We start from the raw sequence: 440,509 nt of genomic DNA, 5'->3' as shown, positions 1-440,509 counted from the left end.
GTTACAGCCTTTACTGGAGCTTTTTGTAGTGAGGTTGTAAACATTCAGTTCATCAGAGAGTCAGAAAGAAGCAGGAGAACCAACTGGGTCATTATGGTTTTTCTTATTGCCCCCCCTACCCCCCCCTTTGTATGCTGTGACGTGGTCATGCTACCTCTTGATGAGGTTAAGGATTAGCTTTAAAGCCAGCCTGGGCTTACCTGGGGCTGTGTGCAGGTTGCTTTGCAGCCAGCATTTTCTCTGAGGCATGGCAGAGCAGGCAGCTGCTTGCCACAGCAGGCTGTGGAAGGCAGGTGTTTGGGAGAGCTTTGAATCTTGATCTGTCACATGAAAATCCTTTCTTTGTTAGTACAAAGTGAAAAGTAAGGAGTGCATGAGTAAAAAGACTTAGCTATTGGGCTGTTGGGATTAACACAAAGCCAACAGGGCCATTACGAGCCCACAAAGGCCGAGGAGTAAAAATGTCGGGTACTTTACAATATAGAATTTACAACAAACATATAACTCATAGTTGCAATGTACTAGAGAGCATTTCCTGCAAGTGTAATTCTGCCCAATTTCCATTATTCTGAGGAGCTGTCAGCTGTGCTGTGAGAGGATAACGGGCTGAAGAATCACCTACAAGTGGACAGGAGAGGGAGTCTGGGCTTTTACCATCCTCTGGGGAGGCAGCTGTGGTGGTGTTAATCCTGTGGATGGTGACAAGGTGGTGCAGCAACGTTCCTCTGTGTGCATCTGTGTGTCTGATTTTGTAACCCAGGTTCAGATGCAGTCAGGTTTGTCACCCAGTCCCTTCAGAGGGGCTGTTTGCATAGGGAGCTGACCTCTGTTCAACTCACGATGGGTTTACAGGGCTGTGTATTTCAGCTGGATGATAGGAAACAGCAGTTGTCTGTTATTAAAATGTGTGTTATTAAAATGTTATTAAATTTAAAACACTTTTTTTTTCCTGCTTTTTATAACCTACTACTGATGATTAGAAATTGAAAGCTATTACAATTTTCTGCCAAAGAAATTGTTCCCATACAAAATGCAGAAAACTTGTACTGAGGAGGGAACCAGTCAATGATATGTGGATTTGTTGGACAGCTGATTATTTCAAGGAACTTCCTACTTGGAAGAAATATCTAGGTGACTAAGAGTGGCTGTGTCTTGTCATCCAGCAACAAGCAGATGCAATGCAAAGAGCTAAAGGACTGCAGTTGTGACACAAGGAAGATTCACATATTAAAACCCTCTGCATCCTTTGTTGTGCTGACTTCTATTTGCCACCAAAGTTTTGTCTGTGATGCATAGAATTGAGCTTGTGAGATAATTCTAAGAAGATGAATGGCAAACCCTCCCCTTGTGCCGACTGGGATCCTGGGTTTCAGAAATGAGCATTACATGAGAAGAAAATGTGTATCATACTTGTTCAGAGGCTATCAGCTGCTTTTTTGATCTGTTAGGATGTTTTCTCCTGAGATGCAATATCGCAAACAGCTGGCCATGAAATTCATGGACTTGTTTAACAAAGAACTAGTTCTGAAATGAAATATTTGTAATGCAGTTACCATTTTAAAGGAATACAGTGAAAGCACAAATCACAAACTGACTGTTAGGGTAACATTCATTCCCTGATTCCCTCATGCATCGGTTAGCGTTCATTGCCAGAAGGACCATGGTGTGGTGAGGCTGCAAGTTTTTCCTGTGAAAGAAGTCAAGTTTGGGCCATCAGAATAAGGCTTGTAGGGGACTTACAGTGTTGGCCAGAGTTCAGCCCCTGGTGCTGCCAAATAAATGTTTCCTGTAAAAAAGAGATAATTTTGTTAGAAGTTAAATTACTCTTTTTTACTCCCTCTACTCTTAAACTTTACATTTTATTCTCTGTAAAGTTTTTCAAAGCCAACTTCTTCTGAAAAAAAATGACATGGTTTTTTAAGCACTCCAGGAAATATTTCATTATCTTTATGCATCTGACAACAGCCTGGTGAGCCCTACTGCATTTCTTCTGAACAGTCACCTTGAATAAGTAAAGTACTGCACTATTTATTCATGCTTGATTGAAGAGTAACTCTCCCACAGCTGGTCATTATGATTTTTTTATACTGTGGCTACTGTATCTTTTAAACTGATTTTTGTTTGTTTGTTCATTTGTTTAACGTTATTGTTTCAAGTGGCATCCTAAGCATCCTTAAGTATGTATTGGAATGAGCAGCATTCATTGAATCATAGAATGGCTTAGATTGGAAGGGACTTCAAAGATCATCCAGTTCCAGCCTCCTGCTATGGCAAAGCTGCCCCCCCACCGGCTCAGGCTGTGCAAGGCTCCATCCAACCTGGCACTGAACGCCTCCATAGATGGGGTATCTGCAAGTTCTCTATAATTCTAAAATATTTTCATGTTTAGAAGGTAAAATAATACTGACTTAGAAATGCTTCTGTTTGGTTTAGTATCTTATTCATCTTTATTTGTATTGCTAGAGTGCTGTGCTACATACTGTGCAGACCTGTACCTACAGACAATATATTATGAACCTGCACATGTTGCAACATGCCAAGAGCAAACTCCTATCAAGCAGGGGAGTGGAGGAGACTGTACTAAGCTGGCTGTCTTTGAAATATTGTCATAGAGAGAGGTCTCCAGAGCATGGAAAGGGGACAGTGTTATAGCCATCCTCAAAAGAGACAAGAAAGGAGGATCCAGGCTTATGAAAACAGGTCACTGGGTCTAGCCAATGTGGATTTTCCATGCCTGGCAGCCTGATGCTACAGGTGATGAGGTGACATCTGTGTGGCCAAGGGGAGAGAGCAGAGGTGCACTGCTTTGCTGTCAATTAGGCACAGTGCACTCTTCAGCAGCCTTTGTGACAGGATGGAGAGCATCTTCAGTGTGTGTGGGCAGCCTTGAGCAGTGCCTGCTTTCCTGGCAGCCTGCTGAAGGCAAGGCTGCCATCCAGAGGGATCACTGCGAGCTGGAGAAATGGTCGGAAGCTGGCGAGGTGCTGGACTCAGGTGGAGTCCTGCAGCAGGAAAGCTTCACCCCTACCAACTTGCAGCCTGGGGCCGCTCCCAGAGAGCGGCTGTGCAGGACAGAGCCCGGGCCACCCCAATGCTGTGGTGGACAAACGGAGCACAAGTCTGCAGTGCACCCTTGTGGTAGAAGAGCCTCACTGAACGCTGCGCTGCCTTAGCAAAGCCGTGGCCAGTGGGGCGGAGGACGTGGCAACTCCCTCTGCTCGTCATTTTTGAAGTTGCACCTGGTGTCGGGTGTCTAGTCTGCGGCCTCTGATAGGAGAGAGATGTTGGGTCACCTTTAGAAGACTCCACCATCGTAAATCGTTCAAGAATGCCGAAAGATGTAAGGTCTTCTGCTGAGAGTTCAGAAGTAAGCATTGCATTCTACAGCAAGGAGAAGCTGCTGGGAAATTTGTGATACTTAATACAAATTGAGCATTTGTAATGTCATGGGGACAAGGCTATGGAATTCTGAACAAAGGCAAGCATCTTGCCTGTTGTAGGCTGAATGGGAGCAAAGAGGAGAAGATACGGTGAAAGGTGAGTCAAAGAGGTAGGATGGGGAAATGAATTCTGCTGGAGGTTTGTGGCTGTGTTTTGGAGGACCTGAGGTTGGATATTTTAGGCCATGAAGGGGATGTTGCAGTAACTGCAGTGTGATGTGTTGCAGTAACTGCACTGTGGTGGGTTCCAGATTTCGGTGAGTTTCGCCAAAACAATTATGTTTTCCCATAGGAGTCATTTGTTTAAATGATCTGAAGACCTTTAACATGAAATATGTTCTGATGAAAAAATTCTTAGTTTGGTTGCATCTTATGTTTCCAGACAAGCAACTTCCATTGGTTTGTCACTGGTCTAGTATTAAATGTGGAGGTTGGTGGCCCTGCCTGTGGCAGAGAAGTTGAAGCTTCATGATCCTTGAGGTCCCTTCCAACCTGGGCTATTCTTTGATCAAGTACCACAACTAACAATGTTACTGCATTTATCTCTGGGTACATGTGTTCTGGTTCACTGTGCTGCTTCAGTTTTGAATCATGTATTTCTTTTATACCCTATCAGACTTAGAAAAAAAATATATTAAAATGGTCATGGTTTTTCTTAGACATGGACTATTATTGAAGAATGTGTTGGCAATGTACTAAAGCAGCAGCAAGAGGATGGATTGTAATAGACAGTGAAACCCCTGCTAGCTGAATCTGATGAATATACACTGGTTTATGCAAGGAAGATGCTGAATTTAAGAAGACTGCTTGCAATTGGAGCAGAAGGGTTACAGAAGCTGGAGATAAATTTCTGTGTCTGGAGAACTGGCCAACAAAATCCACAGGACATGGATGTACTGTCAAATGTAAATCCACCACTCAAAAATTCTCTCTCTGAAAACAAATTCAGATCTGTACAACCATGCAAACAGAAATGATTTCTGTCTTCCCCTTAAATGAATGTAGCCAAATACTGTGATTTTATTGCACGAGTCAACGGAACAAAACTGAAAAGCAGAGTTCAAACTGTAGCAGCTTAGTTATTCTTCACTGGTTATTTGGCGGGAAAAAAAAGGTGCTTGAGTGCCCTCACTATTTGTCTGAAGCCTTCCTGCTTAGGTGCGCTGAGGAGAGGAACAGATGCAGCTGGACTCATGGCCTTGCAAATGCCAGGATGGCCTCATCTGGCCCTGTGATGTCACTCACATCAGAATGGAGCTTGGCAAGTTCAGGTCAGTCTTATGTGAAGTGGTTTGTCCATGCTAGTGTTGGGGGTCACACTGCTCAGGAGGTGTTAACTGCTGAGAGCTGTTTCCCCAGGCCAGCTGCAGCCAGCGTCACCAGGACACACAGGCTTCTTTTTCAAAGACTGTGGTTTATACTTTAGATGTGGAATGTGATTTTGGCTGTTTTAAATGCTCAGCATGCACAACAGCCAACTTGTACTGTCAGAACAGTAAATCTGAGCCCAGGTTTTCAGGATATATCAGTTAGTAAGCACCCCCTGGCACTGCAAACCCCCAAGTGGTTCTTTTCCAGATAGGAATATTTCCACTTATTTTCCTCAGAATTTTATTCTTCTTTTAGTAACTCCCATGCTCAAAAAGATACAATTTTTGGTTAAACCTTCTCCACAGATGCATTCAACTCACTTTTCTGTTCAGACACTTCCTCCGCTTCAGCTGTGAGGGGAGGTTTTCCTGCTGTTCAAGGACTGATGTCTGCCAGCCCAGCTCTTGCTATCCCATGTAACAAGCTACCACAGCACTGTCCTGTCTAGCCTTCTGATTGCATCAGCTGATTCTTTGATCCTCTCTCTCAAGCTCCTTCCCTGACCACATTAAACCACATCACTTGTTTCTCCAGCCCTCTATCAGTCTCCTAAGCCCCAGTTCTCATGGTCAGCCAAGATGTCAGCTCCCTTTTCCATTTCTTGACTGAAGTCCATCTAAATTTTCTAGCAAGTGCTGGTGAGGTTTTTCCATTCTGCCCTTGAACTTGAAAGCAGTTCCTTAATTTATGAAGTCACCAAACAGGCCATCTTCAAAATCCTGCCAACAGCCCGCTCACAGCAGCAAAAACCCACCACCCAAATGAAAGAACCACCACAACACCTGCAGGGAGAGTAAAGCTGTCAGAAGATTTTGGAAAATCTGACTGGAACTCAGATTTTAGCAAGTAAGAACATCTAAGAATGGGGGACAGCATAGTCATGATCCTTCTTATTTCATCTGTCTAAGCTCTGTCAGCCTTGACTGTACTAAGCACATTTTCTGGCAGATCTGATGCTTGCCTTGAAAGGTCAGTGATGCCTGCAAATGCTTCCTTTTTGCAATATTTTATTTCTTTCAGAAGGTAGGTGGTAGTTTCATTCAAAGATAATTCAACTGTGCCAAATCAGGTTTTCACAAACAATTTCAATTTTAAAACATTCTCTAACATCAGCAGGAGCTGAATGAAAATTTGCAGTGCCTGACTTCACCAGAGATGTTCCAAGGCCAGTTGAGTAGTGTGAGTCCAACCATTGCCAAATGGGGCTAAGGAAAGGGAAGGAATTCTGTTATAAGAGCAAATCCAATCTTTCTTTTTCTCGTCTGTGTAACTCCTTATGCGATCCCACAGAGGCATGCTCCTCTTTGGAAGGCATTCTACCTCCCCGCCTGTTCTCAGCAGTGCAGAGAAGAGGATGCATGAGGCATCCCTCATGGTGGGTCTTCTGTTCTTAATTTCCTTTCCTGCTGACCTGTATCAGAGGGACAAGAGATCTACCTCCTTTTGCCTACCAGTCCTACTGGCTCCCTTCAGATCTTGAAAAGTTGATCCTCTGGAACATATCAAGCCAGTGTTCACTTCTTTCCTGGCATAGAGATGCCTAAGCAAAACTCGCCAGTGTGAGATTTATTCGAGACTTTCACAGGTGAGTGTTTGCTGATGAATTATTCAGTACACAAGAAAAGGGAGATAGGAACAGGAACACAGTGTCTATTTTACACCTGTTTGGACTTCATTAGTGAATGCTTTCTGCTTGTGACAGCTACCAAACTGTAAATCCCACAATCTTGCTCTTTGCTGAAGCTAAACTGACTCCAGCTATATTCCCTTCATTCTTTGTTATCCATCTTTGGAATACATTAGGGGTGGGAGGAACATGCAAGGATGGACACTCTTTGCCTCCTGAGCTCTTTGTTCTGTCAGATCTGGCACCAGGTGAATTGATCAGCTTCAGTGGTTGTTCTCTGTAAATGATTTAGTGCAGGAAATGTTGATTAGTGGTAGTAAAGGCACCAGAACTGTTCAAATCAAAAGGTTGATGAGAATTACATCCACATTTTCAAAAGCAGAAGTTAATTTTAAGGGCTACAACTTGCTGTTTCCTCTCTGGAATGAAATGGTGGGGAAATGCCCTTGTGCCCTCTAAACCGTTGGAGCTGGCCTGCTCAACAGCCTGGGACATGCAGGAAATATAAGCACTGAACAATTTTAGCCTCCATTTTTAAAGGAAAGTAATGGAGATGAAAATTCATCTTAAAATTTTTATCCTGTAGCAACTACTAGCCGTGTTCCAGGATGATGCTCTACTAGCACAGAGAAGAACTGTGGGCTGGTAGGAGATACAATGCACTTGCACACACTTAGGCAGGAAAGTGTACTTGCAATGGTGTATTTTCAGACTGACAGTGCTTATTTTGTAACTAATCAAGAATTCAGTTATGATTAGCAATGCACCTATGTGTTGTTACAGAAAAATATATGACTAAAGATATAAACTAGAAGGCTGCTTGGTAGATCTTACGAAGGGGGCCATCAAGGAGAGTACTCTGTGCCAAGAAATTCATTAGGCCACTGCAGCCAATTATACTGCCATCTCTCTTTCTGTACACTGTGGTGTGATCACCTATAAAACAGCACAGTAACAGCACACTAAAAGCCTGGCAGTTTTTTTTTTCGGTATTTTTATTGCTGGAACTAAAATTTAAACATCCAATTTTGATTATGTGACTTGAAAAATACAGAAGTAATCTATTCATTTTCCACAAGGTACATTTACATTTACTGACAACATCTTAAGACTCAGGAAATATTTAAAGTCGAGGAGTTAAAAGAAAGTAATGAAAAACCTGGCTGACGATGGTTACTTCTATTTGTAAGTTTATTGGATGTGTTTACTCTCAAGAAGGCATTCAACTGTATACTATACTTCTGTAGTAGCATAGAACGTTCCTAATGAAGGTAAAACTTTAAGACTACTAGAATTTATTGAGTATTTCTGAAACTTCTGTAAAAATGTTGGTGAGAAAAAAAAAACCAATACATTTCCTTATTGAAATGAGAGAGAAAGAACATCTCTTACCCTGATTCACTGGCATTGTTTGGCTGTGGCTTAAGGAAGAAACAAACAAACAAACAAAAGCTATTTCATGTTGTTCCTCAGGAGAAAGCTGGATTAGAATATTCCCTAGAGCCAGAAATCTAAAGATGTGCAGCACAGTTGAAATTGTACCACTGGGATTGCAGAAGTAAATCACCCTTTGCAGATCACATCTAAACACAGCATCTCCTGCATAGCAGCAGAAATATCCTCTGGAAGCAGCCTCTGATCTCTCTGCCAAGTTCTGACCCCAAGTGCTTGCTCATGTAGGAAAGAAGTAGGTATCTGGTCACTTAGCCACTACATTCTGAGGCATCAAAAATTCCAGGTGGCATTTCATGCCCCTCGTGTTCTTGGGTCCAAGAAATAAGTGCCTCGGAGAGGATGTAAATGTGTACACCTCTTTCAATATGTATGTGATTTGCCAATTAGACTCATTAGCCAGTGCATAATTATGCCTAATTTGACATCACTTCTGAACTCGGTCCATTAGGAAAATTTAAACTGATATAACTTGTGTTCTCTAAGACATAAAGAATCTGACCTTAAATGATCTGAATACAAAATTGCCCGGTGACTGATTATTCCATTTAATTATTTTTACTTTAGAAGTTAAATGTGACACTTTGCAGGCTACTGAATCTAGGTCAAATAGCTGGGGTACTAATAATAAGCAGTTCTGTGAAATCTATGAGTTACACAGAACAGTAAATCCAGCCTGTAGAATCCTGCAAAGGCTTTGTTCTATGTAAGTCTCACATAAAACCAAGCCAGAGTTGTCCAGATTGCTGTGGACAGTCAAAACTTGTATAGAATCACTCTTGTAGCTAAAAACAAAGATGCAAGCACTTCCCCTGGATCCTTTTTTGAAAGACACTGGGAGCTCTGGTTCTGTTCATCACTGCAGCATGGTCTGTGATGTGATAATAGCTGACATGCACACCTTGAGCTGGGTGTGCTTCTTCCCCACACACACGGTAAGTCCAGCCATCCCCATGGGAATTCAGGGCGGGTTTATTTCCGTGCTTGGCAGACAAGGGTTTTGTGCCAGGGATCTGATGAGCAGCCCTAGTACCTGCCTGCAATTTATTCAGGCAAAAAATAAATACAAGGCAAAATGTTCTGCACAGCAAATTAATATAGAAATGAAGAGCTGGAAAAAGAAATGACAGAAATGGGCATTAAGATAATGATTAGTCAAAACAGCAATTAAAATCTTGTCAGAAATGTAAAGATTTGGGGAAGCTGAGATGGAGGACAAAGATGAAGAATTGCATTTTATTAGAAAAAATAAACTGATTCATAAGCTACACAATTTATATATACATATATAAAATATAAATATTAATTTATATTTATATTTATATTTATATTTATATTTATATTTATATTTATATTTATATTTATATTTATATTTATATTTATATTTATATTTATATTTATATTTATATTTATATTTATATTTAAGTGAAGCCTGAATAAACAGAACCATAAAATGGCCAGGGTTGCAAAGGACCATAATGATCATCTAGTTTAACCCCCACCACTATGTGCAGGGTTGCCAACCATTAGACCAGGCTACCAATACTACCAATGTCTAGTTCACGCTTTTTTGTTTCTCCTTGTAGATGCAGTATAATTAGGAGTGCTGATGTCTCGTTGACCCCCCAGGACAGCCTGACACAAGGAGCAGAAGGCTTTATCAGGTGTGCTGGGAGCACTGTAACCAGGGCTCTGGTGCCAAGTAGCCATGGTGTGGATATTTGGTGCTGCTTGCATCTTGTAGCTCTGATGCAAAACAGAGGAAGGCAAGTGGAAATAAGAATTGTGGCTTTCTGATTCTTGTGTGGATGTACTGGCAGTGAATGAGAATTTCCTTTTTCTCTTCCCCATAATTCCCAAATCACGCAGCAGAGCCGCGGTACTGCCGGGTGGCCTGGTGACACCTGGTGGCAAATGGGAAAAGTGCGGCAGGGAGAGGACATCGGGGTCGCTGTCACTGAAAGAAAATGAGATCTGGGGGAAACATAATGTGAGCTACAGGCTGACAGCAAAAAGTGGAAAATAATATGTTGTGAATGGGATAGAGAAGCTTAACGACATTATTTTAAGTAGCAAAAACAGCTCTGATAAATGTATTTATTATGTATGCTTTTATAAAATATGTCATATAAAGAAACTGTTATGGTCTCTCTGGGATCATATACTATCTATTTAGTAGCAACTGCAGATAGCAATAAGATGGGACCAATTAGTTTATCTGAGTAAAGATGTCTACTTGGATACCATTCAAGCCATTTCAAATACTGTTCATGCAATAAAACTGGGAACATGAGCTTCAGGATAACAAACAGAGTGTCCCAGATCATCATTTGTGAAGTGAATCTGGTGAGGAAAAGCCCCTGTCTCAGGGCAGAGGTAGTGAGGTCTGTAAACACCTGTGTGCACCTTGCAGGAGGGTAGGGAGCCAGCCCCCAGCGGGGAGGAGATTGGGACTTTTGTGAGTTAAAGGATGCTCCCATTTCTCTCTTATTACTTCTAGTTCCCATACAATGCCTGCCAATAGATTGCATAAATAGGAGTTGTTTACAGAAGAGAAGGTGTTCATAACCCTGTTTTATCATCCTCTCCATCTCCTGTGCTACGTTGCGTTATGGAAACATGGGTTGCTCTGAGCCTGCTATACTTAACAGCTGAGGGCACAACTGAATTATTACTTTGAGATTCCTCAGTCAATTGAATGTTCATTTAAAAATGTAATAGCTCACTTTGTGAAGAAGCAGTGAAAGTAAATAGTTGATTTTCTTTTTGTTACTTCTCTGAAAACTTCATGACTGACTCCTCTTCCCCTATTCCATTTTTCCTGTTGCCTTAATTTGAATGATAGGCTGTTGATTTTTACATTTTGTTTTCATTTGTTTTGAGTTTGTTTGAAAGAGGGTAAACTCTTCCTCTAAATTATGGGTCTTGAGTTGCAAGATCTAATTATCTGAGGGCACCACTATTAATAGGACTTGTACACAGCCACACAGAGCTCCATTTTTCTGTCAGAATGTCCTCATTTTCACTTGCAGTATCTCAGTTAGAGGTCAGCAATTTTTTCACTTACAGGACACTACTATAAACTAAAGAAAGAAGGAAAATTTCAGACTTTCCTCTTTCTCTAAATACTCAGTAATTTTGCTCCTGTTAAGAAAATATCTCAAGATGCGGAAGTCCAGTTTGTCATATTTAAAATTTGTCTTGCTAATAATAAAGTATTAATTTAAATCAATTAGTAAGTTAATTAAATGAATAAGTGATTAAGTAGGTCAAACAAAAATGTTAGTGAAGAAGAAATAAAATATCAGTACACTCACAATATGCAAGTGAAGACAGTGAACAAATGCTGCCAAGCTCTAGAATGGGCAGGTTGGAAAAGCTGTAGCCAAAGCAGGAGTTATTGGTGCTTACAGGTAAGGAGAAGCAGGTATTTCCACTTTCTAAGAAGTCTTTGTTGAGCCCCATACCTGACTAAGCCTCAGTGACAACAATTCTGGATTTTAGTGCTCTCACATATAGGATAAAGAAGAGTCTCTGTGTTGGCATGTGTAGCAGGGATATGCAAGGATATATGGCCCAAGGGCTGAATTAGCCCTTTGTATTGCTGGACACTGGAGATGCTCACAGTGGAAGCTGTATATGAATCATAGAATTACGAAATCATTATGGTTGGGAAAGACCTCAAAAATCAACTGGTCTAACCATTCATATACCATCAGTATTGCCCATTAAACCATGTCCTGAACTACAGCATCTACCTATTTCTTAAACACCTCCAGGGACAGTGACTCCACCGCATCTTTGGGCAGTCTGGCCCATTCCAGTGTCAAACCTCTGTTTCACAGAATTTTTTCCTAATATCCAACCTGAACCTCTCTGGCACAACTTAAGGCCATTCCCTCTATCCTACCTGGGAAGCTGACCTCCACCTCACCACAACCTTCTTTGAGGCAGGTTTTCCCTGAGATTCCTCTTCTGAATAATCCCATTTCTCTCAGATGCTCCTCATAAGATTTATGCTCCAGATCCTTCATAGCTTTGTTGCCCTTCTCTGGGCACGCTCCAGGGCCTCGATGTCTTTCTTGTAGTAAGGGGCCCAAAACTGAACACAGCACTTGAGGTGTAGCCTCACCAGAGCTTCAGTACAAGGGGACGATCACCTCCCTGCTCCTGCTGGCTGCATTTTTTCTGATACAAGCCAAGATACCATTGCCTTCTTGGCCACCTGGGCACACTGCTGGCTCATGTTTAGCCGAGAACTGACCAACGCACCCAGATCCTTTTCCTCCATGCAGCTTTCCAGCTACTCTGCCCCTAGCCTGTTGCATTGCCTGGAGTTGTTGTGACAAAAGTGCAGGACTCTTCACTCAATCTTGTTGAACTTCATCCCATTGGCCTCAGTCCAGGGATCCAATACGAGCCACAGGGCAGGAGCCATCCTCAGCAGCCCCTGCACAATGTGCATTTACAGGCAAAGTTGGTGAAAGGCTACAGCAGAAGAAACAACGTGTTTGCCACATAGGCTGAGGCTAGCAGAACAGGTAATGAGCTTAAATTTGAGGAAGGAAGATTGAAATTAGACATAAGGGGAAAAAAAAATCTCATGGCTTGAGTGAGTAAGCATTGGCATTGATTTCCTAGTCTTTGTTCTTAAAACCTACAACAGAGATTTCACAACCTCTCAGCTAACTTTTGCCAAAAATGACTCACTGCGGAGTAATGTGTTGACTGGTACCTCAAGATCCCTTGCTACTACATTTTTTAATAGTCTGTATAAGCACAGTTCATTGATTCACTAATTTGTTCAATCATTTGACAACTTAGACCCAGTAATTAAATCAGAAGTCCTATATCAGCCACTAGTGTCGTATTACAGAATGCTTTGATGCATTTTTACTAATTGGCTGCTTCTGTATTATTATTTAGTGCAAGTCACCTTGCAGCTTGACTCATAGAGAACATTTAAGGGCAAGTACTGAGAAATAATTAATGCTGTTAAACATACTCTGCAGAAAAAAAAAAAAAAGAAAAAAGAAAAAAAAAAAAGCAAGCAGAAACTAAGAGCACTGAGTGAAATATTTCCTGCTTTTTCCCCTAAAGACTCCACAGTTTAAGATTTTCATAGTAGCACCTGTTTGCATGACAACCAGGATTTGTTGTCTTCTTGTAAGATCAGTGTGTTCCTATGAAGTGTACCCTTTTTCCTGGAAAATCCTAGTTATTCAAGACTTTGGAGAACCAGAGTAAATAGTACCTCTAGCAGCCTTTTTGTTGCTTTTCCTGCCACGCACCTGGCAGTGCAGAATGGATATGGATGGATATGGGCTGTGACCCCTGAGACGGCTTGCTAGCAGAGACAGAAGTCACCTGCTGTCAAAAGTCACCTTTATTTTGTCTCCAAGGGTGATAGTAACAGCTGGCTAGCTCATGTTATGAAACATGTCAGGAAAACCACTTGGGCACAGTTTTAAGAAACTCAGTTCCACTTTCCCACTATCACTAAATTAATGAAGACCCCAAGATGTCCTCACTGATTGTTTGGTAGCTGCTAGAAGAGTTTGCTACAAACACATTTCTCAGCCCCCACCGCAGGTCTGTCTGATGGATAGGGAAATGTAAACTGGGAAATAAATATTTATGATGTATAGTCGCTCACATTCTTTTATTTATAGATTGTTCAGTGCAGATGACTATCACAACAGTAAAACTGAGCTAGATTTCAGCATTTATGATTCATCTGCCACAGAAGGCTTAAATCACCCGTCTGCTAAACGAAATGGCTCTGGACTAAATTATGGAGTCTTTATAAATGTCAGTCTTGCAGAGAAAAGAAATTTATGTTACACATTTTGGAACTGGCCAAAAAGGCTATCTTGAATCCAAGGGATCTATTAAGTATCTCTTGAGTACTAGCTGCAAAACTGAGAATAACTGGCACTGAAGAGTAGCTGGTGGAGCTGCTGTTTTTCCAAGAAGACCGTGGGGTTCACCAGCCATCCCACATGGATATATACCAAAGGGTTTCCAAAAGTCACTTTTGTTTTGTGAAATGCAGTGTCTGCCATGCATAAAGTGAAAAGTTGTGCTGTATAAGAGCACCAAGAGAGATATTCATGAATGGCAATCAGATATTCCTTATGAGTCTCTATTCTTTTAGGTCCTTCATCAGCACTCAGGTGAAAGGACGGCTACATGGATCTACTGACATGAGATAGATAAATAATGTAGTTTCTTAACTTAGACACCAACAACATAGGAAAATGGTTGAAAATTATTCTGAGGCTCATAGTAGGCCCTCTCAATTTTAATGTACAGTGCTGAGGAGGCAAAACTTCTTCTGTGTGTGACCCAAGCATTCATTATCAGTTTTTGTGTGCCAATAAATTGCCAATAAATCACTCATCTACCCCAGCATTTCTCTCTGGTACCTGTATTGCAAGCTGCGTTAGCCAACAACTGGGCATCTGCTGTATTTTTTATTGCTCACACTCAGAAACAATGATCTTGTCCCAGAAAGTCTACAGTTTAACTATATGATGAAATATATATGTGTGTGTGTAAACATAATAGCAATAGATATGGTATTTCCCCATTCTGTTAGTTGTTGTACTATGATTACATCTCTTCCACAGAAATATCATTCTGCTTTTGTCCATCCACCTTGAGGGATAAATGTTCTTCCTGTGGCTTCTACAGTAATCAGATCTTGTCATCTTTGTCCCTTAGTTCAGATTGCTGCTCTGAGAAGTCATTCATTTTTAGACTTTTTCTGTAATTCCTCAGGTTATTTCAGCGTGTACTGGTCCTTAGACTGCGTAGATGTTTTCTCTAACCCAGCAACTTGTATTCACTTGTTCAGAGAATCCTCTCACTAAGCTTTCTAGCACCACACTAACTATTCTTTACTGTTTTGTTTCTTTTTATTTCTCACAATGTACTCCATTGTGAATTCTCACTTGCTTGTGATAAATAATTTCTTAATTATTTCTTCCTCACTGAGGCTGTGAACCATATACCATGTTCTTTATTTTTTCAGATCTGAAGAGGCTCTTTCATCTTTCAAAACAGGGGTTCTGCATCAAAATCAGGTTTATTTCAATATTTGATTGTCCAAAGACCAGATCCTCTTCCCTTCCCACCATTCCAAGCAGACCTTCATTTGAAAATAGAGTCCACTTATATATACCAGAGAGGAACAGTTTTCTATGAGGATCTTAATTACCTCTTCAGCTGGATATTTACTAAAAGCAGAGCTGCTGCATTTTTGTAATGCAGTTTTTGACAGGTAGTTTTGTGAGACATTTTGTGGTATTGAAATGGCATGAGATTTCTAACGTTTCACCCAGGTGCAGTGCCTGTGGCAAGATAATGGTAGGATCAATGCACTGTCTTTTATAAACGCTAATGCTATGTTGTCATATTGTTTTTATAGCGGTATTTATTTGTTTATTTCTTATATTTTCTTGTGGTTCTGCCATAGGAAAGCAAGGAAGTTTCCAGTTACTTAAGAAAAAAACCTGCCTGATTAACCCTCTTGTTCCTGGTGCTTTCACTCCTCCATGGAGAGTTCTCTTTGTTCTGCCCATGGTCAGACTGAGTGAGAGTAGCAACAACATGTGCTACAGAGATCTCTTGAACAGAGGGTTAAAAGTTGGGAGTTGGGATTTTGTGGATTTGTTATTTTTTTAATCACCATTGGTTCTACTATTCTGAAGCTAGGCTGGTATAAAGAAAAAGACATCATTCTTGTTCTAAAGACTTTTTGAAAACTAAAGCTTACAATAGGAATTTTTGTGGCTGGATCCCTGCCTTTAGCGCCTGAGAGCCTCTGCGCCATATGAAAAGTTGATTTCTGAAGACAGTTTCTGTTAGAAGTGCAGTCAGGGATGGTTAGAAATGAAATAGTACATCTGCTATTTAAAGAGTTGCCCTTCTGCTGTTCCTTGGGAAATAGTCTCATTTAAGTTTGTGTTTGGGTTTTGGTCTAAGTCAGGTTGTTCAGGCACATTTCTCACTGTGATAGTTCACATGCAATTTCAGCTTTCTTGACTTACTGAAGCTGAAATCACATAATTATTGTTGAATGTAAATATTTCCTGAGTAGTAAAGCTCCACTGGATTTTTACCTTTAGTTGTTAACTAACAAAAAGTTGCAATGTCATTTGCTTATCTTGCTTATTTTGGCTTCAGAAGCAAAGAGCACAGAGAAAGATAGGCCTGACTGAAGAAAGACTATTCCACATTAGTGCCACTCTAGAAATTAGCTTTGGCTGCTACTTGCTACAGTTGTTTCTCTAGAAGGTAGGCTTGAAGGTCTGTCTTCTTCCCGAGGACTCCATAGAGAAGTTTGGCTTTTTTTTTGCAGAGCAGCTCAGATGAGCCAGCTCTGATCTGTTTTCTTCCCATCCTCAAGTTCTGGGTGCTGTCAGTGGGGCTTACAGGCAGTGGGCTTTCAAGAAACAGGATTCCTGCATTCCCTGCAGTGTGGCGCAGCCAGCCCAATATGGTCACATGTAGCCACAAACCTGGCTCACTGTCCTAAAAGGTCACTTCCATCCCTTCCTGATGGTAGAGGTCAGCCTGCTCAGCTCATCGCTCACAAAAGCTGCTCACCAAGTTACTTGCTCTGTAAATCAGTCTTTCTGATGTGGTGAATCACTGAAGGGAAAGAAGTGAATCTAAAATAGGGAAGTTTAACAAACTATTATATCCTTCCCTTAATTAAAGGTTTGGAGTGAGGCAAGTAGATGGAAAGAAGAGATAATGAACTTCTCCCTTTATCTGCAGCTGGTTTTCCTTCCGCCTTTAATCTTGGCTCTAAACACAACTGGCAGAATCAGAGCCTGAACTGCAAGCCTCCTGTATGCTCTGTGAGCCCAGGGAGACACCTGGTCCCCATGAGGGGTTGTACTTTATTTATCTGCTTAGGTGGAGCTCCAGTTCTGTTTTTAAATTGTGTATAATTGAATTCCAGGCCTCCCAGAATTCATATAAAAATGATAATTTAGTTCCAAGTAACAAAAAGGAAAATAGAAATTCTGTTAAAAAAAGAAAAAAGAGCAAGACAGCCTTCACATAATTATCCTACAGGAAGGGCACTGAATGTGTGATATGAATGAAGATGCAAAGGTAAGAAAGATCTCTCTTTTGAGCGGCAAGATGTCTCAGGACTGAGATCACCGTGGTCCAGTGCAAAGAGGAGGTGACCAGCCCTGCCCAGCTGACAGCAAGGCTCTCATGTTGGCAATGGCTATAGAGATCACACAATCACTTTTCAGCCCTACGCTGCCACTATGACAATTCTCATCACATTCAAAAGGACTGAATAAAGAGATGGGTGTGCACTGATTTTCCTCATCTGAGCCCCTTGAAAATTTTGTGTCTTCAGCCAAGCTTTAGCAGTCCTCTGCTTGCTTTAAGTCTCAACTCTGTATGGCTTCTGATAAATGATTTATTGCATTCACAGGCAGGAAAGCCTGCTTTGGCAGTGACAGACTGAGCTAAGCAGCAAGCAGACGTTGATATGAGTACTTCTCCGTTAAGAGGATCTTCCTGTCAAGCGCAGGTGAATGCATGGAGCAGGCTGCTTGCACAGAGCCAAATGAGCAGCTCTTACGCTGCTCAGCATCAGGAAATAAAGTACGTCCTTGCTTGGGAATGCTCAGTAACAGCGAGGGGGAAATCATATCCTGCTGAAACTAAAGATGTGCTATGTCACAGCTGCTCTGTATTAAAACATGGGAATTCCATGAACCTGTGAAGGGTTTGTTGCTCAGGCAGGAGCTTGTGGAGTGTTTAGGAAAGGCAGGTATGCATCCTGCATGTGCACAGGGTACTTGAATTGCACAGTGACACACCTGTGTAGGTCATGTTTCCTTCAGATTAGTGGCCTCACCCCAAGCAGTCAGAGCAAAGAAGTGGCTCCAGTGTTTCATCTACCTCTCATGCTGCCTCCATGTATTTAACAAGGCCTGCAGTCTGTTCTGCTCTGCTGAAGCCTCTTCCTAGCTCTGACAACCATGGCTCGTTCTGTGCTGGATAAGGAAGTGATCTCCTTGAGAAAGGTCAAACACTGAACAAAAAAATATATAAAAAGTTAAAAGTAAAAAAATATAACCAATTAAATATTTGCTGTACAAACAAAGCATGTCAAGACAATAAATCGCAGGAAAACTGACTTCAGAAAAGAGACACAGCAGTTGAGGTCCAGTTGGGCACTCTACAACGCTAGGTGCTTGACTGAAAATTGACATTAACGAAGCCTCAGTGCAGAGTCCCCTCTCTTCTTTGACCTTAGAAAGATCACAGAATCACAGAATCACAGATCCTTTTATTTCTTTTGCATTTGACAAGAAAAACTTGTTTTATAAAAATGAAAAATACTTTGGTGGCATACCTGCACCACATCTAAAGCTGTAGGGAAAAAGGTTGGATTTTTTGATCCAGTTTTTTTTTTTACTGAAAAAATATCATATTAAAAGATTTTTTTTAATGGACTTTTTGTCCTGAAATGGTTTACCTGCAAGCAAGTATGAAAACAAGACCTACTGGGCTTTTGGATTTTATTGGCAAAAAAAGGTAATTCAGTGGGAAATATCAAGTAAAACAGTAAAATAGTATTTTCGTTAGATCAACATTTTCTATAGAAAATGTTCAATAAATTATAATTATCAGTATATTTGCTCAAATGTAGCATAAAACCCAATGAAATAATTAAGTACAGAAGTGAATGTTGGTCTCTAATATTTTATACTTAAGACATTTATTGCCTTGGAATTTAATATATATATAATAGCATCCTGATTAAACCCTGCTGTCTTGCAGAGAAAGCTACAGTGCTAAATTTTCAAAACTATCATAAACGTAATTACCTCCTGCTGAGAATCTAAATGCTTATTCATAGCACCATTACTCTCAGTAATTAAGTCTGTAATTTCCTTCAGACTCTGATTCGTTCCTTCCTAAATCATAAAAGCCAGGCCAAAGAGGTTCTGTTTGATTGATCAAGGTATAGAAATTTCATTAAGTTTGCTCTATGCCAGAATGTACATTATATCTTCACTTATTAAATGCATCAAAGCAGCTTTTAAATCCTGCTGGAGGTGGTAGGGAGCAGTGAGGAAAGAGGTTGACCCAGTCAAGGAAAGGCAGCGTGTCTGTTTATGGGACCTATCTGTCCTAGTGATTTTAAATGATTGTTAGCCAGTTAGGGCAGGATGCACTGGTGTTTGTCTCCTCTGTCTTCTGCAGCATCCCCTTTCCAGTCCAGAAGGAAGGTACATGATGTTCTGGCTGAGCACAGACCTGGGCTCCATTGCAAATTTTTTCTTTCCTCTTCCTCTTTCTGCCTGTAATATAATACAGGTAAGAGAACATGGTCATAAGATAATGCTTCCTAATGGCAGGCAAATCTGAACTAGATTGATCCTTGATTTGAAAAGCAGAGGCTGGGTTAAAGCTGTGCAACAATTGCTGGTTCATACAGCAAAACCATACCCTATTCATTATGCGTGTTGAATGTTAAAACACTATTTGCCTTTTTTTTATTCAACTCAATTTACTTCCAATTTTTCTCTTCTTTTACATGATTTCTTTTTTTGGTTCTGTCAGGAAAGAAAAATCTTACTGGTTGCTAAGTAACTGTAGCAGTATTGCTGCAGATGTGCAATGGGCGTATCTGTTACTACGGTGCTCTATAGTTTTTAAGTGAAAAATATTTTTTGGTAAAACGAATGCGATTTTGAAAATAATGATGGCCTGATAAAAGAGGTGGATTATTCTCCCAGATGTTTCCAGTCATGTATGCATAATACCAGCTGACTGCAGAAAACGTTTGTGGAGGACTAGATTAGTCTACAGTGTTACTCTCGGAAGTTTTATGGAAAGGGGTTGTGCAGGTGGCTAACAGGGCAAACTGAAGTCCCGTTTATTCATTTGCATGGATTCTCACAGACAGCATGTGTATTGAGTGAGTATCACAGTCGTCCTTTTTGAAGCTGTTTCAGTGAGTTCTGCAGACCTCTTTGGGCCCTAGCATCAGAGAACCCCACAGCAAGATGGATTCCTCTGTTCCCTGCCATGGCATCAGCCATTGCACATGGCATTTTCCAACTGGTTCATACCAGTGGCACAAGAGCCACCTCTGACACCGTCTGCTCCTCTGTGTCAGAGCATTGTGCTGATGGGCAAGAACTGAAATCCTACTGATCATTCATCTGCGAGAAAAACACCAGCACATATATATAATAGAGAATGAGTACCCTACTGATACATTTCATCTTAGCATTTACTAATTTTGGCATGTATGACTTTATACCTGCAACAGAGTTTGAATGTAGATCTTTTAGCAGTAATTAGATCTAGGGAGACTCTTAGTGTGGGAGGAGCAAAATAGCTGTTGACATCAATCAAGATAAATACACGGCATTTTAAAAATGTATATATGGCATTAGTATTTATTTTATTGTAGCTCCATCAGGAGGGTTCAATCTATTTCGGTGACTTTTTGTGTGCGTGTGCAGATGCTCAGCTTTTTTCTGTTTAGTTTAATCAAATGTGTCTGTTAAAAGTAGGATGTGGCATTTGGATTTTTTTTAGTGTATGCTTTCAGGAGATTGATTTTTGCCTGTTTGCAGAGAGTGAAGGAGTTTGCCCGTGTAATCTCCAAAAAGGTCAAATCTTGACTTAATAAATGTATGATTCAGGAACATAAAGCTTGTTCTTCAGGACGTTGTATTAATATTTATTGCGGTCTGGATACTACAAAGACCTTCTAATTAGCTTCAGACTCTTTTGTGTATTGGTTAAACTGGCTTAAATCCAGTTTTGCTCAAGAGGGACTAAATTGCTCCCATTACGATAAATCTGCTAAGCAGAGGACTCATATTCCCATTAAGTCCTATGGCTCACATTAGAGGAAAGTTTTTTCTTTTTGCCCCAACTAACATCAAGTGGTAGTCAGCATTTTTAATATATAGATAAAAATATTTCCAAGGAAAATCATCCTCTAATGCTGACTGTGGAGTGACAACCAGGAAAACTCTCAGATATAGCTCTCCAAATGTTAGCTGCAGAGAAAAATGCAGATGGCTGCCCTACTGAGACAACTACGGGAAAGCAGTGCTGACACTTAGAGCAGAGAGTCCAAGCAGAGGACTGCTAGGCACAGTTATCATTGCAGTGTCGCATAGGCAAGGGAGGATTTCTCTGTATATCATGCAAGACAGCATGGTACAAACTTCATCATGCTGAACTGAGACAGTAAATCCCCAAGACTTGGTCTGGATGAGTTAGCTGTATTTGTACAGCACTGGCCCCAGTCACATATACTCTGCTTATGGACTCAGTACAGTTGTTTCTCTTAATACCTCTAACCATAGAGCAAGTGCATAGGAAAAGATTGGACAAAGCAACTAGTAATCTTAACGTTTTTGAGGAGAGGGAAGAGAATGTACACAGTGAACAGCCAAAACTGCCCTTGTAGAAAAACTCCAGTGAGTTAGCTTAACGTAGGCTAGCAGCTGAAGGATTACTCCTTATGCTGAGGGAAGAAGCCACAGAGTTTGAAAAAATGGAGGTTTTTTTCTAAAAAAGGAAAAATCATATGGCGCAAAGGACACTAAGCAGAATCACCAGAATTACCCAGGAGTTTTTGTTTGTTTGTTTGTTTCAAAGAAAAGTGGAGAATTCTATTCACAAGCATGCCATCAAAAGCTGCAAATCAATGGGAGAATAAGAGTGTTCAGTCAGCCTAGGATGCCCCAGGTGATCCTGTTGCTTGACATCAGGGGTGGGAAGGGGGATCAAGGTGGAGGGGATGCGGAGGAGAGGGCTCACATTCTGTGGGAGCACTGAAGCAGGGAAAGGAAAGTAAGCACGTATAAATGTCAGAGGAAATGGAAGAGTGCACTCAGACTTAACTTCAGTAGAATAGTGTAAATCTTACAGGCACTCTCTGGACCAGGCAGTAAAAGGTAGGTACTGGTGGGACTTCCCTGACCTTGAATCAACAGAAACTTCTTTGTTTTCATACAGAGTGTAGCATCAGATAACTGCTCAGCTGCTCAGCTGAAGATCTTTGCACCTCTGTGCTGTGCCATCAGCACTGTGGTAACTCTGGAGGCATAACGAGATTTTAAAAAATATTTTGATGTGGCTGCGGCAATCTTTAGTCCTGTAAATTTTTTTTCCCCCTATGACAGCTATTATTCTAAAATAGAAAAATATCACTTCATAAAACCTCATCTAAGCCCCATCGTTAGGATTCACATCTCCAGGTGAATGGGAGAGTAATGTGCAGAGAGCTAACCTATCTGCATAAACTATTTACTCAGAGCTCCTGATGGGGTGAAAGTGTAGAGAATAAAGTACTCTCTGCTCTTAGTTATTGGCACACAGAGAAAAGTCAGCCATCAGAAAGCTTCATCCGCATCAACTCTCACCTCAGCACTCCCTCACTGATGATTTTGAGACATTATAACAGAAAGTAGATTAAAAACTGGTTTGGAGATTTAGATATTGAAGCTGAATTTAATGTAGCATTCAATTTGAAGTCCTTCTCCCGAGCCTCTCTATACAAAGTGAAGATCCTTCCAGAAGCTGAAGAGAAAAATAGAAAATTTGGATTAGAATCACAGAATGGCTTGTGTTGGAAGGGACCTTGAAGATCATCTAGTTCCAACTAGATGATCTGCCACCCACCAGATCAGGCTGCCCAGCACCCATCCAACCTAGCCTTGAATCTCTTCAGGGATGGGGCACCCACAGCTTCTCTGGGCAGCCTGTTAGCTACACTGAGGGCCTCCTTCTTTTCAGAGCTAAGTTGAGCTGCAGTGACCAGTCAGCTGTCCTGAACAACAGAGTGGGCAGTGATCACAAGAGGCTGAGCCACTGGGAATGTCCAAAACAAGAACCACCACTGTGCCAGAGAAGTGGTGGCTGGCCACTTGTACTCTTGCTGTGTGAGTGGGGAATCAAAATAATGACCTACCTCTCATACTACCTTAAGGGAATATATTATGCATCATCAGAAACACACTGCTGGGGGCAGTATTCAGGTTGAAGCTGTGTTTCTCTAATAATAGTAATCTTTCTCTTGCTCCCTGCTACCACCATACAAGTGCTTGGAAGAGTGGAATAATTTTCAAGGGCTCTCAGGGGATAGATAAGTGGTTCCAGAAACTCTAGCTGATGGCAGGAACTAAAGATATATGCTAAAAATCCCAAAATACACTGAACCGTTCTTTTTCTGATTATTTCAATCAGCTAAGAGTGGGCTTACAAGCTGTGAAGCCTTTAGTTCTTGCTAATACATGCTCACAGGCACAATGGCATTCTGTTGAATTGTATCCAGAAAATTAATTATTCTTCTGAAGGATTTTGGCTTTCTCTATGGGCTGTCTCCTCTCCTTTCCTATTTTTTCTTTTTTTTTTCTCCTTTTTTTTTTTCTTTCCATTTTTTTTCATCAGAGAAATCCTTTTTCTTTGTTTAACAAATAGGTGCAGTGGGGAAATTCTTGCCTGGGAATTCCTGCAGGGAATGAGATGCACAAAGATCTTGATGCTGCTGCAGTCCAAGATAAATAGGACACTTTGATACTCTTAGCAAATGAAAATACAAATCACAGAAAAGTAGAGGAGGCAAAAAAATATTCCCTGGCCTGAGCAATCAGGGAAAGGGAGTGACTAAGAGGTGTCTGACAAGCACATTATTTGCAGTCTCCTGCTAATTGAGTGTTATCTGCATTGCTTGAGGCTGTCATTCCATGACCAAATGTATTTGCAGAAATGCCAGTAGCTTGAGAGAGATGATGCGCTTACCAGAGAAAATTGTGAGCACTGTAGGGAGACTATAAGCAAATAATAACTGATTGAAGGGATGTCCAGGAGGACTCCTTGCACTTATCAGGAAACAGTCCTTAAAACTTAATTTATTCAATGCTATTGAATTATCAGTTACAGCCCAAGAATCTAATTGGAGTTATCTCTGTACACGTGAGTTCCACTTATCATCAGTGTGTTGTGCCTCCCTGCCAGCTAACAAGAGTGCTGCCACCTAAGGAAGGAGATTTAGGTGAGGCACAAAGGCAGAGAGCAGAGAATGAGATATTCCTAAAGGGACCTGAGAGACACACTGGAAGCTTAGGGAGAGAGAAAAAAAGGAGAAAGGACATCGTGTCAGAGAAGAATAGATATGGAATTGATGAGAGCAGATATCTGAGAAAAGATGTGGGGAAAGAAAAGGAATATGTGAAGGAAAAATTGTGCAATAGAAGGAAAGTTTGAATCATAGAGGAATAGAGATACTTCTGCAGAGAAAAATTAGAGAATAATTCCCTTTAGCAGATATGGCTTAACAAGCCTTCTGATGCATGTTAGTTTACTCCTTGCAGGCTGTAGAAAATCTTATGTATATTTTTAACCCTTTCAATGGCAATATCGTATCTGTTAATATTTATTTTCAACTTGAGATCAGAACACATTGTTTCCCTCCCACTGTCCTAGCTTTGGGGAAAAAAAATATTATTTTATGAAGATAGAGTAATAAAATGACTGCATCAAAAAAAATTCTCCTAATTTTTATTATGTGGATATCTAATCAGACTTCTGAAAAATAGAACCCCAAATACTCCAAATTTCCTGAGGTCAGCTATGCGTTGAAGCATCTCACTGCTCACAGTACCACTTGCCAGTGTCAGATCCCCCAGTGCATTGTAGAGCTTGTGATGCCTTTGCTGTGGGTTATTTATTGAACCCCATGGTCAGTGCAGTGCTGTTGATGCAACTCCTGCTGCAGACATGCAGGTCTGCTCCAGCCACACCAGTGCAACTGTTTTCAACAGCATTCATGGATGCAGAAAGTCAAGGAGGGTAACTGAAGTCCTGTGGGCATTTAAAATAATTCAGCCCTGCTTTATTCAGTGAAGACTGTCATGCTTTATCTGTTTGGATCCAAGCAGAAACTGCAGTTTGAATAGAATGTGGCGGGAGAGAGAAATAGATTAAAAGCCCCTTTTGCCACTTAGCACCTCTTTTACAGTGCTGGACAGCAGTGTAGGGAAAGGGATTTTGCTACTTCCTACCTTTCTGTCTCCTCTGCTTTCCCAGCAAGCTAATTTGGAAAGTTTGGTGACCTTCAGAGATGCATGCATGCCAAATTTACAATAACAAAGAGTCAAAAATGGGATGATTTGATTTAACAGGGTTATTCTTCCCTGAATTATGGGCTCATTCCTTTGTACACTTTAATAAATTAGGCACATTTAAAGTAAATTATCTCACCCTTGAAGACTCTTGTCAGGTACTTTTGGTGAAGAGTTGTTTAGAATATGACTTCAACCATGCGTTCATACAGATGAATTCAGTGCTGTAAAAACTTCAGCAGAAACATCTCCAAGATAAACTGCTAATAAAAATAGGAAAGTGCTCCTTTTCTAGTGATGTTGTATATTAAAAAACAAAACAAAAAACCAAGTCCACAAACCATGGCATGAAAAGCCAAAAAATCTTACAAGTAAGAATATTTTCTAATGTGATAATGAGGAACAATTATTTCACTGCAGGAAGAATGAGGGAAAGAGTTGTGTATATGTATCAGCTTTAGAGCTGATGAGCACTGAGAAGAAGGAAGGGGACCAAAAAGCACCTGTCAGAGATTTGAGGCATTTTGTGTTATCTAACATTCTGAATTGAGGAGACAGGTGTAATTGCCTTGGAACCAGATTGTGGTTTGGTTTCTGCAGGGATGAAAACAAGAGAAAAGAAAGGGTATGTTGTGGTTCAGGTGTATCTGCCTTGAAGCTCTGGCTGGTTAAAATGATATGGGAATACACACACACACAATTCAGCTTAGAAAGAATTGCCCTGTTCCTGTAAATGCAGCAGAAATTGTCCATTAAAAGAAATGAAATGTAATGATAAGCTCTGCCTTCTATTATGACAAAACTGACTTCCTTAATCTACACTGCAATTGATGTTCTTACAAGGCTTCAGTCAAGCCATTTATCTCCCATTTTGCTGTTTCAATAAAGAGCCAGGAACCTCAGCAGCAATCTTTTCTCATTTTAGACAAATGCAATTCTGATGGCCATGGTCTGAAGGGCAGAGCTGCCCTCACTCGGGTGAACAAGGAGGATGATGTGGACTTCTGGTGGGAGGACAGGAACAAAAGGTGGACTCCAAGCTGCACAGCTTGTTCCAGTGGTACAAGTATAATATTTCTGTGTGTAGTAAGCAGATATATCTACTTGCCAAGGCAAGTGGTGGGATCAGAGCAGCACAGAGCCCATTGGGACCTGCAGAGCTCCAGGAACAGGCCTTTCTCCCCAGCAGCATGGGCAGCATGTTCCCCCAACAGCCATAATATGATAGAGGTGTTACTGTAAGATGACAAAAACAGCACAACACAGGAAACACAAGAGAGGAAATTTAAATAATTACTTGCTGTTCTGTGATGGAGTGGTTACTCACTGTATACTATCTTATTTCCTTGTTTCTGATTCTTCTTCCCCTTCCATGAAATATTGTTTTAATACTTAAGTTAATCTGTCACCTACAAGAGGGAATAATTAGCTCATTTTGGCTTATATTTTCAGGGTTCAGGTATATATTTAAGCTGCCCTTTATTTGAAATTCCTGAAGTATCAAGCCAGCCCTTTTTGCTGTCAGGATAAGCCTGACAGAGGACTGTATTCCCTAATCTTCTTAAATGTAGTACTTCCTGAAGTGTTTTCCAGTTCAGATTTTGATATTAAGCCCTAGTTATATATTCCTATATGAGAACATAACTTGTTCTTTCTCACAAAAGCAAAGTTTCTCCTATCCACAGCCTCTGCTTGTTTTACACATGGACCTTGACAGCAGAACTGCGTGTCTTGCATTGTGGTGTTCATCAAGATATCCTATTGTAAAGTCATATTTCTGTAATGGCCTCTTCCATGTCCTAATTTCACAGCCAAGTATGCTTACATGTTATTTAGATCACCATACTTTTCTAGCCCATTTTCCAATGTCGAAGTTTCTAGGTAATCATCTTTTACTTCAAATAATATAAAAATAGCATGTCATTACCATTAAGCACCGACTGCAGGATTTAATTTAAAACTGTTTCTCCTTTCCCTGACTGAAGAAATGGCTCTGCGATCATTTTTAACCTTTCATCAGCGTAATTGCCGAATAATTAACAATGGTTAAATGATGAGAACCTGGGAGATTTGAAAATTATTACTGAAGTATATACTTCACTGGAGTAATGACCTACATGAATATTTCAAAATAAAAGCATTGTATATTTGGCAGCAGGAGCAGCACTTAGTCTTGTCATGTGCTTGTGCCTTATGCTTATGTCACCTATAGCCATGAAGGGATAAAGACCCATCTCAATGAAAAATTATAGCTCTCCAAGGTTACTTTTTAGTACTTTGCAATGTCTTCATTTTCTTTAATACAAATTACTTATTCTACAGAAGAAGTAGTGGAAAGCAACATAAAGACTCTGTAATCCCTTTCTATTTTTGTAGCAGATCCTGCTTCCTTCCTTCTGCTAGCAGAGCAGATTAGTCTGCTGAGTTGCTTCTGCAGTTTTTCAATTTTTCTCAATGAGATCCATATGTTGATTTTGGATATGCTTGTTATGCACCCTTTAGTAGCTGACAGTCATCAGCCTATCCATCCTGTCCCATCCCTGTGAGTCATCAGGATTTACTCACTCCCCTTCCCCTGCTAACCTGGGTATACCCAGAAGCTGCACACAGCCAGGCTGGGATCCTGGAGACCTGCTAATCCAGGTGTCATCAGCACGTCCTTTCCTGCCCTTCATTCCAGGCACTCCGCTCACAGCCCTCTTAACATTTCTACTCCAACTCTCTGCATAATAAAGGTAAGAATGGGGGAAGGTGCTGGAGATATTTATTGGTGTCCAGAGATCACGAGCAGGGGAAAGCATGGGAGCATGAAATGTGCAGCATAAATCTATCAGCAGCATTGCTGCTCCCAAAAGGAATACTTTATTTTAAAGTTCAGGTACTTAATCAGTGCAAACAGTGTTATGATGACACTATCAGGAATCCCAAGTAAAGCTGCTCTTCATTTTTTTATTTTTTGTGAGATCATAGAAAGTTCTGTGTGACTTAAGCTCCCCTTTTAAAGGGTGTGGATATATCTCACATCTAATCACATCCCCGCATCTCCACTTTCTGTAATATTCTTCTCTCCCATTGCATCATGTACTTTCAGATGGATGTGATCCTGCAGCCAGCAGCTGATGCAACTGCCCTATGAGTTGCAGTACCCTCTGGTTTCCCTCTCAATAGCCACTTCTTCCTCTCTGCATTCTTTCATCTACTGCTGTGCCATTCAAAGTAGTGGCTCAAAGTGTATTTTATCTTGTTTTTCTGCTAATGGTTCCAAGGTACGTTGCTCAAGTACCAGTAATGCCTATGCAGCCCCAATGATCCTTCACTCCTGCCCCTTATTTATGCCCTTGAGCTGTTTAAATCAGGAGCACCTGGCTGGAAACAAAGGCAAAAGGCAGTGGGAGGGTTTTCACAAACAGGTGTGATGTCTATTGCTTCAGCTCTATCCCCACCACTTCCTTGTGGAGTGTTTATCACGAGAGTGTTCAGCAGCCTTTGCCTTTGTTTGACACCTGCTCAAAAAAGCTGCTGAATGCCAGGGTCCATCAGTGCCTGCTTTTGAAAATGCTGGTTGAACACTAACACAGCAGTTGTGATCCTCTGTGGGAAAATGCTCTAAATGCAAATTTTAATCAATGTTATTTCCTCATAAATCAGTCCCTCCAGCTCCCTAATTATCAGCACCAGGCTCTGAATTGCTATCCTACTTCTCACGTTGAGGTCCAGATTGAAAGTGATATCATCCTATGCCACACAGGAGGATTATCGTACTGCTGCTCTACTGGGGATGGAAGCTGCCAACATGAAGCCGATTGTCACACTTTCCTCTCTCCAGCAAACAAGGTTTCACCACTAAAACTACTCATTTTTGTTGTTGTTGTTCTTATAAAAAATAATATAGCAAGAACCTCTACACAATGCTTCTGTAGTATTGACTTTCATAGCTGTTTTTCAGAAGAGCCAAAATGAAAATTGTCAGGCTAATTTTGTTATGCAGTTCGTAACTAATGTGACCACACCTGCTCTTTCCCTTCCCTCCAGTGCTACTGTTTTTGCTGCCTCCTGCTTTCACTGAACAACTGAAAGCTTTTAAATCAATAAAAAGTGAGTTTTCACCAGAACAGCTTACAAATATCTGAGCTTTCAGAACCACTGCAACATCATCCCTCCCCAGCAAAACAGATGTGAAAATCTTTGGCAAGCAAGTGCCAGTTCTGCTTTGTTATATGTAAACAGAATGAAAAAGGAAGTGTGATTCCTGTATTTGAATTGCATGCAACCTGTTTCCTTTACCAATCAGTAGAGCTTAAACATACTTTTTAGAGTGACTTTTAGAGGCATGCTCTGCCAAGGAAGCCTGAAAATGTAATTGAAAAAATGCATAGCAGACACAGACAAAAATAAGTATATTGATGAATATGCAGAATATAAAAACTTGAAACTTACTAAAGGCTGAAAAATTTGAGGTATAATCTGGGTTAACCTCAAAATAAAATGCTGTCCTTTACCAACTAAGCAGCAACAGAAAGACTCTGGACTTTCATTTGCTTTGCTTTTTGTTTTCTTCTGTGCTGCAGATTAGCTGCTGCAAATGTTTGAAGCTGTGGGTCTGTGTTATGCTCTGTGAGAGAAGCAGAAATGCTGTGCATTTGTGGCTGTGACCTGGGAAGCATCCAGCACGCTGGCTCTGGGAATGGAGCTGTGTCTGTGAGAGGTAATTTGGGGCTGGTCTCTGATGTCTGCTTTACACATAATGGGAATATGAAGGTTTGTTGGTTTGACTCCTATTTCCTGCAGCTGAAAGCTCTTTTTGTGCCACTCCAAAGGACTTCTGGTAATTAGAAATCTGATTTTTAATCTTTCCTATTGCTGATGTATTTACATGGTTTATAGGTGATCTAAAGTCTAAACCATGGCTCTGCTAATGGAGTCATGGAAATGTCTGAAATGAGCAGGGCTTCTTGTTGGCAGATCCAAGAAGTGCAATCCAGTGCAACAATTCTAATTCTGTAGATATTCTGCTCAAAAAGCAACTTCACATGCATGAGTAGTCACCTTGGATTGTCAATAGAAGAGAAGTAATTATATTTGTGGGTCTTAGCAGGACTGGAACAAGAATTATGAAAAGGTTTTTCTTTCTTATTCTATCAAAAATAGTTTAATTTCTTCAATGAATTGAAAATTAGAAAGAATGAAGAAAGAAGTCATATGTGGCAGTCTGGGGATTTGTCATGCAGTTTACAAATTCTGACTGATTTTAGCAAGCCAAGAAAGGGTTTGGTGTGATCTGATGAGGATGATGAAGGCTGAGGGGAAGAGCTAGCACTGATGCTGGTGGCAGCCAGCAGCAGGCATAAGGAGGTGGTAAGGATTGATGGATGGCCTGTGTGGCACAGAGGCCAGTGAAACAGGTGTGCCCTGCTTTGCCTAATGAAGGTTTTAAAGCACACTACCTCTGACTGCACAAACTCTGTACTCTCAAGAATTTTAAGTGGGAAGGTGTATTAGGACAGTTTGCTGTAATGTCAAGATATTGAATACTCCAAATCATTCTTGTCAGTCCTGAAAAATCTGAATTTTTATAGTTTTTTTTCAACTGACTGTAATAGTTTTTATAGTTCTTTGTTGTTGCTTGTTTTTTTTGCCATCCAAAGGGACCCTGACAAACTTGAAAGTTGGACTCTTGTAAACCTAACGAGATTCCACAGTGCCAAGTGCAAGATGTTGCACTTGGGCCAGGGCAATTCCAGATATGTGTACAGAAGAACTTCTTAAGAGTAGATCTGCTCCAAAGGATTTAGGAGTCCTGGTAAATGAAACACTTATCAGGAGCCAGTAGCGTGTGCTTGCAGCTTAAAAGGCCAACTGTATCCTGGGCTCCATCAAAAGACAGGTGGCCAGTAAGTTAACGAAGGTGACTGCTCCCTTCTACTCTGCCTTCATGAGGCCCTGTTTGGAGTACCGTGTCTGGGTCTGGGGCCCCCAACACAGGAAAGATGTGGAGCTTTTGGAGAGGGTAGAGGAGGGCTACAAGGATGATCAGTGAGCTGGAGCATCTCTCCTATGAAGACAATTTGAGAGAGATCTACTAGTTCAGTCTGGAAAAGAAAGGCTCTGGGGAGACCTCAGTGCAGCCTTACAATATTTAAAGGGAGATTACAAACAGGAAGAAAAACAACTTTTAAAAGATGTAGATAGTGATAGGACAGATTCTATGATAGGACAGATTCTATGATTCTATTTGTGACAAGGGGGAATGGTTTTCAATGTAAGGAGAGGAGATTTAGATTAGATGTCAGGGGGAATTTTTTCACAAAGAGGGCAATGGAATGCTGGCACAGGCTGTCCAGAAAGGTTTTGGATCCCCATCCCTGCAGGGAGGCATTCAAGGGCAATCTGAATGGGGTCCTGAGCAATTCAATCTGGTGCTTGGTCCAGTGGTTGGCAACGCTGCCTGTGGCAGGAGGTTGAAACTAGATATCTTTGAGGTTCCTTCCAACACAAACCATTCTATGGCTGTATGAATAGGGCAGGAAACTGGAAACAAAATATTTGTTTTTAGGACAAAAGGCCAAAAGGAGTCTGCATTCAGTTACTAATTATAGCCAGAGGACAGACAAGTTTTCTTGTGGGTAAAGTGTAGAAGATGGTCACAATCAATTATGAAAAAAGATTTATAAGATGAATGAAAAACAATTATTTCATAGAATAATGTGAATCAACCAGAATCTTTGCAAAATGGGTAAGGAAAACAGTCCCACAGCCCTGCCTTTATTGAGTTGTCTCAAATACATCTGTATTTGGAATATACTTCTGATTCATTTAAACCAAACGTTTCAAAAATCCTGAAGTGTAAGGCAAAGTAGAAATAAGTAATAAAAGTCAGAAATAGTTTGAATCTCTTAGAAAATGCAGGAGTCAAACAGATCAGCCAGCCAGGTGTGTATGGTGGGCACGGGCTGGAGGGAGCTCTGATGCAGGGCCACAGCTGTGTGCTCAGCTCTGGGCAGAAGGAGGATAATGCCCAAACAGCTCCCTTTGGTGAAAAAACATAATCTTTCCTTAAAATATGAAGTACTTACTGAAGCAATAAAGTACATCAATACTTATCGTCACAGTATGCGTACACTCCTAAAGATCAATTTTAAATTTCATACGTAATGTAAGTGCAGAAATGTTTTTGTGCACTACTCTGCCCTAGGAATGGAGTTGCATACCTGTCTGTGAGCTGCCTCTGGCTGTGTTCCCTGAGATTTCTTTTGTCTGTGTGCATTGATAAGCTTCCTCACAGTTTGTGGTACTGAAAGTTATCAGGAAGAATTAATTCATTGGCTTTTCAACCTGCAAGCTGGCTCATGGGGAGGATATGGAAGGTTGTAATGGCCTTTTCTTTAGGAACAATTATCTGATAAAGTAATACATGCTATGACATTTCATGCACAATACATGCTATTTCTTTCTTTACATACAGAAATGCATGTTACATGCTTCGTAAAATTTTGTTACATGCAGTAATTCAGTGCAGGACAACATTCTGTGATAATCTTTCTTTTTATGGAAGTTTTTAAGTGTTACCTTATTAAGTAAAGATTGCTGTGTGACTTCGTTCTTCTCTGCCCTATTTTTCCCATCTCTCAGTATGAGCTGTTCTGAAATTATGTTCATGTACTAGAAGACAAAGTGCCAAGTACCTAATTTAGCACTCAACAGTTCCATCCAAATTTCAGCTGTTGTATAACACCAAAAACTGTAAAGATGAAAAACTTGAGAAATCCTTGCCTCAGACTAGAAAATGATCAGCACTTTGGATCAGACAGTATTACTCATATTCCACTGAAATAGTACCTTACCCTCAAAGTGGCCTGAATGACTTTAACAGCCTGCTTGTAAAGTGCGTGACCAGTGAGTGAGATCAGTATTGCCATCTGATTCCCGGTGACCTCTGATGTGTGTGTGCAGAGAATTGATACAGAAAGCCCGAGGGTGACAAGCTGCTTGTGAGCTGGGCAAAGCGAGAACAAAACAAATACCGATCAGTGGGATTTTAAAACATTGCTGTGGATTAGAAACAAGTCCCACAGTTAGCCTAGGAGGTGTTCTGGATGTGTTTGAAAATCCCGACCATTCTGACTGAAGTTTCAGAAATATTTTAAGGTTATGAATCAACACTATTAATTACATTTGAGACCATTCTTTCAAAACACATTAGTTCACGTACAGCCATTTTGATGAAGCAATGAAAAATAATTTCCACACTTTCCAAAATATGTTACTTCTCAATTACAGATGTAATTTTTTCCATTTGTAAAATCATTATTTCTTCAGCCACTGAATCCTATCCTTGAGGAGCATTTCTAAGGCACAGGGTGAACACCAAATGCTGAGGAACAGAACCCAGTAACAACACTCAATCTTGGTAAAATAACCACTCTTCGGTAGCAAAGGTCATATCTGAGGCTCCTTAAATGCTTAATAAACATAATAAACTATAAAGTCAAGAATCTGTAAGAACATCCATAGACTAGCAAACACATGATGATTGCAACCGGCTCCAGCACCTACTCCTAGAAATGAGTTTTCTCAGTGTGAGGAGCTCCAGCTTATTGCTTCCAAAAATAGCTCATATTTCTTATCCTCGATTGTGATTAGTGTCAGTATATGCCCTGGAAACCAGCTGCTGTTTGTAGAGTCAGAAATACAAGAAGGAAGAGGGATCTATATAGGGAACGTATTTTGAATCCATAAATGTCCAGTTAACATAGGCAAATTTGTTACTTAGGCACTACAGAAAAACATATTATGCAGACTCTCCTTTTAGTTTGTTCCCTTTCCAAATGATCCTCATTCAGACTCCCAGGACAAAACCACAGATTTTTCTTCTTGGGATCACAGCAGTTAACTCCTCCTGGTCAGTACTGTGCCAGAATCCAGAATCGTCCAATATTGGGAATGAACACAAGTACAAAGCCCTCATTGTCCTCCCTTCCCTAGGTCTGCACGAAATACGAGCTGCAGTATAGGATACCTCTTCCTTGATTTCTGACTTTAACCCCCATCTAACCTCCTTTACCTTAGAGACATGTTGCTATGTACTGCTAATAATTCACTTTGAAACTGAAAGAAAACGAGGTGGTGGTACTGCATGAAGTCTTTTTGACAGGCTAATGCTAACAAATGCCATGGCTAGGGTAAACAAGCTGCAGGGAGTCACGATGTAATCAAACCTCATGAGAAAAATCTCTGTTTGTTCTGTTTTCTTGTGCAAGCAGGACACATGAGGTCCAAACAGAACATTAGGTGTTCTGTATTGGAGTCATTGAAAAGCACTGCTGACAATCACACTCTCTCTGTTATTTCTAGAGTTAGCGCTTCAGTCATGTTTTTCAGAGTAGTTATGCCTCATATGATACCTTGTATGGTGAGTACAGTAGTTCCTTTTATTCAGCAAGCAGCACAGCACTAACCCCTGATCAGACTGAGCCAACCATCACCTGAGCATGGTGCAGACATCTCACCAAGCCTGCTCAGTGGGATGGCACAACCTGACAGGTGAGTTAGTCCTCATCTCCTTCCCAGCAGCCACAAAGGTGACCTGAGGCATGCTGGTCTCCTGCTTTTGGTACCTTCTGTCTGAACAGACCGGATCAAGATCCATATCCTTGTTACTGCACAAAAAGACTCCAGCTGGAGCTATGGACAGATTTCCTGTGTGGAGAGGAAGACATTCCCCTTATGGTATGCAGTGTCAGGTGAGACTTCTGCTGACAACCAGCAACTATTTCTCCTTCCCAAAATGAAATAAATCCTCGAGGAAACTGTGTTCAAGAAATGTGTACAGCAAGACACTGACCAGAGATAGCTTCATTTCCCATGAAACACTTCTGACGTTTCTCTGGTACCTACCCAGGCCATATAGGTTTAACACTTTTATTTTTTACAAGAATGCCCTTATTTCCTCAGCAGAAAGAAATGGACAAGTTATGAAGCATTTTATAGGGAGTAAAAAGTAATTAGACAAAGTAATAAGTCACTGCAGAACTTGCTGCAGGACATATAATCCAACAGCCTATAATGGTACTTGGAAGGATACAATAAGATCAGGGTATGCTTTATTGTTTCCCCCAGCACAAAAATTCATATGGAAAAAGACACAAAACCAGTTTATTCAGAGTCTTGCAAAGATTCATAGTGCTGTCTCATTAGAGACATGTCACTCATGCAAAGACCTTTGTAAAACGGAGGTTTTCACTTTTTAAAAAAAAATTATTTCAGCAAGGAACTTCAAAATTATCACCAACTTGAGACAGCTATTTACAAGATTGTTTGATACACTGCTTGGTAAGCATGAGCATAACGAAACACAGGTCCTTCAAAGCCTGCTTCCTCTGCAGAGTGCCAGCCACGCTGAGCACTGAATGGAACCTCACTTGTTGGGTTACCAGGACTTGAATTTGGGATTCTACTAAGGGCACAACTTAAGGCTTTGTTGCAGTTGCTTCAGAAAAAAAAAAAAAAAAACACAAAACCCTCCTCAGTTCAGGATTAAGAACTATTCATTGTGTTTTAAGTGGCATTAAATTTTTTTGTCCTAATTAGCAGGTGAATGTGGCTACCTTTGGAATTCAGTGAGCAGTAACATACTCAACCCCATACTAGATCTTTTGTTTGTTTCTGTGATGTTCTGAATGTGCACTGAATGCTCGTATGTTTCTGTCAGTTCCACTTCTCAAGCCTTCCAATACTGATTATCAAAATAGGAGGGATTTTTCCCACTGTTTTGCCAACAAGACTCTGCCTGCATGACAAACACACAGGGCTTTAAAGTAGGAGATGTCTGCTGCTCACTACTGAATACAGCGATACCATCTTGTTGTGATCACAAAACTCCATAACAGGATCTCTCTAGTTTTTATTTTCAGTTCATCAGAGCCAGCTTGTACAAATCCCAGTGCATAAAATTATTTTCTGATTTACAATATACACAATTTATGAACTGCCATAGCCTGCAATCTGTATCTCTAGCCACTTTAGCTAGTTTACACTAACTTAACCTTCACAACCATTTTCGAGCTACAGGTGAAAACAAGCATCTATCTGCTGCATGGAGATATGGAAGCAAACAACAAGCAAAGCAGCTAGCCTGTAAATCCTTGCAGCTGGAGGGTTTCCAGCCTGCCTGGTGCAAGGCTGTGTCCAGCAGCGCTACATGGAGCTAGAACAAAGCTGTGAAAGCTGCTCTGGGGTGCTGCAAAGGATGGTCCTGTCACACCTGGTGGCATCCAGGCCCATTGTCACAGTGAGGAGCTGCTGCCCACTGGAAGCCTGTGGGGGTTGGTTTGGTTTTCCTTGGCGGCTGTTTTTTCGGGAAGCATAGCAGCTGAAGCTGGAGGCAGTGACTGCATTGTGAGAGCACAGCTCTGCCTGTAACAAAGGCTCTGTTGTGCTGGTACACAGCAAAGCTCCCAAGGCTCAGGATGTTTTCAGCCTATTTACTTCTATTCATGGTTGGTTAAATCTGGCATGCTTGCTGGAAAATAATAACATATACGAAGGCTCATTTTAGTCAAATTGATCCTTGGTACAAAAATACACCGTGATTTCCTTTTCCTGGTAGTTCACATAGCAAAAGCCATTAACTATGCCTCTGGGTTTCCAGAAGGACCTTAAACAAAATTGTTAATCTCAGATTCTATCCTGCCAAATTACTCAGCAGAGGACACCTGGAAAAGGAGAGTCAGAAAACCTGTTACAACATGTTGTGTTCAAACTAGCACAGCTGTAGCCATGGCATAGATTAGAGCAACTATTGGGTCTGTCTTAAAGCATTAAAGTTACTGCAGGCTGCTCCCCAGACTCTTGTCCCTCACTCAGTTTGTATAGTCAGGGTTGCCCAACCCATATGCAGAATCTGAGACTTAAATTTCAAACAGGTAGTGATTGCCCAGCCTGTGTCAAGATCTGCCTGCCAAAAGCTCTTGTCAATTCAGTGTTATCCACAAATGTACTCAGTATATGTTTGAGTGCAGCAACCACATCATTTAAGAGGACCAGCCCCAGAAAAGGAGCCCTGGGAAATCCCACTAGTGGCTGTTTGCCAGCCTGGTATAACCCCATTTTACAATCACGCTTTGAGTCTGACCTGTAACCCACAACACACGATCCTGTACCATATCACACCATGTTGTACCACATTGTACTACGTCATGCCATATCATACTGTACTGTACCACACGGTGCTATTGTAGTGGAAATGCTAAGTCATGGCCTGAACCAATGATTGATCACCTGGTGGGAAGGCGGGTCCAATGCAGGGGAGCTCAGGTGTATGCAATCCACTTGAGTAACTGAAAAGGGGTGCAGCTGGGATCCAGCCCTCCCCAGACCTCATTTAAGTGGTGGCAGTGGTGGTGAGGGGACCTTACTGGAGATTCTTGTGTACCTGTAGCCTTCTGAAGGTAAGGTAGCTTCTTTATTTTTATGCCTATGGCTGTTGCTTTTGAGCAAACTCCCTTGTTGTAGCCTGGGACCTTGCTGCTCTGCTGTCATTGTTGTGCTTTCCATTGCATTACAGTTGTATTGTGCCATATCATACTGTATTCTATTATAACTCACTAAGTTGTGCTGTGCTGCATTATAATATTTCATAAACTCCAGGGGTATTTTATCTACTTCTTGGCTATACAGAAGAGGTCTTTCCTCTTCTAAAACTTCAACTATTTGGTTGGGCTCTCTTCTCAAAATAGCGTGTGTGTACCACCAGTGATTCTCTGTGGCTCCTGAAACAAAGAAGTGGAGCTCTAATCAAAGATCTCTCAAATGCGTTTTTTGCACACAAAATTCAGCTGGGCGAATGGGTGTGCAGCCTCAGGTTCTGCCTCTGTGAAAATATGGCAATGCATTTGCACCTATCTAACTTGTTTTTCAATAATAGTGGAAACTACTCCTTTATTTCAAGCCAATTAGTATAAGATTCCTTATATCTGGAATCTTATTTTGCTGAGACCATGCTCAGATCTTGGCTGCTGCTGCAGAAACTTGGAAATGAGGCTGAGGGTTCAATGTGCTGACACTGTGGGCAAGATCCTCGCTCCTTGCTGCCAACAAGGAAACCCATCTGCTCTCTATGCTCATTACTATCCATGAAGGGTTTACCTGCTGTGATCCACAGCTCAAAGTACGTTCATCTGGGCTCTGATGTTTGTTTGTTGTTCTTCCTTTTGTTTTGCTGTTGCAAACATTCTTCCAGAAAAGAGAGATCCAGAAAAGCAGGCTGATGAGTCCTGTCTCTTTGATCACCTCTGAATATACTACTGATAACTCTCTGTTTTTAGCTCTTGGGCATCAGAGGGGCTGTGCTGTTGAGAGGGGGGATGTGTGAGGTCAGTGTGATAGCCATGCTCTGCCCATGAGTCCTACCACAGGCAGCGGTGGGCTGGTAGGAAAGCTGGGCTTCCACAAAGCTGTTTAGAGGAGAGAAACCAAGCAGCTGTAGCCTCTGAGACAGTTCTTGTGTTTGGAGTGGGACACAGTAAGTTATATTCAGTCATTCTGCAAATAGTAAAAGTAAGATGCCTGTTACAAGAGTTTGCCACTCTCTTTTTGCTATTAAGTGCCATTATATAGTCCAGAAACAATGGGTTCAGCTGTAGTGTTAAGACTGATAGCAACCTGACCTTGGGCAGTTAGGTGGAAAGTGAGAGCAGAGTGTGGGCTGGTTTTCTTTGCAGTGTTTCTTTCCAGACTTCACATTTTCACTAGTATTGTTTTAGCCTTGCTTAGCAGTGAAAGGATGTTTGTCCAAAGCTGGATAAGGATGGGAAGTTATCAGCTATGATCTAGGGCAAAGAAGTTATTAGTTGTGTGGTTATTGAGATCAGCGTCAAAGGGCCACAGGTGGAAGTAGTCAATAACGCACTGTTCAGGACGTTACTACTGATCAGTTCCACCTGCAGTCAGTTTGCCTTTAATTAAACACGTGCTCAGCACTCTGTCTGCGGACCGGATAGTTACAAAGTCACTGGCAAGCAAGGCCTGCGCGCCTTACAGCCACTCGTTTACGCAGTGGACGAGTTTTTCAGAGAAGCGCTGCTGCTGGAGCTCGAGCAGCCCCATCGCGGCGGCGCCGAGCGCGGCACGAGCCCGGACCCCAGCTGGGAGGGGCGGGCTGCAGGCCGGCGGCGCGGCACCCCCTAGCGGGGCGGCGGCCGCGCATTGTCTCCCGGCGGGGTGGGGCTTCTCGTTGCCGTCTCCCGGCCGGGCCGGATCCCGCGCAGCTGCCGCGGGGGCTCCGACGGAGGGAGAGAGGCGGGCGTTTGCGTGTCCCGCAGGCGGGAGCCCAGGCGCGGGCGGAGGCGGGTCGGCGGCCCGTGGCCGCCGTCTCCTTGCCGACGGGGGAGGGGTCGGAGCCCTCGCCGGGGCGGCCGCCGCAGCCCGGCCGGAGCGGGCGGGACCCGACTCCACCCCGCGTCTGCCCTGCACGCCCGGGCACCCGGAGCGCCGCAGCCCGGTGAGTACGCGCCCGCAGGGGCTCTTCCCGTGCCGCGGCCCCGGCCCCGAGCACCGCGCAGGCTCGGCGGCCTGGCCGCGCTTTGTTCCCTGGCGGCCGCGGGTGCCCCGCTCCGTCGGGTGTCGGCCGGCCGGGGCGCGGAGTGGCGCGGTGTCCCGGTGTCCCGGCCTCGCGGGGCAGCCCCGGCGGGGCCGAGCTCCGTCGCCCGGGGGAGCTGGCGCAACAGGTCCGGGCTTTGTCCGTGCCGCCGCTACGGACGTGGCCGCTGCGGGGGGGCGGCCGGGGCCTGCCTTTGTGCGGGAGCGCCCGGCCTCTCGGGGCTGCCCGGAGCGGGTCAGCGGGAGCAGCCCTGGTACCAGCACTGCCTCGTGCCGGGCGCCGCGCGTGGAAGCGCTGCTGGTTCTGGAGAGCTGATTCACGGCTGCGGCACGGGCTGCTCGCGGCCCCGGTTGCCATTTCTTTGATTTTTGACAGGTCCATTGTCTGATGGTGTCTGGCTTTGCTTTCCCCGTGATTGTAGCGTCTCGTGCTGCCCGTTCGTAGAGCCTTTCAGGCAGACAGTTGTTGGTAGGAGATATTCTCTGAAGTGCTTTAACATGTCGTGTATCCCTGTGCAGAAGCAACTATTTAAGAGTGAAGCAGATTGTTGATGTGGTATGCTTTTTTTTTTTTTTTTTAATTTGGTGCGTTTTTTACAGTGAGCACAATTGGCGATGCTTATGTGGATTGGTATCAGCGGCTGCTCTTGTAAGTGGCTCTTTCATCTCTGTCCCAAAGGAAATAGTGGCCCTTTGCGTTCCTGGTATTGCAGTGTCTGCATTATCCAAATGATTGGATGCTGACTTTGTTCACTCATTTAAATTCCTTGTGATGAAGAAGCACTGTTTGTTGTGTTATTTTTTTTCCTCCTTTCCCCATTTGGTGATACTGTCTGTTAAGGTGTAGTGCACAGTAAATTACAAGTACAATGATTATATTCCAGGAACAGTTGGTGTCTCGTGTAAGGGCTCTCATATTTTGAGTTTATGCATTTTTACAATCTTGATCTTGTGGTCCCTATCAACCATTTTGTTGTCAACTTAATGAAGGTGATGGGATGGTGGACTTAAGAACAGAAGCATGGTCAGAGAGGCCTGTGCTTTCCTGGAGGGTGCTGATCCTTCTTTGTTTTGTGGTCAAAAGCAAACAAACTTAGAGATAATTCCAGTGTTCTCAGTGATGGGTTTGAGAGTTTTGCACTGTTTGTTCCATCATAAGTTGTTGCTTCTTGGAGAATTGTATAAAATCATCTCAGCCAACAGTTTTTCCTGAAGTAACAATAGTTGATGTCTTATTTGCAGTTTAGATATCTGAATCATCACTTTTTCTGAGGGAGGGAAAAACAAGCTGAGAAAATTGTTGCTGTCTGATAAGAAACAGTGCCCTGATGTCTCCTGGAGTTATTAGTTGTAGTTATGCAATTCCATACCTAATTTATTTCTCAGTGTAGCTTATGCTAACAGGGAAAACATACAGTTTTGGTGTTGATTCCTGTTTTCTAACAGTGTGCAAGAAAATGTATCAGATCAGTTTCAGGTCAGCATCAGCTTGCTGCTGTTTGGGAGGGACATGAGGGAGGGAACGGGGCATACATGTGGAATAGACAAAATGCGTCAGTGATGAGCTTAATTGTGATGCTACGCAACTGGCCAAGTCTGTAGGGCAAAGGAAGAGGAGGAGGGATGATGAGTAGTCAGGAAATATGCACTATTTTCAGTGGGTAGCTCCAAATCAAATGGGTGAAGCCTCCCCTGGCTGATGGTAGTGTTAGGGAATGATGTCTCTGAACTCTCACAGCACATCTTCCCAGGTTTCTTCAGCATTTGCTGTTGATACCTTCATACCTGATCTGAAGGTATGTACTCTTGCCTTCTCTCCATCTTTTTGGTTTATTTGTCTCTCTGGCAAACTTCTGGTAATACCACTCTTGATGAATTTAGAACATCTTTTGTGGGAGAGTGTTGTATTGACTGCTGCAGCTTAGTTAGCTGTATAACCTGTGAAAGGTATTTAGTAATACTGTAAACACAGGTGTGAGTTGTTGGGTGGTATTTAATCACCACTGCAAGGTCTCCTGCAAGTCTTTAAGAATTTGCTGAGGCTTTTCATTTGATGCTTATCTTTTAATCCTGCATTTTCCTAATACGGATGGGGACTTTTTCCATCTTGAGTTCAAATTCTAATTCACTTTAAAAAACAAAAACAAACAAAAAAAAAAAAACAGTGTTTGGCTTAGTTCATAGGAGTACCTTCATCTTTTCACAAAAGCTTTTTTCCTTTAGCCAAAAGCTCAGTGTAGATTACCTCTGCCTGAAAGTGTACTGTGAGGATTCTGGATCTTGTTACTTTCCCACTGCTTCCGGTGCTGCCTCAGGAGCATTGCCTGCTAATTATAAACAATGTTGATGTCTACCATATGTTTTGGTAGAAAATGCAGGATTCCTGCTGTCCCAGGCAACTTGAATACTTAGTTTTGCAAGAATTTGTGAATGTATACTGGAAAAGTAGTTCCCTTATCATGTAGCTTTATATTAAAGCCCTGCTGTCAGTTTCCAAGCAATAAAGTTATAGGATGAGTATTAATTTCTTAAAAAAAATAAAAAATAAAAATACAGACTGTTCTTAATCTAGATTTGCAGAGTCTGGACTTTAGAGCTGCACCTCTAACCCTGAACAGAAAGTGTTGTGTTCCAGTACGAATGGTAAGACTGATCTGTTCCAAAACTAAGATTGCACAAATCTTTCTGTGATTTATTTGGGTGTCATGAAGCTGGTGAATACACTGCCTTCAGAAGTATCCTTGAAGCTTGTGTTGTACAGGCGTACTTAAATTGTTGCTGGTGTCCTCTTGAACTCACCTACTTTTCTTGTCCATCTTGCCACATTGTAAAACCTTCAAAACCTAGTATGACAAAAGGGAAGCTTCTGATACTGTAACTGCATTCTGCAGTTTGGTTTGTGTTACAGTGTTTCACATAGTATCTCCTGCAGCAGCGTTCTCAATTGCGTGGATGATGCTTTCCGTGTAAGACTGGGGTTGAGCAAGGTCTGAAGAGTGCCGTGATTGTAGGTGAGAGTAAGGAAGAAGTTCTAAAAGCAGCGAAAGAAATTGTTGCTGTTCTGGTCTTGATAAGCTTATGTACACAAGAGAAATAAGACTTGAATACCTTGAGTGAACAGGCAGAAAAATGAATATGGAGTGTTGCCTTCCTGTTTCTAAGTTTGCAGCCTTTTTTAGGACCAAGTAAAATTTGGAACACTGGGACAGAACACCCAAAGGAAATTAGTTAAGAGATGATGGTGTGACTTAGAGCTTCATGGAAGCAGTAATTCAGGGGAGGTAAATGTAGGCACATGCCAAGCTAAATTCCAGCACCACAGAGATGTGTTCATAGAAAGATATGAGACGATGAATGTAGGCCAGACAAAAAAAACAAGTGTTGCCTGAAGAAAATAGATTGATTTGATGTTAATGTATTATGTATGTGTTTGAACTTGAGAAAATAAATGACCATTCTTAAGAGAGAGTTTTGAGACTGACATAATACATAAATGAAAGGTGCCATGGCTTATCTGCTTTTAGGTGTTGTTGAACACTCTGGTTTCTAGTCTGTATGCTCCAAATCATACTGTGGAATCATAGAATGGCTTAGGTTGGAAGGGACCTCAAAGATCATCAAGCTCCAGCCCCATTGCCACAGGCAGTGCTGCCAGCCTCCAGGTCTGGCATAGTGTTTGCTGATTCTTTCATGTAATGTTCTAATTGAGCCCTAGAAAATAGCATCAGTGTGAAATGCAAAGGCATAGCACATTCATACAAGATACTCCAGATAGCGGTTTAAAGCTTTATTATTTTTTTTCTCTAAAGCCTATGACCACCTATTTCTACTGCCATATATAATGTTGTATCTTTTACTGTGAGGATGAGCAGTGCTGTGGTTACTGCAGGTGGTTGCTCTGGCTGATTTGATTGTGGTTTGGAGCCGAAATGTTCAGGATTTTTCACGTGAGCACAAAAACCGAAGACAGCCCTACAAGTTGAGAGATTTATTTCTTTCATGCACAGTATTTAAAGGGCAGCATGGTTATTTTGTGTTGCAATGCATCTCTGTTGTTCTGAACACTGTGAACTTGAAAATGTGCTCTTTATGGCCCAGATCTGGAACATCTCAGTTTTCTACTTTCCTGTTTGGTTAAGATTAGCAAAGTTCTCAAATTGCATATTTCTTATGCAGGGATTTAAATTATTGTCCTCTTTGTGTCTAATCTGTGTGCTCTGCAGTGAGTTGAGGTATGTGACACTACCTTATATATTACTTTTAAATACAGAGGCAACTGTTCAAGATGGTTCAAAGCCCACACACAGTCTTTTTCCTTAACTGGGAATTTAATTTGTCAGATATTAAACTCAGTTTAAGAGATTTGTAAATAGTCTCACTGTTAGTGATTTGTTTTGGGTCAGTTTTCTCCACCTTAAAAGAATAACTTTTTTTCTGCAGTACTTCTGTGTTCTCCACTCGACTTTCTTCTCAAACAACTTATTGGCCTCTGCCCCAGACTCTTTCTGGCTTTTAGTTGAGAAGAGTGTTTCTTTTTGTTTCTGTGCAATTATAGTGTCATACTGTCCTGAGAAATGATTCTGAGGGACTGAGCCACATGAACTCATAATCAATGCCAAGTATGTGTATTGTTCTGAGGTTGTAGAACTAGATTGTTTTCTTATATAAATGTTATAAAAGGAACAAGAAGTTCTAATCTGGCACCCCAGAGGAAAGTTATTTTCCACTTACTCTGAACTGCCAACAGTTGCACTCATCAGTGCAGCTGTTTGTCCCTTGACTTCATCTTTTGATTTGGCTGCTTATGGAATTGTCCCTTTTCTCCTACTGTCTACTTAGTTTTATAAACTACCAAAGGCGTAAGAGGTCTCTGCAATCTTTCATCATGAACTGGTTTTGGCCAATTCTTTAAAGTATTGGTGATAAGGGACTTATTTTGCCCAATTCTTTTGTGCAAGCTTCTGACTGTTGTGGTGTGGCTTATTTTTTTTTCCTTCAGTAGAGGAAGTAAGGAGGGAGGTGTATCTCATTTTATTCTATTATTCAGTATTTTTTTGTTAAGTTAAACTGAGATTGTTTCAGTTACAAGTGTTTGCAGTCTGATTTGTCTTGCTTCTGCATGATTTGCAACTAAGTACATTTTAAGAGCTGAACCTGTTGTTTTTTTTTTTTTTAATGGGTGTTAGGGAAGCATCATGAGGAAGAAAATGTTTGTGCTGTGCTTTAAACGTTGTATTTCAGTTGACTTATTGACTTATTATTACGTTCAAATAGCAAAGGGGTGTAAGAAGCCACCTCCCATATTGCATCATTTTGCTTATGCTGTGGTCACTCAGTGCTCTGAAGTGAGCTGGGATTCTTCCAGATGACTGCAGCTCCTTGCAAATGCTTTGGCTGCCTGTTGCGAGAGAGGCAGTAAGGTCAATCGGATTCTGCTGCTGTCTGTGCTAGCATCCTGAAAGGGAGGTTATGATGTTCTATGGAAAGCCCTGTTGTTTACTGCTCTCTGTAGATGGGCGGGAGAGGAAATAAGGGATCCATACAAAACCTGACAAGCACTTTCTCTCCTTTGTTAGCTTAAAGCTTCTTGGATACTGCTGTAACTTAGCATATACAGTATATTTGGCTAGGCCTGGGGCTGGAAAGGTTAGGAAACTGAAGCAAGCAATAATTTCATATATCACATGTTGCGACATCATTACAAACTTCTGCTTTTCTGTGGGTTGGAGTTTGACTGCTGGCTGTGGACTTGACCTTTTGAATCCAGAGTAGTGCTGTTCCTCTGGAGTGTGCTAATTGCTGCAGCCCTGTGCCTGCCCTTGTGTGAGAAGCCTGGGGTGCAGGTATCCTGTGTTGCAAGTGTGGGTTATTAGCTAGCTGTACTGTTTCTATGCTCTTCCTTCTCTTTTGCTCTGACATTTGCTGCAAGTCTGAAGAAAAGCACTTGTTCTGTGAAATGAATGGTTGACTGAGATTGAAGTTAAAACTTACGAGTACAATGCCTTTTTCTTTTTGGGTAGCATAGCTGCTCTTATTCTCTTGATTTCCATTTGCTTGCTCCCTTTTCATTAAGTTGCTCATCATTTCTTTTTGCCACTCATCATTTATTTCACTGCTTTCAGTATATTGGGGGGGGGGGGGGCAGCAGGGGAATTGAATACCAAAGATGGATTAAATAGAGGAGGTAGTTATCCAAGACAACACTTTCAAATTTGATTGTTAGATGAATGACCATGTGTACAAGTTAGGACTTGATTATCCAGATGGGGAAAAAAAAGGACAGGAGAAACTGAGTACACTTTCCAGGCTGAAATTTGATAAGGCTGTGCTGATATGCCTTTGGATGGTAGCTTTGCACACTGTTGACAGAACGTTTATCCAGAAGTTGGATGTGTTTTTCAAGCTACACTGACCTGCTGTTGCAATTAACAAGTTGCTGAGTTAAGAGTACTAATCACACATGTTTAATAGAACTGACATTGTATAGTTGCATTTTACAAATGAACTTGTATACTGATGAACTCTCATCAGTCCATAGTTTTTATTTTCTTAATCCTTTGGTATGAATTATCATTTTTAAGGAAGATTAGGAGTATTTTCTTCATGTACAATTTGAAAATAGGCGCAACATGAAGTTTGTGGGTTTTTTTTAACTATTTTGTTCAAGGACTTCTAACACTAAAAAAAATGATGCTCCTAATGTGTTGGTTATCTGCTTTTGAGTACCTAAGCTGATGTTCATCTGTCAGCTTTATTGTTACTTTGAATCTGTCCAGCTGAGCAACCCAGTTCAATTTGCTCTTTGATTAGAAACAAAGGTAATGATTGAATGTTTACAGCTTTTTTTTCCCCCTTTCTGGTTGGTTTTAGTGTGCTTCTCAAATTCCCCTGGGGTGTAGTGGGGGAAATCCTCTTGTGTTCTCTCTGCCACTATCCCATAACTTTAATGTAGCTTTAGTGGAAGATAAAATAATGATCTACGGTAACTCTGATATTTAGCTTTTTCTGTCTTGCATATGGATTTTATTTTGTGTATGGATGAAGTTGTTTTAAGCTGATCCAGATTGTCTGGGCTAATGCTTCTTTTGGGTTGGAGTTAGCATCTGTGTGCTGGCTTCAGAGAATGAAGCTGTTAATTTTGAAGGCTTGCAATTCAGAAGTTGATTTTTAAAAGCTCAAAACTTCAGCCTATATGATCAAGGTTTATTTTCTTTTTGTTTTTCCAGTATTTCAGAATGTCTATTGTCATTTGTGCTATTGTTTGTGTCTGGACTTGCAAGCTGCTACAGTTTTGAATGTAGCTGCCCATCTGCTCCTTGGCTATTTATAGGCAAATCTATGGAGCTCCTTATATTCTCTCAAGTGTTCAAAACATTAATGAATTAAACATCACAATGCTCTTGCAAAAAGGGAACTAATGCATAACATCTCCGTTTTACAGATGGAGAGACTGAATGAAGACTAAAAGGGATAAATGACTTGCTGAAAGCCATATGTATATTTCATAGCAGGACAAGGAATGGAAACCAGATTTTTTTTTTTTTTCCTGAGCTTTCATCTTGTGTTTAGCAGATCAGCTACTCTGTATTGCTGGATACGTGACAAAAATAATGCAATACTAGTTTTCTGAAACTTGCAATAGGTACTCCTGAACAGACAGACTCATTTAAGGATCCACTTTGAGTTCAAATCTAATGAATTTGAGCAATTAGACCCCTCAAAAAGAAGACATCAAGGCCCTGGAGTATGTTGAGATAAGGGCGATGAAGTTAGTGAAGGATTGGGAGCATGAGTCTTATGAGGAGTGGGCTGAGGAGAATGGAAAGTTCAGAGGAAACTATTGCCCTTCACAGCAACTTAAAAGGAGGTTGTGGTGAGGCAATGGTCAGCCTTTTTTTCCCAGGTGACAGTGATAGGATGAGAGGGATTGCCCTCAAGTTGCACCATGCAAAATTCAGGTTGGATATTAGGAAAAACTTCTCTGAAAGAGTGGTGAGGTATTGGAACAGGCTGCCTGGGAAAGTTGTTGAGTCACCCTCTTTGGAGAGGTTTAAGGAAAGGGTAGGTTTAGTATTTACAGATGTCGTGTAGTGGGCAGTATTTGATGTGGGTGGGCCACTTCACTAGTTGATCTTAAAGGCCTTTTCCAGCCTTAATGATTCTTTGATTCTATAACTGTGTATGTAATAATTCTTCCTGATCCTGAATTCATTTTGATTGTGGCTCCCACTGGATTGCTTAGAGAGAAAACACGTTAATTGCAGTCAGGTTCTCTAGTGTGTTCAGGGCATCTTCCAATCACCTAGTCAGTGCAAGCTCGTGGACTTCATCTGCCTTCTTAATAGACTTTTCAAATGATTTTTAACAGCATCTGGTAATTTCTTATTTAATTAATTTTATTGTATGAAACTGAAGACATACAGTAGAAAATGCAGATGATATCTTCATCAGGAATTATGCATTTTGACTTTGCACTTCGCACAACTTTTATTTTTGAGTGCTTTCTGTAGTTTTATTTTACTTTTTTTTTTTTTTTTAGAAAGTATTTTTAGAATTTCAAATTGTCCTGGATCAAACTGCATGACTTTTGCTAGAGCTCAGAAGTGATAGGGGATGCAGCCTGCCTAGTCATGATTTGATTTTGCATGGGAGTACAGACTGAAATATTTGATCTTCCAGTATTTCTGTGCAAATATTCTGAAAAAGCAAATACATAGCTGAAGATGAACACAGGTATATTGCTTTAAAAACCTGAAAGCCATGGTAATTCGAAACAAGATCAGTGAGTTCTTCACTGTAGTTATTTCATTTCTAGCATGTTTTCTATATACAGAAATTTTATAATAGAGCCAATAAAAATACTACATCTCAAGCAGATTGGAGGTGGGCATGCAGCACTCTGAATTGTTTCTGACCTACAGCAAATGTATTTAATCTTTTTAACTTGTTTTGTTATCTGTAACACTTGAGGTTATAAAATTAGTGTGATGAAATTCAGAAGTGATGAAATTCAACCTGTTGTAGAAGTTCACTTTCTATAAGTGAAATCTCTTCTTTTCAGTTTTCTTGTGTTATTATTTTTCCTCTCTCTTGCTTTTTTTCTTTAAGGTCAAATGTTTTTTTTTTTAAAAATTGAATTCATGATAGACTTGTTTCTTCCAGCTAGACACCATTATAGTGTTGAAATCGCATCATTCTTTCCTGACCTTCCTTATTTTAAATTGAGAGCTTGATGGTCAGTTTAGGACCGTCATCATGTTGTCTTCCAAACAGGTTAGTTATTTACAGGACTAAGTATACTTGCATGTGATTTTGCTTATTAGTGTACCTTTGAATGCTGTCAGTGCAAAGTAAACACAGGATCTCTTAAAATTGTTTCTTTCCAGTAGAGAAATAGCATTTAGTTTCATTCACCCTGAGATTCTCTGGAGTGTTAAAGATAGTGAGAGGCAGTAAACCTTTCTTTAATCCTGAAGACTTTTTTTTTTCTGGTGTGTTCAAACAGCCTGCTGTAGAGTTTTCTTCTGGATAGAGCATGTCAGAACTCTCATAGAAGAGGGGTAACTGCAAACTTCAGGAGCTTCTGGAACAAAGGGCAGGTGTTTAAATTACAGTTCTGACTCACCTCCCTTCACTCTCAATGAACAGAATATTTCCTTTGGTTACAGGAAATATGGAACAAAAGAACTATTTTGATCCATGAACACTGCCAATATTGTGAGAAATGAAAACGATGTAGTGAAATTGGTGTTTTACTAACAGCAAAAAAAGTTGCTCACTGGAGTCAGTAAGTTAACACTTTTATATGTGAAGGTGCTATGATTATGAAGTGAGTGTGGAAGTTTGCTTTCATTCTTGATTATAATAAAATCAATTTTTAGTAACTTTGAAGTATAACTTAAGGATTTTTCCTTTTTCACCTTATGAGCTGCATGTTCCACATCTGAAAGAAAAAAGAATACTATTAAAGCTATTTAGCTACGTGCATGGTTTAGCTTCTAATGGAAAGGCAGAAATGATTTCTGGAGTCATTTTTGAGTTTAGTGTTTAGTATTTAGTGTAACGGCCCACAGATTTTTGTCTGCAGCATACAGGAGGATTTAATAGGGTTCTTATCTGAGTAATTGTTTAAAGTGCAAGCTGCACTGAGATGCAGTTTCCTGAAAGACAGAATTTCTGTTTGCTTCCTTCTCTAGTGTGGGAAGTGCTTTATACACATAAATAACAAAGTCACTTAAGTAGGGAAATTGGCGCTAAGGGGTGGTAATGAACACTAGAGCAGGGAGGGAGGACAAAAAAGTGTTATTTCTGTTTCTTAGTTAAAAAAAAAAAAGTCAGTGGGTTTTTTGTTGGCAATGAAGCTCATTGTTTCATCAAGAAAAGGAAAACTTACTGTATTTTACCTCGGGTGCCCTGATTGAAGTTTTGTTCGTTCTTTTTTCTTTCCCCACTTCCTCTAGATCACTTACAATCTGGATTCTGTTAACTTTTTTTTTTTTTCCCCAAGGAAAAAAGTTCTATTTGTGCACATGAATATAGAAGTACTCAGAGCTCCAGATCTCAATCTAAAGCCTTGTGCTTTGAATTAAAGAAAATAAAAAATAATTTTGGGCTCTTTTTTCTGGGACCTATCTTGAATTAGGTATTTTTCTGTGCAGAATTAGGTTTACCTTTTTCTTCATAGGAGTTGATTCTTTTTGTAAATATGGGAGATCACTTTTAAGGGGTTGAGGAGTGGGGCAAGGTAGGTTCAGGCATTTATTAACAGCAATTTATGGAGACCTCAGATTCCTCTCAGCTTTGCTGTTATCTTCTGTGTCTGGTGTTTACCTCTCAGAAGTGGTCTGTAGGTTGTATTTACACCAGCTGTAGGGCAATAGTAGCAGTCTGAGCAGAAATTGATGCCTACTGTCTCCCTTTGGTTTTAGACTAAGAGGAGTTAAAGGGCTGCACCTAAATACAAAATATTGCTTTCCTGATGAGCCTCTCTCATGCTGAAGTTTTCTAAAGACTTAGTAATAAATAAGGTGTGATGGAATGTCTTGAAGGGTGAATCCACTAATATTCACAAAATGTTGTTCCTTGTAGGTTGGTACTGCAAAGCTTTCTCCAGGAGCTGTTCTCACTTTGATCTTAAAGGAACCAAGCAAGATGCTGAAGGCCGCTCTGGGCTTTCCTTTCTTTCACGCTGTGGCTTTGCCAACACTGTGGGAACAGCTCAGCTCCCTCTCCTAGAACAGGTAGCTTGCTGGTCTGCCTGCTGTGGTAGGGACCTGGGTTACTTGCCAGAAACCGATGCCAATAACACACCAGTGTTATACGTATTGTACCATATGTAAGATTAAATTGTGTAAATGTAATGCTTACGTAAGTGTTTATTTGAGGAAGGTGGGAGGGCAGAAGTACACTTACAATTTCTTTGATTTGTTCAGTTTATTTTCCTGGAACTAATTCCCTTTAGGGAGATGTTTCTTTCAAGACAAAGTGGAATCTTAAAAACAAAAACAAACAAAAAAAACAGACAAACAAACAAAAAAAACCCCAATACCTACAACACTCAAACAGCCATGAAATAACCTGCCAGCAGCCCTCTCCAAAAGCCCAACCCCATAAGAATCCTGAATCAGAATTTAGCTCACTTCTGAGTTTTACAGGAGTGGGGATGTGTTTCTTCATAAACTTCAGAGATTTTTCACATGGGTATGTAAAAATAACCAATACTAACCTTAGTTTGTTTTTTTTCCCTCCTCCTTAAGGTGTATGAGAAGGAAATGAACTAAATCATGTAAAGATTATGAGCTAATTTCATATGTTCCTTAAAATAAGAAATGCTTAGGAGCTCTGGATCTTACTTTATTCTTTTAGCTACTGCAAATAAGAACTTTCCCAATCAGTTGATGATCATGAGTTACACTGTAGGAGTTGATATAAAATAACAATTGCACTTTCAGTGCTGCCTCAGGGGGAGCACCTTGATAAAATGAAGGATTCATTAAGCTTCCTCCTTGACTGGCATTCTACTTCTTTTCCTGGGTCTCTCTTCTTTGTTTTTCATATGTGCTTAAAAGCTAGGGCAGTAGGTCCACACATTACTTGTGGAAGACATTTATCTAGTGGTTGATAGAAATGTGTGACTTGCCTGGAGTTAGCATGGGACTAGGGGTGGACTGCAAGTGCATGATAACCATGTTGTATTGCTGTGCTTATTGATTCCTATGTAATTAGAAGATAGTGAATATTTTTATTTTTGTTAAAGAGAATGGGTGGTAGTTCTTCCAGGCTGAAAGTGTGATAAAATGTTCTTTGACCAAGTCGTTTGTTGCTTCCATATAGTATCACTATTTTGCTTGGTGTTGAGCAGTACCAAGTAAATGGTACAAGCACAGAAAAGAGTCTGACATGATATGGTATCAATATAATGATACCATATTCTAATCTGCAAATATAGATTAAGAGACAGAAGTGTATGAAGTAGTAAATTGTCAGGTTTTTGAACACGAGAAAAGAAAGGAGAGGCCAGAGAAATTTTCTAGGAACTAATCTCCATCTGCACATAGCACTTCGAATCAAAACAAAACTCAATGGAAGGTGGCTAGTAGTAGCCCAATGTGTGCATATGTGTAAATATTATCTGTTGATATAAACCCCTTGATATGTCTTTTGCACGTATCCAATGATTCTTGAAATCTCATATTAAAATTTAAGCTAATTTAAGTCTCCAAGAAGATTTGGTCATTTTTTGTATATTAAAAAAAAAATGCAGCCATGATTCTTTGTGTATTCATATTTTCACATTTAATAAGTATATTATTTCCTTAGATATTTTGTATCCTTTCAGCATCCTACAGAACTTAACTTTCTGAAAGATTTCTGTTCTTTTGCTGCTTGTCATTTGCCAGTGCTCAGGCTGCAGTTTTTTGAATGGCTGAGGTGCTAGTCAGTCTGCATCAAAGTCATTCTTTTTATTTATGTAGGCTCACTGCATTTGATGTGTCTGTCAGTATTACATCTTAATGTTCAGGACTGGTTCCTGCTCTTTACAACTGAGTAAGTTAAGCAGCAGAATTTAGTAATCTGCCAATGTTTTTTCATTTTTCTATGCTTTTATTTCCTTCTTTAATTGTGTCTTTTACTGGAGATTATATATATATATAAAAAAAAATATATATATATAAATATATATATATATATGTAATCTCTTAGCTGTACTGGATTGTTTCAAATGCATGCCTTGGGATGTTATCACTAAAACTTATCATTTCATGCAACTGTTTAGCAGACATTCATCAGTAGAGCCACTTCTAATACATAACTTCTGTGTAATTCTTGATTGTATTCTGCAATAGCAGAAGTGTATGTTTACTTAAACACTTTGAGTTTTGTTTCTGAATGAGTAAACTAAGTGCAACAGTTACCAACTTATGACCAGTAAAGGAAATGTTTCTCAAAGTGTTTTCAACTACGAATTAATGTCATGGGCTGAGTAACTTGCATGTCATTTTTGTGACGCTTACTAATAGGGGAAAAAAGTAGTTCTTCAGTATGAAACCAGTTTCTGAATAAACAGTATGTTTGTTTTGGTGATTTTTCTTGTCTAATATGAGTGGGTTGTCTCAACTCTTTCATAGTTGGGTTTTATCTGTTTTCTTAAAGGTTTTTCTCTTGATAGTTTGTCTAATTGGGGTGAATAATTGAATCTGAAAACTATGATGCTGATCTTGGTGCAGGAGGAATAGGAGGGTGTTATTGCTGTGATGCAGGTGAAGTTTGTTACCAGGAAAGTGCTGTATGCAGTGCTCTGGGGTGTAGCAAAAACATGACCTCAGGAATACTCATGGGTGTGAGTTGCTGCTTTGTGCACCTGGAGGAGGAAGGAGGTTGCAGTGCTGGCATCCTGTTCATAGTCAATGGAACACCAATGTTTAATCACAACGAACTGCAGTTTTTTTGCACAAAGTTGTACAAAGGAAGGGATCTGGGGACAAAAGGAGCAAAAAGCATTTCCATCTGTAGGTTAGACTTGCTTATTTTGACTGTTAGATTTTTTTTCTTTAATTGGAGATCTACTAATGGCAGGGTAATGATGGCATCCTGATACTAATGGGGCAAAAGGTATTTCATAGTAATATTCCTGGTGATGTAGAATGGACTATGAAAATGTAGATGAGAGCACTAGTTTTATTTACATGTTCTGTTTTATGTCTGAATGACCAAGCAATTAGGTGATTTGTTTTTCTAACAGTACTGCGGATTCTGTTTTGTACTTTCTTCAGAGGAGCACGAGTGTTTTGGCCAGAGTGCTCTCTAGTGAAACACCTTGATTTGTTACCCCTGCTTTACAACTTCAACTTCTTGTGTTTCAGAGCTGTGAAAATTACCTGAAATAGAATGGAAGCGTCAGTAATATTACCCATTCTGAAGAAAAAACTGGCTTTTCTTTCAGGTACAGTTTCAACTTTCCTCAGTTGGGTTCTTTCTACATAACTTGGGTGAAATTTTTGTTTGCTTTCTTGTATTTACTCAATGTATGTAGCAGAAATATACTGCAGGTTAGCACTTGTATCATTTCAAAAGCATCTTTTTTTTTTTTTTTAATCTAGTAGGCAACATGTTGTTGCTGGTTTTCAGCACTTGATTTCAGTGTAGCCTGTGACTCTACTCCACAAAGTAGATGTCCTGAAGTTTCAGTCCAGAAGTAAAAGAATAACAATTTAGCAGGCATCCAATAATAACCCTTTTTGTTTTCTGAGTGGTTTTACAAATGCAGGTGGTTAGTTTTAGGATTTTCTTTACCTTTATCTTTTCTCAAACCTAGAAATAGATGTTGATAACACATTGTAATGTGTGGCTAATTCTGCTTCAAAGTAGTTAATTCAAGCGAAGCTAGAATTACTGTTTTTCTTTTCATTCACAATTCTTAAATCTTGAATTAATTGTAATTCTCGTCTCTCCAGGCCACAGAAAAACAAACAAACAAACAACAACAAAAAAAAAAACGAAAAGGAATGCTTGGAAAGATGGATTTGAAAAGGGAAAGCAGTTAACTTGCAGGGGACTTCACAATTTTAAAAATTGACAAATGTTGCAATAATTAAGTGTTCTTCTGTTTTAGTTCATTTTAGCCCACCCCAATCACTTGAAGTGAAAATTGTTCCTTTTTAAATGCGATTTATTTTGATTTGAATTTGCTTGCTGTCACAGGAGATTTCAAATCAAACAACTCCTATTCAAAACAATAAATTCACGTTATATTACAGCCTGTAAAAGCAGGCAGCTTCCTCAGTAGTGATAGCAGATGCATAAAATGGTTGGTTGTTTGGCTTTATGCAGCAGGGAAGTTCTCATTAACTAGAGTGCCTTTGCACTTTGTTAAAGCTGCCTGATCCATTTTGAAATATAGATCTTCTTAGTGAAAAGCAATCTACTGAGTGTCAGGTAAATGCTGTCACCCTTTTTGAACTTTCATATTTCTAAATAGGTTTGACCTCTTTGGAATTGCGTAGTATTAACAGATACTTTTAGTTTAATAAATGATAAAGATTCAGGCAGTAGTTCTATTAAGCATTCTTCAGTGTAAGTAAAAGAACTTCATAGACAAACCACTTTTTCATGTCCTTTTTTAAAGCAATTTTATTTCCTTTAGTTTTGTAAGTAAGACTACAGTGATTTTAAAATAAACATAAAAATGGTGTTATAGTCAAACCTTTCCCTGGTGTTGATTGTATGATAAGGCTGCTTGTAATGTGCATACAAGTAGTATTGGCCCTGCCTTTTTCTGGAAAAACAACCTAGTGGATTTGGAATTCATGTTGGTAGGCCGTCATAAATGGCAGGAAGATGGGAGAGCTAATGACTCAGCAAAACAAACAAAGAACAGAAACTCAGCCTGTTTGGTGCAAAATCAATTACAGCGTTTTTTATTTTTCTTCGTTGCTTTCCTTAGCTTATATGTATTTTTTTTTTCCAGTTAATAAACTATGTCACTTCTGAATTAGGCTACACAATGTGTTGATTTGCCCAGATTCTTTTCAGTTTTAGCTCTAAACTTGAGAACTCAACTGGGGGTAGAGCTTTTTTGTAAAACAAAGGAGATTTCAAGTTCATTGTGCTCATAGTCAAAAATCACAATCTGTTTTGGGTTTCTTTCTAAATGTTGTCTTCTAACAGTAGTGGTTAATATTTATGGTATCTCTAATATTTAGAACATTAAAAATAATACTGCTAAAAGAGCAATTTGTTTTGCCATTAATTAAATACTTCAGTGTGTTAATACTGGCAAATGCCGCACTGTATTCATGACTGAAGTCCAGTTTCTCTTCCAGAATTTTCTTTAAAGATATGATTTTATGTTAAAATGTTTTTTAGATGGATAAATATATACGTTGTCTTTTCTATAAATCGCAAGCTATCAATTTTCACTGAGCAAAATAATGAATTATAATTCCTACTCTGTCCTTGGTTTACATTATGACAGGTTGGCAGAAACTTACTTTATGTGAGCAGGAAGATTGCACAAAAAATACTGTGCAGGCAGAATATAGTTGTTTGAATCTTTTCTGCTAATGTTTACAAGGAGAGGAGAGCAAAAAGCTTCAGTTAAGCAAGATGACATGTCATGAAACTGAATAGTTCTGCTAATTATTGCAGTCTCTTTAAAATGTCAAGACGTAGTTAGGTTGTTTATTTTGTGGGACCAGCAAATGCTATGTAGGTTGCTCTGGAAGTAATGCCTCCTATTTATTTCAAAGGAAACAGCAAGAGATAAAGGGCACAATAACACCATTTGATAAGGCAAATTCTTAGTACAAAACACTTTATTTTTTTGTCATCACCACTGTTAGCTCTGCATTTTTGCCAATGATGTATAAAAGCCTGCATGCCATGCTTGTAAAATTCTGCACCAATGGAGGTGATCCACTGTCACCACTGCTGAAACGCTGCTTTACAGTGCCTTATGTCCACTGTTTGGTTTTCATAAATATTCAGCAAGTGTCAATGAATGTTCGCTGGTTGCCATTTTGTCTGAGGAATTCAGTGGTGCACCATTGTTTCATATGTACTTCCATGTCAGACACCATTCTGTCATGTTCCCCCTCTGCTACTATATGTCATGTGGCAACAAAATGCACCAAGATATTGGTGGGAAGGTTCAACCTCTGCTGCCATGCTACCAGCATCTGCCTCTAACATCATGGGCAAACATAATATAATAAGAGACATTACTTTTGGAGCCCTCTTATTTAAATCTGGGTATACACGTGAGAATATCTGAGTGTTTAGTATATTTTGTGAGTAGACTTGAAGTGTCAGTCCTCAGCCTTGATTTATAAGTCCCTGTTCAACACTGGAGCCTTTCATGTCTGCAAAAATAAATAAAATAATAATAATAATAATAACAATAATGTGAACAACTGTTGACCATTAACTGAATTTGTGGGCCTATGTGAATCTGGGGGAAAAAAATGGAAGAGAACAAGTCTCTTTCAGCTGTGAATCATCTGTGGTAAGACTAACATGGTATAAACGCAAGAAGAAAACAGGCTTCTGCAAACACTCTCCCCTCTGTGTATCTTCTCCTAAATGGACAATCTTAAGCCTGAACTTCAGGATCACTCATGAGTTCTTGCTGAGGAGGAGAGGGAGCATTAGATACCAGTCTTGCAAGTCTGAGATGGCTGCTGTTATTCCAGATTGAATTTTGGTTCCTGGAGGTTGGCTGGGGGCCATTGCTGTGGTGTTCCCCTTAAAAATGCCTTCATAACTTCCTGTATTACTGCTTCTCCTGTCATGAACTTGCTCTATTTGATCACCAACTTTTGTCCGTTCTGCATTTTTAGTCTTTATGGTTATTTATGACACTTTTCTTACATTTTGCTGTGGCAGTTTTTCCTAGTTAGCCATTTTTCTACCAGTAACCTATTCTTGAATTTAGCTGTTCTGAATTTTAGTGTAAACCAGTTTATTTTTTGAATTCTTAAAAACTGATGTCCTACTGCCTTTGAAAACATTTTTGAAATACTTTTTGGATTTGGAAAGACCAAATGATGCCTGACTGCTTGGGGGAAGGCTTAGTTCTTCATTTTATTATTCTTCTCGTTAAGAGACAGTAGCTTAAAAAGTCATTGTTCATGGCTCCTTAAGTATTATTTTACATCCTCAAAAATACTGCCTCCCTCTTCATTGTTTATTGAGGGTTCGTGAAGTAGTGTAGCAAGTAGGAAGAAAATTTTTTGTTCACTTCAGGCATTTGGATGAGAACAAATCTCTAGTTCATAAAGGACTAAGCTATTTTTTTTTCTCTCCTTCCTTTTTCTTTCCTCTTTCCTAATCCTATTTTCAGGCTTTTGCCTGAAAAGGTTTTCTGCCTGAGACAGATAAGGATGGACAGTCTGTAAATAAGTTTTGCTTTACACAGTGGCTCATTGGATTGAGGAGAAAGGACACACAGGTAGATCCTTTCTCACTGTTAGTTGATGCCTCTGTTAATAAATAATTAAATATTAAAATCTGTTTTCTGCTTTTCCAAGAATTCCTACCCTCCCATTTTTTTTTTCCCCCTTCACTTATGAAACAAACAACAACAACAAAAAAAACCCACCACAGAAAAGAGAGAGAAACCCAACTGTTAGAATAGACCACCTAAGCAGTAGTTCTGAAGACATACAGTTTGCTCACCTGCATACCAGTAGATCTTAAATAATAATAGGGGAGTTGAGATAACTTTGGAAGCAAGGGAAAAAGCTGTTGCAATTAGAATGCCAACATATGTTGTGTCAACAGACTATTTTCCATTATTTTGCTTGCATCTCTAATGTTTTGGGAGGAATTCTTCACAAATTATGTCAGTGTAGGTGTATGCATCTGCAAGCATTGCTGTGCTGTACTTGTGTGCTTTGTGTTACTGCTCCACAGCTGTTGTTATTCTTTAAGAAGCTCTACTCTCTGTCTCTGACTTGCAGGGAAGCAAAACTGATATAATGGGTTTAACCACATGAACACTTGAGAGTATTTTTTTTTTTCCCCCTCAGATCACAGATTCAAGGGCAGAGGAGGGGGGGAAATCCTGGTAATTTTACTCAAAATAGTGAATATATGACTACTTCTCAAATTCTGTGGAAAGATCGGGTACAGCTACTTTTGCCCCTTTATTGACTTTAATTCTTCTCTTCAGATGTTCAGCAGTGATGCCCCTCTGTAAGGTATGGTGAATATGGGGAGTCCCCTGCACACCTGGCTCCCTTCCCACTACCAGATTTTCTGGGAGGCCCTTCTGAGAGAATAGATGCACATATCAGGGCACTGTGTCAGTACTTATTTTTTGTGTGATCTTGATATATTTGTCTTCAGTTCCCATTGAAACTATGAGGGGGAAAAAACCTTCTCCAAATCCATTTTTCTTGTTGGTTGATAGCCATGTGACTCAAAGGTCAATCCTTTTGAGAAAAGACCAACAGAGGAAAATTTCAGCTCTTTAAATAGTCTCTCTTTTTAAAATAAAGAAACTACTTTCCCAGAAACTTTCTGAATTGTCTATGTAATAAAACAAAATGAGAAATCACAGATGCAGCATGTTCTACTTAAATGCTATACATCTGGCTAACGCTTGATTTTGATTGAAGTGAAAATGTGTGGCTGGTGCTTGCCATGTTCTTGTTTCTATTGCTGCATGTGTAAAATGCATACAAAGATTAAAGCAAATGGCTTGAAGTATTTATCTTAATTGTGAGGTGACTGTCACATGCCTGTAAGTAGGTCAGAAAATCCATGGGCTTGATGCATGTATAATCAACTGAGAACAGCCCATGTGGAACAAGACTTCATTTTGTTTAAGGGATGTTTCCAGCAGGTCTTGCCTTGCAGTTGGAGCAGCTGAGCTCGCTTGCCTTGGAATCTTGCTAGGTTTCTGACTGACTAGTTGTATAGATGATCTAGGAAATGCTTTAGGTGAAAGTGTAATCTACGTGTGCAAAAATAATGCTTCTGGGAAACTGGAATGGGACAGTGTTTATGTTGGAACTACCAGATGAAAGGCTATGACCGATGTGGATGTGGTCTGTTCTCTGAAGCTTTGATGCCTAAAAATATCAATGTGGTGAGTGGATCCTCACGTCTAACAGGAGGAACACCATGAGTAGTTTCCACAGCAACTTTAAATGTTAGTTTTATGATGTGTTTTCAGACCATGTGACTACAAACTATTTCTTTTACTTTTAAGCCCTTACATTAACTTTCTAATGACTTTTTCATGCCCAAATAGGAGGGAAGGACAGAAGAAGTGGTCTCATTCTGACAATTCCATTATGCCTTGAGCAGACAAGTATGGATGAGCTGAGTGTCACGCTGGACTACCTGCTCAGTATCCCAAGGTGATTTCAAAGGCATTTGGCTCTCAGGGCTGCTTGCTTCTTTTAGTCCTGGAAAGGGTCATTTATTGTTTCTATTTGATATCAATGCAAAACTTATTTTATGTAAATGATTGTTCAAGACATTATACAGTTTGGTTTAGCTAGAAACATACATGTTCAAATAAACCTGGAGGTCTACTAAGGCTTGCCTAAATTCTTTTATTCTGTATATCTACCTTTGTGTTTTTCTGTTTGTTGTATATATTTGTGTAAAGTATTCCTTCGCTCCTTTCATGGAATATCTTTTTTTTTTTTTTTTTAATGTCAGTGTGCTTAAATTGCTATGTAAATTAATGAGCCACTCTAATGAATTTCTTAAGCTTACAGAAGTAGCATTGCCGTTTACAAACTTGCCCAAAGTAAACAAAGCCTCCTCTATTTTTTACTTCTCTGTATGTATATTCTTTGTAACCTTAGACCTTAATTGTGCAAAGTTTTAAATAGTTTCATTTAAGTTATCTAGCTTAGTTAAGTGTTGAAAGTTAAAATACCACCTGAGTGTGCTGAATGAGAATTTGAGTGTTTTGTCTTTCAGACCTGATTGTAAGATATTTTTGAAGTTCTGCTTATGTAACCCTGTAAACTTATAGCTTAAAGTTTTTTTTTTTTTTTTTTTTTTTTTTTTTTTAAGATCCAAAGGTCAATCTTTAGAGTTGCTTTGCATATATCTAGAAAGGGATGAAGCCCTTCAGCTAAATGTTTGCTTGTATCCCTTTAAGTATAGCTCATATCCTTTTGGAAATAAAGATTCAGTGCCATAACTGAAGAATTTTTAGTGCAGTTTGCTTGTTGGAATCTACAAATGTATTAAGAACATAACTAAGTGATCCAACTTCTTTCTGTAGTTAAGATCATTTGGAGGAAAAAGTTCTGGTTAGGGAGAGAGAAGCAAGCAATAATTCAGTTTATTTGCAAATAAAGCATCAATGTATGTGTGTGTGTATATTGAACAGCATTTAAGTTGTGGAAGAGTTTTCTGAACAGCCTGTGAAGTGTTGGAAATCCCAAACTGTTATCCATGTAAGCCATCTCATTGACTTAAGGACTTGGCTGCATTTATGGAACAGATGTAGGCATTGTTGTTCTCACAAGCATTTGTTATTTCTCAGTCTCACCCTGGTGTGTGGTTTTTTTTTCATACATTAGTGTAAAAATAACTGACGAAAATTCAATGGAAGCACTCTTTGTACTATATATAAATTGGGATCTGCTTGAATGCGAAGTTTAGAGTTCCCACTTCTGATATTTTGTTTGTCGATTATGTGGGCAAAAAATAACTTTGTGGTGGCAGTATGGAAAGACTATTGTCACTTTTGTTTGCACCTTGTGAAATGCATCTATTTTGGCCTACGCACTTGCATTTTGCACTCAGGAAAGAGTCACTCTACTGCATTTGAAATGGAGATATATGGGAAAGGATGTTGCCTGAAACCTTGATTTATGTCTAAGGAATGTGAATTTTTACTTTTTCCTCCTAAGTATAAGCTAGCCTAACATGTCTAACAATTGAGCATGCCTTACATTATAGCTATGTTTTGAAACTTAAGTTATGGTATTGATGGATAACTGTGTCCAAGAATCTACATAGCTGTATTTTTCAGTAGATTTAAAGCCAGAGTCATGGTGATATACTTGATGAATTACACCATTTTTTCTAAATGCTTCTCTTTTTTAGTGAGAAGTGCAAAGCGAGAGGATTTACTGTGATAGTGGATGGCAGAAAATCTCAGTGGAATGTGGTGAAGACAGTTGTGTTAATGCTACAGGTAAATCCACTTTATATATTGACAGTTGACAGATTTATTCTATAGATGTGAACCCAATAGCTGCATTACTTCTGGGGCATTAATATCTTCATTGAAAGACAGGTAGGCAGTTTATGAGCTTTTAATATCCCAATCTTTTCTTTGACAAAGGAACAATCTGAAGAGAGGATGATACGCTTCTGTCTAATGTGGGTCAAATTCCTCACTTGCTTAACACGTGAGATTGTAACCTTTTTCCTAAAATAGTTTTGGTTGGAAAAAAATACAGAACTATGCTCTTGGCATCATCAAAGCCATGAGTAGTAAGCACATAAGCAGAGAACAATTCATGCTGATAAGTAGACAGTACAGATAAGCAGACTTTGATGCATTATGCAGTCCCAATTAGCTTCCATTGTAATTAACTGTTGATTTTTGCATTACATTTGTCCCAGTCACAAGTTAAGTCCTGGATGCTACTCAAAGTAGGGAGGAAAAAAAGTGTCAGTTTACCAATAAAGGTTGCTAATAATGATTTCTTCTTATCTTTTCAGAATAGTGAGGTTCTGATAAGGATATATGATAAAGTTTTATTTCTGGTAAGGTGTATGGTCTATCTTCTGGTTCAGCGTTCAAATAACAATGGAAGACACAGCATACTGAACTAGATTCAAGATGTTGAACTCTACTGCCTTTCCTGTCTTTCTTACCGTGTAAATGATTGCTATTTATTGGAGTTCTTTGCACAAAATTAGGCAAGGCCTTAAAAAGTGTCTACTTCCAATAGGGCAACTTTTTTTGTGTAAACGATTAATTACTTTTTTTACATAGCAGACTGCTTAAGTAGTAAGCTTTGTTATAAACTTTCTAAAAAGAGATACTATAAATAATGTTTAATGAAACCAAAAATTTGTGTTTTTCTGTGCTGGTACAGCAAGGACTAGTGATTACATTTTCTTTTCAGTTCTGACAGTATTTTGCTGTGCGATCTATTGCAGAGTGTGAGCCAGCTTGGGACATAAATGCAGCCAATTTGTTTAATTTCTATCTGCAAATGTAACTTCTTGAGTAGTTGGTGGCACATAAGTAGAGCTCAGTTCTGTGACACATGAAAGCATGAATGTTTTTACTGTTGTTTCCTCCCCTAATTTGTTTTGCAGAATGTTGTTCCAGCTGAGGTATCACTTGTTTGTGTAGTAAAGCCAGATGAGTTTTGGGATAAGAAGGTTACGCACTTCTGCTTTTGGAAGGAGAAAGATAGACTTGGCTTCGAGGTATGTAGAACTTTTATCTGCTTCAGTCACAAACACCATTTCTGGAATTCTTTAGAATAATTGGATGCAAATGCATGGCTCCTTACAGTTTATTTTGGGTGCTTTATGGAGATCCCTAATAAAGCACTGTGGCTTCTTAGCTTTTTGCTTTTTCTACTTGAAAGGAATATTAAATGAAGTCTCTAATTAGAAATCTGTTGCTGAGCAAGAGGATAAATCTGTATGACACATTTGGTTGATGCTTTGAGTAAGAAAATGTTATGAGGTTTAGTGTGAATTTTCTTCACGTCTTCTGTAATAAATTGTAGTGTTGCATATTGTGTAGTGCTATTAAATGAGTAGTTGCCCTTCTTTGAAGAACATCTTGCTGCTGCATGAACGTCTTCTAATCTTTGAGGTTTATGACATTTGAAACAGAGTTCACAAGGCATTTCAGTTTTCCAAAGATAAGTTGGTAATATTATCTCATGAGGTTCAGTATGCACAAAAGATTATATAATATGTTAGCAGTTCCATTCTTTTATCTGTTTGGGAGGTTACTGGAAACTCAGATTTTTGTTTTTGGAAAATTGTCTGTTATCAATCTTTCCAGGTGCTTTTGAAATAGATTTTGTTTGAACTACAGTAGATTTGCTGTGCTTGCCAGTTACTGAAATGGAAACATGTTTTGTATGAGGCACTATAAGAGCATCTTTTGTTAAAAAGATTAAGTGTTTTGCAGCCTTATCTAATTCTGGGTAGTTCTCTCTGATGTTAAGATTATGTTCTTGAATTCCCATCTAGAAAAGTTAGTTTGGGGAATTTGGAAGATGGAGCTACTAAATAAATTATATACTAAATTATATAATCCTAGAGATTTCATCATCTAGGTAATTCATTGTTTATTCATAAGAATTTTAGTCTGTTAAGTCTTTTATCAAACTTTACCTAGAATAGATAATTCCATTTTTTTCTTTCAGGAACAATTCTTTCATGTCAGTGAGTTCTGAAGGACTGGGTCAGGAAGAATGGATTTTTTTTTTTTTTTTTTTTTTTTTTTTTTTAAGCTTTAGTGTTTTACCAGGAAGGAAATCTTACAAGTTTGTCTTTGGGCTATTTATCTAACAGAAGAACAGATTGTATTTTCTTTCTGAGTAGTTCCTTAAAGACAGATTTGAAAAGTAGTCTGAGTACGAAGGAATATCTGAACAACCACTTCTGTGCTTGAGACAGCTAGATATTTATTAATAAAGATAATAGCTGAAGCTACTTTCAGTAGCAAAAATTCACCCGTGATAATGTCATAACTTGAAATTAAATTCTCCTGGGTTTAACGGGTGTCTGTTTGCCTTCACTTGAATCCTTTGAAGGAACAGGCAAGGAGGTGTGCTCAACGTGTATTTGTCTTGATGTTCAGTATGTATCAGCTCAGTCATAGCCTACTTGATCAAAAATGTGTTTTTTTTTCAGTGCAAAAGAAGATGAGTATGGTGATGTGTATGATATGTTAGTCAATTGTTTGTACCACATCCCATTAAGAAAAAAAATGAACCAACCATCTGTACTCAGAAGGATGATTTAGGAGCTTATGTTTAGAAAGTAACTTAAGTTTACAAATGCTCAGTTTCATGCAGATGTTGCTTAAATGCCCAAATCCCTATGCTGACAGGAATTCTTCAGCAGCTCCTACTATTGAATATAAAGTCTTTTTTTACCTACCAGTGTGCATGGCCCTGGAAAGTCTTTGAAATTGTGGTCTTAAAGTAATTTTATACATTTATTGTAATATTACTAGTTTGAAAGAAATCTTTCTAGATTCTTCTCAGCTTTTTCTTTAATATGATTTAGCCAGAATCTGTTTCTAGACAAGTAGAATGGTTACAGAAAATATTTGGTAGTGAAGCAGGTATAATTTTAAATGATTATACAGGGAGATATTATTTACCTTCAAGAATTCACTCAGTCATTAAATTTCATTACAGAATTATCATCTTATAAGTCATTTTATGAAGTGTGCATCCATACTGACAGTATTTGCATTGTTGGCATAGAACATTAGAGTATTTTTTGTTTTGTTTCTAAACTACATTTTATATTACTAAACTGTAAGCATTTCTCTCTGACATGCAATCTTGATCTACAGTTCTCTTAATTAAATTTAAGAGTTGTGAAGGTCTAGGAAGAGGAAAATAATTGAAATACCAAGTATACATTTCATACAGTTGATACAGTGGATCAAAATGTGTCAACTGCTTAAAAATGAAGTCAACCATGTAGATCACTTTATGAGGAAAAAAGTATATATTGTGGGAAATGGAAGTGTTGTTTCTGCATTGAGCATTGAAAAGGGCAATTGATCTAAACTAAGCTGTAACATATCCTTAGAAATAGCTGATGTAGAAAGTAAGAATACCATACATATTGGTAACATATTTTAGAAACATAATTACTAAATTAATAAATACTTTCTCACAAAGCTACTAAGATTTTGAATGTTCTGAACAATATGAGTATAGTATTCTGAACTAGGAAACATATTGTAAGGCTGCTCATTAGACTAGCAGAAATAAAATACATTTAACAAACTTTCAAGGAGTCAGGGCCTTTACACAAAGCAGAACTGTCTCACTGTGTGGGAATGTTAGGATGCCATAGACAGGCTCCAAGATACTCCCCTTTATCCTCCTTCTGAGCTTATCTCTATGCAAAGACTGCAGAAGGAAAGCTTCAGATTTGTTCTTCAGGCTCCTTGTATCTTAGATTAATGCAGGGATGGAACAGAAATTTGTATGAGTAGAGGGTAATGAACATGAACATGAGCCAGCAGTGCGCTCTGGCAGCTCGAAAGGCAAATGGGATCCTGGGCTCCATCAGGAGAGGGGTGGCCAGCAGGGACAGGGAGGTGATTGTCCCTCTCTACTCGGCTCTTGTGAGGCCCCATCTGGAGTACTGTGTCCAGGTGTGGAGCCCTCAGTACAAGAAAGACATTGAGATTTTGGAAAGGGTCCAGAGGAGGGCAACTAAGATGATCAGGGGGCTGGAGCACCTCCCCTATGAGGACAGGCTGAGGGAGTTGGGCTTGTTCAGCCTGGAGAAGAGAAGGCTGCGGGGTGACCTCATTGCAGCCTATCAATACCTGAAGGGAACCTACACCCAGGAGGGGAGTAAACTCTTCAAAAGGGCTGACAACAGCAGGACTAGGGGAAATGGATCCAAGTTGAAGGAGGGAAGATTTAGGTTGGATGTTAGGGGGAAGTTCTTTACTAGGAGAGTGGTTAGGCCCTGGAACGGGCTGCCCAGGGAGGTTGTGGATGCCCCGTCCTTGGACGTGTTTAAGGCCAGGTTGGACGGGGTCCTGGGCAACCTGATCTGAATGTGTATGTTTGGTGGCCCTGCTAGGCAGGGGGGTTGGAACTACATGATCCTTGGGGTCCCTTCCAACCCGTGTGATTCTGTGATTCTGTGATTCTGTGATAAAGGGGCAGTTGCTCAATTCTTATGGTTGATAACATTTTGCTCTTGAGTTCCCTCCTAGTTCAGAAGCACTGAATGTCTGACTCACTGATACAGTGAGATCGCCTGCTTGTATGAAAGCTGCTAACAGCTTTGGGACAGTGAGCAGCTGTGCGCGTATAGATGTTGATATAGATGTTGATATAGATGCACTATAGATGTTGATGAAGAGACCTATGTGATACTGTCCTAGCTTTACCTTGTTTCTTGCACTTGTTTAGTTTTGTTTCTCTGTGAAGTAATTCATTTTCTTTAATAGCATCCTTCATTAAAGGACAGGGAAGGATGAGAGTAGTAGAAAAAACCTTGTAGTTTCCCAGATAATAAAGAATGGCCATTAGTAATAAGTAAGCCTTTGTTCTTCACTATTCATTAACTCTTGGTTATGTTACTAGCAAAACTGACTCATTAAAAATGCCCCTCCTCTGTGCTCGAGGTAGTCCTTGTGTTAGAGCTAGTAATGTATCTTTGCCCTCTTTTTGATGTGAGTACTGGTAAGGTTATGGAAGCCCCTTTACGCAAAATTGCAGCTGTATGTTTGTATATACTAGCAGTAAAACCAAAGCAATACTTGACCTTTATTTTTCATGGGATGTTAGATTTGGATAATTATTAGTTAGAAAAACCAAGGCCGCTATTGGACCCATAAAATCCTCCACACCCTACTTTGTGCTTCCTGACCTGCCTTTTATACCTTGTCTAATACTGTCACATGAAGCCATCAGTCACCATGCTGTCATTTCAGTTGTAAGGCAGAGATTCTGTGCTTTAGGGTGAGATGTGGTGGTGAAGAGTTGCAAAGCTCTGGGAGTAATTACAGGAACAAAAGGTTATTGAGCATTGTAGGTGTAAGATGTGCTTAAGAAAGCAACTGGAAGTAACAAACATGATTAGGTATTTTTTTTTTTCTATATTGGTCTCTAATTCGAGTAAAGTAACTCTGAAGTAGATACCTTCTCCAGTCTAATGGTCTTTGTTGCCTGGTTATAACAGTCCTTAATGTTCCAAAGTACAAAAACCCCAACCATTTTTTACAGGTGGCTTTTTTTCCCTGTGATCCAGAGTTCTCTAATATGTTATCACGAAAGTTTTCCTATGTTGTTCTTGAATTTTGAATATATAGTTACAATATGTATCTGCATATCCTCTCAGTTTTTGACTTAGAAATTAGTTTTGGCACACTTAGCCCCATTTTATTTCTTATAATAATAATAATAGGAATAGGCAGAATGTTATTCCAGAGACAAATGAATAACATTTTGTAAGTCTCTAACTTCCTTATCTACTCTTCCAGTTGGTTATTTTAGAGCAAAGGCACTGGAACTTACAGTTTTCACAGACTTTCCTAAAAATAGATATCACAGTTCTACGGTTTTAACCATCAAAATGGCATTTATTTTATGGCATATTCTTCCTCTGAATGTATTTAAAAAAAAAAAACTGAATGTGATACATCCATGCCTTAAACCCGTGCCAAATCAGGGAATTTTCCCTCTAGAGCTGGAGAAGGTCAACCTGTGTTCATCACTTCTAGAGTTCAGTTGCAACCGAGGCTGTGCTGAAAAATATCAGGTTGTGTGTGCCTATTATTCTCTTTTCTATATGGAAAAATGACAGCATGTTGTTATCATGAATCTGAAGGGGAAGGTGAATGAGTAGCCAAAGCAGTTAGTACTGGATGGTGAAGGGTAGTGGAGCTGACAGATTGGTCTGTGTCTAGGTTCTGCTACCTGCTGTTGGGCTTTTCTAGTATGCCAGATGTTCTGTGTGGTGCTGGTCAGATAAATATTTAACTTGTATTTCATTACACTACTCAGTGTTTAATCAAGTAGGGTTTCATTATTATGAAACAGTGGAGTTTTTGTTCTACGAAGAAGAACAACTTTACAATTACATGGCAATGAATCACTGTCAGACCAGGAATGTGGGCAGCTATGATTTGTCTGTTTAAAGTGCCAGAGTTATTCTTGAAAAGTCACCAGGAATGTAGTTCAATCCTTATATCACAGTTTCCAGAAGCTAAGTTTGCTGAAGAATGAGGCCAGTTAATTTTTTTTCTTTTGGGAGGGGTGGGAACATAAGTGTGAAAGTTTAATTTGATCATTTTAGAAAGGATGTAAGATTCATACTTTGTTTTAAAATGAAAGAAATACCAAGAATGTTACTGTTTTTTTTTTTTTTTTTTTTTTTTTAATATGAAGGTTGCCTTCAGTATAATGTGGAAAGTGGAAGTAGGAGTTCTGTGGCTTGGGCTTCTTTACAAGCTGAAGTGTGAAGTTATGCTTGCAATCTCTGCCTTCTTAGCTGAAGCTTTTCCATGTTTTTCCAAAGCTGTTTGTATATGTGAGCTGTTGGAATAACAGGTCATTGAGAATCCATTCACTGAAAAATAAACAACTGGGGTATTGACTCATAGCATCAGAGAATATCCTGAATTGGAAAGGACCACAAGGGTCACTGAGTCCAATTCATGAGCCCAAAGTTTGTCAAAGTTCAGTCTTTTATATCTATCAACTAGGCTATCAGAAAGGATGAGTTTTCTGAATTCACCAGAAATTGGCAGAATTCTGGGGAAATAAATGAAATACCCTTCTACTTAGGCCTGTTTGTATGAGATTTGTCCAAAAATACCAGCCAGTTACTAGATAACTGTGATCAGCTTTTAGCATGCATTCATGTACTTTTAATTGAAATGATATATTTTAAGAATGATAGTTTTATGTTCTAGTAAGTGAATGAAAATTATAGTTGCAATAGCACCTTGTGCTATGTCTTTTCCTCATTTTTGTTTGTCAGTTCCTAAAAATGTTGTCCTGATTTTATTCCATAATACAGCATTTTTACTTTTCCCAAAACATTGGCTCGAGTTATTTCTGGAAGGGCTTTCAAGTATTAATGCAGGCTATTATTGTACAAAGCATGATTAGAGTAGAACACTGAAAGCTGTTACTGCTCCTCTAAGTTCTGAAAAGAACTGAGTACTGACGATGATAATAGGGGTTCTGGCCAGTACCACACAGGGTATGTTTGAAACCTTATTACCACTGTCACCTTTTTAGATGTGACTTGTCCAGTGGGTGGGTAGAGTGGGTAAGGAAACAGACAGATTCAGTAAGTAATACTTTCCCTGCCTTTGGAAGACCTGTCATCCAGACTTATTCATTTATCCCTTAGAAAATCTAAGCTGTTCGTGTTAATGTAAAACCATAGTCTACTGTCCAAAGATCTTTCTAAAGTCAATACTTCAGTCCTTTTGGGAGGGTGGGGGGTGGAAATCAGTTGGGTTGTAAGCAAGCAGAGGGATATTTCCTTTTTAAAATTTTTTAACAGTAAATGGTCTTCATTTATACCTTTTGACTTTTTTCCCCTTGCTTTTCAACCTTGTTTCTTACAGTTCACTGGTAGCTAACCAAAACAAATTCAGAGGCCTCAGAGAGGCAACTTGCACATAAAAACAGTGAAGTTAACTAATTTAAAGCATATGGAGGGAGTTGCATTAGCACTGCTGCTGGGCAGGAACAAGCTAAACTCTGTTTAGGAGCCACCCTTCTGATGCCACCTGATCAGAATCCAGATGACTGCTTTTTTTTCTTCAAAACTTTCAGGCAGTATTTCTGCAGTTGTCAGATACGTTAGTAACTCTATTAGCTCAAAGTTCCTTAAATAGCTGTTGAGAATAAGTAGTTTTTGAAGCAGCATCATAAGTTAAAACAAAGCTCACTATTGAAATTTTTTTTCTCAAGAATTTTTGTAAAAAGGTGCAAGGAAGCTTGTGCTCTTTGATTAATTGACCCTTGTGAGTGGTGTTTTTGGAAAGTAGAGTTGGAATGAAGATAATCTGAAGTAGCTGATGTATTATTGTCAGGTTTTCTTTCGCAAGAGAAGAAATGTTCTAAATGCCTCCTCAGAAGAAGTTTGTTAAGCTTATCCTTTGTCGTGTCCCCCCAGTCTTTCTCCAAAGGATTCAGTAAAATACTCAGACTTAAGTGGTCTCAGTGCAGTCCATCATTTTATTAAAGCAGTTTGCTGTTTTTTTTCTTAAATCTTTTTAGAATTGATGTTCTTAGCTATGAACTAGCTAACTGATTTACATTGTTTCCATACTGAAATGTCCTGATTGAGTGAATTAATTTTCTTCTTTTTTTTTTTTTTTTTTATATATAAATTCAGAGGGATGTACTGAATGTAAAAATTACATAAACTATAAAGGTATGCAGCACATTTGCATGGTAAATGCAGGTATTTAGCTTGTGTGGTACAAAGGTCTGCGAGAGTGGTGCTTTGCAGCATGATATCCTGCCACTGTGTTCACTGAAAGTAGGTCACATAAAGTATAACTTAATCAAGAAACATCAATACCATGAAGAAAACAGCCAGCAAGCGTTTTTCTTTCTCCTACTATAAATAGGTGGTGGTACTGTTGATGCTTCTAAGGGATTTTGCATGAAATGCAGACTGTGTATCAAAACTATATGCCTGTATTAGGCCCCACTTAATTGTGGTCAACTATGCTTCGTTGGGATATTTAGCAGTAAGATGGTCACTTGTGAGTCACCGAAAAGATCTGCTCAGTACCTCTGGACACACTTAGCACAATTTGTCAGGAACTGAAGTATAAGCATTACCTACACCTGTATCTGATACTTATTGTTGCAGGTTATTTTGGTGTCTGCTAACAAGTTGACTCGATACATAGAACCATGTCAATTAACAGAAGATTTTGGAGGAACTCTCACCTACGATCACATGGATTGGTTGAATAAGAGGCTGGTTAGTTTTCTGTTTCTTTCAAATGTATCATTCTTGATCCATGGATTTCTATTCATGTAGTAGCCTTCCATAGGGTTTGTCCTGTGTGTAGTATTGGGGTCCAAATGCATGCATTTCCTGATGATAACTGAACTAACAGGTTCCTTAGTGGAGCATTCCTTAGTGGGGCACTCCCATAGACTGTTGCTCTAGTAGAAGAACTTGAATGTATGTTGGAGTGGCTATGAAGGGAATTTTTTTGCCTACTAATGGGGAAATCCCTGATGAGGAAGAAACATTTTAGAGTTAGGATAGCTTAAAACTTGGCTTTATGCTGGAAGATCTATCAATGATGTCTTCCCAGTGGATACAGGGTTGCAGTAATCATACAGGGTTAAAAAAAAAATCTGTTTCAAATATGTAATCTGAGCAATACGCAATATCTGACTACATAGGCCTTGCTACCTGTGTACCCCTGCATTTGAAGAAACTGGTAAGAGTATTTTTTTTAAATCACTAGTATATTTTTAAATCACTAGTATATCTTTCTTCTACCTCAGAGTTGTTCATTACATTGTAGCTTCTTCATAGCAATAAAGATTTGGTATTTTCACAAAGCTGATTATTTTTATCCATTCAGCTGAGCTATCCAATGCTTTTGTAACACCCTGATTCAGCATTATGCCTGAGATTTAAATAAAGATAGAGGCATAAACGAAATGGTGAAGTAATTATGTCCATAAGAACTTATATGTTCTGTAGAAATCTATAAAAAAAAAAAATTGTTTCAGAAATCAGTTCTTCATTTTATTGTGTGATATTTCTTATCTCCCTAAAAGATTCTGGTGCTCCTAATTGTTGCATGTAGAAAACTATGCTCTTTTTGCTGTACCTTCTGAATATTGGGAAATAATATAAAGGTTGAAATGTATTATTGGAGCCACTGGATAAATTTATATTGATGCCCTCAATATTTTATTACTTACATTATTTGTATTTCTTAATTTAAAACATGTATTTTGTTTAGGTATTTGAAAAATTCACAAAAGAATCAACATCCTTGCTAGATGAACTTGCTCTAATTAACAATGGAAGTGATAAAGGAAATCAACAAGAAAAAGACAGGTATGTAGTTAGGTTTTTTGAAACTCATGGTTTTTTGATATTAAATTTCATTAGAAATCTCAATGATATTAAAAATGTTATAATACTTCAAATGTCATGAAATACGTAAGGACATTTTCAACATTAAAAAAACAGATCACAAATTTTGTGTGCGGATGGATGCTTGTGTGTTTGGCTGCACCTCGTTTTGATAAATGTGTACAAAGAACAAGAATTTAATGACTGTTTTACTGACGTTTACAATCAAAATAAGGAAGAGGGATTTATTCTGGTACTGTTTTCCTATAAGTGGTTGATTGTCTGATGTAAAAAGACTCCAAAAGAAACTAAAGAACTGAACTTATTTTTTTTTTTTTGAACCAGTGTGTCGTATAACATGTATCTAAACAGTGTTAAAAGCAAGTTCATGTTTTCCATCACTGATCAAAGTCATAGAAAATTATTCTTTCTTTAGATTTACAAAGAGCCTAGCATTTAAGGTATTAGGCTGAGATACAGGAGATCAAAATTTCAGCTTCAGGCTTGATTAGCAATCTCATAATACTGCACAAGTCAATGCGGCTTTTAGTTTGTTATGTTATTCCTGCTGGCAAGTTTCATTCCATCAACAAAAAGTTTTGCCACTGTTGCACAGTTCTGTAAACTATGGATACTGCTGTTTGCCACTTGATCTGCTTTTCTCACGTCATGTATATACTGAATATTCTGGGGTGTGAAGAAAAGAGATATGGAAAAAAGTAACATTGTCTCTTAACAGAGTGTGGTAGCTCTGGTGTTGGTTGGAGCTTTTTAATGCTACTGTAATGCAAATTAATTATTGATATTTGTTCATTTCTTTATTCAAGATCAATAGATTTGAACTTCCTTCCATCAGTTGATCCTGAGACTGTACTGCAGACAGGTAAGTTTGAAAAATAATAAAGTCAGTTGTTAATGTTCATTAATCACTTTGTTCCTCACTTGAAAGCAGAGGGCGTGATAGCTATCTTAACCAATGCCATAATGTAATAAGCTTATCAATTAGTGTAATCTTTCTTAGGATAAAAAAGAAAGCAATGCGTTTTGTCTGCTTAAAATCATTTTTAGTAGTGTTGATAACATCTTTACAGTGTTACAATAATTAGTAGCTTTAATTTGAAAGTACATTGCTTCTAGATAATGCTGATATGTTGGCCTCATGGAATGAATTACTCTCAAGTAGCCACAAAATGGTAATGATATGAAGTGTTTTCATACGAGTCAGATAATTTGCATCAGCCTCATTCTGAGCTGCCTACCTATGGAAATGAAGCATGGTCCTTCTGACTGTTCCATTCTTGGACTCTCCTTTGAGCTTTAAACAGTTCTGTTTCTTTGAGATGTTTTTAGGTGACTATCTTATCCCCAATAATACAGAAACACACTGATTTGGACTAGAAATATGCTTAAAGATTTGTATAGAGTAGGAAGCAAAGCACAGCATAAAGATGGTGAGTCAGTCTGAGTGCTCAGAATCCTTATAGCCTCCTACCTACATTCATGAAGTGTGATTTGTGTAACATCTGCTACAGAGAGCTGCTGGCTCTGCATATGCTTTAGCTTACTGATATGTGGGAGAATTCTGTAAGTATTAAAAGATTACACGGTTGTTGTGGTCTTTAAAATTTTTTAAATACAAAGCACCTTTGTATTTAAACTGTCAGTAGAAACTGTCAGACCTTAAAGTCAAATTGTATATACTCCTCTAATGAGCAATGCAACAATACATCCTTTTTTTTTTTTTTTTTTTTTTTTTTTTTTTTTTTTTTTGCAAATGGCAAAGAAAGCTTGGAAGCATTGTCTATTTTTTAATATTGTAACATAATGACATTCTTAGAGCTATAAGGTATAATAACATTATTTAAGCCATAGGAGTTCCCAAGAGACTACTTTTTGTTGATCCACTATATTGAAAGTTTGAGAATCAAAAAGTCATTTTTTTTCCTCTGTTAAAGTTTTCTGTCCTTAAAGGGCAAATATCAACAAACCAAAAAAGGAAGACCAGTTTTGGTCTATTTTGTTATTGTGCTGAGGTTTTAATACAAGTCTTCTGACTTCCATAATTATATAATTATAGTTATTGTTGTTTTTGCAGGCTACCTGTGTAATCCTTACAGTTTACTAATAGTTTAGCTGAAAAAAATCCTGAAAATATTAATTCCTTGTTGTAGAAGAAACATAATAAAAATGTAAGATTATTCTAATATGACTTACAGAAATCTTAAACTGTTTTCCCTGCAACTATCTGTGCCTTGTAGTACTTCAGGAGGTGAAATCAATGATATTTATCTCAAGAGCTTAGCAAAATGTGTTTGAATTCTTAGGAATTCTGTGTACATCTCACAGTATAAGGACAGAGTAATTTACAGATGCTTGCTTCAAATTCCTAAGCCTTTGGCATTTTTGTCTAGATGATACTTGAGTTTAAAGTCTGTTTTTCTGTGTTTGCCTAGAGGGATTACAATTACTATGCTATTGTTTGGTTTTTTTTGTTGTTGTTTCTTTATTTTGGTGAACTGGCACACTACCATTTTAAGACCTGCACAGTTGTGGGATTGGCACATTTTTTCACTTCTACATTTCAAAATTTCACTTCACTGAACAAACACTTGCTAACTTGTTCATTGAGCTTTGGATATCCAAATAGGCTGAGTTGGCTAGTAATGTGGAGTTTACATCTTAAGCTTTACTGCAGCTTAACAAAAACTCACTTTCTTTGAACAGTTGAAGTGGAGGACTAAATAGACAAATTATGCTATTTTCATATGCATTAAAGTCATTGCTCTATAGAGAGTCTGTACCATAATACAGTGTCTAAGAGCACAGTACTTCAGGTTCAATTTCATCCTTTCATAGAAACTTTTGCACTTGTTAGAAAATCTTATAAGCTGACAGGAGTTACATGCTGAATTTGGTAGTGCTTCTAAATCATTTATTCTAAGAGTATGAATTATGAGAAATACTTTGAATGCTACACAGTATTTTACAGTAAGTGAGAACACTTACAGTAGTTCCAGAATCAGCGCTGTGCTTTGCAAATGTTTCCTTACTATCAATATTCTATCTTTTAGATATCTGAAATATGGCACATGATTTCTGCCGTATTTTATAGCTTGTACAGCTCCCAAGCTGTGCCTGAGGCTCTGAATGTTAATGGAATGGTATCATTAAATGCGCATAATGCATGTAAGGTTATTAGCTGCAGAAATATACTTTCAGACCATCCAGCAGTACATTTGCTGACTCATCACCTTGTGCTTATTTTGTATCTGCATTAACCAAATCATTATATGTTCCCTCAAAGGCCATGAGTTGCTCTCGGAGCTACAACAGCGTCGATTTAATGGGTCAGACGGAGGAGTGTCGTGGTCTCCAATGGATGATGAGCTGCTTGCTCAGCCGCAGGTCATGAAGCTCCTAGACTCCCTCCGGGAGCAATATACCCGCTACCAGGAAGTTTGTAGGCAACGTAGCAAGAGAACTCAATTAGAGGAAATTCAGCAGAAGGTAATGCAGGTAAGAATTAAGTTCTTGAATGCTGTGAGAAGCAGGTTTGGGCTCAAGACCCAGCCTCTATTTTCCTCTTATTCCTGAAGCTTCAGTGCACTGGTTTGACTGAATGCTTTATGCTTTGGCTACTGGCACAGGCTTTCCAAAGTCTCTTCTGATACAATAGAGGTGATTAGAATTTACTCAGCTCCACCTGCTTTCATCTCCATAGCAAAAAACCTTCACCACATCCCTTTGTTGCTTGCTGCAACAGCAAGCTCTTAACTCATTAAAGAGTGGAATACCTGACATGATAGCAGAGAACATTCACATATGAGATGCATTTAACAGCAGTTTTGTCTGAGAGTTTAATTTTCAAATTCCTGCTACTGAATGAATGTTGTCATTTATTCCTTTATCTAATGCTGAATGTTTTAGCAAAGTTAAAAGTGGTTAAACACTGTATTTTGAGTCTCCTCTGACCAGAATAATAGACATCTTTTATTCAATTGTTAAAGGCCATAATGAATTGCTCTTGTCTTTTGGAAACAGGCATGTAATTGGCACTTTCAACATTTTCTCAGCATGGTTTCAGAGATAATCAAAGAAATGGAAATTTTTTTCTCTTGTGTTTACTACTTGAAATTAGTTCTGTTTTTAAACATTTTGCATAGTTTGAATATGCACAAAATAGAATGAATGTTGCTCTTAACCTTTATACGCTAACATTTCTAAAGCATGGGGAGTGTGAATCAAGTACTTGCCCTTCACAGCATTCCAAATAGGGAAGAAAAACTAATCAATCTTGTTTTTATTTCTAGCAGCAAAATTAGCAATCTGAGTAATCATTTTCACTCATGTAGTCATTCAAATGATTATAAAAGAAAAAAGTAAATGTCATCTTCTTTTGAGCTGGAAATAATGTGTAAAAGGTGAGAATAGTACCGTATCAAACATTAGCATGGTAGTGGATGTAATTGGTTGAGAAATTTTTTCCCCCCTGTGGTAAAGCTGTATTGGTTGAAGAAGATGTGCTGATTGAAATGAAATTTATGGCTTATTTTGGCTAACAGCCATTGTTAATGCATTTAAATAGACTTGTTTACTGGAGCATCAGCCTCATTTTGCCACTAATTTTATTACAAAGTCTTTTGTTTGTTCCCTCTATACTGTGAATGCTGCATAGTAAGGGAACTGACTCAGTACACACAGCAAGAATATATTTCAATATTTTACTAGGTTAGCCTGTTTTATAAAAAAGTACGTTTTAAAGCTCTTTAGATGGCATAAAAACATGGAAAAAGCTACTAAGTCTGTAAACTGATGTAGTTTCCTTTTGGCTTGTGGGGGGAAGAGGACTTGAGCTCATGGTAAATTAACGAAGATAATGATGGGCTGGAGGCAAACTGGTGTGGGATTTATTTTGCTGAAATAAACAAGTTGCAGTATAAACGTGCTTGCAGTGCTTTCAGTTGGAATGGGTGTGTACAGAGAAAAGTTGCTCCCTTATGTTGCTGATTTATTTTCCATCTTTTTTTCTTGCTTTGCATTCCAATTTCACTCTTTGTATACCTTCTTACATTGCTAATCAATGTTAATTACTATTTTTCAAATCTTAATTCACAGTGACAGACCTTACAGTAATCTCTAGTCATTAAAATTTGCTCCAAAAGTAATGCCTTATATTTATTTCCATGGAAACCATAAAGCATATAAAGAGCACAATAATGCTGATTGATAGAACAAAGTCTCAGCTACAAAACCACTTTCTTCAACACAGTTGCCACTGCTATGTTTTGGGTTTTTTGTTTTTTGTTGTTTTTTTTTTTTTTTTTTTTTTTGCTGATGATGAAAAAGCCTGCACGCTGTGCTCATAAAAATCTGAACCAGCAGAGATGATCCAGTGTTTCACAGTTGTTCTGATGGCGTCACTGCTAAGAAAACATCCATCTTTCCCTATGTTCATATCTATTGTTTGGTCCCTATAAATGTTCATGAAATGTTGAATGTCAGTGTGTCTTTTTTCCCACGTGGAGGAATTGAATGACATACATTTGCTCCATATGCACTTCCATATCAAATGCCATTCTATCAGAAATAGGAGATGTTACTTCTGGAACTGCCATCTTTTGCTCCGTGCTTTTGTGGAGCTGATAGGCTGAGGTTAATGAGAAGTAATTTCTATGTAATGTTTTTAAACTTGTGAATGGATTCATGGGAAAACTTCCACAGATGCTGAAAAAGATTACATGTATTTTTAAATACTTTTGCAACTAAATACTTTTATACCATTTTCCACATAGTTGATTTGCTATTTCTGTCATATTTATCTTTTTTACAGGTAGTTAATTGGCTTGAAGGACCTGGATCAGAGCAGCTAAGAACCCAGTGGGGAATAGGAGATTCAATTAGAGCCTCACAAGCATTGCAACAGAAGCATGAAGAGATTGAGAGTCAGCACAGTGTGAGACTTCCACTGTCCTTTTCAAGTAGCAAAACAGTTCTAATTGCATGCAGTTATGTATTATGCATTTTGGTTATAAGTATTGAGGAATTCTGGATACTGAATGATTATATGGTTAACTGTCTAAGCAATTCAAGAACTTGGTATGTTCACTGTATGCAAATGATATTTATTTTGCTTTCCAGCATAGAAAAATGCTGATTTTTATATATGGGTTATCTATAGTTTGTTGTTAGAGGATTTTCTTATGTTGTCATAGCAATTAGGAGGAGTGTATTTCCTTGTCCCTCTCTGCCTGTGAATGGAGAGGAAATAGCTGAGAAGTCCTATATATTTTACATGAATGAGTTAGTATTTGGCATTGCATTACATTTGCTAGGAGCTGAAACTGGATTAACGCTTTCAATCATCAAGACATACGAATATAAGGTATATTTTAAGGAAATATAAAAAGTATTTTGTAATTATATTGAGTTGGTACCACAGAACTGTGCATTACCAGCAGCTAAATGCTGTCTCAGAAGTCCGAATTCCCCCTGAAGTTTACAGCCTGGCCTTATCACTATCAGGCAATACTAAATGCTTCTTGGTGATCTGATGTTGACAGTATTTTATAGAAACAACAGTCAGAACGAATTATTTTCAGGTTTATACCAGAAGTAGTAACTGTAATCCCCACTTACGAATTGAAATCATTTTTGAAAATAGCTTTGGAGAGAATTGATTTCTGAACATCTGAGCGCACTTTTTCACTGTTTCCCTGATTATTTTTTTTTTCCTCTTCTAGAAATTGAATTGACAGCTTTTTTTGCTTTTCCTTTCATCATCCCTCATCTGTTGCTGATTTTAATGCCTGTACTTTGAAGAGACTTCCAACAATGCTTGATTTGTTACCGAAGTTGCCTCTTTTACTCCAGTTTATTTCGAAAAATATTTTCCCATTTTCAGGGTGTTATTTTATTTTGCTTTGGGTGGAGTGTGCTTTTTTCCCCCTCATATTTTCTGCATGCTTTATTATGGGCGGTATACTCGAGCTGTTATCTTTGAGTGAATGTTGGCAGCTTCTCCATAATTTTCATGTGTTAGAGGCATCTGTATCTAAAATTCCCCCATAAAAAAAACATCATAAATACATTGTATTTCTGGTTCACCAGTCTTTTAATTTGACTGAGAGTTTAGAAATGCATTTTCTTTAATGATAAGCTATTAGCCTAGATTTTCTTGTTTGACTTTTAATATTTTGCTTGTCACAATCAGTAAGCTTTCTTTGTTTGTTCAGTGTCTAAAGGTAATAACGAGTAATATTGTGAACGTGAGTTAAATGGACCTGTATATTTGTAGCACAAGTGTGGCAGTAGATTTTCCCCATGCTATGTTATCCAAAATGACTCTTGTGTGGGGGAAGACTTATTTTGCTCTTGATTTTTTTGTTGATTGCTAGTTTAATTTTTTCATAGCTTTTTTTTCCCTCTTCGCATTTTCTCATACTGTTTCTTCCTGTGTGCGGATGATAGAGAAGACTTCAAGTAAAAAGAAAAGAAAACTAAGGACATGAATATTTATATTCTGTTTTGCATGCTTTGTAAATAAATGATGCAAAAACTGAAGGCATAATATTAAAAAAAAAAACAAAAAAAAACAAAAACGAGGGGGGGGAAGCAAACATTCTAACTGTAGCTTAGCAAGAATATTAATTCACTGAAATGTTTGGGCCAATAGATGGTGCTATTCAGCATCATTTCAAGTGCACAGGGCATTTGAAAAGCACTTCACTGTAGGCTAAAATAAAAGCTGTTGGGCAAACATGTTTAGGCATCTGAATCATGCAAAATGAGAATGTGATCTTGATGTATCATGTAGTGTTTAAATCCCCCACAACTGTTAAATATTTGAAGTACTTTCTTTTGCAAATAGACCACCATGACACCAGTTAACTCCTTGTTGCATGCATTTAGTAGTCAAAGCGCTTGAAATCTAATCTACAAATTTTGAATTGAATAGTGTAATTTTTTTCCTTAATTAAGAAATAACGGTCACTTTCAAGTTCCAATAAATGGATGACTTGAGGAATTAGAGGATAAAAATTACTTTGTCTCTATCAGCAATAGTAGTTTTTTCTAAATGTTTAAGAAAATTACTGCAGCTTTCAATTGTCACTAAAAGTGACACCTAGATGTTCTTAACACCTTTTGAAATAGCTTACCAACTGGCAAAAACTTTTCAGTACAACCCAGAGGCACAGAAGTATTACAAGCTTGTTTAAAAATAGGGAGATTCTTCTGTTGGTTCAGTGGTGTAATTTGAGTAAAGTTTGTGCTGTGATCTACAAGCCATGCTACTCACTGTTTGTAATCTTTCCATTTTACTGCACCATTATTTGTTACCGTACATGCATTATTTCAATATGTACTAATTGCTTCTTAAGTTGATTTGAAATTATGAAAATTTTTCCCTCCTGTGTGAGAATTGATAATTACAGTGTAAGCTGGACTAAGTTCCCTTTTAAATCTGATTATGTATTAATCTGCAGCTAAATACATGCGCTTTTAAGAGAAAATTTTTTGATATTATTTTAATGCTTAATTATCTTCTATTTGTAGGAGTGGTTTGCTGTTTATGTTGAGCTTAATCAGCAGATTGCAGCCCTTCTAAATGCGGGGGATGAGGAGGACCTTGTGGAATTAAAAGCATTGCAGCAACAGCTGAGTGATGTGTGTTATCGACAGGCCAGTCAGCTAGAATTCAGGCAGAATCTATTACAAGCAGCACTTGAATTCCACAGTGTTGCCCAGGATGTAAGTTGTTCTTTTTTACTTCTCACAGGCTCTCCTTTAGTGTGTTACTAGTGTAGTATTGTGTTTAATACATTGGAAAAGTTTGAAGGGGGATAAAACATAAAATGGAAAATACTTGGAAAATGGAGTTTGTCTTCATTTACTGATTGAAACAGTGAGAAAATGAAATTCTCTTTGGGAGAGAAGTAGGTTGTAGTGTATCTTGTATTTCAATCATTGAATGGTTAGGAGTAAATAAAAGAAAATAATGAAAAAGTGTCTAGCTTTTCTTGAAATACATATTACCTGTGACACATCCTTTTTTTTTTTTTCTAATTTCGAGAATTTGATATGATCTTCATAGGTTCTTCTTAAAATTGACATTTATTCCTTTCTTGTAGTTGTCTAAGGAGTCTTAGGTTCCTTTCCTCCCCTCTCTCCCACTTAGAGATATATTCTTTTGGAGTTTTATAAGCAAATGCAGAGAGAAACCTCTGAAATGACATCCCCAAATATTTGGAGGAACACTACAGATTTGAGCACCTTGAAGCCCCTAACTTCTTTTTTAACAGCAGTATGTTGGGTTTCGTTTTAGTTATCTCAGCAACTGGATGGCTTACTAGGAATGTTGTGTGTAGATGTGGCACCAGCAGATGGAGCATCAATTCAACAAACTTTAAAATTACTGGAAGAGAAATTGAAGAGTGTTGGTAAGCAGAGTATTTCTGCATTTCACTTATGTACAATAATGAACACTCTCTTTAAAACAAGACAGCAGGGAAAGGGAAGGTAATATCTCTCGATTTCTAGTTAAGTCATGCTCCACGTAACTACCTTAGACTTGCTGATACTTGTTTAGTCTGGGGAAGTATTCTGGAAGTGCTTTCTTGTAAATGTTTTACGTTTATATTTACTATATATCACTACTCTGCATTTCATCTGTAATGAAGCACTACTTCTTTGTTAATGTAGATGAGTGCTTTCTCTAACTTAGAAGTAGGGAAGGATAAAGAAATACAAAGGTAGTAATGTTGTTTTCTCCTTCCAGCCTTCCATCTTGTAGATTCTATTGCATTTTATCTCCCTCTTCAGTTAAAAGTTAAAGTTAAGAAAGTTAAGAAGTTTAGAACAGTGTCATGGATATATCTATATGTATATCTTATTTTTAACCTTTTAAAATTTTCTTGCTTTTCCTTCAGATTTAGGTTTGCAAGGCTTGCGTGAAAAAGGTCAAAGTCTTCTTGATCAGATATCTAATCAGGCATCCTGGGCCTATGGAAAAGATGTGACCATTGAAAACAAAGAAAATGTGGACCATATCCAAGGAGTGATGGAAGATATGCAGCTTAGAAAACAAAGGTAAAACAGTTGTTACAATTTTCATATACTGACAAGTCACTTCAAAATGCATATTTTCAAAGAGACTATTTTGCTTTACTTTCAGTTAATGGATGTAGTGCAACTGTAATTTATTATATGTGATGCACTTAAACAAGACAATCTTTCCCTGCCTAACTTGTTGCACATTCCTAAATTCATTTCAGTATTGGATGGCAGTATTTGAGTGCTTTTCTATACTCATAAATGTCTGACACATTCCATTTATATGGAGTTATGGAAGAGATGCAAGTGATCTTAGCAGTTTGAGATGAAATGCATGCTAATACTGCAGTAATGAGGATAGCTCTAAAGTTATGTGGAAATTGTTTCAGCTTGTTTCTCTTTTTTTTTCTTCACAAACTCTTTGAATGTGTCATTTTCACTCCTAAAGAGAAGAAATTTGAGCTTTTGTTAGGTCTTGCTTTGTACCCTTCCCCTGGACCAGCAAATGGTGGAGGCACAAGAATTCAACTTTCAAAATGTATTTGGTTGTCTTCTGTGAGTTTTGGAATGTGATGTGGTGCGGGATGAAATTTTAGTAGTAGAAAATACTGGACAGAATTAAATTCTCTGAAGGGTGGATTCTGCCACCACTCTCATCCTTCAAGCTTCTATTGATTCTTTTCTCATAAAGATGTAGTAGTATCTAATTGGCCAAATTGCTACCACTGTATAAATCTATGGTGTATTTGTATTCTAAGCATTATACAATTCTGATGCCTCTTTGTAGAATGAGTATAGTGTAGTAAGTTAGAGGCCAAAAAAAGTAAATTAAGTGCTTAGACAAAGGTGTGAAACAACTTCCAGATGATTAATGATTTAACGAGGGTCTTCAGTCTGGAAGAGGCATGCAAAAATACAGATAAAGGTCTGTAAGAGTGAGGCAGGGACAAGTTAGGGATAGGTTTTTTCATTGCTTCTTTCAGTACAGAAGAGAAGGATGTTGTCTAGAACTGGGGTAAGAAACACTGATAACTGAAGCTGATGCTACTTCACACAGTGTACAAATAAAGTTAAGCTGTGGAACTCTTTGCTGCATGATCGTTTAAGCTGAACTAGTACAGGAAGAATTTGGACTAACTTGGGGAGGAACAGTGTGCAAGAGGTTTTTATGGATGCAACTTGTGCCTGTCTCTGAACAATAGCTTTTCAAAGCTGTTGTGGTGATTGCTGGAACTTTTCATTTGCTTTTATATTCAGATAGCGAAATAGGTTCATTTTTTTTAACGTAGTATTTCAACATTTTCAAGTGAAACTAAATGAGATTCAAATAGAGTGAATAGAATCTGTGTACTTTATTAGTCTTACTATTGTAGTATGCTTTAGGTGGTGAGAAGAAATGGGAATTTTAATTTCAATTTTATTAGACTTAAGAAACTAATCTGTATAGCTTATTCTGGATAAAAAGAAAAGCGTAACTAACCACGTAATACTTCTTATCACACCACCAGAGGTTTCTCACTTAAGCATGTACCAGAGAAGGGGTTTAAAGTTTACTTCCCATTTAAAAGGACATTTGTGGGGAAAAAATAGAAAATACATGTCTGGGAAACAAATGTGATTTATTTCTGCCTTCTGATATTTATTTCCAAAGGTATCAATGTGACTTAGAACAAAAACAAAATTGTCTTAAGTTGTAAATGGACGAAAGTTTCTTATTACTCCTATTAATTTAATTACTAAATTATCCTTGCACATTGAAAAATATTTGATAACAATGTATCACTTTAACATTTAATATTTTTTGTAAGATCCTGCTTTCCTCAAATTAATAGAATGTTGTACGCATATTTAAACAAATGAGAAATAAGTGCAATGTTCATTTCTACTGGCATTTTGCTGCCTTATTTGTTGTTTTGAAATGCATAGACTTTGTACATTATTAGGGTAATGAATTTTCTTTATGTAAGTGTCACAGCACTGCAGGGTGCTTAACAAAACACAATATTTTAATAACTGTTCTTTGAAAGTGCTTGTTTGCAAACAGTTTAGAAAAAGAATAGATATATGCATATGATCTTTAGCATTCACTTAGTGTAATCTGTTGTTGACATTAGTAATTCTATTTACTGTCTGATGTGAGAGTCTGAATCTTGCTGTTTTCTTAACGGGCTCTGAAATTGAAGCAGAAAGATCATTCAGCTAAATGCTTTAGTGTTTAGCACTCGCTATTAAAATGAATTTTGATATTACTTTTGTATTCTAACAGGACAAAAAACTGCAATATGCTATTCATTCAGAACAAGAGAATTTTAATAGATTTTCTGTATGAATTAAATTTTTAGATGGTTCCTGATGAGTTATAGAGAGCGAAGGACATCAAAATTAGTCTTGTAAAACTTTATGCTTCCTGCATATAAGGGTTCAATCATTTCAATTGTTAGCTAGCTAAAAAGAAAGATATAAAGATGTGTGCTGCATTTTTGGTGTTTTTTTTTTTTCCATTTTATTTAACACGAAAACTTAGCCACCCGCTGACGATAGAAATCAGAATGATAGTAGATGTAATTCAACGTTTCCTAAGTAGCTCAATAGCAGAAACAGTTTATTTTACACTTATAAACCTCTGGCCTACAAATCTAACCACTGCAACAGGGTAAGGAACCTGAAATGCAGCTAGAAGGCTATGTATCTACTGCTGGGTATTACTTTCTGTAGTGTAGCTATGCCTGGACTCATTAAAATCACAATGTCTGTGGTTTGTTCTGCTCGCTTTGATTTATTGCTTTTTTTTTTTTCTTACTGTTATTTTTTTGGTTAATCTAAACAGTATATAGAATATTTTAATCACCTTCTAATGAATAGTGCACACTGCAAACGTTGTAATACTCAGTGTATTTTTATCTGCTCTTCATGCATTGGCAAGTCTAACTGTGCTTCTGTTTAAGGTGCGAAGACATGGTAGATGTGCGACGACTGAAGATGCTTCAGATGGTACAGTTATTTAAATGCGAAGAAGATGCTGCTCAGGTATGGAAAGGACTACAGAAATTCATCATCCTGGCCTAAATATATGCTGGCTAAATGTATGGGGGAGGAGGGGAGTTAATGTACTGTATTTCTGTCACTTGCAGCTGTAGTTTTATTTAGCGAATTTGTAAAGTGAAAATAATAAAGGATATAGCAATGATGGTAAGCAGTGTTTTGGGGGATATCATGCATGACATACGATTTTAATTGATACTTCTTAACTGTTTCAAGATCAAAAGTATGTAACTGACTCTTCTGGATGAATGTCTTTTTAATTTCCTAGCTTTTATGCTACTAATTTCCTTCTATTTTAAAGGCAGTAGAATGGTTAAGCGAACTGTTGGATGCTCTGCTGAAGACACACATCCGACTAGGAGATGATGCTCAAGAAACAAAGGTTTTACTGGAGAAACATAGAAAATTTGTTGATGTTGCACAGGTGAACTGAATTAGTGTTTTTTTTACAGTTTCAGGAAATCTAAATAGAATTGGCACCTATATGTACAATAACTGATCAGCCATTGTCTTCACTGTTTGCCTCAATGGTTGTATGAATAAATAATGAGTTAGCAATGAGCCTAATGAGATTTTGAAGATGTGGTGAACTGTCAGCATAACCAATACTACAGTTCTTAGGTTACTGTGTTTTGCACAGGCAATGCAAAGCACAGAACTCAAAGTTCACACTGACTTTTTAAAGGCATGTTTTTTAAACAGTCCTTATAGCAGCTTTTGAAGGACTGCAAACAAAATAATGAAACATTACTAAGTCACTCAACTTTTTATTTTGTGCTGTACTTCATGAAGCAGAGCCTGTCTTTCTGTTGGTTTTCTAGACAGTTGATTATTGGTCTATGTTAGCCATCTTGCACAAGGAGTTTTTGGTATTAGAGTCTGTTCAGCCCTCAGAGATAATGGTTAACCAGAACTGACAGCTTTCAATTGTTGACAGTAGGAGCCAAGTAATTAATCACAGAATCACAGAATTGTAGGGGTTGGAAGGGACCTCCAGAGATCGAGTCCAACCCCCCTGCCAAAGCAGGTTCCCTACAGTAGGTCGCACAGGTAGGCATCCAGGCAGGTCTTGAACATCTCCAGAGAAGGAGACTCCACCACCTCCCTGGGCAGCCTGTTCCAGTGCTCCGTCACCTCACTGTAAAGAAGTTCTTGCGCATGTTTGTGCGGAACTTCCTATGCTGCAGTTTCCAGCCGTTTCCCCTTGTCCTGTCTCCACTCACCACTGAAAAGAGTCCGGCCTCGCCATTCTGCCCCCCACACCTTAGATATTTATAGACCTGGATCAGGTCCCCTCTCAGTCTCCTTTTCTCAAGGCTGAACAGACCCAGTTCACTCAGCCTTTCCTCATAGGGGAGATGCTCCAGGCCCTTCACCATCTTCGTGGCCCTCCGCTGGACTCTTTCCAAGAGATCCCTGTCTTTTTTGTACTGGGGAGCCCAGAACTGGACGCAGTACTCCAGATGAGGTCTTACCAGGGCAGAGTAGAGGGGGAGGATCACCTCCTTTGACCTGCTGGCCACGCTCTTTTTAATGCACCCCAGTAAGCCATTGGCCTTTTTGGCCAAAAGGGCACACTGCTGGCTCATGGCCAACCTGTCATCCACCAGGACACCCAGGTCCCTTTCCACAGAGCTCCCCTCCAGCAGCTCATCCCCCAACCTGTACTGGTGCATGGAATTATTCCTCCCCAGATGCAAGACTCTACACTTGCTTTTGTTAAACCTCAGCCAGTTTTTTTCTGCCCAGCAGAAAATCCTTCTGTACAAGTCTGAATTCACTGAAGCTGTAGGGCATGTTTGTACACTTCTTTGTGAACAGATGTCAGGTATGTTTTGAATTTCATGGAAGATCAGAATATGTAAAGTTGAACCTTTTTCAAATAAATACTGTTTCTAGAAATATCTAATACACAATTACCAAATAATAGATAATGTATTTTCAAATTCTATTGTTACACTGGCACACCTCTCTTCTGATGAGTAGTGACCATAGAATGATGAATTAAAGCTAAGTATGATGTGTGAAAGTATGTAAGTATGAGGAGAGGATAGCTTGCTGTTGTTTTGGTGTTCCATGAAGTACCTGGGTGCTGTGTGACTAGGAACACAGTGATAATGGAGCCAGTGAGATGGTTATCTTAGCAGTAGATGCCAAGCATACGGTACAAGATCCAGGCAGCTATTTGCAATTCACGCTTCTGCAGTACTTTCTAGTAGAGCAGATGAATTCAAAGTACTATGTGAATTTAAGTTGAGGTTTCACAAACTTGTCTGCTGTCATTTTAAGATAACTAGCTCTTAAGTTAAATGCGTAGATTCTGAGTGTATCTTATGCATTCCTTCCCGCTCTCCAACTTCTAGAGTACTTATGATTATGGGAGACAGTTACTGCAGGCAACAGTTGTGCTGTGCCAGTCCCTGCGATGCACTTCGAGGTCCTCAGGGGACACACTTCCAAGACTGAACAGAGTGTGGAAGCAGTTTACCTTAACTTCTGAAGAAAGAGTACAGAGGCTGGAAACAGCAGTTGCATTTCATTTGAGTGCTGAAAAGGTGAATGTTGTGTTTTTTGGAAGAAAATTTCCTTGTGAGAATTTAAACAAGCAAAATGTAATATACACGGAGAACTTCATTTTTATTTTAATACTATGATTTAACATTTGTGGTTTTTTTTTCTGTGTCTTAAACTAAAATTCTGAAAGGCAAGAAACACTTCATTTGTTTTTTTTATGCAAAGTATAATACAAAGCTATAATGATGTCACTTAAGAACTTCACGGCATTACAGAGAGTATTGCCTCTTACATTGAGTGTATGTTCTGTGTGGCATTCTCTCAAAATTTGTGAGCATAAACTCATTACCTTCTGTGCATGCTTGGCTGGTGCACCTTGTTTATTGCACTTGGAATTCAGTACTTAAGGGGCTCTGAACATGTTTTCTTCAAAGCACGCTGCTGTCATCTTATGGTTTTCAAACTCCTATAACAAAGATCCTCACTGATTTGTCCAGCTGGATGCTGCTAAAAGCTGCAAAGAATCAGAAATCAGCAACATTGTTATGAAGAGCAGTTGCTAAATTGGGAATTTTCAAATGCCTGAATGTCCATTTCTTTAGTTCATGAGAGGTATAGCCTTTCAGCCAGGAAAACCTTTTTTTTCTGTGAAACGATACCCTGAATTGTTTTTCTGAAAGGTATCTACCTCTGCTGTTGAGGTAGTTAATGTAGTTTCTTATAAGCAAAAGAGAAGCCTATCTTGGACATGGTACAGGAAAAAAAGATAATCTCTAATTGAAGGGAAGTGTGAGATGCAGAGGTGATTCATGTGCTCCTGGCTTGTATTCATTTCTTGTTTGCATTTATAGAAAATATTTTGAATCAGTGGATATTGGGAGTTGTTGGTGATTTGTGAAAGTAGGAATATATTATCTATGCTCCCACAGTTGGCTGGAGTGGTTTTAGTAGTTATCAAATTAGAATTTAGTGGATCATAAACTTAGAGTTGATTATCTTAGCCCATGTTGCAAGTGTTCTTTCATTACTGCAGTACTAAATTGCTATATTTTTAGGCAACTTAAAGTAAAAAGGCTTAGCTAAAAAATATTCTGTTGCTCAAAAAGCACAATTCTACTAGTGCTGCTGTGGCCTGTTAATGAGACCAAGAAGAAAATATGCTGTTAATTAAAAAAAAAAAAAAAAAAAAAAAAAAATGTGAGAGGGAGAAGTAGAAGAAAATAAGAAGTACAAATGTTGGATACAAAAGTCTAGAAATACTTGTATTTAAATTTATAATTTCACTGGAGCTTTTTGCCAGGTATGAATTTTTGTTTTGAAGTTTTTTTTAATAGACCCTTTATAATTCATGTGATTGTACTTCGTGCTTAATCGTGCAGGTTATGATATTTCTGCATTTTAAATTTGTTGTTGAAACATTGCCCAGCAAGATTTTTTTCATTCTTAGTGCAGGGTACTAATATTCTCATCATTGCTATCTTCTCATTCTGTGTTAGCTTAATTGGTGTATTTTTCTGGAATTCTATGAATATTTTGAATTAGTTTAATTGTGGTAGTGAAGATGGTAAAAGAACATTCACTCTGATATTTAATGGCACTTTAGCACTTGAAATACGTATGTATGTATGCTATTGCTTGTCTACCTTATTTTACGTTTGTTTTTCATTTTTAAAAGATTTTGCAAGAATGTCCTGAGCAGCCTGAAGCTTTTAATGAAATGGAACAATTTGATGAAATTGAAGCAGTTGGGAAATCGCTGTTGGACAGATTAACAGTGCCTGTGGTTTATCCTGATGGGTATGCAAAATGTTATTGTAATGCCTTTTGAATATCCTTTTTATAATGTTTCATAATAGTATCATATGCAGAAGAATCCTGAGTGCTTTTTGCTGAAATTACGAAGGTAATGCACTAATTGTCGTAATTTTTTTCCATCTTTTCTCAGAAAACAGGCATTTCCAATTCAACCTTTCCAAAGACAACGTGCCCAATTTTTCAAATTAGTAACTTTTTCTCACCCTGTAACTTATATGCTGTATAATATATGCTGACTTGCACCAGTGGATTATTTAAAGTAGCATGAGTGACCAGATCCTGTGTCCTCTTGGAGGGAAAAAAAGTCATTTGTGTTATGGCATTTTATGACAGATTTATTCAAACTTCTAGCCATTTAAAATCTTAAGCCAATACATTGAACATAAATTTACATTTGATTATTCAGCTACTAAAATCCTACTTCCCTCATGAACTATTAATGCCAATTTAAAATCAGTGGCCTTGTCAGGCTATAAAACTAAATTAAGTATGGAATTTGAGCTGCTATAAGAAACCACTTTGTGTATTCAGCACAAGTATAGTTGTCCACTGTGGTACAGAACTTTGTGATTAATTTTTCCTATCCAAGTTTAAGGTAGCCTTGGAACTGGTCTCTGGGTATGCAGGGACCACTCAGTAATGAATGAGGTCTGAAATCTTGGAGAGAAAAACTTTGAGACGTCAGGTTGGTTAACTGAAGTTAGTCTGAAAAATGGTTAGAAGAAGCTGTCGTGGAAATTGTCATTTCTAAAAGATCATGTACCTTATGCAGTATGATATTCTTTGCTGAGAAGTACTACCCATGGAGATGTATCAGGAGGTGAGCTAGTAGTGATTTTAATGTCTTTCTAGTAAGGTATTTAAAAATAGTGGAAGACTTTACAGCTTTGAGAAAAAGCAAAAACTGTTATGTTTCAAGTAATTTTTTAGTATAACTTCTGTATAGTGAATTTTATGTCCTTAATGACCTGGTAAATAAAATTTATTACTAAACTTGTGTAATTTGCGCAGACACTGTTAAAGGAAAAACAAACACTACCTTTTTTTTTTTTTTTGAGCTTGATTCACCTTTTAGTGCCTGGAAAATCTCCAGTGAGAGAAAGCATTGGACTTCAAGTTTTCAGTCCTAATGGAATGCTTCTATAATTTTATGTACATACATCCCTATGTTTTAGGCTGACTGAGTCCTGAGTGTTATTTTTGGCCTCTGGCATTTCAGCTGTGTTCTTTTTGTCCCCCTTTGGAAAAGTGGAATCTTAACTGTCCTAAATCCTGAGATAACCTACTAACCCTCCCTAGTCCTTCTATTTTTAAAGCACTTAGCAAAAAAAAAAAACCCAAAAGCCTGCAGATGGTTCCATCATTCATATAAAGAGTTTTTAAAATGCCAAGATCAGCACAATTTCTTAAATGTTTGCAAGTATGTTTCTTTAATCTTCATCAACCTCTTTATGACTTCAAACTTGGTTGATATCTTCTTTAAAAATCCAGGTCAGTGTTTCCTGTCTTGCTTATGGCTTCTAGTCTTCATCGGGCAAAATGTCTGCCAGTATTTGTGGTCTCAGTTACATCTGTTCAATCTGCTCCCTTTCTAGAGATCTCTGGTCAAACTAATCTACTTCTATATGAAATAAATTTTCTGCCTGCTTTTGTCCAGACTGGACTCCATCCCAAGTCCTTTGTCCTACCTTTGTTTCCAAACTTCAACCTCTCTACATCATAATTAGTTTTGGTATCTACTCTTTTTCTGAAAGATTTATTGTGTTCAAATCCTGTTTTTGCTGACAGCTTGGTTAGTAGTTTCCCTAACACTTCAGATGTCTTTTGCTATATTTGAATGGGAAAAAATCAGCTTTAACAGCCGTGTGTTTTTTTCAGTGTGAGGGAGAGATGACATAATTTGACTGTCAGCAACTGGCTGACTTTGTTTACAGAGCCCTTCAATAAGACAGCAATTGTATAACTTCAGTCAGGATTCGTTCAAGCTCATTTTCTTGACTGTCACAATATTCGAACCCCTAGACTGGATTAGGGACAGCCAGAAAATGGAAATTAAAAAATAGTGTTGGGTAGTCTCTTATTGACCATACAGAATAGTGCCCTGCTGTGGAAAGGATCTCTTGGGTAAGAGAGAGTAATTTGCTGTTTATAATGATACTATCAAGATTGGCTGTCCACAAAGCTTTAAACTTCGATACAAAGGTATCTATTTTTCTTATGTTGTTTTGTTTTCTAGATTGTTATTCACGTGTATACTCATGCATTTTTTTTTGCTTGTCACTGATAGCTTTTTTGTCTTTTGTAGTTCTGAGCAGTACTTTGGGAGCCCGAGTGACATGGCTTCTGCCGCAGAACACATTAGAGAGAAGATGAAGCTTGTTAGCTTGAAAAAGCAGCAGCTGAGACAACCAGAAGCCACTACCCCAGAGAGCTAATACTGACCCTTGTCTATCAATTCATAATAGGACTTCAGTTTGTAATCCAGCATGTTGTTTGCATATTACAGAATTTGGCATATGTTAAACTGCATTTCACGGCCATTGTCTCATCTTTTTTTCAAAGTAAGTGTTCTCAGCATCTTAACGCAGTACATCTATCAAGCCATAATTATTTAACACGCTACGAAACCATAGATTCCAAGTATCTTATGAAAAAGAACTGTAAACTTTGCACTGAAATTTGCTGTAAAGCTTTACCTGACCTGTCAGCTGCTACTTAGTTTAACAGCTGATGCAAGCTTTGAATGGTGCTAATGAGTTAGGAGTTCCATATTATGAAATTGTAGTTCTTTGCTTCTCCCCATGCCCAGGTGATGTAGTAACTTTAGACTGCAGGTAAAATGCCTGCAGTGTAGACAGTGGTGACCCTATAATTTTAATTTGAAATACTTTAAAATAAAAAAGTCATTTTTATTGTGCCAGTATGCAACCAGACATCAAATCTTTGATATATCAGATTCATTAAACAGATGTTTTCCTATTTGTATTGATAATGTATTAAAAGCTGTTTGTGCTTAATAAAAACCATCTTTTTGAAATCTAATATAAAGTTGTTTTGGCCTGTATTCTCAGATGTTATTTATATTATATGTTTTATGATAAATGGTAGTAAGAACTATCACTCTAATGGTATATTTACATCTGCATCATTTTTCTTACGAATTTAACACACTATGGTTATATGGTGAACTGCTCTAAATTGTTACATGAGAATGAGAAGCTATACCACCTTTTTTTCTGATGCAAAGGTAAGATCGTCTGTGCATAAATCCATGTTACATTAATAATTGTTTCTTCCCAGGTAAGGGTAAAACCTCTTTTGTGCATTATTTTTTCAGTTGTCTGTCTTTTTGAAAAGGGAATATTGAATAATGTGGCCAGCATTGGTAGTAGTAACTTTGAGATTAGATTTTAATCTAATGAGAAATAATTAAGATGTGCTTCATAATGTAAAACTATGAGTGTAATACTGAAATTTATTAAGGGGAAGGCCTTTAAGTACTTGAAGGAAGCCTACAAGAAAGCTGGGGAGGGATTTTTTTATAAAGGAACGTAGAGACAGGATGAGGGGAGATGGCTTTAAACAGGAAGAGGGTAGATTTAGACTAGACATTAGGGAGAAATTCTTTACTGTGAGAGGGGTGAGTCACTGAGATGTGTTGCTCAGTGAGGCTGTGAATGCTCCCTCACTGGGAGCATTCAGGGCCAGGCTAGATGGGCTTTGAGCAACCTGGTCTAGAGGGAGGTGTTCCTGTGTATAGCCAGGGATTGGAACTAGGAGATCTTAAAGGTCCCTTCCAACCCAAACTTTTCTATGATACTATAAGATAATTGGAATGAAAAAAATCAGTTGTGTGCATAATTTAGCAAACTTCTTCCTCTTCAGGACTTAATCTGCGTAAATTCAATACTTCATTTACTGGAAAGCATTGTGATATCTGACTGTGCTGGAGTATTGTATGTAAAACAAACAACTGCAGATTTAAGTATTTTGTGTTATCTCACTATGTGTTTCTCACAGTGAAGATGATTCCTGCAGGCTTTGTTATTACTTAGTGGATTTTCTTGATGCAGCTGTCATTCAAATATTTTGTTTACTTTTTTGTCTCAGGTTTCCCATATTTTCTCCACGGGAAATTGATGTGTCAAAGCAATTTCTCCATTAAAGGAAAAAAAAAGTCAATATTAGTGATTTGTCTGAGAAAGTGATAAAGGTAATTTTTTTCCCCTCTTGGGCTATTTTGGCAGAGGAAATCCAATTATTTTTTTTTTTTGAGACATTGATGCAGTGCTACAGTATTACATTAATACTAGTTCAAATATCAACTGAAGTTTCACAGACCATGCTTGTAAAGAGACTTTCAATTTGGTATTTTAAAATTGGATTTAGTTGTTCAATTCCATTTGAGAAAGTTGTTGATAATATAGCTAATATTTGGATCAGGTAATTTGATTTTTGAAACATCTAAAGCAAGAGAAGTCTATGTATATTTAATACAGAATGCACGCATAATTTTAAATGAAAACTATAATTATTAATATGCACTGCATCTCCAAATCTGTATTGCTTGTTTGTAACACACATCTAGTTACAGTCATTAACATCCTGCAGTATAAATTCTTGTTGATGAGTACATGCTACAAACAGTAAGAGATTTTGTGGGTTTTTTTCTCAGTAACGTATGCAAAAGCAAAGCAATATTAGGGGGTTCTGACTTGTTCATGTAATGGCTGTGTGCATGACTTGGAACTTGTGACTCTAATAGCCCTGATATTAAGTGTGGTTCCAAGTATGAAGTCCACTCTTGAGGTTGTTCTTATCTGTCATCAGGCATTCCTAGCGTAGTGCATTCTGACTTTCATTCTGTTGTCTCTGATACAATACCTTGGGTTATGCCGGATTTGCTTCTCTCTCTCTCTCTCTCTCTCTTTCTCTCTCTGCACTCTTCCCCTTCCTTTCTGGAATTCCATGTCTTTTGGGAAATCAGGGGCTATAGAGAGCTATTTACCAGCATTTTGTGATATGTTTTTTTTTATTTTTTCCCAATCAGCCACGCATCAGGAGAAATAGCAGTGGTTTCCTAGGTTGGTTGCATGGAGCTGCCAGATTTCTGAATCCTTTGTATGAACTCTGAGGCTTCCTTAAGGAATGGAATAAATACCATCTCTTAAGGATGCTGCTAAATGTAACAGATGTTTGTTCTGGTCTTAACCAATACACCATCTACGTTTGTACTCACAACTGATCCTTTAAAAATGGACAAGCCTTAAGGGCATACAGTACAACATAAGCTATGTAGAGATGCGCTAAAAGGTAAGAACTGCTACAATCATCTCTTGGAACTTACCTGCGTGTGTATTGCTGTGGATGGTACCAGTGGCTCTTGCTGAGTGTGTGGAGTCACTTTCTGATAGCAAAAACGCTTCAAGCAACAGAGTTCAAAAGGATGACTATTTTTAGCATAAACAAATTACCCCAAAGAATACAATGCTACATGTAAAATACAGAGATATGAATAGAATAAGGAAGGATTGATTATAGTTATTTCAAGTGTATTATGACTAATGACTTAAAAATGGAGTCCACCCTGCTTTTGAGGTAATGAAGTCAACAAGCTCTTTACAGAGAGAGCGGAGAGGTGCTGGAACAGGTTGTCTATCTAGAGAAGTTGTGGATGCTCCATCTCTAGAGATGTTCAAAGCTATATTGGGTAGTCTAGTACTAAACAGGGAGGTTTGTGGCCCTGCCTGAGGCAGGAGGGGTTGGAGATTCGTGATCCTTGAGGTCCCCTCCAGCCTGGGATATTCTGTGACTTATAAGTCTTCATGAGCCAAGTGTTTTTTTCTGCTAATGTAATCCCCCTGTTATGGGGATTTTTTTTTTTTTGACAGTGAGCAGAGAAGCACTGTTTGTAGACATCATTCATTTTTAGTAGGACATCAGTTAGATAGACAGTGTACTTAAATGCCTACCCATGTAAGCTCTTTTAAATGTGATGGTTTTGTGGACAGTTGGATTTCCATAAAAATACTTGATTCTTTTTACTTGTTAGCCTTGATGAATTAGTCTTAAACAAAATACATAATTATGAACAAGGGTTCTTTTTCTTGGATGGAAAAGCAGCTTTGGAGCTTGAGGTCTTATATAGTTGGTGTGACTGATTTAATATTCAAAGATAATTACTCTGGAGGTACAGTTGCAGCTGGAGAACGCAGTAGCTTTGTATAGTACTCTTTATACCATCATGCTGGCCTCATCTGCCAGATGAAAGCAAGTTAGGGGAAGATTTTTTTTTCTATCCTGCTTAATTACAATTTTATTATTATTAGGTCATGACCATAAGCAGAACTTGTCATGGGCTTTCATTAATATTAGTGACATGTAATTGTTACCTCTGGTTTCCTGAAATTTTTCAATGGAGTAATTTTAATCTGTAACACTAGGATTATTAGGAAAGAGTAAGAATGGAAACTTTTGGAGCCAAGGATGAGATTCCAGGAATGTCAAATAGTATAATACGTGAGCTCAGGAGCTAAACTGTGAAGGAAACAGGGATAAAAGAAAAGGTTTGATTCCCAACTCCAAAGGCTGTCTCTTGTATCTTTTGAGACTCTTGCAACAGTAAAATGGGAGTCAGCACTGTAAAAATGTCCCCTTGTGTTGGACTTCTGATTAGATTTTTGGATGAGAACAGAAGGTTGGTATAAGAACAGATCTGAGCCCATAAATGTATCATCAAAAGCACAAAAAGTGAACTTAAGGTCCAAATACTGCTAGAGTATTTGAATGTTAAATAAACTCTTACAGCATAATGTCATTAATGATCTTACCTTTTTTCATGTTTCTTGAAAACTTATACATACTCCAAAATAAAAAACACAAAAGCAAAAAGAGTCATAAAATAGCTTGGGTTGGAAGGGACATCACAAGGATCATCAGACTCTAACCCTCCAGTTGCAGGCAGAGCCACTAACATCTACAGATCTAATACTAGAACAGGCTGCCCAATCTGCAGTTATTTGAATTGGTAAACTAGTTGTCTTCTCTAACATGTTACTTCCTTAACTTCCCATTACGCAATAACCAAAGCTGGCCATTGCAGAGTGATTCCCTTGGAATCTAAATTGGATGTTGAAAAAGTGCATGGGTCTGTCATTTAAGTAACACTGATTCTTCCAAGTGTCCCACTTTTGTTTCCTGCAGTAAGTAGTACCACTGTTACAGTTCTGATGCCTGTTATCTTAATTGAAAATTCTTAGTTACATACCTTTTGCGAGGATATTAAGTTGAGTTCAAGATATTTTTCATCTGATACTTAGAGGAGGAAGCACTTTTTTCTGTGTTTTAGTGTCTATGGAAATACAGGTAAAAATAAGTAAGCAGGCAAAATGATTTTGATTTCCAGCTTCTCATGGATGTCTTTGTACAGATCTCAGTCATGTGGTAGTCAGAACCATTTCTGTGGTGAAGCATGTTTTGGAACCTGAAGAGAAATTGTTAAAGGAACCTGTGAGAACATCTGTCTCTGTTGTATGAGAGGACAACTCAACTAGTCATCAAAGTCAGATGCTGGTGGGACTGCAATAATAACAAATAATAATAAAACTATAATTTAGTTATGTCCAAATGTGTACAGGGTATGTTAAAATGTGTTTAGTATATGTAATGAATTAGTGATAAGCTTAAGCCCAAAATAGCTATGAAAATTAAGGCAAGGGGTTTCTCTTTTCATCTTAAAGGTGACATCAGTTTGCACGAGTCTCAATTACAGCAAATATTATGAGAATATTGTACAGTGAGAATTTTGAGTCACAATTCAAAATCCTGAATGCAGAGGAGGAGAAATACATATCTCTTTACGTTTTAATTATGCTGAGGAAATAAGTGGAAAATGTTAGAAAGCAAAGTTAATATCCTTTTTTATTACTTTTTTAATAGGTAGAAAACTTAAGCTAATTTTCTGGATACTGATGATGTTTCTAGTTCATCTGGTTTGCATTGCAGATCTCATTTTGGGGGCTTTATTTGCATTCATTGCTCATCTTCCATGGGAGAGTTGCAGATGCTGGGCGGCACATTCTTGCTGTCATTGCTGACTCTCCTGGCATGTATGGATTGTTGATGATCTCTGTGTCTTGCAGGGTTGAAAGCTGCAGAGTTCCAGTGGGTTGCGAAGCTCCAGTAAGGCGGTTCACTAAAATACAGTGCCAGGACTTCTCTGTGCTTTTTTTTTTTTTTTTAAAGCAACAGTCAAGTGATAAGCATCTCTTAATATTCAATGGTCAAGGGTTTTTTTGTCTGCTATAGAAGAGTTTTCGTGGTGTCTTTAGCACTTTCACAAACACAGGGCATGCTTACTTGATATTTATTAGAATCGTGGTGGTGATATGGGCCTGGCTTTCAGGGACTTGGGAACAAGCCATATTCTAAACTGGTACTAAGTGTAAGCTGTTCTCTTTCTGAACACTTATGTTGCTCTGCATGCCTTTGTGAGACGATAGTTGGGAGCTAGTCTCAGCCGGTAAAGATTGTACCATGTATTTAACACATCTGACTGCTACTCCACTTATCTGTAGTGATGATGTGAATGTGATGCCACACTGTCTGCTTTGTATCGTTCACTGCTTCTCAGAGCATGGCCTTCCTTCTCTCCAAGACAAATCTATACAAAGAAACACAGGAAGGCACTCTGCTGTAACCAAGTTTTTAATTAATGCTTTGCTTGAAATGGTGTCAAAAGGCTGTGGTGAGCCATGTGCTTACAATGAGCCTTATAAGGTTTTTTGTTTCTACTCCTCATACGTGGCCAATTTGTTAAGTTGCAGCTATTTGTAGACATCATTTCATGCTGCATTATCTCTCACGAAGATGCAAGGGTTTTTGCTCAGGCAGGTGAGAGAAACATGAATTACAAGGAGTTCAATTGGTATCATTAGCTGTGACCCTTTCTCCAGCTATTGTTTTGTCTACTGGGACTTACCGATGTGTCTATGTATCTGCCACAGAACTGTCATCTCTCAAGTTATCCAGTGAGCATTTTAAAGGCTTCATGGTTCCCAAGCAGAGCTGGATGAGATGGCTGCTGCTGTCAGTGCTGAGTGTGTGTGGGTGCCTGTGCTGGGAGGGGGTGACAGCTGCATCCCTGCTTCATAGCCTGGTGGAAGTGAACCTTATAATGGTCGGGAGTGGGATGTTATAGTCATGGAAATCTTACACGCACATAGGATATAAAAAGTACCGCTCAAATCATGTTCATCCTAGGATGCTGAGGTAATGTTTTTTCCCTCACATGCAGCAGTGAGATCTGAAGAGCAGTACTCAGCAAAAAGAAAGGAGGGGAAAACCAAGGAGGTGTGGTGAAACCAGTTGGTGAATTGAAGAGTAATTTGCAATGAAAATATTTATGTGAATCATGGTGTCAAACAGGTGGGCTGTAAGGAAGTTTGGGAAGATTGCGCTCATTCTCTGAATACAGTTAATCAGATCTCCTGCCAACAGAAGAAACATTAGCACATTGAGAGAGTAACTCAGAGAAAGGGATTTAATTACAGAGTATTTGCTAAATGTCAAATCACATGTAGAAAAATCCGTGCAGCTTATGAGGTAGTTATGCATGCTATTTTTGCGCCTAGAACGCAGCAAGCCAGATTCTAAAATGCAGTTCCTGCAGATTCTGCTGCATCAGCCAGGTGCATTATCTATCTCTGCCTCTCAAAAAGATTTCCATATAACAAAGGGATGGTGGAGAAATTTTTGAAAGTTTGAAGCAATGTGATTGTACAAGGGCTGCTCCAAAAGTACTGCCTCCTATTTCATTATTTTGGCCCCTAATGTCAGAGGCACGTGTTGGTGATATGGCAGTAGAGGTTAGATCTTCCTACCAATGTTGCATTATGTTGTGTTGTGTGTGACAGATGGCAGCAAAGGGACAGTCTGACATGAAAGTACCTATGAAGCAAAGATATCATTGAATTCTTCCATTCGGAGGAAAATGGCACCCATTGACATTCATCAACACTTGCTGAATGTTTACAGAGACCAAACAGTGGATGTAAACAGCGCGGTGGTGGGTTCCAGCAATGCTAACAAACAGTGTGTCACCTCTAGCGGTGCGGACTTTAGTCTTATTCTTTACTGGTGAAAGAATGTTGAATGAATGTTGAAGAATAATGTTTTGTAGACGAGTTTGCTCTATCAAGGAGTGTTACTGTGTTCTTTGTATCTGTTGTGATTTCCATGGAAATAAATAGGAGGTGTTACTTTAGGAGCATCCTGAGTACCTTGGGCACAGTATTGCAGCTATATGTGCCCTGTACGAAGTGCCTGAAGAGACTGTCATGTGAATGCAGGTCTGAGGTAGGCTTTTGTGTCCTGGGGTGACAATGAAGGGAGACTCCAAAGAATGCATATCCTCCAGCGTGCTTTTTCCCTGCAATTAACAGCCAGATTCAGCAAGGACACACTGACACCATGGTTTCTGTTTCTTCTTCCCTACTATGTCTCTGTGTGAAACAGAGGTTTGTGATGGTAACATAGTACTGGGTACAGAACTGTGGAAAAATGAAGCCTCTGGTTTGACAGGATGGGCTGCTATGCCTTTGAAAGTGATTCCTTTAGGGCCTTGACCTGAGACCTCTCTATACAGCTGTGTCTTTCTTTAAGAACCGTCCTCAAGCTTTCATTCCCCTACGCTATTTCATGGCAGATCTAGGCAAGGCAAGCCAGCTAGCTCCTTTTAGCCTCTGTTTTTCCTGTCAGTTTCTCCCTTAGCAGGAAACAGCCTCAGGCTGTCATCCCCACTTGCATGGCAGAGGTCAGATGGAGATGGCATTTCAGCAGCCAAATCTTATGGAACAGTGGCCAACTCTCAGAAGAAACTATATCTTTCTGGTGGAAAGCATGGAAACCGCTGTAAGACATGGGAACAGTGATGTTGTCCAAAGGTTGAGATACTCTCATCAGATGGCACTGTTTCCCAGGCCCAGATCCTCTGGTAGATCATAGTATAAAAACGAGTTCCAGAATCACACACAGTTTTTTGTTTTTTTCCCCAAAGATATCCAGCAGAATAGGCATGCACTCATTCAAAAGATTCTTGGTGGGATGACTTCTGCTCCCCACTCTGGTATGTGCACTGGCCTGGAATGAGGATTGGGTTGCCCACTCCTGCTGATACATGGCAGTGAGAGATTTTGCTGTGGATGGTTCACAATGATTCTGAGTGTACTAGTCTATCAGCAATTGCATTGAAAGAGTGTGAAAGGGTGGGGGGAAAAGGGTTTTTATTATAGGTAACGCTTAAATTCTGAAATGTAATGTGCTGTCCTTTGTAGGTCCCGAAGGTTTGTGGTTGAGCAGGGAACAATAATGGCTAGTTCTCATGTGCTGTAGTCACACCTCAGCTCCATCGGGTGTCAGCAGCGAGCACGTATCGGTATAACAACCCAGCTCCAGTTAAAAGTAAGCAAAGGGGTAGGGAGGAAATGTCAGTGCTTCCAACTTGTTTACCTCACCTAAGTAGGTCACGCAGTTCTCACTTTTGTGAGAGGGCCAACTGGGACCAATTGAATGCTTCTTGTGCCATGGACTGGAATGGGAGGTACATGATCAGAATGTACACAGGAATGTTCAGCGGTGTGAACCTTCAAGTAGCAGAGTTGCATGAGATGGAATTATCTCTTTAAAACAAAACAAAGCACTGCTATTTATGACTCCGCTGATAAATGACTTAAAAAAAAAAACTAAAAACCTAAAGCCTTGTGGTTCTTTAATGCTTGAAATCCAACTATACTGTTGAATTTAACTTCTGGATAAAACATCCCTTTGTCTAAGGTGATGTGATATTGGTAACAGGCTTTTCTTTTGTTCTAAACTTTGCTTCTGTTTAAATCAACTCTTCCAAACAATAGAAACAATATGGCTTGAATGTTTTTGAATGGTTAGCATGATTATTATCTGTTTAATCAGTGTCTTGTTAAAGGGAATGGCTCACTCTGATCTTGGTGTCTTTACCTCCTGACTACTTTTGAAGAGGTTAAACAGATGTTTAAATGATGATTCGTAGAACACAATTACACTTATGATGTCTTTTTGAGCAATCTGTGATTTTTAACCGATGTTTTTATTGAAGTCATCAATATTTGTGTATATAAACACTGTAAAACATACAGAAGTAGTTTTTTAATACAGCCAAGTTGTAAATATAAACCACAGCAGGGCGAGATTGTTATCGTGATCTACTTTATTAGTAGGACAGCTCGTAGCTGCTTTCACACTAGACCTATGTTTCGACTTACATCTTAATCTTCCTTTTTCACAGGGAGAAAACAACCTACCTTGCATCTATATTTGGTGCAGTGTGTGTACTGCACTATGTTAACACACTGCATCAGGAAGGAATTTCAAATGCTCTCAGGGAATTTACTAACAAAAGTCCTGCTGGATTTGCTTACATGCATTTGTGAGGGAAAACACTAATCTTGTTTAATAAACTATTCTCTTTCCGCTGCTGCTCTTGGAGCCTGAACAACAGGTTAGTGAGCTATCTGATCTCTTTGCTCTCCTGATAGAGTTGAATATACCTCAAAATGCAGCCCACAAAAGGTACGATGGTAGGGGCCAGTGAAAGGCTGCAACCATAGGCTTCTGGAGACTTGATGTCTTTGTGCCTTGTCCAGGTGGGGCTGCAGAGGGAAGGAGTGTTTATGTGCCTCTTGTAGAGAGCCTCACTAAACCCTCTGATTTGGAGAGATGCATCCTTTCCTTATTTGTTTTCTTTTCTGCATACACCTCTCAGGCATGAAACAAGGAAAGAAGACCTCATTACACGTACAAACCAGGTAAAGGACCTCATAATCCGAGACTTGAGGGAGTGAACTTTTCCAAAGGCATTTTGGCAGCTCCAAGGCTCTAAGATGCAATTTATCTCCAGGAAAGAATGGTCACTTTGCTTTGCACATGGGTCAAACTATGAGTAGGGATTCCTTTCCCACGCAAGCAAAAAGGCTGCTAAGACTCACTCCATGGTGAAAATGAAATGAGTTTTATAATATTAATCTTTCAAATTCTTTTTATACGCAGTTGTTGCAGTTAATACCTGACATTATTTACACTACAGACTTCTCTTGCCCCCCCCCCCCCCCCCCCCGTGTTCTTGAGATATTTTTATTAGTCCCGTTTTTCAGTTTCATTGTTATTTGTGGACAGCTGGTGGATGTTTCAGTTTGTTGTCATTCTTGTCTTTGAAGGCACAGCAGTAGCAAAGGGAGAAGATTTTTCTCTTCTAATACAGATAAACTGCTTGATTTTTGGCTTCAAGAAGGATTTTTGTTTGCTTTGGAGAAACAGACAGCAGGTAAATATACAAGACTGAGAAAGGTGTGCTTGTTAAATTTTGTTTCCCTGGGTACAGCTGAAGTGCATTGTAATGCACTGTCAAATTTCTCAATGTTTTCTCTTACAATTGTGCTATCGGATCCTTTCAGATTCCTTGTTTTCTCTGCATTATACACTAATCCTGTGTCTATCTTGTACGCATAGCTTGAGCCAAATTAATAGAATGTCTACGTATTTATTAGGTATTTTGAATCATTTTCTGTTGCCAGATTTGATTATGATCTGCTTCTTGAGAGATATTTATCTGTGACTTCCAGCTGTCATTACTACAAAATAGGCTTCCTCATTTAACCTGAGTGAAAAAAGACTCGACTATTCTGAGACAAGGGAATGGCCCAACTTGTACCACCAAAATACACTGTTCAAGTGTGCTTATCTGAAAATGAAACTTGATGACACACTTCAATGTAATACTGAAATTGGCTTGCAGTTCTTCTTATGAAGCTAATTAGAGGTTAGGATGTTTTTTCCCAATCAATTTTTCCAGCATACATGTTCTAGTTGTTCTTAGTCCTGCACACAGTGTGTAAAACTCTAAGTTTCTGTCTTACGAATTTTTTTTTGAGATGTCTGAAATATTTACGGATTTTTATATAAGGGACCTACCTTCTATTTAGTCCAAAATAGAAGTCTCTAGTCAGTTTTAGCTGTTAAGACTTCATTTCCAATTTTTGTGTGGCTATCAAATTTTACACATTTTTTTAATGCCACATTTCAAACATGAATACCCATAAGTCTCATGAGTATCTATATAATGCTTCTTTCAGTGGCAGAGATTCTCTAGACTCGTAGAGATGTTACAAGTTTTGGGAAACTGAATTTTATTTCTTCCTTTGAAGGCAGATTGCAGGTTCCTAGCTTTGTTCTGACATAAAGATGTGAAAATTGTTCTGATTTGCCAAGCCCATTTAGTCCAGCACAAACCACTGCAACTCAGTTCTGGATACCCTGATCCAAATTCATTGTTTAAAGATAAAGTTCAGATTAAGACAATAATTTTCCATTAATTGGAGGAGGGGAACAATGAACAAGCAAATAAAAACAAACAGATTTTGATGTATCAGTTGAAATTCCCTGCAATTACCCTATATTTCTTCCAGTTCAAAATACCTTGTAATTTTTTTCCAGACCTTGGTGTGTGTTCTAGCCTGCGATTAGCAAATCTAATTTAGTAAAAAATGTCAGAGTGCCACACACTTCTAAGCAAATGAAGCAAGCAGGTGCTTAGAGGGGAATTATATATTCAGTATATTGGGTGGACTTGTGTTGCCTGAGTGACCTGCCAACCCAAACACCGATGTTGCTTTCTCAGCTGTTCTGTGGAAGGAAACCTAGCAGCTGCTGTCTTATACTGTAGGCTGCTTGTGGCATGTTCCTTACTTCTGGCATAAAATTTAATATGCTAAACCAACACTATGATTTAAACGTGCTTATTAATTTACCCTCACTAACTAAAAAGCTTAAGTGGAGTGCAACCTTTAAAAAGTATTTAAGAGGTTTTCCTTACTCTGATTTAGGACAAAAATAAAGACTGCAGAACCAACATTCAGTTGAAGCAAAGATGAATTACTTTAACCTCAGGAAAAAAATAAAGCACTTCTTAGGAATTCACACAGAGCTCTGACTTTCCTTTTTTGTTATGGACATCAAACATTTAAATATTTTGGATTAAAATTCCGCTGTCTGTTTTGGTTCATCATCTGGCTTATGTACACATGTTCATCCTGTTTAAGTGCTCTGGCTCACTGGAATACCAGCAAACAATTTTTAAAAATTTACTTGTAGGGTGCAAACATTTAGACTGTACAGTTGCATGTTTTGAAACTTCAGAACAGCAGCTTGATCTGTATAGCCTTCGTATTAAAATGGTTTCTAGATGTTTTAATATAAGAAACCTTTTTCCTTTGGTTATCCGGTGTAGGATGATGTTCATGGAAGCAAGCTTTCACACTTCAGATGGTGACAAAAAGAACAGGCAGCTTAATGCTACCAAACTAGGGGTGTGTCAAATTGCTCTCTCAAGAATGATAAACTCAATGGAGCCGTCTATTTTTAACCTCCTGTTCTTTCCTTTTGGCAGAGTAATCAGTGTTAGCTGAGCTCTTTCACTGAATGGCTTCAAGCAACCCTGCTTGTTGCTTTCTGAAATGAAGAGCAGACTTTGTACGAGTGTTTCCAAGTCTGCTTTAATGTATGAAGTTCTGCTTTGAAACACCATGTCAAATGAAGCCAGTTTGGAGCAGAAACTCTCTACAACAACCCTCAGTTCGGTTGCTGTTCAGGCTGGGAATGCCAGTATTGTTATAGCTGTGTTGAAGGTAAGGCAGCAAATGCTGGCACATCTGTTTATAAACTCTCTCCTACTCAGCGGTTGTTGCTTCTATTAAGTATTTTGCACTAATGAATAGTGAGCATATAATGATAAGGCAGGGTAATTTAGTTAATATCTAATGGAGATTCTTCCCTTTGTTTCTGTTCACAGTTTTTTTTTTTTTTATTAGAGGCAAAGAATTCCTGTACTTAAAGAGTCGCAGACAATTGCAGAGTGCCATGTAAATGTATTAAAAAGCATGAATGTTACCTTTGGAGGAGACTCGAATGCAAGTAGAATTATTTTTAAGGTTGCTTGTTATGTAAGATTATTGCTACCAACCCCACAAATGCAGATTGTGTATGCCTATTTAGGATGATTTTCTTGAAATTAATGCCTAAAACTGATAATGAATGTCTATTTTTGAAAATTGTGAATTCATATTACCGTGTGTTCTCTTAGAAGTTCTTGTGTGTGTGTATACAGCTTTATTTTTGAGCACCTGAAGGCCTGTTCATGAGCTGGAATCTGCACCCACAACTTGCATAAAACTTGGCACGTGAAATAAAGCTGGATGCCTGAGGGATGCCTGGGTACTGCATCCAAGCTGGGATTTTTTGGCAGTTCGATTCTTTGTTGCTCCAGACAGCTTGTTAAGTACCCTGCCCTCAGCCCCTGGAGTTTTTTTGTAATGCAGAATAAAGTGATAATGTGCCAAGGATGTCACCGAGTAAGAGCGATTATTCAGGATGGGATTACTTCGTTGTGGAGGTGTCCTCTGCTCTTACGCTTCCAAGGAATCTCCATCTGCTGCCACAAGACAGTAGTCTCGCTACAAAGATGCTGAAGTTTATTGTAAAATGTTCGTTTTTCCCTTCCTGCTTGTAGGCTCCTTGTGTCCTATAGCCCCCACTGACATCACTGCTTTGTTCCTTGTCGCCATCCTCTCTAAACTGCATTTCCCTGCAGCTCAGCAGGGAAAGCGTTGTGCTTTGGGATGCTGTCGTGCATCCTTTTTATCTACATCCTCCAGGACAGCATAAGAGTTGGCTGTTTGGGTTCCTGTTCCAACAGCTATTAATTGCTCCTATAGCTTTTTTGTGCAATCTCTCCATATGCTCTGCACAAATTATGTTAGATCTGTGTGTCAGAAGTAAAACTTGGGATTACAGTTACTGCATCTGCAGAAAAATATTTGTTCCTCCTTCCTCCATGAATTTCCTTAACTATTTATGCAGTCTTCAGCTGAAATGGGAGATGACTTGGATAACCCTTTTTGGTTCATTGTGATAGTCTTAATTTTTGTAGGCAAAACCAAAGTCCCAGCAGAGTGGGTGAGTCTAGAGCATTTTGGTACCTGCTTCAAATTAAGTCAGGTTTGTATTCTAACTTCTGTGTCTTCATTCTACGCTGAATATATGACTGTGGGTTGCTGTTATCCTATGACCACAGAAAGTATGTGTGAACTGAGAGTCTATGTAAGTAAAGAAAAGGAAAGAAAGTTTTTGGTTTTTTTTTTTTCTGAAGCCTGTAATGGTTTACTTATTGCAGTGTGGAAAATGGGTGAAACTTCAGCTGGCTGAATCAACACCAAATTTATTAGAAATTGGCAGCAATCAAGATGAAACAAAAAAACTGCTACAAGATCATGAACTCCTCCTCACTAAACTTAAGGTAAGATCTGATAAAGCAACACAATTATATGAAGTCATTATAGGTGTGTGGGTCTGCTGTTGTGATGTTTCTTAGTTAACTCCACACAGAAAACATAGCTTTGTGTTTGTCAGTGTAACAGATCAAATTTAAGCCTATACACTGAAAAAATATGCTTAGTGACAACTGATTTTGTGAAAACTACAACAAAGATATGGTATTTTCCACTTCATTGTCAAGTGAAAAATTCCTACAGTCTTCAATAAGTGCTGAATGCAATGAACTATCACACTTTTTATTTATTCTCCAATGGTATGAAAAGTTTGATTAGAATATAATAACTGTAAACACAACTAAGCATTTTGGAAGTGTGAACAAGAAATTTGAGGTATGTTTACACTGAATGTTAATTGAAGTAAGCTGTAGTAAAAATGAAACTGTAGCATTGGCTGTTACTTGTCTTGAAATAAGATTTTAGCTGATTAACAAGTTAAAGTCAAATTATAGCACTTCAGAGAGCAGAATTTGGACGTAATAACATATTTACATGGATAAGTTTAATACTGTATGTAGAGAATATAATCTAATATAGTACATATTATGAAATTTGTATAACATGGAGAAAAACAGTACCACAGAAGAAAATACAGGAAAAAGCAAACAAACAAAATTGCCACTAGATAACACAGAGGGTGATTCCACTGTATTTACTTGTGCAAATGCCTGATCTTTATTGCCATCTAACAATGGTATGCTTGGAACCAGGTACAGTACTTGCATTTGGAATTAATTTTTAATAGTCTAAAAAGGATAAAGATGAAGCTAAACTCTTGTGCTCCAGTCCAACTACCCCTCCTACAGTTCTGTGGAGTAAGTAAGAAATATCTTATTAGAGTAGCTTACTTCTAAAAATGAAAGTATTCATCATAGAATCATAGAAAGGCCTGGGTTGAAAAAGACCACAGTGATCACCTAGTTTCAACCCCCCTGCTATGTGCAGAGTCACCAACCACCAGACCAGGCTGCCCAGAGTCACATCCAGTCTGGCCTTGAATGCCTCCAGGGATGGGGCATCCACAGCCTCCTTGGGCGACCTGTTCCAGTGTGTCACCATCCTCTGTGTGGAAAAACTTCCTCCTAAAATTCCGAGTAGTAAACGTCTTGTATCTAATGTCATCTTAATGATGATTGTTTCTATGATTAACTCTTGATGAGTAGGAAAAGCTGCCTCATTCTTATCATCTGCCTGTAATGTTTCAAAATATTAGGAATTTACAATGTAGCAAGGGAAAAAAAAAATTTCTCCTGTACTTCGTTAAAAGGAAGAGAGGATGTAATATTTACAAAGTGATTTTTTTTTTTTTTGAGCTGCAAATAGTTCACAAGACAAAACAATAATTAAGAAGTGATTGTCTCAGATTCTCAAGGCATAATTGCAACTGTTGTGGAATTTTTCAGTCACCAGAACAAAGTAAAACACTGCCACAGCTTTGAATATTTGGTGGTGTTGTTTGTTTGTCTGGTGTGTTTTTTTTTAATTTCCCTTCCATTGTAGTATTAAAAACAAAACAAAACAAAAAAAACAAAAACAACAACAAAAAAACAGAACAAAGTAAATGTTTCCTGATAGTCAGATACTGATTCTGGATACCCAGAATTTGCCTTGCTTGCTAGGTCAATCTGATTTAAAACTGAGTTTATGCACAGGACAGGGAAAAACTCATGGACTAGCAATGATTTGTAAGTAAAACCAGTTCTATTTAATCAGAGATCTATGATTAATACAAAACAATTTTTGAGTCAATTCTCAAGTACTTATGGACATAGAGAAGATAATTTCTGGGATATTGAACCTTGCTGTCAAGTAAAAATATATTGTCTTTATTCCATGTTATATAGGAAGATCATCCTGGTTGTGATATTTTATTTTTTAACTTAATTAGTCTCATTTCATTATATGTTTCATAATTCACAAATAAGTTACGAATTATTTTTCAGCTTTGTGAGTTGAAGTTCTGCAGATGTAAGGAAGGACGAAATTTGGCACAGTGACCTGTAATCAGTTTATAGTACTTCTGGTGCTAAAGGAAAAGGAACATAATCCAACTCACAGTTCCAGAGATCTATTATTGATTCAGCAGTGTTAATGTGTGTCTAACAAAAAAAAAAAAAACACCCCAAATACCCACATAAACAAAAACAGAAACAGAAAACCACTGGTGAATAAACAGTTTGACACACAGGTTTACAGGTGGTACTTTAAAGTATATTCAGAGCAGACCTGATGAATTAGTAAGTTTTAAAATATTTATTTTCTGCTTTTGATGATTGGAATGATTGTGATTAAAAAATGATACTTGTATTTTACTAGGACCTAAGGGGGGAAAAAAACATATCCAAAATAGTTTTCTTTGGTAGGAAATACTGTTTTACTCTCTACTGCTTTCAAGTTCCTTTTAATTTGGGAACAGGGAACTCTACTTAAATTGAAAAGCAGTATAAAACTTTTTGAAAAGTCCTCATTTCAAATGTTTATGGGTTGAGAGACTTTTCACTTCTATGTGTGGTTTTGATTTCTTTTGTAGTGGAAATTATTCTCTCTCTTTTTGTCAAATTGATGTGCACAACTGGTAGAGCCCAGGAGTTTAAATTATTTAGCAACAGTAATTTAAGCAGCAAAATATTGCTTATTCAAGGATATTTAATTGATCAGGAAAGTTTGTATATACTTGACACTTCCTTTAGGTGAACTTATGGGCTTGTTTTCCTTTGGAGATTAATGTTGTACCTGCTAAAGAAGGATAGGTTCCTCTATAACCATTAATTCATTTCACAAGTATAGATGCTGCTGTCACTGATGCATTTGTTGTGAAATGAAATAAGATGTCACTTTTGTGCAAGGTTAAGAATAAACGTAAATGTTCTCAGGTTTGGAATAGGAGCCCTTTCTCTTTGCAACTTGACCCTTCAGTATTGTCAGTCTCCATAATTCTGTCGTTTCCAGCAGAATCTCTATCTGGAAGTCAGATGCAGTCTCCAAATACTAGTGCTTTCTGGGCCATTAAGAAGTATGTGTGCATACTTTGCTATGTTTTTGGTTATGATGATAAAATCCTCACTAAGGTAAACAGCAGCATTCTTGCTTTGTCTCCAGAGTTCTGTTTTTTATCATGGAATTTTCTGTGGAAGGAGCCCTCCAAAGCAGAAATAAATCCAAGCTTCATCTTAAAACAAATGTTGTTATTAATTTGGCTCATTTACCTGAGGAGTCCTGCTAATTAATTTGTTTACTTCGATTTATAGAACATAAATTCCCAAACAATCATTCATATGCTAATATCCGTGGGAAACAATTCAAAAAAATTATGTTCTTCAGTGAGCAAGGATATAAAGGGTATGGGGGTTTAGTTCTTTTTTAATGTAATTATTTGAGATCTTTCAGTTAGAGTAAAAATACTCATTATGGTTATCTTCAATAAATTTGTTATGGAATAAATTATTCGTTAAAGTAATCTGCAGTATTTACATACAATTATTAAGCTGCTGGGCTATGTAATTAGCTGCAGAGTTCAATTGTTTTTTATCATACGACAGATGTTATTTTGCAAGTGGTTAAAAACAAAAACAAAAACGAAAAAACAGGGTGGAGAAGTTAGGATTCAATAAACACTTTTTCTGTTCTTTTTTCAATCTTAGATTTTTGAGATGCAAACCAGTAAGGAAGTTTAGGAATAATGAGATCAGTGCTACCTACCAAATTCTGACTGTATCTTTGTTTTTATTTTGCTAATCTTCTGCCATGATGTTTCTTTTGTTCTCCAACAAATGCTTGTTTAGCAAAGGGGAGAGGACTGAAATAGGACAGGGATTTAAAAATCTGTTTATATGCTCTGTTATTTTCTTCCCCCTATTGCCCTCTTTGATCTTTAAGCACCCCTAAGTCTGTCAAAAGATCTTTCTTTCTCATCAGTATCCTGGAAAACAAACCAAACTTACTTTAAATCTATGGGCAAGATTAATGCAACACAGTATGTAGTACTTAACACTTAAGCTTTGCCTTATTCTTCAGGTTGAACAAAGAGCAAAGGCTCCGATTCTGAGATTTTGTATGTATTTCATACAATCCAGCATTATGTGGGCAGCCCAATTTTATAGCTTTGACAGCACGATAGTAATTGCTAAACAATGATGCAAACCAATGAAGGGAAGAGCAACGAAGACTTCACAGAATTGGCCTGAAGACTGCAGTGAAAGATTATTTTTCATTTAAAATCTTATGAGCTTAGTTCCTTAACTGACCCATATCATTGCTTTGATACTGGTTTTTATATTTTATTTAATGATACAACCACAAAGTCTGTCATTTAAAAATTACAGTGAATCAGAGCTGTTGTTTGTTATTTCTAATATAATCATTTCTGTGAGTGGGGGGAAAAAAAACTTCAGTTTACATCATCAGGTTTTTTTTTCTCTTGAGTAAAAGATAACTGCAGTACTTTGGAGTAGACTTGGAAGGCCAACTGCTTTTCCTGGTCTGACACTTTGGTGTAATGGAAATTTAAAGCAGATGCTATCAATAGTTACATTAGCATGGCAGCATCCATCATTTCAAAAATATATGAATTAGATTTCCATTAAAATATAATAGAGGTAGCATTCAGGAGACTTGATCTTTCATAGTATAAGGTAATCAGGGCAGAGATTCAACAGAACAAAAAGATCTACATTTATTAGAGTAGAAAGCATTAAATCCCATTTCTGGTATGCTGAAAATGAAATGTGTGTTTTTTTGTTTTTTTTTTTTTTTTTAGAACACTGGATTTTGATTGGGTTTATCACCAACAATAAGTGTAAATTCATGCTGCTGCAAATAATGGCTTTTCCATATAATTCAGATTGAGATGGATTTGTTTTATGCCTCTTTTGCCATTTGTTTTTGCCTGATATATTTCACATATCAGGCTTCAGTAAGGCCAAGAAAAATCCCACTTTTTTCCTCAGTTAGCTGTGTGTAAAGATAATTTGAAGTAATTTCAGTTAATTTCTATCAGTGAAGAAATAAAAATCCCTTAGTTTATTATTACTACACTAACAGTACTGCTTTTTGAGGGAACTGAGGAGTCGCTTCAAGCTAAGAATTTGAACTGCCAGAAGAATTTCAAGCTTTCCAGTTTCTTAGTCTGTAATAGCCTTTGTCATGAGAGTGATTTATCATGGGTTTGAACTTGTCTAATGTAGATTTATTTCTTCATTGCATATTTATCTGATAACATCTGTAAGAACAGCAGATATACTTTATATTTGCGTCTATGATGAAGATCTGAGGCAGGAGGGAAAGAAAGAGCATGCAACAAACATCATCAATTTTACTGACATTGAAGATTTTAATGTAAGCTGAAACCGGCCTAGCAGTTATCTTTGTCATGATGGCATTATTAAAGGGAATGAAACAAAAGAATTATTGTCTTGACAATAGAATATTTACTATTTGGTGTTCAGCTTTGGCAGTGCAGCAAGCTCTACTTGAGACATTGCCTGTAAATTGTTTCTTTTGGAAAATACATCAGTGTGTTTAAACTACACATTTTCTGGATAATATTAAAATAATCAGAGACTGAAAAACTTCTAAAGCTTTGAACTTTTTTGTTTATCCCTATGATGTCAAAAGAATACGATGGCATATGAAAGATCATCCAGATCTGCATTTCTTCTGCTTTCAGGAAGATCTATGTTCAAACAGATGTAAAAGACATTGAATCTAAATTTTCAGAGATAGAATGGTAACCTTAATACTTCCTTTTACGTGAAATTTCATAAAACTGTTGTCTCTGAAATGCAGGAGAAATTCAGAAACTGGCAGTGAAGCTGCAGTCACAAGGAGCTAGAAATAAAGCACGCAAGTAAGAGACTTGTGGATAATTTCAGATCCATTGAAAAGGTATCCTGATATCAGCTCAATATTTTGGGTTCATTTTATGGGTTTCTTATTTTTTTTCATCTTAGGCTTTGGAAGATCAGGTGTGGAACCTGCTGCATGAAGCAGACAAGGCTGCTGAGGAGAATAAGGAGAAGAGTCAGGTGTATGATGCCATGGCAGAGACGCTTGGGGATGCATGGGATGCCCTTGTAATTATGTTAAAGAAGAGACAGGCTCTTCTGGAACTTACTACAATGTTCTTTGAAAATGCTCTGGAGGTTTGTATTTAAATCAAATGATTTTAATTGGAATCCTCCCATGTATTATAATGATCCCTTTTCGCTGTATTTCTACTGTTATACTTGATATAGATGGTTATTGCATTCCTAGAAATTGAACTGCTTAAGAAAACTATATCTTGATCCATCTTTCTTTTTTTTCCTGCTTAGATTAGGATGAAATGGAACAAAAGTATGTAGGCTTTAACAGTAATCATAATCATGATGTTTCCAAATTTGTACTTGACAGAAAAAAGACAGTGGAAAACATAACTGCACAAAAACCTAAAACATGTAATTCAGTAGCTGTGTTCCACTGTTTCTTTCATTCATTATGTTTCAAATTATTCTAAATTAAAAGAGCTAAATTCTCAGATGTTTGTTAATGTTTAGTAATGATTAGACACTGAAGGGTTTTATACTGTAACATGCATACAGTTACTGTAATTATGCTTGCAAATGAAACATCAGTTTAACCTTGCAGACCTTTACTCAAGACTTATCTGTCCAGCTATCTATGTGGAGTCAGATTTCAAAACGTTTTCCCCCATTCTTTTTTGTGGCTTTTATCCTAACTCATCTATATACAAGGAGCTAAAGCAGAGTTACTGTGTTGCTCCCTGCCTTCAGTTATCTCCACATTTCTGAAACTTAAATAGTTTAATAAATCCTTCTGATAGTTTCCTTCTGATAGTTTTTCTTTTTAACAATGGCTAAAGGCCATATATTAAATTAAAGAAGCAAATATTCTATTTCTGTCTGTCCTAAGAACTCCAAGAGAAAATCTGTAAGAATCAACAATTGGCTTACTAATTGTTGTGTCCTGGCTATATGTAATTATACAAAGAAATAGCTGGTAGCATATGTAGCTCTGTAAAATTATGTATCAGCAGAGATCAACTTGGTGCACACTAAATCCCTGAGGGGATGATAGAAGTGTCCCTGTAACAGCCTTATATCACTAAAGGAAAATACAGCAGCTGGAGCATGGTATGGATCCATACCCATTATATTTAGATCAAAGGAAGAAATGTAATATTGATTTAAATAGGAATTGTTCAAATTTCTTATGGGGAGGTTTTTCTTTAAATGACAACCTGTGATAATGGAAATCTTTGTTTACACTGTGATGGAACACAAACATTATTTCAAGGGTACTCTTTAATGAAAAATAAGAAGTAAAATCCCAAATGCTGATGCCAGATGGATTTCTTTTATAGCATACAGATCAAGAGAGGAAAATCTGGAAAATTAAAAGTGGTAGGGAAAGCAGAGGGCTTATTTTTAATTTTCCTTATTTTCATTGTGGGTTTCAACATTTATTACACTGAAATACAAATATGAACTCTGGTTTCTTCACTGTTGAAAAGGAGCGGTACAAATTGATAAGGATTGTCTGAGATGCAGAATATGTGTCTAGACTCTGAGGTACTCATACAAAGTGACAGACCGTAGTTTCAGAGTACGACAGATGAATTTTGGGTCCTCTCAATCAGTGAGAACTCCAATAGAAAGAGCACTGAGAATCTGTAGCTATCAGTCAGTGATAATGTTTTCCCGAGAACATGCAATGAATTTGCCCTACAAAAGAGATTAAATTCTTGGGAAAAGGATTATGATCTAGTTCTATGAAAGACAATTTTACTGTACTTCCTGCCACACTTTGTTTTTCTAATGCAGTTTGCTGTTAAAATTGACCAAGTTGAAGATTTTGTGAAAAATGCTCAAGAATTTGATGACATTGACAATTTAAGAGAACTCCTTCTGCAACAGGAGCATCATACAAAAGGTACAGTGTTTTCCTGACAGGGAGTGATTGTGCTGATTCTTTCAAGCATAATTTTGCTTCCTTCATGTATTTTTTTTTATCCCTTAGTGTATTTTTTATCTTGGGCAAAATATTTTTAAATAATGAGATTCAATAATATTGAATTGTAATAACAGTACTAAATTTACAAATTATATGGTGTTCTTGAGTTGTTTTTTCTTCAACTTATCAATTTCTATTCCTACAGAGCTCTTGGAAAAATCACTTGCTCTTTTGAACAAAAGCCATGAGCTAACTGAATTCATCGAAGAATTCAAACGTGAGGGACCAAATGCAAATCCTGAGCTGATTCAGGGAGCCCAGAGCAGCTGCTTGAAAATTGATAACCTCCTTGAACTGCTACAAGACAGACGAAGGCAACTGGACAGATCTCTTAAACACCAGCGTCGAGGTCTGGAGCAGGTTCTACAGATTTGTCTGTGGCATCAACAAGAGAACCAGGTAAGGTGCATCAAAGTACAAAGTAAGGCAAATCACAATAACAATAAAATAACAATTCCATGCACTTGTTTTACGATAGACTATTACAGAAAGGGAACTTTATTTATTGATCTAGTATATCAAAGCCATTTTTGTTTGAGATTCCAAGTTTTGAATATTTGTCTTTATTTGTCCAAATTTGGGTATGGTTGAAAAATACTATGCAATGAGTTTTCCTTGTGGATGTTTCTTTTTCCTGCTAGGTAGGTATAGAAACTTATCTGCTGGCAAGCTTTTTCTGATCAAAAGAGAAGGACCTGACAGTTAACCACCTGTTAAATCCTGCGTGCATCCAGGCTAAGGATAATATTCACTAGAAGGGACAAATTCAAATGGGTTTAATAGACTTACTGAAATATAATGTTTAGCCTTTGCATGGAGTCAAGCCTGGTGTAATGTCTGCACTGTGGGCAAATAGTATATTCATTTTTAAATACAAACTCTGGGAAATTAACTTTTAAAGACTTTATGCAAAATTTATCCCTCTGGTCTTCAAGATGTTACATGTATATTTGAGGGCTGGCAGAAAATCAAAGCCTCTTAGTGGTTTGAAACGTATTTTAGTCTCTCTATTTGAAGAATTGATGTCAAATGATGCTACGTATGTAAAAACAGCATAGTGAATTCACATTATCATTAATGAGACTTCCCAGGACACAAAGAAAGTAAGAGTACTGGAGATGAGCTTTGCTGTATAGGATACGAGTGGATTTTTGCTCTTTGTACTGCTTCTGTTTTTCAATGCATAATTACCTCTGGATAATGAAGAAGACTGCATTAAAAAAAAAAAAACACCAACAACAAAAAATACCCAAACAGATATAAAGATCCCTACATGCTACCTGCTTCTAAAAATGCTGCACCTTGCTTTAATCTCTAGTTGGAATGTGATAATATTATAAGCGTGATTGTAACATTGCTTTATCAGTAATTTTAATATAGGAACATGTAATTATTTTTCTTTTAAAGAAGGGTGTCTGACTTTTCTCTCTGAAATTATCAGCAGCCTATTTTCTGATAATCTCTAGTAGTAATGGAGATCAGAGACAGGTTGGGGTATTTTGTGCATAATTGATTATCTTTGGAAGACTTACGAATGTAATTTTTCTCTATCTACCCAATCATGCATGTATGAGAAAACTGAAACTAATCTTGGTCCCTAGTAGCATCAAGGGCAGAGGTAAGAACTGAGTAAAAATCAGATGACAGGTGAATATACTCACACTGGTTATCCAGACAGGTTTATAGAAGACAAACTGTTGGTGTCACAAAACTTTTATTTTTATTAAAGACAGTTTAACTGACTGAAAAAGCAAGCATTGTAGTCCAGTGAATTAAAGTGTCATCACATCTTACCGAAGTAAATGCAGGGAATTTTTCCCTTGTAATCTTTAGATAGCAAATTAATGTTTATGACCTTAATTGCTTACAAATATTTCTATATACTGGGATATAGAAAGGTTCTGTTGTTTTTTTGCTTCAAAGCATGTTTGTTATTAAAAATGGAAGTTTTAACAACTGATAATGATTATGTTCAAATGTGTAAGTGCACATATGAAAGGAGAAATCCTCAGCAGTAGATAATGCACCAACACTAATGGATAGAATTTATCTGTGTCCTACATCTGCTCATGGTGCACTTTGTTGACTTTTTCCAATAGCTGTACACATTGTAGTGTTGCAATAGCTAAAATGAAAGCACAGAGTTTAGCTTGAACAGTTTGTAGGAAAATGTGAATGTGGTCCTTTAATGCATTAAAATGTTGTCTGAAGTTCCTCCATGAATATATTTTTTGTCCCTGTTTTGTTACATATATTTCAGTAGGTGTTTATTTTTGTCATGACCCTTTAATTCCGCTTTCATTAACATTAGGGTAATATAAAGGTAATGATTTGGGTAAAGGCATAAACATTAGAAACAAAAGGAATGTAAATTAGGACTTTTTGTAGATGAAATCTTGTACGTATCCTAAAGAGTGGATGGACACTTCTCTGATCTTTCACTGGCTGATAATCCTTTGTATTATTTATTTAGGTAACATCCTGGTACAAGAAAAACATCAGAGATTATCTTCAAAAGGAAAACCTGGGCTCATCGTTATTGGAAAATGAAGAGTTACTTCAAAAGCATAAAGAAATGGAAGTCAAAGTGAAAGTAAGACATAAGATAATTGATTAGTGAATTAAGTTTGAAAAAGAATAGGAAATCATGAACCCAAGCATTAACTGTGTAAGTACGTACACAGTATGTGTACATAGGGTGAATACATCTATATGCCTGAGATAGTGACTCCTCCTGCCTGTGAAACTTTGTGAAGGAATGTGAGATGCCACTACTGATACCTGTGCTGAAACAATTTGCTGAGAAATTTGTCCTGGAAGAAATAACTTCAGAAGGTTATACGTTTCATGCCTGTAAATGCAATATATGTTTTCCAGTATTTATAAGACTGTTGTGAAGGTGTATTGCTTTCCTTTGTGCAGTTGATTAAAATTGAACTTTACTTACTAGGAATGGAACTTCACTGTGGAACAACTAGAAGCTGAAGCGCTTAAGATCTTGCTTTCAGAAGACTACACAGAAAAAGAGCATTTAAATATTTCAAATCAGAAGATCCATCTGTTAAGAGGAGAAGTATGTTGCCATATGGAAGAGAGGAAAGCCTTGTTACAAGAGGCCAATGACTTTTTTAATACAGCTGATAAGGTAGGTAAAAAGCTAAGCCTGTAGTACTGTGATCCTACAAACATCAGTGTGCTCTTCTGGACTGATAGATTTGTGGTTTTGCAAAACAATTTAGAATGGAAAATAACCTCATAATTTAACCGTACATAAAATGTTAAATCTCTTTTTTTTTTTTTTTTTACAATAAGTCTATCCTTCACAAGTGTGTTCATCTGGTAGTATTAGTTATGCAAATTGTTTTCCAATATTTTCTTGTTAGAAACTTTTAACTGATTTTCTATTTTATGATAACTAAAGAGCAAGTGGTCTTGTGTAATTTTTAAAGCACATTTATTAGATCATTTATTGGAAGCTTTATAGAGCAGATCATTTTTAGGGGAAACTCCAACAACAAATATATTTATTTATTACACGTGTTGAGAAAATAAGACTTTGCCTCTGCTAATTTTTGTTTTGAGCACCAGGTGGGGCTGTAAGCATTGCTCTCAACTTGTGATAACGTTCCTTCAGATATTTTGTTTAAACAACATGGGAACAGTATTTAGGATAGAAATTTTTTTACAGATCTTTGAAGTGAGACATCTTTTACTCCAATAAATCTGATCTTTTCTGATCTCATTTACAATGAGGAAACTGAGATGTGTTAACAAACTTGTTGGCGACAGTGATCTCCCTCTAGTGTAGATAAGGAGCTACATACATGAATTTTTCTATTGTGTGAAAAGAAAGGCAGATTCTATTTTAGACTGCAGGCCTGTGCTTGGCAGGTGAACCTATCTGAAATAACACTAACTCCTGTGCGTCTGCTCAGCGCACCATTATGTGTGTAAGAACAAATAAAACAAGACCTTCTCCCCTTGTGCACTGCAAGTGAATTACTACAGATCGTAACAGAGGCGTTTTCAATTGTTCTAAGAGCATACCTTGAAACTTGGGGCACTTCTTACATGTAAAGGGCACAGCATTAGTTGTTTTGAACTAACTTGAAAATGTGTTTTATATTTTGTATCTCTTGTTGATTAATTTTAAAACATAGAGAAAAAAAAAAACACGCATACTACTTCTCACGTTAGCTTAAAAGCATAATACTTGTTTTTGTTTGTTTTTATGTTATGGTGTGCATTTGCCTCCATTTGGCCAGCTCCTTAGCTTTTTTCTTAGCTCTTTTCTTTTCCACACTCCTTGGTAGTCCTTTTGCTAACCTTTAATTATCAATTTCTATGTCTGGTTATCTTCCATTTGACTTTCTACACTGAGAAGGTGTGTAGCTATTTTCTCTTGGGAAATGACACCTGGAATAGACAGACCTTGCTTTGGTAAGGCAAAAGCTTGAGAACTTTTATCTGAACAGCTTTAAGTAAATAAGTAAGGCTTATACTGAGCTCACTATGTTTGCACAGTCATGTTTATAGTTAGCTGAGGAGTATCCCATGCTTGGGCACATGTGTTACTTCAGAATGCAACTTCTGATTTAGAACTCCAGGCCAAATCTGCTTCTGACTGTAGATACTGATGTTTTTTTTTTTTGTTTTTTTTTTTTTTTTCCTCCAAAGTAGTAGCAGTCCAAAGTAATAATCTTTTGAGATGTTATGGACAGTAACTAGCTTTAAAGAAAACACACAGGAGGAAATATAAAGTACTTTCAGCATGGAAGGATTGGAATATGTGTTTGTGTGATCTAATGGAATGTATTCAGTTTAAGCTTTTGGATGCAAGTGTACTTAACAAGTAGAGGTGTTTTTCTTTTGGTCTTGGTAATTAGTAAAGCGTAAGAAACTACATAGAAACAGTAGATGAGGCATGGAATTTTGAAAGCAAAAAAACCATTGGAGCCAGATGTCAGTAGAGAAGCAGAGGATATACAAAGGGACTATATCCCTTTATTTGCCCTAAAAGATCTCAAAACTGTGATAGGTGGCTGAAGAATATGTTTACATACGTATGTGTATTAAAAAAAAATCACAGAATCAAAGTGAGAAAAAGAAAATTCAGTATAATATTTTGTACGTATATTATGTATATATAATGCTATTTAAATTTCCCAGACTGTTTTTGTGGCTGTGTACGTACAAAACCTCTGCACTTAATTTTCTCTTCTTCACTTTCTGTGATTTATAACTATATATATATATATATATAACTATATATATATATATATATATATATATAACTCTATATATATATAACTCTCTATATATATATATAACTCTATATATATATATATAACTCTCTCTCTCTCTCTCTCTCTCTCTCTCTCTCTCTCTCTCTCTCTCTCTCTATATATATATATATATATATATATATATATAGTAGCATGAATTGAAATGGAAAATGATCAAGGTAACAAACAGGAAACCTGGAGAGAAATAGTAGTTCTTTCAAAAAGACATCTGGACTTGTTGCATGGCATTTACTTTTTTTTAGTGGAAGGAAATTCCCAAAATGGTCCAGGAAAGAGGGCTATTATTTTGGCTTGTAGAAATTACACTCATGTTATCTTCAGCACATTGATGCTTATTTTTTTTTATTATAGCTTTTAAGGTTTTCATTATCTATGACTTTACATTCCGGAATGAAAACTAAAAATAAAATAAAAACCTACTTTACTGTTAAGCATTTTGATTGCTTGTTATAATTCTTCTGCATCTGCAGATTACATATTCATTATATATGAATATGTAATGCAAAATACATTTGTGTTGTCAACTATTCAAATCAATGACGCAATTTCTTTAAAATATATATATATATTTATATATGCTCTTGTACCACAGTTTCAGGCAGGCTTGATGCTTTTTTCATATCATTTTCTATGCCATCCTATAATTATCTGTTGCAAAACAGCTACTTTCATATGTTAGTCTTGAAAAGAGAGAGATGGAGGTAGAAGGATATCTCACAACGTGCATTGTTTAATGTTGATTTAGTTGAGCTGTTGAAAGCCTGAATAAGAACATGATATTGCTTTTCTGTGCAGAACCAGAGAGGACTGCCAATGATTGCTGCAGCTGCTATGGAAAAAATCAATCAAGCAAATGTCTTGCTCTTGCTTGCAAGTGAAGTTGAACATGAATTATAAATTTTTGTATTAGCAGCCTTAAGTTGATCATAGTAGCAACAGAGCTGAGAAGTAAGGCAGTGCAAACCATGGAAGCTTTCTATTATCCTTGGAGATGTAGACTGATGAACATAAAAAGCATTCAGTTATGTTTAGGAAGAGAACCTGCTGAGACCTTATTTTTTTTTCTTCATCTTCTAATATACTCTTGACCAGTTGCCGTTCTACTCAAGTTGTTCTTTGATAAACGTGTAAAAAGTACCTTAAGGTTTCATTTAAAATTTTCACATTGCTCTGCAAGACTAAAGACAGTTTCTGTCAAACTGTTTTCAAAGACAGAATTCAAGTTTCATTGGTGATTTCCTTTTACATATGTGTACACAAATATATACACACGTTACATACATTATATTTTTTGCTGAGTTAATGTGCATGTTAAATGCAGAAATTAATACTATTAGATGTTTGCTGCCTTGCACTATTTAGGTCTCAAGGTATTCTGGTATTTAAAGCCATAAAAATCTATAAGAGGTTACAGTGTTACTGCTAGGATTCTAATTATACATAGTAGGCTTAGGTCCATTTCTATTTTTCTGAAATTACTATTCAGTGGCTTTAATAATGGAGTATTGAACTGTTGTCTTTATTCTGCTTTGAAAGGTGGAATACTTTTGTTCCTTTCTTCTGGTATTTGAATGAGAAACTTCTTGCTTTAAAGGAAAACAGAATAGGTGCTATAAGAAAGTGCTGGTAAAGGCACTTATGAGTATGCTTCTGCAGAACACTTACACTATCAGTTGTGTTACTGTTGCTATTTTGGTTCTATTTCAGATTCCTGATAATTGCTGAAAATAGACTAGTTTTATCAAAACTAAACATGATTTTACATACTCATAATTGCATTAACTTTTGTTGAATTATGTTTTCTTCCGTGGTAACTAAGTCAGTATCACACCCTAAATTAAAAAGCTATTGTCCAAAAGAATGCGGAAACTGAAGAACTGGGAAATATTGTTTGACCTTTGATTATCCGTTCACATAAATGCATGTGTGGACATGTTTAAATAGAAATATTGACAAAATTGAATTATTTTTTTTTTTTAGGCAGTTAATGCTCTTGAGAATTACCTTAAAATCTTTAACTCAGAAGGCTTGAGTTTGCCTGTCCTGTCAATGAAGTATGATGAATTAAAGGAAGAAATTAAAGGCTGCACAGCAAGTACGTTGCAAAAAGGACAAACTTTAATTAATAAAGCAGATTCTCACAGGTATTGTCTTCATTTTTTTATATTTGCTGTGTTGTTGCATACCTCCTTGTTGCTTTACTACTTCACTAGTTAAAATATCTATTTACGGCCATTGAAGTTAATTAAGTAGATGAGATTCTGAGTGACAGTTTCAGCCATACATATCTTTCATATATAAATATATTTCAATATATATTTCCAAATATTTTAAACATCTTGTTCCATCATATACATATGTGCTTGCTTTCTTAAAACAGCTTAATATTATGGCTTTTCTATTTTTCTGTGCTGTCTTCAGACTCCATGGTCTAAATATGAGTTTGCCATGTTGCCATGTATTTCTATGAGTAAAGCTAGTTTGTACAGATGGAATACTTCACATGCCTAGGTATGAGCTTCATAATTACTATCATGGTGTGATTTATATTGGCAAGGTACCCTGGAGATCATTTAGTGCAATTTCTTATTCAAAACCTTCGGCTTAAGTAAAATTGCTCACAGGCAAAGTTTGAATATCTCCAAGGATGGAAATTCCACATTATCTTGGGCAATCTGTTCTGGTAGTAAGCATTGTGTGTGAGACACTTTTTACTTATACCTAGCCAAGACTGACACAATGAATAATGTTAGCAAGCATGGTGTTTGTATTCTAGAACGCTGATTTCCCCCAGAAAGAATAATGCTTTATAAGAGGGAAAAGAGCCCTCTGTTGTTTTCATGTATAAACAATGTGGTATCCTTAAATATTGGCCAGTGTTTAATCAAATGGGACAACAAACTTTGTATGAACAGCTAAAAGTCCAAAGACGATGATATGGACAGAAAACAGGACATGTACCAAGACCAAAGTCTGACTAACATTTTTCCATTATTGCTCATATCATTGGCAGTCATAACTGCCTTCACAATCTTCCCATTTCCTACATAGCAATGACTGGAAATCCTGAGGAATGTGGTAATTCCTATCTGAAGGCAGTGAAACATATGGACCTGAAAAATTTTAGCTTTGCCATAGGATAAATGAGAAAGTGTAATCTGACAATAAAATATATAGCTGTTAAGTGTTTGTTATCTGGTGGATCTAGAAAGCAGCCAGAAGAATTTGATGTAGAATTTGAAAATAGCTTCCAGGTCCTTGAAGTGCTTGTTGAAACACAGTAATTCTAGAATTGCTTCATCATATGTCATAGAGGATAAGATATTGTATCTTCTGCTACTTAGACAACTACTAGTTTTCAAAAACACACCAATATTCATTTTTACAGAAGATATATTTATTTATAAAGAGAGGGAGCTAGATGACCTTGCTCAAACTGGTTAACACCTTGCTATTTTTCTCATGATGATATTCTGTCTTAATGACAGCATAATAAACCCATTTTGATGCAATATCAAAGTGACTGGCCACGTGTAGTACTAATCTATAGCTCTGGGGAAATATAAACATTAAGAGAATTAAAATGTAAATGGATTTCTGCATTGTTTTGTTATTTTCATTTCTATGAGCCACTCAATTTATATGCAGTTTAATCACAGCTCTGGCAGTTTATTATTTAAAAGGTCTGGTACTGATACACTAACATTGAGGGAGGACTTAAGGCTAGCAACATTGACCCTAATCTTAAGTCCAACTCACATTATAAATGAAGAAATGTGTTATTTCTTTATTACTTTCAAATCCTCTTAGAGTGTTTTACAGCCTTATTCTAATTTATAGTCCAAATAAGTTAAAATGATGAAAATATTCACACTGAAATAGTATCAAAACTGGATTGAAGGTAGTACTTACAGACCTAGAATGTTTCAAATAAAAATACTGGTAAATCTGATTTTTGAGCTCATATGATTTTGAATTAAAACCAACTAGAAAAATAGGAATGCAGCAAAAAGTATATTTAATATAACTCTGAGTCCTATCTGCAGCCAGCAGAATTTCCTCTTTAACTTTAGAGGACAAAGAAAGAAACTTTGTATAAGTATCTGCATTAAAGTAAGCTTATGATGAAACTGCATGAATAAAAGAATGTATTTTGAATGTTCGTCTAACAAGAAATTCTCATTATATTTAAATTTCAGTAGTAAATCAGTTGATTTCTGGGTTTCAAAACTTCAGATTTTACTTATTTGCAGTAAGCTCTTCACAATTTGAAGAGAACTGCCTCCAGCATCAGATTGTGAGTTGTTTACCTGATACTAAATGTTTTAAATCACAAGATTAGCAATTGTCATTTGATATCTTTTTTTTTTTTCACCTGTTAAAGTAGGATCTTCAAGGAAATATTGGCTTACAATGTATGTGACAGTCCTCACCTACTATAATAATACTGTAGATCCAAAAAAACATTCTTTTTTGGTAGAAATGATATGGCATGTACTTTTACTCTTTTCTAGGACCTTTCCAGTTGTGGTCTCAGTTTCTAGATAGTTCCAATGGTGTTAGTAATACTACCTTGAAACTATTTATGAAATAATGCATTTCTCATTGGATCAGGGTATAGAGCATGCGAGTCTTACTTCCAGTGATTTGTTTGGAGATGTCATCCCTGTATTCCACTTGTTATCAGTTTTGTTGGCATTCATTTTTATATTCCTCTTGGTTATTTTTTTCTTTTCTTATAAGGGTCACAATTTAAAATTCTCATGAAATCCTTTGTCATACAAATCAACAGGAAGTTTGTTTGCTTAATCATTGAAAGCCTGCTTGCTGAGCAAAACTGAGAAATACTAACACTTGCACTTATCCATTTTTAGCTCTTGGGTAATAGGGATTCAGAGAGCGATAGAGAATGTTAAGAAAAAAGAGGATCAACTGATCAGGCAGTGTCCAGATGATAAAGAACTCATGTTGAAGAAGCAACAGTGGACTGTCTCACTTGAAGATCATCTAAATAAGGTACACTGTAACATTCCTTCATGTTATTGTATTCACAACCAGTGCATTGCATTTCCATCGTTTAACTACGTGAATATTAAATTTGACTCAATTACAAATAGCACACTGGTTTGTTAGCATGCTTTTATAGTTAAAATGCTGAATAGTGTTAACACAAGCAATAAACGTAAATCTATACTAAAAAATGGAGGTTTTTTTCATGAGAACACGTTACCAATTATTGTTAGATTGCTCCCAAGCAAAACACTCTCCATTCCAACCTTCTCCTAACAATAAAGTATTCCAGAGAAGTGCTAAAATGCTAAATTCAACTGTCCAGAGAATCATTTATTGTGACAATGAAATAACATTGTGTACACAAATCTGTGTGGTAATAGATCTTTTAGCTTGGGAGAGAAGCTTTAAATGTACTTTCTGGAAAAAAAGTTGTGTGGTGTTTTTGTAAAATGGATTGTAATAAAAGTATTTATGACAATGCAGTCACACTTAGGTTTTAATACAGTTGTCCTACTGAATTAACAAGACTGGAATACCTGGGACAAAGAAAAGAACTGCCAGTAAAATGAGTGCAGATGGGAATGTTTTTTTCTATTTCTGACTATACTGTTAGGTGTGAAATAGTAGAATTTTATTCTTAATTTCTCTGACTGTACAAAGCACAGAGTTTAAACAGTATCAAGTAAGTGTTACTTCTCTTTTTTTTCACTGTAAACTGATTTCCTATACTTGTCTATATACATCTTGTCTTGTAAATTAACTACATAAATAATGTTTTCAAATATAGGTACTGCAGTCAATTAAAAAAATCACCTCAAGGCTTGCAGTCGATGTGGAGGTTGGTTCCCATCTGTCAGAGTCAGAAAGAATTTTGAATGAACACCTTGAGCTGGCAAATCAAATAAAGGTAAAAAAAAAAAAAAAAGTACTCAGATTTGTTAACATTAAATATTTTTAGAAATAAATACAAACTACTACAGCAGTAGACTCGCAAATACCCAGTTACGCTCTAGAGCGGACATAGTACTTTTAAAAATAGGTATCAAACAGAAGCTGCTAAGATGGAGTTAAACTCAGAAATCAGTTCAGAAAATTATTCTATACTGTTTATAAATGGTAACGTATTGGTCTGGTTGGCTGTGTTCCTCTGTGAAACACTTTGTTTTTGTTCTTGCTTTATGAAGTGGCTAACTTCATCCGTATACTGAGATTCCTGTTCCTTTCTGATTTTAATGGCTACCTTCAAGGACAAACAGTTCTTAGTGTTAAACCATTTCCTTCTTGTAATATTTTATTTCAGCACATAATGGGAACATTGAGCTCTTCAACAAAGTAATTGAATTGTACAGAAAAATAGTGATGCTAATGAAAATTAACAATGTGATATCAATATCCACAAGTGCTTTGTAGTCATACATTTTGTTCTACAATTGTATCTTGAAAGGAAACTTCATGTGAACTGGGAGAAGCTGAGGGAATCATCAAAGACATGAAAGAGTTTGAACCTGAGCAAGTGGCAGCTTTTAAAACCAAAACTTATTTCTTGAATGAAGAACTGAAAAAAGCTGAAAGAAGTATTTGTACAAAAATAGAAATTCTAACAACTTATGTGGCCTTTTTAAAGTCTTCATTGGAGGTATAGGCTTCCTACTTATTCTGTTTCAATGGTGAAAAATCTTGTAATCAAACATTTGCTTTATTTTAAATAATACAAATCCTTTAAGTGCTGTGCCACAGTAGCACTCCAAGTATTTGTAAGCTTATTTCTGCTTTAGAGGAGATCTGTACCATCTGGAAAGTGGCCCTGATCATTGAACTTTAATCACCGTAATAATTAGCCAATGTACAGATTTTCTAGTGATTTAATCATCGTCATAGGAACTATTATAATTGAGCTTTTGTTTTTTTCCTCATGTGCTCTTTTGGTATCTCATTATATACATAATAAAAATTGATTGATTATTTTCATATCTTAAATATTTGTCAATATATTTATCTTATATGTAGGTATAGGTATTTATAACAATCTGTGTGTCTTCTGAAGTGCTAATTTGTATGGATTTAAAAAGGGACTGTATAATCCATGCAATTACGTAATTCTGTGTTATTAATTGCCTTAAGCATCACTTTTTATTTTGGTGTAATGTTGGTTTTAATATTCTGCAACACTTGTTTCTTTAGGGAGAAATTGACAATGGAGTAGAATGTATTGGATAAAAATAGCAATAGTATTTGATACCTTGAGTTTAAATAGTCAATAACTAGATCGCACTTGCTACTAGTTATTGCTAATGTAATTTACTTGATACTAAACCGATATTTGAAAATAATTGCTCACTATGCTGGTATATAACACACATGTAAACATCTGTGACAGAAATTATTTGTCTGCTTTCAACTATTGGTTTACAGATTACTGAATTTGAATGTTGTTTAGTATCATTATAGGTCTTGGGGAGAAAGATTTTAAAATCTGTAAACAGCTCAATATAGCCTGACTTTTATCTTCAACTTCATTGTCTATATACCTTCTGACTATAGCAACTGAATTTGTGATTTAAAAAGAAATGTTTATCTTCCATCTCTCACAGGTGAATGACTACATTCAAAATCTGAAGGAATTCTATCAAGCAGAGCCTCTGCAAACAAGCAGGGAGGCTGAAAATAAAAATGCAATGGAGTCAGTTAATACAAAGTGGCAAGAATCTATAGAGAAGTTTTTTTCCACTGAAAATCTGGGTCGCGTTTTTCTTAATTTAGTAAATACGGTGAGATTTTTATGTCATGGAGTTACCACCTTTCTCATGGAATAAATTCAAATTATAGGATTCTATGAATATGACAGATGTATAGATTCTTCTAACCTTCATAAAAGAGCATGCCTAAAGCAAAAGTGCATTTGTTCTGTTTCAGTGCATGTATAAGGAAGAGGAGAAGTTAGGAAGAAAATGAAATGATTGAGATGCTTCTATGAAATTACAGTTAAATCTAGGAAAAAATAATTACAAAAAAGTTCCTCATTCCCAATTCATAAAATAAATAAATACTCATTTGAAGAAATTTAGTTATCTGTATTTTCAGAAAATGGTGTTGTAAAAAAACTGATTTGGAAGTGTTAATGTTTACAAAATCAAAGTGAGGGAAAGTTAAAACTTGAAATGCTTGTAAGGTGATCAAACATTTTAATACACAACAATGTATGAAATAGATGGAATAATTCTGGAAGTAGAACTAATCTCCCAAAGTTTGAAGTGAAAATATTTCTTGTTCTGCAGAGAATATGTTGCATAGGACAGCATAGAATATATAGCTAGTGGCACTTTTTGCTTCTGAAAAGCTGAAATTTTACTGAAATCGTACCGTGCGTGGTATATACTGGTGATGTGCTTGTTGATGATATTAGTTGCATAGAACAAAATCCTTATGGACACAGATACATCTATGAAAAAATCTGCAGCAAATAGTCAAGTTCACGGGTTGACATGTATCCTATCCCAGCTGATGTGTAGGAAAGCTTGTATAAACCGAGCAGAATTCATAAGAATTCTGGAAGATTTCATCAATAATTACTTCTGTATCCTTTTTTCCCTAGCAGGAGGGAATTAGCCACTTGTTTTCTATATAAATTAGTATAATTTGATAAATTGTACTGAATATTTGATGTTCGCCCCTGTTAGGGCTTAATCCCAGTTCTGTGACTGATGGATTGTGACTTCACCATTACCTGATTTTAAAGGTACAAAGGCAGGTATACATTTGTAAGATATCGAAGTCTTATATGAGTGATAATGGTATTATAATAAGTATAATGATTTTTGGTTTTGGTAATGAGGTGACTATTAACCAGTGAGCCAGAAAACGTACTAAACATAATATGTGGATGTATATATTTTGTTCATGTTGGAAAGCAGGAGAGATGTAAGTGTGATATTTGGCTTTTTTACTTCCACTAAGAGTCAGTCTTCCGCAACGTAAGTGTATGCGGTTCTAAGAAAATGGATACTGGAGCTGCTTCTTTATACATAGATAATCATTCCTGATTTATTTACATTTTTTGAAATAAGCTGCATTGCCTAGGCATTTCAATCTAATTTTCTAGCACCTCTTCATGAGATGATTGCTTGAGATTCACTATCTATGCCATGCCTTGTAAACTGTGGTCTCAATTAATGTAGACAGCATGGATATGCAGCTGTTAATTCTGCTTTTATGAGAGAGATAAGGGACCAGTCACAATGAGCTGAGAAGATGAGAAAGGGAAAATGGTGTGGAAAAAATTGCTTAAGGAAGGTACTGAGGCAGCTAGTGAGGGCTGAAGTGTGTGCTGTCAGATCTGAATACAGCCAGGCAAGGATAAACTATTCAGAGCAACAGTAAGCTGAATATGTCTGAAAATGAAGTTGCATGAAGAGCAGCTGAGGGAACTGGGATTGTTTAATCTGGAGATGAGGAGGCTCAGGAGAGATGTTATTGCTTTCTACAATTGCATGAAAGGAAACTGTGGCAAGGTGAGGGTTGACCTCTCCTGCATAATTAGCAATGGGACTAGACGGAATGGCCTCAAGTTGCATCAATGGAGGTTCAGTTTGGATATTAGGAAGAATTTCTTTTCAGGAAGAGTGATGAAGTGTTGGAACAGGCTGCCCAGGAAGGTGTTGGAGTCACTGTTCCTGGAAGTGTTCAAGAAAAGGGCAGATATAACACTGAGAGGCATGGTAATGATGGATTGATGGTTGGACTAGATTATTATAGAGGTCTTTTCCAACCTTAATGATTCTGTGATTTTATTCTATGAAATTACTTAAAGTATACGTGTATCTTCAGATGTTCTCTCTAAAGGCCTGGAAGTGATACAGACCAAACTAGTAATTTACAAACTCAATTTTTCTTAAAAGAGAAGGTCTTTAAATGAGAAAAGCAGCAACAGCATTATCAGGTTTGCTACAGTCTTTGAGTTCTGTTAAAAAGAGGAAAACCTGCCAATGTTCAAATGCTGAACAGTCTCCCATGCTTTGGTGCTGCTATAGTTGTCAACACAGGGTGGTCTGTCCTTTGTTCCTATCATCATCCAGCTGCTATTCCCCAGAAGGCTGTTTCTGGATAGTTCTGTTAGTTCAAAAATAATTCCAAATTTTGTATGAGCATTTGAACTGTTATCAGATGGCAATAATTAGATCATTACTGATTTCTTCTGGATTTAAAAAAATAATAGTAGTTATAGCCTCAGTATATGAAATCTATTCAGCTATGTCTATTACTAAGAGAGTAGTGTGTTTAAATGCATGTAGAGTACCAAAAATTTTCAAAGGAGTTATCCTAAAATATTTGCTTTTTATTAAATGTTGTTAATATTTTAATATTATGAGGTTGTATTGTATATTTTTAATACAAATGGTGGAAAATGTGTGTTCTTATTTATTTACCAGATAAGTGACGGCTTAATATTAAAAGTAGAAAAATCTGTACAAGTTATAGAAGAAACCATTATCAATTTGAGTAAAGAAATGAAAGAACTGACTGATCTTTGGGCAATCTGGAATTTTAAAATTAATCAAGGAAAACCTATCAGGCAACAGTGCTGGTTATTGGAAGAGCAACTAAATAAGGTAAATAAAATACAAAGAAAGCAATTGTGACAATTATTTCTAGATTGTTAATAGTTTGTGACTACCAACTATTAAAGGTATTATTTTAGAAAGAGAAATGGTAAGATAATTCTCCACAGTCTGTTTTACTACCCAGGTGGTCATTGAGAATGATGATGATTTTGATCTTTGTCCCTTTTCAAACCCTATGAGTTGTCATTTCAATTGTTTTTTTTTTTTTTTAGAATCATTTTATTGTAACTTAAATTACTAAACTAGCTTCTGTATAGCTACTAAGCTCAAATGTTCATAAGGACAAAGATTTGAGAGCTTCTAGTCACAGGGCTTCATAATTTCAGTTTCTACTAGTGAAAACTAGTGGTTTTCCTACTAATAATCTATTCTAATGAAATTTACTGATAACATATGCATGTCTGCATTGAGGATGGTTCTTTCAAATTTAGATTTGGGCTAACTTTTTTATATTGTACAGAAATACTGAGATATTGCTAAAATATCACTAAAATATTTTCTTTTAGACTATGCATGGTCTACAGTTTCTTCAAGAGGCACTCACACTTACATCAACAGTTGATCTTGGAAGTTATGTTTGTCTTGCCTTAGAACAACAAAAACTTAACCAAATGAAGCCACAGTTTCAGGTGAGAAACTGAGCTCCTAAAGTGCATAGTAGTTCAAATGGTCTTACTGGTGCAGTGAATGATCATGTACTAACCTTGCTTTCAGACAGAATTTGGAGCCACACTAATTACCTTTTATATTATCTTTCTGGAAGAGAGATTTTGTGTGTTGATGAGATCAGGGAGGAAATATCTTACCTTTGCTGTCCCCAGAATGCTTTGTATAATGTTAGCTATGTTTGAATCATCATACCAATGATATATCAGCATTATGTTGTTGTCAACCTGGACTTGGGCAAGGCCTTTGACATGGTCTTATACTACATCCTTGTCTCTAAATTGGAAAGATACGATTTTGAAAGCTGGACTATTTGGTGAATAAAAAATTGGTTTGATGATTGCAGCCACAGGGTGGTCTGAACAAGATCTGAACATCAAGTGGAGGCTGGTGACAAGTGGTGTCCTTCAGGGATCTGTCTTGGGACCAGTGCTCTTCAACATCTTTATCAATAACCTAGGAAGTGAGATTGAGCACACCCTCAATGAGTTTGCTGATGAACTAAGCTTGAGTGATGCAGTTGATGTGATGGAATGAATTGATGTTATAGAGAGGGAACTGGACAAACTTGAAAAGCAGACACACCAAAACCTAATGAGGTGCAAGATGTATCACTTAAGTTGGGGCAATCCCAAATATGTGTGCAGATTGAGAAGAATTCACTGAGAGCAGCCCTGCAAAGGACTTGAGGATTCTAATGGATGGAAAAGTTGGACATGATCCAGTAGTGCATGCTTGCAGCTCAAAAGGCCAACAGTACCTTGGGCTGCATCAAAAGAGGGGCGGCCAGCAGGGTGAGGGAGAGGACTGTTTTAAATGTTTTAAAGAGGCATTTCATAGAATCATAGTATATCCTGAATTGGAAGTGACCAACAAGGATTATTGAGTCCAACTCCTGACCCCACACAGGACGAAAATTTTACATGACTTCAGGTATAAGAAGTATTGCTGTTTCTTCTGCTCTGGTCTTTTTCATGTTTCAGTCTTTCACTGGGCAATGGAAACATAGAAAAAAAAGTTTTCTGATGGAAAATATTTTTGTAAAATTACAAATGTTAATGGCCACTGAGTATTCCAGGGCACGTGAAGATCTTGGAAGCATTTTCAAAGGTTTTTGTCTTGCCATTTTGTTGTCTGATATTACTTTGCATCTTTGAAAATTCTTTCAGCTGGGCTCATGGGGGGGCGGGGGGAGATTCTTGTGTTGTGGAACACAGAGCATTTAATTAGGTTCCTTAACAATAATGTAACTGTAGATGCTCATTTAATAAAAAATTAATAAAAATGCCAAATTCATCATCATCATGTGATGCATGTTTTACGGTCCTCACAGTCCTGCAAGTCAACTAGTAAGCTGTGCTGTTTTGTAGAGAGAGGTGATGTCTGCATGCAGTACAGCTCTGTAGGTGTGCTCTTTGGTCTACACCTGCAAAAACAAAGAGGTTGCAACTGGCTTAGGAGCTCTTTTTGCTGGGTTGACAGTTCCTCTCTCTTGTGAGAGTTGAGCTCTCCTTCTGCTGGATTCTGCTGAAAAAGTAAAGTATATCAGCTTTTTCGTATGAGATTTAGAAATACTGTAGTCTTACATATTGCAAAACATTTTGTCCTGCATGTGACAACATAGCAGTCAGTTGGTCCAGCTAACAAATGTAGGGAACTTGATTTTTTTTTTTAATGCAGTTTTCCCTACAATAATTTATCATTCAGAGGTTGTTATATTTCAAATGTAAGGGAAATCTTGCAAATATATTTGTGTACTTTCTACTTCTTTTTTGTTAGCAAATGAATGCTGAGCTGGAGTACATGATGAAATTATTAGAGTTGCCAAGTCAGAAAGGATTTCCTGTGAAGGAGAATTCTGAAAGAATAAGTGAGCTTATTCACCTTCATCAAATGGTGAAGAGCACAATGACAGAGTATGATGAGATTTTCAACAAGACGCTTAAATTCCATCATGTTAAGAAAGAAGTGAGTAAAATCCTTTAATGCATGTTTTCCTTTTGCTGCTAATCTGTTTTTTATTTTGCTGCCTGTAATCTTTCCTTTTTTCTTCAAATGAACAGCATTAACATATCTGGTGATCAGAATAAAACTTACAATCTAAAACTGTGTGAAATTTTGAGAGCTTAAAATTAAGATAGAAACCCAAATTTAATTGCACATTATGGGTAAGGATGTAATGGTAAGCTTCCATTCACATTTAAAATACACACTGATTTTTAGTTTAATATATTCCAGCTGGAATGTCTATCAAAATCAGGAGAACTGGATTTTCCGGAAATTGCTGTGGTCCCTGAAGATGTGCACCATGCCAAAGCTTACCTTTTGAATGCTCAAAAGAAACATATGCATATCAGACAGCTTTATAAGCTGGCTATTGACCAGGGAGTGGATATCTTGTCTGCAGTGCAGAAGCCTGTGAGTAGAAATATAATGACCTATGACATCAATGTTAAATATGTAAGAAGACTATAGAGCTAACTTAGACACTTAGATGTACAAAATATGTATTAATACAGTGAATGAAATAAATACATAACTTTGAGAATCCTTTTAAAGGGAAGAAAAACAAAGATTCTATAATAGTTAAGCATTTTTTTAATTTCTGCTTTTAGAATTTGCAGATATACAGACATCAAATGAAACAGCATCCAGGAATTATGACATATATTCTTCATTGCTTACTCTAACAATCAGTTGGTTTTGCAATTTGCATTTTAGACTGATGGAATCAGTATTGCCCTGATTTCCATACTTTTTTTTTGTATATTCCCTGTTTAGAATTGCTTGAATGTTTCTGCGAAGAATCTGAAACAAGAACTTGCTCGACTTGAGTGTGACAGCATTAACTGGAGCTCCAAAGCAGATAAGTACGAGGAAGAACTATCACAGCACTTCCAATACTATATCAGTCAAGAGGAGATAAATGAGGTAAATGAAAAAAATACCTGTTAAAAGGGCTGTTGTGTTCAGCAATACATATTGCTGTTTGCCTTTCTCCTAGATCCATTGTGTATGTAGAGAAAAGTTAATTTTCATCTTGTAAGCAACCTTTGATAGTAGTAATGATAGCCTATGGTCTATAACTCTGCAGTTGAGGATTATAAAAAGGTTTTGGGCTGACAATGAAGTTCTTGTACTGTACTGAGAGCACTGGAAATAGAGCAGCTACCTTTTCTTTGATTTTCATCTTTGTCAGTTTTACCTGAAATGTGTGGGGTCTCCAGATGTCTTTTTTTAATGAAGCTGAAGTTTGAAACAAAAGTAGAATTTACGGAAATTGTGATTATAAGGCTGTTTCTTGTGTCAGTAATAGCTTTCAGTCTTTTGAGGAGAAATTCAGAATACTTCAGTTCCTGATATTTTGTCAGTAACCTAAGGTCTAATACTTAGAAAAATTGTTAAAGGAAAAAGTGTTCCTTGACATAAGATAGTGGAATGTAGTATTACAGGATTTAGGTTAGGAAAAGTTAATGTGACTATTAATGTAGCATCATAGCAGGCCAATTATAAGTTCACTCGCTATTTAGCAGATAAAATGTAAAGCCATATCTCAGCAAAAATTTGGGACGCATTCCCCAGAATGAATTTTCCCAGAGTGAGCTGCTTAAATGAAACACTGATGACATTAGCATTTCATGTTCAGAATGTTTGAAGTTTGAATTAAAATATTCTCGTTTTCTTGATGGAAACTCCCCAAGATTGCTGAAGAAAAGGGAAGTATTTGCTCAATATCTTGCCTGTAAGGCTGGCCGTATTCAGGGAGAATACTTTTTAAACTATATCCCATTTCTATTAGAAGTTAATATAAAAGAAATTTCCTCAGCAAAACTAGGATAATGTAGGTGTATATGCATTAATTCATCTTTATTTTTGTTCATTTTTTAAATGAACAATGAAGAACTAGTTCCGTAATCCTCAAGTTATGAGCGTTCACTTAGTCTGTTAATTTTAACATTGGAGATTAATCTGAATATTGCTAATATCAGAAGTCTGCCAGATAATTTCTTCCCTATCTACTATACTTACAGAGAGCCAAAACACCACTGCATTACACTGCAATCATTTGTGACAGAGCTAAATCAAACCTCATTTAGCTTTAATGCTATGTTGAAACTATACATGAGGTTAAAAGTAGCAGGGTTACATACACATGATAACCCTTGCACTGCAGAAGACTTTTTACTTTTATCAGTAACATTTGTGTTCTTCCACAAAAACTGCAGTGAAAGAATAACAGATCCTAAAGTAGGTTCTCTGCTCTCCCAATCAGATCAATTCTTTTCTTTCCGATTCCTTATGAAAAACGTGAATTTACAGCACTTTAATGGTGATGAGCTACCTTAGTTCACAAATCAGTAGGAACTGTTATTTCATAATGTAATTCTTACTTGTAGTTAATTCTGTTAAGTGGATAATAATGTTGAAGTGCCTCCTAAAGAGACTAGAAATCAAAGCACTTTAGTGGAATTGTGCTGTTAACAAAAACGTGTTTAAAGCAGTTGTTTATGAAAAAAACAGTTTGTGTATCATAGTTATGTGATAAATCTTAGTGACTGACATCTAAAACCCTCTCCACCATCATTCTCCGTTCATGACAGCCCAACTATAGTTAGGAACAGCTGCCTGATAAATGACTATGACACAATGGAGAAGTCAAAGTTCCATTAAACTTGGCTGAAGTCATTACAGCGTATTAGTGTGCATAGATACTTTAATTCTCATTGTATTTTGCAGGAAATACTAGAAAATGGAGATATGTTTCAATTTCAGTTTTCTAACAATTGAGCCATATATTGTACCCTGGTAAAGTTGCTGATATGAGCAAAAGGTGTGTACATGTGCTCCGAGGATAACATGCAAGTCTGAGCTGAATCTGGTTTTCCACTGAGGCTAAAAGAGAAGAGTGGCAGCAGCTGCAGACCTTTGACACATGAGCCATCATATCTGAAACAAGGCGATCTTATTTCGCATGCTTTGAGGAGAGCCTCTGTCCTTAGTAACAGATCAGTAGCTGATGTATCTGCAATAAGCCACCGAAATAAACTGAAGAGAACTCTTACTCATCTCTTGTTTTCCTCAAAATTAGCAAATGAGGCTTTGTTTTGAATACAAAATATTATTCTACAGAGGTGGTCTTATTAACTGTGCTGACAGATAGGTTTTATTATTCAGTATCCTTAGGTGGGATAAAGAGCTTAAACTGATTGGAGTTCACAGTGTAAATGATAGAACTGGTTTCGCTTTTATTATACTGAATGAATACCATCAGACTGTTCAGTGCTGAGGTAATGTAATAGAGTCCTCCTAGATGAAATGAAAATGAAAAAGATATTTCTTGGTGGATTAACATTAATGCGTAATAATAAAGGTAAATTGCTAGCTTTTCCAGTGTCAGTAGCAGCAGAATGAGCATTGGGTTCTAAGAACTCCTTGGGTTCTTAGGGGTAGTACTCAGGGAGACAGTATGACTCTAATTTAAACAAAAAAGTTTCAAATATTTTAATTAAGTATTAAATTGTGGGTGTTCCCTTTGAAGCTGTTAAATTTATCAAATGTAATTATTTTTCATGTATGTGCAGGGGGCAGAACCTGAGTTGTTACAATGGACATATTTCTTTGATATCATTTCCTTTAGATAAGTATAATTATTTAGAATTTATTCTATGTTCTTCTAAACACAAAAGATTGTCAGCTTCCAAAAGGTGTGAAATTCACAAAAAGCTTTCAAGTTTTTTCTTCCTTTTCAATTTTTGTGAACACTTTTGAAGGATTTGTATTTATTTTGGAATTCAAAAGTTAAAATACCTCTTCTGAGGTATTAGCAGCTTACTGTAGCAGATATTTTTTTTTTCCACTTGCCTGGCTCTTCCTACTGTTTAAAGGCATTCAAAACTAACTGCAATATATTTTGCAGTTGTAAATGAAAAAAAAAATTGTGTAACTTTGAGGGAAAACATACAATTTTACACTTAAATTCACAGTACTTTGAAGATACTTTATGATACTTTGATATGCCTCTTTATAGAATGCCACTACTGCAAAGAATGAAATACGGTTTATTAAGGACACACCTGTAAAATGACATTGAAGCAAATAAATAGTTGGAGTTAGAGAGGAAAAAAAGAGGAAATAGAATAGTTACTGAAATTCAGGTGCTCATATATAGTCTACATCCTGACCTCGCAAAGAACTGAATTCATATGCTGTGAATAATCAGACTGGGATATTTAGATTACCACAGTATATAGAACTGAACACCTGTTTAATCCCCTGAGAAGCAGAGCTTCTGCTAATACTAAATATTGTTTCCATACATTTTATTTTCCAATACTATTTTCTGCTGTAGTGCAAGGATTACAGAATCACTGAATGGTCAGTAAACCTATCAACTTTTTTCTCTGTTAATCAATTTCCAGTATAACAGTAACATTGTTTTCTATTATAAAAATTCTTTTCTATTTGGAAAAAAAAAATATTGAAATATTGTAGGACAAAGGCATTGTAAGTAAATACATATATATCTATTTTTTTCTTCTGGAAACTGGCTACCAAAGGGACTACAGAACCTGAAAGTAATCTCATTGTAGTTGAAGCGAATGCTCCAGGACTAGGTTGTCTGAGCACAAATCTCAATCTTAAGCTTTTTGCCTCAGCCATTCTGGAAACAATACTCAATACCCAGAATGAATAAATTCTGACATAAAAAGATTGTGTTTTCCCCACTTGAAAAAAATTCTGAGGATATAAAGATGTCTTATGAGATGACACAGTGTTAATAATTTCTGTATTAAATATTCATTGTTCAAACTGTGGATAGCCTGTGGGGGGGAATAAAACAAGCTAAGCAAAAGAGTATTTTTTCTTTTACTGACAAATATGATTGCTCTTTTTCAGCTTAGAGAATCATTTAAGGACCTCAAAAAGAAATTCAACAATTTGAAGTTTAACTATATTAAGAAAACTGAAAAAGCTCGAAATTTAAAAGCACTCAAAATACAGATTCAGCAAGTTGATACATATGCTGAGAAAATACAGGTAATATTAGAAACTTTAGTATTATAAATATTTGATTGTTTGAATTGCTGTAGCCTATGCCAAGGAATCAGAGGGAATGCAAAATCTTTTATGTTCCCCTTGATATTATTTCCTTGTCTCAATCACAGATATTTTTAATTGTTCTGCTCCCTTCATTATCACCCCAATTCTAGACTTCCTATTGTTCCCTCTTTATCCTTCATTTCATTATTATTTAACCATTTATTATTTCCTCTTCCCTCTCCTTAATACAAATAAATAATTAACTAAAACCAATATCCCATCAAATTCATGAACAATCAATATGTGTATTTCCTTTTACATCCAGTATTTCCTTTCTCATTTCAATATTCTGGCCTTCAGAGCCCTTTTCTATTCCCATTGCCTAGAGTTGCTTATTGGAACCTTAAACTCTTCTGGCCCCACCTATTCTTTGCAGTCACCAGAAATTCTTCTTCCAAATCTTCCAGTGACCTTCTTAGAAACCAAATTGCCCTTTTTTTAGCCGGAGAAAATGCTTTTCAGTTCACTTGCCCTGCAAGTTTTCTTTTCACAGTTTTTCTCAAAATTTTCAGTAGCTTCTGTGATTCTGCTCTCACTATTTCTTGTCTTATACTTTCTACAACTTTTCTCCTTGATTATTTGGATCACTTAACCAGTGAGGTTGGAAGGGACTCTCTGCAGGCTATCTAGTCCAGTCGTCTTGCTTAGAGAAGGATCTACAATAACAGGTTTCTCTGTGTAACGTCCACTACTCAACTGGACATTCAACTATACAAAGAAATATGTTGCACTGTCCAGCTGAATACTGGATATTGCATACTCAGTCCCTCGATCATCTTTCTAGCCTGTTGCTGAATGTGCTTCAATATGTTCAGGTCTTTCTTGTACTGGAGAGTGAGAACTGGACACAGCACTCCAATGTATGCAGCCTCACCAGTTCTGAGTAGAGAACAATAATTATCTCCCATGATTGGCTGACAACACTCATCATACCAGTGCATATTTTGAGAATCACAGAATCATTTAGGAAGGAAAAGACCCATAAGATCAGCAAGTCCAGTCATTGCATAGCACTACATGTCTGCTACTTAGCCATGTCCCTGAAGCATCAAACTCGCATGTCTCTTAAGTATCTCCCAAGTTGGCAATTCTGACACTTCTCTACTGGTCAGGCAACTTTTTCTGGTGCCTAGCCACTCTTTCTGTGAAGAAACTCTTCATGACATCTAATCTAAACCTCCCCTGCTACAACTTCAGGCTGTTTCCTTACATTCTATTACTTTTCACCTGACAAAAGAGACTGACACACACCTTGCTACAACATCCTTTCATGAAACTGTGGAGTGTTCATGTAGCTATTTAGGGAAATGGTATGTATGTGGACAGTTCATTAAATACTTTTTATTTCAAACCAGTCTCTCATATTCCAAGATAAAATCAAGCACCTGTCTTTTTTACATCATTTTTATAACTGTTGTCCCAGTGAGGTCTTGATCAACTGGAAAAACTAGGATGTAAAATATATAAATGTGTATGTGTAGACATAAACCATGTGATCATAGAACCTACTCATTATGTTTATGCCAGATATCACTAAGTACTAGTATGAATATGTTTTCCTTTGGGTTACCTATGTTAGGTTATCACCAATGTTGTTTATATCAGATTCTTATGCAATATTATGTATTGTAGGGCATAAATGACTATGTTTAAACTGACTTGTATTCTACCAAATTAAGAGACTAAAGGCTTAGTAATATTTGCTTTTCATATGCAGATTTTGTGAACATTATTCAAAGATCCAATGTTTAAATCATACGGATCTTTGTTTATATGTTGAAAATTTAATTCAATATTTAGCAATATGTTTATTTCAGTCAGTAGTATAGAGTCCCTTCAGCTTGTCTTGCATTTGGAAATGCATCTTATACTGCTTATTTTAAAACCCAGAAGTGAAAGTAGATTTGTGCATTTTACATATTTTTAACTTACTGTTTCAGAACTGGAAATACTTACTTGTGGTATTGGTACATCTTTTAAACAGATTCTTAAAAAGAAGATAGATAATTTAGAGAAGAAATTAGTAGACGCTGCAACAAATGAACCCAATGTTAGAGTCATGTTGGTGTCAATAAGTGAGTTACAAAAACAGCTAAATGATTTTGGCAGAGTTGTGGAGGATTATAAGCAAAATCTGGGCCTCACGGAGCGTCTGCAACTCATGATGGAAGAGGTACTAGTAAGCCTATGGCTGTAATTGTGACTCAGGATTGGGGTATAGATGATGAGAATTTCTAACAAGAAATAAAATATACGACTTCCAAATATAGTAGATTGGAAATATGAATTTGCTTTTGCTTTTTTTCTGTAACCTTGGGGGGGGGGGGGGGGGGGGCCTGAACATGGAATTTAACTGTATTCTTGCGCTGCTATTCTTAAGACTGAGTCCCCCACTGCCATATGACTTTCATGGTGATTCAGTACATCTGTAATCATACTTTACTTTTGGGCTCATTTTCTGTAAGTATTCTGGGGCAACACAGCCACAAGGCATTCTTTAACAGCTGTCAAATCACAAGAGCGAAGTCATCACAATAATCAATTTGTTAGCTGTCGGAAAGAGTTGCCTATAATATGTGCAGTTCTGGAATTGAAATGTAAAATGTTTGATACCTTAACAGCAGCAAAATATTTTATGCATATTATATATAATATACATTCTATATGTATGTTATTATATCTGTACATCTTTAATATACTTAATTGGTAAATTAAGTATTTTTTTTTCCCAGAGAGCAGTCTGCTTTGCAGAATTCTCTAACTTGGTTTTAATGCACCTGAAGACTGCCTTTCATTTTTTGAATTGCTGTATAGTTTTTAGCAATAGTTTGTAGCAATACTTTCCTTCTTGCTGTACTGTGTTGGTTCATCTGTGTGTCAAGCACATTCCTGTCATCACTGTTTATCTTTAGAAATAACACTGATCTCCAAGTTCATCTAAATGCATGATGAATAAATTCCCTTAATGATAGTAATGGATAGTAATAGTAAAGTTAGTTTTAAAATGTTTTCATTGTTTACTGATCAGATAAATGTGTCATTTCATGTAAGTTAGCAATCCAATTTATGTTGTGGATTTACATTAACACCCACATCCAGCTTTATACTTTAGGAAAAAGGGATTATTTTCCAGAGATAGTCTTTAAGATGTCTTCTTACTCAGTGTGAAGTAGAACTTATTCAAAAATTTCAGATATAGGTATAATCTTAAATGCTGACTTTAATGTCAATTAAAATTAAGTCAATTATTAGCTACTTCCTGTGATGATGTAATATAGATGTTGAGTAAGTAAGAGATTAAATGATCTCTTCAGTATTATTAACCAAAGATATTTATTAAGGGTACATTCTAAAGCCCATTCTCATTTGTCGAAAGATTCTCATAATCTTTAATGACTGTTTTGCCAGTGATCTAAATCTAAGCAACCTTGCTTAGGCCATGATACAAAGTCTGCAAAGTTAGGCAGCTAATATATAGAATAGAAAGAACTTGGAGTTAAAACATGTTTGCAGAAACTTTAACTTATGAATCTAGTGTTTAAAGAAAATGGAACAGCTTTTAATATTTGCAACAACATTCATAATGAAAAATGTTTTTGAAGTTTAGCTGTGTTCACAGTATTTAAGGCAAAATCTATGCCACTGGTTACTGAAATTATAATAGCTTAATCTATTTTATAAAAGCTTGAAGTGCTGATATTTGTTCATTCTGATACAGTGTTTATCCTTTTCAATCTACTTCAGTGTCAATTTTGCTTTGAAGATGTTAGTGCAACAGTCGTTAGAGTTGGCAAGTATTTCGCTGAATGCAAAACCAGAGAAGCAGTGGAGACCCTCTACAAGCAATTCAATAAGTTTATTGAGTCTACAGTGCCTCAACAAGAAGAGAAGTTTCAGCAGATTATAGATCTGGCTGAACAGTTATATGGTAAGGATCTATGTAGTAACATTGGGGAAAAAAAAGCCTCAGGAACATCACATACAGTTGTTCAGGACAGAAGGAAGCAGATTTCTAGATTTGACTTAAGAATAAAACTTTTCACAAAGTTAAAAACAACAAAAGTTATAGAGTATAGACTTGAAAATGTGAAGGATTTCAGGGAAAGTAATAAAAAAATAAAAATACAAAAGTACTCAGCAGCCTGGTATTACTTGGTTTTCCCTATGGAGTATGCAGACTGTGCTCACCCTGTAATCTGAACATGATTAATATTTATGAGTTTGGAATAAAGACTTCATGGCTCATGATTACTTGTAGCAGACTAAATCTTTGAAGTCAAAGTATCACAGAATCACAGTATGTTAAAGAGTTATGCATTAATGATGGATGAATTTTTAGTGTGACTAGCTAGTGGTATTTGATTGCTAATTTTTATGTATTTCCAAAAAAAGTGCACTATGTAAAAATTGTATATGCAGTTGTATCAATTGAGAACATTAATTTGTTGACTGAAAAGAACACAGGTCAGCCAACTTAATGTTTTTCTTTTTTCTCCAGCTCACAGCTTCTGCACCTATTGAAGTTACTTTATTCAAAGATAAAGTGTCTATCCAAATGTGGAAGGATAATGTGCAGCTTATAAAGTCAAATAACAAATATGATAAAATTTCAACGAACTGTGCTTTCAAATTTCTCTGACTTGGTGTTGGGAAGACTAATTAGTGAACCGGTCTTTTTTGTCTTAATTTTTAACCCTCTAAACATTTTAAACATTTTTATTTCTGGAGAATATGTTGGCAGAATGGATTCTTAAAATGATCTCACTATCTTATTAGGAATGTTGGGGGAAAGAAGCTGCTTTGTGCTTTTTTTTTTATTTACTTATTTTGGGGAAAAAAACTTTTCCATCCCACCTTTGTTTTTTTTTTAATATCTTATAATAGGGATTCAAATGTCTTCTAGCTATATAATCAGTCTGGTAGTTCAGGAAACAGTTTGAGGCCAGCACTTTTTCAAGCGGTGTCACTGACCACATAGTAGTAATTTTCATCAGGGGAAACCAAGTAGAAGACTTGCAGATACTATGAGGCAGGATGTCAAGAAAACTAGTAATAGGTAGGAAACTGCATTTCTCTATACTACAGAGCTCCTTCAGCAAAATAAAACAGATTTAAAATATACTTACTATATGGAGGTTATGAAGTACATTCATTGTTATATGTTTCTCTGAGGTATTATGGCTTATTTTTCTGGGGGGGGAGGCTTGTATTTTTCTGTTTTCATAGAAAGAAGCTTTGTTTTCCCATTTCAGGTTTTGAAGAAGGAAATAAGTATGTTGAAAAAGCTGTATCAAAGTACAAAGAAATCCTTAATTCTGTTGATGAGTTGTGTAGATCGCTGAGAGAATTTAGAGAGATTCAGGTATTTTTCTTTTGCCTTGGGAATATTTAGTATCTGCATGAATATATCAGGTTTAGTGTCTGAACTACTAATACAGTACTTATTATGCCATTGATGATCTTCTGTATTGAAATATTCCTTGGTTCGTTTGTCCAAGAACAGCAGTCATAACAAAACAGTGAAATGCCACTTTGTGCGCTAGATATTCACCCTGTTTTTGTTGTTGATTTTATTTGTTTGTTTTTCTTTCGGACTTCTTTTTGTTATATCTTTCAAGTAACTTTTAGGGAAGAATGTCACGCTTTTCTCAGCTCTGAAATACAGATGAGTGCCAAATTTAAAGACTGCCAAACAACCTAACTTATTTCATAACATGAAAAATCACACCAAAACACAAATTGTGTTAAAACCAAAGTCATTTAAGTTAGAAAAGCCTGGCTTATAAATGTTAAGGATGACAACAAGTATCTTAGTTTTGTATTCCTGTAAGCTTCTTTAAGCACAGCTGATTAGTTACAGGAAGTAGGTAATGGAGGGATAAATTTCTGTAATATAGACACAGTTTACTCCATCCTGCCTCACTCTCAAAGTAATGCATCAAACCATGTGCAGTGATACTTGATGGAGTAATTCTGTGAAGCTGGAATACATAAGATGCTCAAATATCCTGTTGGTGTTGAATGCTGTTTCACTTTGTGCTGTTGCAATTTTTCCATTATTTCCTGTAGTATAGAAAATGCTTAACACTCAGATTATCCATTAATGTATCTTGGCATCTCTTACTGCCTCTAGACACAAGTGAGTTCCAAAAGCCTTTAAGTAAATAAAAAGAAAGCTTTGCTTTTCACTGCTAGCGTGAAGCAATTTCAGTGTATGTAACTATTTTTTCAAGATTCTTCTCTCAGTTCACATGTGTCTAAATAGTAAGGTGTACATCAATAGCTCCAGATTCTGCCATGACAGGGCTTCATCTTTTAATCTTTTTTTGCCAGTTCAAAATAATACTTTGACTAATTTTGCTAATTATGAAGTTATCTATTAAAGAGAGTTATTTGGAGAACATTCTTCTCCCCCCTCGCACACACAAAGTATTTATTCATTAATCATTCATTCGTCATTCATTATTCATTAATCTTTCATTCATCTTAGATATTATTAAAAGAAAAAAAGGACTTAATACTCAAACTGAGTATTATGACAAGGAAATTTTCTGCAACAGAGTAGTTATGCAATTTTCTTCAAATGACAGATGTTCCTTTTTATTATAAATGCATAGTCTAAGATTTTAAGACTAATATTTTGATTGTACATTTGCAGTCAGTAGTTACGTATGAATCTTATGAGACAGAAATAATTTAGCAAATTAGCCAAACAAATAGGCACCAAGAGTATGGAATGCTATGAATAGGAATTCAATTTCCTGTCATTTTTTAAACAGCAACAATTGAAAGGAAAATGTCATACTGTGTATCCTTCATTTTTCATTCTTTATGCCCTGTACAAATTGATTAGTATTCCTCAGAATCTTGGTGAAGCACTTGATTTCTGCAGCCTTAGGGTGCCTTATACTTGCCCTTCCTCTGAAACAAAGCCTTATATATTGCCTTTTTTCACTCAGGAATGAATGAATTAGGTTTTGTTGAATATGTTTGTCATAAGTAACATACACTTTTACAAGTCAGTGTGAAACTACTGATTACTGTCTTCTGTTGTGTATCAACTTAATCTTCTTTTCATGTGGCAGAAAGATGACTTTGCTGGAGAGCTGGTTACTGTTCAAAAAAAAGGAAATAGTCAAGAAGCATGTGAGGACAAAGCAGATGAAGAAAAGCATCAGGTTGGTTTGTTTTGACTAGAACCTCATTTGTTAGGAGGCTTTGTACATTGTTGGAAAGTTTATTAATTTTCACTCGTGAGCATCCCTTAAGGTAAATTGTGTCAGTGTAGTCTTGGTACCTTCATTTGTCTTTTTTTTTTTTTTAGATAATCCATGCAACCCACATTTTTTTCCCTACGCAGTTTTCTTTTTCATACTTTTTACTTGTCTGTATATCTCCTCAACATCCTCTACACAGAACTGTTTTTACTTTTTGAAACTCTTATTTTCATACTTTTTTACCATTTTTTTTCCTTAAGTATTATTGATGCATTATTCCTAACACAGCCATCTTCTATGTGACTATTTCTGCTTTCTCAAGGGAGAACATATTCAGCATTAAGGAAGATAAGTCCTAAAGGAGACTGCTTTTAGTATTTTTTAGAACTCTAAAATTCATTCGACCTCTAGATGCACAGAATGAAAATATTCAAATTATTCATCATATTCTATAAGTAAAGCTACATAACTCAGAATTTGAACACAATTTGAACAGGTGGAAGTTTTGATGCTTTCTAAGTCACAAATCTTCATCAGAAAGAGAAATCATTATCTTTAACATAAATTTTCAAATGTTTTTTATTTTATTTCAAATGGGGTCAGATATATTGCTTACAAATTCAAAATACGATACTGAGAAGAGAAACAATATTCTGTCTCTTATCAACATTAAATAGGTATCAGTGGCATGTTGAGATAATGCACAAAAGCAAAGTATTTAAAGGCTAGGTATACATTTAGAATTGTAATAAAATCCTAGGACATAGACATTTTTGATATATCATAAATACAAGAGGTATTAAAACTGTCAATAAACAAATGCAGTATTAGAAATGCAGGCGATAAAAAAAGGGTGTGTTTTTTTTAGAGATTAGTTCTAACTTGATGAACAATTTGAAGCCTTGGGGTATTGGTTTGTAAATGTATCAGACTTTCAGGTTACGTGGGAATGGATGATAGCATATTTAAGTCTTTACAAAGGTAGGATAATTTAGGAGTTGATTTGGAGATCTAAAGTTTTGCAAGATGACAATGTAAACCAATGCTACACTAAATTGTTTTAAATTGTAGAAATTCAACTGATGTTATCATTCCCTTTAGATCTATATAGAACATCATCTTCTCTGCTGGTGAACCGAAACTGAGCTTAATTTACTTTGTTACCTCTGTTCCAAGTTGATAGGGCTTTCACCATTGACTTGGAGCGCAGATTTCACTCAGAATTTTGTCTGTTCAAAAAAACAAAACAAAAAACAAACAAAAATCATACAAACAAACAAAAAACAAAACAAAAAAAAAAACAATCTGGCAGAAAGCCATAGCCTTATTTTTCATTTTGCTAGGTCACAGCCCTATCAGTCCTTGTTAGACTGTGCCTCAGCTGCTGATGGGAGATGTGAAATATGGCAATTATGATATTTCCACCCTTTTCATTACTCCATGCTTAAGCAGATTCATTCTTACTAGGTCTTTTCTGTCTTTAAATTTCCATCCCTTCTGGGAAAGACTTGGCCCATTTCCAATTTCACATCCAACATATAATTTTTGTCTATGCTTCTGCAATCTAATTTTTGCAATATTAATATGCTTTAATAATATAACTCTCTAAAAACTGGTGCTTTTGGTGCTTTTTTTACTGATTTGATTACAAGTGGCAGATGAGGGCAAAAGCCCTCATGCTGCTAAAGCCTTTCTTACAGTTTGCTCACAGCTCACCTACAATTTTTTTTTTCACCAGAACATCAGCAGTTTCTCTAGGGTCATTTTAAAGCAATGTCTGGAGTAACTCTTTTGTGACTTCTGAGATGTGATAACTACGAAACTGGCAGCAAAGCCCTGCACTAGGATCCTAGATTAGTTAATGGAAGATTCCAACATTGTTGTGGCCTTCTCACAGATATGTCCCAAATGTATGCCAATGTGCACATGTACGTGTAGGCTCTTGAACAGAATGTGTATAGAGCATTAATTTCATTCAGACAGCCTATACTATTAGGAAAATTTGGCCTATGTGTCTTGTTTTTTGTTTTTGTTTTTTTTTAATATAAGTCTTCAGTGTTTAATATTCTCAAGTCACTTTTGACTTCTTAATATTTAATATTAATATTTAATCAGATTTGGTTTATTAAATTTGCTGATGTATTTCAAACCAAATAGCCTAGATTTTCTGCCTAGGTGTCTATTAACATGTAATTTAAGAAAGACTTGCCAACCTGGTTGTGTATAAAGTTGATATGGTCACTTAGAACACTGATGGTAAGGTTATAAGAGCTGGGTGACAGTCAAATTTGCAAAGTTGAGAGAATGTATGAGGATATTGAAATTAATCCCTAAAAAGAAATATTTTCTAGAAATAGCTGACCATTAGTCAGAACCTCAGTAAAAACACTTGAATACATGACAAGTTAGGAAGTATAAATCAAGGTTTTATTTTATTCTGTGCAATTTGAAAGGTGAAAAATTTATGCTTTCCACCAATTTGGAAATTCAATTTTGATTGTTTTTATATCACTATTCATATTGAAAGACAATTTGAGGTTTGGATCTTATCAGATAATTGTGGAAAACCTTTAACACAAACTTCATCTTTGAAGTGCTTTGAATGCTTTGGATAAAAGTGTGGTGAATGATGTTCTCGCGCCACATCTAATTCTTTTTTTTAAATGAGAGGGTTTTTTTATTCTTGGTAGAAGGAAATAAAAAGAATCTTGACGTTGTTTTTTGTTAATATTTGGATGAGATCTTGAAACAACTGGCACAAAATAAAGAAAATACAATGTGTTTGAAAAAATATCTTGAAGATATTGATTTAACTCTAACTCCTCAATACGTGAACATCAAGTAACAGAAGTCCAGTAGCTTGGCTATTAATCTACTTTTATTATGTAACTGTTTCCCTTATAAATGTCATGCCACCTCCTTTTGCATGTACACCCACCCACCAAACACAAATGCTATTATGAAAACCTCCTACAAGTCCACAAGTTGCCACTTGTTTACAGATGAAGTACTTTTTCTTATTGTTCCTGTTATGATTAGAACAAATACTTATTATATCTGGTAGTTTGTCCAAACAGTTTGAAATTCTAGTTAGCTGCAGCAAGCTTTTGTGATGACTATCCTTTTCCACCTATTTCTTCCTCTTCTTATGATACATTAATTAAGCTTAAATAGAAGAAAGATTTCAAATATTTTTTGCCAGCTTTTGTATGAAAAGGTGATGGTTTAAATGATAACCTGTTCTCTCTCTCTCTCTCTGTTTTTCCTTTCTTTCCATTCTTCTCTATCCCCTCCTAATTTAAGAAGAGGAATAAATTGGCTGATATTCCAATTATCTGCCCAGCTGGTGAGGATCTTGTTTCACAGGATACAGAGCTGTCATCTTCAGCCAAAGAGGATAGTTTACAGACTGAATTCCTGGCAGAAGAAATACCCTCTGGAGATGAATATGAGTGTATATCACCTGATGATATCTCTTTGCCACCACTTTCTGAGACACCAGAGTCCAATCTCTTACATTCTGAAACCGAGCTAGAAGAGCAACATTGTTGTAGTTCTCATAATTTGCATGCCAGTTCATATAGCTTGCAAATGCAGAAAGCCTCCAGTGATAAAAGATTGATGGAATCATCTGATCTCTTAACAAATTCTGCTTATGCTGATGCTACAAATACTAGAATGGAAAGGCCATCAGCTCAGCTTGAGAAGTTTTGTATCTCTTCAACAGATTCTGGTCCAAATGTCAGAGCAGATTCTCCTCTGCCTTGTCGTTTACAAGCAGTATGTGAAGCTAGCGCTGCTTCCTGCACAATAAGTGCCAAACCAGCATATAGCACGATGAGTGAAGCGCGCAAAACACTTTTGCAGCACCTTGAAATTCATAAAAGCATGGCAGAAACACAAGAACAATTGCATGACTCAAATAACTGTACTAAAACCCAGGACAGGCTGCATGCTTTGCCTGATGCATTCTCAGGTTTCGTCTTTCAATCAGACGCCACCAGAAGCTGTCAGAGGCAGATGGTCATCCGAGAAGAGATTAAAAGTGCATCAGAAAAGAACAGCATGGCCTGCCTAACTGGACAGGCTCCTAACTTCTCCCAGCTTCTGTCTAATGTAACCGTCATGGAAGGTTCTCCGGTAACTCTGGAAGTAGAAGTAACAGGAATCCCAGAGCCTACACTGACATGGTGGGTAGCTTACAATGAGAAAAAGTAAATATACCTATTTGTGAGGCACCTTGAATCACTTACAACTATATTCTATTAATCTATAGACTAGACTAAACACCTTCTGTTCTTTCCACTCCACACTTCTGCATGGTTCCCACTTTCAGAATTATTTGACAATTAACCTACTTCAAATAATCGTTGTACATAATTTTAAGTATAATGAGAACACTGAACAACTGGAAGCATATTCAACATTCTTTAAGTGGATTTGTCAAGTATTTTTTATGTTTCTACTTCAACATTCCCTTTGTTCAGTATTGTCTTAAATGCTCACTCCCAATTTACTCTAAATCTGCTTCTTTTTCAAGGTACTTGCCACAGTGTATAGACAGATGGGCACAGTTATATAGTCACTAAATATACATAGAGACAAATATATTTATAAATACGTGAGCGAGTTGTTCAAAATTGGAGGTAGTTTACACATTTTAAAAAAAAACAACAAAAATCTGTCTATGAGTACCTTTTATATATATATCTGTATTCTTGCGCAGTCCTATCTCTGAACTTCTATGTCTAATCAAATTTCTTTATACTTCATCATATCTTTCAGTATGATATTTTAAAAGTTCCATGCAAAACTAGGTACTGGCTGAACAAGAGGACAGGATTTCAAGATTTCAGTATTAGTCCTGTGTTTTTTGGCCTATTTTTCATTAAGTTTTCCCTGATTTGCTATTCCTTCACACTAGACGTTCACCATAGATACCTTTCTTTTAATGTGTTAAAATAATATTTGCTTCCTAATGATCTTAACTTGAAAATGTTTCTAAAAGTACACATGTAAAGCATATCTATTTTGCAGAAGACAAAGCATTTCAATAAGGCAAACTGTAAGCTGAATTTTCTTCCATGGCACTGAGAAAAATACTGTATTCTGCAATCTTGGTGATATATCCTCTATTGGTATAAATAAAGTTTGAGGAGTAGTGCTGGTAAAACCATGTACCTTCAATCTTGTTTTATCACAAGAAAGCATTAATTTAGCTTGTAAGAGTGTTCATGGTTGATATCTGATCTTTTATAGAATATCATTCCACAGAAAGCAAATTAGAAAATTATTAAAATAAGTGATATGTTTATAATTTAAAAATTCAGTATGGTAACATTGAAATCATGTATTTGGTACCAGTGTCAACATTTCATTAGATATACTCTTTGGAAATCACATCTGCATTCAGGTTAGGTTATGCTGAAATGCGACCAGCTAAAAAGAGCCAGAACTTTCTCTCACTTCCAAAATGTATATTAGTAGGCAAAACCAATACATGGTGACAGACTCTGAAGTTATAGAATATGATACCTGTTCTATCCTGCCTGATGTGAACTACAAAAGTGTGAGTGGGCTGTGGTGGAGAAACAGGTCCTTGCCTCTTCTTTCTGCTGAACACAGATGTTTGGCAATGTCTGTATTGCTTGTGCATCTTAAGATCCTGTTTTCTCCAAACTGAATAAGGATTGACTACTTTACTAGCAAAATTAAGAGTATAGGCCTTCATGCTACAGTCTTGAATACTGCAATGAGATAACTGGGTGACTTGTCCATGCAAAACCATTTTCAAAGCCACATTTTCCAGAGGTAAGAAAATCTTCTGCAGCAATTTGAAGAATTCAAATATTTAGATATAACTTTAAACATGAGGACTGAAAGCACAGCTGTGAACTTCTTTGCTACTAATTTTGTGTTGTAAGGTTATTGGTAACTTGGAAAGATCTGCTTGGCATACAGTGACATAAATCTGACTTGAAAACTGACTCTCTGCTTCAGGTACAAGAAAGGCCAGAAAGTGACTGCTGATGAGCACTTAACGCTTTCCCAAAAGGAGACAAAGCATACTTTATTCATTCAGAAGGTGTGTGATAATGATGCTGGCCTCTATGTTGCTCGGGCTAAAAATTCTAGTGGCACTATATCATCAAGTGCCATTCTCCGTGTGCAAGGTAACAGGCCACCTATTGCAAGAATAGACTGGATAACGCTGTGTATCATTTATATTAGCATATCACTAATGTACTGGCTATTCACAAAATAAGTATGGTACTGAATGCACTGGACTTTGTTCTCACATGCTAAGACAATGAAATTTATTTTCCTACACTGATTCTTTCACCACCTGTACCAAACTACTTTTATGTAACATTTGATATATTGCTTGTTCCTTAATATCTGTGTTATGTGCTTGTTTTCCTTTATCCTAATGAAGCTGAGATTAAAAAAAGTTACAAGGGTTTTCTAGAATCAAAGGTCCATTTTTGCATTTTAAATATGTCGGCATTATGAAGAGCTGACATTTTTATAGCTACTGCTTGTCTCAGTACACACAGTGCTCATATCAACACATCCATTATGGTGGGGAGGGAGAAGGGTGCTGAAATTTATTTTAAACATAAAATGTGCTTTTTCCAATGACATTTTCTCATTTCTTTTTTTCGTTTATAGGATAAAGATTCTTAGTATAAAGTGATATATGACAGTGCAATCATGAATACTGTCAGACTTAAATTTGTCTCATATCAGCAGGTAATCTCCACAGATTAAAGTTGCAATAGAGTTGTGGTAATGTGCACTACAGAAATTTGGCATAGAATTGTCAGAATTTGCGTAAGTAGCACTTAGTGTATCCTAGATAAAACTTGCAAATATTTTTCAAAACAAAACCTGAGGCCTTCCAACACATCCACCTTCTAAAGCAGATGCTTGTGATACTTTTGTCATTTTATAAAAAGTACAACTCTAAATATTTCTAACAATTATGTAAAGCATTACTATAGGACAAGAAAGATACTATTTTATGGAATGTGCTTTCAAAAAGTTTTAATGCACTTATTTCAGAAAGAATCAATCAAGATGAGGAAATACTCAAAAGCATGTGCGCGTTCTCTCTCTTTCTCTCTCTCTCACTCACACACACACACATCATTCTCCTTTAGTAAGTGGTAAATCCAAAACTAAAACTTGTCTACATATAACAAATCATAATAGGAACAGCCATGGATATTATTTATTATGTAATTTGATTAAATCTTTGACAAAAGTATTAGTAAAAGGTTCCACTTAAATGCTTAAATGAAAATTAAGTCTCTTTAATTTTAGCACTTGTGCAAGTACAGTAAAAACAATTGTGGCAAAATCTGAATGATTTTTCCTGCACCTTTGATTTGCAGCTTTCATGTTATGTCTATGTTGATATGGAAAATTTAGAGACAGGAAATATTTCTTTTCAGTAAATTATGCAAGATAAAGTAAATAAGTCGTTTACCAGGCAGCAGGCTGTGGGCAGAATACATACTTGAACTTGCAGGGGTAGATGAAATTGAAGACTGGCATTTAGATATTTTGGCTCAGTGACTCTAACTTTATTAAAATTCCTGTAACTTTGAAACAACAGACGTTCATAAGGGAATATAACCCCATAGCAATGAGAGAGGGAAGATAATAAGAGGTAGTGAACAAACAGGAACAAAATATTTGACAAAACCCCAAATAAACAACTTTGAGTTTGATCATCTCCTGAAAATGTTGATCCGATCACCAATGTATAAAAATTAACTCTTTTTCAAAAGTGCTGTTTCAAAGTAAAGCTATTTTTAATAATTAGTATGATTTTTAATCTTTCAATTTTCAAGAAAGTAAAATTCAGCATAGTGTTCTTATGTCTTTGTGACTTCATTTATCTTGGTGTTTGCTGCAAACATAAAGCAAGGAATCTGTATGAGCAAGCTGAATTGCGTAACCATTATGTTAGGAAGTGTTGTGTTAAGAACAAACACAAAATGCCTCCTCTATGAATTCTAAGATTTTTTTTTTATGCCGAAGAGCTGCCACTGCATGACAATCTTATTTATATCGTTCACTTTCTGTTTGGAAAAAATTACTGACTGATGGCTGTCCTTCAGTCCTCTACTTTTACTGAGAGCGTGATTCTTCCAGAAGCCTGTTATTCAGAAATTAAAAGTACTCATATGTTGTGATTTGTTTTCTGCTTTTCTAACTTTATAGGCCATTCAGATCACTTTAAATCACTTTTGCCTTCAATCTTAAGACTAAGTGCAAGTCCCAAGGAAAAAAAAATTAAAAAAAGAAAACCTACACAGGAGTGAAAGCAGAGATACTGCTTCCTTTTCCCTTGCCTCTGCTGGAATCTGGCTTTTAAATTAATCATTAACATAAGGCTAGAGACAGGAAGAGTTGTCCCTGATCTGTTCTCTGTAGAGGCTAGACTCAAAGTTTCATCTTAGTTTTAATGTATGCGTGCTCTTCATCTTGAAAGCTGCAAGAAGTTCAGTGCTAGAATGTTCATTGTTCTGTCTTTAAATGAACAGAGAGCAAAGTTGAGAGATATGTTTCTCCTTTGTGGTTGGAGGAGAATCACCTTTGGTGCAAGACGTGTGTTGAGTCTCTCTGCCCTACAGTAGGCAAGGCTGGAACTAGCATTTCAGACTTCGCCCTTTGCAAAAATACACTTTTTAAATCAATACAATTATGTTCTGTTTTTCTTCCTTTATTCTAAATCATGGTTCAGTAACTCATGAAATGAGACTTGTGGTTGAAGTTTGTAATTTCCATATTTATTTTCCTCTTTTTTTTAAAAAAAAAAAAAAAAAAAACACTTTGATAGTCTTTTCGGTAGCTAATGTACTGAACGAGGTGTGGAAGATAGTTGATCTTAATGGACTTTTTGAATGCATTGCTTAATGAAATTTGACTTGATAGTCTGGAAGACTTCCCAGATGAGGAAACTGCATTGATGTTATATCCTAGTTGATCATTGCTATGATGTAGTGTTAAAACTATACCCATGCTCAATTTCTCAGTTTTGTTGGCTTAAGCCAGTGAAATCCTTAAGCCAGTGAATTTCAGCAATAATTTCAAAGCTAGACTTTTTTTTTCCTTTATATTTCAAGTAGCATATACTTCCTCCTTCTTTTAAATGTTACGTAGAAGCAGAAAGTACATTTGGCTGGCTTTTGTTCTGGTTTTGATGCTTTCTTATTTTACAATACTGAGCTTCTCTAAATGCAGTCACAGTTTTGAACCTATAATTATGTCAAGATACCAGAATATGAACATCTTTCTGAATCCTCTCTTAAAAAGCAGACTTAAGTATCCCTTTAGCCTTGCAACATAAATAATGACGCACATTACTGACCTAACCTTACTTCCTCCTTCTTTATATACAGAAGCTTATTAAGAAGGAGTTGAACAAGATTGTCTGACTAGAAGTGGAACTGTATGAAAGGGTGCTTCCACAACATGTATAAATTTTAAGGGGAAGGGGCTAATTCTTTTCATTTTTCAAAAGAAGCAGCCTGACTGTGGGCCTTGTATGAGTTAGTAGGCTAAGGGAGGCTGAGGCATTCCTCTGGTTGTGTTTGAATCAGATGTGGATGGAGCTGCAATGGAGCAGGTGGCTTCCTCTCAAATGACTGGTAAGGTATGCTTATTTCTGGACCTTTCTCTGGAGACTTTGCAGGTTAAGCTAGTACACTGTGTGTGTGTGTTTCTTTTGTGACTCGGGGAACTATGTTACTAAAAATTACAAGACAGATTCTCTTTAATGAGTTTACACCATGATATTCAAGGACAGTGGAGTTCTGGATAAGGATATTCAGATCATAAACATTTTTCCTACCTGAAGCCATCAGAATGGGTTTTCAGTAGCCTAAACAACCTGAAATATTTCTTTTTGTGAAGCAGGAAAAAGTGGGCATGATGGTGATAGATTGATGGTTGGGCTAGATGGTCTTAAAGGTTTTGTCCAACCTTAATGATTCTGTGATTCTGACATTTAATAATGATATAATGGGAAAACCATTGGTGAAATATTATGTTACTTTTTGATAATTGTTATCAGGCTATGATCACATCATTTTACATCAGATTGCTGCGGTGTTGAGTTCTAAAGCATGTTTTTCTAAGAGTTATAGGCCACTTAATAGTTTCCTCTGCATGTATTTTTCTCTTTGTTGCCTAGAAATTGGTCACTCTAGTTTTTATGTTCTGCTGACATACTGATCCAAAATCAAGATAATATCTGATTGATCATTGTCATGCTTCCATTCAGATCTGATTTTTTTTTTTTTCAGATTGGTTGATTCTCGTATTGAAATCTGCAGATTCAAAAATCTGCTTCAGGTGCATGCGATGAAATCATGGTGGCAGCTTTTGTATGCCAGCTTTCAACAGCTGAGAATGGCACTGGTTAATATAGACTTTAGGTTAGCAAGAATATGAGAGTGAAATGTATATACTTCTGCTCTGTATTGTGGCCTCAGACCTACAGTATGGAAATGATGCAAAGCAGCTTACATCAGCAATCAGTTCATTAATACAAGGGAGTGAAAATGTTTCACTTCCCACACTGATATTTTGCAAAAATATCTAGCTCGGTCATCATATTTTGGATTCAGATGCTGGGTGCTTTCGTGAGATGTTATTTTTTGCTTCAAAATCAAAAGAAGAAAGGATATGATGTACAATAGTGCACTAAATACAATAAATAACTATCTTAACTATGTTCCTTTAAATTTATGTGGAATATTTATCTTCTCTTTACTGAAGCATAACAATCAACATAGTTACCTACTACCTGTACAACAAACATGATTCCTTGACATTGACATGGAACTAATATCACTACATTGATGCATGAAATTATTAGATGTTTAGTCTGCATGTGTTTCAGCAAACTTTATATTATATAGATAAGCGAAGTCTGCTTGTTCCAGTCTTGCAATGTTGTAAAATTCTAACTATGAAAACAGATGTTTCTTCATCTGCTTTAGTGGTGCCATTTAAAATACAGTGCATTTTTTTCAGTACAAGGAAAACAGCCAAATTTCATACAGAAATTTGGACACACAACTCTTCAAGAAGGAGAAGATTTAATCCTGCATTGCACTGTACGTGGAAAGCCCGTACCACATGTCTACTGGAGCAAGGATGATATCCAAATAGTTGCTGGAGACATCAGTGTATGTTCTAATGTTCTTGAAATGCTTCTCAGAGAAAGATAATATATTTTGCTTTATGCTAATAATAATCTCCTATGTGCATTCTATTTTACAGACTGAGAAATTAGGAGATAACTACTACCTGTTAAAAAGAAATGTAGCTCTTGCTGATACTGGGAAGTATATCTGTGTTGCCAGCAATGAAGTTGGAAAGGCATGCTGTTCTGCTATAGTAACAGTGATAGGTGATTCACCTTGGCCAAAGGTATGCTTTAAGGCATGTTGCTGTATTAAATGAAAGCTTAATTTCCAATTTTGGATGTGTTTGTCTCATTTCAGAGAAAAATAAAAACCCAGAACTTTTCACTGTAAGTCAGGCTAAATCAGAATGGGAAAATGGGTACTTCTCAACAAAAGGGGATGTCACCACAGCTGAACTTGTACAAGACCAGGACATGTATTGTGTGAGAGGCCAAATGCCAGTCTCTAAGCATCTCCCAGTAAGGTGTGTTACATCTGGTAATAGTTAAATAGCTGCAGTAACCTTAATTTACAAAGCACTCGTATAACACTCTTTCTGATCCTTTGAATTTTTGCATAATGTAGAGCACATGATGTGGCTGCTTCTACGCTTTTGCATTTATCTACACCCAGTGGTATTAAATTTTGTTGAAGACTTCATATTACAATAGAAAATGAAATTTATGTGAAACAGGGTATTTAGTTCAGTGATTGTTTTATTTTTGCTTTAATCTAGGTATCTTAATCTCAGTATTAACTTACAAATGAACAACTTAAGGGTACAAACTATTCCAGAAGTTCAGATATTTTTCCTTTGGTTATGCAGTGAGTTCTTGACATGACCTAAGAATACAATTATTTTTAGCATGTTGGCATTTTCTTTTTGAGGGACAAAAGTGTTTATCATAACAAACTTTTTTTCAACATCTGCACGACACTAATGAATGTTTTGCAAAAGCCGGGTATTGCTTTCTCTGCAAAAGCAAGCTGATTAAGTAGGGCAGCTGATATTTTCTATATACGTATATGTATATATAAACACACACTAATTCTCTCATATTACAGCGGAATGTTGCTCAGTGTTGTTTGAATTTATTAAATGAAAGAAATGTATACATGCACAAAATCCTCCAGTAGTCATGATTTAATTTTCCAGAAAAATCAGCTGATTAAGCATTGATTCACAAGTTTTATTTTGTTTTCTGTATCACTGTGAGATGACAAGTATTCCAAAGCACTGGAATCAAATATAAAATTACATTAATTATACTTGATGCTGATATATAACTCAGCATATTCAGCATGATTAAAACATGGAGACTGTATAGAAAGATCAGATTTCCTTTTTCATTATTCTTCTGTTTCTTATACCATAAGTACCTTCCAATTATTTGTTACTGTTAGTAAGATAAAGGATAATTTATGTTCTGTATGGAGTCAGTGTGTATTTTATCTTTAATTTGTTATCATCTCAAGACCAAGAATCTATATCAACCACTACAATGCTGCTTATGAAAGGGAATGTTGCAGCTGCCACAATTTAAAACACAGACAATATAAACTGTTTGTTTGTTTTTTAAATAAAAGGTTTGAAGAGAAACTGTGGCTTCAAGGAGTGTATCTTGAGCTTGCGAGACCACCAGATATTAGCTTCAGTCTGGAACATGTTCCTGGTTTACTTCAGCCTACTGCCAAGGATCAGAAGATGAACTGCGATTAATGAGGGGGTTCATCTTGTTTCCTGTTTCCCTATGTGATGAGAAAATGAATATTTGAGAGCTATTTGATGTGTATCTAGATTGAAATTTATATTTGATTTCTCTATAAATCGTTATTAATAAAACTCACTAATGCCCAGCAGTTATTAAGCAGTGTTCTGTGGGTTTTTTTCTGGTGTGTTGGACAAATCGATCAGAATAAAACAATGGGAAAAGAGAGAATTGAGCCCTTATAAATTGCAGGCTCATCAGCACCAACCATTTTGTACTATTATAATCAGTGGCATCAGCTCTTCCCTCTAGCTTGCGTGGAAAATTCAGACACAGATATGGCTTTCATATATTGCTTATAAATATTCCTGCAAATTAAATATTGTGTTCATTGCCTTATTCCTAAGAAAATGCTTTGGCATTTCCCAGAGGGACTGTGCATCAAAAGAAATGGTAAATAAGTGTTACAGTTTTGTGTAATGCTTGCTTTGTACCACGGATGTTTTCAGGGACCAGGCATTCTCTTTAAAGCAGTATAATGGAGAAGTCTTTAGCTAAATGGCTTCTGTCTTCATGATTGGATTACTGTGATAAAGCAGTCCATTTCAAGCTGGTGTGTGCCACTGTAGTCTAGAAGAGTGGAACTAGTTTCAAACTTGCTTTAACCAGAGATTTCACAGCTGTAAAATTACTCATGACCTGCAGCATCTTTTCATAGTATAGAGAAAACCTGAAAAGAAAATGAGCCTTTTGGATTGTAGGGCAACCATTAGCAAGGTGAAAGTTTTGCTTCAAGGTGTCTTTTCAGCTCATTGCAAAGCTCCTTACAAAAAATGAAGACATCTGAAGTGCCATCCACTTGCAGAATTGGGAAAACTGGTTGGGAAAAACACCTCTTTCATCTGGTTATTTGGCATCATAACTAACAATAACTAGTTAGATTTGGGACTATCTGCTATTCAGCTTCTGACTCAAGTTTTCTAAGTCCTAGCTTGCAAATGATTTATGCTACTCAGACTTCTGGCTCGTACAATACAAGTTAGTGTATGTTTTCTTCAACTGCCAGTTATGAAACAGTTTGTCATTCTTTCTATAAACATTTATCAGTCCTATGCTGGATTTGTATACCACAGCAATGCACTTAAGAAAGGAAGCATACCAGGTTTAAGTAGCACAGCATCTTTGTGCTTCATCCAAGTAGATGTCATTTGTGCAAAACAGGGAAGGAAGTCTCTACAGATTTCCTTCCAGGCCTAACACCAAAGCATTACACAAGTTTCCAACAAGGTGCAATTTGGCTGATAGTAACTTAGATTTCTCTCCAAATTAAAGCACGAGCCTAAAGACAAAGCAAGAAGAAAAAAATGCATCACATATGTGTCATCGCCTGATCACATAAATCACTTGTGTGACTTTACAGAAAAGTCAGTGGCATCCTACCCATAAAAGAGTCATAAGACCATGTACATGTGCGCATAAATATAGACCTGAAGACGGAGGTTTGCACTCTTTTCCTTTACAGAGTGTCTCTCTTTTTTTTTTAATGAAACAGACAAATATCAAACATGAAGTGAATTTTGTACAATTACATTTTTATGGCATTTCACCAGTGTACGTATTCTTTTTCAGGTGTTTCACAGAAAATATTGTTACTGTAGTCAGAGGAGTGACTGAGTACATATCAGATCCTTTGAAAAAAAGAAAGAAATCACCTTAGAATACATGTTAAAAGTTTTGATTCCAAACAAATAAAAGGCCTGGCAACCTTATTTTGGCAGTGAGAAGCACAGTTAATCACTGAAATGATTTTCAAGAATGTATCAGTTATGAAGCATGGTAAGTTTGATAAGCTTTTTCCCTTTCTTTTTATAAATCCTTGATGCCCAGGAATTTGCTAAAAGTTGCAAGAGTTTTCACAAAGCATGTATCTATCAAATTCTAAGAACCATCTTATGCTACTTGTTATTTTCCCCAGTATTATAGTTTTAGTTAATATTTTGTGAAAAGAAATGGAGCCATTAGATTATATATTTTTTACTCAACCTCATAGGTCTTGTTGAGAAGACCCTGTATACTAAGGGGAGATATTAAGTTTTTTTTTTTTTTAAATTCCTTCCTTGTTCTGCATATGTAAATATATATATATATAATACTATGGAAGGAAAACTTGGGAAAAACTAAATCTAAAGCAACATCTATATGTCTTCTCCTTAGATAATTCTAAGAATGCAATGGTAATAACAGCCACTGAAATTTCTATTTAAGAAATAATAATTAAAAACAAAAACAAAAACATGCAATTTATGTGGTTAAAAACAAAACAAACAAAAAGAAAAAACACCACAAATTTCCACTTCAAAAAAAATGTACAGTGAAAACTTGCCTGAGCAGCAGTTGGAAGCTTTCAATATTCTGGAAAGAATGATATTGTTTCTTAGCTCTGACAGTTAAAGTCGTGATTTTCAAGGTATCTTCCTGCAGGCCTACTCAAATAATTATTCCATTCATCAAGTCAATAGCATTATTGATTTCTATTTAGAACAATAATCTTCAATTGTGTTGAAGATTATTTACTACTCCTCAAATGTATTTTTGGCCTATAGTGTGATGCATATTCTGCAGTAGCGTTGGCACTATAGTTTATACTTCAAGTTATAGCCAACTTAAGCTAATGCTGAAATTTATTAATAATCCTCATTTCTATGTATACCAGAAAAAAGTCTCTACCTGGCTTTTGCCTCAACTGTGAGTAAAGAAATATTGCTATGTTCCTACCATCAATGTCTTTGCTATGCAACATTAAGACTGATTTCATCTTTCCATTTGCAGATATGTTGTAGATATGACACTAAACATGCAGAAATCACACTTGTCTGAGCCAAGTTGTTTTTTTTAAAGTAATGTAATTATAAATCATTCATATTTTCTTAAGAGCATAAAGAAATATTTTACTGTTTTCTTCATTTCTGGATCTACTAGCGATACAAAAATATGTTACAAAAGTACAAACATTTATTAGGATGCAAATAGTCCTAACATTTATTAAAATGAGTATAAAATTTCACTGAGAAAAATGGGAAGGAGCTTGTTTTAAAAATACAAAATACATGGTTCACATATTTGAATGCATTGCAATGTTTTTTAATATCTATTAACGATTATTGATTTGATTGAAATTGCAAAAATTGAACTTCTTGCCTTCTCATCTTCAAAACTGGCAATTTTCATATCTCTTTCACTTAAAAATTATCACAATTTCCTAAACATTCTCACTGTTTATCTTCAAAAAGCTGGCTGTTTTTTGTTATTGAATACTGGCTGATAACTGCCAGTTTCTTCTTTGAGCTGATTTTTCACTGAACATTTGAGTGTTCGAATACAGGATAAAATTACTGTCTGCTATTTTAGCAAGTCTCTGTTTAGAATCAGAAGTGAGATACCCTTTACACAGATTTCTTCAGACATTTTGTAGCCAACTTGTCTTCCTTGCTAATGAACGCGCTCGTTATCATACTATGTCTTACACAGAGAGATTAGGTTATCTGACATCTGTTTGCACCAAAAAGTCAAATATGAGGCATAGTGCTCTGACTTTCAAACTCTGTGGGGGGTTTAGATGGTACCGATGTAGAAGGAGGTTTCAGTTTCTGTTGCAGTTGCTGCTGCTGCATGCCAAGAATTAGCTGTAAAGTTGACTTTATGAGATGGATAAACTAAAGGGCAGAGAGGCCACAGCAGCATGTCCTTTCTGGTTTCTTTCAGTTCTGTGAACTGTTGTATAATAACGCTGCAGTTCCTGCAAGGGGTATCTCCTCTTAGCAATTTCTGGAGATCAGGCTGAAAGTTTTCTTCAGGCTGTTTTCAAGCCTTAACGCAGATGATATTACAAAACTCCAGTCTGTTTATTTTTCTAGATATCCTTCTTATATTGCGTTCCTGAGTTGATCTTTCATTTGCATGTGGTGTTTTGCACTCCTGAAGCCTTTTGGCTGAGGAAGGAGATGGGTGCTATGAAGCTGCTGGGCTCCTCCCTCCCTTAGCAGCACCAAACCTGTGACAAAAATGGCTTTCCTATGTGTTGGAGGGATTTTCTTCAATGCGGATCTTGGTGACAGCACATTGAAGTGCTCTGCTTACGAATATAGCAAAAGCTTGGTTTAAGCACATAAATAGTCTTATGAGCCAGTTCTGTTCTTAAAGAGTTTCCTTAATGTGAGTTAGATGCATTTCGTTTTCATAGAGAAGCAAATGTAAGGCTGTGGTGATACAGCTCCCATTCCATCTATAGGCAAGAGCAGTTTTCTAACTGACTGCTGTCTCCGAAGCAATTAATAGTGCAATTAGCTGCTTGGACTGAGAAGTATGGGCAGTGGAAGCTTGCTAACTAATATGCCATGGATGATTAAATCTGCACTCTGCCCAAAACCGTCTCTGCACAGAAAAGCTGTTAGACTTAAAATTTACTTATGAAGCAATTGTAGTCAGTTAGGTTTTGTTCATTTATGTTCACAAATCTTGTATTTCTGCACTCTGCCTACTATTGTTTAAGCTTGAATGTTTGGCACATCCAACTGAAGAATCATAAATGAAATTTTAAAAATCAGAGTCAAATCCACATATCATCAAATACAATTTTGCAACTCATGGAAAAAAAAGATATAATTCAAACAGTGTATTCTAATAGCATGTGGCCACATGTCTGAGATCAGCTTACTTATTTAGTCTGGTGATTGACAGATGCATTTGGTAGCTTCTTAGATATTTTATAGGGAAAGAAAATAAGGTTAAATCTTAACAATATGACTACTACTGACTTGTCTGTGTCCTCTGCCAAAATTCTTATTTATTGCTTATTTCCTCTTGTGCTTATGACTTCAGAAATCTGCTGTGGCTTTTAAACTGTGCACTGCAAAACCAAACTGAATTATAGACCCAAATCTTTGGAACAGATGCTGTTTCCTCAGTGAATCCCTTTTGTGCTTCCAAAATTAGCATTGCCAATCAAACCAACAGGTGGTGTATGGTTACACAGTGGATCCCCTCTCACAAGATACTTTCTTTCAGGAAACCAATCAGAACTGGCGTGATGATGTAGACCTTGTCAGCAGAGCTGGGGTATATAAAGTAAAACAACTATGTTAGCACTTCTGAGCAGTCGTGCATTCCCCGCCTCGCCTCGGGTGTAGGGATTGCAAAAAACAAAACTACACTGTCAAGACTGTGTAGTTTTGTTTTTATGGTTAGAGGCTCATCAATTCTCATGCTGGGATTGTCTAAAAAAATCTTACTCTGGATAAGGACGTCGTTCAAGAAGATTTCGTTGGGCTTAGCCCACTCCTACAGGCACTTTGAGATCTCAGGTTAGTAATGTGTTTCTCCTAGTGTAACTGGTGTTCTAGTAGTCAATAAGCTCGATCTGCTCTCTATTATATATGTTTACTCGGGTGAGGTATATATTTCAGAGTATGAGCATGGAGCACATAAACTCTTTCGGGATTGTCTTAAATTTCATGGGATAAGTTATGATAACGTTCAGTAAAGAGTTGTTGCAGTATAATTGTTATTAAAGTTGATGTAAGTGAAGATTTGAAGAGGGCATGGAAACATCTGCTTAACTTAAAAACTCCTTTCTGCTGGGGAGTGTTCAAGGTTATGGTACCAAGAGATAAACCGAGAAGCTCCAAGAATAGCTCTGATAAAATGCATGTGGTATCAGCTAAGCACTGATGACTTTTTAAGGGAATCAACTGCTAAGGTATCAATTACATGGCAGCTCTGGAACACTTGTCTGTTGTCATTCATAGCCAGGAAGGTTATTTCTGGAACATGACATTTCAGATGCATACTTTCAATCCTAATTATACAAAAAAGCCTTATAAGATCAGATCTTCAACATCAAAATTTGCCTTGACAAATCAAATATGTGAATTTTATGTGTACTTAATTGAATGATTAATAATCTATTCTGATGTCTGAAAATTATAATATTTCACAATGTTTAAATACTTAAAAGATTATTTTCATGTATATTATCTGAGCATTAAAACTTACAGCTGAAGTAGATCTCAGTGAATTACACATGAGAGGAATTTTTCATCAAATGCCATTCAGAGAACTGATGTTGTTTTAGGATGAAATTTGGTCATATTTTCCCCCATGAAACTGTAAACTATGTTAAAAGGCTGTTCCTCTTCCAAGTTTGAACAAGTATCCAGATAAAGGCAATAAAAAACAGTTCAGAATTCCTGCAGAATATCTCATTCTGTCCCTCCACTTTTTTTATGATCAGATCAGACATGAATTTCAATGAGAGAAGTTCTTCTGAAGAATTTCCACACCTTTGAAAGGTGGAGTAAATTTTGTGGAGTAAAGGTGGAGTAAAATAATTTTGAAAGGCGCTTCACCTCATTAGTTTTTAAGCCTGGAACTGATGTATAATCAAGTTCAAAAGCCAAAGTGAGCACCAGAAATTTGTGTAAGAGAAATGAGTTTGAAAGGGTTATGAAATTAACTTTTTGTTAGTAGACCGTGATACACTCATGGGAAGTTGTTTTTTTTTTTTTTTTATGAGAAAAAAATGTAACTTTAATTTACTATATGAATGACACTATTAAGAAGATACTAGCTAAGTTTTTAAAAGCTGCATATTTAAAGCCTTGAGTTTAAATTCAACATCACTACCTAAATAGTTTCAAGCAAGCGTAAAATACTTCTAATGCAGAAGCCTTTTTAGTGACAGTGTGCAATTTCAAAGTAGGATCTTGTCTCATAAGAGAAGACAAACCATTTTTCTTTGTGATTTCACATGGGTCTGCAGTTGTTCAAACCATCAGTGTCAGCGGCTACCTTATACCCTAGCTCACATTTCGAAGGTGGTTGTCTCCCCATATTCAAAATTCCACTGAGATACTCTCTAAGAAAGAATAGAATTTTATCTGCATGTATATAATGCCAGTATGATTCTGTGTAAAATGAAATTATTCCTTATTTGCAGATTGCCTTTAAAAGAGAGCCTCCTGGCATCTTTTGATTATTAAAATAGATAGTAGACCTTCACATTTTAAATTGCTGCTTACTGGCCTAGTTATCTTCCCAATGGAGGATGCAAATAATTCGCAATACCAAAATATTTTCAGATCCTTCCAAAGAACTTTTACACAGAGATTGTTTTCTCTTTAGGTAAAGGAGATTAATGGAAAAATAGAGGGTAGATATCCTGTTCAAGGTCATACAGTGAGTCAAGTGGAACTTTTTCTCCTGCTGCATATTTGTAATGCCAATTCATAGCTGTACTAAATATGTTTCACATCCAACTCAGTTAAGTGTGCCCTAAGATTAACTCGCTACACAACCTTGTAAAAATCTACATTCTTCTCATTTCACTGGGTCAATGTGATTTAAAACTAGGAATGAATAATTACAATTAATTACAGATATTCCTAAAAACCAACAAGAAGGATGTGTGTATAGTAACAAAATGACCAGTGATTTCTAATCATGTTCTTGTTGTTTTCAGAGTGCCTGTAAAGATGACAACGAAAGCGCCAACATTTACGCAGCCGTTACAAAGTGTTGTGGCACTGGAGGGTAGTGCCGCAACCTTTGAGGCTCATATTAGTGGTAAGGTTTTGATTTATTCTTGAAAGATTAATTTTTGTTGTTATTGGTAACATACATGCTGTGGAAAACAAATGAAAGCACTTTGCATAGCTCATAATCTGAATGGATAATGTTGAGAGCTGAATGTGCAGAATGACCAGAATTCAAGCAGTGGTGGTCAACGCTGTGAGGTGCTGTCAGGTTTTCACAAACATTCTGCATAAAGTTAAGATGGCTCCGAGGAAATAGCCAATCATCCTGCCAGTGAGATTTGTGTTAAGTTCTCATGTATGTTACAGTCATCAAAAATAGGGAAAACAGCATAAAGAATGGTATGTAGATAAAAATGCATACTGTGCTAATTAGAGACCCACATATCAATGCAGAAAGGGTAATCTTGTTTGGATGATAACGAGATGGAATGAGGAGCCTAGGCACAAAAGCGAAGCCAGCTTTTCATTGATGTGATGCTAACCCTTTTATTTTTCTGGCTAAGCTGCATTTCTCTCTGTGTGTCCTTGAATTTAGTTAATCTCTGCCAGAACTCCAAAATTAAAATCATGACATATAGGTGTATGTTGTCCATCTGGTTAGCCAGACAGTAGAAGCATATGGTTATCATGATTGTAATGCAAGGCTGGATGAATAAAACTTCACAGTTGTTGCTGAAATTTAAAGATGTCACCACATTTTAAAGGATATTTCATTTTGCCATTCTACTCACAAAATACCCTAAAATGTAGAAAAAACCCAAGACCCTCAACATGTAAACCCTGAGACCAGGTTTCATAGAACCAACACCCTGTTCTAAGCGTGTCTCTGACCTCAGCAGTGACTAAGGAGAAATGGCACATGTTCTTGCTGAGGGAATTATACCGTCTTAGAGGCATTAACAATATGATAAGCCACATACCATAAAAAATTCTTCTGAGTCTAGAACTACCCAGATGCTCTGTGACAGGTGCGAACACATGATCTGTCCATCTATAAAGCGCTGACATCTGCGGTCCACTGTGGTTCATCATTTGGACATTTTGGTGAGCTCTAGTTCACAGAAGACATTTGAACACCTCTATTTCTGTAGACTACATCCATAATAATTTTTCTTACCATATTCTTCTATTTGGTTCTCTGTTCTTCAGTTAATTGCCTTGTTGTCTGTGCATTTCAATTTTCAGTTGAAAATTTAATTTCAAACAAATTCACTGACCCTTACAGAGAGACATTTGCAATCAGACTTAATAAGATTGCTAGTGCTACTTCTCAACGTGTGATTTCAACTCATTTCATTTATGTGAATACTAGTAAGTTCTTAGGAAGGGAACTTGATTTCCTACTTTAAGGTTTTTTTACCTGTTTAAAATTATGGTAAATATGGTATAGTTTAGTACCAAGTCTTATGTGAGAATATTTCCTGTCAGCTTTTATTCACCTCATATTGTAAGACTCTTTATCTTTCCTACACCACAGAAATCCACCAAGACTGACAGATATGACAGTGTTTTAGTTTTTCCAATAGATAAAAAAGTGAAAGCTTTATTTCTTGATCTAACTGCATAAATAATGGACTACAAAGCTTTATTTCTGCTATATAGTTTGGTTTTTTCCATAACTCATTAATGGTTTTGAAACTGAAACTCAAGCTTTCTGTTTATCTCTGATAACATTGCCCTTTATATACAAGTATTAATACAGAGCTGCCATTTGAACGTGAAAAGCTTACTTTATGTAGGGGTACCGACATGATCTCAGCAACCATTTGTGATGCAATTTTGCAGTCTGTAACTGGAAAAAAATGAACTATATTGTGTCAGATTGTGTATCAAGTGACATGATGTGAAGCTCTGATAGTTGATAAAAATACCCATTGTCTCCCTGTACACTCAGAAAACTCAGATCATTTAATAACCATGATTCAAAAGCAGTAAATTCTAGAGCAGGTGGTAAATAATCAAGTGGTAGCTGTAGTGGGTGAGCAATGACTGAGAGGACATGAGATAGCACATCACTGTCTATAAGGTTTGCAGTGCTGCTGGTGTTAGAACTGTGCCCATCTTTATGTTTCCGCATAAGTGAATTTTTGATGTATTACCTGATGCAAGCCAGAGTTTACACTCTACATATTGTTGAAAGAATCATAGATTTTGCATAGATTGGCAGGTCCCAACATTTACATCATTGCCAGGACAATTTAGTAGAATTCAATTTCTTAAACACTAACTTGCGGAAACTTCAGATTCATGTTCTTCTTTTTGGCAATTAACTGAAAAAATTTGAGTAATTTTCAAATGAAAAATAATTTTTCAGTAGTTAGAATTTAAGTCATGTATAAAAGTAAATCTCTCTTTAATAGTGATAATCTGAAGACTGTAATTTTGTCCCTAGGTTTATGGGACGGTACTTGTGTTCAGATTATTCGAATGACTTCTAATTTTAAATCTCTTGAACATAACAGTTTGAGATGTCAAAATAGCCTCTTTTTTCTTTTATAATGTATGCTGTGTTCAACCTAGTGCACCAATCTGTGTTCAGTAATCATCATATGACACTGGACAAAGAAAATAAATGATGCTGGCAACATTTCAAGCAATTCATTATCAGCTATGTAATTCTCAGTTGCTTAGCTTAGGATGTGTTGAAAGTGATATGCAGAAATTTAGAACGCATAGCTAGTATAAAATCAGTGAGATCTGCTGGAGAGGCTGTGTTTACAGTGATAATGCCCAAATTGTCCTGTACTTGTAGTTCAAAATTGCATTATACTATCCCTATCACAGCTATTTAATAACTTCCATTGGTGAAATTAGCAATGCTTAAGTCTACTTTTACCTTTTAGACTTCTAAACTCTTTTAATACTAACCTAATTCTCTCAGTGTTTGTATTCTACATATGTACTTAGTTTTTCAGCTGTGAGTAAAACCTGAAACTTTTCTAACCATCTGGTGTGACTACAAACATTGAGTAAAAGCTTCCAAATACATATCTCAGCTTCTCTTTCATTTTATTCTCAAGCAGTCATTATCCTGACACATTAAAACCCAAAATAATACATTTATAAGAGGATTTATCCATAAAGGAATCTAAGTTCTGTGGTCCTAGAGATTTCCAAACAATGGAGAGTGGAAATGGGAGAATTAGAGCAGCAGTAATAATTGCAGTCTTTCGTTCCTGAGTCAATTTGTAGTGTTTTCACTTAAGCAAGGAAGTCTATGAAGTAAATATGCCCAGATTTTAATTTTGGAGAACTGATGTTCCAGATCAAGAAAAGATTTTGCTCTGGAACTGTCTGTTTAAAGTAGCTGCTCCCCTTGAGAAGCTCATTAAAAATAAATAAAATTGCTAGTTTATCAAAAGTGTTTTGGTTTCTCAATAAAGTTACTAAGTTGAATACTGGGAAGAATCTGGAACATAAGATCACCACTTCAAGCTGAGAAGAATCAAATGCAGATGTAGGTGGAGCTCTTCTGACCAAAAGAGTCATGTTTTTGAGCTTGACAACAAAATACAGTTATATTTGAACTACAATAGATCAGCTGATTGTAATAGCTGACTGGAGGATCTAATTTATTTTGTCTCTTATTAAATTGAATAATTTTGCTAGCAATAAACATTACTACTTAGACACTAGCAAATAATCATTTTGCATCAGTTGCAGCAATCATCTTGCATCAGTTCATCCTCATAATTTTCATATATGCTGCCAAACAGTACAATCCAGTCTTTATTCAAGCAATTTCCTAAGCGTAGTTGCTACTGTGCTTATACTATTGTTCTTTAAACTACCATGTTTTAAACTCACTTCTAACGAGGAGTTCTTTTATCACTATGTTACTGGAAATATAAATCTGGGCCCATGACAATATTCTCCACTTTAGCCATGTATACATGATCAAGTTCAAGGGCTTCTCCGAAAGTACAGCTTCCTATTTTATTCTGTTGTCTATAGATGTCAGAGGCAGATTGTGGTGGTATGGCAGTAGACGTTGAACCTTTTCATCACTGTTCTGTTACATTTTGTTGCGTGTGTGATAGAGGGCAGCAGAGGGACAGACTGAGAAAATGGCATCTGACTGGAAGTGCGTATCAAGCAAAAATCATTTTGTCTTCTATTTGTTTTCTCTAGGTTTCCCAGTTCCTGAGGTGAGCTGGTATCGGGATGGCCAGGTTCTCTCTGCTGCAACTCTGCCCGGAGTGCAGATCTCGTTTAGTGATGGCCGCGCTAAACTAGTGATCCCCTCCGTGACAGAAGCAAACAGTGGAAGATATACCATACAAGCCACCAATGGATCTGGGCAAGCAACTAGTACTGCTGAGCTACTTGTTACAGGTACCTGGTAACTCAATAAAAGTGTTTCTCTCTAGTAATAATGTGAGAAAAGAGCAATAGCAGAAGTGTCACAGGTGTTGAAAAGGTTTAAATTTAGAGTACATGATTAACAAAGAAATGAATAATAATAATGAATATTCTCATATATGATGAAGTTTAGGCTGATTTATATTCACAAATAATTACTAGTAACATCCTTCATGCTTTAACATATAATCTTCATTTCATAAACTTTTATTCACAGTTACAATTTTCTGGCCTATCTCTGTACATACTGCTACTCGTCTGATCTGTCACACTGGCTACAGTCAAACCAATCATTAAAGAAGGATAGAGTTCTGCAGAAAGGAAATCTCAATGATGTTTAGCTCGATAACTCATTTAGAGTTAGTGTTAGGGAAAATATCTAGTCCTAACAATTCTGTTTAACAATTCTTCTTATTACTTTTCTACTTTTCTCTTCAATAAAATTGCAGCTGGAACTGCACCGCCAAACTTTTCACAACGACTACAGAGCATGACTGCAAGGCAGGGAAGTCAAGTTCGACTTGATGTGAGAGTGACTGGAATCCCTACACCTGTGGTGAAGTTTTATCGGGATGGAGTAGAAATCCAAAGCTCCCCCGATTTTCAAATTTTACAAGAAGGAGACCTTTACAGCCTAATAATTGCAGAAGCATATCCTGAAGACTCCGGCACTTATTCAGTAAATGCCACAAATAACGTGGGACGTGCTACTTCAACAGCTGAACTGCTGATTCAAGGTAATGGAGCTAGATTTACAAGCCATGAAAATAAGAGTATGCACTGTTGTAAAGATACAATATTTATACAACTACATCATAGTTATATTAGTGGTATTTTAACTCTTAAAAGAGTTATTAACTTCCTCTGAAAAATCATTCTCTCCGGTGGAATTTGCCAAAGGTTATGTCTGAAATTTTAAAAAGACCCATGATTCACCACGAGTCTTTTTTAAACTGAGTATACAGTAGACAGAAACAAGTGTGGAATGGTTTCTGTTATTCTTAATTTGTTCATTATTTTGTAAGGTTATATTTGTAAGCTGACTTTGATAACATATGTATATGGGACTATGTAACTGTATGTAACTGTATGTGGTCTTGTAAGTTAGCTTGGTAAGAATGAAGACTGCTTAGCAGAGAGTTGTAGCAGTAAATCATTCTACCCAAAGAAGTTTCTACTGGGTTTTACCTCGGTCTTCCAGATCGTATGTTTAGTCATTGGGGATCCAGGACTTGATTCTCCAATCAAAAATAAATGTGTTTATATTTATTTATTAATTCACTTCTAATAACATAGTAATGCAGAAAAGGTAAACATTATTTCAACTGTTTTCATAATTATTTGTGTACAGATGTTGCAGGAAAATCATTTGCTGCTTCATTCTTTCTCTATTGTTTATATACACTTGTATATAGATTGAGTACTCATTTATTTCTCCAATTGCATGTTTATTGGCATATTCTCCTGACTATATTTTCTCTTTCAAAAGGTGAAGAAGAAGCCGTTCCTGCTAAAAAGACAAAAACAATTGTTTCGACTGCTCAGATTTCACAAACAAGACAAGCCAGAATTGAAAAGGTATATTTTTCAAAAACAAGTAATATAAAACTTCAGTGTGGATGATTAAGTGTACAGTATCTCAGATTTGTTTTCTTGGTTTCATTGCAGAAGATTGAAGCCCACTTTGATGCCAGATCACTTACAAGTGTTGAAATGGTCATAGAAGGTGCAGCAGCCCAACAGCTCCCACACAAAGCACCTCCACGAATGCCTCCTCGACCTACATCAAAATCACCAACTCCACCAGTAATTACTGCAAAAGCTCAAATGGCACGACAGCAGTCACCATCACCTGTAAGACAATCACCATCACCTGTAAGACATGTCAGAGCACCAACACCCTCACCAGTAAGGTAAACATCTTTCAAACAATATCACTCTTTTAATCACTTCAATATACAGCTTTAATACTGCAGAATGAGGCCATAATATAAAATGAAAGAATGCACTGACTTGGTACCATGAATTTATTCTGATTCTGAAATGTAATGTACTATATTTGCCACTGCTGAAAAAGAAGTGTGTGACTCTCTTCTGTAAATTTTCTGTCCCATATGGAAGAAAATCCTTTACACAATAAATCCCATTTGATTGTTTTATATACAATCGAAATAGCACTCAAAGCTCCAAGTGCATGATGAAACAGAAAAAAACAACAGAGCAGTTCCCCTTTTATGATTATTTCATACAAACAGAGAAAAGAAAAATGACTTTGATGGGTGGTAAACAGAATGGAAGACTATTTGAAAATGGTGAACACAGGTTAGTCATAGAATCACAGAATGGCTTAGGTAGCCACCTTACTGCTCACCCAGTTCAAATTCCCTGCTGCAGGCAGAATTGCTAACCATCCAGTCAGACTGCCCAGGTCCCCATCAAACCTGGCCTTGAACGCCTCCAGGAATGGTTCTTCCATGACTTCTCTGGCCTGCCTGTACCAGTGTGTCACCACCCATGTTCTATGTATGTGTTTGTAATGACTGCAAATCGTATGTAAAGGATTTTGAGAGGGAATTTGAGAGTAATTTGAAGAGCAGGGCCTGTGTTCTGGAAGATCCTGATAGTTTCATGACAGGTAAAGAGGCAATAGTTTTGTAAGTCCTGTGGTCCCAGCATTCTGAAGCACAAGCATTAGGGAAGCAATGTGTTCAAGCTCTGCAAAGCCTCAACTAAATTGCCATTATTAGATGTGCTGATGAGTTTTGCCTACTGACGGTAATTAACAGCGCAGACAGAAATGAATTGGTAGTAATTAGCGATATCAAGGTGAAAGAGTGACTCAGTAGTGCCATCTTGAGTGTACATGGAACTAGAAGTCTCATTCTCCTGTGCTAGTCAAACCATTTTTAGGACTGCATTATGTCAAAAAAATAAATCTTAAAGTTAATGTGATGCTGCTGCCACCTATTGCTGCAATGGTGCAGTATTCGTGACCATTATCTGAGAAATGCAACATAACATAATTCCTTGCAAAAGTAGAAAAAAGTTAGAAAGCCCATGAAAGTATATTGAAAAATGCCTTTTATATCATTATTAGGAGAATGAAGACAGAGGAATTGGAGACTAATTATATATTTTTGTATTTAAATGTATGTACTTGTGTGAAATGCACTTTTACATTTACCTTTATTTCAATTTGGGAATCTGAGCTATAGGTTACACAGATGAGTATGAAAACAAACAAAACACACAAAAAAATTTAAAGCATATACTAAAGTAGATAATTGTAACTTTCAAATAGAACACCTAACAAGCCTTTTAAAACGTATCTTCAGGGCTTTGTAGTTCTTCCAAAGGGGGAAAGAATTCAAGTTCAGGCCAATGTTCTTTATAGTATAGTCATGACACTACATGAATTCTATATATTTTCATTAGGTCCGTTTCTCCTGCTGGAAGAATCTCTACTTCTCCTATTCGACCAGTGAAATCTCCATCACCAATCCGTAAAGCACAGGTAGTGACACCTGGGGCTGAAGTCCTTCCTCCTTGGAGGCAGGAAGGATATTCTGCAACCGCTGAAGCCCAGATGAAGGAAACCAGATTATCCACAAGTGCTACTGAAATAACAACTGAAGAAAGATGGGAAGGGAGATACGGGCTGCAAGAACAAGTTACTATTAGTGGTGCCGCTGCTGGTGAGGTTGCAGCTGCTGCTAAAGAGGTAAAGTCTATTTTTGGAAAGAATACTGTTTTTGCTCTGTCTGTGGATGTACTACTGCTGAATAGATGAGCTAAATGTTGTAAAGACTTGCGTGTAACTTTAGTTGAGAGAGTTCTTCTGCAAATGTTTAAATGCTGGACTGCAACATTCTGTCTGTGTACTTGTTTTGTGCTTCTTCTGTGTGTATGCATAATACGAAAAAATGTTTTTTGATGTGACTAATGTAGGTGAGAAGGGACAGTGAAAAAACAGCAGCTGTTGCTACGGTTGTTGCTGCTGTGGATCAAGCCATGGTGAGAGAACCAGCTCCAAGTGTTGTAGAGCAAGCTGCTAAAAGGACAGCAATGACTGCAGTCCATGTTCAGCCTGTTCAGGAGCAGGTAGAAGTAGAGCACAGACATTCTTTAATTTCCCCTTTATCTCTTCATCCTACATGCAAGCAAGGCTTGATTTAATGTGAGGAATTAACAAACCGTTCACCACAAAAGCATGCATAACTCATACAGAACATCTTCCCTTTAAAGGAATGCTTGTGGATTACTTACGCCATCACTTCTCTTCATAGTGGGATTGAACTAATTATTCTTAAACTTTTTCCAAGTTTAAGAATGCTGTCTATGAAAGTGTTCCTAAATTCTCCCGTGTCAGTTACTTTCTAACATTTTTCTTACACTGATGAACTTTTCCGTCTAATACCTCATTTATACTTTTCCCACTAGGGATAAAATAACTCTTCTGGAGTGTTTTTCCTTGATTTGCATTCCTTTCTTATTTTCCCTTCTTCTCTTTTCATGATTTTCATGATTTTCATGATTTCATGATTTTCATGATTTGTGGCACTGTGATTCTGTGATTCTGTGATTTCTTTGTTAAACTGAATTTTAAGGCTTTGGTCTTTTGTTTGTCTGTTACTATAAAAATCAGATGAGAAAGGAGGCAACGGTACTAGTTACCAGTGATAAAGCTACAAAACAAACAGTAATATCAAGAACTAGAGAAGGAATTGTTACTTCACAAGAACAAAGGCACATCTCTCGTGAAAAGGTGAATACAGATGTTACCCGTAATTTTCATACCCTATCTTGTTTTTTAAAAAAATCAAACGTATGATGGACAACCTATGAAAAACATGAGCGACATCTGGAAAAAAAACTATCTTCTCATTTGATACCCTGTTCACTCTTCCAGTTTACATTGCTATCATTCTCCTACCCCTCCTTGGTGATGTCATTCTTTTTTAAATTTCGTTTCCACAGATAATATTTAAGAATGTGATATCTAAACTTCTGAAAATTTAACTTAGAGAAACCCCATTGTTTACTTATTTCATGCTGGTTTACATTTAGAAGTGACATAAGAAATATCTCTTAGTTTTCTTCTTTTTTTTTTTTTGTAATACTTTATTTCTAAGCTTGCTATTTGCAGCCTGCTTTGTTTGTTGGAAGCACTGTGGGTGAGAACAAGTGGGAAAAACTCATTCTGCATTGAAATCTATTTTGAAAATACCAGGAGGTGACTGGGATACAGGTTATTTTAGAATGTGTTTTGTAAGATTAATTTGATTTAATGGAAGACCAACTTTTGTAGATAAATGTTACATTTAAATACCTATATACTAGAATGTCTAAGAAAGAAGCTGTAACTTAGATTACTGAGAAACAGAAATCCACCTGAGCAGAAAATCACATGTTCATGAGAACTTCCTGGCAAAATGAAATTTACCTAAAACGTAGTTTTAGTATCCTTCACTTTTCTAAACTCATGATGCAGAACAGTTTTTCTCAGACGCCATTTCTTTTATTATTACTGCTTTTCAGTAGCAAAGCAAACATTTTTCCAGTGTTTTATTTTAATGCGAAATGTATAGAAACGCTGTTTATGTTGTTAGCTTTCATGCTAGATGATTTTGAAAATCAGATTTTGATGTTTTGCATCCATTTTGCTTGTATTCTCTTTCCCAAACTTACAGAAAATCACATTCCTTATATTTTGAACAATACATAATTTAAAATTCTTTGTTTGTAAACATTCAGGTAAGAAAAGAACCAGAGAAAACTCCAGTACCCACAGTAATAATTGCCACAGACAAAGCCAAAGAACAAGAGAGAATATCAACAGCTAGAGAAGAAATATCAGCCCGACATGAGCAAGTACATGTTTCTCATGAACAAGTGAGTAAATCTGATATAGATATTTAACTCATTTTTATACTCTAATAACCTTATAAATACTTCATTCTTCATCACATCCTCTGCTTCTTCCCTTTGCATTTTTATGAAGATGAGATTATAAAATCAAAATTTTATAAAGTGACTTATTCCTGACATAGGTCCAGCATTGGAGGTACAAATCTGCTGAATTCATAGTGGATCTGTCTACAGGGAAATAATGTAGCCTCCTTTCCTGTGGTTTCTATAAGCATTATGGCTTTTGTTGCTAGCATTCTCAGAATTTAATCTGATTATTTACTACCTTTGCTTTTCATCTGAAGGTAGATTTATGAAGATAAATTGTGAAGGTAATTATCAGCATACAATAATATTTATATCTGGATTTAATGAAGCTCATATTTACATGAAAACTGAATGCATCGGATAGATCAAATTCTGGAATCATTTTTCATTGAATTAATGGAATAGTTCCATCAACTGATGGAAGTAAATTGAATCAGTAACTCACGTTTTTAAATCTACTGTCTCTACAAAACAGCACTGATATGTTTCAATTAACTCAGAAGTGGAAAGATTCACATATAGTTTAATGCAATGTATGGACTTTGAATGGACTTGGTTCAGCTAGCATATAAGATAGGCTACCGCTTGATCTGTACAGAGGAGTTATCTTATTTCAGAGGTGGTGTTTTTCTCTTATTGTTATATAATCTGAAATCCTGACCTGCTTTCCTGAAAAATTTTGGTGACAGATATAATTGATTGCTATTATTTTTCTTCACTATAAAACTAGATAAGAAGGGAAGATGTGAAACCCTCTGTACCAAAGGTGGTGATTACCACTGATAAACCTAAAGCTCCAGTCTTAATATCAAAAAGTAAAGAAGGAATTGCAACCAAACAAGAACGTGTGAGCATAAGCCATGAAAAGGTGATTGGCACTGTAATGGCCATGTTTGTCTTGTTATCCTCTATTCTTAGCAAACCTTTTGTTTCCCTGAGCAAATACTAACTGTACATTTCCAGGTCACTTCTTTCTAAGATTGATTCCACTTACAAACCTCATTACAAACTCTCATTAATTAGACTGTGTTACACCACCCTGTCTTTCTCTCCTAATTGTTTTCATTAATGAGATGCCCATAATTTTGGACTGACTTTTGGAATGGATTGTCTGACTCCTGAAATGCATTTTAATTTTTTAAAAAATATTACTTTTACTTAAATAGGTATTAAGGCGTAACAATACTTACAAGTAATAGAGAGCTGTCTGCAGTGCACAAGGATGTAACCCTTTAATTCTCCTCCTGTGTTCCCATCCAAAGTATTTTCCCATTGTTCAAATATTTTTCAAGACCATATGTAACTGAAACTTTTATTTCTGCTATAACAATTAGATTAAAAAGGAAGCTAAGAAAACTACTGTAGTTCCGAAAATAATTGCACCAGTCACAGTGTCCAGAACTAGAGAAGAAATTACAGCCAAGCAAGAAAAAATGCATCTAGCTTATGATCAGGTGAATACTGCTGTGGCAGATGTGAAATGCACTGTTACAACTTACCTTCTCTGCAAACCTCACCTTTTAAGAGCTATTTGAGTACAATAGGATGCATTTAAATTATTTCCTGATATTATGCCTGTTAAGTGGAATGATTTTCTAATAATAGATTCAGTGTGAATGAATTATTAACTTTCTAGTGATACCAAGATTTTTGTCCCACCCTAACAGAAAGTGCCACTTTTCAGACTAAGATCAGATGTCTCTGTGAAAATTTACTCTCTAACAATGACTTTCTTATAGTGTTTACTTGATCAAATTGTTTCAAATTCAGTGAAATTTCTGAATCTGCAGTGCTCTTTTCTACAAGCTCAGTCCTTGCAATTTTACCGTTATCAGACAAAACAGCATCTGTAAATTAAGCGTTGGATTGTATTGCTCTTCATGACACACAAACTCTACCATCAGTACACTTCTATCCAGTTTGTTATTTCTGGCAACTAAATACATATTGATTCTGCTTTGTTCTAGTAGGATTTACCACAGTAGAAAAGTTTTTCTAGCATAGTATAGCATAGGATCTCTTATCTGCGGATGAGAATTGCCAAAACCCTTTGCTTAAAATTAATAGGCTTTGTTAGAAACAGTAAAATATCCGTTTATACAGTGCTGTTATAAAATATAATTTAAAGATTGTAACATTCAAATCTGACTCAAAGGAGTCAGGGTGCAAGGAGATTAAAATTAATTGTTAGAAGGCATAAACTGAGGGCCAAATTCAAGCTAGTATAAGGAATGATTTTGAAATTTGCAGCAAACAGAACTGAGGTTCCTGTAACCTAAACACTACTTCGCCTTGCTTCTATTAATTTATTTTAAGACAGTAATTGTTTTAAAATCAGCATGAAATTATCAATTAGGTTTTTTTCTTATCTATAAGGTGTACATTTCATACGCTGTGTTGCTATGGAGTACACCCAGATATGACAGTAAATAGTAAACATCCCATTATCTAATGTTGACTGACTCAGCAGTTTGGGTTTTGATATCATTGATGACATTGAAGCTGACATTATTTATCAACTGTTAGGAAAAGAGAGGAGAATAAAAGAGTTCTTGATACAAACATTATTTCCAGTTTCTCTGAAAGCCAAGTTTTCCTTCTTTAGTAAAAACATTTAAAATAGATTAGCGTTGGAGTTTACAGATATGCATATGGTAATTTTATTATGTGGATGTATTCCTTAGTAAATACATTTGTGTCAGATGTCAGACACATTCCACACATTTTTAGTAGCATTTAGATTTTATATGGAGTTGATGAGCAGATTGACTTTAAAATTGTGTACGTTTATATAGCTGTTGTACTCAGAGACAAGTAGTAATAAATTCATCCATAAAGTATTAAAAGTGGACTTGGATAGAAATAATGCCATGTAAAAAGCAATCAAGCATAGTTATAGTCTGAATATGTGTAGATAAAGCTTGAAAATGAGTCTATATTTGAATCTACTGACTCTGAAGTGCATTTGTGAGTGAACACATTGAAAGTTTATTACTTTTGCTTATCTGTGTTTGGAATGCACCATCTCTTTATCTTGAATAATTTTTACTGAGCAATATGTTTATAAGCATTTGCCAGAAAAGGAAACCTTTAGTACACAATGATGAGCGTTTGTACAAACTTTGCCTGTATTATCCATAGATTGAAGCTGGAAAAAGGGCTGAAGCTGTAGCTACAGTTGTTGCAGCCGTTGATCAGGCGCGTGTTAGATCACCTTGGGAGACAGAGCAAGTAGATGAAACTCATGTCAAGCACAAAACTTTGGAATATGGCTATAAAGAGCATGCTGTAAAAGACCATGAGGCACAAGCAGAACACCATGTTGCTACTAAAGAAGTTAAAACGGTCTACATTCCTCCTGAGAAACATATTCCAGCTGCTGAAAAGAAGGAAGTTCATGTATCAACAGAGGTTAGACTTGCTTCCATTCCATCATTTTCAAAAAACTATGTCTCAATGAGATCTTTTTCAGCTTAGAGAACAGCATCACATTCTCAACAATCTTTTCATTGCTTCATGTAGATTAAAAGAGAAACAGAAGCCAAGATTGAGAAGACAATCCACATAGAACACCCGCGACCCCGCACAGCAAGTCCTCACTTCACTGTCTCCAAAATTGCTGTTCCTAAACCAGATCATACGTATGAGGTAAGAAGTAAAAACGGTGTATATAAGGAAAATATTGTGTTCTAATAACCCCCACAATTTTGTTTTTTCTTCCAGTCTGGTATGGTACTTTCTCCAGGTGAAAGGTTTTATGTTCTCTAAAGTTGTTTTCATCATCTTGTTTGACTAATAAATAGTAACACTGTAAACACACACGACCTGATAAAATGTGACCTGTAATTATTACTCATTTAAGCAAGATTAGAATCTATTTAAGGAGGCAGCCTCAATACTTTGTTAAACATTGTAATCAGAAACCCTTTTCATACAATTCACATTTTTTATAAAGCAGAAGTGTCACTCATGAAGGTTATTATTTGCATCTCTTCACTCACACATTAATAGCAGTACCTCCTTTCTTCATTGCAGATTGCTTCATATAAAGCTAACTTTTGAAAACTGGACTGTGCAATATAACATTATCCATTTTTAGTATTATTCTTTCCATTCTTCTGACTCTTTCAAATAGTATTAAAATTTACACTTAATTAATATTCTCCTTCAAGCGCTATTTTTCTCTTTATCTGGACTTTAAAAGTGAGAAGATTTTTTTGCAAGTGTAATTAAACTGTATAAACTTACCTAAAAATTTATATTTATAGATTTTTTCCATGTTTATGCATGCAAACTTATTACAACTGCAAGAACGTTTTGAAAACCATTTGGGTATCTTAATGACTGTTATTGAAATAATTAGTGGTATGGTTTATTGCAACATCTACTAGACTGTAAAAATAGAAAGTTAACATCTTAAGTGAGTAAACTTAGAGGAAATTTCAGAAGTTTCACTTATGATCTTATCGTTAAAGTTCTACATTAAAAACGAATAAAAGGATTTTGTGTTTCTAGTATTCTACTATTACAATCTAAAACTAGAAGACAATTTTGTATATGTAGCCTTTGCGGTGTCAACAAAGTAACTTGGGAAGCAAGTGATGGATATGCAATCTGCTTGAGAAATATACTATGCCTTCTCTGACAACAGGAGAATTACAGAGCTGTAACCCTTTATCTTCTTTTCCATAGGTTTCAATAGCAGGATCTGCTATGGCTACTCTGGAAAAGGAGTTATCTGCTACTTCTGCTGCACAAAAGATTACCAAGCCTGTGAAACCACCTCAGCTAAAGCCGCATGAAGTCAAGATAAAACCAGAGTCAGCTCCTCCACAGTTTCCCTTCACAGAGGTCGCTGATACCTATAAAACTCATTATGATGTTGAGACGAAAAAAGAGGTGGATGTAAGCATTAAAGGTGAAGCAGTGCGGGAGGATCACCTGCTGTTGCGGAAAGAGGGTGAAGCAAAGGTACATCATTAAGCAAATTTCAGGCACTCTGACTGACTTTCACCTTAAAAATCTAGTTGGTTATTATCTCCTCCTTCCAGTTTTTCCCTTCTAAAGCATTTGCCTGACTTTTATCTCTTTGCTGTTTTGCACAAATTCTACCAAGGATTTAATATTTATCTAAGGCAAAAAAAAGATTTCTCCTTACCTAATTCTGCTGTTTTCATCCTTTGCCTGTGAGATGTTTATTAATCATGCTTTTGAACAATCTAGGTGACAGAAACTGCCAGAGTTCCTGTGCCTGCAGAAATTCCTGTGACTCCGCCCACCTTAGTCTGGGTAAGTTTTATGTATATTCAGGTAGTTACACAGTGTTTTCATGCATTTTGTAGTCTGATTTTTTTATCTTTGAAATCTTGACCATGAAAATTTGGTTCTATGTAATAATACACTTCATCCCATATACAAACTACTCTGTCAAGCATGTCTGTTGTGAAGATGAGAGTTCACAGTCATTTAACATAAAGTCATTTCATATTTTTCACTGAAAAAATTACTCTCCTTTATTTACATAAACATCATGCTACATGTTCTTAATTTTCAGAGATCCCAAATCTAGTTTCAAATACTTCCCTTGGAAAATGCCTCTTTTTTCTTGTATACTATTGAACAAGACACTGTTTTGAAATAGTCATTAAATTTCCAAGAGATTATAGTTATTAAAATAATATAATCATAAAATCATTAAGGTCAGAAAAGACTGCTAAGATCATCTAGTCCAACTGTGTCAACCCATCAGCACCGTGCCCACTAACCAAGTTCCCAAGTGTCACATCTGCTCTCTTTGTCAATACCTCCAGGGACAGTGACTCCACCTCCCTGGGCAGCCTGTTCTGATGCCTTATCAGTCTTTCCAAGAGAAAGTTTTTCCTAATATCCAATCTAAAATATCTGTTTAGTAGTGAAAATATATAATGACTGTGATTTTTCTTTTTCCTTTTTTTGTCATACAGGGTCTCAAAAATAAGACTGTGACTGAAGGTGAGTCTGTCACTCTGGAGTGCCATATCTCTGGTCACCCTCAGCCTACTGTGACGTGGTACAGGGAAGACTACAAGATAGAGAGCTCAATGGACTTCCAGATCACTTTCAAAGCAGGACTTGCTCGCCTTGTGATTCGTGAAGCCTTTGCAGAAGACAGTGGAAGATTTACCTGCACTGCTACCAATAAGGCTGGGAGTGTCAGCACATCTTGCCACTTGCATGTGAAGGGTAAGTATACCTATCGCTGAAGGGAGGTTATCATTTTATTAACTGCGTGTTACTTATAGTGTAACTTTGAGATTTTGTCAACTGTCAAGTCAAACATATTCCTGGAATTACACTCTAAGGCTGTACGGAGGCAGGAATGCAAGAATGTATGTTTAAAAAAAAAAAAAAAAGGCCCGTTATGAGCTGACAGCTCCCTCAGTGCAAGTACCTGGTCCTCTGAGAAATGCTACTTAACCTTCTCTCACTTTGTTTGCTAAACTCATTGCTTAGTCACTATTCAAAAGTATTATCAGAATTCACTATATCTTATTTGCCTTTCAGTTTCAGAAGAAACTGAGACTAGAGAAACCATTTCTGAGAAGGTTGTTACAGAAGAGAAAAGGTAAAGTTGCTCCTAAACAGCCCACTCTTATGGTGGTCATTAGTTTATTGCATTCTGTTTATGACAGCTTCATCTGACATCTGATGATTCAATCTGCGCTGTAATCTTGTTCCAGCTATGTGGAGACAAAGGATGTTGTAATGGAAGATGTCTCTGCCGAGGAAGTATCGGGAGAACCCGTACCTCCTTTCTTCATAAGAAAACCTGTAGTACACAAATTAATTGAAGGTGGGAGCATTATTTTTGAGTGCCAAGTAGGGGGCAACCCAAAGCCACATGTCCTCTGGAAAAAAGGTGGAGTTCCTCTTACGACTGGCTACAGGTAATTTAATGTGCAAAAACTAATTAAACATAATTTTAAAGAATGTGTCATTGATAATAACATAATTTTGATCCCTTATTGCTGCTAAGCCAATTTCTTTCGTTTATATAGCATCATTCATTTATGTAAAAATCATAGGATTGTACCTTGTTGTGTGACGCTAGGTCTGCTGAGATTTAAAATATAAGTATTCAGAAGATCGTAAAATGAGAAATGCTATGAATCTTTGAAAACAAATCAGGGAGAAATTTTATATCTGTTTTATACTGTCTGTGTAGTGTTTGCATTCTGTCTGCAAAAATGTCTGTAGAAAGCAACAGGCTTTCCAGTTGAGAAAAAATATACATTTATAGCATGGAATATATCATACTAGAATAAACTATATGCACACAGCATATAGTATTTTGTTTTGTCCAAGTAGATCTCTGATATCTCAGTTCTATTCTTTGCATCCCATTTCTCTGAGCGTACTGTTACTTTCTTATGCTTTTCAGTAGATTCACTGAGTTAAAATTACCTGCAAAAGTTGATTTTTTTTTTCCTCATGAATGTTAGTTGTCCAACTGATGAGAATCACTATTGAAAGTAAAGTCGTAAAAAACGGCTGCTTGTACTTCTGTTTTCTATAGATACAAAGTAAGTTATAAACGAGAAACTGGGGAATGCAAACTTGAAATTTCCATGACCTTTGCCGATGATGCCGGAGAATACACTATTGTCATTCGTAACAAATTTGGAGAAGCTTCTGCAACGGTCTCCTTACTAGAAGAAGGTACATTGTAAAGAGAAAAGCACTTTAAATTGTGCTGTGAATTATTAGCAGTTTAGTTTAATCAGTACAAGAAGCATAAAGAGAGCGTGCTAATACCTGCTCTAGCTAGTGGCTCAGTTTCTGCATGCAGAGTATTTGACATAAGGTTCTTGAAGGATATATACTCTTTGTTGGAATATGCAGCTATAGAAATGTTAAATATGCATTCATAATAAGTTTTCATCAGACCTTCACAGGGTTATGTGGGCAAAGTTTAAAACGAAAATAAGTTGTTCTACTAAAGGAAAAGAAGCTAGCTTAGGTTAATTTCAGTTGTCCTTATGAAATGCAAAAGAGGTTGAAGGAGACAGAGCTGTCAGGTAGAAAGTACAGTCACTAAAAGTGCTTCCACTTTGAAAACTAGCACACTTGCAAAATAAAACTTTTACCTGTTTAAAAGCTCATCTGAAGGCATTAGTCTTCAGATTTTATTGCTACTTGCATTTTATTGGCTAGACAGACCATCTTTGCTTCAGTCAAAAAAACCAACCAAAAAATACAAAAAAACCTCAGTAAAATAAGTTTGTACTTGTTCTCTATTTCAATAGAGTGAAAACTATAAGCACTTATCAAAGTTAATGTGTTTTTAATTCCTAGCTGATTATGAGGCCTACATAAAATCCCAACAAGAAATGATGTACCAAACTCAAGTGACTGCATATGTCCAGGAACCTAAAGTGGCTGAGGTAGCCCCACCTATTTCATATGGTGACTTTGATAAAGAATATGAAAAAGAACAAGCCTTAATTAGGAAGAAAATGGCCAAAGATACAGTGGTGGTCAGAACTTTTGTGGAAGATGAGGTATGTTTGCTGCTTATTTTGTATACTGACAAGCTGTTTAAAATCTTTTTTAATTTTACCAGTGCAAGTCACTTCTTTTTACGTTATTTGACACACACAACTCAACTAATGCCACTGCTTTTCTACATAGGAATTCCACATTTCTTCTTTTGAAGAAAGACTTATCAAGGAAATTGAACTCAGAATTATTAAGACAACCTTAGATGAGCTCCTCGAGGAAGATGGAGAGGAGATGATGGTTGATATTTCTGAATCTGAAGCAACTGAAGCAGGATTTGATTTAAGATTAAAGAATTACAGAACCTTTGAAGGCACTGGTGTTACTTTCCATTGTAAGACAACTGGATATCCATTGCCAAAGGTACTCCAAACCTGCATGATGTTTATCTATTTATAAAAAACTTCTCTACTTGAAAACTCCCTTAACATCTCAGTATCAAATTTTTATTTTGCACAGAAAACAGCACATCTATTAGAAACACAATCTGATGATATCAAACTGATTTTTCTTTTGTCCCTTAATGCAGCAGTGTTAGATTGGTTAGTCATTTTACTGATAGATTAGACTTAATCCACCTTAATACCACCAGTGAAATAGATCTTGCTTCAGAGTATGAGTTAGCATGCACACAGGTATTGAGCACAGTTTAAAAAAATTAAAAGATAAAAATCACTTTGCTCTCCCTCACAATGGACTTTATTTCTAGCCCTGTAAAACCAAAACTTATTTTTTATGCTTCTATGAAAGCACGTTACTTAAATCTAACATTTTTCCTCAAAATAAGAAAATGTTAACGCCACTACTGGGCTGGAACAATACATCAGCTGAAAAACAGAAGTTTGCAGTTTGTTGTATGTACAGTCTATTACTGGGTGTTTGTCTTCTGGAAAGCTCACTCAGCATTCTTGTTTCTTTCCATGCAGATTGCATGGTACAAAGATGGTAAGCGCATAAGACATGGGGAGCGCTACCACATGGAAGTTCTGCAAGATGGTAGTGCCAGTCTGCGTTTGCCTGTTGTTTTACCTGAAGATGAAGGAATCTACACAGTCTTTGCCAGTAACATGAAAGGAAATGCCATTTGCTCAGCAAAGCTGTATGTTGAGCCCCTTGCACCCACAGCAACTCCAGGTTATATGCCAGGACCAGAAGTTATGAGAAGATACAGGTACGTACACAGTCATATATATTACGTGAGACTTCAATTTCTGCAATGAAACCTGTTCAGACACTCATTACACAGTGGGTAAACAGTTTAGGTTATTGGAGCTTTCATGCCTCTAGAGAAGTTCTAAATGTTGTTCTCATTGCTCGTACTGATTTCTGTGCCAACCTTTTTTCTGATTTGCTTTCTTAATAGGCTGTGCAGCTCTCAAGAGTAGCATCTTTTGCATATATATCTTGCTATGGTGTTAGATTTACGACACCATATATCTTTCTTAACCCACTTATGCTTTGGGAAAAATAATATCTGTACTTGGAATTCTAGCACTGCATGCAGCTCTTAAGTCCTATCCTTGAAATAGCATACGTTCATCCAGTATTCACAGAATCATAGAATGGCTTGGGTTGAAAGGGACCTTGAAGATCATCAAGATACAATCTCCCTGCTGTACAGGGTGCCAACCACTAGATTAAGCTGCCCAGGGCCCCATCCAACCTGGCCTTGAGCATCTCCAGAGATGGGGCATCTATAATATACATATGCACACACATGCACAAAAATACATAGGTTACGTCTGTGACTTTACAGTATCTGAAAAAAATAAATTTATCTTAGTGTGGCATATGCTCGTGTTATTTGTCCATAAAAATTACTTCAAAAATAAAGTGACTGCACAATTTCTCACATAGATAAATAGATAAAACTCTTTAAAGTATATTATCCTAAAGACAAAATTTGAACTTTGTTTACCATGTCAGCACACTCCTATATGACATATTCATACGTATCTCTTTTCCTTTCAGATCTATTTCTCCACGCTCTCCTTCTCGTTCTCCTGCACGCAGCTCTCCTTCTCGTTCTCCTGCACGCAGATTAGATGAAACTGATGAAGGACAACTAGAGAGACTATATAAGCCAGTTTTTGTGCTGAAACCTACATCAGTCAAATGTTCACAGGGGCAGACAGCAAGATTTGACTTAAAAGTTGTTGGCAGACCTATGCCAGAGACATATTGGTTCCATAATGGTATGCAGTTCTTATTTATGTAAAAGAATAATATTAAAAAATCTAATGAGCATTTAACATCTTGAGACACATTTTGAGTACAATGGTTTTTTTTATTCATTTGTGTCTGCAGGTCAACAAGTGGTTAATGACTACACCCATAAAATAGTGATTAAAGAAGATGGTACCCAGTCATTGATCATTGTTCCTGCTATGCCTGAGGATTCTGGTGAATGGGCTGTAATTGCTCAGAATAGGGCAGGCAAAGCTTCTGTTACAGTCACACTGTCTGTGGAAGGTATCTATTGTACATGCTGTTATTAGGAGACTTGATAATGTTTCCTATTAAAAATAATGGTTATAATCATTTCCTCTCATAATAACTTTTCCTTGCTATTTCAGCTAAGGAGGATCTAGTCAGACCACGCTTTGTGGAAAGGCTCAAGAATGTTAGTGTAAAAGAGGGCTCTAGACTGCACATGTCTGTGAAAGCAACTGGCAACCCTAATCCTGACATTGTGTGGTTGAAGAATAGTGACATCATTGTACCACACAAATATCCCAGAATAAAGTAAGCAGTTGTCGTGTTTTTTGTTTGATTATTTTGTTTTTAATAGTAAAAACAGTTAATAATCACTGTTCTGTTAGATGCTAAGTGCCTCCTACGGTACACTAAATATCTTTGCTTCCACGGAAGGAATAAACTGAGGGCTTAGTCCAGTGGTTTCGGAAACCAGTAAAACTTTTGCATTGCAGCACAGCTCTGAGACAGAAAATGTTTTTTAGGTTTCCCTCAATATTATCTGAGTTGTATAACAGCATATTTTGTATTATGCAAATCCTGTTTACAGCAGAGACTTAAAGAACCTTTCTCAGTCTCCAGTTTTGTAGTCTTCTGCAAGCAAAACTGCCACTGGATTCAACACTGCATCTTATATCATTGTCTATTTGATTATTATGCATTGCACTCAAATATGAATAAATGTAAATAATCAGATAATCCTTTCAGTGAATTTCCTTTGGAAGCTTTGACTTTATTTTGGAGATGTGAAGAAAGTTTTTAAGTAATTGTTTTAATATTTCAGGATTGAGGGAACAAAAGGGGCTGCTGCCCTTAAAATTGAATCCACCGTCAGGCAAGATGCTGCATGGTATACAGCTACTGCCATCAACAAAGCTGGGCGGGACACTACTAGGTGCAAGGTGAATGTTGAAGTTGAACATGCTGAACCAGAACCAGAAAGAAGATTAATCATTCCAAAAGGGACTTACAAAGCCAAGGAGATTGCAGCACCAGAGTTAGAGCCCCTCCATTTGCGTTATGGTCAAGAGCAGTGGGAGGAGGGGGATCTTTATGACAAAGAAAAGCAACAGAAACCATTTTTTAAGAAGAAGCTCACATCGTTAAGGCTGAAGCAATTTGGACCAGCGCATTTTGAGTGCAGACTTACACCAATTGGTGACCCAACTATGGTGGTGGAATGGTTGCATGATGGCAAACCATTGGAAGCAGCTAACAGACTCCGGATGATTAATGAGTTTGGGTACTGTAGCCTGGACTATGGAGTAGCCTATTCCAGAGATAGTGGTGTGATCACTTGCAGGGCAACTAACAAATATGGTACAGACCATACATCTGCTACCCTGATTGTGAAGGATGAGAAAAGTCTTGTGGAAGAATCTCAATTGCCAGAAGGCAGAAGAGGAATGCAGCGAATTGAAGAGTTAGAAAGAATGGCACATGAAGGTGCTCTTCCTGCAGTTGCTATGGATCAAAAGGAGAAACAAAAGCCAGAGCTTGTTTTGGTTCCTGAGCCTGCAAGAGTCTTGGAGGGTGAAACAGCACGATTCCGCTGCCGTGTCACTGGTTATCCTCTTCCCAAGGTCAACTGGTACCTTAACAGTCAGCTCATTCGTAAGAGCAAAAGGTTTAGACTCCGTTATGATGGAATCCACTACCTGGATATTGTGGACTGCAAATCATATGACACAGGTGAGGTGAAAGTCACTGCAGAGAATCCAGAAGGCTTTATTGAACATAAGGTGAAACTTGAGATCCAGCAGAGAGAAGACTTCAGATCAGTTCTTCGTCGGGCTCCTGAACCCAGGCATGAACCTGTAGTGACAGAGCCTGGAAAACTTCTCTTTGAGGTACAGAAGATAGACAAGCCTGCTGAGGCAACAACCAAAGAGGTAGTGAAACTTAAAAGAGCTGAAAGAATCACACATGAGAAACTGTCAGAGGAATCTGAGGAGCTGCGTAGTAAGTTCAAGCGAAGGACAGAAGAGGGCTATTATGAAGCCATCACTGCTGTGGAACTTAAGTCTCGCAAGAAGGATGAATCATATGAGGAGATGCTAAAAAAGACAAAAGAAGAACTTCTTCACTGGACCAAAGAGATCCCAGAGGAAGAAAAGAAAGCCCTTCCTCCTGAAGGCAAAATCACCATTCCAACGTTCAAACCAGAGAAGGTTGAACTTAGTCCAAGTATGGAAGCTCCAAAGATATTTGAACGAATTCAAAGCCAGACTGTAGCCCAAGGCACAGATGCCCACTTCCGTGTGAGAGTGGTAGGGAAACCAGACCCTGAGTGCCAGTGGTTCAGAAATGGTGTGCAGATTGAAAGGACTGATCGTATATACTGGTACTGGCCTGAAGATAACGTTTGTGAACTGGTCATCAGAGATGTGACTTCTGATGATTCAGCCAGCATCATGGTGAAAGCAGTCAATATAGCTGGTGAAACTTCCAGCCATGCTTTCCTGTTAGTGCAAGGTAATTTTAAATCTCTTACTTTTATCCTGCTACCTATTATAGCAATTACTCTAGTTAAGCCTATATGACAAATGCCCTATTGATTCATTACATATTGTTTTTGCAGCCAAGCAGCTAATTAGCTTCATCCAGAACTTACAAGATGTTGTTGCTAAAGAGAAGGACTCCATGGCAACATTTGAATGTGAGACATCAGAACCCTTCGTGAAAGTTAAATGGTTTAAGAATGGAATTGAGATTCATTCTGGAGAAAAATACAGGATGCACTCAGACAGAAAGGCTCATTTTCTTTCTGTACTAGCAGTAGAAATGTCTGATGCTGACGACTACAGCTGTGCTCTGGTAGAAGATGAATCAGTAAAAACTACTGCAAAGCTTATTGTTGAAGGTAAGAAGCACACAGCCTAGAACTATAGTACTTATATATAGAACTTAGTACTTTTAAAGTGAAATCTACTTCAAGAAGAAATAAAACAGTTCAGACAAATGCACTAGGAAGTGTTTAAACCCCTTTTGTATTTTTTGAATCCAGTATGAAAGCTTTGAGATACATTTATGAAAAATGGTCACAATGTGTGCACATGTATGTATATATGTTCAATTTAAAAAGAATTTTTTTCATCATGGGTATCTAATCAAACTCATTCGTGAACATAATTATTTTTACTTGTAGGTGCTGTGGTTATGTTCATTAAAGAACTTGAGGACGTTGAAGTCCCAGAATCCTTCACAGGGGAACTTGAGTGTGAGGTTTCCCCAGAAGACATTGAGGGGAAATGGTATCATGGTGATGTTGAACTCAGTTCCAATCATAAATATGTGCTTGCATCCCGTCGTGGTCGCCGAATCCTCACTATTAAAGATGTTAATAAAGATGATCAAGGAGAGTATAGCTTTGTTGTTGATGGGAAGAGGACTCACTGCAAACTAAAGATAAAGCGTAAGCATATCTAATATTTATATCATCTGTATACAATAAATGTTCTTTAGTATGAGTTGTTATATACCAGACTGCCTTAGTATTCAGTATTCTATTACAAGGATTAATTCATTTCATTTCATTCCATAGCTCGTCCCATGACTATTCTTCAAGGACTTACTGATCAAAAAGTCTGTGAGGGAGATATTGTACAACTTGAAGTTAAGGTCTCTCTAGAAAATGTGGAAGGTGTCTGGATGAAAGATGGTCATGAAATTCAGTCAAGTGATCGTATTCATATCGTGTTGGATAAACAGTCACACATGTTGTTGATAGAAGATGCAACAAAAGAAGACAGTGGAACTTACTCCTTCAGCATTCCTGGTCTTGAACTATCAACCACTGGACAAGTTACTGTGTACAGTAAGTCATTGCCATGAATTTGAAATCATGTTTGCTTTTGGGTTCGTTATGATTACTTTTTAAAGGTATAGCTTTTTCATGATAATTTTTGTAACTTTGCAGGTGTGGAAATAATAGTTCCTCTGAAAGATGTTCATGTAGTTGAAGGAACAAAGGCTATCCTTGAATGCAAAGTTTCAGCACCAGATGTAACTTCCTCCAAATGGTACCTAAATGATCATCAGATAAAGCCTGATGAACGTGTACAAGCTGTGTGTAAAGGCACTAAACAGAGGCTAGTGATTGCCAGAACCCATGCATCAGATGAAGGACATTACAAGTTAATGGTTGGCAAAGTCGAAACAAGTTGCAACGTCACAGTTGAAGGTAAGTTTTGTTTGAGGCAAATTTATTTTGAAATAATTTTTCAATACGAAATAATGGAAGAAACTAATACATGTGTTATGTATTATTTTTATTTTTTATAGAAATTGAGATTATCAGAGGTCTTCATGACATCACCTGCACTGAAACACAGAATGTATCTTTTGAGGTTGAGCTCTCCCATTCAGGGATTGATGTAATTTGGCATTTCAAAGGGCAAGAGATCAAGGCTGGTCCTAAATACAAAATTGAAGCACATGGCAAAATATATAAATTGACAGTGGTGAAAATGATGAAAGATGATGAAGGAGAATATGTATTTTATGCTGGAGGGAAGAAAACATCTGGAAAATTGATAGTGGCAGGTTAGTAGGCTTAAAGTCCAAGATTTTTATTTCAGTGTGCATTAGAAATAATGCTCAAAATACTGTTCTTTGTAAGTGTAATATCTGTGTGCTGTTTCTGTATTTTCTTAGACTTTAATTTCTCTTAATGTTCTCATTGTTCTTCCATTTATCTTTTGTGATCTCTGCAAACTGAATTCAACAGAGCAGTGAAGGAAGTGTTTTACTTCCTTACTGGGTTTTACTAAATCACAGTCTTGGAAGGGAATATTTTAGCATGCTTTTAATATAATTATTGTAAGAAGGATTATTTTTTTCTTAAATATTTGGTGTGCCTCTGCTGATAATAAAAATAGTAAATAAGACTAACTAGGATAAAAAAACATATTTTTGTGATGGTCACATCACATTCTATTCTTGATTTTTCACAGACCTCAGAATGACTATGGGCATGTAGAAAATCGGGGCAAAGAATTCTGTCTAGTACCTGATTTTCATATGATTGCATTTTTATATGGGGGAAATTGAACAGATGCATGACAGCAAATAAAAAAAAAACAAAACAAACAAGAAAAACGATGTACTTTTGCTTTCCAATAGGAGGTGCCATTTCAAAGCCTCTCAGTGACCTGACTGTAGCTGAGTCCCAGAGAGCTGTTTTTGAATGTGAGGTGGCAAATCCTGAATCAGAGGGCCAGTGGCTAAAAAATGGTAAACCATTACCCAGGACAGATCAGTATCGTACTGAAACTGATGGTGTTAAGAGGAGACTTAATATCCCTGCCACAAAGATGGATGATATGGGTGAATATAGCTATGAAATAGCAAGCTCAAAGACGTCTGCTAAACTGCATGTCGAAGGTCAGTTTGTCTGAGTTTGTTTTTTTTTTTTTTAAATTTAAATACAAATAAATAACTCATGTCGTTAAGGCTCAGTTCAGCATCACTCACTATGTCTGGATCATACCCTAAGGTACAAGCATATTTTGCTTCACATTTTGAAAACAATGTTACATTATGATACTCTATCTGAGGTAGCAAAACTTAGTATTTTGGAGCTTGCTCTTCTGGAATTTAGCATGCTATTTTTTTTAAAAAAAGCATATTTTATTTAAGATACTGTCTGGCTGATAGAAATTCACTATTTTCTAGCTGTTTATTAAATATATCAGATAAAGGTTCATGATTGGTTCTCATGGATACTACAATTAGAGGTTTCTTTTTGTGTTCCAAGCACATCGCTTTGGTAGAAATTATATAAATCAATACAAAGGTAATAGATTTTAAAATGAAGAATTGTAGTTCTTTTTTTTTTAAGATCATTGTTAATTTCTTTAAAATATTTTTTCCAGCTGTTAAGATAAAGAAGACTCTTAAGAACTTGACTGTGACAGAAACACAGGAGGCAGTGTTCAGCGTAGAACTTACTCACCCTGATGTGAAAGGAGCTCTGTGGATTAAAAATGGTGTTGAACTTGAATCAAATGACAAATATGAAATTTCAGTGAAAGGAACAATTCACACACTGAAAATCAAGCACTGTGTTGTCACTGATGAGTCTGTTTATAGCTTTAAGCTTGGAAAGATAGGAGCAAATGCCAGACTTCACGTTGAAAGTAAGTCAGTCTATTTTGAGTGTTTGCTTTAATGTGAGGTTTGAGATTCAAATGAAGCAGATTTCTGAATCTTGCTAACTTTCTTCCTTAAGCTGTCAAGATTATCAAGAAGCCAAAGGATGTGACTGCTTTGGAAAATGCTGTTGTTTCCTTTGAACTGAGTGTATCCCATGATACTGTACCAGTTCGCTGGTTCCACAAAAATGTTGAGCTGAAACAAAGTGATAAATACAAGATGATATCACAAAGGAAAGTCCACAAGCTGATGCTGCATAATATATCTCCTGCTGATGCTGGAGAATATACAGCTTTTGTTGGACAACTTGAGTGTAAAGCAAAACTATTTGTGGAAAGTAAGTATTGCAAGTTGGTAAGAAACTATATGAGTTGCTATACCAACTCACATGTAACAGATCTCACACTTTGTAGACTTTTTTCTATTTTTTAACTCCTGCACACATACAGACCTTTTAAAAAATCTTTTTCTTTCTTTTTTATTTTTATTTTTTACCCACAGCCATACACATCACAAAGACCATGAAAAGTATTGAGATCCCTGAGACCAAAACTGCCTCTTTTCAATGTGAAGTTTCTCATTTCAACGTACCTGCTGTCTGGTTGAAAAATGGTGTGGAGATTGAAATGAGTGAAAAGTTCAAAATAGTGGTCCAGGGGAAACTCCATCAGCTGAACATCATGAACACAAGCAGTGAAGATTCTGCAGAATATACGTTTGTCTGTGGAAATGACAGAGTCAGTGCAACTCTGACCGTAAAACGTATGTGAATATGAAATTAACGGAATATTTTACAGTTAACAATACTAGAGTTTACTGTAATGCAGGTGCAATTCAGACAAAACCAGGAATATTGCAGAGAGATTTTAAAATAATCTTAAGTAGCCTAAGCTACATTTTTAGAAAGAGACTAGAAGCTGCAAACTTGAAAGTCAGGCTATTGATCCCTCTGTTTAGAGCAATGTGCCTAAGTGTCAAATCTCCACAGGAGATGAATTTTAGATTCTTGTATCATTCAGAAGGTTTGGAGATTAATTATCTCCATATAAAAAAATACTAATTATAGTATTCTTTCTGGACACAGAAACTTGAAGCTTTCCTTCAAATATCACCAAAAATCAGAACCTGTCTCAAAGATTTTAAGCATCTCTGGACCAGCTGAAGTGTGTTAAAAGCAAAAACCCTAAACCATGCCCATTTCTTTTTTCTCTTAGCCATCCTAATTACCTCCATGCTCGAAGACATCAATGCTGAAGAGAAAGATACAATCACATTTGAAGTTACTGTTAACTATGAAGGTATCTCATATAAATGGCTGAAGAATGGGGTGGAAATAAAATCTACTGACAAATGCCAGATACGAACAAAGAAGCTCACACACTCACTCTCCATAAGGAATGTGCATTTTGGTGATGCTGCAGAATACACATTCGTTGCTGGAAAAGCAGCTTCATCAGCCACTTTATATGTGGAAGGTATTTGGTCTCTTGATTTCTATGTTTAGTGACTTATAATGAGTTAAATAGAAGAATGGCACTCATTCTGTTCTACTTTCCTCCAGCTCGTCACATTGAATTTAGGAAGCATATTAAAGATATTAAGGTTGTGGAGAAGAAGAGAGCCATTTTTGAATGTGAAATTTCAGAACCTGATGTTCAGGTCCAGTGGATGAAGGATGGACAAGAACTTCAGATTGGTGAGAGGTAAATTATTCCTTCTACACCATCTTGACTTTCTAAATGTGTTTTCCCCCAGAAAATAATGTATTCACTGCATTTTCTGGTTTCCTTAGGATGAAAATTCAGCGGGAGAAATATGTCCATCGTCTTATCATTCCTTCCACGAAAATGTCTGATGCTGGTCAGTACACTGTAGTAGCAGGTGGAAACACATCCAGTGCCAATTTGATAGTGGAAGGTCGTGACGTTCGAATCAGAAGTATCCATAAAGATATTCAGGTACAGCATCCAATGAAGAATAAATATTTTATAACTTTATTATTCTAATTCAATCAGCGACAACATCTAACCTGAAAAACCTCCCAGAAAAAAAAAGTATTTGTAAGGCCAGAGCCTTCCTCTGGGAAGTTTTACTGGAGTTTGAGAAAACCTGGAAAAACAAATGCTATTTGTAATGTTTCTAATACTTGCTCGTAGGTCATTGAGAGACAAAGAGCTGAAATTGAATTTGAAGTTAATGAAGATGACATTGAACCACAGTGGTACAAGGATGGCATTGAGATCAACTTCCATTATGAGGAAAGATACAGCTATGTGGTGGAAAGGAGAATTCATCGAATGAGCATCTCTGAAACCACTTACTCTGATGCTGGAGAATATACTTTTGTTGCAGGACGGAATAGGAGTTCTGTTGTTCTCTATGTGAATGGTATGTATACCCAAAACTAACACTTTGACTTCATTTATTACCCTGTATTTTTCTGATATTTATATAACTTTTCTCAAAATCATACCTTGAAATTAAAAAATAAATGCAAAGGGAGTCATTTCTGGAACGCTGTCAAAAGCCTCATACACGTAGATATTTCTTGCTCTAATGAAGTAGCTGAAGAAAATGCTGTAACAGTCCTTTTTTAATCTGTATTATTTTAGACCAGGAAAATATCAAGTTTAAATAAAACTAATTTTTTTAATACGGATAAATACACAGGAGGACCAGCATAACAATTTTTGGAGGCATTTTGCCGAGACAAAACATATGTCACCATAACTACTTCTGTTAAGGCAGTTGCTTCTAGATCATTCCCTTCCTAACAAGGAAAAGGGCACTTTTTCTTAAGCAAGCAAGATTGGGAACAAAAAGATTAAAATTGAAAATTTATTCGCTAATGCTTTAGAACCCATGATGAATACCAGTAATGAGATTTCTTTCCCTCTTCTACCCCTCTTCTCTCTCTCTCCCTCCCTCTCTCTCTCTCTCTCTCTCTCTCTCTCCTCTCCTCCCCTTCCTCTCTTTCTCTCCCCCTCTCTTTCCCCCGTGTTCCCCCTCCCCTCCGCCCCACCTTCTGAAATTCAGCTCCGGAGCCACCTCGGATTATCCAGGAGCTACAGCCAACCACCGTGGAGTCGGGTAAACCTGCCCGCTTCTGTGCAGTGATATCAGGGAAACCCCAGCCCAAAGTTTCCTGGTACAAAGATGATCAACAGCTTTCTCCAGGTTTCAAGTGCAAATTTCTTCATGATGCTCAAGAATATACGCTGTTGCTGATTGAAACTTTCCCTGAAGATTCAGCTGTGTACACATGTGAAGCCAAAAATGACTATGGAGTTGCCACAACTTCAGCTTCACTTTCAGTGGAAAGTGAGTTTGCTATGTTCACAATGTCTGTGAAATTTTATTGTCAACATTTAGTTGCACCTCACCTTTGCCTTTAAATTTAATTACTTACTTTTCTTATTGTTTAGTCCCAGAAGTTGTTTCTCCTGAGCTAGAGGTACCAGTGTATCCACCTGCTGTCATGGTACCACTTCGTGATGCTGTTACATCCGAGGGACAGTCCGCTCGTTTTCAGTGCAGAGTTACAGGCACAGGTAGGTTTAATTTGATGAAATAATGTACATCTTTTCACCTCTTAGAATTTTTCATTTTGAACTCAGAAAACATGCTGCAGCATACGGACTTGAATCAGTCTTTCCCTTGAGGTACAGTTATTTGTTGGATGCACACTGTAAAATGTTACCCACTGACAACTAGCAATTAAGTCATGTGTCAAAGCAGCAAGCATGGAAATTTTAAATTGTCTTAAACAGTAAGCATTTCTAACACAAGTGTTTAGCATATCTGACACACCAAAAAATATGTCTACAGAAACCTGGGAGTCTCAAATGCTAACAGAAGTTGCAAAACTGTGTCAGTGCAAATATGGAGTTTCTAAACAGAACATCATGACTGAAAAACATTATCCTGTTAAATGAATATGACAAAGGTTTCAGTGTCACACAGTATCATATCAATTAATTGAAGAAACAGACCAAAATCTACATCCTAATATTTCTAAGCATTTTTGCAAACTGTAAGCTGCCACTGCATTTTTTTCCTAGCATAGAAAGGATTTCTGTGTTTACTCATCTCTTGAAGTCTCTTTAAGAATTTTTCTTAAGTAACTTTTCTACTTTTAGATAAAAAGATAACCATCCTACAATTTAAGTAATTCTTTCCAAGTTAATTAAAAAAATATTATATTTCTTTACTTCAAAAAATGGTCTTGAGTATGTCAAGTAATAAATTATTCACATTGCAAAATGTAGAATAAGATCCCTAAGGATTTATAATTATTTAAAGATAAATGAAACTCAAACTTTAAAAATAGAGTGATACAGGTAAAAATCCATAATACATTGTTAGCCCACATATATATATTTATACCAATACATAAATTGCTTTTCCATCACTTACCATCAAACTCCAGGGCCTTGTTTTTTTTTCTTCCCTTTTTAAAAAGACAAATCTATTTCATCTAGATCCCCTTTATTAAATACTGTCTCAAAGTGGATTTATGTACTGCTCACTTGTGTTGTACAAACCTTTTATGTTACCTTAGGTAATACACTACTGAAAATATATTGCTTAATGGTACACACTGCAGCTGGCTATTGAAAACACTTCCTCTTTCATCTGATAACAGTGATCACATTATTTGCATGAAAATACTTGACTCATGATGTAATACAACACAAAATGAAGAGTCAAGCTTACAGTTTATATCTCATTCCTTTTCTTTCCCAAGGCTACAAGAATCTATACAAGTAATACAAAATCTTGTTTAGGACTATTACAAAGGTACAAAAACAAGATATTTCTAAAGAAATATGTGCTGTGCAACTTATGACATTTCAACAAAAAGAGGCAAGAAACTATTCTTAGCAAAAAGGCATTCCATTTTATTTTCTTCAAACTGCTCAGCTCAGCCTAGTGATTTTGAAACATTCAGTCAGGTTTTAAAAGGGAATCCATTTTTTAAAATGTGGTTTACTCTACTTCTAGCAGTAGCAAAATATTTTAAAATTTATACTTTAAAAAGAGGAAAAAATGATTTTTACTCAGCATCCTATGATGTAGGATGAGTAAAATCAAAACTTAATATATATGTAATTTTCCACTGATCCTACATTACCAAAGTTAATGTAAGGCATATTCAAACACAAATACAGACTTGAGATTAAAGATTTCTGACAGCCATAAATATAAAAATGGTATTTACTTACTGGTTTAATATCATTATTTACATACTTTTTCTTCTTTTTGTTGCTTGAGCAGATCTGAAAGTCTCTTGGTATAGCAAAGACAGAGAGATCAAGCCATCACGTTTCTTTAGAATGACTCAGTTTGAAGACACTTACCAGCTGGAGATTGCTGAAGCTTATCCAGAGGATGAAGGCACCTACACCTTTGTAGCAAGTAACTCCGTGGGCCAAGTGACAAGCACTGCCACCCTGAAGTTGGAAGGTACAGTGTGCAGTTAAAGAAGATATCTTGTTTAGGTCATGTTCCAACACTAATCTTAACATAACGCTGATGTAAGTGCTTGTCTGTCATGTTGTCTTTTCACTTAACTCATTGCTACAATTTACAATGTCCACAACACATTTGTGTGTCTCCAAAATGCGTCACAGTTTCTCAGTGTTTCATACATTTCACATTTTCATTCTCTCCGCTATTAGAATCTTGCATGAACCAAACATACCTTCTTTTCTGATGGAAGTGCTTTGCTTTCACATTCTTGCATTCTATTTTGAGGAGAGCCTAGTAAGAGTTTTTGTATGAAAAATATTACTTTGAAAGTAAGTTTTGAAAACATGTTAACAATGGTGCGTATTAGTCTTGGGAAGACGAAAAAAAAAATCACATTCACATATAGAATAATCTGGGTTGGACAGGACCTGAAGGATAACCTGGAAATACTATCTGATAAAATACTGATCAAAGCTTTAAAGAAGAAATATTGTCTGGAAAATTTGCTATTAAGGTTTTATATTGTTCTTGCTATTATTTAACCATAAATTATTTCCTTTTTTTTTTTTTTCTTTTTGCAATTTTATAGATGATGTTTTAGAATAGTTCTTGCTGTAATAGTTAGAAAAGAAATCTTGAATGAGAGAGAAAATGTAGTGTAGGGAAAGAAATTAAAAGTTGGCATGCTTCTTTTCAGGATTTAAAAAGGTTGAAGATCTTACAGCAGAGTCCCACTGGCATGTTTCTTCATCTGTTTCACTTAAGGAGGAGACTTTTGGCCAAAGGCCCATCTTTATCCAGCCTATTTCATGCTGCAGGGTCTGCAGTGGGGAAACAGTCAGATTTCAAGCTAGAGTATCTGGCATGCCTAAACCAGAAATCCAGTGGTTTCATAATCAACAGCTCATGCTTCCAGCAAAAGACTTAGTGTTCCACTTTGATGAGTTTACAGGCACAGTTATGCTCATAATAGTAGATGCTTTTCTAGAGCATGCTGGCCAGTATTCTTGCAAGGCAAGAAATAGTGCTGGAGAAACAACTTGTACAGCTACACTTACAGTGACTGCAGAAGGTAAAGCCCCATTTTTACTTCAGAGGGATTCAGTTTGTTGTATACTGCACTTTCACACTGTCACTAATATTCTTTCTTCCTTTCACACCTTTTCTTAAGCAGCTAATGTTAATAATACCTATCATCTATAACCCAACCACTTTCATTTCTTCTGTTTAACATACCTGGAGATCTGTGAATTTCTGTCTTGACATAGGTTTAGAATAAGGATAATCCTACTGAAGAAGTTCAGATTTTTTAAGGTTGGAATTAAGTAATGGTTACAGCATTGACTGAGGTATTTTCACCCTATTCTGTAGGGGGGGGGGAAGAAAAAAGTAAAATACCTCATAAGAGGTTTCATAATAAGCCATCTCATATTGAAACGGTCAAGTCAAAGAAGAAAAAACCATCAACTATTTATCAGCTGCATGACTAGACTAGGCATCACTTGTCATTCATATTTGTGTATGGATATTCTTCCTGTAAAGAGCGTAGTGCATCTGGCATGCTGAGTTTTCAAATGAAGATCATTCATTTTCTTTCTCCATGCTGTATGACTTTGTTCAGAGCATGGCTCAGTAAAGTTCTGTAGATACTAACTTTTTTTTTTTGTTACTTGATTACACAGTGCAAGCCCTAGATAGGCAAAGTTCTGGGAAAGATGTAAAAGAGTCTGTGCGGTCACAGGCTATATCAGAACTTCATGTTACTCCTTTCACAAAGAAGAATACAAAAGCTTTTCGAAAAGAATTTAAATCAATGCAACAACCATCACAGGAATCGGGTGTACAGGTTTTTGAAAGCATATCTGAAATGTTGACCATGAAAGCTACATCAGTTGAAGAAGCAGAAGCCATGCACACAACAGTCCTTTCCCAGACATCTCAGAGCACCAGAATCTCTATGGCTACTGCTCAAGAAACAAAAGGTATTCCTCCAGCGATTCTCCTGCAACTCAGAGACCTAACTGTGAAATCTGGTGATACTGCTCAGTTCATATGTGCCTTAGAAAACGAATTCTTCTCTGAGTTTCTTTGGGCCCATGAAGGTAAACGGATAGAAGTGTCAGAAAAATTGAAGATATCACAAAATGGAAGTGTCCTACAGCTCACAATTTTAAATGCTCAGCTGATAGATCAAGGACTGTACAGTTGTACTATATATAATGATTATGGAGGAACAACAACTGCTGCAATACTAACAGTCAAAGGTGGTTATCTGACTTTAAAAATTATGACATGTTTTGCAACTTTATTATCACAGCTTGTGGCTCATTCAAATGTCCTTAATAATCAGTATTTAATTGAGAAAGTTCTAGTAACTATGCTTTGGTTCTTCCCCTCCACATATATGGTTCTGTTAATAAGTGTTGTAACTTCATACCTCTTTCCAGCAAATAACAGAAGTCTTTTGTGTCTTTTGATTCTTTTTATCTTTCCTGGTATGAAAAGTGAGCTGTAAAGCAGAACAGGCAGATAGGAATTTTTGCATTTTGTGAATTCCTGAAGCTGAAGTTTAAGAGAGTAAAGCATGTCAGTTAAACTACGTATGTGATTATTTCAGACTGGAGGGGTCCAACCTATTTCCCATATATCAGGCTTGCAATATCGGGCAATATGCTTGAAAGGATTAATGGGTGCAAGTTCTGTATTACTGCACTTCTGAATTGCCTTCTACCTTTCACTTGCCCTGAGATATAAGCTCCTTCCCTTTCTCCTGACATCATTATATTAAAATGTTAGTTGTGTTACCACTACTGAAAACTAAAAATGCATTATTGCCACACTAGATGTGTGATCGTATTTGTAAACTTGAAGATACTGGGAGCAGAAAAATAATGAGGAAGCCATTGACCTTCTAACATTGATTTGGCTCTTACATGTTGAATTTTCTTTCTTTACTACTGAGCTGTGTAAAGTGCTTTACATAATCGCCTGCTTCTATTTTCTACACTGAAGTTCTCTAATGCAAAGATAGACTTGTATTACGCCTTATGAACCAAGTAATGAAGGTCTCATAGGCTTAAGTAGAATTTAGGCTTAGTCCCAGCAGAAAGGAAGCTCTTAAAATATATAAACCTCTCATATTTAGTAGCCCTGTAGCCTTAATATGCTGGACATTCTTTTCAGAACGAATTAATGTTTGTTTTTCTTCCCCACCTAACATACAGCTGTTTTACGTCTAAATGTAAGGATGCTTTTTATTCCTGAAAAACATCTGACCTAATCCTTTTCCTAACTTTATTCTTACCTAGCTAAAGAAGCACAAGCCAAAGCAGTAACAAAAATTACTCTTGAATCAGATACTAAAAGCTTTAAAGCAGCCAAAGAATGTCAGTTTAAAGCATCTGAAGTTAAACAAGAGTCATCAAAGAAAACTTCGAGCTTGTTTATATCTACATCCCAAAGATCACATGAAGCTGAGAAGCAAAGAAGCAGGGTCTACTATCCTGATGTTGTGCCATGCGAAGACTTCACAGAAACTGATGCCAGAAAACCAGAGTTTCTTGAAACTCTGCCTTCAGAAACCGTTGTAAAAGAAGGAGACGATGTGTTACTCTTTTGCATAATGAAGGGTGTGCCTACACCTTGTGTGGTCTGGCTGTGCAATCAGCTCATAGTTGAGGAGTCTGCATTGTGTTCCTTAAAACATGATGGGCCACTGTGCAGTTTAAGATTGTTGAAAGTTGGTCAGAACCACCAGGGTACATACAAGTGCAGAATAGTTAATCCTGCAGGACAAGCCGAGTGCAGCACCCATCTGAGAGTGACAGGTTGGCAACTGCATGTTCCTTCCAAGTATCAGTTCCTCTTGCACAGCATCATTGCATTCCAGTACATTCTTTCCCGGGGAGATGATAAAGATCTGATAAGCCTGTGGATTGCTGAATGTTTTCTTCAGGGATCTGATAAGAGATGATAAACATCTGATAAGCCTGTGGATTGCTGAATGTTTTCTTCAGGGATTTAAGGCATGATAAAGGCATGCTCCATTAGAAACCTTCCCCCATCCTGCGAAAAAACATAAATCTTGTAGAAAAGTATACATTGCAAACAAGTTTGAAAGCATTCGGTTGCTCTTTTCTCAATGTTTATCAGATAAATATTTGCATTGTCTGGCATGCGTTTATGTGTCTTTGTGTGAATTTCTGTATCTTTGCAAGAGATTGAATGTTTTACTTCATAAACTGTTGATTGGCAATTTGAGCTCAAAAGTCCTTTTTTTTTTCTTTTCTAGCTCCTGAAAAAATTATGTATGAGAAGCTAGAGGAAGAGATTGAAATGGAAGTGAAAGGTACAGTCACTACTGATGTCACACTGAATAATTAGTACCAGTAATTAGCAACTTTGTGAAAAGCTTTTATCTGCTTATGTGTAGTGTCTGATGGGGAAAGACAGACACGTTTTGAGGCATATTGGAACATGTTGCATGTTTGTTTTGATATGCAAAGGTTTATCTGCATTATAAGGTTATTTAAGTTTTAAAATGTTTAAAACTTCAAATTTATGATTTTGCAGCCATGTTTTGAAATTTTACTTCATGCTTTGCAGCTGTTCACAGAGCTTTTATTTGTTCAATTTCCTTTTGAATGCATGCAATAGTTTACTTCAGTAAGAAGCTATACAAATCTTAATCACATTATTTTTAAGCAAGTTATCAACCTAACCTAGTCAGTTCAATGAACATTATTGAATGAATGAATTGTGCTAGAATACATTTGTTGTTCAGGGTATGTGGAAGCTATACATTTCCTTTGATTCCTTGCACTTCATTTACATACATTAATTCATCATTATACATCTCTTACCCTGGCTTGCAGATAGCATATGTGGTTCATGTTGCTTGCTTTTTTTTCCTGTGCATAACACTGTTAGTGGCTGTATTAGTTCGAATAAACGCCTTCTCATTTCATGTTAGCTAATTACTTATGTTTTTTTTATATCTTTTCAAAATATTTTTTCTCAATTGTTTGAGCATTTAATCTACAAGCAGAGGGGTCAGAAAGGGCGTTTATTCTACTGTCTGCAAGTCAGGTAAGATTTTCTTCTTTGCCACTCAAAGACATGCAGCTTTTCCAGGCAGCAAAAACACACACAGAAGAACGTGTTGTTTTGAAATTCATTTTTGCTTGTTCAAGAAGAAATTCCCACAGTCTGAAGAAAGAACAGACAACGAACGATTTTCGTGTCAATCTTTAAAACAGAGCAAGGCGTTGCGTTTATTCGAACAAATATGGTGAGTGAATTACCTTTTTTTTTTCCTGGGTGTGTGATGAAATCTGTTGCATGCCCTTTTTTTTTTTTAATTCAATTGCTTTTTTTTTTTTCAATCAATCAATGGGTAGAGCGAGGCACACTGTAACCCAGTCTCCTCCCTTCTCTTCCAGAGTGGCACAGCAAGACGAACACCGAGGGACATGGGGGAAGGGTGGTGCTGGGCTGCTCCCAGAACTGCAAACCCACCTTCATGCAGGGCCTCAAGTGTAGGTCCGTCTTGGAGGGGGACCCTGCTGTCTTCCAATGCAAGCTGGTGGCATGCCCGCCACCTCATATGGCATGGTTCCACAACAATCGGCCAGTCCACCAGGACTGCCGCAAGGTGATCCGCACCGAGAGCGAGGAGCACACGCACCGTGCCAGCCTGGAGGTGCAGGACGTGCAAGAGCACGATGCCGGCAGCTACAGGGTGTTCGCCATTAACAGCGAGGGCTCAGCTGAGTCTGCTGCCTCACTGCTGGTGGCGCGCAGCAGTGAGCAGCAGGACTCGGGCCGTGTAGGGAAGGTGCAGTTAGTGCAGGAGAGGTGGGAATGCTTGCTGCAGCAGCGGCACCAGGACCGGCTGCGCGTGGTGCTCCGCTGCACTGGCTCGCCCTTTGACAAGGGCCAGGAGGCTGAGCAGCAGCTGCCAAACTTCTCAGCCCGGGGCAGGGTACGGACCATACGTTTCCAGAGACTGCCATCAGTGGAGTCTCACCGTCTGGAGATAGTACGTGGTAGGGAGCGCAGTGGAAAACTGGTGAATGCTGAGGAATTGTTGGATGAGGAAATCCGCTGGAAGCTGCAGCGGCTGCGGGAGGCAAAGAGGGCAGCTCTGAAAAAGAAGCAGGAGTCCTTCCTGTCCGAGCCACAGGGGGGTCCTTCTGGGAAGCCCTGCCCGCCTGAGGCACCTGGCAAGATGGATGGCTCGAAGCCCTTCCAGATGCAGGAGGTCGAAAAATACAGCATGCCCAAGGTGGCAGAGAAGAGATGGAAAGCACGTGGTGGGCTCCTGGAGCCCTGCCCACCTCTCTTCGTCCAGGGAGTCAGGCCCCAGGAGGCTGTAGAGGGACAGAGAGTCACTTTCTCCTGCCTCTTCCATGGCTGCCCAAAGCCAGTGATCACTTGGTACAACAACACTAATCCGGTGGGACGCATCCGAGGCACTGCAGTACACACCACAGAGTGCCGCTCTACATTAACCTTCTCGCCCCTGCTCCCACAGCACAGTGGCACAGTCACCTGTGTGATTTCCAACCCTCTGGGCTCGGTTAGCACCTCTGCTGCACTCCATGTGAGGCAGCGGATGCTGGCCTATGAGGTTGTTACATTGTTAGAGAAAGAGGAAAGAAAGAAAGAAATGGAGAAGGCAAAGGAAGAGGAGAACAAAAAAGAAGAGAAGGAGGAAGAAGGGGATAAAGAGAAGGAGGAGGAAAAGAAAGAACAAGAAAAGGAAGAGGAGGAAGAAGAGGAACAAGAAAAAGAGGAGAAAGAGGAGAGGGAAGTAAGTCTGGCCTTTACAGAAGAGCAGGGGCTGCCAAATACTTTTCCAGACTCAGACCTGCTGTCACTGCCTGTAGAAATCAAAATCACTGCCCCTACTCCAACACCGGAGCAAGACACAGAGATGAAAGAGACCATGCAGTCCTCTCCAGGCCAGGCTGCGCCTGCCATAAAACACAAGTTCAAGTTTTCATTTGATGTCAGAAATGAGCCACCCCAAATTGTGTTAGAAGCCCCAGCACGTATCCATTGCTGTGAAGGGGAGGCAGTGGTTTTGCAGTGTAGTGTGTCTGGGCAGCCTCCACCATCTGTGACCTGGTCCTGGAATGGCCAGAACCTCTCTGCCAGTGAGAGGCTGAGTTTTGAGAAATGTGAGGCTGGCACTCACCGTTTACACATCCTAGGGGTCTCTGTTTCAGATGCTGGACTGTACTGTTGTGTGGCCAAGAATGTGGCTGGAACAGCACAGTCAGCCTCTGAGCTTACAGTGCAACCTAGTGCATCAAGGTTGTATAGCAAGGATGGAGACGCTGAGGTACTCCCTGCCATGAACCCTGACCTGTTTCTCAGTACACCTGGGAAGGAAAAAGAGGAACAGATCACGTGCTCTGAGGAGGAAGAAGGCCACCTACCCTGGTCCCTGCAGTGGTCTCCCTCACCTGGTGAGCAGGTGGGAAAGGACTTTGGAGAAAGTAAGATAGGGGAAACAATACTGCTGGATGTCAGGGAGGTTTGTGCAAAGCAGAAAGTGGGTTATGCAGAAGAGTGTGTGAGGGATGCTGGTGATATTTCTGAGATGGAACAGCATAGTGAAAAAGCAGTCTCTGAGGAACATGACTTTGGAATTGATGTCACTGTCCTACACCCAAGCACATCCAGGGAAAAGTATGAACTTGTGGCCAAGGACTCAGGCCACTTTTCAGAGGAGCTGGAGGCTGAAGGTGACAAGCTGGCACAAAACACAGACAGCTTATCCTGGGATATCTTGAAGTCACCTCTTACAGAAATGAAACGGCAAGTGCCTGCCTCTGAGCAGTCTACTCTGGCAAAGGAGCACGAGGATCTAAAGTTCTCTGCTGCTATATCAGCACTGATGCAAGAAGAGACTGACAGCTACTTGGAGGACAGTGATGCTTCTGCTTGGGAGGCAATGGCTTCTGACATGTCTCTTGTTGACGAGCCAAGTGTGCCCCACCTACAGGACAGTAGCACACCTTCAAAAGACTCATTAGGTCTCCTAAAAGAGGAGCAGCAGGAGGAATGGGCTAAGGAACAAGAGAGATCAGTAGATACTGAACAGGACATTGAGGTTGATGACCGTCTTCATAAGGAAGAATTGATTGATGCTGGGAAAGCTGCACATAAAATAAACATTGGTGGACAACTACTGCAAGAAAGAGAGTCTGATGTGGACATCTACTCTTTGGATTTAATTCTTCCTCCTCCTGACATAGAAAATTCAGGTCAGGAATTTACTGAAGAAGTTGAGGTTCATTCAGACGTACATTTCAAAGAGCAGTTACTGCCATCTGAGACTGATGAGACCAGTATCATATTTGATCTGAAGAAGTTTGTGGAGCCTTTTCCAGCTGAGGAAAACACAAAGCAGGTGCAAATTCCCACAGCTTTAGAGAGTGTGGAGGTGGGAGAAGCTGGGCTCATCTCCCCTGTGCACAAATGTGAAGTGCTTGTGGAAGAGATGTCTCTGAGTGAGGTTCCGTGTCCAAGTCATGGTATGCAGCAGGAGGAAGTCAGTGTTCAGGAAGAAATCAGACAACCTCATTTGCAAATCTCTAATGGGAACCTCGGCAGTATCACATCTGCTGAAGAGCGGATATCTGCTGAAGAAATTCACAAATCAGAGGCAAATGTTTGTTGGGATTCACCTGAGGGACAGATTCACAGTTATCTGTTGGAGTCCTCTGCAGATTTCCAAAGAACAGTACAAGAAATGCATGTAAGGGAGAGTGAGGAGAGACTGGAGCCAACAGAATTCGGGAGTGACACCTTCATCAGTGACTTGAAAAAAGCTGCACAGGAGAAGAAACCGCAGACCTGGCATCAAGCAGAGGAGGAAGGCAGCTTCAGGATAGAAAAGGTCTTTGAAAAAGGTGTGAGCTTATCCACTAGTGAGATAGAAAGCACAGGTTCCCCCGAGGGGAAGCCTGGGGACTCCGAGCAGGAACCAAACAGAGCAAAGGACTTCTCGTTTGGGAAACTCATACTTGGTTTAACAGTGGATAATTCTGTGGCACAGAAGGAACAAAAAAATGACTCTTGGGCCAAGAAGAGAAGTTCCACTACGGAAGCCTCTGAGAACAGCCTGGATGGAGAAGAAAAGTGGGAAGATGTTTCTGCAGGTCCAGAGCCCAGTGCTGATCAGGTCTCAGAGCCAGAACCTGATTTATCCTTGGCTAAGTATTTAAGGTCAACAGGGATCCAGGAAGCTCCAAATATCAAAGGCACAGTTCAGAAGGAACAGCGAGAAACCATCACTTCCTTGGAAGTAGAGGAGGTTACCTTCAGCGCAGTTTATGACTATTACAAAAACCAGCAGGAGCTGATCCGGCCCTTCTCTCCTGAGTCAGAAATATCTATAGAATTGGAGAGTGGGAGTGGTGAGGAGTCACCTGATTCAGACCGCTTCTACACACCTCCCTCCTCAGTGGAGATCTTTGAAACTGCCTCATCAGCATCCTACCACACACCACTCGGCACACCCGAGCGCTACTCCACACCATCTGAGGCCTCTGGGTACAGAACACCACCTGAGCGCTATTCCACACCTGAGCACTACTCCACACCATCTGAGGGCTCCGGGTACAGGACACCACCTGAGCGCTACTCCACACCATCTGAGGGCTCCGGGTACAGGACACCACCTGAGCGCTACTCCACACCATCCGAGGAATCAAACTACAGCATGCCACCCGAACGTTACTCCACACCCTCAGGTGATTCAAAGCACAACACATCCTCTGAGTGCTACTTCACACCCTTTGAGGGACTTCACTCAGCATCAGGGGACATCACACCACCAGAGAGCTACTGGACACCCATTGGGGAATATAAGGATGCCCTGGCAGTATTTCCCCCCTGCGAGGAAAGGTATCAGGCTCCAGAGCAGCCACCACGGGATGAGGTGTTTAGGACCCCTCGTGAAGCCCGAGAGCCATCAGGCAATGAGATGCCACCCGCCTTCCTGAAGGCATTAAGCAGGAGGAGGCTGTATGAGGGCAGCACACTGAGTTTTGTGGCTGAGGTGGTAGGTGTGCCTGAGCCAGGAGTAAAGTGGTATCACAATAAATCCCTACTGGAGGTGGATAAGAGAGTGCGGGTAGAGAAGGATGGGGACAAGTGTGTGCTGGAGATCACTAACATTCAGAAAGATGATGAAGGACAGTACCTGTGCCATGCAGTAAACATTGTTGGGGAAGCTAAAAGCATTGCCCAGGTGGAAGTTTTGCCTGAAGATGGGCGATCACTAGCACTGCCACCCCCTGTGACCCACCAGCATGTTATACAGTTTGACCTAGAGGAAGACACATCCTCACGGTCACCTTCACCACAGGAAATCCTCCTGGAAGTGGAGCTGGATGAGAATGAGGTGAGAGAGTTTGAGAAGCAGGTCAAAATCATAACAAGTCCAGAGTTTAGCCCGGATAAGAAGAGCATGGTTGTCTCCCTGGATGTGCTTCCACTTGCCCTGTTGGAACAAGTTTCAGGCTTCGCCTCAGAGGAAAATGAGGATGTGAAAATTGATTTTCAAGTGACCGAAATGCCTCCCCGCTTTGCTGTGCCCTTTACAGATGTGAAAGTTACAGAAGGCTCAGAGGCAGTCTTCGAATGTGTGGTAACAGGGATGCCTGTCCCAGTGGTGCAGTGGTTCAGAGGTGACACCTGTGTGACACCTGTTGCAGGGAAGTACGTAGTAAGTCAGAAAGAAGGACTTCACAGCCTGAAGGTCCTTAACGTAGGTCATTCTGATGGTGGCTGGTATCACTGTCAGGCAATCAATAGGCTTGGAGAAGCGATGTGTAAAGGCTCTGTCATAGTCACAGGGAGTGACTTGCAGGGAGCAAGTGCTATGGCAAGCAGTGAGACACACATGGGCAGTGAACCAGAGAGGCCTGAGAAGTGTGACTTGCTTTTAAGTAAGGCTGAGACGTCAGAAAAATGGTCAGAAGTAAAGATGGAGTGTGAGTTTAAGCCATGTGCTGAGGACTCTGGGAGACCTGAGGTGACTGAACAAGAGCATGAAGTGGAAGGGGATAAGACTGTCAGCATTAATTGTGATGTGTCCAGAGAGCCATCCCAAGAGAAAGAGGTTGAGTCTAGGGTGGAGGAAACAGAGAGCTGCAGCTTTGAGTTCCAGGTTGCAGAAGTTCCTCCCAAATTTCTGACTCTCATTTCTGACTACAGTACATTTGTTGGTGCATCAGCATGTTTCCAGTGTCTCGTAACTGGCTCCCCTCACCCGAGTGTCCATTGGTACAAGGATGGGATGTTGTTGGAAGGGGACCGGTACTATATGCAGGAAGAGGAAGGTGGTTTTCATAGCCTTACTATTGACAATTTGATGCAAAATGACAGTGGGCTATACAAATGTATAGCAATTAACAGGGTAGGAACTGCTGAGACTTGTGCGTTGTTAACATTGTACTGAATTTCCATAACTTATTTCAGAGTCTCTTTTGAAACACTAAATGTTTTATGCTGTTACTCACTGCAGGTAAAAATGCAACAGTAATTTTAGGGGCATTGTTTTTCATCTCTTTAGGGATGAAGTTCACCCCATGTGGGCATATTTCTATCTCACTTAAACTTGCTTTTGTTGAGGAATTTAAGTGAGATTTACAGTGTGAATAAATTTTGTGTATACTTTCTGAACTGAGGTGTATTTCAGACTCCTCCCGAGCTCCTTACTCATTCTTGTAAAGATATTTCAATTAACACTCATATGCAGGAATTGTTTGTTTTGTATAGTGTATATAGCCCTGTGTCTGTACTAGTGCTATTGTATTTGTAGTTCATAGGCTGGAAATCACCTAAAAATGTAGAAATTGCCTTTTTCTTGTAGACTAATGGTTATACAATACTAACTTTGGCCTGCTTTTTAGTTTGGACATAGTTCCGTGAAATAACACCTTAAGCTGATACACCCCTTTCTCACAATGTTGTGTCAGACAATGTGAGTATAATTCAAATCCTGTTTACAGTTTCTATCATTGCAAAACTATTATTACCATGAACTTCACTCTACTGACTTTGTTGTATCTGATTTTTTTTTTAATTATATCAATTGGATTACTCTGTAGCAAAGAAAATTAATACAATGGGAAGAGAAGGCTTTGCTTTAGTAGGGACTGGACAGGATTTTTACTCTATTACCAAGTAATAAACATAAAAATCTATTTTGTACTGTATCTTTAAAAGTTAAAGAGAAAGGAAAGGGAGCATAATACATCAATTATGTAACTGTAAATTCATTAATATAATTTTTTTGTTGTCCCCGTATTCCAGTATCACTCACTGAATATATATAGTATTAAAATACAAATTTTATGCAGTATTCTTGTTAGGCATTAGAAATGAATACAGATTCCTTTTTTAAAAAAGCAATTATTAGTAACAGATAAGAGTGCTGTGTTTCAAGGTGACCAGAAATAAATAAAATGTATTCAGTTATCTTTGGCATTTTCTCAGCAGAAGAGATTTTTACATTATCGTTCTCAGTATGAATATATATTTTTGTATTTAAACTAATGCTAACATTTAGGAAGAGGAGTCAGCAGTAGTTCACATAATTAAATCAGAACTGAATTAATCTTAGATCAACAGTGCTAAACTGAATGAGCAAGCATGTTAAAAGTATTAAAGTTATTAATATTTAGCAGAATTTAAATAGTGCCAATGCATGTGCCAGCTTTACAGGTGCCTATATGCCAGCATGGAAACCAAAGTTTAAGAACCCTTACCACAAATTATTTTTGCTTTAATTTTGTGAAAAATCAGATTATTTACAAATTACTAGCAGTTGCCTTGCAAACTGCTTCAAGGAGCATGATGATTTTAAGTGTGAGAAAGCTATTCCTGTAGTATATTCAGTAATGGTCATGCTTGTTCTTATTTCTGAGTTCTGTGCGTTCTCACACTGAGGTCAATATGCCTCAAAACCTCAATAATCTTTAAAACTATTCCATCGTTTATAGTAATTTTTGATCAGAAGATTCATTTTGCCCAGTTGTGCTGCACAGTATAAACATGACTTGCAGGAGTGGCTAGTTCTAATGACCCAGCATGTGGAGAAAATGACTGGAGTGATTAGGCTAGTATAATCATGTCACTTAATTTTCTTCCCAGTCATGACCCTGTAATAAATATTTAAGTATGTTGTTAGTAGGCGGAGGCAATTGTAATTTCTCATAGATAATGGTGGTAGGAAAGAGAAGGGAGAGTGTCTGACCCAACATTGTGATGGTGTTACTTGTTTCTTGATGTGTCCTTATCCATTCCTTGCATAGATTATTAGGCAGCAGAGGTCCCTAGGAAAAGTGGGATGAATTGTTCTGTTCTGTGTCAGCTGTGACATGAAGGGTCTTTCAGGTCTAAAGCCAATGAGGTCAGAGAGCCTTTGGTTAGGTCCTAAGTGATTGTGACCTGTGTTTAATTTGCAGATTCATGAGCTGAAATTTTTAGTAGAAAATGATCCTGCTTCAAAACCTTGTACCCAAACAAGTCCCAGTTCATGTCCACATCTGAGACATAAGGCAGGGCATATTTATGTCTACTTGTGCAGTACTGTTTGTGATTTATGTATGTTTAAAGAACTTAAGTTTCATAAATTGGCCAGGAGCACTATGGTGTGCTTATAAAGATCCAACCAGTGCTACAACAATGGAAATCTGAAAAAATTTAGTTTGAGAAAGCTTCCTCTGTGATATTTGGTATAGCCTTGTGCCATGTTTGACCACCTCTCCTCCTTGTACCTTCATAGGAATTTTTTAAAAAGTCAAGAATTCACTGTCAAATTTAAGCTCTTCATTTTCACAAATCATGTATCTTTAAAAAAAAAAAAAAAGGATGGATTACATATGTTTGTCATCAATGTGTATTGTATGTTAACATGTATGGTTAATTTGTGAAATAAATATGTAAACTATTTAAGTCCACTGCTTCCTGTATTTTATTCATTTCAGAGACAGCTACAATATGAAAAATACAAAAATCGGTGTATTTTTTCTGGCATAAATATACAGGAACAAAACCAAAATGCATTAACTTTTTCTTCATTCCTGTGTATAAAGCCATCTCGTGTGTTGTTATAATTTATCTTCTGCAATTTTTATATTTTCTCATGGCCCAGGTCAGCTGTCCATCTTCAAATTTAGTAGTACACTGAATTTTCGAGGAAGCTGTCCTACAGGTTTAACAAGGCTGTTAGATTCTACTAAAGGACTGGTGTAATTTCTTTTTCATCTAAGCATCTCTTCTCTTCAGGTAGTCACCATGCATAGTGTTATATCATGTATACTTTGGCATTTGTGGAAAGGTTAATAATTGCTAGAGCTAATGTGAAAGAATTGGGTATGGCATATTCTGTTCTTCTTCATAGTTGTTATTTGAGTACAGCAAAAATTATTATTTCACAATAAATTTTGGAATTTAAGATGCTGTAATTGAAAAGTTATCAAGGTTCATCATTAGAATAACTGGAGATATTTATCCACTCCTTTCATTCTTTTTTAACAACTTCAGTGTCCGTCCAACATCAAATATCATGGGCAACAACTGAGCTAATTTGTTTCTGGGTGGACAACAATATCTGATTTCTAAAGATTTTCTTTTGTGCTGTGCTTTTCTTGGATATCCTGTTCCATTCCCAGAAACCTCAGAATTCACTGATGTTTCTGCTGTCAAGAATGTGAGGACAACACATTCTTTCCTCCATTTGTTTCCTCACATTTTAAACCACCATTAGAACTAAGTGGTCCATCACATAAGGGTCTAAATTCATAACAGCAAGAAGAAAAAACAAAGTGCTCTTATTTTTTTCTGGTATTATAGGAGTTCTAATATGCAGAGTTGTGCCACTTAAAAGCAGAAAGTCAAATAAATGACAGTAAAGCAAGAATGCAAACTCATTATTTTAGTAATAACAGTGTTTAAACTTAAAGATTCTATTGATAAAAACCGGAGAATTCTTCTGAGGGAGCAGAAATTTCTTGTGTTACATGCAAGAGTTGAAAGAAATTAAGTAACTATACCAGAGGAAGAGCTGGTGTGCTGAAAACTTGTATTTTTTCCGGCTTGGAATCTGACATTCTGCTTTTTCTTGGTATTTTGAATTAATCAGGGCTTTAGCACTGCTGTTCTATTTATTTGTATGCGTGTGCCTATAAATAAGGCTCATACCACTATATTTGTGAAATGCGCCACTGTTGCTTGACTGTTATTTTCAGTGTTCACTAAATCATCCATGAGATTATGTCTAAACCATACTGTGATGTCAAGTTTAATGAGATGCCCACATTAATCTATATGGCAAGTTCTTAATTAACCTGACGGCACAGCATGGGTTGCTGTGTATGGTAAGTATCTGATAGAAGGATAACCTTGTGTACCTGCTGTATGGTAGTAAGAAACACTCCAAATATACAAAAATAGTTGTATTGTATACAGCACTAACACAGCTGTACGTTACTCTTAGCTGCTTATTGCTGTTTTAAGTGTTTACTTAAACGTTCTAGTAAAACTAAACTTTTTTTTTTTCCATACAGACATCTCTAGTTCTCTTACTGTGTCTTCTGAGGAAGGAAGAAGTGAAGGCTACAGCAGCAGCCTTCAGTTGCCCGATAGAGAAAAAACACTTGAATTTGAGTCTGAAAAACCAGTTTACTCCAGTCAAAGCAAGCAGAAAATGGAGGAGGGGGGCAGTGCACCTGTTTTCCTCAGACAGGTCTCAGATGTTGAAGTCTGGCAGGGAGATGTAGCTAGGCTGTCTGTTACTGTTACTGGAAGCCCCACACCCAAAATCCAGTGGTTTTTCAATGGTGTGAAGCTAACCCCCTCCACAGATTGTAAATTAGTGTTTGCTGGAAATGACCACAGCCTCATCCTCCCCTATGCAGGCATGCAGGATGAGGGCAAGTACACGTGCACAGCCAGCAATGTGCATGGTGAGGCCACGTGCAGTGCCCACCTCCACGTGCAGCAGCGGGCACAAGGGGCCCCTTGCTTTGCCAGGGTACCAGAGAGTGTGCAGTGTGCACCAGGTTTCACCGCTGTCTTTGAGTACACTGTAGCTGGGCAGCCATGCCCTGATGTGGAGTGGTTCAAGGGGAACGAGCAACTTTTCTTGGATGCACGTTCCTTTGTGGCTCACCATCCTGATGGCTCAGGCTCCCTGACAGTGCAGGAGTGCACTGAGGAGGACACTGGGCTGTACATCTGCCGAGCAGTGAATTCACTGGGTGAGGCTGTATGCTCTGCTGAGCTCCTTGTGCTGCCTGAGGAGCATCTTGTGTGCAATCAGAGTCCAGCCTTGCAGCACTCCATGGTGACAGAGGACCAAAGTCCTACGTCCTATGAGGAGGCCAGCGAGCTTCCCACTGCAGAAAGAGCCCTTAGCCTTGAGCCCATGAGGGAACCCCAGGCTCTCCTCCAGCTCCAGATGAGCCAGATGGAGCACATGCTGCCCAAGGAGGGCATATTACCTAGCCTGCCACCAACCTGCCTTGCTGTGCAGGGTGTTGAAGAAATGCTGACCCAGGCAGCCACAACGCAGGAGAACAACAAGCTTCTGGCGGAGCTGGTTCAGACCCTCCCTGGTGGCCCCCAAAGTGTTTCACCTGAAGTGGCAACTGAAACACCACTGCCAGGCTGCCTTGGAACTGTGGCTGCACAGATGTTCTTGCCCAAAGAGCAAGTCATCCCAGAGGAGTTAGAACAGATGGCTGCTCTGAAGACAGAAGTTTCCCAAGCCTTTCAACAGGTATCAAGCACCACTGAGAGCTATGTCATGTATGGTGACCACTTTCAAGTCGTAGAAGGCTTCCAGGCAATGCAAGGAGAGCTAAAGGCTGAACCCAGATTTCCCTCTGAATTGACGTGCACAGAGGGTCATGCTGTCCCCCTGGAGAACATTTCTGCCCTGGAAGTGGCAGAGGAAGATTTTGCTGCAAGAATCCGTGAGGGACAGGCTGTGAGATTTCCCTTACTACTAGAAGAAAACCAGCCTTTGGAGGAAGAACACGTTATCAGTCTTGCTAGCCCACTTAAGCAGTATTCCAAGGTAGGAAGACAGCCCTGTGAAATGATGTATGCTAGCCAGTTCTGGACAAGCCAAGCCTTTACCAAAGAGAGCCAGCTCACTTATCAGGTTCCCAAGAGCTGTCACCTAGATATAAAGTCCCAAATCAGAGATGCACTAAAAGCTGCAGTGGTAAGTGAGCAAAACCTCTTGTTTTCAGAGTGGTTGGCTGATAAAGAAAGCATTGAAGTACAGGCACTAAAAATCACCAAGGAACATAAATATGCCTTGTGCACCTATGTTGTGACCGCAGGAGGACTCAATCCCATTGAAATTCCAGTCTCTCTTGCAGAAGTCGACATTGAGATAGCTGACCAGAAAAAAGTATTAAAGGAGGCTTTCTATTCTCTTATTTATGAAGAAAAGCACCTCTTGACAGATGAAAAACCTGAAGCATTGCCAAGCCCTCCTCATTCACTTAACTCAGGAAAATCCATTGATGAAGCTTCTGAGCTGGAGCCCCAGCAGGCTGAGAGAACTATAGAGGCAGAAATACCCTTGGAACAGCCTTTATCTGCTGAAGTAGTCAACATTCTGATGGAACATGGCCAAATCAAGGATGTGGGGGCAGCGGCAGCCACTGCTGATGTAGCCCCTGCAGGCGTTCCTGTTGAGAAACCCACAGAAATACTGAAAAGGAAGGAGAAAAGGGAAAAAATACATGAGGAGGAGGGCAGAGAGGGTCTGGAAACTAAAGGTGTGAATCTAGAGGATGAGCTGAGTAAAGAGAATTACCCTATCATACACAGCAAGCTGGTTAACACTATTGTGGAGGAAGGGGAGAGTGTCACTCTGGTATCTGTCATAACAAATGTCAGAGAGGTGAATTGGTACTTTGACGGTAAACTGGTGTCTTCAGGCAACAAATTCAAGTGTTTGCAAGATCAAGACACATACAAATTAGTGATCAGCCAAGTGTGTGGGGAGATCCACCAAGGAGAGTACACTTGTGAGGCACTGAATCAAGGTGGAAAAAGAACAACAACAGCAAAGCTCACAGTTGTTAAAAGAGGTTGGATTATGGGGATAAAAGACCACCTTTCTAATACACTGCTCTGCTAAGGAAATTGCCCCATTATGTATCTGTATCTTTGGATACAGATACAATACTAATACAATCACAGCACTAATCAGAGGGTCTCCTTTCTCTCTTTATTCATGATTTTTTTTTACCACATTGTAGTCTCTCACTTCCACAGTATACAGCCAAGATCAGGATGAACTGCACTGAAGTCCTGAGCACTTCATTCCACTGTCACCCAGGAAGTGAATCTGCTCTTACGCTTCATCACTACTGCATCCAATCTTCAGATCGTTGCCCTGTTTTTGCACAATTTCTTATTCACATTGTCACTTTGCATGGCTCCAAGATGGCGTGGTATATGTTTGAATTGCATTATTACTACATGTTGCTATTGCACATCACTTTTGTGGTTTCACCACTGTGTTTCCTGATGTTATTCTGCACCATTGCAATCTGTCCACTGAACATTGTACTACTTTCATTTCTTACAGATTTTTTTTTCCTTTATATCTTATATGGATTGCAAGATCACATGCTTTGTTTCAGTTAGTGCCTTCACTTACTTTTCACAGTTATAGTGGGCATGGCTTTGAATTAATCTCTGCTTCTGGTTTCAGTTGCACCAATCCTGAGAAGAAGGCTTGAACCTCTGGAGGTGGCCGTAAACCACGTGGCCAAGTTTACCTGTGAAGTAGAAACTACTCCTAATGTCAAGTTCCAGTGGTACAAAGCTGGCCGAGAGATCTATGATGGGGACAAATACTCAATTCGCTCCTCCAACTACCTTTCCACGCTGGAGATCCCAAGGCCTCAGGTTGTTGACTGTGGAGAGTATAGCTGTAAGGCTTCCAACCAGCATGGCAGCGTAAGCTCTACAGCCTTTTTAACAGTAACTGGTAAGTACAGAGTCCCAAGCACTTCTTTTTTTATTCAATATCTTAAATATCTTGATATCTTGAAATGGTTACCCTGGTATACTCGCAAACATTTACGGTAAGGCTCTTGATTGCTACTGTTATGTGTAATCCATACGTAATCTTGACAAGTAAAAGTGATTTTCAAAAATGCTCTTTTAGATGCTTTCTGTACCTAGAAAAGAGAACCAGTGTGAAAAGTTTCAGGAGAGAATACAAAGTGGCAAAAGGGTGGAAGGAACTAGCTTGTCAGTAGAATGGGATTGCTTTGTGATAACATTCTTGAAGGTTTATTTCACTTGCAGACAATGAGCAAACGTACGATTTTAAATCTGACTTCTTTGGTGTAGTAGGTAGTGTGATTATCCTTGTATCTTACATTTATCCTGCAGACATACTTGTGAGGCAGACTACGCAGCTGCACTTGCCTGAACGTGCGGGTGCCATTTCCAAGGGGAACTCTGTGTGATGGGGGATGGGTCCTCTTAAACAAACAAAAGACAGTTCAACGGTGTTACAATTTGCAAAACTATTTTTTTAAATCTATTGATAACTATGCAATTATCTTCTCTCTTTCTCTTTTTTTTTTTTTTTTTTTTTTTTTTTTAAGCATCTTGCGGGCTTTTTTGGTTATTTTTTATTATTATTTTTTTTTTTACTCTGACTTTTTGTGGGAAGAGTCTTTTTGATCTTTGCTAAGATGTCTTTGTCAGATGCTAGAGCCTAAAGAAGGATGTGCGAACTGTGAAACATAAGAAAACTTGACTATCTTGAGGGAGTCATGTACAAATGTGTCATTTTTAGGAAAGGAATTTCTGGGTTTCAGTTTTATTTCCTTTAGTTTGTACATTGCTCCAGAGCTAAAATGCCTTTAAGCTCTGGAACATCATATAGATCCAAGTACAAAACCAAAAGCTTAAATTCATGATCTTTAATACCTCTTATCTCCTTCGCTGCTGACTTCTTTTGTTTAAGAGTGACTTGTGGCAGACTGCCCTTTCTGTTCTCTGTCCCCGGCAAATGAGGAGACAGCATAATCTGTTCCCCATCTCTGCATAACAATGAACCCCTTTATTTTGCAGAAGCACTTCCGCCAACGTTTCTTACCAGACCTGAATCTATCACCACTTTTGCGGGCAAAAGCGCCAAGTTCCTGTGTACCGTTTCGGGCACTCCAGTCATTGACGTCGCCTGGCAGAAAGACGGCACAACCATTTCATCTTCGGACCACTACAAGATTTCCAAAGTAGAAAACAAGCACATGTTAGAAATTTCCCTTCTCACCACCAGTGACAGGGGGATTTACACCTGCAAAGCTTCTAATAAGTTTGGGGCTGACGTTTGCCAGGCTGAAATGGTTATTATAGACAAGCCTCACTTTATTAAAGTTTTGCAATCAGTGCAGTCAGCAGTCAATAAGAAGATACGTCTTGAATGCCAGGTAGATGAAGATAGGAAAGTAAGAGTAGAGTGGACAAAAGATGGAAACAAAATCCCCCCTGGCAAAGATTATAAAATTTTCTTTGAAGACAAAATAGCCTCACTTGAAATTCCTCTGGCTAAACTCAAGGATTCCGGCCATTATGTATGCACCGTTTCAAATGAGGCAGGAAGCAGCTCCTCTTCGGCCAGTGTCACAGTCAGAGGTAAGATAGTCTTAGGTCCCACTTACCTTTCCCTTCTTCGGGTCCCGCTTTCTTTTTTTTGCAGGCAAATTCTTTTCTGAGGTGAAATAATGCTGTGAACTCCCCTCAGATCTTCCATCAGCTCCACTCATCTCTTGCTTTTTTCCCCAGCTGCCTTTCAATGCACTGTGCGTTGCTTCAATATTTCTTTTGTTAAACACATCCAAGAGTTGCTCCTGCATGTGGGGGAGAGGCGGAGGGGGGGGAGGGCAAGAGAGACCACAAGAATTGCAGCTCAGCATTTGTTGTGTTGATCTTTTTCTAAAGTCACATTTTGTTCTGGTGCTAGGAACCAGTCTTTGTATTTCAGGCTTCTTTTATTTTCTTTCCCCTTCTCTCCCTACCTCATTTTTTCCCCTGTCCTTCCCCCTCCTTCTCTCTTCTCCCTTCCTTTCCTCTTCCCTTCCTCTTTTTTTTTTTTTACTTCCTATTATTAGAACCACCATCCTTTGTGAAGAAGGTTGATCCATCTTATTTACTGACCCCGGGTGACTCTGCACGGCTTCAATGTAAAATCAAAGGGTCTCCTGAAATCCAGGTTTCTTGGTTCAAGGACAATAAGAAAATCCTTGAAAGCAATACACACAAGATGTCTTTTGTCAATTTTGTGGCTGTGTTAGACATATGGGAGATGAAGGTTGATGACAGTGGAAGCTATTCATGTGAAGCCGTAAATGAGGTTGGAAGCGACAGCTGCACCACAGAAGTAGTTGTCAAAGGTCTGTTCTTCGTGCTGCTGACAGTCACACTTGAGAACAATCTTCCTTTTATTTTGGCATGGGCAATTAATCATTTCTTGCTGCTTTTATAGAGCCTCCATCTTTCGTCCGAACACTTGAACCAGCAGAGGTAGTGAAGGGAACAAACACCGTTCTTCAGTGTGAGGTTGCTGGCACCGGACCGTTTGAGATTAGCTGGTACAAAGACAAGAAACAGATCCGCAGTAGTAAAAAATACAGGTTGACCTCTCAGAAAGCAGTTGTTTCTCTGGAGGTGTCGTCTTTTAATAGTGCGGACGTTGGTGAATATGAATGCATCATAGCTAATGAAGTTGGAAAGTGCATATGCAGTGCAACATATATCTTGAAAGGTCAGTGGGAGAGAGAACACTCCGCTCACTGCAGGGAACCTCTTATTTCTTAAAATGTCTTGTCTTTGGATTTCTGCGGGTGGGTGGAAAGGAGGGTATCTTCTCTTAAAACTCTGTGCATATCTTAACTCTTACCTGACATCAAACCTATGAATTTAAAGAGAACACTTGGCTTAAAGGGCTCTGCATTACTCTTCCAGCTGGGTAATGTAGCTCTTTCCTTCGCCTGCTCTTTAACTGAATTGTGTCATATACTGTGTGCATTGTCTCATCTTGTGCAGCGGATTTCATGGAATGATGTAGCAGATGAGTATTTCTTTTTATCTCTTTTCTTTGAACTAGAACCACCTTCTTTTGTTAAGAAAATTGAAAACGTGACAGCTCTGGCTGGAGACAATGTTACGTTACAGGCTGTGGTTAAAGGGTCAGAGCCTATTTCTGTGATGTGGATGAAAGGCAAGGACATTATTCAAGATGATAACAAAGTGAGAGTGACATTTGAACACGGGCTAGCAACACTGCAAATTACTGGTGTCCAGCTGAGCTCTGGTGGCAAATACACTTGTGTGGCTGAGAACGATGCAGGAAGTCAGTCCTGTTTTGGTGAACTGGCAGTTAAAGGTCAGTGGAGGAGTGCCATTTCCTCTGCATTGTCTCCCGCCTAAGAGGAAGAGCAATTTACTTTTGTCCTTAACGCTGATTGTTTAATTCTGTTGTAGAACCTGCCAAAATCATTGAAAAATCCGAAGTTATTCAGGTGACAGCAGGAGACCCAGCCATTTTGGAGTACACTGTCACAGGCACTCCAGAGCTAAAAACCAAATGGTTCAAAGACGGAAAGCCACTACCTGCCAGCAAAAAATACAGGATCAGCTTTAAAAATAATGTTGCCCAACTCAAGTTTTATGCTGCTGAAATGCAGGACAGTGGCGAGTACACCTTTGAAATATCCAATGATGTGGGAATCAGCTCTTATACTACCAGCTTTACTGTGCTAGGTTGGTACCGGCTCTGGCAAAGATCCCTGCTATTCTGCTCTGAGTCTAGCAGAGCAAGAAGTAGAACTGTATTTCTCTTTTGTTCATGTATTTCTTTCTTTCATGTTTTTTCATACCCAACAGATCGCACTCTCCCTCCCTTCTTTACTAAACCACTGAAGAACATTGACAGCATCATTAGCACCTCGTGCCGTCTAGACTGCAAAATTTCTGGCTCTCTTCCAATGACTGTCTCTTGGTTTAAGCAGGACACTGAGATCACTACAAGCGCGAAGTACACAGTACACTTTGCAGAAGGCTCTGCATCTTTGGAAATAAAACACCTAGATGCAAGTGATGCTGGAGTTTATATTTGCAGAGCCACAAACTCTGCTGGTAGCAAAGACAGCAGTAGTACTTTGTTTATAAAAGGTTTGGAAATTTGTTTCAAAATTCTTGCATTTTTTTTCTTTTTGTGAGATAATGATTTTCTTCCCCAGAACGCAGGATGTTTATCTTATTCTTGGCAATTGTTTCCTTTCAATGCAATCTAGAGCCACCCAGCTTCATTGCAGAACCAGAGTCCCAGGATGTACTGCCTGCATCGACTGTGCGTTTCAAGGGCACATTCAAAGGCACTACACCGCTGACAGTGAAATGGTTTAAAGGTGATACTGAGCTGATGACTGGAGGAGCCTGCTACATTATGACAGAGGCATTAGCAAGTTACTTAGAGCTTTACGCAGTCAAACCAAACGACTCAGGAAAATACATCTGCAAAGTCTCCAATGTAGCTGGCTCAGTAACATCCACTGCAAACTTGTTTGTAAAAGGTTTGCATTCCTACTGTCTTTTTGTCTTTCAGTGGCACTTTTTGCTGCCTTCTTGTTACTGAACGTTTTTCTTAAACCCACAGAACCTGCTGCTTTTACGGAGAAGCTAGAGCCAGCTCACCTGGTGAAGAAAGGTGGATATGCTGAACTGACCTGTAAAGTCACTGGTACTCCTGAGATTAAAATCACATGGTTCAAGCATGACAGGGAGCTAAAAGAGAGTGACAAATTTAGGATGTCTTTCACAAAATCTTTGGCAGTACTTCATCTTACAGACGTTGAGACTGAAGACAGTGGGGAATATATTTGTGAGGCCAGAAATGATGCTGGGAAAGATACTTGCAGTACCATTGTTACAGTCAAAGGTGTGTGTGACTTCCAGCAACTCAACCAGTTTGTCTCTTCAAATTCTGTGCAGCTCTACAAGTTTCCAGAGTGTGATTAATATAAACTGCACTTTCTCTCTTTTGCACTATAGAGTCACCTTATTTTAGAAAGGAGTTTCAATCCATGGAAGTCTTGAAGGATTCTGATGTGGTTTTGGAGTGTGAGGTGCTTGGTACACCTCCCTTTGAAGTGTTTTGGGTGAAGGATGATAAGCCTGTGCGGAGCAGTAAGAAGCATAGAATAAGCACTGAGAAATCTTTGATTAGCCTCCATGTCTTCAGGTTTGATGCGTCTGATGTTGGTGAATATCAGTGTAGAGTAACAAATGATGTGGGAAGCTGTTTCTGCAGTTCAGAGGTCACACTGAAAGGTTAGTGCAAGGTGGAAAACTCCACTAAGCGTGATTTTGTGCCAGTGTGGTTTCCATGCCACACAAGCATGAACCAGGCCTGTACTTACTTAGTCACTTTCTTCCTGCTAGAGCCTCCCCAGTTTTTGAAGAGGATAGAAAACATTAGTTCCCTTCGAGGGGGCACAGTCGTGTTTCAGGCTGCTGTTAAAGGCTCCTTGCCCATCACTGTGTCCTGGCTGAAAGACAGTGATGAAGTTATTGAAGACAGTAATATCAAAATGACCTTTGTGAACAATATTGCCACTCTTCTGGTGAAGTCTATTGAACTGAAACATGATGGAAAATATTTCTGCCAGGCTAAAAATGAGGCAGGAATTCAGAGGTGCTCTGCTCTGCTGACTGTCAAAGGTTGGTCCTACTCTGAATTGCAGTGACCTCAGTTTTTTTTCCAGTGTTGTTTTTACAGGTTACCTTAACACTCTTCTCTGTCTTTCTGTTTAAAATAGAGCCTGCTACAATCGTGGATAAGGCTGTGTCAATAGATGTGACTGAGGGAGACCCAGCAACCTTGCAATGTAAATTTTCCGGAACAAAAGATATTACAGCCAAATGGTTCAAAGATGGCAAGGAATTGACTTTAGGCCCAAAATATAAGATCAGTGTTACAGATACTGTCTCAGTCTTAAAGGTACTTCATGCGGAAAAGAAAGATAGTGGGGAATATGTATTTGAGGTTCACAACGATGTTGGAAGAAGTAGCTGTTCTGCCAGCATCAATGTCCTAGGTGTGTATGACCTCTTTTAGTATTGGTTTTGTTTACTTTCTCTTATTCTGAGTTGACATCTACCACAGCCATGGTTGAATTTCATACTTTGTCTTTTTACTCTGTCTTGGATAGATCTCATTATACCACCTAAATTCACCAAAAAGCTCAAGAAAATGGACAGCATTAAGGGATCTTTTGTCCACTTGGAATGTATAGTGTCTGGTTCACATCCTATAAGTATCCAGTGGTACAAGGATGGTCAAGAAATAACAACAAGTGAAAAGCACAAATACTCTTTCCATGATAATACTGCCTTTCTGGAAATCAATAAACTCGAAGGCACAGACAGTGGCTCTTACACTTGTGAAGCAACAAATAAGGCAGGAAGCAACCAATGCAGTGGGTTCTTAACCGTCAAAGGTTTGAGCTCCTTCTTTTCTTTATTAGGTCTCTAATTCATAGTTTGGGAACTTTCCTAGAAGAAAGTAATCCTCTTTCTTTTTTTTTCCCCCATGTTATAGAGCCACCATATTTTGTGGAAAAGCCTCAGTCCCAAGAAGTTGTGCCCCATGCTAGGGTTCAGTTCAAAGCATTGGTGAAAGGTTCTACTCCTCTGCAGATAAAGTGGTTTAAAGACAGCCAGGAGCTCCTTTCTGGAGCCAATCGTTCTGTCTGGATGGATGACACATCTAGTGTGCTGGAGCTCTTCTCAGCTAGGATGTCTGACTCTGGGAACTACACTTGTCAGATAAGCAATGATGTGGGGACTGCAACATGTAAAGCAACTTTGTTTGTAAAAGGTGTGCAGCTCAGTGTTATTCACATCTTTGTTCTGATTTTTCTGTACAAATGAGGGGGAGGAGACAGGAAACACTTTTTGGAAAAGTATTTCCAAAAACTGAATGTTATGAAACCTCGCTTTTCTTGTCTGTCTTCTAGAGCCCCCCAGGTTTATTCAGATGCCAACTCCTGTAGTAGCTTTGCGTGAAGGACAGTCCACTACTTTTGAGTGCCATGTAGTAGGAACACCAGAGATACGTGTCACGTGGTACTTGGATGGGAATGAAATGACTGATGAAGCTAAGTACAGCATCTCTTTCATTGATGGTCTAGCCACTTTGAAAGTCACTCAAGCCAGAGTGTCGGATAGTGGGATTTATGTTTGTGAAGCCCACAATGATGCAGGTAGTGAGAGCTGCAGCATCGAGTTGAAAGTAAAAGGTTGGTTTTGAAAATTTTGTCATCATCCAGCTATGCCACATAACTAGAGTGATGAAATGGGGGAGACCATTTCTCCCCTCATAATTACCAAGGTTACTATCCACTTTCCCTTTATTCCTCTTTATAGAGCCTCCAACATTTGTTCGAGAATTGAGACCTACTGAGGTAGTAAAGGGTTTGGATGCCATGCTTGAGTGTGAGGTGACTGGTACTCCTCCATTTGAGGTGAAGTGGCTGAAGAATAATAAGGAGATGTTCAGCAGCAAGAAATATGCTATCTCCACCAAAGAATCAATATTTACTCTTAATGTGACCAACTGTGACACCTCAGATGTAGGTGAATATCAGTGCATTATATCAAACGAAGTTGGAAGCTGTTCTTGTAGCACAAGGCTCAGCTTGAAAGGTCAGTTTCTTGAAAAGTACCCCAAAGATTACTGCCACTAGCTGAAGTACAGTGACTAAGATGACCTTATGTGATCTCTCCTTTATTCCCTTTCCATGACTTACCCTTCTACACAATAAAACCTCACACCATAGAACCAGCATCCTTTGTCAAGAAACTGGAGAATGTCACTACTGTTTTGAAAGGCTCCGCATCCTTCCAGTGTGTCGTAGCAGGTGCTCAACCCTTATTTGTGTCATGGATTAAGGATGAGAAGATACTGGAAGATGATGAACACCACCACATTACCTTTGAGAATAATGTGGCCACATTGAAACTTACCAATGTCGACCTCAGCCACAGGGGGAGATATACCTGCCAGGCAAAGAATGAATCTGGAGTGGAGAAATGCTTTGCTTTGCTTTTTGTGCAAGGTGTGTAGCTGCACCCCTTCAAGCTCATCCTTGAAAATCAGTCACTTTTCATTGTCACTAACAACCATTTTTGTACCACATTTGTATTTTGTACTTGTACCACAGAGCCTGCACGGATTGTAGAAAAGGCTAAATCACTTAAAGTTACTGAAAGAGACCCTGTGACTTTGGAATGTACTGTGGAGGGGACACCAGAGCTCCGAATAAAATGGTACAAAGATGGCAGACAGCTTCTACCCAGTAGATATTACACAATGAGCTTTGAAAACAATGTGGCCAGTTTCAGGATTGAACCTGTATCGAAGGAAGATAGTGGTACATACAGTTTTAAGGTTGAAAATGACTTCGGAAGTAGCACCTGCGAAGCTATTCTGACTGTGCTAGGTTTGTATTGTCATTTGGCAAATTTGCCAATCCAACAAGAAGAGAGTGAAAAAAAAAAAAAAAAAAGTAGATTGTGAAAGATAAGCAGTAAAGTAACCAGTGCATTTTTGCCGTGTTTTGTGTTGTACAGATCAAGCAATTCCTCCCTTATTTATCAAAAAGCTAACCAAAAAGGATACGGTTCTGGGATCTTCTATTCAGATGGAGTGCAAAGTCTCTGGATCACTTCCCATTTCTGCCAAATGGTTCAAGGATGGGAAAGAAATAACTGACAGTGCAAAATATAGAAGCCTGTGCCACGAGAACACCATGTCACTTGAGATTGCTAATCTAGAGCTGACAGACACTGCAAATTACACATGTAATGTCTCTAACATTGCTGGAAGTGATTCTTGCAGTGCTGTCCTGACAGTAAAAGGTTTGAAACTCTTTGACTACTTTTTTTTTCTTGAGAAAAACATGTAAATCTTATGCTAATGTAGCACTCTTATACCTCTTAATGCTGGAAACTTGGTCTCCATTTTCTTGCTGGATCTTTAACCTCTTATGCATTCAGTGCCTCTGCTTAACTAACTCATTTTCTTCCTTCTTAGGCATTCTTGATATAACTTAACGTTTCTTTTTCTTAAAAACTGCAGAGCCACCAAGCTTCTTAGTAAAACCTGAAAGCCAGCAAGCCATCCCAGATTCCACGGTGGAATTTAAGGCCACACTAAAAGGAACACCACCATTTACAGTAAAGTGGTTCAAAGAGGATTTAGAACTTGTATCTGGTCCAACTTGTTTCATTGGGATTGAAGGGTCAACTGGGTTCTTAACCCTCTATTCAGTGGATTCTTCTAGGAGTGGGCACTACACTTGCCATATTTCAAATGATGTTGGCAGTGACTCTTGCACTACAATGTTGATGGTAACAGGTGTGCACATTTTCTTGCTGTTTTGAAGTCTTTTTGTCTATTTCTTTGCTTTTCTTTCTGCCATGCCCACCTTAGTGATCTTTGATACCTTGCCAAGTGAATTCCCTGCTCTGCATTTGCAACCCGTGCTTGTTTGACTTGCTCTTTTCCATCCTCTTTCCTTTCCAGTATTCAGACCTTTCTGACTCCACTTTTTTGGTTTTTTAGAACCACCCAAGTTTGCTAAGAAGCTAGAGGCAACAAAAATAGTAAAGCAGGGTGACTCAGCCCGGCTTGAGTGCAAAGTAAGTGGATCTCCAGAAATGAAAGTAGTGTGGTTCAGAAACGACCATGAAATTGTTGCCAGTGAAAAATTCCGGACCTCATTCATCGACTCTGTGGCCGTACTTGAAATGAATCATCTCAGTACAGACGAGAGTGGTGACTACATCTGTGAAGCTCAGAACCCTGCCGGCAAGGCCAGCTGCAGTACCAAAGTCACAGTGAAAGGTTAGCTGTCGTCTTCTTCCCTGAGTACATCCTATTTTTCCCTAGTGGTTCCCCCCCCCCCTTGAAATCCACAAAAACATTAGATTCACTTCTAATTTCAGGCAGTACCTTTTTCTTCATGTTTTTTTTTCTTTTTTTTTCTTAATATCTCCTCACCTCTTCTTCTACAGTTTGAGGAAGAGTTATTTGTAATGCAGATGTGTACTAGACTAGGTGTTCCCCGTGACTACCAAGTCTCCCCAAGGCCCAAGACAGGTAGATCTGCTATACTATGGAGCTGAAATATGAATTATGAAGAACAGATCCAAACTGATCAGTGTCAGTTTTACACCCTCTAGTACAGACTATGAGACCTATACCCTCTCTGTCAAAGATCACACCTCTATTTTTTACCTTTTCTACAAAGGAGCTCAGAGCTCTGAAAGCTCACCTGCCTTTCATGATGTGCCCAGAAAATTGAGTGAAGTCGTTGTACTTCTGTTGGTTGTCCCAGCAGTCTTGATGTGGAAGAGCTTATGTAAATAAACTGTTGATCAAAGATTTCTATACTCCTTTCTAAAAATGATCCTTTCTTCCCTTGGTAGAACCTCCTGTGTTCAGCAGGAAGCCCTCTCCAGTAGACATGCTCAGAGGAACTGAGGTTAGCCTGGAATGTGAGATTTCAGGAACACCACCATTTGACGTTACCTGGTACAAAGACAAGAGACAGATCCGCAGTAGTAAGAAGTATAAGGTTACAGCAAAGAACTACCATACAAGCATTCGCATTTTTAACGTTGAAGTTGCAGATGTTGGTGAATATCAATGCAAAGCTCAGAACGACGTAGGAAGTGACACTTGTTTTTGCACGATGAAGCTGAAAGGTAAGATATCGGCCTTCTGTAGTGCTCCCAATGGCACCGCATTGCTCCTCTTTTTTGTAGACACTGTATTTACTACAACTGCATGTTTCTTGTCCAGAACCGCCGAAATTCGTGACAAAAATAAACAGCGTGACTGTTGTGGTTGGTGAACCAGTGGAGTTACAAGCAAGAGTGGAGGGCTCCCAGCCGATTTCTGTACAGTGGCTTAAAGACAAGGAAGAAATTATTAGAGAAAGCGAAAACACAAAGATCACATTTATGGAAAATATTGCAACTTTACAGCTTGTACACACAGAAACAAGCAGTGCTGGGAAATATATCTGCCAGATCAGAAATGATGCTGGAAGTCGCGAGTGTATGGCTACCTTAACTATCCTAGGTTTGTAAAAAGCACAAATTTATAGAACATCTTTGTTAAGTTAGGAACTTGGTAATTTAGTATCAGATGCATCCTTTGCTTATGCTGCTGAATTCAAAACAGGCAAAACAGAGAATCCTGCGTCTCCAGTAAATATTAGCTGGGTTGCTTTTTTCCAGTTGCCCAAGGATAGAAGTGAAAGGAACTACAGGCCTCTTCACTGTGATGTTCGGTTGTCTGTATTCCTAAGCCATGTCTTCTGCTCATGCATGCTTGAAGAAAGACAGATAGTTGCGTTTATCTTCTAGAAGTTTCAAAATACTTGTTCTCCGTGTTGGAGAACATCTGAAATATCTAGTTTAGAGTGGGTTAAAAGATGGAAAAACAGAGTTGAAAATATTTGCCAACCCAACAAACCGAGACAACCTTAGTATCAAACATATAAGCCCTGAATTCAGTATAATAATACTTGCAGATATTACTACTGATATCCAGTTTTCACTACACGTGTTAATTGTCTCTCCTTCCAGAGCCTGCAGTCATTATAGAGAAGGCAGAGCCAATGAGGGTTACTATAGGAGATGCCTGTACTTTGGAGTGCAAAGTGGCAGGCACACCAGAACTATCCACTGGGTGGTTTAAGGATGGCAAAGAACTGACCAGCAGCCAAAAATACAGAATTACTTTTGTCAACAAAGTATCTACACTTAAAATTATGGACACAGAGAAAGAAGATGGTGGATTGTACACTTTTGCAGTGCAAAATGATGTGGGGAAAAGCAGTTGCACGGCATCGGTTGAAGTTTTAGGTTGGTTGTGTAGTTTGTCTTCTATCTTTTACTAAAACTTTCTTTTATTCGCATATTCTTTTCTTGATTCCATTCCTTTCCTCCTTTTCTTTCTAACAATGGATTTATTATATTTTTTTTATGCAGATCGAATAATTCCTCCTTCTTTCACAAGAAAGCTAAAGGAAACCCCTGGTGTCCTGGGTTCCTCAGCACTTCTTGAATGCAAAGTGGCGGGTTCACCTCCTATATCTATTGACTGGTTCCAAAATGGAATGAAGTTAGTTAGTGGGGAAAAACATAATATCACATTTACTGATAACCTGTGTATTTTAGAAGTGAATTCACTGAGCAATTCAGATACTGGAACTTACACCTGCAAAGCTACCAATGTAGCGGGTTCAGATGAATGCAGTGCTGTATTGACTGTCCAAGGTCAGTATATGATGGTCAGCAAGCTCTCTGAGCTACTCTTTTCTCTTTCTTTCTTAAAATTGCCTCTGGTCTTTTGTAAGCACATTGAGAGATATTATTGACTAGAAAGTAAAGGTTTTCTTCTTTAACTTCAGTAGGTATGTGGAAATGCTGGGGTTATGCTGTACCAACTGCCTTATCTCTCTTTTTCTCTTATATGTTTAGAACCACCATCTTTTGAGAGGACACCTGAGCCTTTGGATGTCTTGCCAGGCACAAGCGTAACTTTTACAGGTGTTATCAGAGGAACTCCTCCTTTTAAGGTGAACTGGTTTAGAGGAGCCAGTGAGCTTGTGCCAGGAGATAAATGCAATATTTACTTAGAGGACTCTGTTGTGGAGCTTGAGTTATTTGATGTAACCCCTCTCCAAAGTGGAGAATACACTTGTCTAGTGACTAATGAAGCTGGCAGGGCAAATTGTACAACACATCTTACAGTAAAAGGTTCGTAAATACTGCATTTCTTTGTATGCCCTAAAATACTGTTTCTTTCTTTCCATTTGTTACTGCTATGCTCAACGCTTCTGAATTCTTACCCTTCATTAGAACCGGCTGTCTTTGTGAAGAAACTGAGTGATCAATATGTGGAACCTGGTAAGCCCATCATCCTGGAGGGCACATACACGGGCAGCTTGCCCATCTCTGTGACATGGAAGAAGAATGGCCACACACTCGCTCAGTCTCACAAGTGCAGCATCACTACCACAGAGAAATCCTGCATCCTGGAGATCCTTGACAGCACGAAAGAGGATGCAGGAGAATACACCTGCCATGTTGAAAATGAGGCAGGAAGAGATGTTTGCGAAGCTGTAGTGTCTACTCTAGGTGTGTTCTTTTCTTCTTTTTCTTGCCTATTCTTTGAAGTATGTGCTTTCAAAAGCCTGGCGCTATATAATGAGCCTATCTCATTGCTTCTCTTTTTAGAACCTCCCTATTTTGTTACACACTTGGAACCTCTTGAGGTGTCGGTTGGGGATTATACAACATTGCAATGTCATGTTGCTGGAACCCCAGAAATTACTGTGTCTTGGTACAAAGGTGATACAAAACTCAGGTCTACTCCTGAGTACAAAGTGTTCTTTAAAGACAATATTGCTTCCCTCACTTTCAATAAAGTGGCTATCAATGACAGCGGCGAATATATCTGCAAGGCAGAAAACAGTATAGGAACTGCATCTACAAAGGCTCTCTTAACAGTTCAAGGTGATGATTTTGTTCCAAATGCTTCTTTACTGTACTTCTTCTCTTGCAAAATTATATAAAAAATTGCTTCCTGGCATACATTTATCTTTTACTTGTTTTCTTCCAGAACGCAAACGACCACCTTCCTTTGCAAGAAGATTAAAAGACATCGAACACCCTGTTGGTTTACCCCTTAAACTTATGTGTCGACTCAATGGCTCAGAACCCATCACTGTGACTTGGCATAAAGATGGTGTGCAATTAAGTGATGACCACAGTGTGCACATGTCTTTTGTAGATAATGTTGCAGTGTTGCAACTGGTGCAAACAGAGATGAGTCACACTGGGCAATACACCTGCACAGCCACTAATGCTGTGGGCACTGCCAACACAAGTGCTAGGCTTACAGTGACAGGTGTGTTGGCTTACAAAACTTTTGCCTGGATCACAGGTGCCTCCTTCCCATTTTATGTATGGAATGGTATCTGTGTTTTGGATTAACTTTTCTATGAGCTGTATGAGCATTATGTTGTTTTTTTTGTGTGTGTGTTTCTAGAACCCAAGCAAGCACCTGTCTTTGATACTAAGCCAGAATCTATTGATGTGCCTTTTGGAGAAAGTGCTGATTTTGAATGCCATGTTACTGGAGCCCAGCCAATACAAATCACCTGGTCCAAGGATGGTCGGGAGATCCGAACTGGAGGAAACTTCAATATTACTTTTGTAGCAAACACAGCTCATCTTCGAGTGCTCAGAGTGGGTAAAGGAGACTCTGGCCAATATACTTGCCAGGCTAGTAATGAAGCTGGGAAAGACTTTTGCTCAGCCCAACTCACTGTGAAAGGTATTTGTGATTAAGCCAACTTTGTTTGCATGTTCTCTTTCTCTTGGGTATAGAGGCCTCTTTATTAGTGAGCCTCATCTTCCATCCTTTTCAGCTTGGAAATATATAGAAGTGAGCTTTTCAGAAAGCAGACATGCCATGAGATGACTCTGCTGCTCTCATACTGTGTGCCAATAGAAAATTTGTGTACCTGCCAATTCTCCAAAGGGACAAATCTCTTTGCAAAGCTCTTAGTTGGTATGGAGAGCTGCACGTGGTAATATCCTACTTCTTCATTAGTGCTTAAATTACACTTACAGGGGTATTCATGCATAGTGATTATTCTATGGTAAAATACAACTATCTTGCATATTTCAGTTAGAGTTGTTAATTACTGATTTAACCTGGACTATAAGTTACTTAAGTTCTTCATGCAGAAATATGCCTTAAAGATATGCAAGCAAGTGCCACTGTACCTACCATTTTTGATGCTTCTGGGGTAAGCTCCTGGGGGAGATGGGCTTGTCACTACTTTTGTGCTGCTCTTGGAATATTTTCACCCCACAAAGGTAACTTCAGAATTTCTCTGGAGTGGAACAATCGTCGTTCAAGTGTCTTTTACAGCTCCAGAGTGGGCAAAACCGAGTTTTGGTTCTTTTTGCTGTCTTTAATCCTTCTTACATCTTTCCTTCTTTGTTGCACTCCAGTGCTCTTGTGCTCCCTGTGACTTTTGCTCAGCATTGTAGATTTCATGTGGCAAATGCGTGCTGTCATTCTCTACATACTTTTTTTCTGCAGAACCTCCCAAGTTCATCAAGAAGCCTGAAGCTTTGCAGTTTGTGAGGCAGGGAGACACGGTTCAACTTGAGTGTAAAATCACTGGCACACCAGAGATCAAGATCACGTGGTACAAGAATGATCAGGCACTCCAGGCGAGCAACAGGCTCCACATGTCCTTTGTAGAGTCTACAGCAGTGCTAACTATCTTGGATGCCAGCGCTGAGGATGCCGGTGATTATATATGTGAAGCCCAAAACTCTGCCGGCGCTGCCAGCTGTAGCACTTCAGTATCCGTTAAAGGTCAGCAGCATGGCTCCACACACCACCGCAATCCTGATCCCACTCTCAGCTGCACACTGAGGCAGGGAGCTGCCACCGTGGTAGTTTTGGCTGCTGGGGCAGTGTCTCCAGCTGCTCTCACATTTGAACAGAGATGTGATATAGGCAACAGAAAGTAGGCAGAAAGTGGTAGTGGGTGTTGAACGCTGTGTAGCCACTCCCTTGCCCCTCCCCATTTAAGTCAATTGCAAGCTGAATAAGGCAAGGTTGCCAGCTCAGAAAAGAAGCATGGAATAGATGGAGCACCAGCCATGGTGAGAGAGCTGGACACACTTTGCAGCCATCCCGCTGCCTCCTTTTCATATACGTTGATTCAGACAGGAGTGAAATCTAGTAAGAAGAGGGCTTTTGCACTGAACCTAATTGATTGTAACTTTCATAATTGGAAAGAGGTGGGGAAAGCTGGAATATGGTCCTGGAGAGAGGGGAGAATGACTCTGGGGGAGGGATCTGAGCTCTGATTCCAGATACAGAAGTGCCATATTGGCCTTGAGACTCTGAGTGCTTGGGATGAATTCCTGGAGAGATGTGCTCAGCATTTTTTAGGGGAGAGGCCATGTATTTGGAGACTAAATAGAAGAAGTACAGGCCTCCTTCCTGAATAAGTTGCCTTTTGATACTATCCAGAAACTTACCCAGGGAAGCAGTCTCACACATTATGATGTGATTCTTTTTTTTATAGAACCGCCTGTTTTTAGCAAGGTGCCGAGCCCTGTGGACACACTTAAAGGCTCGGATGTTATCCTCCAGTGTGAGATAGCAGGGACTCCACCCTTTGAGGTGGCTTGGTTCAAGGACCGGAGGCAGGTCCGGAGCAGCAAGAAGTTCAAGGTAACAGCAAAGCACTCCATTGCCAGCCTTCACATACTCAGCCTTGAATCTCAAGATACTGGAGAATATCAGTGCAAGGCAATGAATGAAGTGGGGAGTGACACTTGCACCTGCCCAGTGAAATTCAAAGGTTTGTATGCTAAAGGATCAAAAATACCAATGCCTTCTTTTCTTGATCTCCTGGCTGCATCTCTTTCAAGCACGCATGTGTGATTAATCTCCTCTGCCTCATTTTTACCATCAGAGCCCCCACGCTTCACCAAGAAGCTGAGTGACACTGCAATCTTCGTTGGAGAGCCAACAGCCCTGCAGGCAGTGGTGGAAGGGTCCCCACCAATTTCTGTTGTATGGCTGAAAGACAAGGGTGAAGTTATTAGGGAGAGTGAAAATGTCCAAATGTGGTTTATGGACAATATTGCAACTCTTGAGATTGCCAGTGCTGAGGGAGCGGATGTTGGAAAGTACATCTGTCAGATTAAAAATGATGCTGGCATGAGGGAGTGCTCTGCATTTTTACAAGTCCTAGGTGGGTATAGCCTGCTCCACAGGTACCATATCTTGTGGCTTGCACAGTTTCCTCTACCACCTTTATTTGCTTCTTTTATCCTCTGCTTAGTGGTTTGCAGGTGAATTTCCTTATGATGCATTTTCCCCTTCCTTCCTATTTCAGAACCAGCAGTCATCTTAGAGAAGACTGAGCCGATCACAGTGATGGCAGGCAACCCTTTTACTCTGGAGTGCAGAGTAGGGGGGACACCTGAACTTATCACCAAGTGGTATAAAGATGGCAGAGAGCTGAGGAGCGACCGCAAATACCAGATTACCTTTTTCAACAACGTATCTACTTTGAAAGTCTTTTCTGCAGAGAAGAGTGACAGGGGCTTGTATACTTTTGAGGTGCACAATGAGGTGGGGGACAGCAGCTGCACTTCTTCAGTTGATGTTTCAGGTCAGCTCTCTATCTTTTTAAAGACAGGAGTTTTGGGTGGTTTTATTTTTTTCGTTTTCCACTGAAAAAAAAAACAACCAACGTGCACTTTTCTTATTCTTCTTCTGCACTGTCTTACTTAGATCGCCTTGTTCCTCCTTCATTCTCAAGAAAATTAAAGGAAACAAATGGGGTGCTGGGATCCTCAGTGCTGCTGGAGTGCAAAGTGTCTGGCACGTCCCCCATGTCTGTGGCCTGGTTTCAGGATGGGAATGAGATTGTTGGTGGGGAAAAATACGAAATCTCATTCTTGGATAACATTTGTGCTTTGAAGCTGAATGCCCTGGATGTCACAGATACAGGGCCATATACTTGTGTGGCAACTAATGTGGCTGGATCTGATGAATGCAGTGCCTTCTTGACTGTACAAGGTCAGTGGAAGGGTATCACAGACCCTTCTACAAAACGCTTCTTCCCTCTTTATACCATATCTCTTATTTCATGTATTTTTTTCTGGTTTCTCCCTTGCTCTCTTTATTTTAAACCTGTTTTAGATTTCATCCCCAACAGGAAATCTCCTATTAATATCTTTCTCCCTCTTCACTTCTTTGTGTGACCTTAGAACCACCTTCTTTTGTGAAGACACCTGATCCCCAGGAAGTTTTGCCTGGATCAAGTGTGACATTCACTAGCCATATCAAGGGCAGCACGCCCTTCAAAGTCACCTGGTTCCGAGGCATCAGGGAGCTGGTGCCAGACAGCACCTGCTCCATTTCTCTGGATGAGTCTAAGGCACAGCTGCAGCTGTTCAATGTGGAGCCAGGGAGCAGTGGGGACTATGCCTGTGTTGTCACAAATGATGCTGGCAGTGCCTCTTGCACAACTCAACTCTTTGTGAAAGGTGTGTGTTTTGTCTATGCATAGATGTGTCTCTGCAGCACTGCCATACTTGTCCCTCACCTTATTGACCTGTGCCTCCACACAGAGCCTGCAGTCTTCATGAAGAAGTTAAGTGATTTCAGTGTAGAACAAGGAAAGTCCATTGTTTTGGAAAGTATCTACACGGGTACCCCTCCCATCTCTGTTACCTGGAAAAGAAATGGCATGCCAATAGCTCAGTCTCAACGCTGCAGTGTTACAACTACTGACAAATCTGGCATTCTTGAAATCTTCAACAGCACCAAGAGTGATGAAGGCGAATATACCTGTGAGGTGTCAAATGAGGCGGGTGGGGATATTTGTCACAGCCTTGTATCTATCTTAGGTACGCACCACCCTTGATCCCCTAGGGTACCCCAGCGATGCTCTGCCTCTACTCACTATGCTCTTTCCTCTCTAGAACCACCCTATTTCACCACACACCTGGACCGTGTGGAAGTGAAGATTGGCGAGCCCTTGGTCTTAAAATGCCAGATTGGTGGTGCACCAGAAATCAAGGTGTCTTGGTACAAAGAAGACACCAAACTCAGATCAACACAGGCTTACAAAATGCACTTCAAGAATAACGTGGCCACGCTGGCATTCTCCACCGTGGAGGACAGTGACATTGGAGAATATACCTGCAAAGCAGAAAACAGTGTTGGCTTTGCTACTACCACAGCTTTGCTTGTTGTTAAAGGTGATGGGCCCAAGGCCACTCTTTCCTGGGGTATTTTGTAGAAACTCTTTGTTGTCTACAAAAAGGGGTTCTTACTGGATTCTGTATGTTAAGTAATTCTAGGTTAACAGGATAGCTTCGTACTTATGGTGGTGATTATTATTGTCTTGCAGAACGTCAAGTTCCACCTACATTTGCCAGGAAACTGAAAGATATTCAGGAAACTGTTGGTGCTCCAGTGACTTTTGATTGCCGTATAAATGGCTCAGAGCCTATCCAGGTCTCTTGGTACAAGGATGGGGTTCTCTTAAGTGACAGCGATAATGTGCAGTCAACCTTCTTAAATAATGTTGCAACTCTTCAGATCTTGCAAACTAATATGGCTTACTGTGGTCAATACACTTGCTCAGCCCAAAATGCCCTGGGAACTGCATCTTCCAGTGCTAAGCTTCTCCTTACAGGTTTGTATCTTGCTCTTAAACAGAGATACTTTGTATCTATTTCCTCTTTTATTTCTTCACTCTTTCTCGCACTCTACTCATTGTATGGTGGTAAGGGAGTATGGGCATGGTGTCATGAGGTGTGTGGTAAAGTTTGATGGTGAGATCTGCCATGCCTTCCTCTTTGCAGAACATCTACAACCACCCTTCTTTGACATCAAGCCAGTATCTATTGATGTGGCACTAGGGGAAAGGGCAACCTTTAAGTGCCATGTGACTGGCTCCGCACCCATGAGGATTGTGTGGACCAGAGACAACAGAGAGATCCGCCCAGGTGGCAACTACAAGATGATGCTGGTGGAAAACACGGCCAGCTTGGTGGTCCTAAAAGTGGGTAAAGGAGATGCTGGACTCTACACCTGTACTGCCAGCAACAGTGTTGGAAAGGATGCATGCGCCGCCCAGCTGGCTGTACAAGGTACTGCTGGGTGCTCTACTGTTCAGCAGACTATGATTTGTGAAGTAGACACCCTGAATAGTGCATATGTGAGACTAACAATCTTTTCAAGAGGGTACAATGAGATTTGTTATTTCATGTAAATACTATTTTAATATTTAAATACTTATCCATCTTCCTTTTGGTCTGATACAGTGAGTCCTACTAGAGGAATTCTCTCACTGAAATGTTAAAATTTACTTAATACCACGTTGTGCCTTTATGAATTATCCCATCAGCCAGCAAAAGCTGTCTGCCTTAAAATCTTTCTGTAGAAATGTTATTCACTAACTTATCTAGAAGAGGGAACGGTAGCTGGAAGAAGCAGATTATCCTAAGAGACTTAAATGTGTTTTTTTCTGTGTGTTCAGTTCCTGCAAATATTTTCACTCTTCCAGAGTAAAATCATTGAAAACCACTGTTGTTGAATAGGAAAAATTGTAGAATCTAGGGGCAGACTTGGTGGCAAAACAATCATTCTGCCAACACTTCTCCACATAGTGTGTGGATGTAATGATTTTTTTAAGGTCTAATTTTAAAACTGGCCCCGTGTAAGTGGCACTTGTATCTTACTGTAATTTCCTTAATGTAGGTGGGAACCTTGGTTATATTTATAGCTGTTCCGGATATCTTATTCCTGCTTATTTTATGAAAGGACAAACATAAAATCAACTACTTAAATGATGTATGACTTTCTATGTCCCTGTTGTTTCAGGGGCGTTCTTTTCTTCCTCTGTGTAAGCTTTGAGGTGAAAAAAACAACAGAACAGCACACGTGCATGCAAACATTTCAAGAGTAAATACTGTAACTTCTACTCTGAGACAAATAACAGAAGAAGCTGAACCACCACTAAGATTTTGTAAAAAATACACATCAAAAGTATTAGATAGATCTGGAGCATATTCTTTCCATACAGATTTTTCTCTCTGGGTGTATGAGGACTGTGGCAAACTGCATTACCTGTGGATTCAGTGGCAAATAGAGATTCTATTCTTATATAGATTGTCCTACAAAAGTTATTGAAATACTGTAGCAAGAAATCTTATTTAAAGAAATCTCTTTTTAAAGAAAGAAATATCTTTTGAAGGTTTCAAGCTTGCTTGCACCAGAATCACAATTTTGCTTATTGTGAATGATAACAGTACTAATATGTTCTTTTGACTGAAGTTACTGTTCATAGAAGGATCTTGACTAACCTTATTAATTCTCTTACTCTGCAACTCTTTATTCACAAAGTTGTGAATCGATCCTTTTATGTTTTTTAATCTTATCATTACTTACATTCTTTAGAATTTGTACGGTTTTCTCTTTTCTCATAATTTGTCATAAAATTCCTACAGTACTTGGAAGTGTAATCTTATGTATGAATTGGTTTACCTTTTTTTTTTTAATTTGGGAAGTTGCTGTCTTATCTTTATGATATATATAGCTTTGTTTCTAGAATCAAGATCTTGTGTCCAACTGACTTTCAGCATCTCCCAGTTTTTTAAATTAAATTTTAAATTAAATTAGATTTAGTGTTCTAAATCTGTAGCTTTAATAACTCTTTTAGAAACTACTTAACATTTTAAGTATGTGCTTTACTAAGCTATGTTCTCATTTTTGGAAAGAAACTGAGTCAGAGTGTGACTGGCCAGCAACTGACCAGTATGCAGACAGGCAATCATCTGTTTATCAGTGTGAAAATTGATAGTAAATTACTGAGATTTCAAGAGTTCTTGTGTTAACAAGACATCATCTCTATTTTTAGAAACTCAAAGGAAGTTTTGTTACTAACAACATAGGATCTTCTGTAAACATCCCACAGGTTGAAGGAACCCAGAATAAAACAGATATTCTTCCTACACTTTGCAGACGGATGCTCAAACAGGGACTTAACTGTAGAAAGATCCGTTGGTTTCGCCCACATTACCACCTCATCATTCTACTACATCTATCTTTGATCCAGGCGTATTCAGAGTCTTGTGATTCTGAATCATTCATGTGTTACTTTTGATGTAAAACATCAAACATCTGCTCCTTTCTCTCCTAACAGAAAAGAATGTAACTATCTAGTTTACTGTGCAGTCACAGGATCTTCAATTTCAGTAATACCAACCATCTCATAATTCTTCCCAGCATGACTGTTTTGAACATCTTTTATTTGTGGTGCCTAAGCTCCTGGACTTTTCTTCCTTGTATGCACCTTTATGTTTGGTTTTGCAATGAATGTGTGAAGGGTTTTAACTCGGGTATATTTATTGACTGTATCAATTCTTAATGACCTGTTAGGTTATAAAGCAGTTGCTATAATACTCAGCATAAGTTCTCTTAATAATTCCTAGCTGAATAGTTTGAATTCTTGCATTTCTACGGTCATTCTTATTATCCACATATTGCAAGAGGATATTATTAAAGAAAACCACACATCAGCTGATCTAAACTGGATGTATAGAAAGAAAAGTAGAATGGGAAAGTAAAACAAGGAGAAACTAACTGAAATGCCAACTGAGAATTTGTTTGCTACCTAATATACATTTTGGACAAACTTGAATTAATAATAATAACAAACATAGAAATTACAAAGTTAGAATGTTTGCATAAGTCCCCAAAGTTTATATTTTCTGTTACATATTTACCTGCTTTTTCAAAGAATCAGCGCAGTTTAAAGCATCATCTCCCATTTTTGGCTTTCCAGAACCGCCAAGGTTTATTAAGAAACTAGACTCTTCAAGACTTGTGAAACAACATGATTCCACTAGGTATGAGTGCAAAGTAGGTGGATCTCCCGAAATTAAAGTCACCTGGTACAAAGGAGAAACTGAGATCCATCCAAGTGAAAAATATAGCATGTCCTTTGTGGATTCAGTGGCAGTCCTTGAAATGCACAACCTCAGTGTTGAAGATGCTGGTGACTACAGTTGTGAAGCCCAGAACCCAGCTGGTAGTGCTAGCACCAGCACCTCACTGAAAGTGAAAGGTGAGAATCCAAGTTCTTCCCCGTGCCTTTCTGCCTATATGAGTACTCCCGTGTGGAAAAGCTGTTAAATCTCACTTTCTTTAATAGGAAGGGACAAACCTGTTGGAAAAGATGCAAAGTCTCTTGCCTGCTTATTATGCTGTGGGAGATCTCTTTTATTTATCGTTTGCCTTTTTTATTCCGTATCAGTTTGACTACTTGAATACTCTCTCCTCTTTAATGTCCTCTGCTCAAATAACACAAATTTTAACTCCTTTGTTTCAGCACCCCCTGCTTTTACCAAGAAGCCTCATCCAGTCCAGACCTTGAAAGGGTCTGATGTTCATCTGGAATGTGAGCTTCAGGGCACACCTCCATTCCAGATTTCATGGTATAAAGACAAGCGAGAAATTCGAAGCAGCAAGAAATACAAGGTCATGTCTGAGAACTACCTTGCTAGCATTCACATTCTCAATGTGGATACTGCAGATGTTGGTGAATATCACTGTAAAGCTGTAAATGATGTGGGAAGTGACTCCTGCATTGGCTCTGTAACACTGAGAGGTTTGTATACAGATTGGCATCTTCGCAGAATGTCATTGTTCCCATTACTGTCCTCCTGCTTTTCCTTTTCTGGACTGTGATTTTTACAATCTTCTCTTAAATAGCACCACCAACCTTTGTGAAGAAGCTGAGTGATATCACTGTTGTGGTTGGGGAGACAATTGAACTACAAGCTGCAGTTGAAGGAGCACAGCCCATTTCTGTTCTGTGGTTAAAAGACAAAGGGGAGATCATTAGAGAAAGTGAAAATCTTTGGATTTCCTATTCAGAAAACGTTGCATCTTTGAAGATTGGAAATGCAGAGCCAGCCAATGCTGGGAAATACATTTGTCAGATAAAAAATGATGCCGGATTTCAGGAATGCTTTGCCAAACTAACAGTGCTCGGTGGGTAGCATGGGATAACAAAAACAACAGCAATAAAAAAACACTGTTAAAAAATTTCAATTTTTACAGTACTAATAACTCTTGCATTGTTGTTTTTTAAAATGTTGTGACTTACATCTCATTGCAGAACCTGCAGTCATTGTAGAGAAGCCTGGCCCAGTGAAAGTTACAGCTGGAGACTCTTGTACTCTGGAATGCACAGTAGATGGCACACCAGAGCTTACTGCTAGGTGGTTTAAGGATGGGAATGAATTGTCTACTGACCATAAATACAAAATCAGTTTCTTCAACAAAGTATCTGGGCTTAAGATCCTCAATGCAGGACTAGAAGATAGTGGAGAATATACTTTTGAGGTGAAAAACAGTGTTGGTAAAAGCAGCTGCACTGCTTCAGTGCAAGTTTCAGGTTAGTTGTCTACTCTTTTTGAGTCATATCTGATCAAAAGTTCCTTTACAATGCCTTTATGTAGCATACTGTTTCTTATGACTGACAGTCTGGGAGACTCACTGCTTGTGTAATTTTTCAGTTCTTTTGCACATGACGATGACAAGAGTCAGGGATAGATGCCTACCTGACATCTTAGGGGCGGGAACTGCTGCAAGGATTTGATTTTTTCACCTTTAATCCAAGTGTCTTTTTTCAAACAACTGGTGCAATATTATTTAGTATTAAAAATACTTAAAAACAAACAAACAAAAAATCCTGCCCTTTAAAAGTGTGTGAGTAAAATCTCCAGCATATCCTTAGTCATCAACACTCCACTTCTCATTGACATAGGCATTCAGGAGCAGATTGATAATGTATGTACAGTAAAAGAAATCGAACTGATTTTATGATACATAGAGAACATTCTATATTTTAAGCTTCTGTACGATAGTTTTTCATTTATTTTATTATTTTTTTTAAACAAATACAGATCGTATTATACCACCTTCTTTCACAAGAAGACTGAAAGAAACATACGGTCAGCTGGGTTCTTCTGCTGTTCTGGAGTGCAAAGTTTATGGGTCACCACCCATTCTTGTTTCCTGGTTTCATGATGGACAGGAGATTACCAGTGGAGACAAATATCAGGCTACCCTTACAGACAATACTTGTTCTCTGAAAGTTAATGAGCTTCAGGAATCTGATATGGGAACTTATTCATGTACAGCTACTAATGTAGCTGGATCTGATGAATGCAGCACATTTTTGAGTGTTAGAGGTCAGTATCTATCAGATACACTTATTTGTTTGCAAAAAGTCTTAATTCTTTTGTTACGCGCTCTTCATCAGAAGATCAAGAGTACTACTTCTTTGTCTGTTTTATTTGTATACTTAGAGCCACCATCTTTTGTGAAGAAACCTGAACCACTTAATGTTCTATCTGGAGCAAACATCACATTTACAAGTATCGTGAGAGGCTCTCCTCCACTGGAAGTTAAATGGTTTAGAGGTAGCGTTGAGCTAGCACCAGGACACAAATGCAACATTACCTTGCAAGACTCCATTGCAGAATTGGAGCTATTTGATGTACAGCCACTTCAGAGTGGAGACTACACGTGCCAGGTCTCTAATGAGGCAGGGAAGATTTCTTGCACAACACATCTTTTTGTCAAAGGTTTGTGCAGACTATTTCTTACACTTCTTCATAGAAATAATATGGCTTTACTTAATTTATTTTCTTCTTATTGTTTGTTATAGAACCTGCGAAGTTTGTGATGAAGGTGAATGATTTAAGTGTAGAGAAAGGAAAAAATTTAATCTTGGAATGCACATATACGGGTACTCCACCAATTTCAGTGACGTGGAAGAAAAATGGAGTAATATTAAAACAATCTGAAAAGTGTAGCATCACCACTACAGAAACTTCTGCCATACTGGAAATCCCTAATAGCAAACTGGAAGATCAGGGGCAGTATTCTTGCCATATTGAAAATGACTCTGGGCAAGATAATTGTCATGGTGCAATTACAATACTAGGTGCGTCATCAAGCCACTATCATTTTATCAGCTGCTATTTCAACCACTAGTAGTCACTGTGCCATACCTTTTTTTTTCTTTTTCTTTTTTGTGCTAATACCATGTGTTTGTTCTTTAGAACCACCTTACTTCGTTACACCTTTGGAGCCAGTGCAGGTGACTGTTGGGGATTCTGCGTCCTTACAGTGCCGGGTTGCTGGAACACCAGAAATGATTGTGTCATGGTACAAAGGGGATACAAAGCTGAGAGGAACAGCTACTGTGAAAATGCACTTTAAAAACCAAGTTGCCACTCTGGTCTTCAGCCAAGTGGACAGCGGTGACAGTGGGGAGTACATCTGCAAAGTAGAAAATACTGTTGGGGAAGCTACTTCATCTTCTTTGCTTACCGTTCAAGGTGAATAATTCTTTCTAAAAATTAGGAAAATTGCCTACGCTTCTTAAGTATATTTGCTCTTTCAAAAACTAAGATTACTTTTTCCTTTTTAAAAGCTTTGCTCTTTCCTGGCCAGTAAGATACCCTGTCTTCTATTAACAAAGGCCTTCCATTAAAACAAATTGAAATTAATCTCTCACTGATCCCATTTCTTCTGTAGGAATAGGAGGTTCTGCATCTTCATTACACACTTAGGAAATTTTTCTGATGGTTTCTGCCTGACAGTGCTGGGTGTTAAATAGGCTAACTGAGGGCTGAATTGTATATTTTCCTACAACCAGATGTACTGTGGTATTTATACATCAACTCCCAAATTAAATGATATAGTGGATGAAATTTTTAGATAAGTTATTAGCAGAAATGCATTTTATGAATCGCTTAATCAGTGATTACTGGTGAACACTGCAACAGTTGCGTAGCTTTTGAAAGCACTCACCGTACAATACATGTTTTCTTACAGAGCGTAAACTTCCTCCTTCTTTTACAAGAAAATTGAGAGATGTTCATGAAACTGTTGGCTTGCCGGTTACATTTGATTGTGGCATTGCTGGTTCAGAACCTATTGAAGTATCTTGGTTTAAAGACAATGTGCGTATAAAAGAAGACTACAATGTTCACACATCCTTCATAGATAATGTAGCAACTCTGCAGATTTTGAAGACCGAGAAGAGCTTTATGGGGCAATATACCTGCACAGCGAGCAATGCTATTGGAACTGCTTCTTCTAGTGGCAAACTTGTCCTTACAGGTCTGTGGGCTGTAAATTATTGAATGGAAATATCTTAAAACTCACTTTTACTTTATATATGTATTTAATATTGTAAAAATAGTAGTATTTATTTCAGGGAGGTTTACAATAGCAAATTGAGATGTTAACATGATGCTTTTTATTTCCTTTGCTCTTCAGAGGGGAAGACTCCTCCATTCTTTGATACCCCAATTACACCTGTGGATGGTATTGTTGGAGAAAGTGCTGACTTTGAGTGTCACATTTATGGAACACAGCCAATTAGAGTCACCTGGGCAAAAGATAACCAGGAAATTAGAACAGGAGGAAACTATCAGATCAGTTATGTAGAAAACATAGCCCATTTGACCATCTTGAGAGTTGACAGGGGAGACTCTGGAAAGTATACATGCTATGCTAGCAATGAAGTTGGAAAGGATTCTTGTACAGCACAACTGAATGTTAAAGGTACTGAATAAATAATACTTTGTGTGTACATTTCTTTTAATTGAAAAGGAAGCTAGCTTAATTGTTGCAGGACAAGTTTGAGAAAAAACTTGAAGCATAACTTTTGTGATACACCTCAAAAACACCTATCTGGAAGTACGTACAAGTCTTTGGAGGGAATTTGGAAGGGTCATTAACAACAATGGGAGAAGGAAAGAAATAATACTGTCTTCAAACTAATTTCTTTATTGTCTTTGGATTATTTCTTTCTTGATAACTCAACGAAAATCTTGTGTTTTTAAGGTCAGTTGCCTTAGATCAATGTAAAAGATGTGGGTTTTTTTTGTAGCTGCTTTTATGCACGTAGGAAAATCAACAGCGAATGTATGATTAAGACACTTGCTATTGATCTTGGCTTACTCTCACTTAAAAATGGAAAAACAGTCCTGTTTAAATGACAGCAAATACTGATTCCCCAATGTTATTTTTTTTTCTTGAAATAATTTATTTAGATTTATTCATTTCAAGTTTGATGCATATGTTCTTTCTTTACAGAACGAAAAACTCCACCTACTTTTACTCGGAAACTGTCTGAAGCAGTAGAAGAAACAGAAGGGAATGAACTTAAACTTGAGGGCCGTGTTGCTGGTTCTCAACCTCTCACTGTTTCTTGGTATAAAAACAATCAGGAAGTTCATTCAAGTCCTCACTGTGAAATATCATTCAAAAACAATACCTTGCTTTTGCATATCAAGAGCGTAGGGCAATCAGATGCTGGTTTATATACCTGCAAGGTATCCAATGAAGCAGGAAGTGTGTTGTGTACATCCTCTGTTGTTATCAGAGGTTAGTTGAAGCCATGTTTTTCTTTACTTCTTACTTTTTCTCGGTATGTTAGCTGCAAATATACAGCTTCTATCTTATAAACTTGTACAGTTAATAAATTAATTGCATGTGATTATATGTGTTTGCTTACCTTAACATCAATAGTTTGTACTGAGATGGACAAGATAAAGCTGATTTGAACCACAATATCAAGGAATCTTTCAATTTGGGGGAAATCAAACCATTTCTTCAGGGAGTGGCTTCTTTATTTATTCACTACTTACTATGACTTACCTAAAGTAAACATTGAAATCTTTAACATGATATTTTGGTTGAATCTTTAATCATTCTCTCTTTTTTTTTTTTTTTTTTTTCCTCTTTTTTTTCTTTTTAAGAATAACAATTTTTCTATGCACTTACAACTAAGCTGGAGCAGCATGGCACATTGTCCTAATGCTTCTGCAGGAGATTCTATGTTTGTTTCTCTACCAGTGCTTATGTAGTTTACAGACTAACAGCAGTACATTAGTTCTACTGTTTTTTGCATGTGAATGTCCTTACTGTGTGCAGAGAATGTGTTATGTAAAGCACTCATTGCATGTTTGCATTCAAAGCATAGTGTCTAGATAGTAATTATATTTCCTAAAACTATGATTGGGATTCTCAGACTTCTTATTCTTGCTCATTCCTTGTCATTTTCTTTCTTAAGAATCACATGTATCTCTTTCTCCTACACTCTTAATCATACTTTCCTTCTTGGAGAATTCACTGAAGCATTTTCACCTTTCAGAACCAAAAAAGCCTCCAGTTTTTGACCAGCCTCTTCAGCCAGCAGCAACAGAAGAAGGTGATACCTTGCAGCTCAGCTGCCATGTCAGAGGATCAGAGCCAATCCGGATTCAGTGGCTGAAGGCAGGAAGAGAAATAAGAGCTTCAGAAAGATGCAGCTTCAGCTTTGCTAATGGAGTAGCTCTTCTGGAACTTGCTGCAGTTACCAAATCTGATTCAGGAGAATACGTGTGCAAAGCTTCAAATGTGGCTGGCACTGACACTTGCAGATCTAAAGTGACAGTTAAAGGTACAGTTCAAGGCAAAATCAAAACATGCAATGGAAATCTAAAATAAAACTTCATCCTGCTTTGTTTTGTGTGGAACAAAGATACTAATATTCTAACAGGAAACAGTATCTTTTAGTTCTTTGCAAAACTATGCAATGTGGGGAGACGGTATATTGAAAAATAATTTACATATAAATATCAACATAAACTGTGAGTTCAGTGTCAAACCAGTAATATATCCTCACTGAAAAGATTAAGAATTTAGTTCCTAAAACAAAGCACAGAATTTAACAAAAAGGAAAGCTAAGTTAGTTAAAATTACATTCATCTGTGCATGTTTTTTGTAGTAGCAGTGTTTATTAAAAGAAATTAGAAAAGGAATTTGATTCATAATGTCGCCTTAGAGGTTAGTTGCTTCAAAGCTGTTAAAGCTCCAGTGCATTTTGAAATTATAACTAGAAGTAAATATTGCCTAACACGAGACCTTCCATGTAGTGTCCTGTCTTACAAATGCATTCAAGTCATGAAGATCCAGTAACATGTAGAAACAGTTTTTCTCACTATGTGGGTAGCAGGAAAGATAAGTACTACACAAAAGAAAAAAAAAAACAACCAACAGATCACTGTTTAAAAAATGCAAATAACTTGGAATAAAATTTCCAGAAATAGACAGAAAATACTTCATTAAAAACTGACTCATTTTAGAAAGTGAAGCTTCTTATTTGCATATCCATCTATGAATTTGCATCTGTGAAAATATAAACGACACAACTAATGTTATTGAAGACCACAAAGTGGCCCATAATATTCAGTTTCATCTAGAAAGCTCTGGGCAATCAGCTTGAGTCCTCTGCAGGCTCCTTTCAACCTTACCTATTCTGCGGTACTGTAAATCTTGTTTGTTTGTTTGTTTTTCCCCAGAAAAAGCAGCAGCTGCACCAGCAGCTAAGAAAGCAGACATGGAAGGAAAACTTTATTTTGTATCAGAGCCTCAGAGTATCAAAGTCATGGAAAGTAAGAATTCTTTCTAAAATTACCCTGTTTTCTATTTGTGTATGCCTGATGCTTGAGATCATGTCCTGCTGTCATAGAAACACCAAGAAAATACTTAGCCTTCTTATTTGCATCTTTCTGCAGAGACTGTTGCAACATTTATTGCAAAAGTTGGAGGAGACCCAATTCCAAATGTTAAGTGGATGAAGGGGAAATGGAGGCAACTCAACCACGGTGGCCGCATTATAATCCAGCAGAGAGGAGATGAAGCCAAACTGGAAATAAAGGACACAACAAAAACAGATTCTGGCACGTACAGATGTGTAGCTTTTAACCAACATGGTGAAATTGAGAGGAGTGTCAACCTGCAAGTTGAAGAAAGGAAGCAAGAAGTTGTTGAAGAGGATGTCAGGGGAAAACTGAAAAGGTATACACAGAATTTGTATAAACTACCTTCCCATCAACACAGAACTTTTTGATTATAAGACTCAGATCAAGATACAATGTTTAAGGTTTATTATACGTGTTTAATTGTGTACTGAAAATAGAAGCACCTGACTAGGTTACACTAAAGGATTGTGCTGTATTTAGCAGTTCTAAGTTGATGGATTTTTTTTCAGTGGACGTCTTTCTAGGAAACAATAAATTTAATGTTTGTTATTGGTTTGAATAGAATTCCAACAAAAAAGAAGGAAGATGAAGAGCAGACTATCGATATCTTGGAACTTCTCAAAAATGTTGATCCCAAAGAATACGAGAAATATGCTCGCATGTATGGAATTACAGATTTCCGTGGCCTCCTGCAAGCTTTTGAGTTACTAAAGCAGACCAGAGAAGAAGAAAGCCATAGATTGGTAAGATATATTGCCACTATGGCATTGTTTTTGTTAGAAGTAACAAAGTTCTTGTAAACAGACCTGGTGACCTGTACTTTCTATACAGGCTTTTCTGGAATCTGTTCAGATGTTTTACTGATCGTTCTCAATTTCCTGCATGCTCAAACCAAAGAAGAAGGGATGGCCCTTCTGGCCAACTGCGTTCTGCCTTGACTATGTGGCTACTATTTTTAAGATGGGAAGATAGACTAGTTATAGTATGGTTACATCAAATTTGATGTAAGAACTAATTCTGTGTTGGATAAACATGCCAACTTGGCATTTAGTATCTAATCATTATGTACATTTTGTCTTATTACAGGAAATTGAGCTCACAGAAAAGGCTCAAAAAGAGGACCAGGAGTTTGAAGAACTTGTAGCATTTATTCAGCAACGGCTCACACAAACAGAGGTGACATATTTTTGTCCTGATTCATGAAATATTCAAACCCATAACAAGAAAGATGAAACTAATTCAAACTAATATTTTTTTCAGCCTGTTACTCTAATCAGAGACATCGAAAATCAAACAGTTTTAACAGATGAAGATGCTATCTTTGAATGTGAGATTAAAATTAACTATCCAGAAATTAAGCTTTCATGGTACAAGGGAACTCAGAAACTGGACTCCAGCGACAAATATGAAATTAAAATTGAAGGTGATCGCCACATACTGAAAATCAGAAACTGCCAACTTGAAGATCAAGGGAATTACAGAATAGTGTGTGGACCACACATTGCCAGTGCTAGACTAACTGTGATTGGTAAGTATATTTTGAAGTGTGTATTTGAAGTATTTTTTACTTTATTTATTATGTTGTGTGATGTCTTCTAAAATGTATGTTTTAACATGCTAATAGAGCCTGCAGTTGAACGGCATCTTCATGACACTACTTTCAAGGAAGGAAACACATGCACGCTGTCTTGTCAGTTTTCTATCCCAAATGCCAAGTCTCAGTGGTATAGAAATGGGAGGCCAATTAAGATAGGAGGGAGATATTCAACACAAGTCTCCGACAAAGTGCACAAACTCATCATCAAGGATGTTAGAACAGAAGACCAGGGACAGTATACCTGCAAGCTTGACAATCTAGAAACAACTGCTGATCTGGCCATTGAAGGTTTGTAAACAGATATAGAATATCTTTATTACAGTAGTGATAAACAGTTGCTGGATATCCCATTAACAGAAAAGATGAAAATAAAAGGGATTTCTTAAAGAAATATCCTCAAACTTGAAAATTGATCATACAAGAAGTTTTGCTTTTCTTTCTCTTTGAACCATATGTGATAGTATTTGTGTAATTTAATATTTTTAACTAAGTCATCATTAGTAATGACCTCTTGATCTGAAATCATCAGTCCTATTTTCTTGTATTTTCTTTTCTCCTGATGCTCTCATATTTTCCTCTTTTTCCTTGGATTACTTCTTTTTCTTTAATTATTCTTTACCTTCTCTTTATTTCCCTTATGACTTCTCTTGTATAATTTATCTACAGCAATCTTATTATATTTATATACTTACATCTTCTAATCTTCATTCTTATGTAGAAAACTTCACAGTAGATGGAAACTCTTGTTTCTTATTTGTTATTATACCTTACTATAATGTGTTATTGTCATGAAAGCTAAATAGCCTGAATGGTAGACAATAACTTACTTATTTTTTGTTTCTAAAACAGCTGAACCAATTCAGTTCACAAAGAGCATACAGAACATTGTAGTAAGCGAACACCAATCTGCTACCTTTGAGTGTGAAGTGTCCTTTGATGATGCAGTTGTGACATGGTATAAAGGCCCCACTGAACTGAGAGAAAGCCCGAAGTACAGCTTCAGAAGTGAAGGTCGTTGTCATTATATGACTATTCACAATGTTACTGCAGATGATGAAGGTAAAAATTCCTAGAATGTTTGGAATGATGCTACTTTATCAGATTTTGTTGTGTGTTCTTTTAATTATAAAGTCATATTAATACAAAATTCGTGGCTGTTGCAGGTGTATATTCTGTAATTGCTCGTCTCGAACCAAGGGGAGAAGCAAGAAGCACTGCAGAGCTCTATCTGGTAACCAAAGGTTAGCCGATTTTTAAAACAATTTTGTGATCATAGCGTCTGCAAATCTGTGAGTTTAAAGCATGATTCTGGAACACATAATTCTGAAAGAAATTTATTTTTCTTTTGCAGAAATCAAACTGGAGTTGAAGCCTCCAGGTAAAGATCATGCACAAGATTAGTGTGTCTGTTATCTGTCATAGAATGCATTGCTCTGCTTTATCCTTTTTTCATGGTTGTAGTAAGTCAAACCTACACTCTGAAATAATACACCTTACCTGTATACATGAGGAATTATTTATTCTTATACACTATGGTGATTACCACTGTGGTAACTTTAAAATCACTGATTATCATCATGTCACTGATATCATCAATGTCATACATTATTTTGTATGGTAGGTATGGGAAACTATATTCTCTAGAACAAATGAGTTTATTTAAATGACTGAGGAATACAGCAATGAAGAGATACCAATGAATATAATCAATGTCCTCATCACAGCTGAAAAATAATTAACCAAGGAAGCAAAATAGATAGCAATAATCTCCTTATGATGTATCTTCCTTTCTGAATGTTCTTAAGGAAGAGTCTACTCCAGAATGAGGTGAGCAGTATATAGAAATAATAAAAAAAAAAAAAACCCCAAAAAAACCCAGTAAAGTCTGGCCATATAAGAAAGATTAATTCAAATAGTTTTCTATACATTGGGTTGCTTATGCTTAAGGGCCAAGATAACTGTGTGCTAGAACAAGAAAAAATGAAACACCATGAGCTAGTCCTTGGAGCAGCAAATTCATATATCTATTTCTTTTACATAGTTAAATGTTTTTATTTTCTAGATGTTCCTGATGCCAAGGTAGCAGTTCCACCTCCAAAACCAGCTGAAGGTAAAATAACAAACTAGACTTTCTTTTATGTCAGTATTAAAACAGCAAGGCAGTAGGAGCCTCAAAGAAAGATCACAGATAAGGTTTTGATAGAATCTGGTTAGTCCACTCTTTAGAAATATGTAAGAGTAAGCCTTTGCTTGGTTGGACTCATTTTGCATTGTGGAAGGTGAAAACCATAAAATAGGAGTGCTCTTTAAAAGAAATAAAAAAAAATAAAAGAAAATGAAAGACGAATATTATTTTGAAGCTGTATAAACAGATTGGAACAGGTTGGAGCTCCCTTAGCTTCCCAGACTCTGTGAGTGGACTACAGACAAGCATTACATATGTTTCTGCTAGATTCAGCAGTTCAGTATGGACCTAGAAATTCATTCTTTGTTTCATTTCCATGATAATTTGGTAAATGCTTTGAGATACAGCAGGAGGGAAAAGATTTTATATCTGGATGAGTTACTATCAGCAAGAAAAGGAGAATGGTGCTAGGAAAAAAAGCTTCCAAGTATCAGTATGCAAATAAAGGCTGACTACAGATTTCCATTCAAAACACATTGTTCCAGCTACAGTGAACTATCAGAGTAAGCACCAATTTTGCTCCTATTCTGCAAGTACAGTAAAAAAAAAAAATCTCATTTTTCAAATGCAATATGATTTTTCTTCAATTAGAATTCAATACCATACTCGTTCTAAATGCATATATATATGTTTTTTTCAGAAGCTGCCCCCATTCCTATTCTTCTGCCCCTCATTACACCACCAGAGGAGAAAAAGCCAGGTAAGAGTACTTAAAGTAACTAGATAGTGTACATATGTTTAGTTATGTTTTGTTCTTTTGTTTTAACTTAAATTTCCATATATATATATTTTAAGCAGAAAAGAAAGTTCCAGTAAAGAAAGTCTCGAAAAAGGTGGTTAAAAAGGGTCCCAAGGAAATCCCACCACCTGAAGGTAACTTGAAAAAAAAAAAAAAAGAAAAGAAAAAAAAAAAACACAACAAATACTCTCTTAAAAATAGTAACATTATTTCGGGAAAAGACATCTCTTGGATGTCTGTGCTTATGATCTTTTATAAGATCTGTAAGATCTTATAAAAAAAATTCACATAGCACTGTCTGCAAGGAAGAACTAATTTCACTAACTGTGAACATCCAATACACTTTGCAGATTCCAGGCTATGATGATAACATGGTTGTTTTGTTTTGCTTTGTTTTTAAGTTCCTGAGATACTGCCAGAGAAGCCCAAAGAGGTCAAAATAACATCTATGGCAAGGAGAGAAGAGATTCATGAAGAAAAAATGGAAGTATATGAAAAACCCAAAGAAGTTTATGAAGAATGGGAAGAAGATTATGGAGAAGATCATGATTATTATTTCAAGGAAGAAGGTTATGATGAAGGAGAAGAGGAATGGGAAGAAACTTACGAGAGAAGGGAGGTGGCTTATGAAGAAAAACAAATCATTCATGAAGAAGGTATAAAAGATTTACAATTGTTTTACCAATTGAATCCAAACATGCTGCCAAATTGTAACTAGGACTTGACAATATAAGGACCCTGGTATGGCAAAATGTAAATGCAAATGGAAAACGATACACTATTATAGGATTACCAGCAAACTTTGCAGATTGGGCCATCTTTAAAATCTAATATGAATTAAGAGTTTGTAATTTGTTTTATTTTCAGTTGTTCAGGATATTTCTGCTATCATTTTCACACATCCACACATTCTAGATAGACTTGATTTAGATAAATTTTTCTAATATCAATTTTTTTATGCTAATGGTGGGATAATTTTGCAATTCCTTGTGTGCTTCAGCTATAGTATGCCTCTATGATAAGAATGTGATTTTAATGGAAAAACATGGAAATAAGCAAAAAAAATGTACAGCAGTAGTTCAATCTTCAAAACTGTGTGTTTGTTTCAACTCATAATCTTATAATGACAAATCATTAGGAATCATTAGGAAATGTTTTTATTTTTAAAGTGGTGGAAGTTCCTAAGAAGCCTGTGCCTGAGCGAAAGCCTGCAGCAATTACAGCTGAAAAGAAGGAAAAGAAAGAAATTACAGTTCATAAAGGTATGTCATTCTTGCAAAATTAACAGCAGTGCTCGTTTTGACCTCTCTCATGCTACTCCCTCAAGCTGTACTGCAATGGCTTCATTTCTTTGAAGAGGAGAGAATGATCTTCATGTTGAACAGTGCCCTGACCATGGGCCATGGCATGGCAACCCTTCTGTTCTCTCACCTCAGATTTTCCTGCAGAGAGAGAATATGACAAAATGATTGAAGCAAAATCAGAACTGTTAGTAAAATTAATCTGTGCTTCAATAATCTTTCCCTCTTAAAATATATTAGCTTTGGACCTAAGTGATGTTTTTAAGCCAGTGGAAGCTGGAGTTTCTAAGAACTGTTCGTATAGATCAATGCATATCTCTCAGGGGAAGGTGGGCTGTATTGCCTATTTCATGAATACCTTTACCACTATTGTTCAGTGGCAGTGAACAGTGTGCTGAATAATGCATTGGATGCTCATATCTTAAACAGGAAAAAGTCAGTTCTACCTGTTTTATGTCTGAAAAATAATTTGCAAGATGACACAAATGATGAGTATATTTGTATTGCTTACAGTTGTCAAGAAACCTGTTGATGAAAAAGTTGAGATTACCACTCAGAGGGTTGCAGAGGAAAAACTCAAACGGGCTGAGGGTAACTACTGCTTAATTACCTTAATGTTGCCTTTATGTGAAAGTTACTTAGCTAATACGCATGTGCTTCTTTAGTCACAACAACCCCAGGCAACAGTACAGGCTTGGAGAGGAGTGGCTGGAAAGCTGCCTGATGGAAAGGGACCTTGGTGTACTGATGGACAGTTGGCTGAATATGAGCCAGCAGTGTGCCCAGGTGGCCAAGAAGGCCAATGGCACCATGGCTCTTATCAGGAATAGTGTGGTGAGAAGGATTAGAGAAGTAATCCTGCCCCTGTACTCAGCATTGGTGAGGCCTCATTTCGAGTACAGTGTTCAGTTTTGGGCACCTCAGTATAGAAAGGACATGGAGGTGCTGGACTGTGTCCCATGAAGGGCAAGAAGGCTTGTGAAAGGCTTGGAGAATATGCCCTACAAGGAGCAACTGAAGAATAGGGGTTGTTTAGTCTGGGGAAGAGGAGGCTGAGGGGAGACGTTGTTGCTCTCTTCAAGAACGTGATAGGTGATTGCGGTGAGAGTGGGGTTAGTCTCTTCTCGCTGGTGATAGGTGACAGGACAAGGGGAAATGGCCTCAAGTTGTGCCAGGGGAGATTTAGGTTGTATATCAGGAAAAACTTCTTTACAGAAAGGGTTGTTAAGCACTGGAGTAGACTACCCAGGGAGATGGTTGAGTCACCATCCCTGGATGTGTTAAAAAATGGTTTGGATGTGGTGTTCAGGCACGTGATTTAGCAGAGGGTTGTTAGAGTTATGATAGTATGGTTAGGCTGTGATTGGGCTTGATGATCTTTAAGATCTTTTTCAACCTGAGCAATTCTATGATTCATTTCACATGGATCTGACCAATTTGTCAGTCTTTAAAACAGCTGTAATAACGGCTTCTGCAGCATTTTGTAAAAGGAAGACAAAAAGTTTTTTAGGTGAAAATAGGAAATTTAGTTGTTGACAATGGATGCTTTAAAACAGAAAGTGTATAATTGGATCAAGTGACAAAAAGTGTTTCACTTTAAGCTCAAGATGTGAAATCTCCATCTTCCTCAGATTTCCACCTTGACTTGTCTATCAGGATATCTTAGTTACAAGATGCATCTTCATTCACTTGGTAACCAGTTCTTCTCATATAGCATTTACCATTCTGCAGCAGGAAATCAGGCTAGAATTCAAAATATGTTAGGATAATGACCTTCTCTGCACTACAGAAGTTACCAGCCCCTTTAGGAGGCAGCAAATTGAAAAAAGCAAGCACTTCTTTTTTCTTGCTTTGTATGGTTCTGGGCTAGTTTGTTTGTTGTGTTTCCAACATTATTCCTAAAAAGCCATAGATTTGTTTTAATCTCTTTTCTGAATATATGTCTGATTAACCAAATTTAATGCTAACAGTTACCAAGAAAATCCCATCAGCAAAACCTACACCAATGATCGTCGAGGAAAAGGTTATGAAAAAGGAAGGTAAAGATCTGCAGCTTTCAATTGTACTTTACAATATTTCCAGTACCCTGTGAATTCTTGTGTCTCTTGTGAACATATAGAACTGTGCATGTACTTGGATCTGTTGTACTGATCATACTGTGACTACTTTCATTGTGCAAAATGTATGTCTACCATGATTCTGCGTGTCATAAAGTGTGTTCTTCTCATGTTTGTGGCTGTCTTTGTGATTTGTATTCAAATAGTCTGTCGGATATTGTACTTTGATTTGGTTTTCTCTTTAAATGTTCTGCCTGTTGGCACATGCTTATATAACATCTCAGTGCCCTAACACTTCCTTGAAGAAGTGCCTTTGAAATCATTGTGATACACTAATTGCAGAAGTCTGAGCATGAATTTATTTTATATTCTCTTGTTAGGAATATCTGTATCCTTAGTTTCTAACCAAGTAAATTTTACATCTGTTGTTGTTGTGTATTCAGTGTTTCAGAATGTCATTACTGACTGTCTAAATATGTTCTAAGACTTTAGCATACAGTACAGATACAGATTTCATAAAATTCACATGCTCTCTACCACTGCTGTGGATCTACAATATAAAATACTAAAACAAAATCCTATCTTTAAAGTACCGACAGTAGAAAGATGGACTGTTTCAGAAGAAAAGATGTCAGTTTCTGTCCGCAGAGAAGAAGAGTATTCATATATCACAGGTATGTTAAAAAAAAAAAAAAAAAAAAAAAAAGTTTTAAAAACAAATTTAAAAAAAAGTAATGTTAAAAAAAATCACACACACCCAAAAACACCCAGTACTTTCTGTATTGCCATTTTTTCTTTAAGCCAATTTTTCTGTTTCAAATTACATATTTAGACATTTATGTTTCGACATGCCTTGCTTCTTTTTGTTCATTGTGCTATTTATCCTCAGTTTTCTTTAGATTAACAGATGTTAACATCTAAGCTATTTTTTCTAAACATTATTTAAATGCTTCTCTTTGAAGAGCCTACAGAGCATGAGAAAACAGTTGAAGAAAGATTCTTTGAAGCTGTTTACCCAATTGAAGGTAGATTGCTTAAGAATGAGATACTAATCAATATTTAAGATTTTTTAAAAAAATTTGAATCTTAATCAAAACTCACTGTGAGATCTGCACATTCAATTGATTTTCTGGACAACATTAGCAAATGTTGTCAGTGAACCTTTGTGTACTGGACACATAATATCTTAAAAGTATTTCAGTTTACTACAGACATTAGGATTTCACATCTCTGTATTTAATATCTTTCAAATTCCTGTTGCAGCACATAAGGAAGTTGAAGAGGAGGAAGAACGAGAGGTCATTTCTGAAGAACTGGAGACTCATCACGTTGAAGGTGAATTAAATCTTTGCATCATCTGCCTAATTTTTTTTTTTTAATTTATTTGTCTTACCACTCTGTATCAAAGAACAGCATATCAAGGCTCAGTTCTTATCATTCTACCCTCAAACATCATCTCCTACCACGTTTCCAAGTCTACTTCTTAATCACTACTTTAATTAAATCTTTGATTTTTGGGGAAAATTTGAGAATATTTCCCTGTTTGAAAAATAGCATATTTTTTTGACGTTTGCTTACACAGCATGTTGAAAACAGCCTACAGCAATGTACTCTCTTTCCATCTTCTAAACGTTCACCACATATCTCTTTAAAGTGCCTGAGATAACAAAGAGGCATGTCCCAGAAGAAAGAAAGCCTGTTCCTGTCCCAAAAGAAGCTCCACCTGCTAAAGGTACTTCTTCTACCCAAGTTAAAAAAAAAAAAAAAAAAATCTTACTATCTTTCAGTATATTTTTGTAAGCTGTCTTGAATGTTTTCATGAATCTGCTGTCTATGTGCCTTTCATTTTGCCTGATCTCCTTTTTTGCTTTGTGCTGTATCTTAGTTTACAGTGCTTGAATGTGTCTCAGTGTTGGCTCTTCTCTTTCCTAACAATCTTGTGTTTGTTTCTTGTGTTTGCTTTGACTGTGTGTTTTTTGCAGATAAGAGTTGGGTATTTTTTCTTCTAGAGTGCCATGAAAAACAATAGCACATAAATGTTGATATTGGAATTTTATGTTGCATTTTTGTGTCTTTCCTAAATAGTCTGCATTATGTCCAAAGGGTTGTACAATGTATTGTGCTGCAGTGTTTAACTATTTGCCTAGACGTTGTGTGCTATAGAGCAGTCTTGAAATCTGAACAAGTGTTGTGAAAACTAAAGTTCTCTCTCTTTGGAAATGCTTTCCAAGTGCCTGAGGTCCCTAAGAAACCTGTTCCAGAAAAGAGAGTTGCTGTTGCTAAGAAGGAGGTGTCTCCCCCAGTAAAAGGTACAGAATCTTTTGAAAGTGAACTTTAACCTGTCCTGTACTGTTTTGTTCAAGCTACTACTCAATTTTAAATGTAAGCATATGTAATATATGTGTGTTGTATGTCTCTTCTCATCTAAGACAATTCAAAAGCTTTGACAAGATTCTTTAAATACTTTTTAATGTCTTTAAAGTGCCTGAAGTGCCTAAAAAACCTCCACCTGAAGAAAAGGTACACATTCCAGTTCCCAAAGTAGAACCTCCACCTCTCAAAGGTATATTTAGTGATGGAGTGTACCTCTCAAATATCTTTTTTTTTTAACTGTTTTTTTGTTGGTTTTAGTTTCTATGTAATTATATTTGTCAGGTGCTTTTTTTTTTTTTTTTTAATGTACAATTGTTTGTACGCATGTAACACTTTTTAAGGTCAGGTAATATACTCAAGTAGCTCTCTCAAGTTAAGGAATTAGTCTCAAAGCACTTTAGAGGCTTCCTGTGACTGAATAGATAAATGTTTTTTTCAACTGTATGTTAGTCTTATATTTTTCTGTGTTAGATGTAATATTTATGTGATATTGACGTGTCCTGATATTCTTATGAATGGATGCATTTGTAAAATACTCAAACAGATCTTTGAAACATGGAATTCAATTGTTTTGTTTCATGTTTTTTAAGTGCCAGAGGAGCCCAAAAGAGCTCCCCCTGAGAAAAAAGTTGCTGTTCCAAAAAGAGAAGCAGCTCCACCCCCTAAAGGTATACTTAAATCAAATATCTTAAGCATTTTGTTTGTCTAATTTTGTTCTTTATCGTTAGGTGAATCTGGGTTCAGTTGTGCTTCAGTAATACTAGTTACGTGTTTTTTTGTGTGTCAGTTTTGTTGGTAATTGTGCTTTAGATGTAGTCTTGAGACACTTGTAATTTTATTTAATATTGTTTAATTAATATCTCTGAAGCACCAGAAGTACCTAAGAAACCAGTACCAGAAGAAAAATTGCCTCAGATTCCTAAACTAGAAGAGGCTCCACCTGCAAAAGGTATTGTCTCCTAGTCTTCAGAACATAAACATTTCCCTCAGTTTAGTCAGTTGTGCTTTGTAAACAAAATGTCTGTGTAATCTTCTGTTTGAACAATACCTTTCTGTTTCGTGTTGCTTTTGAAAGTTTTTCACTTTCTAGATCCTAAAATTAAATGTTTTTTTTAAAAGTGCCTGCAGTTCCTAAGAAACCTGTCCCTAAAGAAAAGGTACCTCCTGCTGTTCCTAAAAAAGTTGAGGCTCCTCCAGCTAAAGGTATGCTTTCCAGTAGAATAAATAAAATGCTGTTTCTTAGCTTCTGTGTGTATGTTCTGTCTTGTCATTCATTTGTGCTGCCTTTATGAATTCTGCAGTACTGATTTAGTGACAGTAAAAAAATGATTTTTTTTTTTGTGTGCTGTACGTACAAAAATACGAATGTTAAGTGTTGAATCTCTGTTGTGTTATTTGTTCAAGACCCTTAAGCAATTCTTTGGAAACTTAGTTACTTGCATTTTGGAAGGTGGCTTTCATACTGGCATTAGAAAATCATCCATTTAATGCTATTATCTTTCAAAGTACCAGAAGTGCAGAAGAGAGCAACTTTTGAAGAAAGAATGCTTATTACAGAAGAAAGAATATCTATTGCTGTTCCAGAAGAAATCCCATCACCTGAAGGTAGATTGTTAGCAACTGCCAATGAGAAACCTATGCTTCTTTTAGAAGTCTCTTGCTCTAAGAACAAGATCAAAATATGCAAGAATTTTGTGTTAGTTATTTTGAGTGAGTTTTCTGTAGGAATATTTTATAGACTTCTAGTTAGTTAATACCCTCTGAATGCCGCTTAACATCCCAATGAAATGTATGGGAATACTACTACTAATCTTACCAGCAAACTTTCATGAGATGCATAGATGTATAGTGTTGCGGTTAGATACCAGCACTTAGGACCACAGCTATCCATTTCTTGTACTCCCTACTTGCTCTCTGCAGTCTTGCAAGTAGCAGGATTATGTTCTCCACAAGAACTCTTTTAGTTCAGATTCTCATACTCAAAAAAGGCTGGGATCGGTTGTTTTAAAGTTGGTCTGTTTCAAAACAGATGAAATCAACATTTTGACATTCCATATGCCATTAGCGATTTGCTTGTCAACATTATTTTTATGTTCTATTAAAAATACAAATGGGCTTTACAGGAAGATATGGAAGGTATCTATTTGCAATGTGAACATACTAATGTATGCTCACATATACTGATATACTGTTAATTTTTCTCTCCTGCTAATCAGTCTCTGATGTTTTCCCTGATTCAGTCATATTTGTAGACATATATGACAAGCTTTCCTTTCAATTCATGACCTGCCCTTATCTTGTATCCTTCTTACTTTCATGTAGCTAGATCAAGTAACAACATCTAATTCTTTCCCCACATCAGCTGTTGTGAGGGGGAGGTCTGGGGAGTTGAGGCATTCTGATGGGCTGACATTTGACCTGTGAAAAATATTTGAGAGAGACAGCAGTACACAATATGGTACATGGGTCACTTAGTGCAGATCAAGAATGTCTGCACAGCACTTTCTATACAATATGTATGTTGTTATACAGAACGTTTAAGAGGTGATCTTCACCTTGTCCATCCATTGAACCATCTACTCATCCACCAGAAATAATAAAACTAAATATTTTCTTTAAAGAACCAATAGTTGAAGAGTGGTCTGAAGAAGAAGCAGAGGAAGTATCTGTTTCCATTCACAGAGAGGAGGTTTCTGAAGGTATGATCACAATTCAAGAATACTAGACAACAACAAAAATAAAGTTTTGTTTTGTATCAAAAATAGCATAAAGATCTACTCTATTTAAAAGGAAATTTTACTGCTGCACAAATATGCCTTAAGTTTCATATTTCAGAAACTGTAATACTGTCTTCAATTTGTCTTGCTTTTGAGAAGTGTAATTACTCTTGCTTTGATACAGTGAAAATAAGGTGTCTCTTTGTTTTTTTGCTTTTTTTTTTTTTTTTTTTTTTTTTTTTTTTTACACTTACTCTCTGTTGGAAATTACTCTTTCACTTTGTTTCCTGGATGAAGTGAAGACCCTTCAGAATCTCATGATGTATTCCAGTTTCTTATACCATTTCACAGTAAACTATTAAAATTATTCCCAATTTGAGTTTATCCGTGTTAAAATAATTCTGTGAAGAACAGTAACATTATACCGATTGTCTCAATTTTCTTCAAAAGCAACACCATGGAAAGTATTTACAAGGGATAACTTCATCCAATGAATTAATGAGTTTTAGAAGTATCTGGGAAGCTTTCTTGAAGTGGACAAGTTCTGATAGTGTACTAACAAACACAGGAATGGAAAGTTCTGATCTGGCACTTGATGTGTTGGATTTTCAAATTCACAGAAATACAAGATAAGTCTTAAGTTGCTTGGACTTGTTCCACTGGCTTCAGAAGGAGCAGGAGGGTAAAAATCTAGATTTTAAAAGACACCAGAGATGTCTTTTAGTAATTCTCACTTCTTACTCTTGTCTTACAAATATTTTGTTTCATGCCAGTGTTGTAAAGACAGTAATAGATGTCTAGTACTGAAATTCAAGTATTTTTATTTTACTATTTTTAAGTGACTGAAGAAGAGTCTTATTACATAGAAGAGAAGGTAACTGTGCCTAAAAGAAAGGAAGCCCCACCTGCTAAAGGTATACATTCTTTTCATTTAAAAACAGTGGTTGTTACTGTTTCAGTGTTCTTTGTGTCATTATTCTGAGTATATGTTGCCACTATGTGTTTCTGTACATTTGTGGGTTTTTACATTAAGGAAATGTCTGTATGCTAAAGTGATACTATTCTTCTTTGTAAAACTATGTGTTGTAATCTCTTAAAGTGCCTGAGAAGCCTAGGAGAGTTGCCCCTGAACCAGAAATTCCAGCTGCTCTGAAGGAAGCTCCAGCAGCTAAAGGTATAAAACAGTTCCTCATTTGGATGATGTTATATGCGCCTCTTAAAGGGGATAATGTTTATCATACTGTCTTTTTATGCTGCCATGGATATTGTCTGCTTTCAATGATGAGTTATTGTCTGAAATTCCATCTTCTACTATGAAAAATAACTCAGTAAATTGCTACTATAAAAAAAATGACAAAAAGTAATGTAGTAGATAATTACAAACGTTACAACTTATTCTTTCTCATCTTCCCATCTTACTCATATTTTTAAAGTGCCTGAAGTTCATAAAAAAGTAGCTCCGAAAGAGAAAGTACCTGTCCCTGTTCCTAAGAAAGTGGAGGCTCCACCATCAAGAGGTATATCTGTTGTTTGGTCCACTTGCATAAACAAATAAATAAATTTGTTCCTACATCCTTCTTTGACATGCATGCATGCTGATAAATAAAACCCACAAACCAAAATTCTTAAGCGTTAAGCATGTACTTATGTCTGTTTGTCTACAATATGGACTATGGATTGTGTCTTGCTGGAGGCATTTATATGTTTTTGTTATGCCTGTTGGTGAGGTCAATCCCATTTTCTAAAGTTGCACAATCTTTTTTAAGAACGTCCAGAAGAAGTGCCCACTTTTGAGATAGCTGTTGAAGAACCACCATCAACCAAAGGTAAACAGAATAATGTCATGAAACGTTTTCTTGTTTGTCTTGCAGTATTTGTGTTCAGGTGTTTTACATAAAAGTTCTTACTTGCTCATATCTGTGATTTCTTTACATCTCTCCTTTCTTCCAACTGTTTGCTTTGTTTGTTCTGTGGTTTGAAGTACACTCTTCTGTGATGTCTCGCTTTTGTTGTTGAAATTTCCTAAGCATTTTCTTTTATGCAAAATCAGATGAAGTACAAAAAACTCAATGCGTCTTCACATCAAATGTTACAATTAAGTATTCTTATTCTTTCAAAGTGACTCAAGTGCACAGAAAAATTATCACAGAAGAAAAAGTTGCGGTTGCTAAAAAAGATGAGGCTCCACCCAAAAGAGGTATATAATTTTTCAGAGCTACATAAGAAAGCATTTTTATCTGGTGATTTATATTTTTTTGCATATAAGTGTATAGCACAAATTGTTTTGTTGTTGTTTGTTGTCATTTGCGCATTTGAGTTAAAGAATTATCAGGTCTCTGCTTTTGTGTTTTGTCATCTGATAATGTTTGTAACTAAGTCAAAATCTTTTCAAACAAACAAAAATTTTAAAAATGCCAGCAGTGCCCAAGAAGACTGTGCCAGAAGAGAAAGTTCCTGTTCCGGTTTCACGGAAAGTGGCTGCTCCACCAGCTAAAGGTATCTAAGTTCTTTTCAAAGTAGAGAAGACTTCTAAATGTCAGATATGTGCATGTATCATACTCATCATCTGCCTGGCTAATATTCCATTCTCTATCATCTTGATTATAAATGAGAAGGAGCTTTATAAATGAGAAAGGAACTTGGTCTTCTCTCTTGCAAAAAATGCAGTAGATGATGGAGAACAGTCACACATCTGCATTCCTTGCATTTTCTAAGCTGCTAGTAACTTCACTGTTTACAATGGCTGCTTAAGTGCTTTGGAGAGCTAAATGAAGCAATTTACTCAGTGAATAAATGTGAATACATTTAGAAAAATAATATCAATGTTTTAGAACATAGTCAATTTTCAGAGTGGTAGATTTCGGTCTTAGAAATATGTTGCGCTTCTCTGATCTTGTGTTTGAAATGTAATTTTGTCATGTATGTTCAGTGTCATGTGTTTTGTGATTAAATTATGTTTCTGAAGGACCTAGAGAAATCTTTCATCTTTATCTTTGCATATTCATTTTCTGTGTTTATGCAGTTTGCTTTTTGATGCATTTTACACTGTATGTGAGTCTAATGTTTTTTGTATTACTTTAGTAGCTTATATTTCTACTGCTACTAAAATTGTCAGGTGTTTCAAAGGAACTAGCTCTAGGGAATTTATTCTTGGAACACCTCCAAAAGAATATTCTCCCAAATACTCAGTGCCTTCCTAGCCACCATGTATTAAAAATTCAGCTGGTCAGTTTCTCTGTGAATTTAAATGTCTTTATGTTTGTGTGTTGTTTTTGTTGTGTTTACTGTAAGTATTGTTGATGTGTAGATCTGTTCTATTCCCTTGTAATTATTTGTCCATTATTCTTTTGTGTGGACATTGTATGGAAATACATTATTTCTTTAAGAATTTAGTATTCTTACAACTACTGTCTTTGAAGTGCCAGAAGAGCCAAAGAAAATGATCCAAGAAGAAAGAGTACGTGTTGCTGTTCCAAAAAGAAAAGTGTCACCACCACGAGAAGGTACTCCTGCCCATGGATTAATCTATGAACAGACTTCCCTAAAGCAAAACCATGAGAGCTTAAAACCTAACATGCTGGCACATTTTTTTATAGTTCTAGTGCTCCAACAGCATCCCCCAAGCGACCCTTAAAAGAATCTTTGTAATACACTAGAGATATTTTCCCCAGTTACTTCGGGTGTGAGAGATATCTGGAAATAATCATCACTTTTCTAAGAAACACTTAATGGGATATGTATTTGTACATGATATTGCGCCAGAAAAGATATTAAACTGGACTCTATCTTTAAAGTACCAACAGAAGAAGAACACTGGGGTATGTCAGAGGAAGTGTCTGTTTCTCTTCACACAGAGGAGGAGATTTCATACACAGGTATGAACAAAGAGAAACTTTGTCCAAATTTACATTTGACAGAAAAAAAAAAAAAAGAAAGAAAAAAAAAAAAGGAAAAGAAAAAGATGACGACACCATAATATAATCTATTTTTCTGTGAATATAATTGATGAAAATTGAATTGATGAAAAAGATGAAGCTTGTGGAATACCAAAGGAATCCCAGAGCAATATTTAAGTCTCAAAAAAGGCTTAAATTTTTCGTTCTGGCTTATTGTTACAGTGAAAGCTCAACTATTTCACTAGACCCTCCTTTGCAAATCCTGCCATCTCATGGACATTTGAGGAAAAACAAGGCAGCTGTGGTTTAGCATAATCTCATGTGTCAGACCTGCCAGGTGGAGGGTTTTAATCAAAGTCCATGGCTCTTAAAGAAAATTAATTGCGATATTACTTAGGGAAGTAATCTATTGATTTGTGGAAAATTATTCACAAGCTGGCTCACACTTACTATTTTTGCTCCTGTTGCTGTTGATAAAATTATCATCACCCTGAATATATCAGTATGAATTTAAAAACTAATATAACCACATCAATGTGAAGTTTAAATAATTTATTTAATCTACTGGAGAATGGTTTGGGGACAGGCTGATCATGAATATTGTAAGGAAAATATAAGAGGACTGTCTTTGTAATTTACCAGCTGTTTTTGGAAAATAAGGGTCAAAACAAAAGGATATCAAATTCACCTGTTCTCCCAGCAAATTGAAGTGTTGTTGTGATAAAAGAATCCATAGAAACCTGCTTTTCCTGAGAAGAGTATTTACTCACAATGCAGTTTTTGTAATCAAATCAATCAAAGTTACCAGTTCCAGTCAGTTTTAAGATTTCAAATAGAGATGTACTTGGCCCTTACAATTAAAAATCAAGAACTCTGCCAGAGAACTTTTAAAAAGCTTGGTAGTCTTCACATCATCCCATTCCCTCTGCATCTACAGTCACTGTAGCTTGCCATGAAGGAAGCATGTGGGAATTCTCAAATTTGCCATGGACGGAATGGATTCCATCCTTAAAGATCATAAAAATCTCAGATCTGACAGAATAAGGGTCAAAATTATTCTCAAACTTAGCAAGCTTTGCTGCCTCCCAGATGTTACAATACTACGGTAATTTTCTGTGCAGCTTCCCCTGATATAGATTAGTAAGTCCCAGAAAGCAAAACCCGTATGCTGTTGCTGGAAGAGAAGAGAATATGCTTTTTAAACACAGTATGCATTCTTTCCTGAATTTTCTGAATCTTAAAATCTGTGCATATTCACATATTAATCTTTTGGAACTTTTTTTGCTGCTATAGAGTGGTTGCTTGCCATGACTGAAGAAACCAGGCGTTATGTAAAACAAATGACAGAAATGCCTTCTTCACTGAGCAGTGAAATCTTTTGGCCTTAATTAGACTAGGGATCTTATCCATTCTTATCCACTCACTCAGCTTTTTTCTACATGCTCCCTCATCTTCATCTAGAGTTTTCTTTGCAGACCTTTTGTTAACAGTGAGATTTTGTTCTGTTACTGATGTCACTGTTGTGGAGAAGAACAGCCAAAGAGGATGCAAATGGAATTTAGTGGTTTTGTAGTTGGTCGAATATGGATTTTGAGTTTTTCCCATTAGCAGACTTAACTTCACTGCTGGCAGCAGTGGATGAAGTAGAAATCATCTCAAACACTTATGATGGGATCTTGAAACATATATTGTTTTTTTATTGATTTACAGCCTACTTTAGTTCTGTAATTACATGTCCAGTGTCAGTAAGTGCAATTGTCTTGTGTATTAACCATGTATTTGTATGATTTTCTTTGTCTTGACAAGAATATTTTTCTTCCAAATGCCACTTCTAAGGATTCTTAAATATACATATACTGTATCTTTTAAGTGCCTGATGTACCAGAAAGGGCTATCATTGAAGAAAGAGTACCAATTTCTCCTCCTAAAAAAATGCCAAGACCACCAGCCAAAGGTATACTGAATGAAGTATTGAAATATGATATAAACGTTTTCTGTGTCCTGTATGTTCCATGTATAGTGAGTACCGATCTGTTTTCTGAGAATTGTTTGTCCTCTGGTATTAATTCTTACTTGCCATTGCCTTGTGATCCTTTGTATTATTAAGATGTATGTGCTAAATTTTAAAATTCTTTTAATTGATATCTTTTTAAGTGCCTGAAGTACGCAAGATGGTTGTCCAAAAAGAAAAGGTGTATATTGAAGTTCCTCAGGATGAGGAGGAAGAAGAGGTTCCACAATATGAAGAAGTAACCAAATATGAGAAGGAAGTAATCCATTATGAGGAAGAAGTCCAACATTATGAAGAAATTAGTCACTATGAGGAAGAAGCTCCTCAGTATGAAGAAGTTCCTCAATATGAAGAGGAAGAAGTCACCCATTATGAAGAAGAAGCTGCTTATTATGAAGAGGAAGTTCCTCAATATGAGGAGGAGGAGGCAGAAATTCCCCAATATGAAGAGGAGGCTCCACCACCAGTTAGAGGTATACTTTAATAATAGGACTGTGCAAAAATGACAAGTATCTTCTGTTAATGTATAATAGTTTTGTCTTAGTGTGTTCTGATGTGCTTCACAGATTGCTCTTTTCCAAGGCTTTTAAGGATTAGGATACAGAGTTGAAAGTGTGGTATATGCTTACACTTCACTACTTCCACAGATTTAAGTGTTCCACGTCATAAATGTTCTTTACTCTTTCACATGAAGTCTATATAACCAAGACAATTTAATTGGACTTTATTTTGTCCTTGTCAAATTCCACTGTCAGTCTGTGCTTGAAATGTTTAGAATTGCTCGTGAGAAGTGTAACAAAAAACTATATTTTTATCTAGCAAATGGACAGGGTAATTGAAAATAAGTCATTTAAGAGCACAAGCCTCTGTGAATTCCTCTCAAAATTATTTGAAAATTCTGTAATTGTTGTTAGTGTATTTATTTATGGAAACAAAAGTTATTAAAGTTCTATTAAATTGGCATATTTCAATCCCCTTAATTTTTAGATATTTTCCTCAGAAATCATGTTTATGTTGATAGTATAAAATTTCAACGTTGTTAGAACAGAGTGAACATGTTATTCACTGTTTAGAGAGGAAAACTAGACCATGCCAAGATCTTAGTAATAAAGTCTTCCTACGTCTTAATATAAAGACATGGACTATGTCCAGTTTTCCAATATGATGCAATTGTCTAAGAGTACAGAAAGCATATTTTCCAGATATGAATCAAATCAACCCATAGTGTTTTTTCCCCATAAGGAAGTCGAAAAAAAAATTTTTAACTAACTAATGAGTAAAAATTATATTTAAAGTTGTTTGCTCTATAATTTTAATAAATTGATTAGTACATTTTTCCTATTAAAGAAAAGGCCATGCTGCACACAGCAAAAGTGAGGTTTCTCCTGAGCTGGAAAATTAGGATTGGTTAAAATTTCTCTTGACTAATCTCAGCAGTTAAAATTAACCTGTATGTGCAGCAGTCTTTCTTCAATACGCTCAGCAAGTCATCGTTCTCCTCACATCGACATAAAACTTACATGAATACTTCTGGATTGTAGAGTACAATAACTATTAGTATACATTTTAGTTGAAAGTGCAGTTAAATGGAAAATTTGTGCTTATTTCAGCTGAGTCAGGATTTGATTTGATGCCATTAACCAACAAATTATGGTATGAACTGCTGAGTGCTTGTTATTTGTCCAGTTCTCTGTTGGATTTGAATCAATTGGTAAACTGTGTCCACTTGCTTTTAGCATGTTGGTAGCACTTGGAAAATTTTGAAGAATAAAATGTAATCAGCAATATATATTTGATATATGTGCAAAACTGATGCAGTCAGCATGATCAAGTATAGCCTGTTGAATGTCTTAGAAGTGTTAGGATCATAGCTCTAGAAGAAAGTAAGGAGAAAAGTGAAACCCTAAATATTAATACTGCACTTAAAGCAAATGCTTATTACAAAGTTTGTTTTCATCTACTGTTGGCATTTTCATTTGTTCCAAAAAATTGAGGAAAGGGTTGAATTTGTATTTTAGTTAGTTTCCCCACCATTATCTTTAATTGGTTCTAAAAAGCCACATTCTGCCTTTCTCAGTCTTTGGATCAACAAGTAAATTCTTGAATTAAAAAAGAAAATGTCTTGGTGGCATCTGTGGATGATCAAGGAGGATAGGCTGAGCAGCAATTAATGTGATCTGTTTTCTGTTTTATTTTGTCTTTGTGCTCAAATCATTTTAAATTATAGCTGTTTGTTTTGGGTATGACTTTGAGATTTATTTGTGTTAGGAGTTCTTGCTTGCTTGTTTGTTCCTGTTGTTTTAGAAGTAAATATCTAAGACATTAATGGTATCTTTCAAGTGCCTGAGGTGCTCAAGAAGGCTGTTCCAGAGGAAAAAATACCTGTTCTGAAGAAAAAGGAAGTTCCTCCAGCAAAAGGTATATCATCACTTGATGTTAGCAGGCATTCTCTGAATATATAACTTACACCATGTTGCAGATGCTTCACTTGGGCATTATTTTTTCCTTTCTTTTCTTTTGGGAGGGGGCTCTGTGTTTGATGTGTTTGCGCTGCTGTTTTCTGCTATTCTCTGTTTTGAATAGCTCGTGGGTTATGTTTTAACCAAAATAAATCTTTTGAAGTGCCTGAGGTGCCAAAGAAACCTGAACCTGAAAAGAAAGTCCAGGTGCCAAAGAAGAAGGAAGCTCCCCCACCTAAAGGTATAGCAACTTACAATTATATGTAATCAGAAAGGTCTTCTAGACTTCATTTATCTTCTCACTTGTATTAAGCAAGATGACAGCAAAAGGATTATTGGTCTTAAGAACTGTCATTCTGTGCGTTTGTGTTAAAATGTTTAGTGTTATTGGCTTTTATGTCATGGTGTTGCAGCTGCTTATTCCAGGCTCATTTTACAATAATATCTTTAAAGTTCCTGAAGTGCCAAAGAAACCTGTGCAAGAGGAGAAGGTTCCAATTCTTGTAAAGAAAAAGAAGGATCTTCCACCAGCTAAAGGTATATCAGCTCTTAGCCAAATATTTTTAAAAAGCAAAGTTCTTCGTTCACATGTGTTCTTTAATGTAATGTAGTTTGAAGAGTCTATTCTTGTGTGTTCGTTTTGTCGTTCAGATAGATTCATTCAATTTTTATTGATTCTTTGCGTGGTGGTTCAAAAATGAAATTCTTTAATTGCAATTATATCTTTGAAGTTCCTGAAGTACCAAAGAAACCTGTGCCAGAAGAGAAAGTACTTGTCCCAGTACCTAAAAAAGTGGAAGAACCTCCATCAGCCAAAGGTACACCATTTTCTGGTTCAAACAAGTAACCCTAGTTTTGTTTCTCCAGTTTTAGAAGACTGCAAGCAACAAACCCACTCCTCTTCTTAGTGTATTTCATACTGAACCATTCATTGCCCTGTGTGTTATCAGAGCACTGTATAGTGACTGTGTTATGTACACTTATGTTGAACATGGGTGATATATTTACTTTACACTTTCTAAATTTCCATGTTTGTGTCATGTATTGTCTCCTTTTTGTGGTTTTTTTTTTTTTTTTTTTTTTTTTTGAGTGGGGCAAAAGATAATAGCTATTTACAATTCTAAGTTATTTTAAAATACTTGCAGTTTCAAAACCAGCTGCTCTGAAAGATAATGTACCTAAACATCTAGATTTCCCCCCAGCCTTACTACATTGACTTACAATGCAGTCAACTAGTTGTTTATAAATTTATATCTGTGGAGGAATCCATAGTTGTTATTTTAAGAACAGTTATCATACACAGTTAAATTTATCATGTTTGTGTAGTTATCTTAATGTCAGCTACACAGTTATTTTATGTTACACTGAAAATTATTTTCTTAATCAACAATGTCTTTAAAGTGCCTGAGGTGCCCAAGAAAGTTCCAGAAAAGAAAGTACCTGTCCCTGTACATAAAAAGCCAGAGCCTTCACCAGCCAAAGGTATCTCTTCTCATCGGCGAATCTGTGCAAAATGCTTCTTGTTGTTTCTGTGTTTGTTATTAGTATATAACTGTAGTATCATAGCAGATTGTTAAAAATGTACTTGCTAATTTGCACTCTTCAGCTTCTGTATGTTGTCTCTCTGCTTCTGATGTTGTCTATGTACTTGTTAATTTGTGCTCTTCAGCTTCAGTGTAAGTTCTCTCTCTGCTCCTGATATTGTGTCTAAGTTTCTTACAATTAAATACTACCTCAGAAGTGCCAGAAATACCAAGACCTGCTCCTGAAGAGGCACCTACTTTTGTTCCTGAAGAAGAGGAAGAAGAGGAAGCTATTCCAGAAATACCAGTAAAAGGTACAACATTCCTTCCCGAAAATTACCTGAAAGCTCTGTTCAGTTCATCAGATCTTCATCTCTAGTGATTAAGCTGGATGTAAACTTTCATTATTCTTTTGAAGGAAGTTTTCTTCATCTTATGGTTGTTTGTGACCCTTGTTCTGTATTTTTTTAGTAGTTGTGATGTTCTAAATGTAATAGAAAAATTCTTATCAAAACAATATCTTTTAAGTGCCAGAGGTGCCCAAGAGAGCTGTACCAGAAGAAAAAGCACATGTTGCAGTTCCTAAAGTAAAGAAAATTCCTCCAGCTAAAGGTATATCATTTTGCAGTGTGTGAAGATAATTCTCGTCCCTTATATTTTCATATTGCAGTAGAATCAGTTTATAGTCATGTGAAGCCACATCCCAGGTTCTAGCACACTGCTACTCCACTGTACATAGTGGAGTGCTAGATCTCAGGTAGGGCTTCCTTGGGCTGAGAAATCTGGTCTTGAATGATTTACTTGTTTTCAATTTTAAATGTTTGCCATAAATTAAAGAATTCATTGTGATATTGTTAGTGAGAATTCATCTTCCTAACTCACAATGTTTCAACAAAGTACCTGAAATAATGTCCTGTGGGACTTCATCTCAAAATTCTTCAATTCATGGAGATCATTCTGACGTATATTTTGAAAGTGTATGTTATAATCTCAAGCCTACTAACTAATACACACAAAAAAGTCAAAACACAATTGGCTCTGTAAGTAACCAGAAGATGGATCCTAAATGCAAAATTTGATGTGGAAGCAGATTACTCAGAGCCTCTTCTTCAAAGCTGAGCAAAGTCTACCTAAGCAGCTGAGTTTTTAGAACAAAATTGAAAAGAAAACAATTATAGGATATGTGTTAGAAACTAACAAATCTACAACCGCTCATTTGCAGTTTACATTGGTAATACAGTTGGTAATAATTAAGTATAAGAATTAGGCGAAAGTAAATTCTCACATAATCTCATAATCAAATTGTTATTTTCATAAAAGGAATGGAAAGTAATGAATTGAGTTTCCCTTGTGTTACTTACTGTTACAGTAACTATCTTAAAGTTGGTGTCTTTTTGTTCTACGTTGTCAATTTTTCTTTGGAACATTGCAAAAGTTCTTAATATCTTTTAAAGTGCCTGAGGCACCAAAGAAAGTTGTGCCTGAAGAAAAGGTTCCTATGTTTATTCCTGAGAAAGAAGAAGAGGAAACTATTCCAGAGAAAACCATACCAGCAAAAGGTACAACACTGCTTGCAAGTTATCCATGAGATCTTTTGACTTAATTAATATACTTCATTTCTTTTTCTGAGCTTTATGTAAATCTTAACTGTCGTATTGGTGAGTTTGTGGTCTTGTTTCATGTTCCTTAGTGTCTTCAGTGTTCTGAAAGTAATTTTAAAATTTGTTTGCAAAATAATATCTTTAAAGAGCTGGAGATTCCTAAGAAACCTGCCCCAAAAGAAAAAATACCTGTGCCCACTCCTGACAAAATGGAGCTTCCTCCAGCAAAAGGTATATAAGTTAATAACTAGGAAAGCTATCTCTTGTTGTTCTCATTCAGTAGCAACATTTGTTTTATGTTGCTTGTTACTTGTGTTATTTTTGTGTCCTTATTGTCTTTCTGTATCAATGTCTCAGAGTGCCTGTCAGATTCCTGACAAATAATAATCTCCAAAACAATTTAACTTCTTCAAAAAGTCTGCCCATGTCCTTTATTGTTATTTCTTTATGTATATATCTATGTTTTTTGTAGTCTTACTGTTACTTCTGGTTGATGACATTCTAAATTGAAAATATATCTTTAAAGTGCCTGAGATGCCTAAGAAACCTGTTCCAGAAGAGAAGGTACCTGTTCCTAAAAAGGTGCCGGTTCCACCAGAAAAAGGTATTGCATTTGTAAATGCTGTGTTGTTGATAGATAGCATTCTTCATACAAGCTGAGCTTAGCACAAGACTTTTTAATATGTCTGTGTTGTACTGAGTTTGTCACTACACTGTTTGTTTCTGTACACTGTTGAGTTTCTGTTCTGCTGTTGGAAAGTGTCTCGGTTTGTGTCTATTTAAAAGCTGTGCAACAAGAACACTGAAGTCAGGTTATATCTTTAAAGTACCCAAGGTGCCTAAGAAAGTTGTTCCTGAAAAGAAGGTACCTGCTGCCCCTCCTGAAAAAGTGGAAGTTCCTGCTGCAAAAGGTACACGTGCTCCAGATCATATGTATTCATGCTAAACTCTTGAGCTTCTTCTTTCTAACTTTTCTCTGTTGTATGAGATTTCTGCTCTGATTTATGTTAAAACTCTTATCACTGTTTGCATTGTGAAGTCATTAAGCTGTTTATTGTCCGTGTGTTTGTTCTTAATTATATTGCTTTAAGTTTTTCCTTCTAATTGCTAAAAGAAAATCATATCTTTAAAGTCCCTGAGGTGCGTAAAAGAGATGTTGCAGAAGAGAAAGTACCAGCCGTTGTTCCCAAGCCCAAAGAACCACCTCCAAGTAAAGGTACAGATATATTTCTTTCTTCCAAACTTTTTTTTTTCCTCTTCCTTCCTAAAATCTTCTGGAATATGTACCATTTCTGGAGCATATTCTTAAATTTTGAAGTAAATAGTGCTTGTGGTTATCACAAATATTTTCTGTTCTGTATGGATGGTTTTGTCCAACTGTAAATGAAATGAAATAACTGTAAATGTACTAACAATAATACCATCTCTAAAGTGCCTGAAATACCCAAGAAACCCATTCGGAAAGTCCCTGCTCCGGCTCCTGCTCCTGTTCCTGCAGCAGAGAAATATGAATATGCATATGAAGAGTATGAGAAGTATGAGACGTATGAAAGTATTGAAGAATTTGAGGGGGTTCAGGAAACTGAAGAAATTGAAGCATATGAGGAACCTGAATTACCTGAGAGATACAGAGAAATCCAGGAACAGGAGTATGAACTGGAGGCTGAAGAGAAAGAAGATATCTATGAGAAGTATGAGTTTAGGGAGAAAGAAGAAATCTATGAGAAATATGAGGAAGCATATCAGGAAACTTATGAAATCCCACCAGCTATAGGTACATCATGTCATGATTTCTTTATTGTTATTATTGCTGTTTAAGATTCCAGCTACTGCTTAAGCCTCCTTCTTTTTATTTATCCCGTTTGTACTACTCTGTCTGTCTGCAGCTGATGATAAATCCATTCCCTATTACTAAGGAATTCTCTCCAGAGTGGAATGGAAAGATTGAACCAGTGTAGATGTGATACAAACAAAGTAAATGATACTTTTCTGATGCAATTCAGCTTCAGTCTGGATCTCAATACTATTATGTATCAATGTGTTTCTTTTGTACATTTTAGTTCCAATGAATGATGGAGCTGTTAAAATTCAAGCAAAGCTTTCCTTCTTATCTTTTGTATGTGTGATCATAAGATCATAGGATCCACCATGCCAATCAAAACTGTATCTGAAATGTACCAGAAAGATGTACACTTATATTCCTTAGCTACCATCAAGTTCTGAGACTAGTGGCTGTTCTCTTGACAGCATAGATAATTATTCTAAATTAAGTGATTATTCTGCTTTCTGACTTTGTATCTGTTGTATCTTCCTCAAAACTAACTTAAAATCCGTATTGAAATATTTCTTAAAGAACCTGAGGTGCCTAAAAGACCTCTGCCAGAAGAAAAAGTACCTGTTCCTGTTCCAAAAAAAGAAGCTCCGCCAGCTAAAGGTACATGAGCTTTAAGAGGAATTTGAAAACGCAGTCTTCTGTCTTCTCAGAATCCCCAAAAGCAGTAAATTACCTATTCTGATTCGGCAAATACCTAATTTTTTTCTCAGTACTGTCAAAGACTGGGATTAAGGTACTTAATTATTAAAGATGAATACTTATTTAACAAATCAAAACTTGGACAAATTCTTTCTGAGGGCAAAGGCATTTGGAGGAGGACCTCCAAGATTTAATTTTTGCCTGTCAGAGTATTAACAACATTTCATATCTAAGTATTGAAAACAAGTAGATGTATAAATTAAAAGAAGTCTATCAAGCAGTCAAACCATTTTCCCACAGAATCCCAGAAGACAATTACTTTCTTCAACCTAACTATATGCTGGAGTGGATTTGATATTGATATGTGTTCTCAGTGTCAGTCTCCACAAAGACTGTGTTATGAACAGCAATGATCAGCGCACGTTAGAAGAGTTCCTGTTGTAATTCAGAGTTCTTTACTTTTCTCTTCAGAGCTCTTAATTTGTGAGAAACTCACCCTGTGGTCAGTTTTTTATTAAGGCCAATCCCACTCTATTGAGTTTACCAAACAGCTGTGTGAATCCATGCAAAACACATGAGGAGGATAGCTCTTAAGGCTACCACTCAATAGCAACCAAAGGCACTCTATTTTGTGTTTTTCTAATTCTAACTGTTCTTTTCTGACTCATTGCACTGTTTGCATTTTTTTTAATGCTTATTCTTATGTACTGTTACTACTGCAAAAATTCTTAAAAACGTTACAAATGTCTTTAAAGTGCCAGCACTGCCAAAGAAACCTGTTCCAAAGGAGAAAGTACCCGCTGTTCCTAAAAAGGAAACGGTTCCACCAGCTGAAGGTATATTTCCTCTGTGTTGTCCTCATTGAGTCATGAACTCTGATTTCAGTCTTTTGTTTTCATTATTCGTTGAGAAATACGTATCTGTGTTTTATGTCTCTGTGAAGCTCTACTCAGTTGTTTGTGATTGAGTCATTTTCGGCCTGTTTGTTTTCAAGTCATTTGTTGAAAAGACATGAGTGTTGCTTTGAAAAATATGTGCCTCATTCTTTAAGTTCAGAAGTAAGAGTAGTTTTGGTCTTCCTGAAAAGGACGTAGATTCCATCAGCTAAAACTAAGTCTGTCTTTCAAGAAAATGTTTTAAGTATGTTATTCTTCTGTCTAATCTTCAGAATTAACATAAATATTCTGTCAAGAAGCATTTAATCCTTCGTTGCTTCATGAATCTGTCTTAGATTTGCTTTTTTTCTAACTTCTTCCAAATAACTTTAAAAGCCCTAAAAGGAAATAAGATCTTAAAGGGCTGGCTGTTATCAAAAGAGCTGTCCCTGAAGAAAAGAAACCTACACATGCATCTGAAATGAAAGATAAAGGAACCTTAGCTATGAGATTTTTTGGAAAGGAAAAATTTTGGACTGTTTTTTTCCCAACTAATATCTTCTAAAATGATCCTCGTGTTCTTTACACCATGAGAATGGTGTAATTTAGTCCCTAGGTGTTGCTTCAGCTCTAAGTGCTCTCTCATTCAGATATTCTGTATGTTTGCTATACATGTGCTAGACAGAAATATGATGATTTATGAACAAAAAAACATGTTGAGTAGTTACTCTACTTACACTATCCAGACATGAAAACTTAATTTTTGTGATGTAGATGTGAATTTAGTTTAAACTGGGAGTTTAAAGCAAGTATAATAGTAATGATATTCCTAGAGAAGTAATAGCACAAGAGCTAGTAAGTTCAAACCACTGACGTTGTCACGTGTGTCAGAAAGAAAGGCAAGAAGACAGAGTGAGAAAAGCAAATGGCATATGCTCTTTGAAAGCAGAAACAATATGTTTTCTACTTAATTCATTGTTCCAGCAAGACAGTTCTAGATGGAATGTTTCTTTCATCAAAATGCTCAGTATTTGGGAATTCAGAGGAACTTTGTTATCTGGATTGATTTCTCTTTGGGATTTTAAAAATTGAAAATTATTTTGAAGTTACTAAAAGAAAGCTAATATCTTTTCAAGTTCCCAAGATTGATAAGAGAGCTGTACTTGAAGAAAAAATACCCATCTTAATTCCTAAAGAAGATGAGGCTCCTTTATATGAAGGTACATCAGTGATACATCTACTGAGCAGTAAATTGCAGAGAATTCCTTGGTTCACATTCTAGGTTGTTTTATAAAACATGAGTCATTTTCAGTTCATTTTGTTGTAATTAGTTGTAAGTAATTTCCATGAGTATCTTTGAGACTCTCTCTGCCTCCAACATTTTGATATAATTTTTAACATTTTTCTTTTCTCCACTATTGCTGGGTGAAATAAATGTAAATAAGAGGGAAATTAAACTTCTGATCTGGGAAAACAGTTCAGCTGTATTAGAACAAAAAAAAAGAAAAAAAAAAAACAACAAAACAGAATGGAGCAAATGCTGGCTTAAGAGTTGATCTGAGTATGACTTAAATAATTTTTTGAGCTGGAATATAAATGCTTAAATCCAGATATGGGTGTGGGAAATTCAACTGAAATACAGTATTGCATCTAAAACAAGAAATAAATAATTAGAAAATATAATGAAATATTTTTATAAATTTGTATTCTACACATTGGGAATGACCATTTCTAATAAGTGTAGGCAAATGATCAGGTTGAAATTAGATATTTAAATAATTTATGTTCAGTTATTTGTCTGTATTTGTCTCTGCATTTTATGCATTCTTTCTAATCTTGTCTTGTACATAATATTAAAATATGTAAAATATGCTAATATCTTTAAAGAGCCAGAATTTTATGAAGATCTTCCAACAGAAGAGCTCCCTGCTATTATTCCTACTAAGCCAGAAGCTCCAGCACCTAAAGGTACACTATTAAAACCATATATATATAAACCAACATGCATAATAATAACCTACAGGTCAGCTATTCATACCATCATCACTCTGTCTTTGCTCCAGTCACTTAATGTTCTCATTCTAATGTTTCATTAGTTACTATGTGTCTGTCCTTTGTTCTTTGTTTTGTTACTTACATTTTGTTAATGTTCTTAAAAATGTAATATCTTTGAAGCACCTGCAGTGACAAAGAAAGCAGTCTCACTTAAGAAAATACCTGCTGCTGTGCCTAAAGAAGAAGCTCCTCCACCTCAAGGTATATGATCTCATAATAGTAATGATATTCATAATGGAATTTTTTCTAATCTCTTTAAAAATTGAGGTAACAAGTGAGAAATCCATCATGAGTCTTTTTACTGAACAGCGATAGGTGGTGCTGTACGCAGTTTTCCTCCATTTCATCTCTTATTGTATGAGCAATTTAGGTTCTTTATCTGAGGAAGAGAACATGCATACCAGGGGGATTAAAGGAAATCATTTTGCTAACACAAAGAAATAGAAAATATTTCAGTAGCACTTTTCACATGTTAAAATAACGAGCACTTACCAATGCAGTAATTTATCATTTAGGAGAACAAATTCCATAGACATACTCTGTAATTATTTATTTTTTTGTCTCCTATTAGGAGCTGCACAAACACATTGATACATTTTGCATCAAGCACTTAAAATTTAAACAGACGAAATTATTTAAACTTTCCCACAGCCCAGAAATGTTATCAGTCATGTTATCAGGGAGTTCATTGCAGAGCCAAGGATCAACCTCATTTTTTGACTGCTAGTCACATTTCTTTTCCCAAACTACATTCTCTGACAATGTCTTAAAACCAAATAAACAAAGAAATGCAGTGACAAACCTGCAAAGGTCCCAGAAGCCCTCTTTCCAGTTATGTCAGGAGCTCTGTTGAAGACTATGACTTCAATTCAGACAAAAGTTACAAAGCGCTCCAGATATTTTTAAAGAAACGTAGCTTTAAAAAAAAAAAAAAAAAAAAAAAAAAAAAAAAAAAAAAGCAACATCTGTTCTCTTTTCAGAGATTACCAAATTCAGACTTATAAGTGCCAGGAGTTACAGAAATGCATAAACTTAAGTTGTCATATTGTATTCACAGCTTAATGACTCGTATTTTTATACTTTTTTGTAGTAGCATTTTTGTTGTTTGCTTTACAAACTGTGGTACTTATTTCCTAGTGCAAATTTGTAAAATAAAATATTTTTAAATTTCTGAAGTACCAAAGAAACCTGTCCACAAAGAAAAAATACCTCCTGCTCCACCAAAAGAAGAAGCTTCACATCTTAAAGGTACAAAATATTTTAAGTGGGATTCGAAGAATAAGAGATCTGTTTTCATATATCTATCTTAAACAATTTTGGAAATATTTTATGTACCACAACCTGGAATTTAGTTAGCAGCCACAGTATAAACCTGAGTAAAAAATAAAACTCACCTGGATTTGTGCTTTAGGGAAAAAAAAAAATTGTTAGCTTAGTTTTGCAGCAAATGAAGGTAGGAACCCCCAAGGAAAAATAATAATTAAAAAACAGACAAATTGAAAAAGTTAGAGAGGTCTAATTGAGAAAGTAGATCAGTTAAGGACATGTCACACGTCTTCTGTTAATGTGCAGAGGTCTTACTGTGGCAGTATAGAAAGTCATAGTTGTTTTTTTTCTCCCTTATTCCAAATACGCCTGATTTTTAGTGTAGATGTAAGATAGAGCTGTGCATATTAAGATGAGCTTGTACATTTGATTTCTTTGTCTTTCTTACTGTCTTGTCTGAAGATGTAATTCTATGTTAACTTTAAAATTATACTAATATCTTTCAAGTACGTGAAGTTTATGAGGAAATATATGTAGAAGAAGAAATTTCCACTGTTCATAGAAAAGAGGAGGCTTCGACACCTAGAGGTATATGAACTTCTTGATCATCTCTCATCTGCAATTTGGTCATTGATCATCTGCAATTGATTATCTGCAATTTGCAATTTGATGACCTTCAAGAAAAATTTAATTATTCATGTTCATAGTTTAGATCTTGTTCAATATAATTAATATTTGTGTTCGTTCTTTTTGTTCGTTACTTGCATTTAATACCGGCTTTTTTTGTATGACTTGTTTTTCTGTTCTATAAAAATTCTTAAAATGAACTAATATCTTTAAAGTGCCTGCAGTTGTGAAAATTGCTCCTGAAGTGCCTCTTGCTGTGCCTAAAAAACCAGAACCTACTCCTGTGTCTAAAAAGCCAGAATCACCATTTAAAGGTACTATAGTAGTCCAGTTAAACCTAGGCCATGTCAACTTTTGCTCATATTTTGTGTTTCTTACTCATTTAATAGCTAGTAATCAACTTGTGTGAAATTTGTGATGTTGTTTGTCAGTTTTCGTGTTTCTCTACTAGTCTTATTTATTTGTATGTATGCTTTAAATCATAAAATTAAAAACAGTAAATATCTTTCAAGTGCCTGAAGTGCCCACAAAAGTTATCACTGAAGAGAAGCCTGTCCCTCTGTCTAAAAAGCCAGAAGCTCCACCCGCCAAAGGTATAGGCCAACATATCCTTTCTTTCTCCTTTTTCTTTAGCTTTCTTCTGTCTTGTTTTGCTCTTGTCCAAATGTTGAAAAATAGTTCAATTTGGCTATTTCTTCTATCCAAGAACAAGCCGTTGCAGTGGTAAAGAAATTATATCAGAAAATTATCAGAAGGACTAATAGTAATAAGAAAAACTTTAGCTGAGTCAATAGGCAGCAAGATTTACAAAATAAGCATTTTCATTTTATGGATATTAATATATACTTAAACAGCTTCAGAAATTTCACAATACTCAAGCAAGAAATCTCTGTTCTCTTTCACATTGTTCATGTTAAACTTATTGATTCATTTTTGAATAGAAATAGCATTTGGCTATTGAAAACATTATAAATACAGAAATACAATATAGAAATGAAAACATTTCTAACAGTTCATTCAGGTATTTTGGAAGGCTGTTTGAGTGAGCGTTTTGTGTCATATGTCACTACTGCATGACAAAAGTCTCCCTGTTAAGCTGCTTCAAGCCATTCTTTGTCAGAGTAGAACAAGTGCAACTGTTTTGAATATATGTGTTGTCAGACTGTCCTTTCATATCTACTTGTTCTATCTTACTTCCACGTATTGTGTGTTTTATTTTTCTAATTCCCAAAAGTGCATATCTTTCAAGTATCCACACTACCTGAGAAATCTGTCTCAGAAGAGAAGGTACCTTTTGCTGTACCAAAAAAGACAGGAACACCACTTAAAGTCTATATGTCAACTGTGGTTAAACTCTGAGAAGATTTCTCTTTCTCTCGGGCAGAGGTGTTTACATTAAAATAAAATTCATCCTTTCTTCCTTATTTATAAGCATTCCTATAGAATGTAGTAATATACAACATTTCCTGCATTGCACATCTAATTTCAGATTCGTTCTTATGAATCATTCTGCTATTCTTCTTGTGACGCTCTTCTAAACAATTTACTTTAAATGCTTTAAAAATAACAAAAATAAATGCTGTTTTCTTTAAAGTGCCAGATGTGCCCAAGAAAATTCCAGAAGAGAAAGTACCCATCACTGTGCCAAAAAAACCAGAACCAACACCAGCCAAAGGTATATATAGAACTAAAGTTTGGAAGAAAAGACCTCTAACATGATTGTTTCAACTAGTTTCTGTTGTTTTACTATATTTATTTTCTGTGGTCATACTTCTAGTATGCTACTGCTTTGAAAAATCTCTTCTTTGGAGTGTGATTAGTGTACTAGTGAGTTTAGAATGCTCATATAATTGGGCAGTTATGAGACTGATTCTTGAATACCGTGGCAGAAATCTTTAAGGGAAAGCAGTGCTTCTGTAATCTGACATACTGTTGACTAACAGTGAAAAAGAAAAAAAAATAATAATTAGCTCCAGAAGAATGTTTAAGAACATCAAAGTACAAAGTACAGATGTCTAACACAAGGGAAAAATCTATATTGACACAGAGACAGAATTATCATGCATAGAAAAATATGACAAAGAAAGCAGACTGGACAGTGGCAGCCTTAGTCAGAGATTAGAGATGCTGTTGACTTAAGTGGAAAAGTTATTTTATGCAGAAGAATGCATTTAAGTCTGCTACATCCCTGATCTCCACATGACTAAAGCTTCTAAAGGCTCTGAAATGCTACCTCAGACTTTACAGGGACACTGAGTACTAACCTTGTTTTAGTAAAAATGTGATTCCATTAAGGCTTTTCCTAATTTGTGGTTTTACTTAAAAATTTTGAACATATCTGTGAAATTCTATAAAATATCTGTAAATCATCTCTTTCCTTAAAGAGCCTGAAGTGCCCAAGAAAATAGAAGAGAAAATCAAAGTTGCTGAGCCTAAAAAGCCAGAAGTACCACCAGCTAAAGGTACCTGACGTTAATAAATACGTGAAAATAATTTTTTTCCTTTCACTGATAAGATCTTTTTGATACTATTTATCCATATTTTTTACTTCATAAAATGTGAGCTTATATATTTAATTTTGGGAAACAGACTCTTTTCCCCTTGATATGTTCAAATGTATCCCAATCAAGATTGAGAGAAATAGGTCTCTTTGGTAAAGGATATTATGTCTGCTTGATGCTCCTTGGTGTCCTTTTGCTTCTGTCCTTTTTCCATTTAATTACATTCAAATTTATTCAGATATTAATATTAGCATTAGTATTAATTTTAAGGTGCCAGAAGTGCCCAAGTTGCAGAAAAGAAAATACCAGTTGTGGAGCCTAAAAAAATGGAAGTGCCACCAGCTAAAGATGTTTGCCATTATGAAACAAAATAACAGAATGGGAAATATCACCCTTTATTGTTTTAACACTGTAGAAGACAATACCCAAGACCTTTGTGGGATTTTCTTCTTTTGTTTAAGCTTAAGTGAACAAATGTTTTGATTTTTATTGTGAGAAAAAGTATCTATATATCTTGATAATTGGTGAACTCCCTAGTACAGTTATGCTATTGTGCTTTAATGCTGTTTATGAAATTCTCATAGAAAAAGTTATTAATATTTTTCAAGTGCCTGAGGTACCAAAGAAAGTGGTCCAAGAAGAGATTTCAGTTAAAGTACCAAAGAAACCAGAACCTCCACCAACTAAAGGTAACTGTTGTACATGATGAATTAAAGAAATACCCTTTGTTGTCTAGAATGTGATTTTAGTAAATTTATTTTCTGTAATTATAAATAGTCAATATTTTTTGTTGATTAAGTTGTAGTTTTTATATGTGAGAGACAGAGAAGCACAGAAGTTAACCTTTTTGTTAAGCAAAAAAAAAATTGCCTCAGAAAATTTTCTATAGCCAAAGAAAAATAAGTGATGCTCATAACGAAAACCACTGTTGTTTTTGATGTCCGCAAGTTTTATTTTTGTCATGTCCAAAGTGCTAAGGAACTGTTTAAATTTCTTACAAATAACATAAACTACTATCTTTTAAGTGCCTGAGGTACCCAAGAAAGTGGTTCCAGAAGAAAAAGTACGTGTTGAAGTTCCTAAGAAACCAGAACCTCCACCACCTAAAGGTACATGTTCAGTACTAATAAAATTGCACAGAAATTTTAATTAGTTTATCTGAATACTATCTTTTAAAGTCTGTGTTATCCTTTGCTATATTCTTACATGCATAAGTGTTATAGTTTGTGTTGTCTTCTTCCCTTATGAATAACTCTCAGTAACAGTGGCTATTACTGGTGCACATTAAAGAATATTAAAAACACATAGACTGTTTATAAGAGGGTTGTTTTTTTTTTTTTTCTGATAATGTTATCCTTTGAGCTATATTAAATTACAATTCTTAAAATTTCTGAAAGTAAGCAAATACATATTTTTAAAGAACCTGAGGTGCCAAAGAAGATTGTTCCAGAGAAGAAATTACCAGAACCTGTGGCTGTACCTGAAAAACCAGAACCTCTACCAGAGAAAGGTAAGTCTCAACATTAGTAGAACAATAAAAGCAGTATTTTTCCCCTTTTCTTTAAACTAATTTTCCAGGCCTTCTGATTCTGAGATTTCAAATTGTGTTTGTTCTATGTATCTGGATATGTTTGTGAAACATGCATAGGTGGATCATTTAGAAGAACAGTGACAAATTTTGAATGTGTGAATTACTTGTCTTCTTTACTCAAAATCATCTTACTATTTTGGATTATTCCTACTGTTCTACTCACTACCTGCTTTGGTTAATAAAAACAGCGATAACTAATATCTTTGAAGTGGTAGCAGCAGAAGAAAAGTATCCATTCTAGCAGCTAACAGCAGACCATGTCAATGTTCTTGAAATACCAGAAGGTCTACCAAGAAAAGCAATATGCCATCACTCAGTTCTTGAGCTTCAATTTCTATTATTAATATCTTATAATAATAATACATGCAGTATTACTAATATCTTTTGTCCTGCACACTTTGTTTATAAATACTGTGATTTTTTACTTATGGTGTAAATTACACTATCTGTTCATATATACCTCCACATATGGTGACATGAAGTGTGTGTGTGTATGTATTTGAAAAGAAAAAAAAACTGTGTTATATTTATCATTAAAGCTAACATAAATGCTTGACAATTTTTTAATGTTTTCATTACAATTGTGCTTTTATGTATTTTAATTTACTTGAAGTTATGTGTTTGAGCAATCATTAAACTTAGAACTAATATCTTTTATATATATGAAGTGACCAAGACAACTGTCCCAGACAAGAAAGTACCTGTTGCTGTTTCTCAAAAAACAAAGGCCATTGCAAGACCCCCCAAAACAAAGCCGTTTGTGGCACCTCAAGAACTAGAACCTGTGCCAGTAGTGCAAAAAGCAGAGCCTGATATGTTGCCTGAGGTTACAGGGCCTTTTGTGGCACCCCAAAAATCAGAGCTGTTCGGGGTAGCGGAAGAATCTGAGACTGTTTTGGTACAACAAAAAGCAGAACTTGTTGTGGCATCTGAGGAAGCACAGACAGCTGTGGCAGCCCAAAAAGCAGAGCTTTTGGTGGCAGCAGAAGAGTCTGAGACTGTTTTCCTACAACAGAAAACAGAACTTGTTGTGGCACCTGAGGAAACAAAGCCAGCTGTGGCAGCTCAAAAAGCAAAACTTTTTGTGGCAGCGGAGGAGTCTGAGACTGTTTTGGTACAACAGAAAATAGAACAGATTACATCTGAGGAAACGAAGCTGGCTGTGGCAGCTCAAAAAGCAAAACTTTTTGTGGCAGCGGAGGAGTCTAAGACTGTTTTGCTACAACAGAAAATAGAACAGATTACATCTGAGGAAACGAAGCTGGCTGTGGCAGCTCAAAAAGCAAAACTTCTTGTGGCAGTGGAGGAGTCTGAGACTGTTTTGCTACAACAGAAAATAGAACAGATTACATCTGAGGAAACAAAGCCAGCTGTGGCAGCTCAAAAAGCAAAACTTTTTGTGGCAGCGGAGGAATCTGAGACTGTTTTGGTACAACAGAAAATAGAACAGATTACATCTGAGGAAACAAAGCCAGCTGTGGCAGCCCAAAAAGCAGATATTTTTGTGGCAGCAGAGGAGTCTGAGACTGTTTTGCTACAACAGAAAACAGAACTTGTTACATTTGAGGAAACAAAGCCAGCTGTGGCAGCCCATAAAACAGAGCGTTTCTTGGTGCCTGAGAAACCAGAGTTTGCTGTGGTACCTGAGGAACCCAAGCCTGATGTGGCACCTCAAAAGCTGAAGCGTGGCATGGTGCCATCAAAACAAAAACGTGTTGCTGAACCCCAAAAACCAGAGCCATTCATGGCCCCTGAGAAACCTGAGCTCACTGCAGCACTTGATAAGTCAGAGACAGTTGCAACACGCCAAAAAACAGAGCATGTTGTATCCCCCAAAACCAAACCTTTGGTGGCACCCCAAAAAACAGAACTTATTGTAACACTTGAAGAAACAGAGTTTGCTGCAGATTCCCAAAAATCAAAGATGGTTGTGGCACACCATGAGCAAGCACCTGTCACAGTGCCTGAGGAACCAGAGCCTCTTTCGGCAGCCCAGAAACTAAAGCATTTTACAACAATTCAAAAGCCAAAGCCTGAAGTGGCATTTGAGGAAATAGAACCTATTTTGGAACCTGAAGAACCACCACTAGCCAAGCTGGTCAAAAAGTCAGAGATTGTTGCTGTACATAAAAAACAAGCTGCTCCACGACCAAAAGGTATATCTTATGAATAGGAAGTCTTTTTCTTGAATATAGTATGATTCAATGCTCATATTAGAGCTCAAACGCATAACTAATATATACTAATATCTTTAAAGAACCAGTAATGCCTCAGAAGGCTGTCCCAGAAGAGAAAGTTCCTGTAGCTGTTCTGGAAGAATCAGAACTTCCATCAGCCAGAGGTACATACAATCATGAATACATAAATACACATAATCTTCTCTTAAGCACTGTTTTAACCTCTTTTGTTCTGTCCTTTTTAATGTGAGATTTTAAATGGCGCTTGCCACAACAAATTGCACTGAGCATGAGTGTGTGACAGATTGCTTCTCAAGAACATTTCTCATCCTCTGTGTTTCAGTCTGTGTATTTATATTTAGATGTATTGTAAATGTAAAATGAACTAATATCTTTGAAGTGCCTGAGATGCGTGAGAGGACTGTCCCAACGGAGAAAGTGCCAACTTCTGTACCTAAAAAACCAGGAACTCCACTTGCTAAAGGTATATGCGATGGTGAACCCCATCATTATTATGGTGGGTTTCTTAATTTCTGAGTTACTTGGAAATCTCATTTTTAATTGATCTTTTACTGTCATAATCTGGTATCTACCATGTTAGAGTCATGTACAAAATGTGAACCGCAATGAAAATAGTTCAAATGTATTTCCTCAGAATATTCAGGAAAAGAGATTTTCCAGGTGAAGTACTCAAAAATTATTTAAGTAATATTAAAAATCTGAGTACACTATAAATTAATGCAATGCTATTCCATTTCATTTTTTTCACAAATTCCCAAGCAAAGGCCAGAGATTTATGTTTTTTTCTGTCATTGTGTTCTGATTCCCTGTGAAGTACCATTTCACAGTGATGGAATGAAAGGCATAAAAATATTTTTAATGAATACAAAAATACACAAATGTAAGAAGCATCAAGTAAAAAGATGATGCAAACAGCCAAAAGTTACCACATAAAACAAAATCATGAGTAACATGCTAAAGACATTGAAGTACAGTTGGACGCCATACATTGGACTTTGATCAGCTCTTGTGAAGACAGTGTAGGCTTCCCACCCTGTCTCAAAAACTGAAGCTAAACAAAGAATTCCCACCTCCTGCGTGACATATTTGACACCCTGCACATTCCACAGGCTTGAAGCAAAACATCACTGTCAACCAACTGTAGACACAACAGTTTCTCAGGAAAGACTGTGCATGAATGTTACTGATTGTCTGTTAGTCTCGTCTAGGTCTGTACAACCCACTAAACTAGAATATACTAATATCTTTAAAGTGCCCAAGGTGCCCAAGAAAGCCGCTCTGGAAGAGCCCGTGCCAGTAGCTGTGCCAAAAAAGCCAGAACCAGCACCAGCCCAAGGTACATGTTGCCATGAACATTGTCAAGCAGAATCTTGCTGCTGGTTACCTGATGTTTTTCAGTACTGCCACTGTGTGCGAATTGGGAACTCAGTTACCTGGTACTTCTACACACAACCCAAGGGATATTTTGAATTTACTGTTACATTTTCAAATGCTGAATCACCAGGCAGAAAAGTTTCGATTTTTAAGAGCATAGCATTTTCAGAATAGTGCCAAACTTTATCATCTTAAATTGAGACAGAAAAGGTCTTCATGACTCAGTGACTGTCTCAGTGACCGTGTATCGTAAGCACAAGTCTTTCAAAAGGAAAAGCCTGTTTTTATTCAGAAATGCACATACAGTGTGAGTTGGAAGAAGTGATGTCTTAGTAAGTGCTGAAAGCATAATTAGATACTTTGAGAGAATGCAATGGAGGAATGATTTATAAAATCCAAGTGTGGGAGTTGCTGCAATGAGGAGAGGACAGAAAGAAGAAATAAGATAGTGAGAGTGAAATGAAGCAGTAGAGTGAAAAGTGTAAACAAGGACTGGAAATGCAGAAGGAGAGAAAGAGAGATGAAGGAATAACAGGGGGATTTGCGTTCCTACACCGCCTATGACTGTAGATAAGAGATGGGCTGAGGCTGTTCCCAAGGAGCTAACAGAGCTGAAAGTGGCAGTTTCTCTTTGTGGATAAGGAAGGCTGCAGAGTATGCAGAGGAGTATCCTCACTCACACCTTGCCCTTGAGTAACATAAACATAACCTAACTACAGATGTTCTGCGTCTGCGTGTGCTTGTGTGAGAGAGTGAGAAAGGGATGGGATTCATTCCAGGAGGCCAGCTTGGTTATTTTCTTGCGCGTACCTTTGGTTTAGGTTTCATTGTTTGTCGTCCTGTATAGTATGTCAAACTGATGGTTACTAATATCTTTAAAGCGCCTGAAGTGCCCAGGAAAGCTGCTCGAGAAGAAAAAGTACCTGTGGTCACTGCCAAAGCACCTGAGCCTCCAGCAGCCAGAGGTACCTGACTTGGTGGATAACTTGACAGAGAAGATACTTAATCTGCTTCTCTTGAGCGTTGTCCTGCTCTCTCCTGGCCTGTCTTTGTTTTAAATCTGAGACTCTTGAAGTTGTGAATGTTGGGTAAACTGTGCAGCAGCGTCTGAGGTTTTGGTCTCGCTTTTGTGGTGTTTAGTGTCTGCATTGCCCTGGTGTTTGTTCGTGTCTGCCCAGTCTTTTCATCACTGTAAAGTGAACCCCACTAATATCTTTGAAGTGCCTGTGATGCCGGAGGCAGAGGTCCTGGAAGAGGAAGAGGAAGAAGAAGCACCGGAAGAGGCAGTACCAGTGGCAGAGCCTGAAGAGCCAGAAGCTGCTCCAGCTGAAGGTATACCGTGGTGTCCTGGAAGTGTCTGTCCTGCTCTCTGCAGGGCTGATGCAGTGCTGACTGCACTTCTACCTTCTGCCTTCCATGGGGAGGGATGTGAGCTGCATTTAGCCACCTTGTGTTTGTACATGCCCGTTTGGGCCTATGGCAGGGGGTGGTGCTGGTCTGGGGCATGCGCCCTGCCATGAGCCCTCTTAGTCTCTTTGCTGCAAGCAGTCCGCGTGGAGGAAGCGTGGATGGTTGAAGAAGACTGCCTGTAGCATGCCAAGGGCTTGGTTTTCTGCTTTGCTGCTCACCATTGGGCTGTCTGCTGCTCTTTGTCCCTGTCAAGTAAAAGAAACTAATATCTTTAAAGTGCCTGAGGTGGTTGAGGAGGAGGAGCCAAAAGAAGAGGTTCCAGTGGTTGTTCCCAAGAAGCCTGAGGCGGTGATCAAGAAGCCTGTGCCAGTGCCTAAGAAACCAGAAGCTCCTGCAGCTAAAGGTATTTTTCTGGGGAGTTATGCTTTTTATCTTAATGTCTTGATTAATTCATTTATTTGTTGCTTCCATTTTTTTGGGTTAAGATTTCTTGTGTCTCCCCCCTTGCCCTCTCTGTGCATTAAAATGCATATGTGACTAACTTACAGCCTCTTTAGGAGTGTTTCAGTGTTAGAAGTACCTAAACTCTTCGACTTTGTCATCAGATTCTTGATCTCTTTTATTATTCATAACTACATCGTTAAGTGGAAATAATATCTTTAAAGTGCTTAAGGTGCCCAAGAAAGCTGTCCCACAAGAAAAAGAGCCTGGTGCCGAACCCAAAAAACAGGAATTATTTCCAGGCAAAGGTATGTGTCATCATTAGAGTGTCATCATAGAAAGAAATATCATACTCTTCTGGACTTAAATTGAACTAATTTATGAATCATAATCTGAGATATATGTCTAAACAATATGAAGTTGAATGTGGGGTGTTAAAAATGAGTCAGATAAGTTAAATCTAGGTCTTCTAAAATACTGACAACTTCCTGACCTTTCTGTGATCTTTGGAAATTAAGATTTACAAAATGCTTACTTTAAAGAGAATAGTATACTGTTCAGAAGAACAACCTGCAGATACATCTTCATTGTAAAACACATAATGAAGCACCCTTATGTTTTTTAGTTATCTTTATTCATTTGTGAATGCAACAGAATCAGTTCCCTAACTCTTTAAAAGTGAGTAGTTAATGATGGTAAACTGGTGGTGGATTTATTAGCCAAACATTGAAAATACTTGGTGATTATACAATTAGCACTTAAAAGGCTGTTAAGATGAGCCAAAAGAGTGAAGAGAAAATGAATATTTCTGTAGGTAATGAGATCTGCAAATAAGAAAGAAATTGTGGAGAACTGAAAATTAAACAGATGTGCAAAGAATAAAAGTAACAGGACAAAAAAAGTAAATGTTAAATAAAATTTAAGTTTCATAAAAAATTATTACAGTTGATCAAACAAACATGAATGTCACGCTAAAGAAATTGAAGTGCACACATTCTCCATACATTGGACCTTGATCAGCTCTTGTGAAGACAGTGTAGGCTTCCCACCCTGTCTCAAAAACTGAAGCTAAACAAAGAATTCCCACCTCCTGCGTGACATGTTTGACACCCTGCACATTCCACAGGCTTGAAGCAAAACATCACTGTCAACCAACTGTAGACACAACAGTTTCTCAGGAAAGACTGTGCATGAATGTTACTGATTGTCTGTTAGTCTCGTCTAGGTCTGTACAACCCACTAAACTAGAATATACTAATATCTTTAAAGTGCCCAAGGTGCCCAAGAAAGCCGCTCTGGAAGAGCCCGTGCCAGTAGCTGTGCCAAAAAAGCCAGAACCAGCACCAGCCCAAGGTACATGTTGCCATGAACATTGTCAAGCAGAATCTTGCTGCTGGTTACCTGATGTTTTTCAGTACTGCCACTGTGTGCGAATTGGGAACTCAGTTACCTGGTACTTCTACACACAACCCAAGGGATATTTTGAATTTACTGTTACATTTTCAAATGCTGAATCACCAGGCAGAAAAGTTTCGATTTTTAAGAGCATAGCATTTTCAGAATAGTGCCAAACTTTATCATCTTAAATTGAGACAGCAAAAGGTCTTCATGACTCAGTGACTGTCTCAGTGACCGTGTATCGTAAGCACAAGTCTTTCAAAAGGAAAAGCCTGTTTTTATTCAGAAATGCACATACAGTGTGAGTTGGAAGAAGTGATGTCTTAGTAAGTGCTGAAAGCATAATTAGATACTTTGAGAGAATGCAATGGAGGAATGATTTATAAAATCCAAGTGTGGGAGTTGCTGCAATGAGGAGAGGACAGAAAGAAGAAATAAGATAGTGAGAGTGAAATGAAGCAGTAGAGTGAAAAGTGTAAACAAGGACTGGAAATGCAGAAGGAGAGAAAGAGAGATGAAGGAATAACAGGGGGATTTGCGTTCCTACACCGCCTATGACTGTAGATAAGAGATGGGCTGAGGCTGTTCCCAAGGAGCTAACAGAGCTGAAAGTGGCAGTTTCTCTTTGTGGATAAGGAAGGCTGCAGAGTATGCAGAGGAGTATCCTCACTCACACCTTGCCCTTGAGTAACATAAACATAACCTAACTACAGATGTTCTGCGTCTGCGTGTGCTTGTGTGAGAGAGTGAGAAAGGGATGGGATTCATTCCAGGAGGCCAGCTTGGTTATTTTCTTGCGCGTACCTTTGGTTTAGGTTTCATTGTTTGTCGTCCTGTATAGTATGTCAAACTGATGGTTACTAATATCTTTAAAGCGCCTGAAGTGCCCAGGAAAGCTGCTCGAGAAGAAAAAGTACCTGTGGTCACTGCCAAAGCACCTGAGCCTCCAGCAGCCAGAGGTACCTGACTTGGTGGATAACTTGACAGAGAAGATACTTAATCTGCTTCTCTTGAGCGTTGTCCTGCTCTCTCTTGGCCTGTCTTTGTTTTAAATCTGAGACTCTTGAAGTTGTGAATGTTGGGTAAACTGTGCAGCAGCGTCTGAGGTTTTGGTCTCGCTTTTGTGGTGCTTATAGTGTCTGCATTGCCCTGGTGTTTGTTCGTGTCTGCCCAGTCTTTTCATCACTGTAAAGTGAACCCCACTAATATCTTTGAAGTGCCTGTGATGCCGGAGGCAGAGGTCCTGGAAGAGGAAGAGGAAGAAGAAGCACCGGAAGAGGCAGTACCAGTGGCAGAGCCTGAAGAGCCAGAAGCTGCTCCAGCTGAAGGTATACCGTGGTGTCCTGGAAGTGTCTGTCCTGCTCTCTGCAGGGCTGATGCAGTGCTGACTGCACTTCTACCTTCTGCCTTCCGTGGGGAGGGATGTGAGCTGCATTTAGCCACCTTGTGTTTGTACATACCCGTTTGGGCCTATGGCAGGGGGTGGTGCTGGTCTGGGGCATGCGCCCTGCCATGAGCCCTCTTAGTCTCTTTGCTGCAAGCAGTCCGCATGGAGGAAGCGTGGATGGTTGAAGAAGACTGCCTGTAGCATGCCAAGGGCTTGGTTTTCTGCTTTGCTGCTCACCATTGGGCTGTCTGCTGCTCTTTGTCCCTGTCAAGTAAAAGAAACTAATATCTTTAAAGTGCCTGAGGTGGTTGAGGAGGAGGAGCCAAAAGAAGAGGTTCCAGTGGTTGTTCCCAAGAAGCCTGAGGCGGTGATCAAGAAGCCTGTGCCAGTGCCTAGGAAGCCTGAGGCGGTGACCAAGAAGCCTGACGTGGTGCCCAAGAAGCCTGTGCCGGTGCCCAAGAAACCACAGCCTGTGGCTGTGCCCAAGAAACCAGAACCTGTACCTGTTCTTAAAAAACCTGAGGTTCCTCCATTGAAAGGTATATAGATCAGTGTCGTGAACTTTTTCGGTATTTTGAGTGATAGGCACAGTGCTTATGTATTTGTGTATGCAGTGTCCCTGAAAATTTTATTCTTCATATTCTTAGTCTGTTTCTCATTGTTGGCGCTTTTCTGCATTGTGCTTTTGTATGTTTCAATATTCACAAATATGAAAATTAAATATCTTTAAAGCACCAGAAGTGACAGCAAGAACTGTCCTAGAGGAGAAAGTGATTCTTGAAACACCTAAAAAGCCAGAATTCAAAAAACCAGAGCCTCCTCCAACCAAAGGTATATATGTCTTGAAGGCACTTTCTTAGAATGTCTTTTCTGTTTCTCTTTCCTTTGTTTATAACTGTGTCTATACAATGTTTCTTGTTTACTTCCTGTTCAGAACACATTCTTTTGTTGTTATGGACACTGTTACTCGCTGTTATTTTCTTTGTGGTAGTTGTCATTTTCTTTTTATGTTTCATTCACACATTTATTTGCATGTAAATAAAATATATTAATATATTTTTTGAAGTGCTTGAGGTCCCCAAGAAAGTTGCCTCAGGGGAGGAAGTACCTGTTGCTCTTCCTAAAGTACCTGAACCTCTACCAAGTGAAGGTATTATTGTAAAGACAGTCCTTTTAACTGTTATTCCAAATGTATGCTTTAAAAAAAAAAAAATTTGTTCTCTTTTCCCTATTCTAGTTCTTCTATTTTGTTAACATTTTAGATTTTACCAATTTATGTTTTTGTCTCTTCTATTACAGTTCCATAGGAGAGAGTTAGATATTACTTTAAATATTTTCACATAGTCCTACATTGGGTATTCTTAAGAGTATCTTTTATCATTCAGTTTTAGGCAATAATCAGTTCTCAATAAATTCACATTTCTTAAGACCTAGTATTTCTATTGCTGTAACCTTAAATTAACTAAGAACATTCAAGCTTTTATTTTCTCCAGTTATAAATACTCATCCAAAATTTATTTTATTTGTATTGTATGCAGAAAAAATACTATCCTCCACACAACCCTGAATTATATTTGCAGATAAAGCAGTTTTCTCAAAGAATGCATTAACTGCAAAATTAGCAGCATGAGCTGATACTGAGTGATTATGTATCCTAACATTTATTTGTCTGTGTGTATTGGAGTAGCCTTCTTTTTATTGGTGTCTGCAATTATCTTATCATTGGAAACTTACACCAGTTATCAATGTTCTTTAAAGAATATGAAATTGAAAAGGAAAGTGAAGTTGAAGAAACAGAAGAAATTTCAGTAACAGAAGTAGAAGAAGCTTTACCAGTTGAAGGTATATAGATTACCTAGAGGCTATCAGACGGTTTCCTCATCCATTACTGCACAGATTTTCTTGCTCTGTTGTTCTTCACAAATATACCTGTGTGCTGTTAGTCTCCATGTATTTCTTTCCCTGTTACATGTTGCAAACAAGTTCAGATCTCTTAATTCTTCTAAGTATAATATGCAAAATATTTTAAGTGCTTTCACTTTGTTTCCTGTCAACTGGATTCTTCTTATTATTTGCTTTCCCATCTTTGTCCTCATGTTATTAACAAGTTTTTTTAAGTGAGCTTGAATGTTTGTGTTTTGTGTAAGCTACAGAGCAATCGCCTAAAACTCTTACTCCCATTTGATCAATGAGATTTTTTTCATTAACTTCATTGGAAATGGAAAATTATCATCTTTATGTTCGCACTCTTCACATGTCTACTGTGGTAGTATGTTTATTCTAAATATACCTAATGTTATTTAAAGCACCAGAACCTGAAAAGAAAATTCCTGAAAAGCGAAAGCCAGCAGTTCCTGCACCAGTAGAAGACATTAAACTGGCAAAAGAACTACTTAAAGGTATAAGCATTTGAAGCCACCATTAACAATGGAGATTCAGACATGTAATCCTCTTTAATTACACTGGTGAATCTTAAAAAGCGTGCTTTAAAACGTGTCACTGGATCTTTCTTTTCTATTATTACTCTAATAAGGCATTTTGCTAATGCTAAATCTTTATGAATTTTCAGCGTATTGTGGGTAAATAATATTTTTTTACTTACTATATTTTACTATTATTATGTCAAGTCAGTTTGCATGCATTCTTTTCAATAGTTCTGGAATAAATGAATGTATTTATGAGTATCTTTAGAAAGTTAACACGTTTGTTTATGCTTAACATAATTCTTCTACTTTTAACATGTTCTTACAAAAGACAAGAATCCTCACCCGTTATTTGCTGATTCTGCTTTGTAAACATTGGTTTCAAATCAACTCTGCTTCATTTCATCCGACTTCTTCTAAATAGTTAATCAACCAGAATCTTACCTCTGTAGCCCTTGTCTTTCTACAATGTCACTTGTATTAACCAGCTATATGTATTTGTGAGAAACTTCTTTTTGGAATCAGATTATATATATGATAAAATTCAAATAATTTTCTTTAAAGCTCCTGAAGCAAAGAAGAAAGTTGTGACAGCAAAACCTGTTGAGGCTCCACAATTGGAACCCCCACCTGCTAAAGGTACCTACCTAATAAAAATGTCTTTATTCTCTGAGGCATCTTTTGAACCAAGACTTACACCTTTCAGTATATTCTTCTTTAATTTGCTCAGAAATATCAAGTGGTGCCTTTATTAGACTGTACTTCAAGAATAGACTCTAGTCTTGAATAGATATAGTCCATGTCCTCATTAAATTCCCATTTTACAATTTATGAGATGTAAAAAAGATAATAACGGAAGAGTAAGAAAGTTTTGTCATTTGTGTTTATTCCAGCTCTCTGCTTACAGAGAAATAATAATATGCTGTTTAAGTGTATATAGCATTGTGCATCCATACTTATTGTTTGTCTGACATGTAACTTTATTTCGTGAAAAGACACTTCCAGAATTGGCTTATGAAAGATAAATTGAGCAAGACACTTTACAAGTACTCCTTTGCATTCTTCATATGTACTAGTGTTCTAAGCAACACCATATAAATATCTTGATGCTTCTTAGAGATTAAACTATGAATATCATAGTACAGGTGAAGGTAATGAAAGAGTTAAAACGTAAATATGATAACTCTCTTTGAATACATAACTCTTATAGTTTTCTTAGTTCATACTTCACTTTTGTTATTTTGCATGAAAATTTACTCTTGTTGATAGGCCTTTAAGACCACTGAACAAATGGTAATGGGAGGTTGATTGAAAATACTGACTTCAACCTCAGCAATTATTTGCTTTGAATGTTCAATAGTGTACCAGCACTTTATTTGTGTGTTTGAAGATGTTAATTGTTAATTAGCTCTTCCTACTGGTATGAACCTATAATAAAATCTGGAATAATATTCTTCTAAGTTCCTGGACTTGTAAAGAAACCTCGTAGAATAATTCCTGAAGTTACCCCTCCACCGAAAGAAGAAGTTGTTTTGAAAAGAGGTACAGTAACTTATAGTGGCATAAAACCCCAGCATACTAACATTGTTCAGTGTGTTCTCCTAAGTAATGTCGCCTTATGTGGTGTGGAAAATTACATGAGTAGTGTACTACCTGATGGGTGTTTATCGTGGAAATTTTATCGTGGAAAGAGTTTATAACTGAAGAGATAAAGCAAGGGCATAGCAAAAATTAGTTAAGTCCAAAGGATCTGTGCTGAAAACAGAGGAGAATGCTGAAAATCTGGTTCACTGTTGTAACTCTCTTCTGTTTTCTATTGTCTACAAAACCTATACAAAAACTCAATTTTTCAGTGTCTTCAGTTCATGGACACCTATATATTTTCCTGTGATACTGTAGATTTTATTAAAAATCACACGTGACATTCTCTTTTATGGTTTTCTTGGAATTACTGCACTGCTCTCAAGATCCAGTGGCACTATTGGATATAATTCTCCTTTCCTGCAAAGTCTTGAGCCTTTCAGATTACTTTGTGCTCAAAGCTTAAAAAAGAAGTAGTAATACCCAGGCTCTTTGAAATACTGAATGATCATTTGTGCCCTTCAAATTTTAGACAATCCAATTCCACAGATGTTCAGTTTTTCAGATGAATCTCATTAGATAGTCAAAATGCATATCTGACAGGACAAAAATAACTAAAATGTAATCCAGACAAGATATAAATTAGAGCTCTCCAAATACAACAATTGAAAATTATTGTTTTCTTCTCTGATGGAAGTCAGTAGATATTTAATCCAGAATCCTTCATTTTGTCCCTGAAAATCACCTATAACTGAAGGTATTAATGCATAATTATGTGGTAATTGATCTTTAAATTGTAATAGATGAAATTTTTCTCTCAGAAGAAAATACGAGACTGACAGACGTCGTTCAAATGTTGTATATGGACATTTATCTGCTAACTAAACCCTCATAGAATTAATCCAATATTCACTCACCACAGATGCAAAGATACATTAAGAACAGTTCCTAAAATGTGCTGAGAAGAAAGCACTAGGAAACTGCAGTGATGTTATTTAATCTAGTAGGACATTTTGAATTTCATACTGGATATTTGTAGATTAAAAATAGCTTGACATGAAAAGCTGTTGTTAACTAACATGCTTGATGAATACTGTGTAAATAGATAATATTATTTTAAAATATATTTTATCTTCCATTATTCTCCTGAAATACCTACCCATAATATCTTTTCCATGAAAGTTCTATGATAAGAAATCGTGTTCTGTCATAGAGAGTTAACATCTTTCTACTAAAAGAGAGTGATCTTAAAACATCTTTTTGCTCTAGATTACTTTTAAAATGCTTTCAGAATAGTATTTTACTGTGTATTTCATATGCCTATTTCTTCATTGATTGTATGTTTTTAGGCTTCTGTCTTGCTCACTATCTATCTTATTCATTTGTTTACCTGTGCTTTAAAAACTGAAATTACTTTTCTTTTAAAGTTCTTAGAAAGAAACCAGAAGAGGAAGAACCTAAACCAGAGAAAGAACCTAAACCTGAAGTTAAACCAGTACCTACACCAGTAGAAAAAATTAAGAAACCTGAAGGTACTAGCTTACATTCAAATCTACTTTTGTGGAAAAGAAAAACAACAGAAAATTTAAAAAATATTCTCTGCAACTCAGAGTTCCAAAATTCTCTCAATTTTAAAATTCAGATTTGAATAGATGAGCTTCATAAATGTAATTCTGTGAATCAGAGTTTTGCTGGGAAGCACCACCAAATTTGGCATGCACGTTGGGATCTGAATTCTACAGTGTGTAATCTGACTTGTCAATCTAAGTGTAGAAGAGAAATTTACAAGTATACTGTAAGACTGATTTTAAAAATTGCAGTAAAATGGTTAATCCAAATATTCTTTCAGTCAAGGTCTTGCAAATATGTGTCCTTTTGTCCATTTTACTGCTTCTAATTTGTTCAAATCCTAGCCTTAAAAATACATGTTCTTCAACAGTTTGAGACATTAGGTTTTAAGTCTGAAAAGAGTGAAGACTTTTAATTATATTGGAGAGTGAGGTATTTAGAGATCCAAGGTGTTGCAGTATATCTTACAAAATAATGTTTTAAAGTCTCAGAAGTTCCCAAGAAGAAAACTGAGATACCTGTCATTAAAAAGGAGGAGAAACTTGTTCCTGAACCACCAAAAGGTACATATGTGTGATGCTATTTTCTTTATTGCAGCATCTAAATTTTATTAATTGCTGCATTTCGCGCTGAATTAAATGAATGCATTGTTGCCATCCCTTCTGTCCATGACAATTGTATACGTGTTAACTACTTTGCATTCTTCAGGATTTCTTTTTGTCTTTGATTCTTCAGTGCTTGAAAAATTTATCTTTTTTTTTCTATTTTATCTTGCTTTTAAAGAGCTCATCTCCAGTAAATTTCTTGCTTGCTGGCAAAATTTGTTGAAAACAGTTAGGTCTGTCCTCCATTAACTCTGTCTGTATTGTTGCTTGGAAATTTTATGTCCAATGAGATTAGAAATTATGTAAATTAACCTGTTTGTAATTGTTGTGTTTCGAATACCAGAACCTAAGCAGGCAGCTATCTCAGTTCCTGGCCCTGAACCTAAACCTGCCGTAGGTAAGACTTCTTTAGCCATGAATACCAGTGCAACCTTACTTGTACATCTTTTTCATTTAGAGTTTTTTTCCTTGAAATGACATTAAAAATACATGTCACCTATAGTACTATAAAGACATACACTCTGCAGAGCATCTTAGAGAATATTATGCTTAAAACCAAAGTATTCATTGAAATAAATAAATGAGAACTCCTTTATAATTTTTTTTTCCTACAGCTTTAAAATCTCCAAAACCAGCAGCAGAACCAGCACCAGCTGTTACTACTGCACCAGTGACAACTCCTGTTGTTGGAAAGAAAGCAGGTATTTATGACAGTTCTATGCTACTTATAGGGTTTTTCTCTATAGATACCTAAATACGTGAAAGATAAAGACAATTAACAGCTGTACAATCGTATAACTCATTCATTACCAGGTAATTTTAGATCCTGTTCCAGGATCCTGATATCCTTGATACTGCCACCTGATGTGAAGCTTATCTCTGTGGAATTCCACGGAGATGAATCTGTACTATTATTTCTGGATTGTGAAATGTATGCTTGGATTTTTTTCCTACTACGAAGTTTGTGTATTCTGTTTATTCATGTTGTTTATGTTCTGATGTATGTCTTGTGAACTGCATCTTGAATCTTCTGTGTTGTAAATGGATGATTACACACATTTCTAAATAATTCCTGCATTATTTGATCTTCTGCTTTCAATAACAATACTTTGTTATTGAAATCCCAAGGGAAAGTGGCAGCAGTGTTGAAGAACCAGTGTATTGATAGCTTAATATGATATGCTTAGGGCTCTAAGTCTTACCCCACTATGAACAAATCATTCGTTCTCCTCCTCAAAGCATTCTAAGTCTGAAGTCCATCAGTAGATCTGAAGTAGATGCTGGTCAGCCTTTGATTAGATGACATAGTGGCACTGCTATCCATTTTATGTAGGTAACGGGGTCCTAAACCATTGTCCTCGAACCATTACTTTCTGCTGCTTTCAATCTGGATTGAATATGGACTGGTAAACTACTGGGATGATGCTCTGTACCGTGACATGTTGCCATCTGTGCTGTTTTTATGTATCATTCTTATCTTTTTTTGTTTCGTTTTGTCTTTTGTTGTACAGTCTGTTGTGTGAAGAAAAATTGTTCTATGTTCACTTTATTTCAGGTATAGCTGGAAATTTTGTCTTAAAATGTGTTGTTCTTGATGCTTGTTCTTTTGGATTTTAACTCTCTAAATTACCTGTGAAATCTTTGTAGCTGCAGAAAAACCTGATGCACCATCTTTACTAAAGCATAAAGGTAAAATGCCTCCAGTGGAAGAAGACAAGACTGAGTCAATTGTGTTAAAGAAGAAACATGCACATATAAAAGAGAGAGTAAGTCCTAAAGAGACAGTTCTGGACGTTCAGATGGTAGAGCCATTTGAGTTAAAAACTTTGCTGGAAACTGCTGGTGGATTATTAAAATCAGAACGATGTGAGCAGGAGCAAGTAATTCTTAAATATTTTGTGCTGCCTCCTGAAGGAGAGGAGCTAGAAATGACTCATTTAATTTCAAGGACTCCTACCCCTACAGGTGAGACAAAAGAAGTTGCAATGGGTCACGTTACTTATGAAAAGAATGAACCACTACTAGTTGATGAGGAATTGCAATTGATCTGTGTATCATCTGAACACGAGGAAACTGTTTGCAGAGAAGAAAAGAGGGATGAAGCTAAACTGGCTGTTCATGAGGAAGGTGATATAGAGAGAGTCTCTGACAAGTCTAGGCTTCTTCAGGAAAGAGAGATTCCTGCATATGAAAAAGGAGGGGAAAACAAATCAACTTATGTACCTAGTCTTATACCCAGGGGGCCTTTTGATCCCAGAGACAAGAAGAGATTTGTAAGAACAGAGAGAAAATCGAACGTAAGTTTGCAACATGAGGAACCTCCCATTAAGGATAAAACCTCATTTGTGAAAACTGTCACACAAGCAGAAATATCTGGTAATCCTCTGCTTACCAGTGAAGAAAAGAGAGGAGAATTTACTCTAGAGAAATCAGAAATTACCCCTGGAGAATCCGTGAAGGACCGTGGTATGCAGAAGAATGCTCAACAGGTAAAGAAATCTGGTACGACAGTAGCTGAAATTCCTATGTATAAGATTCTTAATAAAGAAGCAAAGAAAATGGAAATTGTTCAAGATCATGAGAATGATGAGAAAAGGAATTTTACATCATTGAATCTACATCCCTTAGAACTGTCTGATGAGACTACTGAACCAGCACTGAAAGAAGACCTAGAACACCTCAATGAAGAAAATGTAGTCTCTAGAGTAAAAGCTCACAGAGACTTTGAACAGTATGTTCTTTATCCACAAGTAGTGGACATGAAAACAGGTGAAAAATATTCTGCAGAGGAAGAACCCATTGAACTTCATTATGAGGAGGGTTTAGAATCACTGTTGACTGAGAAAGCACTACTAAGTGATAAAAAACCAGGCAGAAGGATTATATCAGAGAAGAAAGACAAAACTATTTTCAGCAGCCCCTTAAAAAAAGACAAATTTAGACAATCAAATGCCCCTGAAGAGCTGCCCATGGGAAAACAAGAATTTGATACAGAGATTATAGGTGAAGGAATGGAAAGAGAAGTTTCCATAGGAGAACGTGAAAAGGGAGTTGGAGATGAAATAGCTAACAGAAATGAGTCAGCAAAGAAAGCTCCTATTCAGCCACCAAGGAATCAAGACAAAAAATTATTTCAAAAGCTTCATACCACTCCATATGAAAGTGAAAAAGCTCCGGATGTCAAAAGCAGCAAAATTAAAACTGAAGAAAAGAAAGCTCCTCTGACTGTAGAAGAAGTGAAGCTTACTGGAGGAGCGCTTCAAGAGATAGAAGGTATATCAGATGAAAAAACAGCATCTGAAAATGACTTTGGAAAAAGCACATCTGTTACTAAGGAAAAAGAGAAGGAAATGCTTCCAGGCAGAATGACATCAGGTAAAGGAATCCCTGAAAGCAAAGAAATCACTTACTCCTCCAGCATAGGTAAGATAATCACTCCCAAGAAAGTGGAAGGAGGGAAGGAGTACTGGAAATCAGAACCTGCTCATGTGATTGAGCAGGCCAGTAGCCTTTTGAGTGGTGACAGGAATTTGGATGCATCTGGTGAATCACATCAAGTTCTGGATGTTCCTGCTAAGCCTCATGCAAAGCGAGGTGAGGAAGACTACTGCCAAATTCTTCCACAAAGTGCTTGTACTATTTGCTTCAAGAGAAAGTACCATTTGCCATTGCAGTGTTTGTTCGTTAACACCATTCACATTTCCATCCACTCTATTGGCATTCAGCCACTCTTTGCATGTTTGTCTTACTTGTGTGTACGTATCTCTGTGCTGTTTATGTTCACTGTCTGAACATCACGCTTTTGTAAGACTGTATAAATCATGTTGCGTGCCATTGTCATCTCAAAAATACTTGCACATTTTTTCTAGCATTCATTTTTCCATCTACTGCAATAAAATCTATCCTGCATTTCATTCATATCATTCTGACATTAAAAGCATACACTACATTTTGTTTCACAAATCATGATAAGAAGCAGCATATTGTGGCAAATGTTTTCAGACATTGTAGATGGGTCATCACAAATTGGACAACTTATGGAACATCCCTCAGTTCTGAGAATATCACATTGTCCTGAAATGTATTTAATTTATACAACCTATTTTTGTTGTCTCCATTTAGTAAGTGTGTGTGCTTTTTCTCAAATAACACATAATTTGTAACAGGTACTTCAACTGTTTTGATTGACAAGTTGGTACTGATCAAGATCCTAATTGCAAGTGAAGTGTTAGGGAATGGCAGAATTTTACAAGACAATAAATTGAGGCATTCGGAGCTCCTAAGCTGCCTTTCGGTCTCCAGTGCTGAATATATCTTTCCCATCCTCAAAGATACTGAGCTTTCATTCAGATAGAGACAGGATAAGCTATATAAATATATATGTCCATGTATTTCCCTTCCATGTGTTCATAACAAAGGAAGGAGAAAATATTATTTGTAAAATAAATTTATCTTAATTTAATATGCATGTTTATTTAACTCCATTCCTAATAATATTGCTGTTCTTCTTCAGAGGCCAAGCCAACAAAAGAAGAAACTCCAAAGGGTATCAGCCCAGTCAAAGGTAAGAATGATTACTAGATGGCTATGATTGCTATTGTTTTACAATCCTGAACTCAAATTATAAATAATGCTTTGAGAAAAAAAAAAAAAATCACTATTCAGCAATCTTCTAAATTAGACTACCCAGAAAAGATTGTTTATAGTGTGTTGGAAGATCTGTTGTTTTTGCCTGAGCAACAGTAGTTAATAGGCATACTTTCGATGAAAATGTCTTTAAATTTTTTGTTGATTCAGCCATTGATAATGTCAGTTAACCTGCATGCTTTTACTCAATAGCTGGACGTTACCAGAACATTAGACAGAACCAAACTTGACTATTGTATGAATGTAGTTAGAGATTATACAGCCTTCCAACAAAACTATATCAAGCGAGCAAGGCTATGCCTCTACTTTCAGGGCACAACTAGTCTGTTGGAAGCAAAGAGGAGATGGAGGAAGAGCTACTTAAACACCTTTGATTCTCTGCAAATCAGATTATTCTGAAGTTTACGCCCAATTTATCTCAAAATATCTGCCTTCAAATTCTATAGATAAATTCATGATTCTGTTATTCCATGTTTTGGTTTGAATAGATGAGATTTTGTGATCTTGTAACTAGTACAGTCACACTTTTTTCAGTTCATCTGATATTAACTCAAAAATTTAACACTAGTTACTGGCTCTATTGAAATTCCATTAAGTCTATAGGGTTCTGCAATACTATGCAATGCATGATTGAAGCAAGTGGATCAGAAACCAGTTCCAGTTTGGAATTGCAGAAAACTTATAAGAAAAGTAAAATAAAACAAAGAATTTGTTTCTGATTCTGAATTACAGCCAAGAAGACACCTTCACCAGCAGATGCAGAAAGGAGGAAACTCAGGCCAGGTAGCGGTGGTGAAAAACCTCCTGAAGAACCTCCATTCACTTATCAACTCAAGGCTGTGCCACTGAAGTTTGTCAAGGAGATGAAAGATATAGTGCTGAAAGAAGCAGAATCTGTTGGGTCTTCTGCAATCTTTGAAGTCCTTATTTCACCATCCACTGCAATTACCAGCTGGATGAAAGATGGAAGTAACATCCGAGAGAGCCCAAAGCACAAGTTTATTGCTGATGGCAAAGATAGGAAACTGCATATCATTGATGTCCAGCTGTCAGATGCTGGTGAATATACTTGTGTACTACGACTAGGGAACAAAGAGAAGACCTCTACTGCCAAACTCATTGTTGAAGGTAATCCCACTTCAGATCTGTCAGTAATTTAAAGGCTAACTCCTACTAAAGCTTATGAATTTACAGTGATAAATACATATTTTAGTTTTCATCAATAACTACAAAGTTTGATTTAGCACGTAAGGTATTCTTCATCATGAGAGAATGAGAGAAATGAGAGAAATCAAAATAATGTGTTTCCCTCAGAACTCCCGGTACGATTTGTGAAAACACTTGAAGAAGAAGTCACTGTGATTAAAGGCCAGCCACTGTACTTGACCTGTGAGCTTAATAAAGAAAGAAGTGTGGTCTGGAGAAGGGATGGGAAGATCATCAAAGACAAGCCTGGGAAATTTGCTCTGGGTATTATTGGTTTGTCACATTCCCTCACCATCACTGATTCAGATGATTCTGATGCTGGCACCTACACTGTTACCGTGGAAGATACTGAACTCTCATGCTCATCTTGTGTTAAGGTAGTAGGTAAGCAATCAAAATAATCTTCTCTTTTCTCTATGGCTCTTTTAAAATCAGTATTTCACCCATAGCATTGCAATATAAACTTATAGGTAGCACTTCTGCAGCTATTAAATGCTTGCTGTAATATAAAATCTCTAAGTCCTCTTTCTTCTGTTTATGATTCATCTATTTATTTTAAAAGTCTTATAACCTATTTTTCTGTGCAACTTCTTGTAATGCAGAAGTGATAAGAGACTGGCTAGTAAAACCTATAAGAGACCAGCACGTAAAGCCAAAAGGAACAGCTACTTTTACCTGTGACATTGTCAAGGATACACCAAACATTAAATGGTTTAAAGGCGATGAGGAAATTCCTGCTGAACCAACTGACAAGACAGAAATCTTGAAAGAAGGAAACAAAATTTTCCTGAAAATTAAGAATGCTGGCCCTGCTGATATTGGAGAATATTCAGTAGAAATTGAAGGTCGCAGATACCCAGCTAAACTGACTCTTGGTGGTAAGGATTTTCTTATTTTCAGTGTTTAATCACCTTATATGTTAAAAATTCCAAAATCTCTAAACAAAAATAAAAATGGTAGTTTGAGTTCTTGTAAAGCTTTATCAAAACTTGATCTAATTACATATCTGCTAATTTGTGCATTCTAGAACGTGAAGTTGAACTTCTCAAGCCATTAGAGGATGTTACAGTTTACGAGAAAGAAACAGCAAACTTCGATACAGAAATATCGGAAGAAGATATTCCTGGTGAATGGAAGCTGAAAGGTGAAATCCTGCGACCTTCACCTGTAAGCATCCTTGAATATAACAACATAGCTTACTTAAAATTAAACACTGTGAGCAGGTTCACTTAAGTTTTTATGATAAAATTTTTGCAGACATGCCACTCGTACTCAGTCCAGAATGTAGAAAGACTAAACATTTTGGTGATTAAAAAAATGTGGTTCTCAAAGTAAGGATTATATGCCCTAAGGCTATCTTTTGAACTGCTTATTTTTTTAAAAGATAATGGTATATTATTCAGATGATAATAGGTATAATTTATGTACATCACAGGGAACAGTATGTTTAAAAGGGTAGAAGGCTGAATAAATGCACTTTTTTTTTAATTGTCATTTTTTAGTAAGTTAATTTTTTGAGAAATAATTCCAGTCTTTCTGACTCTACAGTTATCAAATGTTAGTGGAATTTCTTTATTTAAAATGTCTAAAAGTAATGAATTTGCATAATATTTACTAAAGTCTGTCATCCCTGCAGACATGTGAAATCAAAGCTGAAGGAGGAAAACGCTTCCTAACTTTGCACAAGGTCAAGTTAGAGCAAGCTGGTGAAGTCCTTTACCAAGCACTTAATGCAGTTACTACAGCTATCCTGACGGTGAAAGGTACAATGCGCTGTGAAATGAAGCACAACATCAACATTTCAGAAGTTCTGAGCACGGATACAAATAATGTGTTCTGTTTTGTTTCTAGAAATTGAATTGGACTTTGCTGTTCCCCTAAAAGATGTCACTGTCCCTGAGAAACGCCAGGCAAGATTTGAATGTGTCCTTACCAGAGAAGCCAACGTTATATGGTCTAAAGGCACTGATATACTGAAGATTGGAGAAAAGTTTGACATCATTGCAGATGGAAAGAAACATATTCTTGTAATCAATGATTCTCAGTTTGATGATGAAGGAGAATACACTGCTGAAGTTGAAGGCAAGAAGAGCACCGCAAGACTGTTTGTTGAAGGCAAGTAATTTACGAACAAAATGTTACAAAATTATGTATATATAACACATGTATAGTATCACATTAGCTTTTTTTTTTTCTGTTGATACTTATGCGTGCTTTATTTTCACCCTACAGGTGTGAGGCTGAAGTTCATCTCACCTCTACAGGATCAAACAGTGAAAGAAGGAGAAACAGCTCACTTTCAGTTTGAGCTTTCTCATGAAGACATGCCAGTGAAATGGTACAAAAATGATAAGAGACTCCATACAAGCAGAACTGTTCTTATTTCTTCAGAAGGAAAAGTTCATAAACTAGAAATGAGAGAAGTAACACTTGATGATATCTCTGAAATCAAAGCTGTAGTCAAGGACATGAACACACAAGCAAACCTCAAAGTCTTAGGTAATTACTTAAATATAAAATACACTATATCATAACTACAAGCAATGTTTTTAAGTAGAGAGTGGCAAAATAATACATTTGTATCACTAATTTAATGTTTTGTATTCAATATCCCTTTTGTAGAGGCTGATCCATACTTCACTGTGAGATTGCAAGACTACAGTGCTCTGGAGAAAGATGATGTTACTCTGCAGTGTGAGCTTAGCAAAGATGTCCCAGTAAAATGGTACAAAGATGGTGAAGAACTAGTTGCTTCAAGCAGAATTTCCATAAAAACAGATGGCTTGCGCCGTATCCTAACAATCAAGAAGGCTGCAGAGGGTGACAAGGGTGTTTATGAGTGTAGCTGTGAAACGGACAAGACAAATTGTAACATTGGCATTGAGCGTAAGTCATCATACCTTGGCTAAGGGAGCGTACTGAAGCCTTTGTAAAACAAAGTTGATAGAAGATAATAGTTATGTAGTTGAAATATATAAATTAACAATTACCAAGTATATTAAGAAGAGACAATATATATATAAATGGCTGTTGTAAAGACAGTGATTCTCATTTTTGCATCTGTCCATTTACAGTCAGGAAAAAAAAAGCTTAATTAAATATAGCATATCTAACTTAATTATGAAGAAAAATATTCTTGCTGAAAATAACTAAACTTTCAGACATATTGTAGAAAGATGTTATAGACAGCCCAACACTGTATTTTTAAAAAAGAGGTAACATCAGTAGTAGTATTTGAATTCTGTAAAGAAGGGATAAGGAGAGAGTTGAGATCCTTTTCAGTCCTACGTTTGCTATGTTACAAAATAAGTAAGAAAATGTGAACTTTTTTTTCCTTTCAGCTCGCTTAATTAAAGTGGAGCGCCCGCTGTATGGAGTGGAAGTATTTGTTGGTGAAACAGCACGTTTTGAAATTGAGATTTCTGAGCCTGATGTCCACCCAATATGGAAACTGAAGGGAGAGACCCTAACGCCTTCACCTGTGAGACTGCTGCTTTATTCTCAGACAATAATTTATGCTAGGAAAACATATTTGATTATAAAGTTTGCTGAGTAGTTTCTTGGAATACCTATATTTCAGGGGTTCTTTTTTCTTTATTACCAGGAATGTGAAATCATTGAAGATGGGAAGAAGCATATTCTCATCCTTCATAACTGCAAACTAGATATGACTGGAGAAGTGTCTTTCCAAGCTGCTAATGCTAAAAGTGCTGCCAATCTGAAAGTGAAAGGTAAGGCTTGCACTTTGTCAAAATGTGTATCTCAGGGCACTAGAACAAATCTAGCGGTAGCAATTTCTATATAAATTACTGCTGAACTGAAAGTACTCTTCTTTGATTTCAGAATTGCCTCTCATCTTCATTACTCCACTAAGTGATGTGAAGGTCTTTGAGAAGGATGAAGCCAAGTTTGAATGTGAAGTGTCCAGAGAGCCCAAGACTTTCCGCTGGTTAAAAGGAACACAAGAGATCACTTCTGATGAAAGATTTGAAATAATTTCGGATGGGACAAAGCATGCTCTGATTATTAAATCTGTTGCATTTGATGATGAGGCTAAATATATGTTTGAAGCTGAAGATAAAAGAACAAGTGCCAAGCTAATTATTGAAGGTTTGTTTGCCTTTATAGGAAAGAGTTGTGACATAGTTGTTCTTGAACTGTTTTTATTCATAGTATTTTTACTAATGAAATATCTTATTGACATAGGTATTCGCCTGAAATTCATTACTCCTCTCAAGGATGTAACAAAAAAGGAGCGAGAAACTGCAGTGTTCACAGTGGAACTCTCTCATGAAAATATCCCCGTTATCTGGTTCAAGAATGACCAACGGTTACATACCAGTAAAGTGGTTTCAATGACAGATGATGGCAAATTTCATACACTCACGATCAAAGATCTTACTATTGATGATACTTCTCAGATTAGAGTGGAAGCTATGGGCAAATCCTCAGAAGCTAAACTCACTGTTCTGGGTAAGCATACCCAAAAAAATTTTATATGATATATTATTATCAGAAGAGTCTTCCTAATGAAAAATCAGAAGGTCCTGTAATATGTTTGGTTTGGCAAGGGTTGGGTTTTTGTGTTTTTTTTTTTTCTATCTAAACCTATTCTACGGTGTTTTACAATTTGCTTGTCTTCCACTGGGCTTCATTTACCCTTCACAAGGGATGATTAAAATAACTTTGAGCTTTCATCTAGGTGTGGCAAAATTAGCTATAAAATACTACTTATATGGTGCTCTGAAGCTCCTAAAAAGAGCGAAATCATTTCGTCAGCAATACGAGTAATACACTGAAATGCTTCTTAGATATTTGTTTTCTCTTTTTGCAGGAAACTATGCAATAATAATTAGGACTATATTTTATTGCTCTTAGAAGGCATAAACAGGAAATGTATTTACAGTAAGAATTATTGTCCTTTCACTTGCAGAGGGAGACCCTTACTTCACTGGGAAGCTTCAGGATTACACAGCTGTAGAGAAAGATGAAGTGATTTTACAGTGTGAAATCAGCAAAGCAGATGCCCCAGTGAAATGGATGAAGGATGGAAAACCAATTACTCCATCAAAGAATGTTGTTATTAAGGCTGATGGTAAAAAGAGAATACTTATACTGAAGAAAGCTTTGAAGAAAGACATTGGACAGTATACTTGTGATTGTGGTACCGATCAAACCTCTGCTAACCTCAATATTGAAGGTAGGGCTGGGTTGCTATGTCAAAGTAGTCTGTTGGGATCCACTACAGACTGACAGAATCAATCTTTCTTTTTTTCTTTCCGCTCTCCAGACAGAGATATTGAAATCATCCGTCCACTATACAGTGTGGAGGTGATTGAGACAGAGACTGCCCGTTTTGATATTGAAATATCTGAGGAAGGTGTCCATGGCAATTGGAAGCTAAAAGGAGAACCCCTGACTGAATCACCTGTAAGCATATGTTTTAGGTTCTTTCTTATATGTTACTTAACAATTTTACATGTAGCTGGAATGTGAGGGAGAAGCAGACGGTTGCAGAAATTAAGTGAAAATTCATTCCACTTTCAGTAAGGGTAACTGTTGTAAAAATAGTGTAATTTTCAGTAATAACTTTAAAAATGTAATAGAAATCAGTACAAAATATCATATGAAATAGATAAATAATAAATGATTTTACATAAATACACTCTCTATTGCCAGTTCCTAAAAATCAAAATGCAGAGACCTTATGAAGTTCTGTTAAATGTGATAGCATTTGAAAATATATACTTTAGATTCTGTGGGTTTTTTTGTTTGTTTTGAGTTATGTTTGTTATAAATAGATGTAGATCGCATTTTCATACTCTTCACTATTGCTATGACAGCTAAAAATTATTTAAAATGGTATATGGCTTAATTAAATATTATTAACACCTTACTGGTAAGATCTGGAAGTTTAAAAATAAGTACAGTCATGACAGGAAATAATTTGGCAATGTTTGATGTTACAGTGCATATGTGAATAATCAAAATGATCAAAAGTTCCATGAAAATCAGTGTCTGGATGAAAGAAACCTTCTCAAGAACAGATCACAAAGGAAGCTTACCTTACCATTTCCTATTTATCTCTGGCCTTCTGATTGGTCTGCATATGAATGTATTGGCTAATCCACCAGCACATACATGCCACCCTCATAAATACACTGCCTCTTGCACTTTTTCCAGATTGCATTAGAAAGGAGGAAAAAAAAAGGGAGCAGACTATGAATGAATATTTATGGAGTATGTTATGGGCAGTGGGCCTGAGTTTTCTGAGTGTAGGAGAACATAACAGATGCATGGTCTGAGGAGAAGTATGGGCTGATCTGCTGAGGAACACAAACAAGATACTGGAAAAAATTATTTCACTTTTCTTTTTGAAGGACTGTGAAATCAAGGAGGAAGGCAAAAAGCACTTTCTTACCTTGTACAATGTACGTTTAGATCAAGCTGGGGGAGTAGATTTCCAAGCAGCAAATGCCAAATCTGGTGCTCACCTTCGAGTGAAACGTAAGTATCTTTGGAACACTTATGAACGTATGAATGTTTTATGTACTCAAAACTTTTTTAGTATGAGTGGACAAATCTGTATATTGTAATCTACCCAAGCCAATTATTTCTAGAACAAGTAGCTCAAGCTACCCTTTTTATCCTTTAATTAAAGAATGTTGATATTTAGTTAGTTATTATAACACTGGATATAGTTTATTTATATAGGTGTAGAAAAAGTAAAAAGATGGCTGTGAATGCTTCTTCATGATCTGGCATCGTGTAGTTATGAAATCAAAGTATCACAGCATCAGGCTTTGCAGCATTAAAATATCACGTTAACCTGAGAAGATGGGATCACAGTGATATTTGGAGATAGGGTTAAGATCGTGATGGACAGGGACAGACCACATGGTTGAAGACCACTTGTTTCCTACTCCAATCCTAGCCCTCGCTATTTTGGAAAACACATGCCTTATCTAGCAAGAGGCATGCAAGGCTTGGCAGAGAGACAGATGCACAGCAACTTTCCTGCTGACCTTGTTCAATTTAAAGAAGCGTGCTCTGCAAATAGGAAATTTTTGGTCACTAGCCCTTCCCCTAAAAACCCAGGGTGGCCCCTTCTATTTAGAGAATTAAAAGAGCGGCACTGCAATGTCTGTCTCTCTTGAGGGAAGCCACCATGGAGATTAGTACATAAGGGCAGCAGTTCTCTCTTGGGTAGAAGTGACTAATCTGAAAATGATGTCGTCTTCTTACCAAGCTCGAGTAATAGGCTTGCTGAGACCTCTCAAGGATGTAACAGTGACAGCTGGGGAATCTGCAACTTTTGATTGTGAACTCTCTTACGAGGGAATCCCAGTAGAGTGGTACCTGCAAGGAAAGAAACTGGAGCCCAGTGATAAGGTAGGGAGACTAAACTTTATTTTCCCTTGTGTTTCTTCGTCCTTCTTCACTTTCACCTCTCTTCCACTTTTTTATTTATTATTTATATATACATGTATTTTTTAATTTACTTTCTGCTAGTAGAGATAGTAAGGCACAGCACTGCTGTTGTGATTAATGGTAACTTCTCACTGACTCAGAATGGAATATTTTACCTGGAAAAGAAGGAGAATGTGGAATACTACAAGTATGTTTTGTACAAAGGGAAGCTAAGACTTTAGTTCCTGATTCTGTGCAAGATGCTGTTGCAGGGATGATGAATTATTTTTCCTCTGGTTAATTGTAGCTACTGTGAGAGAGTTTTGAAAGGTGCTTTCAGGAAATGTTTCTTTTCTTGAATGCTGAGTTGCAGTCCAATTCTGCATATAAGGGGATTAAGAGGATTCAAATTCCATTTCAGGCATTTGTTCTGGCACTCAAGATAACTTTCTGAATAGATTTGCTTGTCCAGCACTTCTCACTAACTATTTTTAACCCTTCATCAAGTGCTGGCTCTTAACTTTGAGATCTGAGCGGTCTGGAATGTAGCCAGTTTAACATTTAAAGTTAATGGAGGGGGGAGATTAATGTAGGAAGCATAAAATAAAATAGGTATGACTGGTTTTAAGACTACTTTTTTTTTTACGTGTTAGCTCTTCTACATGAGAAGGAATGAGAATATAAATGGAGATGTAAATCTCAGACAAAACAAACCTTCAAGGGATCATAGAATGTAGCAAAGTTTCAGAACCTGTAGTTATGCTCCTAATGATACTTCAGTATATATTTTTTACTTTTAAATGTAGTTTTAACAGATTGTATTCAGTTTTGGGAAATAGATCTTCCTGAGCTTTACCAAATTTGCTTAAGTGAAATCTAAATCATTAAAACATATAGAAGTAAGATAAGAAAACAATTATCAGAGGAGTGACAATCCAATTTACTATATTTATGAACAGATAGGCACAAAATTGAAACTCAACAGATGGGACATTTAGTAAACCAAAGTGATCACTTCTGAGTTTAGAAATAAAAATGTGGAAAACTATTAATCACTGCTATGGCTTGGTATTTATTACTGCCTGGCAAGTTATCACAAACTTAATATTTTTAAATGATCCTTTCAATTACTTGAGAAAATTCTAGATTTTTATTCAGCTTGCATATCTACTTAAAACTGTCATTTTTCTTCAGCTGAAATTTGTGAAGGAAAGTTTATGTAGAGGTAGCTAATGAAAATGCATGATTACCAAGAATTTTCAACTGTAAATGAACAGTGATATTTTTTTCAGGCAAAATTTTCTACGAAATTTAATAATAGAAAGTCAAACTAGCACTTGAAAAAGAGTGTGTGTGTGGGGGGAGACCAAGCTGCTTTATATTTCTGTACAGTTTTTTACTTCAGATGTAGACAGAAGTGATAGCATAAGCATAAACATAAAAGTTCAGATTTTTGTAAGTGAAAAGACAAAACAGAAATGATCCTCAAAATCCTCAGAAGATTTTTATTTTGAGCTATATTTATCATATGTATAAGGAAATTATCTGAGCTTCATTTAGAAGGAAACAAAAAAAATCTGTAGACAATAGGAAAAAAAAAAAAGCTATTTCATTAAGTGTTCCTCAAATCTTTGTTGTAGATACTTACAAAAGTATTTTTTTATGTACTTTATAAGGTTGTCACACGTGCTGAAGGGAGAGTTCACACACTTATTCTTAGAGATGTCAAGTTAACAGATGCCGGAGAAGTGTCACTGACTGCAAAAGATTTCAGAACTCAAGCAAATCTTTTTGTGAAAGGTAAGTCAGTCATTTTGATTATACCATAGCCAGTGTTAACAGACCATTCATGTTTCACCCCACAAAAGGATGTCAGCATACACCATATATCAAATTAGAAGGCTCATATATACGTTAGAATGGTAAATAAATTTCCTTACTAAAAATACCCCTTTAAAATCTTGATGTTTCATGGAAGAGTTGAGAAAATGATGAAATAGCGAAATAGCGAAAATATGACAGATGTGGGAGATCAATCAGTTCTTCAGGGTTTCTACAGCTTCACTGCAGATTTGAACGTTCAAGTGGCCTCAGTATGACACACCAATACCATATCTAGTTAAGACTTGCTTTTAGTCTTTCAAGTATCTGGAAAACTATGAAAAAAAAACCTTCAGCAGAGAAGTTCAAGAGTGCTGTTGATTGTTCAATTAAAAAAAAAAAAAAAACTGAGCAGAATGGAACAGTTCTGTACTAGCAGAAGGCCAGATGTGATTTAGATCTTTTCTACCAAAAATCTGTCTACTTTCAGAACCCCCAGTTGAATTTACTAAACCACTTGAGGATCAGACTGTCGAAGAGGAGGCCACTGCAGTACTGGAGTGTGAAGTTTCCAGGGAAAATGCAAAAGTGAAATGGTTTAAAAATGGAGAAGAAGTTCATAAAACAAAGAAGTATGATATCATTTCTGAAGGCAGAGTCAGAAAACTCATTATCCATGGCTGCACACTGGATGATGCAAAAACATATACCTGTGATGCCAAAGATTTTAAGACATCATGTTTTCTCAATGTTGAACGTAAGTAGATTATAATTTTCTATGGAATAAGTGTATAGACACTAGTACTATGATAAGCAATAAATCATAATATACATTTCAGTAATTTATTTTGCTTTATCTGGGCTTTTCCTCTACTAAAAATACTGTGCTTTTTTTGTAGCTCTTCGTGTTGAGTTCCTGAGGCCACTAACTGATCTTGAAGTTAAAGAAAAAGAGTCTGCTCGGTTTGAATGTGAAATTTCTCGGCCAGGTGTCAAGGTCAATAATATTTTCATTTTTTTTAATTTCAGTAGTTCCTTCAACTAGAGCTTTTACTTAAAATTGTTGCAAAAGAACACACAGCTGAAATCTGTGCTGAGCATGTTAATTTTAGTAACCATGTCAATTTGTTTTAAAACAGGTGAAGTGGTTCAAGGATGGCATTGAAATTAGAAAAGGCAAGAAGTATGATATAATTTCCAAAGGGGCAGAACGCATTCTTGTTATTAGTAAATGTCTCTTTGATGATGAAGCTGAATATGCCTGTGAAGCCAAAACAGCTAGAACTTCTGGCCTACTTACAGTGATAGGTAAATGCATCATTTTCATAATTTCATCTGTAAAGAAGAAAAAATGTTGTTTTGATGTAAGATCTTATTTGGTTTTCCAAATTCTTTTTTGCAGAGGAAGAAGCTGTTTTCACAAAACATCTTCATGATCTTGAAGTAAATGAAAATGAGACTGTAAGGTTGATCTGTGAAGTCTCAAAGCCTAATGCTGAAGTTACTTGGTTTAAAGGAGATGAGGAGGTGCCTGATGGTGGTAGATTTGAATACATTTCTGATGGCCGAAAGAGAATTCTTGTCATACGTAATGCTCATCCTGAGGATGCTGGCAAATATACTTGCAAACTACCAAGCTCTAGTACAACAGGAAAACTTACTGTACATGGTAAGAGTTACTTTTTTGTCTCTGTTCTGAAAAAAGAGATCAATTAGATCAATACATTTATACAAATACAAATATAAAGATAGATATCTACAAATTTGTTTATTTATTTATTTATGTATTTATTTATTTATAGAACTTGCTGCAGAATTTCTTACCAGACCACAAAATCTTGAAGTTCTTGAAGGAGACAAAGCTGAATTTGCCTGTTCAGTATCCAAAGAGGCAATTACAGTACAATGGCTGTGGGGTGACACAGTCCTGGAACCTGGTGATAAGTATGACATCATTTCAGATGGCAAAAAGAGGACACTTGTGGTTAAAGACTCCATTATAGGAGATGCAGGAAAGTACACTGTCAAGGTTGGTGAAGCTAAAGCTACAGCACGCCTGACAGTGATTGGTAAGTTTTGTTTTATCATTGTGAATATTTTATTGCATTTTTTTGTACAACATGATTTATTACTTCTTCCATTTTTTCAATTTCAGAAAAACTCAGGATTGTAACTCCCCTTAAGGACCAAGAAGTTAATGAGGGTCAAGAAATTATCTTCAACTGTGAAGTAAATAAAGAGGGTGCCAAAGAGAAGTGGTACAAAAATGGCGAGGCAATATTTGATAGTGCAAAATATATTATTGTCCAGAAGGATTTAGTTTATACTCTCCGAATCAGGGATACACAGTTGAAAGATCAAGCAACATACAGTATCTCACTGTCAAACCACAGAGGGGAACATGCCGAGAGCTCTGCTGCCTTAACAGTATTAGGTAAAAAAAACTTTCACTATATTACAGCTATTCAATGACCATTGTTTTGATTTCACAGGATGTAAATTAATCATGTTGTTTTTTTTTTTTTTTTAATTCTTAATAGAGGAGGATCTTAGAATTGTTGAACCCCTTGAAGACATTGAGACCATGGAAAAGAAAACTGTCACATTCTGGTGCAAAGTCAATCGTCTTAATGCAACTCTCAAATGGACAAAGAATGGTGAAGAGATCACCTTTGACAAGCGTGTTCTGTATAAAATTGATAAATACAAACACTCACTCATCATTAAAGACTGTGGCTTTAAAGATGAAGGTGAATACACTGTAACTGCTGGACAAGACAAATCTGTTGCAGAACTTCTCATCACAGAAGCACCAGCAGATTTCATTGAACATCTCCAGGACCAGACCGTCACTGAATTTGATGATGCTGTCTTTACCTGCCAGCTTACCAAGGAGAAAGCTAGTGTAAAATGGTACAGAAATGGCAGAGAAATCAAAGAAGGCAAAAAGTACGCATGTTTTATTATGCTTGTACATATGTTATTTGTATTCACTTTACTTTCTGTCTTTATCTGGAAATTAAAATACTGCTTACTTATTTTCTCTCCCATAAAGATATCAGTTTGAAAAGGATGGAAATCTTCACAGATTAATCATAAAAGACTGTAGACTAGATGATGAATGTGAATATTCCTGTGGAGTGGATGACAGAAAATCTAGGGCAAGACTTTTTGTCGAAGGTACTTGTAAAATTAAGTAGGATTAATTTCTTCATTATTTAGTGATAGTAGAAATGATAGACAAATAACCCCAAATGAATTGACATTCATTTCAGAAATCCCTGTGGAGATTATTCGACCACCACAAGATGTTTATGAAGCTCCTGGTGCAGATGTGATCTTTATGGCTGAACTAAACAAAGATGGTGTGGAAGTCAAGTGGCTGAGAAACAACATGATTATCATCCAAGGTGACAAACATCAAATGATGAGTGAAGGAAAAGTCCATAGGCTGCAGGTGTGCGAGATAAAGCCTCGTGACCAAGGAGAATACAGATTTATTGCTAAAGATAAGGAAGCAAGAGCTAAACTTGAATTAGCTGGTAAGTTGTCTGTTTCATACTTTTTTTATAAAATGTAAGATGAGTGAAATAAGTCTTCAACTAAATTTTGTTTTTCTTCTTTAAAAGAGTTGCATTAAAAAGAATATGCAATTAGGCATATGCTGTTGAGGAAATTAGAGGACACTTTTCATTGTCTACAGTAAAGAGCAAGAATTGAGGTTTACAGAAGACAGAACCATTTCATTTGGTCACTGCAGATGTGAAAAGCAAAAATTATTTGAGATGATCATTTTAGTTACATGAGTTATGGCTTCATTTGTTCAACTTCAGACCAGTAAATTACATTAAATTAATGCTCAAAAAGCAGCTCCCTCTTCCCTGACTTTATAGGAGGGCCGATTTTCTTGCTCTCTGGAGCAATGTAATGAATACATAAAGAGACTTGTTTAGAATTCACGTAACGGCTCCTTTTGTTTTTCTACTCCTTTGCTTCTACTTCTTTGCTTACCACACATTATTCTTTTAATATGGAAGTACTCATTTGTCACATTGATATTCCTTAGCTGCACCTAGAATCAAGACTGGTGATCAAAACCTAGTGGTTGATGTTGGGAAGCCTTTAACTATGACTGTTCCATATGATGCCTACCCAAGAGCAGAAGCTGAATGGTTGAAAGAGGAGGAAAGTCTACCAACAACAACTGTTGATACAACAACTGACTGTACTACCTTCAAAATTTATGAAGCAAAGAAATCAGATAAAGGAAGGTACAAGGTTGTACTTCGAAACAAACATGGACAGGCAGAAGCTTTCATCAATGTAAAGGTCATTGGTAAGTGCTCCTATTATTAAATTTTTACTTACATTTAGTTAAGCCAAATAAAATAAAAAGATGCAATCACCTAAATTATTGTTATATATTTGTTAGATGTTCCAGGGCCAGTTAGAAACTTGGAAGTCACTGAAACTTATGATGGTGAAGTTGGCCTTGCCTGGCAAGAACCAGAAAGTGATGGTGGAAGTAAAATCATTGGCTATGTTGTTGAAAGGCGTGATATCAAGCGTAAGACTTGGATTGTGGCCACTGATCATGCTGAAAATTGTGAATACACTGTTACTGGACTTCAGAAAGGAGGTGTTGAGTACCTCTTCCGTGTAAGCGCACGGAACCGAGTGGGTACTGGTGAACCAGTAGAAACAGAGAGACCTGTGGAAGCTAAAAGCAAATTTGGTGAGCAGAAGTTATGAAAAATTTGGTGTTTGATGACAGCATGAAAGAAAAACAAAACATTACTTACTGTAACAATAGATAGAGAAACAACCTTGTTTTTTCTTTTTCTCCATAAAATGAAATGCAGATGTTCCTGGTCCTCCTCAAAATGTAGAAGTTACTGATGTGAATAGGTCTGGTGCTACGCTTACCTGGGAAGTTCCTGAGTATGATGGAGGATCTCCAATTACTGGCTATGTTATTGAACTGCGTAACAGAGGTTCCATCAAATGGGAGCCAACTATGACCACTGGAGCTGATGAACTGTCAGCTGTCCTGACTGATGTTGTGGAAAATGAAGAATATTTCTTCAGAGTTAGAGCTCAAAATGTAGTTGGAGTTGGCAAACCAAGTCATCCTACACGTGCAGTGAAGATTATGGACCCAATTGGTAAGCATGCCAGCGCTACTATGATTGCATTTGCTTATTTAAATATTACGTGTACTGGAATGTTCCAAGAAGCAATTAGAGAAATGTGTGTACTGAAAAATAACATATTCAGCTAGGCTTTTCCTAATTTTGATGTTTAAACATTTCAGAAATATCTTACAAGCATTTGGCGCAGTAAGAACTGCCAATATTTTTTATCTGAACTTATGAGACAAACTTTATTTAAAAAATAGAAGGAATGCAACTTCAAAAATAGTACTTTAAGGTACAGACAACTGATATGCTGAACTATACTCCTTTACCAAGTTGCCAAGATGTGTTTCTCTCAAATTATTTTCAGAGAGACCAAGTCCTCCCATTAACCTTGATCATTCAGATCAAACAAAAACATCAGTGCAGCTCACATGGGAGCCTCCACTCGAAGATGGAGGAAGTCCAATCTTAGGATATATTATTGAAAGGAGAGAAGAAGGAACAGACAAATGGATCCGCTGTAACCCAAAACTAGTACCAGCGCTTACTTTTAAGGTGAGATGCTTGGCTCATCAGCAAAGTACTACAAAAAAAATGTATAGTTAATTTTTAATGAGTTACTAAAAATTATTTGTGCTTTTTAGGTGACTGGATTGAAAGCAGGGTCTAGCTATTACTACAGAGTCTCAGCAGAAAATGCAGCTGGGGTGTCTGATCCAGCTGAGGCTATTGGACCATTAACTGCAGACGATCCTTCTGGTAAGCTATGTGCTGTTTATCGAAGATAATTAATTAGAAAAGATGCACAGCTGAAGTTCATCTTGTGGCTCGGATGTATGTGTTTCTTCTGTGATTCTAAATAGCAGAAAAAGCTTTAGTCCTATGAGATTCTGGATTATTTCTCTTCGTTAAGAATCCAACCAATAATTAGCTGTATTAGGTAGAGACCTGTTAGGTTGCCTGGAGAGTAAGACGTGACCTTTTGTCTCCTGACCTAGATATGTGGAAGATGGGAGATATCTGAGGGAGAGAAAGTCAGTGAATACACAAAAGAAATCATGAAGTTCTTACTTTAAAGAATAGGTTAGATTTCTTATCTATTAATTCTAAAATATCACATATTTCTAACAGATTTTTAGCTGGGAAAGGGAGGAATTCATAAGCTACAACTAGGCCTAGACAGCTACAACCTGTTGGCTCAGATGCACTCAGAATCACCCTTTCAAAACAGCTATCATTAGTCATTTTCAGAACATTTGAAAATATTTAATGAAATTCATTTTCCATTTTTTCAGTTGGACCTACAATGGACCTAAGTGCATTTAAAGATGGACTAGAAGTTATTGTTCCAGAGCCAATAAAGATCCATGTTCCTATCACTGGCTACCCTATTCCAACTGCCACATGGTCTTTTGGTGAGCAAGTCTTAGAAGAAGGTGATCGTGTAACAATGAAGACCACTGCTGCCTTTGCAGAACTTGTAATTACTCCAAGCGAACGTCCAGACAAGGGAATTTATACCTTAACATTAGAAAACCCTGTATCATCTGTTTCAGGAGAAATCAATGTTAACGTCATTGGTAAGTGGACATGTATATATTCTAATATTAACATTATTAGATTAATACAGTAAAATCACATAACTTTCAGTAAGCCAAGAGTATTAAAACATAACTACAAATTAGAAATTAAACCCCCCAAAAGCTTTTTTTTTATCTTCAACAGCCAGCTGTTTACTATTTTAGGAAGAATAACTGAGTACAGCAAGTTTTTTGGCAGATAGATAAAATAAAGATCATCTGACAACGTCTGATTAGAAAATAATAAAATGATTGTGATTTCCAGCTCGCCCAGGTGCTCCAAAAGAACTTAAAGTTGTAGACGTAAGCAGGAGTACAGTACAGCTGTCATGGGAACCTCCAGAAGATGATGGTGGAAGTCCAGTTATTGACTATATAATTGAAAAACGTGAAGTAAGCCGGAAAACATGGATCAAGGTATGTTCATTCTTTATCATTCCTTTTGTATTTGCTATATTGTTTCCACATGAGCTGCTGAATTTTGTCATAATTTTGTAATAACTCTTTGGAAATAGATTTTAGAAGCACAATGGATTCTTCCTTCACTTTAGGTTATGGACCATGTCGTGGACCAAGAGTTCTCTGTACCTGACCTCATCCAAGGGAAAGAATATTTATTTAGAGTTTCTGCACGCAATAAGTGTGGCCCAGGAGAGCCTGCATATATTGATGAACCCATAAATATGTCAGCACCAGCAAGTGAGTCAATTTTTTTAGACTTGCTCATTTTCTTGGTGACTGTCTTTGAAAATCTTGCTGATTTTTCTTTCAACAATATGTTAAAAATAATAAATAAATAAAAATATTAAACCAACTAAAAAAAAAACAAACAACCAAAAACCAAATGAACAAAAAAACAGTTCCTTAGATTGTTTTCTAAGATACCGTATGTATTTAATTTTTAATAGCGGTGCCCGATCCACCTGAGAATGTTAAATGGAGAAATCCAACTTCAAAAGGAATCTTCCTAACATGGGAACCTCCCAAATATGATGGTGGTGCTCGCATTAAGGGCTATCTGGTAGAAAAATCACAACGTGGCACAGATAAGTGGGAGATATGTGGGGAGCCTGTTATTGAAACAAAGTAAGTAATTTCACGCTATAATTACAACCTTTTAACTAACTGTACCATCCGAGCCTCTTTAAAAATCTGTATTTTTTTTTTTAACAAACAGAATGGAAGTAACAAAACTTAAGGAAGGAGAGTGGTATGCATATCGGGTTAAGGCTTTGAACAGAATAGGAGCAAGCAAGCCAAGCAAGCCAACAGATGATATTCAGGCCATTGATGCGAAAGGTAATTACTTCTATCAATTACAATAGCCACCTCATTTTTACTAGTCTCTGAAATATTGTTTCTATAACAATGTTTCAATTGTCTCCTAAATCAGAGGCTCCAGAAATTTTCTTAGATGTGAAACTGCTCGCTGGACTCACTGTGAAAGCTGGAACTAAAATTGAGCTGCCGGCCAAAATAACTGGAAAGCCTGAGCCCCGAATTACTTGGACCAAGGCCGAAAAAATACTGAGACCTGATGATAGAATCACTATTGAAACGAAACCTGGTCATTCTACAGTCACTATTACAGACAGCAAGAGGAGTGACAGTGGAACCTACATTATAGAAGCTGTAAATTCCAGTGGACGTGCTACAGCTGTTGTTGAAGTTAATGTTCTTGGTATGCACATTTTTTTTTTATTATTAAAAGCATGAGTAATGTATTGAGATATGCAAGCAGAAGATTAACGTTTTCATCCTATCTCCTACAGATAAACCTGGTCCACCAGCTGCATTTGATGTATCAGAAATCACTAATGAATCCTGCCTTCTGACATGGAATCCTCCCCGAGATGATGGAGGTTCTAAAATTACTAACTATGTCCTTGAGAAAAGAGCTACAGACAGTGAAATATGGCATAAATTGTCATCAACTATCAAGGACACTTCATTCAGAGCTACCAATTTAACTCCTCATAAGGAATATGTGTTCCGAGTCAGTGCTGAGAACATGTATGGTATTGGGGAGCCAGTACAGTGTAACCCCATCATTGCAAAATATTCCTTTGGTAAGTGAATTAAATATTAAATTTTGAAAATGTTGAATTTTAACAGCTATGAAAATGCATGTGTAACGGTGTTTTTTTGTTTTGCTTTTTTCATTTATTAATTTATACAGAACCACCAGGCCCTCCAACAGGTCTCAAGCCTATAGAGGTTACCAAAGATTCAGTGACCCTAACATGGAATGAACCAGATGAAGATGGTGGCAGCCCCATTACTGGCTACTGGGTTGAGAGATACGATCCTGAGCAGGATAAATGGATAAAATGCAATAAAATGCCAGTGAAAGATACAACATTCAAGTAAGATATAGTCACTTTAGGCTGAAACTGAGATGTAAAAATTTAAAAGTAGCCTTTTAAACAAATGTTACTTCATGACTGTTCTTTTTTCCCTGCTTCTGTAAGTTTAGATTCAACTAATATCCAGTTACATACTTTATCTGGTGAAGAAGTATGTCTTTACAGAAAACTGAATTGTTGCTTATTTTTTTCTTTTTTTCTATTATGCTTACTAACATCTGTGCTTTGTGATTACTTATAAGACATTCAAAAATAACAAACAAAGCCATTTTCTGCATCAATTTGCCAACATCCCTTTTTTAAACCTGACATTTGCATTAGCTAAAAGTCATACTACAAACAGAAATGTGAAATTACTCTCAATACATCTATCTCTACATCTCAGCACACCATTTTGCTGTTGGCAGTATGCCTATTCTCATTGTTTCATATAGCATCATTAGCTGTAACTTGGTTATTTTCAGATTTTCTAAGTAAATTATAAAGAATATAGAAAATATTGTTTTAGGTAAGAGTTAACATGTGGATTGTTTTAATCAAACTTAATTTTGATTTCCAGAGTTAAAGGTCTTACAAATAAGAAGAAATACAAGTTCCGTGTCTTGGCAGAGAATCTTGCAGGACCTGGAAAACCAAGCAAGGAAACAGAGCCAATCTTAGTGAAAGACCCAATTGGTATAATAAACATATCTTGAATGTTCTAATTTAACAAAAACAAGTTTTTAGGTCTTTTTTTTCAATAATTTAATTAATATTGAACTCTTGTCTAGATCCACCATGGCCCCCTGGAAAGCCAACAGTGAAAGATGTTGGCAAAACGTCATTATTTCTGAACTGGACAAAGCCAGAACACGATGGAGGGGCAAAGATTGAGTCTTACGTCATTGAACTGTTAAAGACTGGAACAGATGAATGGGTGAGAGTGGCTGAAGGAGTGCCCACAACTGAACACTTTCTCAAAGGACTTATGGAGAAACAAGAATATTCATTCCGTGTAAGAGCTGTGAACAAGGCTGGAGAGAGTGAGCCTAGTGAACCCAGTGACCCTGTGCTGTGCAAGGAGAGGCTGTGTAAGTATTGTTTCAGAATGTGCTGTTTCTGCAAGTACACTCAGTCTTTCTTAAAAAGCCTCATGTCTGCCTATCTCTGTAGGCAGCAAGTGAACGTTTCCAGACACACTAAATATTAAAATCTACCCTTGTTGATCTAAGAAGTTTTCATAGTTTCAGTATTATTCTCTATCTTCCAGGATCTTTGCTGGGCAAGATAGTAACCTGCTTTTCCTTTTATTATTATTTTACAGTTCCTCCTTCTCCTCCTCGATGGCTTGAGGTTATTAATATTACTAAAAACACAGCAGATCTTAAATGGACAGTGCCAGAAAAAGATGGGGGCTCCCCAATTACCAACTACATTGTTGAAAAGAGAGACGTAAGGAGAAAAGGCTGGCAGACTGTAGATACAACAGTGAAAGATACCAAGTACACAGTGAGCCCGCTGACTGAAGGCTCATTGTATGTCTTCCGTGTGGCTGCTGAAAATGCCATTGGGCAAAGTGACTACTGTGAAATTGAAGATTCAGTGCTTGCTAAAGATACTTTCAGTAAGTTTGAGATTTGCTTTCGGAGTGATTAATGGAATAGCTGACTTCTCATGGATTCCTTTTTTACTAATTTGTGTATGTATTTTGTTTAGCAACCCCTGGGCCTCCATATGCTCTTACAGTAGTTGAAGTGACAAAAGGTCATGTTGATTTGAAATGGGAACCACCTAAGAATGATGGTGGCAGACCAATTCAAAGGTAAGCTCATTTTATGATTGTGTAGCGTTTTCTGTGGATTATTTTTCCATAAATGAAGACGCTTCTGTCAACATTTTTAAATTTTAAATGGACATATTTTATATGAAGAAGAGGTGAATTTATGTGACAAGCAACTTTATGGTTGCAGCAAGTACAAGTTTAATTTTAAAAGTGGAAATTATACAAATAGAAATGATCTAATGTGCATAAACAATTAATGTGTGTAAACATCCTCACAAAAAAAAAAGGGGGGGCAGGATCTAATTAAATGAGATGAAATTGAGTTGTATATACAAAATTAAGCTTTAATGCAGACATAGTCTCCAGCTCTAGGTGGAGCTCTAGCTACTTTTCCTGTTACATTTTTCAACACAACTGTTAACATTTTTCTTCTGCCTGAGTTTCTTAGTAAAACTACATATGTTGAGCTGGTACAAAGCATCATCTTTGTTTTTTCTCTTTATTCCATTTCTCAGACTATTTTCCTCCTTTTGATTTCTTCTAAATTCTCCTTTTCTTTAGTTTCTCAAGTATCTCTTCTCTGAAATTTACCTTGAGTAGCAGTTAGATTTTTCTCTATATATTTTCACTCTTCCTCTTCTTCCCATTCACAGTAAACATATCCTAAACAGACAACTACAAAGATCTGCTTGAAGGAACATAAATCATTTAATCTTTCTTACCATCCCATAGATTATTGTAAACAGAATTCAGATAACTGAAGTATTCAGAGATAATATCTACAGACATTTTCAATAGAACTTATCCACTGCTGTCTGAATTAGCAAATATATAAATATAGCATGGGAGTTTTTCACCTCTGCAGCTCTACAAAACCCAAGAACAGATTTACTCTGTCATCAGCAGCAACCCCATTAGCCTAATAGCTACTAAGGCTATTAGGATTATGTTGCTGATATGTGAAATTATGCTTAGTCTGTCACCATTGACTACCTTTATTTTTCCATTGGCTAAACCATTCAAATCTCACACTATTTTAATGAGCAGGAAATCTGAAATGTTCATATTTGACATTCCTGATACTATTTGTTCCTGTTTATTCAGATATGTTATTGAAAAGAAGGAAAAACTAGCCACCCGCTGGGTAAAAGCTGGCAAGACAGCTGGTCCAGATTGCAATTTCAGAGTGACTGATGTCATCGAAGGTATAGATGTACAGTTCCAGGTTCGTGCAGAAAATGAAGCTGGCTGTGGTCATCCCAGTGAACCAACTGATCTCATTCATATTGAAGATCCAACAAGTAAGTAGTATTATAACATACAGCATATGGACTATGGAAGCAGTGTGTTGGCTAGAACAGATAATTGAGTGAAAAATAACACATCCTTTTTATTTTTACAGGCCCTCCTTCACCTCCTCAGGATTTACATGTCACAGATGCAGGTCGAAATCATATTTGCATTGCATGGAAGCCACCAGAGAAGAATGGTGGAAGTCCTATTATTGGGTACAACGTTGAGTTGTGTGAAGCAGGAACAGAAAAATGGATGCGAATCAATTCTCGTCCAATAAAAGATCTAAAATGCAAAGTGGAGGAAGGTGTTGTTCCAGACAAGGAATATGTGCTGAGAGTCAGAGCAGTCAATGCTGTTGGAGCCAGTGAGCCATCAGACGTCTCAGAAAAAGTTGTTACCAAGGACCCGGACTGTAAGAATAGATTTTCTTTCTGAAATCTACATAACTGATAACTGAAAAAGTCTTTAGTGTTCAGTACATTTATAATATTAAATTTATTTTTACAGGTAATCCAACCATTGATCTAAAAACTCGTGATATTGTTGTTGTTAAAGGACAGAAATTAAGTATCCCTGTACCCTTCAGAGCTGTTCCATCCCCAACAATCACATGGCACAAAGATGGCAAAGAGTTAAAAGCTGGTGACAGAACAACGATGAAGAGTGACTACACTTCTGCATTGCTTGAAGTCATAGAGAGTGTTCATGCTGATGCTGGCATTTATACAATTACACTGGAAAACAAACTGGCATCAACAACTGGCTCTGTCAACGTCAAAGTCATTGGTAACTAGACATCTTTCATTCTGGGAGAGATGCCTGTCTCTGAGCCCACTAACTGATGGAAGTACTAGAAAATCCCTTTTTTGCCATGTGGATTTATCACTTCAACTCAGACGCTCTGTAAATTGCCTTTATTGCATTAATATAACAAAATCTAACCAAAAATACACTTTATTCTAAATTGATATTACTAGTCTGTGGCTGCATAAAGTCCAATTACTATGAATAATCATCATATAAATTTTGAAAAGCTTATGAAAATTAAGATTTTTTTTTTCATCTTTAGGAATATGAGTTCCTATATATGCTTTGTAGCCAGCATTTGTGGGTTTGGTCTGCCTTCTTTAAAGCAATGAAATGCAGTATCATTTCATATTTGTAGGAATACATTTCCCTTCTATTTAGTTAATTGTTACATTAAATAACTTTATTATAATTACAGGTCCACCTGGACAGTGTAAAGACATTAAGGCAAGCGAAATAACTAAGAATTCTTGTAAGGTAACCTGGGAACCTCCAGACTTTGATGGTGGTACTCCTATTCTGCATTATGTTCTGGAACGCAGAGAAGCTGGTCGTAGAACATATCTCCCAGTAATGTCTGGTGAAAATAAACTCTCATGGCATGTCAAAGATCTTATCCCAAACAGTGAATATTACTTCCGTGTCAAAGCTGTTAATAAAATTGGAGGAGGTGAATATCTTGAACTAAGAAACCCAATTATTGCAGAAGATCCAAAACGTAAGTCTACTACTAAGTGACCTAGCATGCTGAATTTTAACTAAAATCTTCACGTGTTCTTCACTCATGTAATACCTCTTTTGCTGTTGTTTCACAGAGCCTCCAGATCCTCCTGTTGACCTTGAGACCCATAATCCAACATCAGAATCAGTAACTCTTACATGGAAACCACCACTGTTTGATGGTGGAAGCAAGATTATGGGCTACATAATAGAAAAGCTTGCTAAGGGCAAGGATGTATGGGAAAGATGCAATGAATATCTGGTACCTCTATTAACCTATCCAGTGAAAGGTCTTGAGGAAGGGAAGGAATACCAATTTCGTGTTCGTGCTGAGAATGCTGCTGGTATTAGTGAGCCTTCTCGGATTACTCCTTTTGTGAAAGCTGTGGATCCCATTGGTATGAATTGCTTATTTGATTGTTTGTTGTAATTGCCATTCACCCTCAAACATGTGGGTGGATTCTACTCTTCATTTGTCATTGTTATTACAGAGGCTCCCAAAGTCTTCCTTGCTGCAAACCTGCAGTCTGGTCTTGAGGTGAAGAAAGGTGATGAGATCATACTTGAGGCACATATTTCAGGATCACCTTATCCATCTATTACTTGGCTGAGGAATGATGAAGTTATCAGACCAGAGGAAATCAAAAGGAGAGTAACCACATATACTAGGAAGAAGAAGGGTGTAACTGAAGAAGAGGAACCTTTTCAGCTTTCGCTGCCAGAACGTATGAGTATTGACAACCATAAAAAAGGAGAGTCTGTGCTATCAATTCGTGACTCCATCAGAGCTGACCATGGCACATTTACAATTAAAGTGGAAAATGATCATGGTGTTGCAAAAGCGTCCTGTGAAGTTAATGTGTTAGGTATGTAGTGAATGTACTTGTAACCAGCTACTTGTTCAAAGCACTAAGGGAGAAGTGAAGTACATTAGTACTCATCATTTTTTCTTGCTTTACTAACAGATACTCCTGGGCCTCCAGTCAACTTTGTATTTGAAGACATGAGGAAAAATTCTGTCATTTGCAAGTGGGAGCCTCCCCTTGATGATGGTGGAAGTGAAATCCTGAACTATGTACTGGAAAAGAAAGACAACACAAAAGCTGAAATAGGCTGGGTTACTATCAGCTCAACACTCAGGCACTGTCAATTCCATGTAACAAAACTGATTGAAGAGAAAGAATATCTCTTCCGTGTATTTGCTGAAAATAGAGTTGGAGCAGGGCCACCATGCGTTTCAAAACCAATGACAGCAAAAGATCCTTTCTGTAAGTTTTAATTTTGAAATACAGTCTTTTCTGAAAACTGCTATTAATTTACAGACTCTTAGAACACTCAGTTTCATCCACGTGAAAGTTTCCCAGAAGAGTACTGGACAATGCAATTATTACTTATTGCATTTTTTTTAAACCATGAATATAAAGGGAAATATCGAAAAGCATTCTAATTTCAATAGTAAAGAAATAAGAACAGCAGTCGTATTCTTACCAAAAGAGAAAACCCCTGTAAGTTTGATGACTGGTTACAGTTAGGAATCAAAAAGAGCAAGAAAATTAAGACTTCCTTAAAATTAGTAATTTCTCATATTTTTGTTCTCTCTTAGTTCTGAGTAAATTCTGAATAAGACAGCAATGATTACAAAATTGTAATCTTTTTCTTCTAGCTCCACCAGATCCACCTAACAAGCCTAATGTGGAAGATGTTACCAGCAACAGTATGTTGGTTAAATGGAATGAACCGAAAGACAATGGCAGCCCAATCATAGGATATTGGATTGAAAAACGTGAAATTAATGGCACTCATTGGGCTCGAGTCAACAGGAATCTTGTGAATGCTCTGGAACTAAAAGTTGAAGGACTATTGGAAGGATTAACCTATATCTTCAGAGTTTGTGCTGAAAATGCAGCTGGTCCTGGTAAATTCAGTCCACCATCAGATCCAAAAACTGCACAGGACCCAATAAGTAAGTAGCTTAACAAAATGTGCTAGCAGACTAGTGACAGAATAGTATTCATAACCTTTAATTTTGATTTACGTATCTTATTTTATAGTGCCACCTGGTCCACCCATTCCAAGGGTTGCTGATACAACCTCAGTTTCTATTGAGTTAGAATGGGAACCTCCTATGTATAATGGTGGTGGAGATATCACTGGTTACCATGTATACAAACAATTAATGGGAACAAAAGAATGGTCTCGTTGCACAGAGAAACCCATTAAGGTCCGGCAGTATACTGTGAAAGAAGTCAGAGAAGGTGCAGACTATAAACTTCGTGTTACTGCACTTAATGCAGCTGGTGAAGGACCACCTGGTGAAACTGAACCTGTAACTGTTGCAGAACCCCAAGGTATGGCAATTATAATATTTTGAAAAATTTTCAAGCTGCCTAAAAGCTGTACTTGAATCTTTCCCTTGAACTAATGAAACATCTCTCTTTCTTCTTCAGAGCCTCCTACTGTTGAGCTGGATGTTTCTGTCAAAGCAGGCATTCAGATCATGGCTGGGCAAACAATTAAAATTCCTGCTACTGTGACAGGGCGTCCTGCTCCCACCATTGTATGGACTGTGGAGGAAGGCGAATTGGACAAAGATAGAGTTGTTATTGAAAATGTTGGCACAAAATCAGAATTAACCATTAAGAATGCATTGAGAAAAGACCACGGAAGATATGTAATTACTGCAACAAACAGTAGTGGTTCCAAATCAGCGGGGACCAGAGTAGAAGTATTTGGTAAGAAAAAATATTTTCTGAAATCAGCTTAGCATCTTTTTTGGTGAAATAATCTTTGGGCTTTATCCTACTTGTTTGATTTTATTTTTTTCAGATGTTCCTGGACCAGTACTTGACCTAAAGCCAGTGGTCACAAACAGAAAGATGTGCTTGCTTAACTGGTCTGATCCTGAAGATGATGGAGGCAGTGATATCATAGGCTTTATTGTTGAACGGAAAGATGCCAAAATGCATACATGGAGACTAGCTATCGACACAGAAAGATCTAAATGTGATATTACAGGTCTAGTTGAAGGGCAGGAATATAAATTTCGTGTCAGTGCCAAGAACAAGTTTGGTACCGGTCCAGCTGTTGAAATAGGACCAATTCTTGCAGTTGATCCATTAGGTAAGATAATTTATGACTTATTTATGTTTTTTTTCTTTCTCCCTGTCAGGATAATTTGACTGCCTTTCACAATTTATTTGCTCAGATTTCTGAAACAGAGTGTAGAATTACTGTGTCTCTTTATGTAATAAAATTCTGGTATCTACTGAGATACTGATTGCTGCCATTTCATCTATATATATTAAAAACTTTCTGCTATCCATATACATATTCAAATATTTTGCATATGAAAGATATGACTTTGAAAAGCCACAGCTATTTTAGCTACTGTAGTCATACAATTTAAAATATCAATGGCTACTCCAAAAGTAATGTCTCCTATTTTATGTTGGTCCTGGACATCAGAGGCAGATGTTGGTGGTATGGCAGTGGAGGTTGAGCCTTCCCATCAATATTCTGTTAAATTTTGTTGCCATGTGACAGATGGCAGCAGAGATAAAATAATAAATAAAATGCTACCTGACAAAGTACGTATGAAGCAAAGGTATGGGACTGAATTCCTTCTTGCAGAAAAAATTATAGCCATTGTCATTCATCTGCACTTGCTGAATGTTTATGGACACTAAATGTTTATGGATGTTAGCACAACAAAAACTGGACTGCATGGGCAGTATTTTTCTACCAGCCATCACAGCAGCTGTGAAGCAATGTGTTATCTCCTCTAATTCACATTTTTACAAGCACAGCATGCAGGCTCTTGTTCATAGCTGTCAAAAAAGCAGTTAATGGTGATGACTGTGGAAAAAAAAGTGTTTTGTAGCTGAGAATTTGCTCTATCAAATAATGTTATGCTCTTTATATCTGTTGTAGTTTCCATCGAAATAAATGGGAGGCATTACTTTCAGAGTAACTGACATTATATTTTATATTTTTTTCATTATGATTTATCTGTGTTAATAGGTCCTCCAACAGCACCTGAGAGATTCATGTACACAGAGAGGACAAAGTCAACCATTACACTTGATTGGAAGCCTCCACGTAGTGACGGTGGTAGTCCTATCTTAGGATATATTGTCGAGAAGAGGAGGCATGATTCAAAAGACTATGAAAGAGTGAACCCAAGGCTCTGTCCAACCACATCTCTTCTCGTTGAAAAACTTGATGAACTCCATATGTATGAATTCCGTGTCAAAGCTGTTAATGAGATTGGAGAGAGTGAACCATCATTGCCCCTCAATGTAGTTATACAGGATGATGAAGGTATATCTAGTTTAAAGAAATCCATATAAACACCTTAAAAATAATGCAATTTCTGTTTCACTCCTAACTTCATTCTTTTTCTGCTCTTCAGTACCTCCCACTGTAACATTACGCTTAGCTGTGAGAGGAGATACTATCAAAGTGAAGGCAGGAGAGCCAGTTAATATTCCTGCTGATGTGACTGGACTGCCAATGCCAAAGATTGAATGGGACAAGAATGAAGTTTTAATTGACCAAACATCCAGTGCACTTAAGATAACAAAAGAAGAAGTATCAAGAAGTGAGGCAAAAACTGAACTTACCCTGCCTGCAGCCACAAGAGATGATAAAGGCACTTACACTGTGAGAGCTACCAATCGTCTTGGCACTGCGTTTCGCAATGTGCATGTTGAAGTGTATGGTAAGGATGTGACATTTCAATAAAATGGTAGATAGTTAGAATGCTTTTGTCTTTTTCTTAATGCAGTTCTATGTTCTCTTACTCTTATATAGATCGTCCTTCTCCACCAAGAAACCTTGCTGTTTCTGATATTAAAGCAGAATCATGCTATTTAACATGGGATGCACCTCTTGATAATGGTGGTAGTGAAATTACCCATTACATTATTGAGAAACGTGATGCTAGTAGGAAGAAGTCAGAGTGGGAAGAAGTCTCCAACAGTGCTGTGGACAGAAGATATGGGGTAATTTTATTATTTTTATGATATACTTCTGTATGACAGCATGCAATAAAAACTGCCTTTTGCGTAGATACCTGTGCTAGTGGTCCATTTATAGTGCATAATTACTGAATGTACATTGCCCAACTGTGAATATACATATTATGTGTATTTTCCTCATGTGACAAAACAAAATAAATTGTTCTCATTCACTATTTAATCTCATGTGAATTTAGAAGACATCTTCTTTTCCATTTTCCAGTATTACTTGTAGCTTTACCAACTGCAAAGTAAAATCTGATGACATTTTTATTTACATTTGATTGTGTGCACGTGAAATAAGACTATCCCTAGGGCACTGCATGCAGCTATGTAGTTACATACACGTCATGATATCAGTGAGATTCCGAGGTAGAATACAAAGCTAAAAACCGCTGAATAATAACAAATAAGTTGATTCTGAAAAATAACTACATACTGACTAAAATCTTATTTTTCAGGTGTGGAATCTTGCAACAAATGAAAAATACCAATTTAGAGTCCGGGCTGTAAACAAATATGGAATAAGTGATGAATGCCTCTCAGAAAAGGTTGTGATTAAGGATCCCTATGGCCTTCCTGGACCTCCTGGAAAGCCCAAAATTTTAGAGCACACTAGGTCATCAATGCTGGTGGCATGGGAGCCTCCTTTGGACAATGGTGGCAGCCCAATAACTGGCTATTGGTTGGAGAAGAGAGAGGTGGGAGGTGTCTACTGGTCACGAGTTAATAGGGCTCCAGTAACGAAACCGTCAGTAAAGGGTTTACAGTACAATGTGCTTCGCTTGGCTGAAGGTGTTGAATATCAGTTCAGAGTTATGGCTGAAAATCTTGCTGGAATTGGCCCACCCAGTGAACCATCAGATCCTGCTTTAGCAGCAGATCCTATATGTAAGTATAAAATTTGCGACTACTTTTAAGATCTGTATCACAATACAATGTGGTACTTCTGTTAACATTGAATTTAGTGCAATTAATCAAATGCTTTGTTTTCATTAAACCAGAACAACGTTGTTGATGCAAAGTAGTTACCTAATTTTCTATTTTTCCCTGGTTTTTAAATAATTGGCTTATTTAAACTATTACCCTTTCACTTATAAGCGTATAACTATGATTATGCCATCACAAATATTGCCAAGTATATTTGTTTGAGTTCAGTATCAGATTTTTATATAATTACTTTTCTTCACTGTCAGAGTTCAATGTTTATTGTTTATCTATGTACCTAAAGAATTCCTTGGTAATATATGTAATATATGCAATTATTATGCATGTTCTAGGATTATATGCTCTGTGTATGGCAGAAAAACACTGAAAATGTTTGCATCCTTCTATAAACTCTTAAGAAAACTATACACAAGTACTAACTCTCAGGTAATTTTTGCATTTGCTTGCTCTTGTTTTACAAGTTGTGCCTGGCCCACCATCTTGTCCAGAGATCAAAGACAAAACCAAATCATCTGTATCTCTTGCGTGGAAGCCTCCACAAAAGGATGGTGGTAGCCCAATAAAAGGATATATTGTTGAAATGCAAGATGAAGGTAGTACTGACTGGAAAAAGGTGAATGAAGGAGACAAACTCTTTCCCACTTGCGAATGTGTTATTCCCAATTTGAAAGAGCTCAGAAAATACCGATTCAGGGTGAAAGCTGTAAATGCTGCTGGAGAATCAGAACCAAGTCCTGCAACATCTGACATACCTATCCAAGATATTTTAGGTAAGTGTTGTAGAAACTCATTTAGGTATTTATATCTAAATGTTATCTACTGCTGTGAATAGTTGAACAGGACATGAAGCAACAGTCAACAGAATCAATAACAAGCAAATAATTGAACAGGAATGTAATAAAAGACTATGAGACTTTTTGGAAAGTGTTATGACAGTGCTTGTAAGTGCATGATCTACTGAGAACACTTACAAGTTCCCACAACCGTAGTCCAGAAGTACTTCGTATTTTGTGATGAAATTGCAACAACAGATTTACTTGTATAATTTCCAGTTTACTTTTTACGCACACTACCTTTTCCAAATAAACATACATTCTGTATTTAGTCTAGTTCTGGCAGAAATTTACTTTTGGCAGCTCTGAAAAATTATTAACTAATTTTTTTAAAATTTTGTTTTGTTTTGTTTTGTTTCAGAGGAACCAGAAATCTTCCTTGATATTGGAGCACAGGATTTTCTCTCTTGTCGTGCTGGCACAACAATTAAAATCCCAGCTGTTATCAAAGGTCGTCCAGTTCCAAAATCATTTTGGGAATTTGAAGGAAAAGCAAAGACAACAGCAAAGGTTAGTAAAAGAAAAAACAATTTTCTTAATCTATTTCTAGACATTTAAGTACATCCCTTTCATATTTACTTTATTCCCTTTATTTATAGGAGGGAGGTCATAATGTACCTGAAGAAGCTCAGGTAAAGCAAGCAAGTTTTGTAACTTTAGTATTGCAAAATTTTTCAAACATAGACATTTAAAGTTGATCTATACATTTCTTTCTTTCTATGATCTACAGGTGGAAGCAACTGATACACGTTCAGTGATAATCATCCCTGAGTGCAACAGAAGTCATTCGGGACGATACAGTATTACAGCAAAAAACAAAGCAGGACAAAAAACAGCACATATCAGAGTCAATGTTCTTGGTATGGCTTACATACACTGAAATGTTCAGATGGTAGATTTTGGGGTTTTTTTTCCTACATACTTGTGTAACATTGTTTCCGTTATGCTTTTACTTCAACAGATGTCCCAGGTCCACCAAAAGACCTAAAAGTAAGTGATATCACAAGAGGTAGTTGCAAACTTTCATGGAAGATGCCAGATGATGATGGCGGAGATAGAATCAGAGGATATGTTATTGAAAAAAGAACTATTGATGGGAAAGCCTGGACAAAAGTCAATGCAAACTGTGGAAGCACTTCCTTTGTTGTGCCTGATCTCATATGTGGTCAAGAGTATTTCTTCCGGGTACGTGCAGAAAACCGTTTTGGTGTTGGCCCACCTGCAGAAACTATCCAACGAACCACAGCCAGGGATCCAATCCGTAAGTGAAATCAAAATGAATAGAGTTAATTGAAACCAGATGATACTGTACAGTGAATTTATTTATGTTTCTGTTTCCTTTCTCAAGATCCTCCTGATCCACCTATTAAATTGAAGATTGGCCTTGTAACCAAGAACACAGTGAGCTTGACGTGGAAACCTCCAAAGAATGATGGTGGAGCTCCTGTTACTCATTATAATGTTGAATGTCTCCATTGGGATCGTACTGGAGAAGTAAAAGAGACTTGGAAACAGTGCAATAGACGTGATGTGGAGGAAACAAAGTTTACTGTTGAGGATCTTATAGAAGGTGGTGAATATGAATTCAGAGTCAAGGCTGTAAACATAGCAGGTCCTAGCAGGCCTTCAGCTACTGTTGGTCCACTTGTTGTCAAAGACCAAACATGTAAGTAGTGGCTAATACCAATAAATATGATTTCTACTCTACAATCATGAATGAAGCATTTTTGTATGCTAACTTTTATCAACATTTCATTGTAGGCCCACCATCTATTGAACTCAAAGAATTTATGGAGGTTGAAGAAGGAACAGATGTTAACATTGTGGCCAAGATAAAGGGCATACCCTTCCCAGCACTAACTTGGGAAAAAGCTTCTCCAAAGAAACCGGATGACAAAAAGCCAGTGTCATATGACCAACATGTCAACAAGATTGTTGGTGAAGATTCTTGCACTTTATTGATTCAGCAGTCTCGCAGAAGTGATACAGGTTTATATACTATAACAGCTGTAAATAATTTGGGAACTGCTTCAAAGGAGATGAGATTAAATGTTCTGGGTAAATATCAAGAACTCTTATGTTACATGTGTGTTACATGTGATACTTGATTTGAACAGCGTTTGAATTAATTCTTCTTTAATAAAAATTTATATTTTAGGCCGTCCTGGACCTCCAGTGGGCCCAATTAAGTTTGAATCCATTTTGGCTGACAAAATGACAATATCGTGGCTTCCTCCGTTAGATGATGGTGGTTCTAAGATTACAAACTATGTTATTGAGAAAAAAGAAGCAAATAGGAGAACGTGGGTACCAGTTACAAATGAGCCCAAGGAATGTTTATTCACTATTCCCAAGTTGATGGAAGGCCACGAGTATGTGTTCCGCATTATGGCACAAAATAAGTATGGTATTGGAGAACCTTTGGACAGTGAACCAGAAACAGCAAGAAACCTTTTCAGTAAGTGGAAATCTGTTTTCAAATTATGTCAAATATTTTCATACACTGATATGTGTAATGACATCTGATTATATACCACTATTATTTTTCTCCACTGAAGTAAATTCTCTAGAGTAGCTTGAAGAATTTTATCAGTAGTAGTTAGGGGTTGTATGGTATCTAAAAATACTTCCCTGTTAAATATATTGAAATAAAGTCTCTGAATTTATTAAGCTGTAAATTACAAATAAGGTTTTATCTTACAAGATTTAGGTCATTCTGTTGCATTTGAGACATTATTGATATTATAGATCAGGAATTTGCTGCCTTCAGTTTTGAAAGAGAAATTTGAGCAATAGTGATGTAGAAGTAATGTTTATCAAGTGTAAAATATCTTTAAAACATTCAGGATTGGGCTAGGTGTTGAAACGAGGTAATGATCCAGGAAGAAAAAAAAAAAAAAAAAGCAACTTAATTCTTGACCATTGTTATTTGAGTGAAAGATACATTACTGTAGTTTCATGGTATATCATGGGATTCATAAGGGAAAAGGGATTGTAAGCTGAATGAGGGAACTCATGCTGCAACTGTAATCACGTGACTACATAGGTCTGTTTTGTACTCTAGGTATCTCCATCTTCCTGTAGCAATTTTTTACAAGCTATCTGTAATTTTTTTCCCCAGCTGTTCCTGGACCATGTGACAAACCAACAGTTAGCAGTATAACACGTGACTCTATGACTGTAAATTGGGAAGAACCAGAACATGATGGTGGCTCTCCTATTACTGGTTACTGGTTGGAGCGCAAAGAAACTACTGGAAAGAGATGGACCAGGATTAATCGTGACCCAATCAAACCTATGGCACTCGGTGTTTCATACAAAGTTACTGGTCTTATTGAAGGTTCTGAATATCAATTTCGTGTATCGGCTATTAATGCAGCTGGTGTTGGACCACCAAGCATGCCGTCTGATCCAGCAATTGCTAGAGACCCTATTGGTAAATATTTTTGTTTGCCATTTTTGAATTTGAAAATACTCAAATGGGACCACAGAATATATTGTTATGCTGTAACTGTGTAATCATCTTTTTCAGCCCCACCTGGCCCTCCTATTCCAAAAGTTACTGATTGGACGAAATCTTCTGTGGACTTGGAGTGGACTCCACCATTAAAGGATGGAGGCTCTAGGATCACTGGGTACATTGTTGAGTATAAAGAGGAAGGAAAGGAAGAATGGGAAAAGGTAGGTGGAAATCCTACAGAATCTGATTTTTTTCCTCTGTATGTCTTTTCATATGTATGCCTGTATGTCTTTTCTTTTAGATTTTTTATAACTATATTGAAAAATAGGACAAAATATGTATGTGATTGGTGATCTGTGATTTAAAAAAAAAAAAGAACAGAAGAGAAAAACAGGTTATCACAGGCATAATCTCTGTTAAATTATTTACAACTAATATGGCCCCTGCTTTTTTTTTTTTTTTTTTTTAAAAAAGAATATTTTGGCCATTTTTTGTATCTATGTAAATACTGAGATGCATTTAAAGTAGTACATACATTTCCTGCATTTTTTCTGGGTAAACAGGATTCATATTTAGATTTATAAAAGAACAATTTTTTTTTCTTTTTTTTCTTTTTTTCTTTTTTTTTTAGCACCACTGTCACTTATGAGCCTATTTGACCAACAAAACAAGTAATCCTTGTGAACCTACAGAGCATTGTAATGTCTCTGTCTTTTAAAATGATCAAAAAAGTGAATCTTCAGAAAAATAACTTCTCCCATTTTCTGAAAACTCCTGTATGAGCTAGATTACTGTATGCTCAATAATGTCTTGTACTTGTAAATGTGAAACAATTTCTCATTTAAGATTTATTTCAAGCATGACAAAGAAATTGATGATACCTTGATTTTTTTTTTTTTTTTTTTGGTTGATTTTATTATATTTTTTTCCAGGTAAAGGATAAAGAAATCAGAGGAACCAAGTTTGTTGTGGCAGGATTAAAAGAAGGGTGTTTTTATAAATTTAGAGTAAGGGCAGTGAATGCTGCTGGCATTGGAGAGCCTGGAGAAGTCACAGACATTATTGAAATGAAGGACAGAATTGGTATTTATCACTTTCATTTACTTCTTTAAATATTTCTAATTCAAAATGAGAAAAAAAAAGACTGATTTTTTTTTTTTTTTTTTTTTTTTCTTCTCACCTCCCACAGTGGCTCCTGATATTAATTTGGATGCAAGTGTCAGGGACAGAATTGTTGTTCATGCTGGAGGAGTAATTCGGATCATAGCATATGTATCAGGAAAACCAGCTCCAACAGTGAGTTGGAGCAGAGATGATCGAGCTTTACCAGAAGAAGCTAAAATTGAAGAAACAGCTATAAGTTCTTCTTTAGTCATCAAGAATTGCAAACGGAGCCACCAGGGTATATACACTCTTCTTGCTAAAAATGCAGGTGGTGAGCGGAAGAAGACCATTATTGTTGATGTGCTAGGTAAAAAGCAATTTCATTCCTTGTAAAGAAGTTAAATTTCATAACATTCAGTATGTATATTTAAATACTCCGTTTTTTTCTTTGATTTCAGATGTGCCAGGCCCAGTTGGCATGCCATTCCTTACTGAGAACCTAACAAGTGACTCTTGTAAATTGACATGGTTTACTCCAGAAGATGATGGTGGTTCTCCTATTACCAACTACATAATTGAAAAACGTGAATCTGACCATAGAGCCTGGACTCCAGTAAGCTATACAGTTACAAGACAGAATGCTGTTGTTCAGGGACTGACTGAAGGGAGTGCCTACTTTTTCCGAATTGCAGCAGAGAATATTATTGGCATGGGTCCTTTCACAGAGACAACAAAAGAACTTATCATTAGAGATCCAATAAGTAAGTTGATTATGTGGTGTAAGTTATTGTCATGAGATGAATCTGCAGGAAAATGAATTTAACATATTTTTGTGTTTGTTCACAGCTGTTCCTGACCGTCCTGAAGACCTGGAGGTTAAAGCAGTTACGAAGAACTCTGTTACATTAACTTGGAATCCTCCAAAATATAATGGAGGCTCAGATATCACCATGTATGTTCTGGAGAGTCGTCTCATTGGAAAAGAAAAATTCCACAGAGTTACTAAGGAGAAAATGCTTGATAGGAAATACACTGTAGAAGGCTTGAAAGAGGGTGACACCTATGAATATCGTGTGAGTGCTTGCAATATTGTGGGGCAAGGCAAGCCATCATTTTGCACAAAACCAATCACATGCAGGGATGAAATCGGTATGTATCTTTTTCATATTTCTTTTGAAAATGATCATTCTTACTGATTCCTTACTTTTTCTTACTAACATTGCTGACATTTGTGGAAATCATATGTTTTAATTTCATCTTTCAGCTCCTCCAACACTTGACCTTGACTTCAGAGACAAACTTATTGTTCGGGTTGGTGAAGCTTTCAGCCTAACTGGACGTTACTCAGGAAAGCCTACACCAAAGATTACTTGGCTGAGGGATGATATTGTTTTGAAAGAAGATAACCGTACAAAGATTAAGACAACTCCTACAACACTTTGTCTGGGGGTACTAAAATCTGTCCGTGAAGATTCAGGCAAATACTGTGTTATTGTAGAGAACAGCACAGGATCAAGAAAAGGGTTTTGTCAAGTTACTGTTGTTGGTAGGTTTCTCTGAACATTAGTACTGCCTTTAATGTTTCATTATAATTCAAATTCATTGAATTATATGAAATGAAAAAACTGTGTCCTTTATTAAAATATTCTGATTTATTACACTCTTATTTTTATTGAAATATTATTTATTGATTGAGTTTATAGTTAACTCTGCCTTAATTTATTCTGCATGAATATATATTTTCACAAGCATTTCAAGAATATCAATTTACTGTAGAAAATGTTAGTCACTAAATACTTTATAAGCATTAAGAAATTAGGTTCAGTGAGTCAGACAAGCATTAAGGTAGGAATAACTTTGAGATTTTGATTCCTTATTAAAAATAGATGCTGGGGTTCTATTTTCATAATGTTTTTACTGTATTAACACTGTAATAACACTGGTTTAATCTCTGTTATTGTTTGAAGATTTTATAAGAACAGGGGTATGATTTATTTTTTTCTTAAACAGATCGCCCGTCACCTCCAGTGGGTCCAGTTATATTTGATGAAGTTCATAAAGATCATATGATAGTTTCCTGGAAACCTCCACTTGATGATGGAGGCAGTGAAATTACAAACTACATTATTGAGAAGAGAGATACACACAGAGACCTGTGGATGCCAGTTACATCTGCTACAGTTAAGACAACGTGCAAAATTCCTAAGCTGCTTGAAGGAAGAGAATATCAAGTTCGAATTTATGCTGAAAATCTCTACGGCATAAGTGATCCTCTCATCTCTGATGAGATGAAAGCCAAGGACCGTTTCAGTACGTCACTTGTTTGCTTGTTTATCTTATTTTGATATTGTAATCTTTACTCTGTCTGTTGCCCTCATGAACTCTTGTGGGCTTTTTTTTCCCCAGGTGTTCCTGATGCACCTGAACAACCAGTTATTAAGGATGTTACAAAAGACTCTGCAGTAGTAGTTTGGAACAAACCATATGATGGAGGCAAGCCAATAACAAACTACATTGTGGAAAAGAAGGAAACAATGGCTACTAGATGGGTCAGAGTTACCAAAGACCCAATTTTCCCAAGTACTCAGTTCAAAGTACCTGACCTCCTTGAAGGCTGCCAGTATGAATTCCGTGTTTCAGCAGAAAATGAAATTGGTGTTGGTAATCCTAGTCCACCATCAAAGCCAATTTTTGCTAGAGATCCAATTGGTAAAGTATTAAATTTGCTTTTTTTCATAGAAGTTTTAATGCACTCTTACTTTCACTTAGAAATCCTTTAAAATATTTTCCTTTTTTCCTTTTTTCTTTGCAACAGTAAAACCAAGTCCACCTGTTAATCCGGAAGCAGTAGATAAAACTAAGAATTCTGTTGACTTGACTTGGCAACCACCACGCCATGATGGTAATGGAAAGATAATTGGCTACCTTGTTGAATATCAGAAGGTTGGAGATGAAGAATGGAAAAAGGCCAATCTTACACCAGATTCTTGTCCTGAGACAAAATATAAAGTCACTGGACTTACTGAGGGTTTGACCTATAAGTTCAGGGTCATGGCAGTCAATGCAGCAGGTGAATCTGAACCAGCCTATGTTCCTGATCCAGTAGAAGTAAAGGACAGACTTGGTGAGTGTAATGAAGTCAGATGAGTTTACTTAGGAAGGGACTTGTTTTCTCAATTTCTAAAAAAACTTATTTTGATTCCAGAACCTCCTGAGCTGATACTTGATGCTAATATGGCCCGGGAACAGCATGTAAGAGCAGGAGATACACTGAGACTTAGTGCTGTTATTAAAGGTGTCCCGTTTCCAAAAGTTTCTTGGAAGAAAGAAGACAAGGAAGTCTCACCCAAAGCTGATATTGAGGTTACAGGTGTTGGCAGTAAGCTTGAAATTCGTAACGCTGCCCATGAAGATGGTGGAATTTACTCCCTGACAGTTGAAAATCCAGCTGGTTCAAAGACTGTTTCAGTGAAAGTTCTTGTCTTAGGTAATCTTCTTTTATGTTACTTGCCTGGTTTTATTCTTTAATTTGAGATTAAGAAATGAAAGAATGTCAGGAAAATATCAACAAATTGAGATATAAGGAAAGGTTGAGGGAACTGGGCTTGTTTAGCTTGGAGAAGAGAAGGCTCTGGGGAGACCTCATTGTGGCCTTCCAGTAGTATAAACAGGAGGAGGAACAGCTGTGTACAAGGGTGGATAATGATAGGACAAGGGGGAATGGTTTTAAACTGAGGCAGGGGAGGTTTAGGTTAGATATTAGGAGGAAGTTTTTCCACACAGAGGGTGGTGACACACTGGAACAGGTTACCCAAGGAGGTTGTGGATGCCCCATCCCTGGAGGCATTCAAGGCCAGGCTGGATGTGATTCTGGGCAGCCTGGTCTAGTGGTTGGAGACCCTGCACGTAGCAGGGGGTTGAAACTTGATGATCATTGTGGTCCCTTTCAACCTAGGCCATTCTATGATTCTGTGATAAAATACACAGTAGAAAAAAAAGATTGACACAGGAAATATGTTTGGTTTTTTTTTTTCCTCTTAAAATCTACTAAATTAAAAAAAAAAAAAATCTTTGGTTATCAAATAGATAACGGATTTGTTTTCAATGTTATTAGATAAGCCTGGTCCACCTAGAAATCTGCAAGTCAGTGATGTTAGAAGTGATTCTTGCTACCTGACATGGAAGGAACCAGAAGATGATGGTGGCTCTGTTATTACCAACTATGTGGTGGAAAGGAAAGATGTAGCTTCTGCACAGTGGGTATCTGTCTCATCAACCTCCAAGAAACGCAGTCACATGGCTAAATATCTCATGGAAGGCACTCAGTATCTTTTCCGAGTTGCAGCTGAGAATCTGTTTGGTAGAGGACCATATGTGGAAACACTCAAGCCAATTAAAGCTATAGATCCACTGCGTAAGTGTTACTCAGTTATGATTTGTTTTATTTATGTTGTTCTCTGTAATTTTTGAAATGGTCCTGTTGGAACTAATGTGAATATTGTTGAGTGTACTATCAGATGGGTCGGCCATCTATTAACTGATGTGGGTTTTATGTTTTAAAAGATCCTCCTGGGCCACCGAAGAATCTGCATCACGTAGATGTTGACAAGACTGAAGTTTCCCTTGTTTGGAATAGACCAGATCGTGATGGCGGTGCTGAGATAACTGGATATTTGGTAGAATATCAGGAAGATGGTGCAGATGAATGGACAAAGTTCCAAACAGTCCCAATGCTAGACTGTGTTGTTACAGGCCTACAAAAAGGAAAAATATACAAATTCCGTGTGAAAGCTCAAAATATTGTGGGTCTCAGCCTTCCAGATACAACGATACCAATAGAATGTCAAGAAAAACTAGGTAATTTTTAGCTTTTTTGTGTTGTTTCACTGATTCTTTCTCTCCTTTAACTATACTCTCCGAAAACCATAATGCAATTTCTGTTCTTTTCTGATTTCAGTACCTCCATCTGTAGAACTAGATGTGAAGTTAATTGAAGGTCTTGTTGTTAAAGCTGGTACCACAGTGAGACTTCCTGCAATTATGAGAGGTGTGCCAGTTCCCACTGCAAAATGGGTTACTGATGACACTGAAATTAAGACGGAAGGCAGACACAAGATAGAGACTGACAATTATTCAACTGTGCTTACCATCAAAGACTGTGTAAGAAAAGATACGGGAGAATATCTACTCACAGTATCTAATGCAGCTGGCCACAAAACTGTTGCTCTACATCTTACAGTTTTGGATGTTCCTGGCCCACCGACTGGTCCTATTAATATTCTTGAAGTAACACCAGAACATATGGTTATCTCTTGGCGCCCTCCTAAAGATGATGGTGGGAGTCCTATAATAAACTATATTGTTGAGAAGCGTCAATCAAAGAAAGAGACTTGGGGAGTAGTTAGCTCTGGAACAAGTCACACAAAAATTAAGATTCCACGACTGCAGAAAGGCTGTGAATATATTTTCCGTGTTCGGGCAGAAAATAAGATAGGCATTGGTGCGCCTCTTGATTCAGAACCAACAGTTGCTAAATATATGTTTGATCCACCATCCCCACCTGGTAAACCAATAGTGTTTGATATTACAGAAAATGCTGCAACAGTATCTTGGACCCTACCAATGTCAGATGGTGGAACTCCAATAACTGGTTATATACTTGAGCGTCGAGAAGCATCTGGTAAATGGGTGCGTGTCAATAAGACACCAATACTTGATATGAAATACAGAGTCACTGGTCTCTTTGAAGGCAACACATATGAATTCAGAGTTTTTGCAGAAAACATGGTGGGCTTAAGCAAGCCATCTCCAAGCTCTGATCCAATAAAGGCGTCACGTCCTATCACTCCTCCTGGACCACCCATTAATCCAAAATTAAAAGATAAAACCAGAGAAACAGCTGATCTAGTTTGGACAAAACCCCTCAAAGATGGTGGCAGCCCAATTCTGGGATATATTGTGGAATGCCAGAAAACTGGAACTACACAGTGGAACAGGATTAATAAAGATGATCTCATCAGACAATGTGCCTTTAGAGTACCTGGGTTAATAGAAGGAAATGAATATAGATTCCGAATCAAAGCTGTCAACATTGTAGGAGAGGGAGAGCCAAGAGAACTGGCAGAAACTGTACATGCAAAGGATATTCTTTCTCCTCCAGAAGTAAGCTTAGATGTGACTTGTCGAGACTTAATTACTGTCCGAGTAGGCCAAACAATCCATATTACTGGCAAAGTAAAAGGTAGGCCAGATCCTGACATAACGTGGTCTAAGGATGGCAAAGTTTTGGTACAGGAAAAACGCATTGAAATAATCCATGATCTACCTAATGTTGGACTGCAAGTAAAAGAAGCCAAAAGATCTGATCATGGCAAGTATATAATAGCAGCTAAGAACAGCTGTGGACATGCTCAAGGTTTTGCCATTGTGAATGTTCTTGACAGACCTGGACCATGTCAGAACCTGAAAATAAGCTATGTCACAAAAGATTCTTGTATGATTGCTTGGGAGAGTCCAGTGGACAATGGTGGCTCAGAAATCACAAATTATATTGTAGAGTACCGTCAACCAAATCAGAGGGGGTGGTCAATTGTGTCCTCTGATGTCACTAAACGGTTAGTAAAGGCAAATCTTATAGAGAACCGTGAATACTTCTTTAGAGTTTGTGCAGAAAACAAAATAGGTCCAGGTCCGTGCATTGAGACCAAAACTCCCATCCTTGCCATAAATCCTATTGACAAGCCTGGAGAGCCGGAAAATCTTCACATTGCGGAGAAAGGAAAAACATTTGTATTTCTGAAATGGAGAAGACCAGATTATGATGGTGGAAGCCCAAATTTAAGTTATCATGTGGAGAGAAAACTGAAAGATTCAGATGAATGGGAAAGGGTTCATAAAGGCAGCATTAAGGAAACACACTATATGGTTGATAAATGTATTGAAAATAAGATTTACCAATTCAGAGTTCAAACCAAGAATGAGGCGGGTGAAAGTGACTGGGTAAAAACTGCTGAAGTTGTTGTGAAGGAAGATCTGCAGAAACCAGTGCTGGACTTGAAGTTAAGCGGGGTACTAACAGTGAAAGCTGGTGACACAATTAGAATTGAGGCTGGAGTCAGAGGAAAACCACAGCCTGAAGTTGCATGGACAAAAGACAAAGATGCAACGGATCTTACAAGGTCTCCAAGAGTCAGCATTGAAACAACATCTGACACATCAAAGTTTGTTCTCACAAAATCAAGGCGTAGTGATGGTGGGAAATATGTGATTACTGCAACTAACACAGCTGGTAGTTTTGTAGCATATGCTACTGTTATTGTTTTGGATAAACCAGGTCCTGTAAGAAACTTGAAAGTAACTGACATTTCAAGTGACAGATGTACTGTTACCTGGGAACCTCCAGAGGATGATGGCGGTTGTGAAATACAAAACTACATCCTAGAAAAGTGTGAAAGCAAGCGTATGGTTTGGTCTACATACTCTTCTTCTGTCCTAACTAATTATGCAAATGTAACACGCCTCATTGAGGGTAATGAATATATATTCAGAGTTCGTGCAGAGAATAAAATGGGCACTGGTCCACCAACAGAAACACACCCAATTATCGCAAAAACTAAATTTGATAGACCTGGACGCCCTGACCCTCCAGAGGTAACAAGAGTAAGCAAAGAAGAGATGACTGTCGTTTGGAATCCACCAGAATACGATGGTGGCAAGTCAATTACAGGATACATCTTAGAGAAGAAAGAGAAACGATCATTAAGATGGGTTCCAGTTACTAAGACTGCTATTCCTGAGAGACGCAAGAAGGTTACTAATCTCATCCCTGGTCATGAATATCAGTTCCGTGTCAGTGCTGAAAATGAAGTTGGACTTGGAGAACCAAGCTTGCCATCAAGACCAGTAGTAGCAAAAGACCCAATAGGTATAATACTGTTATATTCTACCTTATTTTGTTTTAATGTAAACAGATTGTTAAATTGCATAACTGTATTCTTGTCTGTAATTTTTATTGCCTTTCAGAACCACCTGGTCCTCCCACCAACTTGAGGGTGGTTGATAGTACAAAGAGTTCAATAACCCTTGGCTGGGGAAAACCAGTGTACGACGGTGGTGCTCCAATTATTGGATATGTTGTGGAAATTAGACCAAAAGTGGAAGGTGCTGATCCTGAAGCAGGGTGGAAACGATGCAATGTTGCTGCTCAAGTTATTCATACAGAATTTACAGCCACTAGTCTGGATGAGAAACAATTATATGAGTTCAGAGTTTCTGCCCAAAATCAGGTTGGCCTTGGCCGGCCAGCAGAACTGAAAGAAGCTGTGTCTCCCAAAGAAATACTTGGTAAGTTTTCCCATTTTTGCTATGAGTTTTTGCATGCAATCTTTATTTGCTCTGTTTTTAACTTATTTCATGTTCTAACTTTGAATTTTATTTCTGTAAATTTATCTTTTAGAACCTCCTGAGATTGAATTGGATGCAAGCATGAGAAAGTTAGTCACAGTAAGAGCAGGATGTCCTATCAGACTTTTTGCCATTATTAGAGGTCGCCCAGCACCAAAAGTCACCTGGAGGAGAATGGGTATTGATAACGTCATCAGGAAAGGACAAGTTGATCTGGTTGACACTATGGCCTTCTGTGTCATCCCTGATTCAACACGTGATGACTCAGGCAAATATTCATTGACACTCGTCAACGTAGCTGGAGAAAAGGCTGTGTTTGTGAACGTTAGAGTTCTGGGTAAGTAACCAGAAAACTATCTGCAGACATTGTTTTAATAATATTGTATATTCATTACAGAAATCTTTATGCCCACTAATGCTAGAGTTTTTGAACACAAATAAATATATTGGCTAACACTGTCCCTGATTGTGTAACATCCTGTTAGTACTCCTTAATTGTAATTTGAAGAATTTTCAATACAATGACTTGCATAAATTGAAATGTCTTTATAGATACTCCTGGACCTGTGTCGGACTTCAGAGCTTCAGATGTCACCAAGATGTCATGCCATCTCTCATGGGCACCTCCAGAGAATGATGGTGGTAGCCCAGTGACTCATTACATCCTGCAGAAACGTGAGGCTGACAGGAAGACTTGGGGAACAGTCACTGCAGAACTAAAGAAAACTAGTTTCCAAATAGCTAACCTTGTACCTGGAAATGAGTATTACTTCAGAGTAACAGCGGTAAATGAATATGGATCAGGTGTTCCAAGTGACATACCAAAACCAGTCCTAGCAACAGATCCCTTAAGTAAGTATGCTTTTATGCATATTACATTGTTTTCTATGATTAAGTAAGATTTGGGATTTTTTTTAAAGCAGTTATTTCTAAACAGGATAATGCTACTATCTACTCAGTGTCATAAATATTTGCATCAGTTACTTTCAGATAACACATGTGAATGCAGCATTTTCACAATTTTTCAAAAAGTTTCCTCTTTTCTATATTTCACTAGTTGAATTAGCATAAATAGCATCCAACAATTCAGAAAATCTTGGTAATTCATTGTTTAATGTTTCTTTTCCTTTACCTCTCCTTCTCTTCTTCCCACTCCTAAAGGTGAACCCGATCCACCAAGAAAACTTGAAGTTACTGAAATTACAAAGAACAGTGCTACTTTAGGCTGGCTGCCACCGCTGCGTGATGGAGGTTCAAAAGTTGATGGGTATATTGTTAGCTACAAAGAAGATGACCAACCAGAAGATCGTTGGACAGAATATTCAGTAGTCAAAGACCTCTCTATTGTTGTAGCTGGTCTGAAAGAAGGAAAAAAGTACAAATTTAGAGTGGCAGCTCGAAATGCTGTTGGAGTAAGTTTTCCAAGAGAAGCTGAAGGAGTATTTGAAATTAAAGAACAACTCAGTAAGTACCTAATTCAATTTTACCCTTGTTACAATGCTCTCCTTAGCAATAAAATAGGCAAGCATTCTTGTTCTAAGTTTGAGACCTAAGAAGCCAATTACTTGGTGAAGTCATCTTGAGGATTATGATTAACTGTACTGGATATTTTCACAGGTCAAAAAGGATGAGCATGACTTATTAAACAATATTGTGTGCATTGCTTCATTTGGAACCAGAAGACAGGAATTAGGGAGAGATAATAAATATATCCAATTTACTTAAAATGAAAGAGAAAAGGGGAACAGTAGGTCAACAGTAGAGTGAGATAAGTGGGCTTTGAAGTGGTTGTTCTTTTGAGATAAGAGAGAAAATGTTGCTTGTTTTGTAGAGTAACTTGGGAATGTAAAGCTAAAACAGGGGTGGAGGACATACCAGCCTAGTGGAGTACTTCAGGCAAAGGAAGACATAAGAGTGTGCAAAAATTAAGAACAGCCTCCTTCATCTGTGATGTGGAGAGAGGTACAGGATCAACAGAGAATGAAAACTAGACAGGGGCAGGAAGAAAAGTACACTAAACTAAATGTATAGACGGTCTTCTTTTGGAAGGCAACAAAAATTTGTGCAAACATTAGGAAAGGGGCTCTAGTTTGAAGAGTGATTCAAAAGTAGTAAAAAGATAGGCTGTGGAAACAGATTAAATTCAGTGAGAATTTCAGTCTTTCTTTTCTTCTCCTTCATGTCTGTCTTGTAGAAAGTAGGAACTCATCTGTACAATAGGTTATCCATGTCAAATTTCATAGGAGTTGTGTGATGCGTTCAGTGTGCAAGAAATTCAAACTGAATTTTTTTTTTCTTATAATCTGTATGAGAATGCAAAAGTAAGACTGGCATGGATATTGCACACTGCAAAATCCTAGTTGTTCATAAGTGGACCTAAATTAAAAATTATCAAGTTGTTCCTACTTGTTATTCCACTTGAGGGAGATGAGAAGAACTTTCACATGAAAGCATAAGAAGTGAATTGATATGTCATAGAAGTTGAATTTATATGTCACTGTCTGTTTTTTTCCAGTCCCACCTAAGATCCTGATGCCTGATCATGTTCACATTAAAGCTGGGAAGAAGCTGAGAATTGAAGCTCATGTATATGGGAAACCTCAGCCAGTTTGTAAATGGATGAAAGGAGATGAAGATGTAATCACATCCAGTCGCCTTGCTGTGCATAAAGCAGAAAAGTCTTCTGTTCTTATCATTAAGGATGTGACTAGGAAAGATTCTGGTTTTTACACTCTTACTGCAGAAAACAGCTCTGGTACTGACAGTCAGAAAATCAGAGTGATAGTCATGGGTATGTATCATTTAATTACTTTCTTAAAAATCCGATTTTATACAAAACTAGTTTTAGTATGTTCCAGTGGTTTCCATTTTCCTTCATAACTTTCAATGTGTTTCTTTTTGTAGATAAGCCAGGTCCACCACAGCCTCCATTTGACATTTCTGAAATAGATGCTGATGCTTGCACTCTTGCATGGCATATACCTCTTGAAGATGGTGGCAGTAACATTACCAACTATGTAGTTGAAAAATGTGATGTAAGCCGAGGAGACTGGGTAACAGCTTTAGCTTCTGTCACAAAGACAAGCTGCAGAATTGGAAAACTGATTCCTGGAGAAGAATACATGTTCCGTGTTCGTGCTGAAAATCGTTTTGGGATTTCTGAGCCACTTAATTCTGACAAGATGATTGCAAGGTTCCCATTTGGTATGTCAGATTTTCACAGCAACATCTCTCTCTTTTTTTTTTTTTTTCCCTTCCTAATAAGAAAACATGTGAGATTCATATCAATTCTTGTATTTCTGTCTAGATGTACCCAGTGAACCAAAGAATGCACGTATTACCAAGGTTAACAAGGACTGCATTTTTGTTGCCTGGGATAGACCAGATAGTGATGGAGGCAGTCCAATCACTGGTTATCTTATTGAACGGAAAGAAAGGAACAGCTTGCTGTGGGTGAAAGCTAATGATACAGCTGTGCGTTCCACAGAGTACCCTTGTGTGGGGCTCATTGAAGGTCTTGAGTATGCTTTCAGAATTTATGCACTGAACAGAGCTGGAGCAAGTAAACCTAGTAAACCAACAGAGATTGTCACGGCAAGGACACCAGTCGGTAAGCCAGACAAACAACTGAGTAGCAACAGACTACTGTTTTTACGATCATTTCAAATGTATCTGCAATTCTTCATAGAGTTTGCACTTGTTTTCATGTTTGCTGTGAATGCGTTGTATGGTCATACTGTAGACTGGATCCAGATCTGTTAAATATTTCATATATATTTTAAATATATTTATTAATATAGTAGCTATTAAAAAACAGCAACAAAACACCAGACTAAAACATGATCTTACTCATCTTAGATCCTCCTGGAAAACCTGAAGTTATTGATGTCACTAAGAGTACTGCATCGCTGGTATGGACAAGACCAAAGCATGATGGTGGTAGCAAGCTTATTGGCTACTTTGTTGAAGCTTGCAAATTACCTGGTGACAAATGGGTCCGGTGCAATACAACTCCACATCAAATACCTCTGGAAGAGTACACTGCTACTGATCTGGAAGAAAATGCTCAATATCAATTTAGAGCAATTGCTAAGACAGCGGTTAATATTAGCCGACCTTCAGAACCTTCTGATCCGGTGACCATTCACCCAGAAAATGGTGAGAAATGCAAAAACATTTGAGAACTCTGAGAATCTATCCATATTGAACTAATAGTCATGAGAAGAATGGGATGTTTACCTCTTAATAAACTGATTAAATCTTGTGCTCTTTCCCTTCAGTTCCTCCCAGAATAGAGTTGGATCTATCTATGCAATCACAGCTAACAGTAAAAGCTGGAACTAATGTACGTCTGGAGGCCAAAGTATATGGAAAACCAATGCCAACCATCACTTGGAAGAAAGAAGGAGAACTTTTAAAGCCATCAGAAGGTGTTAAGATAACTACTAAGAGAAATCTTGCTGTTGTTGAACTGTTCAGTGTTAACAGGAAGCAAACAGGAGACTATACTATAACTGCTGAAAATCCAAGTGGATCAAAGTCAGCAACTATTAGGCTTAAAGTACTTGGTAAGCTAAAGACCATCTGTTAATAAATGCATTTGTGGTTAAATTATATAGCAAGAGCTAGAGGTATAACATACTGTTGTTTATTCTTCTAGATAAGCCTGGTCCTCCAGCCTCTGTAAAAATCAAGCATATGTATGCAGATCATGCAATGCTTTCTTGGGAGCCTCCTCTAGAAGATGGAGGTTCAGAAATTACTAATTACATTGTTGACAAACGTGAAACAAGCAGACCAAACTGGGCCCAGGTCAGCGCCACTGTACCCATTACAAGTTGCACAGTGGAGAAACTAATAGAAGGGCATGAGTACCAGTTCCGTATATGTGCTGAGAACAAATATGGTGTTGGAGACCCTATATTGACTGAACCAGCAGTTGCTAAGAATCCATATGGTAAGTGTTTAGCAGGCTATCTTCACAAGTCACTGTTTTTTGTGGTTTTTTTTTTTTTTTTTTTTTTTTTTTTTTTTTTTTTTTTGTATACACTTATGGATGTCAACATAACTTTCAAATAAATCTTTACAGATGTACCTGGACCTTGTGATCCACCAGTAATCAGTAATGTAACGAAAGACTTCATGACTGTTAGCTGGAAGCCACCAGCTAATGATGGTGGGTCCCCAATAACTGGCTATATGCTTGAGAAGCGTGAAACTAAAGCTCTTAACTGGACAAAGGTAAACAGGAAGCCTGTCATTGAAAGAACTGTTAAGGCTTCAGGACTCCAAGAAGGAACAGAATACGAGTTCCGGGTGATAGCATTGAATAAGGCTGGACCTGGCAAGCCTAGTGCACCATCCAAAGCGGTGTATGCTCGTGATCCTCAATGTAAGCTTGAAGTCTCAGATATTTTCCATGGTATTTCCAAATATTTTTGTACAGCATTTGGTATAATTAACTTTCTGCTATTTTAATTCTCAGATCCTCCTGGCCCACCTGCTTTCCCGAAGGTGGTTGACACTACTCGTAATTCAATAAGCCTGTCATGGAGCAAACCAGCATATGATGGTGGAAGCCCTATTATTGGTTATCTAGTAGAATCAAAAAGAGCTGACACAGACAACTGGGTCAGATGCAATCTTCCCAAGAACTTACAGGCTACACACTTTGTGGTAACAGGGCTGATGGAAGATACAGAGTACCAGTTCCGCATATATGCTGTCAATAAGATTGGATACAGTGATCCAAGTGATGTCCCTGATAAACACACTGCGAAAGATATTTTAAGTATGTTCATTGAAAGTATATTACCATGTTCACTTTTGTTTTAATTCATGGGATGGCTTTTAAATGAAGGGTTTGTCACGCATCATTTAAAAAAGGATTAGTTTGGAATGTGTCATTTCTCAAAGAAATGTTGTTTAAAAGTAACTAATTTGGAAAAAAATGGGGCAGTTAGGAACTGAGAAGAATTGTACTGGTGTCTGCATTTTTCATTTATATGCCAGATACTCTTCCACTTCCTATTTTTTCTTTTACTAATCATAAATCAGACTTTTCAGGTAGTCTTCATGTCTTCTAAATAATTTGAAGCCAAAATTATTATTCTAAGAGTCTGTGCATGACACTATGCAAACGTAAACTGGAACGCAGGAAATTCCATCTGAACATGAAGAAAAACTTTTATTTAGAGGATGCCAGAGCACAGGAACAGACTACCTGGAGAGGTTGTGGATCTCTTTCACTGGAGATACATAAAACCCAACCAGACTCTTTCCTGTGTAACCTTCTACAGAGAATCTGTTTTAGCAGGGGGATTGGATCTGATGGTCTTCAGAGATCCCTTCCAAGTCCCATGATTCTGTGAGACTTATTTCCTAAGAGCTGTACTGGCTTCTATATTCATTTTGCCATACATAGAAAATCATTCCTTCACAGAACTGCTTTGGTTCAAGAAAAGTAGTTCAGACTTCGTACTCCTTTGAATTATGGAGGAAATTAGAGTCCTTTTTATATGATAACTAATGTAAACGATGGAAAAAAATAATGGAAATGATGGCAAAGTCTATACTTGATCTTGAAATGAGAATCAGGACACAAACTCACTAATATCATCATGGACAAAAGAATTGGTTAATCTAGTGGAATGCCTGTAAAGCAGTACTCTTGTCAGAGAAACCTTAGTGATAGTCATCATAAAGGTTATGTTTTAATCACCTCATTTTTGTTTAACAGTTCCTCCTGAAGGAGAACTTGATGCAGAACTAAGGAAAGTACTTGTATTACGCGCTGGAGTCACAATGAGACTTTATGTGCCGGTAAGAGGACGACCACCTCCCAAGATTACGTGGTCTAAAGTGGGTGCCAACTTAAGAGACAGACAAGGATTAGAGATCAAATCAACTGATTTTGATACCTTCCTGCGCTGTGAAAATGTAAACAAATACGATGCTGGAAGATACGTCCTCAGTCTGGAGAATAGTTGTGGTAAAAAGGCATACACCATTGTTGTGAAAGTACTTGGTAAGTGCCAGAGTTTTCCCCAGAATAATATAATGGTTCAATTTGTAACTTTTTTTTTTTTTTTTTGCATCTCATTTACTAAATTAAATCCATGGGATTTGTGCTTATCTAGATACTCCAGGCCCTCCTGTTAACCTTGTTGTAAAGGAAGCATCTAAAGATTCTGCTTATATAACATGGGAACCTCCACTAATTGATGGTGGCAGTCCAATCACAAATTATGTTGTTGAAAAACGTGATGCAGAAAGAAAGTCATGGTCCACAGTAACAGCAGAATGTCCAAAGACAAGCTACAGGATAACTAACTTAGAAGAAGGCAAATCCTACTTCTTCAGGGTTTTTGCTGAAAATGAATATGGTATTGGAGACCCCTGTGAAACTCGTGATGCTGTTAAAGCTTCTGGTAAGAAAAATCAGTCCATTTCTCCTATTTTGATATTCAATTCTTTTTTTTTTTTTTTTTTTTTTTTTTAGCTTGAAAGGACACTAACTATACTTTTTTTCCTCTTCTAGAAACACCCGGGCCGGTTGTGGATCTAAAAGCTTCAGCTGTAACAAAATCATCTTGCAATTTAGTATGGAAAAAGCCTATCAGTGATGGTGGAAGCCGTATTTTTGCCTATGTTGTGGAGGTTCTCATTGGTGAAGATAAGTGGCAAGAAGTGATGCGGTCAAAGAACCTTCATTATTCAATGAGAGACCTAAAGGAAGGTCAAGAATACACGTTCAGAGTTAGAGCCCAAAATGATGCTGGATATGGAACTCCAAGGGAGCTCACAGTTGTGGCAAGAGATGATGTTGGTATGAAGCAACTTAAAAGATAATTAATTCACTCACCAAACCACATTTATTTCATGCTTAGCATCGTTGCTATATGTACATGTATATCAGATGCCTCTAAAAGGAAGAAAATTTTTCTGTGAGGGTGGTGAGGCTCTGCAGCATGGAAAACTCTGGCCCAGGGAAGCTGTGCATGCCCCATTCCTGGAGATGTTTAAGGCCAGATTGGATAGGGCTTTGAGGAGCCTGAGTTAGTAGGAGATGTCCCTGTCACTGACATGGGGGTTGGAATTAGATGGTCTTTAAGGTCCCTTAGAGCACAGACCTTTCTATGATTCTCTGAAAAGAGCATCTGAATTTTATCTCAGAATTTACACTTACTTTAATAATTGATCTTTTTTTTTTTTTTTTTTTTTTTTTACAGTGGCACCTGATCTTGATTTAAGAGATCTACCTGATTTGTGCTATGTAGCTAAAGAGGGTAGCAATTTCCGTCTTAAAATCCCTATTAAAGGCAAGCCTTTCCCAACTGTAACTTGGAAGAAAGATGAAGACAAGGCACTTACCGAGAGTGGAAGAGTTGCTTTTGAATCTACGGCAGTAAACACAACGCTTTTAGTACGTGACTGCCAGAAAGCTGATGCTGGAAAATACACAATCACTCTGAAGAATGTTGCTGGCAGCAAGGAAGGCACCATTTCTGTGAAAGTTGTTGGCAAACCTGGCATACCAACAGGTCCAGTGAAATTTGATGAAGTCACAGCTGATGCCATGACCTTAAAATGGGGTCCTCCAAAAGATGATGGTGGTTCAGAAATCACTAACTACGTTATAGAGAAAAGAGATAATATAAGCAATAAGTGGGTGACTTGTGCCTCTGCAGTCCAGAAAACTACATTTAGAGTTACACGGCTTCATGAAGGAAATGAATATACGTTCAGGATCAGGGCTGAAAATAAATATGGAGTAGGTGAAGGTCTTAAATCTGACCCTATTGTTGCAAAACATCCATTTGGTAAGTCATCATTATAATATTCAAATTGTTATAAAAAGGTTTTAGAGGTGATATTCATTGTTAATGATGCTGCATTTTTTAATATTGTTTAGATGTGCCCGATGCTCCTCCACCCCCCAACATTGTTGATGTTCGACATGATTCTGTATCTTTAACTTGGACAGATCCCAGAAGAACTGGAGGCTCACCAATTACAGGTATATTCCCAAAAGCCTGCTTACTATTCCGGTTCTTAATAGTTTGGGAGAATAACTGGTTGATTTCACTGTTTTACTTTCTATTCTTTCTGTACGATGAATCTTCTAAAAGGCCTAATTTCAAAAGAAGGAAGTCAGGAAGTGTCTAACCAAGAAAGTTTTTATGCAGAGAGACAAAACAGCCAAAGCACCAAAAAACTATCATGGCTACATGTTACATCACTTGGGGCTGTACAATTTGCATTACAAGCGTCTCACTGTTTTTCTTAGATACATCTGTAATGTATGTCCACATCTGTTTCTTAATCTGGTTTTCAGTGTTGTCTTGTGCAATTCCTACATGACATACCATGCAAACAGTATGATATTTTGCAAATGTGTGGTAAATGAAGATCTCTAGAAATCCTCTCATTTTCATCTCACATTTATCTTCTAGGTTATCATATCGAATTCAAAGAAAGAAATAGTCTTTTGTGGAAGAGAGCCAATACAATTCCAATCAGAATGAAAGATTTCAGAGTGACAGGATTAACTGAAGGACTGGAGTATGAGTTCAGAGTAATGGCAATCAATATAGCTGGAGTAGGTAAACCAAGTCCACCATCTGAACCTGTTGTGGCACTTGACCCCATTGGTAAGTTTATAAGGAGAACAAAATGAAAATTCTAAAAGCTGAAATCACTGTTTTTTGACCATGGTTTACCATTTTTTTCTTTAAGATCCTCCTGGGAAACCTGAAGTTATCAATGTAACAAGGAACTCAGTAACACTTATTTGGACAGAACCAAAATATGATGGTGGACATAAGTTAACTGGCTATATTGTTGAAAAGCGTGATTTGCCTTCAAAGACTTGGACTAAAGCTAATCATGTGAATGTTCCAGACTGTGCATTCACTGTAACTGACCTTACTGAAGGTTCCAAATACGAATTCAGAATTAGAGCTAAGAACACTGCTGGGGCTATCAGTCCTCCATCTGAATCCACAGGAACCATAATATGCAAGGATGAGTATGGTATGTAGATGGCATCAAAATTAATTCTATTTGAATAATTAATATGGTGCCAAATCCTTTTTTTTTTTTTGTTTATTTGTTTGTTTGGCTGGATATTTTACTATCTTCTTTGTAAATGAATCGGTGGTTTGTTTGTTTGTTTGTTTTTACAGAGGCACCAACAATTGTTATCGAACCTACTTTGAAGGAAGGTTTAACAGTGAAAGCAGGAGACACAATTACTGTATCTGCTATTAGTATCCGTGGTAAACCACCTCCAACTTCAGCATGGTCAAAAGCTGGAAAAGATTTTAGACCTTCAGAGCTTGTGCACATTGAAACTACACCCACTTCTTCTACCCTAACCGTCAAATATGCAGCCAGAAAGGATTCTGGAGAATACACAATCACTGCAACCAATCCTTTTGGCACTAAACAAGAGAGTGTACATGTGAAAGTTTTAGATGTTCCAGGACCTCCAGGGCCTATTGAGATCAGCAATGTTTCAGCAGAAAAAGCCACTCTGACATGGTCACCTCCTGCAGAAGATGGTGGATCACCAATCAAATCATATATTCTTGAAAAGAGAGAAACTAGCCGATTGCTCTGGACATTAGTGGCTGAAAATATCGAGACTTGTAGGCATGTTGTTAGCAAACTCATTCAAGGAAATGAGTATGTTTTCCGTGTCTCAGCAGTAAATCAATATGGCAAGGGTGAACCAGTACAATCAGAACCAGTTAAAATGGTGGACAGATTTGGTAAGTTGAACAAGCAAAGAAGTTCAAGTATACTTTTAATAATCTCTGAGGACTTGATTTTTTTCTGAACTTTGTACTTTTTTCTTTTCTATCAGGTCCCCCTGGTCCTCCTGGAAAACCAGAAGTAACAAATGTGACTAAAAATACTGTGACAGTTACCTGGAAAAGGCCAGTAGATGATGGCGGAAGTGAAATCACAGGTTACTATGTGGAGCGGAGAGAAAAGAAAGGTTTAAGATGGGTCAGAGCAACAAAGAAACCAGTTTCAGATCTTAGATGCAAAGTAACTGGTCTCCTGGAAGGAAGTGAATACGAATTCCGTGTCAGTGCAGAAAACAGAGCAGGAGTTGGACCACCAAGTGATGCTTCAAACTCAGTCATGTGCAAGGATGTTGCATGTTAGTATCATGCTTTTTAATTTTTGAGTGGTGGTTGGGGGATAATTTTAGACAGTATAAGAGTTATTTACTCTTATGATGTAACATAATGTAATATTTTATCTTTTCCTCATTTTTCAGACCCACCTGGTCCACCTGCAAATCCAAGAGTGACTGATACTACAAAGACAAGTGCATCTTTAGCCTGGGGCAAGCCTCACTATGATGGTGGTCTTGACATCATTGGCTACATAGTGGAGCATCAAAAGGAAGGAGAAGAAGAATGGGTAAAAGACACGACAGGGACTGCTTTAAGAATCACTCAATTTGTTGTTGCTCATCTGCAGACAGGAGCCAAATACAATTTCAGAATCTCTGCCATGAATGCTGTAGGTACTGGTGAACCAGCACTAATTCCCAGTGTGGAAATCAAAGAGCGGGAAGAAATTCCTGACTTTGAATTAGACGCTGAGCTAAGAAGAACACTTGTTGTCAGAGCTGGGTTAACTATTCGGATTTTTGTGCCTATTAAAGGACGTCCAACTCCAGAAATTACATGGACAAAAGATGATGTTTCACTCAAAGGACGTGCTAGTACTGAAAATACAGACTCTTTTACGCTCTTGATTGTCACAGAGTGCACCAGATATGATGCAGGAAAATACGTATTGACACTTGAAAATGCTGCTGGTAAGAAGACAGGTTTTGTAAATGTGAAAGTCTTGGATACACCAGGTCCACCAATAAACCTTAAACCTAGAGAAATAACCAAGGACAGCATCACCCTCCAATGGGATATGCCTCTGATAGATGGTGGTTCCCGTATAACAAACTATATTGTTGAGAAACGTGAATCAACTCGTAAAGCATATTCAACAGTCACAACAAAGTGCCAGAAGTGTTCTTTCAGGATTCCTAATTTGTCTGAGGGATGTGAATACTATTTCAGAGTGTTGGCTGAAAACGAGTTTGGTATTGGCGAACCAGCTGAAACTACAGAACCAGTAAGGGCTTCTGAGGCACCATCACCACCTGACAGCCTTAATATTATGGATGTAACACGAAACTCAGTTAGCCTGGCTTGGCCAAAACCAGAACATGATGGCGGCAGCAAGATCACTGGATATGTAATTGAAGCACAGAGAAAAGGAACAAACCAATGGGCACACATTACAACTGTAAAAACATTGGATTGTGTAGTGAAGAATCTAACTGAAAATGAAGAGTATACTTTCCAGGTTATGGCGGTTAACAGTGCTGGGAGAAGTGCCCCAAGAGAAAGCAGACCAGTTATTATCAAGGAACAAACAATGCTTCCAGAGTTTGACCTTCGTAGTATCTACCAGAAAACAGTCATCGCCAAAGCTGGTGACAATATCAAGATTGAAATCCCTGTGCTTGGTCGTCCAAGGCCAACTGTGACTTGGAAGAAAGAAGACCAGATACTTAAGCAAACACAAAGGGTAAATTATGAAAATACTGCAACGGCAACCATACTAAACATCAATGAATGTACACGAAGTGATAGTGGTCGATATCCACTGTCAGCTAAAAATATTGTGGGAGAAGTTAGTGAAGTTATTACAGTTCAAGTTCATGATATACCTGGACCTCCTACAGGACCGATCAAATTTGATGAAATTTCTTCTGACTTTGTAACATTTTCATGGCAGCCTCCTTTGAATGATGGAGGTGTACCAATAAGTAATTATGTTGTAGAGATGCGTCAAACTGACAGTACCACATGGACTGAACTGGCAACCACAGTGATACGTACTACGTTTAAAGCCACTCGTCTTAATACTGGAGTTGAGTATCAGTTCCGAGTCAAAGCTCAAAACAGGTATGGAACTGGTCCAGCCATTACTTCAGAATCTGTAGTTGCCAACTATCCATTTAAGGTGCCTGGGCCACCTGGTACTCCTCAGGTGATTGCAGTCACCAAAGAAACTATGACCATTAGCTGGAATGAGCCAATTACTGATGGTGGAAGCCCAATTCTGGGTTATCACATTGAAAGGAAAGAACGAAATAGCATTCTTTGGCAGACTGTAAGTAAAATGCTGGTATCAGGCAATATCTTTAAATCAACTGGACTTAGTGATGGCATTGCATATGAATTCCGTGTTATAGCAGAAAATCTGGCTGGCAAGAGTAGGCCAAGCAAGCCATCTGAGCCTGTATTTGCTTTAGACCCAATAGATCCACCTGGTAAGCCAGTACCTCTGAACATTACAAGACATGCAGTGACACTGAAGTGGACTAAACCGGAATATAATGGAGGTTTTAAGATAACTGGCTACACTGTTGAAAAAAGAGATCTTCCTAATGGCCGTTGGCTGAAGGCTAATTTCAGCAACATATTAGAGACTGAATTCACTGTCAGTGGTTTGACAGAAGATGCTGCCTATGAATTCCGTGTGATTGCTAGAAATGCTGGTGGGGCTGTGAGTCAGCCCTCTGAGCCATCAGATGCAATAACTTGTAGAGATGACATTGAAGCACCAAGGATAAGCGTGGATGCTAAATATAAAGACACCTTAGTGCTGAAAGCAGGTGAAGTTTTCAGACTTGAGGCTGATGTATCAGGTCGCCCTCCACCATCTATGGTATGGACAAAAGGAGAAAAAGAACTTCAAGACACAGCAAAACTGGAAATAAAGACAGCAGACTTTTCTACTGTTCTTATCAATAAAGATTCTTCAAGAAGAGATGGCGGTGCCTATACACTTACTGCAACAAATCCTGGTGGCTTTGCCAAGCATATCTTCAATGTTAAGGTTCTTGATAGACCTGGTCCTCCAGAAGGGCCATTGGCTGTGTCCGAAGTCACTGCAGAAAAATGTGTGCTGTCATGGTTACCTCCTCTGGATGATGGAGGAGCAAAGATTGACCACTATGTGGTTGAAAAACGTGAAACCAGTAGATTGGCATGGACAGCTGTAGCCACTGAAGTTCCGCTGACTAAACTGAAGGTTACTAAGCTGTTGAAGGGCAATGAGTATGTGTTCCGTGTTATGGCTGTTAACAAATACGGAGTTGGTGAGCCTCTTGAATCAGAGCCAGTTCTTGCAGTAAATCCATATGTGCCACCTGATCCACCTAAAACACCTGAAGTTACAGCAATAACAAAAGATTCTATGGTTGTCTGCTGGGGCCATCCTGATTCTGATGGTGGGAGCCCAATAACTAACTACATTGTGGAACGTCGTGACAGAGCTGGTCTTCGGTGGGTAAAATGTAACAAACGAGTTGTTACTGACTTACGTTACAAAGTGTCTGGACTGACAGAAGGTCATGAATATGAATACAGAGTCATGGCAGAAAATGCTGCTGGAGTTAGTGAGCCAAGCCCAACTAGTCCATTCTATAAAGCTTGTGATACTGTATTTAAGCCTGGTCCCCCAGGCAATCCTCGTGTTTTGGATAGCAGCAAGTCCTCTATTACAATAGCATGGAATAAACCAATATACGATGGTGGTTCAGAGATCACAGGTTATATGGTTGAGATTGCACTACCTGAGGAAGATGAGTGGAAGATTGTAACTCCTCCAGTAGGACTAAAGGCCACTTCTTTTACTATCACTGACCTAAAAGAAAACCAAGAGTATAAAATCCGGATATATGCTATGAATTCTGAAGGTCTTGGGGAACCTGCTCTTGTTCCTGGGACTCCTAAAGCTGAAGAAAGACTGCTACCCCCAGAGATTGAACTTGATGCAGAACTTCGTAAAGTTGTAACTATCAGAGCCTGCTGTACTCTAAGACTCTTTGTTCCAATTAAAGGAAGACCAGCACCTGAGGTAAAATGGACGAGAGAACATGGGGAATCTCTGGATAGAGCAACCATTGAATCAACAAGCTCTTATACTCTACTTATTGTTGAAAATGTAAATAGATTTGATAGTGGCAAATACATGTTGACAATTGAAAACAGCTCAGGTAGTAAGTCAGCATTTGTGAATGTCAGAGTACTTGATACTCCAGGGGCACCTCAAGATTTGAAAATAAAAGAAGTTACAAAGTCATCAGTTACACTCACATGGGAGCCTCCTCTCATAGATGGTGGCTCTAAAATAAAAAATTACATTGTTGAAAAGCGTGAATCAACAAGAAAAGCTTATTCAACTGTTAATGCCAATTGCCACAAGACCAGCTGGAAAGTTGATTCACTGCAAGAAGGCTGCAATTACTACTTCAGAGTCCTAGCTGAAAATGAATATGGAATAGGCCTTCCAGTTGAAACTTCAGAATCTGTGAAAGTATCAGAAAGACCACTTCCACCAGGAAAGATAACTTTGTTGGATGTGACAAGAAATAGCGTATCCTTATCTTGGGAAAAACCTGAGCATGATGGTGGTAGCAGAATTCTGGGTTATATTGTAGAAATGCAAAGCAAAGGCAGTGAAAAGTGGTCAACTTGTGCTACAGTAAAAGTTACTGAAGCCACTATCACAGGATTGATCCAAGGTGAAGAATACACTTTCCGTGTTTCAGCTCAGAATGAAAAAGGTGTCAGTGATCCTCGCCAGCTGGGTATACCAGTTGTTGCAAAAGACCTTGTGATTCCACCAGCTTTCAAACTACTGTTCACTACTTTCAGTGTTCTAGCAGGAGAGGACTTAAAGGTTGATGTTCCTTTTGTTGGTCGACCCAAACCAGCAGTCTTTTGGCATAAAGATAATGTGGCATTGAAGCAAACTACCAGAGTCAATGCAGAAAGTTCAGAAAATAACACAGTGTTAACGATAAAAGAAGCATGCAGAGAAGATGTGGGAGCATATTTAGTTAAACTTACGAATTCTGCAGGTGAAGCAACTGAGACCTTAAATATTGTTGTCCTTGATAAACCAGGACCCCCAACTGGACCAGTCAAAGTAGATGAAGTAACAGCAGATAGTATTACCATTTCTTGGGAGCCACCCAAATATGATGGTGGTAGCTCCATTAATAATTATATTGTAGAAAAAAGAGACACTTCCACCACCATTTGGCAGATTGTGTCTGCTACTGTTGCAAGAACAACGATAAAAGCGTGTAGATTAAAGACTGGCTGTGAATATCAATTCAGAATCACAGCTGAAAACAGATATGGGAAGAGCACCTATCTCACTTCAGAGCCAGTTGTAGCCCAATACCCATTTAAACTTCCTGGTCCACCTGGAACGCCTTTTGTAACGAGCACATCAAAAGACAGCATGGTGGTACAATGGAATGAACCAGTCAATGATGGTGGTAGCAAGATCATTGGGTATCACTTGGAGCGCAAGGAGAGAAATAGCATTCTGTGGGCTAAGCTGAATAGGACACCTATTCCAGATACCAAATTTAAGACAACTGGCCTTGAGGAGGGTCTTGAATATGAGTTTAGAGTTTATGCAGAAAACATAGTAGGTATTGGAAAAGCAAGTAGAGCATCTGAATGCTATACTGCACATGACCCATGTGACCCTCCCGGACGTCCAGAACCTTTAATTGTCACAAGAAGTTCAGTAACACTTCAGTGGAAGAAACCTATATATGATGGTGGAAGTAAGATTACAGGTTATGTTGTTGAAAAGAAAGAACTACCTGATGGTCGCTGGATGAAAGCAAGTTTTACAAATGTAATTGATACCCAATTTGAAGTAACTGGTCTGGTTGAAAACCAGAGATATGAGTTCCGTGTAATAGCACGAAATGCTGCAGGTGTTTTCAGTGAGCCATCTGAGAGCTCGGGTGCCATTACAGCAAGAGATGAAGTAGAACCACCTCATATAACTATGGATCCAAAATACAAAGACACAATTGTAGTACATGCTGGTGAATCATTCAAGTTGGAAGCCGATGTTCATGGCAAACCAATACCTTCCATTCAGTGGCTAAAAGGTGATCATGAGCTCACAAACACTGCTCGTATGGAAATTAAAAGTACGGATTTTGCAACAACTCTCAGTGTGAAGGAAGCTATTAGAGTTGACAGTGGTCAGTATGTGCTATTTGCAAAGAATGTTGCCGGCGAAAAGAAAGTTCCTGTTCATGTCAAAGTTCTTGATAGACCTGGACCACCAGAAGGACCTGTTGAGATTACAGGTGTCACTGCTGAAAAATGTATGTTATCATGGAAACCTCCACTACAAGATGGCGGTAGTGATATTTCACATTATGTTGTGGAAAAAAGGGAAACCAGTCGCCTGGTTTGGACTGTTGTTGATTCAAATGTGCAAACTCTCAGTTGCAAAGTAACTAAACTTTTAGAAGGAAATGAATACATTTTCCGTATCATGGCAGTAAACAAATATGGCGTTGGTGAACCTCTTGAATCTGAACCAGTACTTGCAAAGAACCCATTTGTAGTGCCACTTCCACCAAAGGCTCCAGAAGTCACAGCCATTACCAAGGATTCTATGATAGTTGTTTGGGAAAGGCCAGCCTCGGATGGAGGTAGTGAAATCCTAGGCTATGTCCTTGAAAAACGGGACAAGGAAGGTATTCGCTGGACAAGATGTAACAAACGCCTGATAAGTGAACTGCGATACAGAGTGACTGGGCTGATCGAAAGTCATAATTATGAGTACAGAGTTTCAGCTGAAAATGCTGCTGGTCTCAGTGAACCAAGCCTACCTTCTACTTACTATAAGGCATGCGATCCTATTTATAAGCCAGGACCACCCAACAATCCTAAGGTTGTGGATGTTACAAGATCATCAGTTTTCCTTTCATGGAGTAAACCTATCTATGATGGTGGCTCTGAAATTCAGGGATACATTGTAGAAAAATGTGATGTAAGTGATGGTGAATGGGCAATTTGTACCCCTCCAACTGGAATTAAGAACACCCATATGGAAGTAGAAAAACTAGTGGAAAAACATGAATACAAATTCCGTGTCTGTGCAGTTAATAAAGCAGGAGTTGGAGATCATGCAGATGTTCCTGGTTCTGTTATTGTGGAAGAAAAGATGGAGGCTCCAGACCTTGACCTTGACATGGAATTAAGGAAGATTGTAAACGTGCGGGCAGGAGGTTCCTTGAGACTGTTTGTTCCCATCAGAGGTCGTCCAACACCTGAAGTAAAATGGGGTAAAGTGGACGGTGAGATCAGAGAGGCAGCCATTATTGACACCACTAGCAGCTTTACTTCCCTTGTTCTAGACAATGTCAACAGATTTGATACTGGAAAATATACCCTGACTTTAGAAAACAGCAGTGGAACAAAGTCTGCCTTTGTCAGTGTAAGAGTACTGGATACTCCAAGTGCACCTATTAATTTAAAAATCAGAGAGATCACTAAAGACTCTGTTTCACTTTCGTGGGAGCCTCCTCTCTTGGATGGTGGAGCAAAAATAAAGAATTACATTATTGAAAAGCGTGAAGCAACAAGAAAGGCATATGCAGCTGTTGTAACAAACTGCCACAAGACTTCATGGAAAGTAGATCAACTTCAGGAGGGCTGCTATTATTTCTTTAGAATCTCTGCTGAGAATGAATATGGAATTGGCCTCCCTGCAGAAACCAGTGACCCAATTAAAGTTGCTGAAGTTCCTCAGCCTCCTGGGAAAATAACAGTGGATGATGTCACAAGAAACAGTGTTTCACTAAGCTGGGCAAAACCTGAACATGATGGTGGCAGCAAAATCATACAATATATTGTTGAAATGCAAGCAAAGGGTAGTGAGAAGTGGTCAGAGTGTGCTCGTGTGAAAACACTTGAAGCAGTTATTACTAACTTAACTCAAGGGGAAGAATATCTTTTTAGAGTAATGGCTGTAAATGAAAAGGGTAAGAGTGATCCTAGAGCACTTGCGGTTCCAGTAGTTGCCAAAGACTTGGTGATTGAACCTGATGTAAGGCCCGCTTTTCACAGTTACAGTATCCAAGTGGGACAAGATCTGAAAGTAGAAGTACCAGTTTCAGGTCGACCTAAACCAACTGTTACCTGGGTAAAAGATGGCCAGACACTAAGGCAGACAACAAGAGTCAATGTCAGTGATGTGCCAGATCTCACTGTACTGAATATTAAAGAAACTAGCAAAGAGGACACTGGTACTTACGAAATCACAGTGGCCAATGTTGTTGGGCAGAAGACTGCCTCTATTGAAATTATAACTCTAGACAAACCTGACCCTCCAGTTGGACCTGTGAAGTTTGATGAAATAAGTGCAGAAAGTGTTACCTTGTCATGGAATCCTCCAGCATACACAGGTGGCTGTCAAATCACCAACTATGTTGTTCACAAGAGAGATACAACAACCACTGTATGGGAAACAGTTTCAGCTACTGTTGCAAGAACTGTACTAAAGGTGACTAAACTAAAAACTGGTTCAGAATATCAGTTCAGAATATTTGCTGAGAACAGGTATGGGCAGAGCTTTGCATTGGAATCTGCACCAGTTGTAGCACAGTACCCATACAAAGAACCTGGACCTCCTGGCACACCATTTGTGACAATAGTTACAAAAGACTCCATGGTCGTACAATGGCATGAACCAATAAATGATGGTGGCAGTAAGGTACTGGGCTACCATCTTGAGAGAAAGGAGAAGAACAGCATCTTATGGAGTAAAGTGAATAAGACTATTATTCAGGACACAAGTTTTAAGACAACTAACCTCGAAGAAGGAATTGAATATGAATTTAGAGTTTCTGCAGAAAATATTGTTGGTATAGGTAAAACAAGTAAAGTTTCTGAGTGCTACGTAGCTCGTGATCCATGTGATCCTCCAGGTCGCCCAGAAGCTATAATAATAAAAAGAAGCTCTATTACTCTACAGTGGACCAAACCAGAATATGATGGTGGAAGTAAAATTACTGGGTATATTGTAGAGAAACGTGACTTACCAGATGGTCGCTGGATGAAAGCTAGTTTCACAAATATCATTGAAACTCAGTTCACTGTAACAGGGCTTACTGAAGACCAAAGATACGAATTTAGAGTCATTGCAAAGAATGCTGCAGGTGCAATAAGTAAACCTTCTGACAGTACAGGACCAATAACAGCAAGGGATGAAGTTGAACTTCCACGAATTTCAATGGATCCAAAGTACAAAGAGACAATTGTTGTAAATGCTGGTGATACATTCAGACTTGAGGCTGATGTTCATGGAAAGCCACTACCAACCATTAAGTGGTACAAAGGAGATAAAGAGCTTGAGGAAACTGCTAGATATGAGATAAAGAACACAGATTTCAGTGCATTAATAATTGTAAAAGATGCTATTAGAATTGATGGTGGGCAGTTTATTTTAGAAGCCTCTAATGTTGCAGGAACAAAGACAGTACCAGTAAACGTAAAAGTCCTGGATAGACCAGGCCCTCCTGTGGGCCCTGTCCAAGTAACCGGAGTTACAGCTGAAAAATGTTCATTGGCATGGTCTCCTCCTCTTCATGATGGTGGCAGTGATATTTCTCATTATATTGTAGAGAAGAGAGAAACTAGTCGCCTAGCATGGACTGTTGTTGCTTCAGAGGTTCTACCTACAATGCTGAAAGTAACAAAACTTTTGGAAGGAAATGAATATATTTTCCGTATTATGGCAGTTAACAAATACGGAGTTGGTGAACCGCTGGAATCTGTGCCCGTAATGATGAAAAATCCATTTGTGGTTCCTAGTCCACCAAAGGCCTTGGAAATCACCAACATCACAAAGGATTCTATGACTGTCTGCTGGAGCCGACCAGATAGTGATGGTGGTAGTGAAATCATAGGGTATATTGTAGAAAAGAGAGATCGAGCAGGTATCAGATGGATAAAATGCAATAAACGACGAATTACAGATCTGCGACTAAGAGTTACAGGATTAACAGAGGATCATGAGTATGAATTCAGAGTTTCTGCTGAAAATGCTGCTGGATTGGGTGAGCCAAGCCAAGTTTCCCCTTACTTTAAAGCCTGTGACCCCATGTTCAAGCCTGGCCCGCCTACAAATGCCCATGTTGTGGATACCACTAAAAGTTCAGTTACACTTGGCTGGAGTAAACCTATTTATGATGGTGGCTGTGAAATCCAGGGATATCTTGTAGAAATCTGCAAAGCAGATGAAGATGAATGGTCACTTGTTACTCCACAGACAGGTATACGTGCCACTCGATTTGAAATCAAAAAGCTTACTGAACATCAGGAATATAAACTACGAGTTTGTGCTCTCAACAAGGTTGGTGTAGGAGAGGCTGCATCAGTTCCTGGTACTATTAAACCAGAAGACAAACTTGAAGCTCCAGAACTTGATATTGATTCAGAGCTAAGGAAAGGGATAGTGGTTAGAGCTGGTGGCTCTGCTAGGATCCACATACCATTCAGGGGACGACCAGTACCTGACATCACATGGTCTCGAGAAGAAGGTGAATTCACAGAAAAAGTTCAAATTGATAAAGGCGTAAACTACACACAACTCTCAATTGACAACTGTGACAGAAATGATGCTGGAAAGTATATTCTTAAGTTGGAGAACAGCAGTGGTTCTAAATCTGCTTTTGTTATTGTAAAAGTCTTAGATACGCCAGGACCACCACAAAACTTAATAGTAAAGGATATAAAGAAGGATTCTGCTGTACTATCTTGGGAACCTCCAATTACTGATGGTGGTGCAAAGGTAAAGAACTACGTAATAGACAAACGTGAGTCAACCAGGAAGGCATTTGCAAATGTAAGCGCAAAGTGTGGCAAGACAAGCTTTAAAGTTGAAAATCTTACAGAAGGAGCAATCTATTACTTCAGAGTCATGGCTGAGAATGAATTTGGAATTGGTGTTCCAGCTGAAACAGCAGATGCTGTGAAAGCCTCTGAGCCACCTCTGCCTCCTGGGAAAGTAACACTCACTGACGTTACTCAGAGAAGTGCATCACTTACATGGGAAAAACCAGAACATGATGGAGGTAGCAGAATTTTGGGATACATTGTTGAAATGTTGCCTAAAGGAGCAGAAAAATGGAGTGTTGTTAGTGAGACCAAAACATGCAGTGCAGTTGTTTCTGGTCTGAGTCCAGGCCAAGAATATCAATTCCATGTGATTGCCTACAATGAAAAAGGCAAAAGTGATCCCAGAGCACTTGGAGTTCCTGTGATAGCTAAAGACTTGACAATTGAGCCAAGTTTTAAGTTGATGTTTAATACATACAGTGTACAGGCTGGAGAAGATTTGAAAGTAGAAGTACCATTTATAGGTAGACCAAAACCTACTATTACTTGGACAAAAGATGAACAGCCACTGAAACAAACAACCAGATTAAATATTGAGAATACATCAACGTCAACTATTCTACATATTAAAGAAAGCAACAAAGAAGACTTTGGTAAATATACAGTAACGGCATCAAACACAGCAGGCACAGCAAGCGAGCAATTGAGTATAATTGTACTGGAAAAACCTGGCCCACCACGAGGACCTGTGCGCTTTGATGAAGTTAGCGCAGACTTTGTTGTTTTATCATGGGATCCACCTGATTATACTGGTGGCTGTCAGATAAGCAACTATATAGTAGAAAAGCGTGACACCAGCACTACCACATGGAATATTGTGTCAGCAACTGTTGCAAGAACAACTATCAAAGCAACAAAGCTTAAGACAGGTTCTGAATACCAGTTCAGGATTTCTGCTGAAAATAGATATGGAAAGAGCTCTCCTTTGGACTCTAAGCCAGTTGTTGTGCAATACCCCTACAAGGTGCCTGGGCCACCTGGAACCCCATTTGTAACAGCAGCTTCCAAGGACCATATGATTGTACAATGGAATGAACCAGTTAATGACGGAGGAAGCAAAGTTCTTGGCTACCATCTTGAACGTAAAGATAAGAACAGCATTCTTTGGATAAAACAGAACAAGTCACTCATTGCAGACACCACGTATAAAACAGATGGCCTTGAAGAAGGTCTTGAATATGAGTTCAGAGTTTCTGCTGAAAACATTGTTGGCGTTGGCAAAGTCAGCAAAGTATCAGAGTTATATGTTGCCCGAGATCCATGTGACCCACCTGGCCGCCCAGAGGCAATTGTTGTTACAAGAAATAACATTACACTGAGGTGGAAGAAACCAGAATATGATGGTGGAAGCAAAATAACTGGATATATTGTAGAAAAGAAAGAACTACCAGACGGTCGGTGGATGAAAGCCAGCTTTACAAACGTTTTAGAAACAGAGTTTACAGTAAGTGGTCTTGTCGAAGACCAACGATATGAATTCAGAGTCATTGCAAGAAATGCAGCTGGTTGCTTGAGTGAACCATCTGAAAGTACAGGGCCCATTACAGCCAGAGATGAAATTGAAGCACCGGGAGCTTCTCTGGATCCTAAATACAGAGATGTCATTGTTGTTCATGCTGGAGAAACCTTTATTCTTGAGGCTGATATTCATGGTAAACCTATTCCTGACATTACGTGGTCAAAAGATGGTAAAGACCTTGAAGAAACAACTGCAAGAATGGAAATTAAATCTACTATTCAGAAAACAACTCTTACAGTCAAAGACTGTGTAAGAGTAGATGGAGGTCACTATACTCTTAACCTCAGAAACGTTGGTGGCACAAAATCTATACCTATTACTGTAAAAGTGCTAGATAGGCCAGGACCTCCAGAAGGACCTTTGAAGGTTACAGGTGTAACAGCAGAAAAATGCTACTTGGCATGGGCTCCGCCTTTACATGATGGTGGTTCCAGTATCTCACATTATATCATTGAGAAGAGAGAGACAAGCAGGCTTTCATGGACACAAGTAGCTACAGATGTGCAAGCCCTTAGCCACAAAGTAACTAGACTCCTTGCTGGCAATGAGTACATTTTCCGTGTAATGGCAGTGAACAAATACGGAACAGGAGAACCTTTGGAATCTGAGCCAGTTGTGGCCTGTAATCCATACAAACCCCCCGGTCCTCCTTCAACACCTGAAGTTTCAGCAATCACAAAGGACTCAATGGTTGTAACGTGGAGTCGTCCAGAAGACAATGGGGGAGCTGAAATTGAAGGATACATACTTGAAAAACGAGACAAAGATGGCGTCCGGTGGACCAAATGCAATAAGAAACGGCTGACAGACTTGCGACTCCGAGTAACAGGTCTTACTGATGGGCATTTCTATGAATTTAGAGTTTCTGCTGAAAATGCTGCGGGTGTAGGGGAACCCAGTGAGCCGTCCATTTTCTATCGTGCTTGTGATGTATTATATCCACCAGGTCCACCAAGCAATCCAAAGGTTACAGATACTTCCAGGTCATCAGTTTCTCTTGCCTGGGGTAAGCCCATTTATGATGGTGGTGCTCCAGTTAAGGGATATGTAGTAGAAGCAAAAGAAGCAGCTGCTGATGAATGGACTACTTGCACCCCACCAACAGGGCTACAAGCAAAACAATTCACTGTAACAAAACTTAAAGAGAACCAGGAGTACAACTTCCGCATCTGTGCCATCAACTCAGAAGGAGTAGGAGAACCTGCTACTATACCTGGCACAGTTATAGCAGCGGACAAGACTGAACCTCCTGAAATTGAACTTGATGCAGATCTCAGAAAAGTAGTCATTGTACGTGCCAGTGGTACCTTACGTCTGTTTGTCACTATCAAAGGAAGACCAGAACCTGAAGTTAAATGGGAGAAAGCAGAAGGAACAATTAGTGATCGAGCTCAGATCGAAGTCACTAGTTCCTACACAATGTTGGTAATTGACAATGTGAATCGATTTGATAGTGGCAGATACAATCTAACTTTAGAGAACAACAGTGGCAAAAAAACAGCTTTTGTTAATGTCAGAGTGCTTGATACACCTAGCGCACCAGTGAACCTGACAGTCAGAGAAGTGAAAAAAGATTTTGTAACACTGGCGTGGGAACCACCACTTATTGATGGTGGAGCTAAAATTACCAACTATGTAGTTGAAAAGCGAGAATCTACAAGAAAAGCATATGCCACAATTACAAATAACTGCACTAAGAATTCCTTCAAAATTACTCAGCTACAAGAAGGATCTAGTTATTATTTCCGTGTTCTAGCTGTAAATGAATATGGGGCTGGCTTACCAGCAGAAACACCTGAGCCAATTAAGGCTTCAGAACCACCTTCTCCACCTGCAAAGGTCATTCTTGTTGATGTAACTCGCAACTCTGCTTCAATTAAATGGGAAAAGCCAGAGAGTGATGGTGGCAGTAAAATTACTGGTTATATAGTAGAAATGCAAACTAAAGGAAGTGTAAAATGGAGCGCATGTACCCAAGTAAAAACATTAGAAGCAACAATAACAGGATTAACTATGGGAGAAGAATACAGTTTCAGAGTGATTGCTACTAATGAAAAAGGGAAAAGTGATCCAAGAGAACTTGGTGTCCCAGTCATTGCAAAAGATATTGAAATCCAGCCATCTGCTGAGCTCCTTTTCAACACATTCACTGTGAAAGCTGGAGAAGATCTTAAGATTGATGTGCCATTCAGAGGGCGACCTCTTCCATCCATTTGCTGGAAGAAGGATGGGAATCCCTTAAAAGAGACAACCAGGGTGAATGTTCAGACATCAAAGACTTCAACTTCACTATCCATCAAGGAAGCTTCACATGAAGATCTGGGACATTATGAGTTACATCTTTCAAATTCTGCTGGATCAACAACTGCTTCTTTAACTGTAGTTGTTCTTGACAGACCAGGACCACCAACTGATGTTCATATTGATGAAGTTAGTGCTGATAGTGTAACTTTGTCTTGGAAACCTCCAGAATATGATGGTGGGTGCCATATTAGCAATTACATTGTGGAGAAACGAGACACTACCACAACAACCTGGGACATAGTATCTGCAGCAGTTGCAAGAACATCAATTAAAGTATCACGACTTACTACCGGTTCTGAATATCAGTTCCGTATTAGCGCAGAAAATCGTTACGGGAAGAGCACACATGTTAATTCTCCATCTGTTGTGGCAGAATATCCATTTAAGCCCCCAGGACCTCCTGGTACTCCTCATGTGGCACATGCAACTAAAGCTTTCATGATTGTAACTTGGCAGGTACCAGTTAACGATGGAGGTAGCAGAGTACTAGGATATCACTTGGAACGTAAAGAAAGAAGCAGCATTCTTTGGGCAAAAGTCAACAAAAGTCTTATAACTGATACACAGATGAAAGTTACAGGTCTTGATGAAGGTCTGATGTATGAATATCGTGTGTATGCTGAAAACATTGCAGGCATAGGCAAATGCAGTAAATCATGTGAACCAGTTGCTGCAAGAGATCCGTGTGATCCTCCTGGTCAACCAGAAGTTACTAATATTACAAGAACAAGTGTCTCACTGAAATGGACTAAACCAGAATATGATGGTGGAGCTAAAGTAACAGGATATATTATTGAGCGCAGAGAGATTCCAGATGGTCGCTGGTTAAAGTGTAATTTCACAAATGTGCAAGAAACATACTTTGATGTAGGTGGACTTACAGAAGACCAGCGTTACGAATTCCGTGTGATTGCAAAGAATGCTGCTGGACTCTTCAGTCAGCCATCTGAATCAACCGGACCTGTGACTGTAAAAGATGATGTAGAAGCTCCAAGAATTATGATGGATGTCAAATTCAGAGATGTTGTAGTTGTGAAAGCTGGAGAAGTGTTTAAAGTCAATGCTGATATTGCAGGGCGGCCAATACCAGTAATTTCATGGACAAAAGATGGCAAAGAACTTGAGGGAAAAGCTAGAGTTGAAATAGCCTCAACAGACTACGCTACTGCAATAACAGTTAAGGACTGTATCCGAGGTGATTCAGGACAGTATGTACTAACATTACAAAATGTTGCAGGAACAAAATCTTTGGCAATTAATTGCAAAGTACTTGACAGACCTGGCCCACCAGCAGGCCCACTAGAAATAACTGGCCTTACTGCTGAAAAGTGTCATTTATCATGGGGACCTCCTCAAGAGAATGGAGGTGCAGATATTGATTATTATGTTGTAGAAAAACGTGAGACCAGCAGAATTGCATGGACAATTTGTGAAGGAGAGCTTAAGACAACATCCTGTAAAGTGACAAAACTGCTGAAGGGTAATGAGTATATTTTTAGAGTGATGGGAGTTAACAAATATGGTGTTGGTGAGCCTCTAGAAAGTGTTGCTGTCAAAGCCTTAGACCCATTTACAGTTCCAAGTCCACCTACTTCTTTGGAGATCACCAGTGTAAGCAAAGATTCAATAACTTTGTGCTGGGCAAGACCTGAGTCTGATGGAGGCAATGAGATCTCTGGCTACGTAATTGAAAGACGTGAGAAAACTAGCCTAAGATGGATACGTGTAAACAAAAAGCCGGTATATGATTTAAGAGTGAAATCATCTGGTCTCCGTGAAGGATGTGAATATGAATTCCGAGTTTATGCAGAAAATGCTGCTGGTCTCAGCCTTCCAAGCCAAAGCACACCATTAATTCGGGCAGAAGATCCAATCTTCTTGCCCTCTCCCCCATCTAAACCAAAGATTATGGATTCCACAAGGTCAAATATCACAATTGGGTGGACAAAGCCACTGTTTGATGGAGGCGCTCCAGTAACTGCATACACAGTTGAATACAAGAAAACTGATGAAACTGACTGGACAACTGCTATTCAGAACTTAAGAGGTACAGAGTACACCATAAGTGGGTTAGTGTCTGGCTCTGAATATGTCTTCAGAGTGAAATCCATCAACAAAATGGGTGTCAGTGAACCAAGTGACAGCTCAGAACCTCACTTGGCAAAAGAAAGAGAGGAAGAACCTGCTTTCGATATTGACAGTGAAATGCGAAAGACACTAACTGTAAAGGCTGGTGAATCATTCACAATGACAGTTCCTTTCAGAGGCAAACCAGTCCCAAATGTAACATGGAACAAACCAGATACTGATCTCCGTACACGAGCAAGCATTGATGTTTCAGATAATCGCACATCTCTTACTATTGAAAAGGCAACAAGAAATGATTCTGGAAAATACACGTTAACGTTACAAAACGTCCTGAACACTGTTACCTTGACTTTAGTTGTCAAAGTTCTTGACACTCCTGGCCCGCCATCTCATGTAACAACAAAAGATGTAACTAAAGAATCTGCTGTGTTATCTTGGGATGTTCCTGATAACGATGGTGGGGCACCTGTGAAGAACTACGTCATTGAAAAACGAGAAGCTAGCAAGAAAGCATGGGTCACTGTGACGAATAATTGTCATCGCCTGTCATATAAAGTAACTGGTTTACAAGAAGGTGCCATTTACTACTTCAGAGTTTCTGGAGAGAATGAGTATGGTGTTGGAGTGCCTTCTGAGACCAAGGAGGGAACTAAAATAACAGGTATGTTTCACTAAAAAAAAACAATTCTGTAACATATAACTATGCATGTTCTGAAATGTTTATTTCAAAATAATATACAAGATATTTAATCTGTTTATAATAAGAAAATTAAATATGTGGTAGATATGTTTGTGATTTTACAAAAGAAGATGCTGAACAACAGCATAAATTTTAAATTTTGTTTGCATTTTACTTAAAATGTTCTAACGTACAAATTCATTACAAAAACAAACAAACAAACAAACAACAACAAAAACAACAACAACCCTCAATCCAGTGTAATCACTAACATAAAAAGGAATAATTTCTTGTTGCTTAACCTGTTGAACTTTTTTTCTCAGAAAAACCCAGCCCACCAGAAAAACTTGGAGTGACAAACGTCACAAAGGACAGTGTTTCTCTGTCATGGCTAAAACCAGAACATGATGGTGGAAGCAGAATTGTGAGCTACCTCATTGAGGCTCTTGAGAAAGGACAGCAGAAATGGGTTAAGTGTGCAGTTGTAAAGACAACTCATCATGTTGTCCATGGTCTTAAGGAGAATGTTGACTATTTCTTCAGAGTGTCTGCAGAAAACCAAGCAGGGTTAAGTGATCCTAAGGAACTACTTCTTCCTGTTACAGTTAAAGAACAATTAGGTAAGCCGGCTGTCATGAGACGAAAGTCAGTATGCATTAAATTGAATTCATGTTTTAGAATGGATAGCATTTTTTAATTATTTGAAAATGTGTTTGTTTTCAGAATCTCCTGAGATTGACATGAAGGGCTTCCCTCACAACACTGTGTATGTTCGGGCAGGTTCAAACCTGAAAGTTGAAATTCCAGTTTCTGGAAAACCATTGCCAAAGGTGACATTGTCTAGAGATGGCGCACCAATCAAACCCACCTTGAGATTTCACACAGAAACGACAGCAGAAAGTTTCATTGTTAACCTTAAAGAAAGTGTGGCTGCTGATGCTGGCAGATATGATATTACTGCTGCTAATTCGAGTGGCACCACAAAGTCATTCATTAATATTGTTGTGCTGGATAGACCAGGTCCTCCTGTTGGTCCTGTTGTCCTTAGTGATATCACTGAGGAGAGTGTAACACTCAGATGGCAGCCACCAGCTTATGATGGCGGAAGTCAAGTTACCAACTATATTGTACTGAAAAGAGAAACAAGTACCGCTGCCTGGTCTGAGGTCTCTGCAACCGTTGCTAGAACTGTTATTAAAGTCATGAAACTCACAACAGGAGAAGAATACCAATTCCGCATCAAAGCTGAGAACCGCTTTGGCATCAGCGATCACGTTGACTCACAATGTGTAGTTGTCAAACTTCCTTACAGTAAGTAATGCTCTTCTCACACAGCAGATCAAAATTCTAATGTTCAGATGTTGAAAGGCTCATTTCGTTAACAATCGCTTCTTTTAATATCATCAGCTACCCCTGGTCCTCCTTCCACACCGTGGGTCACTAGCGTCACCCGAGAGAGTATTACAGTCGGATGGCACGAACCAGTCACTAATGGTGGCAGCCCTGTCATTGGATACCACTTGGAAATGAAGGACAGGAATAGTATATTATGGCAGAAGGCTAACAAGACCCTCATTCGCACAACTCACTTTAAAGTCACCACCATCAGTGCCGGCCTTATCTATGAATTTAGAGTTTATGCTGAAAATGCAGCTGGCATTGGAAAAGCAAGTCATCCTTCTGATCCGGTCCTTGCAATTGATGCTTGTGGTATGTATTCCGTAGAAAATAAAGAAACCCAACCACTGAAATAGTGCTTTTCCTTTTCCCCTGTGGTATTCTTTCTTGTGGAGTAAGCTAATACCCAAAACATTTGTTAGTATTATTATAAAGATTGTTATTCATTTGCAATATTTTCATGTTTTCTATCACAGAACCACCAAGAAAAGTTCGTGTCTCAGATATTTCCAAGACTGCTATTACTTTGTCATGGCAGAAGCCAGCATTTGATGGTGGTAGCAAGATCACTGGATACATTGTAGAAAAACGTGATCTACCAGATGGCAGATGGTCAAAAGCTAGTTTCACCAATGTTATTGAGACTCAGTTCACAGTATCTGGTCTGACACAGAATTCCCAGTATGAATTCCGAGTCTTTGCCAAGAATGCTATTGGTTCCATTAGTAATCCATCAGACGTTGTGGGTCCTGTTACCTGTGTTGATACATATGGTAAGTGTTTTGCAATGATATAACAGTTTTATGTGCTTCTTAAAGTCAGTGCTGTTTTGTAGAACCATAGCCTATTTAATACAGAAAGCTAACTTATCTTGATAAACTTGAATGATGGCAAACTTTTTGAGCATAATTGTAATTAACATCTTTGGCTGTATCTGCGTTTGTTTGAGTTGTGGCATGTTTATTCTTTCAACAACAGAAGTAAGCCCATGTCCCATGGCCAAAGTGATATTTATAACACATAGTTGCCTTTTTTTCTTTCTTTTTTCTTTTTTTTGTAGTGTTGTAACTCATTCCAGCTTTCTGATTTAAATTACTCATGCTAGCTTCAATCAATATCTGTAAAATGCTTGTAACTGTTAGCTTAGAAAAAGTATTGCTTATTTTTACTTTTATTAAAGACAAGTCTTAACTGTTTTGTTTTTTATTCTTATTTTTTCTTAAGGTGCACCTGAAATCGATGTGCCACCAGAATATACAGAAGTAGTGAAATACAAAGCAGGAACTTCTATTAAGCTAAAACTAGGCATTTCAGGAAAGCCTATACCAACAATTGAATGGTTCAAAAATGGCAATGAGCTGCAAAGCAGTTCACTACTGTCTATCGAGAACACAACAGAATTTGCTTCTATACTCATCAAGGATGCAACCCGACTTAACAGTGGCACCTATGAACTAAAACTGAAGAATGCCATGGGATCAGCCTCAGCCCATGTGCGATTACAGATACTCGGTATGTCTTGAGAAATTACTGTGTAACACTGTTAAACAATAATCTACTAAAAAATTCTTAACACCTTGTTTTTGGCATTTTATACAGACAAACCTGGACCCCCAACTGGACCAATACAGTTTAAGACAGTCACTGCAGAAAAGATCACAATAATGTGGGACCCTCCAGCAGATGATGGTGGTGCACCTGTAACACACTATGTTGTTGAAAAGCGGGAGACAAGTCGTGTTGTATGGTCTTTAGTTTCTGAGAAAGAGGAGGGGTGTATTATAACTACAACAAAAGTTGTCAAAGGAAATGAATATGTGTTCCGTGTCCGTGGTGTGAACAAGTTTGGAGTTGGTGATTCCTTGGAGTCTGAACCAGTTATAGCCAAAAACTCATTTGGTAAGAACCATATAACATCAGTAATAGAACTGAATCATCCTATCTGGTATTTGCACATAGTGTTCACCTACTGACATATATGTATATTTTTTTAATTTAGTTGCACCTGGACCACCTGGTGTACCAGAAGTCACAATGATAACCAAGAATTCTATGACTGTTGTCTGGAGTAGGCCCACTGTTGATGGAGGTAGCGAAATATCAGGATATTTTCTTGAGAAGCGTGACAAGAAGAGTCTTAGCTGGTTCAAGGTTACTAAGGAAACCATTCGTGACACCAGACAGAAAGTAACAGGTCTGACTGAAAACAGTGAATATCATTTCCGAGTCTGTGCTGTCAATGCGGCTGGACAAGGTCCATTCTGTGAAGCATCTGACTTCTACAAAGCTGTAGATCCTGTTGGTAAGAAACAACATGCAATATGTGTAATTGGTTAGAGATCAATAGGCAGCAAGCAATTAAGATGGCTTGCAGCAGTGTAACTGCAGGATATTTTATTCCTTTTTATGATTACTTGTAGTATGGTTTCTGACTTTCTTTTCTTAAACTGTCACTTACAGATAAGCCAGGCTCACCAACAAAATTGAAGGTTGTGGATACAACTAAGACATCTGTCACCCTTGGCTGGATTAAACCTACTTATGATGGAGGAAGCCCGATTACCAGCTATGTGGTTGAGAAAAGGGAAGGTGAAGAGCAAGAATGGACTATAGTCAGCTCTAAGGGAGAAGTGAGAACAACTGAATATGTTGTATCCCACCTTCAGCCAAGCGTTAATTATTATTTCCGCGTCTCTGCTATAAATTGTGCTGGACAAGGAGAGCCAATTGAAATGACAGAGCCTGTTCAAGCTAAAGATATTCTCGGTACTGTACCTTTCCATAACTTTTCTGTGGTTTTATTTTTCAGACCTTTTTTTATTTTACCTTCCAAATATGCATTATTCATTTTTATCTATTTCCACAGTGGCACCAGAGATTGATCTGGATGTTGCCCTCCGGACCTCTATCATTGCTAAAGCAGGTGAAGATGTGGAAATAATGATTCCATTCAAAGGAAGACCTCCTCCAACTGTCACATGGAGAAAGGGTGACAAAAATCTCGGAACTGATGAAAAATATATCATCCAGAATACAGAATCATCAACATTACTTTCTATTCCTCAAGTTACCCGAGATGACACAGGAAAATATGTTCTTACAATTGAAAATGGAGTTGGAGAACCCAAATCATCATTTGTGAATGTGAAGGTACTTGACACACCATCTGCCTGCCAGAAGCTGCAGCTTAAGCATGTTTCTCGTGGCACAGTTACACTGGTATGGGAGCCACCTCTCATTAATGGTGGTTCTGAAATAACAAATTATGTTGTTGAAAAAAGAGATGCTACAAAGAGGGCCTGGTCAACTGTAACAACAAAGTGTTCTCAAACTACCTTTAAGCTAACTAACCTGTCAGAAAAGACTGCGTTCTTCTTCCGTGTTCTTGCTGAAAATGAAATTGGACTGGGTGAGCCTTGTGAGACATCTGAACCAGTGAAAGCTGCAGACGTACCAGGACCTATAAAAGACCTTGCCATGAAAGATTCTACAAAAACTTCTGTTAAATTGCATTGGAGCAAACCGGACTATGATGGTGGTAGCATTATATCAGACTACATTATTGAAAAGAAACTGCAGGAGGAAAAGGAATGGACATACGCAGGCACAAGCAAGAGCTGTGAATTTGAAGTTGAAAGACTTAAAGAGCTGTCTGTCATGGAATTCAGAGTCTTTGCAAAAAATGAAAAAGGCATGAGTGATGGTGTTACTGTTGGACCCATTACAGTGAAAGAATATATAATAACACCAGAAGCTGACCTTTCTGACATTCCTGGAGGTCAAATCACTGTGCGAATTGGGCATAACCTTCACATTGAACTGCCCTATAAGGGTAAACCTAAGCCATCAATGAGCTGGCTGAAGGACAACCTCCCTCTTAAAGAAACTGAACATCTTCGTTTCAAGAAAACTGAAAACAAGATAAGCTTAAGTATCAAGAATGTGAAAAAGGAGCATGGTGGCAAATATACTTTGATTCTTGATAATGTTGTCTCCAGAAAAACATTTACAATCACTGTCATCACTCTTGGTCCACCATCTAAGCCAAAAGGACCCTTAAGACTAGATGAAGTCAAAGCAGATAGTGTAGTTTTGTCATGGGAAGCTCCTGAAGATGATGGGGGAGGTGAAATTACTGGCTACAGTATTGAGAAAAGAGAAACTTCTCAAATGAACTGGAAGCTGGTGTGCTCGAGTGCTGCTAGAACAACTTTCAAAGTACCAAACCTCGTTAAAGACACTGAATATCAGTTTAGAGTCCGTGCAGAAAACAGATACGGAGTAAGCCCACCTCTTGTCTCAGCAGATGTTGTGGCAAAGCATCAATTCAGAACACCAGGTGCACCAGGCAAGCCTGTTGTATACAATGTAACTGCTGATGGAATGACCATAGCGTGGGATGCTCCTGCTTATGATGGTGGTTCAGAAATCATTGGCTACCACGTTGAAAAGAAGGAGAGAAACAGTATTTTGTGGCAGAAGGTTAATGTTGCATTAATATCTAACAGAGAATACAGGATTACTGGGCTAGTTGAGGGTCTGGATTACCAGTTCCAAGTGTATGCAGAAAACACTGCCGGTCTAAGCCGAGCCAGCGAGCCAAGCAAGTTTACTTTGGCAGTCTCTCCAGTAGGTGAGTGAATGACCAGTCATCCCCAAAAATTCTAGTGTTCTAGATTATGGTGAACAGTAATAAAAAATAATTCTTCATTGTTTTTCCCCCCTTTCAGATCCACCTGGTACTCCTGATTACATTGATGTCACCAGAGAAACAGTCACTCTTAAATGGACCCCCCCACTGCGTGATGGAGGCAGTAAGATTGTGGCCTACAGTATTGAGAAGCGGCAAGGAAGTGAAGACCGGTGGCTGAGATGTAACTTTACTGATGTCAGTGAATGCCAATATACAGTTACAGGACTTAGTCCAGGTGATCGATATGAATTCAGAGTGCTTGCAAGAAATGCTGTTGGTACCATCAGCCCACCTTCACAGTCTTCAGGCTATATCATGACCAGAGATGAAAATGGTAAGATTTCTTAACATAATTGTTTGGATACTGGAGCCAAGTAGACCTTGTGGAAGATGGGAGGTCACAGGGGGGAGAAATGTTTGACTGCCCTTCCACTCAACTCAGAATCATGCTCCAGCATAGGAGGAACCAAATGGAGGACCCAAACCTGACAGACATGTGTAATCATTGCTACATTAGAGTAACAACATACAGTAGTCTTTTTCACCTGTGGTAGAATGTTGCTAACAGGAAAAATAAGCTTACAGTTTGTAATTCTGTATTTAACAATGTTTTATAATTACTGAGTTAAGAAGACTATATTTTCCTTTTTCAGTTGCTCCAACAATTGAATTTGGCCCTGAGCACTTTGAAGGCCTAACTGTTAAAGCTGGAGAGAGCATTAGACTTAAAGCTTTAATTAAAGGACGTCCAGTACCTAAGGTGACATGGTTTAAGGATGGCAAGGAGATTGAAAAAACAATGAGTATAGAAATAACTACAGGTATTGGATATAGCACAATCTTCATTAGAGATGCTACCCGGGATCATCGTGGAGTGTACACAGTAGAAGCCAAAAATGCATCAGGCACTAAACGAGAAGATATTACATTCAGAATACAAGGTATCACACCAAATGCTTTTAGTACAATTTTTTATACCAATATTTTACCTAAGTGCCAATAAATTATAATTCCAAACTTTTTATTTTGCAGACACGCCAGGAAAAGTCGGTGGACCAATACGATTCACAAACATCACTGGAGAAAAAGTGACATTATGGTGGGAGCCTCCTGCTAATGATGGTTGTGCTTCTATTTCCCACTACATCATTGAAAAGCGTGAAACCAGCAGGATTGCATGGGCATTAGTTGATGACAAGTGTGAAGCTTGCAGCTACACTGCACTTAAATTAATTAAAGGCAATGAGTACCAGTTCCGTGTCTCTGCAGTAAACAAATTTGGAGTTGGCAGACCATTGGAGTCTGATCCAGTTGTAGCACAAATACCTTACAGTAAGTTTCCATCTCATTCTGTGTGGAAATAACTGTAGAGTTACAATCTTTTATTTCTAATTATGTTTTTCTTTTCTTTTTTTTTTTTTTTAGCTCTTCCTGATGCCCCAGGAACACCAGAGCCCACTAACGTAACAGGAGACAGTATCACTCTGACATGGGCAAGACCAAAGTCAGATGGTGGAAGTGAGATAAATGAATATATTCTAGAAAGGAGAGAAAAGAAGAGCATGCGCTGGGTTAAAGTGATCAGTAAGAGGCCCATTGCTGAGAACAGATACAGAGTAACTGGCCTTATTGAAGGCAACGAATATGAATTCCATGTCATGGCTGAAAATGCTGCAGGAGTTGGACCTCCAAGTGATGTTTCAAAGCTAATTAAATGCAGAGAACCAGTTAGCCCACCTAGTGCACCTAATGTCGTAAAGGTGACGGATACATCAAAGACTAGTGTAAGCTTAGAGTGGACCAAACCAGTTTTTGATGGCGGTATGGAAATAATTGGATACATTATTGAGATGTGCAAAGCTGATCTAGAAACATGGCAGAAAGTCAATGCAGAGACTGTTCTTGCTACTAAATATACCGTGGTTGATCTGGAGGCAGGAGAACACTATAAATTCAGAGTGAGTGCAGTCAATGGTGCTGGCAAAGGAGAAAGCTGTGAAGTTCCTGCATCAGTCCAAACTGTAGACAGGCTTTCTGCACCTGAAATTGACATTGATGCAAACTTCAAGCAGACTCACATTGTGAGAGCAGGTGCAAGTATTCGCCTATTTATTGCCTTCTCTGGAAGACCTGTTCCTACTGCTGTGTGGTCCAAAGCAGATGCAAATCTGAGCTTGCGTGCTGACATTCAAACCACTGACTCATTTAGCACATTGACTGTGGAGGAATGCAATAGAAACGATGCTGGCAAATATGTCTTTACTGTGGAAAACAACAGTGGAAGTAAGTCAATTACATTTACTGTCAAGGTGTTGGACACTCCTGGTCCACCTGGTCCTATTACATTTAAGGATGTGACCCGAGGATCTATTACTTTAATGTGGGATGCTCCTGTACTGGATGGAGGTTCACGTATTCATCACTACATTGTGGAAAAACGGGAAGCAAGCCGTCGTAGCTGGCAAGTGGTGAGTTCAAAATGCACTCGACAAATCTTTAAGGTCACTGATCTGGCAGAAGGTGTTCCATATTACTACCGAGTGTCAGCAGAAAATGAATATGGCGTAGGTGAACCTTGTGAGTTGACGGAACCAATTGTAGCCACTGAAGAACCTGCACCACCTAAGAGATTAGATATTGTTGATACTACCAAATCTTCTGTAGTTTTAGCTTGGCTTAAACCTGACCATGATGGTGGTAGTCGTGTTACTGGATACCTTCTTGAAATGAAACAGAAAGGCTCTGACAAATGGATTCCGGCTGGTCAAACCAAGCAACTTACTTTCACTGTTGAAGGCCTTGTGGAAAACACTGAATATGAGTTCCGGGTCAAGGCAAAGAACGATGCTGGCTACAGTGAGCCAAGAGAAGCTTTCTCTTCTGTTATTATTAAAGAGCCACAGATTGAACCAACAGCAGATCTCAGTGAAATAAGCAGACAACTCATAACATGCAAGGCTGGAAGCACTTTTACTATTGATATACCAATTAGTGGCCGCCCAGCTCCAAAAGTGACATGGAAACTTGAGGAGATGAGGCTGAAGGAAACTGAGAGAGTTACCATCAAGACAACAAAAGACAGAACCACACTGACTGTAAAGGACAGTATGAGAGGCGACTCTGGGAAATACTACCTCACGCTTGAAAACACTGCTGGCGTGAAAACATTCACTGTCACAGTGGTAGTCATAGGACGGCCAGGTCCAGTCACTGGCCCAATTGAAATATCATCGGTCTCTGCTGAATCCTGTGTGTTGACCTGGAAAGAACCTGAAGACGATGGTGGCAGTGATATTACAAACTACATTGTAGAGAAACGTGAATCTGGCACAACAGCATGGCAGCTGGTAAATTCGAGTGTAAAACGTACACAGATCAAAGTCACCCGTCTCACAAAATACCAGGAGTACAGTTTTCGAGTAAGCTCAGAAAACAGATTTGGAGTCAGCAAACCCCTTGAATCAAAAACTGTAGTTGCTGAACATCCATTTGGTAAGTGAAACATTTTTACTTTTATTTTTAAGTTGTTGTTCTCTTCTGGCTGTTATATTTTTAATAACTAATATTTTCCCAACCTCCCATTTGTGTTTAGTCCCACCAAGCCCACCTTCAAGGCCAGAAGTCTATTCCGTGTCTGCAAATGCCATGGCAATTCGTTGGGAGGAACCCTATCATGATGGTGGCAGCAAAGTCATTGGATACTGGGTTGAAAAGAAAGAGCGCAACACCATCCTTTGGGTGAAGGAAAATAAAGTGCCATGCTGTGAATGCAACTTCAAAATCACTGGGCTGGTGGAAGGGCTAGAATATCAATTCAGAACCTATGCTCTAAATGCTGCAGGTGTTAGCAAAGCTAGTGAAGCTTCCAGACCTGTAGTGGCTCAAAATCCAGTTGGTAAGTATTATTTTCAATAGTTGTTTTGTATATTAAGTTAAAATAGAATGGCATTTCTCATTTTCTGTTTTATTCCTCCAGATCCACCGGGAAGGCCAGAAGTAACAGATGTCACCAGATCTACAGTGTCCCTGAGCTGGTCACCACCACTTTACGATGGTGGAAGTAAAGTTATTGGATACATCATTGAACGGAAACCATATAATGAATCTGGCGATGGACGCTGGCTGAAATGCAATTATACCATAGTCTCAGAAAACTTCTTTACAGTGACAGCTCTTGGTGAAGATGAAGCATATGAATTCCGTGTTCTAGCAAAGAATGCAGCTGGCGTGATTAGCAAAGGATCTGAATCAACTGGTGCTGTCATTTGCAAAGATGAATACTGTAAGAAATATTCATTTGGAACAACTAAATACGTGGCGTTCCATTTTTAATACCATCTTCTAATTTGTAATTTATTTATTTATTTTTTTTCCTCTGACAGCACCACCAAAGGCTGAACTCGATGCCAGGTTGCAGGGAGAAGTTGTAACCATTAGGGCTGGATCTGATCTTGTTCTTGATGCGGCCATTGGTGGGAAACCAGAACCAAAAGTCTTCTGGTCCAAAGGAGATAAGGAATTGGACCTATGTGAAAAGATATCTCTGCAGTACACCAGCAAACGAGCCATTGCAATTATCAAGTTCTGTGACAGAAGTGATAGTGGAAAATATACTCTAACAGTGAAAAATGCCAGTGGGACAAAGCAAATTTCTGTTCTTGTCAAAGTGCTTGGTATGTTTTCCGTGATCAATATTTGTGCTTAATGTATATTAAATTAAAAACAAAAACAAAACAAAACAAAAAAAAAACAAACAAAACAAAAAAAGAAACAAACAACAGAACCAAAAACTAAACAAGAAACACAAGTGTTGCTGTAAAAATAAGAGTGAGGAATTTTTCCTTAGTTGCTAATAATAACGCTTATTTCTACCTCTACTCAGATTCACCAGGTCCATGCGCAGGAAAAATCACAGTAAGCAGGATAACTGAAGAGAAGTGCACTCTGGCGTGGAATATTCCTGAGGAGGATGGAGGTGCACAAATCACTCACTACATTGTAGAAAGGCGCGAAACCAGCAGACTTCACTGGGTCATTGTTGAGGCCGAATGCCAGACATTATCATGTGTGGTAACAAAACTTATTAAAAATAACGAGTACATCTTCCGTGTCAGAGGTGTCAACAAATATGGGCCAGGTGTTCCACTTGAAACAGAACCTATCATTGCCAGGAATGCTTTCAGTGAGTGTTACTACCTTCCATTCTGTGTCAGTATGTGTGGAATGTCTGTCATAGGTAAAGAATTTGTAAAACAATTTTTTTCCCTTCATTTTTAAAACCAACAGCTATCCCAACACAGCCTGGTACTCCTGAAGAAGTGAGTGTTGGCAAGGAACACATCATCATTCAGTGGACAAAACCAGAATCAGATGGTGGCAGTGAGATTAAGGATTATCTTGTAGACAAACGTGAAAGGAAAAGTCTGCGCTGGACACGAGTGAACAGAGATTACACTATTTATGATACCAGACTGAAAGTTACTGGTCTTATGGAAGGTGGTCAGTACCAGTTCCGTGTCACTGCAGTGAATGCTGCTGGAAACAGCGAGCCTAGCGAAGCTTCACAATATATGTTATGCAAGGAACCATCATGTAAGTTGCCAAATTTAAAATATATTTTAACTTTTACTTATAATAATGGAGCATGAAACCAAATTCATGCTTCAACTAGGATACTCAGAAAGACATAGGAACTCACTGATCTAGACAGTATTTGAAAAAATTTAGAAGAAGTTGTAGTTCATTTTAAATGCATTTCCCAGTTTATACTGTTGATAAGTTATTTTTAACTGTAAAATGTTCCCTTAACCAACGTGAAATACATTTTCTTGTTTTTCAAAGATACTCCTGCAGCACCTTCAGCTCCAAGAGTTGTGGACACTACTATGCACAGCATAAGTTTAGCGTGGTCAAAGCCCACATATGATGGTGGTGCTGACATCTTAGGCTACGTTCTTGAGATGAAGGAAGAAGGTACTGAACAGTGGTACCGACCACATACAACTCCCACTCTGAGGAATGCTGAGTTCACCGTAACTGGTCTTAAAACAACCCAGAAATACCAATTTAGAGTTGCTGCTACCAATGTGAATGGTATGAGTGAATTTAGTGAATCATCAGCAGAAATAGAACCTGTGGAAAGAATAGGTAATTTGAAAAATTCAATGTGTATTTTAAAGAATAATTCTATTTTCTTTTAAAACTACTAAAACATTAATTCATTTCATGTTTCTTGTACTCTTTGTCAGAAAAACCTGAGCTTGAGCTTGCTGATGACCTGAGGAAGACAGTAACAGTGAGAGCTGGTGGTTCCCTGCGTCTGATGGTCTCTGTGTCGGGTAGACCTGCTCCTGTAATCACATGGAGCAAGCAGGGTATTGACCTTGTAAGTCGAGGTATTATTGATACTACAGACAGCTACACTCTACTTATTGTGGATAAAGTTAATCGGTACGATGCTGGAAAGTATGTAATTGAAGCTGAAAATCAATCAGGAAAAAAATCAGCAACTATTTCTGTGAAAGTGTATGGTAAGTACTTCTACAGTTATACATGGTTATTAGACTACTTGTGGTGCATGTTACTGAGGAGTAAGAAATTCAGTCATTTCCAAAGGAAGTTTGTAGTTTTAAACAGCATGAAATTGTTTGAGAAGAAGTCAAAGAAATAGAGGAAAATATGAAGTTCTAAAGCTGAGCTACAGTCGTAGAATTATTAAGGTGGGAAAAGACCACTGAAATCATCTAGTCCCACCACCATGCCTTCTAAATCCATGTCCCTAAGTGCCACATCTACTATTTTCTTGAGAATCTCCTGGGACAGTGATTCCACCACTCCCTGAGCAGCCTGTTCCAATGCATTACTGCTTCTGAGAAGAAAATTTTTCTAATATCCAACCTGAACCTCCCCAGCTCAACTTAAAGCCACTGCCTCTTATTCTACCGCTGTTATCCGGAACAAGAGTCCATGATCTACCTCCTTTCACATAGTGGTAGAGAGCAATAAGGTCTCCCGTGAGCCTCCTCTTTTCCAGACTAAACAATCCCATTTATAAATGAAATCCTACTGTTATTGTTATTATTTATTGTTGTTGTTTTAATTCAGAACTCAATCTGAGGAAGGGATCTCAAAGAAAAAAAAATATTTTCTTTTTGGTTTAGATACACCCGGTCCACCAGCTGCAGTGAGAATTAAGGAAGTATCAAGAGATTCTGCAACACTTACTTGGGACATTCCAACCATTGATGGTGGAGCCCCTGTCAGCAATTATATAATTGAGAAACGTGAAGCTTCCATGAGAGCTTACAAGACTGTCACTACCAAATGCAGCAAGACATTTTATAGAGTTACTGGACTTCTGGAAGGAGCTTTGTATTATTTCAGAGTACTGCCAGAAAATATTTATGGCATTGGTGAAGCTTGTGAAACATCTGACGCAGTATTAGTATCTGATGTACCTATGCCACCACAAAAACTGGAAGTGATCGACACCACCAAATCAACTGTTACTCTTGCTTGGGAGAAACCACCACATGATGGTGGCAGCAGATTGACTGGCTATGTTATTGAGGCCAGCAAAGCTGGAACAGAAAGATGGTTGAAGGTAGTGACAGTAAAGCCTACTGTCTATGAACATACGATTATCTCTCTCAATGAAGGCGAACAGTACTTGTTCAGGGTCAGAGCACAGAATCAGAAGGGTGTTTCAGAAGCACGAGAGATTGTCACAGCAGTAACAGTACAGGACCAAAAAGGTAAGTATCTACTGCTAAAAATAACAGTGTGAAACTGACACCAAGTGAATGGAATATTTATAAAACATATTCTGAGAAAATCAATGTACTTCTTTCTTTTCTTAGTTCTGCCGACAATTGACCTTGCCGGAATACCTCAGAAGACAATTCATGTACCTGCTGGCAAGCCCATCGAGTTAGCTATTCCAATTGGAGGACGGCCACCTCCAGCTGCATCTTGGTTCTTGGCTGGTTCTAAACTAAAAGAATCAGAACGCATCAAAATGGAGACTGCTGCCAAAATGGCTAAACTGACAGTTCGTGAGACCACCATTCATGACACTGGAGAGTATACACTTGAACTGAAGAACACAACTGGAACAGTTACTGATACAGTAAAAGTTATAATCCTTGGTAAGAACTGCTGAAAGTAATCATCTGTGATCTTTATTTGTCTCAACTTTGCTCCCATCGATATGATTCTTTTCTCAACATTATTTTTTGGCTTTTAATTTTATTTTTCATAGACAAACCTGGACCACCTGTTGGACCTATCCGAATTGATGAAATTGATTCAAATTATGTAACCATCTCCTGGGAGCCACCTGAGCTGGACGGTGGAGCTACACTTAGTGGCTATGTGGTAGAGCAGCGTGACGCTCACCGTCCTGGATGGCTGCCAGTTTCAGAGTCGGTAACCAGAACAACATACAAGTTCACCAGGCTTGTTGAAGGTGCAGAATATGTGTTCCGTGTGGCTGCTACAAACCGCTTTGGAATTGGATCTTACCTGCAGTCTGAGATTATAGAATGCAAGAGCAGAATTCGTAAGTCTACCTTTAAGAACAAAATATGCATGTTTACATGGCTTATGTAGCCACGCACAGATAAGATTTTCCTAAATGTTACCACCTTCTTTTGCCAAATAATGGGATGCACTGTGCTACACTGTAGCCTTTGTATGTTACTGGGGAAAAACACTATCCATAGGCTTATTTAGGTATTGTAAAAGCACCACAGAGAATGTGGACAGTAAGCACGGACTTTTTGTGCTCAGATCTACTGTTAGCTATCTATCTACTATTACAGAAAATTTGCTTTACACCCCATTACAAAAGCAGGATTATTTCATTGGCCTAGTTTGTAAAGTACTTTGATATTTTTTTATTTAAAAGAGTTTGATACGATGTCGATACTACATTATCATTCATAGTACATTGTATATTTCTCTGTGTAAAATTATTGATGCTTTCTTCACTAAGTCTGTGTTTCCTTTTTACAGGTATCCCTGGCCCTCCTGGCACTCCAGAAGTGTTTGATGTCTCTCGAGATGGTATGACATTAACTTGGCATCCTCCAGATGATGATGGTGACTCTCAGATTACTGGTTATATTGTGGAACGCAAAGAAGTTAGAGCAGATAGATGGATTCGTGCAAACAAAGTTCCAGTCACTATGACTCGTTACCGTTCCACTGGGTTGGTTGAAGGATTAGAATACGAACACCGCATCACAGCAATCAATGCAAGAGGTGCTGGGAAACCCAGTCGTCCTTCCAAGTCTGTTGTTGCCAGGGATCCAATTGGTAAGTAATTTCCTACATAGATTAAGCATATTATGGCAGAATGGAACAGAAAGTCACTCTTTTTAGTAATTTGAAAATTTATCTGCATATGTTTATGAACAGCAGAGGAGATTCTGACTGGAAGGAACCAAGAAAAAAGTATTAGTGAAAATCTTTTCTTCCAAGTTTCCCTATATAAATCCTATAATGACTACATACAGATCTTATGCTGGAAGTTAGTATTTGTTATGTGTTTTAAATCTTCATAAAGATGATCTTACTGAGCCCTCATGTGGTCTTCTCTTCCAGCTCCTCCAGGGAAACCTCAGAATCCAAGAGTCACTGACACTACAAGAACATCTGTCTCTCTGGCTTGGAGTCCACCAGAAGATGAAGGTGGCTCTAAAGTCACCGGCTACTTGATTGAGATGCAGAAGATAGATCAATTTGAATGGACCAAATGCAATACCACTCCCACCAAGATTCGTGAATACACTTTGACACATCTACCACAAGGTGCAGAGTACAGATTCCGCGTGCTAGCCTGTAACGCTGGTGGGCCAGGAGAACCTGCTGAAGTGCCAGGAACGGTCAAAATTACAGAAATGCTTGGTAAGACACTTCACATCTTAACTCCTATTGAAACCCATCCTAAAGAAATATTTAGCTAAAGTGTATACCTGTAAAACACACATGGCCTGAGATGTTAATTTTCTTTACAGAATATCCTGACTTTGAACTTGATGAAAAATACCAGGAAGGTCTCATGGTGAGACAAGGTGGAGTTATCAGGCTTACAATACCCATTAAGGGTAAGCCCATTCCGGTATGCAAATGGACCAAAGAAGGACATGACATCAGCAAAAGGGCCATGATTGCAACCTCCGAAACTCACACAGAACTTGTGATCAAAGATGCAGAAAGAGAAGATTCTGGCACCTACGATCTGGCACTTGAAAACAAGTGTGGCAAAAAAGCTGTGTATATTAAAGTCAGAGTGATTGGCATTCCAAATCCACCAGAAGGGCCTCTTGAGTATGATGATATACAAGCTCGTTCTGTCAGAGTAAGCTGGAGACCTCCTACAGATGATGGTGGTGCAGATATACTAGGTTATGTTGTTGAGAGACGAGAAGTACCAAAGACTGCCTGGTACACTGTTGATTCTAGAGTAAAAGGGACATCTTTGGTGGTGAAAGGTCTAAAAGAAAATGTGGAATATCACTTCCGTGTTTCTGCGGAAAATCATTTTGGCATTAGCAAATCTCTCAAATCTGAAGAACCAGCTGTACCAAAGACACCACTGAGTAAGTCCCCATTTTAAATCTTTTAAAACTTTTTTTAATGACTACTGCTTGCTTACTTACATTACGCTTCTACAAGTGCAATAGTATGTGCAAACAGTTGAATGCTATGGCTTTATTATTTCTACTAATCACGTTCTTATTATTATCTTATTATTATCAGATCCTCCGGAGCCTCCAAACAACCCACCTGAAGTGCTTGATGTCACAAAGAGTTCAGTTAACTTGTCCTGGTCCAGACCTAAAGATGATGGTGGTTCTCGTGTAACTGGGTACTACATTGAACGTAAGGAGACATCTACAGAAAAATGGGTCCGGCATAACAAAACGCAGATCACTACTACAATGTACACAGTCACGGGACTTGTTCCAGATGCTGAATATCAGTTCCGTGTTGTTGCTCAAAATGAAATTGGTGAAAGTGAAGCAAGTCCTGCTTCTGAACCAGTTGTATGCAAGGATCCATTTGGTAAGAAAAGTTTGCATTAATAGATCTTGTAAAGAACAATTTAGTAACATTCAGAAAGGAATTTTATTTCTGTATATTTTGCAATTTTCAGACAAACCAAGCCAACCTGGAGAAATTGAGATCACTTCGATATCGAAGGACAGCATTACAATGGAATGGGAACGACCTGAAAGTGATGGTGGCAAAGAGATCCTTGGATACTGGGTTGAATATCGACAGTCTGGAGAAAGCACCTGGAAAAAATGCAATAAAGAACTCATCAAGGACAGACAGTTTACAGTAGGAGGTTTATTGGAGGCCACAGAATATGAATTCCGTGTTTTTGCAGAAAATGAGACTGGCCTCAGCAGACCTCGAAGGACTGCTATGGCAGTGAAAACTAAATTAACATGTAAGCAAAAAATACACTGTCATATTTGCTGCAATACTGCTGTGATGTCATGTGTCATAAACCACAGTGATACACTGACTGTGCTTTACAAATTATTTGCCAACAGGACTGTCCTAAGGCACAGTCCAGTTGTTCAAATGTAAGAGGCACAAGTGTAAATGAAGGTTAAATTTCAGTAAATAAGAATAGAGGAACATTTCATGTTAATTGTCATCCTTTTTATTTTTTCTTTCTTTTAGCTGGAGAAGCACCTGCCATAAGAAAAGAAATGCAGGATGTTACAACTAAACTGGGTGAAGCAGCTCAGCTGACATGCCAGATTGTTGGGAGACCTCTTCCTGATATTAAATGGTACCGCTTTGGCAAAGAATTGGTGCAGAGCCGAAAATACAAAATGTCATCTGATGGACGCAACCATACACTGACAGTATTAACAGATGAACAAGAGGATGAAGGTCTCTACACTTGTATGGCTACCAACGATGTCGGAGAAATTGAAACTAGTGGCAAGCTATTGTTACAGGCTCCTCCTCAGTTCCATCCTGGCTTCCCATTGAAAGAGAAATACTATGCTGGTGCTGGTGGCACTCTCCGCCTTCACGTTGTGTATATTGGCCGACCAGTACCAGCAATAACTTGGTTCCATAGCAACAAACCTCTGAGAGGATCCGAATCAGTTACTATTGAGAACACAGAGCACTATACTCATCTTGCAATTAAGAATGTCCAGCACAAAACTCATGCTGGGAAGTACAAAGTGCAACTCAGTAACACGTTTGGAACAGTTGACACCGTACTTAATGTGGAAATACAAGGTAAAGAATTCTGTTTTCGGTGTATTTGTGGAATATTTTCTAAAATACTGAGTAGCAAAAGAAGAACTAAAAAAATGCTGCTTTCTGTTTTACAGATAAGCCAGATAAACCAGAAGGGCCGATCGTTATAGAATCTGTACTAAAGAACTCTGTGGTGATTAGCTGGAAACCACCAGAGGACGATGGAGGTGCTATGATAACAAATTACGTCATAGAGAAACGTGAAGCCAAGGAAGGAGCAGAATGGGAACTTGTATCTTCAAGCATTTCAGGCACAACTTGTAGAATTGTTAATCTAACTGAAAACGCAGGCTATTATTTCCGTGTTTCTGCTCAGAATACATATGGAATTAGTGAAGCACTGGAAGTCTCATCAGTTGTTATTATGAAGCCTCCATTTGGTAAGTGAACACCAAAATATCCAGTTCAGTATGCCTGTGTAATTACTAAGGCAAGTTCATTTCACTTCAATGTTTGAATCTCTTTATTCTTTACAGAAAAACCGGGACAACCTGGTCAGCCAGTTGCAAGTGCTATCACAAAAGATTCTTGTGTTGTCTCATGGAAGCCACCTGCGAGTGATGGAGGTGCAAAGATCAGAACATACTATCTTGAGAAGCGTGAGAAGAAACAAAACAAGTGGATTTCTGTAACAACAGATGAAATTCGTGAAACTGTATTCTCTGTGAAAGACCTTATTGAAGGCCTTGAATACGAGTTCCGTGTAAAATGTGAAAATCTAGGTGGTGAAAGCGAGTGGAGTGAGGTATCACAACCAGTCATTCCAAAATCTGATGTACCAATTCAAGCTCCGCATTTCAAGGAAGAACTAAGAAACCTGAATGTGAAATTTCAAGCTAATGCCACATTTGTCTGCAAAGTCACTGGTCATCCTAAACCAGTCGTCAAATGGTACAGGCAGGGCAAAGAAATCATGCCGGATGGTGAAAAGATCAAAATACAGGAATTCAAGGGTGGATACCACCAGCTAATCATTACAAATGTAACAGATGATGATGCCACAGTATATCAAGTTAGAGCTACCAATCAAGGAGGATCAGTGTCTGGCACTGCCTCTTTGGATGTTGAAGGTAAATGAAGGGTCTCAATTCCCAAGACAGATTCTTGTTAAATTTTGAGCAGTCAGATTGTTGGTGCTCTTCTTAGGTGTTTTTGCTCATGTGTTGTTTTTTCCTTCCTCTTTTTGTTCCAGTTCCTGCAAAGATTCACTTGCCCAAAAACCTGGAAGGTATGGGAGCCGTTCATGCCCTCCGAGGGGAAGTAGTGAGCATCAAGATCCCATTCAGTGGCAAGCCTCCCCCTGTGATCACATGGCAGAAGGGACAGGATCTCATTGATACTAATGGACATTACCAAGTCATTGTTACAAGATCATTCACATCTCTTGTTTTCCCAAATGGTGTTGACAGAAAAGATGCAGGTTTTTACATTGTTTGTGCCAAAAACAGATTTGGAATTGATCAAAAAACAGTTGAATTAGATGTGGCTGATGTGCCTGATCCACCAAGAGGTTTGAAAGTAACAGACATTTCGAGGGATTCAGTCAACTTAACCTGGATTGAACCAGCCACTGATGGTGGGAGCAGGATCGTAAACTACATTATTGAGAAACGTGCTACAACAGCAGAGCGATGGATTCGTGTTGCACAAGCTCGTGAGACACGATACACAGTAGTGAACCTATTTGGCAAGACCACCTATCAGTTCCGTGTAATTGCAGAAAACAAGTTTGGCCAAAGCCAGCCTTCTGAACCTACTGATCCAATTATAACAAAGGAAGATAAGACTAGAGTAATGAACTATGATGAAGAGGTTGATGAAACCAGAGAAGTCACCACAGCTAAAGCTGCTCACTATTCTACAAAGGAACTCTACGACAAATACATGATTGCAGAAGAGCTTGGACGTGGGCAGTTTGGCATTGCACACCGCTGTGTTGAGGCAGTTTCAAAGAAGACTTACCTGGCTAAGTTTGTCAAAGTAAAAGGTGCTGACCAAGTTTTGGTAAAGAAAGAAATTTCTATTCTAAACATTGCTAGGCACCGAAATATCCTGTATCTTCACGAATCGTTTGAGAGTCTTGAAGAATTGGTCATGATCTTTGAATTCATTTCGGGAGTCGATATCTTTGAAAGAATCAGCACAGCTTCATTTGAACTGAATGAAAGAGAAATAGTAAGTTATGTACGCCAGGTCTGTGATGCACTAGAATTCTTACATCGCCACAGCATTGGACATTTTGATATCAAACCAGACAATATTATTTATTTCACAAGAAGGAGCTCTGTAGTAAAAATTGTCGAATTTGGTCAAGCCAGACAACTGAAGCCTGGAGACAGCTTTAGACTCCAGTTCACTTCACCTGAATATTATGCACCTGAAGTACATCACCATGATCTGGTCAGCACAGCAACTGACATGTGGTCAGTTGGTGCTCTAACCTACATACTTCTCAGCGGCATTAATCCTTTCATTGCTGAAACAAATCAACAAGTTATTGAAAATATTCTAAATGCTGAATACAATTTTGATGATGAAGCATTCAAAGACATAAGCATTGAGGCTATGGACTTCATCGATCGCCTGTTAGTAAAGGAAAGAAAAGCTCGAATGACAGCTGCTGAAGCACTTAATCACACGTGGCTTAAACAGAAAACAGAGAAGACCAGCACTAAAACCATCAAGACCTTAAGACACAGGCGTTACTACCACACTCTAGTAAAGAAGGAGTGGAACACAGTTGTGTCAGTAGCCCGTATTTCCTGTGGAGGTGCAATTAGATCTCAGAAAGGTGTAACAGTGGCCAAAGTTAAAGTTGCTCCAATAGACATTGGTCCCATTGCTGGGCAGATAAACCATGCTGCTGCAGAAGAAGGAGGGCATGCCAAATACGTGTGTAAGATTGAAAACTATGATCAGTCCACACAGGTCACCTGGTACTTCGGTATGAGGCAACTAGAAAACAGTGAGAAATATGAAATCAATTATGAAGAAGGTGTGGCAACAATGTATGTCAAAGATGTTTCTAAATCAGACGATGGAACCTACAGATGCAAGGTTGTAAACGACTACGGTGAAGACAGCTCTTATGCAGAACTTTTTGTTAAAGGTGTGAGAGAAATGTCTGAGCACTACAGATGTAGAGCTGTTAGGAAAGTGAAACGCCGGGTTGATGCAATGAGACTCTTAGAGCGTCCACCAGAATTTACTTTGCCTTTGTATAATCGCACTGCATATGTTGGAGAAAATGTCAGGTTTGGTGTAACTATAACAGTCCACCCAGAACCTCGATTGACGTGGTTCAAATCGGGCCAGAGAATCAAACCTGGTGATGACGATAAGTATACTTTTGAATCAGACAAAGGTCTTTACCAACTCATCATCAATAAAGTCACTGAAGAGGACGATGCTGAATACAGTATTATAGCACGCAATAAATATGGGGAAGACAGCTGCAAAGCTAAGCTGACTGTGATTCCGCATCCACCTCCAGCAGATACTACGCTGAGACCAATGTTTAAAAGGCTGCTGGCCAATGCTGAATGCCAAGAAGGCCAAAATGTCAGTTTTGAGATCAGGGTATCTGGTATACCAAAGCCGACACTGACATGGGAGAAAGATGGTCAACCTCTATCCTTTGGTCCTAACTTTGATATAATTCATGAAGGTTTAGATTACTATGCTTTGCATATCAGAGATACTTTACCAGAAGACAGCGGTTATTACAGAGTTACTGCTACAAACAGCGCTGGATCTACAAGCTGCCAGGCTTATCTAAAAGTCGAACGCCTGAAATACGTCAAGCGTGAGTACAAGACTGAAGAAGAGCGGGAGAAGCATGTACAAAGGCAAATTGACAAGACCTTAAGAATGGCAGAGATCCTTTCTGGGGTTGAAGCTGTTCCATTGACACAAACTGCACAAGAGGCTCTCAGAGAAGCTGCTATCTTATACAAACCAGCTGTCAGCACTAAGACTGTCAAAGGTGAATATGAAATCAAGAAAGAAGAAAAGAAGGAAGAAAGAAAACTTCGTATGCCGTATGAGGTTCCAGAGCCTCGCAAACATGTGAGCACTACTCTTGAGGAAGATCAGACCATTAAACACTTTGTGCCTCTGTCAGATATGAAATGGTACAAGAGGCTGCGAGACCAGTATGAAATGCCAGGAAAACTTGAGAGAACTGTTCAGAAACGCCAGAAACGCATACGTCTTTCCAGGTGGGAGCAGTTCTACGTGATGCCACTGCCACGCATTTCTGATCAGTATAAGCCTAAATGGCGCATACCAAAGCTAACACAAGATGATCTTGAAACTGTGAGACCAGCACGTCGGCGTGCACCGTCTCCAGATTACGAATTTTACTACAGACCAAGGAGGCGGTCACTTGGTGATTTATCTGATGAGGAATTACTCCTGCCTATTGAGGACTATTTAGCCATGAAGAGAACTGAAGAGGAAAGACTGCGCCTCGAAGAAGAGCTCGAGCTAGGCTTTTCTGCTTCCCCACCAAGTAGAAGCCCTCCACGCTTTGAGCTGTCTGCGCTTCGGTACTCGACTGCAGGAACACAGGTCCAGTCAGAGGAAGAAAGAAAGAGAGAGCTGAGGTATTCCAGCTACCATATCCCAACTAAAGCTGACACAAGCGCAAGCTATGCAGAGCTACGTCAGCGCTATGACAGAGCTGCCTACAGACCCCCCAAACAAAAGCAAAGAATAATGGCTGAAAGAGAGGATGAAGAACTGCTCCGTCCTGTTGGCGCTACTCAGAGACTCTCTGAGTACAAGAGCGAGCTGGAATATATGGCAGAAGAGGAAAAGAGCAGACTTAGGAGAAGGAGGGAAAGAGAAATAACTGAGATCACATCAGAAGAAGAAGAAGAAATAGAAATGGTGCAACATGTTCACAGGGAATTTTCACCTCCTTCCAGATTACTAAGGAGAAGAAGATCCCTTTCTCCAACTTACATTGAGTTGATGCGCCCTGTATCTGAATTAATTAGACCCCGTTCACGACCTCCCGAGGAAAGTGAAAGAAGATCCCCAACACCAGAGAGAACTCGACCACGTTCACCTAGCCCGGTTTCTACTGAAAGATCACTCTCTCGGTTTGAAAGGATGGCAAGATTTGACATCTTTTCTCGATATGAGTCCATGAAATCTGCTTTGAAAACACAGAAAACTATGGAAAGGAAATACGAAGTCCTAACTCAACAGCCTTTCACCCTTGACCATGCTCCTCGCATCACCCTGAGAATGCGCTCACACCGTGTGCCATGTGGCCACAACACCAGGTTTATTCTGAATGTCCAGTCAAAGCCAACGGCTGATGTGAAGTGGTACCACAATGGTATTGAGCTCCAGGAGAGCAGTAAGATACATTTCTCGAATACCAGCGGGGTATTAACACTGGAAATTCTCGACTGCCATATTGATGACAGTGGAACATACAGGGCTGTATGCACAAACTACAAAGGAGAATGTTCTGATTATGCAACCTTAGATGTTACTGGAGGAGATTACACTACATACTCTTCCCAGCGGAGAGATGAAGAAGTACCAAGGTCAATTTTACCTGACCTGACAAGAACAGAGGCATATGCAGTCTCATCATTTAAGAAAGCATCTGCTACAGAAGCAAGTTCCTCAGTAAGAGAGGTCAAATCAGAAGTGTCAGCAACAAGAGAGTCACTTCTATCATATGAACACCACGCTTCTTCTGAAGAAAAAATCACTGCCTCAGAAGAGAAATCACTGGAAGAAAGGACAGTACGTAAGGCATTTAAGAGCACTCTGCCAGCAACGATCCTTACAAAACCGCGGTCAATCACAGTTTCCGAAGGCGAGACTGCAAGATTTTCATGTGACGTTGATGGTGAACCAGCACCAACAATAACATGGGTCCGTGCGGGTCAACCTATTGTTTCTTCCAGGCGCTTCCAAATAACACGGACGCAGTACAAATCTACTTTTGAAATTTCTTTGGTCCAGATTTCAGATGAAGGAAGTTACACTGTTGTGGTGGAAAACTCTGAAGGAAGACAGGAAGCGCACTTCACTTTGACCGTTCAAAGAAAAAGAATCCCTGAAAAAGCAATTACATCACCTCCGAGAGTCAAATCTCCTGAGCCTCGTGTAAAGTCTCCAGAGCCAGTTAAGTCTCCTAAACGAGTGAAATCTCCCGAACCCGTCAGTGCCCACCCAAAAGCCAAGTCACCACCTGGAGACAAAACAGCACCAGTGGAGAAATTACCAACTGCTTCTCCTCCAAAGATAAAAGAGCAACTGAAAGCAGAAACCCTTGGAGATAAGGTGAAGTTATCCTGTGCAGTTGAAAGTAGTGCTTTAAGCGTCAGGGAAGTGGCTTGGTATAAAGACGGCAAAAAACTGAAAGAAGACCGTCATTTCAAGTTCCATTATGCAGCAGATGGCACATACGAGCTCAAAATCCATGACCTCACAGAATCTGACAAAGGAGAATATACTTGTGAAATTATGGGAGAAGGAGGTATTTCAAAAACTAGCTTCCAGTTTACCGGCCAAGTATTTAAAAATATCCATTCCCAGGTACGAAGTGTCTCTGAAACTCATAAATCAGCTGAGAAAGGAGATGAAGTACTTACTGTTTCTACCCACAAGAAATCATCAGTGGCAGCTGAAGAAAAAGCAGCAATTGAAGAAGTCATTAAAAAGTCAATTGTTACTGAAGATGTCAAACAATTGAAAGCAGAAGTTAGAGCTTCTTCGACTCAAATGACCGTGTCTGAAGGGCAGAAAGTGACTTTGAAAGCCAACATTCCTGGTGCCTCTGAGGTAAAATGGGTGCTAAATGGAATGGAGCTAAGAAATTCAGATGATTACAGATATGGCATTTCTGGAAGTGATCACACACTAACTATCAAGAAGGCTAGTAATAAAGATGAAGGTATACTCACCTGCGAAGGTAAAACTGACGAAGGTGTTATGAAATGCCAGTACGTGCTTACCTTGTCCAAAGAGCGCTCAAACGAACCAGCATTTATCATGCAGCCGAAGTCTCAAAATGTCAATGAAGGACAAGACGTGTTGTTCACCTGTGAAGTTTCTGGCGATCCTTCTCCCGAAATTGAATGGCTTAGGAATAATCAACCTGTAAGTATTAGTTTTTTATGTTCACTTGAAAACTTAGAATTCTTCACTGAACTGATCTTAATGAAACAATTTTATCCTCCACAGATTGCTGTTTCATCACATATGAGAGTGACTCGCTCTAAAAACACTTATTCTCTTGAGATTCGGAATGCTGCAGTGAGTGACACTGGAAAATACACAGTTAAGGCTAAAAATTACCACGGGCAATGCTCTGCTACAGCCTCTTTGACTGTATTCCGTAAGTTCATTTTCTGCATCGTGTGTTGACATTAACGGGGTCTTTTTGCTGTGGTATGTCTACTAAAAGGATTTTTGATAAAAGCCAGCAAGGTTGATACAGGTATTTTAACACGTTGCTATTTATTATGTGTATTGATATATCCACAAAACTAAAGACCATTAGAAATGGTCTTTAGAAATGAAAAATCTTCAGAGCGCCCACAGAGAAGCATGCAGATGTTCTTTCATAGCCCTAGGTGAGTGTTAACAGAAAGCTGAACATTTCTTCTAGGCTAAGACCTTGGTGCTGGCAAGCACTTTTTCCTGAATTACTAACAGAACCTCATCCAATGAAACAAAATAATCCTATGTTGAAAACCGTTATGGTACCTTACAAACCAGATTTAAGATTTTATTGGCTGAACAAGGACATCTCTGTTCCTAGCACCATGGGGTTACTACGATTTGCTTGTATGACTGCGCTTGGGCTTAAAGGAAAGCTGCAGTAGCTGATCGTTTCTACAACTATGAACTGAACACACAGTTTCTCATTCTAATAATGGCTTTATTAGGAAATAGTGTGTTGACGATCTATTTCTTAAGTATGTCTTTCCCTTCCACCTGATACAACCTAGCAACCATTCTGTTTCCTACTTGTTTCATTTCCAAATTAGCGTTTTTGTAACTTGGGCATCTTGAAACAAACAATTTTACACAATTATACTCTCCATTGCAGTTTTCCAATGAAAGCAAACTGAGCTAAGCTGTCTGTCTGTTCATTTCTGTGAAATTAACCATATAGACTGCATGACTTCCTTAGTTAATGTGATGTTATTGGTTTTTCCTTCTATGTTTGTGATGCTCCTCAGCTCTAATTGAAGAACCTCCAAAGGAGGTAGTATTGAAGACAAGTGGCGACGCAAGCATGCACGAAAGTTTTTCTTCTCAATCCTTTCAAATGGCTGCTTCTAAACAAGAGGCTTCATTCAGCAGTTTCAGCAGTAGCAGCATGACTGAAATGAAATTTGCAAGCATGTCTGCCAAAAGCATGTCCTCCATGAAAGAATCCTTTGTAGAGATGAGCTCCAGCAGTATTATGGGGAAATCTAGTATGGCTCAACTGGAAAGTTCAACTAGTAAGATGCTTAAATCAGGTGTGAGAGGTGAGCAATGAATTACTGGTAGAGTTAATGCTTTGAATATCCTGAAATAGTCCTTGAAGTAAACCTGCTACACCTCACAAGTTTAGTGGAAACAAACTAACTTGGTATTTCTTCTCCTGTTTTGTAAAGGAGTACCACCAAAAATTGAAGCTCTGCCATCTGACATCAGTATTGATGAAGGAAAAGTTCTCACATTATCTTGTGCTTTTTCGGGTGAACCTGCTCCTGAAATAACGTGGTACTGCAGAGGGAGAAAAATTACCAGTCAGGACCAGCAAGGCAGATTCCACATTGAAACTAGTGAAGATCTAACCACCCTGATCATCATGGATGTCCAGAAGAATGACGGTGGAATTTACACTCTGAATTTAGGAAATGAATTTGGTACCGATTCTGCCACTGTGAATATTAATATTCGATCAATTTAGAAAGCTTGATCTGTATTATTTACACTTGTCTTTTTACAAGTGATTAATATATGGACTGATCTGTAAATATTAAAAAAAAAATATTTTTGTACCTACCTGAATGAGACAAAGTCCAGAGATATACGTTATGACTTATAGTCATTATTGACCTAAGAATTTTAAACACTTTTTTCACTGACATGTACATACTGTATATAGCCGAAGTTAACGGTTATGAAGTTTTGTACCATTTGTTTTACGACATTTTGAAATGTAACTTTTGGAATTAACAGTTGGTAGGAGAAAGTTTCCTGGCAAACGACTATCCTGCTCAACATTTAACTAATTTTTGTGCCTCAACTCATTGTTGATGTTTAAGAATGCCTCAACAGGTAGAGGTGCTCCCTGTTGAAGATTACCTACCACCAAGAGAGGATACTGTGCATAGTATTTCATACATGCACAAATAATTATGTTGAATCAGAAATGTAAGGCACTAGTGATATTTACATTTACCCTCCTGTAAGTATTACTTTAATGTTTTACATTGGATCTGATTATGTCATAATTTCCATACCTGACTGACAATTTCTGAACAAAGTGCAAGCGGCCAGCACTTTGTTCGCCCACTGTTTGGGTGCTGCTTCTGACACACTGACTGCCTGAATGGCTTTAAAAAAGTAACATCACCTGGCCATCCCCATAATCAACAAAGCCATTTAGGTACTCAAGTGCAGCAGCAGTACCAACTCTTGGAGGTTTGTAGGGTGCAGTGATTGAGTTTGTGTAGTAGTATTAGACACTTAGTAGTCACTTACAGGCAACTAAGCAGTGAACCACAGTTTGAAAACAAGCTGTTGTTATATCAGGTATTGCCCTGCACTTCAATTTGCTGTAGTTCTTCTAATGTAGTATGAAATCTAATTGTTAGATGTTGAACCTCCTTGAGATAGAATTGTTCATTTAAAATAAAGCATGCTTTCTGCACCTTAAAGTCTGTGTTTGTTTGGTGTTTTGGTTTAATTTGAGTATTTAAACCCCTTCGCGGGTTCACTTTTTTCCATAGGAAAAAAAATCGAAACAATTATAAACTAGCTGGGCACTACTCATAGAACAGTGAACGCTGATACCACAGTGAAGTTAATCACAGAATGGCCCAGATTGGAAGGGACCTCAAGGATCACGAATCTCCAACCCCCCTCCCACATGCAGGGCCACCAAGCTCCCCATTTAATACTAGACCAGGCTGCCCAGGGCCCCACATCCAGGGACGGGGCATCCACAACCTCTCTGGGCAGCCTGTTCTAGCACCTCACCACTCTCATAGTAAAGAACTTCCCCGACATCCAACCTAAATCTTGCCTCCTTCAACTTAACAGCAGGACAACAGGAAATAGTTTTATTTACCCTTTCAAAGAGTTGACTCCCCTCCTGTTTCTAGGCTCCCTTTTGGTATTGAAAGGCTGCAATGAGGTCACCCTGCAGCAGCCTTTTCTCCAGGCTGAACGAGCCCAGCTCCCTCGGCCTGTCTTTGTAGGGTAGGTGCTCCAGCCTCCAGCTCATCTTTGTGACGCTCCTCTGGACCCTCTCCAGTCGCTCTCTGTCATTTTTGTACTGGGAGCTTCAGACCTGGACACAGTATTCCAGATCGTGCCTTACAGGAGCAGAGTAGAGAGGGACAATCGCTTCCTCTCTTCTGATGGAGCCCAGGATATCATTTGCTTTCTGAGCTGCAAGAGCAAGAAAAGAACAAGTCTCACCTGAAGGAAAAAACATGCCTAGATGTGCCTTCAAGGCTAGGGCCTTGCTTGTGCAGCACACAGTGAGGTGCTAAACACCTTCAAGATCCATGCTAGCTCAGCCTGTGTGGGTTACCAGAAACACAATAAGTAGCATCATTCACCAACTGGCAAAACTTACCTTGCTTCTCAGTAGGCTATGCTAGCTTAGTGTTGTACAGCACTAAGAGGACTACATTGCTGCTAGACTCCCACCTGTAATCACCTATGGAGCAAGCTCAGCACTGCAAGGGAATCACATAGTCAGAGACAAAATGACCTGAATTTCAGCTAATAAACCACCATTTAGCTAATAAATGGAGGTTAAAATACAAAAGAAAGCTACGTTTTGGATCATGACAAGATCAAGACAGTTGGTAGTGATAGAAATAGGCACGTTTAGAAACAATGACAAAGAATCTGAATGTGTGGTACTTTCCCTTAGAGACAGCAGTAAAAGAGATCAATATCTGATAACTGATCAAAAAAGAGATCAGTTCGCTACTGGAAATTCAGTCTTCAATTGTCTCTACTGAATCTAAACATTTTTACTATATCAAGCTGCAAGCAGTTCATGTGGTAGTATAAGCAAGTTAGTTCTGTCTGCAAGCACATCTAACTTTAAGCAGATGACTAACTCATATGCCTCAAATAGGATTTCAATAATGTACTTACCGAATTTGCTGGAGTACAGTTTTAATACATAACATGACATGCTGCTGAGCCTGTGTTCACAAGACAGTGAAGTTAACACTAAAACTGAGTGTCACTTTCATAAAACATCCCAAAACAACAGCAATTTTCATGACTAAGCATTCTCTAAATAAAAATAAGAAAATGAAGAATGAATGTCCAAAATTATTTACTTCCTCCATTCAGGTATTAATTCACTAATTATGTAACTTTTGTTATGAAGGTCAGCTCCCATTCCCCACAAAAAAGAGCAATAATACAATTACGCATTTCTAGTTAGCTTTCCCCTGGACCTGGAAGCAAAAATATAATATATAATATTTTTATATAATATTTTTTATAATTTCATTATATATATTTTTCATATTTTATATATATTATATATATATAGATATATATATATTTAGTATATATCTTACACACCTGGCCCACTCTGGTTCTAGCTTAGTACAATTTTTCAGAATGACTTCTTAGCTCCTAATGCCAAAAGTACTATGGTATATCATCTTCACTCATTTCACTTACTTAAACACACTTTAGGATTTCAGCCATAGTGCAGAAGTATATTAAAAAAAAAAAAAAAAAAAAAAAAAAAAAAAAAAAAAAAAGCTGATTTACCTTTAGCAAGAATATGTTGCACATATACTAAAAGATATCTATCGTTCCCGCTTTAGTCACATGGAAAAAAAAACAAGAGAGTTCTGAAGTAATTAATTACAGGGAGCCATTATACTTGAATCTAAACATTACAACTTTTATCTAACCAATCATACCTAAAATATTTATCAGCAGTATTTTAAACACTGATTTACAACTACACGTACTGATCAGTGTCAGGGAAATGTTTGCACAGAGTCCAGACTATTTATTTTCTCTGTAGGAGCTGAAAGTCAGAAACAGACTCCCATTAAAGTGACATGTACTTACCATATATATGTACTTACCATTACATTTGAAAAAACTTGAGTGAAATTTCAGTAGGCATTTCTAAACCAATATATATGATTCAACAGAACACCCAAATACATCATTTACTTCTCTGAACGCTGTTTTTTTTAATACTTGCTTTTACAATTGCCTTAGGTGTCACACAATACATAAAAGCAAACATTTAGGAAAAAAAAAAGTAGAAGCATGTGTGGCTGATATGCAAATGACAGGTGCATGAAAACTGGCAGAACTGAGCACAAATGACAGCACTGAGCTGGAAGCCATTAATAACTTCATTCAAATGAGCCTTTCCGTTCCCTCTGACAACCAACAGAATGGTTTAAAGACTGGTAGCCTACACAAGCAACAGTTTATGATTTTTCTCTATGTTTGGATCTATTTTGATTTAGATGAATCAATATTCCAGAAGTTTATAATGAAACCTTCAAATCCAACCCCATCTGTCTTTTCCAAACTGCTTCAATACCACCAAATGATTCATAAACACCAGAGGAAGACGACTTAGACCAAATTAAAGAAGATTTGATTATAAGAAACAGATTTTGGTATGTGCTCAAGTACAAAAAAACCCTGTGCATTTATTTAGGAATTGTGTAAAGGAAAAACAGTAAATGGCTTGCTTAAAGTGCTCTACAGCTAAGACTTCATAAACCAAGCTTATCTTTAAATGAACACCAACCCTCCCCCCTATGCCAAAAGCTTACAATGCTAATGCTAGCAACCTTATGGATTAAGGTGCTAGTAGGCACTGTTATACTATATTATACTACTCATGAATTACTGAGTATCAGAATCTGATCTCACTTACAGTTAACGCAGATTTACACTGATGTAAATGAGAGCAGAATGCATCTCCTGGTGTACACCATCCTGAAACGACATGAAGGAATCACCAAAACAGAAGCTCCCTTTGTATAAATATGTCACAAATAAAATATGTCCAGATACAGATACACCTATCCATACCAACAGCAGCTTCATGGTCTAATAGTTCAGCTCTTACTTCTACAAGATGTGTTTTCAGCAAAGTATTACATGAGCAGAATATATATTAGAAGTGCTGCATTAGCTACTTGTGATGCTACACACACCAGAAACAATTTATGCCCATTTTGAAACCTTTAGTAGATTTTTGCATCTTTAGTAGTGAAAGTAGGTAAAAAAATTTTGATGCAAAAGAAGAATAAATAAATACAATTATTAAATATCCAATGCTTGATACAAATGCTTCATATTAAGTTATTTGTATACTTTTTTTTTTTAATAGAAAAATACATGAAATATTTCTACTCTCATTGGCTAAAAACAAGGACCAGATTATATATACCCTTGTGTTTTTAAAGAAGGCAATGTCAACTACCATCATGCTGCTAGAATAGATCCGTTAATGCCCAGTCCCACAGTCCTTACTCAGGCAAAAAAAAGCCCCAGCAGGGCCATCAAAGCTCCAGACAGACTGCTTATACAAATGATCAGCAGGCACAAGCTGCACTTTCTCCAAAAAGGAAAAAGAAGAAAACACAAAACAAAACCTCTTTGCTAAAGTTTATAATCTGCAGGTTTACTACTGTATCAGTCAGACCTTCAAACTTTTTATAAAGAGCAACATTTACAAATGTAGATGTTTATCTTTTAAACCATCATTTGTTCCAAAAAAATGCACATTCAAACTGTGAAATATTAGGAAAATACTCTTGCAAATAAACTATATAAAGATAAAATACACTTCAAAGATATTTTTCAGGTTATTCTATAAAGTGCAGAGAAATCCTTCTAAAAAGGGAAATTACTACTTCCTATAATAACAATATAATTACAGCAGCCTTTGCATAGCATTTTTTATAGAAAATTTAAACACTTTCAGCTTCTTCAGGAAGAAAAGGATGAGAGACTCCCTTCCAGGTCAGATCTTTCATTTGATATCGATCTATTTTCTTCCGGAATGGTTGATGACACCAGATTCCCATTTACAGCATTTCCAGGGCAGTGAGCAGATCCTATGAAGATATCAAGAAGATTTAAATTTCCAATTAAAAAAATCCCTCACCCAATCTGTCAGTTATTCTACTTGTTAAGTCTTTGCTCTTCATAAGGAATGAGATGCATAATTACTCCGGACTTCTAAAAGATTTCCATCAGTATCACACACAAGGATGATGGATATAATGAATGTTCACCTAGTATACATCTAGTACCTTTTTAAAACAATTAGTATTGAATTTGGAGGACAGCTATCTGTGCAGACAAATGCCGTATGACAAAGACTTATTATAGGAAGAAAAACACTGGTGCACTATACACGTTTAATTAAAACAATTTCTATTATTAAAATTAAATTGATGACTTCTGCAAGTTGAGCATTGTTAGACTGCCTGTCAGGAAAGAGGAAAAGCTAGGATAACTAGAAAACTCTGGTGTAAGCAGGAAGAAGACTTTTCAGCAGTCCTGGAAAGAGTTAGGCTTGGTGAAGAAGGTCCAGATGTTAACAACCAAATCAAGACTGATGTGCAGCCACATTAGCAGAGAAACACAGAATGGAGTTTAAACCAAGTTTATTAGCTTGGGATCGATGGTGGCAGATCCTAAGCTGGTGGCAGGTGACTGAGGCAAAAGTAGTTGTCATTCCACAATATGTGAGCATCAGAAAACCAAGGAAATGGTGTGGAGGTGCAAATATTTGTGCCATGATAGCGTAAAAGCATTAGAACCTCTCTGGGCTCACACATGCTCTCAGCACTGCACAGGCCTCAGGTTTTTACAATCCAAGTGGCACACTAGGCATTCCAGAAGAAAGCAAGACTAAACCAGAACTAGCCAAGTTAAAAGTCTTCCTGAGAGAAGTTACGACAGAGTCCAAAGGACAGCAAGAATCAAGATTGAAAAACCACAGAACCAAATACTAACTCAGTAGGGCCCATTAAACCAGGAGAGACTACTGTTTAGTACAAACACTCCTGTTTTGGTTAGATCTCCATTTTAGATTACAAGCAGTCCTACTCACTTCAATACTTCAGCTTCAGCTGTAAGATTCTTATCAATATGAATGAAAACCAGAGAAATCAGTTACATAATACAGGTGCTTCAATCTGTAGTGTAGGAAATGTATAACCAAACCTTTTCCCTTGTACTGACATCAGCACTACAATACTTGACATAAACAGGGTAATAAATTCTACAGAAAGATAGAAAAGAAAACAACCATCCCTCTTCCAAACTTACTCTGAGAATCTTCCAGGGGAGTGTCACTGTAAGATTCTGTATCTGAGTATGTTCTTCTGCGTTGCTGTGATAACCGATGGAGGGAAATTGGTTCTTTCACAGAGTGATTATCCCTATAAACAAAATGAGTTATATTAGTATGAAAAATCTGTAAGAACCCAAATTTGAAAACAACTTTGACTATAGATTTGTTGTTCAATCAATTATGTTTTTCACTATACTAACACAGAAATGACCTGGTCAACAGAACATCCTTGATTTTCATAATTTTAAAGCCTGAAAATTGAAATAAAAAAAAAATGCAGTTTGTTGTTTGCATGCAGAAGAAAATAGTTCAAAAATCCGAAAGATTAACCCAAAAAACAATGGTAGCACTTCAGGCTACATGTCTAAATTTATGAAGTTAGCAGAAGTCATTTGCATGAAGTTTCTAGCATGAATAAATATTTACAGAGCAAGTAACAGACACAGCAACACTTCAATTTTAGTGCTAGCAGGTTCTGCAAGGTGTTTTGAGAAAAAAATCTAATGGAATAGAAAAGTACCTTTCCGAATAACAAGGACCAGGATGGCTAATGGAACGCTTCATCTAGGAAAACAAAAAAAAGTCACAAGTTGTTTACAGGAATGATTCACACTGACATTAATTTATACTTTATTTACAGCCTCACAAAGAGGACGGGTGATTTTCTTTTAATTAAAAACAACTTTTGTTAAAAACAAAACAAAACACAACAAAACCTGTTTTAACTCTAAAAAAGGAGAAAAAAAAAAAAATGGATTGCCACCAATGCTAAAGCATTCACACAGGAAATGCAATTTAACCAAAATATGTGATAAACAGAAATAGTGAGGTAGTCTTCTCCCCCCCCTACCAAAAGACCATTTAAATTCTGCACACACAAAGCCAAAATTCTGTCCTTTGATTCTTTGTGGTTCTTCTGACACCACTGCCAAACTTTTACATATGAACAGTATTACTTTAAATAAATAAACTGGAAGATAAATAGATTGGAAGAAGATAAGGAGATAAGATCAAAGCGCAAATAAAGGGAATCCCACAACAAAAAGCTACAACACAGCCCATCTTAGAATCTACGTATGCAATTAATGAGATATTTAAGACAATTCTGCATATACTGTCCTCCTAAAAGAAACAATTAGTAATGAACAATTATGCAAGCAGTATCTTTACAATTATTTACCTTTTTGATAAACAAGGTTATATTACACTAATATAAACATTTTTGAATGACATACATTGAAAGATATGTTATACTGCTGAAGTGCTTCTAGTATTCAAATCTCAGTAATTTCATGGATATCTCAGTACAGGATCTTGATAGGTATGACAAATTACTCTGATTACATAAAGGCTAGAAAACAAAGACTGGAAACAGAGAAGTATTGATTTACTAAATATTTAAAACCAGCACTGAACATAGCAGAGTCAAGATTCCATCTGCTGACATCAAAGCACACAGCAATACTTTTCTACCATTTTTCTTCCCATAAACAACAACATGACCCTTAGAGAAAAAAAGCATTTTAAAAGTGTCTAACCATTTGGACAGGTGATGGCGACACAGGAGAAACTAAGGGATCGGGATGAGGCAGCTGGAACATTTCTGGCTTAAACTTGGCATTAGCAATCTTCACGCATTCTTCAAGTGTTGTGATAAACGTATTACACGTGGCACTAAGCAAGGAAGAGGCTTCATTCATGTTCTGAAAGCAAATGAAAGCAGAAGTATAAGCAAGAAAAAAGACAAACACAATTTTCCCATACACCCACTAAATTCCATCCTTACTATTAAGACCTAACAGTAATTTAGAATCATAGAATCCTTAGAGTTGTAAGGGACCTATAAAGGTAATCTAGTCCAACTCCCCTGCAATGAACAGGGACATCCACAGCTAGATCAGGTTGCCAGGGGTGTGATCCAGCCTCACCTTGAAAGTCTCCACAGGGATGGGGCATATGTCACGGACATAGATTGATCTAGTCAACTCCGTGACAGGCATCCACCACATCTCTGAGCACCCTGTTCCAGTGCCTCACCACCCGAGTTATCAAAGATTTTTTCCTTATAGATAACCTAAATTTAACCTCTTTGAGCTTGCAATTCATTCTCCCTTGCTATATCGCCACAGACCCTGCTAAAGAATCTGTCCCCTTCTTTCCCGTAGCTCCGCTTTGGATACTGAAAGGCCACCACAGAGACTTCTCCACTCCAGGCTGAACAGTCTCAGCTCTCTCAGCCTATGCTCATAGGAGAGGTGTTCCATCCCTTGGATCACTTTTGTGGCCCTGCTCTGGATATGCTCTAACAGGTCATGCCTTTCTAGCACTGGATTCCACATCTGGACACAGTATTCCAGGTAAGGCCTCACCAACACAGAGTAAAAGGGCAGGATCACCCTTTTTGACCAGCTGGCTATGCTTCTTTTGATGCAGCCTAGGATCCAATTGTATTGATGGAGAGGGTTGCCTCAACTCAGGTGCAAGATCTTACATTTGGACTTGCCAAGTCTCATGATCAGGTGGCCAGTAGAAGACAAAAATCACAAGGCTCCCTTTGCTGCCTTGGTCTCTAACTGTCACCTAACGGCTTTTGACTTGCTCACTACTATTCTTTCGGGAAGCTCTTCACATGCTATTCCTTTTCTGACACAGATAGCAATACCCCCTCCCCTCCTTTGTTGCCTGTCCCTTTTGAACAGCTTGTAGCCATTGATAGCCATGCTCCAATCATGGGAATCACCCTACGAGGTTTTGGTGACAGCAACTATATTGCTGTTTTCTAATAGCACAGTATCTTCCAGATCCTCCTGTTTGTTTCCAAAGATACATGCATTGGTGTAGAGACACTTCAAGCTGGACAGCTGGTCTTGTCATCTCCTTAAAGAATAACTCCTAAATTCCTTTTAATTATTTCCCTTGATTTTCTCCATTGCCTTCTATCACCCCAGCAGTCACTGCCTCATCATCATACCATTTGTCTGGACTACAGTTTTGCCAGCACCTCTCAAAGAAGCAGGTCCTTCAATGCCCCTTCTAGCATCTGTCCCTCTAATATAGCTATGCCATTCCGCACCTTATCAATGGAAGGGAAGGCTCACTTCCCCTGCCCCCCATCCTCCTTTGAAACTCTTCCAATCAGCAATACAGCAATGATAGTGGAGTGGCACAATCCTAGGCTACAGCAAATGAAAACAAGTCCAAACGCAGCAGCAGCCGTGGACACAGAAACAAAGGAAAGAATTACTGCTTATCTTTGGAATGCCTCAGGCAGAAAGGCAGGGATCTCCAGCAAGATACCCTTGCCTCTACTGCCAACCCTTAAATGAGGTCTGGGAAAGAGCAGATCTTGCCTCCATCCCTTCCGGTCACTCAGGTGTGTTGCATACACCTGAGCTCTCTTAGGTTGATCCTGCCTTCCTACCAGGTGCTCAATCACTGGTTCAGGCTATGACTTAGCACTTCCCCTACAAACGCTATTATATTTTTACTAGTAGCAGATATAACAGGTCTTCTGTCCTTTTAACCAATATTAGTATTACGTAGACACAGGCATTCAAAAACTGAGTTGAAGTTAGATCTCCCAAAATTATGAAGAAGGGAAAAGAACGTAAGTTGTCAGTGGAACCTTAAGCAGAATAAGGTACCTAATACCATTACAGACATTCAATACCTCAATGCTGGGAGGAGAGCAAGTCTCATCATGGTGAACAAATTCTTGTATTGTATGAACTTGCTGCATCAGAAGATCACAGTACAGACGAAGTTCAGACATTTTGGTTTTAAGAGATTCATTGGTCTCACTTATTTCTGTAAGGAATAAAGGAGATATCAACTTATAGCATAATAATTGCTTAAACCATCATTACTTACTGGAAACTTAGGTACAGATCTTTCACAGCGGTACAAGCGCAGAGTGCAGTCTGTGTTCAATTAAAATGGCATGGAAGGTAGAGTGCAGTAGACTACAACCAAGTTCTTTGATCTATAGTAGTTCCATAGGTAGCCTTAGGCATCACCAACTTCAAGAAAACCCGATGGACTGACTCTAAGAAAAACAATACCAGGACGGAGACTTGGTGGCATCAATCTGTCTACCTGCTACTCCTGGGCCAAAACTCTGCCATCCGCTTTACAAAATGCCACCCTTTAGCAAACTCTGCTCATTATAATACCAAAACACACCTCCATTCCAAAAGCTACCTGCCTCCAAGGTGCAAACAAAAAGCAAAGCACAAGAATTTTATGCCAATCAGAACAAAGTAACATAATGACTAGAGCTACTCAAGCTCCATCTGCAGAGTAAGAAATGCTAAAAAAATTGGCTTAAGAGAGTGGGAAGATAAGGAAGATACATTTGCAGACAAGTGAGAGACAGACCATCTCTGATTCCCAGAATCAGTCAATGAGCTGAAACTTTTTTCCCCACACCATAAGGCTGCCTACTGGGTAAGGTTCACACACTCAGCTATGTTGAGTATTTCCTCAGGAAACTTTGTAATCTGTATAGAGTTAGTTTTATAATTTAGTGTGCTTGTGGCCAGGCTGCATTACAATTAGTTATTCCGTGTGCATTGCATTGTTTCTGATTAGCCTCACACACTTTGCAGACAGTGAATTAATCACCAGCAATCTAAAAGCACCCGTTATCTGTTGCTAATAAACTGCACAATACAAATGATTTAGCTGTGTGGGGCCAAAAGGTTGTAAACAAACATGGAACACCACTAGACAATTAGTTTGTACTTTTGGTAACTGATGCTGCTTTAAGGACAATCAGAAAGAAGCATATAACAAGAAAATAAAGTTAAAATCTGTCTCAACTACAGTGCAATATAGACAAAAAAGTCACTAAATGAAAATTTAGCAGACTGCAGAAATGGTTACAACAAAACAGCAAAAATACTGCACAGAAAATAAAAGCAATTATAGAGAATCAGACCGGCAGCAGCTGAAATTAAATGGCTTCATAACCACTACAAACAACACAGTTGTAACTGTAAGTTGCTGATGCTTCTCGCAATGGAAGAGGTCAAGAAGGTAATCCTTTCCCTCTAGTCAAGGCTTGTGAAATCACATCTGGAGTACTCTGCTCAATCTGGACTCCTCAGTGCAAGAAAGATATGAGCACACCGGACCACATCTGGCAAAGGATTGTGAAAATGATAGGGGACTGGATTCTCTGACATACAAGGAGACAGAGAGGCAGCTGCAAGCGTTAAGGCGTGGGCAAATATGAAGCAGTTTGTAGATAATGCAGTATTTGACAGGAAGATTTGAAGAAGACATAGCCAGACTGTTCTCAGTGACAGGAAAAAACATAATGGGAAAAAACTGAAACATAGGATATTTCATCCAAGCTTGAGAAAATAGTTTTGTGCTATTGTAGTGGACTGTTTTATCAGAAAACTGTAGTATTTCAATCCTTGGAGATACTAAAACTGAGCTAGCTGTGGTCCTGGGCAGCCTACTATAATTGAATCTGCTTGAGCAGGTATATACACTATCTCAAGAGGTCTCCTCCAGACTTGACTACTCTGGGAAAAGATTTGGAAAGATGAGAATATACTCACATTTGTACACACCTCAGGTTAACCATCACCTTATTTACATTCTCTTTCTTACATTAATTCCCTTTAAATATTTTGATTTTGGTTTTCATAAGAGGCCTTTAGTCTGATTCAGTAAAGTACTTGTGTGTTGCCTTCCTGTAGTGGAGGCGATTTCATCCAGTGGGTTTTTGGAAGAATTCTCTTCCGTAAAAGGAAACTTAAACAATGCCCACATATTAAAATTCAGGATGCATTACTGTCAAATAGGACAGAGCTGAACACGTTCAGAAATTTTAAGAATAAAGCATGTGACTGATTTTACACAGAAGTGGTTCGTAGTCTCAAACAGAATAAAGACACAGAGTATCCACTACTGCAGTGTCTGTAAAAATGCATTAAGCAAAAAACTAATGAACATATATACCTTCTCAAAAACAGCCCTGGGAATCAGATATCCAAACTCTATAGACTTTGACTTTAAACTGCTTGCTCCTAACTGCCCACAGTCAGGCTCCTAACCAAACATGGAGTATTTGTTAGTAGAAGTGATATAAGTTTCTTTGAAGTAAATTGAACTCATATATTCTACTTCATATGATCACAGCAACATTCCTGGAATGCCAAATAGAAACATGGTGCAGGACAAATCTGAAGAAGGCAAAGTAATCCAAATTGAAAAGCAATACAGAAAGGAGAAGTGATAAAGCCTATGAGCAGCAAAATAAAGTCAATAACAGACTATGTAACAGTTCTTTGCATCAGTCACTACCATATCTCAAATACCACGGGGAAATACACCCTACAGATGATTAGAAACGATGACAACTTTTATTTTAAAGACAACAGTGCTGAATTTCTACCACAGTATTTTTACTATCATTACCTGAAATTGTGCAAAAGTGGTTGGCTTGTGCATGGGAACACACATACCTTTTTCTTTTTTTGTTCTAGTATCTGTTAAACAGGCCTTTGCACTTCCCAGTGCTACCAGCCACCTCTGCCTTTCAGCTGCATTAACTGCTTTCATATAGAAATGCTGTTCCCCTGGGATGATTAACTCCATTCTGGTGTTGTCTGTTGCATGGACTAAAGATATGAAAGAGAAAAAGAAGTTTTAAGAAAACCAAACCAAAGCAAAAACACAAAAACTACAGCTCACACACCTAACCTGGTAACACTTATTTATTAAATAAAAAGATCTCAAAGCAATATCTCTGTACTGCTGCCAAACAACAGAAAACCCAGAACAGCTTCCTAGTGCATCTTCTTAAGAGAAAAGGCAGGAGCATCAAACACCGAACAACGCAAACAAAAGGACGTTTCCTTACTGCATTAACAATTCACTGCACATTAACCTGTAGTAATAGCTGCACTCTAACTCTGATCTAAAGATGGCAAACTTAAGAGTTTCGTTGCAAGAAGTACTTATAGAGATCTAAAAAGCATTATAGAAGACTAAAAAGTGAATGAATCTCCTCTGCTGTCAGGTCACCCAGCCCTAGAAACAAGAACTGAGGTGGACTCCGCTTACAGTCCATTATATCCATTACTATGTCTTCAACAGAATACTTTGCTGAGTTCACATTACCAACCACAGTTTCTCCAAATTCACTTCCCACTAGCCATGGATGTAGGAGATAATCAAATCTAGACTTCACCTATCATCCTTCATACACCATAAGAACAAAACAACAAAAATGACTCAAGAAAACAAAAGACTGAGCATCTCTGCTTTCTAAGCATCTCCCCCCTTTCAGGTTACTGCTGCCACTCTTGTGAAAAATTAGCATTTCAGTCCCTTACATGACTGAAAAGAGGTATAAACAAACAATTAGCCTAGGCAACTTCAAGCATAGGCCACATGCACACAACTATTCAGAACAAAGAAGAATATATTGTGGGTTTTGAATTACAATAATAATTAAAAAAAAAAAAAAAAGCTCTGAATGCCCCAAACCTTTTCTTTCATTACCATTTCATAATTCATACTTGTATCATTCGTAAACTACAAAGCAATCATGTTGAACTATAAATACACAAAAAGATTAAGGAAAAATCTATGATGCAAACTGTACATTGGTTGGTCTCTTCCACCTCCCCAACACCTACAATTTCTTCTAGCAGAAATCCAACTCTTACCTTTTATTTCACACACGGCCATCTTTATACTTCCTTTGCTGCCTTTGCAAACGTCATCCTGTGAATCATAGTACGACAATATCCCATTGTCTAAGACAAACCACCGAGGCTGCCAACCTGGCAAGATCAAAAACATGAAAAAAGAAGTTTAGTTTAATTACTAAATTGCAAATCAAATGCATCTCTTTGGCTGTTAAATCTTTTATAAATGATGCAAACATTATAGCAATCCCATGACACAACAGGAAATAAAATGTCTGTGGTCTGAAGACAAGAGCTGCTCTATCATCGCACCAGTATTATAAAGCTAATTCATTCTCATTCTTTTTGAATGAAAGATTGGCAGTATTTCAGTTTCTACTACTTTCCATTCTACTGCAGAATGAAATTTTAATTTAGCCACTAATTAATCCCATTTTGAAGGGATACTTCTGAAGAAACATCTTTGTCCAAATACATTTTTCAGGTAGACTTCCTCTAGATTGTATTCATAGAAATAACTGCCATCACAAGTGCCACATTCAGTCTCCTCTACCTACTGTATTCCAGTGAAAAGGTTTGCATGCCACACTTGACCACTGACACACCACTGCCTCTGAAGGTAGCTCAGCTCCACTGCTCAACAACTTAATGTCAAGCGCTGTACAGGGAACTGAGATGCAGCTTATATTACGTAGAGTCCATTTGCAAGGACAGATTACACCAACCCCACTCAGATTTTCACCAGCTTTGCATCAGCAAACCTATTTCATGATCACTGACCTTATTCTGCTATAAAACTGAGCAGTTTATACAGGAATCTCTGAGAACTCTACAGAGCATTATGACAAATAGAAATGCTAATATATTTTAACCCACTAGGGCCCATGACAACAATTCTATTTATTTCTCTTAGAGCTGTTTTATAAAACTCAATGCTCAGTAGAAAGGGTACCATATTTCTCAAAGCTATCAAACAATATTTTTGCCTGGCAAATTACCTTTCTTTCTAAAACCAACACAGAACTTAAGTATTCCTTGAGAGCTTGGACCCGTTATAGGCTGTATCAGCTAGGCAATATGAACAGATGATCCCTCTATTTTACAACCTGAGACCACATTTCTAATTTCCTGTTCAGTTTTGATGGGACAGGAGTAATGTATGGCCAAGGCCTCAACACATTTGGTGACACAACGATGTGGTCTTTGGGACTCACAATGCCCCCAAACCAGCAAACCAAGCTGCAGCCATCTAGCACCCACACGTTGTAACACTGCAGTTTAGACAGCCATCACTCTTGAACATCTGCTAACGTGAGCAGTATGAAGCCTTTTAGTCACTACCACTATTAATGCTAATTCAAGAAGCACAGGACCAGATCACATGAAAGGCAGTATCACAGACTCATTAAGGTTAGAAAGCCATCAAATTTAGCAACAAACCCATCACCACCAGGCACATAGAAACATGCCCTTCAGCACTACATCTAAACATTACTTGAACACCTCCATGGACAGTGACTTCATCACTTCCCTCCACAGCCTGTTCCAGTATCACAATTCCAAGATAAGGAAATAACATGCAACATCTCTTTAAGTTATATATTAGCTGTAACAGCATACATCTTTATCTTTCAAAATGTAGGCGTGTACTCAATAGGCAGATCCACATTCTCATAAAAACAGAATATTAAAAACAAGCAAACCAACAAACAAAAAAACCACAATCACTAAGGGAGCCCAGATCCCATAGGAAAAAAAAAAATCAAGTTATATGTGTACAAAACCACTTACGCTAAAACAACGTGCAACGAAACGACTGCACAGAAGACCATGTCCTATAAAATGCACCTCTGAAATGCACTAGCTTTTCGTTGGTTTTTTTTCCTCAAGTGGTGTGGTGTTGCACTCTGAACTACCCTTATCTCCTTGGCACATGCATTAAGTCAACCAGCATCTGAATAATCTTATTCTGATAAAAAGGGACCGTATATAGATGATTATTTCTGCCTCATATTATGCTGGCGTTGGAAAAAAAAAACAGAAGGTGCCTCACAAAAGTAAGCAAAAGAACAAAACCACTTCTAACTTGAGTTTAGATGAGTAACCAAATCTGACATTTGACAAAATACTTAACAAAATTTGTATTTTACAAGTCCCTAGATGCACCCATATTATTGAAGCTAGAGAGGAGTCTCCTTCGCTGTTAAAGAAAGAGGAAACTAAATAATATTTTCCACTGTGCTTCAGCAGTGATAACAAGCTGCTTGGCTGCTACTGTGAAAACTACAATAAATACTACGGCCTCTTTTTGGCTACAAAAACATAGAGCAGAGTAACAACAAGGTTGGCAACAATACTGAAAAAAAAAAATAATCAGTAATACACTTGGTTTTCTGAAACTTGATTCCCTGCTATACTCAGGAAATTCTACAGAATTTCTGACACCATAATTTTCAAATGCAACAGCAGTAGATGTCCTCAGTTGGGCAACACACGTGGAAGGAAGGGTCCTGCAAATTGGTAGTTTAGTGGGCTACTATTAGAGGCAGTCACGTACACATACATGTAACTGTCTATTGTACAGCACTTTCAATTACTGCTACATATTTACCTATTAGATAACAGACCAAATGAGAAGTTTGTAATAAACACCACAAGGTATCATGTTTTCTAAGCCTTCATAGCTTTGCACCACTCCACACTAAAAACTCAATTCCCTGAAGCAGAACAGCACACACAAGGACCAGGAGACTGAGAGGGCAATGAAGTCAATGGTTGCCAAGATGAGGCTTGATTAGGCACAGCATGGGATCCAGCACAACCTACTCTACAGGCAGAATCAGTTCTGTTACAGCACTAGAAAAAAAATATTTTGCACCTTGAAAGTGCAGCCCACCCACTGCTATCTCCAGACAGAGATGACGTCTCTGTTATGGGAGGATGGTGCAAACAACGCTGCGCTTTCAGACAGCAAACACAGATAATGCAGATCTGTGGTGCACTTCTCTCCACAGCAGCTCTACAGATGCAACTCCTGCATATCTTACCCTGAACTCCAGCTTTCGTATGTTTTAGTTAGAACAGAGAAGCAGAGACTTTAGAAACCAACATCCAAAACCCAATTAGGAGAATTCAGACTTCAGGAACATTTAGCACAGAAGATTACCAGCAACCCTACCTGATTATGAACAGGTTGCCCAGTAAGTCTGTGAATGCCCCTTCCATAGAAGGATTAAAGGCCAGGCTGGATGGCAACTGAGCAACCTGGGCTACAGGGAAGTATCGCAGCCTATAGCAGAGGATTGGAATTACATGATCTTAGAGGTCCTTTCCAACTCGAACCATTCTACAAGCCCTCAACAGCAAGCAACACCACCCAGCAGATCCGCACGCAGCGAATAAAAAGCCATTTTTCATGAAGACGGAAAGAGCAACGTCCGAGCTAGGAAAACGAGACGCCGGGACGGAGGCTCCCCGCCCAGCTGCCAGAGCCCCCATCGAAACGCAGGGGTCAGCCCCGCAGCCGGAGCCCTCCGCCCAGCACGAGGCAGGGCGCGACGCCGGGGCCCACACCCAGCCCCCCCCCGGGCCGAGGCCCAGAGCCCCGCACCGCAGGCCCGGCCGTTCCAAAGGCCGCCGCAGGCCCGGCCCGCCGCCTACCCGCCAGGTAGTTGGTCCACTTGTACAGGACTCCTTCCATCGCTCAGAGCTCCGCTCCGGGCCGCATCCTCCCGCTCCGCCTGGTGAAAGGGCGGGCGCCGCCGCGGAGCCGGGGCTCGGCTCGCCGCTACTCTTCGCGCGGAGGCGGAGCCGCCCGGCCCAGCTCGGCTCAGTCCAGAAGCGGCGCGGCCCGCGCCGGCCCCGGCGGCGCCACCCGCCCGGCGGGGCGCTCCGCGCTCCCCATGCGCGGTTCCGTGGCCGCTCCCTCACGGCCGTTTTGCTTCCTGGGCCCTCCCACCCGGACGGGAGGCTCCGCCCCTCCGGCCGCGGTGCCACGCCGGCGAAACGCGATGGGCCGCAGGCTGAGTCTGCTCCTGGCTGCGCTGGCCCTGCTGGCGGCCCCGGCGCGGGCCGAGGAGGAGGTGAAGATAGAGGTGCTGCACCTCCCCGATGCCTGCAGCCCCAAGAGCAAGAAGGGGGACCTGCTGAACGCGCACTACGACGGCTTCCTGGCCAGCAACGGCTCCAAGTTCTACTGCAGGTGGGGGCGGCGGCGGTGGACGTGGCGCGGCCTTCCCCGAGCAGCGGGCACGGGAGCGGCCGGCAGCGGCGTTCCTCCTCCTCTCAGGCTCCTTCACCCTGTATGTACCAAGTGCCGAGGGTGCGGGAAGGGAAGCGGTAGGCACGCTGGTCGGCCCAGGCCGACAATGAGACTGCAGCTGCGAGCGCTTTCCTCCTTGACCCAAACTGCCTCGGGGAAGCCTTCCCTCAGCGTCAGCCCTCGCCCGTGTTTTGACAGATGTTACAGGCAGTGGCCTAAATTAGGACCCAGCCTCAGTTCATCCTTCCCCTTCTATTATTTAAGAAAAAAAAAAAAAATCATAGTTAACCCTACATTTAACTACTGTTTTACTTGCATTTTTCCCCCCATTGGAGTGAACATTCTTAACACAAAAGCTCTCTTACACGTGTAATTATAAACGTAGCAGAAAAACAGCATTATACTTAAGGTATTATTACTATTTAAACGTTCTTCTGTTTTAATAATAGAATCGTAGAATGGCTTTGGGTTGGAAGGGACCTCAGAGATCATCTAATAATGTAATGCATGCTTTCACTGACTGATAACATAAAGTAATTTTAAAAATTTATACAAATGCTAAATTTGTTGTTATCCACTTAATTTTTTTAACAGTCGGACGCAAAATGATGGTCATCCAAAATGGTTCGTTCTGGGTGTTGGACAAGTCATAAAGGGGTTGGATATTGCTATGATGAATATGTGTCCTGGAGAAAAACGGAAAGTGGTCATCCCTCCATCATTAGCATATGGACAGCAAGGATATGGTAAAAAAAAAAAAAAAAAAAGTTTAAAAACTAATTTTTTTTTTTTGTTTTGCTCTGTTTTATTTACCTTCTAATGTGCAAACAGTATTGTAAATGACTAAGAGTTGGTGCTTTATTAATTTTGTAGAACACTTCAGGTGACTGGAGCAGCACGGCTTAATTTTGCTAATTCCAGTTTGATTTAAGCAGTTCTTTTCACAGACTGCCACCAAAGCTCTGCATTTTGCATCAGAATTCCCAGTACATGCCGCCTGTCTTGGTTTTGTGAGCACTGCTGCAATACCAAAAACATACAGCCAGAGTAAGATCTCCATGATTCATATATGCATTTTGTCTTACTATATTACCATAGAATTATTAAGGCTGGAAAGGGCCACAGAGAGCATCCAGTCCAGCCATCAACCCACCATGCCCACTAAGCCATGTCCCTCAGTGCCACATCTGCACACAGACTGCTACTTACAGGGCAGCTGTTCAAGGCCTCACCACTCTGAGAGGAATTTTTTCCTATGATCCAACCTGAAATTATATTCTATTCATACTTAGTTTCTATTAATTCAGTCCTACTAGCTTTAGCCTCTTAATGAAATTCTTCTGAGCAAAACAGAATGTAATCCAGCTCATACACTAAGTCAATTTAACTGGAAATCATTTGTTTAAAAGATTGCTTACATTCTGCATAGTTAATGCACAACATCATCACATAGTCTAATAATTGCATCAATACAATGCATAAAATCTGATTTGAATTTATGATTTTAAATATAAAAGAGACTTCTAGTCATTTTTATGTAGTGTTTCTGTACTCAGTTGTAAATAAATGCAGTCTGGTTTGGGTGTATTAGTTTTTTTGGAAAATGCAACTTCTGATGTATATTAATTATTTGGTAAATGTTACTGTGTTAGAATCTCATGCATCAGTTCCGTGTTTGGTATAATCCACTGTAGCCAATGAAGTTTAGTAGGATCAAATTTTTACCTCTTGAGCATAATGTTTAATGAGCAAGTCTTGCAACAAAGAGAAACACTGACACAAAAATACATTCTTTTAATCTAATACTACCATTAACTGTTTGTTCTAGGTAGCACATCAAGAAACTGTTCTGTTTCTGAAATACACCTGTCTCTGTCTCAGCGCATTCCTGCATGTTGTGGAAGATGCCTGCCTAATCTTGAGTTAGAAAACATGCATGTGGCTTTCTAAATCTTTACATATCTTTCCTTTGTCGGTATGTATATTCGTAAATACTGGCACTGAAGACTAATATTGTTATTTGGTAAGTCATATATAAACAGTGGTATATATCCAGTTATATTTAAAACTTCTACATGTTCAGGCTTTTAAGATTAAAGTCTTTGAATTTTAAAACTTGTGATTTTTAACATCGATATTTTAGATGAGAAGTGTAAGTAATAGTTTTGTTTGCCTTGTTCTTATAAGCAAAGTACATTTAGCTTTTCTTCAGTTTATGGTCACAACATTCTGTCAAAAGTCATGCACACTAGCTTTGGCTATGAATAGAAGCAACTTGCATGTTCACATTTTAATATTAAACTGCATGGTTTCTAAAAGCTTTTTTGGCTTTGCTTTCAGACCTGATCTGTTTATTCCGGTCTGCTTCAGTTCCTTTTTTTTGGCCATAAGCATGATACAATGCCTTACGTTAATAGGCAAATGCTTTGACACAGGAATAATACTGTCTAACATGTTTTGGTGTTTTTGTCTAGGGACCAGAGAAAATATTCCAGTGGTTCTTTAGGGCTTTTTGGGTTATGAGGTTTTCTGGGGGTTGTTTTGGTTTTCAAATGTGAACCGGATGAATTACATGCTATTGCTTCTTCCTAGTGAGATGCATATTTAACTCACTGTTTTGCATAGTGTCCTTTAATCATAGGTATAATTCATAGTAAATTTGTTAAACCTGATATTACCTGCTCGTTTCTTCAGACAGAAAATGTATAAAACATTGGTCTAGTACTATATGCATATATTATAAATCAATAAATTAATACATACATCTTAGAATGGATCTCTCAGTAAGCCTCAGTATATGAAACAGTGAGAACAGCAGAAATATTTGTTTTTCATGATGCAGAATCACTCTTCAAAGTTGACTACATCCTCATTTTTGAAAATATGGTATGAACAGTATAATTTTCAGAGAAGTATATTGTTTTCAAGTCTCTCTCAAAATAGTTTCTCTAACACAATGACCGGCTGAACCAGCATCATGCCAGAACATGAACTGATAAGTCTAGCTGTGTAATATTTAAATCAAGCATTTAATCTGAATATTAACACTGTCTTTTGTAAGAAAAAATAGGAAAATTTACGTGCACATACATGCCATCACTGAATGTACTACCATACATGCAATGTATGTACTACCATACATGCAATCACTGAATGTTCATTATCATTTCTTAAATGTGCTTTTTCTTTTATTCATAGCACAGGGCAAGATTCCACCTAATGCAACACTCATCTTTGAGATTGAACTTTATGCAGTAAATAAGGGACCTCGTAGTGTTGAAGCATTTCATCAAATAGACAAGGACAGTGACAAGAAGCTCTCCGAACTCGAGGTAATTTGACATAATGTTGAGTGGATTGTATTTATAAACTTTGGAGATACTTTTATCATAACATTATCCTTACACGAGCTGCTTTTGATGCAGTTCATTATGGAAAGCTTTTGTATGCTTAAACCAACTATACATTGTCATGCTGACATTTGCTTTACTCTACTAATCTGTACCAGACATAGTAGGAAAGTGACTTCAGACATGCCTACACTGCAGTCATAGTTACACGTATAACCTAGTGTTCTTGAAGATAGCTGCTGAGTTTTCAGGTATAAAAGCCACAATAGTTGATTTTTTTTTTTCCTTCCAGATAAGTCAATATTTGAAAGAAGAATTTGCAAGAGATGGCAAAAAACGTCATCCCTCAGTCCATGATGAAATTTTAGCTGATATATTTAAGAAGAATGACCATGATGGAGATGGCTTCATATCAGCTAAGGAGTACAATGTCTACCAGCATGATGAACTCTAATTACCTGTCAACTCTTTGGCTGTTTTATGGACAAAAAATTAAAAAAATCCAAAGTAATACTTTGTTACAGAATATTTTTCTGTTTTTTTTTTTTTTTTTTTTTTTTTTTTTTTTTTTTATAGTGGCATCTTTTTTATTTCTAAGGTGACTGTAAAATACTACTTTTAACATTTAGCTAATAAAATGTTTTAGATGTTACAAAATAAATAAAATTGGAAAACACCAAGATCCATAGTTTTATTTTTCCTTTATCATTTCCTAATCTACACAATTGATTACTGGTGTTGCTCAATGTGTAAAATGCTGATCAAAATGATTGTTTCTGTCTCATCAGTAAAAAAAAAAAATTGTTCCAGTACCTGTTGACATATTTAGAAAATTCCTAATGAATACTTCTAAGTCCAAACAGAAAAACAGAATCCCAGGAAGGTAACTGCAGGCTTTCTATAGCTTTTAGGCCATTGTAGCACTTTCATCTATAAAAAAAAAACCTTAAAAGAAAGAAATTGAAATTTCAAGATAAAAATACAAATGTTTATCAATGTTAAATCAACTTAATATTATAGTCATTTTGTGTTGAAGTTCGGCATTTATGAATATACAGTATTTTTAAGGGGATTTTAAACCTTGACTACAGTAAATTTGCTAAAACCGCTCAATAAACTGGCTAAAAGTTAGAAACTTATAATGCCATGTTTTATTTGAGATGAAAGAGAATAGAAGGTACTCCTGTATAAGCATAAGTATTTATCTGGGCGTCTGGATTCCCTCACTTTGGAAAAAACACAAAGAAGAAACAGTGATAGTTAATATACAGTACTCTCATAGTTAATAAAGTCAATATTCCTATAGTTTATACACAGTTATTCTACCTACTTATGGAACCGTCATCATAACACTTGTATATCACACTTTTCTACTGATAGCAAATTACCATTTATTTCAACATGGAAGAATCAGGTGTACACACAGTGAAATGGCAGCCCAGGCAAAGAAACAAAACTTCCACATACGGCATTACGCTTAAAATCATTACGCTTAAAATCAAATCAAAATGTACAAATTTTGTTTTCCTGTTTCAACATAGCAATGGCAAAGCTTGAACTATACACAAATCAACCATTCTCCCTGTCTCTGCATTGGACGCTGTTGTGTAGTGCCCCCTGGAGTATATATTCTAAAGAACAGTTTATTTCTTGTGGTTGAGAACTACTTAAAAAAACTTCAGCCTGAAGTCTAGCTGGAAGGATCTAGTTCTGTTACCTTAAATTTCCTAAGCTTTCTCCATTAAACATTTTTTTCTGAACACATAAAATGTGTGAAAGTCAAGAGCAGTTGTAACCTGAAATCCAAACATACCTTGTATGCTGGCTGGTACTTCTTAGTAATGACATCCTAATATTAAACTCCTAACCCCCGTTTTAGTAGTTCCCTTTTGTAAATGAAACATTAGACTGAGCTAAGTAAGTTTCAGCATGTTTTTTAATCTGATACTTCAATTAAACATTCATGAGAACACTAAATTATTAACAAATATTCTCATTTTACAATTATATGCCAGTGTAGATAAAGGCAACATTTGGAGGCTTCAAAACAAGTTTGTGTAAACAACTTTATAGGTAAGTTATAGTATATATTTTGACATTATTAAAATTCATTTTAAAAGTACATCTTCCACTATGATAATGAAGTGTGAAGGTACTAGAAAGATGAAAAGCAAAATGTCAGGGAATGCAGTGGAACATTCTCAAGTAATTATGATCATCGTGAACCAAATAAGTTGAAAATAATAGTGTAATAAAATATTTTGCACTTCCACTATTTTGCATTTAAACCATTTGAGTCACATGTAATAACTCTGAAAACTTTGTGGCACCCAGTTATGCCCATGTCTGTAACAACAGGCACTTACCTACAGCAGTTACTTCACTCTTTTATGCCAGAGGTCAAAACAGGGCACAGCATGCAGTCGTACATACTTCTGTCCATTAAAAGAGCACTCTAGGCATCCATAGACTGTTTCTCTTTTAGAACTTCCCATTCCACAAAGAACACAAGGACCTTTGGGGATGTTGTTATTAAGTAAATTAATTCGGACATGAGCCCCATCTCTGAGATAGCTTGTAGAGAGATCAGTCATGCTTGCAGCTTTCTCATAGTAGTCGGTAAAAAGGTCCTCCAAGTAACTATCAGAGCTAGGGACGATACTCACTATTCTTTTATCTGAAAAAGAATGCACACACAAAATTTGTCATTACATTATGAAGTGTTTACAAAACAATTTGTGAATCAATTGGTAGAAATAACAACTGATTCATGAATCCATTCTAAACATGCTGCACCATAGATCACTTCCCATCAAAAGCCTTGGATGGTGAAAACTTCCCTTTAATCTCACAAAAGACGCTGGCAGAAACTAGAATTTTTTTTTTTAATATGACTTGCATAGTAGAAATATTTATATACAAATGATTCTAGAAGTTAAGGTCACGATACAAGATTGTGAAAAATAAGTGCCGATTACCACACAGCTGCACACTTTCTTGTTTTAGCATTTTTATTTTTGTTCCTGAATTTATTTCCTAAAAATTGTTTCTTCTGTTTCCATTTTTTTTTTTTTTCCGTGCTGACCTCCTAGCAAATTTCTGAGCATCCAGACATCCCAGAAGAAAGTCGCTTTGAAAACTACTTATCTTTTCTCTTTTCAGGGAGTAATGAGTTTAGGTTGGATAACCAACTTCTAGGCAGCTACAGAGAGTGAGGTGTATCATGCCCACTGAAGATCGGTTCCTTTAGGGTAGACTGAAACACAACTGAAGGTTTAGGCCATATGAGCTCTTTGATCAAGAATGGAATACAACAGAACAAGAACATCCGTACAGAGCAGCCCTTAGAAGGATGTGTCTGGTGCTCTTCATTTTCAGATTTACAGCCTTCCTCAATACTTAGACCAAGGTTGTTAAAAGTAGAGGATCTTGCTCTACACTGACTACAAGAAGTTCCCAAACTTGAGTAGCATAGAGTTAGAGGTGTCCAAAAGAAATCAGCCTGCATAAAGTGATACTATTTTCGGTGGTTGTGTTCACATCAGAACAAGAAAAGAGAACTACAGTGGTCTCTTGCCAATATCCCTGTCATGTGATGATGCAGCCTAAAGAGTACATTCTAATATTTAAATTAATATTGCTTCGTACCTAAACTTTGTCATAAAGCTGAGATATTATTTATAAATTATGACTTGAATACTCCATGTAAGTGGTGAAAACATGAAATAACTTTAATCTTAACAGATTATTACTTCATCATCAGCTATAAATTAAAATCTTTAGTTTTAATGAATAGCAATACCTGTACATTTATTTACAAAAAAGACTGTCAGTATGAATTTAATTACTTGAAAATCATTTCTGTTTGGAAGGAATTTATTAGGTATATTTTGCATTAAAATTTTCCTCTTAAAATGTCCATTTTACCAACTAAAACCAAAAATACACTTTTCATACATTAACAAAAGACATACTTCGATGAAAGAGATTATGCTTTAATCTCCTTAATTTGTTCATTGAAGATGATCCAGATTTCTCTTTTTCAAATCCCCCCTTTGCAATTGGAGTCACACACAGTTCTGTAAAAATTAAATGTAAGCTTTTAGAAGAATGCAATAGGAAAGCTACACAACACAATTTAATATTCTTTCCTTAATCTATAATAGGTTGATAAAGTTAGTGGGATTAAATTCATCTGTGCTGATGTTAATTGCTAATACAAATCGGTACACTGTAATAGCACAATCAAATCATACAGCATCAGTGGAAATTTTTGCATGTTGGTGGCTTCCAACTTACAATCTCAGAGTTTCTGCACGTTTTAAGGAATTAAGACAGCCAATATCATATTAATGGAACTCCTGTATCTGAAAGAAACATCCCTTTACAGAGATCTCTCATTTGAAATTAAAGTAAGAATTCTAAGTGAGGCTGTGAATTTTATCATTCTCTCTTCCAATGCAGAATCAGCTGACAAAAGTGATTTTTTGAATTCAAAGTATCACTTTAGTTTCCATCCATAAATTGCAAGAAAACCTCAGAAGTAAAATATATGGATAATTGACTGCATGAAACTGAAAAAAGCCAAACCTCAACTGATAATTCTTTTTTAATTACGCAGTTAAAAATACCCTCTTAATTCATCATTTCCCCAACTTCAGCAAGAACATTATTTTTGCATGTTTCTACCATTGCATAAAGGTAAAACAAAACACTTAAAAATTGGAAAATTATATTGAGATTTACAGAAGTGAATGTAAAGAACTACTGCATTGCGTATCTCATACTTGCAATCAGGTAACTGTGCACAGTTGGGATTGTATTTGAAGTTTTTACAAAATGGAAGAGGTATCTCACAGCTCATTAAAAAAGTCCTTTAAAATGCAGAATTTCTGTCTTGGAATGTAAAATCTGTATGTGCTAAAAGATACTTGCAACTTCAAAAGCAGATACTGCTGTCTAGATCTGCAGTGGTACAGTTCACTTCCCTAATCTTTTATCTTGCTATTTAAAGAAAGCCACAATCTTAATCAGAGTCAAGCAATTCCTGAAACAGCCTTGTGACTCCTGCAGAGATCCTGGCATTTATGTACAGGTAAATCTGGTGTTTGAAACATTATCTAACATTATGTGGTATTACCATGTACTAGATCAAATCCTAAAATCAAATTTATTATTTATTTGAAACAACATTTCTACCATTACAGGCTACGCTTCAGTGTCAATAACAAACACAAACTTCATCACTTCCCTAAAAATGAGAAAAGCTTACTGGAGCTGCATACATTTTTCGCATTTGTTTTCAGTAATTGTGATTCGTAAATATCTTTAAATATCTTCAGTTAGCCATATAGATAATAATGTATCCAACTGAACTTAAAGACCCAGAAACAAAAACAAAATTCCTCATTTCATTTAAAAGTCCTGCACATTTTCTTCTTTATTTAAATCTCTTACTTTCCCTTTTTATACAAAAGTGATCAGATAGTCTTTAAAGGCTAGAAAGCAAGTGATATTTTGTTCCTTGCTAATGGAGCAATGTGTGGGAAGGAAAAGTCATCATCATAATAAAGTTCCTACTATTTTTTAGAAAATTTTTCATGACAAACTGTTTTTCTGTAACTATCCTGTTTACCTTTTAAGTAATTGCTTCCCTTAGAAAGTCAGACTACTTGTGTGCATAAAATTAAAGCATACCCATTTTATGGAATTGGGTTTGTGCATATCAAGAGCAAGGAAACTGTATTAGAAAGTAAAACTACTATAACCAGTTGCAGACACTAACTGTAATGCAAGTGACTTACCAAAATTCCCATCCAAACGAATATAAAGTTCAAATACACTAAAAGCAATCGTTGTATGTGCAGGAAAAACAATGGCTTTGTCCCGTCCTTTACTATTTTGGTCTTCAATTATGTGAAACTATAGTTTTGAAAATCAAAGGAAAAAATTCAAAATGAAAAACTAAGCAAAATAATACCTTAAATGTACATACTGAAAATTACATTACCAGGAGGAATCTTTGAGGATCAAATTTCACAAATAAAGGTGTTTTTTTTTTTTTTCCTCCAATCAATGCTATATTTATACAAAGAAAATAATCTAACTTGCATTAGTTTTTGAAAATCATGTGGATGACTTAAAAAAGGGCAAAGTTCAGAAGATTTGAAAGCTCAATTATTCAAACATATAGATGAGAGAAGAGAGGGAGAAATTGGGCAGGGAGTAAGAGCCAACTGTTGAAATAGTCACAACCCAAAGCTGTAACAAGCTACAGAAGATCAATCCAGTAGGGAAGGATAGGTTACATGTTTCTCAAACATTCAAACTAAAAAGAAGGAATTTCCAAATTTTTGCCAAGACTTCACCAGAGAAACGGCTCACTGTCTATCCATCCTTCCATGCTTTTCCTATCCCCCACATAAGCAACGTGAATAAAAAAAAACCAAAGTTCTCATTCACTTTATATCAGTGCAATAAACCTCATTTCCTCTTCAGAATTTTCTGTTTACTTCAGTAAAAATGTAATCAAATCCAGCCAATCTATAAAAATGAGCTTGCTGTTTGACTTTTCACTTAAATTACAGAACTTTGTCAAACATACATACCCTCATAGTCTCTCCACGCATCCCAGTATGAACAGTTAATGAGCACTGCCTTGTTGTCCTAATGCTTTCCATGACTACACACAGAATCTCCATCCTACTTTTTCTTGTTTGATGGACTAGACAATGATCAAAGTTTATTTTTCTAAAATCAAGTGAGAGACAAAGAGGAAATTCAGAGATTATTAGCATTTAACAAACCTTATTGCATAATTAGGAACTTTAAGTCAGTTTAAAAAAAATCACCATAACTTCTGTCTCATTGCTATAAGAGAGCTGACTGAGAAGGTTTCTGGGAACTTCACGTTGATTATGCTGATTTTCAGTGTCTGGAAACAAAGTCACCAGAAGATTCAAAGAAAGCTAATAATATACAAGTATTAAGTTACATGGGATATCTTGGAAAATTTCAAGGCTGATACTGTACTTACTGACATTAAGGAGGTGTCAACACACCCTAATTAGTAGCTTTTTTTTTTTTCCAGGTTGATATAATCCTACTGTCTCATATTAATTATATTCATCTTTTTAAAATGTAGTTACGAGTTTGATTAGTAAAAATAATAGTTTTAATGCTTTATCTTAGGGCTTCTATAAAAGCTTGTGATAGTGACTGTTTGTTTCAGAAATTTAAAGTGATACCTGTAGAATCTGGCATATCTAAATGAATTAAAAACTAGCTAACTAATAGGTATCAATTGTAACTGCAACATACTGCATAAACTATAAATACAGAACAATCATCAAATGTTTTTTTTCTAGGAGAATCTCCAAAGAGACTAGCTCTTAGTCTTATATTTTTATTGGAAGACTATGATCAGTTTCTCCCACTAACTCCAGCTCAAGTTATGGTAGCAGCTAGGTACAGAATAAGAGAGGTAATGAATACCAAATGACATGCACTGCTTGGTAAATAACTACTAGGAAACAAGCATCTTTGAAAACACCAAATGTCACACCAAGCATAGTGAATACTTTACTAGGTTGCAATATTGGGATTAACTGGGATGACACTGTGGCCAAGGGACAGTCACTGGAATATAAACTAGAAACAATCACCTAGAAAAAGACCCATTTGTGCCAACACTACAGTACCACCGAGTGCATTTTCAGTGTTAAGAGCTAACAAAAGTTTTGGAGAAAAAGCCTACATTTATAGCAATCCAGCAGAAGATTATTAAAAACTCAATCAAATAGATGTATTTTCTTTTAAAATAAAAGTTTTGGGAATAACCTAATAAAATCTTGAATATTGGAAATAATTTTGGCAACATACATCTCTTTAGTTCATCAGACAACAACATAGCAATCAACCTACTTTCAAAAGCAGAAGATGGCTAATGTCATTTGAAGTCAATTTCAAATTTGCAATAGTATGGAATAACATTGAGTCCTTGGTGGACTCTTCCTTACTCTAATTCTTTTTTTTTTTTTTTTTCCTTGAAAGATGCATTATAATTCAAAAAATAATTCATTCAGGTAAACTATATTCTTGTGTTATACAGGAGGTCATGCATCTAATTTAAGTGGTGGACCTGAGATTCATTAGACAGATAGTTAAAGAATTTGGAAAACAGTTGATTTTGACTACTACTGATTGCATAAAAATAATCAAAATCTAACAATTTCTGTATTGATATATTTTCTTCAGAAAAGCAACCTAATTGTATGAAATATTACTGCAGAACCAAAATACATAATACAACCTTGTAGTAAGTTCTTTAAGCAGCGTCGGTACTTCAACCTCGTGTTTGGTCACTATGCCAAATGAAGCTTTAAAGGCAATAGAATCTGATCCAGCAACATCAAAACCAACATCGTTGATTATCTGATTTCCTCTTCTACCACTGAGTGAAACATCTGATTTGTCTTCATAGTTGAGCAACTGGTAGGATGAAACACCTGAGTAAAAGAAGGTAACTGTTGTGTGATGAAGATCTGAGCATAGTATTCTAACAAAGCATTATATTCTTTTAACAGAATATTTTGATTGTTTGAAAACTATATAGAATAAGTGTAAAGAAGAGAATGAAGTGTACTGTTCGTACTCCGCTATTCTGATGAAAAATTCACAGCTGTGTGTTGTTCTTATTTATCAGCATTACTACTGATGACTAATAGAAAGAGAGTGTGCAGGAACTCAGGCATCTCTCTACTTATTTGGAGAACTGTGCCCATGCTCCCACATGGGGTAAGCCTAAGCATGAAATTATGATTAGGGCTGTTTCTACATTTCTGTGTTTATCGTTACTCTCCTATATCACGAGAGACAGGATAAACAGAATCTGTGTGTTCTGAGTGCATTGACAAAGGCTCTGAAACACAAAGGAAATGACATAGTGAAGACTGCATACAATGTGAAAATTCGGAATAAAGAGAAAGGTAACACAGCTGATACATCACGTCTTGGTACCTAACAACTCATAGGAAAGACTTGTTATACACAGGCAATTACAGGCAATTTTTCCTCCTTTCTAACTTGTAGAATTAAGTTTTTGTTGTTGTGTTCTGGTGGGATTTTTTTTTTTTTGGCCTTACATTTACATATTTCTTATGTAATACAATGTTAGGGAGTTCTTAAAGTTTCTGGATGTAAAACAAGTTAGCCTTACACTGATTTTAATTTTTGAAACACAGGTCTGCCAGTAACATTAATTTTGCCTTTTAGCTGTTACCTAAAAAATCTTGCCATGTTTCCATGTGTCCCTAGAGATTTTGGAGAGTACCAGTTTAATTTGAAGGAAAATAACAGATTAATTCTAATTCATTCAAACATTTCTGGTAATCTATTATACAACAACAGGATAGGTACCAAAACATTTTTATAATGCTTTCTTCATAACCTTAAACATGTTTCCAGTACACTAACAGAAAACTATTAGAACACATTGGTTGCCTGCCAAATTAATACAAAGAGGGCAGATAGATCAGGGAATTAGGCAGCCAATTATTTTTCTTATTCTTTGGAGCTTTTAGAATAAAGTGACATTAGAAAGTCACCTAGAATTAATCCTGTTTGTCTGTATCTTTAACAAAAAAACCCGTCCTATATTTTTCATAATGCTAAAAAGATTGCAATGCTTGTATTTGTCACAAAAAAAAGGAAATTCAATTACAGTTCTCTTTGTCCACATTAAAGGACAATACTTTCTCCATATGACATCTAACCTTTACAGAAAAGACTTTGTCATGAGATTTCGCAACCTTTTCCTCTGCCTTCTTCAATGAGAATTTTTCTACCTTTTTTTTTTTTCTTCCATTCAGGACAAACTTGCTGACTTGTCCTGAATGCAAGACGAATGGGATTTTCGTCATCTTGTTTGCATCCTGCAATCACTTCTCTGTGGGGTCAGCAGACATTTCTGTCTTCCTGTCCTGTTTCTTCTTAGTAGAGTTTTTAGTTTATGCATTTGTAATGCAATTAAATACCTTTATTAAAACATGCTGTAAAAATAAATAAAATTAAGCAATTAAATACTTTTCAGAAAAGCATATCATGTAGCTATAAATTGCCCGGACTCTTTAAAGGAATGTAAAAGAAAATGCAGGCAGTATAGCTCAATTTTTATATCTTCTACTTCTCAAGGAAACTTAAAACTTTCTGATTTTGCACCGAAAAGACAAACGCAGTTAAACTCTGTAAAATTTTTCTCATATTTAAAAACGTGGAAAAAAAAAAGCTTATAGAAAACCTATTACTTGTTAGATTGCTGTCGCCAAATGTTTCTGCTTACTCAAAGCACAGTTCAACACACAAGATCACTAAGATGAAACAGCTGCCAAGCTTACGTCAGTGCTACATATTCAAATGTGAGTTTATAGCAGAATGGTGAAAATTAAAATCAAACGTTAAGTAGCAAATAATCAATATACATCAACATATAGATTGCGAGTTGTGCAAAAAAGACAACCCACAAGGCTCAACGGGATCTGTTAAAAAATAGGGTTTTTTTAAAATATAACTTTTTTTTCAATTTTCCTGAAAGTCTTCTCTTTTTTAACCAGCCTGAAATACACTTTTTTTTCCTAAGTATTTATTAAATGACTAAGCAAAATAATTTTATTACACATGTACTGAAGAACCATTATGCTACCTACACAGATGAAACCACAACAACTGGCATGTAATAATGGGAAAAAAATGGGAAAACATGCATTTTTCTGCTTTGAAGATAAATGGAAAACTTACCTGCAGAAATTTCTTTCTCCCCTTCAAGAATGTCTTTTAACGTGAAAGGTGTTGAAGCAAATTTAGATTTTTTCGAAAGCAAACATTTTCTTTTCTTAATCACAAGGCTGAGAGGTTGGTACTTATCAGCTTCACTGAGGCTGGGCACTGGCACTAGTCTTCCTCCGTCACCAACCTGTTTAACAAAGTTTTTGGTTGCAGCAGCAAACATATTACAACATTAGAAATGATAATAACAAAAAGCTCTGCCTCAAGTGTAACTTCCAGATCCAAAGCCCATGTTTTTCTTTGCAGTATTCTTCCAAACAAATTGCTTGGGAAAAAAAAAAAAGCTACCAATTTTTATTTAGTTATTTATTTTCAATCAAACCATATTTTACTTGGAAAATACTCAACAGCATCTGAACTGCCCTGCTTCTAGCAGTACTGCTGAAAACCTTTCTCAAAGACCTCCAGCTAAGCTCTCTGCATAATTAATAATGCATTACCAGTGTAAACTGATAGGGAAATGCTTGTCCTTTCCACTGCAGTTTAATGCCACTATCTGAAAATCAAAATTACAATCTTAGAATGAGAAGACCACAGTTTCTGTGATCCTCAGCTTCCTGCCAGAAGTGACCGACATGTCGCTGCTTATTGCAGCCACATCTTGGCCTGTTTTGCCAGCAGCTGCAGGCAGAGCACTTCAGTCTCAGCTTTGTGGCAGCAGCAGTCCTGCTGCAGCAGTGTTTCCTTTCAGCAGCAGCTGCACAGCAGAACTCAAGCTCAGCCCAGCAGTCGGTGGCATGAGGTTCAGTGGTACCATCTCAGCCAAGTAAGGCTGAGGGCTATAGTTAACTTTCGGGGCATCATTTTCTCCTCCACTTACAGGCTCTACAGAGGGACTCTGACAGGCTGGATTGATGGGCTGAGACGAATGGGATGAAGTTCAGTAAGACCAAGTGCCCAGTCCTGCACTTTGGCCACAACAACCCATGTAATGGTGCAGGCTGGGGGCAGAGTGGCTGGAAAGCTGTGTGGAGGAAAAGGATCTGTGGGGTGTTGGTCAGTGCTTGGCTGAACATGAGCTGACAGTGTGCCCATGTGGCCAAGAAAGCCAGTGTCATCCTGGCTTGTGTCAGAAATAGCACAACCAGCAGCAGGAGGAAGGTGATCATCCCCCTGTACTCAGCTCTGGTGAGACCGCACCTTGAAGTGCTGTATTAAGTTTTCTACCCCTCACTACAGGAAAAGTGAGGCCCTGGAGTGCATCCAGAGAAGCGCAACGAAGCTGGTAAGGGGTCTGGAGCACAAGCCTTATGGGGGGCCTGCTGAGGGAGCTGGGATTGTTCAGTTTGGAGAAGAGGAGGCTCAAGAGTGACCTTATAGCTCTTTACTACCTGAAAGGAGGTTGTGGCAAGGTAGGGGTCAGCTTCTTCTCCCAGGTAATGGTGATAGGAAGAGAGGGAATGACCTCAAGTTGCACCAGAGAACTTGAAAAATGTCTTCTAGAGAGGTGGTGGAGTCAGCATCCCTGGAAATGTTTGAGAATCATGTAGATGTACTTAAGCTGAGCAGCAGCATTTTGCTCCAATTTCTCGGCACCCTCTAGAGCAAACAAGTCCCTATCATTCATATGCCAGTCCACTAACAACAAAGAACAAACTCTGTGCTTATTTACTCAATCAAAACACATTAACAAAACTTGAAAGGCTATAAAGAGAAAAAACTCTAAGAAAATTCTAAAATTACAATTGCCTGTTCCAATCTGATTTAGATTGATCTCATATCTTATAATAACTGCTCAACAGGACAATATTTCTTCTACAGGTTATTAATCTCAGCTAGCACTGTTTATTCAACATGCATTTTTATGTCTCTCACTTAGTGTGTGGCAACAGACCATACTCAGTATGATCCAACACTAATCCTGTAAAGAGCAGTTTTGCTGGACATGCTTGCATGGTACTCACCTTCCTTGTATTATTTTCATGCTACAGGTCAGAGAACTATGTTAGTTTTGCCATTTCAGAAAACGTTTACTAACTTTGCATGTCTAAGTGAAAACTAAGTTAAACTCTGGCAATGCTTCCCTCAAGAGAGTTAAGCCCACATCACTTTCATCATCAACTTCTTGGCATAGAAACAGGTGCAATTACTTAGCAGAACTCCTTAAGTACCTTTGAGCTATGTTACATATACCCACAGATCTTAAAAAAAGAAAAATAACAACTGGTGTAAATATTCAACATCTAAAAGCCAGTAAAATAAAATATTAGTGAAAAAATTCTTGGCAAATTTCAAAACTTCCCAGCAGATGGCATAAGCATTTCCCTAAAAATTGAGGGTCTCAGCAACACAGATCCTGTTACATTACCGAGGTAACAAAAATGACATCTATTGAAACCAACCATGGCCCTTGTTACATGAATTTATCATTTTATACTACATACCTATTTCTAAGCTTTAAAAGCTGCATTCATTCAAAGCGAACAGAGACTAGTTAATATCTAAAAATGGTTGAATTTCTGTTTTAACAAAAAAAATATTTTTTTAATTGTTGAATTTTATGTGAAGTCACATAAATGCATGGAACTGAAAATGTTATTATTTTCTGGGCCATTTTACTTAATTAGCTTTATTGAACTTAATAAATACACTCCTGAATTATTATGTTTTTCTTCCTAGAGATGGTTGAAGCTGCTAGAGTCTCACAGAGAGAAGACGAGCCTCACGCAAAGAAAAAAGTATCTAAATAGGTGAAGAAAAAACTGTCTTAGTACCCAGCACTGGCACTAGAGAAACCCAGCAGGAAGGCTGGGCTTCCTTATGGGAACAAGAGTGCTGTCTATAATACCTCTATAGTTTGTAGATAAGTGGTGAAACAACATTTAAACATAACTATTATATATATGTATCAGGGAGCTCATGCTTATATCATGATATTATTGGCCACGGATGTACTTCTACTTCATAATCTAGTGGCTTTCCTATCTATTTAGATGCACAGGAGAGTGGTCCATGTAACATCAACACTCTGTAGTCTAAAAGTGGTTAAGCTTAGATTTGTTCTGTTTAAACTCACCCTGACGGTGGCTGAAGACTCTTAACAGTTCTGCTCTGCATTCTCATCAAGCTTGGTAAATTGTTAACATTCTTCCCACTTCATTGTGCTGGCTCTCCATTTTCTCTTATGGACAAATATTTTCTCTCTCTTCTTGAAGTGCTTTTATCCAAGCTGCCGTATGACACTCTATAAGTAGAAGAGTTGTCCTCCTTGTTAGATGGGACTACTAGGCACTTAGTTCATGTCCTGGTCAGAAGAAGAACATGCTGTAATTTTGTTTTCTGCAAAGCTGACAGCTGCTCTAGGCACAGTTCCACAGGACTGCAGTGAGCATTCTGCTGCTGCTCTTGGATTTCCTGTCCCTATGGGAATGCCCTTAAAGCAGTCGTGTAATGCATGATTCCATCTCTTTTGCTGTTCTAAGCACTTGTAGCATTGCTTGATTACTTTTTTTGCAAAGTGGAGCCCGTCTAGCAATTCTGTTGTATAAGCAAAAAAGAGTTTAATGCTGTGTCTCCGGAGCCCAGAGCTGATGCTGTGCTGAACTCTGATCCAGCAGTTTGCTGGACACTGCTGTCTCTTGATGTTATGCTCATAGAGACTGCTGCTCAGGGAACTGCCTGCACCATTTCAGGAAGAAGAGTGAGTTGAAAGCTTTCAGCAGATAACTGCATGTTGGATTTCTTTATTATCTAGTTTGAATGTGGTGAGACTTTAAATCAGTTCACAAATGCTGTTTCAATTATGCAGTATAGTGGAACAATTAAATTAGCTATGGCAGTATTTTAATTTTGTGTAGACTATTAAGCTCTCAGTTTGGTAAAACAGTAAAAAACCATAGTCACTGCTTGTGTATCTGAAACTTAATTAGTTCATTATGGGGACCTCTCTAGGCAGCATGATAAATTGACCATATCAAAGTTGAAGAAATTGAAGGCTGCAACTCTTAGGAAGCCTAGTCCTGAAATGTTTTAAATCCCCACATTTACAGTATGATTTACGTGTGGTGTCAGATCCTTTCAAATATTCCACATCTATATTCCCAGGGGCAAAAAAAAATAAATTACTGAGAGGCCTAGAAATAGGCTTAGAAATAGATTTTAATAGACTGTCATGTGCTACGTGTATGGGACCTTTGTGTGTGAATGGTTTCTATACCAGGTAGAAAGGTTCTGAAACGAAAAACTACTTTTCAGATGTACAGCCCAGGTACTCTCTGAGAGCCTCCTTCTATGCTGTGTCACAGA

At 37.6% G+C, this 440,509-nt stretch overlaps 10 protein-coding genes and 2 long non-coding RNA genes across 39 annotated transcripts; 10 read left to right on the top strand and 2 right to left on the bottom strand.

Moving 5' to 3' along the window:
• The first annotated feature begins 27,612 nt into the window (after positions 1-27,612).
• On the top strand, positions 27,613-29,328 carry LOC125696728 (uncharacterized). Its single transcript, XR_007378484.1, has 3 exons — positions 27,613-27,766; positions 28,123-28,297; positions 28,680-29,328. It is a non-coding gene; the product is annotated as an uncharacterized LOC125696728 (long non-coding RNA).
• Positions 29,329-29,711: 383 nt separating this feature from the next.
• Positions 29,712-92,895, top strand: SESTD1 (SEC14 and spectrin domain containing 1). 7 transcript variants are annotated; one of them, XM_048952789.1, is made up of 19 exons: positions 37,427-37,477; positions 50,715-50,866; positions 53,990-54,069; positions 59,884-59,992; positions 61,707-61,797; positions 62,937-63,050; positions 71,199-71,312; positions 72,319-72,416; positions 73,262-73,317; positions 75,739-75,950; positions 78,265-78,387; positions 80,988-81,182; positions 81,757-81,871; positions 82,361-82,520; positions 85,430-85,511; positions 85,828-85,950; positions 87,890-88,081; positions 89,716-89,837; positions 92,161-92,895. In XM_048952789.1, exons 3-19 carry the CDS (start codon positions 54,015-54,017, stop codon positions 92,288-92,290), a joined length of 2,091 nt encoding a protein of 696 aa, XP_048808746.1. In that variant the 5' UTR covers positions 37,427-37,477; positions 50,715-50,866; positions 53,990-54,014; the 3' UTR covers positions 92,291-92,895. The 7 variants fall into 7 exon arrangements, with proteins under 7 accessions (XP_048808748.1, XP_048808747.1, XP_048808746.1 ...); XM_048952788.1 differs by lacking the exon at positions 37,427-37,477 and adding an exon at positions 39,300-39,528; XM_048952787.1 differs by lacking the exon at positions 37,427-37,477 and adding an exon at positions 49,283-49,413.
• A 1,064-nt stretch (positions 92,896-93,959) lies between these two features.
• CCDC141 (coiled-coil domain containing 141) lies at positions 93,960-159,271 on the top strand. Of its 9 annotated transcripts, none has more exons than XM_048952680.1 (35): positions 93,960-94,068; positions 94,906-95,168; positions 97,285-99,281; positions 101,189-101,315; positions 102,175-102,387; positions 102,652-102,694; positions 103,103-103,209; positions 105,331-105,568; positions 107,113-107,235; positions 113,218-113,409; positions 115,090-115,198; positions 115,425-115,678; positions 117,753-117,872; positions 118,230-118,424; positions 122,566-122,729; positions 125,460-125,601; positions 126,386-126,505; positions 127,043-127,234; positions 128,190-128,366; positions 131,025-131,204; positions 131,723-131,845; positions 133,662-133,850; positions 134,121-134,300; positions 134,664-134,813; positions 138,780-138,920; positions 140,968-141,156; positions 142,728-142,911; positions 144,236-144,345; positions 146,069-146,161; positions 149,504-150,390; positions 152,201-152,373; positions 157,253-157,407; positions 157,502-157,631; positions 157,726-157,891; positions 158,995-159,271. In XM_048952680.1, exons 8-35 carry the CDS (start codon positions 105,467-105,469, stop codon positions 159,125-159,127), a joined length of 5,073 nt encoding a protein of 1,690 aa, XP_048808637.1. In that variant the 5' UTR covers positions 93,960-94,068; positions 94,906-95,168; positions 97,285-99,281; positions 101,189-101,315; positions 102,175-102,387; positions 102,652-102,694; positions 103,103-103,209; positions 105,331-105,466; the 3' UTR covers positions 159,128-159,271. The 9 variants fall into 9 exon arrangements, with proteins under 9 accessions (XP_048808637.1, XP_048808636.1, XP_048808638.1 ...); XM_048952679.1 differs by having other exon boundaries at positions 97,285-99,964; XM_048952686.1 differs by lacking the exons at positions 93,960-94,068; positions 94,906-95,168; positions 97,285-99,281 and having other exon boundaries at positions 149,504-149,654; positions 150,195-150,390.
• Positions 159,272-164,246: 4,975 nt separating this feature from the next.
• On the top strand, positions 164,247-404,469 carry TTN (titin). Of its 11 annotated transcripts, XM_048953102.1 has the most exons (231): positions 164,247-164,476; positions 166,633-166,736; positions 170,840-171,043; positions 171,520-171,807; positions 172,560-172,648; positions 172,739-172,983; positions 174,506-174,791; positions 175,019-175,171; positions 175,716-175,835; positions 176,825-176,962; positions 177,756-177,893; positions 178,360-178,479; positions 180,167-180,436; positions 180,548-180,673; positions 181,718-181,996; positions 182,249-182,314; positions 182,989-183,247; positions 183,569-183,629; positions 183,745-183,951; positions 184,581-184,723; positions 185,360-185,565; positions 185,696-185,926; positions 186,490-186,734; positions 187,535-187,758; positions 187,871-188,035; positions 188,140-188,308; positions 188,823-190,513; positions 190,620-190,901; positions 191,187-191,453; positions 191,583-191,855; positions 191,958-192,221; positions 192,323-192,583; positions 193,163-193,423; positions 193,915-194,178; positions 194,271-194,531; positions 194,696-194,956; positions 195,409-195,669; positions 195,756-195,897; positions 195,987-196,152; positions 196,351-196,582; positions 197,231-197,515; positions 197,620-197,745; positions 199,472-199,660; positions 203,958-204,014; positions 215,260-217,803; positions 218,433-218,711; positions 241,228-241,509; positions 241,774-242,052; positions 242,157-242,438; positions 242,566-242,844; positions 243,356-243,643; positions 243,761-244,039; positions 244,123-244,401; positions 244,520-244,798; positions 245,298-245,585; positions 245,745-246,032; positions 246,567-246,857; positions 247,627-247,914; positions 248,816-248,908; positions 249,032-249,314; positions 249,561-249,741; positions 250,085-250,174; positions 250,259-250,526; positions 250,623-250,883; positions 251,445-251,654; positions 251,759-251,836; positions 251,947-251,973; positions 252,658-252,705; positions 253,421-253,480; positions 253,579-253,653; positions 253,921-254,175; positions 254,689-254,781; positions 255,334-255,411; positions 256,791-256,859; positions 257,468-257,551; positions 257,840-257,902; positions 258,141-258,212; positions 258,532-258,609; positions 259,109-259,186; positions 259,841-259,918; positions 260,119-260,199; positions 260,370-260,453; positions 282,348-282,428; positions 283,138-283,215; positions 283,839-283,943; positions 284,280-284,363; positions 284,675-284,764; positions 296,041-296,115; positions 296,938-297,018; positions 298,485-298,589; positions 299,112-299,189; positions 299,575-299,628; positions 299,846-299,932; positions 303,745-303,795; positions 304,611-305,006; positions 305,193-305,468; positions 305,687-305,962; positions 306,112-306,251; positions 306,721-306,847; positions 306,936-307,199; positions 307,317-307,583; positions 307,707-307,970; positions 308,426-308,565; positions 308,689-308,815; positions 308,928-309,194; positions 309,291-309,557; positions 310,018-310,284; positions 310,375-310,514; positions 311,465-311,591; positions 312,334-312,476; positions 314,171-314,294; positions 314,806-315,072; positions 315,215-315,312; positions 315,455-315,623; positions 315,718-315,984; positions 316,118-316,384; positions 316,471-316,749; positions 316,856-317,264; positions 317,371-317,495; positions 317,591-317,857; positions 318,382-318,651; positions 318,748-319,050; positions 319,178-319,480; positions 319,821-320,008; positions 320,098-320,212; positions 320,749-321,033; positions 321,299-321,450; positions 321,585-321,732; positions 321,942-322,119; positions 322,211-322,332; positions 322,427-322,714; positions 322,806-323,102; positions 323,213-323,399; positions 323,959-324,074; positions 324,170-324,469; positions 324,703-325,002; positions 325,095-325,200; positions 326,266-326,462; positions 326,564-326,869; positions 326,965-327,243; positions 327,683-327,982; positions 328,080-328,382; positions 328,476-328,850; positions 328,950-329,252; positions 329,648-329,947; positions 330,036-330,332; positions 330,432-330,716; positions 330,811-331,104; positions 332,005-332,304; positions 332,396-332,704; positions 332,797-332,987; positions 333,464-333,893; positions 334,412-334,720; positions 335,145-335,293; positions 335,383-335,415; positions 335,514-335,643; positions 335,745-336,044; positions 336,132-336,449; positions 336,545-336,841; positions 336,942-337,241; positions 337,905-338,219; positions 338,316-338,464; positions 339,176-339,326; positions 339,433-339,714; positions 339,806-340,108; positions 340,194-340,496; positions 340,612-340,893; positions 341,358-341,657; positions 341,754-342,056; positions 342,163-342,471; positions 342,553-342,834; positions 343,462-343,761; positions 343,911-344,204; positions 344,305-347,271; positions 347,370-347,690; positions 347,803-348,087; positions 348,303-348,602; positions 348,912-349,214; positions 350,266-350,541; positions 350,655-350,954; positions 351,058-351,360; positions 351,609-351,908; positions 352,031-352,318; positions 352,411-352,707; positions 352,840-353,142; positions 353,236-353,541; positions 354,490-354,777; positions 354,890-355,180; positions 355,291-355,578; positions 355,982-356,572; positions 356,665-356,769; positions 357,206-357,403; positions 357,489-357,785; positions 357,938-358,525; positions 358,621-358,923; positions 359,044-376,149; positions 376,491-376,787; positions 376,891-377,478; positions 377,575-377,877; positions 378,042-378,338; positions 378,790-379,077; positions 379,165-379,464; positions 379,565-379,867; positions 380,026-380,331; positions 380,432-382,198; positions 382,296-382,592; positions 382,912-383,199; positions 383,291-383,590; positions 383,684-385,750; positions 385,851-386,153; positions 386,235-386,540; positions 386,641-386,931; positions 387,141-387,440; positions 387,545-387,850; positions 388,100-388,405; positions 388,507-388,788; positions 389,419-390,012; positions 390,118-390,405; positions 390,519-390,818; positions 391,274-391,576; positions 391,865-392,167; positions 392,278-392,862; positions 393,023-393,328; positions 393,420-393,719; positions 393,959-394,534; positions 394,630-394,935; positions 395,032-395,625; positions 395,748-401,686; positions 401,771-401,924; positions 402,775-403,068; positions 403,198-404,469. In XM_048953102.1, exons 2-231 carry the CDS (start codon positions 166,646-166,648, stop codon positions 403,494-403,496), a joined length of 86,583 nt encoding a protein of 28,860 aa, XP_048809059.1. In that variant the 5' UTR covers positions 164,247-164,476; positions 166,633-166,645; the 3' UTR covers positions 403,497-404,469. The 11 variants fall into 11 exon arrangements, with proteins under 11 accessions (XP_048809059.1, XP_048809066.1, XP_048809068.1 ...); XM_048953109.1 differs by lacking the exon at positions 215,260-217,803 and having other exon boundaries at positions 243,356-244,039; XM_048953111.1 differs by lacking the exons at positions 175,019-175,171; positions 175,716-175,835; positions 177,756-177,893; positions 178,360-178,479; positions 215,260-217,803.
• LOC125696873 (titin-like) lies at positions 223,771-226,626 on the top strand. The gene is made up of 6 exons (XM_048953143.1): positions 223,771-224,461; positions 224,560-224,838; positions 224,953-225,240; positions 225,342-225,620; positions 225,760-226,041; positions 226,169-226,626. Exons 1-6 carry the CDS (start codon positions 224,140-224,142, stop codon positions 226,486-226,488), a joined length of 1,770 nt encoding a protein of 589 aa, XP_048809100.1. The 5' UTR covers positions 223,771-224,139; the 3' UTR covers positions 226,489-226,626.
• On the top strand, positions 229,903-231,715 carry LOC125696879 (titin-like). Its single transcript, XM_048953156.1, has 3 exons — positions 229,903-230,680; positions 230,807-231,094; positions 231,299-231,715. The coding sequence occupies exons 1-3, from the start codon at positions 230,434-230,436 to the stop codon at positions 231,583-231,585; spliced, it is 822 nt and encodes a 273-aa protein (XP_048809113.1). The 5' UTR covers positions 229,903-230,433; the 3' UTR covers positions 231,586-231,715.
• On the top strand, positions 263,860-272,505 carry LOC125696882 (titin-like). Its single transcript, XM_048953160.1, has 5 exons — positions 263,860-265,842; positions 267,734-270,870; positions 271,065-271,151; positions 271,735-271,815; positions 272,072-272,505. The coding sequence occupies exons 2-5, from the start codon at positions 270,651-270,653 to the stop codon at positions 272,233-272,235; spliced, it is 552 nt and encodes a 183-aa protein (XP_048809117.1). The 5' UTR covers positions 263,860-265,842; positions 267,734-270,650; the 3' UTR covers positions 272,236-272,505.
• On the top strand, positions 274,422-277,171 carry LOC125696884 (uncharacterized). Its single transcript, XR_007378597.1, has 2 exons — positions 274,422-274,673; positions 274,890-277,171. It is a non-coding gene; the product is annotated as an uncharacterized LOC125696884 (long non-coding RNA).
• LOC125696881 (titin-like) lies at positions 287,579-291,455 on the top strand. 2 transcript variants are annotated; one of them, XM_048953159.1, is made up of 5 exons: positions 287,579-288,379; positions 289,299-289,382; positions 289,639-289,749; positions 290,105-290,230; positions 290,493-291,455. In XM_048953159.1, the coding sequence occupies exons 1-5, from the start codon at positions 288,217-288,219 to the stop codon at positions 290,591-290,593; spliced, it is 585 nt and encodes a 194-aa protein (XP_048809116.1). In that variant the 5' UTR covers positions 287,579-288,216; the 3' UTR covers positions 290,594-291,455. The 2 variants fall into 2 exon arrangements, with proteins under 2 accessions (XP_048809116.1, XP_048809115.1); XM_048953158.1 differs by having other exon boundaries at positions 290,105-291,455.
• Positions 403,561-421,584, bottom strand: PLEKHA3 (pleckstrin homology domain containing A3). The gene is made up of 8 exons (XM_048953154.1): positions 421,472-421,584; positions 417,830-417,946; positions 416,621-416,776; positions 413,812-413,948; positions 411,680-411,844; positions 410,662-410,705; positions 410,117-410,229; positions 403,561-408,894 (listed from the first exon to the last, which is right to left on the bottom strand). The coding sequence occupies exons 1-8, from the start codon at positions 421,509-421,511 to the stop codon at positions 408,767-408,769; spliced, it is 900 nt and encodes a 299-aa protein (XP_048809111.1). The 5' UTR covers positions 421,512-421,584; the 3' UTR covers positions 403,561-408,766.
• PJVK (pejvakin) lies at positions 417,840-436,427 on the bottom strand. 3 transcript variants are annotated; one of them, XR_007378588.1, is made up of 8 exons: positions 436,217-436,427; positions 433,734-433,929; positions 432,031-432,172; positions 431,227-431,344; positions 429,397-429,501; positions 427,789-428,099; positions 426,236-426,367; positions 422,827-423,092 (listed from the first exon to the last, which is right to left on the bottom strand). XR_007378588.1 is itself a non-coding variant. In XM_048953153.1 (7 exons), exons 1-6 carry the CDS (start codon positions 436,425-436,427, stop codon positions 427,798-427,800), a joined length of 1,074 nt encoding a protein of 357 aa, XP_048809110.1. In that variant the 3' UTR covers positions 417,840-417,946; positions 427,789-427,797. The 3 variants fall into 3 exon arrangements, 1 of the variants encoding a protein (XP_048809110.1); XR_007378589.1 differs by lacking the exon at positions 436,217-436,427 and adding an exon at positions 435,268-435,365; XM_048953153.1 differs by lacking the exons at positions 422,827-423,092; positions 426,236-426,367 and adding an exon at positions 417,840-417,946.
• FKBP7 (FKBP prolyl isomerase 7) lies at positions 421,523-426,148 on the top strand. The gene is made up of 4 exons (XM_048953157.1): positions 421,523-422,012; positions 422,667-422,818; positions 425,271-425,404; positions 425,715-426,148. The coding sequence occupies exons 1-4, from the start codon at positions 421,714-421,716 to the stop codon at positions 425,874-425,876; spliced, it is 747 nt and encodes a 248-aa protein (XP_048809114.1). The 5' UTR covers positions 421,523-421,713; the 3' UTR covers positions 425,877-426,148.
• Positions 436,428-440,509: the final 4,082 nt, after the last annotated feature.

The sequence above is a fragment of the Lagopus muta genome, chromosome 8 (genome assembly GCF_023343835.1).
Source record: "Lagopus muta isolate bLagMut1 chromosome 8, bLagMut1 primary, whole genome shotgun sequence".
Classification (NCBI taxonomy): domain Eukaryota; kingdom Metazoa; phylum Chordata; class Aves; order Galliformes; family Phasianidae; genus Lagopus; species Lagopus muta.
This window is presented reverse-complemented; position numbering and strand designations above follow the sequence as displayed.

What these genes read in the sequence shown, in the direction of transcription:
- SESTD1 (XM_048952791.1), top strand. Translation starts at nt 54,015, where the DNA reads ATGGAAGCGTCAGTAATATTACCCATTCTGAAGAAAAAACTGGCTTTT. An exon ending in AGAGAAATTGAAGAGTGTTG is followed by an intron (nt 81,872 to 82,360) that starts GTAAGCAGAGTA and finishes CTTTTCCTTCAG; the next exon opens with ATTTAGGTTTGCAAGGCTTG. An exon ending in ATGCAGCTTAGAAAACAAAG is followed by an intron (nt 82,521 to 85,429) that starts GTAAAACAGTTG and finishes CTTCTGTTTAAG; the next exon opens with GTGCGAAGACATGGTAGATG.
- CCDC141 (XM_048952680.1), top strand. Translation starts at nt 105,467, where the DNA reads ATGTCAAATGAAGCCAGTTTGGAGCAGAAACTCTCTACAACAACCCTC. An exon ending in CAGATGAAGAAAAGCATCAG is followed by an intron (nt 146,162 to 149,503) that starts GTTGGTTTGTTT and finishes TCCTAATTTAAG; the next exon opens with AAGAGGAATAAATTGGCTGA. An exon ending in TAGTTGCTGGAGACATCAGT is followed by an intron (nt 157,408 to 157,501) that starts GTATGTTCTAAT and finishes TCTATTTTACAG; the next exon opens with ACTGAGAAATTAGGAGATAA.
- TTN (XM_048953102.1), top strand. Translation starts at nt 166,646, where the DNA reads ATGACAACGAAAGCGCCAACATTTACGCAGCCGTTACAAAGTGTTGTG. An exon ending in ATCCTCTGTTGTTATCAGAG is followed by an intron (nt 246,858 to 247,626) that starts GTTAGTTGAAGC and finishes TTCACCTTTCAG; the next exon opens with AACCAAAAAAGCCTCCAGTT. An exon ending in GCTGTGCAAGGAGAGGCTGT is followed by an intron (nt 324,470 to 324,702) that starts GTAAGTATTGTT and finishes ATTATTTTACAG; the next exon opens with TTCCTCCTTCTCCTCCTCGA.
- LOC125696873 (XM_048953143.1), top strand. Translation starts at nt 224,140, where the DNA reads ATGAACCAGGCCTGTACTTACTTAGTCACTTTCTTCCTGCTAGAGCCT. An exon ending in TGCTCTGCTGACTGTCAAAG is followed by an intron (nt 224,462 to 224,559) that starts GTTGGTCCTACT and finishes TGTTTAAAATAG; the next exon opens with AGCCTGCTACAATCGTGGAT. An exon ending in AGCAACTTTGTTTGTAAAAG is followed by an intron (nt 225,621 to 225,759) that starts GTGTGCAGCTCA and finishes TCTGTCTTCTAG; the next exon opens with AGCCCCCCAGGTTTATTCAG.
- LOC125696879 (XM_048953156.1), top strand. Translation starts at nt 230,434, where the DNA reads ATGAGGGTTACTATAGGAGATGCCTGTACTTTGGAGTGCAAAGTGGCA. An exon ending in GGCATCGGTTGAAGTTTTAG is followed by an intron (nt 230,681 to 230,806) that starts GTTGGTTGTGTA and finishes TTTTTTATGCAG; the next exon opens with ATCGAATAATTCCTCCTTCT. An exon ending in TGCTGTATTGACTGTCCAAG is followed by an intron (nt 231,095 to 231,298) that starts GTCAGTATATGA and finishes TTATATGTTTAG; the next exon opens with AACCACCATCTTTTGAGAGG.
- LOC125696882 (XM_048953160.1), top strand. Translation starts at nt 270,651, where the DNA reads ATGACAGCAAAAGGATTATTGGTCTTAAGAACTGTCATTCTGTGCGTT. An exon ending in AGAACCTCCATCAGCCAAAG is followed by an intron (nt 271,152 to 271,734) that starts GTACACCATTTT and finishes ATGTCTTTAAAG; the next exon opens with TGCCTGAGGTGCCCAAGAAA. An exon ending in AGAGCCTTCACCAGCCAAAG is followed by an intron (nt 271,816 to 272,071) that starts GTATCTCTTCTC and finishes ATACTACCTCAG; the next exon opens with AAGTGCCAGAAATACCAAGA.
- LOC125696881 (XM_048953158.1), top strand. Translation starts at nt 288,217, where the DNA reads ATGAATGTTACTGATTGTCTGTTAGTCTCGTCTAGGTCTGTACAACCC. An exon ending in TGAGCCTCCAGCAGCCAGAG is followed by an intron (nt 289,383 to 289,638) that starts GTACCTGACTTG and finishes ATATCTTTGAAG; the next exon opens with TGCCTGTGATGCCGGAGGCA. An exon ending in AGAAGCTGCTCCAGCTGAAG is followed by an intron (nt 289,750 to 290,104) that starts GTATACCGTGGT and finishes ATATCTTTAAAG; the next exon opens with TGCCTGAGGTGGTTGAGGAG.
- PLEKHA3 (XM_048953154.1), bottom strand. Translation starts at nt 421,511, where the DNA reads ATGGAAGGAGTCCTGTACAAGTGGACCAACTACCTGGCGG. An exon ending in TAGAACAAAAAAAGAAAAAG is followed by an intron (nt 413,949 to 416,620) that starts GTATGTGTGTTC and finishes TATTCCTTACAG; the next exon opens with AAATAAGTGAGACCAATGAA. An exon ending in GCTCTCCTCCCAGCATTGAG is followed by an intron (nt 411,845 to 413,811) that starts GTATTGAATGTC and finishes ATTTGCTTTCAG; the next exon opens with AACATGAATGAAGCCTCTTC.
- FKBP7 (XM_048953157.1), top strand. Translation starts at nt 421,714, where the DNA reads ATGCGCGGTTCCGTGGCCGCTCCCTCACGGCCGTTTTGCTTCCTGGGC. An exon ending in GGCTCCAAGTTCTACTGCAG is followed by an intron (nt 422,013 to 422,666) that starts GTGGGGGCGGCG and finishes TTTTTTTAACAG; the next exon opens with TCGGACGCAAAATGATGGTC. An exon ending in ATATGGACAGCAAGGATATG is followed by an intron (nt 422,819 to 425,270) that starts GTAAAAAAAAAA and finishes TTTTATTCATAG; the next exon opens with CACAGGGCAAGATTCCACCT.
- PJVK (XM_048953153.1), bottom strand. Translation starts at nt 436,427, where the DNA reads ATGTTTGCTGCTGCAACCAAAAACTTTGTTAAACAGGTTGGTGACGGA. An exon ending in CTTAAAGAACTTACTACAAG is followed by an intron (nt 432,173 to 433,733) that starts GTTGTATTATGT and finishes ACTTGATTTTAG; the next exon opens with AAAAATAAACTTTGATCATT. An exon ending in TCGTTTGGATGGGAATTTTG is followed by an intron (nt 429,502 to 431,226) that starts GTAAGTCACTTG and finishes TAATTTTTACAG; the next exon opens with AACTGTGTGTGACTCCAATT.